At 38.8% G+C, this 576,716-nt stretch overlaps 22 protein-coding genes and 1 non-coding gene across 31 annotated transcripts in view; 11 read left to right on the forward strand and 12 right to left on the reverse strand.

Annotated features, from left to right (window-relative positions):
• Positions 1-37,633: 37,633 nt before the first annotated feature.
• Positions 37,634-41,686, forward strand: LOC109031390 (cytochrome P450 307a1). Its single transcript, XM_019042870.2, has 3 exons — positions 37,634-38,021; positions 38,999-39,790; positions 40,203-41,686. Exons 1-3 carry the CDS (start codon positions 37,634-37,636, stop codon positions 40,538-40,540), a joined length of 1,518 nt encoding a protein of 505 aa, XP_018898415.2. The 3' UTR covers positions 40,541-41,686.
• Positions 41,687-43,785: 2,099 nt separating this feature from the next.
• LOC109031435 (tubulin gamma-1 chain) lies at positions 43,786-55,812 on the reverse strand. Its single transcript, XM_019042944.2, has 9 exons — positions 55,585-55,812; positions 54,239-54,351; positions 53,331-53,420; positions 52,127-52,410; positions 50,893-51,087; positions 49,007-49,118; positions 47,966-48,097; positions 47,222-47,404; positions 43,786-46,434 (listed from the first exon to the last, which is right to left on the reverse strand). The coding sequence occupies exons 1-9, from the start codon at positions 55,631-55,633 to the stop codon at positions 46,228-46,230; spliced, it is 1,365 nt and encodes a 454-aa protein (XP_018898489.2). The 5' UTR covers positions 55,634-55,812; the 3' UTR covers positions 43,786-46,227.
• Positions 55,813-56,163: 351 nt separating this feature from the next.
• Mtmr6 (Myotubularin related protein 6) lies at positions 56,164-70,252 on the forward strand. 2 transcript variants are annotated; one of them, XM_019042894.2, is made up of 15 exons: positions 56,164-56,420; positions 57,960-58,076; positions 58,605-58,767; positions 59,777-59,934; positions 61,248-61,373; positions 61,666-61,800; positions 62,187-62,319; positions 62,849-63,087; positions 63,688-63,938; positions 64,741-64,869; positions 65,731-65,857; positions 66,497-66,604; positions 67,019-67,115; positions 67,678-67,793; positions 68,917-70,252. In XM_019042894.2, the coding sequence occupies exons 1-15, from the start codon at positions 56,388-56,390 to the stop codon at positions 69,067-69,069; spliced, it is 2,085 nt and encodes a 694-aa protein (XP_018898439.2). In that variant the 5' UTR covers positions 56,164-56,387; the 3' UTR covers positions 69,070-70,252. The 2 variants fall into 2 exon arrangements, with proteins under 2 accessions (XP_018898439.2, XP_018898437.2); XM_019042892.2 differs by lacking the exon at positions 56,164-56,420 and adding an exon at positions 56,632-57,190.
• A 409-nt stretch (positions 70,253-70,661) lies between these two features.
• Positions 70,662-81,192, reverse strand: LOC109031408 (uncharacterized). Its single transcript, XM_019042891.2, has 3 exons — positions 80,879-81,192; positions 80,130-80,232; positions 70,662-78,717 (listed from the first exon to the last, which is right to left on the reverse strand). The coding sequence occupies exons 1-3, from the start codon at positions 81,034-81,036 to the stop codon at positions 78,646-78,648; spliced, it is 333 nt and encodes a 110-aa protein (XP_018898436.2). The 5' UTR covers positions 81,037-81,192; the 3' UTR covers positions 70,662-78,645.
• Positions 81,193-81,272: 80 nt separating this feature from the next.
• On the forward strand, positions 81,273-87,497 carry LOC109031407 (uncharacterized). Its single transcript, XM_019042890.2, has 5 exons — positions 81,273-81,420; positions 82,923-82,976; positions 84,136-84,335; positions 85,207-85,346; positions 87,232-87,497. The coding sequence occupies exons 1-5, from the start codon at positions 81,404-81,406 to the stop codon at positions 87,334-87,336; spliced, it is 516 nt and encodes a 171-aa protein (XP_018898435.2). The 5' UTR covers positions 81,273-81,403; the 3' UTR covers positions 87,337-87,497.
• A 1,343-nt stretch (positions 87,498-88,840) lies between these two features.
• LOC109031406 (polyamine-transporting ATPase 13A3) lies at positions 88,841-164,045 on the reverse strand. The gene is made up of 21 exons (XM_019042889.2): positions 162,846-164,045; positions 161,453-161,505; positions 121,945-122,112; positions 119,884-119,954; positions 109,872-109,960; positions 109,264-109,420; positions 108,125-108,329; positions 106,716-106,911; positions 105,637-105,944; positions 104,744-104,947; positions 103,548-103,736; positions 103,125-103,223; positions 101,993-102,152; positions 101,043-101,282; positions 99,989-100,140; positions 98,657-98,799; positions 97,749-97,927; positions 96,561-96,896; positions 95,474-95,915; positions 94,548-94,705; positions 88,841-93,624 (listed from the first exon to the last, which is right to left on the reverse strand). Exons 1-21 carry the CDS (start codon positions 162,964-162,966, stop codon positions 93,446-93,448), a joined length of 3,849 nt encoding a protein of 1,282 aa, XP_018898434.2. The 5' UTR covers positions 162,967-164,045; the 3' UTR covers positions 88,841-93,445.
• Positions 164,046-165,732: 1,687 nt separating this feature from the next.
• PIG-P (phosphatidylinositol glycan anchor biosynthesis class P) lies at positions 165,733-166,170 on the reverse strand. The gene has a single exon (XM_072302902.1). The coding sequence runs from the start codon at positions 166,168-166,170 to the stop codon at positions 165,733-165,735; it is 438 nt and encodes a 145-aa protein (XP_072159003.1).
• A 5-nt stretch (positions 166,171-166,175) lies between these two features.
• On the reverse strand, positions 166,176-168,732 carry Tcs6 (Threonyl-carbamoyl synthesis 6). 2 transcript variants are annotated; one of them, XM_019042888.2, is made up of 3 exons: positions 168,492-168,732; positions 167,498-167,629; positions 166,176-166,561 (listed from the first exon to the last, which is right to left on the reverse strand). In XM_019042888.2, exons 1-3 carry the CDS (start codon positions 168,506-168,508, stop codon positions 166,432-166,434), a joined length of 279 nt encoding a protein of 92 aa, XP_018898433.1. In that variant the 5' UTR covers positions 168,509-168,732; the 3' UTR covers positions 166,176-166,431. The 2 variants fall into 2 exon arrangements, with proteins under 2 accessions (XP_018898433.1, XP_018898431.2); XM_019042886.2 differs by lacking the exon at positions 168,492-168,732 and adding an exon at positions 168,232-168,278 and having other exon boundaries at positions 167,498-167,641.
• Positions 168,733-168,742: 10 nt separating this feature from the next.
• Sec3 (exocyst complex component Sec3) lies at positions 168,743-178,872 on the forward strand. The gene is made up of 7 exons (XM_019042885.2): positions 168,743-168,911; positions 170,052-170,227; positions 170,827-170,916; positions 171,732-171,827; positions 172,226-172,337; positions 174,155-174,303; positions 174,714-178,872. Exons 2-7 carry the CDS (start codon positions 170,063-170,065, stop codon positions 176,718-176,720), a joined length of 2,619 nt encoding a protein of 872 aa, XP_018898430.2. The 5' UTR covers positions 168,743-168,911; positions 170,052-170,062; the 3' UTR covers positions 176,721-178,872.
• A 127-nt stretch (positions 178,873-178,999) lies between these two features.
• Positions 179,000-190,317, reverse strand: LOC109031438 (ER membrane protein complex subunit 2). Its single transcript, XM_019042946.2, has 9 exons — positions 190,095-190,317; positions 188,756-188,869; positions 187,583-187,733; positions 186,546-186,689; positions 185,344-185,500; positions 184,452-184,547; positions 183,912-184,009; positions 182,607-182,798; positions 179,000-181,761 (listed from the first exon to the last, which is right to left on the reverse strand). Exons 1-8 carry the CDS (start codon positions 190,105-190,107, stop codon positions 182,645-182,647), a joined length of 927 nt encoding a protein of 308 aa, XP_018898491.2. The 5' UTR covers positions 190,108-190,317; the 3' UTR covers positions 179,000-181,761; positions 182,607-182,644.
• A 197-nt stretch (positions 190,318-190,514) lies between these two features.
• LOC109031411 (protein arginine N-methyltransferase 9) lies at positions 190,515-206,950 on the forward strand. The gene is given in 8 exon segments (XM_019042899.2): positions 190,515-190,903; positions 192,317-192,443; positions 196,144-196,380; positions 197,537-197,704; positions 198,272-198,788; positions 198,791-199,368; positions 200,026-200,179; positions 200,880-206,950. Coding segments are annotated over 8 exon segments (2,307 nt in total). The 5' UTR covers positions 190,515-190,734; the 3' UTR covers positions 201,237-206,950.
• Tasp1 (Taspase 1) lies at positions 201,445-218,929 on the reverse strand. The gene is made up of 9 exons (XM_019042900.2): positions 218,685-218,929; positions 217,815-217,882; positions 216,778-217,049; positions 216,169-216,248; positions 215,393-215,460; positions 214,368-214,481; positions 212,832-213,018; positions 211,256-211,401; positions 201,445-209,715 (listed from the first exon to the last, which is right to left on the reverse strand). The coding sequence occupies exons 1-9, from the start codon at positions 218,749-218,751 to the stop codon at positions 209,635-209,637; spliced, it is 1,083 nt and encodes a 360-aa protein (XP_018898445.2). The 5' UTR covers positions 218,752-218,929; the 3' UTR covers positions 201,445-209,634.
• Positions 218,930-219,111: 182 nt separating this feature from the next.
• On the forward strand, positions 219,112-227,028 carry LOC109031410 (chromatin-remodeling complex ATPase chain Iswi). The gene has a single exon (XM_019042897.2). It carries the CDS (start codon positions 219,489-219,491, stop codon positions 223,485-223,487), a length of 3,999 nt encoding a protein of 1,332 aa, XP_018898442.2. The 5' UTR covers positions 219,112-219,488; the 3' UTR covers positions 223,488-227,028.
• A 456-nt stretch (positions 227,029-227,484) lies between these two features.
• Positions 227,485-355,356, forward strand: LOC109031421 (uncharacterized). Of its 5 annotated transcripts, XM_072302809.1 has the most exons (28): positions 227,486-229,373; positions 232,362-232,553; positions 234,175-234,301; positions 236,911-237,078; positions 238,103-238,356; positions 238,715-238,907; positions 241,500-241,663; positions 242,821-242,983; positions 243,934-244,080; positions 244,972-247,086; positions 248,247-248,497; positions 250,328-250,450; positions 251,691-251,804; positions 252,379-252,471; positions 257,731-257,847; positions 257,963-258,079; positions 258,686-258,781; positions 260,320-260,549; positions 261,012-261,222; positions 263,562-263,677; positions 344,809-344,934; positions 347,330-347,483; positions 347,996-348,193; positions 348,753-348,929; positions 349,463-349,665; positions 350,344-350,472; positions 351,459-351,493; positions 353,541-355,356. In XM_072302809.1, the coding sequence occupies exons 2-28, from the start codon at positions 232,371-232,373 to the stop codon at positions 353,567-353,569; spliced, it is 6,033 nt and encodes a 2,010-aa protein (XP_072158910.1). In that variant the 5' UTR covers positions 227,486-229,373; positions 232,362-232,370; the 3' UTR covers positions 353,570-355,356. The 5 variants fall into 5 exon arrangements, with proteins under 5 accessions (XP_018898464.2, XP_072158910.1, XP_018898463.2 ...); XM_019042919.2 differs by lacking the exons at positions 351,459-351,493; positions 353,541-355,356 and adding an exon at positions 352,204-353,509 and having other exon boundaries at positions 227,485-229,373; positions 242,824-242,983; XM_019042918.2 differs by lacking the exons at positions 351,459-351,493; positions 353,541-355,356 and adding an exon at positions 352,204-353,509.
• LOC109031422 (uncharacterized) lies at positions 264,510-308,216 on the reverse strand. Its single transcript, XM_019042924.2, has 8 exons — positions 307,946-308,216; positions 274,787-274,970; positions 272,472-272,640; positions 271,264-271,505; positions 270,516-270,620; positions 269,548-269,720; positions 268,825-269,033; positions 264,510-266,447 (listed from the first exon to the last, which is right to left on the reverse strand). Exons 2-8 carry the CDS (start codon positions 274,965-274,967, stop codon positions 265,628-265,630), a joined length of 1,899 nt encoding a protein of 632 aa, XP_018898469.2. The 5' UTR covers positions 274,968-274,970; positions 307,946-308,216; the 3' UTR covers positions 264,510-265,627.
• TRNAT-UGU (transfer RNA threonine (anticodon UGU)) lies at positions 317,653-317,724 on the reverse strand. Its single transcript has one exon. It is a non-coding gene; the product is annotated as a tRNA-Thr (tRNA).
• A 9,417-nt stretch (positions 355,357-364,773) lies between the features above and the next one.
• LOC109031426 (uncharacterized) lies at positions 364,774-399,346 on the forward strand. The gene is given in 12 exon segments (XM_072302811.1): positions 364,774-364,985; positions 386,304-386,445; positions 386,700-386,760; positions 387,374-387,444; positions 389,598-389,774; positions 390,952-391,059; positions 391,547-391,860; positions 391,863-393,225; positions 394,157-394,261; positions 395,315-395,419; positions 397,330-397,589; positions 398,216-399,346. Coding segments are annotated over 11 exon segments (2,757 nt in total). The 5' UTR covers positions 364,774-364,985; positions 386,304-386,336; the 3' UTR covers positions 398,300-399,346.
• Positions 397,318-410,940, reverse strand: LOC109031427 (uncharacterized). Of its 2 annotated transcripts, XR_011900290.1 has the most exons (7): positions 410,803-410,940; positions 407,432-407,599; positions 405,507-405,864; positions 402,926-403,310; positions 401,631-401,846; positions 400,451-400,598; positions 397,318-397,458 (listed from the first exon to the last, which is right to left on the reverse strand). XR_011900290.1 is itself a non-coding variant. In XM_072302810.1 (6 exons), exons 3-5 carry the CDS (start codon positions 405,746-405,748, stop codon positions 401,637-401,639), a joined length of 837 nt encoding a protein of 278 aa, XP_072158911.1. In that variant the 5' UTR covers positions 405,749-405,864; positions 407,432-407,599; positions 410,803-410,940; the 3' UTR covers positions 400,359-400,598; positions 401,631-401,636. The 2 variants fall into 2 exon arrangements, 1 of the variants encoding a protein (XP_072158911.1); XM_072302810.1 differs by lacking the exon at positions 397,318-397,458 and having other exon boundaries at positions 400,359-400,598.
• Positions 410,188-410,757, reverse strand: LOC109031392 (G-patch domain and KOW motifs-containing protein-like). The gene has a single exon (XM_019042873.2). It carries the CDS (start codon positions 410,755-410,757, stop codon positions 410,188-410,190), a length of 570 nt encoding a protein of 189 aa, XP_018898418.2.
• Positions 410,941-413,979: 3,039 nt separating the features above from the next.
• On the forward strand, positions 413,980-435,252 carry LOC109031434 (nose resistant to fluoxetine protein 6). The gene is made up of 12 exons (XM_019042943.2): positions 413,980-414,310; positions 418,054-418,232; positions 420,253-420,437; positions 421,608-421,699; positions 423,732-423,913; positions 425,634-425,794; positions 427,481-427,655; positions 429,669-429,862; positions 430,491-430,623; positions 431,004-431,187; positions 432,791-432,933; positions 434,130-435,252. The coding sequence occupies exons 1-12, from the start codon at positions 414,088-414,090 to the stop codon at positions 434,244-434,246; spliced, it is 1,968 nt and encodes a 655-aa protein (XP_018898488.2). The 5' UTR covers positions 413,980-414,087; the 3' UTR covers positions 434,247-435,252.
• Positions 435,253-437,301: 2,049 nt separating this feature from the next.
• LOC109031391 (nose resistant to fluoxetine protein 6) lies at positions 437,302-456,262 on the forward strand. The gene is made up of 12 exons (XM_072302101.1): positions 437,302-438,454; positions 441,441-441,619; positions 442,743-442,927; positions 443,530-443,621; positions 444,039-444,220; positions 444,651-444,811; positions 446,764-446,938; positions 447,834-448,027; positions 448,569-448,701; positions 451,038-451,221; positions 451,738-451,880; positions 455,205-456,262. The coding sequence occupies exons 1-12, from the start codon at positions 438,247-438,249 to the stop codon at positions 455,436-455,438; spliced, it is 2,070 nt and encodes a 689-aa protein (XP_072158202.1). The 5' UTR covers positions 437,302-438,246; the 3' UTR covers positions 455,439-456,262.
• Positions 456,263-457,220: 958 nt separating this feature from the next.
• Positions 457,221-462,280, reverse strand: LOC140224959 (uncharacterized). The gene is made up of 3 exons (XM_072302102.1): positions 461,514-462,280; positions 460,379-460,634; positions 457,221-458,511 (listed from the first exon to the last, which is right to left on the reverse strand). Exons 1-3 carry the CDS (start codon positions 461,581-461,583, stop codon positions 458,055-458,057), a joined length of 783 nt encoding a protein of 260 aa, XP_072158203.1. The 5' UTR covers positions 461,584-462,280; the 3' UTR covers positions 457,221-458,054.
• An 8,175-nt stretch (positions 462,281-470,455) lies between these two features.
• LOC109032141 (neuroligin-4, X-linked) overlaps positions 470,456-576,716 on the forward strand; it is a 552,408-nt gene continuing 446,147 nt past the window's right edge. Inside the window, exons 1-4 of one of the 2 annotated variants that reach the window (XM_072302671.1) lie at positions 479,055-479,240; positions 503,934-503,975; positions 533,831-534,848; positions 569,890-570,196. In XM_072302671.1, the coding sequence (XP_072158772.1) occupies positions 534,744-534,848; positions 569,890-570,196 (412 nt within the window). In that variant the 5' untranslated portion in view covers positions 479,055-479,240; positions 503,934-503,975; positions 533,831-534,743. Of the gene's footprint in view, positions 471,509-479,054; positions 479,241-503,933; positions 503,976-533,830; positions 534,849-569,889; positions 570,197-576,716 lie in introns of those variants that run through there. The other variant, XM_019044117.2, reaches the window with a different exon arrangement.

The raw sequence follows: 576,716 nt of genomic DNA on the forward strand, positions 1-576,716 counted from the left end.
ACAGCAGTGAATGTTAGTAAATGCGCTTTACAGATAGACTGAGAGCTCCAGATTCCAATCTACCTGAATAATTAAATTCAGAAGGATTTTTGAATTGAGTTCATATCGAATCTCAGTGGGAGAATAATATACAGTGTAAGCGAAAGAATATCAATGGTAAGGTTGGGTTGGTGTCTTAGGTTAGTGAAATGCAATGGCAGGTTCTGAAATCTTGTTTTTCAGTTGCTCTTTACATGAGTCACCCTTGAAAATCAAGTTTAAGAAAAACACACATAGGTAGGCAAACAGTGGTAGGTAGCTTGCCTATTTTCTTCCTGTCTTGCTCATGGACTCGGAGAGCAGTCGGAAAGAGGGGTGAGAAACAGGATTTCAGCGCGTGTCTCTGGGAATGTGGAAATTCAAAATTTGTGAAGCGTCACCAGTTTGTTGAGATTGTCACCGTCCGTTGCCTCAAGAGGATTTAGACGCTTCTGCTTCAGCGATACATTGTTGACCTATCAATATCTGCTTATTTTGATCATATCTTGAAGGAGGAATTCCCATAAGTATATCCCGATTCTTTATTTGTTTCACTACAATAATGGCAGACATACAATCTTTACAACAGCATGGAGTGAAGGTGCGGTGCTTTACTGGATTAGCACTCCTACACTTTCAATGCCTATATCTACCTATTGTAAGATCATTAGAAGCTCAATAAACAATATGATGAATTTCTGCGCCTGCCACAATTATTTTTAACATCACTAAAATCACCTATGGCAACTTTTCTGAACTCAGAATATAAGCTCGAGCATGATTTGGAGGGTTGTTGAGATTAGGTATTCATTCAATTTTAAAGATGAACGTAAAATGATTAAACATCTACTGTCATTTTTCCAACTGTTGCTCAGAAAGTCAGTAAAGGCTTTTCTAGTGAAGATGAAGCCTCCGCTTATATATTGTGGAAAAATTGAACATACACAGGATAAAAGAGTAATACCTAATAATTTATTGAATCAATTCATAGTGGAAAAATGAAGTATAACTTGTGAAAATGGCGCCAACATGAAATTCAAGTTCAATCGAAAATATGCGCATAAACAGCGCCAAAATCGGAAAGTTTGATTTCCCGCGAAAGTCGGGTTACAGCGCCCGCATAAACCCGACGGAGGAAACTTGCATTACAAACTCGGGTTTCGTGAAACCCCGTTTTCGAGCCTCGCATAAACGTAGCTAATGTAAAAGTGGGCTTGATTCCTTTTGAAGAATTGGAGAAGCGGGATTTTAAATTCAACAAACGGAACCGTGGACCAATTTTATGCGGGACTCATGAGAAGTGGCCATGTGACTAGAGTCCCTTTATACTGAGAGTCAAGACAATGTGAATCCATTTCTGATTGGTTCCCGTATTTTAGGCCTTCACAGTGTCACAAACGGGAATAAAGATTACATTTTCACCGATTGCAAAGATTATAATCTGGAATGGACCAGGGAATTACAGGTTCGGCAAGGAACAAACGGAATGAGAGAACGAACGGAAAAAGGAATTTGAGAATGGGTCGATCAAAGATTACAAAAAACGTTCAATTTCTGTAATCTTTATTCCCGTTTGTGACTCCATGAGGGGGTGTTGTCTTGACTCTCAGTATAAAGGGACTCTACATGTGACAGGAGCGTTGCAAACGCGACTCATGAGTTAAAGACTGCGCAGGATCGCTCCCGTCGTCACCGCTGACGTCACTAGTGCTTTATAATTTCCATTCACTCTTACGGCCCGAGAACTAACGGGCGCACCCCATGTTTCCCAGCCGCATATAGTTCTGTTTTGTAGAAATACGGCAATCTATGCTGCCGGGCTAAGGAAAAACGCCGTATGAACATTCGAGAGTAACCGAATTTCCTCGAATACAACATGTTTTAATAAGGAAAGTTCCACGTAGTTTTCCTTGAAATTTTCAGATATTTTTTATTAAGTCACGAACAAAATTGTCTGAAAAATTTGAAAACAAATATTCACAATTTTCCCGGTAATTTCACTTTTATTAAATTAAACATGGCAACCTCTGAGGGCTCATACGGCGTTTTCCCCTAACGCGACAGTGTGGGAAACAACTCGACGGTGTAAGTCGGCAATCACAATAACTCGTTTGCGGTGTCTGAAAATCCCCGCCACTATGTTATTTTTTTAAAAGAGAACAAATTGACATTATTTCTTGAAGTTTTTGCAGAATTTTCTTCCCGCAGAGAAGAAAAATCACGGTAGTTTTAAAGAATTGCTGTTGAGTAGTTTTCCGTTTAAAAAATAAAGTATGACAGGAAGTCGCAAACCGAGTTATGCGATTGCCGACTTACACCGTCGAACTCTCCTTTTCGCACTAGTTGAAGTTGACTAGAGCCTCATTCCGGAGTTTTCAGATAGGAATCCAACGAGGAAATTCTTATGAGGGAATTTTGTTTTCCATGCGCCCTTGGGGTCGAAGCGGGTTGTCAGATGCATCGGCGGAGGTTGGCAACGAGAGGCGGTGCTCCAATTTCGCCGGGTTCGTCTCTCTTTCGCGCCTTTCACTGCTCGACGGCGAGCCTCGCATCGCCTGATGCGCCATGTGCGCGCCCGATCCACGCCGCGCGGTAACGTGCTCGCGACGTCGGCACGCGCCGGAAGGAGCACAACGGTGCATCACTTATCCCCCGAGCCCCGTTGCGTTGCCCGCGGGAAAAGCGCTTCGACGCACAGTGGAACTGGAGTCCCTTTATACTGAGAGTAAAGACAATGCAAATCTATTTCTGATTGGCTCCCGTAGTTTAGGTCTCCAGTGTCACAAACTAGAGTCCCTTAATACACGAAGAAAAAAACTTTGTGCGTGATACCCGAAGTTTAGGTCATATGGATCTCTGAAGTTTTCGGATTGAGCATCGGAACACTTTAGATCTAGCTGTCGAGGTTCGGATCACACGTCTGAAACTTCAGTTCCTACTTCTGAAGTACCTCGGTTCTCACATCTGAAGTACTTCAGATGTAAGAACTGAAGTTTCAGATCTGTGATCCGAACCTCGACAGCTAATTCTAAAGTATTCAGATGCTCTATCTGAAAACTTCAGAGATCCATATGACCTAAACTTCGGATCCCACGCACGAGGTTTTTTCTCCGTGTAACTAGAGTCCCTTTATACTGAAAGTAAAGACAATGTGAATCCATTTCTGATTGGTTCCCTTATTTTAGGCTTTCACAGTGTCGCAAACGGGAATAAAGATTATATTTTCGCCGATTGCAAAGATTATAAACTAAAATGGACCGGGAAATTGGGGATACGGCAAGGAACAATTGGAATGAGAGAGGGAACGGAGATAGGAATTCGAGAATGGGTTGATCAAAGATTACAAAAAACGTTCAATTTCTGTGATCTTTATTCCCGTTTGTGACATCCATAACCAGCGTTGTCTCAACTATCTTTATAAAGAGACTTTAAGTGGAACGAACCATTGTCAGAAGTCGGACAAGGCATTTTTTCCTAAAACGCGGCACATTTCCTAGTTTTATTTCGTCGCATGATAAACTTTAAAGAGCGATTTTTATAAAGGAGGAAAGCAATGGAAACATGTTCAAACTTGCAAGTTTTGTGTAAAAGAGGATGTAGGCTTTTAGAGTATTCTTATCTCGTCCGACCTCTTCCTTTAAGTGGCCCTTGTGCGGCGTCGGGCAGTTCGCGAGCCCGGCCGAGTTCAAAAGTAGCAAGCGAATCCGCTGCACTCGACTTACTTGTCGATCGCTAAAGTGGACTGCATTTTGCAATTTGGAACTATAAATTCTGGCTCATCTGAAAAAAACACTTATGTGCATAGGGAAATTAATGGCACATACGTTGCTTTTAAACCGGGCCAGAATTTACAGTTCCAAATTGCAAAATGCAGTCCGAGTGGAAAACCACGAATTTCCATTGCGGTGTTTCAAAATGTCCACTCCTATTTTATTTTTCGAAGAGATACAAGTCGACTCTAAGACTTACAATTTTATCAGAATATTCTGCTGCATGACTGAGAAAGAAATCAAGAACATTTTGAAGAAGTTATGACTAATTTTCCTGTTAAAAAATATGGTACGTCACGAAGTCTGAAACGTTGTAAATGGTGATACGTGCGGTTTCGCATTAGCTACCGTTGCACTGGCATGGTACCTACCGAAAAGTGCAGTCAGTGTAAAATGAAGTTTTGAGAAAATAACGCTGTAGTATCTGAGAGGAAAACTGTATCGAACGAATCTTTTGTTCTTCGTAAAATGGAACAAATATATTCGCGAGGTATATAATCGCGTTTTGATGATTTCAAATTATAGAGCAGCTAAAAATCTGATCAAATACCCGTAGGATGAGTCCAAACGCCAAGTTTCCACGATCAGTATTAAGAACAAACATAAATGTGGTTTAATAATTTTAACTTCCACCGCTGCGCCGACCGCACTGTTTAACGCAATGCGAGAAGTATTCATGAAGTCTTGTAGGCGCCATGCGTTTCAAGCCGACTGCTGCTGACCGCAGAGTGTTTGATGCAATATGTGAAGTATTCATGCAGTCTTGTAGGCGCTATATGCGTTTCATGCCGACCGTCGCCGCGCCGAGGGCTTCTCCTTTTCATCTCAGTCCTCGTCATCATTGCTCTCTGCGCCGTTCCGCTCAAAGTCTAATTGCGTGTTTAGTTTCTCTCTTAACTCGACTAATTAAAGGTGTTGTCTTTTGTATCATCGAAAGACGACAACATAAGAAATTACTATTCTTCTACTCTCAGGAAATGAGAGCTTTTGTCGCCTTTTCTCGTTTGTAATTTATTACCTGAATCCGATTTTTTCCTCTTTTTTTCTTGATACCTACATTCAAAATGATCGCAAAATTTGCCGCCATGGGCCGCGCCCCATGTGGCCACTCCCTTAATACGGCCCTGTCGCGTGGGCTGTCAATTATCTTCCAAAAGACTTTTAAAGATAGTTCGGATGATTGAAAATTGACAGATATTGCCTCCGTTTGCATAAAAGGGCCTTTTGTATGTCATGTAGGCAAGACAACCGTATATCTTATCATAACGTCCTCAACCAATACCTGATACCTAGGATTAGACATCGGGAGGAAAGGGTACCATTTTGCACAAGCTACTACAGTACGTACAGCTCTCTCGCGAGATTAATTGCCACTGTTCTGAGGAAATTGACGTTAATTTCACTTACTACTCTCCAACAGTCCCTCATAATCTGCAAAAAAATGCGATTTTTGATGTTTTAGTGGAATTTTGAAGAGAACTCAACTTCAAAACTTTGATTGTCACTAGGTACAATCTTCGGAAACATAGCACAATAGCAATCTTGAGCTCGGCGACACAAATTACTACAGCATTGTTACATTGCAGGTATATTTTGCGTTGTGCCGCAAATCACGAATTTCCTACGAAAACTCATTTTAAAAAGCGGTGAAATCAATATTAAAGAGCGGTTCTTTAAATTGTACACAGAATTAACTTTCTTGACTGAGAATGGTGCACAATGCGCACATGCAGACATTTGCAGAAGCCATACGGCGATGGTTGCTTACGATGGTGGCAATATGCACTTACCTCCCAGATAAATGCACGGTTTTGAAATTTTGTCGACTGCTGTGACAAAAAGACCATGCGAGGGTTTGAAAAATTAAAATAATTTCAAAATCGCGATTCCAACAGTACATCATTCTCGTCCTCTTCCTTCCAAAGGAAGAAAATAGTAGTAACTTTTCTGCTCAGGCGTTTAAATCCCTTCCCTTCCATCCCATATCAATTAGATAGAGAGAGAGGGGAGGGGAGAGGGAGAGAAGAGTAAAAGCTTGAGGAAAACAGATGAGTAGACAGAAAATAAAAATAAAATAGACAAATATAAGAATGGGCGAAAATTGAAAGTCGATATTATTTAAAGAGTTAAAGTTAAGTTTTATGAGTGAATTGGATTTTTTCGAGATGGATTTTTTCTCGGATATGAAGAATTAAATTTAAGATATTAACAGGCTCTTAGAATAGTGCTGGGTCGACACTATTCAACCACTCTGTCACTTACGGTTCGGGACTTATTTATAGTGTTGATTTTTCTTGCCTTAGATATAAATGAATAACGCAGAAAAATAAGTAGACAGATCAAATAATTATGTTTCTTTATGTTTCGGAAATCGCACAATTTCCAACTTCTTTAATATAGGACAAATCTAGTGGTCCTTTCCAAAGAACTACTAGACAGGAATCGCCTTTTGTGCCCTCTTGCCTTTTCGGGATCTCTCGGCATTGCACATGGTTGGGAAAAAAAAGAAATCAAACACACGAGTCGTCATTGTTGAATACGTAAGCACGAAATAAGTATAATCGGAAAAATAACAGTTTTCAGAGGCTAAGCGAAAGTGTTTATGAATAAGTTCGATCGGTACGTTATACAAGCCGCACATTTTGTTGCCAAGTCTCCAAAATAATCACGGCTCTTCCCGCAAGCCGTGCGAAAACCGATGATTTTTCCTGACAGTTTGACAGCGTCGCAGCGGATCCCGGCGCTTGGCGCAAGAGTGTTTTGAACTGTGCTCATTAACCGTGGACCAGTTTTTCCGCACTGGGAGTGCGATCGATATCGCTGAGTGGTGCAACCAGTTCAAAGCCCGCGCTCAAATTTGACTTCGATTGCCCTATATACCGTTAGCGCCTCGAATTTATATAAGTGCAATGAGTGTAACATTTGACTCCCCTTTCAGCTTGGGCTCCTGGTATTATTGATGCAATCGACGAGTTCAGCTCCAAAAAATTGCGAGAGGGGGGTGGGCGGACGTTTTCATAAATTTTGGTCCCCTGCTATCGGAAAAATTGGGGAAGAAACTATGGTTTTCCCAAAAAAATTTAGGAGAACCGTAACATCTGCTGCGGATATATTTGTGAAAAGAAAACTTCAAAGAGGAAAAAACCCTTGCTTTTAGCCAAAGAGGACGCTCCTGTAATCTGGCTGTTGACCCCGGAACGCCTTGTATGTGTCGCACTGTCGCAGGCAATCAGCAATCGCTGGCAATTTGCAAGCTCCGTACTTGTCAATTCGTCAAATTGCAATTACAATGACATCGATATAGTAAAGGTTTCTTTAGCGGTGAAATTCAAGGCACGACTTCAGCTTGAAACGCCTTCAAATCCAGCGATACTCTCCGCTTTGCCAAGGAGATAGTTTAGTTGCTTAACCAAACCAAATCCAACGCAGATTATTGATTACATTTCACGAACCACCAGCTAGCACGAGTGTGCTAGCTGGTGCCATGCATTCAAGAAGGAGAGGATAACGTATGTTTATATTCAAAGCATAATAATCACTACTTTCTATCTCGTTGTTACTTTTTTCACTTTAATTTTTTTTAATTTGGTTATTCAACTCGAATAGAATGCAATTTGCCGGCGATTGCTCATTGTCTGAGACATCTGCACGTCAGTGGCTAAGGCTGGAAGATCTTCCAATACATTTGGACACAGCGGTGTAACAAATTGCAATGATGGACAATAATGCTGGATTATCACTGGACGAGATAAGCAATTAAGTTAGACGATACATGTTGTCTCACCAAAATTGCACATAGAATGCGTAGGAAATTCATTAAAAACATAATCTAGTTCATTTAAACAGTGTATCATGTTGAAGGGGGATTAAAGGGGTCTCGGATCTTCCACAATGAAATACTTTCTTCTGCTTTCCCTTGGACCACCTGAGATTCCCTTGAACTTAAAAATTCGATATTTTTATGATATGTTCAGCGCTAGAAATATAAAGGTGGAGTATAAATTGATGAGTTTCAGTCTGAAACCATCGCCAAAATCCAGCAAAAAGGTGTTTTGCCGAACATTTTGGGAGCCGTAGGTATAGAACCGAACAGCAGCGTAATTGTTGAAATTTATGTCAGCACGACAATAAGACATCGAAAATCGATTTATTACTCGGCGCAGATAGAGCTATGTCTTGTCTTATCTTTTCGACATAGGCAGTTAAAGTTTTAAAAATCAGGCCGCAGGGTCACCTCCGAAAAAACTTATTACTTAGGGGAGATATAAAGTCTTCTTTTGACCCATAAAACTTGAGCTTACAGTGTGGCAGTTTAATCTTGAAATAACTTGTACATATAGTTGCAAAAAAGCGAAAATCCGGCGCGTAAGCCATAATTTATGAAAACTCGAGCATGAAATAAGCCTAATCGGAAAAACAACTGTTTTCAGGGGCTAAGCGAAAGTGTTTATGAATGAGTTCAATCGGTGTGTTATACAAGTTGCAGATTCGGTTGCCAAGTTTACAAAAAAAACACAGCACTTCCCGCAAGCGGTGCGTGAAAACAGTGACTTTTCCTAGCCGTTTGACATTGTCTCAGCGGATCCCAGCGCCTGGCGCAAGAGTGTTTTGAACCGTGCTCATTAACCGTGGACCAGTTTTTCCGCACTGGGAGTGGGGTCGGTGTCGCTGCGTGGTGCAACCGGTTCAAAGCCCGTTCAACTTTGACTCCAATTGCCCTGTACCGTTAGTGCCTCGTATTTATATAAGTCGGTGGCGCGGCGAGCTTTGCGATAAAGTGATTGATCTGCCATTTAAACTTAGGGAAAAGAATCGACTTACAGGGTGTTTGCAATGGACAGCTTCATAATCGATTCTTTACAATAAATTCAAATGGGTAAATATTGATAATCGATCTCTCACGCCTCGCCACTGATATAAGTGCAATCGATCTCTATTCTCCCCCGGGGCTCAACCGGTTTGCACCGGCTTCGCATGGACAAAAAATATGACAGGAAAAAGTTCTTCGAGGGAAGGTAACATATTCTACAGCCTGTAGATTAACAAATGGAATGATTTTGGAACTATTTCTGGCTCACTGTGGCTTATCTACACACTGTAAATTGTACCGTGGTTATGACTACTATGAGTTAACTTTTTTCGGTCAAATTAATCAAGAGAACTTGATATCGATCAACGGAACTTATGGTTAAATTAACCAAAACCGTAAATTGCTCTCAGACGTCTGAGGATGGAAAAAGAGTCCTGCTGTAATAATGTACTCTTATTGCTGCTCTTCATGACACTTTAATGAAACGACTTGGAGCGGCAAGTGCATTCGCCTCTTACTAATGTAATCCGGGTGCAGTTCTGGCGCTTCACGCCTGATTTTTAAACAGTTTGCAATTTTTTTAACCCAAAGAGTTAACCAATGTAAACCAAGGATTTGGTCGATGTATCCAAAAAAAAAATCTAACTAAAAATAATAATCGCGCGTTCAACTTACTCTGTGTTCTACTTCCCGTATAAGCTAAAAAATACTTCCTCTATCCTAGGGGAGCGAGAAAGTAAAAATCGGATACTTTTTCTTACCGTGTGTGTATAAAAATATCTATCTGCAAAGGAAAACTAATGGCACATAAAAATGGCAAATCTGCAGAAGTGCATTTCATCGGTTTGCGGCGTTGCAGACTTCCAGTCTTATATACTTCATTTTCTACACACTGGAAAAAAACCGCTTGGATATAGAGTCCAGACTCTGAAAAGCATCGACAAGAAAAATGTACGCTCGATTCAATCGGACTTTTGCTTCAATCAAAATGAAATCCGTTTAGAATAAGAGGCTTTGCTCTCGATTCAAGCAAAAACCCGGTTGAATCAAGCGTACATTTCTCTTGTCGATGCTTAAAAGAGTTTGGACTCTAGATTCAAGCGGTTTTTTTCCAGTGCATGAAGAACTACTTAGCGTCATTTTAAGAAGACTTCCGTGATTTTTCTTGTTATTTGAAGACAATTTTGTGAAATTTCAAGTCATGGTATTGGTTCAGTCTCCTTTTAAAACATCAAATTGGACCGAATATTTTGAAACATCGCAACCAAAGTACGCGTTTCTGCAGTTTCACCGTTCATTAAGTTGTTTCTAAAATAAGTCAGAAATAGTGGCGCCATATGAAGAGGGAAAATTGTGTTATTTTCCATATAATTCTCAATGATCGTCGAAAAGACTATTTAAAACCAGGGAAGGGATTAAAAATCATAGGAATTTTGCTTTAAAAATGGGGATATATTTATTCATTTCAAATTAGACAAGTTGGTTTTTGCAATCGCTAGCGATAGCAATATTCGTTATGGGAACTTTTGCTTCTGGGATATGAAAATTTTAAGGTACAGTTCGTTTGTAGTATCTTCAGAATTGAAGGGGCTATGTAATTTTGTGTCGACATCTCTTTTTTAACATTTTTAATTTTTTTTCTTTGCATACAAGAAAGCTGTTATTTACCAATTATTTATTTTCGTTGGATTATGTATGGTTTTCGGAAGTTAACGCATTTAACTTTCAGTTTCGTTTTTTCGGCGTAAAGTATGATATTTTTACTCTACGCATATGCCCGAATACGCATCATAAGTGACCTATGTGCTTCCTAAGTTGCCATTTTTTTCATTCAAATAGATGTAACTGAAATGTTAGATGTGTACTACCTATACTACTTTCATGTCATTGCTTTATTCATTTATTTATTTATTTACTTTTTGCGTAGGTATAAATTGTTATTTTTTGCTGAATTTTGGAGAAAATATTGCTTTAAGAACGTGGAATGTAAATTAATTTTATTGAAAAAAGAAAATACCATCATTAATTTGGGCGAACAGAGAAAATATGAACTTTTGCTACTTCAGCAAGTCAAATCGCGGAAGGAGATCCATGGATTGTCTTTTTCCGTCACCCGATGGGATAATGTCCCAGTCAAATGCGTTTTTGAGGAAATGATCGATCCCCATCATCGCTTCATCTCCACACACCTATTCATGTGCAAATGATGGCACGCTTCGGCAACAAGGTTCTGTGACGAAATCATTTATGCCTACAGAAGTCCAGAGTCTCCAAAATGTATACATCTTAGTGATTAAATGTCCAATCACTGAGAAAACTGGCGCGCGGAGCGAGCCGAATGTCACTCGCGTAGCGATTGATCGAGGGTCCAGGGGGCGCAGCCCCTTGGCTGGCCGTGACGGACGCGCGAAGCGCGCCCAGAACGGCTAGTAAATTGTGAAATATAGAGAATCTGACACAAAATCTTGACTTGTTGAACTATGTCCTTAATTGCATGCTACACCGAAGTACCAAATCAAATGGATCTTTTTAGCAATTTGCTTTTTAGTGTATTTTCCGAAGACAATACACTATTGTTTACCATCCGATTTACGGTCTCGAAACATTTTTGTATTATAGTGCACGAATTCATCTTTTCTATTCTGATAATTAGCTCCCTAAGTCTTTTTATTGTCTACTTCGTGCGAAAGGTGAAGTAAATACCTCCTAGACTAAACAGCCATGTATGGTTAGGTACTATATGAGTGAAAATTTTGGCAAATAAAGTTGATATGAATATAAAAGCTGTGTCAATCAGGGTAAAAAAATGCGCTTAAAGACGTCATCGAGATGGGGCAACCCTCTCCACCCTTGTCTCGGAGCTCTCAGACGCATAATTTCCGGGTTCCAAATGGATCAAGATCGGCGGGCCTGAGGCAAATTATGTAACAAGAACGCCTCAGACATCCCATTACCATTGATTTGGGCGAACATGAATGCAGGAATAATACGATCGGATCTTAATGAGCACTGATCAAGATTCGACGATTACTTAACAGCACGAAACGCACCCCTCCTCCGTTACCACCAAGGGCTTTCTTACTCGGGGTTGAAAATTTGACGGAAATTCGCCGAGTTTCCCCAAGAGAACTAGGGAAAGAGGATTATTTTCACACGAAATTCGGCATGTGCAAGCAATCCTGCGAGGCGGGCTTTCACTTTCGCACATAGCAGCTCATTCGTTAAAATTCACGTAATAGGACAACGCCTATTTCCATGATTTTCTTCATTATACCCGCGGAATTATCATCCGATGAACTATTTACATTTTTATTACGCCCTCGATACGGTAATAAGTGCCCCGCTGTCGGCGGCATTACCTTTGAGTAGTTCACGGAACATTGAGACCTGTACCCGCGAATGTATGAAGTTCCAGAAAAGTCTTGGAAAAGCGATTTGACGAATTTGACTACATCACGAAAAAAAACTGAATTGTAAGCAGGGTATCAACTAAAAGAGGCTGGCCAAAAATCAGTACTTTTACAGTGCTTTTTTTATACATTTCCAAGGAATTTAGTAGGTACCTCCTCAAAAGAAAAATTCAGTGCTTTTCTTACCTACGCTTCTTCTTTCCCACCGGCCTTTGGTTCCGTTTCGCAGAAAAACGTCCATATAGTATCTCTTAATTTTGACTTTGGTAAATTTATCAAACCTTAGATCCCAAAATCTTCCGCAAAAGTTCCCTTATACCCCCCCCCCCAAAAAAAAAAAAATAATCGGCAGCCCCCGCCAAAATTAATGTCGCCACCCGCTACTTCACCTGCCCACCACCTCTCTTCCATCTTGCCCTGCTATGAATAGCTCTATCATAGAATAAAGAAATGATGCGAACAAGTTCAGAATTGCGGATCGGTCCTATCCAATCGCATGAATTTATTTTAATCTCGTGAAGATAACGCAATATTATGCATGCGCATGCGTTAAGAAAATGGATAGAGCAGTGCTCACTTTCATGTGTTAACTTTTTTCCTCGTGCCACTTTCCTTTGCTGGGGTCAATCTTTTTCCTCCGGGTGAAAAGGTCGCGATATCACATGTCTGATGGCAGTGGCGTGGCGTAAGTGGTCAATTATCGGCATTAACCCATTTGAAGCTGTGATAAAGAATCGATTATTAAGGTGTTCGTTGCGAACACCATGTTTATTGAGCCTATTCAAAAGATTTGATAGGTTTCTGTTGGAGGAAGAACAACCTTTCATGCAAATTTCAGGATCTGAAGAATTTAAGCTGCATGTTAAGTTCAAGTAACTGGCTCTTTTCACTTCCACAAATGATTCATCGGGACAAGTTTGTCTGTTAAGTTTAGAAACAGATCAAGAGCTCAAGCTTTCAGTTATTGAACTTACATTAAAAGATGCTGCAGCCTTCAATTCACTGGCGACATACTTAATACTGTTATCAAAGATAGAGCACTCGTCTTCACTTTCTTCTTCCGTGCACAGAGTAACCGCTATATAGTCTGATGTACAGTGTACAATCAGGGCCGGATTTACCTACTTGCCGCCCATGGGCCGCCTATATTTTGCCGCCCCTTCTCATTCGTTTTGAAACATCGATACAAACCATCAAGTGAACGCGCCGGAGGAGGAGGAGTGCATAAGACGCGTTTACTCGTGTTGGGCACATTTTTTGTGAAAACCCTGTCAACACTAGCAAAAGTTCAGGGAACTTTGCGCAAAAATTAAGTTCCGTAAACCTTTCTCTGTAGGGACGAAGCCTTGCATTTATAAGGAAAGATCGAAAAAATTATGAAAGAATAAACATGAATGTGGTTTAATGATTTTAATTTCCGGCACCGCGCCAACTGCACTGTATTTGGCGCAATGCGTGAAGTATCCCTACAGCCTTGTAGGCGTTATGCGTTTCATGCCGACCGCTGCTGACCGCACTGTTTTTGACGCAATGCGTGAAGTATTCATGCAGTCTTGCAGGCACTATGAGTTTCACGCCAACCGCTGCACAGTGGATCGAGTCAATGGGAGAGGTCGGACATAGTTTTATTGACTCAAACTGTAAAAGATATCTATTTCGTGAAAGTTTAAAGTTTGAGGGATGTTTTCAAGAGTACATCTTCGAAATAAGTAATGGGACTAATTTTAAGATTTCCACGTTTTGTAATAATGGAGTTGCGAGCTTTTAAACTTTCCGAATTTTGTCCGACTTTCCCCCATTGATTGGATCCACTGTGCGCTGCTGACCGCACTCCGTTTAACGCAATGCGTGAAGAATTCATGGAGTCTTGTAGGCGCTAATATGTGTTCCATGCTGACTGGCGCGCCGATGGCTTCTCCTTTCCATCTTAAGTCCTCGTCATCATTTCTCTCTGCGCCGCGTCGCTCCAGGCCAAATTGCGTGTTTGGTTTCTCTTTCAACTAGACTAATGAAAGGCGCTGTCTCTTGTATCACCGAAAGACGAACAAATTAGAAATTACTATTCTTTAACTCTCAGGAAATGAGAGATTTTTTCGCCTTATCTCGTTGTAGTTTTTTTCTGAATCGAATTTTTTCTTGATACCTACATTTGAAAAAATTACAACATTTGCCGCCCCCTAAATTTGCCGCCATGGACCGCGGCCCATGTGGCCACACCCTGAATTTTTACAATATTAATACGTGGTTTTAACAAGACTTTTTGGAATTAAGGAGGGCAAATTCCCTGAGATAGTCTATGAAACGTCATCCTTTGCCCCTCAGGGAGTGCGGGGGACAGGGGCCAACTGGCGAAATTCATAAACTGGGGTGGGTAAAAGAAACGCTCGATACTCTGTAAATTCGTCTTCGATTTAAAAAAAACTCAAAGAAAAACTTGTTCCCCCGAGAAAATGTTTTTGGGATGAGCTTTTTATGCAATGCGATCAATGAAGGTTTTTTTTCAACTCTTTATAAAGAAAAAACTAAATTTGCCGTCAATGACAAAGCAATACCTCTTCAAATTAAAAAAAAAGAAGAAATATACTTTCTTCAAGTTTTTTCAAAAGTAGAAAAAATATCCTTCAAATGAAAACAACATTTTCGGGAGCCGACAAATTTCTTTCAATCGAAAGTACTTCTTTTTAGACTAAAAGTTTTTTTCTTTTCGATTTTCCAGCTAAATGAGCACATCGATTCCATTTTGAAAAAAGGAACCAGAGGCGTTGCAATGATGCTAAGATTGTGCATTTTCATCCTTTGCAATATAATTACTGAAATCCTGGAAAAATATGAAATTTACACGGTAATTTTTGTCTTTAATTCACAGTTTTTGGTGAGTGAGATAGAAACTGTAAATGGATAATCAGATTTTTCTCCCAAGACAAAAGAAGTTGCACAATCTTTGCAACATGCCAATGATCCTGGTTCCTTTTTGCAAAATGCAATTCACATGATAAACTCAACGATTTACTGCACCCCTAAAAAATCCACCATCAAACAGATACTTTCGAACCTGTCCTGCGGAATGTTCCTCAACCTCTGATTACGACCATTCAAGCCAATAATGAATGCATTGACGGAAAATTTCACCCGTCTGTCGAATTTTGTGCAATCCTATCGCGGCGTTGGCCTCGCGGTCGTCCATGTGCTGATCTCCTCGGTCCCGCTGAGAAATGCAAAAGCGAAGCGGAGCTGGGGGCAGCGATTGAGTATTAATGAACGGCGGGTCAAAGAAATCAACAGTTGACGTTTTGTTTATCGACCCGCTGTTATACAACTCGGAAATTAAAAACTTAGGCGATCGACATTTGACGGTCTCCGGTCGCACACGGTTGTTGCCTCTGGTAGTGCAATCAACCGAAGTATGTCCTCGACGGTTCAAGAGGCGGACCGAGGTGTGCTGCAAAAACCCCGGTTGAAAATGGAGAGAAATCGGTGGGTTATGTCTCAATCGCACGCTGAATGTGGGAGCTGAGAGTGGCTTGAATGTGGAAGTCATCAGCCCGATGCTTGAATGGAGATGTTGCATGTGTGAGGAATTCGCGATTTGACGACTGATTTTTATGTAGAAGTTCGCGAGAAACACGACGGTGCCGCTGGTTTTCTCTGAAATTAACTCCCAAGCTCAAAAAAGGCTCTAAAATTGAGGGCGTATTGGAGAGGACATCCCACGCTATCCTGAGAGTCCACCTCTACATCAAGACAAACTCTCTATGCAAAGATAGGGAGCAAATACATTGACAGGGCTGTAACTTTTTTTTGGGGACTCCACAACTGAAAACACGGCAACCCTGCTGACTGAAACATCTTCATTGTGCGCGTGTCACGCAAAATTCAGCAACGATTCTCAGCGACCATCGGATAATGTCGGATTTTTCTGAACTATTTGAATAGATTTGATACAGGATGAAAATAACTCGAATTTGCAAAATTTCAGCTGTTGAGCGATGACTGTTGACTTCCATATTCAGCTGCCAAATTCAGCGTGTGATTCCGGCATCATGAATGGACCGCGTAAAGCAAGAAGGAGCCAAGCCATATCAGTTATTTACATACATATCAAGCCGCTACCTCAGCGCACTAGAGCGCTCTGCGACTCCAAATCGCAATCGGAATCGATCCTCCCACAAATCATCGGGCAGATTACACCGTCTGATCTCCCCCTCCACTCCCTCTCGCCAACCTTTTACTGGACGTCCACGCCGCCTTCTTCCGGGAGGAACCCAATCAAATACCTTTCTGGGCAACCTACTATCTGCCATTCTCCGCACATGTCCATACCAAACCAGCTGCCTGGTTCACATCAGTTATTTACTAAGTTCAATTGGGCAATTTAATTTTTTTCATGAAAACGGTTGTGCGGATTTTTGTGCACATTTCAGTGAATTTTCTCCATATTACGGAGCAAACCTAAATTTTTTTAAAGAATCCGTTCAAACGTTCTCTTGGAAAAATTTAAATCGCCCATTCAAATTTGGCAATAGCTGATGTGGCTTGGTTCCTTTCTGCTTAACACGGTCCAAATTAGGATGATGTAAGGTAAAAGGTACCTTGAAACGAGAAACTAAAAAAAGGAGAAAACTATTTATACTATCATGTTACCAAAGAGGGCAGTAATGACCATCTTTTCAAAATTGGCTTTCTTCGAAATTCGACTGATCTAATTTACATGCGAACTGAACGATTCTGCTAAAACAGTGGAATTCATCCTGGGTATTTATAAAAAAAAACGAGAGTTTAATATGCATGAGAAAGCAATAAGTGCGAATGCACTAAAATTGACGTTGTTTTATGGCCTGGTTACGCGCTCAAACTTCCGTCAAATTCCGATCAAAAAGATGACCAAGATGGCTGTCGAGAGTTACCTAGATCGATAAGTAAAATTAATTAAAACTGTGTGTTGATGAGCTTGAAATAAGCACGGTTGTGTAGGAATCAGATGAAGGATGAGCTCCACAGCTCCATCATCTACCATCAAATTTTTGCAGGCCGCAGAAATTTGATGGTAGATGGTGCGCACCAGTCACCATTTGATCGGAAATTGATGGAAATTTGAGCGTGTAACCATAGCATTAGGCCAGATGGCGGTAAGTTCATGTCATTTCGCGAGACAGGAGTACTTCCTGCTGGCTAGTGCGATCTGCATTGCCACAATTTTCTGTTAATTTGGTCCATGCATGAGCATAGTCCCCTAGCACAAAGCGACAGTTGGATCCTGATGCATCACACGTAAGAGTGTGACAAACTGAGATAGGTATGAAACAAATGATACGACTGAAAATTACGAAAGCTCTTAATCAAGAGAATTTCGGATGACACGCTCATAGCTGATAAAATTGCGGGACAAAGTATAAGACGAAAACTTACAGAGACAGGTACACCAAGAGGTTGACACAAGAGATGTTGAATTGCACAGATGGGAATATTTTACAAAGAAACCAAACTTAAAAGAACACATTTGCCACAGTTCGTGATAGAAATTAAAACTTCAAATGACTTGGAATGATTCAATAACTAATGATTACTTCTCTACTTTCACCATAGGATCATAAAGCAAAGCAACAATGCACATGCACCTCGCATTATAACCTCAAATCACTCACGGGTGCAAAAAAATGTAAACAAAAAAAAGACGTGTTCCTATTGGTTCCCGCCAAAAGACAGTGCCGCGCCGCGCTAAACTTATGAATTGACGCGCCAATTTTCAAATATGCGGATGATGCTCCAGCGGTGCGCATGAGGTATCTCCAGAACAGCCAGGCAGTCCTTGTAGCGGACGGTATGCATATTTGTGCATTGAAACTCTACTTGTTGGCCTGTATGATGGAGGGGCTTGGAGGACAAGGTGCATGAGTACAGCTTTTGAAAAAATTGAGTTACTGATGATTTCAAGTGAAACTATTCTCAGGGTATATTCTGTAAAAAATTGGCTCCCAAATTGTAATTTTTAAGCATCAAAAAGTCAGTTGGAGCCTTCTTCCCGCTATATGAAACCATGTAATTTCGAAACTTCAAACACGAATTTCTCGAAGTAGCAAAAACTGTACTTATGCACCTTGTCCTCCAAACCCCTCAATGGTCATATATGGTCTTATAATATTTTTGGTCAATTATACCGCAAGGGTGATTTTGTCTTTTTTTTATAACTATTTAATTATTATTTGGGGTTCCATCATTATATTGAATTAAAAAGATTTATACTTGTTATAGCCGATGACCGAAATCAGCTATTGTTGGCAACGGCCAGCCAAAGTTGACAATGGCCAAAATGACCGGTCATTGTCAACATTGACTGGGCAATGTCCAACATCGGCTGATTTCGGTCATTGGCTGTAACATAATTACAATTTATGTATTGCCGTTGAATGAAAGTAGCAGATGACGACGGACTCTGCCTGAGATTTTTTTTTATTTTAGATGAGATTAAAGATTATTCACCCCGCCTCAATTGCTATAAACTCAATTTCTCCCCTTCATTCCCCTCCTCGTCAGCCGAGATCAGGAAAGCGGGGCAAGACACGTGCACATAACTATCGTTGCCTCTGCTAATTTCATTTGCGGATCTTCAAATCAAGTGGGATCCTCGTTAGTATACTCTTCAACGACCACGCTCGCTTAAATAATTCATGAGGAAGAGGTTAAAAATGTTAAAGTGAAACTAAATATTAATAGCGAGCGAGAGTAGTGAGTGTCAAAAACCTATCGAGTCGACCAGATGAACGAACGGAAGAGAAGGGAAAAGCTTACACCGTTGGCATCATTCATTTTTAATAACCTCAAAGCTCTTATAATTTTAATTGTTTTTAAGCAGGTGTTTACTTTTTAAGGAGGAGGGGGAGAAATCTTCCTGCAGTACTTTTCGGGTCTTGATTTAGGCAATTGAAAAACCCTTCGTAAAATCACAGATGAATATGCCGAAATCGTATTTATATTTCTATTTCCAATGCAGATAGAAGATCAACTCCCGCTTCCATTTCTTCCAAATTTTTCTTGTGCAGTTTTATTGTTAGGCAAAATTATTCTACGAATTTGGGTGTCTCCTTGGGAATTTTAAAACTTCCAAGTGCGAAAAAAAAAAAAAAAAAAAAACTCCCGCTTCCAACAATAATGCACCGGCGGGTTTTTCAAACCTATGATGTCCCTTCACAGGGCGAATAGGCCCTGAATCTTAAGCCACGGGCAAACAGAACTTACAATCAGGGAACTTTTTTCGTAATATTTTTTTTTTTTTTTTTTTTTTTTTTTTTTTTTTTTTTTTTTTTTTTTTTTTGTAGTTCTACCGGGAGAAAAAGTGGCGAATCTTATCGAAGATATGACAATTTAAGCATCTTACTTCACCGGCTGTGTTATAACAAAGTCGGGGGTTTCGATTTCCACCTGTTTCGCACTACCACTCCCAACATGGGGTGGGTTTCGGCCAGGTGGTCATCTAGATGGTTAAACTATCATATGTTGGTTTAGGCTCTGACGTTAAGAAATACTCTGATCAGGAGTTGGCAAAGGGTGATCGGGGGCCGAAGGGCGAGCCGACCAACTAAACCAAACTCACGGCTGCATGTCTGCCCGGATAGTGCCGGAATCATCCCTTTTTCGTAATATTGCATCAACTTATTCTCCGATTCTTTTCCTACATCCTCTCTCTCAATCGTCCTCTTTCCTGTTGGGTCCCTGTTGCTTCAGTCCATTCCAGTTTAAATTATTTGAAACCGACGAAAATGTAATCTTTTTGCCCATTTGTTACACCCTAGGAGCCCAGAATACAGGAACCAATCAGGAATAGATTCCATATGTCTTAACTCTCACGATAAAGGGACACTAATCAAACCATTAAACGAATCGCTCCCATCAACTTACATCAACACCGCCGTGCTAAAGAAAAACGCCGTATGAGCCTCCAGACGTTGCAAAATTTCTGTCGATAAAGACCGAATTTACTGGGACAAATACGGATATTTTTTCCCAGAATTGTCAAACAATTTTGTGCACAGTTTGATCTAAAATACCTGAAAATTTCAAAGAAAAACATGCATTTTCGTCAAAACTACTTGCTTCATCAAAAAAAATTTGGCAACTCTCGAATGTGCATAAGGCGTTCCTCCTTAGCACGGCAGAATAATCATCAGAAGAAATCATCAGATGGACGAGTAAAACTAGAGTCCCTTTACACTGAGAGTCAAGACAAAACCCCCTCATGGAGTCACAAACGGGAATAAAGATTACAGAGAAAGAACGTTTTTTGTAATCTTTGATCGGTCCATTCTCAAATTCCTTTCTCTATTCCTTCTCTCATTCCGTTTGTTCCTTGCCGAACCCGTAATTACCTGGTCCATTCCAGATTATAATCTTCGCAATCGGTGAAAATGTAATCTTCATTCCCGTTTGTGACACTATGAAGGCCTAAAATACGGGAACCAATCAGAAATGGATTCACATTGTCTTGACTCTCAGTATAAAGGGACTCTAAATAACACTAGTAAAAGTGATTTTACACAGCGAGAAGCTATTAATGCATGGTCGCCGGGACATTTTTTTCCGGACGGAAGCCGGTGACACGGCAACGCCTATGCTAATGATAGCGGGCGGTTCGCGATTTAATCGCCGGGCAACTGATAATCGTGCTGGCTGGTGAATCTTGAGCCGCACGAGACTTCGAAACAGATCTCGTGACTTTTAATGTCGCACTTGACTTTCCACCGAGGCCCTGATGCTTAATTCACGTTTCCATGAAAAAAAGAAGAGCAGCCGGGTGTCAAAAACTCGGAATTTCGACGCCTGACCTGCCAGAAGTACGATCACGCTTGCCAAAATTCTTCCTTTCTCGGAGCCGTCTACAACGGAAAAATGTGAAATATGGCAACGGGGATCGCGTTTGGGGATCATGTCCGAGGCCTCCACTAACGGATCTGTCCGACTTTGACGGATGGGATTTGATATTCTGAAGAGGAGCAGTAATTTCTAATTCACTCATCCAGGATTTATAGATATTAGGAGGCATTTATGTGCGCGGCGCGGCGGGGTGGGGCTGCGCGGGGGCGGAAATTAGTGTGCATGACGTGGATAACGCCTCTAGCGGCGGGTGAAAGAACTGCGGGCCAGGGTCAGCTGATTTAGATTTTCACTGATTTCTCAGCTACTGCATACTCTCTCTCGCTCCGCTGGCAGCTCACGTGGCACCTATAATCAGCATAAGCAGGCTCGGAAAAGGATTTTAAAAAGCTTTCAAATTACTGTTATAATAAGGAGTTCCTTTGTGGAAATGCTCAGCTAGGTACAGAGTATGAGAATGGCCGGTACACTGGGAAAAAAAAGAAAAAAAAAAAAAAAAAAAAAAAAAACACATTGGATCTAGAGTCCAGACTCTTAAAAACATCGACAAGAAAAAATACTCTTGATTCAATCAGATTTAAGCTTAAATCAAGAACCAAGCCTCTTAATTGGAGCGGATTTCCTTTTGATTTAAGCTTAAATGGATCACGTTTAACAGAAAGGAACCAAGCCACATCAGCTATTGCCAAATTTAAGTGGGCAATTTATTTGTTTACGAGAGAACGTTTGTGCGGATTGCTTTGAAAATTTCAAGGAATTTGCTTCGTACTACGGAGAAAATTTACTGAAATTTGCATTAAAATCCGCACAACCGTTTTCATGTAAAATATTAAATTGCCCGGTTAAATTTGGCAATAGCTGATGTGGCTTGGTTCCTTTCTGTTTGACGCGGTCCAAATCTGCTTGAATCAAGAGTCCTTTTTCTTGTCAATGTTTTCATGAGTCTGGACTCTAGATCCAATGTGTTTTTTCCCCAATCAGTGTACATTGAAGATCGTGGAGAGTAGAAATACTTAGGAGTTTGGCTGGAACAAAATGGGAAGTCTGATCGAGCTATGCTATCAGAGATCGTAACTCGCAAGGAAGCGAAGCATTGAACATGCTAAACGAGCGTCGGGATCGAAGAATTTCGAAGGAAAATAAATATATTCGTAAATTTTTTATTTTTGATGTAGGATTTTGTTTACTTTGCTGCACAAAAATTTTCTGTAGAGAGATAGAGATGGCCGAATATTTTTTTTTCCTGCGCGTAAATAAGGCTATAACCTTCTAAAATGAGGGAAATTTACAAATAGTGACGGAAAATCACATTGAACGTAATTAAAAAAAAAAAAAAAAAAAAAAAAAAAAAAAAAAAAAAACTTTACCTGTGCTTTGATAGTTTTGAACGTTTTTTTCCGTGACACTGGAGTCACCAAAACGCTTTCAAAAAGATAAAACTGGTGAAGAAGGATTAATTTTTTTTTTCAAGTGCTGCGCAATTTTCCCCGGTTAGTCACATTTTAGTACTTTTTAAACTTGAAAATCTTTCTTTACCTGTCTTTGGGAGACAGAGACGATGAAAAAGGTTTCTTGAATTTTAGAACGATGAATAGACATAATTGGAGGAGTGCCTATCCTCGGTTTCAAAAATACAAAATTTCCACTACCTAGAATTTAATTTTTGTAAAGGAGGACAGACAAACTTCAGTCCTTACATTTTTTATGGAAATCGCTTCCCTCAGGAAAAAATTACAAAATTCCTGAAGAAATAACATTAGTCAGTCTCCTTCTCTTAACGCTAACTAAAAGGGATTTATTCCCAAAGTCGCAAAATAAAGCGATAATCCCACAATGGAGCTCATTGATCAGCTATGGTGGCTCATTCAGGACTGCTCAAGGAATCGTCTCAATCGTAGTATACCGCTTTTATAGCGCTCTCTGGCGCTCTGCGACTCCTAGCCGCCAAAGTCCCCTATCCTCCCAAAGCCATTTAGGGAGTCCCTTTTCAATCATGGTTCCAGGATAAAAAACAGGAGCGAAGTGCTGGGATGAAAACTGCTTCAAATGATAAAAAAATAAATAAATAAAATTGAAATGTTCGAGTTACTTCAAGAACATGTGCTTACTTACCTAATATGATTTTCTTACTTCGTGGTGAAAAATATGCTTATAGTGAACGATTAAGCATTATTACGACCATTACCGTCACGGATATGACAGAATCTCTCTTTTCATCTAATGCACCTCTTGCTGCGAACTCTTGCTGTTTTTACGTAAGCCTTTCTCGCAATCACCGATGATTTTCGGCGAAAACGAATCTCCCTTCCAAATTCGCCGTTGAAAGTCAATTAGAGCGTCGAGTACCGCTTGTGTACCTACCGAAAAAAGTGGGTTATGCTGATGCGTATGTTTATGGCAGTTTACGAGAGTTCCGCTGCGCAAAAAACACTATGACGTCAGTTTTCGGGAACCGCCGCGCAAAAATTTTGGAAATACCCCTGTGAGTCATTTTATTTTCATTACCTCCGTTCACATTCTCTCTCCCTCTCCCCCCGACCTCTCCACTTTTTAAAGTTGACTAATCGATCGGAAATTTTCTGTATGACAGGAGTCATACATATACCCACAGGAGTCTCCTTGTCCAGCAATTCAGGTAAACATTCACTTACATACGACATGTTTTCCAAACTGTGGTTTACATTTTGAATTGGATCATGCTCTTGAATAAAATCAAAATCAGCCTCGCTAAAGATGATCGTATTGGCTTCATTTTTACACCATGCTGCTGAATGGTAACAGCATGATATTAACCTGGTAAAAATTGGCGATAAGAGCTGCGTTTCAAAATACCATAGGAGTTCTTATAGCTGACTGAAGAAGGCGATAAAAAATCATATAGCTGGCTGTAGAAAGTGGAAAAAATCATAAGGCCGGGCTACACGAAGCGATAAAAAAGTATACAGCCGGGCTATCGTTCCTATCGCCGGGCTTTACACTTTATCGCCTGGCTGTTGCTTTTTCGCCATCGGCTATAAAAGGCTGTAAGAAATTGTGTAGAAATTCGTGTGCTTTGTTAATCCTTAAGTTTGTACGGAATCGCCTTAAATATTTACAAAACGCACATTATATTTTCCTTTACTACATATTTTTTTTTCATCAATTAAAATGAGAATAATCCATACAGGATGTGCAAACATTTCAAAATCATGAGTTGAATAACGCTGACTCTGCCAGATTAAATATTAGAGCCTGACACAAAGCGGAGCGGCGCGGCGGCGCACTGGCGCCTACAAACCTAACAGGGATACCTCACGCATTGCGTAATGCGTGAAGTATTCCTGTTAGGTTTGTAGGCGCCAATGCGCGTATCGCGCTGGCTACCCGCCCGCCGCGCCGCGCCGCGCCGCGCCGCAGCGTACCACGGCGCTTGAAGCAACTATTTCACACCAGAGGTATTGCACAGTATCATACGAAATTGAAGACGTTCCAACATATTAGGATAATGGCAGGCATCCATTGAAAGTACGGAGCTTTCCTCGCAAAATAAATCAAGATACTACGGCCCAAAAAGAGAGCGGTAGTCCAAAAACTCACTAAGTCCTAGCATCCGTAATTAGTAACGTTTAGCATACACTTTATCGCCAGGCTGTTGCTTAGTCGCCATCGGCTATAAAAGGCTATGAGAAATTGTGTTGCCGGCTATAGAAGCTATGGGAAATCTTACAGCCGGCTGTAGGTCTATAGTATTTTGGAACACAGATTCTACTGCCAATTTTTACCAGGGTAACTTGGTCTCAACATAGTTCCATGTTAGTACCTTGATGGTCACTGTTGATAAAACTGACAAAGTTGGTACCTTATGGTATCATGTTACTACCATGTTGGCATCATGTAGATACCATGTTGGCATCATGTTGATACCATGTTGGCGCCGTATTTCACTCACCGACATAGTCACTTTTAGAGAGAAGTACGTCAACGGTGAAACTGCATTACCGCGTATATCTCATTTGCGGTGTTTCAAACTCCCCGTTCTGCTTTATCAAAGGGGAACGAACCAATACTACCGGTCTGAAAGTTTCGCAGAATATTCTCCAGGCAGAGAGCGAAAACCAGGGAAGAAATGGCCTCGAACATCTTCCCATGTAAGAAATAAAGTACGATAGATTATCTGCACGGAAAAAACAACTTAGCGCTGAGCCCTAACATTTTGGATCAAATGTAGCCAACTAAAGGCGGAAGTTCTGAGCCTCACAGTCAGTAAGGCTGGACCCTAAAGCTGGAGGGCTGGAGGGCTGGACCCTAAAGTTGTAGGACTCATCACAACTGCCTTTAGTTGGCTCCATTTAATCTAAAATGTTAGGGCTCAGAGCTAGGTTGTTTTTCAGTGAAGCATTGCAAACCGAGATACGTATTTCAACGGTCTCACCGTCGATATATCGTCGCTCCTACGACGTAAGGGCGTATCTCGATTTCCACATGAGCCCCAAAAAGCATAGAGTTATACGGAGAACAGGGTTCACGTTGAAATCGAGATAAGCTCTTACGTCAGAGGAGCGACGATATGATGTTTCTAGCCTTCCGACCAAAGTATCACAAGCGCCATGCCACGTTTAAAAATAACCGCCGCCATTTTATTTTTTTACAGAGAAATTGTTGGCTGAACCTGTTTGAAAATTTCACATAATTCTATTGACAGCACAAAGAAAATTCAGTGAAATTTTTAGACAGCTTCGTTGAGCAGTTCCTCTGTAAAAAATAAAATGGCGGCGGCAAATTATTAAACGTCGCATGGCACTCGTGTTAATTCGGCCGGGAGGTGACGATCTGTTGAACGAACATACTCCCAGTTTGACGAATGCGTGTCCGCCGAGTGACGGAAATCGACGGATTGTCACTGGAAGTTTATTTTTTGGCGGGAAAACGCAATGCCGAACTTAAAGAGTCATTTTCGGGAAAACAACCCAAAATTTGAATTTTAGGAGACTCGTATGTATGCCAAGCAGCGGAGCAATCCGTTCCCTTCCCTTTCTGGCATCCAGATTTTAATTATAATTCATAATAATTGCCTACGCCGAGGAAATCCTCACATGCAGGGGAGCCGCTCACGTGGAATGCCGCGGCGTTTCCGCCGACAGCGTTGCCGAACCGCACCGGTAATCGCGATTACCCGCCGACTCGGTTGGACGCTTGCGGACGAAGTGACAACCCTGAGTTCGCCGACCATCGAGTGAATATACTTTCTAAATTACGGGGAATCATAACTGTTGAGCCCATGCCGGAGTTGAACTAGATAACTAATGCATTTTATACAGACCGTTTGAGCTTTCATAACATTTTCCTACCTGCCTGTAATCTACGCTTGTTCTTGCACATATGAGGACTTATCTGTAACAATAGCGGATAGGAAACATTATCTTTTCGAAACACGCTTAAAAAACTGTTTTGTTCACACAAAAATTTAATATGTTTGGCTCTGGCATAACGTACAGATCTCGAAGATCACATCTCAAGTATTTTCTCAAAATTTTCTCGATGTCAAAACAGTTTTTTTAATGTGTTTCGAAAAGGTAATTTTTCACATCCGCTATTGTTACAGATAAGTCCTCATATGTGCTTCTGCACCTGCCATGACATGGGTCCGGCCACCTTTAAAACAACTCTTTCCGTTATTGAAAGCACTCTGATTCGTCTAATACTTTTTCATTCTGTATTATTATTTATTTATTTATTTATTCATTTATTTATCTATTTATTTATTTATTTATTTTGGACATTGTTATGTATCAACCAGGGCAGGATTTACCTACTTGCCGCCCATGGGCCGCCTGTATTTTGCCGCCCCCTTCTCATTCGTTTTGAAACATCAATAAAAACCATCAAAAGAACGTGCCAGCGGAGAGAGGATGCCGCCCCCTTCTCAATCGTTTTGTAAAATCAATAATAACCATCAAGTGAACGTGCCAGCGGAGGAAGGATGCAGAAGACGCGTTTACTTGTGTTGGACACATTTTTTGGGAAAGCCCTGTCAACACTACTAGCAAAAGTTCACGGAACTTTGCGCGCAAGTTAAGTTCCGTAAACCTATCTCTGTGTGGACAAGGCCTTCCATTCATAAGAAATGAACGAAAAAATTATGAAAGAACAAACATAAATGTAGTTTAATGATTTTAACTTCCACCGCCGCGCAGACTGCACTGTCTTTGGCGCAATGCGTGAAGTATTCCGACAGTCTTGTAGGCGCTAAGCGTTTCACGCTGACCTCACTGTCTTGGGCGTAATGCGTGAAGTATTCATGCATTCTTGTAGGCGCTATCCGTTTCACGCTGACTGCAGTGACCGCAGTGTATTTGACGCAATGCGTGAAGTATTCATGGAGTCTTGTAGGCGCTAATATTTGTTACATGCTGACCGCCGCGCCAAGGGCCTCTCCTTTTCATCTCAAGTCCTCGTCATCATTTCTCTCTGAGTCGCGCCGTTTCAGGCCAAATTGCGTGTTTGGCTTCTCTCTTAACGCGACTAATTAAAGGTGCTGTCTCTTGTATCACTGAAAGAAGACAAAATTAGAAATTACCTCACTCCCAGAAAATGAGAGATTTTGTCGCCTTTTCTCGTTTGTAATTTTTTTTTCTAAATTCGATTTTTTTTATACCTACATTTAAAAAAAAAATTGCAAAATTTGTCGCCCCCTAGATTTGCCGCCATGGGCCGCGGCCCATGTGGCCATCCCCTTAATCCAGCCCTGGTATCAACTGGGACAATATATTTTTTAAAAATGACGCTCTTTCTTGTGGTGCAAAAGTTAAGTTTTAAGGAAATAGGCCTAGCAGCGTCTGAGTGGATAATTTTATTGATAAAATCCTACGTTTCACGTGAAATTGTCAATAATAATCATCCTAAAATTTTTTAGATTGTTGAACAGATGATAATAAATAAATGAATTTCATCCCAGAAGTAAAGAGCCGGTCTTTTTCATTTCATATTAGGCCATACAGTGAATGTTCTGCGTGTTTGCATGGTAGCTTTTTTAACACACAAAAAAACGAACTTAAGGTTAGAAATTGGCATAAAAAGGTATCATTTTACTCAAGGCAGTATAAACACAGCTCTCTAGAAGAATTATGTGGACTTGCTTCTGTTTTGTTTGAAATGATACCAGCTTTTGCGCACTCACTGCTTTCTCATAATTCTCGTTTTTTACAAACGATTAAGACAATTGCTGATATTTTTGGGGGGTAGGATTGTGGAAGTGTCAACACCACTACACTCTCGGGTGTTGTTGGTTGTTCGCTGAATGTCAGTTTATTCTCATTCCCCAAAAAACATTCTTTGGACATGTTTTTTAGCAAGAACTACAGTCCCATAGATACGAGACAGCGATAGCCATTCGGTGAGTACCTATTGATTCAGGACCTCAAAAGCGACCGATTATTGACACCTTAACACCTCTCTTTGTCGCTTCTTCCCTTATTCTCTTTTGCCAAAAAGGGCAAATGGAGAGGGGGAAGAGAAAAGAGGGGGGAGAAAAGGAGCTTTCATGCATTGATCCTCTTCCACGCGGTCAGATGGTACTTGCTCCCCCCTCCCTCCCCCCTCCCTCCCCCGCTCCTGATATCTGGGGCCCTCCAACTTCTCATACCTCCCCCTCTCTGAAGACCGAGTTGGATATTCAACTAACACGGCCAGGCAGAGTTGCCATGTGGATATTTCAAAAAATCATGCGCAAACTTTGAGGGGTGACTGGATTTTTTTGTACACAAAAATGCAAAAACAGGCAATAGGCGGGAGGGTGAATGATACGAAGTTCTACAGGCAGGTGTTGAGGTATGTTGGGTCGAAAATCCTTTAAGTCACTTTCCCTGGAAGTCATCACAAATCAGCATTTTCTTCCCGCCCTGCAAAGCAATATTGTATCAAATTATGCCTTCAAATCCTCGGCGACCCAAAAATATGAAAAGGGGATGTTAACAAAAACTGCAAATTTTCATGTCTAATTTGTCTCATTTTAAAACTGAAAAGGTTATAAAGGAAAATTTCATAAGGACACCAATGGAACCACTTTTACAACCTCAAAGTTTGGGATGAGCGGAGTTATAAGTTTTTAAAGAGCCCAAATTTTGTCCGATCTCTTCCATAGGCTCGATCCACTGTGCGTCGTGGGAGGGAGAAAAGAGAGGGCGTCTTGCTAAAACTTGTCCAATTCAATGAGCCGATTGTATCTAAAGTTTCGAACCTCCTTGGGAAGTTCTGTCCCGGTCTGTCTCATCAATCACTAACACCAGTGGACACCGTTGTTACCAGATTCGACCAATCAGATCCGTTGGTTTTCGATAGGTCGAACCTCTCTGAGAACCACCTCGCGAGGTGGTACTTACCAAAATCACGCACCAACGTTACGATTCGTTGGTCAACGAATCGGAAGTTCCGAAATTCAATTAGGATGGCAGCTCGGAAGTTCGGGCACAAAAGTAGTAGAGTCCCTTTATACTGAGAGTCAAGACAACACCCCCTCATGGAGTCACAAACGGGCATAAAGATTACAGAAATTGAACGTTTTTTGTAATCTTTGATCGGCCCATTCTCAAATTCCTTTCTCCGCTCCTTCTCTCATTCCGTTTGCTCCTTGCCGAACTCGTGATTCCCGGTCCATTCCAGATTATAATCTTTGCAGTCGGTGAAAATGTAATCTTTATTCCCGTTTGTGACACTGTGAAGACCTAAAATACGATCAGACCAATCAGAAATGGATTCACATTGTCTTGACTCTCAGTATAAAGGGACTCTAAAAAGTAGTACCGAACCTCTAAAAGTAGTACCGAACCTCTAAAAAGTAGTACCGAACCTCTAAAAAGTAGTACCGAACCTCTAAAAAGTAGTACCGAACCTCTAAAAAGTAGTACCGAACCTCTAAAAAGTAGTACCGAACCTCTAAAAGTAGTACCGAACTCTAAAAGTTCGACCTCTATAATGAAATTCATAAGTTGGCTGCATTTCTGGGCCCTAACTTTATTCCGGAGCATCGGTGAAGGCCTGATGGATTTCCGGAGTTTCACATGTGTCTATACTCTCGCTATACAGGTACTCTACCCCCTCGTGGAGTCACAAACGAGAATAAAGATTATAGAAATTGAATGTTTTTCGTAATTTTGCCGAATTAGTAATTCCCCGGTCCAATCCAGATTATAATCTTTGCAATCGGTGAAAATGTGATCTTTATTCCCGTTTGTGACACTGTGAAGGCCTAAAATACGGGAACCAATCAGAAATGGATTCACATCGCCTTGACTCTCAGTATAAAGGGACTCTAAAAAGTAGTAAAAAAAAAAAATCCGCTAAATAAAATCCGCTTGATCCGGCAAGCGGCAACATGAGAGCCCGTTCACCCGGCCTGGGAGCGCGTGATTTGCGTGGCGAAAATAGGAATAGTGGGAGAGGATAATAGTTGGATGGGGAAAGGGGGAGGAATCGAAGCGAGGTCTCAGAGGGGAGGAGGGGTGCGAGGGTGGGCCATCTGAATGGCAGATGAGGTGAGGCCACGGCGGGCGATTGGAGGTGATGCAGGTGCCGTGAATTAAACTCCATTATTCACATGAACTTTCACACTTTCTCCGGCTTTGAGACCTCTCTCAGATTCGAGCCCTCCCCCCCCGACTCCGCCTTCAACTCGCTGACCCCTCTGTCCTTGACAAGCCGAGCCGTTTGCGACCTCACGCCGGCAGGATTCTCGATGATTACGTCAAGCTTCGAGGTATGGCCTGTAGATTCGGGCACACGGAGAGAAAACGAAAACTCAGCACAAAAGTTTGGTTAAAACGGGAAGTGACACACAAAATAACCCAAGCTAGCGTCCCTTTATACTGCACTGGCAGGGGCGTAGCTAGGAAATTTCTCTGGGGGGGGGGGGGGGCCATGGGACCACCTCTCGTGGTGAAGAGAGCGGGGGGTGAGGAATGGAGGATCCCGTTTTTCTGGGGGGGGGGGCACAAGATTTCTGGGGGGGGGGGGGCTGGCCCCCCCTAGCTACGTCCATGTGCACTGGAAAAAAAAGAAAAAACACATTGGATCTAGAGTCCAGACTCTTGAAAACATTGACAAGAAAAAGGACTCTTGATTCAATCAGATTTAAGCTTAAATGAAAAAGAAATCCGCTTAAATTAAGAGGCTTGGCTCTTGATTTAAGCTCAAATCTGATTGAATCAAGGGTATTTTTTCTTGTCGATGGTTTTAAAAGTCTGGACTCTAGATCCAATGTGGTTTTTTTTTTCCAGTGTGGGGGTAAAGACAGTGCGAATTCATTTCTGATTGTTTCCCGTATTTTAGGCCTTCATAGTGTCACATACGGAAATAAAGATTACATTTTCAACAATTGCAAATATTATAACTCGAATGGACTGGGGCATTGGGGGTACAGCAAGGAACAAATAAAATGGGAATGGGAACGGAGACAGGAAGTCGGGAATGAGTTGATCAAAGATTACAGCAAACGTCCGATTTGTGTAATCTTCATTCCCGTTTGAGACATTCACAAGCCACGTTGTCTCAACTCTCTCATGAAGGGACTCTAGATTCGGGTACACAGAGAGGAAACTCAACGCAGAAGTTTGGTTAAAGCGGGAGGTAAAACACAAAATAACCCAAGCCATCGGTTAATACGGGGGTTTGCCAGTCTCTCTATTGTTTTCAGCATTAAATTAAAAAATTATTGCAATCAAAATCAACACAAAATTTGGGTTGGTGTGTGTTTCACTTCTTATAATAACCAAAGGAACCTAGAACACAAATATTTGTAACAGTTTGTAATGCTCAAAATATTCTCTGTTTATGGTGAATCTACACCGGAGATGAACCAACATTGTAAAATCTAGCAAAGTTTCCTAAAATAAGTACTGTTTTCACTTTTAACTTATTCCATTCTTTGGGCGAGGTGTAAATTGAAAACAGTGTTTCAATTAACTCTGTTTGATATCGCTATGTACGATCACTTACGTTACAGGCTCGTTTTACGAGTTTGTTACACTATCGATTTCGATTCAAGTCAGAAGTCATGCGGTGGTAAAAATGTATTATTGGTACACGAGCTGAATATGCTGCATGACCTTGAAGAGTGTATGTATGACACACTACATGATGGAGTTGGCCAAAAAAGAATATAACGGAGAAACTCAAACTCTTCGAGACAATGGCAAAAGCCGTTTACGGTAAAACATATCGGATCTCGGTTTTTCATTCTAAATGTTCTTTCTAATATGTACTGTCAAGATAACTGGTTCAAAATTTCAAGTTATTATGTGTATACAATACATCATATCCCTTGGAGACTTGAACTTAAGACTAGAAAAGTTAAACATGTGATTTTTGTTGTATAAAGGGGCCGTTCATAGAAAATAATGCTAAATTTCGGCTTTTTCGACCACAATTAGGCTTTTTGTTTGCAGGCATGTGTGAAACACATTGGTGATACTTTTCGGGAGACTCAAACGCAAGACCAGAAAAATTGGACAGGTAATTTTTTATATGAGGCGCCGTTTACAACATATGTAACGCTACATTTTGGATTTTTCTACCCCCTCTCCCTCACCCCGTGACGCTGTTGAGACGGAAGTCCCAATCCTTTAACAAGTAAAAACAAAATGGCGTTGGCGTAACTCTCTTCTTGACTCCTCCTAGAGCGTTACGTATTTCATGAACGACCCCTCATTTTTTAAACTCACGATTTAAAGTATATTAGTGGCGTTCTCTCATTTGCTATATTTCTAGGAGATATATTACAAAATATCCAAAATGAATTTCCCACATCAGAATTCTTCTCAAACTCTAATTAACATGTTTCCTGCGTCCTCAGGTCGATTCAAAATAAAGTATATACATCTTAAAATGACTGTGAAATTACAAAATTGGATCTTTACTTAATCTACGGAACATTAGTAGGAATTAATACATGAGAAAACATACATTTCGGGTTGAGAAGATGAGACGAGACGTTTAAAATCAACACAGATAGGTTTTTAGAGCACGGCGCCGGTGAGATAACTATTTTAACTCTTGGGTAATGCAAATTACATAACCAACGGTTTGAAGGCGTTTCAAGAAATCGCATTCGCGGCGGATACGCGGATACTAAAGAATAGGATGACGCGGTGTCGCCTCGCGCGTCTCACCGTGGTAGCACGAAAATGCGCTTGTTTCTCGAAAAAGGATCTAGTGAACTTATTCGGAAGATAAATAATTGAGGCGACAATGAGTCCTAACAGTATTTACTCAGAATTTTCTAGCGAATGGAATTTCCTATTCCAATGAGAGTTTAAAGGAATGGGATTGAAGCAGAAATGTTCAGGTACCCGATGCCCGAAGGGTTGTGGTTCGACAGTGGGAAGTGGAGGTTACGGGTCGTAGAGTGCCGGGAAAATTCCCTTAGGAATGCTAGAAGACGACTTATGTGTATGTATGGAATTCTCTATCTTGTCTTTAAATTTTAACGAATTTGCGATTGGATGAATCATGAACATTTGGGCTTTGGAATTCGTTTTAATTTTTTAATTTATAACCTGTTCTGCTTCACAAACGATGAGTAAAGAAGGATTTATGGAAATTCGAAAAAATCGTTAACTAACTTAAAAAAAAAAAAAAAAAAAAAACCTTTAAGCAATTGAAGCCAAAAAAATGGTTAACTTTAAAAATGTATGTACCTGGGCAAGATACGGTCAAAATAATTCCCGAATTGAAGAATTCCTGGAGTCATGGAAATTCCATTCCGCTTGGACAGAATTGAAAATAATACGCATTCATAAGAAAAATAAGCGAAATTTCACGAATTAGAAACAGTCGTAACTCATTGATAAATTGAAAAGAGAGAGCGGGAGATTTTACAATGTTTAAACTTCAACCTGGATTTTTCTGGGAAATACATTTAACATATCGTCACCTTCCAGGCAAAGTATCACAAGCGCCATGCGACGTTTAAAAATTTCCGCCGCCATTTTATTTTTTTACAGCGAAATTGTTCAACGAAGCTGTCCGAAAATTTCACTGAATTTTCTTTGTGCTGCCGATAAAATTTAGTGAAATTTCCAAACAGATTCAACCAACAATTTTTCAGTCAAGAAATAAAATGGCGGCGGAAATTTTTAAACGTCGCATGGCGCTTGTGATACTTTGCCTGGAAGGTGACGATATACAGAATGATCGGATGAACATTAAACTAAGATTTTTCTAAAACTCTAATTGATGTGTTATCTGCATCTTTTAGCCGATTCAAAATTAAGCTAAGTATGTGTACCTAAAATGAATGTAGAATTACAAAAGTAGATCTTTGCTTGATATACGGAACATTATAGGAAAATAGAGAATAAGGATTCGTACATAGCAGGTCGAGAATATGGGACAAAACGTTTAAAATCAACGCTAGATTGGTTTTAGAGCACGGCGCTCGTGAGATAACTATTTTAACTCTTGGGTAATGCAAATTGCATAGCCGACGGATTGAAGGCGATTCATGCCGGTCGCATTCGCGACGGATACGAAAAAAGCGGCTGGCACGGCGTCTGAATAGAGGGGAGGCAGATTGATGGGCAACGTGCGAAACCATGTTTATCCATTTGCGACGTTGCAGATTTCCTGCAATATTTTATGTTTTTCCTGTGGGAAACTAGTTAACGCCATTTCTTGAAAACTTCCTTGATTCCTCCTCTAGGTGATAAGAATGTTCTGTATAAATTTCAAGCGATGAAGTTGGGTTGTTCCTCCTTGAAAAAATTAAATAGGAGTAGACATTTTGAAACACCGCACCGCAAAGGAAATACGTGCTTCCGCACATTGGTCATCAAGACACTTGGAAATTAATAGCTTTTCCTACTTTGTGTCAACTATATATCAATTAATTTCAATTTCCAACAATATGTATATATTGACTTCTTTTCATTATAATTTTACTTGCAATGATTAGATCTCAAATCCTTACTAATTGAACGTACTTAATTTACCTCATTCAGTAAAATAACGTCTAATTAGCATCTCCAGACTGTAGAACTGAACGGTAGAAATTGAAGACATTGTTCTGACACCAAGTTATCTTCCCAGGGCGGATACATCTTTTTGTTGGTTTGACCTCATCGTCTTCGAGATATTCCGATTCACCGAGCAAAATTAAATAACTCCACACAACAATGATACGTAATTACTTAACTAAAACCAGAATGTATGAAACTTCCATTCAGGTACACTACCTCATTTAAGAAGGAGAAGGAAACGTATTGAAAAAGTGAAGAAGAAAAAGAGCATCTAGAGGATCAAAATCAGAGCAGTGCTACATCCACTTGGCAACACGACTGACTCTAAACCACGCTAATATATTCAGAAAAATCGAAGCTATAAGATGAAAAAAAAAACAGATAAGAAAGCAGATGAGTGGTAGTGGTATGAAACGATAAGGACCCACAGAAAAAAGTGAGAATGTAAGAAAAGAGAGCAGGGAGAGGAGAACAAATCGTAAATGCGTGATGTGTGAGAGATGCTAGCTTTGACTGATTGTTTTTGCTTCATAATTGGCAGCTAAAGTAGGGAAAGTGGCCTATCATCGAAAATACAGGGGCCTTGAAAATCCTGCTCTTCAGTATGCATGAGATGAGGTATTGAGGTTGAATACATTTGAGTCATGAGAAGCCTGGCTACTGGCTTGGGCCTGGGAGGATAGAAGACACTTCACCTTTCCCTATCTACATGATATGATGGTTTTTGACAATGAATAAACTTCCAAGTCGTAATTTTCTTCGCGTTTTGGTTCTCTTTTTCCTTGCTTCCTCTGCTACAGTCGAACTTCAGTCAATCCTGTTGGAAATACTTAAAAGCTGGAAGTTGGAAAATCTTCATGTAGATCAATATGGAACATTTGCCAATGTTTTAGCGAAATGAAATAAATCTACAACTGCATGAGAATTTGAATATAACTGACAGGACTGAGAACTAGGTATTTGTTTCTTTTTCCAAAAATCAAAAACTTTTACAGATGGATGGTAGAGAGATTTGCAAATTAAATTTATCCCTTTGCTTGAACATTACTTAGGTACCTATGCTGCATGAAAGGAAATAAATTATTTGACCTATGAAAACAGATATAATTTGTAGAAATCATGTTCACCATTGATGGAGAAAATTTTAAAAAATTTAAAGAATAGTCCAAAAAAGCAGCTGAAGCTGACGCTGAGAGTAAAATTGACTTAACTAAGGGTAGGTATGACATCTGGAAATTATTTGGCAGAGTCAGACAAACTTGATTTTTAAAAACGAAGAGAAAAAATTTTATAGTGCACTTCTAAAACAGTGCCCCTTAATGTTGTTTCGTCTGCACCGAACCTCTATCTATGTGTACTTTATTTTGTTTGCATTGCTTTTTGATGAAATGATAAATTGAGGACTTGAGATTGGTTTTCTTGTAAAATCAAGTGGCATTAGAATTCTTCAGTGTTTCTGGTCATTTAAAGTCTAAAACTCTTCACAATAAAAATATGAATCCCAGTTCCCCGAACTCTCGCACAGTTCTCAAATCAAAAGAGCCCTTCATGAATCAGTTTAATCACTAAAATCTTCTGGGTGTAAAATGAAGAAAATCTAGCCTCCCTTCTCCTCTCCAATTCCATAATGAGGAGGCATCTAGTAAAGACAACAGTAAGCCAAGGTCGGCTGAAACAAGAGGATTTGATGATTGAAGATTCACGAAAATTTTTAATGGAATGAAAATTCTAAAAAGAAAAATAATAATAATACCACATACGACAAAAATGCAGCCATGGAGAATGTTTTGTAAAATAACACTGACGTACTAAGTGATACTTGGTGACAGAAAGTAAACGGTAGTGTAACAAGGAAGCTTAGAATGTTAAAGAAGAGAATTAGACTTTTTTTGAAGAGCGAACATCAGGATATAACTGGATGGTTGAATTTGTTTTCTTTCTTCTTTTAAATAAATTCTCCCTCTTTTCAAAGACATATTCTTATTTTCTATTAATGGATGGTGAGAATATTTCTTAAGGTAAAATTCTAAAGCCAGATTAAAAAATGGAAAAAATATTTACTTTTAACAAACATGTTAAATTTTCCAACATTTACATGGAGGAAATAATTAAAGGATCAATCCCAATCAACATGAACACTTTCATGAAATATGGGGAGACATTTTAGAGGGGTCCCTTAGAAAAAGAGCAATAAAAAGATGCAATTTAATAACTTTGAAAATAGTAACATCCTTGCCACTAATGAGGGGTGAGAAAAACATCTATGCGTGCTATGAGTCATGGGAAAACAAAGTGATAAATCACTGGGAAAGAACTAACGGTTCCAATTCGGAGAAAACAAGACACAAGCGCTGGGCCACAAGACATAATGAATGACCTACAACTGATTGTTTACACACAGCATAGACAAGCCCAACATAACAGATTAATCCAGACTTAATGAAAGGAGAGAGACAGACGGACCAAAAAGCGTATATAAATGGTTGGACCCGAAAAAATTATATCAGTGCTGAGCTGACTGCAGTGAATATCGAATAAGTAATCAGTTGCTGTGCGCATATATAAAGCTGCTGTCTACGAGACTCGAGCCATTGGAAGTAAAGACACCGCTCAGGACACTCCTCTGTTCTGATCACGTCTTTGCATTGTTTCCAACCCGCCAGTAAACCGCTTGCTGGTCGTATAAAATCTTAGATAAATTTCCACGTTAGTTTTTTCCCATTGTTAACCAGTGTGATAATCGTTAGTTTTCTTCCATATTATTTATTAACCATGGAAGTTCTGTTATTCGTGAGTTCGACTACGTATTACCTGCTTATATGTTCGATTGCCGCGTTTTTGTTGCTGCTTCTCGATTCGCGACGAAAAAGCAAAGCTAAGTTCAGTGCGTCTACAGGGCTCGAGCTACCGGGGCCAACCCCATGGCCAATAATCGGATCACTACATTTGATGGGCAGCTACGACGTCCCATACAAAGCTTTCGGTGCACTTGCTGAGAAATATGGGCAAGTCTACAAGTTACAACTCGGAAATCTGCCATGCGTTGTTGTAAATGGATTGGATAACATTCGTGAAGTGCTCATGTCAAAGGCTCAATTCTTCGACGCCAGGCCCAACTTCAAGCGATACAACGATTTGTTTGCTGGAGACAAAGCTAACTGTAAGTACTACACACAATTTCTTCTCTGTATCATAAAGTGAAAATATTGCCCCATAAATGACAAAAAGTCAAAGCATAAAGTATTAACACAACAATACACAATATCTCGAATAAATAGTGATTCAAATTTTCAATAAACATTTTAAGCGTGTAAAAATTTCTGAAAATTGAATTTGTTCAAAAATTTAGGAGTCATCAATCAAACCTAATGGCTTATATCTCACTGGGTTTCAATCATTTTACATTTACATTTCCAATTTCGATTTTATTGGCAGTTACCTATGAAGAAGAGAACAACAATTATATTATACCAAATTTTGATGTTAAGCGAGTAAATTCCATTAAGGACTTAAAAATTTAATGAAATTATGGTTGAATACTCGAAAATTTTAGATAGAGCTCACTTCTTAGTTTACTTCTTAAATAGTTGAGTGATACTCTATTTTAAGGAATATAATAAATAATATCTATTATCAGTAAAATTGACTAACTCAAGGGCACAAATTATCGCACAACATTGGAGAATAAAAAGTAGTTAATTTTAATGCTTTCCCTCATCTAGTATCTAAGAATATACTTAAAACGTAAAGAAACAAATAATTTTGAGTATGTAAGGGGGATTTATAAACACATTCTTTTAAGGAGGAAAAATTCACAGGATGATTCTATAGGACTGGGTTGTAACTTTAATAAGAAGGTGCAAGTTTTTTTAAAATATGTACCTAGTTAGAAAAAAAATAAAAATGTTCTCAAAGCTGATGAAATTTTTGAATCTACAGAAAGAAAATGTCATCTATCGATGATAATTAGGAATTCTTTAAGTATAGTTGCTGATTAGAAATTATTAAAAGAAAATAAAATTGAAAGAGTGATGAAAAAAACAAGAAAGTAATGGAATTTTTCGAGAGAATGATATAAAAGAAAATCGATGTTCAGTGACAGATTCTAATTTTCGATTCTCTTTCTGATTGTTACAGCACTTGCCTTCAGCGACTGGTCCGATGCTCAAAAAGTCAAGCGCGAAATGCTTAGAGCTCACACCTTCCCCCGAGCTTTCTCTGCCCGCTTCCACGAACTTGACACCTACATGAACATCGAGCTTAATGACCTGACTAATGTTTTGAAAACTAATGAAGGAAGTCCTGTTGCTCTCAAACCTCTTCTGCTCCACTCTTGCGCAAACATCTTCACCTCCTACTTCACCAGTCATCGATTTGAACGTGACCACCCTCGCTACGCAGAGATTCTTGAAAGCTATGATGAGATCTTTTATGAAGTCAACCAAGGTTACGCTGCTGATTTCCTTCCCTGGCTCATGCCACTACATACGTCTAAGATCTCTCGTATGACAGAACACGCACACAAAGTGAGGGACTTCGTTGTCAAGGAAATCCTCGCCGATAAACTTGCAGCATGGACTCCAGGTCAAACACAGCTGGATTACGTTGACTCATTAATTGAACACGTTAAAAGCGAAGTTGAGCCCAAACTGTCGATGGATTCTGCATTGTTTGCACTGGAGGACATTATTGGAGGACACGGAGCAGTAGCTAATTTCTTATTAAAAGTCCTGTCGTACGTTGTTACAAGACCAGATGTCCAGAGAAAAATACAGGAGGAAGTTGATGCGGTGACAGAAAATGGACGGGAGATTTCTTTGGCTGATAGAACCTTCATGCCTTACACTGAAGCTGTCATCTTGGAGGCTGTCAGAATCATTGCCTCTCCAATTGTACCACACGTCGCCAGTCAGGATGGAATTATCTCAGGTAATTTGAGAATCATTTAAAAATACGAATTCAAATAGTAATTTCAATTCATTGAAAAACAGTAAAATCTATGAATCGTAGGTCAGAATGCAAGAATATAAAAGGGAAAAAACAACTGAATAAAAAGTAAAAAAAAATATTTACGTTACTGAATCAAGACAAACCTTGATGGTGTTGCAAGAAGAGTAAAAAACAACATCTATTTCAAGGACTTCTAGTTCTCTTAAAATGATCTGTCCAGGCGACTTAAATTATGTACTCTGCTAGATTCCCTTTTTTGAGAGTTCCGCTATCAAGCCTCACTGATTATTTTGGAAAATCCAAAAATTGTCTTCACTCTTTCATTTTTTCATTCTTTCTTAGGAAAATCAGCAGCAAGTTACTAAGCCCTATTGTTTTTTTTCTGTTTCAGGATTCAAAGTTGAGAAAGGCTCTATGATCTTCCTAAATAACTACGACCTTAACATGAATCCGAAACTGTGGGATTCACCGGAGGAATTCCGTCCAGAAAGATTCATCTCACCTGAAGGCAGACTCCTCAAACCTGAGTTCTTCCTACCTTTCAGCTGTGGTCGCCGATCCTGCATGGGCTACAAAATAGTACAATTCGTCTGTTTTGGCACTCTGGCAACAATCTGTCAACGATTTAACATACACCCTGTCTCAGGTGAAAGCTACAAAGTTCCCATCACAAATCTAGCACTACCGTACAAAACTTTCAACCTGAGATTTGAATCTCGTAAAGTTTGAACAGTTCTGATGGTTTACTTATTTATGTCAGTCAATTTATTTATGTGTACAAAATTAGGAAGTTTATTTAAATTGAAATTAGGTATTTTTAAAATTACAGACTGAATAATGTTTAGATTTCAAATTTACGTGTTCAAGAGAACAAATGTGAGATGTGACATTGGTAGCTGACAGTAGGATTAGAAAAATTTGATAAAGGAAAAAAACTAAATTCAAACATACGAACAAGATAAATTATGATGGTTAGAGATTTGTGACTCAATTTTCACATGTTCATGCACTGAAAATTGACAAAGTTTAAATCACCCTTAAAAAGAAGAAAAAATGAGTTGAACTTGTGTGTATTACTGAACTGCACAATTCATATAAAAAGGAACATGATGTGTACAATTGCGTCACAAATTTTTAAGTATCTATATATTCTGTTTGGGTGATCCCCTTTGAGTGATAATTTCCTTTTTCTTAATGTTTTAGACCATATTTAACTTGTAGTATTATGGTCTAAAATGTCAGTATAATTATGATTTCCAGAACACAAAATTCTTCGCTAATCCTAAAAATGTTTTTAGCCTCATTGACCTCTTTTTTTTCAAAGGGTGAAAGTTTTATTTTTAAGGGTTATTTTCTTTTTCTTCTTATTCTTTCACTTTTTCTTGAAAGACTAAAACCTCAAGATCATCGAATAGGTGCTTGTGTAAATGAATAATTTTTTAAGTAACGGTAAAATACGTAAAGAAAGAGGTCAATCAGTTAAATTACAAGGATTAAGTGGTAAAATTTTATTGTTGAATTTTTAGAAACGAATTTTTGTCTTCTGATATTAACAATTTAGAAAGTACAAAAAATTTATTTTGAATAGGGGAAAAACCATACTGGTAGCAAAAAAAGTATGGGCCATAACTGACACAATGGCTCTAAACCCGTTTGTAAGAAACCAAAGAATTAAATTTAAAGTAGGGAAAAAAGGCTGTGAAAGACAAATCTGTAAATTTTGTACATACTGTTAAAATATTTAAGAGACTTGATTTTAGTATAACTTATTGTTGGAACAATTTTGAAATGTTTGTACTGACACAAAAGACTTTAAAAATAGTTATGTAAATATGTAATGAAAATTTAATAAAAACTAAGTTATTTGAATCGTTACCTAGACTTCTACATTAATTTCTCCTTAAGATGTATTACAAGAACATTTTAAATTAATATGATTGGACACATAGCAATCCTTAAAATGAGCTGAGATGATCTTGTTATCTTTTTCCTCTCTTCATGAATATGTTTCAGCTGATTAAATAGAATTCAATTTCAAGCAGCAGCATTTCATTGGCGAAATTTATAACTATTTTTCTAACTGAAGAGCACACGTGAAAGGAGGAAAAATTATTCCTATCATTTTATTTTTCACTTGTAAGCATAATAGAGCATAATAGCAAGTATACTTTAAAAAACTACAAAAAAATATCAAAATCCAAAAATTGCTCATGGATCAGAAAATATGTCTGCAACATCAGACCAAACAAAAGCTTTGATAAACCTGTGGAGAAGGATAATATTGAGGATTTAACTTGAATTGGTACTGCAAAATTAACTGAGCACTTTAACTGAAAAACGAAAAACGATTAAACTTTTGTTTTTGACTTATTGAGCAATGTTATTTACAAAACGATATGATTTAACAAACGAACGATTTTCAAACCATAAAAAACAATTCATGATTTGACGCAATTACACCTCAAATTCAAATTCTATCACTCTGGTTCAAAGTAAAAACCAATTAGAAAAAAAAAGGAGAAGCGATAAGAACCATACCAGGAACTTCAAAAGACTGAGTTGTTATTTTTCTCTTCATTAGTAGTACACAATTATAAAATCAGGTCCTGCACATTGGACTAGGGCAAAGGATACTATCCAAAATTTGCACCAAATTTAGATAGAATTTGGCAAAAAAGATCAATTTCTTTTCAACCCTAAAAATCATGGAAGTGAAAAAGAGGATATTGAAAAGACAAAAAGTGATGTTCAGGAAGAAGTGACAGGTGATTTGCATTTAGTTCACCTCAGGCGAGAAAAATTGCCTAGAAGACAAATTGCTGACCTTGAAAATATAATACCTAAAATACGAGAATAGAGAGTAGCTACTCTGGAGAGGAATAGATGGAGCAGGTGATGGATCATCCTAGCGCTGAAAAGGAAGAGATTGATGAATGATATTGCCAATGTGGCGGAATATTTTATAAGTTCCTGGATTCATCCATACAAAATTTTGCCAATTTGCGCTCTACAAGGCAACAACTCCAAAGATGGTAAAATAGGACACAAATCTTGGCACAATAAAAAATCATGGTGAAAAAAGCAAAGAGAAAAGAGCATGAGAACACAAGGTAGCATGCGTTGGCTCTGTTACTATTAATGAATATGAAACTATCCACCGACAATCAAGAATTCCTTCAGATTCAGAAAAATCAGTCGCACCTAGTTGTTAGTAATCAGCTGATTTAGAGAACTCACGATACAATTTGACAACAATTTTTATTGAGTCAAGCGATTTGATCCTAATTCTTGGGATTTAGAAAAAAGTTGCTGATTGATAAGAAACCTGTAATGAACGCATTATTACACAGACATAGCTGCCTTGTTGCAACAGGCAATTATATCTTAAAGACTGGTTGATTAAAAATATTTCATTGGTAGGTTCATTTCGAATCAGAATCTTCAAAATTAAGCAGCAGTGTTTGAGTATGACAGGCGCCATATTCAAATGCGCCTAAATATTTCTTATTGGCACCTAAATTATAGAAGTCATAGCCAAAGTTTGCACCTAAATATTTGCAGTCAGCTACCTAAACAACACGCACAGGAACCTGAAAAAAACTTGTTTGATTGATACTATTATCTATTGGGAACCCTTTAAAAAGAGAGCGTTATTAAGTTAATTGAGTAAGAAAAGAATAGCAAAATATGTAATCATTTCGAAAGAGTCCAATGCTAAAGTGCCAAGAGACATCCAGTTCTCAATTATTAAAAAAAAAAAAAAAACATTTTGGCCTTGAAATATTGATCAACCTGGATAAATTAGCTGCAAAATTTGTCAGTAAGATTTGAACACTGTTATGTAAACTGAAACCATTGGTAACACATACAAAAAGGAGATAAAGAGGAATATTTTGCAGAAATGCTACCGATCAAGTTGAAATTAAATGTTGCTGAAAATTTTGAAAGCTGGAAGATATGAAGAGTAATCATAATTACTTGTAGTATCGACAATTTATTTCATACTGAGTTTTTTTAATATGACATAAGGTGGAGACATTTCTTGATAAAAAATTAAGTATGTTCTACATGCTGTTATAGACTCTAATGTAATTCACAGAAATTTTTTATACTCAAGCTGAGCATAATGAAAACATATTCGGGGATACAATTTACCGTAACAAGGAAAGTGTGAGAGTCAAATTTTGTTGAACAGACTGAAAAGAATTTATGTTAAAATCTATTAAAATTTGGGTAGAATCACTAAATCTTATAGTCTTATTAGTACTATTGCTATTTTAGAATCATCCCAATAAAATTAAAGAGAGAAATTTAATGCTAGAACAAATTTTTAGTGCCTTAGAAATTGTTCGTAATGACATTGTTGAACCAACAGTTCTAACTGGAATCCTTTAAAATCAACGTATTTGCAAAAAGATTGCAAATTGGACTAAAAGTATCTGAATGCAATTTTGAATCCTACTCTCAACTGTAACAACTGAAGGGGCCTGTCAAAGACTCGCTGATGATTTTTTGTTTGTTTCACGAGTAACAGAGTGAAAAATTAAACGAATGGGTGCTCAAAATTGTGGTTTTACTTTGGTAACTTCGGAAATCTTTCCCTCCATAGTAATGTTATCATTAACATGTTTGATTTGGTGTAAAAAATTAAAAAAGTAGAGAGAGAAAAAGTAGACCCTTCACACAATGAATACTTCAAGCGAGTTAAAAAATAAATCTTCCTAATCTAACTGTGGTAAAATATTCGTTCAATTAAGAGCTTATAAATATCAGTCTTAATTTGATCATAAAAAAGAAACTTTAGTTGGAAAAAATAAAGAATTGAAGAAAGAGAGAGAGAGGAAGAGAGCTGAAATACTTTGCAAGACTTGCAACAATCCTCTTGGATAAGACTATGATAATTATACATCTCCAGATAGCACAAAGGTTTAAAAGCAGTCATCCTTCAATTACTTACTAAACATTCCTTAAATAAAATCACGCTAATTAATTATCCTTACATTTTAGGGCAGATTACATGCTGTTAGAAAAGATATAAAAAACTTCTAAGGCCTGCAGGTCTCCAAAAAAAAAAAAAAAATAATTTAACATTTGATCATAAAGTGGGATATAATTGACTGTGTCGGAAATCATGACATGCAGACACGTAAATTTGGAGTATCCGTCATCAATTTATTGCCTAACCTTTCATGATTTGCCCCTCAACAGCTTTCATCAATAAAAAGTTATTAGAGAGGAAGCATTGTCCTTGTAAGCTCGTCCCTCTTTTGAAGGGTCCATTAATACCCCTCCCCTTTCAGAAAAATTTAACCTCAATGTCCTGCTCTGTACTTCACATGATTTGAACAGTCGTACTTGTGATGCAAAGAGGGTGAGCGCAAGCTCTGGTTCTTATAGGCATTTCTCCGGGATTGTGGTTGGCTTTTGGAGAAAAAAAGTGGACCCCCGGAAAAAATGAGGGCAACAAAGTTTTGATTATTACATTCCCCCTATTTGAAAGTGGTCGTTCAAAGACTGCGTAAACTGCTTATAGGAAGGGGGTCATAGCTCTCCTAATGGGGTCTTGCCAGGCGAGAGAGATGGACAAGCTTTGTCTTACATGAGCCTCTCACCTCAAAAAAAGATGATATTATCCAATAAAAATAATTTTTCCAGCTATTTTTCAGACTTTCTCCATTATTTCCTAAGAAATAGAGGGGGAGGGGAGAATCTGACCGATCTGGTGTATTTCGAGAGGGGGAAGGTGAAAATTTTTTTACCGGTGCCATGCGGGAGGGAGGGATGATCAAATAGTTTACCGAAATGCCTTACATAGTACGTGAACGGTCCCAAAACTTACAAGCTTCAATGCAAGAAAATCTGAGGTGAATATTTAGATAAATAGATTGACAAATATATCAACAACCCTGGTGATGTTATTACAACAAAAACTAAAATACAATAAACTACAGAGACCTCCACACAATAGAAGCCAATTCAAGCAAAAACGGTTTTAGCACTTCTTTGATCATTGAGTTTATTGTACAGTGGATGCAAAAGAGTATGGAAGAATGATGCATTACGGAGTAAAAAAGTACGTATTTGGTTTTAAACTCTTGCACACTTCCTGCCATTCTTGATTTTCTTACAGAAAATTTTAACTACATCTGTTGGGGCAATCTGTATCAATCCTTTGCTCCTCCAAGATTATTTTCAGAAGATGCAGGGTGAAAACTCTGATTGTTTGCTGCGTATAAAATTAGATAGATGTAAAAATTCTGAAAAACTGCAATAGTGATGCACGTTTTTCCTTTAACACTCTTGGTGAGTATTCTTTGATTGAAGATGTGACGAAATTAAAATTAAAACTAAGCAAGGAACTCAGATCAAACCTGGCAGAGAGACATGTAGAATGACAGTTTGCAAAAGAGACTAGATTACTGGACATGTCCTGCTCCTGCGCCCCACTGGAGATAGTCTGGCCTGGTGGCAGCTTGATATTCCTCCACGAGTTCTTGAAGGATGTCACGCGAGGTGTCTAACTCATCTAAGTTTTCTAGAAACATAGCTTCCTTCCTGAATTGTTCAAGAAATGCCTCTCGTTTGCGTAGTTTGTCGAACTGGACCAGGGCTCTGTCAAATAACTGAAAGGCAAAGAGAAAAAAAATTTGCTATAGAGTTATCGTAAGTAGAGAGAGTAATCTTACATCCATAATTTTTGATACTCAAATCAAAGTATATTATCTCTCTTAGAATGCACATTTTTTTTCACAAGAAGCAATTAAGCCGCATTTGATTTTAAGAGCTAAAAATCAAACGTGATTTTTAGTCTAAATTCGTGAAAGAAATTTCATTTCAAAGTGTCAATACAGCTTCCTTCCAATGGTGTTTTTTGGCATAAAATTGAATGTTGGTTATTCTAAAGGTTAAAACTTTAAATGAATCATGTAGAAAATGAAATAGAGACTCTGTCGCTTCTAAAAATACATCTAGATATTCAGTCGGCGCCAATCAACTGGATAGCAGTTCAGCGCAAACTGGATCAATCAAATTGGTTGAAGGTCAACTAAATTACATTCAAATGTCTAATTTTTTTTAAATGGCTTACGATTAATGGCAGATGAAATCGTTTACTTTGAGCAAAACAGGTCATAAACCATTAATAAGAGAAATTTTTACAGTGCAATTCCCGATTTTACCCTACATTCCCAAGGTTTTCCATTTATTTTGAGATTACTTCTGACTGCCCAATTTTGCCAGGTTTTTTAGATTTTCAAAATACGTGATACGTCCCCTGACTTAGAGCTCTTTTCTGAATCCACAAACATAGTTTTAATATGCTCTGCTCAAAAAATTCTCAAGCTTTTACAGACTGAATAGAATCCTCAAAAATGCGAGGTAATGGAGAAAATTAAGTGTGAAAAAAATTACCGAGGAAATATTTGTGTGATTGGCTAACATCAAACCGGAAACTCTGTGAGCAGTGGTAACATAGGGTGACTTCTTAGACAGAGCTACTTGGATACTTGCTGGACCCCAAGGAATGAAATTTACCAATTTGCGCTCTCGAATTCGTTGCAATGATTTGTGAACTTGCGATGGATCTACCTCACCCTAAAAAACAAGATTTCAAAAATACATTGACTTTTGATGATATTAATTGATGAAATAGACCAATCATTGAAAAATTTGGAAAAGTTGCCGAAACAATCACTAATAAGCAACTTGAGATTTCTTGTCTAGAATTTTCAAATTTATTTTGTGCTAAGCGGTAAAATGGATGAGATGAAAAGCCGCTCTAGTCAAAAGTTTTCCCTTGACAATGTGACCTAGCAAAATTTCACAATACTAACATTCACATCCTCTGTACGAGCTGTACATTTTGTACAAATTTTCCTCTTTATGGTTTACTTAATAGTTAATACACTTAAAATGTAAAAGCATTTTTCCTTGGAACTGGCTTGGTGCATTGCCTGGGGCAGCTTTCGAGTGAGGAGACAAATTTTTGTTGAACCAGCATGCAATTAAAAAATGAGGTTTAATAATTTTTTCCTCAATTTCTACTTCAATTGAATAGAACATTCAAGACATTATTTAAGACAATAATTCTGAGCAGGGACCTCACACTTTGGAGCACCTTCTAAAATTTAAAGAGCAACGGAAAAACAATCTTACCTGAATTATATTAAGAATTGAAATATAACAGTGGGCTGCACTGCGATCATGGGCAGTTGAAACCATCATATTTTTAGGTTGCAATAGCCTCATCATGACATCTAGTACAGTTGTTTTTCGGATAGAGGTTGCCTGTGAAGAAAACAGGATGAATAATATCTGCAGCTACACTTTTTCATATTTTACTCTACGGGTAAAGAGTCCTTGAATTGTCAAAAAATTTGATCAGCAATTCTTGAATTCATTCAAGAAAATTGGATTCTTGTATAAATGGGGCCAAACAGCAAATCCCTCAGAGCTACAGGGATACCAAGGTGAGGGAAAAAATGCAGCGGGACTTTCTCTTCGGATGGACTGTCATGCAAAAAGTACTGTTATGATGGAACAAGACTTACATTATTTCTTCCTTTTCTAATTCCCTGACTTATTTGTTTTCCCTGACTTCAAAATTTTTTAATTTCCTGACCATCCCTGCTTTCAATCGAAAAGTCCTACCTATTAGATTTTTTTTCTTTCGATTATTTCGACTTTTGTTAATCTATGGACACCACTTCTAGAGATTCAAATTAAGAAAAAAAGACACTTGGCAGTTGTTAGCGCTCTCTTGAATGGCACAGGCTGAAGTTCTCTCTATTTTTTTCTTTTTTTTTCATTTATCTTTTGGTACTTAAGTTTCTCCTCTGAAAACATTATCAATTGCGCGTCTTCCATTGAAAGATTCTCTACCCTCCAATCAGACAAATATGAAGTATTGAAGTAGAAATCCTCACCAAATTGAGAGAGACACAAAGTGAGTTGAGAGCGGTTAGTGCCTTTTTTATCCGCAATAGGAAAAACATGAAAGAGGTTGTCAAGTAGGATCCAGATGCACTGACCTGATTGAGTTGATCATAGTAATTAAAATTTGATCTTTTTATTAATTTCATTTTCATTTTTACGTTCTCTCCTTGACTATTTGCATACTATTTGATTGATGGGACAAACTGAGACATTTACAAAATGAGTTGTCGCGGAATATTGAAATAGCAAAGATATGCAAACCTCGTGGTCAGCTGCCAAGGGTGTATAACCAGTCATCAAGAAATGTAACTTCGGAGTGGGTACTAGAGGTGCAATCAGTCCTATTAGATCGTTATTCATGTATGATGGATACCTGTAAAAAATGTCCCACATTAATGTACATCAATTGAGGACAAATAATTAGTTTGAAAACGATTCCTAGCATCCCAAAACAAAGAACTCTGCACAGGATATCAAAAGATTCAGCGCCAGATAAATTCCGTTATTATTTGACATGATACGCTTTGCCAACTCTTGAGCAAGATGCACTTTTAGGCAAATCTTGGGAAAAGCACAGCAGAAATGTGAATGTTTCTGCCATGAACAAACAGTATCTGAAAGAAATGGTGGTCATAAAGCACTTATTTTTTCGGTAGTGTTGGCCGGAAAGATAAGATATACTATGCTGTAGGGCTGTGCGAGCCTGGTTTTTTGGATTCGAGCCGAGTTCGAGTATTTTTTCACTAAGTCGAGCCGAGTTCGAGCTTTTTCGAGCTTTGAAAATGACCCTCAAGCCGAGTCGAGCTCGAGTCGAGTTCGAGTAATTTCGAGTTTTAAAACGTGATTTAATCTATTTTCTACAACAAATAATTCCAAACAAGACTCATAATATGATTTTAATAATTATTGACGATGACACACTAGAAAGGATTTAAACTAAAATTACAAAATGTTCGGCAGTAAGAGCCCATTTATGCCCGCGATTCGTGTCGCCGTGTCGCCGGCGGCAATTGTCGCCGCGACGTTTTATGGAATCGCGCGATCCATATTTTTGTGGCCGCAGCACCTTTTTTTCTGCCGCCGCGGCACCGTTTTTCTGGCGCGCAAAAGGTTCAAAACACGTGCTCGAGAAGTTCAATTCCAAGCGGCGGTCGCCGAATTTTGTGGCGCGCATAAATGCGCTCATATGACTCCGTGTAGTTACAAACCGCGGGCGGCAGGAAATCGCCGGGCGGTAGCGTGTTGGCGCTGCGGATGGTAGAAATTTTCCGACGAGACTCTGATGTTATTCAATCGTAAAATGATGGCAAAGCTAACAATAGTTTAAGTATGATTGAAATATTTGGAAGTTGGACTCTTTCGGCGTTTCCGGCTCAAAAAAACTCGAAATACTCGAAAAAACTCGTGTTGGTGACACTCGAGCCGAGTTCGAGTACTCACTCGAACCTAACCTAACTTTCGAGCCAAGTCGAGTACTCGATACTCGGCTCGAAATTCGAGTACTCGCACAGCCCTACTATGCTGCATCAATTTCTATAGAGCAAAAGGCATCACATAATAGACACAGCAGCAGTGCCACGTATCTGAAGGAAAGCAAGGATAAAAATGCCTAAAACTTCACTTTTTAACCCCATTGTTTTCGACATCAACATATAGAAAGTTTGATTATATGAGCTCATCTTGCTCAAAGGATAGTGAAAGACATTAAATTAAAAAATAATAGAAGTTAACTATCATCTTTTCTGGTTTTCCTTGCAGGGCCCTCATAGTATAATGAAGAAATGGGAGTTACCCTTTAGGGTTTCACAGGCTTCCGAAAACGCAGATAATAGCAATGCAGAAACCATACTCCACTTCAAAATGCACCAAACTTCAAGTGGGAGAAATACTTAAAACTCATATTTATTGACATGAATTTCAATAAGCAGCATCGATTTGAGAAAATCTAGAGATAAAACCTTAAGGTATTCTTCAAAATCACACTGTTTGCTGATTACATCGACGAAGGAAATCTAATTTGAAATTTTAAAATATTCAACCTCCCTGCAACACAAGCTTTTCTATTTCATGGAATGGTAGTTAAAATTTTCAGGGGGATGGAGGATCTAATGAAACATTCAGATAAACTGAGGAAGCTTGATGCAAACCTGAGCGTCGTTGTTGAGACAGACATTATGGTGGAGACAAGGCTGTTGATCTGAGCAAAAGATGGGTTCTGAATATGAAGTCTATCACTGGCTATCCTGTTCAATGCTGTGTTGTCAAGGACTACCACACAGTCTGCACACTGGGTTAACCGTTTCAGAGTCAACAATGAGTTATATGGCTGGACAACTACATCACTTCAAAAAAAAAACATTGAGATTGTTGTACTGATAGTACTCAGGCTTGAAAGCAGAGGTAAGGAAAATGCACGCTGGCATGTGGCGTGAGGAACTTTGGAAGATCAAGACAATATTTTCCAAAACAGGTTTTTTTTTTTTTTTTTTGAGGCAAAAAAATAAGAAAAGAACATAGAAGTCCACTCTTTGAATACTTTTGGCATTTTGGTAGGGTGAGGAACTGTTCTGCCAGTAAGATTTGAAGGCTGAAAATGCAACTAATTTTTGCTATGCCTCTCCTGAGTTCCCTTCAATTAATATTTATTTTATTGCAAAAGGTGAATTTACTATGATTACACCTTCAAGTTTTGCCCGCAAAAATGTTCCAGGTCGAAAACTCAAAGCCTAAAAGAATAGTTAAAGCCCTCAGCTGAATGTTTATGTTTATTGAAAGTAAGTACAACAAACAGCCTCCGACGTCAGTGCAGGCTTACTGGCTCTTGGTAAATTCTGATGGAACTTTGCCACAGCCAAAAATTATGTTATTCCGTCTAATGTAAACTGAGATATTTGCAATTGAACACTTCGGTTGAAAGAGAAAAAGGCTAAATCAGGGAGGATGGCAGGATAGAACAGGATTGAGAATAACATACGGTGCAACACCATTCATTTCAAAATAAACAAGCTTGTACCAGCCAAGCCTAGATGCACCTAACTGGTCCGGGCAAGAACGCAAAACAATTACCATGTTCAATAGCAAACATCTCAGCTCCTACTCGAGCAGATCACATAATTTTTTAACTTCGGTCTGACGATGAGTTTCATGGTGACCTACTAAAAATTCATCTAGATGTACTGAGAGCTGGTGAGCCCCCATTGGTGTGCAGGATTATTTTAAAAATACCTAAGTAGTTTTACAATTGAAGTTCAAAATTGTTTAAATGCTTGTCATGCATTCCTCTTCATTCATGAATTATTAAGTTTATATGTACCTACATCAAAGCAAAGCAAAGCAAGATGCTAGAACACACATTTGTAAAATACATACGATTTTCCTTACCTAATTTCATCCTGATTTGGAAACACACTGTACGTCTGAACCAACTTCTTGGGAAACCTGTCATTCAATTTTTCTAGGATGAATGACCCCATTCCTGATCCTGTTCCACCAGCGATGGAATGACACAAAACAAACCCTTGCAAACTGTCGCTGCCTTCGACCTCCCGATCAATGATATCCAAAATCTCTTCCTGGAGACGTCCTCCTTGGCTATAGCCAGATGCCCAGTTGTTGCCAGCACCACCTCCATGCTTTGATAAGTATATGTTCTCTGGATTGTATAGCTGTGGAATCGATAGACACATTTCTTGATTAAAAACATTCAACATGAAAGACCTGACATTATATTTGGACGTATTTCTATCAAACGGAACTATGTGCATTAAGACATGAGCCCTGAGACTCATAAGAATACATGCGTAACGGGTCTCACGTCATAATGCACATAGTTCCGTTTGGTAGAAATATGTCCATTTAAGACTTCACTTTTGATCAGAGCTTGAGAGCTTTTGTGCTTGGAAGTTATTAATTTCAAGTCAGCATTTACACATCAATCTCTTGAACCATAGAATCCAAGGAAGTCTAGGACTTGAGAGATTTTCATACTTAGGCAAATTGGAGGATAAGAGTTTGATCAAATTGAACAGTTCCTTTAAATGAGCTATCCACACTTAAGGAACTGGAGAATACAGAGAATTACTTTAGAGTCAGCCAAGAGCTTACTACTTTCCTTCCCTACTTAGGAACGCTCACAAGTCTTTAATCTTTCCAGCATTTCCATTGCTCAGTTCTTGACAAAAGATAACGGGTTATCATTATTTCATGTCTAAAAATGTACCCGCGGAGTTTGCCATGCTTCATGTTTGCTACAAAGCATAAAACTCAGCATTTTTTTTACATGTTTATAAAAAAAAAAAAGAAAGAAAGAAAGAAAGAAAAAGAGCACTGGGGAAACTTTCAATAAAATTTCACAAACGGCATAAGGTTAAATTTTGATTGGCTTCATAAGATTTTATCACAATCCAATCTTCTTTGACAGCACTTAAAAATTTTTCTTAGAGATATGGGGACTCCTCAAAAATGTTTATTTTAAGAGGATCTTAAAGCTTTAAATGAGAGAAATAATCTTGATCATAAAATTTTCTGAGATAATTTATCAATGATTTGAGTGATCTGCAAACTTATTTAAAACAAAAGTTTTTACCTTAGCATACGGTGAGTTCATTATGCTGTGAATTACTCTTGGTTCTAAATCAAGCAAAACTGCTCTAGGTATATAGTGCTCATCATCTGCCTAAAAAAATAAGAAGTCAAATTGAATATTAGATATTCATACAATCAGAGAGACTTATAAAACAAAAAATTAGGAATATTAAAGTTCTTTTTTAAGTTTCCTGAGGTTTTCATGAAAATTCGAAAGGTATTCCAAAATATAGACAGAATAGACTGATACCTACAAAAATTCTGAAATTCAAATGCAGGAAATTATCACATTATGATTACCTGCTGAAAATCAAAAATAATTTTGAAACGAGCTTTTGATGGATAAATGCAAAAATTGCGGATCTCACTTTCAACGTACAAAAATCTCTGATTTTATTTTATTTTTTTCTTTTCTTTAAGAAAAACTAATTAAAGAATGAAATCATCAAAGATTATGAGTAAAACAGGTTACAAATGCCCTAAATTTTCCAGGTTTCCTCTGACCGGAAAAATCAGAATTCCCTGACTTTTCACTTCAACGATTTGCATGCTCAGAGCTGAAAACTGACTATTTTTGACATTATTTCCACTTCGAACAAAAGAAAAATGTAAACCTTTTCTCTTGGAGTAATAATCAAACAATTAAGTACCTAAAATTTAAATTTTGTTGACACTTGAAACTTATTTAGGTATATGCTCAATATTTAAAAAGAAACTAAGAGGATTGAACCCCAATCTAGAATGAGACTGTTTGATCTTTATTCTCTGGATTTCACATTTTTAATATTTTTCATAAAATTCCATGACTTTCCCCAGTTATATCCAGACCTGCAGACATTCTGATGAATGTGAAAGTAAATACTATCGAACTCAAAGTTAGGACAATGATCAGCTGTTGCTGCTTGGTACCTGATAGAAGAAAACATCTTTCCGATCATTGCCTTCTGTTGCAAATGGCTCAAGCACTCCTTCAGAATTGATCCCATGCTCTGCGCATAACTTTTTCCAAAACTCAAAGCCAACTGGAAAAATAAAATTCAAGAAAATAAATTCATAGCGAAAATAATTAAAAAAGTAAAACAAGGTTGCATTGCTTCCTGCTTATGCAAGTGCTGACATGCTTCGGTTACATAACTTGCGCCCTCATTCAACTTATAACCTGTGCATGAAACACGGCATACATTAAAAAAAAAATTCAAAAACTTATACATACTTTAATAATTATTCATATCCTTAGAACTGGGGAAAGAAAAGAAGAGACAAACGTCACATCCAAAAATAGCAGCATTTAGCAGATATTTACATGCTAACCAATGGGCCAACTGATGATTGATGCATCCAGACTGATGTGACTTTTGTCTCTTCTTTTCTTTCCTCAGTTCTAGACAGAATTACTTTGGATTTCATTTTCAAAATTCTCTTCGGCAAAAATATCCTCACAATCGTTAAAACTCCACACCACAACAGTTTACGCACTTTCAACCTGCAAAAGGAGATCTGCCATCTTGCTTCTTGCATTTATTTTACAAGTAAAAATGATATCAGACGATCTTCTGACACAGTCTAGAAGTGCGTAAACGTTTCGTCATGGACTCGAAGGGCTACGGTGTCTAACTGAAACTCTTCACTGTTCAAGGGAAAGAAGCTCCTACCTTTGATAAACAAAATTTCATTTGCTGAGATGACGAGCTTAGTGTACTATTACAAAGTTTCGACTTCTAGAGCTCCCGCATCGTATGTTGAGACAAACGTCAATCTCCGATTAGCTCTGAATTCGCACCACTCAACAGGTTAATACATGTAGTCAGGTGGCACCACTGGTGAATGGTGACATAAACAATACTTTGACATTTGTCTTTTAGCGTCCAGCCCACATACAAACTAGAGGCTTCAAAGAGACTCATCGATTGCCCCGACTTAAACCGCTGGCCAATGAGAGGGCCAGGAAAGGCATCTATGAGTCTCTTTGAAGCCTCTAGTTTGTATGTGGGCTGGACGCTTTTGTCTCAACATACGATGCGCGAGCTCTACCTTCCTTCAGCAATTCAAAGATCCTTCGAAAAGCTTGAAGAAAATTTGGCTGCATTGCAGTAACAAACACCTTCAAATTTAAGAGAGCAGTTGATAAGAGCAACCCTATAAAGCAGTGTCAATCGTAAAATTTGATTTATAATTCCATCAGAGTCAAAATCAAATGATTTTTCGTCTCTAAAAGAGTGGGAAGAGGAAAATATTTCGTGAGCACGTGAACTTACTCTGATTACCGCACTGTCCGAGCTGCAATGTTATCATTTCACACGGCATCTTGCAGGTGCCAGGAGAAACTAAGACCGCAACTGAACTAAATAGGATTGATGAAAAAGGGAGGAAATTGGTAGAAAAAGCGTGCAACAAAAATTATTTCGCTGCAGAATCTGAAAATATGGGTAAAAACAATCTATTATCTGAGAACAAGAAAATTTCCCTCCACAAGCGAACTTTTGTAAACAATGAAGATTCGACGAAAACTGTTGTAGAAGGGTCACCTCTCGTAAAAGAGCTGTTCAACATATTGCCTATCTGTAGGCGCTACCATGGACCAATAGGCGCTACCTTGAAATCTTTGAAATCTTGGAATAAAATCTCTCTACTTCTGCTTTTGAGGTTTTAATTACTAATCATAAATTATGGAGGGAAAATCAAAGCAATTAAAACTTTACTTACTTATAGTAAAATTAATCACCAAAGCCTGATAAAAATGTAGGTCAAATTTTAGTGATAAGGTGGAGAAAAAGAAGGAAACTCAGTGGAAAAGTGTTTATTATTGTAATCTGGCAACGCTGTTTCCATTCAAGAATTTTTAATCAAAACACGCCAAAGCACAGCGGCCATTTCTCGGCTTTTTTGCCAATTTTTTAACCAATAATTGTTATCACTCTTTTATTTGCATTGTAAGCTGAACTCCATTGTTTCTCCAGGAATTCCAGTTTATCCTTTCAGTTTCTGGAAACATAATGCTAGAAACACTTAAACTCTAGGTGCACCGTCTGTTCGATGTTAGAGTTGATTTCCTTCTGCCATGGATCCAACAGATCACATAAAAACACCCAAGGTAACAACACATCCTTGCTCTTTTATAAATTTCACCTTCCCATTGATAAAACATCCGAAATTATCTTCCCCCTTTGTATATTCATCTTAGTTTGTTTCAATAAGCATGTGTAGAGGTTGTCTTTTATCTGTCCACCAGGAATCAGATCTGGGCATGCTCAAGATACATAAATAAAGATTTTATTGGCACCTCTCAAAATCAACTGTCTTGATTCCAATTTTAAGATCCATATCTCCTCTTTCACTTAACGATTCTTTGAAACCATCTGTTTTCTCTTGTAACCTGCTTTGACCACAGGTTAATTCGATTTGTTACGGTTTAATACGTTAAGTAGGCTGTGAAAGTGCTTTTCCCCTTTCCCCCTCATCTTTGAACAATTGAACCACTTTCCTGTTGCATTCCCTGATATTCTTACAGGATGAATTCATACAATTAACTCACGTATTTCTTTAATTATTCAACAAGAGTGAGTGCCGATAGTGCTGTGTATTTTCCATCTTTACCTCAATTTTTCTTAGTTCCATCTTAGACTTGAATCCTACACCCCGTGAATGAGCATGACAGCTAGTTCTCCCAGTGATCCTTTTCCTAACGAAAACTTTGCTCCATCCCATGAGACCATCAATTACTCCCGTCTTGACCAAAGTGGTTTGATGTCTGGATCAACTTCAATCTATGGTCGATTTCGGTCGTGGCTATTGCAAGAAGAGGCCAGCGACATTGTCATTTGTTCACTGCAGAATTGTTCTAATGAATTCGCTTTGAAGAAGGTGCTCTTATTTTTTGCTCTGCTATGTTTTATTTATTTTTGAACAATTTTACTGAAATTTTTGTATGAAATTGCATTCTTCTTAAATTATCATGAATACGAATTTAAGAAATTTTACATCGCAATATTCATCATATGATTCATGACAATATAATGTAGCATCTTATTATGTGCTACTTAACAATCACACAGTAGGCACAGATATAAGAGCACTGGAGAGAGTCTTGATTTATGATGTGCTATCAATACCAATCAGGGTACATGCGAAATCAGGGTACATGCGAAATCAGGGTACAGCACAATCAGGGTAATGCGAGCACCAGAGTGAGTCATTATTTTTTTATTTTCTGTCAACACTAGCACAATCAGAGGTTATGAAATTTATTGACACGAAGCCTTGAGAATCGTTTTTTTGTATCTGATTATGTACTTTTTCATACCTTCACTCAAACGTGGTTGTCCACAGGAAAATGTATCTCAATGTATGCAGGAAAATTGTTTTGGAAACAGCATTTTGTCAATTTGCCCTATTAAAAATTATCAGCAGATAAGTGTTGATATGCCAACTAAATAATTAAGATTTCTCCTAATTTCAACATATATCAGTAAAATCAAAGTTTCCAACTTACCTCTCCAAGAAGTGATACCATTAACTCAATTTTAAATTATTTGGAAGTAATGAACCCTCTCCTGTGGACCGTGGCAAATTGAGTTAGATTTAACTAAAATTTAACACTCCTCCTCTCAAGGTAACCAAATATTTTTTCTAGGTGGAGAATGTCCGCATGCTCGATCGATATCATCCTAGCGAACCTGCTGTTGGAACCTTATATCTAACACCGACTCATTTAATTTTTGTGGATCCAGATAAGAAGAAAGAGACTTGGGTAAGTGGAACGTTCTCTCATAAAATTTAACAAAATACCTTTATGCTTTTTAGTTTTGTGCGCTTCTTTTTTTCTAAGTTTTAAAAAGGGGAATTGCATCCACTTGGCTCAAAAAGCGCCAGGGAAAAGAATACCATCAGTAAATTGCGGTTGGAAAATCAATTACATCCATCCAAATCATTGCAGAAAGAATAATAATTAACTTAAAGAAGGTAGAAAAGAAATTATCGATTTTTGTACCTATCATGGAACAAAGTTGAATGAGTTAGTTACCTAAGGCTCAAGGTTTTATTCGGACTTTACTTAGGCAGGAGCTGTTTACCAATGGACAACTTCTTGATCAGTAAAGCACCAGGCAATATGTAGGTAGAATTTATTAAGCTCCCAGGAGAAATTTGAGAGAATTTTTTTAATCAGGATTGTTACCCCAATCTAAACTAGTAAGCCTCTTCTGTGAATAGATATATTTATAAGACCCTTTGTGCCGTTAAAATTAATAACCCTGTGTCTTCATTTCCTCTTTTACAGATCCTTTACACACACATAGCAAGCATAGAAAAGTTGCCCTTGTCTACTGCTGGTTCCTCTTTGAGGATAAGATGCAAAACCTTTCTCCTAGTCACTTTCGTCATTCCAAGAGAATCAGATTGTCATGAAATGTTTGTGTCTCTGCAGAAACTTTCGCAGCCAGGTAAAATTCCATGGAAGTTTTAGATAACATAAGTACCAAACACTCAGGAAATGTATTTAAACTTTAGTGTCTAACCATGTTCAGAATGAAAATGTGACCACTATGATTTTATAAAATACCATCATCAGTGGTTAGTTACCGTGTAAGTGGTGCATGAGTATTCTCTTAAACAAAAAAATGAACCAATGCAGGGTGGGACTCTTGATGCCCAAAGACCAAATGGTAACATCAAGTTAAATTTTCAGACCAACCCTTGGTATCAAATTCTCCTTATTGTATGCAGAGTCTTTGCAAGAATGTCTCTGTCATTCTCTGATTGAAGATCTTTGAGTCCTACTTAAAGACATTGAATCACGTAGACCGTGCATCCTGTGTTATGGAAGGCGTGACACACGCACATCTGCATATGCGCAGTAGCGGCACTGGTGTATTTTTGTCAAACTGTGAGGCAATTTTCTCTGTTAGTAATCGGTTGTAAACTTACATGTTCTTCAACTTTCATCCGTAGGAATTCTGTCTGAAAATGGACTCAAAACGAGTTATTTGTGAAAAACTGAGCGCATGAATGGATTCCCCATTGCTTCTCTGCAGCCTCCTTGAGTGCTTGGGACATACGCTCTCTCCCCCTCCCCTCCAGTCCATCATGGTGATCTAAGAAACTTGTCGCGCTTCACCTGTACAAAACCGAGCCGGATGCACGGTCCACGTGATTCAATGTCTTTAGCCCTGCTCTTGTAAATTATTAGGGATTGTTCTTGATATTGTTTGACATCATAGCAGAAAATTAAATAGAATTGATAGTGTCCTAAAGTGGTGCTCTGTTGGTGAGTCTTGGAGATGCTCCATTAAAATAATTATCGACTTCATCGCATTGGAAAAATTTATCAAAGAAGTATGAGTTCTGAGATTAGCCAAAAAAGCTTGTTCCTTTCTAAAAACTTGATTAAATTCAAATTTAATTCATAACTGCTGTAGAAAGAAATAACTGTTGTTTGCTTTTTCATGGCAGCTAGGTTAGAAGATTTGTACTGTTTTCGTTATACTTCAAGTTCAGAGGACATCCCAAAGCAAGCTGGTTGGAGCTTCTTTGATTTGCAAGCCGAATATCAGCGCATGAAAGTTCCAAATGATGAGTGGTCTTTGACTCTTCTAAATCAGGATTATGAGGTAATAATAAATATAACCACACAGATCATTTAAAAACACAAATAAGTAACAATGTGTTAGTTGCATGCGCGGCAGAGTTTTAATATGATGCTCCATTACGTGTAGAGTAGCCATAAGTAACAATAGACTACCAAAGAAGGTGCGAATGGAAGCATTTAGATACCTTTCCAAACCAAACTTTCACAAAAAATATGATTTGCCCAACAAAAATAACTGTAATTAACTCCAAACTAAAATATTGACTTTTTCATTTACAATGGTCACAGGAAATTTTAATTTTATACAAACAAGCAAAACAATAATCTCCTTGAATCAAATCGCGCTCTCAACTCTCTCTCGCACTCTCACAACAGTTTTGGCAGGTTTATAAATCAAGCCATGTTCCTTCCCCCCTGTGTGTTGTTCAAATCGTCAACAAAAGCAACAGCTGAGCCAAAGCGCCAGGATTGAGGTTGCCATATTTTCATAACGCAAAGACGACTTTTACCAGTGGCGAGGCACAGATGATCAATTGTTGATAGCTCCCCATTAAAAGCTATGGTAAAGAATCAATCATTAAAGTCACTGCAAACACCTTCTTTATCCATCTCTTTCCATAGGTTTAAATGACAAATCAATCAATATAACACATATTACGCCGCGCCACTGACTATCGGAGTAACATTCAATGCGTCATTCGTCTCAAAAAACTTTGGAGTTAGTTTTTTCATGAACTGGAGGCACACATCCATAAACGTTAAATATCTTAGTCTGGAGTTAAGCTCACTAATTTTTTTTACATGAATCAATTGCGTGCTTTGTGTAACTGTCCATTGATGCAATAGCATTTTAATTTTTAATTCATGGTTCACATCATTATTAATTGTGGCTTATTTCATTATTTTTTTTGAGGAATTTATCAACACTAACAGGCCTTTCTGAGTATCAGCTGTTTTGACTCCCTGAGCAATTACAGAGCATCTGCATTTTGCAGAGGAACTGTATTTTTGACAGAAGAGCATTTACCAACTGAATCGCTGAGTAATCAATATTACTCTCAGAAATTTTTAGTGAGATTTTGACATTTGAAACATTTTCATGCCTAGAACTATAACAATGTTATAACAGTGCTCAGGAAAAAAATCAGCGTGTACAATAAGCACCTTATTTATTGCACTTTAGTTGCTTTCAAAGATTTACCTTTATGGTAATGTAAGTAGCCTGTACATACTTAACGAACAGCTGTCTACATGGGAACATCAAAATCCCCATTCAAATGTTTTGCAAAAATGTCTAACCATGGTTTAAGATGTGTTTGCTTGTGTTTTTTTTAGTTGTGTGATACGTATCCAAAGTACCTGTACGTTCCATCCTCAGCCTCAACTAATATTTTAGTTGGAAGCTCTAAATTCAGAAGTAAAGGACGACTTCCTGTTCTCTGTTATCTCCATAGCAATAAGGTAAATTTCATCTCTTTTTCATTATTTTTACTTATTTATTCATGATCTGTCCATGGAAACGGTGAACTTAGGGTATGGAAGCAACTTTCCAACAATTTGCCGTGATCTTGTGTGAAGTTCTATGTGAGCCTTAGAAGCCAACAGCTTGGATTCTGAACGATTAATCAACTATCCAAATCTAACTAGAGTGCAAGGAATATCAAATCAATCAGCTTAATCAGTAGATTGTAAAAAAATCCTTCAGTATGTGTCTCATTTTAATTTGTGGTTTTTTTCTTTTCTACAATTTTAGGCATCCATCTCTCGGTGCAGTCAGCCATTATCAGGCTTCAGTGCCCGGTGTTTAGAAGACGAAAAAATGTTGAACTGTATCCTGAAAACGAATCCCAATTTTAGCAGTATGTATGTTGCTGACACCAGACCAATGGTATGTCTTAATTGTACACAATCATAGCTTTTCAACTCAGCACTTACAAATAATAAGTGAATTGAATGAAGGAACCAAAGCGATGTAAATGTTTTAAGTTTTTTATTGCTTAAGGCTTTTTGACTTGGTTTTCATCTTCAGAGCATAAAATTACATACCTCATGCAGTAAACACAAAATGTAAAACAACTTTTCTAACGTAAAATTTATTGTAATTATTTCAAACTGACACTGTGAGTGAGTGAGTTTTTCGTGTGTCCAAAACGCAACCTTGAAGTAAAACTAAGTTCATAAAATTTTGTTTTCAAAAAAAAAAAAGTAAATAAATCATGAAAAAAAAAAAATTTATAACAGCATCTTACAATTCGCATTTTTCCTTTTTTACAGATTAACGCAATGGCAAATCGAGCAACAGGGAAAGGGTATGAAAATGAAAATTTTTATGAAAATATCAAGTTTCAGTTCTTTGGAGTGGAAAACATTCATATCATGAGGAGCAGCCTTGGCAAACTGATTGAAAGTGAGTCAGCCATTTTCTTAACAATTATTAATGTTTAAAAGTACTCAATCTCTCAACAAAAGCAGCTTGATCATATTCTACCGCCGAATCTAGGGTTTGACCATCACAGATCGAGTGTAGACAATAAACTAAATGGCTACTACACCGACGTAATTATGAAGACATTTTGAGAAGTCAACCATATCTGTAATTCTGATTTAAAATGTATCAATGTTCTAATGCTAAAGAGCGCAAATAAGTGAAATAAACAAGCGGATGAAGTGGATCCTATAACTTATACCACAAAAACTGCTGGCGAAGTATTTTTCCATTTGAAATGAAGTTAGATTTTCAGCAACTTTCAAAGTCGCTCTCTCAGCTCAAAGATTAAATGAGAAACTTTAACATACATGTCTCCTTTTATTTTAGTGCTCATAAGACTAATTAAAAGAACAAAGTGCAATAGCCTGATTCCTTGGCTCTGAAACTCATTCTTTTCTCTCTGTTTTCCTAACCAGACTATTCCTCATTAATTTGATCTTAATTACAGCATGCGAACAGCAAACCACCACATCCACCATGAACAACTTTCTGAGTGGTCTTGAGTCCAGTGGCTGGTTGCGGCATGTCAAAGCCATTTTTGACGCGGCATTTTTTATCGCACAAGCTGTATCAACAGGTGTGAGTGTTGTTGTCCACTGCTCCGATGGCTGGGATCGAACTGCACAAGTGTGCTCTCTATCCTCACTTCTCTTGGACCCATACTATAGAACAATCCAAGGATACCAGGTCAGTGAATTACGGAATTGTGTCCTGTTTATGGCTTCAGCACCATTTTAAAGAAATACATCGATTTCGCCTATCTTGCAATAACAAATCCTGCAATTCAAGCAAGAATTAACAGTTCTATTTTTGGAACCCCTCGTTGAAATCCATAAGATCAATGTTATAATTTTGGATGTTGTCCAATTTAAAATTGTGGTTAATTTTGATTTAATGAATCATTTTATAGAGGAAAGTGTTTCTTTTTTTTTTTTTTCAATCCCCAAGTACATTAATTCTTCTCATCTCTTCTGAAGATCTTTAGGGGGATCACAATTGTCTCTCTAAAGATCCCAAAATTTGTGGACACCCTCACAAGTTGAGTCAAATTGAAAAAAACCGTAAATTGATTGAATTTTACAAATACCCGGTCAACTATTTTCTTTTTTATTGATAAGCTGATTGCCCTGTATTACAACTTTGTTTGCATTGCGTACTCTTACAGCATGCATTGTTATGGTTCGCAAAGCTGATATTTTTCAAAATCGTGACTAGCAAGAAATCGTCAATTATTAATTTCTCATTTTTTCCAAGCGAGATCCTCAAAATTCTTTCAATATTTCATAGGCCTTGATAGAAAAAGATTGGCTGGCATTTGGACATAAGTTCAGTGATCGATATGGGCACATCGCAGGCGATCCGAAAGAAGTCTCACCAGTTTTCACTCAGTTCATTGAGGCCACATGGCATCTTGCAGAACAGTATCCAAGAGCATTCCAATTTAATGAAAATTTTCTATTGACCCTCCATGATCATCTGTCCTCATGTCAGTTTGGAACATTCATCGGCAATTGTGAGAAAGATCGCATTGATTTGAGGTTGGTACACACTGCATGTTCTAAAAATTGTCTTTGCTGCCCAAATTGATTTTTTTTTAAGGGAAAGAGCTGCAGCCTATTGGATCACTTCGTACAACCTAACTTTTTCAGAAGGGGCAGAAAGTGAATCTTATATTTTAAAATTAAACTCCTGTAAGCATTAAATTTATTTAACGACTTGCTGCATCTAAGCCATTTCAAGGAAAAAGAAACAAAATATTACAAATAAGTGTAAGTATATCACAAATCTTGCTGATTGTGGTCAGTGGCGAGTCAGATCAACATTCAACATTCATTCAATTCAAAGAATACTACGTAAGAATAGCCTGGATAATTTAACGAAGAACAGACCCTAGAAAATTGGTAAATAAGGCTAAAACAAAAGACAGAATGCCTGCTTTTGTTTAATGTTTATTTTACTCCAGAAATTTTGATGCTTATTTAAGCCTTCTTCACCCATTTTCTTGTGTCACTTCTTTTGTTGGTAATCGTTAGAATAATATTCCAAACTCAAGCAATCTGCAAATTCAGATTTTTTTATGCCAGTCTACCCTACCCGTGCATTCCTAATAGTGGAAACTATTGATTTGTGATAGAATACAGAAGTAAACATTTTTGTAGCCATCTTCTAATAAACGTTTTTTGCCAACAAAATCAAGGCCTGCGCTCTAAATGTTTCAAATATGTACTCCACTCGTGCCGCCAAAGCGGACTCGTGCAAATGATTCTACAATTCAGCTTTGCCAGAAAATGAGCTTATTTTGAAACTAATGTGATGGATTTTATTTTTTTTTTTTTACAGATTAAATGAGAGAACCTTCTCACTGTGGGGATTTATGGCCAATCATATGTCAGAGTACATGAATCCCCTGTATGCGCCCGAACAGCATTCAGATTTACTGAAGCCAAACTTAGCTCCTCAGAATTTTAAGTGAGTTCTTTGATTTTATGCCTTTAGCATATAAAAATAGTTACTTTTAGAACAAAGGCAATTAATTGACAAATAGTTTTTCATTCAGTTTATTACCTGGTACACTATTTGTGCATTATGCTTGCGGACTCAATCAGAAATACAGAATGCTTCAACAAATGCGGAGAATTTCGTTAGATTACTCCTTCAAATTTTTGCGCGCAATGCCATATGGATGGAGAGGGAGAGAGCCCCTTGACCCTCCCAAATACACTAATTAGATTTCCTACAAACAAAATTGATCAAATCCAAGCGAAATGAAAGTGGCAAACTGCTGTTGAATGTGCCTCAAGGAAAATGGATTGCAGAAATCGCGTTTTTTTGTGATTTGAAGGCCTAAGATATGAATTTTGTCAAACCAAATCTGAAAACTTAATGTTAAAATACCACAAATAATGGTCCTAATTACAAAATTTTGCAACTTCAGGTGCATTAGATCATGTAAAAAAGTTAGCACCAAATCACATGAAAACGCGATTTGCCAAAAATCCTGAATGGTAGGTCCCAACTTCAGCAGCATTGAAGCATGGTTTAAAATTATTTTTTTCCAAAAAGCTTTTTTTCATTCATTATTTACCAACAGAAACCGTTTGCAGGGTTCTGCTCCTGAAATGTCGAAAAAAGTTCAAAATAAGGGCCCCCCTAAAAGGTAGGCATTACCTGAGATTTATATGTACAGTAAAACATCAAAATAAATTAAACCCATATTTTTATTTTTCACCAAAATTATTCTGAAGTTTCTCTTATCTGTGTCATTGAGTATGAAATTATTTCTCCTTTACCTAATTCCTCTATGTGCCCTCTTACTCCTTCACTTTTCAGGTTCTGGAGGGGCATGTACTGTAGATTTGAAAGTGGAGTTCACCCTAGAGAAAATGTTAGTGAATACATTACTGCTACAAATGATCATAGCAATTCTTTGGAGGATCATGTCCGATTTTTGCACAGGGTATGCAATCTCATCTCTCTTCAGCCCACCATTTTTTTTCTTCTTTATTTGTTCCGCCACGTGAGAACTCAAATTTTGAGTTGAGTCGAGCCCAATCTTGCTAACTCCAGAGTTTCACTGAAGTTCTGGAAAATTAGGAATGTGTAGGGAATTCCAGCAAGTCTGATGAATCAAGGAGTTTCATGAAATATTTTGAATCTAAAAAACTTAAAATTTTCAGTTGGAAAAAACGTCCCTACGATCAAACTGAGTCCCAGTTTGGTTCGAGGCTCCATGCTTTGAATCACTCTCTGAATAGTGAACAGAAGAATTAATATCAATGAGGAATATTAATTTCAGTTAACTGAATCATTTACACCCAGGGAAAAAAAGGCTCACATGCTTCTGTCATTCTCGGTGAAATCGGCACCTAAAAATTTTTCATTTTCAGTTCCACGCGCACAAATATTCAGTGTGAAAAATCAAGGAATTTTTTTTCATCTGAGTCTGTAGACACTCTGTAACTTAAATGTGACATCAAGACTCAAGCACTTAACTTTATTATTTTTCAATTTTTTCTTTTTAAAACGCGACAGGTCCTTTCCAAATCTTTATTGTTGATGAGTTTCAGCTGCTAAATTGCTTATTGTTTATTTTCAGAAAATATCCCTCATCAAAAGTAAACTATCAGAATGTGGAGGCAAAGTGAAGTCTTCATTATTGAAAGATAGTAGTCCATCTATTGAAAATAAATTTTTTTATAATAAGGTAAGCTTCTTAATTCTAAGCTTTCAGCTTGACTTCAAGTATTGTAAATAACTGAATGATGGTACCCCACTATTCTGTGAGGAAATCAGAGTCAGAAAACCACAAATTAGAATCAGAGTCAACAAATTTATTCTAAAGAGTTTCCGTGTAAAATTAAGGAGGGGGGTTCTGAAGTCCATCAAGGTTTGTTTCCTTCTCTTAGAAATAACACCTCTGAATTAAACTAAGTGTGTAGTTCATTTCAATATCGTAGATCCTTGTGTCCGTGAAGCCTTGCAATGAATTTTTACTTTTCATGATTGCAAATGCCTCTTCAAAACTGTTACTATCAGTTTACTTTAGATTTTTTCCTCCCTATCACATTCTAAATTTTTCGTTTTGCCCCTCTTTTATTTTATCTCTTTTATTTTCCAGGTCTCAGTATTATCGAATTTAAACTCATTCGATGATCCACTAGGTGCTATTGAATTCCGTAAAACCGAATCGGAGTCTCCAGAAAGTCAGAATTTAGGTAAGGATATTCTGAATCATAATTTGAATGAGTTTCTCTGTTCCCATGCTGTTAGGTGATTATGCTTTAACGGCAAATACAATACAGCCAGAAACAAAAGTTGAACTTAGACTTACTCTTTACCTGCTACAAGCAAGTATTAAGGATTGCAAAGGATTGCAAAATGGCCAAAAAATTCACTTTTCAGTCTCGCTTCTGTCTAGATCGGTGCATTGATGTTCAATTCTATAAATTCATTGAGCTATGGAGGTTTTAATGAACATCATATTGAACAAATTATCAAAATTCAGCCAGCACCAAATCTTGGTATTGTGTGCGTAGTCCTTTGATGTCAAGCAAACACAATCTAGAGCGTTTGTGGCAGCCAAATTGTGCTTTCACTTTCCTGTGATTCATATTCTTGGAGTGATTGACAGGTGGAACTGGACAGTGGAAATCATAACCACTGCTCTGTTGAGACTTAGATGATTTTTCACCCTTACTTTATGTTTTTAGAGTAAGCCTTTATCAATAGAATGACTGTTATGTTAATAACCCAGGTGCATGATTATGATTTTTGCAGAAGAAAAGATCACACAGATCACATCAGATTTAGAGTCCGTAGCTTTGGACTGGAAAACGTTGCGATCAGTCCAAGAGTGCAGTTGCTCTGCACCTTTTGACCATTTTACCAAAAAAGTAAGTAGTCCACTTGAAAAATTTAATCCAACAATGTATCTTAAACTTTAAAGCCATCTTTTTAAAATAGTTTAACGTTCATTAACAGGAGCTGTTGTATGTTTATTTTAGTTGTAAAGGCAATGCTGCACATCAATCAAATTAGAAATATACAAAGCTCTGTCAAGGGTGTTTCAACTGTATCTAAGAGAACGATCTGACAGTCTGCGGATCAGTTAATGATCTTTGAATTTCAGAGATTTTTCAATAAATCCCTTGAAGTCAAATTATGCTTCATCATATTAAGTATTACAGTCGTATCTTGATGTAACGTTTTCAAAGGGCGATTAAAAGTAGATCGTTGTTCCTGGAAAAGCATATTTTTGTGAAACACTTTGACGAGAAATAGCTGGCAGGGACTTATGAAAAAATGAACATTTCCAGGAAAATGTTATTTTGAGAAACATTACAACAAGATACAATTGTAGTATAAAGAATATGATCGGGCAATAAAATTATATAAGCTTAAGCTAAAAGTATAGCTTAAGTGAGTCCATTAATACATCAATTTCCGCTCATCACTTCAACTACATTTTGCAATTAAGAACTATAATTTCTGGCTTTTTCGTAAATTCACATAAGTCTATTGGAAAATTAAAAGTACTTACGTTTTTTTAAACTAAGCCAGAAATCGTAGTTCATAATTGCAAAATTTTGTCCACTTATCCAGCATGCCTACGAGGCATGTTTATGCACTGTGTCTCCTATTTTTCCGTTTAAATGTGTTTTTGAACATCTGGCATTGCTGATATCCAGCTTTGGTTTCCACTGCAATTTATCGGATAATTAAACTGTACTTTAAATCATGAGACAAAGCAATTTGCTGCAATAAAAGTATCCACCTATCAATGTGTATTAAAATGCATATCAGCACGATTTGACTCTCAGGGGGCTTGAACAGGTACCTTGCAAAACAGGAACTGTTGATAGATCGACTATCAAACGAAGAATATTCTTAGATTTAAGGCCGATTTACATTAGGAGCAGTGGAATTGGTCACAAATTCCCCTGTTTTAGCAGAAACCCCATTTTAACATCACTACCTCTTCAATCCGATAATTTTCTTTTTCCAATTTCATCTCAGAATCACTGTTGGAAATGCGGAAATGTATTCTGCACAAGGTGTATAGACAAGCACACAGCGTTACCTGGCCACCTTAGTCAAAACACTGTGCCAGTCTGTCGTCCATGCTACAAGCTAATCAATCAATCACCGCCCGCTGAATCACCTCAGTGAATTGATGACATAATTTTATCGCTTCCCAGCGATACAAATATTCCCAGGTAAATTTTTGCATATCACACAATGATAATGAGTGGTGCCATGTTACAGTCTTCATCTAACGCTGGAAGTTTTTTAGCCGCTTAATTTATCAATTGTCACTCATCTAGCATCAGCGAGGCTTGTTTTTCATGATTTATTTCCATTTAATCTGTGAATTTTCAGTGATACTCCAAAAATGATTGCAATTGAAAGCCTTATTTATTTTCCGTTGTTCAACACGTTGACTGTCAACGTATTTTCATATATCTGTTCCTTCCACACCAGGAAATTATGGCAAGAAAAAAGTAAGGCCAAGCCAAATGACCTTGATGCAACCAATCACGGGTAATCACTCTCAGCAGTTGCAGAATATCCCTCTCCCACCGTAAACTGGCTCTTTCGCTTTTAGAGGTTTCCCTTATCAGAAACTGGGAAATCAAGTTATAGCCTTTACTATCAAACTTCCAAGGCTAGTTTTTGGTCTTTAACATTATAGATTAATGCTACTAGAACTTGTGAGACTTAGAATTCAATTTATTTGTTGTGTCATTTAAATATCCACTCATTTTGGACCTAGATTTTAGCTGCGCAATATGATGGGTTTCTTCAGAAGCAACGCTGGAGATTCACTTTAAAGCTGAAATTTTGACCCCAAACTATTCCTTGGAATATCCTCAAAATTCACTGATTTCTATCATGAAAATTGGAAGATTAGATGTTCAAAATAACATCCAACAGATAAGTGTTTGAACGAGAGTAGTTCCTAAGTTATCCCATCTATTCCAGTCTTTTCTGAAAATTTTCTTTCACTTAGTCTGAATGCTTGAATTTTTATTAAAACATTTTTTGTGACTGTCAGAAAATAAAAATTTAATGCTTTTGAAGTACCAAAAATTCAACTCTGTCTAGAGATATATGTATATTTCCTATTTAGAAGTTATTTTTTTATGTTTATCATTATTCTTGCCTGTGATAAAAGTTCAAAATCCTATCACCCATTTCTTTTACATACCACGATAATTATTCTTGTAAATTTTTCTTTTATCTTGTTCTGTTTATTTTATTGAGTACAGTGTTGAATTTTTTTTCAACAAAAACATGCACTCGTTTTAATAATGATTGTTTTGCTGTTAAAGGAATTAAAAACTATCATGAACTTCTCTGTTTTTTTTTCTTTCGTTAAAAAAATCTCCCTTTTTAGCAGCTTAACAGGTATAGAGGTGTTGATACTCTAGGTACATACCTTTATGCTTTTATGGATCCATTGCGCAATTACGCAATTCTGTGATTAGAGCAACTGGCCCATTCTATTATGGGAACTTGAGAAAGTATTGTAATACCTCACAAGAAGTTAAAAACAAATAATTTTGAAGAGACTGAACCCTGGAGAACCTTTTATTTTTAAGATTGAAAGCTCTCATTTATCAAAATTTACCATTCAATAGCCCTATCCTGGTTTTAGGAGTCCTTTGGTTAATCAGAATTTGAATATCATTCACAAAGTACATAATTCTATTGGGAGCCTATACTTATGCAATGATCCTACAGAAAAAAATCAAAGCAGATTTTACAAAAGAAAACAAAAATTTATTTAAAAAAGTAACATTTTACAAAAATCTTATGTTAATAATAGTAAAATACTTGGGTTTCACCGACTGTATTTGCTTGAATGAAGGAGAACATTTCAAGGAAGTTACATTGAATTGAGAAAGACGAAATTATCATAATTTTTTCTTGCAGAAAACCTCAATAAACTCAAAGTAGGGGATAAACTCTGTCTAAAGTATATCCAACTTCACACTTGAGGTAAAAAACTAGAGGCAATCAAGTCAAAAACAGACATTGATTGTAAGGAAAAAATCAAAACCTACAGGAAACTGTTAAGATACTCACTCATGTGCCATGCGTAATATAAGATTAAAGGCACTTTTTATATTGTGAGGAAATAATGACCATGCGATGAGAAACGTAGACAAATTTTAAATTTTAACACACAGGGATACACAAAGAGGTTAAAGCTAGAGAGAAGTTGAAAATAGACGAGAAAGCGCCTGGGTTTTAAGAGAAATCTATGCACTAAAAAAGGCCAAGGCAGGGAAATAAACACTATCAAGTAAGGACCACAGGTAAACTGAGACCAGAGTCGTATCAATAAACTCAAGGACCTAATATTCCTAACAATTACAACAACTAAAAAATCACAGAAAACATAAAAATGAAGAGGTTATAGGTGTTCTGGAGTCCAAACAGCACGAGTTGCTTAAAACTTAGCACCCTTCAAAAAGAGTTCATGCTGCATAGTTTTAATGTTTAAGCTAAAATACATTCATGAACTGGTCTGAGCACTGCAAAAAGAGGCAAAGGAGTAAAACACACTCCACCCAATAGTGACTTGCTGTTGACTTATCGTTTCAAGTAGATAAAAAGGGAAAAGAGATTCAAACCCCAATTCTAGTTTACTGGAGTTGGGTTACTTTCATACGTAATATTTCAATTGACCGCTTGTTTCAATTTTGCCATGTTAACAGACCAGTGCTATGCTAATTTTACCACTGACACAGTTGAAAATTAGATAGACATAACTTGGACTAAAATTTTTATATTACTTTCCGTCTAGAGCTAAAATAAAAGGAGAAAAACGTAATCTGTGACCAAAACAGAAACACTATTGAACGAAAGAAATTTCCTCTGTGAACAAAACAGAATTTTAAAAGAGCCGTAGTAACAGTGAATGGATACATTTTAGCTTATGGAAATGCCTGATTGAATACATTTTCTTCAGAGAGAGAAAAAAAACACACTATCAGATAACATCTAGCCCAAAGCAGTGCTTATAAGCACCTTGCTGGATCTAAACAGCAATAGAGCCAGAGATTGGAGATTCGATTGTTTAATCATTCCTCCAAGCACTTGCAATTTAAAATTTTCTTGAACCCTTGATTATTATTATTATTATTTTTTTTTAAATCCACGATAAATTTTACATATCGACGGTAAAACTTCGGGAATGTGTTTGTTGTGTTTCAAAATCTTTCCTCTCATTTTCTTTATTTTACAATGAGTCAAAATTATTGCTTGAAAGAGCTTGATGCAAAAACGGCTTCTTTCGCCCCCCCTCTGGAAGTTCTTCAGACTTTGTCTATTGATTACTCATACTTGAGCGCTTCTTTTCCCAAATTTTCAGACCCCCAAAAAATTTTGGGGGGAGCTAGGGGGGGTGGAAGTCAAAACCTGTGAACCTCGATATCTCTTGAACGAAGAAAGATATCGAGGTCCGGTTTGGACGAAAAATCGTCTAAAATTGCATACTTTAAGATTCTAAAGGTCGAAATCCCGATACCACATTTTTAAGTCAACATATGTGCTTTTTTCCAGTTTTTAGGTCTAGAAAATTTCTTTTAAACGAAAAATTTACAAAGATCTCAATTTTTTAATTGAACCAAAACCAGTTTTTTAAATTGTTCGTCTTTTTCCGCATCCAACGAGTGGTCCATTAAGCTGGGGAACCAAACGGTTCCGGAGTTATGATCGATTGAAGTTTCCGCTCAACGCGCGCCGACCGATTTTCGCGCGCAAAAAAGTCGGATTTGACTGTTATTAGATCAGATTGAATGTTCAAACTGAGCAAAATGCTTTATTAGGGACTCTTGAGGGTCGCTGAGTTCAGAAATTACCGATACTTCCAAATAATTTACGTTTTTAAAATTGCAGCTTCGGACAGGACCACTGAGCGGCCGGTCGGCGCTCAGTGGGCCTCTAAAATAGCGCTGCGGAGCTGTAATTTTAAAAACGTAAATTATTTGGAAGTATCGGTAATTTCTGAACTCAGCGACCCTCAAGAGTCCCTAATAAAGCATTTTGCTCAGTTTGAACATTCAATCTGATCTAATAACAGTCAAATCCGACTTTTTTGCGCGCGAAAATCGGTCGGCGCGCGTTGAGCGGAAACTTCAATCGATCATAACTCCGGAACCGTTTGGTTCCCCAGCTTAATGGACCACTCGTTGGATGCGGAAAAAGACGAACAATTTAAAAAACTGGTTTTGGTTCAATTAAAAAATTGAGATCTTTGTAAATTTTTCGTTTAAAAGAAATTTTCTAGACCTAAAAACTGAAAAAAGCACATATGTTGACTTAAAAATGTGGTATCGGGATTTCGACCTTTAGAATCTTAAAGTATGCAATTTTAGACGATTTTTCGTCCAAACCGGACCTCGATATCTTTCTTCGTTCAAGAGATATCGAGGTTCACAGGTTTTGACTTCCACCCCCCTAGCTCCCCCCCAAATTTTTTGGGGGTCTGAAAATTTGGGAAAAGAAGCGCTCAAGTATGAGTAATCAATAGACAAAGTCTGAAGAACTTCCAGAGGGGGGGCGAAAAAAGCCGTTTTTGCATCAAGCTCTTTTCGATGACTAGTTTTCACACTGAGATGAAAAATCAGGGAGGTTATCAAGAAAAGACATGAACTATTTTTCTAATGGGAAATAACCATTTTTACTATTATATGTTGTATACTATTTGCTTTTTTTTTACTTACTATTCTTTACTCTTTATGTAATATGTGACTGTGTAAATAGGATAGAGAGTCAACAATGTCGCAAACCAAGATTGCATTCCTGCAGTTTCTCTGTCCATATCCTAGGATTGTCAAAGAAATTTCTCGAAATTCAAGTTTTATCAATTGGTTGAACAACTATCAAATCATTTGTTTTAGAAGCTCAATGCATTTCCTCTTTCCACTGTCAACCTTAACTTAATTCAGTCGTTTCCTATTGGGCCTTCAACCAATGGCCTCCTTAGTAAGCACCAAATTGGTTATGACTTCTTTGAGATAGGTACGTTTGCTACGTTTCAGGAAGATTTCAGACTAAAGCTCGGGAACAAACAAGAGCTTGCTTGCTTCATCAAACAAATAAAAACTAACGCGAAGACAAAATTCTCGGAATTACACCCAAGCAAATACAGAGATGACACAATAACAAGAAGCCTAATCATACGAGAATTATTTTGCTCCTACTCATCGCAGAGTTCAACGAGATACAATGGATATTATAATAACATCCGATCAACACAGGCTGAACTAAAAGTCCCTCACCACCATCACCGAACATTACCCTTGTAACTTTTGAACCAATTGAGATAAAGACTTGAAACATGAGTGCTCCTGGGTCCAAGGAAACGACTTTTGGGAGCTCCTAAAATTTTATAAGAAAATCACCCTGAAAAGAGGCAAAAACCCTGGGGTGGTGCGGAACTTTTGGATCATCCTGTATAAGACAGAGATATGAAACAAAGGAGTCACAATAGAAGTTATTAATCTATGCACTGCCCAACCGGAGAGAGGAAACTTGGTCACGTCTTTAGAAGACCGATCTTTATGACAGAAGAAGATTTATGAGCGAACCGTCTCGTACATTTAACTACATTCAACAAGCTGTCACTCAACTTTTTCGATCCTGAGTACTTAAAACTAAGCTGATCACTATTATTGGTAAGACAAAAAGCATGATAGATCAACACTAGTGTTTTATCCTTCTTTTAGAAGAAGGTTGAGTCTTGACATCGGGGAAAATAAATAGGATTTAATTTAAAATTAGAATTCATAAAGAATGCAAGGAGTTGGAAAGAGGGAGGATGTTACATCATTTAGGCAAAATCATAAATTTTAAGCTGTTAGGCTGGTTCCAAGTTTGAATTTAGCCTTTTCTTCCTCCTTGCAAGCACAGGGAAAATTCTTGAAGAAGGCAGAGGAAATTTTGAAAAAATAACTGAAAAAATTAAAAAGTGCCTCTAGCTAAAGAAAGGTGGTTGATAAAAAGATTGCTGGTTATTATTGAAAAAGTCTTTTCAATCAAGAAGTTAGTAGAGTGCTACCTGAAACTCAATTTTTTTTCTATGATTGGAAAGAAAGCCTACGTTTGCATTCCTCCGACAATGTGAGTGCCCTATTTATTGGTGGCTATTTCAAATAGCCTTTTAAATATGCAACAGAAGCAACAATTTTAAACTACAAAATTTAACATATGAACAACTTTAGAGTACATGATTCATAATTCATCTCAAAAAGGAAAACAAAGATTGATTCTAATCTGATTTCATTCATGTTCTACAGAGCAATAAGAAATGCCGGACTACTCGAATACTTAGTAACAATATTGAGGAACTTACTCGGACAATTTTCTTTTCACCGTTGCACAACAGACAGTATTGTTTCTCAAGTAAACCTTAAGGAATGCAACACACATCCTATTCAACTATTAACTTTTTATTCTTCAAATATTGCTTAGAGATGTGCCTCGGAATAATTGATACAAAAAATGTGTTCCTAATGTTTTCAAAATACACATTAGAAAAATGTATTTTTTTCGTCATTCTGCAATGCAAAGAAGAGAGGAGTTACACTGTCTACAACTCTCAGCTGAGTAGGTACAATACCACAATTTCTCCACACAAAGCAAAATGAGGGGTTTGTTTCTCCTTAATTATACCTTGTTGGCGATTTTGATGCGTTCCAGTAGTTTCATTATCTCAAATTATGATAATCTTAAAAATTAGCCAAAAATCGAAAATTTCACTGAAAATCAATGAAAAAACGTACAATTTGGATGCTGAGGTAAAAATTGGCCTCAGTCTTGGTTCTAGCTGAAACTCACCGACACATGAAACATAACACTTCCATAGGATTTTCTGCCACAATTTGTAGAAAAAGAAAGAGGGTAAGCGCACCTTGACTCACACCATCTCAATGAAAGTTAACTTATCTGAGCTGCACACAAGGAGAGTTGCTCTAAGTGAAATAACCATTTTCTCAAGACAAATAATGGAGTACATTCTGGAATTGCTGAGATTAATTAAACGATCCTAACTCGTTCTCCTAAAATCCTCATAAAATATTAAGATACAAAATTTGCCCTAAAAAAATAAACATGTCATACATAAAGAAGAAACAGTAAAACTTTGATTAACTGGATCCAATTGAAAAAAAGTGCGATGGCAAATTGGACGTATTTCTATCAAACGAAACTATGTGCATTAAGACATGAACCCTGAGACCCATAAGAATATGTTCATAACAGGGCTCACGTCATAATGCACATAGTTCTGTTTGATAGAAATACGTACAATTGAAAATCAGTAGAACAGTGTACATTGAGGGCAGAATGGTAATTTAAGTAGTGTATGTTAAATCAAACCTCCGGAAGCTGTGAGTGCGTTCTCCACACTGGTAGAATGGACCGCTTTGTTACTTTCCTGACATTAAGGTGTAACTATGTTCTGTAATGAACCCTGTTGTCCATACAATTTAGTGTTTTTCCCAGCTCATCTCAATGTGTAGCTACGCCCTTTTTTTGGCAAGGCAATATTAATTAGACAGGGTTAGAAATTAACATCTAAAGCACATGATTTCTCATCAGCATTTGACACAGAACACATTGAATACATCAAAAACTTTCAACATTACTTCATAAAAGAGAAATATACGTCTGCTGTTACATTATAGGCAGTGAATTCAAACTTCTAGCAAATTAGGCATTGAAGTCAACCTATGTATTAGGTAAATGACTACAGCTTGGTTTAACACATATTCACACCTTATTCTGATAGGAAGATATCTTTAATTTTGTCCAAAAAGTCAGTACACAGGAACATTCTTCCATCAACGAATACACTGAAATTACTTCAGTGTTCAATTTGACTCCAATAAACTAGTGGTTTTTCTATGAGCAGAGAGTGTGAATTGACGCAGACCAAAACCGTTATTTTCTAACTTATGAATTGAATGTGGAAAGTTTGAATGCGTCCATCGTATTCCATGTAAATTTTAACGAGGCAACATGTGCTATGATTCGTAATTTTGTACCCTGTTCGGTGGTACATTGGGTGCCAAAATATATAGAATTCACCTTCCCATTTTCTATGGGTGGTTCCAACTCTTTAATTAGCCCAATAAGCTGAGCCTCAATAGATGCAGATACTCGAAGTTTTACTTGGGAGTTTACAAAAGCATACAACAAAATTTGACAAAATATCTACTCAAGCAAAAAACAGTTTGATGAGGTGACATCTGGATTCCATCAGTTGGTTAACCAACAGGGAATGTCAATTGATCTTTAGAGCATAACGTAAGAATTGCTTCTTGTGAGTGCTGCATCCACACTGGTTGAGAGAGCTTAGGTTGATTACCCTCATAAATTTCGGCTCACATGGTTGATAAAAATACTATCCATAGAGCCTGTTTGAAGTCAGTGTAGAGACATAGGTATTGTGGAATTTTTCCTCCAATTCTTTGAAAATAAAAAAATTGAAACGGGTAACAGAATAAAGATTCACACATAAGACAAACCCTTTGGAGGATAGGTGACAGTTGTATTATTACAAAGCATGAGATACCAGAACCTGCTCCTTCCAAGATATGCTACTACAGCCACGCGGTATTTTTCTATTCTGTAATGGCTTACTACAAATTAATGTTAAAATTTATTAGGTTATGCAAGTAGAAAAAATAGACTAGGATAGAGTAAGGGGAAAAACAAGAGAGGGCCAAAAAATTAAGCATCGAATTAAATGGACCACTAGACAAGGTACGAATTTAAGCGATCTGATACATGTTTCTTAACCAGAATTTCACGTAGAAAACGATTAACACAACGAAAATTACGGAAACCAACTCCTAACGAAGATATTAACGTTTTTATTTCACATTGGTTACGAGGAATTTGAACTGCCCGCTGACAAGAAACTCAAAACTCTACGTGAGTCAAACCGCCCACTGCAACGGTTTCAGCAAGCTTCTCAATCGAGCAATGTTCATTTCCCATCATGTGTTGTTCAAACTATTAGCAATTTGCTATAACTGAGCCAAAGCGTCAAGATTGAGGTTGCCAGATTTTTATATCGCAGAGACCGTCATGATAACGTTTAGCGCGCGATGTGAATCACGTAGACCATTGAGTTTTCATGAGCGGGTGGTTTGAATTCACGCATTAAGAATCATTAAATATCTTCGTAAGGAGTTAATTTCGGTAATTTTCGTTGTGTGCATCGTGTTTTACGTAAAATTTTGGTTAAGAAACATGTATCAGAATGCTGAAATTCGTACCTTATCTAGTGGTCCATAGTGGTTGGACTGCAATACTGATACCATACCTTGGACATGTACGAATAAGCAACGACAAATTTTTAAAACAAAGGAGAGGTGTAAACATCTTATGTTTTAAAACTAACCAGTAAAGTTTTTTGACTTCTTTTTTCACTTTTTTTGAGCAGATCATTATCTAGTGAGAGTAAATTTAATGATAACATCAATTTCACTAACTCCTGCCTCACTATTTAATTTTTCTTAGACTAGATACATTTTTTGAGGGTGTTATTGAACTTATCACTCTCTTTGAGGGCTAAATATCTCAGATTTATACCCTCTGAACGATATAAATTTCTATAATTTCTACTTGTAAAGATGTGAGGGTTTCATGAGATTTGCGAAAGAAATTCTATTACCATTGTTGACATTTCGCTAGCATCAACAACTTTTTGTCATCAAGTTCGATTCAATCTGACTTAACATCCAGTTGAAAATTGAACTCTTCTCGATCAAAAGGGCAATCGGGTGGAGATCGTTCCTGCACAAGGGAAAAAAAATAAATTTATCATTGCTGGTGTACATAACATTTCAAGAAAAATTTTGAGGGCCCTCACGAACTGTAAAATTTCTTAAAATGGTCTTGTCAGACCAAAAATTGAGCTCTGACACTTCAATTTTTAAAAATACAACACATACTTCAAGATCAACTCTACAGAAAGTTTCATACTCACTTATTTATCGCAAAATTTCACCTACTCAGCATATTAAGGAGCTTTTTAGTTAATTCTCAACTATTGGACCACATCAAGTCAATTTTCTTTAGAAACTCATATTCAATTCTTTGGATTCCATCACTCAAAAAAAAGGGAGAAAAAAAAAGAGGAAAAAATGTCATACCTGTCTGTGGGCGAAAATTAGCCAAAAATTGCTGAAGCATGCTGCATTTTGCTTCTCAGAATTGGTGCCATGCCTATTTCCAGTTTTTATTTTTATTGTAATAAGCTCTCCTATAGCTCCTGATCAAAAGTCGTAAATGCACCAAGTTTCTGCCATATACCTTTTTCGCACAATTCGCGGTCGAAGTTAAGTATGATAATTTGCTTGGAAAATGAAGTAGATGAGGCGATAATCAAAGAAACTCTTCTACCTTCCACCGCTCAACACGGGCTAGACGTAATTCACAGAAAAACCCAGAGCATGTTTGTTCTTTGGTATATTCCTCCCTAATCTGTTCCTCTCCCTCCTAATCTTGTATTTTAGACAATTTTGTTAAAGGTTAGTGAGAATTCCTGCTTGCCTGTCTTTCTTTTATTTTATGCTGAGTTTTTCACCTGACCGGCTTACAAGCGCTAAGATGATCAAGGACCTCTTTTATCCATATCACTGCCAGTGTTCAAAACTTACCTTTGAGTTTCAGGAGCCATGTGGCCTATCAAGCTCAATTTTTAGGGGCCATGGAAGATTTTATAGGGGAAAAATTGGCTTTTAGCCTCTATATCACGGCGCAATTAGTGAAAAGTTGGAATCCAGCGCCGTGCGTCAAAATTTAAAAAAAAATCACTCAACATACCTAACATTTGGATTTTTTTGGAGAGGGGGAGGGGGGCAATTTTTAGGGGCCATGGTGGCACAGAGCCTTCTTTCATGGGGGCCATGACTGATTTTTCAAGTGCATTTGGCGCACTGGCACCTGTGAGTTTCGAACACTGATCACTGCTCTGGTTTCATTGACTACGCAAATTATTGAAAAATAACTGTACAAAATGTACAAATTGCACAAATTGTACAAATCCGGTGGCTTGTAGAAACTTGGAACAATTAGGATTTTTTATCAGGATTGATTGACAAGTTCAATGCAATAAAAAATTGGAAATTGTGAGGGAACCAATTCCCACAGTGTGCATCGTTCTTTTTATAAGTGCTTTCAAATATCTTAGAGTGGAACCTTACCTCTGCCCATTGCTTGAGGCACTCCTTATGGAACCGGTGTCCGCAGATCATGAGGGTGCAATTGGTTACCCTATCATCCTCGCAAAAACAAGTGTTGTCCTTCCTGCAATAAAAAAAGAAGAAGAAAAAATAAGGTCGATGGAAGCTTTATGAAAAATGGCTTTCTAGTCACTGTTAATGAAAGATTTTTAGAAACTAATGCAATTTTTCAACAAAACTAAGTGAAACTAAATTAGTTCTAGGAAATTTGGTGGCAAGTCTTCCTCAAGTCATTCCTTGGAGCTGAGTAGTAACCTTCCCTTTGAATTATTTTTTCTGACCTGTTCCTCCCAAAGTCCAAATCAAAAAAGGATCCAGAAGCTGAACCTTGGCTCTATTTACTCTTCGTGTTTTTACCATCTCCAAACAGCACAATCATCAACGGCTCCCAAATCAAATGTCATGGGAAAAGTTTTATAAAAGGGAGCTCATAAACGAAGATACAGCCAGTGATCGATACGCTGGGTGCATATTTTTACTGGGATTTGTGAGAGGCAGATCTTTGTAGGAGGTTCATAACTGACCCGTCTATGGCACCTCAATAGCTTGTCAGCGTCACGATAACAAACATAATAGCCATAACTAAGGCCGAATTGACACAGTTCTAATTTGCATCCAACTTTTCCTCCGACTAAATATATGAGCTGCGCACCAGGAGGATTTGAACTGGGCAATGATTAGTGATAAAATGAACTGAAAGTTTTCTGTACCTGCTTGGAGGTGCTTTACGTTGGGATGACCTATCACTCCGATGTCTATTTTCCAGCTGATAATCACTAGAATAACTGTTGAAAAATGTGAAGATTCCATAAGCGACTACACCAACAAGTCCTAGAGCAATTATGTTAACTAAAGATGTTGGAGGCATTTTCAATTTGATAAGGACACACCACTGAACCAAGAATAAGGTGAACACTGTCAAAGTTAACAACTTTAAAAATGGATATTACACGCCGAGAGGAGATTAGACGCAAAATATTTAACTTTATAGCTCAAGAAGTAAGGTCGTTGGCGATTTTGGTTTGTTATTTTTTTTGCACATCGCAGCGCAGCACAGATTTTGAATTTCATACATAGGGGCCCTTCCAGGAGGTGGTCTATGTAATAGGATTGCCGCGATCGGTGGTTCTGTCAATCGAGAGGTTCATCTATTCATTTTTACCTTCTGTGCAGATTGTTTTGATCGTGAGCTTATCAGTAATCACTTCATCAGTCTTATCAACAATTTTGCAAAAATGATTCTAGCGAGGAGGTAAGATACGATGTATTATTTTGACAAATACTCTCGTTGCACTGTTTTCCCCGTTACATTTTTCTCTGCAATGCAAGGATCGAAAAAAAAATAACTTTCAAGTCCTGCTAGTCTTGTCCCCGTTTGAAGGTTAGATGCTGAAGTGACTCCACTTCAATACTTCTCAATGACATTTCTAATTGCTGGCATTTCAATGTCCTACTGATGATTTATCATCATCAGAACGAGAAAAAAATGTTTGGTTTCCAAAGGTGAACACTGCTTTCAAAGATATTTTTGATGTTCTCTGATACTACGCAGTTTTGCACTTTCTCACGTAAGCGTAGGAAGTTTTTGCCGTAGTTCATCATGATGAGGCTGAAATCACCTCGTCAGACTATCCATCTGAAATCCATCTTCTTCAGTTGCAAATATCACGCAGCTACTAATTGAAGAATATAGATTTAATGAAATGTACACTTACATTCATTCACAGGAGACAGAGCTTTCAGCACACCCTTTTATTGTGTTTCACTAATCTGAACGCATCAAACGTTTAGGGTTGTAGGATCTTTGTGTCTATGCCTTTATTCAGAATATTCCATTCAGGAAAATTAATACTTGGTCACAAGGGAGAAACTGATCAAAGTTGTCTCCATTGCAAGCTAACTGCTGTACTTACTAAACATATTTTTTTTTGGAACACAGCCTCGACGACAGTGTAGGCCAGTCTTAAAAATTTTATGGTCTGAATGCTACAAAAAGAGTTTTCTTTATTGTGAAAAAGTTGGTTAAATTAAACCTCTAACTTTTTTAAATACTATCATTATCATTGCCACCAAATGTCTAACCTTGGCCTGATTTAGTGCCCACCATTCCAAGGCATCTAGCAAGTTATCGAAGTGAAAGCAATAAGGTCAGCTCTTCTCTCTTCTCAAGTACTTTTTGAATGTACCATCAACATACCACCCATATTTTTCCTGTAGGTACCCTTGCTGTTTGGATTTTCCTCTCTCTCCTGATGCACTTTAATTTTTCAGATATTTTTAAAGTTATGTCGCTGAAAGAAATATGTCGACGGTGTATGTCTGCAATTACATAACTCGGTTTCCGACGTCGCAGACTTCCTGTCATACTTTTTTTTTAATGGAAAAGCACTCAATGGTAATTCTGTAAAACCGCGGTGATTTTTCTTCTCTATGCGAAGAATATTCTGCAAAAACTTCAAGGAATGATGTCAATTTGATCTCCTTCAAAAAAATAACATAGAAGCGGAGATTTTCAGACACCGCAAACGAGATTTGTGATTGCGGACTTACGCCGTTGATGTATGGTCTAAATTGAACAATCATTTTAAAATTTCATTTCAAGCTTAAAAACTAATCAAATTGTTAACCGAATCAATACACCATGCAGTTACTGTAGCAGTTTTGATTTATGATGCCAAGTGCAATAATTGTGCACCTCCCCAATGATTTTGTTTAAGGATTTTGTCTAATATCAACTGTATCTATTCTTTCCAGTATGCTGGCACTCAATGCTCAAAGGGCCTCAGCTCAAAAGTTTCCCAACCTCATGTAAGTTTTGGAATTTGGTTCATTTTTCATAACTGAGTTTTCTCTCCTTATTCAGCTCAGTCATAGTGTTGCCTCACACTGGAGCTTAGCCATTAAGCCCAAAATCGTTTTCATGGGCTCTATGCAGAACAACTCTTGAAAAATTTGGACCCCTCAAAGCTGCTCAATTAAATAGGACTGTAACCTCCAAAAAATCCCACAGCAAAATCCCTTCAATGAAAACCACAGCTGCTCTCCTCATCTGACGCATCTTTGTCAGGTATTCCAGGAGTTACAACATCCCAGAATGTAATAAAATAGACAGGAAAAAAGGGGGGCAAGGCTGGAAAAACACACAATAATTACAAATCACAGAACATTTCGACCGGTCTCCCGGTCATTATCATCCGTCAAAAAGAATTAAAAAATCTGAAAAAACAGAGGCTAAAAACAAATTTACCGGTCCCTGGTCATGGCGGCTAGAAGACCTAAGTCCTCTAGACCAGTCGGTCGAAATGTCCTGTGACTCGTAATCATTGTGTGTTTTTTCAACCTTGTTCCCGCTTTTTTCTGTCTATTTTTATTCTATGTTCTCCGACTGCCATAGTGTACTCTTATCTATATCCCAAAATATATGTGGAACGCTGTAGAACATTCTATTTTTTGTTGAGTGGACAACTTTACACACCTACTTAACTGCGATACTCTCGGGAAGAAAACCGATCAAATTCAAAGTGCCAAATTACATCGCTTTTTAGTGATAGACTTTGGGGAATAAGAATTCATATTGTTTCTTTTATTTCTAGTCTCAGTAAAATCAGTGAAATTTTTATATTTGGCTGTAACTTAAACACATTTTCCAATGAATCGGATGAGAATTTTCAAAGTCTGACAAGACCTTATTAAAATACAATTGACCTCCGGGAGTACAATGTAAATATTTTTTTAGGTCCACCTGTACTTACCCTCGTTTGGATATCGTTTAGTATCAGGATTATCTAGGTTTGAATTCAATCAAGCTCTCTCTATTGCAGTTCGAACGTTAATACTTTTTGGCAATTGAAACACCCATCTCAAGGGAGTATCTGTTTGTAAAAAAAATGAAGTCATTTTTGAAATGACCACTTTCATTTGCGTAATAGTTATAACCTCAGTTGTATTCTTCTGTCTTGTATACCAGGTGCCGCAGCATAACTTTAAGATCCGTTCAGCCTCAAACAGTTGCAGCAGCTGAGTCTCACGACCAAAAAAATGCACGTCTCAATCGTCCATTATCGCCCCATCTTACAATCTACCAGTACCAACTGACAACAGTGTTGTCTGTCTCTCACCGAGCCACTGGAATAATCCTAACAGCGTATGCAGCTGGACTAGCAGGAGGTGAGGATAATCTGCCAAGAAAAGCTAAAAAAATTGGCTTAATGGATTAAAATTCATTCTGCTCATCATTTTAAGGCACACACTAAGGTTTTCAATGTTGGTCACCAAAACCATAGTTTTGGCTAAAGGAGAGGTTTAAGGTTGAATCGTAGTTGGCCCTCTCTTTCTGTTGTTGAAGTTTCCATTAGCTAAAACCAGAGTTAGATGCCGTTTTTAAATTCTCTGCCGCTAAAAATTGGGTTTTTCAACTCTTTTCCTTCCTCTGTCATGCAAGTCTGGATCTCCTACAAAATTACATCATGCTGCTATTTAACCGAGCCTGTCTCTCCTTCAAAATTAAATTGAATTCGAAATAAATTTTTAAACATTTTTAATGTAGGTGCTCACCTAAAATGTAGTTATTGGATAATCGACAGCGTAAGTCAGGGATCACACATCTCCTTTGCGGTGTCTGAAAATCTTCGCCTCCATGTTATTTTCTTAAAAGAGAACAAATTGACATCATTCCGTGAAGTTCATGCAGAATTTTCTTCACACAAAGAAGGAAAATCACGGCAGTATTAAAGGCCATGGAGTGGTTTTCCGTTCAAAAAATAAAGTATGACAGGAAGTCTGCGACGCCACAAACCGAGTAATGTGATTGCTGACTTACATGCACCGTCGATATGTTTTAGAGCGAATGAAGCTCCATCCTTGGCTATATTGCCTTTGTTGTATTGTGGAAGACTCAATCCTATGACCTTAAGCCACCGGAATAAATTCCAAGCCTTGTTTTTGAAAAAAAGGGAGGAAGGAAGATTTTGCTATGTTTGCGGCCACAATTTCAGATTTACTTTGATGGGTTTTTTAACTTGTTTTTTTCCTCTTTCAGTATCCTTGTCATCGGGAGATGTAAAGACAGCAATAGCAATGATAGCTAATTTAGGCATTCCAGCCCCGATCCTTTTCGTCTTCAAAGCAGGTCTTGCCATGCCCTTCTCATACCACCTTTGCAATGGAGTGAGGCACTTGGTACGTTTCAATTGAGATTAATTCTCTGTAATTCTACAGAATAATTTTATTCGTTTCTCTTTTTTTTGCTCCTCTTTTTAATGAGAAAGGCATGCAATGCAGAAAAATTACTCCACCCAGTTGTGAAGTCTTTTGGCCAATTCTTCAACAATTTTTCTGCCGACTCTCCTCAGTTGCTGAGATAGTACGCTGATTTTATGAATCTTGTGTTTGTCGACTTAAAAAGAAAAGACAAAGGTGGAATTGAGTCATGTGATCGATCAGCCGTGTCCACTGTTTTCCATGTTGTGCTTATTTTAGGTGAAATTGACGACTAGCGATCAGCAAATCGGAAGAGGCATTCAGCTTGTCGTTATTCCACCCAACTTAGCTCAATAAAGAAGACAACTAACAAAACCGACCGATTACATAACTTCATTTCACTTTAGTCTTGTTGTGCACTAGAACCAGAGCTTGATCATGGTATAGGTCACAGTTTTAACTTAATATTGAATATAAATAGTACGTAAGTAATTGGATGAGCGAACATAAAAAGAACAAGAGAACCAATGGATGGGTAATGTTCAGTCAACAAAAATAAAATGTCAAGAGTTCGCCCACAGAGAGTGTGGGCAATTTTGTCTTTTCTGAACCTTTGAAAGACCTTTTTTTAAATTTTGTTGCTATGCCTTATCGCATGGTAGCCTTGATCGACTTCAAAGATAAGATACCTGCTCACGCATAGGTAGGTACTTGCTCTGAAGCCTATAGAAGTCTGTTTAAGTTATTATTAGGGATAAATTATCTATTGCCAACCAATAACATATTTTGCTGGAAACCTTTTTTGATGTTTGCATTTGAGGTACTGGATGCGAAAAGGGCACTTCTCGGTTGCAGTGTTTCAGAGTCTCCTCTAATATTTCATTCATTGTAAGGAAAGTGAATGCATCCATTTCACTAAAAATTTTACTGAATACTCCTTATGATTCCACTATTTCCTATGGAAAGAATTCTGGATCAGGATGGAAGGATGGATAGAGCAATTAAGGACAGGATCATCCAGGGCAGGAGAGCCATCGCGATGCTGAACGGGGTGCTCTGGGATCAGAGCATCTCAAAGGCAAACAAGCACCGAATATATGACGCCATCGTTAAAAGTATCGTGCTCTATGGTAGTGAAGTGTGGCCTTTGACGAAAAGAACGCAAGAAATGTTGAGGGCAACTGAAATGGATTTTTGGCGGCGATCTGCCGGCATTTCGAGACGGGACCGTGTCCGTAATGAGAGAATTCGCCAGGTGATGAAGGTTGAGAAAGATATAGTGCACGACGTCATGTCCAGGCAGTTATGCTGGTATGGACATGTGCAAAGAATGTCGGAGGAGAGGTTGCCCAAACAAGTTTTGGATTGGGTACCACCTGGGAAGAGGCGACGGGGACGTCCCGTAAAGGGTTGGCAGCAGGGCGTTGACGAAGAGATGTTGCGGTGTCAGTTGCCCGATAACCTCTGGGAAGACAGGCATATGTGGCGTTTGGGTGTCGTAGAACGCCAGAGTGCGTTATAAAGCGACTTTATATATATATATATAAGAATTCTGGAAAAATCACCCATTAAATTCTTCTCCAGGAGATTAATTAGCAACTGAGATTCTGAAACACCACAATCGAGAAGTGCCCTTTTCGCATCCAGTGCCTCATTTGCACTCCTGAAGTATTTTTAAAAGTACAAGACATGGGAGAAAAAAAGTTTTAATCATCATCGGCTACTGAATTTTTTTTTTTTTTTTTTTTTTTTTTTTTTTTTTTTTTTTTTATCTGTATGAGCCTCAATTGTCTGTCCCGATTTAAACGTTCAAATTTTTTTCGGAAAAATTTGTCTAATATATTTATCGTTGCAATTTTTACAGGTTTGGGATATGGGCAAAGCATTGACCCTCAAAGGTGTTTACTCAACCGGCTACACTGTTGTTGGCATCTCTGGAATATTAGCCTTGATAATGGCTGCTCTATAACGCTTTTTCCCACCGAAAATCAACCGAAGTAGCCACTAAGAACTTAAATCTAAATGCTGTTTTTTCTGTCTCGAGTAAACTGATACAGAAACTATGGCAATTGTATGTAAGGATGAATGCAAGTGTAAATTATTGTTTGTGTATTATACGTTTTCTTTGAAGCTTTTTGTAGTTTCTACATATTTACACTAGTCAACCCTTGAGCCCATTGGAAAATTTTATTGATGCAACAGAAACTTAGAAGAAATAAAAACCAGAGGTTCTAAACTTGAATAGAATACATAGCCTCTATGTTTGACAGTAAGAACCTCAAACCTCGTCGTAAACTCTGCATTTGTTCAGCATTATTGATGAGGTCAAAGATCAATTTCAGTTTTAATTTATGGTCTGTAAAAATGACTATACAGGGTGATCCAAAAGTCCCTTCCACCCCCTCTAACTTTTTACCTAATTGAGATACAAATTTGAAACTTGGGGGATATTCCTAGGTCAAAGGGAGCTACTTTTTGGCCCCCCTAAAATTTTCAGGGGCCCCCCTTGGGGGGGGCAACGGCCCCCAACTTGCAATTTTCAAATAGGAAGACCCCCTTTGTGATAGCTCGTTCGAAAGAGCATAAAAAAAGAAAACTTTTCGCGCAAACCCGAAGTCAATATCTCAAACCATTTCAAAATGGCGGCCGGTTAAAGTTCAAAATGGCCAAAATTTCACACCGGTTATTTGTCGATGGATTTGCGCGAAAATCGGTATGAAGGGGTATTTTGACACGAGAAAAACGAATTTGACGATAGATTTTCAAAAAAACCGAAATTTCCAAAATGGCCGCCGGTTAAAGTTTAAAATGGCCGAAAATTTTCACCTTGGTTTTTTCCTGATGGATTTGCCTAAAACTTGGAATTTGAGAGTATTTTGGCATAAGATAAACAAATTTGAACTTAGATTTATAAAAAAATGAATTTTTGGTCATTTTAAACTTTAACCGGCGGCCATTTTGGAAATTTCGGTTTTTTGAAAATCTAACGTCAAATTCGTTTTTCTCGTGTCAAAATACCCCTACATACCGATTTTCGCGCAAATCCATCGACAAATAACCGGTGTGAAATTTTGGCCATTTTGAACTTTAACCGGCCGCCATTTTGAAACGGTTTGAGTTATTGACTTCGGGTTTGCGCGAAAAGTTTTCTTTTTTTATGCTCTTTCGAACGAGTTATCACAAAGGGGGTCTTCCCATTTGAAAATTTAAAGTTGGGGGCCGTTGCCCCCCCAAGGGGCCCCCCTGAAAATTTTAGGGGGGCCGAAAAGTAGCTCCCTTTAACCTAGGAATATCCCCCAAGTTTCAAATCTTTATCTCAATTAGGTAAAAAGTTAGAGGGGGTGGAAGGGACTTTTGGATCACCCTGTATACTGTTTGCAACTATGATCAAACAACAATGCAGAGAGATTATAATTTCTGATGTTTTTGGGGTAGTGCAGTTTTTGTACAGGATACTATTAATAAGGAGCAGATTTGATTAAAGTTAAGAAAAAGTTTATTTCAATTTCACCATCACAAATCGATAGAAAAATACCAACAAAAATATCACATTAGCTCCTGAATACCTTGTTATGACTGTGTTACATTGCACAAAAGCCTAAGAATGGTACAAAAAATAACGATGAAAATAGAAAAGCAATTTATGTTGGTTCCAAAGTTGGCCGGCTGACTAAATTTTTACTATCACCCGGAAGTACCCCTAAGCAGAGAAATGCGATTCAAAGAATTACCCTCTTCGTTAAGTTTAAATGTAACACTGTATCTTGCATTGAAACAAATAATTACGCACACAATTTAGAAAAATTCCGTGCCGGCTAAATTTCGACATTATTTCATTTGATGATCGTTACAACCTCAGAAGCTTCTAAAATTAAACTTTTCATGTGCCAATTTCGAGAAAAGAGGGACTGAAAAAGGAATCTTCTGGCCCTCTTACGCACGCCTTATAGAGGAGATGTAGGACTGTCGCTATGTGTTTGTGGACACAGTGCCACTCGTTTTTATCATTCTGAGGTATTTCATTCTTTCTGTCTGCCTTATCTTCCCGGCCTGAAAGGCAACAAAAAGTCTTCTAGATCATGAACAAGTTTATTAAGTGCTAAGTAATAATACTGCCTAACTGACAAGTTTGGCAGATATTAACATATTTATGCCAAAAGGAACTATGTCTCATGCAAACCCTGTGCACATAATTCCTTTTAGCATAAATAGTAGTTTGGGACTTTGCCGAATTCCACTCTTTAAAATACGCAAGCTTGATATTTCTAGAGACTAAAGCCCACCATCAGAGATTAGTTTTTAAACAGTTCTCCAAGTGGTGTTGAGGCTTTAGAAATGTGTAGGAATTACTTTTATCCTCCTGTTTCTATTCCTAAGGCATCAATTGCCACTCAAGTGAAATAAATTAAATGCTGCTTAAGAAAAAAGTTTATTTTGGCTCCATGTTAATGAACTCTAAATGAATGAAAGAAAGATCGTCAAGGACACGCAGTCGCCAGGAGGTCCTACAAAGAAAATTTATAAAAAAATAAGAACAATTTCGTTCTAGAATTAAACAACATTACTTCTAAAGTAACTTTTAGGAAAAGTAAAGGTACATAGAGTACAATTACTCAATAAAAAACAAACTTGATATAAAATCTTGCTAACAATGTATTACTTTAAAAACAACATTTGTTTCCAATTCTCATAAAATAATTGTGAAGAAGTGAGAAGAAAAATACTTGTGCCAAAGAGGGAAAGGTTTTTACACCCCCCCCCCCCCCCCCCAAGAAGGAGAAAGGTTGATTACGACCCAATCTGTTATAGCCACGTTAGGTCTTCTAACCAACAATTGGAAAATTTGCACAAGGTGGGTGAATTTTAGTCTATCTTTCGTGAGGTGATACAAAAGTACTTTGATAAATTACTTTTACCATGCTTTTTTCCTTGAAATCATTTAAAATGTGAAATACCTAGATAAAATATTTTTTCCAGAAAAATTTGTGTGATTTGTTTTTGACAATCAAGTCATGAAGCCATTTATTCATGCGTAGCTTGTAACCAGCACAACATTGATCAAGAATAAACGATTCGAATTTTGGAGAGAAAAAATTGCTTGAGTTTTTCTATTTGTTGCGAAGTCGTGAGGACTAGTGAACCCGCAGAGTTATCTGAACATAAAAAACACAGTGGCAGTCATCGTATTAATTAAGGATGTAAGTACAAGTAAAAGTATGATAAAGGTGTCATCACACTACGCGATTTGCAAACTTAACTCCACAAACTTTGAATATTCGCCAAATCTCGGCTTCCGTCTACCCTACCCTAGATGAGCGACTCGGCTAGAAATTCATAAGAGTGTAGGGAAAACTGCAATCTCATTTGAATGCAATCATGACTCACAGGGACCTCACTGGGAAAGCCAAGCCTTCGTAAGATTTCGAAACACCCAACAAGCAAATCTCTACATTTGGTAAGTACTGTTAAATTTGTTGACACGCTTGCCACTCGCCTAGACCCAAAACGGCTTGTCTTCTGGCAAATTCTAGATATTGTGAAGCTGCCTTTAGCAAAAGTCAATTTTCTTTGCATATACTTGGTCCTCTTTTATTAACCCTTGATCAAGGCTGCCTCATGTTACAAAAAAATCAAATATAATAATGAATTATAAAATCATACAAAATAAATCGCTTGGTACAATATCAGTAAAACACATACAGGTATGAAGAATACTATCATGAAAGAATTTAAATGTCACAATAAAATTGACTGCCAATTGGATAGGTAAGTATTAATTCGCTCTTCTAACTTACAAACTAAGTTAGAGCAAAGTTAGATTGATAAAAAAAATTATTATGTTTGGCAGGCAGAATTTTAAAAATTTACAATAGAAAATAATGCATTGCAAATCAATCTGAATTGCTTTTCCACGGTCAAAATAGTTGAGGACTAAGATTAATTCAGGCAGGAGATAATCAAAGTACTGCTTATCAGTGTAAATGCACTTTATTTAAGACATAAAAATAATGGGTTTTACTCTTTCTACTTCGATTTGGTAGGAAATGGGATGCAATTAAAAGGATTGGCTGATTGATCAGACAAAACCGAGGTTATATATAATCCTCAATTCTAATTTAAAAATAATGTCAGGGTTATGAGGTTTCGATATGAAGACTCAGATTCAACATAAAAGGCCTAAATAAATCCATGTTTTTTGGTGGAAAATGAGACTCTCCATTTCTGCAGAGGAAATTTCAAAATGTTGTAAAAAAAAATCAAATTGATTACTAAAATTTCAATTGCGTAAGAATTACAAGTGAGAGGAAATTTCAAACCTAGCCCAGCTTAAAGATTCACGATTAAACTAAAAAATACGTACCATAAACGTTCCTACAGATTTTCAAAAGAGTCGAAAGAATTTTATCTTGAACAACAAAACCTTCTAAAAGCTTAATGAGAGACTTTTTTTATTTGTAAAATCGATCAAATCATCTCACTTGGTGAGCGGTTGCGAAACAATGAGTTTCAGTTTTAGCAATACTTTCAAGTATCAGTGATCACAATACAAATAATATAATAGTTTCAAATCACCGGTGCACTCTGTGTCACAGCTCTAACCACATTATGAGAACCGGCAATAACTGCAGTTACCACTTTAGAAACACCAAGTTATTTCTTATTGGCGGAAACTAGGGCTTCACTCAACGAGTATTTAAATGACAGAAAAGAATGGAAGAAAGAAAAAAGAAAAGAAAAAAAACAGGGAAAAAAAGTAACCAAGCTTTAAAATAAGGAGTAAATCTCCAGAATTAAAATAATGCTGTTTTCTAATACTGAAATAAATATTTTGGTCGGTACTTAAAACTTAAGGACCAGTCTTTGCAGCAACTCTTAACTTTTTACTGGTAAGATTTAACCATTTAAAACATCATTACGATAACAATTTTGACTTGTAAAATTAGAGCAAATTTGAACTGAATAATATCAATAAGGATTTAATTCACTCTTAGGACAATTTGACTTGAACTATTACAAACTTTCAGACTGCTACTTCCTCTTGATAATGACAATGATGTGCCTTCAGAAGATTGGTAAAGAAAGGAATTCTAATGACCTCAAAACACATCTATACGTGTAAAACTGAACTATTGTACTTAGTAAATATATTTCTTCAAGATAATTTTTGATCAGTTTAAAAATTCAGCGCTCACTCTACTTGTGAAGTTAGGAACCAGTTAAATGAAACTTAATTATTGCAAAAATAAGCAATGAGGATTCTTGATACACCAACGGTAACTTTTTCAAAGAAAAATTTTTTTAAATTAAGAAACTTAGGATCAGTTCCTTTCATTTCAGCACGAAGCTAGCAGGCTCCTTTTCCGATTGCAAAAGGAGCCAAAGCATTTATACTTAAAAATCAATTTTTCACAAACTTCACTCTGACAAAACTAAAGGAATGGAGGCATCTCCTTCCAAAGGAAATTTGAAGATAATTTCCTTCAATTTTCTATGATTTAAGATTGATAATACATGGCAAAGAGCAGTCATAAATTAAAAAGAATCAAATTGGTCCTCACTTCAAATTTTCTGACACAAAAATAAAATTTGAGGGACCAATCCTTTTAGTTGACACTTGATCGATTATTTATTGACAATTATTCTCTTGAAATATACGTACATATATTTACTAATCTTGCTGGAATATGTATGTATCATATGCTGTGAACTATTATTTCCTAAAACTCAGTTTTTCGGGAAATATTTTGAAAAAAAAAAAAAAAAAAATAACATGTAAAAGGTCAAGGCCCCATTTTTGGACTTGGTGTTCTATTAAAAAATGGCATTCACCGATAGGAAATTGCCGCAGTTGCAAAGAGACACATACATCATGCAAAATTATTTCCGGTTCTCACTGTGATTTGCAATACTTAACAATACAATCCTAGCAGACTTCCTGCTGGTTTTTGGTAATTTGGGTCGAGTCATGCATGACAGATCACAAGCTTTGCGGCCACTTGGCAGCCCAAAAGAGGCATCGGGTGACGCAAAGTGGACAAAAATCGTAAAATAAAATTAAGAGATAGGAAGAGCAAACATCAGGAAACCGCCTGTTCTTCGATATTCACTATATGACTAGGTTCCACATGGTTGTGGCAGTTGTTCTTGAGGACATTGTTCAGAGCAGGGTCTGCAGGCTTGGCAGCTTTTGCCGGAATACTAGCGACAGAGTTTCGGTGCTCTGCCTTATTAACGGATAAGGCACTACAGTTTGTTGCTGTCAATGAGAAAAAAAGAGACTGATTACATATCTATCACAAAAGAAAGGCTCATTAAGTATGAACAGATTTGATCCCATGAAAAATCCACTTACGCCACATTTTCTAGAGACAAACGTAAGGCTAAGAATACAGCACAAGTAACTCCACCTGCAGAGCTAGTAGATGTTTCCAAATGTGGCCAAAGGCCATCCATGGAAAAAAAAAAAAAGAGACTAAGATGCGAGAGAATTTTTCACGAGAACAATATTTCTTGAGATAGATTGAAAAATAAGAAGTTGAGAATTTGACAGAAAACACCTGAGTATCCCAAAAATAGGTTGCGAGTGATTTATGCAGTTCATTTTGCTTTAAAAGAGACCACTAAATGGCATTATAGTTTATTTTTTTAAGTTTACAGTAAACCTTGGATCAACTAATGGAAACTGAAACTAATGTGACGATTGGCCCATTTGGATAACGGAAAGTTCAGATAAATCAGAGCTGGCTGATTAAATTTCTCCTTGGTGATGGAGAGAGATCAACAGATAAAGGCAGGGAAATCCTAGTATATATTGGGTACAATGGAGAACGAGAGGGTTATCTGAGATGCGTCATTTTCCTTTGTGACTGCAGAGTGAATGTGAGGAATATGTTTCAACAAATGATTTCAGATAATCCGAATTCAAATAACACAAGATTTACTGTATATTTAAGTTTTAAACAGAAACGCCGATCAAGACTCAAATACCTTAATCTTAAAAATATATTATGTAAAATGTCAACTTTGAACCCTCTCAATTCAGGCTCGTTTAAAATTATTGAGCACTCCTGCATTTGCAAGCCAATTCTTCCCAAGCCAAACTAACCGATTATTGGCAAAGTAATAATGCACTGGCCTTTAAATTAAACAAATCAAACGAGAGATTATTCAAATTCTTACCTGTGGCAAATGATGTGTTGGATGAGGCAACATGCACTGAGTTGATTGCTGCCGATTCACACTTGCCGTCAACAGTTGTTAAGGGCCAGTTGAAATGATTAAGCAATTCTAGTTCTACGCTTGCGTACGGTTTCCTCCACCTGGCACACTGACTCAGCCTGTAACAAAAAACCAGAGATGATCATGCTACAACTCTGCCTTATTTTCCATAACATTGGGATCAAGGTGAATTTGGATACTCTTTTTATGTATGCATTTTCTGAGAGAACCTTGCAGCTATAGTCCATTTAACGAAACCTGTGACTTTTCATTCGGAATTAAAATCTGTAAATGGCAACGCATCAGTATCGGCTGCAATGAGGGGAATGCTTGCTGGACACCCTCTATTTTGCAGCAAAAAGATGCCCGCAACCCGTTTATTGTCAGGGTAGAAACAATGGGCACCATTCATCCTTCCTTTAAGTGCTCTAGTACCCGGACCAAAATTGTTTTGCCTTCGAAAAATTTATCTCCTAGAGTGAAAATTTAGTAACAGTGCGAAATTATGATAAAAACGCACTAGGATATCTTCCAATTACCTTAATTGTGAGTCGAAATACGGCATTTCACAGTCACACGCCAATGCCGTATATGAGCTTAGCTCTGGGAGGAGAGCGTTATGCCATTTTGTTTTTACATTCTAAAGAATAAGGATCTATGATATATAAGCATTACGAGGGGGGCAAAGGGGGGTAAAATAATCCCAGATCTATCGTAACGTATTTCATGAACAGCCCCTCATGTAAACTGATGGTCAGAAAATTTAACACTGAAAACTTAACTAAAATTGAATGGAGGTCTTTCCTGTCTACAGTATCCCATATAAAGCTATTCGACTACCTAAAAATGTTAATAAATTCAGAAAAAAAAAACTGAGTGTCACTTACTTGGCATCAAGTTTCTTCGTTATACAGAAGTCAACAATGAACTGCTCGATTACTATTGCAGTGATAATGTTGACAAGTCCAAGAAACAAGACCTGCCACCGGTTTTCGAAATCGATCGGAAGGCTTAGCTCAAACCACGAGGCTACAATCTCTGCTGGGTATAATGCAAGGTATAGCGTACACAAGGAGACTGTTGCTGCAATGGTAATGAATAGACGGCCTTTGATCAGCGAGTCTCGGTACGGCCGACCTTTGCAAAACACGATTGCTAACAAAATATACTGGATGCTTGAGATCGTGAAAACAGAGTAGTTTTCGAAGCCAGGAGTCAGGTAAAAAACTAAAAATTGGATGATGGCCACAACCAGTAGCTGACCGAATAGAGATATGAGGGGTCCACAAGAGATGAGGGATGTTTGTGGGCCACCCTTTACCAGAGGACCTGAAAAGTTTGAACAGGTAGAGATGAGAATTTTTGACAAACGTCACATTCCTTTTGTTTATTATAACTCAACCTTTACCTTTCAATGCGTGGTGTTACAAATCAATGCCAATGGACTATTTAATTTTTTTAAAAATTGAATCATTTTTCTACGACTTGGTGTTGAAAATTTGCGTCAGTGCCCTTTTTGAAGAAATACATTTTGAAATTTTGAGTAGTAAAAAATTTGAAATTTTAATGAGTTCTACAACACAGATTTCTCTTGCAGGAATCCGAGACCTGAAATTAATTGATGCTGCAGAGGGTTAGTTTGATAAAGTACTAGTTGCATCTAGAGGCATTGTATCCATGGCTTAAGTAAAACATTGCGATAGTCTATCTCCATATTTAAAAATATTTTGTGATTTTAGACTTACTGAATGTTGATGGAAGCCGCAGCTAAGTGAGTTAGAGCTAGAGATATTGAAATTTGGATTCATTTTTAAATGATGTACTTTGATTCTATACATTCTGCTGAAAAATAAAATGCCCTCTATCTCAGTATAAAAGGCTGTATGCTTCATCCATATAGAAATTCTTAAATTTTAGCCTTAAACTTTGAAATTCATTTCCTCATAGTTATAGCAATGAAAAACTTCGACCTACCTGGAAAAGGTGGTGTTTGGGCATGAAGCAATGCAAATGAAGAGATAAGAAAAAGATCTATGTACAGGAACTGAAGATCCGAGAGATTAGAGTCGCGTGAGTACAGAAGCATCACAGATACGAATTGAGTGAGAGAGTAGGCCGCCATGTATTTGAAGAGACCAAAGGAGGTAACGAGAGCAGCCCGTCCTTCCCGAATGACGGCAACCACGCACTCAACACTCGATGTTTTGGCAGTAAAAGCACATGCGGCAGACGACTCATTCTCACTTAATGAGATACCAGCTTGGGCAGCTCTCAAAGCTCCACAGTCGTTGGCTCCGTCACCACACATTGCTGAAACAGATGAATGTAATGATAAAATTGAGCCGCTCGCAATAAAGATGTCAAGTTGTTTTTTATTCATCTTCTGTTTTCAATTTTGAAGAAATAATAGACACAGAATTTTTCATGCAAATTTTATTGTTTTAGTTGGCTTCATGACACTCTATCACTGTGATGAGAGGATAATGAAGAGAGGTTGAGCGAGATATAATGTCTGTTCTTGAATTTTTTACAATTACAGTTAGTTTTACAAAGAATCCCTGACTTATCTTGGGTTGCAGGAGCAAAGCTGAGCTGCGCTAAGACAGCTCAGAATGATGAGCATGTCAAAATGTTTGTGTCAGCATTCTTTCACTGATGCACGACTTGATTGAGCTGATTGTAAATTGAGTTATTACTGTCCTTGCAGAAACTAAAATCTTACTCTATAGTATAAAATCATAAGGGTGCCGTGTCACGCTGAGGGTGTCACGCTGAGGGTGTCACGCTAATCATGTCACAAACCGGTTTCTCCTCCACTCCCCGCTCCCCTCCCGCCGCGCACGCTCACATGCTTCCCGCCGTCTCCTAACCGGGTTTTCCCTAACTCTTAATGATCTTTTAACGATCTCACGATATCTGCTTATTAGAGGCGCGAAGCGCCTCTGAGGGGTTGGACCGCGGAGTGGCCAGGGGGCGCAGCCCCCTAGTAAATATATAAAAAACAGTTAGCGTCCACTACTCTTTTGAAGTGACAGTTTCAAAGAGAGGGTCGAGGTTTCTATTTAACACTAAGGCCAGTCATCTCTGACAAATGCTGCCATGAAAAAATTCATCTATAAAATTCCACCCTTTTTAATAGAGACTATGGGAACTTTTACTTACCAACACAGTAGCCGATGCCTTGTAAATCTTGAACGAGCTGTTGTTTATGCTCAGGGTTCATGCGAGAAAATACAACTCCTTTTGTCACAAGGCTCGGAACCAAATGAGGACGGTTTGTTTTTATCCAGCTCCATGTATCACCAGTTAAGGCAAAACTGAAATTATTTGACACATTCGACCTAGAAAAAAAAGTATGTGATCAAAACACTTTCCCGCTTGCAAACTTCAATGATTTTGATTATTAAATTTATCGCCCTTAAAGTGATAGATCGAAATCTCAATTAACTGTTGAAACCCTCACATTCCAAAGAATTGTGTTTAAAAGTTGTATTAAATTGAGATCATGAGAATAAGTTCCCATGCCCTGTGCTTTCCTTATCTCTCCAGAGACTCTTGAAGTTTATTAAACTAGAGGAGAAACTATATTTTTACATGAATTTTGATGCGAATGTAATTTTAAAGCGATTGAAATCAATCAAGTTATGTCGACTTGCGATAAAAGAGGGCTGAAATTTCCTTTGATCTGTGAATAAAAAAAATCTTTCTACCCACTAAAATACAAATCTGAGCGATGAATGAAAATTTGGGTTGAGAGAGTTTGGATTTTATTTCCAAAGCATTCAGGGAAAAATAATAAAGGGGCTGAGTCTAACAGCTCACTAATTTATTCCTCTTTTAAAGGCACACAAGCTTTTAAGGTCCAAGACATTATCCCCCTTAAAATTTTTCTCAAACCACATCCAATTTGTTTACCACAATACGATTAGCCTAGATCAAGCAAAAGAATTTTCTTGACTAGTATCAAAAATGAGGCAAAACACAGATGAACTGTAGTTCACCTGGAACTAGCTAGGATTCAGCAAGAATACATTAATGCAGGGGGTAAAAATGATGATTTCAATGATTACCTGACTTTGCCATTCATCTGCACATCATAGTAAGGTGTTGAACCATTCATGGCTGTTCCCTTGCTGTACATCATCAAGCCAGATTCAAGAGTATCCAAACTGGCGACACTGCTTGATTCTTTTCCTTCTAGTGACGCCGACAACTGTCATAAAAAACTCGGTATTAGCAAAAATTTTCAGCAGAAACTGCAAACTTTTTTCTGGAGTGGAACACTCATTTGTAACTGCTCACAAAAGAAGACACATCCATGTCCAAAATCTCAGAGTTGAGCCACTGGTACTTAACAGAGGATTTTATGAAACAGTTTGGTATAAAAAAACGCCTTAAAATGTCAATCTTAACTATGTAGACTTACGATGGTTTACAGTGCGCAGCTAAAAAAAATGAGGTTATTAGAGAGAAGACTATTTAAACTTCCAATCTGCCACGTTTGGGGCTCTAAATTGCTCAATCGTAATGCCACTTCACAGTCACACCCTCTTTTGCTTAAAAAATTAGCAAGGCCTCTCGAGACTTGTGTTTTTCCAGATACAGTAGGATGGCTTCCTTCCAAAGCTTCAAATTAAAATTTTTAACCCATTGTGAAAAAATCGTTGGCCCTAAAGTACCTTTTCTTTTAGACACTTACATTTCTTAACACTTTCACTGCCAAGCTGGTCACAGTGAAATTTTTCTTGTTCGTTGTACCAAGCCAAAACCGTTATGGTGACCAGCTTTATAAACGGGACGTTTTCATCATGCTGCTGTGCGATAGAGCTGTCTCAAGAACAATGTTGCAAAAACACATTGGCAGTGAGCGTGTTGAATGAAAAAAGAACTGCGCCTTTCTATACAATCTCTTCGATTGAAAATCTAGGAAGAGCTTATGTACTTACACATCCACAAATATCTTCTTGTTTTTTCTCAGTCTCAGACTAGACCTGTTGAATTTTTTTTTTTCTTAGAGCATGAGTCAATTTGACTTTATGCTAGAGTTCGCAAATGGTAAGTTACCAACTTTCCACATTAAGTCCTAATTTCTTAACTTGGTTTTGATTCTTGAAGGATTCATGATCATTTAGAATTTTTTATTCAATTTTTATGAGAGCTTTAATCTGGTTGGAGATTTTTGTGGAGGTGTTGGAGTCAACCCTTCATAAATGGATTGTTTTCTCTTTTTTTCCGAACAATTTTACACCAGCATCTTAAGATCCATCTTAAAATAGAGGTCTCATATTTTAAATGGTGCAGTAGTTCTCTCAAGATGCCAAAAATGTTGATGGTAGAATAAACTCACATGAATGAATTAATTTAACTCAAGTAAATTGAATAATATATTGAAATATCCTTACTGGCTTGACAGTACCCGAAGACGTGACAGTCGTTGCATTGATATAGCGAACATGTTGTGATGGCTGATCTGCATGCACTTCGATGACAAACTGTCCTGGCGGAACCATTCCGCAATCTCTTGCAACACTGAGGGCTGTGTGCATGTTATCCCCTGAAATTAGAGAACACACATTGGTTCAATCAGTGATCGACAAATTTTGCAGAGGATGGAAAGGAACTAGAAACTGGAATATATCTATGAGAAGCATTATTTTTGCAAATTTTGAAAAAGATAGTGACACTTACAGACTTCTGAAGCCTTTCAATTGGTTAGCAGCGCTAGTCATAGAATCATGTTTGGGTGACTTCAGATTATAGATCAGCGAAACATAATAAGATACATTCAACCACTAATTATTCTCGTCCAGTATCAGCAGAGATATCGTACCTCAAAAAACATGGCATATGAAGTCATTGATGGCTTGATATGGTTTCTTCCATCTTAGTTTCATCCGTGTTTCAGGTTAAGCGGCCAGTAAAAATATGTAAATCCCTAATTGCTGATTCAAAGGTGGAGAAAACCATGGTATTCACTACAACAGTGGATGACACGACACACCAAGTTTTTCAAAGGGTGTTAGCTCAGTTAATAGAGAATGTATGAACTAAGCGTTCCGGTGGATCTTATTATTATATGGTGAGGCTAATTTTTTAAGCCTAAACTATCGAAAAGTCATTCTGCGACAGGCGCAACTGACCCTGTTTGCAGATACTTGAACTTTGGCTGCTCTTTACTATTACATGAATTATGTGCAAGTGATTTCTTGCGAATATTCATGATTTTCAATTGTAAGCCAAGTGCAAGGTTTTTTTTAAGAATTAAACTTTACTACATCCCATTCGTTGGTATTTATTTGTGAAATGCTGCTAGCAGCAGAGGATAAATTATCCCTGCTTAAACTTTCATCTCAAAAATCCTCCTTTAAAAACTTTAGAACATTGATCTCATAAAACTTGCTTCTCTACAGTCCCCGAAACATCAAGGTTACTAAATCTGTGGAAGAGGACACTTACCAGTTACCATGATGGTGCGGATGTCAGCATTGTGCAGAGATTTCAGGACTTCAGAGCTTTCAGGCTTGAGAAGATTTTCGAGGATAACTAACCCTAAAAATATCAAGTTGCACTCCAGCTGTTCCCGCGTCATTCTTTGCATCTTTGCATATGTCACAGGTAATTCTTTGTATGCTACGGCTATGACACGGTACCCTTTTTGGGTATATTGCTGCAAAACTGAGCGCGATTCTTGAGGCACTGCACAAAAAAAGAACGTTCAATTTAATCGAAATTCATTGTAACCTTAGTAAATTGAAAAGTTAACACAGGTAAGGCATCTTAGTTGCGCAAACAGAGCACAGAACTCATGATCAAGATTTATTGCATTATTACATAAGACCATGGTCAATTTACCCAAACAAAGCAAGACTGAAAACAAAGGGACACCTGATGCAGAGATTGAAAGTGTACATAACACCCTAGTAGAAGAAGTCAAATAATCTGTTCTGAGGGAATCTTAAGTATTAACTCTTCCTAACCCCAACAGATACATCGAAGAGATATCTCATTGCATCTTTCATTCTCCCGTAGGGGTAATAAAAGTGAATAGCTGCTTCCTCCAGGCCAGAAGAATTTTTTGATTCAACTGTGGTCTGCTTTTATGGAGACTCCCATCACCAAAAGCAAGTTTTATGCAACCCAACGCTCCCAATTTCATCCCATAAATAGGAGAATGAGGGGGCTGAATAAAGATTTGTTTTGCAGTCTAGAATTCTTGCATCTTTGATATTGAAAAAATTATGGACGAGAAAATTCTGAACTCGATGTTAATTAAAAGAGATCACATAGGAATCAATCTACTGACAGAATTTGTCCTGGATTCTGGACAAAAAATTATGGTTATAACCAAAAAAGACAAAATAAGTCAGAATGAATGACTGAGCAAAAAATTTCACAGGGAATATAACCTGATTCTGGAAGACATAAGGATATGATGATTTCAGGCGCCCCTTTGCAATAAAGGGTGAAGTGAGAGCTTTTCAATCCTCTTGTAACTACACTCATTCTCAATAAATTTGAGGTGAAAGGCAGCTGTCTGAGAAGACCAATTTCTTTATCGGAATCAGCCTGAAAAAAAGGGGGAAAAATTATCAATGTTATAATTTGCTCATACAGTAATATAAATTAATCATTATTTGTCCGTATGCACACTGTATGTGTTCGTTTAAAGACTGTACACTACTTGGGTTACAAAGTACTGTTAGATTGACCAAACCTTGCGTTACTCGGGACTCACACTGGAGGCATTATCGTCCTTGGGAACTTGTTAAACTGAACATTAAAAATCCAAGATAATATAAGTTAAAGTATTTGACTTGTAGATTAATTGTAAGACAGAAAAAGATTTCTAATGGTTGCAAATAACATTACAGTGCTGCTTTGATGATTCAGTTTTACAGCACAACAATCAAACAGAAAACACAATAAAAATTAGAAATCTTACAACTTAGTCAAATGTTTAATCTTTTGATCCTTTCGAGTCTCGGTTGGCATGATATAATTTCTGCTCCTTCCATATCAATGGCTGAGGAACAACACTGCCTTCCTGTAAACTGACCATTATCTAGGACAAAGAAAGAACTTTGCCATTTTTGTAATTTTAAGGTCAGATTTGCAATTGTTTTTAACATTCCAGCATCATTACAGCACTCTCATGCAGAATTTTTCATGTATTTTTCTACGTATATTTCTTTGCACTTTAGAGAATACTGAGCTATTGAGGTGAAGCTGGTGAGAATACTACACACAAAAAATTAAATTGCTGATTTGACAATTCAATTGCTAAAAAAAATGACTGCAGCGTTTCAACGTAGATTTTACGACAAAAAATGCTACTTTAACCACTATTGTAAGCTACACTATTGTAAGCTACTTTAACCACAGGGGTGGTTAAAGTAGTATTTTTGGGGTGGAAAATCTATATTGAAACACTGCAGTCACTTTTTTTTACCAATTGAATTGTTGAATCAGCAGTTTAATTTTTCCAAGCAGTGGCATCTTAAGCTTTAAGCAATGAGAAAGAATACAATTTTGACTCACCTCTAGAGGCGGCCTCACAGCAGTTGGAACGAGAGAATCAAATTTATTTTTGTCACTGAGTTCAGGTTCTTTTAAGGTCCATCCTGTGCTTTCGAAAACCTAAACAGGAATGAGGAATCATTAAATTATGACATGATAAGCAACATTTCAAAGGCTGCATGACAGATGTTTGAAATAATCAATGACCCAATTGAGTTGGACTAATTAAAAGGAAATATATACTTATAAGGAATGTTGTAGGGGGCGATAAAGAGGTTTTTTAAGTACAATTTCCAGGAATATGAAACCTATAAGCAACCCGCAGGAATAAGATTGAAAAGAAACAAGGAACAAAAAATGATTGATGAAAATCAAAACTTAAATTTAAAATTAAGAGAGCAATAATGTATTGATTAGGCTAGTAGCTGAGACGCCCTTCATTACCTTCAAATCCAGAGGATCGCCAGTCAGATTGCCATCGATAGTTGTGAGAGAATGGCAAGATGCCAGTCCTTCCATGAGATGAGATTGAATAGGAAGGGTTGAAATGTCGTGAACAGGTTCGTCAAAATGAACATCTGTCACAGGTACCACACCCCACATATCCAAGCCATCTTCCGTTAATGTACCAGTCTAACAACAGAGGAGAGAAGGAAAGGTATTTAATAATTGCATAAATGGGAATAGATAAAATTCTGCCATGGTGCCAAGCAGCAACAATTATTTTTATGCAATTATTATCGTAATCCTGGCGAATAATTTACAATCAGTTTTTTCATCATTATGTCCATTGCGGAGATTGAGAAGCAAATATTAGACAATTTTAAGATATGAAACTGGCTGTCTTGAATTTTTGATAGCTTTTTTTCTTAAAATTATATTTTCAGATCTTAGATAACTTTAAACCAACTGAGTTTGCAGACATGTAATATTGTAATATCTCATTTACTTAGGTCTGTAAAAATTGTGTTATAAAAACGCTAGGGATATGATGGTTCATTCCTTTGTCATTTTCAATACTGAGCGCAAGAATGACCTCACTTCTCCCTAAACTCACTAATTTCCCAGCAAATCAAATGAAACCCCATGTGTGCTGATCTGCTGAATCCAAAAATGACCTTAGTTTGTCTCCATCAGGCGCCAATTTCCAGGAAAATAAATTTTCCTCAGAAAAGCCCGTTTTTGGAGGAAAATTGGTGGTTGTAAGGGAAAAATAGGGTCATTATCAAATTCAGTGCTAACAATTTCAGCGCTGCTATATCATTCTTCCAGATTTAATGTCCTTTAAATCTTGTGAACAGTCACAAATCACGGTTTTATGACAGTTTACTAAATATTACACAGATTTTCTTAAATGTACTTTCTATCAACAAATCGTGATTACTATCATTAAATGTCCTGATTTCTCAAATTATAGGGATTTTAAGTGATAATCAATTTGAACATGTGGTCAAAAGAAATGTAAGCTCCTTGTTTTCTTTTGTCCAAAATTGCAAACATAGATGATTGACAGCAGGCTGAGAGTTTTTGTGCTCTGGCTTGACACGAATTCTTAATTCATGATTAAACAGTTTTTTAAAAAATGGAAATTGGAGTAAAATAACTTGACGGCTGCTGGAGCATGAGAAATATTATTTTACCTTGTCGAAACAGACACAATCAATAGCACCTGCTACGTTGATTGCTTTGGCAGCCGTGCAATACACGCTCGCACGTCTTTTCAACCTTGATTGCGCAGCAGTGATTCCTGCAGTTGTGGCTGCTGGCAGCGCTGGGGGAACTACAATTGTAATGAGGTCTAACGCATCTATTACTGTCTCAGAAAGAGCTTTTCCTTGCATCAGCTGGAAAAAATAACAACTCATGAAATAGAGTTTGAAAGAGATAACTAAAATATAAATCAATAAACAAATGTTTCATTTATTTCTTAGTGATCCCTGCTGCTTAAAATATTTAAGCTCCCTTACAGTCATAGAATTTTTTCTAGTCCTTATAATGTACATAAAACATGCATTCTCGTACAATCAGTGAAATACGCTTTGAGAAATAACTATGAATAACTATGCAGATCTTTCTATAATTTAGTGAATGTATTCCAGGGGTATAGAAAGTTCCACGCCTTCCCTCAAATTTAGGTGGTCTCCTCTAATATTTAACCAAAATTCATGATTTCTCCACCTAGAAAAATAGAAAAAACCCTTTCAGCCCAAAAAATGGGAGTTTTTCACTACAAGAACACCATATTTTGCCTTTAGTTCGCCCACTTAGACCCGTTTTCATGAGGATTCCCCCGTTTTTTCCTGTTCATGCAGGGTTTTCCCCATTTCACACGGCTGAGCCAGTCACATGGTCAAGAGGTTCCTGCTCCTTTTGTATTGTTCTGTAATCTGCAAGGGTTAAAAAGTTGGTTGTTGAAATGACAAAACATCCTGCGATCACCCTTCGCCACTCCTTTTTTCAGTAACACGTTCAATTTTATTCAAAAAATGCTAGAAGGCCAGCAAAAATGAATAATGAAATGCTAAATAGATACCTTGGTGTAAACGGTGTGTGAGAAGCCCAGAAAAGCAATCACACCAAGAAAACCGACAAATTTGTAGGTATCTTGCTCAAACTTGAAGTCCAGTGGACGAGGATAAAGTACCGATCTGGTAATTGCTCCTTTGGATGTGCAAAATCCAGTCCGTATGCACACTGCTAGAACTGGCTCATTGCTATAGTAACGGGTCTGCAAAATCTTTGTGCCGCAGAATAGTGTGCTTTTCACATGTGCTTTTTCGTTGTAGTAAATATCACGATCGTCGCCTGGCAAGGGCATTTTTGTTACAGGAACACTTTCACCTGGGAAAAATAAGGCCTGCATGAACCAGGAGGATATATGGAACTTGGTGGAATGAGCTCATAATGTTCTATTGAGAGAGGGTAATTTTATAACAGGTGCAATATCATCAATAGAAAATGCAGATTCCAGAAGAAAATTTTTGGGATAGTGCTAATCTATTATACTGATTGTTCAATCTTGAAAAGTTAAGATGTGTCAATTATGCCAAACTACTCGTATTTGAGGGAAAAAGCAACTTCATGAGGACTGATTTTCCATGATTTTGACACATGTGGTGAAACAAAAAGTATTTCAACACTTGAGCTGAATATTATTGGATCAAAATAAATTCTTCTCTCACAAATCATAATCAGACATGCTCTATTTGAGTACTTCTCATGATAATTTCTGTTAGTTGGATCTTTCCCTTCGCAATCGAAGGTGCTTGATATCGTCTACACTTGTTTTTGTGCAAAGGCCATCTTTTTAATATAATCAGCGTTTTTTTTTTTTTTTTTTTTTTTTTTTTTTTTTTTTTTTAAGATAATTTTTTTTTTGGCCCTACTCCTTCCATTTGTTTTTCCTTGATGTATGGAAAGGCACAAAGAAGCAATTATTAATATGTTAACAAAATATGCCTGAAACAAGAAACTGATCTCCTTCAACTGCAAATTCATTGCAGTGATGGGATTATAATGCGTACATTCTGATGAATTCAGATCAGAAAAGATGCAGCAACGTAGCATTGGCTTAGAGTCACAAAAAAATCGTTGGAGAAATGGAAGGATTACCAGTTAAAGTGCTTTCGTTGACGATACAGGAGCCTGTGATGAGGACAGCATCACACATGAGCACGCATTCTTGTGCTGGAAGAACAATGATGTCTCCTGGGACCACTAGTTCTGCTGCCAAATTGAACTTTTCATTATTGTAAAATATTTCTGTGAAAGCATGAGCTTCGATAGAACTCCGCAATGCCTCTTGATCCTGCGGTCAGATTTAAGAAAGATCCAAATCTTACTTTGCGTAAAAACTTGACTGAAAGCATATTACAGGGTTCCCATAATTTCTTCATGTTTAATTCCCTGGCTTTCCCTGACATTTTCTGCTTTTCTTGGACTCCAAAATTTCTGTATTCCTTCAATTTTCCCTGACTTTTGATGCCCTAATTTAGATTTTCTTTCCTTTTCATTGTGCTGACTTTTGCTTAACTATGAACGAAATCTCCTTCTTTAGATGTTTAAGGCACTCAGAGGTTGTTTGCAATCCCTCAAATGGCACTGACTCAAGTTGCTGAGCTCATGTGCCTTTTGAAAAATTCCCTGACTTTTCCCAGTCACTGTAAGTCCCCTGTCTTTCTAGGTTGAAAAGAACACTCGAAACCCTGACATTATCACATTGCATTTCACAACAGGCTTTTGGGCCCAACACGAAAGTTGAAAAAAAAATGGAGACAATAAACAAATTTATAAATGTAGTCCGAGTGCTCTGATTTGCTGCTCATTTCATTTACCCTTTAGCTCTTGAGTTAAATTTTCACACTGTGTTCCCGCAGCCAAGGTAAAGAATGGAAAATCATGCAGAAATGACTGTTCATAGTTTCCTTCTGCTTTCATTTGCTTATTCCTCAACCAAACAGCTTGAAATTTTTGTGTCTCATCCGTAAGTATGTAAAAGAGAACATCAGTCATCAAAAAACAATTACCAGTACCCAATTTTTTTTTTTTTTTTTTTTTTTTTTTTTTTTTTTTTTTTTTTTTTTTTTCTAAATAAGTGACACCAAAAATGAAGATTTCTGAAGTTCCAGGACGAGAATTATTGTCGCTGTAGGGTCTCAGTGCCGTTACACCAGGACAAAAATTCTCGTCCGAAGGAGGCAAAGGGGTAAGACTATCACTTCTGTTTATAACAAATCACAATCTGCATTAAATATAGGTGGCAAAAACTTGTCGTCTTTCTACATTTACATTTTAACATTTGTCATTTTTTTAAAAATAAATAACTAATATTGGAGGAAGATTTTCTTGCACAAATTATTTCTGGTGTTTGAAGAAAATCTCCTTGCTTACAGCATAATCTTACACTGATTCTTTTGAAAGACAAGTAATTAAATGCCTCCAGAAAGGAATGGAATCGTTGAAGACTTGTCACTTTAAAAAAAACTGTACATAGAGGTTAAAGAAGAGAAAATGTAACATACCTTGCGAGACTGATAGACTGCTTGGATAATACCGGCCAGTGATAACGATAATATTGTAAGAGCGTAGAAGATATATTCATCAAGAAACCAAAGAGTGAGAGAGAAAATTTGGAAGATATAAAAAGGAGTGAGACCCTCTCGGATAAATAGTGAGCTGACACTGGCTATGGGAATTTTGATCTCATTCAACCCATATACTGCTCTCCTAAAATAAATATAATCATCAATCATGAAACAAATTATCACGTTACAGAGGTAGATATTTACTAATCAGGCGCGAGACAAGACAAAACGTTCATTCCTCAAATCAATTTGAAATTTTAAGAAAGTTTAAATTTGAATTGAAATGATACTTTCCATGAAAAACTTAAAACAACCATCTATTTCATATTTGCACCTTTCAATTTAACTGTTCTATAGTTCCCTAGATTAAGCCCTGCACAGAGAGAGATTGCAGTAGTGTATTCTTTAGTAAATATGCACACTGATAGCATTTAATTCTGTAGAAGTACCTAAAGTTTGCAATGCTTAACTCTCTCTCAACTTCTAAAAGAAACAAAGAACAAATGGTAACCCTCTGCAACCACTATTGAGGCCCTTTCCTGGAAATATGAATGGAATATAAGGATAATATGAAACCTCCCTCAAATCAAAAAATTTGAATTCAAGGGTTAAAAAACTAAAATATAGACGTAACATTCATTATAGTCAGCTGGAAGAAGCAAGTTTCAGCTGAGTATCAATTGAGTACTAACGAACTCTTGAAAAAATTAATTTCTTTTTTGGCGCTTAACAAGAGTACTTCGATACTTTTCCTTCCTAGTAACAAAAACATTTAATTATCTTTTCGTGTCAATTGTGTTCTGCATAATTAACATGAAACAAATTTTTCTGGACAAGTTTTGTGGAAAATTCTGCACAACTGACAAGTTTTCAAGAAAAAAAACTTAATGATTTGCATGTTTCTGGCTTTACCTTCAAAAATAAGCAAGTTGTGCTGGTTTTCCAGACCATTCGATATCCTGATCTCAATGATCTGATATTAAAATTTGTTAGAGATAATTCTGTACAAGAAGATTTAATCTAACACCCCACAAACGATCGCGAGAAATTCATCAAAGTTATTATAGGTCACAAACCTTGAAATTCGCTCCATGGGAGACAGCCCTTCTCGATGAAGTAACAAATGAATGGGCATTTTGTAATCTAACCCTCTCAACCGATTAAATGCTGAGTGTTCTGGATCCCAGATGTATCGCTGTTTCTTTAATTCAAACAACCGAATGGATTCTTCTCCTGCAAGCAAATGAGAATGTATGAGGAAAAACAAATCCAATGATAGAATGAGCTCTTTACAAACAGAAATTAAAATATTGAAGTTCCATTTAAAAGTGCCTGAATATTACGGTAAATTTTGCTGAGAGCAGTGAGTAGGAATACTAGTTTTGAAAAATGTTTCTGGAAAAATTCTTAGCATCATTAAGCAGTATTGGTAATATTTCATTAGTCAGTCCCAGTTTTTTTTTTTTTTTTTTTTTTTTTTTAACCAATTTCAAATAGCCTATTAGCAACTCCTACGCTTATTACCCAAGCCCCTGGTGACCATCTGTGGTATCTTTCTGAAGAAAATCTATTGTTAAATGCAATCCTCTTGCCTTGTAATTAATTTTAATCATGTATCTAGGAAAAACCAACGGTTACAGGTAAATTTTAAGAGGACGGTGAATATAAATCATTCAGACAATACCTCTAAAAACGCCTCCACTAGAATGAAACTTCAATCTCAATGATCCTGATCGCTCCGGTTCCATATCATCGCACCATCCTTCAGTTTCTCTGAAAAATTAAAATTTCCATAGAGGTTATATGGAGCAAAAACCTAGTGTATAAATCAAACCCCTATCCAAAAGAGTTGTGTGGAATAAAACATTTTATACTTTTAGATGTTCATATACTATAAGTTCATCTTAGAATCGTAAATTTTGAACATTTCGAATATCAGTGCTCAGATAGTTTGAATTCTCTCATGAGATTTCAGACGATTCGCATGATTTTTCACGACTGAAAACATATTTATCAGTTTCGAGAATTTTATTTCTCAAAACTTGCTATGATGTAGAGGTAACGTTCAAAATTTCAGTGATACCTACTTTCCATTCCATTTTCACTGAATAACCATTTCTTAATACCTATTGACTTTTCCTCTCGCTATAAAGGTTGCTGGCTCCTAGTTTGAAAAACGGCGCTCCGCTTCGCTCCGCGCCGGTTTTTTGGGGGGCTTCGCCCCCCCAAGCCCCCCCAGGACGCGCGCTTCGCGCGCGCTTTTTAGTTTGAGTGTCCATTCCAGTTGTTCTGTCTTCTTAAGCGACCCGCGCGTCCACCGCGGGAAGAGTGTATTTTCCGAAGGGGAGGGGGGATCAATCTGTAAGGGAATGAATTAATTTCTTGAGCACAAGATAGTAGTTGCGGACGTTGCCAGCGAACGCGCTGCGAAAGGTTGTGACGGTTAAATGGTGAGATTTTGTTCAAGAACAGATCATTTAACCTGACCCACTGTGCGACGAACAATTTGTCCAGAATTTTCCTTCCCCTGACCCACTGTGCGACGAAAAGTTTGTCCAAAAACTTCTCTCCCCTGACCCACTGTGCGACGATCAGCTTGTCCAAAAACTTTCTCCCCCGACCCACTGTGCGGCCCTGCTCCGGCCGGCTCCCCTCATGGCGCGCACCCCTCGCCTAAAACTTTCAAAGCTCGCCATTTTTAAACGGCTCAGCCGATTTAGCTCAAATTCAATACCAAACCAGTCCTAGGGGAGAACTACCACCCGTAAAAATTTCAGCTCAAAATATTCATTTTCGCTCGAGTTATCGAGTGGACAAGATTTGACCTCCCCCCAATTTCGAGCCCCACCCCTCAAAATCTATTGCCTCAAATTTCAATTTTTTTTCGCAGAATAGTAGTCCTAATGAGTCTCTACAAAATGCAAAAAAATGGTCAAAATATCTTCAACGTAAGAAAGATATAACCACTCAAAAATCGAAAAATCTTCAAAAGGCGGAAATACATACATACATACATACATATATATATACATACATACATACATACATATATATATACACATGAATTTGAATGGCATATATTTTCGTGATCTACGACCCGTGATCGGTGCTCTTCACAATGTCTCAGGTCTGGATTCGACATCATGGGAGAATGCAATAGTGTATTTCCTTCGGAAAATACACTAAAAAGTAAGAAGATCATTACGGTCCATTTGGACCACATTTTGCAATGAGTTCTGGCTCATTTTAGAAACCACATATATGGCGTTGGTTTCCCTAGGCAGAGAGGTGCTTTTATGGAAGAGCCAGAGATAATGGTTCCTTATTGCTAAATTTAATCCATTTGAGTAGGATGAAAATAAAACAAAATATTGTCTTTCGAAGACCGTGACACACGACAGTGATACAGAAACACAATTATCACTTCATGGATGTCCGTATTGCTTACACACAAGAATGAAGGAGCTCTGACTCTCCTTGCTATCATTGCGCAGTAACATGCGCGGTTTTCCATTTGAAATTGATAAACATTCATTAGAGTTTCAAGAGACATGAAAAAGCTCTCTTTGTTGTGGAGGCACAAAGAGACAGCGGCTGTCAAATGAAGAGAGTCAAAAAGGCTTAATTGCAATGCAACGTAGCATTCTATTCATAGAGGCTATTCATTAGGCACCCATGTGGTTAATTTTCATGTTATAAAATGACACATTATGAGAGGCATCCCTAAGTTGAGTGCTATTTTAGTCATTTAACTTTTTCTTTTGTTTGTTTGTTTGTTAAATTCATTTATTAACGTGAGGGTATTAACATAACGTTAGGTTAGGTTAGGTCGCGGCGTACATTACTGAGCTGCGATTCTGAGAAAAGACGCTCGGAGCGCCTTCATTTCTTAGGTATGCAACATGGACATCCACGATGCGGTAATAGTTGCACTTCGACATCGTAAACGCAGGGCCAGCTAGCATCGTGGTGTTACAGCGATTAATTAGCGGTTAATTTGCGACAGTCGGAGCACAACCGCATCCTACTTTATCGTAGCAGGGAACCATACTGCCACAATTTTGGGGGAAATCATTACCGTCGTTCTTGCGAGTGAGAGGAAAAGAACCATAGAAATTTTCTTAATAAATAAAAACAAATTAGTTCCGTAGAGAGGAGGTAAATAGACAAGGGGGAAAGGAGAGAGTGAATGAATTTTTGATTCCCAATATTTGCGGTTTCTGCGGGAGTGATTATTACTTTTCCGTATTTTTGAGAAGGAAATAAATAAATATCTAAATAAATAAATAAATAAATAAATAAATAAATAAATAAATAAATAAATAAATAAATAAATAAAGAGCAAATGCAGACACATTGACAAGGGTTCAGTGGAAGGATTGAGTAATTTCGTATGAAAAGGAACTTGCGCAAACAATGCCATAAAATTTACTGATTTGAAGAAATGGACATTTGATACCCTTGGGTACTTCGGGGAAAAACTCCATTGAACAAAAAGCGGTCAAATCACCCTGAGGAAAAGCAGGGTCTGCTTCATGGTTGATTGATAGACATAATTTTTCAAGAGTCAAATTAAAGTCCGATTAAAGGTTTACGAGGATACATAATGTAATATTGAGGACCGAAAGTTTTAAACTATTTACGACGGAGCTCTTTTTGGGAACTGAACAAACGGAATTGTATGCGCCAGAAATATTTTCCGTTCACCAATTTTCAGCTGATTTCAGTTTTTTCTGTTAAGTACTTGGATTTTTTCTTCCCCGAAATTAGTCTTCTTTCAAAACAAGCGGTTCAATTGAGCTCTTTTCGCAATCCGAGACAGAAAGACAGTGTCAAAATAACACTGGGTACACGAAAATTTTCAAGGTGGATTCGTAGAATATCCAGTTTCTCCGTTCGAAAGTAATAAACATAAACAAAATACCGTAGCTCATTGAAATTACCAATTTTAAGAATACTATCTTCCATTTATTCCGAGAAGTTCGAAATTGCGACGACGACCACTCCGACGGGCAAACTTTTCCCTTCGAAGAAAGCTGGTTGTCTTGCGACACGCGGTTCGTTTTCTGCCGTGATAGCGAAGAGGGCTGTAAGCGCATTCCTGTATAAGCCATGGTTAGCACAGGCGTTTATGTGTCTCGAGGATCATCCCGGTATGCACTTATTGCACTCTTCGCTATCACGGCAGTTTTACGGGGAGGCGTTTATTGCAAGCTGTGACTGTGAGACTGAGAGGACAGTAGACCACACACGCATTTAAGTGATATCCTGAAGACGTAGGTAAACGAGTGAATGAGTCATGCGGACAACAGCCACCTCGGCGCCATGCCATCGTGTTCTGCTGAGCCAGATGAAAAGGGCACCGAATGGGCATTCGAGGTTTGCCAAATTTTCACTAGAAGAAGTGCGATTTTCTGGACAATTTTTAAACGTTTTTTTCTCAAAATTTTCAAAAAATTATACTCGCAATTTCAATGGCGGCGCTTAGAGTTAAAAAGTGGAGGCAGAATAGAAAGGTGAATCGTGAATGGGAGGGTCTTGAGTCCCTTTTTACTGACAGTAAAGACAATGCGAATCCATTTCTGATTGGTTCCCGTATTTTAGGCCTTCACAGTTTCACAAACGGGAATATAGCGTACATTTTTGCTTAGCAAAGCGCCGCCTTTACGCAAATTGACTTGAAGCATCTGCAAAATTTAAGGAAAGATTCGTAGCTTCTCCCAAAAATGGATGAAATTTGGCAACATTCGAGTGTCCATACAACGTTCTTCCTTAGCACGACAATGTTGCTTGGTGATCAGGACCACCACCGGAGCTTAAACGACTCCAGCGAAGGGAGATCGGGGGGAGGGTGGGCCCACGGCGGCGCTGGGCGCGACGATGCGACGCGACGACATGTCGCCCACACACCCGTTCAACAGTCCCGATGTGGGAAGGAAACAGAAGATTCGAAAAACAAACGACATGAGATGGATATTTTGCAAGATGTGCCATCATCGCCTAACGATGGTTTGAAGTCCTTGGCATCCCTTAGATGGAATTTAGACGGCTTTAAATGAAAATCAGTGAGAGCGAACGAAATTCTTCAGCGGAAAAAGTCCAGGCACGAGGGTAGACCAAGTTTCCTGGATCGGTAATGTTGGAGGCGCAAAATGTGGGCCCATTATCTCCTACAGGAGTGCAGGCGGCTAGGAAACCTAAGGGAAAGGCGGGAACCTCGCGAAGAATCGGAGAAAAAATGTGTACCCTGTTGAGATTTCTCGACAGTACCATTTTCATGGGCGATTCAGCGGTGAAGAAGACAACCCTTCCCCCAACACATGATAAAAGGAAACCGAGAGAAACGAATGCGAGGTTTCATTCCTCCATCAAAGTTCGTGAAATTATTAAGGTACAGCAAATGAAGAAAGTTGGGGCCGTGGTGGACATACTAGAAAAATTACATAATGTATAATTGAAATGGACCCAGGGCCGGATTAAGGGGGTGGCCACATGGGCCGCGGCCCATGGCGGCAAATCTAAGGGGTGGCAAAAATTTGCAATTTTTTAAGTGTAGGTATAGAAAAAAATCGGATTTAGAAAAAAAAATTACGAACGAGAAAAGGCTACAAAATCTCTCATTTCCTGAGAGTATATTAATTTCTAATTTTGTCGTCTCTTGGTGATACAAGAGACAGCATCTTCAATAAGTCACGTTAAGAGAGAGACCAAACACGCAAGTTGGCCTGGAACGGCGCGACTTAGAGAGAAATAATAACAAGGTCTTGAGATGAAAAGGAGAAGCCCTCGGCGCGGCGATCGGCATGTAACACATATTAGCGCCTACAAGAATGCACGAATACTTCACGCATTGCATCCAACACAGTGCAGTGCGGTCAGCAACGGTCGGCGTGAAACGCATAGCGCCTACAAGACTGCGTGAATACTTCACGCATAGCGCCAAACACAGTACGTTCAGCAGCGGTCGGCGTGAAACGCATAGCGCCTACAAGACTGTCGGAATACTTCACGCATTGCGCCAAACACGGTGCGGTCCACGCGGCGCGGCGGCGGAAGTTAAAATCATTGATCCACATTTATGTTTGTTCTTTTATAATTTTTTCGTTCATTTCTTATGAATGGAAGGCCTTGTCCATACAGAGATAGGTTTACAGTACGAATGTGTATCACACATGTGGATACACACAGGGCTTTCCCAAAAAATGTGTTCAACACGAGAAAAGGCGTCTTATGCACCACTCCCCCGCTGGCACGTTCATTTGATGGTTTTTATCGAGTTTCAAAACGAATGAGAAGCGGGCGGCAAAATACAGGCGGCCCATGGGCGGCAAGTAGGTGAATCCGGCCATGAATGGACCACTAGACAAGGTACAAATTTAAGGATTCTAATACAAGTTTCTTAACCAGAATTTCACGTAGAACACACTTCTTGCATCAAAAATTACCGAAATCATTTCCTGTCCAAGATATTCACGTTTTTATTTTACGTTGGTTACGGAAAATTTGAATTGCCCGATCACACGAAACTCAATACTCTACGTGAGTTCAATCGCGTACTACAACGGTTTCGGCAGGCTCCTCAATCCAGCACTGTTCATTTCCCACCCTGTGTTGTTCAAACTATAAACAAGTTGCTACAGCTGAGCTAAAGCGTCAAGATTGAGGTTGCTAGATTTTTACATCGCAGAAAGAGTCATGGTAATTTTTAGCGTGCGATTTGACTCACGTAGACCATTGAGTTTTCATGAGCGGGAGGTTTGAATTCATGCGTCAAGAGACATTAAATATGTTGGTTAGGAGTTGATTTCAGTAATTTTCGTTGCGCAAATCGTATCCTACGTAAAATTTTGGTTGAGAAACATGTATCAGAATGCTTGAATTCGTACCTACCTTGTGTAGTGGTCCATTTAGTAGGGCGGATAAGGGGAAAAAGTTCCCAGAATCGTGCATTTTCTGGAAGAAAGCATGAACTTTCAGGATATCATCTTTACCTATAGAAGGTTCAATTTCGCAAGTGAGCCCAAAATTCTGAGGCCATGGGGGCCGGGGGGGCAGGGGGCCCTGATTTCGCTATGTTTTGCCGAATTTTCGCGTTGGATCATCGTGAGAACGCCGTTAACAATGTAAAATGTAATCAAAACTTGTGTAAACGTGATTAGTAGGTTCTCTCAAACAGTCTCCTAAAATGCTATCACTGTCCGATCCCGGAGCACCCCTCAAAATGCCTAAAATTCAAAATGGCGCCCACAATAAGGCCTCCGGAATATCGGTATTTTCACTTGTGCATATCTGTCATGTGAGGTATCATTTTCCATGTAATTTTGGTCGCAGATTTCATATTTGAAGTCAAAACAACCCCCGGTCAAAATTGGTGCCCCCAATCCAAGATGGCGTCCAGATTTGAAAGGCAGGAGGGTGCATTTTTTAAATTTTACGCGATAAGGCAAGTGATATGTCATTTCCTATGTAATTTTGGTCGTAGATTTCATTACTGAAGTCAAAAGAGTCCTCCGGTCAAAATTGGTGCCTCAAATCCAAGATGGTGGCCAAATTTTAAAGGCAGGAGGGTGCATTTTTTCAAATTTTTATGTAATTAGGCAAGTGATATGTCATTTCGTATGTAATATTGGTCGTACATTTCATTATTGAAGTCAAAAAAGCCCCCCGGTCAAAATTGGTGCCCGAAGTCTAAGATGTCGGCCAAATTTGAAAGGCAGGAGTGTGAATTTTTATGAGAAAAAAATCACGTGAGATGGCAAGTGAGGTATCAATTTATACGCATTTTTAGTCAACAAAACGAATCTAAATGAAATGTAAAAAAAATCTTTTACACAAAAATGTAACGAGATAATCAAGATGATTGCCATCATGGCTGACAAGTGAAAAATGATGAGCCACTAATAGTGAGGTGTCTTGCTGATTACTGCACAAAAACTCTGAACTCAATTTCAGATGCCCTAGACTCAGAGGATGAACAATTAATAAGTACCGAAAATAATTTAGAAAACTTTCAGTCGGTTTCAGTTGGTGGGTCTCTACTACATCGAGTGCGATCGAAACATAGGCATACTTACGAATCCATTGCACAAACCTATGTTCCATCAAATTGATGAGCAGACAGCAGACACCAATGTTTCTTTGCGTTTTCAAAGTGATGTTAAACGCGCAAAATCCGAGATGATAGCTGTTCTTACATGCGTTTACTGGTTGCCATTCAACCCCTCACATCCATAAAATAGGAACAGCAACTTTATTCTGTACGCTTTTATCTGATCCTTACCTGCAAGAATCTAAAAAAAGGTTCTTGGAACCTAATCAAAACCATGAACGGATGTAAAGAGCTGGAAAAGAGTAAATCAATGGTGAAACTGCTTAAATACTATTTCGGTTTGCGGTGTTGCAGACTTCTTGTCATACTTCCGTTCCTTCACCAAAAAATACTAGAGTCATTTCTTGAAAACTTTGCTTGTGTGAGGAATATTCCGTAAAAATTTCAAGCCATGATGTTGGTTTGTTCCCCTTTCAAAAAATAAAATAGGAGCGAATATTTTGAAATCCTGCAACCAAGATACGCACTTTTGCTGTTTTGCTGTCGAAATATTACTCCTCAATGGTAGCCAAAAATGTGACTTTCGATGACCTCCGTCATCATATATCGAAGGAAAAATTTCCAGATTTCAATGTCTTCATTCAATCAGAGAAATTACCCTCGATATCATCAGCAATGAAGTAGGTAACATTAATTTAGGAGCTACTTTTATACTCAACTGTGGATGGGATGAAGTGATCTGGGTGCTTGTCTTTGGGGATGGGTCAATAAAAACAAGGAGCTTCATCCTATTTTAAGTGACCTGCCTCCAGCTCCCGGAATCCCCGCTTAAAATTATTCGGTGTAATTGTAAGAAAGGGAGTGACACCATGCTGTACCACCAAGAAAATGGATTACATTTTGCAATTTGGAACTATAAATTCAAGCCCGATTTCAAAACAACGTATGTACCATTAGTTTCCCTATGCATATACATGTTTTTTCAGATGAGCCAGAATTTATAGGTCCAAATTGCAAAATGCAGTCCAAATAATATTTTCGTTCTTAGACTCATGCAGAAGTTCTGAAGACTCCAACTGTAAAAAATTACAGAACTGTAGGAGGAAGTCCTGTAGAGCCTGACTGGAAATGTGAATCAGCATGTGTTGATTAGGATTTTCTCCTATACTGACTGGAGAGGGTACGGCAAGAGGGTATACCCTGGAGGTATTATACCCTAATGGAGGGTGCGTCGCGTGAAATGTCCTTATCTTTATTGAGAAATAATATGGGCTTAAAAATGATTAAATAGCTCATTAAAGATGCTCCTGTTAACACCATTCCTACCGTGGACGGCCGAACTGCTCTTAATTATCTCGTATCATTTTTGTGTAAAAGATTTTTTTTACATTTCATTTAGATTCGTTTTATTGACTAAAAATGCGTATAAATTGATACCTCACTTGCCATCTCACGTGATTTTTTTTCTCATAAAAATTCACACTCCTGCCTTTCAAATTTGGCCGACATCTTAGACTTCGGGCACCAATTTTGACCGGGGGCTTTTTTGACTTCAATAATGAAATCTACGACCAAAATTACATAGGAAATGACATATCACTTGCCTTATCGCGTAAAAGTTTAAAAAAATGCACCCTCCTGCCTTTCAAATCTGGACGCCATCTTGGATTGGGGGCACCAATTTTGACCGGGGGTTGTTTTGACTTCAAATATGAAATCTGCGACCAAAATTACATGGAAAATGATACCTCACATGACAGGATATGCACAAGTGAAAATACCGATATTCCGGAGGCCTTATTATGGGCGCCATTTTGAATTTTAGGCATTTTGAGGGGTGCTCCGGGATCGGACAGTGATAGCATTTTAGGAGACTGTTTGAGAGAACCTACTATCACGTTTACACAAGTTTTGATTACATTTTACATTGTTAACGGCGTTCTCACGATGATCCAACGCGAGAAAATTCGGCAAAACATAGCGAAATCAGGGCCCCCTGCCCCCCCGGCCCCCATGGCCTCAGAATTTTGGGCTCACTTGCGAAATTGAACCTTCTATAGGTGAAGATGATATCCTGAAAGTTTCATGCTTTCTTCCAGAAATGCACGATTGTTATGCTTATCCGCCCTACTAATTGAAATTGTGGCTATTGCGGGAAAAATATTAATTTTGGGAACTCTAAACCAGTAGGTAAATGCCACATTCTAATCGTGCTCCCTGTTAAAAGACGCAAATTAAAATACGCGGGAAACTGAATATACACTTCATGATAATGGAGGATAGTACTTCATGACAATAGAGTCACACTATCGCCGCTGAAGAGAGAGGGCAGCGGACCCTTCGAAACATCGTCCGGACAATTAATTCAGTTAAAGTTTGAGTTTTTTAAATTTTTAGCGATTTTATTTTTCATACGCTTCATGATTCCATCAAAAATATAACGAAAATTTGGACGCGTTTGTTTGCTCCCAGTCTCTTTAAAATAATTCTTCCACAGTTTTAGAACTTACACTGATCTGCCGTCACATGATGAAATATTTTAGACATTTTGCTCTTGTGTATCGCGGTGCGAACAAAAATCTTCGAATTCGAAACGAGAATCGGGTGAGAAAAAATTGAGACGGAGTTAGAAAAGAAAAGTTCTTACCTGAGCACGTCGGTAGTTAAGCATTTTATATCTTCCACGTGGTATTCTGTTACTCGTTTGTGAAGATGCTCCTGTTCGAAAAACAAATTCAACGATAGAATTAGTTTATAGACTTACAAAGAAATGAAGGGAGTGCACTTTTTATCTTCCATAAGAGAAAATTAAAAAAAAGGTAAAGCATTCGCAGTTCGCACACAATATCCGTTAAAGTCAACACGAGCTCCCCCGTGGTCAAATAGGGGCATCGACTCAAAATTGGGCTCTTACTCGGGGCACTCACGAAGAACAGTTTTTTACTAGCCGAGAGAAGGAGACTTTAACGCCATGTCAGTTCGCCTTCAAGTATTAGTGTAGGCAACACGGGCTCCCACGTGGTCGAATAGTGGTATCACCGAAATTTTGCGCGTGATTGGAATTGGAAGATCGGAACACACGCATAGCCGCAAGAAAGTGACTTTAACGCTTTATTAGCTCGCTTACAATGGAGATGTTGCATGTGTGAGGAATTTGCGATTTGACTATTGATTCTGATGTCAAAGTTCGCGAGAAACACGATGGTGCCACTGGTTTTCTCTGAAATTAAGTCCGAAGCTAAAAAAAAGCTCTTAAGTTGAAGCCAAATTGGAGGGGATATCCCATGCTATCCTGAGAGTCCACTTCTACATCAAGACGAACTCTCCATACAAAGATAGGGAGCAAATACATTAGCAGGGTTGCCGTGTTTCAGTTTTGGAGTCCCCAAATGAAGTGGCAGCCCTGTCAAAGTATTAGCTCCCATCTTTGCATGGAGAGTTTGTCTTGATGTAAAGGTGGACTCTCATGATAGCGTGGGATATCCCCTCCATTTTGGCCTCAACTTGAGAGCTTTTTTTGAGCTTGGGAGTTGATTTCAGAGAAAACCAGTGGCACCATCGTGTTTCTCGCGAACTTTTATATAAGAACCAACAGTCAAATCGCAAATCCCTCACACATGCAACATCTCTATTAAAGGAAGTTTCGAGGAGCGTCTCACAAATTCCGACCTGACAGGACGTAAAATCTCGAGACAATTCAACAGCAGAAAGCAAATTTTATAAAAAGGACCCAATTAGATTTTATAGATCATTAAAACTACAGCCATATTTCTGATAAGTAGACTGAAAATCATAAACTGATGGGAAAAACCTTTCTAATTCATACAATTAGGAACAGTTCAATGCTAGATGTATACGTCGAGCACATCCCGCAAGCGGCATGTGACGATCGATTATGCCTAGTATTGACTAACGAATGACATTCGTAACCTTCACTGAAAAAAAAACAAAAAAAAAAACACATTGGATCTAGAGTCCAGACTCTTAAAAACATCGACAAGAAAAAATACTCTCGATTCGATCGGATTTTTGCTTAAACCAAGAACCAAGCCTCTTAATTTGAGTGGATTTCCTTTCGGATTTCCTTTTGATTTAAGCTTAAATCTGATCGAATCAAGAGTATTTTTTCTTGTCGATGTTTTCAAGAGTCTGGACTCTAGATCCAATGTGTTTTTTTCCAGTGTTGCGTTTCAGAAAAAGGAATGATTTCCATCAAACTTTCTCAATTAACTGAGTGAGACCAATGGATCAGCAGACGCAACAGTCATTAGCTGAAAATGAGTGTTACTGCTTATAACAGTTTGAATTCCAAATAGTTAACCAGGACCTAATTGATAAATCTGATAAAGGAACTGAGTTTTTGGGAAAACAAGCGGACTGTTTGTTGCTGAAGTTCTTTCCAAAATCTTACATTCAATAAACTGCAGGAGCTTGTTTCTAATTTTGAACAATTTCTCTCTTCTAAATGCAAAAAGAGCAAAATTAGTTCAGAGCAAGGAACCAAAGACACACATTTAGTTTCATCACAGATTTCCTGTTGATGGAATCAATAATTTCAGAATAAGGAATCGACCGCATAGTAATACTTATTGAGTTCTTAAGCAACTAACCTCTTTGTTGACCCAATAAATTGGTTCCTTGCTGATAAACTGAATCCAATTTTACCTTTTTTATTAACATTTTTGACTGAACTGATGACAAAACTTACCACTAGAAGGACAGAGTCGGCTTGCTCCAGGGAACATCGCCGGTGCGTTGCGTAAAGGTACCAATGGGGATACCAGTGAAACACCAAGCGAAGAGTCCCCACAGTTAAAATTATACCCATCCAGCAAATCACAAGGCGAATGCGGGATTTCTTGTACCCGTAAACCTCCTAATAACAACAAACCAAACGAAAATTTACATTAAAAAGAAGTAAAAACGGTTGACAACGAAAGGACATTTAGAAACGTTAGGAAAATAGTCACTTTAGAGAGGAGATACACGCAGATCTTCGAAGTTCCTCATGTGAAAGAGACGAGAGAACTTCGAAGATGTTGTCAAGACTTGAAAAGTCAAAAATTATAGGAGAATTTGAAAAAAAAAGAAAAGAGATGATGGGACGGACACACAAATATAAATATAATAATCTGGAGATGAATTGAGGGGCTTGGAAGACAAAAGGGAGAAGTGCAGTTTTTACTATTTCAAGGAATACGTGTTTAAAATTTCAAAATTACATTAGGTCTAACGGCGGAAGGAAAGTTGAAACTCACTTTTTGATGCTTGAAAATTGCAGTTTAGTATAGAATTTTTTTCAGAATATATTTCAGGACTTGTTTTGGTTGAAATCATTTATACAAACATCTCATTTTTCTTCAAAAATTTCACTTATTCCACTTCTTGTCTGCCAAGCCGCTCAATTACGCGTCAAACTTGGGCGGTACAATTAGTTTTTGCTTGCGTTTTACTGTAAAGTCGAATTTAAAAATTCAGGATCTGTCAACGAAGATTCTTCCTTTATAAAAATGAAGTAACAAAATTAAATAGTAAATAAAAGAAAGAATGGACATAGAGGATGTCTTGCTTTTAAAGACTACAAAAACAGGGAGCCCTCTATGAGCAAAAAAGGAAGACTTGCGGCAAAAAGCAATCCATAATTTTGATGATTTTATGGAGAGCACGAGAGGGAAAAATAAATGGGGAAAAATAGTAAATGCTCGAGTCGATATGTAACTTGATGCAATCGTATTTAGCGTATGGTACATTTACTACTAAGCAGCAATCGCCACGGCTATTCAGCGAACGCGAAAGGCAGGGCAGTAAAAGGCGCGTGATACAATAGTATCAACTTCTACATCCCGGGTAAAAATTGGCAGTAGAATGTGTGTTCCAAAATACTATAGACCTAAAGCCGGCTGTAAGATTCCCAAGAGCTCCTGTTGCCGGCTGTACAATTTCTTAAAGCCTTTCATAGCCGATGGCGATTAAGCAACAGCCAGACGATAAAGTTTATGCTAAACGTTACTAAATACGGATACTAGGACTTAGTTAGTTTTTGGACTACCGCTCTCTTTTTGTGCCGTAGTATCTTGATTTATTTTGCGAGGAAAGCTCCGTACTTTTGAAGGATACCTGTTATTCTTAATATGTTCGATCGCCTTCAATTTCTTATGATACTGTGCAATACCTTTAGTGTGAAATAGTTGCTTCAGACGCCGTGGCAAGCTGTGGCGCAGAGGGCGGCAGAGAGCGCGAAACGCGCATTGGCGCCTACAAACCTAACTGGGACACTTCACGCATTGCACAATGCGTGAAGTATCCCTGTTAGGTTTGTAGGCGCCAATGCGCGTTTGCGCAATGCGTGAAGTATCCCTAATAGGTTTGTGGGCGCTAGTGCGTCGCGTCGCCGCTCCGCTTGGGTTAGACTCTAATATTTAATCTCGCGGAGTCAGCGTTTTTCAACTCATGATTTTGAAATGTTTGCACAATCTGTATGGATTATTCTCATTTTAATTGATGAAAAACAAACATGTTTTAAAGGAAAGTATAATGTGTGTTTTGTAAATATTAAGGTAGTTCCGTATCAAACTTAATGATTTCCAAAGCACACGAATTTCTACACAATTTCCTATAGCCTTGTGTAGCCAATGGCGATAAAGTGTAAAGCTCGGCGATAGGAATTATTGCCCGACTGTATACTTTTATATAGCTTCGTATAGCCCGGCTATATGATTTTCAATAGCCTTCTTTAGTCGGCTATAAGAACTCCTATGGTATTTTGAAACGCAGCTCCTATCGCCAATTTTTACCAAGGGTCGCTCATATTGCATAACAATTTAAATGAGGGGAAAAGTCATTACAAGTCCGTGCCAATGAATAACAGCATAACTAATTTGAACTAGTAAGGGGTTTATTTCTTGCCCCAGTTAAACTACCTACATATCATTCAGAATCGGAGAGAAATAAAGGAAAATGAAGCCTGGAAGAGGAGGATTATGAGTGCGAAGCAGTATTATACATATACTCATACGGAATAAAAGAATGCTCTTTGGAAGCAAAATTAGCTCTTTTTGCGGAATTGAGGGACGTGGAGGAGAGTGTGCATAAGTGCAGTTTTTGAAAAAAATTGAGATATTAACGATTTCAAGTAAAACCGGTCTTACTGTATATTCTGTGAAAAATTCACTCCCAAATTACAATTTTTAAGCACCTAAAAGTCTGTTTGAACTTTCTTTCCGCCATAAAGATCCATGTAATTTCGAAACTTCAAACACGCACTCCTTGAAAAAGCAAAAACTGCACTTATGCGCCTTGTCCTCCAAGCCCCTCATTAACGTGGCTCTTTCAGATCAGATGTCACTCCATGCGTATATAACTCAACTTTCTCGGGGGCAACTCAAGCTCCTGAATGGCAGGATTTTATACGGAAATTCCTAGATAATATTTCCAAGTTTTAAACATCTCTTCCCTGCTGCCTTATTAGCGCGCTAATTGTAAGACAAACATTCAAAGAGGCCTGGATTCTGCTACTGCACGCGGTGTAAACTGGGATTACGTTGTTGTCCCGATTCCTTGTGTGTCACAAGGCTCCAGTGGCGTGGCGTGAATTGCGATATATCGATTAGTATGTCATTTAAACCTACGGTAAAGAATCGATTATTAAGGAGTTCGCTGCGAACACCCTGTTTATCGATCCTTTTCCATGGGTTTAAATGGCATAACAATCGATACATCGCAAAGCACGCCACGCCACTGCAAGGCTCAAGTGTCTCGAGAGGTTACGTAACTTTGATAAGGCTAATACCTACCACCCTTGGTCTCTAGTCCCCTCGATATCGAGTAGGTAATTCAGGTGGAACAAACCGTTGATCAAACCCGAAACAGGACGAACAGGACAAATTCAGAGCAATTTCAGAGCAATTTTCATGAAAATGATGGTCCTTCACGGTTAATATAAATTTCCTGCCTTTAACTAACATTTCAAGGGTTTTAGGCTGGTGATTGCGTCTCATCACTCCCCAGCAGGGTGTGTACCAGTTGTGAAAATCCAAAATTGGGGACTTTCGGGGACTTTCAGGGGAGTTTTTTCAAGAAAATAGGGGATTTTTTCCCCGAAATAGTAAGAGAAAGGGAGCTAGTTAGAGCGTTAGAAGGCGTATTTTATGTGACTAATTTTACAAGTCATGTTAACCGATGAAAACAAAAACATACGAAAAACCAAGCAACATTTCAGTTTTTTTCTATTCCTGCACGGAAAAAAATTAAATTGCTGATTCAACAATTCAATTGCTAAAAACAGTGAGTGCAATGTTTCAATGTAGATTTTACAACAAGAAAATGCTACTTTAACCACCCCCGTGGTTAAATTACTTTACAATGTGGTTAAAGTAACATTTTTTTGTTGTAAAATCAGCGTTGAAACATTGCACTCACTGTTTTTAGCAATTGAATTGTTGAATCAGCCATTTTTTTTCCCGTGTGGCTATACTGCGCCGCCCCGGCTGGCGGGAAAATTTGAAAATGCCGGTGTTTAGGACGATTTTTGTCATTTTATGGGGACCTGAACGAGAAAATTGGGGACTTCCGGGGATATCGGGGACACCCTTCCAAAATCGGGGACATTGTGGAATTTTGTGGACCGGTAGACACCCTGCCCAGAAGCAGTGATCCCGATAAGCTGCGATTCGATCGGTGGATGTACCGCGATTTCATCGACTTCGATTTATTGCATATTATCGGATAGAAAATCGCGATTTCATCGCATAACGTTTGGACGATATCGCGGTCTCATCAACGGCGATATATCGCAATATTATCGAACCAAAATCGTAGTAAATTTAGATACAATTTCGATTTTATCTAGCGCGGCTTTATGGAGATAAAATTGCTACAAGGTTGAGGATAATGGCTCATATGTTGATAATCCAAACAATTTTGTTGCCAAAAAATCGTACAAAAGTTGCAACTTAATTTCAAATCATCGCGACTTTTCCGATGAGAAATGCTATTTCAGTCCATCAGACTGAAATCGTGCGAGTCACACGAAACACGAAAATACACAGAACACAAAAATGTGGAAATTTTTGATAACTTAACTTGACTTAACCTGGAAGAACTTAACTTTGAAAAATTGATAACTGACTCATTGCATGCATGCTATTCTTTTTTTTATGCTGTTATCATTGTCACTGTCCAGGAATCCATACGGATAAATTGATTGAACTCGTTCGAATTATGCATGAATTTTGTTACTGTCCTGTTCTGCTACTGTGCTAGCTGTATTGCCTTTTGTATTGGTCTGTATCATGTATGTTCTTTCAAAAACCAACGCTGTTTTTTCTAATACGTAACTTAAAATTGTAGCCTCTTTTAAAATTGTATCCACCAACTGTACTGTACTGCCGTGGTAAGAAAGAACGCCGTATAAACATTCGAGAGTTGCCAAATTTCCTCGAATAAAATTATTATTTTCAAGGAAAGTTGCGAATACTTTCCTTTGAAATTTTTAGGAACTTCGAGTAAAACTGCGAACAAAATTATCTGGAAAATTGGAGGCAAATATTCATAAGTTTACCAGGAAATTCGTGTTTTTATCAAAGGAAATTTAGCAACACCTAGAGGTTCATACGGCGTTTTCCCTCAGAACTGCAGTAATCTCGAAAGCTCGGACGAGCTCCCGAAAGGCGTCAGCACTTGAGAAATAAAAATGAAAAATATGCATCAATAGCTTACCATTTTACTATTGATCAGAGCACAAAAAGGTGGGAATGTTGCGTGAACGGAATTTAATCTCTTGCTTTATCATTTTATATGCGCTCAACGTAACCTAATTTCAACTTTTTTCGGAACCAATTATTTTGTCGTGAGAAACGCGAATGTTTTCGCGGGATCGCGGCGCGGCGTGACACTGACTCTCGCCGAAGCAAAACCAAGTTCAAGTTCTCGGAAACATTGATAATGAATTTTAGCGTGAAATTCCATATTTCAGGAGTCGCGCGGGGAAGTTGTATGCAGAGACAATAAGTTTCGTAGGCCCCGCACCTTCCATCTTCCTGTATTCTGCCGTGCTGAGGAAAAACGCCGTATGAACCTTCAGGCGTTGCCAAATTCCCTTGGTTACAAAAAGAATTTCCTGGTAAACTCATTAATATTTTCCTTCCAATGTTTCAAATAATTTTGTTCGCAATGGAGATGTTGCATGTGTGAGGGATTTGTGATTTGACCATTGATTCTTATGTAAAAGTTCGCGAGAAACAAGATGGTGCCACTAGTTTTCTCTGAAATCATCTCCCAAGCTCAAAAAAAAGCTCTCAAAGTGAGGCCAAAATGGAGGGGATATTCCACCCTACCCTGAGAGTCCACCTCTACATCAAGACAAGCTCTCCATGCAAAGATAGGGAGCAAATACATTAGCAGTGATGCCGTGTTTTCATTTTTAGAGTCCCCAAATAAAGTGGCAGCCCTGTCCATGTATTTGCTCCCTATCTTTGCATGGAGAGTTTGTTTTGATGTAGAGGTGGACTCTCAGGGTAGGGTGGGTTATCCCCTCCATTTTGGCCTCAACTTGAGAGCTTTTTTGAGCTTGGGAGTTGATTTCAGAGAAAACCAGAGGCACCATCGTGTTCCTCGCCAACTTTTACATAAGAATCAACAGTCAAATCGCAAATTCCTCACACATGCAACATCTCCATCACTTAGAGTCCCTGAAAATTTTAAGGGAAAATGTCCATTGCTTTCCTCAAAAATTAACGTTTTATCGGAGGAAATTTGGCAACTCTCGAATGTTCATACAGCGTTTTTCCTCAGCACGATAGTATTGTATACGAATTGTTTTCAAGGACGATTGCTACTTCTCGCCTAATGATGATGAAAGAGTGACGTCTTGAGTATATAATCTGTAAAACAAATAAAGTCCACGCAAAATAAATTACACACTATCGGAGTGCGACAGAAGCTCCGCCATCTTGAACCTTGTGTTTTCTTCCGATCCCGAACTGAAGACGCATCTTCCTGTCGTACTCTTAGAGTGCGTCAACTTATTTGAAGGCCCGTTTTGACAAACTTGCTTTGTGAAATTCTCCACCGATACTTACTAATTGGGCATCTTATTAATAGGCCACGAAAATAGGCCTGTCCCCGAACCGATGAAATCGCTCGTTGGTTCGTACGAAACGATCGAGCGATCATTTCGTAATCGTTCACTTCGAAAAAATCGTTTCGAAAGCCTGTTTCGATCGGAATCTGTTTCGATCGAGCCTGCTCGATCGAAATCTGCTCGATCGAAAACCGTTTTGAATTATTTTTTATTTTTTATTTTTTATTTTATTTTATTTTATTTTTTTATTTTTATTAAGTAAAAATGTACTACTGGCCCTTACGGGGAGTTAATGTTCGAATAAAGCTAATCTTAAAACTAATGTTATAAAAAAAAAATTTTAATTTTTTTTTTTTTTTTTATTTTGAACCAATTACATTTTTTCGATTCGAGCAATCTCAATAGGATTCCCGTGGGAGTTTCATGCACCGCTGATGAAAGCTCGAAAACGTCTTCCGAAGAAAGTTCACGGGATAAGGGATCCCTGGCTAAAGTCTTCCCAGTAAAAATTTTTTGGAAGGAACAAGACAGGTTCCACATATTTTTACGCGGTGATTACCTACTGACCTGTATATTAAAAAAGCCAAAACGGGTAATGCTCGAAAAAAAAACAGGAACCCTTCTACCCGTTTTGTAACTTTCTCGGGAATCTTTGATCCCTTATCGGGTGAAAGTACTTTCGATGGATGTAAGATGCTTTGGATTGCATATCAATGCCATACTCCGTTGCGTATCGCTGCGCTGCGCTGCTTCGCGCCGGCCGTCGACCGCGTTTTTCATCTCCCTCTGGCTTCCCTTCCCGGAGGCTGCCTCACATTCAGCCGGCGCACATTTTAGACCTTTTTGACCGTTTGCTTTCAATCGGTCGTGTTATGACTTATGAGTAACAGCAGCCTCCTCGCGTCAACTGAAACCTAAGTGACGCCTCATTCACTTCTTATCTTTCGGGCAAGGCATTTTGTGACCCATTCTCCGTTCTCGCTCGTTCCCTCGCACCTGATCCTCCGCTCTGCTCCCGGTCCACGCCTCCACGTTCGCCGGCATCTCTATACTCACTTTTCCCCCTCATATTGCTCTTGTTTTTCCTCGATCTCGGATACCTTTTCGATCGAATGTCACCTGTTTCTCAGCCGTCGCCTTTGCCTGTCGATCGCCACCACTGCGTTACGTGCAACGTGCCTATCTGCTTCGCTTGGCGTGGCGCTGCGCCACCGGTCGCCGCCCGTCGTCGGCCGAGTTTCTTCTCTCTTATCTCTCTCTGACTTCCCCTCGGGGTTCACCTCACTTTCGGTCCAGCGTACATTTTGACTATTATTTGCTTGAAACTGGTTATCGCGTCAACCAAAACCTAATTGGCAAACATCACAAATCTTTTTCAGGCAAGGAATTCTACGGCGCGCTCAGCCCCCTTCCGCCCCCCTCCCCCACTCATCGGTCTCTCTTCATTTACCTAGTTTTCCTTGTTGTCGATTGTCTATCTAGGTCTTCACTGTCGCCTTTGTCTTTGTCCGCCGATCGCCAATTTGCCATCGCCACACTATTCACCGGTCTCCACTCAGATTTTTATTCACTATCATTTTTTTCCATTCCTTCCGTCTCTCTCATACAAATGAACTCGTCGCGTTGGCTGCTCCAGCATGTTTTGATTACCTTACCCGCTTTTGCTATTTCGTCCAATGATGCCGAAGCTTTGCTAATAATATTTTTCAGCACTTTAGTTTTCATTTTTTTAATATTACATTCTCTACAGCAAGAGGGGTATCCTTCATTGGCGTATCATGTCTGGAACCCCGTAGCCCCTTCCCCCCTCCGTATGGTATCATTGAAAAGTCGTCTTGCAGAAAAGACTCCAACAATCAGATCAATCTCCAACGCACCGTATGGACGGGTTTTCAATACACGCAGCAATGCACTTTCTTCTAGAGACTAAAATGTATTTTTGGTAAAGAAATATGGACTCAAAAAATTCATTTATATCAGAATTGAGACAGAGTAATGCTAGAGAACGAAAAATCTATAAATATTGAGTTCAAAAAACAAACAAACGAAAAACCTCATTTCGTTCTGCCGCGACTACACCTCTCCGCTCTAAACTTATTGTTTTAGAGATTAGCCCCCCTCCCCCCGAAAAAAATTATGAATCTGCGTGCATTAAACGTGTCTGCCAAGAATTCATGCGAAGTCACGTACAAGAGTTTTCAGATATTTATATATTTTCATTTTTAAATTTTAAAGGATTTTAAAGTTTCAACATTGGAACTTTTCTGCATATCAGCATTTAAAATGAAAAAGGTTTTCAACAGTGAGCCAACATACTGAATTAGGAAACGCAAACGCCTACATTTTTTTGCGGAGTGTCATACGCTTTCATGGTGCAACTGTCACTTCGCATTCATTTCATTCGGGGTTTTTGGGCGCTATGTAGACGCCAACACCGAATTTCACTCCTCAATTTTTAACAGTGTGTACCGGCCTTTTCCCCGAAACACGTAATTTGATCATGTGTTTGATTTCGTGAAAATATTTTTTTTTATTTTACTCAAACTGGCGGTCTGGCACTTACATCTACATCGTGAATGAAGCTGTAAGTCGATGAAGGAGGGGGAGGGATGATGGGATTCTCATATGGGACTCCGTCTGGCGCAATGGACGGAGGACGCGCAGCGCAGCGCGGCGACGGCCGACGCGGGCACGCGTGGAATCGCCGTCCCTAGCCTGCCTGAAACCTAGCGATCTACGATTTTCGCATTTTTTCCCCCCTAATTTCCTTATCATTCCCCTCTCTTTCTAACCCAGCTGAAATGCGGCATCTATTTCAGCCTATGCTCCCTTTTTTAACACCTAACCTATTTCGACACGTGACACGTGCGTAGTTCAGCCATCGTCTGAAGCGCTGATTTTGTGCACTTTCTTGTACTGAAGAAACGTATTCCCTAATTTATTAAAAAAAAATTAAAAAATGAAAATTGGTAAATTTTACGAGTACGCAAGATGCACGTAGAAGATCCCGTAAAAAATCAGATTCGGAGAGCTCAACGTAAAAAAATTTTGATTAAAGATGTAAAAAAAACTTGAGGGATTAAATTGAAATCTTGACATCAAAAATTCGCGATTTTTTGCGCAACAAAAATCCGAAAAAAATTTGGAAGAACAAAGTTTTTACGTGAAAAATCTTACTTTCCGTACATTAAAAGGAGGTCAGAAAGAAATGCAAAGAAGACGGATTGAACTACGATTTTTTACGTAAAAAATTGACGTCTCTGAATTTTTTCTCTGACTTTTTCACGTAAAAAATCACGATTTTTCTTTTTTACCTCTTCGAACATCTATTTTTTATGTAAAATTTTTGATTGCGAAAACCAAAAAATTGAGGAAGAATATCTGTACTGAAAATTCGCTAAATCGGCTAAATAGAAAATACCTTTGGAGTATTTATTACTAGAATGATACGCTAAAAATTCGAATGTCCCCTAAATTTTTTTTGTAAAAAGAGTAAGCCCGAAAACTGGATACAAAATTGTTTCGAAACCAGAGTTTTTAAAAATATGAGAAGATTTTAAGAACTTATCTTTATTAGATTGGTTTTAAATATTCTTAAAAAATTGATGCATTTTATAATAAAATTTAAGAAACGGAGAATGTCATTTCACTTTTGGTTTATTTTACATCTTGTTTTACGATTTTTTTTTCTTTTTTTGTACATTTTAAGTCTTTGTGCTAGTAGGAGCAGAATGATTATAATTTCTCTTTGGTGTCCAAAAGATTAAGGTCAACCAACATCCATGGAAAGTTCTGAAATAACTAATTCCTTGGGAACAATTTAGTATACTTTCTTTTTACTTGAAATTATGGACTTGCATAATTTTCCAAGTACTAAGTGAATAAATGTACAGCCGATATGCTTGTGCCAGCCTCTGATTACAATTTACACCTGCTGGGGATCAAAAATCGCGCATAAGCTCCTTCTAGTGTTGTGTAAATAAATTGTAAAAGAGGAACGCAAGACCAGCAGCTAAACAGTGGTGTCACACCCCCCCCCCCCCCCCCAGGTACTTGACGAGGTTCCCCTATTTCATTAATTGGGCGTGTGCGGACTCCTTCTTGGAGATGTGAGAGGGAAGGGGGCCGGGGGCCTCCCCCGAACTATTTTGACACTTTGATGTTCTATAGAGGCAATTTGAGGCTATAATCAGCAGTTTTGTCTCCTTTGCCACTGCAGAAACTTGCTTAGATTTTATGGGTAAATATATCTTTTTTTTTTTTTTAACAAATTAAACGAAACTTTTTTACAGGAAAACGGAGGGTGGAGAAGAAATATGTGGGAGGGGGGGGGGGAGAATGAAGGATTGGAGAGAAAAGAAAAAGGGGGGAGAATAGAAGAAACGGGGGTGGAGGAGAATATAACCGAGCGAAAACAGATGACACTTTGGCGGATTTACGCAAACTGCCCATAAAAAAAGAAAAAAAAAACTACACCCCCCCTCCCCCCATTTCAAACTTGATGAGTTGCTTGTCTGTAAACATGGCTACTGACATCACTGCAGCTAAATGATGGAGTAGGTGAGCAAAAGTCCGAATGAATTGTAAGTCGTCCCAGACAAGAATTAAGCGAGGTCTGAAGGATAACAGACAGGACGGAGAGTCGCATTAGATTACTAGTTACTTGCTAAAAGTTCAATCCATTCGATTTTATAAAGAGAAGTTGATGAAGAGCTTCAGTTGAACGGTGGCGTATATGTATAAAGATAGTGAAAGAGGAAGGAGACGCGGATCACGCGAACGACAAAGGTGAGGAAGGGAAGAGAGTGGGCAGTAGCGGCATCGATAAGAGCTTCAGTCAAACGGGAGCTAGGATCGAGATCTTGAAAGAGGAAGGAGTCACAGTCACAGTCATGGGCGGCAAGGGGAAACAGAGATAGTCAGCGGTGCCGTCACCGAAAGGAGAGGTGCATGAAACAAAAGCTATGCGAGGTGTGAGGAGCACTGGAGCAGGTCAGGCGCCAGGGGTCAAACCAAATACCGAACCGAAGAAGAGTAATTGTGTGATATGAGGAAAACGAACGGGGACGAGATAAGGACGATTCGATGTAGGATGATGAGGGCGAGGGTGTGTGTGTGTGTGTGTGCGTGCAGTACGGGCCGACATAATATGTATACTGAGCGGATGCAAAATTCGAACGAAATGGTCAAAACTGTCTAAATGCAGCTAGTATCATTATCATTGTCGCGGCACGCGCAGCGCTGGCGAGCGCCGAGCCATACTACCAAGGTCCATTGGATCATTATTGTTATTGGTAATGGGCATTTGGGCTAGGAGCTAAAGGAGCATTGAGATCGGGAGGTAGGGTAGCGTAGCGGACCTCTGATACTTTACAAATAAATGGTTAGTAAAAAATGGAGTGAATGCGATAAGCGCATATATTTTGAATAAAAATTGATCTGGTAAAGTAACTTTAGTAAATAGACGAGAATCGAGACCTGGTATTTTCATGGTTTGTGTGGTTAAATTAATTTGTTTTGTTGTGGGAGGGGGGGGGGGGAAGGGAGAAGATTAAGCACATGGAATGCTTTTCGGAAATTCTATGTATACAGAACACATGGTAATAATATGATTTGCGGACAGAACTGCTACGGTACTTAACGCTGATGCTGTTATTTCAATCGAATTCGAAACAAAGAAAAAAAATTAGAGGAAGAGGAATTCTTGACAACAATATGAAAATTCTGCAATTATTTGCTAAACATGGTAAATCGTATTTCAACATTACAAAATAACATTTCGATCGAAACGGCTTTCAAAACAAACGTTTCGATCGGGCATTCCGATCGAGCACTTCGATCGAGCATTTCGATCGAACATTTCGATCGAGCAGTTCGATCGAGCAGTTCGATCGAGCAGTTTCGATCGAAACAGGTCTTCGAACGATCATCGAAATAATCGATCGATCGATCGATCGGTTCGGGGACAGGCCTACACGAAAACGCTCGAAAATTTCGCTCATCGATTAAATCTCTTCGAAATAATCGCGCTACTTGCAAAATTCCCTGACTTTTCCCGATTGCTGCAGTTTCCCTACCTTTCTATAGAATACCTTACATATTGAGAGAGTATGGCCACTGGTGTTACCACCTCTGATTGGCTCAGCCATCTTAGGCTGAATGGAGCCCTTAGGACCCAAAAATGGCGGACGCCATAAATTAATGTAATGCAAAATGACTCAAAATGTAGTTTTCTTTGCTTATCGTAACGAGAAATTTGCCAAAATGCACTATTGCGACTTATTTACATATTTTTAAGGCTAATCGTGTGCAATTTTTGAGAAAAATTATCTTAGATGTAGTAAAGTTGGCAGCAAGTGCGGTTGGTGATAACCGTCAAAAGTTGGCAATGACCCCCTCCCATCCACAAAAACCAAAACAAAGCACCGCCATTTTTGGGTCCTAAGCCTCTCCATGGGGCCCAGTGGCCATACTCTCTCAATATAGGTACTCTACCTTTCTACTTTAACGGTTTTCCGGACAGCTGAAAATCCTGCCTTGACCTTCTTCTACTGGTAACGCCCCTAAGCGCATACCTTTCTGTAATGGAATGTAACGCCACATAACGGCCGAGACTTTTCTCCCCATAAAAAGGTACGTATGAAAGTCGAGCGGCGGGGCTCTGTTGTGAATGGATTAAGAGCCTCTCACGCGGCGGCTAGCGCACATACAATCGAAGTCCCTTTCAGCTACAGCGTGAACGGCTTACACGCTGAAGGAAGGATATGAATTATTGACTCTCGAAAATGGTTCCCAACGACCACTTAAATTTACATGAGTGCATTGACGTCATCATACAAAGTGAACCGCGTTAAGCAGAAAGGAACCAAGCCACATCAGCTATTGCCAAATTTAATTGGGCAATTTAATTTTTCACATGAGAACGGTTGTGCGGATTTTTGTGCAAATTTCAGTGAATTTCCTGCAAAGCGCGAAGCGAATTCCTTGAAATTTTCACAGGAATCCGCACAATCGTTCTCTTGTAAAAAATTGAATTGTCCTGTTAAGTTTGGCAATAGCTAATGTGGCTTGGTTCCTTTCTGCTGAACGCGGTCCAAATTATCAAGGGTGTGGATTTGTTTCATTCATGTTTAATGACTGTCAACGTGAAAGAAATCCTTTACCTTGGTGCAAAGAGGCACATTTTTTACATGGGTGATTTTTGCCTGGCGACAGGTTGAAGAATTGAAAATCCCACTTAATAACCTTTTTAAGCTGGTAATAAAAACGATCAATCGGGATTAATGAAAGGGAGACATAGATTAGAACGAGAGAATGAAAATTGAACGACAGGAGAAAAAACAATTTCGCGAAGGGGGTTTTCAATTAATTTCATGGAGCACTTCTTTCGGTCTTGATGATAGGATAAAATGATGCTTATGCGGAACATACCTTCACTTTTTCCCCAAAATTTAAAGAGGACACAGATGAACTGGGGAAAACGTTGGAAATTAAAATCGAACCGGGAAACATAGCAGGACTTACGGTAGAATCGATAGAGAGAGGTAAGAGGGTATACTCTTCAAAGAGTTCTTCAATATAAACGAAAAGTTCTGACAGGATTCCGAACGCGAATTAACGCCAAAGAACGCAATTATATGGAATTAGAGCATGAAATGTATACTTCCTGACCTGCTCAAGTCTTGGGCAGTTGGGCAGGTTCTAATTCGTGAATTAAAATTAAGATGTGAATAAAAAATAGAGTTAAACGTGTTTTTCATTGGCCACAATCGGCATTCAAACTCGTGACAGCACATAATGCAGCTTCACTAATAATGATATATGATTAGAAACTCAAAGCGTTCGCATTTCCTGGCTTGGCTATGACGGCTCGTCCTTAAAAAAAAGAAAAGAAAAAAATGTCCTTCGGCTGCCGTGAGGGAAGTTGAAGTGCGAGGACAACGATGGATCCAAATAGGCTGGGAATTTCACAGTTCCCATTCGCGTTCGAACCTCCGAGCTGACTAGTGTGTAGTGCGTATTACTTCCGCTTCCTTATCTTCTTGGTTCTCGCTAGTTTTTTACTACCGTTTTTTCGTTTTTGAGTTTTTAGTTCCTATGTCTTCCAGCTAGTTTTCTTTTTTCCTCATTTTTCTAGTCAATTTCTTTTGTTATTTTTGTTTATCCTTTTCTAAGTTTTTGTTAATCTATCTCCGTCCCATGTGGTAAGTCCATCTTTTCTAACCTCTGTCTCCCGATGACAGCCTAAAAATGTCTGATCCCCCAGTAGATCCAGGGGACCCCCCTGGTATTAACTCCCAAACCCAAAATGCTTCTGTTTCCGTAAGTGCCGATCCTTTAGTTAATGCTACCGAAAGTAGAAAAACGATTATTCTTAAGAAAATTGATGATTTACTGTATCCTGATAACTCAACTGGCCCCTTTGTTATCTCCTTATCTTATGATGGTTTAGGTAACAAACATGCTACCCTTATAGGTGAAGCCCTTTATAGATGTAATATTGTCGGTATTAAGTCCATCAAAAAGATTAACAAAAGTTTAGTCAATATCGAATTTGTGAAACGCGACTATGCTAACAATCTGGTTTCCAATCACAAAACTATTCTCCCCTATGAAAATGCTAGGGTTTTCATTCCCCTCAATTATATTACTCGTAGATTAGTAATCAATGACGTACATACAGACCTAGGCATTGAATCTATAGGTAACTATCTAAAAGATAAATATGCTAATGTTATCTCAGTTCGACGTATCTTCCGAAGAAATGAGAAAGGTGTTTTAACTCCTACCCCTAAACTTGAACTTCTTTGGGAAGGTACTACTCGTCCTGACTTCTTTTATATCTTCTATTCTCGTTGCAAAGCTACCCCCTACATCTACAACGTTACAACCTGTTCTAACTGTTTAAACTATGGCCATCGTGCTGAATTTAAGGGTATCTTAACGTGTAAAGGTCTTAATCGATGCCCAAACTGCTCAGACCAACATGCTGCGCATGATATTTGCCCTAATTCAACCAAATGTCTTCATTGCAAAGGTCCCCACAAAACCTTTGACCCTTCCTGTCCTTCATTACTTGAACAGAAATCTATTAAAAAAATTATGGCCTTTGAAAACCTTAGCTTTCATGAAGCAACCAAAAAACTTGAGATGCTGAAAACCGAAAATATCAAACTGACCCTGAATGACAGACTTCTAGCAATCCAGAATAAAATTAAGGCAGGAGAGACCATTTCTATTGATGATATCGATCCCAAGAACTTCCCGGTTCTGAATAATAAATATCTAATTCTAACCTCAAACAATGACCAAGAACAAATAAGTCCTGATAACTTTCAATATTCTATCGACGACCTTAGAAGACCCTATTCAGAAGTCGTTCTTTCCCCCTCTCCTATAAGAAAGAAAGTTAAGATTTCAGAGGTTAACGATCCAGTAATGCCTTCCGATAGATGGCTTAAAAACTATCAAATCCAATCTTCTTCTACTCAGATCCATAAACCAATCAGTGATCAGAATAAAGGTTTCTGGCCCGTTCCGAATAAAGGAAACCAAACTATTGTCTCTCAATCACACTTAGGACAACAGCAACTTAAATTGGCTCCTCCCCCTAGTAACAAAAACTCTTCATATTCTAATTCATCTACCTTACCTACGAAACAAACCCCTTCCGCTAGATCCCCGGTACAACCTCCTAATACTGGACAAAAACAAGCACCCCAACAACAATACAAACCTTCTTCTTCTACAAAATCAATAACCCCAACCAATCTCCAAACTAAAAAGACAAATCCTTCACAATCCACTATCAATACACCTTCTCCCACTCTTACCCATTCTTCTGAACCTGTCTCCTCACTAGTCCTGATGGATATTGGTAGTGAGACTACTCTATCTCCCTGATCTTCGCCCCTAAAATCCAGTTCTGTTTTTAATCCCTTTTTCTTTTTTTCCCTTTCCTTTTAACCCCCCTACCCCCCTCTTTCCCCTCTAACACTCTCTCCTTATGTCACCTTCAACTTTATCTTCTCTTCCCTCAAACTTTCATATCCTGAACTGGAATATGAGATCTTTACTCTCTAATGAAACTGACCTCAAAATTCTTCTTTCTGACTTGAAACCAGACATAGTTTTGTTATCTGAAACCTGGTTAAATAACTCTTCTCGAGTCAAATTTCCAGGTTACAACATTATAAGAGACGATCGCGACGATGGTTACGGTGGACTCTTATCACTAATTAAAATCAAATATAAATTTCAACGTCTTTCCTTAGACACTACATCACTATTAAACTCAAGAATAGAAACACAATCCTTCAAACTTATATTTGATAATTCATCTGAATTCTTCTTTTTGAATATGTACATCAATCCCACAAGTAAACTTCTACTGAACAACCTTTTGACCTTCTTTGAATCCAATAACCTGGTTGGCAAACCTCTTTTCTGGGCTGGTGATTGTAATGCAGAACACCCCCTGTGGGGCTACCCTTCTAGTGACCCTAGAGGCGAAGTTCTTGTTAACCTTTCCCATCAATTAGATCTTTTCAATATCAACTCACTTAATCCCCAACCAACAAGAAAAACTGCTCCGGGCCGTAGCCTTAGATTCAATGATTTGGCCTTTATTTCTGAACCACTCTGTAGGAACACTTACTGGAAAGCTCTTCAAACAGGTGGTAGTGATCACCTACCATGCTCCTACTTCTTAAATAAAACAATCTCTTCAGATATCAACTCGATATCTTCCACCTCCTCATTTGCTCTTCCTAAACTAGAAAAGTTACCAAAATTGGAAAACTGGAGTTTGTTTAAATCACACCTTAATCAACTTCTCACCTGTTCCTACTACAGTTATGATAGCTATATCAATATAGTGAAAGAAGCCTACGCCAACAGCGTTAGAGATGAGAGATTACTGAAAACTCCTCATTCCCAGTTTGTCCAACTCCCTCCCTCTTCTTCGACAACCACTATTCCTTCTAAACCCAAGAAATATAAAAGAATTCCCTGGTGGAATGAGGAATGTCAAATGTTAAAAAATAAACGTGACTTTCTCCTAAGAGATTACCAGAGAAATTGCTCCTTTTCTACTTTTTTAGAATATAAGAAGACCAACGCTGAATTTAAACTCCTGGTTAAAAGTACAAAAAAGAAAAATTGGAGAGAATTCACTGACAAACTTAATCACTTTACTCCTGCTAAAGAAATTTTTGAAAAAGTTAGGATTCTTAACAGATCACTAACCCCGTATCAAGACATTAATTTTGATTGGATTGATGATCTTCATCTAACCCTTACCCCTGATTCTCAGTTCTCTAAACAATGGAACAACTCTTCATCCTTCTCTAACTCATTTGAAAAAATTTCGAAAGAAGAATTCTTTTTGGCAATTAAGAAACTTAAAAAGAAAAATCCTGGTTTAGATGACACCTTGGTTGAATTCATTTCAGAAGCCCCCACCAAAGCCCAAAATATCCTCCTTGACATTTTTAACAATATCCTAATTACCAAAAAGATACCCGATGACTGGAAAAACGTTAAAATCTTCACTAGTTTAAAGAAAGACAAAGATCCTCAATTAGCCTCCTCCTATAGACCGATTGGAATTATCTCTGCTTATAGGAAACTTTTTGAAAGAATAATTCTCAATCGGTTAGAATTCTTCCTGGAAAAAAATCATAAACTCTCTCCTTTCCAATTCGGATTTAGAAAAGGAAAAAATGTATATCATAACCATTTTCAAATTTCCAGCCATGCCTATAAGGCGATCGGTGATAAAGCTTATATGGCAACTCTTTTTTTGGATATTAAAAATGCCTACAATAACGTTAACTATAATATCCTCTATAAGAAACTCATTTCAATTGGCATTAACCCTGACCTAGCTCGTATCATTTTTAATCTTATTTCAAATAACTCCATTATAGTCTCATATTTCAATAAAACTACGAATCCTCGCCTCCAACCTAAAGGCCTGACCCAAGGTGGTATCCTTAGTCCGTTACTTTACCTTATTTACACCTCTGATTTATTTAGATCCCTCTCTACATCATACATTTCTGAATTTGCTGATGACATATCTATTTATAACATCCATAAGAAATTAGATGTAGCGATGGAGTTACTTAATTCAGACCTTAAGTGTATTAACAATGCACTCTCAACTCTAGGACTTGACCTTTCTCTCCCTAAAATCCAGGCTATTATTTTTTCTACTAGGAGACTCCCTGATAACCTTTCTTTTAATCTTGATGATTTCTTAATCCCTGTACTTCCCTCGGCCACATATTTAGGCCTCCTATATACTAGAAAAATGAATTGGCTTCCACATATTAATTCTATTAAACTTAAAATTTCTTGTAAATTAAACATCTTGTCATATCTACATGGTTGTTCTTGGGGTATTAACCAGGACGTTTCTCGAAAACTTTTCATGAGTATGATTCGCCCGATTCTTGATTTCGGCCTCCCAATATACTGTAGAAATTTTAATCTTATTGAAAGAACTAATATACTCCAAAATTCTTGCCTACGTAAAACTTTAAGTGTGCTTAGATCAACCCCTACCAATAATCTAAACGCTGAGTCAGCTATTCCCCCTATCCTTAATAGATTTAACTTCTTAACAGATAAACTTCTAATCAGAGCAATGAGCATGAAGCACAGCCCCATTATAAGGAATATAAATATGCTTGAGAGATCTATTATGAATAGTAACTACTGGGTTAATAAACAACACCCACTTTTTCTTAACAGATGGATTCTGAGAAAGCCTTTACTTCCTAAAATCTTAAAAAGCGATTTTCCGTGCTCACTTATGAGAGATCCTGTTTTCCAATTTTTCCAACCTAATACCATCTTCTTAGACATTCCTAAAAAAAAACTATCTGATCACATTTCAATCCAAATGAATTTTAACGAATTAATGAGATTAAAATTTAGGAACTTTACCCAGTATTATACTGATGGCGCCAAGACGGCTGAATACACCACGTCAGCCTTTCTCTCTAATGAATTCTATAAAGTCTATTCTCTATCGGAATATAATTCTATATTTGAAGCCGAAACGTGGGCTATTCTCCAAGCTGTTGAACACAGTATTAGCCTTAATCTTTCCAATGTTGCAATTTGTACAGACTCTCACAGCGTATTAGTTAATCTGATTAATCAACAACCGGACCTCCACCCCCTCATTGAAGAAACTAAAGAAATCCTGTTTAGATACCGAGAAAGGAATATTTGGCTGATCTGGATCCCTAGTCACTCAGGAATATTAGGTAACGAAAGAGTTGATCAATTGACTAAATCTATTCATTTAGCTCAGCCAATTGATAATAAAATCTTTTTTAAACAATTGTTCCCCCTTATCTCCCAACAAAACTTTAACGATTGGAACTCTGATTGGATAGCTTGTACGTGGAAAGGCCAAAGACTAAAATCTCTTCTCCCTACTCTCTCTCGTAAACCTTGGTTTTATAGACTTGACTGGAAACGCTCCCTTATCACGAATCTAATTAGACTTAGAATTGGTCATGGCCTGTACCCCACTCACTTGTTTAGAATTAATTTAACAACCTCTAATTTGTGTGAATGTGGTTCCATTGGAAACCTAGAACATATCCTTTTCCAATGTGATAAACTTAAAAATAGAAATACCCTTTTTTCTGAACTTATAAATAAATTTGAAATCTTCCCACCCTATTCAACCCTATATCTACTTTCGGTCGGCGACCTCAATACCCTTAAATCCATAGCCCTTTTTCTAGATAAAAATGATATCCATCTCTAATCTACCAAATCTTCATTCTTACACTAATAATTTCCCTATATTTTTTTTTCACTCCCACCAACCGTCTTACCCTCTGTTTTATTCGATCTACCTTTTGTCCAAACAAATCTTTCTCTCTAACACATTCAATCCCTACCGTATGTTCACTTTGTTTGTTTTCCATTACCCAGTCTCTGGTCATAGGAAGTCGCTCTGCCGGGTATCAGAGCGTGAAAATGGTGAAGGGTTCTCACCCTCTCTCTACTCAACTCCTCTTTTTTATCAATCCCTCACCTTTTTCCATGTTTTTAGTTTTTTCTTTTTTACACCTCTAAAGTCGGTAACTAGTCACCTGTAACCTTCTCTCTACACTATCACACTAGTCTAAAGTTGGCTGCAGGTGCTTAGACACAAAGCCATAAAACGACAGAAAAAAAAAAAAAAATTCACAGTTCGCAGGTTCCATTCCGGGCGCGACGCATTATTTTTAACCGCCTTCGAAAAAAGGAGCCGCGGAAAATGAATGATTGCTGCACCGCGGACGCAAGTACCGGGAGGCGTGTAAAAATACAGGATGGTCTAAAAATACACGCGCCGCGCCGCGCCGTGCGCTGCGTTGACGCGGCGAGTTTTCCGATAGAGTCTGCGGCGGAATCGATATCACGACAAAATCTGACTGCACTCTGATTGTCACAAGAGTCAAGGGCGGGAGGGGAGGGGGGGGTCATAAAATATGTAACGCCGGAATTTTTCGACACCTCTCTCCTCCTCGTAACGCTTTTTTTACGTAGCTCCACATCCTTCGACAGGTTAAAAAAAAAAATAAAAGGCGTAACGCTATCCTCGACCCCCCGTCTTCCCCATAGAGCGATACGTATTGTATGAACGTCCTCGAGGGTTGATAAAACATCCCTAGGGTGCTCTCCTTACAAAGACTGCGAGCCTTCTAGTGGGGCCGATAAGTGGAAAATATCATAACAATCGTGCACTTCTGGAAGAAAGCATGAAAATTTCAGGGATTCATCTCTACCCTATAGACTCTCGATTTAGACATAGACCCCAAAAATCTGAGCCCCTGGGGGGGCAGAGGGGCCCCCAAATTTTGAATTTCGTATAACTACTGAACGGCTAATGTTAGTGTAAATTTTTTACAGCAGGACGATGGGAAATTTTATTGGGAACAAAACTGGTCCAAACAAGGCAGATCCGCGCGCTGCCTGCCCGGGACGCGCGCGGCGGCGGAGTACGGTGTTCCCGACGAAATAGCCGCTTGTCTCCGTTTAATCTCAACGGTGCGGAGTTTTAAAAATAATTATGAATTTACTGTACTGCCTAAATACTTTTCCATAGATATATAAGCCCTACTTTTTATTAGGAACACATAAAAACAAGCAAAAGGCGAAATACTCCAATGCGAGAGCGCCGAGTCAATAAGAGGGGTTGGTCATCGCGCATCACGCGTCTTGTTTTCTCTGAATACAGAGCTTTTCCGATCTCAGTACAGAGTGTATTACCCTTTCCTCACGTAAGTTTTGTAAAGGATTACATTTTTTAAGATATTAGAGCGAAATAACAAGTTTTAATATACGATTTTGACCCACTTTTTAATGACTACTGGAAATGGCGGATCCTTGATAACTTATTTTTAGTTTATTTTCCACGTTACTTTTGGCGAATGGGACCATAAGCTGCTTACATAAGCAAGAATTTTGCAAAACTTGATGCTAAGACATTACTTGAGGAGTAAAGAGGGGGGCTTCACATTCCCTTCGCCACCAAGGTTACCAGATTTCCTTCATTATCCTCCAATATCGTTTTTCGTTCATTATAATTGGTTTCTCGCAATTGCACAGGTTACATACGAAACATTCTGACAATGTTCTTTTCTCCTCTTTTTTCCTCCAGCCAGTCAATAGAAGTTTTCGTTTTCATGAACTCCCCACTCTTTCAGTTATTCAACAAATATGCATATTCAAAAAATAGAACAATATATTATAATGAATAATAAAATAGTGTATTTCCTTCGGAAAATACAATAAAAGAAGATATCTGAATCCTATCGCTTCTTTTTATCGAGTAACCCTTGAAGATATTATTGGTACTTTCCACGAGACATAAAAAATGGAATGAGTAGTAAAAAAATTCATGTATATTATCTTTCGTTTTGTTCTACGGAGTTAGGAGTGGAGTTGGTAACATTTGTATTGAAAAAAATATTAATGTAGGAGGAAATGTATTTATCATGCAGGTTCTGATCCTTTAAAGAGCTTTGAGAAGGACCAGTACGTCAGGAAGAAATTCATTGCATTTCTTCTTTTTCAACCCACCAAATCTCGTACCGATTTTTGATTTGTAAGTATGTCGGAGAAAATTGTCAAGAAACGGGACTTGCAATTATGCAGTGCACAAAACGTACACCTTAAACTTTATCGAACAGTATAACACTGATCGAATTAGCTTTAGAGATTATCAAAAGGTTAATTTCTCGTCAAAATATCAACAAATCAGTCAAAATCAGTAATCAGTAATCAGTAATCAGTTGCAAAATTACCGAGATTGCGGGATATCGAATGATGCGCGATTTAATTAATGACATAAGAACAGGATAGGTCCCCAGTAGGCGCGACTTCCTATCACTCAAATGGACCGTTTTTGCAGATTAGCGGATATTGGCGGCTATTTATTACTTAATAATATTCTTTGTACTGTACAGGAAGCAGTCTAACAAATGTTTTTTGGGGGTCTTTTATCCCTATCAAGCTTTCTCAAGATTCTTTTGGCGTTTTTTTGGAGCAAGTTTTGAAGGTGGTTTTGGTCCTCTTAAAAAATGCCTATACGTAGCAATGATGTACCAATATGTTCCTTAAAGAGAGGAGAATAAGCATGTTTTTATGTATGTCGCAGGCAATTAGCTATCGCCGGCAATTTGCAAGCGGTTCACTCGTTGTTTCAATATATCGCAATAGTGTGCATCGGCATAATGCAATTTTTAAGGGTTATGGTCTTCAAAAGTATGAGCTCGGCTTGAAGCGCCTTCATTTTTTGTGATACTCTACGCTTTGTCACGATGTTAGTTTAGTTGCATGTCCGATCTCAACCCAACTAATGTCACGGAGCTCACAACACGCTCTTCTGAGTGTGCATATTCCTGCCATGTTTTTAAGGATGGGAAAGTGTGTATTTACATTATAGGCAACATATTCAGCACTCTAATCTTGTTCTTTTATTTTTGAATTTCATTATTTTCTATATTTATTTACCACTGGCTTGTAAATTGCCGGTGATTGCCAATTGCCTGCGACATGTATAGGTACTCGTTTTTTTACAAAATTAGTTTCCCTGTCTTAAAAGTCTGGCTGGAAGCCGTCTCCCGGGAACTTTAGGGTATGTAAGCATATTTAGATATCATTCTGGTGGTGCAGCACCGAGAAAAAGAGAGAGGAAAAAAAAAAACACTTTAAAATAATTTTTCAGGTCATCGTGGTTAACATAAAAGATTTGTGATTTTTAGTCCCCCCCCCCCCCCCCTTCGCGAGACAACTGTGCGTTAGATTTTATTCCGTTCAACTGATGTCTGACACAGTATCTCGGATGCTTTAATAAAAATTGACAAACCCGTACAACAAAACGTCCCCGAACTCCAGCACTCAGCTCCCTCTCCTTCTTCTTCTTTTGCCGTACGCTCACTTGTATACATATATTACCTGCAAAAATTAAGCCCTATTTTAAGGCTTTATAGGTAGTACGATATATTCATAATATTTTTAAAACTGCGCACCGTTGAGATTAAACGGAAACAAGCGGCTATTTCGTCGGGAACACCGTACTCCGCCGCCGCGCGCGTCCTGGGCAGGCAGCGCAGCGCAGCGCGCGGATCTGCCTCAGAACGGCCGGCTCCCCGTCCCCCGATGGTTTTTCCCGTTTCACGCCTTAAATATCGATCCCATAGAAAAATTCATAAGGACCAGTTTTGTTCCTAATAAAATTTCCCATCGTCCTGCTGTAAAAAAATTACGCTAACATTAGCCGTTCAGTAGTTATACAAAATTCAAAATTTGGGAGCCCCCCTGCCCCCCCCCCCCCAGGGAGCTCAGATTTTTGGGGTCTATGTCTAAATCGAAAGTCTATAGGGTAGAGATGAATCCCTGAAATTTTCATGCTTTCTTCCAGAAGTGCACGATTGTTACGCTTATCGGCCCCACTATTCGAAATGGAGATGTTGCATGTGTGAGGAATTTGCGATTTGACTGTTGATTCCTATGTAAAAAGTTTGCGAGAAACACGATGGTGCCACTGGTTTTCTCTGAAATCAACTCCCAAGCTCAAAAAAAGCTCTCAAGTTGAGGCCAAAATGGAGGGGATATCCCACGCTACCCTGAGAGTCCACCTCTACATCAAAACGAACTCTCCATGCAAAGATAGGGGGCAAGTACATTAGCAGGGTTGCCGTGTTCTCAGTTTTGGAGTCCCCAAATAAAGTGGCAGCCCTGTCAATGTATTTGCTCCCTATATTTGCATGGAGAGTTTGTTTTGATGTAGAGGTGGACTCTCAGGATAGCGTGGGATATCCCCTCCATTTTGACCTCAACTTGAGAGCTTTTTTTGAGCTTGGGAGTTGATTTCAGAGAAAACCAGTAGCACCATCGTGTTTCTCGCGAACTTTCACAAAAGAATCAACAGTCAAATCGCAAATTCCTCATACATGCAACATCTCCATTGAGATGAATCTTCAGCGACTAGCGCGTGGAGGGACGTTCTTCCGCGCTAGGGGCGCTAAAAAACTCATCGTTACGATTTGCATATCTCGTCTTGGTGAAAAGCTCTTTGTAGCGGTTCTCTTTTAAACGGCAAACTACTGTAGGGGCTTTCTGCTCAGGGAAAAATTCTTCGTAAAAAGCTCTCTGTAGCAGTTCTCTGCCAGGTTGAAAGCGAATCACTATCAGGAGTGCGGAAACTTCAGGGCCTGCGACCGGAGGGTTGCTAAGGGTCTCGAGGGACGGCCGGCGTACGTGCGGGAAAAGTTACGTATTTTCCGCAAAATTGAGGTAAAAGTCGCATATATTGCACAAAATAATCGGGGTGAAAGAAGCGTATTTTCACTTGGAAAATTAAATTCCCTAACATTTCCATGATTTCCCTGACATGTTTTGGTGAAATTCCCTGACAATTGAAGATAAGACGGATGGTTAAGAAGGCAAAATTGAAAATAGTTTTCAGGCAAAATTTCTAGTTCAAAATCTCAAACCCATTCTAGAAAGCAAATGAAGGTGATTTAACAAATTTTCCCTGACATTTTCAGAATTTTCCCTGACTTTTTAAAATTCCCTAGGACATTTCTCGGAATTCCCAGACTGTGGCAACCCTGTTAAGAGCTTTCTACATCCATTCTCTTTTCAACGGCCGACTCCATGTGGCGTAGCGGTCCAAAAAAAATCCCCCCATCGTAGACAGAGTTTTATTGTTCCACATTTTTCTAGAAGTTTCTCTATGACATCCCTCGACCGAACGGAAAACAACCTGTAGCGGCCCTCATCCTCGTGGGAAACTGTCCTCGCTAAACCTCAGAAAATCTCCTCGTAGCAAATGGGCACTTTTTAACCTCCGATCCGATGTTGAAGGTTTTCCATAATTTAATGACATCGAGGATTTTGAAATCACGGTCGTCCAGCACCCCGTGTCTCACAATCAGTTAAAACCGGTCTTGTTCGCTGTTCCTAATTTGTCGTTTCATCAATTGAAACATAGTTCGTACCCCTCTCGGTCACACCCCCTCCCGCGCACAGACTTAGGTCAGTTAACATTTGACCCCCGGACTGGGAGTGAGAAATTTTGAGCGGCGACCGCGCTGTCGTGCTGAGTAAGAACGCCGTATGAGCCATCAGGCGCCGCCAAATTTCCTTCGAAAAACCACGAATTTTCAGGAAAAATCGAGAACATTTCTTCTCCGATTTTTCAAGGGATTTCCTTCGTAACTTGATATAAAAATTCGGAAAATTTCAAGGGAATACTAGAATGGACAGATCTGAAACTCCGAAAGTCCATCAGGCCTTCACCGATGCCTCCGCGAATAAAGTTAGGGCCCAAGAGGGCAGCCAACCTATGAATTTCGAATGTCCAGAGCGATTTACAAATACAATTGTTACGAACCGTCGTTTAGAAAGCATGTACTTGGCTTACTTTTTGCATAAATTTACTTATTTATGCGAAAGAACGATCATTTATGTACATTCTTAGCCATCTTGGTTAGAATTGAAATCAAATCTGTAGGCTGGCAGTGAAATTTTGTGAGTTAGAAGTTGCTCAGAAGGGTGGCTGCACTTTTGGGCCCTAAGCCCTCCATGAACCGATCTGTCCATACTCTCCCTATACAGGTACTCTAGGGAATACATTCATAACTTTCTTCAAAGATAAATGTTTTCGAATAGGAAATTCGGCAACATTCGAATGCTCATACGGTATTTGTACTCAGCACGGCAGCGAGCTGAACTTGATTGAATCAACATGAGAACGGTTGGCGTCGTCGTGAGTGAAGAGCGGCGACGCGTTACAATCTGTCGTCGTCGGTCGTCGCGACGCTGACTCATTGAGATCCCTGTCTAACGACCCTCCCCCTGCCTCCCCCCCGGGGGGAGGGCAGAGGGGGCTCGGGTCGAGGTTCGATAATTGACAATACTTCGCGAGACTAGACTCCACACACATTCGAAGTTGGTATGGTTGAGCTGAGAATGAGCTGAGCGCAGCACGACTCTACCACTTGGAGCGATTGAATTGATCGAGACAGCTCCTTCTCCAGCTGATTCGTATTTTGATATGACGTTAACAGAGAAGTCTGGTTGTTTTTATTTTGGGAAATCCTGGCTTTTCCTGATTTTTGACCGCTAAATCCTAGTTTTCATGATTTTTCCAAATTCTGATCAAATCCTGATTCTTAAAAATTAAAATTTCTGCATAAGCGTACGCGAAAGCATAAGAAAAATTCGATCGGAAAGCCGACTTTCCTCAAATCCTGATTTTAGGACCGATTTTTCCTCAAATCCTGATGTTACGACCGATTTTTCCTCAAATCCTGATTTTACGACCGATTTTTCCTCAAATCCTGATAGAATCGGAAAAATCCTGATGCTAGACACTCTGGTTAATGGGCGATACATTATCTTAAATTAGGTAAGACTTTTTTTCACTTTTTCCGCGGCTTTTGAAGCTTCTAAAAAAAACCTGAGCTTCTCAAGAGTTCAGAGTCCGAAAATCAGGTTTTCAATCATTTCTTTGATTTTGGATTCCTTGACCTTATTTAAATTTCCCTCCTCCAGATCCAGAAATAGTTGTTCCTTATTGCAAAATGTGGTCCAAATAGTGATAAAGCTTCATGATTTCCTCCATATTTTTATTGGAACTTTTTGTGCGCTTGGTAAATGAGAAAGAGGGCCAACTTGGGTACCCTAAATGGTACGAGATAAGGACCCTCGCCCCCCCCCCCCTCTTTAAAATGGTCCAGACCAGTAAAATTGGTAATGGGAAGCAGGTGCCTTCATACGTAAGTAGTTCTCTGGTTTTGATTATGAGTTTAAGCGGTAAGTCAGTATAGTCCTCAGAGTCTGGTGAAGGACAGTGGGGAGGGCATTCACTCACTGATCGACCCCCTAGGGGGTCAAATCTGCCGCTTGCGTGGTTGACGATTTACCCTTTTGATGGTAACGCTTCTTTAAAATTGAGGAAATGCAAAATTAAGAACGTAAGGCTGCTTCTGACGCATCACGCATGCTCACGTGATTCACTGAGGTAAACACACATTCGCGGAAATATTTTCGCTGATAGAGCACGTAGGTTATGAGTCACGATGTGTTTCAGATGGTGGGACAAGTTTCATGGGACTCAAGGGCCGTTACCTGCCTTCTTCCGTTTTCATCCTATGTTCTAAAAAATCATCGTTAAAAATTGAAGCATTTTAAGGAATTTTGACCCTGTTATATAAAAGGTCTCCAAATCAGGCGGTACAGCAGTTAGTCAAAGTTCGTCGAGGTTCTGCTTTTCTTTAGACATAATTTTGCAGGACTTCGATCTATAACTCATTCCAAGCTGTAGCAATTTTCTGATGACTCGTTAAAAAATTCAGCGTAATTACTTGGGGGAAGAAAAGAGTCTGGGTACGGAGAAAAACTTATTAAATTCTCATTAACAAGAGCCCAACAACAGAATCCATGACATTCTAAGTTCCTAGGCCGACGACCAGGCGTGTTAGCGTTTTTGCTGTTATGTGCAGAAATCGAGAAAGCTCGCTCGTAACAGACTTCTGAACACGCCGAACAATCTGATTACAGTGATTAGAAAATAGAAGAAAAATTAAAAAAAAAAAAAAAAAAAAAAAAAAAAAAAAATAGGAAAAGAAAGAAACAATGGCCGTGACGTCAGTGATGTATCTAAACAATGTGCACACAAGTGAGTGCCCCCTACCCCCCTCCAAGCATCATCGAAATAAAACACAATTGGACCGCGTTATGCAGAAGGGAACCAAGCAACACCAGCTGTTGCCAATTTTAATTGGGCAATTCAATTTATTGAGTGAGAACGGTTGTGCGGATTTTTGTGCACATTTCAGTGAATTTTCCGCATGGTGCGAAGCAAATTCCTTAAAATTTTCAAAGGAATCCGCACAAACGTTCGCTTGAGAAAAATTAAATTGCCCAGTTAAACTGGGCAATAGCTGTTGCGGCTTGGATCCTTTCTGCTAAACGCAGTTCAATCGCATTAAATAAAAAATAACTATCTCCATTGTCACTTGTGCCCTAAGACCCGTCAGAATACGTTGCCGTCAGGGTCCACGTCATGATGAAGACAGTTCCTTCCGATTTAAATACGTCAAATTCGCCGGTCTGCCTCTGCCTCTGTGAGACCTGCGGGGATTTTCGCGAACTGCAGCGCTTGTCGCGGCATCAGCTAAGTGAATTTTGCAGTTGTGTGCAAAAATACAGATCGCAAACGATTTTGAGCGCTTGAACTACCCGGAATTTCAGAAATAGATATACCTACAAATGCTGAGCTAAGGAGGTATTACGCAGGCACTGCGTTCAGCACTTGGGACCTATAACCTAGATTTTCGTGAGTTAAAACAATTATCTGAAAAAGCGAAAATAGCTGCACCGAGATGAAGGAGATTTTTCTTCCTGGAAAGAAGGTTATTATCCCTAAGAATGTTCGATGAAGTGACGTTCCCGCAAGCCCTTAAAACTAAAATACATGGAAATAAGGTTCGGGGTCCCACTTCTCGCAGATATCGTCGCACCTTTGCCGTAAGGGCGTATCTCGATTTCCACGTGAGCCCTGATCTCCATATAACTCCATGCTCCCCATGGCTCATGTGGAAATAGAGATAGGTGGTCTCACGATAACTGGAATAGTTTTGTCGCCGTAACAGACACCACATTTTTCTGTCATATTTTTAGTAGTAAGTAATGATAATCACTCGACTTTTTTGCATTTATCTACACAGGGTTATGTGTTAAAACGCTTTTCAAAGATTTATCGCTCTACTTTTCAATTTTAATGTATAAATGACCGAAAATGCGCTGTCTGTTACGTTGACTTTTTACCGCGTAACAGACAGCACATTTTCAGAATTGACATGATGTTAATTGAGAAGTGGAGCAATAAACATTAGAAAGCGTTATAATACGTAACCTTTTGAAGATTAATGAGAAAAAATGCGAGTGATAATCATTTCTACTAAAGATATGACCGAAAAATGTGTTGTCTGTTACGGCGACAAAACTATTCCAGTTATCGTGAAACCACCCAGATACGCCCTTATGTCAGAGGAGCGACGATATCGACGGTGAAACTACCAAACCACGTATCTCGTTTGCGGTGTTTAAAAATCTACGCTCACAATTTATTTTTTTGAAGTAGACCAAATCAATATCATTCCTTGAAATTTTCACGGAATTTTCGCCGCACAAAGAGGAAAAATCACAGAAATTTTCAAGACTGGATGTTAAGTAGTTTTTCATTTAAAAAATAAAGTATGGCAGGAAGTCTGCGACGTCGCAAACCGAGATACGTGGTTTGGTAGTTTTACCGTCGATATGCGGCCGCACCCCGGACGATGTTACGTTACGCACCCTCAGATTGCCTCTACACAAGGTGTCCCAGGGTTAATGCGTCAGACTTCAGAGATCGATTTCTTGGGCCAAAATAGGACTTCTTGGTTTTTTGAATTTTTTTTTTAAAAAACGCTTTTTTCAGACGCTATAGTCCATCAAAGTTGAGGAATTTCCTGCAAAATATGCCCATACTGCCGTGCTAAGGAAGAACGCCGTATGAACATTCGAGAGTTGCCAAATTTTCTTCGATATAATGTTTATTTTTGAGGAAAGGTACGGATATTTTTTCTTGAGATTTTCAGAATCACAGTATTATCTAACGTTAACATATAAAATTAATGCAGTTTGTTAAGTTTTAGTTTTAAGCCACGTAGATAGATACAAAAAACACTTGTAGTAGTTACGATATATTTAAATAAAATTTCTTTTTAAAAAAAAAAAAAAAAAAAAGATTTTCAGAAACTTTAGATGAAATTGCGAACAAAATTGTGTAAAAAATCAGAGGGAAAATATTCATAAGTTTACAGGGAAATTCGTGTTTTATCGACAGAAATTTGGCAACGCTTGACGGCTCATATGGTGTTTTTCCTTAGCACGGCAGCGTAACTCTGGCGCTAAACGTCATTGGTCGTTTGGTTTTGCATGGCTTTTACGCGAGTCCAGGGTCCGATAGAAATGGTGAATAGAATGGTGATAGAATGGTGCATGGTTCTACAGTTCCTGCCTCCGTAAGCTAAACTTATTCTTAGTGCGGTCGGCGCACAACGCACATTAGCGCCTACAAGACTGTAGAAATACTTCACGCAATGCGCCGAATACAATGCGGTCGGTGGGAAACGATATCAGCGCCTTCGTGACAGTGAGAATACTTCACGCATTGCGCGATCACGACGGGCGCGTTTTAGCGTTACAAATTCGTAATTTCTAGGGGCCGGACCTATCGGTAGTGGCTCTATACAACCCGCAGGGCACAGGTTTTTTGCAAATCTCGGGTCGACTTGATCCGGCTTAGGCATCCGAGGGTTTAATATTTTTACTACCAAGGTTTGTCTCTAAAGAACAAGAAATTCCGAAGACAATCGGAAGCTCTGTGACGACTGAATTTTAATTTTTTTTTCTAACAACTCATTTGCATCGAGTGGTTTCGAAGCGTCGTTTCCCCATCGACTTGTAATCAATATCGCTGGAGTGACACCTGTTTGAGTGCTTTCGAGATGAAGTAGCGAATCGTACCGCACAAATGACATTGTTTTGCGATTATTCTGAGATGAATGGGTCTGTTGCAAACCTTAACTGCGGAGCGGGAAAAGAGGTTGTGAATACAAATGGAAAACGACTGAAAAATCACGATCGGGATAAGCGGAAAAACACTTTTAGCCTCACAATCCGTGTAAAAGAAATTACGCTTTCTAGAGCTTCCCGCTCTAAAAAGTTTGCTGCGGCAAAGACGTAATTAAGGTGATTCGATGGACGCAATATTTTGTGTCAGAACGACGTGCGATGTATCGCATCGATTGGCTCTATTTTTTCAGCTCCGTGTAAAACATTTTCGCTTTTAAAGCTTCCCGCTCTAAAAAGTTTACTTCGGCAAAGACGTGATTAAATAAAGACGTGTCACCCCAGTTTCACGACTGCACGAAAGACGCAAGAAAACGCCATCCAACCGGACTTTTTAATGCGCTGCTTTCCAATTTGAGTTTAAGAAGTAGAGGTATTTTTGTTTCTTGATTTCTGCGTCACATGACGGCGGCCATTTTGACTTTGGCGTGGAGCTGAGAAAACAGGATGGCAAAGCGCATGGTGCCTTGCCTGTACGAGGTTAAGCGGGAGGTTCAAACACGCGCAAACTTTTCAGTTAAAACTGAATTTCAGACCTTCCCGATGAGCTTATCGTGATTTTTTAGTAATTTTCAATCGCGCAGAACCAATTTATCGTTCAACTGTCGCCAAACCTTGCAAAAGACAAACTGAATTCCTTGCCTTGATGTTCAAATAGGTGCTTCGCCTTTTTCAAAAAAAGGCGCCTCCATATTGAGCTCTGATCAAAAATTGAGAGAGCTGAAAGCTAACATTCACGAGTTTCAAAAAGAGAATATCACAACTAAAAGAAACGTCATGGACATGTTGAAGCGCGTTATACTGAAACTGCACTGCTCATGCTTTTAGCGGCGCGCGGCGCATGGAACAGTGGTTAAGTGAAAGCACGCTTATTACACTTACACCCCTTGGGCACGGGACCCGTCGAACAACCAAGTCTGCACAGATCACCACCGCCGGCAGCTGGCTTAATGGACAGGCAAGCCAGTGGTTAATATACTTTCCTCTCATTAGTGCAAAAAAATCAATTTTCAACAATTTTCTATCAAGACAGGTATATACGAGGCGCGGCTGAAAAGTAACGTCTCCAAGCTCATAACTTGAAGACAGCTAAAGGTTTCAGCAAAAACTAAAAATATTCTGAAAATATACGTAAATCATCTTTCCATCGGTCTATCGGTTTGCAAAAAGGAACGATTTTTGACGTTACAGCACAGCGTTGCCAAACTTCCGACATGATCTCTCACGATGGTTGAAGGAAGATATCGTAGGTGACAAATGACGCTGTCAAACCCCACAAGAGCAGCAGATATTGGAATACTTGAACATACGTATCAATTTAAGCAAGTACTGCGAGATATTAGAACTTTCCAAATCTAGGATTCGAAGAATACGCACAAATATCTTGTAACAACATGATGATGCCCGACCCCTCTGCAGACGTCTAACTTCTGCCAACATTGAACGCTTGGATTTGGAGATCATTCCTCACATCCTCCACGTGGTCCTGGTTTGGCGCCGCACAGCGGATCGAGTCAATGGTAGAAGTCGGACAGGAAATTTTTGACAAAAATTGTAAAATTTTACGATTATCTCATCACAATTCCAATCGTAAGGGGTGCTTTTTATGGAAAATTTTACGAAAAAACCAAATAAACTACTCTCAAAACATCAAAATTTCATATTAATAAAGATATACGTCATTAAAGTTTTTAAATCATGACCGATCTCTCCCAATGACTCGATCCACTGTGCGCCGTGTGAATTTTGGATCGTTCCGAACCTGAAAATAGACCTGAAAGGCATTCAATTCTTATCAGACGCCGAAGTCAAAGCCGCAGTCGAAAAAAGGATTCAAAATCAACTCCACTCATTTTTTTTTCTTCGACAGGATCCAACAACCGTTGAGCGCTAGCAAAAGTGCGTTGAAGTTAACGGAGAGAACATCGAAAATCATTGTAAATCTACTAGTATTAATATACTCTGTGATGATCGTTAACACACTGTACTTTTTTTGTACATTCCTTGTTTTGTTTGTGAATCAAATTTGTCTAATTTTGGCGAGACAAAAATTATAACTTTGTCATTCGTATATTTTTCTTCCAACATGGTGAGAGAACATATCGGAAGTTTGGCAACGCTGTGACGTCTAAAGTTATTTAATTTTGCAAACCGATAGACCTTTAAAAAGTTAATTAAGTCTACTTTCAGAATATGTTTAGTTCTTGCTGAAATCTGTTCTCAAGTTATGAGCTTGGAGGCGTTACTTTTCAGCCTTACCTCAGGGTGTCAACTTAAACAGGCTGGCCAAAAATCAGTACTTTTACGGTACTTTTTCAATACATTCCCAAGAAATTCAATACCTCCTCCACAAACAATTTCAGTACTAATTCAGTACCTCCATTTCACGAAATTCGAAAAATTTCAAAAATTTGAATTTCTCGCTCAAATTGGGACAAAGGTGACAAATAAATGAAAACAGTACCGGACCTCCTTGCGGAATTCCGCACTTTTTCAGTGCTTCCGGACCACCCTTAAAAAATCAGTACTATTTCCGGACTTTCCGAAAAGTCCGGACCTGTCGACACCCTGTACCTTTACTCACAGGTCTCAAGACAAAATTTTGGTTTCCTTTTCCTTCCTACGCTTACAAAGCGTCTTAAGTTCTAGGTACACGTCATCTCTAAGATTCTAACAGATTTGATTTTCAATTTTCCACGCCTGTCGGTTGGTATCTTTTTAAAGATAGGTGTCCGGTATCAATGGGGATCTGAGTGGTGCGTTTTCGCCTTCAGAGAATCCACTTAAGACACCCGGCGCCAAGCAATCAGAGCCTACCGACCACCCCATTCTCATCATTATTGATGGAAAAACGAACTAAAAAGGAACGGGTCGATACGCTTGTTGGTTGACACACAAATCGTTTCGCGTTTAATGAATGGCGAACTGAGCTAACGACGATATTGTGCTTCGTGTCAGCAATCCACTCCTATTCAATAAATTAATCTCCATTCGCGCCGAACCGCCCTTCCTAGCTGCTTTTAGAACCCTTTACGATACCTAAAAGTGTGCCACCTTCGTAGACTGAGAATTGAGGGTTGGGGGTTGGGCTTTATTCGTTGCACTTCCAAGCACTCAAGTACTTCGTAACATGTTGAGAGTTCATGGTCAAGTTAAATATTTTCCCGACTCATGTTCAGAGTAATTTTTTGGGGGTGGCCTGACTCCGCACTTCTTCAATACTGGGAATTAAGGGTTGGGCTAAATTCTTTGCACTTCCAAGCACTCAAGTACTTCGTAACATGTTGAGAGTTCATGGTCAAGTTAAATATTTTCCCATCTCATGTTCAGAGTAATTTTTTGGAGGTGGCCTGACTTCGCACTTTTCCAATAGGTGGGTCGTTCCACGGTATAAAAGGGCATTAAATAATGCATTACGGGAGGTCTCCCTACGAAAATGTTGGAAAACGGACGTCTCTCAGTTGCAGTTGAAGGCTATTCTGGCGCAAAGTTTAGTCGTTTGCAAGATTAAGGTTCAACTCTACCAATAATCCTTCAGAGTCATCTCACGATCAAACTTTTTCCTGTCTTCTACATATACTTCAGCCTGACATTATGTAATGAAGCCAGAAAATTTACCGATTTCGAGGCTATTTCCAATTGCCGGATATTCGAATTATTGGAAATATTCCGGAATTCCAATTAATATTCGAGGAGAGGCCATGCGACCACATTTTAACAGAAAAACGCTTGCGTCGCGTTAAGTAAAAACCGAGAAAAAGGGATTGAAGGGGGAGCTTCAAAGCTCAACGTTAAAGACAAAGTTTGACTACTATTTTCACATTCAAAATATTTTTTCTCGACGTAGTCACTAAATCAGTCTATTATACGTTTTGAGAATCTTCAACGAGGAAACGCCTGGGAATTCATATTACCCATGGAGCCATCAACTAAGAGCAACTTTTCACACCTGCTGGAAAATGTGACCTTTCCTAACCCCGAGAACGGAAATTTCTCGCAATTTTTTTCCTCAACAGCACATAAAGATTCCATTTTCATCCTTCAGGAGGCAATTAAGCGCAATGACCGGGCGATTTTCTTACATAACGTCAAAACGTGACGTGAAGAAGAGCGCTCTTTTGATCACTGCTCAAGGCTCCTGTGTAGCTCGAACGAAGAGCGGAAAGACCAGTGGCGAGGAGTGAATGATCGATTATCGATATTTTCCCGTTAGAAGCTATGGTAAAGAATCGATTATTAATGTATTCGCTGCGAACACCCAATCTTTCGATCCTATTCCATAGGGTTAAACGGCAGATCAATCGATATATCGCAAAACACGCCACGCCAGTTGGCTGAAAGACTCGCGATTGCGTAACAAACAAAACACCTGTGGGAACACACCTACGACTTTAGTTTCAGCGATAGGTTTTGGAGAGCGCTCGATCATGGAATGCGAGAACTTTTCGCGGTTGAGGTGTCAATTAGCGTCAAGTAGCACGGCGATTTCCAGAAGAAAAAAACAAGTGACGAACTGGCAACTATCTGGCAAGCCCCTCGCAGCTTTCGGAAGCTGAGCGCAAATAAAATTACGGCCGATATGCTCGAAGCTCATCCTAGTATAATTTGGACCGCGCTAAACAGAAAGGAACCAAGCTACATCAGCTGTTGACAGATTTAATTTCTTCACATGGAAACGGTTGTGCGGATTTTTGTGCAGATTTCAGTGAACTTTCTGCATATTACGAGGCAATTTTCTAAAAAATTTCAAAGAAAATTTCAACGTTCTCTTGTAATTGTAAAAAATGAAATTGCCCGGTTAAATTTAGCAATAGCTGATGCGGCTTGGTTCCTTTCTGCTAAACGCGGTCCATTTGGACCTTATTTTGTAAATAGGAATACAAATTCTAGCTCATTTTAGAAACAAAATAAGAGTCATTAATTTTCTCTATGTAGATAGGTGTTTTCATCCTGAGCCAGATATTTTGGTTCCTTTATTGCAAAACGCGATCTATTTGTCCTGGGTTCTTGGCGTGATCCAACTGACATGGGACAAATCACATAGATTGAGCGAAAAATCTTGGCAGATCTGAATTTTTCAGTCAAAAAAAGGACAGTAGCCCCTTCGCACAAGTCTAAAGAATCATTCTAGAAATAAAAAAATTTAATAATATATAAAAAGAAAAAAAATCGGGGAAATGAAGACAGGATTTGGCTTTGAAAGAACGTTGCAATTGATGCACGGAGTGAAAAACTTCAGTGATCTAGGTGAAAAACTTCAGTGATCTAGGTAAAAGCCCTGGATTTTAGTTCTTAGAGAACTATAAAGTTTTCGGTCGGAGTACTTAACCGACTAACCGAATGAAGTTTGCAGTCCCAGGAACCGAAGCACAGTTCAGAAAAACAAAGTATATCATATAGAATTCGAGTCTTAGTGCATGTTGATATGAGTAACAAAAACTTCAGTTCCGATGATAGAAAACTCAAGTCTCCTGGACTGAAAACGTTGGTGCCCCACGTCGATGGCCAGAGTCAGTGGCGTGACGTCCTTTGCGATACATCAATTGATCGGCCATTTAAACCTATGGAAAAGTATCGATAAAACAGGGTGTTCTCAGCGAACACCTTAATAATCGATAATTTACCACAGCTTCAGATGGGGAAAAATCGATAGATCGCAAAGCACGCCACGCCATTGGCCAGAGTGCGAAACCGCGTATCTTGGCAGACTTCCTGTCATAGGTACTTTATTTTCCCATCGGAAAACTAGTCAATAGAATTTCTGGAAAACTTGCAGAGTAATTCGCATGAATTTGAAACTATGATGTCGGCTTCTTTCATTTCGAAAAAATAAAAAAGGGCGGAAATTTTGAAACATCGCGATGAAGATGCGCGGTTCCTCCTAAGCACGGCAGAGTTTGACCCCGCTCAAAACCCGGGACGAACCACCTTAAGCTATCAGGTAGGATTCCTGATGAGTTTTTCATTTTCTGCTCCAGGTTTCCGGTTCCAAAAAATTGTGGGCTTTCTTGTCACTTTTGAGAGCATTAACCAACCGCACGCCTCTCCTGATGCGATGTCTTGCGGCTAGTAAGTAGCGGTGAAGCTTTAGTAGTGCGGGGGCGAGACCGGGGTTTGACGCCTACGGTGAGACTGTATGAACTTCGTTTGGCAATAAGGAACCACTTTACCGGATGCCTTATTCGTAAAAGCACTTATCTGCATAAGGAAATTAATGACACAGGTGCTGCTTCTAATAAAATCTAGAAATATGTTGTGCTTCCTCATGGCGAACAAAATTGCAAGTGGCCAGTCATAAAAAAGAGGCATTAGTTCTTATGAGAAACATTTTGGGTGAAGCGATTTTTGTTGGCTGGAATTGAAAATTGGATTTTGAGACTCTACCTAACAAAACCAAAAAAAAAATTTTCTCGTATTCTGAATACCTAGGTAATGATTTGTGAGCAATTTAGTTCATTTTTTTGCCACGAGAGGGTGCAAGTGCAGGGTTGTGTTGTGATCCGACGATTTAGTACCCTTATCATAGCAGATTAAAATTTCAGATAGCTCTTATTATACAGCATTTGCTGAATTGCTAACTTTAAAAAGCTTTACCTTATTCCGGTTTGGATTTAACTTTTTGGCTTTATGTAGCCCTTTATTGTTTGTAGCACCTCCACCTCTCACTAGACCAACCTCCCAGCCCCCCCCCCTTCCACCAAAAAAAAAATCTACGCTAGAATAGGTACTTGGCTGTAAAAAAAAATATCTATATAAGAGAAGGTAAACTTAAACTTTCTTCGAAGGAAAAACTATGAACTGTTGGGGTCTTTCAGGGTGCTTTGCCTCTACAAATGCAAAGTTAGATCACAACAACCAGGTGGGCAGAGAGTACTTTGCAGAAAAGTAATCACTGTGTCACCTTCAAAATTCCCTCTACCTTGGAAATTTTCATTATTCCACCCTAACATAAGAAGTACGTATTCAGCAAAATAAATTTCAAATACTACAGTATGCTCACTTCCTACTAACAAGGTTGCTATAATTTCTTCATCTTCAAATTCCCTGACTCCAAAATTTTCTGATTCCCTGACTTTCTCTAATCTTTCAACAAAATTTCCTTTTTTTTCTCTGTTTTAAAAGTAATGTACTGACTTTTGCTGAACTTGGGCATACTTACTTTTCTTATTTAGAGACCCGATTATGGGAAAAGGCAATCAGTAGCTGATAAAAATATATCAGCTACTGATTGCCTTTTCCCATAATCGGATCTCTAAATAAGAAAAGTATGCCCAAGTTCAGCAAAAGTCAGTACATTACATTGTAAGATGAGAGGCCTTAAAAAGACCATAAAAAGTCAACAGTTGAAAGATCAGTGATAAGTTTTAGTGATACCTACGTGTCAGAAATTCCTTGACTTTTGCCACAAATTCCCTAACTTTCAAAGTTTTCCAGACCCCCGTCATTCCTTTGCTGATAAAATGCAACCCTCCTCATTGAAAAATGTTCTCACTAGGTCATTGGTTTCCTCCCACCATGCCCAAGCCAAGTTTCATGGACTCAAGCACTTTCAACACCCATGATGAAAAAGTTCCTGTCTGCTTAACAATGTAGAAGGTAATTTAAGTGATGTAGTGACACTCTTAATTTTAGACAAAAAATTTTATACATTTACATACAAAAATAATCAAGCCTCAAGTCATTCAGAGGGTTGCTGTAACAAAAATTAAAACAATCAGAAAGGTGGACGGTTGCCAAACTTGGCGCTTGTGATACGAAAGTACATCACCCTTAATCAATTTTTATTCATATTTCTTTGTTTTGGTTTTAAAAAGAATTGCTATTTTTGTATATAGATGCATCTCGTTATTTCAAAACTATTCATCGCTCAATTTCAGTAAAAATGGAGCTTGTGATACTTTGGCCAGAGGGTGACAAATTGATGACTTACCATTTGATCTTCTTCTCCTAAATTGATATAAGAGATTCCATTATCAGTTGACCCTTTAAAAAAAAACAAAATAGACAATATTACAAAAAATTCAGTCATATATTGATTTAGAGTTGTGAAAAAATTAGTAGCGCACGGTTGGAAAAGAGCTACACGTCTCACTACACACTGATGACATTCTGTGCAGTAGGTATGTGGAGAAGCCTCCATAGTTAGTGACCTATTAGCCTTTCCTACTAATAACAACTTGCAAGAGTGTAAACGAGAAGACAGATTTACGATTACACCGCCCGAGGCTAATCAAATTGCATTATTTCTTCTTTTCTTTCATGCCCATTATGTCATACCTACTGTATTGCAGAATTCACAGGATCAAGGAATAAAAAAATTAATGACTAACGGAATCTGTTGCCTAGTTTCAATGGTTCGCCACCCAGAGCTGCAGCGGCCCCCCCAGCTCTGTCCTGAATCTGTCCCTGAATGTAGAATCCTCCAACATTATACCCCATTTTCTGTGGCTGAAAGAGAAGGAGATGTGATAACTTGTTGGATTTGAGAGCAGTTTTCAGGATGAAGTATGAAATAAACGGGGGAACCAAGAAGGAGAAGTGAAATATTATCTGATCATCTATAGAGGGTTCGGATTTATTTTTCTCCTTTAAATGGAAGGCAATCAAATTATGGCTTGTACCTGTCTAGTGGATTTTGGCGAACGTGGTGATGAAGTATGAAATAAACGGGGGGACCAAGAAGAAGTGAAATATTATCTGATCATCTTTAGAGGGTTCGGATTTATTTTTCTCTTTTAAATGGAAGGCAATCAAATTATGGCTTGTACGTATCTAGTAGATTTTGGCGAACATGGTGGGTGTAAAAGTGAAGTGGAGGCCAGAAAATATCAATTACTAGATAAATATAGAAAATATTCGCAAGATTTAAACACAATTTGTGCAAAAGCAGTGGGAGCCAGGAGTGAAACTAGGGTGGTACCAAACTATTTGTACGATTGATACTTTAAAAGACTCTTAATTTCCCCTTACCTTTCACTTGTTCTTCACAACAAGTATTAGATTTAAAAATTAAGCTTAACTCGATAATCATTTTCACTATTTTAAAGATAAAGTAAGTAATATAGAAAAAAAAATGCAAGTGTTAAGGTACCCTGGTATTGGTGAAGGAGTAGTTAGAGAGTAGCAAATAATACGGGGAAGTTGCAGACACTTGAAAAACTGATGAAACACTAGCATTCTACACAATTATACGTACAGATTCCAATTTAGATGGTAATCATAAAAGTAATTGAACAATAGGTTAATTTGAGAAAAAAGTTTTGCCACAATCGGTTGAATACAAAGTAAAATCAAAGATGAAAATGTAAATGACTTATTGTTACCTTCTGTTGATGTAGGACTCATCGTAATGCAGTCTTCCTTGGTATCTTTCTCCTTCAGTTGGTTGACGAAGGCAACTTTAGAATACTTTGTGGGATATCTTCCATTTTTGGAGGACCCCATTTTTAAAAAGAATTAAAAAATTGATGCCCAAAGAAGCAAAGATAACCGAATTAAAAATAGAAAATTCTTAATCACTAGATATCACTAAGAATACTTAAAACAAACTTGAATTTCAAACTTCAAGTTCACCGGTTAATGAAAAAAAATTCACAGCTCAGAAAATACTTTATATTAAATCAGAGAAACCCTTTAATAAAAGAGTTTATTGTACACGGCGGGATAGAGTTACACTTGTAACAGTTTCTAAAGTGTTTAGAGAGTCTTCGGCAAAAGTTCACGCAGCAGATGTCGGCATCGTATGGGATGCTGCAATGAATCTTGTGTTAGTCGCCGGGATCTGGTTTGCGCCATCCAATCTTGGGTTTTTCGTGAGCTTTAAATTTGTTTGAATCACTTGAGTGTCTTAAAAGTTCTAAACTTTGACTACCTATCGACTTCATATTACAGCATATAAGCCCGAATTACAAGGAGAACCAAAAAGCACTGAAGAATCACAGTAATACCAGCAGAGATGAAATCAGAGAGATAAAATGAAAATTACAACTCGATAAATGTGGATTTACAGATGAAATCAGCGATGTGGCGTGGGTGGAACTGACCTAGCCGACCACCGTAAGAACGGAACAATGATAACAGCAGCGAAATTACCGGCGGGCTTTGATAGACTGATCTTCCTTATCAACACTTTCACCATGAGCGAGAACACGGGTTCTCCGTTGGAAAGCGAAACGATTCGCAGAAAACGTGACACTCTCGGATTTACCTGGCGAATTTGGCGAGTGATTCACGATGTCCAAATCTGAACAAAACGTGTTCAGGTTTAGCTCCGAAGCTCGTGGATCGCGAGAGCGAGACGCTCAAGTGCTCAAGGTAAACACCGAAGACTGCGAGATTGGAGAAGTTGGGCGGGCACAAAATTACAGAAGAATATTACGGAGGGAGGAGCAAGTTTTTGAACAAGCTCGACGACTTACTAATGCGCGGCTAAAGTCGGTCGTAAAATAAATACGAGTACTTGACTACTTGCAAAGGATAAAAGAAATAAATTAATGTGTACTTGGACTGATGACTGATAATCAAAATTCATAACCCTATCAATGACCAAACTGCTGAGATGTTTTTGTTTTCAGTAGCCATGTTGCGCATCATCAATAATTCAACCAATCAGACAAGGGATGACGACAGCAAGTACGCGCACTGATGCCAAATATCTTTGACTGATGCCTAAAATCTATGCAAAAATTTACATAATTTGCAAATCGTCATTAATAGAAATATGAATATTTTTGCGTTGCATGGCAACTAAGTTTTTTTTACTTTTCGGTCTATTTGATGCGAAGCTAGGAGCTGAGAGCATTTTCATGTATAGCCTGTAAAATGTTATCATGCTTTCCTGCAGTACAGCATGAACAAGACCTTCGGGTATGAATAGTTGCATCCTCCGAAATTGAAGGCGCTTCGAAATTGCAATTATCAAAAAAGTGAGTACTTGGACTTGGACTTGTGCTGCTCTCCTCCGACAGAGCTACATGAGAGACCAAAGGATCAACCATAATCAGGAGGGGATGTTAAAAATTTTAAGGTATTGAGGCAGCGGCAGCAGGATATTCTGCAGCAGCTATATTCAGCAACACGTTGAAACACTGGCCACATTTTTAAAAAATATACCAAAACCAGAATTCTTACAGCAAATTATGATATGGAACAAACATTCTCTTAAAAAGTATATCTTCCCATAAGTGAAAAGGCTACATTTTTCTTTCATTTCCTTTGAGGCTTCCTCTCTCTCCTTGATAAAAAGATTTAATCCTCTATGATATAAATTAATTTGCGTCTTGGAATCCGAGGGACAAAAATCACTATTAAAATATAGGTAGGCTGGTAGGATCCCAAATTTTTTCCTTAAAATTTCAAAATTTTGGAGAGCAGCTTTTCAGAGAAAAACAGTAATAAAAATTTAGAACAGTATGCCACGGAAGCGTGATTAGCATTTCTGAAAAACCAAAAATTGTGTTGTAACAAATAAGTAACACCTTGCCATAGAGGATTAACTGGATTACATTTTGCAATAAGGAACCACGATCTCTGGCTCTTCTGTAAAAGCACCTTCCTGCATACGGAAACCAATGGCATATGTGTTGTTTCTAAAATGAGCCAGAAATAAATAGTGGTTCCTTAAAGCAAAATGTGGTCCAACTGTCAAAGTAATTTGGTTTGCTAAGAATCAAAAATCAGTCGGATTTGTTTCCTCTGCTTAAACTCAGTACCTCCTATAAATGAATTTACATTGCTAGGTATTAATTGCTATCATTTTTTTCATATTTCCATTTAATTATCCAAACTTTTGACCTATCATACTTTCATTGATAGTCTTTTGTAGTGTTCGTAGTTTATGGTGCTTCTAAAGATGGATAAAGCCTAAGTAAAAGGCCTCGAGCAAGAACAAAACATGTATGTTTCAGTTATATTGCCTGATATATACTAATTATAAATTTACATTTGTTCATTCTTTTTCAGATAACTAATGTGTTAAATCACTCCAACATTTTGAGGGATGACCCTCCACAGATGTCACTCATCATTGGAGTTTAGGATAGGGATGGTAAAATACAGTCAGACCCGGAGGCACGAATAAGTTCTTTCTGTAGAGACTCCTTCATATTGTGGTACAAAAAAGAATGTGATTAAAAAAAAAACGAACCATTTATTTACACTCAAAAGGTACAAAACTTAGCTTTAAAAATAACCCTAAGCTTAGATAATAAATTACAAAACGCCTTGTCTTTTTTTAGGTCTCCTTACATTGATTCTTTCTGGTTCACCGTCACCAGAATACAATTGCTTGCAAACTTCACTAATAGGTATGTCAGACACAGACGGTATTCCACCTTGCTTAGGTGCTCCTCGAGGTTTTAAAGCGTAAGAGTCTGTTATAACTCTCATATCATTTGGATCTGGAACAAGCATCAAATTCAACGCAGGATAAAAAACAAAGGCAAATAGAGCCAGCGTGTTGCATAGATGGATGGGCAGAGCAAGAGCCCAATATTTTTGAGGTAGGTAAGTTAACCCGAGAGCATGTAAATAACTATCGGGTACTATTGCCCAAACTAAAAAAATTCCAAAAGCTGAATAAGAAGCCAAATAAAGAGCAAAACCATAGTTTGCTCGGCTCGGAGTAGGAGTAGGTGTGCTTTCAGGCATCTTTAAAGGACTAAACAGTTACCTCCTCCTTAAAGACTTGAAATTACATTAAAAAATGAAGATAAGAATAGATTTTTCCAGGCAAAACAGAGTTGATAGCATGCAATCAACCAACTAAACCTTTAGTTGTATGGTTCTTTTTCAAACAAAAGATTTTTTTCATGCACTTGCACTGGATTGAATAATTACAAGATAAAGTAATAAGTTAGTTCACTCAGAGGTAACGCTTGAATTTAACATAGATTCGATGAATGCATGATGTCACTGCGCTGAGTTGTCTACATCAAGTGGTGGTCCAAAGCGACTTATTGTTTCTTTGATGAGAGGTATATGATCCATAATCATGTTGGCACTGTTCCTTAAAAGTTTGATGTCTTTTGTTGAGAATGTTCTGTAAGGAAACAAAATGATGATCAATATGCATAATTCAATAAATATTTTGTTGAGTCAAAAATTTCAAATTACACAAACAGAATGTAAATATTCCAAAAACATCCAAAGAGGAACCCTGTACTTCTATGAAAATTTTTTATGTTAATTTTATATTGATGAAACGTTACTGATACTTGGATAATATTAGTGGCTAAGGGGCAAAAGCACGTGACTCCATACGAATGTGTCAAAATTTCTGTTCCTATTTAATGTTTTCAAAGAGAGACAAGACAATTTTACAGCTTGAAATATAAAGAATGTTCTGTGAGTAGAGAAGAAGAGGAAGTTTTCAAGCGATTATGCTGCCAATTTTCCGAAGAAAAAACACAGTGCCTGTGACAGGAATTCTGTGACGTTCCAATAGGAGATACCTACGTAACTAAGCACTTTGGCCAATGGCCATCGATGTAATCCAAAGGTAGATATAATGCTTTTTCTTCCTCTATGAGAAATTTCAAATTCAAATGCAAAAAGTCCACACAAATTACTGTGATTTTAAGTGAAGGGCATTCTATAAAACAATTTGATCTCTGCACTGCTGGAAAATTAACCCAAAATGTTATAGAGGGTAATAAAGCTCTAAATCCTACCACCTCTAATTGTGCAGGGAACTGATAGAAATTTTTCGGATGGTGTGATTTTCCTCTTTTAAGTTTTATAATTTACTTACTGGTTGCACTGAAATTTTACTGAAAATTTTACAGGTCAATTACTTCCTGTAAATAGAATTTCCTCTGTAATATTAAGGAAATTAGAAAGTCTTAGCTGACTTAGCGTTCTTGGGCTACATAGCCATTCCACATGGAGCTCATGGACAGATTCGCATTTGGAGGTAGAAAAACTGTCGGAAAATACATTTTTCTCACCGAGCATAAAAATACCAAATGAAACTTACACGCAGACACTTTTGTCCTTGATCGCAATTTCTTTCTTCAAATCACCATTGGGTAAATCCATGTTCTCAGTGTCTAATACAGAACTTATGATTTCAGATTCTCTTTCAGTCTGAACAGGACATGAGATAGAGCTGGAACATATGCTAAGGATAAAAATTGCAAAAAGTTATCATGGAGGCCATACTAGGGCGACACACTATTATGCTGAAGGAAATAAAAGTGTCCCTTTCAATTGAGACAAATTTTGGAAAAGAATTTGGCCTTACTTGAGAACTTGAGTGCTAAAACAGAACTTCTTAGTTTCGGTGTTTTAGAATTTCCTCTCAGATTTTTGCTCTCGACAGGGGACATGATAAGTGCTTCTAGAGAGATGGGTAATTGACTGAAGATTCTTCGTAATTTAATGATACAACCTTAATCACAAATTTTGAGCTTACAAACCTAGTAGCTCCTAAATTGTAAAAAAATAAAAATAAAAAAGAATAGCTGGTGGAGATTCTAAAACACTGTGATCGAGCAGTGAAATATTTTTTCAGTTTCTAAAAATATTTTTTAGTGTGTGAAAAAAATTTAATGAAATTTTCAGGAAAAAAAGAATCTCTGGTTTCCTTTAGATAGATAAAACATCCGCTGCAATTTGTAACATTACAACCGGAGTTGTGTATTTTTCTCGGTGTTTCAGCAGGCAGTGTGTTTACATCAGAAGACTTAGTCAAAAAAGTTTTTTGCTTACGCAGTGCTAGGTTTATTTTTAGGAAATTTCATGTTTTTTCTTTTTCTTTTTCTGATGACATGACAGAGCAGGGCAGTGAGAAGTTACTTGCGATGCAAACGGAAAGTATACAGATGTCAACGTTTCCAACGCAAACTCTTCTCACCTATTTTGATCGGCCCTTAAATATAATCCCCTACTAGGTACGTAAATTATTCAGTAGATGGATGCAGAAATAATACATTTTTCTGAAGTTTCATGATGTAAAATGAAAAGGATACATAGAATACGGCTCCATGATGTGAAAAATGTATCGATCATCAACACCGATTGGATCATAAAATGCAAGATGATATGCGAAACAGAATTGATGCAGAACTTTGGCACTTTTGAGATGAAAAATTCACACAATATCCCGAGAACAGAAGCAGATGCGATGCAAATATGTACTTTTAAATATACAGCCAAAAATCAAACTTTATTCACTTGATCCATGCATGCAGCCAAATGTAAACAATCAAAACTAACCTCCAAAATCGGCGAGCAAGTGTAAACACCGTACACCGAACTTTTGAGTGAAGTCTTGGCCGTAGCAGAAGCAGAGTTGAAACAGGAGTTTATCTAGTGCAGTTGTCCTCAATTGTTGTAATATAATGACAAAATATACGAATTTTATTCCCCGGATTATTCTTTAATTAACAGTAAGTGCAACCCACCCATAGCATTAATCTCACATTCTAATGTTATCCTTTGAAGACGCCCTTGCGGATGGTTCGTTGTCCAAATTATAAGAGATGATCCGTAGTTTTCGGAAGTATGATTGTAACAACCGAATTTTAATCTTCTATGAGCAATGAACGTCTTCATCCTGAATATCTCAATCAGATGAAATATATTAGGAGGGATTTGAACTCATGACTCCAACTCCAGACCAAGTTTAATGACTTGAACTTAGATAACCCGCACCTATAACTACTCTTTCTTAGGTGTTGAAAAGAAACTTCTTATCAGTGAATATGACTTGATTATCAGCTTGTTAGCTAGACGAGTATTTGATCCTAGGGAAGTAAAGTTAGATCAAAAGGTAGATAAAGCACTACTTCCTGTCACACCATCATCATATTTAATGGTAATTAGAGGTGTTGTCAGCTAAGTTGACGGTTGTTTACTTTCGGTTTGCAAGCGTTTCTGCATCACTACTATCTACATGGAAACATCTGACTCTCGCAGAAGCAAGAACACAAGCTTAGATAAGTTTTTTAATCCTTTCAAACCTTGTAACACTTTAATTTTTAGCCACACAGAAATCACAACCACATAAAAGTTGCGTATCCTAACTGATAAGTAATTTTTTACGATACGATCATGAAACGGATGTTTTCAAGGTGGACAGTAGCTGCTTTGTGCAGAGGCCCAAATTCGTCGTTGGCGCTTGTTAACCGAAAGTAAACAACTGTCATCTTAGCTGACGACATCTCTAGCATGATTTTATTCTTATCCATCTACCTCCATGGTTATTTGCCACTCAGTTTGATATTTCTCCACTTTCATCACTTCAAATGCCACATTGCTCTGATCAAGAATTTTAATAAACAATTTTTTCTAGAGAAATCTGGGGAGTAAAATTCAATATTTTCCCACATGGAAAGCTTGTATTTGAAGCTCCACACCGAAAGGTTGTAAATAGATGGCCTTACAGGCCTATCAGACAATTGTTTTATAAAAATGGGAGGAATATCTTTAAAAGCTTTGAGTGTGAGTATCATATTTAATTTTGAGAATGCTGCGCTTGAAAAGTGAATAGAAAGTGCGCTTGTTCATATTTCTTGTTTATTTTTCAGTCCTCTCAAACATGGCCACGATACGGCACAGCTTACATCAGGAAATCCTGCAACCTCTGGATGAACGGCTCTTAGCCTATGTTCAAGTAAACAAAGCTTTGAAGAAGAAGAATAAGCCAAGTTATCTTGTTGTATCTGTCACCAAAGACCCTCCAACTGTTGCGTACATACATCAGGTATGGAAAACAAAATATATTTTTCTCTGTATTTGTGAGATCTTTCTCTCTCACTCTATTTCATTGAGTGTCAACCCATCAGTTTAAAACAGAAGCATCAGTTTCGTACATGATAAAATGTTATTATAGTTCACGCCAAATGAGATAATGCACTTTTAGAGTGCAACAGAAAATTAGCTGTCTTCCGTTTAGCATCAAAAGTTTATACAAAAATCAAGATGGCAGATTCTGTGTTCAGTCAAAAGCGCCTCAAGAAATAAGAAATTAATTATCCTTAAGAATTATCAAAAATATTCAGTATTACGTTGTCTTGCAATTGTTCAACAAAATGCACTTTTTTACTCCAATGAATTGCTTCAAAGATCTAAAGGACAACTTTTTCCTTTGGCTGTCACTGTCAAGTGTGTTCCTTGTGGAATTCAAGTAAATCAATATTTTCTCAGGGCATACTTTGTGAGAACATATTTGACTTGATCTAATCTTTAGTTTCAAATTTCTCAAATTATTCGTCAAGTATTGTGCCATTACATTTAGCCAACATTGTATGTGATTATAATATTATCTTAGTCTTTCGCGCTTAATTTTTTTCTTGATTTCAGGTGAAGAAAAGTGATAAGTACACGTTAAAGAAAAAGCAATCATGGCCTCTAAATGCTTTGAAAGCTGTCGATGGCAAATCTTCTACAACTGTAAGTCCCTTTTAAAAGAAAAAACCTCTGGCAAATAGTGTATGAATAAAACAGTTTAGGATTAAAAATATTTTGCAGAAAACATGTCTTTGATATTTGTCAAAGTACGCGATTTTACTTTTTATGGATTTTAGTGCATCCAAATAATTCAAGTTGTTTGTAATCATTTCAAACCAATTCTTCAATTCCTTCGATGGTTCACATCTTTCATTCAGCTATGTCAATACCCTAGTGAATCTTAACGCTGGGTATCTAAGGAGATGTACCTACTCATATAAATGAACACAGTTCAAGAAAACATTGTTATCAAACACATCATCCCAATTTTGTAGCTTATAGGAAATAAAGGGATTCTTTGGTGTGTCATCAATTTTGTCAGAGGTTTAACTTCAAAAGTAGCATATTTTTAAAAGCCACTCAGAAGTCATTGACTGATTCATAATTTTATTATTCAATATGCATATGATCTAATTATAATTTAATATTCACAATTTTTACAACTGATGGGCCATTGCACAATTTCAGCATTATACCATTGGATTCAAAGTGTGTGTTGAAAGAAAAATTGAATGTGAACTAAATGAGGACCTGGAAAAATAGTAAAAACCTGACAATAGAAAAATTGGAAATTGCATTTACAAATAACTTAATCGATTTTGAGAATTTACCTGACAATGCTAGACATATTATAAAAATAGATTTCTGCATCGTTAAGAGCAGATAATTTTGAATGGAGTCCCAGCTCCTGTATAGTTGTTTTCTTAAACTTTTTTTTAAACTTTAATATTATTCATATATTAATATTCTTCCCCTAGGAAACGTTGGATTTTGATCTTCATCTAGACAAAATATACAAATGGACAGCAGAAAATGGGCAAGAACGCAAGAACTTTATCACAGTATTATACAAGGTCAGTATTCATGTATAATAGTTAGCTTATAGAATCTCTTATTGAATCCGAATTTTTGAATGTTTATTATAGAAAATCAGTGAAAATCAATATTAAGTAAGCTGGCTCAGTATGAAACCTGTCTAGTACTTTGCATTTTTTATTAAATATGCATTCTTCTCTCTTTAAAAATTTAGAGGAAATTGTCATTTGGACCCAGAAAACCTGGAGAGGTCAAGGAATTTTTCTCTCAAAAATTCTTGGAACCCAGGTCTTTCAATTATACTCCGCCACCTTGTATACAACTTCCATTTCAGTCATTCAGTGATATTGGTATCAATGACGTCTCCATAAATTTTATTATTTCTGCTTCATATTTACTCCTGCGCTTCATCATTAAATGTATCACATATTTTCAGGAAAGCTCAAATTTTCCCTCCAAAGACAGACCTGTATTCATCAAAGTTCCTAAGGAGTGGATAACAACTGAAATGCTGGATGTCCCTGTCAGCAATGGTGCTGTGCCCATGGGTAAGTCATAAGTGCTTCAGATCCCAAATGGTTGTTTTGCTTACAAAACATCAATTTTTTGACAAGTAACAACTCAATTGCGGTTGAATAAAGTACAAAATAATGAAGAATATATTTAGTCAGCCTATGCAAAAAGAATGATTCCATGCAAGCAAATTCTTGTAGATGGTTTTTCTATAATGGACCACCCGACAAGGTACAAAATTAAGCATTCTGATACATGTTGCTTAATCAAAATTTCACGCAGAACACAATGGGCCTGTTGCAAAATTTTGCTAGAGCAAGGGTTGTTCCCCATAGATAATGTCTCAAAAATCACAATGAGCGCATCGGCAAACTCTGAAATGCACTCCTAACTTCACAATCCGCGTAAAAACTTCGCATGTTTTTAACCTTCCCACTTCATAAAGGATACTATGGCACAGGCGAACATTTCTTCAGAGGAGTCGTTCCATTCAATCCCTGCACAACATGGCCAACGCTTCTGCGCGCAAGTTGAGGAGAGCACAAGGTCAATCAAGGCGATTATCTATCAACGCGAAAAAAATGTGAATGTAAAGACGCCAATTGTTATCAGGTGGTTAGAATCATCGTCCTGTCACATGTGTTTTGGCGGATTGGGGTCGGCTATGTTGAATATTGCGTAGTATCCTTGTGAGCAGGGGTTGGATGGAATTACTCCTTTAACAAAATGTTCACCTGTGCAGTGGTATTGTTATTGAAGCAGGAAGCTCGAAAAAACGCGAATTTCCTATGCAAATTGTGAATTAAGGAGTGCATTTCAGACTATGAGTCACAACTCATGATTTCAAACTTCAAAAATTACTGAAATTAACGCCTAACCAAGAAATTTAGTATTTTGTGATGCGTGAATTCAAACCTCCCGCTTATGAAAACTCAATGGTCTGCGTGAGTCAATTGCACACTAAACCTTACCGTGGCAGTATCTGCAATATGAAAGTATGGTAGCCTCAATCATGATGCTTTGGCTCAGCTATAGCAAATTGTTTACTCTTTGAATGATAAAGGTTGGGAAAGTAACAGTGCTTGATTGAGAAGCCTGCCAAAACTTGTAAGGCGCAATTTGACTCACTTATGAGGATTGAGTTTCTTGTGACTGAGCAATTCAAATTTCCTATTACCAATGTAAAATTAAGACGTTTATATTTAAGTTAGTAGTTGATTTCAGTAATTTTTGATGCAAGAATCGTGTTCTACATGAATTTCTAGTTAAAAAACATGTATGAGAATGCTTAAATTCGTACCTTGTCTAGTGGTTCATTATTTTGAACAACCCAAATTTTACATGATGGAAAATATGTGAAATTTTTCAGAGAAACAAGATTCTGAGGTGTTTTTTGGACTGACAGTGATGTGTCCCACAGGGGCTGATAATCTGCCAAGCATTCCAAGAAACGGTAGATCTAGGTTCAGCACTCTCCAAAAGATTGAAGACTTACTCTTTTTTTGTCTTGAGCTATGAGAGACCCAAAAACAGAGGCGCTTATTTATCAGATAGTATTGCACTATATTTATTAAATTATTAAGATTCATAATATAGGTATTGTCACAAAATTTTGCGGGAATGTATAATGACATATTTTTGTTATTTTTTGCGCGGCTTTCCAAGATTTTACGGGCCGTCCAAGTTTTGAAGTGATCTCGAAGATTACCCCCTGCTGTTCCATGGGATGAAACCATTGTAATTCCAAAGCTTTTGCAATCACCCGGCCAGAAAAATATGAAGAACACCTACCGTCAGATCACTGGACTAGTATTCAATAGCTCACATGTTTCTTGAATTGTTTTATTTCCAGAGGTTAGTGCTGATGCAGAAGATTATCAAGCCCTTAGCGAAAAAGAAGAAGCCGATTTGCAACAGCTAATGTCACAGTGTGGTTTCGCTGTATCGAACGCTGAGCAGTTTATTGACACTCTTGCAAAACATCTGTCAATTTTGGATGGAGTAAGTTTGAACCATCTAAGTTTCTCTATATATGAAAGAATAATAGGGAACCATTACTTCCTAAGACTGTAATTAAATTTTAAAAGAAACATTTGATGATAAGTGGGGAAGAGTTTGCTTTGTTATCATCATTACCTCAAAGAATGCCAAGAATGTGTTTAGCTATAATATTTCAATTTCATTCATTTGATAGAGGTGCCTTACAATGAAAAGGTATATTTTAAAAACATTTTTGTTTTGGTATACTTAAATAAGGATTGTCAAATGCTCAATTATTTCCACACACTGGTAAATGGTGAAGGGCCTAAAAAATAACGTAAATCAACCATGTTAATATTCATTAGCTGAACATTCTTGATAGAGCTATTCAAAAAGTATCATTTTAAGTAATGTTTGCTCTTTATTTTCAGGAAAATGTTCAAAGTGTCCTAGCCTCAGAGCAGCAAGTAGCAGCATTGATGCGTCAGATCGACACAGCTCTGGAGCAGGTGTCAAAAGTGGAGGCTCAGCTCCAGTCGTATGACGACGTCCTATGCCATATCCGAACTGCCATGGACAAAATGGAAGAAAAGAACACGTTGATTGCTATTGCAAATAAGAACAATCACAAACTTCTCATGGAATTGGAGAATATAGTTCATGAGCTAGAGTTACCTTCAAAACACCAAATCGCCCTGACGGATGCTGACCTAACAAGCCCGCAGAGTTTGCAGGATGCTATCACAGCAGCTAAAGCATTGCAGAAAGTCATGAATGCTAAGATTCACCCTGGTTTGTTGCAGCTGGCAGCAGTTCAAGACCAAAAAAAGCGATTTGAAAAGTGGAAAACAAAATTCTCCCAAATCCTCTCTCATCATCTGAATAACATGTTCATTTACTTGGGTAATGATCCAGGTGAATTCAGAGCTATGATTGGCCCTGATTTGGTTCTACCGAAGCATACTGCCATGCATAGAGAGTTGTCTGCGTACACAGAATTAATGCACTGGTGCAAAGCAATGGACCGGAAAGCATTCAATAGTCTCACCAAAGTCTACACGAACTCAATTAGCAAGCTCTATGAACGAGATGTCAAACAATTTTTAGAAGATGCAAGACAAAGAGTTGCAGCTGGCCAGTCAAAAATGGGTGGGTCAAAGGAGGATGTTGCCTCAAAGCCATGGCTGAGTGTTAGCGTTTCCAGCAAATCTCAACCATCAGCTAGTCTGCTTGGTGTTGATCGTGAGCTGTGGGCACAAGAAGTAAGCCCGGCAGAAAGGTTGCGCTTTGATCAAGTTTTTGAAAGAGTCTTATCTGAATTGGAGCCTGTGTGCCTCTCAGAGCAAAACTTTTGTGTTCATTTTTTTGAATTAGGTATTCAAAAACTGAGAATGTCCCAGTCACAGTCTGAAGATGCTCTCAGTGCCAAAAAAGATGACCCTAAAACGCCTAGCACCCCACAGAAGAAAATTGAAAAGCAAATGCATGAGGAAGTCAGAAAAATGATGGCTGAGATATTTAATTGCATCGAACCTGAGATTTTAAATTTCCTCAACCATCATGAGAAAATTGACCCTGTTTTTCGGATGTATGGTTTAGTGCGGCTTAGCCAGCATGTCATGTCCGCGCAAGATACAGGATCATTCCTTAGTATGACATTTGGTACAATTTTAGTGCAAGTCAAACGGAACTATGACCGTTACATGCAAACACAACTGAACTCTATACAAGACTGCCGTCCAGTTCGGAAAGGTAAATGTGGTATTTTACCTTTTGTTTACAATTTTGAAGAGTTTGCTCGAACGACAGAACAGATTTTTAAAGACACTGAAAGAAGAGCTGATCTGGACAAATGGTACATCAAACTTGTAGGGGCAATATTTGAAGCAATCCCGATTGTTGCAGCGGACCATCCTAAAACACCACCAGAAGTTATTAAAATGGAGAATTTCCACCATCTCTATGACTTGCTGTCACGGCTAAAAATCGGCGTCCTCGACAGTCAAAGAAAAGAAGCCAAAGTAAAGTATAACGAGGCTCTGAAAGCATATGTTACTAGGTATTTCGGCCGACCGCTGGAAAAGTTGAACTTGTTCTTTGAGGGTGTTCAAGCTAAAGTTGCTCAAGGTGTCAAAGAGTCGGAAATCAGCTATCAGATGGCGTTTAGCAAGCAAGAGCTACGTAAAGTGGTCAAGGAGTACCCTGGGAAAGAAGTCCATCGAGGACTAGAGCAGCTGTATCGAAAAGTGGAAAAACACCTGTGCGAAGAAGAAAATTTGCTGCAGGTGGTGTGGCGTGCAATGCAAGAGGAATTTATTGTTCAATATAAGCATATTGATGATATGATTCAGCGCTGTTATCCAGGATCTATGGTAACGCTTGATTTTACCATTGATAATATTCTGCAGTTTTTCTCAGAGATAGCTAGATCTCATTAAGTCCCTTGAACTGACAGTAAAATGAAGTTTATCACCATATCTTCAGTTTGAGAAACATTTCACCTCTGGTAGAAATATAACGATGGTAGAACTACAAAAATGCGTATCTCTGTTGCACTGTTTCAAACTCTTCACTCCTTCTTTATTTTTAAAAAGACCCCGAAGCAACATCATGGCTTGAAATTTTCACAGAGTATTTTGTACATACATACATAGAAAAGAAAAATCACGAAGATTTCAAAAAATAACGTTTAGTAGTTTTCTATGTCAAAAGTAAAGTATTACAGGAAGTCTGCAATGCCGCAAACTGAGACTCACATTTCTGTAGTTTCACCATCGATAAGGAGTCTCTTGGTCGATGTTCCTTGTTCCTAATGAGTAATCCCTGAAAGTTATTCTGACAAGATATTATTTTTAAGATTAATTATTTTGCCATTCATCATTTGAGCTTCTATACATGTATTACTGTTACTCTTGTTTATTCCTGTAATCAAAGAGACCCATAATTTTCCATCCCAGAGTAGTTCCTAGTTTTATCCTGGAAAGTGTCCGTACATTCGCTCTGTCATAAACTATAATTTGTAATATCAACTCAGTCCTGAAATATGTTCTAAACGTCATGGTCAAGTTTGAACATGTGTGCACATTAAGGAAAATAGACCTAAAATGTAAAGGCATGAAACTGTTTCAATGGTAGATAACCTCAGATTTGTTTTGTTCTATTTATATTCATTTAATCTGCCTTTCTTTTGGCTTGTGCTCTTAGTGATTAAGTTTTATGCAAAATTGAAATCTAGTAAGTTTAATCAACCGGAATTCATTGGAATTTCAAGGATAAATAAGTCATCAGGAGTACAACTTAGTGTATCAGATTCTATGGCTCTCTTTACTGTGGAGTGATAATCTCTTGATTGACCCACAAAATACCGAAAAAATCTTCAAAGCCACTTTCTGATTGCCTTCTTCAAAACTCTTTGGGCTTTCATTTATTGCATCAAAATTGTCTTTTTTAGTGACTTATAAAATTATCCAGTTGAGTCAATATTATTCGGAAGGGCCCAAGCGCCAAAATCCAAGTTTCGAGGAAAATGGGGAATACTGTGCCATTCGGCAAGTGCTCAATCTTTTGAGCCCGTAATATGTATGTGTCTGAAAAATACTTATTGAAACTGGACTCAAAAGATTGAATGCGAGCCGAATGGCACAGTCTTAATAGTTTTTCTCAAGACTTGGATTTTTGCACATAGGCCCCCAAGAAAAACATTGGGTCAAATATGGATGTTTTTAGGATATATTTTGCCGAGTGAACTTAATGGAAGCTTGCAAAGAAACTCTAGAATTTTAGGTCTTTTCATCATTCATAACTGCGCATCTTGGATAAGAGAAAAGATCGTAGCCAGTCAAAAAATTTAGCTTTGGTTGACTGAAATTCAATTTTCCTTGATTTCTTCATCCACCCACGATTCCAAGAGGGTTTGATCAAATGCGCATATAAGTCCTCTATCAATCTAGGATCATGCAGAAAATATCTTCGGTACTTGCACACTTTCTGTAATTATACAAGCTACAACAATTGAAGCGTGTTTTTGTTGTTCATCGGTTTAGCATAAATGGATGAGAAAGAATTGTTGAGTCATAAAATACTCATCAGAATCTGAACAATCAAAGAAAAAAACCACAAGAAGACTGTAAATCCTTCTTTTTCAGGACTTACTTTTAGCCTCAATGTTAGATAGAATTTCTCTGTGCATCTGTCTGGTGAGTTATGAAAAATTATGATCGCGTTAAAGAAAATACCAAATCTTGTAATCCTATGGCTCGACCAAACAACAACGAAAATACGCTTCGTGTCCTGAAGTGCCTTCAAAATTGAGGAGCTATGATCAAACAATGATTTTCGTTTGCTTTTTGGAATGAAAATTTGATGCAGTTTGTCGTATCACCACAATTAAATATAAAGTGTAATTTTTCCTCTTTATGCATGTAAAGCGTTTTTCCAGTTGTTGTTTCAAGTTATGGTTTTCGTTTTTAAGGCTTGTTGTGTACAGATTTAAATTTTTATTTTCAAACTCATGTAAGTTTACTTGTATTGTTGTAAAATTTGTACCAAAAATCTCTTTGATACCCAATTAAAAAATGATACAGTTATCTACATTCGTACTTTTCTTTTTAGAGGCACGTAACACTGAAGTGAAGCCAATTGATCCACTTCAAGAACTGAGTTAAACTGAAACTTAAATTGGATTTTAGAGGGATATGAAGCAAAAAACTGAACAAAGTTCGTTAACAAATCTGTTTTATAATTGGTATTCAACTGACAATGGAAAAAGAATAAGAAACAGACTTAGAATTCAAATTAACAAGATATTGGAATCTCAAACTATGTACACATCCCTCCATACTAAAAAAAAAACAAGCGATTACCTAAATTAAATTAACTAATACTGATTTGCAAGTAGGATGGTAGTTGTAAATTAATTTTACACACTATCCAATTTCAGATTTTTTTTATAAATTTGATATCACTGGATTTTGCAAAAATAATGAGAATATTTACATAACATCCTACCGATTCAAATTCTGAAATCTGAACCACACCACTTACGCATCATTATCTAAATTAAAAACTTAATGCTACAGAGCGTGAGGTGAGGATCCTCAGAATTTATACGTTATTAAGATTATCATTTTACAGTTGATGGTGAAACAATCAAACTTCATACCTCGATTTTGGACCCTTTTGAATTAGCTGCATTTGTCTGGAGATGTCTTTGGTCTAACATCAAAACATTTGACTTGAAAAAAAGTGGGAAGTGACCCAAAAACATTATTCAGTGACCGGGTATCTCGGCGCTACTGCGTCAAAAGCATACCTCATACCGGCTTCTATGCGATTCTATAGACTGCACAGATAACCAGTGTTCCTAGAGTGAGTGATTGAAGATGGTGTCGAGTCATCCATAATTACCTCTACCCTACTGTCATAGCGCTGAGTGAATGCTCCTAGATCAATTTACCAGAATTAGAGACAAACAAGACAATTAAAGATTTTTTTTAATTAATCGAGGCTTTCACTTGGTACATTCAAACACTATGTTTTTTCAGACTCTTTGTTCGGTTTTGATTTGATTGAATTGGGCAAAAAAAACCAGCACAGAGCCTTGATGCTAAAGTTGTGTATCTCGGGATAAAGAGTTGGAGTCTAAGTCGCAAACACACTTTCTCTCTCATAATGGCAAGTAGTTGAAGTTATTTCCAAAAGAGCTTGAAGAGTATTTGAGAGAATTTGTTCGTTGCTGTCTTAAAGGATTATCAACTTTTTGCTGTAAAAATGAGAAACATAGACAGTTTTTAAGCCCTCCTGAAAAATAAACTTTTCTGAGATACACACTCTTCCAATTTTTCCATCAAGATACCAGGTTCACTGACATCAGCCATCTTCAAAGTATGGGAAACCTCCAAATTGAATGGTTTTGAAAAAATTAAGTGGAAACACAGTTGAAAGTAGGAGTGAATGACATGATTTTTCCAAATCAATCAGTAACCCATAAGGACAGCAAAGTTTTTGCACACACAATAAGCAGAACAAAAATTTAAGTAAAAGTAAGTAATGTGATCCATAACAAGCAATGTATGTTTAAGTCCCATTCCAAATTTATCTCCCAGATCAACACACACATACACTTATATATTAAACATATTTTTCCCATCATGGCAGTTGTGCTTTTGACCATAGATTGGTGCAAATATAGGTACATGTTGAAATGTTGTGTAAAAAGAGGGTCCAATTCTCCTCTTATCCGGGCAGTAATGAACATTAGTGCTGAAAAATCTGACAGTTCCTTTCTAAAAGTATTCAAAAGAACAGTGTAGAAAATTTGAAACGGCTGACAGAGTACCACAAAATTATATGATAAAGTCAGTTTTATAAAACAAATACGCTGTGAAAAGTAAGAATTTGAATACTTGTTCCAATGTGACATTTCAAGAGGATGACTTTCTAACAGTCCATGCTTCAGAATTATATGTAAATATGTTTCATGTTAAACATGAAAAAACTTGTTAGACAAAAATGAAATTCATCACTTTCATGTTTCCACAAATTATAAAGATCATAGGAAATACAGAAGATTCTCTCATCAAAAATGGCTTTTGTTGAGTCTCCTAGCAGATTGAAAAGTTCAGTTCTTGCTTGAATAAATTTAACAAACAAGACCAAGGACAACAAGCATTTGTAAAAAATAACCCAGGCACGACAGGTTTAAGGGAACACGAGTACTTGAAAAGTAATGTAAATTATTACAGAACAGCTCAGACATTACAACGCCAGTGGTATTCTTCATTGAAAGAGGCATAAATCAAATTAAATTGGATTTAACCTATTACATAGACCTAACCTCTTTCAATCTTAAAAACAGAAATGAACTGATAAAATACTCTCTCTCCATAACAAATCAGCATCAGACCGAACGATTTTTCGTAATGGAGAAATTTTCCTTGTGACTACGGTAATAAGTAACAAGGGTAGGTCATGTACTGGGCGGTTCTTTTACTATGAAGAAATTTTGGTTTTAACAAATGTCGTTATAGAGAAAGAGAACTGTACATATTGCACAGATGATATCTCTGATGTAAGTCTGAATCAGTCTATGGCAATGGCAAAAAAAAAGAGTGATCAGAAAATTTTTAAAAAGCCAAAGAAGTAGAAATATCAAGCAAGAGTTCTTGATAACAATTAAAAAAAGCCAGTGTAGATAAAATATGAGGATCATAAAGTTATTTACACACACACACAAAAAAAATAAAACAGCAAAAATTCCATTTGAGAAAAAGCTTGAATTTCGAGCCATTTCCAACACAGCTTAGAATTTGGTGCATGTTTATAGAGTATATCGGTGTGGTTTGATATTGAACTTTTGATAAGAGTGACAAAGCCTTGGAATATACTTGAACAGCACGAAATTCCATGAAATATGTCAGCATTATCACTGAAATTGGGGACCAGTGAAAGTTTTAATGGAGACCAAATTTGATGAGTGGCCTGGAGATGGAAAAAAACAGAACAAAAATTATTCATCAAGAAGAAAAGAAGAATCATAAAAACAGAAAAGAAATGGAAAGAGAGATTGAAAAACTTAAAATTTTTGTAATTTTTTTTTAAATACTCAACTAGCAGCCCATGGGCGCATTTGCAGTCTTCCTGTCAAAGCTATTCATCATAAATCTGGCTATTGTTCATTATGGTAAGTAAAACTTTTAGGGCTGTGCGAATATTCGCTTCATCTGACTCGCGCACTATTCGTAAATTGCCAAAATTTGCGCCGCCACGAATAGTGAAATACTAACTTGTTTTTGACCAAAAACTAAATTTTGACAGTGGCAAATTACTGAAGCGGCAAATGATCAGTGGTCAAATAATCCAAGCATTGTTGTACAAGTTTTTGAAATCCAGGAAAAAAAATTTCATTGGATGAAAAAAATCCTGTAGAAGTCCACCTAGAAAGTGTAACAGATAATTTACACCTTTCAGCTATCACACCAGTTTTGATCTAAGTATGTGCAGTGGTGTAATCAAATTCAGGGTCATCTCATAACTCAAGCGCATTAATATGGAAAATAATAATTTATCCGAATATTTCTGCTTCTCTACTCATCATCACTTACGTTCTCTCCTTCTTTTTAATTGGAACAAAAAACATTTTCACATACTTTGCCAATCTGATGACTTTCATTTTCGGCATTTTTATTCCTCCTGCATCTCAACTAACAGTCATTCCTACTGTAGAATTATGAGCCTTTTAATAAAACGACTATCCTCCCGAATATTCTTTAAAACGGGTTGAAAGTCAGTGTGTGTTAACTACAAAAAAAGACCTTGTGAATTACCTTTGAAATCGATCAAAATTGCCAGGAGGGGCCTATTTTCATAAGGAGTCTGAGTTTTTGTCTTTTAGTGCACGGGGTGAAGTAGATTTTGACCCTGACAATGAAGACGATGAACTGACACTGCTAATTTGAAGAGAACTGAATAGACCCTCTACAGCTTTGACATCCTTGTTGCCACTAACGTTTTTATACCTGAAAGAGAAGTTGCTTGTTTTCATACATGTAACACAACAAACTAAACATACAACATGGGTTTTTGGGTACACGTAATCCTGCAGGTTTCACTATCTGCAACCCTGTGTCAGCCGCAATTTACTACTGGGCTATGAAAGGCGAGCTGACAGTAGTTCCGTGCTATTAAGAATGAGCAAAAATTTGTGAATGGAGGGATGTAATGGGTCTGTTGCAAACTTTTGCTAGAGCAAAAATAAGGGTTAAACCTTAAGGAAAATATCTCAAAAATTACGATGAGTGCATCAGCAAAGTCTGAAATGCACTCCTAACTTCGCAATCCGCATAAGAAAGCGGTTTTTTGAGCTTGCCGGTTCAAAAACGACACTATGGCACAGGTGAACATTCCATTAGAGGAGTTGTTTCATCTAACTCCTACTCAAGAGGATGCTACTCCATATTTAATATGGCAGACGCCAATCCGCCAAAACGTGAGTGACAGGACCAGGTACTAACCACCCGGTAACAATTGGGGTGTTTACATTTACATTTTCCTTGCGTTAGGACTGTTTAGAGATATCTGCCTTGATTTCCTCGACCTACACGCGGAAGCGTCAGCCATGATGAATATTGCGAAACATCCTATTGAGCAGGGGTTGAATGGAACACCTCCTCTGACAAAATGTTCACCTGTGCCGCAGTATTGTTTTTGAAGCGGGAGGCTCAAAAAAATGAAAATTTTTTATGCAGATTATGAAGTTAGGGGTGAATTTCAGAATTTGCCAATGCGCTCATCATGATTTTTGAGACATTTTCTACAAAAGACAACTCTAATTTTTGCTCTAGCAAAAGTGTGCGATAGGCCGATTTGACATTCTCTGAGGCAATAGACTTATATATCTAATTTGCCATTTTGTAAGTTAAGTAAGTAAAGTTTTATAACACTTCATTTACAAGGCTAGGACTATGTCAATTGTTCATGTTCCTGACAACTGCTTTCTAAAGCAAAATTCAACGCAATCCTTAAAATTTAAACCTTGATTTGGTTTATCACCTGATCTAGATGTGTCTCTGTGAAAATCAGGAGACGATTATGAAGAAACTAGCGTCTACAAAAGAGTTCTGAGAACTTACCGATTCTGGATTAGCTTTGACACCCAGGTTTGTAATTTAGTTGCCTCTTTCCTTTTTGTAGCAGTGCACTTGGGTGAACCGATTATATTGGTAACCGTCTGCAATTAAAAAAACGGGAATTTGATTATTTGTAATGGATATTGAGGGGCAATATAGTGCGGAAGTTTTTCGAGATATTGTGAGACAAAATGATGTATAAAATGAAAGTTCAGAAGATAAAAAAAACAGTATTCACTTGTTCTAAAGTAACAATCTTTAGAAAAAAAATCTCTCTTCAGTAGAAAGATTGAGCTTCCTTAATTATTTTCCCGCATTGTAACACACATTGCAACAAGACTGCATCAGACTAGACTATAACAAAGACTGCATGATAAGGACTGCTGGAGAAAGATTCAATCTTAAAGGGGAATGGTGAAGAATAGTGAACAAGTGGTGTACACCCAGCACTATTCTACTATCCTTTTACTTCTATAAAAATGATTCCCTTGAAAGTATGTAGAAAATTGACGTAATAATTAAACTAAAAAGAGAGATACTTACCAGTAAAAGACCATACAATGCCCTCATATTGTTGGGATTTAGTTTAATGGCAGCGCAGTAATGTGTGCGTGCTAATTCTAAATTTTCAAATCCACCCTGTGGCAATAGAACAATTTCAATTAGTTGACAGTGAGATAGGACTATATAAGTTTGATAAATAAAAATTGGAGTGTTAAATTTTCTTCTCTTTTTAAAGAAATCTAAAATAAAACTTTTAAAACAGTATGAAGGTCAAACACCTCTAATTTTAATTTGATGAGATGAGACTTGCCACATGCAAATTTAGATGAGTAAATACTTGACAACTTCCTTACAAAAAATCTTTATAAACAGACTCAAGAAAGAAGATTATTTGCTGATGAAAGGTGGAAGAGAAGCACAGAGCTAACAAAGTAATGTGCTGGCATGTTCGTAACTTGGTTTGTACAATAATACCATGATTTCTTCATGACGCAACAACAGTGGTAAGGCATATATAATCGAAAATCGATATTTTTCCATTTGTTGCTGTGGTGAAGAATCCATTATTAAAGTGTTTGAAGTGAACACCCTGATAACCGATCCTTTTCCAATAGGTTTAGATAGCAAATCTATCAATTCATTGTGAAGCATCCTCGAATTGGTATGATAGCCGCATCACTTGTTGATTCCCTATTTATTATTTCTTCAAGGCTAAAAAGGAGCCATAAACAAAGCATTTTATCCAATGGATAAAGAAATGTGATACCTACTTGCACTGTTATGCACTTGATAACTTGTGAAAAGAAATGAAATAGATTGGTGCGATTTGTTTAGATGGAGGTGGTTTCAATTTTCATTGCGCTACTTTTAGCATGAAGAGCAACTTTGGAAGAAAAACAAAATATGAAAAAAAGATTATTCTTTTACTCACCTGAGTATATCTTATCTCCGCTAGATATTGATGTAATAAATGACTATGGGGATCGTGTAAAATAAGCTCCTCAGCACAAAATGCAGCTTTTGCATAGTCTTGTTCGATCAGATAAAGTGAGGACAGTTCTTGCCAAGCTTCTTGGTCAGCCATAAATCTAAGAAAACATTATTGAAAAGAAACATACTTATGAATTAGGCATGAAACACCTACATCATCTCCTTCGATTAATTTATAAATCGCCAGACTCTGCTAGAAAAATAAGTCAAAGATTGACAGAGAAATGCAGGGAATTGTTAGTGAGAATGTAGAGATTGCCCTTTCCCACCCAAGTGCCAGACCATGCTCTTTCCTCTAGATAGATAGATATATCAAGGCAATCAGCAATTGCCAACAATTGGCAAGCCACAAATGATAAATAGAGAATCAAAAATTCAGAAATCAAGGAACAAGCAGAGTGATTATTTTGCCTCCATTTAGAATTAGACTCTTTGTCCTCTATGAAAACATGATAGGAACTGGCACATGCACATGAGCGGGGTAAAATCAGTCACCTTAGTTGCGTTTGGGTCAGATAAGAAACTGAACTAACTGCACAACAAAACTTAAGAGTATTACGGGAAAATGACGGCACTCTAAGCCAAGATCCTGATTTCAAAGGCCATTACCAACCAAACCTTTCTTGTGCCGATGCACATTATTGCCGTTTGTCTAAACAAGCTGCTTGCAAATTGCCAGCAATTTCTAATTGTCTGCGACAAATACAAGAAAACAAGCCAAAGAATAGCCATAATTGTTTTTGAAATAAAAAAGAGGAATGAGTGGACTAAGTAAACAAAAAAATTCCAAAGACCTTCTATGGTGGTTTAAATTCCTTTCATCCTTTTCCAGTTTTGTTCATTTTTCTTTGTAAAGCCTATTGATAAAGGGGCTGTTCATAACTCTGGAGCTTCTGTGACTTGATGAGATAATCTTTCTTTTTTTCAATTCTCAGTAATGTATTATTATTTTCTAGTATGTTTTGTACAGATCAAAAAAAGGAAGAAAATAACTTTTCAAGTGGTTACAGAAAATTATGTGCAATTGTTTAACCTAGGGGACGATTTTCCGAAATGTGGCTTTTTGAAAAAAATAAGGAAAACAGATGTACTGAGCATTTAATATGAGTAACGTAAAAACCGGTGTCAGGTTAAATGATATACCTCTTTAAGTATTCCGTTAGCATTCTAATGGCCAGCTGGTTTTTTCCAAGTGCAATAAACATCGCTATTTCATGTTTCTTTGGTAAAGGATTCGTTGGATCAGCTTGAATAATTGAGTCCAAGACATCCTTGGCAACATCATAACTGTCAAAACAATACCATTCAAAGTTAATATTTAGGCAGAAAACAAGTAAAAAATTTGTACTTACAATTAGAGCATTATTATAAAAAATATTGAAGAAAGATTATTACTCAGAATGGTATGAAAGTTTGTTTCAATTCTTTCTAAAAATTAAAATTATGAGGTTATTAAAAATGTAAGACACTGATGGATATTCACTTAAACATCTGACAGAAGATCATCCTTCTGTCTTTCAAAATCACAGGTTAAAAAAAGTGCATAGACCGGACCAGTCTATGCTCTTAATTGTTGGTTCAGTTCATACATCTTCCCATAGGATATCCAAATGTCTTGCCAGTGTTCAATCAAATCTTGTGTAGAAGAGCGGATACCATAAAACAATTCTTCTCAACTTTTGGATGCCATAAGTCGCATCCATGCAACGTTCTAAGTTTTTCATCCATCCTTTTCTTACACATTTCTTCCATCTCTCTCTTAAATTCTCAGTCTTCAACTTTTCGAGCCTCACTCCGATTTTTGCACCCTATCAGCAGATTCATCTAATTCATCTAATAATTAATCTAATCTTTGTAACGGCAGGCTGATGCAATGTGAACCGATATTTGCTCATGCTCTTCCACGCCTCGTAAGGGCTGGAGAGATTTCTCGGCAGTTGGTAATGATGAAAGACATCCAAACAACCAACAGTTGATCCCATGTCTATTTTCAGCTTTGTTTCCACAATTTTCCCCTTGGATTTACTTCTTTCTATCAAGTATTATTTTTTGGAGTGACAAGTAATGAAGAGGGAGGATTGAGGTCTTGAAGAAGTGGGCACATTCAAAGATGTACCTGTATGTGCTTTAATGAAATAAATGTGAATACAAGACAGGGAAGAGTACAAATAAAAACCTACTTTTCAGCAGCTTGTAATCCAAGGACATGGAGAAGTCTAACTCTTATGCTTCCAGGAAAGGCGTTGGAAAGCTGTCCTAGACATTGACGGGCTAGCTCCATACGATGACAATCAAATGCTGCGACAGTGACTTGCTCTAAAACTAAATACTCTGTAAAAACATTGATAGCATTAGCAATCGAGTAATTGATAAAACTCACGACAGATAAATTGGCAGTTGTTTACTTTCTGTTTGCAAGCAACTACGTTGCAGTTGTCCACTAACCAGCCAGGATTGACCACCACCATTGCACAGAGGCGAAAGCTGTATACAGTTAAAAGTAAGCAACTGCTAACTTATCTGACAAAAGTTCTAAGTTATTGTTACATGGATCAAATCTTGTGCGACCTAAAATTTGGTGTGGTTGATGACTCCAGGCGATGAAATAAATTCTGTTCATTTTCCTCTTAATTTAACAATTAATTAAGGTACTACTTCTTCTAGTTATTCATTCATACTTTGCTTTCTTCTGCATCCTTAATTTCACTTTTTTTTTGTCGTAAATTTTTCTCTTTCTATTGAGCCTTAAAAATATTATTTTTTTGTTCTGTCAGGCTATGCCAACCATTGTTTTGTTATTTTCTTGTTGTTTATTTTATTTGGTTTAGTAACATATGCCACACAAGCTCACTTTTGGCATATGGAGCTGTTTTATTGTACTTAAGTAAATTTAGATTTTTGAAATAAATAAATCTTGAAATCTTGAAATAATTGTATGATACTTTTTATCAAACTTTCTGTCTAATTGGATGGACAGCTGAACAGAAAGTTGAAGGTGACATCAAATTCAAGTAACTGTTCTAATTTCCATCTGACTTTTGTGGTCTCTTGTCACTAACACATGATCCAACTTCTCGTTTGCAAAAGCGAGAGAAAAGTTCAACAAAAAGTTTTACTATCAGTATTGAACTTAGGTTATAGTTTTAGCTAAGTAAATTGTTTTTTTTTTCAAAAATGTTCTGGTAGAGAATACTTCCTTCATCACGGTTTACTCTTTTATAGCAGAAATCATTATTTAGCATTGAATAAAAGCAAATAATCATTTATTCTTTCCATCTTAGACATGAAAGATATATTACAATAGCTATAAAAACGGAATTGGCTAAAAGAAATTTTGAATGAGAATTTCTTACTTTCATCTCCTAATTTGTGAATTTTTGGACCCACGACTGTCTCATAGATGTCTACGACACTCTGACTTTTGCGGACATTTTCTTCCCGCCATCTCCTCAGAATAGTTCTTGCTTCTGTAGAAAACAAAATGAAAGGATTTTTACTTAAAACAGATTAGAAAATGTTCATTGATACAAATGAAAATTTAAAGTATCATATCTTGGATCACTTTCAAAGTTAAAGTAAAATTTTTGGTCTGATGTAGCTTTTGCACAGATTTACACAACAAATTAAAAAAATCACTTCTTTGAACATTTAGAAAATGAACCCTGGTTTAAATCAGTAAACCTTTCACCAAAGTGAACAAATCGGAAGTAGAATTAACAATAATTGTGTCCTCCGTCAGATCTTTGGTTCCAAAAAATTCAGTATCACATGGACGGAGTTTTACAGAAATGCAAACCTTACTTGAGAAAAATTAATGAATAGTTGAATCCAAAACTTTTCCCGACTTATTTGTTACCACAATGCGACTTGCTACATTTTCCTTCCATTCCGCCCATCCTACTTATAAGTACACATGAATGTATCACTCAAACATGGTGGCAAATGACATGAATTTCTTCAAATGGTGTTTGCCTAGTTCTTGAGCTCCATGGAAATCGTTAACAGGTTATGTTTGTTGAGGTTGAGACAAACTGGGTAGACTAATTTCTTCAGTTTGAAGTATACGATTACCCCCATATTAAAGGGATGATTTTCTGCACTCTCTGTAGATAATTATGCTGCTTCTGGCAGCCTGATTTCTTAAAACTATTCTTGACTTTGTTGGCAAGGTAAGATGAGACATAGCCCTTTCTATCGCAGAGTAATATATCGATTACAGACGCCTCCTCATGCCGACTGGAATTTAGAAAATCAGGCAGCTGGGTATGGTAAGTATTAAAATCAGATTCCTGGACAAGGGACAAGGCGTAGGGAACTTTGCGGCTGATGACCAGTTCACAAGGTCCACCTCCTTCAAAGTTTCAAAATCGTACTGACATTGTAATCCTTCCTGTTCATTGTCAGTTCAACACGGAAGAATACAATTAAATGGGGACCGGTATAGGAGAGCATAGGTCGAGTTATTAATCGATAGCTTCGGAGGGAAGTTCGATTCGCTTATGGGCCTGGGTTGGAGTTGAAAGAATGCAAATATTGTCGAGCTCCACACATCAAGAAGTACCTTGGGCAAGAACCAATGTACATAATGTTATCCAGTAATTGATAGTAAAAAGGTATCTCAAGTAATTTTGTCAGACCCAAAAAAGGATTAACATGAGAAAATGGTTCGTAGAAAAGTACTAGATTTCTCACCAGTTAAATTCATCTCGGGAAAAGTGAAGACTCAACAGCATACACGACACACAAAAACTCAAGTTATGAGGAACAATTTCTTACAATTGATTTATTTCATTACATACAAGGAACGAGGGGAGTTGCTTGTCCAATTAAATTAATTAAAATATTGACATACATGAGGGGTGAGGGGCCTCTGATATGATAAAAAGACAAGAGGCCAACGAGATACACCGAGATTATCAAATATTTGGGAATATCGGAAATTCTGTTGTTGTTTTTTTTTTATTACTCTTTAAAGATAATCTTTGGTTCTAGTGCGGTGTTGCCTTCTTTAAAATCAATTTAATATTTTTGCGTTAATTTGGCAACTCAATGTTTTGATCTTGTGAACCCGGCGAGGGGGCCATCTGTGTTTCGCTGTTCTTATCACACATCACATCAAAGAGTTCACATTCACTCCGATATGCTTGATTTATTATAGTACATAATCTTAGTATTCGTGATTTGGAATATAATTTGGTTTTAAAGAAACTACAAGGGCTCCGTTCGTTAGATTTCATTAACTGGTGAGGTAGCTTATGTACATACCTCCTAACTTTCATTAGTGGTCAAGCGGAACAGGTACTTATGTCTCTTCTTTTGCTCGGCTCCAGCAATGATTCCACAGGCAAATGCAAAGTCGATTGCCAGCATCCACAGAAATCTTGGGCTCTCAATGTTTGAAGAGGGGCAGTATGGTAGAGCATTTGCACATTTTTCCCTAGCTCTGACTCTAGAACCAGCACTGAAAGCTGACTTGCGAGACATCTATTTAGCCTGCCTATGTGAGTACTTTTAAACTAAAAACTTCCTCATTTGAATCAGTAAATTCACCAGTGGGAACTGTTTCTTCATAATTTTAGAACATAGTGACCTTTAGCCTGTTATTAGAGATCGCCTTGATTTACATTTGGCTCAACGCAGAGTTTTGTGGCCAACGAAAGTGAAACATTTTTCAACCTCCATACCCTTCATACCTACAATTAAAATCATCAAGGTTAATATCATTGGTTTGTGCAAACTCAAACTGTAGTTTCTATTGTGAAGGAGCTACACACATGGCTGGCGGTGATGGCGCCACATATGCATAAGTGTTGGAAACGAAGGGTAACTTCTAGAACCAACTATTTGAACCTAGCCATTGAATACGATCACTCAAACGTAAGATTTTCTCTGGCCACCGCTAAAAAAATTTGTTCAAGCACCGCCCAATGTTGACAGTTGCTGCATGTCTCAACCTGAGTACTAGGGTGGTACTAGTACATCACAAAGGGCTACCTGAAAATAACATCCCATGATTTTCTGTGTTCTCTGTAGAAAAAGTTTTCCTAAAATTGAAACTTATGCCGCATCTGGGAAAAGAATCGTATTTTTGGTAATATTTTGATATTATGAAAAAGAGTCTGGTTGCCTGATGAGTTTCAAGATCAAAGAATAAATAACTGGTTCAATTCTAACAGTTTGACTGATAAAAAATTGCGGACTAATCTGCGGCAGTTCTAAGGAAGAACATGACGCTGGTAGAACTTTATAACTGCATATTGTAATTCTCCCTGTCGCGGACTTCCTATCATTCTTTATTTCCTACATAGAATATTACTGTACTTCATTTCTTGAAAACTTGGGAAACTTTTTCTCACTTTGTAAAGAATATTCTGTGAAGAGTTAAAGCTATGATTTTGGTCCAGCTTTCTCTTAAAGAGAAATGAGAAGCAGCGATCTGGAAACACTCTAAGTAACAGATATTCGTATTTTTACAGTTTCAGCATTGACAAGTGAAACAAAATGGTACTTAAGCAAGAGGAAAAAAAGGTTGTTGTGCATTATTTCAACATCTGTGTTCAAAAATGACCCAACCTCAGTAACTTTTAATTTCTAAGGATTTAAAAAAAATTGATTAATAAATCTATATGGAGTGTTTTTCAACCAAAAGTCAATTGCCAAAAAATTACCCTTAGACCTGGGGGGAAAAAGATTGGACGAATGTTACAACAGAAAATGGCTCCATTCCAGAGAAATTTATGTGCTAACTAATGAGCCGACTGATGATTCATGAATTCAGGTTGATGTGACTTTCGTTCAATCTTTTCTTTCCCCAGTTCTACCTATTATTTTTACCCTGTTTTCTTCGCTGTTCCTGGTAACCTCAGAAAACTTATTCACACATCAGTTGCCTAAATAATAATGGAAATTTTCAGATACCTGGTGTGATAAGCTAGAGTCTGAAGAGAAACTCAGTGAACTTTTTGTGTGTTATGAGCAAGCAATTTCTTCATATGGAGACAGCGTTGACGTACATTTTAGTCTTGCCAACCAACTGAACAGGTAAAAAGATTTCATTATTATCAGCCGCCTGATCATGTGACCATCACCAGAATAGTGATTAATATTTCAGGGTGTAGAAATTTTTCAATAGCAACAGCGCCACCAGATAGTTTTGCACATGAATGGACAGGCGTCTAAAGGACTTTAGCAAATAAAAAGACTTGTTTGCGTAGTCATAAGAAATTGCACAATTTTTGAAGACTCGTCATAATTTAAATGAGGTGCAAGAAAGAAGGGAAGAAATTTGATCTTTTTCATAAATCTGGGGAAATAGAAGAATCTCAAGACAAGAAATTAAGAAATAGAAAACCATGATCTCTAAGCACATTTGACTTATTTTCCTACAAAGTTTTGGTATCTTACCATTCTTTAGCCAGCAACATTGTCAGTAATGTAATCTCAAAAAGAGCATAATTTTGTCAGCCAGTGAGGAGACCATTGACAGCAGTTGCTCCTTTTTTTCATTGTAGCTCAAATGCCCTATAAAATTTGTAGCCCATTGGTTGTATTGCTTCTTTGTAACCATCCTAAAACCTGCTGCAAGAACCCTTGCAAACATTTTACATCTCTTTAACTTTTAAAAGAAATACTCAGTATCTTATCCTAAGTTTTTCATTCAATCTCAGCTGATACAAATATGAATCAACGAAGTTAAGTATGGCAGGTTTATTTTGAAGGTTTGTCTAAAATATTTTTCGATTTTCAATATATTCCTAATGAAAGAGTTTTAAACTTCTTAGTCCTTTTGCAGTGCATCATCCTAGATTACCATTCAGGAATTTTTGCCCAACCCTGTAACTTCTCTGAAGCTTGAGTAAAAAAATATTGCAATAATTTAATTTAAGTAACATGAAACCCATTCTTTAGTTTCTTCTTCCTGGGCGTTAATGTATGAATATGCACATCGTTTCTTGTGAAAATTTTTGAAGCAAAATAGCGTCAACGTAGTATATTTTTAGTGAACATCACAATTCTCTCCTGGTTTACTGGTTTTAGCTGCACATGCCTGGAGCTTAATTGATTTTTCTGTCCTTGTTTTGGTCAAACAGAGTAAGCTGCCTTTAAAAATGGAGAAAAAATCAATGGCAACATCGATCCTTTCGAAACACCTTAAGGCTCGCCAATGGAGGAGAAATTTTGACTTTCTCATCTCAAATATCACCGCTGTGCATATCGAGATTAAACCTAGTTTCCTCTGGGATGTTGGTCCAAGAGTGACTGCTCAAACTGTTGCTAACTTGATTTGGGATCTCAAAGTGCAGTGTAGTCTCAGCTCAAATGTTTTTGTCATGAAGGTTAAAGAAGATGTATTCGTCATCAATCTAAAGGCTGTCATTTGTAATTTAAAGAGTGATATTTTCAAGAAAACTAAATTTATTGATGTTTCAATGGGCTTAACCGAACCCATTACTGTGTGCACTTCTGAGATAGATTCATGTATAAAACCTTTGATCAAAGGCCTTCTGGAGCAGTTAGAAATGTTTAATGAGACTCGACATGTTGAAAAGTTATCAAACTACTTCGACTTAAAGTGCCATGGTGATTGGTGTGTACCGTGTCTATTTGGTATACTCTTGAATTATCCGTCGGTCTATTGGTCAAAGGACCCCTCAGATAATTGCCTTTCCAATTGGCCACTAAGTTTGTCAAAAGTCTCAGCAACGTACATTGTTGAAAATTTCTCATATATTTTCAATTTGTATTCCTTCAGCACGCCCAGCAACTTGATAAATAATGAAAAATTGAATGAGTGGTTCCAAAGTTTGACCTCAGTTTTTGAAACTCAGCCCAACAAATTTTTCTCGTGTATGAAATTATCAACTGAAGTTGTCAGCTATCCAATTTTAGTGCTTTAGTTCAACCGTAATCCGGACAAAAATACAGGGTACAATTTGTTTGTAATCAGTTTTAAAGTATTGCAAGCTGTGATATTTCTAAACTTTATCAATCATGGCTGATCAAAAGGTTGTTTCATTGTAAAATAAGTAACATGATACAATATTCTCAGGCTCAGGCTGGTTTTACAAAAATAATGAGTGGTACCTAGTGGCTTTGTTATACTTGTGATGCAGAGCAATGGGCTTATCTGAATGAAGTACTATTAAATCAGTTCTGCATAAAAAGGAGGGTCTGTAAAAACCTAATGTAATCCAATGCTAGTCCAATCAAACAGGGGTGCAAAAGTTTCTCTAGCATACAACCCGGCAGGTTGTGATCAATTGCGTACAAAAAGGAGCAGGACCCAAAAAACGGGTTTTACAAATGAAAAGGCTAGCAAAATTGCATATTTTGTGCAAAATTGCGTATTTTGTGCAGAATCGCGTATTTAAGTTGCCTCAAGTTGGTAAAAATAGAACGTTTTTTGCAAAATTGTAGCAACTCGTATGTACAGAGCCTCAAGCAGGTCATCACTTTGAAATTTTGAGGAAAGTAGGGGTCTTTTAAAAAGAAAACGGTCAATTCAAAAAATGGGATCGCCAAGAACTTTCTGCATACCTATGATCAAATTCAAAACAAAAATTTGCTCTTGTAAAATTTTGTTGAAATATTCACTTAGCCAATGAAATTATAATAACAGGTCAGTATTATGGAAAACAACTTGTAATGTCAGTAATTCTGTAAGTGTAGGCAAGTGAGTCATGCATTGAAATTTTTTTGGCAGGGAATTATATTTTTTCAAGCTGCATTTGGTGCCAAATTCTTGAGAAGTCCAAGTTTGATGTCAAACCTTGAATGTATACCTAATCAAATTTTTGTGTTCCGTAATCTGTATCAAATTTTTATGTAGAATACAATGGACGCATTAGGACTTTCCAATTTCAACGAACAAGTCGAGTAACGACGGTTTTCATCTCTGTTAATTCATACCTCCTACTCACATAGAGAGAGTCTACGTTTAAGAGTCTACTTGAATCAAATTGAGAACTGAACTGATTTCATTATACCCTACAACGGAATCATTTTCCTGTGAACTAACTTTCCTTTGACAAGGTCTTCATTAATAATGGTTTTCTTGTTAGCTGCAAGTTTGAATTCACTGTTTATACTTCAAACTAGGTATGAATGTTTACTTCTCATCCATGAGTTAAATTAGGAAGTTTTTTATATACTCAACGCTTTCCACCTGAAATTTCTCTGAGTTAGCATGTGCTACAGTGCCTAATTTCTCTCCCTATCCAGTGGTCTGTTGGTAAATTTATCATTGGTAGTATTCGTCAAATTATTAACTGTAGTTGGGAGCCTGAGTGTGCCCTCAGATTATTCTCCATTCTTCATCTTGAATTAATGAGATAGTCTGGAACTGATCTTTTAATTATGCAGATTTGTATCATAATAGGAGGTGAAAAGATCTGAATTTAGTTTTGCCAGTATTCCGATAGCGTCAGTTTTGTCTGTACCAGTAAATCTTGACCCCAAAATATGACTCTGCAGCTCTCTGTTTCGCTGAGTTTTAATTTTCTTCTTCTTTTTGTCGAACATTTTCTTTGCCAAGTTTTAATGGGATTATATAAATATTGATTGAAACTTACATGAGTGTAGTACATACTTCAGTGAGTACAAATCGGTACCTATAAAAACCTATGAAAATATTTGTATTGCCTTTTATATAATCTTTTTCTGAACAGTTTGAAGTTTGGCCTGTGTATAAAACCTATAAAATTATAAGCTTTCTAACAATCAAAGAATGTTTCCATCTCAGGCTGGGACACATCAAAGAGGCTGCTAAGTTTTACAAAAAATGCTTGGTGTTAGATTCAAATCATATACCAAGCTTTCATAATTTGGCTGGGGTGTACAACAAACTGGTGGAGCGATGGCACTTCCGAATGCTCAACGATAAAGTCCGAAATTGTGCATACAAACAGGCCATCGCAAGAAAAATTGCAGAAGGTCATCTTGAAATTCTGGACATCGGTACAGGAACAGGACTATTGAGGTGAGTTTAATTTCTTCTCATCTGTAAGAATGAGTGAATGAATTTATCTCATGCAAGACAAGATTACAATAAAACAAAAGATAACCAAAAAAGCACTGTACCTTTCTCTTTGTCCACACTTATCGAATGATGAGGGGGATTCTCATAGTATTCATAGTGCTGAACCAAAGCAAAATGCCAAATTGTAACAAAAGAACCAGCAGATTTTTCGTTTAGTTCAATTACTCTATAGGAAGTCAACCCGATTACTTACCCCCAACATGGAAGTTTAATGTTTAAGGTCAGAGCGCACTCTCCTAGATTGGTTCTCTCCACTATGCCTCAGAGCTGTAACTCCCTTTCTGTAGTTATGTAGGAATAAAAAAAAAAAAACACTAAGAAGTGGCCCGAACTGTATGTAACAAGGTGGAAAAATGGTGCTGGGTTCACACCATTTCGCGGGGAAGCAAAGCCAAGAAATTCCAAAAATTAAAATTAGAGTCAAAATTAAATTTTTGAACTCTAATGCGTACCAATACGAAACTGATGAATTTTTACGAAACTTCTTGGCTTTGCTTCCCCGCGAATGGTGTGGACCCAGCATTATTTCTCCACCTTGTTACATAGGAATCTACCTACTTACCATGCTAGAATTGCCCCCTTCAGCTACTTGAAGGATGCCTTCTTTAGAGGTTCTTCACCCGAAGACCGAATTTTCAACTCGGTTCTCTGAAATTGCTCACTTCAGAAAAAATTCTGGACTCTTCAATGAGACCTTCCTGGACCACCTTTTTAAGTAATCTCTTTCCATCACTCCTAATGAATTAATTATCTTTTAATTGCAGCTAATATGTTGTTTGAACAAAATTGCAAGACTGATGGCTACAGTATACAGGGCTAACCAAAAGTACTGCACCACCAGTGCCAGGCATCACCCCTGTAACCTGTGATCAAAGTAAGATAAAGGCTTGAAATTTTGCGAGTGCTTCCAGGTCAAAGGAAATTATTTTTTGGACCCTCTGAAATTTTAGAGGGATCCGCCCAAAAAATGGTCAAGAACCCTGATACTCAAAGGAATGGTGCAGGACTTCTGGATCACCCTGAATAACTTTTGACTGTTTCAGTCCGGCAATAAGTCCATGTAAAATTAATGGGTCACATTTTTACCTTTTTTCAGTATTTTTGCTGTTGAAAATGGCGCTAAACAAGTATATGCATGTGATCACTCACCTGTAATGGTTGAAATAGCCTCTGAAATCTTCCAAAAAATGGGGTATTTGAACAAAGTCAAGTTGATAGAGAAAACATCCACAGAGCTGTCTATACCGAATGATGTGCCCAATAGGTAAGTTGATGTGATCAATAAATTCCTTGCTTAATTACATCTTAATAAATGTATTATGAGAAAGCCAAATTCTCCATCTTACATTTTCGACTAATGAAAATTTGACTCAAAATCCGAGTTTCGGGTAAAAAAAAAAACACCTTATACCGAGTTATTTTCATGAAAATTGATCATAAATCGGAGCAACTGTTCAAAGTTGATTGACGAACATAGATTTCATTTATGGATTTATATATTATAAGATTAAGATTTAAAAAAATGTCTACAGTAGGGGATAATTTTTGTTTCTCTACCAAAAAATGTTTCATTTTATAAGAAAAGGATTGTCTTATTTTGATTATTGACCAATATTTAGTATCCTTTAAAGAAAAGAAAAAATTTCACAATTTAGAAAACACTGTGATCGTGTAGATTTCCCTCTGCTAAATGCAAACTCAAAATCTAGTTTATGTAAATGCTCTTGAGGGGAATAATTTTTAGTAAGAATCAGTAATTGTTTTTTACAAGTGTCATTTGCAGCAATAACTGTTCGTAATTTATCTTTATTTGCTTTTTTGTTCTTTTCAGAGTCTCATTGATAGTAACTGAAACCATGGATGCAGGAGTTTTTGGAGAAAACCTGCTAGAGACGGTAATTCATGCTTGGAAGGAGCTTCTAGTTTTGAACCCCAACAGCATTGAAGTCAGTTCCCTGCCTCCAAGTTGCTGCATACCACAAGCAGTCACCATCTATGCTGTGCCTATTCAAAGTGCCTACCTTGCCAAAAAATATAGATACTGTAAAAACCAACCAGAGCTATCTTCAGTCAACTTAAGGAACTTTGTTGCAATTCTAGATGAACCTTATGACTCAGAAGACCTTCGTAGGCTGTCTAATAATGTTTGCTATTTATCAAAACCCGTGCAAATCATTACTGCCAATTTAAATAATCCCGAGGGACTATCACAGCTATATGGCATGAGAGAAATGAATTCTCAAGTATTAAAAGTTGCCTGTTGCGGTAGAGTTGATGCTATCGCATGTTTCTTCAAAGTAAACCTTGACGAGAACATTGTCCTGTCTACATCTCCTTGGACACTGAGAATGTTGCAAGCTGCTGGGAGCAAGCCATTTTTCCATGTGTGAAGCCTGTTTACGTCACTTCTGGCGAAGAGCTTTCTCTGAACGTTAATTGTTTTAAAGGCAAAGTGAGTGTTCATTTGCCAGAAGAAAAAATTACCGAGGCAAATAAATCTTTACAGTTTAGTAAACTCTTGCAAGATAATATCCGTTTACTGAATGATGTCGAGTTAATGAACACCTTGAAAACGGCAGCAGCAGAATTGAGCCTTTCACATAGCCCATCAGACACTCCATGCTCTATTCTCGATTTATCTTCTGTGCCCATTCTCAGCCTGCTCTTCATGCATGACATACAGAAGTCCAGAGGCATCAGATGTGATCTCCGATACTTCACGGGAGATGATACTGTTCAGAATTTTGTGAAATTATACCTTGAAGATAACAAAGTATTGCCTCTCGATCTGAAGCCTTTTTTTGCAGAGGACCTATTCTCGTTTTTTCTGCAGCATGAAGAAATGTATGATATCATAATAGTAAATAACCTTGTCTTGCCAGATGGAACGTTGAATGATAGGATGTTCCTCGCATTACCTGTACTCAGGTGAGTTATCTGTTTTTGTTCTTTTCAGCATAAAAGCAAAGAAATGTTATTTACCCTTTGACGCTAGGCTCTGTTATGGCATACTCTGATTTGACCGAAAGCTCACGCAGAAAATTTGATGATGTACCTTTTCTTGATTAATGTTTTCCCCTCCTGCCCCCCTAGGTATAAAGTCTAGTAAGTGTGTAAAGGGGAATGCAAAGTTATTCTTAATAAAATGGCGAGAGATTCTTGAGGAATTGCCAGAAGTTTTTGACTAAGTCTTGTCTCGTTTCAAAAAAGCTGGCATAACCATTAACCTCAAGCAGCCTCGACTAGCAGTTCAAAAAATCTCTTATCTTAGACATCTGATTTCTAGTCAAGGTCTTGAAATTGATTCTGATTGCACCTATGCCATTAGAGATGTTCAACCACCTAAGCATCATAAAGGTATTCCAGTATTTTCCAGATGTTCTGGAATAATTTAATTATTGGAAACTTCCTGATCGCTACCCTAAAGATCAAGGTGTTCACACTTCTCAAAATCTACGCACAGCAGTCGCATTTCATTTCTGAATGAAATAAACTGACACGCCCGCCTGTCCTAGAATTCCCGAATTTTTATATGGTTTTAAGCTTTGATACAGCAAAATGAATTGAATATTTTTTATTTTTCAGGAAACGTCTAAAAACCAATGGTATCATCATTCCGGAAAAACTAACCTGCATGGGTCAGTTTATCAACTGTGATTGGCTCTCAAAAGTGTCCTCCGTAGTACCAGACTCTGAGAATGAAATATCTGAAATAGCAACTGTTTTGAATCAGTATCAGGTAACTTTTTTTGCTGTAATTTTTTTTTTTTAAACGCACCGCAAGCGTGACTGCATTTGGACCACATTTTACAAACTACAATTAGCGTTTTGCCTAAGCGTCACCTTCCGGCCAAAGTATCACAAGCACCATGCGATGTTTCAAAATTTCTGCTGCCATTTTATTTTTTTACAGAGAAATTGTTCAATGGAGCCGTCCAAAAATTTCACAGAATTTTCTCTGTGCTGCCGATAAATGCAGTGAAATTTTCGAACAGATTCAACCAACAATTTCTCTGCAAAAAAATAAAATGGCGGCGGAAATTTGAAACATTGCATGGCGCTTGTGATACTTTGGCCGGAAGGTGACGAAATAATGTCTTACGTTTTTGTCTCTAATACCTTACAGAATGATCGAATGATTATGATCATTGAAGGATATGATCTCTGAAATGCGCACAGGTTAAATCACTGATTTCCAGAAAAGGGTGCATGACCCAGTAGGCTCTTCTATGGGCAAACTTTCAATTTTGATCCGAGCCATTCCTAGTTTCAGCTCTTATAATTCTCTATTTAAAGTTATTAGCTTCTTAAATTTCCAAAATATGAAATGAATGATCCATTGATTGATTAATATTTTAATACAAAAATTATTAAAAAGATAAGATTTAGAGGGTCAGTCAGTGATACGTACCACTAACTAAATTTTTAATTCTTTACAGGTTCCTATCCATTGTAATCTCAACTTAGACAGTATTGAATATGATGAGCTATCATTCGAATTCGAGCTCTTCTCCATAACCACAATTGAAGCCTCCGAAGAAAAACTACACAGTGACATCAGTGTAAGCATCACAAGGACTGGAATCTTGAGTGCGACAGCTATGTGGTTTGTAGTGAATCTTCTGCCCAAGATGTCTCTCATTGTTTCATTTAAGTCCTCAGAATCAAGTGTGGACCAGTCTGCATGTTTGATGATGCCACCTTGTCGAGTTTCTGTTGATTCAATGGTCATTTTGAATGTGGGTCTAGAAAAAGGGCTTCTGAAATTAACCATGAATCCAGGAGCATTACCTTGAATATCACTTACTGAGGGTATTCACTGGTCCTTAAGTTTTAGAAAAAGTGTGAAAATTTCATAGGAGGTTCAGAGTTACTGAAAGCATGGTAAACGTGTAATTACTCCAGGGGGAGCTAAGTTAATAGGATAGCTATTTGGTTAGTGACTCAAGAAGGAGATCAGATAAAAGTCGGTGAGAAGTGTTTAAAAAATTCAAATGCACCTTATTTTTACAAAAAAAAGGGTTTCTTAATTTTCTCTCAACACTCAGAAAAAGTTACCTAAAAAATGCGTGTGTTCTCCAAATAATCATAGCAGACACAATTAATCTGTCAACATGAATGATCTCCCGGTGTGACAATAAAGGATGCATTTCAGAAATACTTCCATTCCATCTTCAGGATGTACTGTTGTAACATTGGTGGCATCCCACAATAAAAAAGTAGGCATCATTAGGAGAACTAAACTGATACCTAAAAATGAGATTAAAATCGTCAGTTGCAGCAAATCAGTCCTGGCTGTGATGGCCTGGCGCCTCACTTGATATCGTGTACTATGCAGTAAATAAGGACCCATGATTCATAAATTCTAAGAAAAGAGCTGTGGTTTAGCTTCATCGCTGTCTTTAAAACATAGAGTCACCAGACTTAATTTTTGTTCCTGTCAGGAAAATCACTGTCTTGGCATAAAAAATTGCCTCAGGGCTGTATTCTGATGAGGAAAAGCTAAAATCTCATGCTGATACAATGTGAAGCTGTCGTCCTCATGTATGAACATGATTGGGCTTTTAATCAGAGGAAGACCATTTTTTAAAGAAAGATAGTATATTTAATGACATACAAGGAACCTCTCTCTCCATAAGCGGACACAGGGAGAATGGTAATGCTCTAGGTTCATCACATTTATGCTAGGGTAACCACGCAGCAATGCTCACGATACGTTAAGGCTAAACATGGCTGTATACAAAAGGAGGAAACATGGCGACACTCATTAGTTCTGACTAGATTATAAGCACTAAACGACCTATGAACCTAGAACTTACATGATAGGTGAAGGTGAAAGAATGATGAAGAGACGGCGAGCTGGGCCATGCAGCGGGTTTTATATCCGCGGGTGTCGCAGTTTGCCGCGACTCGGCAAGCTCCAGCAACTTTCGGGCGTCTCCCCGTTTTGGTCGTGGCCACTGACCGAAGTGGGGGAACAGCTATGTGGGTCTTGCCGCGACACTCTGACTGACGTCACTGATTTTACGAGGGGTGTGGCGAACGTACCCTACGTTTGTGGTTCTAAACACAGACTATACAAGCTAAACAATAGTGTCAAGCGTGGATACTACACCTCTGGGGCTCAAAAAATATGTACGAAACAAATTGTGCAACTAGAGAATAATGACCGAAAAAAAGATGACGGAAAACATTGATGTAGAGGGGTGACGCCAGGCATGGTGGTCAAGTTATAGAAAAGGGCGTTAAGCGTTTCAACTTTTCAAGGTTTTGGATCACAGCCATTAAAGTTAGTGAGAGCCTGAGAGCGACTTAGTGGATTTTAACATGGGAAACAAGGCAAAAACAAGTAGAAAGGCACACAAGAAAAGAGAACTGTGTAATGTATGCAAAGTAGCCAAATTTAAAAGGTAGGAAAGGGTAAGAGCTCACATCGGAAGCCAGATGAATGAAGACTATGGTGATTCTAGCAAGGTAACAAGGTAACAGGTTGACAAGGTAAAACAATGCACTGACAGAGTGTACATGGAACAAAAGTTTGGCAGGTTATTTCGCCTTCTTTGCACTGCGGTCGCCGCGGGTCCCGTGCGGGTGGAGGTATTTTCGCTTCCTCCGCGGCACTGGTAGCTTCGCCGAGTCACCGAGGCGGACTTATTCCTGGGTTTGATGGAGAATAAGCTTCGACTGCCGGTGATTCGGGGTCATATTTCTCTTCGGTGGACAGCAAAGTCAAGGGAAGGTCCAGTTTCAGGAGGAGTTCCATGACTTGTTGTAAGGGCTCTGCAAGGGTGGTAACATGGTACGGGGGCGAAAACTGAGTAACATTTCGTTTGGGGATTTGAGGGTAACAGTGCTAGGGGTGTTGCGATAGTTGAATAAGAACAAACTCACTCCCTGGTGTCAGCAGGTGAGGCAGCTGCAGGATTGGAGTCAGCCGGCGCGACAGCAGCAGGGTTGGTGTCGGCGGGTGTGGCCTCCGACAGTGCGTGAGGAGGAGATGGTGGGAGGGAGATTGCAGCGATCGAGGCTGGTGACAATGGAAAAACATAGGATACTATCGGGGCGATATGAGGTATCTGAGATGGAAGTGCAGAAGGAGGTGGGAGTTCAGTTATTTGTGTCATGAATATGGACAGCGATGGAATGAAAGAGGGTTTAAAATTTGGATCAGGAACAACAGGGCAAATTGGAATAGGTTTGAAGGGCTTATTGCGGTCTTCGGGATGGCAGCATATTGGGCAGTAAGTCATGGACCAGCGCTTCATGACTGGTAAGCGTAGCTTGCAATATTGGACTTTTGCTGGAGCAAGTGGTCGGGCACAGTGTGGTTTGAGGTATGGCCGTTTGAATACAGGCGGAGCTGCTTGGGCGGCAGTAGGCGGCTTGGCTAAGGTGTGGGGCAAGGTTGTTCCAGTCCTCATTGAAGGACGTTGAGATAATCGTAAAAAATCCCTCGCCTGAATCATAGGCAGTAGGCTGGAGGGATGATACGAGAAAGTCCATGGCTGGATGACATGAAAGCTACTCCAAATGTGCTGACTGGACGAGGTGTGATTAGGAACTGGTTGGAGTACAAAGAAATTAAGAACGTTCCAGAAGCTTCATGTCGCAATCTATTGAAAATCATTTTGCTACTGACAAAATATAGTTTTCCTAACTCATTTTGAGGATTTATTCGACATATTGTACTCAATATCTATACCTAAATATCTAGAAATTTACCTAAATCGGTCATTTTAAATTTGGTTGAATAAACTTTCTTTTCTCTGGTCCACGAGCGAATGGTATGTTGCCATGCTGCTAAAAAAACTGTAGTTAATTGAAAATTTGGAGTGGAAAGGGGGGGGGGGCTTTGCAGGCTTTTTATTTTATCGATTAAAAGTTAACCTAAATTCTATTCTAATCTAAAGCATCAGAGATGCTTGAAAAGATGCTGACTGCTCCGATGAGGCCAGAAAATATGCCCAAACGTGTAGAAAATTCATTCAAGCATATTTTTCTAAGAGCTAAAAAAATGTTCTGTTTCTCTAAGCCCACTGGCTGCGCTTCTGTAACAATGAAACAAGGCACATGGTTTCCTTGTCAAGTCCCAGATAAACTCCAGGAAATTTTTCCATAATTTGCATGTTACAAGTTGCAACTGTAACGCCTAGGTGAAGATCTTTTACTTCATCTGGTAAGTGGCAAAGTGTCGATGGAAGTATTAGTTACTCTTGATGGTACATACTCAGATGCTGAAGCATTATCTGTAGAGACGCTAATATGTGTTTCATTTAAGGACTTTGCAAGTTCCTCCATTGAGTATACGTCATGCCAGAAAACCCTGCCTTGCCAGATAAGATATACTGCGCTGATAAGCAGTGAGGTCTTCCTCACTATAAATGTCAGCTTTTTAAAGATTGCAGGGGCTTTTGTAGTGCCAAGACGAAAAGGATTATGCCTCCAATTTTGGAGGTGCTTCTACAGTCTTGACTCAGGATGTGAAAGCATAGGTACCTGTGATTATCTATTTGGAATTTAACAGGTAACTGGTTGGTGCAGTCTATTTCAGTGTCTCTATGGGTTAATACACGGGTTCTGGGACTTAAAAACATGCTGTTATTGTTGTATGAGATAGGAATTTAATTATAACATGTGGTTGTCAAATTTTTCTGTATATCCATTTTTAGAGATGTTCCTCAAAATCAGGACTTTTTGTTTTATTTTGAAAATATCAGGAGTCGCATCAGCAATAATACCATAGTAAATCGCGTTCTCCTTTTTATCCAGAATGGCTTTCAGAACTTTATCCCCACTAAAGAGAAATAAACTCATTTTGGGTTTTCCATGACAGGAAATGTGCTTGGCCTCGCATGTCACCACAATCCAGTTGTTTGGCTTTACTTTTGGCCAGATGCTCTCAAGTGACTTTATCGTATTTCCCTATCAGCTCCAAAGTGTGAAGAAAACTACTACTGTGCACATTCCCGATTAATGCACTATCGCCTTTAAATGGCAATCTTTTGGAGGCCAAAAACAGTACCAAAGTACCAAGCTTCTTCTTAGAAAGATCTGAATTAACTATATCAAATGTTTTACTTGTATGCATGTATACGTGTTATTACATTTCAATAGTGTTTTTTCTCAACGAATTAAATTCTTGAAAATTATTAAATTGTCACCAATGCAGGGAAATGACAGGTTGAAAATGGAGTGGAAATAATTTTAAAAATGCAAATTCATCAAAATTTGTTCTAGAAGGACCTCTGATAGGACAAATAAGTAAGATTTACGGAAGATTAATTGCAATAAAAACAATCTCCAACCCCGACAACTTTTAATGTGATTACAAAATTAGTTTTAAGCAAAATTAGTACAAACAAAATGCGGATCGATGCATAAGTCACTTTTAGACAGAGTGGTGGTGATTTCGCCAACATGCATCAAACTTAGTATACAACTGAAATTCATATTCCAGAGGGAAAAGCCCATATTCAAGCATGATATTCCCTCATAGAGTAAAATGCCTGACTGCATGCCCAAATCTCGATCTGGTTCTCTCGACCTCTCCAAGCTTTGAAGCAGAAAAGTCAGGAGGCTGCGCAGCAGTGATGATGGGTCGAATGAGACTGGAAACCCGTTTACAGTGGCCTTCCTGACCGTTTGTAGCTGGTGTTGCACCAAATAGAATTTTTTCTGTGAGGGAATATCTCGCTCTAATGAGTTTCTCCCACCGCAATGAGTATTTCAATCGTACACTGAGATTAACGCATGTTGTCAAAATCACCAACTTTCTGTCTTAAGACAAAATTACAAAACTCCCAGAAAGCTATTCCATTGAGTAATTTTTGGTCAGAATTGAGTAATCATAGCAACAGCAAGAAACATTGCATTGATTTTTACTCTATTCAAGCAACTGCTGAAAGTGAGATGGAATGGAGAAGTGATAATCCCAAGTCTCTTTTTTTTTTTCAAATATACAACTTTTTTCTGTTAGTCTGTAAAATAAAAAAAAAAATAAAAAACTTGCTCTTAACTCTATCAAATCCGTATCTACTTCGTCCCATTTTATGTTTTTTCAAAATTTTCCAAATGACTGACATTTATTCAGAATAAATTATTTCTCCTCAAAGATGTACCATTCGCAAGGAATGATTTCTCACTTGAATAAAAAACTCAGGGTTTACCACTGTGTTAAAGTTCCTTTCAGTATTTTATGCAGACAGGTCAGTGACAGTACTCTTCGAAGAAATAGAATCCTGAAAGTTTTTTCTCCACTAATTACGGGAGTACTGAGGATCCTTTAATTATTTTTTTGAAGGTTATGCGTACCTACTGTGAGAGGCATTCTAATGCTCAGGTGTGTGTTGCTTAGTTGTTAGGTGAAGTATGAATGTAAATACCTTAAAACATCCACTTTTCAATTTCTTTATTCCAAGTTTTACCATTTTAATTTTGTGTAGAATTTTGTTTTATTTTATGTTATTGTTCTCACTTTTGGTTTATTAAATTTAAATTACTTTTTCATATACTTATCCTTCTGAATTTATTCTTCCTTGTACATTTCGTTGCGGAGGCTATATTGAAATAATGAACTACTCTTTTTTCCTGTTTCAACGAAAGCCATAGAGAAAAAAAGGAGGTGTTTGCATTTTGGGCATCTTTGACTTTTTTGATGACGTACGTCGGTACAAACGACTTTTATCATCGCTTTTCTCGGAAATGGTGTAATTGATGGAAAAAATCATTCTATATAAAGTGTTTGAAATTATATCATGAGTTGATTTAAGCAAAAAAATCGGACGTTATGATCGGTTTTTCTTACTTCGAATTCCGGATTTCGCTGGCCAGGTTGTATGGACCTATATCACAGGGTTATCAATCCTCAAGATGCAAACACCTCCTTTTTTTCTCTATGAACGAACAAAAAAAACTTTAGAAACTCTCCTTCAGTGTTGAATCAGAAGCCTCAGAAAATTCTAGTCTCGAGCAAATTGAGAATTAGCCCGAGTTTACAATAATGAAATGTGATAATTCCTCTTGATAAGTGCAACGAGTTTAAGGGATGTCTAGAATAGCCTGACTATGAATGCACTCTAACCTTTTTACTGCTTATTAGGCTCTTGTGCAGAGAAAGGATTGAAAAAACATGTTACATCATAGATTAACTTGATTATGAAAGCTAGAAGTTAGATTGCTCGCTTGGATACCAACGAATGATTCTTTACTTCTAAAAAAGAACTTAAATACAGCTTGATGAATGTAGAACTTTCTTTTATTTTCCTTCTTCAGTTACATTGAATCGGTTTTTTTTTTTTGTTCAGGATTAGTTCTTATTTGTTGAAGTCTCAAACTGACCAGCCAAATGAGTATGTAGTTGACAAAATTTGATTACAAAGAACATTGCCAATGAGCAAAAATTCAGATAAGAAGCTCATTTTATCGCAATTTATGAAATAATAGCGGTAAAAGAAAGACAAAGGGAATTGGATTAAAAAAAATATTGCTTACAGATGTTGAGGCTGAGGTAATGTGTTATCTTTGATTCTCTTAAAAACTACAACTACATGGAAGTATTAGAACCACGTCTCCAGAGAACCCTGCATGCGAGTGAGGGCTCAGAGGCTCCGGGTACGTTTTGTTGAAACTTTAGTAGGTAATTATGCAGTTCATCACTAGGCCGAAGCCAAAAAATTAGGTGATTTGGTAGGATGGGAGGTGAAATATTTATAACTGGACTTGCAAAGAGGGGGTGGGAAAACTAAATTAAGAGGGATAGCCGGGCAAAGGAAGAATGAAAATAAGATGTGGAACAAGGTGCGACATCTTTAATTTTAATATAAGAAAAAAGACAAGGTCCTCGCTGCGCAAATCAAATATGCTACAGAGTGGATGGGTGGGAGAGGGGGGGTGTCTGCATTAGCTGAGCCAATAAGCACCTAAATGTACGTTAGGTCTGCGCAAGAAAGCAAACCAGTTAGCATATTCTATCACAAATATTTTAGCTCCTACCCGGTTAAATCTCCTGATATTTTGGCTTGTGCCCAATAATGAACTTCAAAAAGTTAGGTTGGATTAGAATCATCATTAGCTCATCATAATCATCTATTAGTGTTTAATCAAAATGTACAAAAAGCCAGTAAGTCCCCACCCATCGGTGAATGTAAGGCGGTGTGCAGGGTTCTTAAATTAAACAGTGATGAACTAGTATGGTTATAAAGTCACAATATATCCATTTTATGATATCTAATTCCATTCCTTATGCAACTCTGATTTGCGAAATCAAATAAAAGTACATAAAAAAGAGGCTGGTCACACTGTTTGAAGGCAAAATGTTTCAGCTCAACTGATTTTAAACTCTCCTAATTCTTTTCCCAAAACAAAAAACACATTCAATCTTCGAAAAATTAATTTCAAAATTATATTGTTTCGGTTTACATCTTCAATGTTATTATCCAATTAAATTACTCATCGCCATCAGAAAAGTGTGAAACACAATCATTTTCAACCGTAGAACAATAAGACTGTTCAGGTTCACAAAAAATCACTTGACATTTCATGATCAAGACCGGGCATTTAATGAATAATTAGAGTCCTTGTTAGTGACAGAGGATCCGCCATCTTTATTCTTACATTTACTTTCCATACTGAGCTGAAATCGGACAATGTTTTCTCCCAGTCTGAAAATGCGTAAACTTATTTGGCGAGGACTCTAAAAGCCAATCAAGAAGAAAATTTTACGATTGTAATATTCAAGGCATATCTGTTTTATTCGAAAATTTCTTGATATGCTATTTCGAATTGTATTGCTGCACTTCTCTTTTACTTAAGAAAGTGCTTTGCATTGAGTCAAATTCTGAACTTAAACGATTATTTTCGAGCTTGTTCATAAAGTTTTGTACAGAAAAAAATCGGCACAGGAAAAAGTAAAAAAATTGACCGTTGAACTAAACACTGGAATTATGATAAGTCTCATTAGCCATTTTTCTTAATAGTATCAAAAGAAATAGGCGCAAAAAATGAGAAAAATATGGTTTCTTCAGGAAACAGACTTTAAATGCAATGCTCATTATTGGAAAATTTTAAAATTTTCTTCCAACAATTTTCATGAGTCTTGGAGCAGCAATATTCTATTCTCATGGAGATCACGAGAAAATCTTCACAGGGTTCTAGACATAAGATAATTTTGGATCGTTAAAAGTCCTAGAATGAGAATCACTTGGCATCACAGCAAATTCCTTCGACTAGAATGGTGTTGCCAGGTTGTTTTTCTGGAGGTAACCGGCTTAAGCGACTCTGAAAATTTGAAAAAAAGACAAAACTTCATCAGAGCAAGGAAAATTTGATAGGAAAAGCTTACACAGAACTTAATGAGCTTTTTAAGACTGAATCTTTCAAGGAATTGTCATCATCGACTGAAATTTAAGTGTGGTATGCTTCATGAGAAAAAGGAGGGAGGATTCATCACTATTTATTACACTAGAATCTTTGAAAATCTTTTGGGGGCCATCAACAAGTAATTTGATGGTAATTTTTCGGGTTTTATTTACACTTTCTGAATTACTCTGTAATGCTGCCCTGGTTTCACCCCTAAAAATTACATGACATTTGACTGACTTAACATCCCTATAGTTACCATAGACGCTATACAAATCATAATAGATTCCTGCCTGTTTTTGCATGTGTTCAGAAAAATTTCAAATAGAAATAATATAATTTAAACAAAATATCAGGGTTGGCTCAGTCAGGGAAAACCAGGAAATGTTAGGAGAGACTTGGAAACAAAAGGGAAAAATCGTAAGTTACCTCTTTTTGCTTTCTAGAAAGGGTTTGATGTTTTGCACAGTAAATTTTGACTGAAAACTATTTTAAATGGTACCTTTTTAACCATGTGGCATACCTTCAATTATCAGGAAATTTGATGAAATGTGTCGGAGAAATCAGGGAAATTCATTTTCTAAATTCTGTGGCAACCCTGAATATGTTATGTACTTGGATTGTATTGGAGAGAAGAGAATCAGCATCATTGCAGAGTTGTAAAAATCTGCGTCTTATTTTTATCTTACGAAATACCCAGAATAGCAAATAGTTTGTGTTTTTATACAAAAAAATAGTAAATATTAAAGAAAAATAATCGTTAAAATTTTGTCACTGTAAGTATAAATATTTGGTACTTGTCAAAGCAAAAAGGAAGCAGAACAAATCGAGCTGGTTCCCTTTTGTTCATTGCAATCCATGCGTTGTACCTTAACTTGTTATCAAAAATGGTGCATGCATTTTTGCCAAACTGTTTGAATCTAAGAATAGGGATATGAGAGATACGAGGTATAAGAAAAATGGTGAATTAAAAAATGTAGTACTCAGTATATTCATTCACTCTTCATTTAATACTTGCTTATTCATTATGGCTCTGTGCTACTGTTAATTACTAAGTTAGTCTTGCATTTTAACAAAAGAAAAGTTTCTTGTTTTTTATTAGCATGTTGCCTGCCATGCTGACCTGCCTGACCAGTATTGAAGGGGGCCAATCATTTTGACTAAGATGTGGTAGGTCGTCTCTAATGCTCTTATGAGGCCAGCAGTTATTGGAGAAATATTATTTTTATGGCTCACAACTGAGATGGCCCCAGCAGGAATAAGCATCAATGTTTGCAATGGTTATTTGGGGAGGAGAAGAAATTACCGTGACATAAGAGAAAAAATATGTCTGAAACGCAATGGTAGGCAATGCAGTAATGCTAAAATATCTCAGGTATGTGAAGAAGAAAAGACAGTGACTGATGGATGGAAGATACTTAAGTTACCAGTAGAAGAAAAGGTAAAAAAAAAAACTTACATAAGGCTTTTTGCTATCAGTGCTCATGTATCCAACGCACATGGAATTGGTCGAATGTGCCCACATAAATTCAAATTTTTCGTCATCACTGTATCTTAATACTATCACACCACAGGCACGTTCTGCCGTAGATATAGTTTTCCTGTCTGAAATCATTGAGATGAAAATTAAGGTATAATAAGCGTCTCAGAATATAGTATTGAGCAATTCTACATCTTTAGATCGCAATAGGACCATTTCCAGATACAGCGGGCAATCACCTATTTATAAGCTCCACGACCAGTCCTTCATGAGAAAATGATGTTTTCAACCTTAGTGATTAATAGGGCTGTGCGAATAGTGAATTTTCCGAACGAAGCGAATAGCGAATAATTTCTGTAACTATTCGCCACTAGTGAATAATTTAAGTCAATTATTCACAGCTACGAATAGTAAAACGAATAAATTGAAATGACTTTTTTAAGTGTGAAAATTCGCGAATATTACAAAAGTCGACAAAAAAAAATGTGATAAATTTTTTTAAGAATTTTCCATTTGCTCATACACTTACACAGAAAACAATGAATAGCTATGATAGTAGCCGAGGCTGTTAAGAATGTGTTTGAAGATCCCTGGATGCTGGCTTGACTGTCCCTACAGTTACGTATGCATTCCCAGGATTTGAAATTAACTGCGCGGGCAGTCAAGCTAGTATCGAAGGATCACCAGACACATTTTAGTATTTTATTTTTTTTTTGTGTAAATGTAAATGTGTTTATGAACTTTTTTTTTCTATTTCAGACATTTCTGTGTCTTTCATTCTTTAATTTGGGCTCTTTGCTTTCCCCCAATCGCAATTGCGCTTGCTATTCGTAAACTCGGCGTCGGTAAAGATCAAAGGAGATCCGCGGTTCGCGATGTCTCGGGTGGAAGCGGAAGCCTTGCGCAGGTCCTCGCAACGTTTCACCATTACCACTCGGAAATTCATAATTTTTGATGGCGCAAATATTTGAAAATTCGTTCTTCGTGACAGAGCGAATATTTGAAAATGTCAGTTCAAAAATTCACTATTCGCGACGGCGCGATTATTCGCAATTTGCGAATAGTGCCCGAGGCAGACGAAGCGAATAATTGCCGAATATTCGCACAGCCCTAGTGATTAATTAAGTTGTTTCCAATAAATTTACACTTGAACGTTTCTACATCAGATGGTGTAATTAGGCTTGGGAGACCTACCGTACTAACTGCTGGTGGAGCTATTATGTTGATGTTAAGATGTGATACAAAGTTTTATTCCTCAGATAATAATACTTTTACAACCAGAGGTACCAGGTTATTATTAAAGAATATCACAATTTATGCCAGCCAGAGTCTCAGATTTGCAATCTAGTCAACTGTTCTTCTGTTAAAGAAGAGAAACTTTATAAAGCTGCTAGTTTTGTCTAAAATCACTCCAAAGCTCATAAAAATCTTTTAAATGCGAAGACAAAATAATGGAGCATTCTGTGATCTTTCATTGATGTTAAAGACTTGACATTGCAAACAAGAGTAGGCAATGAGAACTGCATCATGAATTACTCAACTGAATATAACGTACTTAAACAACCATTGTAGAGAGCATTGTATACACCTTGTGTGGAACAGTCAGATTTAACAGCATTAGCTACTGTGCGAGCAAGGCTTGTCCTAATCAAGTGCTCTCCACAACCTGTGGTAGAAGTTGCCACCCCTGGTTCAGTTATGGTCCCATTTTCCGCCCAGCAACCGCATCCAAAAACAGCAGCCTGTAAAATGAAAATAATCTTTAGATTAGCAGAGCAAAGAATCTTTAGATTAGATGGCAAAAAACACAGTGCCTACAGATTGAGATATTACAGAATTAATGGGAATAATATCCTGCTCTATGACTGGTGCAGCAAAGTAAGTGGCACATTTACATGATGGTGTCTTTAATTCTTACAGCTTCTCAATTCCTGATATTTCTAAAAAGTTCATTTTCAGAGGCAGATTCCCTGATAGACCCACAATTTTCTGGAAAATAATCAGATTTTTTAATCTTTTGGCTACTTTTCCAGCACCAGTTCAATAGTTAGAATTGAAGTCGCTCCATCTTTGAAAACGAAATGATCTTAAAATGGAGAGATGGGGAAATTCTGATTTTCAACATGAATTTCCTGTTTTTCTGAAAACTTTTTTCACTGGTGAATCCTGGTATTTCGTTTTTTCTGGATTCTACATGAATTCAGAGGCCTAGGGTAAGTGGCAACACTGGCAACTACCATTGAGCACCTCAGTGCGAGAATAGAGTTCTTGTCTTCCAAAGGGGGACCCAGCACTAACTGGACGGATGTCCTTCATGCTGACAGAAACATGGAGAACAATCATGGCATGAAATAAACTAGGGGTTTCTACACTTTTTCACAGCAGTTTTTGGGCACACACAGATCCTGTGGTAAGTACAATGACGGCAGCATAGGAACACAACTCTCCTGAGCGTTTCTGTGGTCCAATTTTACAAAAAATTAGGGCTAAAATTAAAGATGAAAAAATACTGAATTCTAAATTCTAATATTCTAACGTCACTATTTGTTTTTTCTAGCATTATTGGTTTCCTAGAGAATCGGTAGGGAACTTTACTTTCTGGGTGACCCTTTGTAGTATCGAGATCTACTGGTCGTTTAGTTTTTGCTTACAGAAATCCAAATTAGAGAAAAAATATTTTGAATGTGTAAGTATTGGTTTGATTTTATCCTTAACATCAAATCTGATGGAAAGATACAATTTCAAACCTTTATTCATCGGAACAAACCTGATAAAACTTAGTTGCTTTTGGTTAAACTCTACCCCAAGACCTTGAAATTCTCACCTTTTGATTATCTTTGAGGATCATGCATTATTCATACGCCAGATTATCAAAAAAAAAACTGTTACAAAATGGTAAACAAGTGTTAGAAACAAGCAATAATGACATGGTCAGCTTGGTTAATCAAGATTGTTCCAGGTGGACAAAAATAAAGGTCTATTGAAAAGATTTCAGTGGCTCTTCTCCCGGCGAAACTATAATTATCCCATGATGCAACAAACTGGCTATATCCCCTTTTAAAGGAGAAATTAATGACTTTGGTGGTCTTACTTGTCCCACTCTTCCTGGGTGTTTCAGAATTATTCCACCACTTGACGAGGTTGCAGCCATGTGTCCTGTCTTGTCAACACAAACAACTCCAACTGTGTCTAATTTGGAACTTTTCTGTAACAGGTCGACAAAAATTAGGAAAGGAGACATCTTTTAAAAAACTACCTAGATTTACTTCTCATAAGCATGAGTTCGAAGTGAGACCTATCATAATGGGTGCAAGATGACTCTAGTTCATTCTATCCTCACTTCCAGTGCAACGATGAGCCGGAACCCTTTTTCGTCAGCTAATACCACAATCTCGAAACGAAGGTTGGAGAGAGCACTGGTGAAAAAAAAAATAATCTATTGTCATATTCAGTCTGAGTAACTTTCTTGGGAAAGAAGAAAACTGTCCGAAGAAGTGCAAAAAATTTGCAGTGAAATTCCAACAAATAGCAACCTTGACATGGTCTGAAGTATGTTGAGGACTATTGATGAGGTTTTGCATACTTTTATCAGCATACCACTGTCCAAAAGTATGAAGGAGGCTAGGAGTGAATGCTGATGATACTTGTACTCAGTCGTTTTTGATCATTTACAAGGATATGATGCGATATGAAGTGCAAGAACACCTTGACAACATCAGAAGATGGATGTTAAAAGATGCTGCCTAGCTTGAAGTCTTAAAATCGGTTGAAATTAAGTATTTTTACGAAAAGACATTTCATTTACAAACGATTCATAAGTGCAAATTAAAAAAAAAAAAAAAAAAAAAACTTCAGCAGACTAGCAGCCATGACTCATTTCATTCCAATTCAGCATTTCTCTTCAACACTACAGTGCTTAATGCTGGAAATGAGCTCACCTCAGAATATTTCCCTTGCCGTGGAATGGTCTCTGGCATAACAATATAAAAAGCGAGTAATTTCGTCGTAAACATGCCAGCATCTTTCATCAAAATAACTAAATAAATTAATTGTAAACAATGTGAAATTTCTCTAGCCTTTGTTTTAGTTGTGAGCAAGAGATTTGACTTAACTTACCAATATTGGTAACTCTGAGTGCATTTTCAATTTCCTTTTATAGTGCTTGTACTGACGTAAAGATTTTTCTGCAAAGAGATAAAAATTTATTCTGAGTATAAAAACAATGAAGAATGAAATCACATCCTAAAAAATCCCATCACAGGCTGTCCAGTGACATTCCTAGACGCTCTACAGGGAGTGCAAGGTCATAGCAACAGCAACACTGAAATATGATGTAGGTGGTTGGGAGAAAGCACTTGTTCCTTTTTTCTCTTCTACTTCTTACCAACTTGCCTTCTCTATTCCTCTCTCTCTCTCTTGCTATTCCCATTTCCATTGGACTCTCTTAGTCTTCCCCTATAGCACATGGCAATTCCTACTGCGCCTGCCATGCTGATTTGGCTTGCCCTTCAGGCATGCTGCCTGATAAAAATTGTATCAGATTTAGTGAAATTTCATTATGGGTTCAAAAAAATTTCCCTTCTACCTTACCTGGTCTTCTGGGATTCACTTTCCTCACTTTCCCGCATCTTCAAGGAATTTTGTGAAAAGGTAAAAAGTATGCACTGAATGATAATCTTCAATATTTCAGAGCTCTGAAATGTACATGTACTGCCTGCCTTCAGACAAAAAGTGAAGTTATACTTGAACTACTTATTCACCTGCTGGAAGCGAGCAACAAGGCATTTTTAGAGACCCACATTGCCACCATGAGCACTCTCATTGTCAGTCCCTAACTGAAACTGCACAGTGGAGTCTACTATTGCTTCAGCACAAAACATACAAAAACTTACTTGAGATCATTGATCGAGGTTCCACTGTTTTAATGTCATTGGTTTTTGCCCATAGATATGCTCCTTTGCCAACCAAAAAACTGGAAACAACAAACTTTCATTAAAATAGGCTATCAATGACGATTAAACGATGTTGAAAATCCTGATCCAATAAAAAAAATGCCAGGTAGCGGTTAGCACAGAGATTGACAGACTTCATACTACAGAGACTGTGATAGCTACGTCTAGTAAGCGATTGAACTTCACTAAGTAGATTATCGTTTTTTTCATGAAAGGAGAGTTTGAATTTAGGCATCAAAAAATTTAATACCTTCCTTCATTTGATGTTACTCGTACATTCAATAATTTTTTTCATAAAAATCGTGTTCTACAATAAGTTTCAATGAGGGAACAAATATCAAATGCTTAAATTCGTATTTTGTCTGGTGATCCATTGCTTGACACCATCGCAATAGATGAAAAAAGGGGCAGTGTGACAAAGTTGTTAGATCTAATATTGTTGCTAACCTCTCTTGATGAGAAGAGTGGTGAAAGATATATTCTGCTCTTTCTCCAGAACTCATTTCGCAATACAAAAAATTGACTATTCAAGATTTTAAGACTACTCACCTAGGAGGAACAAGTCCGCAAGGTAGTTTTTGCTGTTGCTTTTCGCATATTCGTTTCGCTAAAAGAATAGGGTTCTGTACTCCAGGGACCGCTCCAACAGAACCAACATTCATAGTCTGCCCATCCATGATACTGGCATCACACTCGACACGTCCAGTGAAGGATAAGTTAGACCCAATTCCTGCATTGGTGAGCTCTGAATCTTCCAGAATGATTGTTGCAGCAGTGGCAGCTTCAACCGATGATCCTCCGTTTCTTAAAATTTCAACACCCTGGAAAGAGATTATTGACAGCAAAATTGTAGCAACAAGAAGCACAATGAGAAAAAACTCGATGGCTCCTATAATCAACATGACTATTCATAAATAAGTTTGAGTCACGGAGATGCAAAAACCGCTCGGTCTCAGGAACTGCTGATTGTGTCAGACAAGCAACAAACCTCAGAATGTGAGAGGAAATCCTAGAGTCATTTTCAGGACCTTAAATTGTCTCTTCTGGTCAAAATATCACAAACGCTGTTTGTATTTAAAGATGGTGCTGCAAAACCTCTTAAACTTGTTTAATTTTTTACGGAAAAAGTAATGAATAGAATAACAGGAAAATTTTACCTAATACTTCTTTTATCATCAATCCTTGAAATTTTCATGAAACAATGTGCAAAGAAAAACTTGAAACAATACTGAAATGTTTAGCAACAAGGTATCTGAGTGTAAATGGCGCTTGCATAGACTATAAGTGGCCATTTTTGGCTTTATTTTCCCGCAAAATGGTGTGAACCCAGCACCATTTCTCCACCTTGTTACATACAGTTTGGGCCATTTCTTAGTGTTTTTTCTGGAAAGCAAGTTACTAAGTCAGCATGAAGATTAAAGGTCTCCAAGGAATCTTGAGAGGTGAATATAGAATCGTAGGGAAGACTCTTGAGCTTGCACAGACATTTTCCCTGCTTTTGTAGAGGATAACTAGCAAAAAGTATGAACTATCACTTCAAATATTCATTTTGGAGATTACAGAATTCAGAGGCAAAATTTACAAACCTTAGAGCATGCTTTTTCACACAGTTCTCGGTACTCTTTCTGCAGTTTTTTGGAGAAAAACCCAGCACCTGTACAAATAAAGAAAACAATCTTAATGAGTCAAGTTTGACTAGTAGAGCAGATTTTTAGAAGGATGGCTAATCATCAAAGTTGTGAGCAACTTTGATTTACTTGTCTTATCAAAAATATTCTCTGATATTCCTTGCTTAAAATAAGCAGTGATGTTCTCTTGAAAAAGTAAAGTACGAGAAGAGATTTCGAAACTAAGTGACCAAGGTGTGTGCTTCACTTGCTTTTCAATTGCTATACTACCGCAGGATTGCAATAAAAAAAAAGGACACAGTCTTATGAGGTTTAGCTGTCAGACGTCTTGACATGCACCCTGGCAGGCGACTTGATGGCAGTCTAGAGCTCGCGCATCGTATGTTGAGACTGACGCCATAGTATTGATTAAGTCACCATTCACCAGTGGTGCCACCTGACTGCATGTATTAACCTGTTGAGTGATGCAAATTCAGAGCTAATCGGGGATTGACGTTTGTCTCAACATACGATGCGTGAGCTCTAACAGGCAACTTGAGAAGTAGCCTGACAAGCGATTTGATGTACAGACTGACAGGCGACTGGATGTGCAGCCTGACAGGCCGCGAGTCCCCACTAAATATTCCAAAGCTCTTGCTATTGTCACTGTAGGATGGACCAAGAGGATAAATATATGATAAATATGAATAAGAATAAAATATAATATAATAAATAAGAATACGGCAGAGGGCTCATCGAGCAGCCCGTAGGCGGCCTGACAGGCCGTGTGAACACGCCTTTCTTCTAAAAAAATAATCATTGCTCGTAAACAGCATTTTCTACACTTACCGACATGAACACCAATGAATCCATGATTTGGAAGATTGGGGGCTCTTCCCGCATCCTCACCTTCCATTAAATCAGTCTGGGATCTTGAAAGATCTTTAAAGATGAGCTAAGTAATATGTATCTTATGAAATGAAGAATTCTAGGTTAGATATGGGATAAAAAAGCTACATACTGACAAGATTGTAATAGGATAGAAAGAATATAAACTGCAATAAATCAATATTACAAGGATGCAAGATAAGAGATAAGGATCTTTGAGCTGGTGTTGACACCGGACTAGGTTAGGTTATGCTTGTTCGGCACTTGTTCAGTTTGTTCGTTTGTTCGGTTCGACTCGGCGCGGCGCATTTGGCCAACATGATCGGGAAATTTTGAGAAATACCCGAACAGGCTAGACCTATTCTCGGCAAACAAGTTCCACAAAGTTTATGTGTTGGATTCGTTCGGCCAGCCTTCCACCTAAAATTTGGGCAAGTTTATGGGCATGCTCGTTTGACGCTCAATTCTCCCTCCAAAATAAAAATGTCGCATGTTTCTTTCTGTTTCACTTCAAATCTCGGGATTTAGATCATTAGATATTTTCAGAACGAGTTCTTGATTGACAATTCTGTCACTGTGAAGTTTGTAGTCTTCTGACTTTCCATTAGACTTCTCCGTGGTTTGTGATCAGTGCCGAGTTTATCTTAGTTTTACCGTATGCCTGCTCATGCCTGATAACATTTGCTTTTCTACCTACCTACATGTTCAGTATCAGAATCAATTCCTCCTCTTAGTTTTGTGAAGTGTCCAGTTTTGTGAGAAACCATGGTGAGCTTACGAGCCAAGCGTGAATCAAACCCTAGCTCTCCAGCTAAAGGTAAGGAATCTCCCACAAAATCCACTGCGAGGCAAGCATCTACCAAACCGACAAGGCCTTCTTGCTCTTCCAAGGAGAAAACTGATTTTGATGCGAAAGTGAAGAAAGACCAAAGCAAACGTTTTGAATATTTGTTAAAGCAGACTGAGATTTTCTCTCACTTTATGACGAAGGAGGCCAAAGATGAAACGATCGGCAAATTAGGAAGAAAATCTGAGAACAGAGAGTCGTCGGCCCCAAGCTCACCCTCCAAAAACATCGGTGACACTCGACATCGTAAAACAGAGCAGGAAGAAGATGAAGAACTTCTTGCTCAGAGCAATTCGGAAGTGAAGGTAATTACAACTTTTGATAAATCACCATCGTACATCAAAAATGGAGAGATGAGGGATTATCAAGTCAGAGGACTTAATTGGATGATCTCTCTTTTTGAGAACGGGATAAATGGCATCTTGGCTGATGAGATGGGCCTAGGCAAAACCCTTCAAACAATATCATTATTGGGTTACATGAAGCATTATCGGAACATTAATGGTCCGCATCTAGTAATCGTTCCCAAGTCCACATTATCTAACTGGATGAATGAATTTAAAAAGTGGTGTCCCTCTCTTAAAGCGATTTGTTTAATAGGAGATCAAGAAACCAGGAGAGTTTTTATCAAAGATGTGTTGATGCCTGGTAAGTGGAATGCATGTATCACTTCTTATGAAATGGTACTCAGAGAGAAATGTGCTTTGAAAAAGTTTAATTGGCGATACGTGGTCATTGATGAAGCCCATCGAATTAAAAATGAAAATTCTAAGCTTTCTGAGTTTGTCAGAGAATTTGAGTCTGCTAATCGACTTCTCTTGACCGGCACCCCCTTACAAAACAATCTTCATGAACTGTGGTCCTTGTTAAATTTTTTACTTCCGGACGTATTTGGGTCTGCAGAAGATTTTGACGCATGGTTTAACCTCAACAGATGTTTTGGAGATGATGCATTAGTTGAAAGACTCCATGCCATTCTTCGTCCTTTTTTGATGCGTCGTATCAAGTCGGAAGTGGAGAAAAGTTTGCTCCCCAAGCTAGAAACCAAAGTGTACATCGGATTAAGTAAAATGCAAAGAGAGTGGTACACCAAAATTTTATTGAAAGACATCGATATAATAAATGGTGCTGGTACCATGGAAAAAATGAGACTTTTGAACATATTGATGCATTTGCGTAAATGTTGCAACCATCCATACCTATTTGATGGAGCCGAAGACGGTCCTCCGTTCACCACTGATGAACACCTAATAACAAATTGTGGAAAAATGGTCATTCTTGACAAACTACTCTACAAACTTAAAGAACAAGACTCTAGAGTTTTGATCTTTTGTCAGATGACCCGTATGATGGATATCCTAGAAGATTATTTCTTTTTGCGAGGATACAAATATTGCAGGTTGGATGGCAGTACACCTCATGAAGATAGGCAGCAAGACATAGATGCCTTTAACGCACCTGGAAGTGACAAGTTTGTCTACATACTGTCAACTCGAGCTGGTGGTCTTGGTATCAACTTAGCCTCTGCAGATGTTGTCATCATGTATGACTCTGACTGGAACCCTCAGGTAGATTTACAAGCCATAGATAGAGTTCATCGTATTGGTCAAAAGAAACAAGTGAGAGTTTTCCGATTGATTACTGAAAACACTGTTGAAGAAAAAATAATTGAAAGGGCAGAGGTCAAGCTACGGCTTGATAAGCTCGTTATTCAGCAAGGTCGTTTAGCTGGTCAAAAAAAGACATTGAAGAAAGGCGAAATGTTGAACATGATCCAGTTTGGAGCTAAGCATGTCATATCTTCCAAAGATTCAGAAATAACTGATGAAGATATCGACACAATTTTACAGAAAGGAGCCGCTAAAACAGAAAAAATCAAAGAACAAATGGAAGCTCTTGGAGAATCGAACCTAAAAAACTTCACACTTGATGCTCCCACAGAATCATTCTATATGTTTGAAGGCCAGGACTACAGAACCAAGCAAAAATTGGTCAGTATTGAAAACTGGATTGAGCCACCTAGACGAGAAAGAAAATCCAATTATTCTGAGCGAGAGCTAATGCATCAAGCGTATTACGGATCCAAAACACCTAATGAACCTAAAGAACCCAAACAGCCTAAATTTCCAAAGCCTGAAAAGATTTTTGACTTTCAATTTTTGCCAAAGCGTCTGTATGAGCTTCAAGGAAAAGCATTCCGATGGTGGCAAAAAAGCCATGAGCTACAAGCTCCTTTAGACGCAAGATTAGGCGACAAAGCAGCCAAAGCCCAGTATGAAGAACAGTTAAAAATTGATGAAGCCCAACCACTTACGGAGGATGAAATCGAGGAAAAAGAAGAGCTTTCAACTCAAGGATTCATGAACTGGAGCTTAAAGGATTTCCGTCAGTTTGTTAAAGCAAATGAAGTTTATGGAAGAGATAATCTTGATAAAATTTGTAAGGCAGTTGAAGACAAAACACCAGACGAAGTCCTGAAATATTGCTCAGTGTTTTGGGACCGATTTCAAGAGCTACGCAATTGTAATCGTATTCAGTCACAAATTGAGCTCGGTGAGGCATCAATTGAGCGATTGAAAGCAATCAAGAGAACTCTAGATAACAAGATGAAGTCGTATCAAGATCCATTCACAGAGCTGCAAATCGTGTATGGTAAGAAAAAGCCAAAATCGATACCCACTAGAGCCATGGGTTTTACTGAAGAAGACGATCGATTTTTGATTAGCACATTGCATATGCTTCTCAACTCCGAATTTTATTCTGATGTTTGGGAACAATTAAAGGAGGCCACTGAATCAGCACCTGGTTTCCAGCATAGCCGCATCTTCAAGAAAAGTTCACCTTCTGATTTGAAGAAACGCTGTAAGCACTTGATTACAATGATAAACAAAGAATTGCAACCACCTATTAATGACATAGAAAAGGCCAAGAAATACCAAGAAAGGATGGAGATAAAAGAAAAAAGAGACAGGGAAAGGAAAGAAGAAAAAGAAAAAAGAGACAAGGAAAGGAAAGAAGAAAAAGAAAAAAGAGACAAGGAAAGAAAGGAAGCAAAAGAAAAGAAGGAAAAGGAAAGGAAAGAAGAGAAAGAACGGAAGCTGAAGGAAAAAGAAGAGGAGAAAGAAAGGAGGAAGAGTCAACAGGCAGGAAAAAAAGGAGCTGACAATACAAGTAATGCAAAGAGTTCTAATTTGAAAAAGAGAAAGAGTGAAACATTGTCTTCTGCCAATTCAGAACCCTCTCCACCTAAAAAGAAGAAAATTGAAAGAAAAAATGGAATTGAAACAGTTTCTTCTAAATCCTCCACAGTTGAAGTAAAGTCCAACGATGAAACTTTAAATAATCCTGATGACACTATGAAAGCCAGTATAATGAAAATACAGAAACAGAAGAGAAACCAAAGTAATTTGTCAGGAAAAAATTCAAGTCAAACATCACCTTCAAAAAAAAATCAGAATATTAACAAGGTAATAGATCTCACTGAATTATCAGTTGAAAAAAACAATACTCAAGCAAAAAATTCAATCGCTACCACAATCGATAACTCAAAGCTAAGTCCGATGAAAAATAGTAGAAGTCAAAGGGTTAGCAAAATTGGGGCCACTGCGACCGAATCAGAACGAGGATCACCAAGCAGAAAGAGTACTCAAAAAGAAGAAAAAATCAAGCTGCTCAAGGATACCCCTGAGCCCACTATTTCTTCAAAAAAGAACTTGAAACGAAATAATATTGATGCCCCTGACTCATTAAAACCTAAGAAGAAAAAATTAGAGAAAGAAAATGAAGTTATTCCCTCAACTGAGGATACCTCAAGTTTTCCAGTGCAGAGGAAGAAGAGTTTGGTTGAAGCTGAAATTGATGCATCATTGAATAATTCCAAGCCATCAACCGCCAAGACAAAGAAAAATCCAAAATAGGTGACATTATTTTCCTTTTCTGTTAGCACTAAAGTGATATGAGCCTTTTTGTCCTCTACCCGTGATGTTATAGGAAATAGTTAAATTTAAGTTCATCGTTAATGTTACTTTGTATCTGAAATTATCCACTCCTGGTGAAATTCAGATTCCCAAGCTTTTTTAAAAGCTATTTTCTGTCAATTGTAAGTACAAATTCCCCGAATTTCATCAGGTATGTATGCTTATTTTAATTCTCTTTTGGACCGAGTTTATCAGAAAGGAACCAACTCACAGAGAGAGAAAGTTAGTCAAAAATGTTTTTTTAGTTCCACTAGTTGTATATTTTCTCCCGCTAAAAACTGAAAGTCAAAAAACAGAAATAGTGTGTGAAAAAAGGAGTTAAACTTTATTTTCTACATTGAGCCATATGCAGGAATAAAACTTTAAACCTCATTTTCTCAGTTTCAACTTATTGTGGGTTGGCTCCTTTCTGATGAACTCTATCCAATTGGTCCTATTTTTCTCCAGAATTGTCTGAAGAATATCAATTTGATTAACTAAAAATAAACTATTATTTTTAAAGTTTTTTGTTAATTTATGAAATTAGTACGACCAATGCTTTGTAAAGAAAGGCTATCTACAGTCAACACATCGATGGTGATACTTCAAAAACGTGAATCTTGTTTGCAGTAAGTATTCTGTATTTAAAAATCTTGGTTCTTGGATTTTATTTAATTGAAAGAAAATGAACCAACACTTTTGCTCGTAACTCTTACAGAATACTCACCCCATAAAAAACAAAAATCAGGTAAGTTTTCAAGAAATGATGTTGATTATTTTTCCATCAAAAAATAAATCGTGACGGGAAGTCTGTAGGACTGCAAACGGAGATTTGCGGTTTTGTAGTTCCACTGATGATACGCTTTGGTAATAGTATTTTATCTTATGTATCAACTTCTCCACAATGAGCCTTTCATTGTCTAGCCTTGTCCTATTATTCTAGGTACCTGTTTAATATTTATTCACTATTGCTTTAATATTATTAAGTAAGTATTTTAAATTATTGCGTTTTGAGTCCAACTCAATTCTTAATTAATTGTGGAGGTAATTATTTTTGAGAGCATTTCAACAGCAAACCTATCTCTGTTTTACATTTGTACTTTACTTTGTATTTTAATTACTCCAGCCGGCTCTCTCCTCCTTTTTTCTTTGTTTCTGTGATTTTTGTCATTTTTCCTGTGTCATTTCACATGTTTTGTATGTTTAAATTGTTTATAGTTTCTCTATTTTAAGTTAATAATTTTACTTTTTTTTTTGAATGATTTTAGGTGGTGCACTGTAGATGTGGCAACCTAGAGCCTCTGATGCATGAGACTTGTACCCCGTTTATTCAAGGCTTAAGTATTACCGAGTATCGTCGAAACTGACGATGAGACAACGACTTTTTGTGAGAAAAATTGATTTTCAGCTCAGTACAATACATTAAGGTTTGAGTCTCAAGCCTCAAGAGTTCAGCTATCCAACTGCCACATCTTGGGTTCCACCTTCTTCTTTAAAATGTTTTTGGACTTCATTTGTGAGCACCTTAAAATTGATTTCTCTGCTATTTTACACATTTGTAGAGCTTTTCCAATATTTAGTGATATTTTTCTAATATTCACTTCAACCATGTGATTTCACTCATTGTTAGTAGCATGAAGTGAGAGTAGCATTTTTTGACAATCTCTCCATCCCGATTTTTTACCTCTAAAAAGTTGTGAATAACAGTGTACAAACGAATTAAAAAGAGTAATATCAGTCTTTTAAATTAAGAGGATTGATCTAAAATAATCATTAAATTGTCAAAAAGCAGACTTAAAGCAATCAGGAAAGATGCCTGCCACCATCAGTCACTGCTTTCTCTGACACTGATGCATATTAAAGTGATCACTTCGAAAACAGTTTCAAGCATACAATTTCAAAGGAAAGTTTTTTAAAAATTGCTGCAAACACAACAAAAGTGGTTTCCTCTAAAATAACCGCCCAAAAATTTCTAACCTTTTAATTCCAGTCACTTCCTCATTTACGTGCCCCTCATAGAGAAAAAAAATAGGAGGTATTTGCATTTTGGGCATTTTGGAATTTTTTTAATGACGTAGGTCGGTACGGCGACTTACATCATCGATTTTCTCGGAAATGGTGTAATTGATGGAAAAAAGTCATTCTATGTAAAGTGTTTGAGATTATATCAGGAGTTGATTTAAGCAAAAAAATTGGACGTCATGGTCCGTGTTTCATACTTCAAGTTCCGGATTTTGCTGACCAAGTTGTACCGACCTACGTCACAAGGTACACAATCCTCAAGACGCGAACACCTCCTTTTTTTTCTCTATGCCTGCTTCCTGAAAAATGCTACTCTTCTGCCAGGTCCAGATGGTCTCCAAAGTGAACTACCTCAAAATGTAGTATATCGGTTTAAAAATTGTTCCATCTGTTACTGACATTTGCAATGGTTGACATATTGAGTAATTAAGCAGATTGGTAGATAGTATTTCTGTCTTGTCCAAAAACCAGAATCATGGCAAAATTCAGGAGGACCAACATTTTATCCTAGCAAATTGCAGCATACTGTGGTTCGTTCCTAATGCAGGAGCACTTATCCAACCTCTCATGTCTCACCTCGCTTTTCTTGATAAGGATTTGTTCTTTTTAACCTTCTACAGTTTGTCTAACAGCTACACGGTAACTGTTGTCAGCTAAACATCTTGAAAGTAAATGCCAAAGGTATAGCTGAACCTAGAACTCCATTTCTTACCACATATGCTTATCTGCTGGACCACTCTTTGGTTGCAGGTTGCTAAATCATTGTTAATTCATTTCTTATTAACTTATATCATTAATTAATATTTTTTAGTGATATCTCTGTAAATAATAATGAAAGATAATCCCTCCAAAATTGTACAACTTCCATTTTCTTTCAAGTTTTAAATCTCGAGCTGTTGTTAAGTCATATTCCTTTGAAGTTGATAGGTGCAAATAACACTAGATCTGAGAAAAAGCCAGTTTTAATAATTGTAAGTAGGGATGCAGAATTTTTCAGACTTCCCTGTTCTCAAAAATCCTGCCTGCCTGCTTCCCACAAAATCTCCCTCCCATTTCAAATGTGAGGACCTTTTCTTTCTTGTTTCCTTTGATTTTTGACTTATGACCCTTCATTTGTTCCATATTTTTAAGAGCCTATCCATTTTTTCACCCGTCTGAACATGATGGTTTTGGAGGAACTTCTTACTGGTAAAATTTATCGGAACTTCTCAAATTCCGAGAATTCTACCCCTCACTGCATTCTTTTTGCTAATCTTGTTAAATGTGATAGTTTCGCATTATTTTATGTATTTTATTCTTTTTCAGTCTCTGTCAGTTTTCACATTTTTTATTTGTAATTAGTCTGGGCTCAAGAACAATTTTTGTGTATACTGTTTCTCTTTCAGCTGTATCAAAACCATATTCTGTGATTGTCCTAGCTGCAGTTAGAAGCTTCAACAATATGTTCAAAAATTAAAAGAATGATTTAAGTACACACACATTTAATTTTTTTTTTATTCTCACAAACCCTGTAAAAAGTTTATGTATTTTGGTCATTCCTTGATACTCCCCCTCGCCTCCTCCAAGTCTACCATCTAATACATCGGAAAATTCTTTAATTCTCTTGAATCTCACACTCAACTGTATTCTTTTTGCCAATATTGTTAAATATAATAGTCATACTTACATTGTTTTATTTATTTTATTTTTAGATCTAATTCTGTCAATGAAAAGAGATGCACCAATGAGTTTTGCATTCCTAAGCTTCCCTATTAACCATAAAGAGGTCTCTGGAGCAACAGCGTTCAAAGATTTTTCGCCTCAAAAACTATAATATTAGAGGAATGCTTTAGCTCTTCCTTAGTTAGGTACAAACCCCCAAGGCGTATGTCATTATATTTAATTAAACACCTCAGCTCACAAAGTTATCTTTATGATCATTTACCCACATGAGTGAGGATTTCCAGTGCTAGGGCCTTTTCTCCTGTTGAGCGACTCATAAAGTTAATTTTTTATTTTTTCATTAATAATGAGGAAGACTCCGAATCTAGATATCATTTTTACATCATTGTATAAAATCATGATGAAATCATCATTTCCTACCCAAGTAGCACTGTTTTAATGGATAAATTGAAATAATTCTGCAATTAAATTGCAAAACTTTTTAAAACGGTCCATAAATGCCTTTTTTAAACTAGCAAGAAGAAAGAGATATACCTACATATGTGAAAGGCATTGGTAATTTGTCACACACAAAAAATCCATCTTATTTCAAGTTTCATTGTAATGAACAATAAGAGAAGCCCCTTCATCCAGTGAACAGACAACATTCCAATACGTTACGATTAACCAATTTTACCGTATAATTGCAATTTATTGTAACTGTGCTACTTTGGTATTGACAAGAGACTTCGCAGTACTTTTTTCCATTCAACGCAAATTTTCAAAAAAATATTCTTAAAGATTTCAATTCTTATCACAGTGATGAAATTGCAATTTTCTCTAGCTCTCAAATGACCATCAGACAGTCGGATTGCGATCCTATGATACATCAACTGGGTCTTGCATATAGAACTACGAAGTTCTGATTTTTACTTAATTCACTGGTGCTAGTTTTCCCAGAAAAATGGAAACGATAGTTTGTCTTGACTCTGTGTTCATGCACTGTGTCAAATATTTATTTGACTGTGCCTTGTGCCAGGAGTAAATGTGCAAATATAATCAGATAATCTCGTCCTCCAATTTTTGAATCTCGGTGGAAGTGGAATAATCCTTATAGTAACAAGCATTGATTGACTGTTAAATTTTTACCTAAAAAAAGTACGAAAAAAGAAAAACTGATTTGGAAGCCCTTTTTGTTCCTATTAAGTGAAATTTACATCAAGAAAAAAAAATTGGCATCAAAATACCAAAAATCACAATACTTAAGTGTATAAGGAGATGCTAAACATGAAGTAGGTACAAACTGCAAAATATACCTTATGCTGTGTACAAAACTACAAATTTAGGTAAAATTTACAAGAATGAAATGATAAGGCACTTGGGAAAACACATGGTAGCATTTTTACGCAAAATGGAATAAGAAGGTGCTTCTTAACTTAAATATATAGTTTTTCTGTTATATTTTTTTAAAGGTGAACAAATCAACATCATTCCTTGAAGTTTTCTCAGAATTCGTTCCGCAGAGATGAAAATTCTCGGAAATTTTCGAGATTTGCCATTTAACAGCTCTCCACTTAAAGAATGAAGTATGGCAGGAAGTTTGCAAAGTCGCAAACCGAGATCTACATACGGTTTGGGAGTTTCTCTGTTGACATGGCATCATAAAAGGTTCGTCCACTCTACACATCGGAGTCTTCCTGACTTCGTAATCACGAATTACAAGTAGGATTTGAGAAGCATCACGAGTGAAGCAGCTAGGAGATCTAATATTTGGAGACTCTTTGCTTTTCATCACTTTGTAAACTTCGTCGTTAGCTTTGAAATCATTCCGCTGCTGCTTACGCTCACTTCCCTTTCGCGCCATGGAACAGAAATCATTTCTGCGCTTTCAAATTTACCGCTGTGACAGTGACACCTGATTGGCTGTCTGTTGAGCGGGAAAAATGGCATGAGATTTTGAGGTTAGGCAGTTGTTGTGTTTTGTTCGTTTGTTTTGCGCTGTGACCGGAGATTTTGGTTTCCTTGAACTGTCGTATCATTTCCTGTCTTTTTTGCCTTGTTAACTTTATTCCAACTATGGTTTTCATTTCAAATTCTCAGCAATTGATCTACTGAATTCATTACCACTTAGCACCATGCATTCTTCATTGACCCGACCTGCGAAATAAGTGGATCGTCAAACAGGTACCAATGCTCGATTATTGTTTTTTAAAAGATATTTGCGAATATAGCGTAACCATGGATCGCAATCATTCTTGCTATGCTTCTAAACATTTTGTCACCATATTTAAGTGCATACTTCAATGAATACTGTTTGATGCAACAGTTTGATAACAGAAATTACTTGAGGATGAAGAGTATCGTCAGAGTTTTTGTCAGGTGAGTGGGCAGTTGTTTGATTTTAATGGTCACAAACAGTGGACTATTCTACATACTGGCGCTGCTTTTAGCTATTCCTTGACTGGTATTCAACAGTAGCAGCACAAACGCATACTAACTGAAAGTTTACAACTGCCATTCTAACTGACATTAGCTCCACACTGTTTCCAATTTTCTTGATAACAAAGAGGATGGATCCTGATACGGATGGAATTATGTTTCAGTTTGAATTGGGTCATTTTAGGAAATCATAACTTCATGATAGCCTGCCTTACGCACGGTGATTGATGTGGTGAAAAGGTGAAGTGATAAAACTGGCGTGCTCTACAGAGTGTCCCAGGATTAAGTAAGAATATTGAAGGAATCAATTCTTTGGGTCAATAAAAGGCGTTTTTGCGGTATACTTTATTTTCCAAGGATGCTTTCCCTGTCGGCCCCACTATCCCCCAGCTATTCCTATTAGTCCCTATCATCTCGAAAATGACGAGTCACAGAGAAAAAACGCAAGATACATTTTCCCAATATTTTTCAACGCTAAATCTAGTGGTGCCGTCAAAAATAAATTTTTGTTGCTAATAACATTAATTATAGTTAGAAATTCGATACGAGTTCAGGTAAAAAATAAAAGAGCGCAAAAAATTTTGGTTATCAATATTTATTAAAATGGTTATAAACATTGTACCAGTGTTAAAAAGACGTCTTTTTTTTTGGAATAAAAAGTTATACCACTAAAACGTCTTTTTTTGACCAATGAATTGACTCCTTCAATATTTGTACTTAATTCTTGGACATCCTGAATATCGCATCGCTTTAAAAAATCATGGCAGTTCTCAATAAGATGATAGCACCTGCTTATAAGTCTAAAGAGTCATTCTCAACCTTTACAAGTAATAGCATAATTTTTAGAAATGAATGCAGGATTTGTCTGTGAAAAAAATGTTGCAATCAATTCAGTAATTGTCCTCTGTATTATATGAGACCCTGTTTTGTAGGAAATCCAGGAGTTGATAATACTCCCGACTATGCTTGCGCTGAAATTGTGAAAAGCCCTCTGTTTTTTTTTTCTTTAGCGACGTTCGGCTTAGAAGTAATAAAATAGGCGTTGATTAAGCCCTTCTTACTATCATCTTAAAATTTTCTTCCCATTGTTCAATGAAAAAACCTGATTACCAAAAAAAAAAAGTAGGAAAAGGAAAAAAAAGGTCATCACTTCTGATGGTAACACTTTTTTGGCTTGCGCCAAATCGTGGAAAGCCAGGAACTCTCTTGACCCCTAGAAAATCCTGTTTTCATTTCTTCAAATTTTGAATTTTTTTTTTTTTTTTTTTTTGTGAAGATCAAAACTTTAGATTAATTGCGCAAGGGCTTTTGTTCTTTTCAACTTATTAGTCAAAGTCTACCTAGATTTTGACTTACTTAATTGATGCTATTTAACATGCTAGTTTGACCAAATCAAGAATTGGGGACAAATCATCTTAGCCTGTGTGCCACATAACTTATATCAGGTATTTAAGTAGACAAGGAACGGACTGTCATTCCTTCAAGAATCAGAAATAAACTGAGGCAATAGAAATAAAATCTTAGAGAGAAGAGCAGAAACAAATGTACCTAAATTGCATGATTGTGATATTATATTATCAGTGGAAGAAGGATTTTTGCCAGAAAAAATTGCCCATAAAATTTCTAAATGCTGGATGGCCAGGACAAAAAAATGTAATTAATTTTTTTTGCAGACATCCTGAATCTAAAAAAGAACCCTGCAGAGAACAGGGGGTTCAGTGGCTCCCAGTATATTTTGATGAAACTTCAATAGATTGACTTAAAGTTCATCATTAGCACAAAGCCAAAAAATTAACTCATTCTAATGAGTAGAGGCCGAGATATGCGCTATTGAACTCAGACTATTTTCTGCGCGGTGGAGGTAAATTTGTGTTCCTAGCCGCCTTTCCTTGCCTGCTAAGAACACAGTCAGGAAACCCTTTCCCTCATTCCTCCAGGTAACTACAATCTCAAATTGTCATTACTCACTCCTTCCATATGTACGCTCTCGCCAACTTGGGCTGTGTGATATGCTGGAGTCCAAAATGACAAAGAGTTGCATAAACCCTGAAACAGAATTGGCAGATGCGGGGAGAAGAAGGGAGTATGGCCTTCACACTGGCCGAGTTTAGTGAGCGTGCGAGGTCTGATCGAGAACACCTAATAACCAGAGGAGAGAGAGCGTGTAATTCTTTCGCTATGCTTTGACATGATAGAAAATAGTCTGGGTCCAATTGCGAATATCTTGGCTTCTACTCGGTAGAATGGGTTAATTTTTTGGCTTTGTGCCAATGATGAACTTTATGTCAATCTATTAAAGTTTCATCAAAATCTACCGGAAGCCACTGAGCCCTCTGTGCTATATGAGGTTTTTTCTCTGACCATATTTCTGATGGTGAAGTCCTCACCCTCCCCAATCTCAATGCCCACTCATGGAAAATTCTTGCTCTAGATGCAGAGTGCATCACAGCCAGCTCTATTTTAGAAGAGCCTCTCACTATGTACTCAAGTAACTTTAAAAGCTTAAAATAATCAAGAAAAATTGATCCTGAGTTTCAATGAAGCAACTTGTTATCGGGCTTATCTGTCATCATCATTTGCTCATTTTGTTTTGTTTTTTGTTGGTTGCCGTAATCAAATAAACTCTCAAATCCTCATTTATCAAGTTTTCATTCTATCTAAACAGGAAAATTCATGTAAACGTTAGAGTTCACCAATCTGACCATTTACTGATCCTTACTTTTTGCTTTGCAGATAATCAACATGTGCTGTGATACTCAGAAAAACCTCCGATATCAGAAACTAAGATCGCAGTTGAACGATCTTGGCTATCTTCAACCTCTAAGCAAAGATTCGTTGCTGTTAGTGGAGCATCTACTAGCTGACTACCTTCACACATCACAAAAATTAAAGTACTACAAGGAAACTGCCCATAACAGTATTCAGGTAAGTGGTTCGCCTCGAACTGCTGAGGTTGCTCCCCATTCTTTTTTCGCCTAGTTTTTTCCATGATTCAGCTCTTATCAGCAGCCAAAAATAGTGCCTCTTTTTTCTCTTCTTGTGGTAATTATCTGTTTATTTTGAGATGAACTTAAAATTCTTTCTACCCAAGTCCGCATCAAGCTCCTGAATAGGTCACAAGAACCATAATTGAGTCCTTGTAGCAGCTTGTGAGAGGAATTCACTTTTCTGGGACCCCATTTTCATCTTATCTTCTTCAGCATGTCTGGTTCTCTGGTTTGTTTTCATATAAAATTCTTTACAAGTCAGCTGTTTTTTAACCTAGCACTGTAAGCTATAACCTCTTTAAAATCTGCAAAATTGTGCTTATGTTAATTCTGTTTACCACTGAAATTTTATTGAAAAGGGATGTCAAGGTTTAGAAAAAGAATTAATTCAATTATATGTTACTGGTTTTTTTGGTACCTGACAGTATTTTTTTAAATTTTCCTCCCAGAAATCAAATTCAAAAGTTTCCATCTGTCAGCACTGATTAGAAGTAAGTGCCAACTTCAGCTGCATTAGAAGTAGAACAGTTAAGTCTTAAAATAGTGAATTATTGAAAGTTCAGATGGGAGCAAGTATCAAAATTGAGAACCAATCAAATTACATGTTAATCCTAATTTCAGTTCGGTGGCTGCTTGTTGAAAAACTAAGGCTAAGGGGCTTTAACAAGGGTGTGCTAAGCTCTTAAGAAAAAGAAGAAGTGGATTGTGTAGCCCTTAAGATTCATTCGCTAAATGATAAAATTGTGCAATAACTTATATTTTCTGTAAAATGGGGGCTGTGTCTTCTTGATTGAAGGCAATTTCTAATTTTCATTTGTACTTAGATGCAAAGTTAAAAAAAAAAAAAAAAATAAAACAAAAAAAAACAAGTTTTTTTGGTGTTTTCTCCACTACTAACTACCAAGTGCGCACCAAATCCTATGGTAGAATAACCGCTTTGGTTTCTTAAATCTCTGCTCAACTGACTACCATTTAACAAAATTTCCTATAATACAATTGACATTACTGCAATCTGAAAGCTCATTTCGAAATTGCTCTTCTCACTCTATGACTCACACATTCCAAAACTTTGCCTAGGTACAATGGTTACTTTCTCATTGGAATCGTTTTTGTTTTGTTCTCTATGTGGTAACCCTGTGCAAGCATGGTTTTTGCTTTTTTAAGTCGTTGAAATTTTGGATTTTTTTATTTTTCAGCTGAAAATTAATGACATGTATTAGAAAAAGTTTTAGTCAATTTTAATCCCCTACCAGGCCTGTATTTATTTTTGATTTGAGCTTTTAATATGTATCATTGGAATTAAAAGAAAATTTTAACTCCCCATTATCAGGGTATTTATTTTTGAATTGGTGTGTTGCAATATTTTTTTTTTCTTGACAATAAACCCGAACAGCTTTATTGAGGGAACGTACAATGTAAGAAGAATACAAGCTCTTAGATATGTTGAAGATCAGAGATAGGGTGTGTGGTCATGGGTGCACCAGGAGTTGTAATGGTTGATTAAATAAGAATTATCTCAATCTGTATCCTATCTAGTCATTGTGTCTTTTTTGTTTCAGGCATGTCGTAATTTAGAAATAAGTGTTGAACCCTACAAAAGTGACAACGCAAAACTCGTTACACAGTTGAACTGCTTACATAATCAAATTTTAGAGGAAAAAACTCATTTTGAAGAAAGAATCCATGGTGAGCAAACATTCTCAACCTTCAAATTTAATTGCTCTGTTTGTGTGATTGTTCTAAATCTAAAGTTTTTAAAATTCAAAACAAGGTTTTCTGAAAATTTTGGCAGTTAAGTGCAGTTAGGTAATACTGCACTAAATGTTGGCTCAAAGCATAAATTGTAATTCTAATGCCTACTGTATTCAAATTTTTGCTAAAGAGAAATGGGTAGAGTTGAAGAAATTGTCCAAAATTTTGTTATTTTATGACGAATAGTACTATGTAGGTATTGTAAAAAATATTGTCATCCAATTTCTTTTTAATTTTTTCTAGGTATCCAAGTTAAAACACCATCAAAATCAATTCTTTTATAATTTTTTTTTTTTTTTTTTTTTTTTTTTTTTTTTTTTTTTTTTTAAATTACTTCTCATACTACAATTTTAAAAATAAAAGTAAAGAAAAAGAAACGTCCAACAAGTTTCTGTGTGAAGAAGTATTATGGATGCTTCACCATTCCTGTCTGACGACTTTTGATGCTGAACACCAAGTAATCTACAAAATATGCAACATGAAAACTAAAATTTTTTGTAAAATTTTCGTAAAAATTTACTATAATTATGTGATGAAAACTTTTAAAAGTGGAAAATGAAGTTTTTAGGTAAAAAAGAACAAACAGTGCATTCAAACTTGGAAAGCTATTTTAAATGTTTTTTTAAGGAGATTCCTCTTTGAAATGAACAGGTCTTTTGACTTTTTTTTAGCAACCAGAGTCACTAGTAGGTTTAACTCTATTGAATTCCTAATCCATGGAAATCAAGGTATTTTTGTTACTGGTATTTGCTGTGAGAGTAAACCAAAGAGAAAACGGTTAGTGTCAAAGGAAATAAATTATCCCTGAACCCTCGCTCTTGCCCCCTCCTCAAGCATGCCTTGAGTGTGAAGTGGGGTCTTTACGGCAAGCTCATAACATGTATATTAACCCAACTGCACACGGCTTCCTGGCAGTGAGCACAAGAGGGTGCTTTCTTATCACCTCAAAGTTATGAAATACAAATATTGCTTCAAAGCATGCGATCTCCAACTTCCAACCCTCACACCCTCTCTCTCTTTCCCCTCCCTCCCACTAGTGTTCCTAGTTTGTGGCAAAACTTTTCACCGTGCAGTTTACTCGGTCAGCCTGTCTGCATAATTCTCACTTAATTGGCCTGTGTTTATTCCTCACCTGCCCATCCCTTGCCCCCCCCCCCCCCATTATTTATTTCCCAGTTAATACAGCTTTTCTTGATTATCTACCTTTTTAATTTGTGGAGGGAGTCAAAAATACTGCGGCAGTATTGTAGGCAGGCTTTAATGGTCTTCTCTTAAATTCTCTGTCTTTCAATTGCACATTTTAGTGTCCAGGTTGGTATTAGAGGAGTTAAAGTGATTTCTCGCCTTATATTGTTCTGTATTTTTGGAGTAATTTAAGCAACTTAACACTCCTGTTAACACTGAAACCTCTGAGAGTTCAAATCATCTGGAAAGAAGTAAGATATCCCAATCCCACTGAAGTTCAAACATTGAATGATTTCAGTACTATTTTTTACTTTTTAATTTTGATCTCCTATAACTTAAATACCTAAAATAGCGCCTTATAATTTAAACAAAACAGACCAAAAAGTGATCTTATGCATGTTTTAAGATTTCAATAAAAATTTAATACTATTGATTTTGTCTACTAGAATTCATTCCTTTTAAATCATTTTGCAGCATTTTGGTTTTAAGAAAATCTTTTGGTTTTTAGAAATTATAAATAAAGCAAATTTTGTCAGAAAGATTTCATGGCGATTCTTACTGTCTCTTCTAAATTGTGTTTTGCCATTCAATCCTAAAAATTCTGATACTTCTTCAAGACAATTAATATTTTCCTTCCCTTTGCCATGTTAAGTGTTCAAGAAATTTCATCAATAGAATCTGACGTTAAAATGTGCTTTGGATTTTCTCTAAACTGAGATTATCACCCATGTCAGTACTTTTTTTTTTTTAAGCTCCAAATATTTGGTTTTTTTTATCTATGTACCGAAAAATATGTGCTCTAGACAAAACTTTATAATTCCAAAATTTATGAATCTCGACACCCCCCCCCCCTCACTCATCTTGAATTGATTTCATCTTCCCCCAGTTTTGAAAATCTGCTGCAAGCCAACTATCATTTGTTATTTTTATCAAAATCAAATCAGTGGCATTATAGAATTTAAACGATTTCCAAATTATTTATTGAAATGTGAGTTGATGACTCTCATCGATTTAAATATGTCACTTTTTTACACGAGGGAAAAAAGGTGTGAACAATTTTCTCTCCTGGCGGTTCTCTCTTTACATGAAAATCCACACATATAATTGAAAATAAAGGAAACGTATAGCTTGATTACAAATTGCTGTGTGACCTTTTTTGGAAATTCTCTCCATTCTCATTTTCATAATTATAATTTACCCATCCTAGTTTATTTTCTCTTCTTATCTTAAAGGTGGTCATTAAATTTGAGGAATCAATTGGTTCTTGGTGTTGGTTTGAGGTTTTTTTTCACCTTAATTATTTATATAATATGTTACCTTTCTGTTCAATTCTTGTAATATTCTCTTCCTCTCCACAGGTTTGAAGTTACAAGTGAAAAAAGTAGAAGCTGAAAGATCTGACCTTGAGGACCTAGTGAGTTTGCAAACAAATCGTATTCAGGTGCTGGAACATGAATCTCAACTGAAAAATGAGAGATTACTGCAGCTTCAAGGCCTTGATTTAAAACCTATCATCACTACTGCTGGTATGCTCAGTTATTGATCTCTCCACGTTTTTTTATAGCTTGAATTCAAGTCAGTCTTACTGAATGTGAAGGAAAAGAGGATTTTAAAGCCAAAGGAAAAAGGAAAAAAAAGTATTCCCTAAACAGCGAAGAAAATTCGCGTAGATTTTTCAAATAAATTCTAGGATCAGTTTTCCAATGAAGTAAAGCATGACAGAAAGTTAAAATTGTTTTAAAAGAAGGTATGTGGCTCCCTTAAAAAAAACAAATTGTGAAAGCTTTGTTTAAAGGTTAGGAAAAGTCAGAAGAAGCCAGAAAATTTGAAAATGAAGAACTTCTGAAAATCCTGACCTTAGTGACCTGAAGATAGCCTGATAAGAATTTAAAAACGTGATCAAGAAATGAAGAAATTGGTATTTGGAGTGAAGCCGAGTGCTAGAAATAATGTAAAATTTTCTTTAAAAAACTTACATTTTATTAACAAACTAAGCTTTTCAAAACAAACGCTTCATCGTCAGGGTCACAAAATCGATATCACAAAGGCCATAATTTAATTTCAAACAAGGTAACAGATTTCATTGATGGTAACATAATTAATAATAAAAACATGTTTTGATTATTAAGAGTGTTTTGATCTAATAGCTTGTTATCAATTGTTACCATCAATGAAATCTGTTACCTTGTTTGAAATTAAACTATGGACCTTGTGATATCGATTTTGTGACCCTGACGATGAAGCGTTTGCTTCGAAAAGCTTCGGTCTAAGTTTGTTAATAAAACGTAAGTTTTTTAAAGAAAATTTTACATTATTTCTAGCACTCGGCTACACTTCAAATACCAATATATTCAGTGCTACTACCTTTCAGACATTGTATTACAATGTTTGCTGATTTTGAAATGAAGAAAACTAAGTAACCTATCATGATTGTAAAATCACAGTTAAAACTCTCAAACAGGGTAAATTTGGGCCACCCTGTATTTTATAAGTTGGCTGTCCTCATCGTTACTCCTATGTAATTAATTGGCTGAATAATTTGTCCTATAGTTGGTAGTAAAAAGCGGTCAGCCCCTCTTGCAAAAAAGAAGAGTTTTACACGTTTGGAGATAGACCCTGGTGTTGAAAGCGTCAAGGATTGGCAAATATACTACTCAGAAATCAACCGACTAAATGAGGATCCAGTAGTAGTCGATCTTGTAATATTGACAGAGAAGCGTATCGAGAGCTTGCAGAAAACAATAAATGATGTTGAAGCAGAAAAACAGTACCTGGAAGAAGAATTAGAACTATGTGCCACAAAGGTTAGTACTACGCTACGTAGATATTTGGTGCAGAATGTTTCAAAGAAAGCAGCATTCAAAGAGGACTGCTAAGCATCATTGAGGAATCGGTTCCCATAATGCTAAAATGATGGTAATCCATTTTAACCAATTTTTAAATGCTATGCTCGGGCATTTTTGCTGAGCAATTTTTATTTTAATATAGTTTGGTTGGGTGTCATAGTGACTTTTTAGTCCGGTGGGTTTTTAGATCACAGAAATTTTAGCACAAAATATTTAATCTGACCCTAGCCATTCCTTAGTTTTAGCAGTTGGTTCTGTAATCTTTGAATTAGCTTTCAATTTTTTTCTCAATAAGTAACCCTTTACCCTTTTTCAGATCTCTGATCGAGATGTTGAGATTGACCGATTGCAGAAACTTTTAGGCAGTGGTCGCCCTGCTGAAGCTGTGAATCGTGAGTTTTACACAGAGGGCACTTTAGAGGGTGCTAGCGATATGAACCCAAACATGGACAACTGTAGCAATAGCACTGTAAATAGCAAGACTCTTTTCCTGCAGCAACGACTGGAAGGTTTATATCTCAAATTTGTTCATGTTGGAAATAATATCCCCTAGTTATATGTTTATACGTTTTCATGAGCGAATCATGCGAAAATCAATAATTATTTTTTTGATGTCACTAGTTACTCCTATGATGTAGTTGATCAGCTCTTTTTTTTCTTTCTCTCAAAATTTCACACATGCCATAAGTTTTTGCATAGGTAAATCGATTTTTTTACTTATAAATCAATACTAGGAAATATTTTGCTCCATTCTTCAGAAAGCTAAGGTAGTGCTGTAAATAATTTGGAGGATCAAATGTCAGTGGCAAACAGATTTTTAAACTAATTATCAAGTATCTCAGGGGTAGACCCTTTCACAAGTCAATCAAGTCTTGCCTGAGATTAAGCTAGGCAGTCCAAGGTGACTTAAACATCTGCTAGGACACAAATATTTTCCATTATTTTTGTTGGATCAATTGACATCTATCTGCTCCTCTACTCCCGGGTCCTTTTAGTGCCCATTTCTATCAGTCAAATCTAGATGTTTTAATTTGAATAGAATTGAGTAAATCTACAGGGTGTTCGTAAAGTCCCCTCCCCCCCCTCTAACTTTTGACCTAATTGAGGTAGAGATTTGAAACTTGGAGGGTGTTCCTAGATCAAAGGGAGCTACTTTTTGACCCCCCAAAATTTTGGGGGCCCCATTTTGGGGGTTACGGACCCTAACTTTTAATTTCAAATGAGAAGACCCCTTTGTGATACCTCGTTCGAAAGAGCATAAAAAAAGAAAATTTTTCGCGCAAACCGGAAGTCATTATCTCAAACCGTTTCAAAATGGCGGCCGGTCAAAGTTCCAAATGGCCGAAAATTGGCACCTCTGCTATTTGCACATGGATTTGCTTGAAACTCGGTATCTGGGGTATTTTGGCACTAGAAAAACGAATTTAACGTTAGATTTTCAAAAAAACCCTAATTTTTCAAAATGGCGACCCTTTAGGCTCAAAAAGGGCCGAAAATTTGACAAACTCGATTTTTTTGCAATGGATTCACCTTAAATTCGGTATCTGGGGTATTTTGACCGAGAATAACGAATTCAACGTTAGATTTTTAAACAAACCCTAATTTTTCAAAATGGCCGCCGATTAAAGTTCAAAATGGTCAACAATTGGCAACCTCGACTTTTTGCGATAGATTCGTCTCAAACTCGGTGTTTGAGGGTACTGGGTGGGAAACAAACGAATTCGACGTTATTTCACCGAGTTTCAGGCGAATATATCGGCAAAAAGTCGAGTTGCAATTGTTGACCATTTTGAACTTTAATCGGCGGCCATTTTGAAAAATTAGGGTTTGTTTAAAAATCTAACGTTGAATTCGTTATTCTCGGGTCAAAATACCCCCAGATACCGAATTTCAGGTGAATCCATTGGCAAAAAAATCGAGTTTGTCAAATTTTCGGCCTTTTTGAGCCTAAACGGGTCGCCATTTTGAAAAATTAGGGTTTTTTTGAAAATCTAACGTTAAATTCGTTTTTCTCGTGCCAAAATACCCCAGATACCGAGTTTCAAGCAAATCCATGTGCAAATAGCAGAGGTGCCAATTTTCGGCCATTTGAACTTTGACCGCCGCCATTTTGAAACGGTTTGAGATAATGACTTCCGGTTTGCGCGAAAAATTTTCTTTTTTTATGCTCTTTCGAACGAGGTATCACAAAGGGGGTCTTCTCATTTGAAAATTAAAAGTTAGGGTCCGTAACCCCCCCAAAATGGGGCCCCCAAAATTTTGGGGGGTCAAAAAGTAGCTCCCTTTGATCTAGGAACACCCTCCAAGTTTCAAATCTCTACCTCAATTAGGTCAAAAGTTAGAGGGGGGGGAGGGGACTTTACGAATACCCTGTATGTGAATACAACGTTCAAACAAGCCAATCTATTTTCTTCCTTTTTCCAGTTCAATCAGAACAGTTATGACCCACCAGGTTAGGAAAATCATCCAGAGACGAAGTATTTCTGCAACACACACTCTGAATCTGTAAAGAGCCAGTTTTCTAGGTGACCCCTTAGTTCAGGGACTTTAAACTCTGACAGAACCAAAATTGATGTTTCTGGTCCTGCAAACATTTTGTTGTGTTAAATTTTGTTACCTTATAATTTTACGCTGAGAGATACAATTTCTGGAATGAACGGCATATCTGGAAAAAGCTGTTATTTTTTCTCATCAATACTTAGTTTTTAGGGTCAAACTTGGGTATGATTTATTTCCTCACCTTTAAAAATACTATCATCTAATGCATGTTTCCACACATTCAAGAAGAAACCGATGAAAATTCAACAATTTGCCTTTGCTGTAAAGGCTGCAGCCCAACTTAAAATATCACAATATTTCTGTACTTCACAAGCACAGAGGTAACAATGTATGAAATCATTATTTTTAATTCCTCTCTCTCTCTCTCTCTCTCTCTCTCTCTCTCTCTCTCTCTCTCTCTCTCTCTCTCTCTCTCTCTCTCTCTCTCTCTCTCTCTATTTCTACTGATCAGATTTAAGTAGGTCTTTTTTTATACATTTATTAGTACAGATATCTTATAGAGCAATCTATTCTAATTTTTCTTTTTAATGGTTGTCTAACAGAAGCAATAGAAAAGCAACATGAAGCTATGTGCACTGCTGTGCGATTAGCTGACCACAATCGCCTCCTAGAAGCTCAGTTGAAGTGTGCAGTCGAGTCCAGATGTCACTGCAGTACTCCACCTGAAGACGGAACAAGTGAACGCTGTAAAACAGATGCCACTGAGGTAATTTTCTATAATTCCTGTAACATTCCCCAGGAGGTGGACAGGGTTTGCACTGTTCACTTAGTAAAATACAATTTTTAAAAAAGCTAAGATTTACAAAACAGTGTTATGAACAATTTAATTTGTGCCTTTTCATATTTGAGGTGTCAAACTCACTTAAACTATAGATTTGAGACTAATGGTAATGGTTCATGCCAAGGATCAAGTTTTCTGAAAAACATACTTTATCTCTTCAAATTGATATTCATCAATGGCCATTTATTCATATTTAAGAGTTAAAAACACTTTGATTTGTAGGGTGATGAGTTCTTGAAAAATCAGAAAAAACCTGGGCAAGTCAGAGTATTTTGTCCAACCCTGAAAATTAATAATTGCAGTGAAACTTTGAAAAAAAATTTCCAGCTAAAGAATTGAATTTTTTCAATTTCAAGAAACTTGGTTCTTAAACTTTTTGGTGAAAAGAATTTTTATGAGAAATCCTGCACAGAAAACCATTGAAAAGTCAGCTTGGAAGTTAAGAAAACTTATCATCCTGAATTAGTCAATTACCAGTAACGTTCGGAGGGAAAATAATATGTATGTGCAATTTTCTTTGCACATTCAACACACATGTCCTATTACCTTTTTGCCTACAAGACAGACGGAGAAGAAAAGCTTCAAATTGGAAAGAAAGACACTCTAGCATAAGTGCAAGTATATGTTTGCAAGGAAATTGTCAATGTAATGAAACTCAGTGTGGTTTATACATTTCAACAACAAGATAAGTGTGCTCAGGGCCTGCAGAGGACTTATCTCAGTAGTTTGTAGAGGTATTCATTTAACAGCATCAATCAGAATCATAAGCTGGTAAATTTTGAATTTTATGTGTAATGATTTTTTTGGGTCAAGAGATGAATTTCAAATCCATATATCACCTCTTGATAATTGATAGTAATTTGTAGAGAAATTTCCAATTTTATCCAGAGATTCTTCACCCCAAGTTGCAAGAGAATTAGAGTGTTATTCCTGATAAATTAATTCATTGTTGATATCACTAAAGTAAAGTTTTTACTTTAACTAACAAATAAACCAAGCTAATTTTGTTACCAACTGAGTAAATACGCACTTTCATCTTGAACTGCTAATCAATAATTTATTTTCTCCCTTCAATTTGAAAGAAGACGGAGCATGTGCAGCAAAACTTTTTACAATGCATGACTGAATTGAATCGGCGAGTCGATGAATTGATGGCTGATAATGACAGTTTAAGGAAATGTGCAGAAAAAGGTGCAGAGGAGAGGAAAAAACTGACCAACAAAGTGAATGAACTGACAGCTATTGGTAAGTCTTGTTTCAGTATCATTCACTTATTGTTTTAAATTGATAATGAAGTTAAATTTCATTACAATTGGGCATGTTGGAAGGAATTTAATATAGTGAGATATGGGTCAGTACCGATCAAAATTGATTGGTCCTTCCTCATCCTAATTTTCCAAGGCATCAGTAGCATGCAATCATCAAGGAAGGAAAGAAAACAAAGAAAAAAAATAAACGATTGAAAAAAAGTTCAAGTGAAACAAAGGATATTGTTAATTTGAAGTAACTATGTCTTAACCAGCATCAGCTGTTTTGGCGTTCTTTACAATGTTAGAAATAAGGGTCTAGCATTAACTAATCTCAAGGTCCAGACTGAATTTGCATATTTAAGTTAGAAATAAGTGTTTTGAAAACATTCTATGTTTGTCCTAAAACATCCATTGAATTTTTTTTTTTTTTTTTTTTTTTTTTTTTGGAAACATAATAATTATTAAGTACCAATAGCAGGAGAATATTTATGACTGAAGTCGAAAAATTGGTGCCATTATTAGTTGACTTCCTTGGAAAAACCTCTAACAAAATAAGCGCACATGTTCTGAAACTCAACAAAGGATTTTGGGTGAAAATCCTGTTTATATTGTTTTGGAACCGAAAATTTGCTCTGACATAAGTTGTCGTTTGAAGTGGCACTGATGTACACAGGATTCTCTGACATTGTTCCTATGGACATAAAAATGGGACTGGACTAAAATTACGGTATGAACGGACTTTCAATGTCAATGTGTTCCAATTCAGTGGGTTTTTAACGTACTCTATCTTCCCTTATTAAAAGTGACTTCAATGGAGTTTAAATATCCCTTTCTCAGAAAAAATGATTTTTTAAGTTAAAAAAAATACATCTGCTATGTGTCATCACCAATTTAATACCAATTCTCTTTGAAATTAGAAAATGTAATCTTTTGATTTTGTTTCAGAAAATAAACTTCAGCAAGAAATCACCAAACTATCTAGAGTTAATGCAGCTCAAAAGGCAAAGATAGTTGATTTTGAAGAACGCAAGGCAGCTTTCTGTCGTAGTTGTCGGAAAACCTCCACTGAGGATCTGCCAAAATGCTCCTCAGGCAAGTAATTTTAGGTTTAATGTTCATTGGAAGTTGAAACTCGATTTTACGACGTCTGCCAGGTTTAAAATTTGATTTCCTCCGTTACCAGTTCATTTTGTGTCAAGGTGCAATGTTTTTTGGCTTTTAAAAAAGAGAATTAAGTACCTAATGAAGTGACATTTATAGAGCTCAAATGTTTTTAAACAGCATCGCCCTTTCACAACTTGATTCATCTCTTACTCCAACTCATTTACTATTATCACACATACCAAAATAAATTCTGAAATTGTGGACCTTTACATGAGAGCGTATTTAAACGTTCTTATAATTGGGCAAAGTTGCTCTCCTTGCCCAAGAAGAAGCAGTCAGGAAGAATATTTGAAGGAAAACTCGACCATACTAGAATGGGTGGAATAGAGAAGAGTGGACCTTCTCAATTATTTGAGGCTGACAATTGAGATCACATAAAGCATCTCAATGCTCTGTTCAGACACAAGTCACATCAACAGGACAACTGAGGTTTCCGATACATTCTGACCAGTTCATGCAACTTCCCCTATTTGAAATTCTTATTGTATATTCTATCGTTCCTTTTAAGGATTCTAAGTACTATGCAAGCTTTTTTAAGGAAGTCTGAGCTAGACTTACAGGGTTCAACAAGGAAAAGAGGGAAGCTCAGGCTAATGCAAGCCTCCCTCCTAGGAAAAATTATATTTTCCTCTACAAATCATTTTTTCCAGCAATTTTTTTAATTTTTTGCCATCAGGTTAATTTTTGGTAAAATGAAGGGGTGGGCTGTCAAGCCAGACTTACATAATTTAAAAGAAAGGGGGGTCAAAACTTTGGTAAAAGTCATTTACGTAATACTTGGAACGGCCCTTTAGCTCTCCTTTTTACTTATTTCCTCAGGTATTTGTAGAAGAAATAAGAATGAAGAGTACAGAAAGCACAGATCTCAAGTTGGAAACAGCAAGTCTTGTGACTCTCAATACTTGTCATCGTGTAATTCCAACCCTTGCAGCACCAAACCTTGCAGTAGCATATTGAGCACAGATAGAAGAGAGAGCAAAGCAAGCGATTACATTTGTCAAAGTATTCCTGAAAAGCCGCGGTTTGCGGCCCATAACTCACCCTGCGCCAACCTAAAAAAGAGTCCTGATCCCAATCCTTGCACGCAAAGTAGTCAGTCTTTTGGTCTCAAAAACTCAAAGGTTCTGAATCATTTCCGAGGAGTAAGTAGATATGTGTATCCCGAAGAAAAGCAGCCAGAAACCGATAAAGATAACAAAGAAAATGATAGGAAAGTAATCACAGGTCCCTCAACTTCCAATGCAAATAATCTCGAACCAAGCACTGTTAAGACGGAAGTTTTTTCTCACAACTCAAGTTATGATTCAGCTGCCAGTGCCAGGGATAACAATCAGTCACTTCCTTGTATTTCCCCCGGCACCTGTTTGCGTTCTGGTACTACATTAACAGCCGTGTCCTACCCGGATAGTAGAGTCCCAATGGCTGCGTCTGTTTCCACTTGTGTGTATACTAGCAAAAAGCCTTGCCCCCCTGAAAGTACCCTACCCTGCTCTAATGAATGTCCAAGCATGGATAGACTTTGCACTCAGATTGGAACAGTGGACAAATCTTGCCCCACCATTGAAAAAGTTATAAAATCCGTGGCAAATGGAACTTTTAAAAAATCACCTAGTCCTGAAAGTGAAAGCATGAAACGCTCAGTTAGTGTAGTGCTTGATTTTACTGAAACAGCTTGTGAAAATTTAAATTCACAAACCGAAAATTCTCATTGTCCTAAGGAGAAAGGCCGCAGATGCAACTTACCTCCACCACCACCATGTGTTCCAGATGATGAAATACTGAAAACTACAGCTGAGCAGGAGGATCAGAAACCTGTCCTTAGCTCAGCTAGTTACACTTTGGAGACAGACATGAAAGGTTTTCACTCTGGTTGTAACGCATCTTTAGAATCTCACTGTGCAAATAAGACAACTTCCCCAGTCAGTTCCAAACAAGCTACCGAGCCTTGCCCCTCCTCCCAAGCCACCAGAGCCAAATCTGCTCGACAAGATAGCAAATGCACTCATAATTCCTCCATTCACTTAGCTCCTCCACCGTGTAATAATGCAGCATTGATCGGACAGAAATGTCCACATGTTGATGAAAATCAAAAAGCAGAATCCTTTATTCGGACCGAACCTCAGAAAGAAAGCATAACAAATTCTGCCAGCTATACAGTTCAAGGATGCCCAAAACCTTCAACAACTTCTCCATGCACCCCAAAATGTTGTGAACAGGCAAAAACTCCAACACACTGCCAAAATAACAGACGGGAGAACTGCTCTAAAAGAAACCTGTCGCGTATCGGAACGAAGGCCCAAAGCAGTGATAGTATCGTGCGGCAAACCTGCACCAAGTGCTATCACTCGGATAGGAAGTCGACTTGTAAATGTAGCACAAATAAATTTCAGAATGAAAGTCAGCTAAATGTAGGTTGCTCCAACAACAGTGAAATTGTGAGATCTTGCAATGGTGCACACCAAGCAAGAGCGTCAAGTCAAAGATCTCAACAGTTGGATGATTGTGCGCCAAAGCAGCGTGAAAAAGGAGGATATTGTGGCCCAAATGATAGATTCGGCCCAAGGTATAGTTCCTTTGAAAAAACAATGCCAAAAACGTCCTCTTGTCTTCGCAGTTCTCAAAATAATTGCAAACAGAATATGCCACATGGGAATCCAAAAAGCGAAGATTTACCAAAGTCTAGTCATTCAAATGGGCATTCTGGATGTAAAACTCATCGCCAGGACCAGCACAGGTCAGGTACCAAGTCTGTCGAGTGTAGGAGAAAAATAAGTTTCCTTAATCATGATGATTCTTTCTACAAACCTCCAAGTAGTGGCCTGAAGAATGGACCGACTCGTCACATACATAAATTCCGTGTTCTTATGCCCTCAAATGCGCCTTTCAAGAAGTCAAATTCTGTTGGATCAGTTTTGTCAACCGATGGAAAGCAGCGTATGTTCCATTACAAAAATCCCTGATTTTGTCTGGCAAGGCATTGAAAATTTCTCTTTTTTCTGCTGTTCTTGTTTATTAGTTGAATTTTTTCACTCTTTTCTTTTCCCTCACTCCAAGTGTAATCACTCCTCACATGATTTTTAAGTTGTTCTAAACTTGGAGTATATTCATACTTAAATAATAGTGAATGGGTCTGCCGCGTCCTAGATTTACAGCCAAGTAAATAGACTTTTACTTTGTAAAATCCTAGAAAAATCCGAATAGGCACTACAAAAAAGTCTAAAATCCACATTTTAGCGTAGCTTGCAACTTGCTCATCCAAATAACTGATGTTCTTCGGCAATTTTTCAGTCGCCAGCGACCAGATTTATCCCAAAAGAGACGTAAGAAAACCTAACCTAATTAAACAGAAAATCTGCAAACTTATTCTCTCATGTGGTTTCTATTGTTTTTAAGCTGTTTGTTTTACAAAAACAAAATACATAAATCAACTAAAATCATAAGGAAGGGAAGTTCGTAACAGTGTGGGAGATTGTTTGTTTATTTAGGTCAGGTTCTTTTGCATCTCTTCTTGGGCAAACCTGTCTGCTGGTTGTTGAGGGAAGCTACCAGCGGACTAGAGAAATTTGCAGAAGCATATCATAAACTCTGCAGATTGTGCAGTTAGGGGTGAATTACAATAATTCCCATCGGACAATTGTGAGATTTTACCTCTGAGAAGTCTATGCTCCCGCTTATATTTCGTGTATGCAGGAGACCCACTTATCAGTTCAAATTGTGTCTTTCTTTTTATTAATTTTTTTTTACTGAAAACTCATCATCAAAGGAAATACCCATTTATAGTTATTTGTGGAGTAAATTCGTCCAAGGTTTGTAGTCTTTTTCTAAAGGAGAAGGCAAGTTCACAGATTTCGTTTTCAGATTAATGAAAACAGAGAAATAAAAGCCTCACATTAAATTTCCCATCAAAACTCTTGTTCCGTAATTTTATATTTTCAATCAAGTATTTTTTCTCACTGTTAGAATAACTGGACATCCCATTTTTTGTGAAAGTTAAAAAGTCTCTGCTATTTTCATGCCAATACTAGGTTTTCTTTATCATTCCAATGGTTTTTCTTCAGTATATAATACAAACTGTTTTTTTTTGGTTCCTACAGTTTCAAAACCTACAAAAACATCACCAGGAAAAACCTACAGAAAGAACGATAAAGTGCTCCACAAAGTAGGATCACGTGCACCAAAATCCTTGTACAATATGGCAGGAAATAGACGAAAATCTTGCGCGGACATGAATTCATTGGAGAGCAAAGAAGATTCCGAATCAGCAGATCAATTAGGCAATCTGCTTGCGTCTGAAGAGTATCGCACTGGCAATGGTGAATCCACTTCCTTGCATGATGAAGTCAAGGTGAGTCCAGGGGAAGAGATTTTTACAATTAATAGGTTGTCAGGAACTTGCAGGAGTAATTTAACTTGCCTTTTCAATATTTTGATGTAACTAAGTTGTAGCCCATACATCCTACAAGCTTTTAATTTTACCATGCCCCTTTTATAGTCAAGATAAAGGCCTTATCGCAGTGTGAATTTCTTCCCAAAGAGAGTCTCTTGGGAAAATGTTTGAAAACAGAGTATGAGAATGGCTATAATGAGAAGGTGAGCGCTAACAAGCATCAACCATCACACCCTCCATTGCTAAATCTTATTTTTTTAACTAGAAACAGTTGCAGCAAATTAATTTCTGCACGGTAAAGGTATATTTTTGCAATGAATTCCCCCCAAAAACATTGAATCATGTAGATCGTGCATCCTGCGTTACGGAAGGCGAGACAACTTCTAAAAATTCGCATGCCGATGAGTGGTGGCACCGACCCGCATTGATGAGTTCGTGTGTCCCAGTTGCGCACATCTGTGCATGCACAGTAGCGGCTCCAGTGAATTTCTGTCGGATTGTGAGACTTTTTACTTGGTTAATAATTAGTTCGGGAAAATGAAACAATGCTATTCGGGTGTAAAATTATGTGTTCTAAAACTTTTTTTCTTAGGAATTTCGTCTTAAAATGGACTCTAAATGAGATATTCGTGAAAAACCGAGTGCGGGAATGAATTTTCCATTGCCTCTCTGCAGTCTCCTCGAGTGCTTGGGACACACGCTCTCTCCCCTTCCCCGCCCGCCCATCATGGGGCTCCGAGAGACTTGCCTCGCTCCGCCTGTACTAAACCGAGCCGGACGCACGGTCTACATGATTCAATGTCTTTAATTCCCCCTCCCCCCCACCCCTGCTAATGTGTACTCTTTGATGATCAACCTAGCTTTAAATTATGTCACACTCACATAGGAGGAAGTGAAAAAAAGAGAAGACGATTATGTCTTTCTTCATTTTCCCATCAAATGTAGCTGAGAATATCTGCAATCTTGAATTTGAGAGCCAGATCAAATTTTTTTCAAAACGTTGCCACTCTACCAGTCGGTATCAGCTTTTCAAATGATAAAATCAAAAATTTATGTAATAATTAAAACTTTCAAGCCTCAACAAACTTTTTTAGTGATCATATCATGCCAGCATTGCTTTTTCTGATCATGGAATCGGTTCCAAGTGAAAGTAACCTATTTCTTTAGCACTCATTCGACCTGTGTGTGTTGTCATTTCTTTCAAATTCTGAAATCGTACAGAAAGTGGTCTTTTTCCTCTGTGTTTTGCCCCTTCCATATTTTATCGTAGATATGAACCTCAGGTCTAGTTGCAAGTATGTACAAAAAAAAACTATTCTGCGAAACATATCTTAGTATGTATCTAAAATTATATTGAGGAAGAAATAGTTGCCAATGTACATTAAATGAGAGCAAGAAAGATAGGTTGCCTGCAGAAGGAACCATCTCTTTGAAGTCACTTTGATTGCAAGTAACAGTAGCATCAATGTATTTAATTATCTCTGGGAGGAAAGGTTCCTATGGCAATTGAGACTTGCGGAGTACTCTAGTGCGCTGAGTTGGCAGCCTAAAAATATGTCTCTTTTATTGTATTTGATGTTTAAACGCCAGTATTGGTTATGCCTTCTGTTGAGTTCTGTATCATTATGCTACATTATGCTAGAAGCAACCCTAGTTGGAAGAAAAATCTGAGAAGCGCCCATATTTTGTTGAAGATTTCAAAGTGCCGAGGAAGAAATATTTCATTGATTAAGTTGTCTTGTTTTTCTGTCTGCTGCACCATTTTATTTTTTGTCTTTGTTTTTATAGAAACTAATTGAAGAAGAGAGGAGAAAGTATGAAGAGCAAATAGAATTTGTACGACGGCAACAAGCAGAACATTGTGCTCGACTTCATCCTCCTCCTTACCTTATTTCTGATAAAATCAAAGAGGTAAGAGCTTCATCTGAAGATTCTTCAGAATCTTTTTTAAATGGATCAAGTCTATACAAGAATGTTTTTTAGGGTTCATCATTTTTAACTACGCCATTGGTTAGTTGATATATTTAATGGCACTACATTAAGCAAATTGACTGTTTCAAATCCTTCATTTTACTGCGCTTTTCTAGTGTAACATAATTTAGCCTTACTACTATCTTACCCGCCGAGTATAACTCATATAAATGTGGAACCTCAGGATTGCTACTGTCAGTGAAAACCACATTGACAAAAAAAAAAAAAAATAATAGTAAAAAAATAACTGGTAAAAATTAGGAAATATCCAGCTTTGTTTTCTTCTATAATCGTAGATTTTTTCCTCTTTTGATCCTATGTATTAACGTGAGTTTTTAGTGCGTTACTCGCCCACAGTAAGTCTAAAAAAACAGCTAAGTCAGCATCGCTACAATGTTGATGTAAGTTGTCCTAAAAGTGAATAGTACAGTGCTGAATCGATGGTCCAGGAACTGCTCATAACCCATCTTGTGATCTTCCAACTCCATACTTAAGTTTTTAATCTCACATCAAAAAAGTGTTGAAAAAACCAAAAATGGACCGAATTCAACTGAAATGTACCAAGTCGCATTTTGGAGAAAAAAGTTTTGAATTCAATTGTTCATACATTTGAACCATATCTGAGGCTCGGACGCCGATGCTCACGCGGCTTTGCTCATTGTCGCCGAGCCGGGTTGTCTTATCTGGCGTCTGAGTCTGAGCCTCAGGTATGGGTGCTGGGGAAGCGGAGAGCGGCCGGAGTGGACTGGAAGAGAAGGGTACAAGAGGCGCCGCACAATGGTCCGGTCAGTGAAACCTCAATTTACGCACATAAAACAGGGAATATCTCGAAAACCGCTTGTCGGATCTCTTTCGGCCCATGAGAACTTTTGATCAGAATGACCAGCTGAGCAGCATATCCAAGTTTCATTAGATCGTAGAGAGAGCCATTTCCCATAAGGTCTGTGGCGGGTTCTTATTTAAGACTCATTTGTTGCTTTAATGACAAACCCCCTCTGAGCAAAGCACAATAGCCTTGTAAAGCGAACAAAAAAACTGTTCCATATGCTGAATTTTTCTCCTCCAAAAATAATCTATAATTGTGTTACAATATTTGATTCATTGCTTATTTGCTTTTGCTTTATTGATCCCTTAAATTGATAATTGAATTTTTCCCTTTTTTCTGCTCATTAATAAACAGACTATAAACCAGGCACCATCTGCAGTTCTAGAACTTTTACTAGCAGAAAAGAACTACTATCAGAAGGAGTACCACCGATTGCTGGACAAACAGCTGGCAAATGAAAAGGATGGTGTAAGTATTGAGAAATATTAAATTACATTGCATCAATCTAATTATAATCAAAGAACTTTTTTTTTTCTTCCTTTATGGGGAAAAGTCCTTTTCACTTGGCAAAAAGCTTTTCAGCTGAGCAGTTTTAGCCAAGTCAGGTTGAAAATCACATTTTTCTGCTATGAATGTGCGAAAACATGGATTTTAATCTGAGAATTTTAAACCATCTAGAAAGCAGATAAGGTACATTCAGGCAGATCAGGATTTAGGAACTGCAAACTTTAAACCGGCATTACTATGTTTAGTTTGACATTCTTTGATGTTTTACGCTGAAGTCTTTTTTAAAACAACTCACCAAGTGGCACCAATTTCTCTGTGGAAAAATTGAAGTGGATCAATATTGATAATATGGAAAATATGTCCGCTAAATAATATATCTTTTAATTCTCTGGCAATATGTATTTAAAAAAAGTTCAAAATAATTCAGTCTGAAAAATATGTTTGATTTTCCTGTGTGAGCAAGTTACAACATCATCGAAACAGACAAGTTTCATGAGTCATAATCACTTTAATCGTGTATCGTCCATTGTTTTAGGTCGGTGATGGTAATCAAGGTCCAACAAGTAAGAGCTCAGAGAAGATTATTGAGCAAATTCAAAGCGAGATTCAAAAGTCAACCAACGAAACTGTAAGATTTTCATGACCCAAGTCATCGAGCATGCAACTCACCTGCATCTGCACGTCCTCCGATTGGTCTTTCTAACTCTGTGGTGTTTTCTTGAATTGATTAGCAATCTTTAGTGCTCTTTGTCTTATAGTTTTTCTATTGTGTATAAACTTCCAAAAAGAAAAAAAGAATGTATAAACTGGTATCTATACAACCCTTGTCTCTTGTCATTTTCTAAGATGTAGTGATCTGTTCTTCTTAAACTTTCAGGAAGTTTGTATTTGTACGTTTTTTTTTTGGGGGGGGGGGGGGGGGGGGGGGGAGAACAAGTATTGATGTGGACCAGTGGAAACATAAGGTACAAAGGGTATCCCGGGATAAGCATGTCAAAATGCCCTTGTGAACGGATTTTTACTTTAACCATTTTAAGTCATCAAGGGTGTCCTAAAACTTAGGTTTTGGGGAATTTTAGCCCCCCAACCCCCTCCGCCCCCCCTCAGACCCCCCAAAACCGCTTTTTGGGGCTATTTTTGACTATGCTAACGTCTTTTCCTCATAACTTTCGTAATTTTCGTTAGAATTGAACCAAAATTTGTCAGAATCTACATCAATTAGCTTAGTTTTTGTAGAAAAAAATTCATTATCATCGGATAATATTTTAGCTTCTAAAGAAATTCGTAAAATGTTTTTAAAAAATCATTTTTTTCCTTTTTTCGCGCTTGGTGACGTATGGAAACGAGGACACAAACAAAAATTGCCTCTTTTCTTAAGTTATACATCCAATAAGATACAGAAAAAATTTCGTGTTGATCGGAGTGGTGCGCCATACTTAAAAACGCAATTTTCTAACCTCAAAACGGCCAAAATGCCACCATAGCCTCCTTTGATGACTAGGCGTGGAGAAATATGTAGAGAGAAACATCCGGTTTTATCGTCTCACCTCTTAAGTGATCCACTTAAGTACCTTGAGCCAAAATTTCGAGTTGATCAGAGTGGTGCGCAACACCCAAGCACGCAATTTTCTAAAATCAAAACCGTCATATTGCCCATTTCGGCACCAATTATCACTCCGTGTCAAAAAATAAGAAGAGGGACATCCGGTTTTATCATCTCACCTCTTAATTGATCCACTTAAGTACCTTGAGCCAAAATTTCGAGTCGATCGGAGTGGTGCGCAACACCCAAACACGCAATTTTCTAACCTCAAAACGGCCAAATTGCCCATTTCGGCTGAATTTGGAACCCATTATCACTCCGTGTCAAAAAATAAGAAGAGGAACATCCCATATTATTGTCCTACCTCATAAATTAGACACTTAAGTACATTTAGTCGAAATTTCGTGTCAATCAGAGTGGTGCGCAACACCCAAGCACACAATTTTCTAACCTCAAAACGGCCAAATTGCCCATTTCGGCTGAATTCGGAACCCATTATCACTCCGTGTCAAAAAATTAGAAGAGGGACATCCGGTTTTATCATCTCACCTATTAAGTGATCCACTTAAGTACCTTGAGCCAAAATTTTAAGTTGATCAGAGTGGTGCGCAACACCCAAGCACACAATTTTCTAACCTCAAAACGGCCAAATTGCTCATTTCGGGTGATTTCGGCACCCATTTTCACTCCGAGTCAAAAAATAAGAAGAGGGACATCCCATATTATAGTCCTACCTCATAAATTAGACACTTAAGTACATTTAGTCGAAATTTCGTGTCGATCAGAGTGGTGCGCAACACCAGAACACGCCGTTTTCTTGTTAATTTAGTTACTAGAATTTGCCAGTACTCAGTGCACTACCACGTATTATTGAAGTTTGGAGGAGGAAACGCTTCTACGTGGGGGATGAGCGAGCATCCCTACTGTCATATAATTCCTGGGAGTTCAGAGGTTTCGCTGAGTGATCGGGTCTGCTACGCGGTAGGGTGCCAAAATGAACTTTGAAATGTGCATCATGCACTTTTCAAGCGGGCTCGTCGCTGACATACAGTGATAATGAATGCCAAAATGAGAATTTTGGAAGGTTTCAGGTTAGAACACGGCGTGTTCCGGTGTCGCGCACCACTCTGATTGACACGAAATTTCAACTAAATGTACTTATGTGTCTAATTTATGAAGTAGGACTATAATATCGGATGTCCCGCTTCTTATTTTTTGACACAGAGTGATAATGGGTTCCGAATTCAGCCGAAATGGGCAATTTGGCCGTTTTGAGGTTAGAAAATTGTGTGCTTGGGTGTTGCGCACCACTCTGATTGACACGAAATTTCGACTAAATGTACTTATGTGTCTAATTTATGAGGTAGGACAATAATATGGGATGTTCCTCTTCTTATTTTTTGACACGGAGTGATAATGGGTTCCAAATTCAGCCGAAATGGGCAATTTGGCCGTTTTGAGGTTAGAAAATTGCGTGTTTGGGTGTTGCGCACCACTCCGATCGACTCGAAATTTTGGCTCAAGGTACTTAAGTGGATCAATTAAGAGGTGAGATGATAAAACCGGATGTCCCTCTTCTTATTTTTTGACACGGAGTGATAATTGGTGCCGAAATGGGCAATATGACGGTTTTGATTTTAGAAAATTGCGTGCTTGGGTGTTGCGCACCACTCTGATCAACTCGAAATTTTGGCTCAAGGTACTTAAGTGGATCACTTAAGAGGTGAGACGATAAAACCGGATGTTTCTCTCTACATATTTCTTCACGCCTAGTCATCAAAGGAGGCTATGGTGGCATTTTGGCCGTTTTGAGGTTAGAAAATTGCGTTTTTAAGTATGGCGCACCACTCCGATCAACACGAAATTTTTTCTGTATCTTATTGGATGTATAACTTAAGAAAAGAGGCAATTTTTGTTTGTGTCCTCGTTTCCATACGTCACCTAGCGCGAAAAAAGGAAAAAAATGATTTTTTTTAAACATTTTACGAATTTCTTTAGAAGCTAAAATATTATCCGATGATAATGAATTTTTTTCTACAAAAACTAAGCTAATTGATGTAGATTCTGACAAATTTTGGTTCAATTCTAACGAAAATTACGAAAGTTATGAGGAAAAGACGTTAGCATAGTCAAAAATAGCCCCAAAAAGCGGTTTTTGGGGGTCTGAGGGGGGGCGGAGGGGGTTGGGGGGCTAAAATTCCCCAAAACCTAAGTTTTAGGACACCCTTGATGACTTAAAATGGTTAAAGTAAAAATCCGTTCACAAGGGCATTTTGACATGCTTATCCCGGGATACCCTTTAAGCATTCTAATGCATGTTTCTTAACCAAAATTTCTTTTAGAACATAATTTGCACAATACAAATCACTGAAATCAACTTCTGACTAAGATATTTACGTTTTCAGTTTACATTGGTTACAAGAATTTTGAATTCCCGGCGCATAAGAAAAACAATGGTCTATCCAAATCGAATCGTGCACTACATCTTTTATGGCAGGTTTTTTAATCGAGCAATGTTTCTTCCATACCTTCTGTTGTTCAGAGTGTTAAAAACATGGAACAGCTGAGCCAAAGCACCAAAATGGAGGTTGCCATCTTTTTATACCGCAGTGACTGTTACTGTAATGTTAAGTGCGCAATTTATCTCAAATTTACTTTTGTTTTTTCATGCGTTAGAGGTTTGAAGAGGTTTGAACGCTTTGAAAAACGTTAAATAGCTCAGTGAGTAGTTAGTTTCAATAATTTTTGTCCCACAAAACGAGTTCTGCGTTAAATTTTTTACTGGAATGCTTAAATTTGTACCTTGTCTACTGGTCTATTGATCAAAAATGATAAAAGTCCCATAATCGAAAAAAAACATTTCCTGAAGGAAAGAGTTCTATTATTCCTCCATGATAATTTATGAACAAGATCTATATTGTTTCCTCCCATTGCCACACAATTTTGCTTGAGCAATATGTTTCATATCTTGCGGTCAGAGAAGAGGTGAAGATCTCTTGTTTTGCTTACCTTCATGAGAAAAGAAACGCTAAGCATGACCAAAACGGCGTAGTTGTTACACAGTGCTGTCTCCTACCCAAGGCACAGCGTTCAAGGCGCACCAGTCAGTGATTGAATGTGGCATAACAATCTTTCAAAGAAAATCTGACTAAGTTCCATTATTGACAGCGCGTTGTGTCGCTGTCGGTTGCTAACTTGCAATGCAGAGTTCCGCCTTAAGTGCAGCACCTTTACCGTGTTTGTGGTGATTTGGGACCAGATGAATTTAAGTATTCTCAATGAGCTGGTAAGAAAGCCTCTTCATCTCTCTAAAGTAAATTGAAAATGAACATAGAGAAAGCCTAAACTAAAAAACTCAAACTCACAAAAATTAGTTTCGGCTTTCTTTATTTTCATTATTTAGCTCACAGTTTGTTACCTAGATTTCCCGTTTGTTTCGTTTTGTTTTCGTTACTTTTGGTTTATTATTGAATTGAAAATATTCAATCTTTTGCATGTGGCTGTACTTGAAAATTTGCAAACACGTACTTGACAATGTTCGAATATGCTTGAATTTCTGTTTTTAAAACTTGCATGAACCGTGATTTTCCTGACCTGTGTGAAGTTTTTTTTTTTAAAACAAAAGTCATTGACTTCGGATGAGAGCTTTGCAATGATATATTGTCCCAAAAGTCAAGTCACAATAATGTAAGAGCAAAAAGATGAAGGTAGCAAAATGCAGATTTTACAAGCTTAATACATAATGATTATATTAACAGCTTTCTAACAAGACCTTGTTGAATTTATTTGGTCAAGAATTTGCTGATTCATATTAATTAAGAGTTTGTGTACCTCGTGGGAAATTCTCAAATCTTTTTGAGGGGGAGGGTAAAAAAAAAATGAAAATGCAACCAATATTATTGCACTGCCTTTATATGTATTATTTCTCTTCTGTTCGAGTTTTCTGTTGGATTTGCTTTGCATGTCCATGAATATCAGAAATGTTTTTTTTTTAAATTTTTTTACCTTTCATTTACTCTCCTTTTGTTATCTTAAAATAATAGAAGTCTTTTGACCTTGAAACATCTCAATATTTAATCAAATTTTCTAGATGGGAATCTATACTCTCATTTTACTCTTTTTAGTATGTTAATGGAGGATATTTTTTTTTTTAAAAAAAGTCCCCTTCCTCTGTTCATTTTTTAATTTGAAGGTCAAAATTGAAGAGAGGAAGTTATAAAAAACAAGCTTCTTAAGTAAAAATAAACTAGACCAAATTAAAAGCATTTTACAATTGATGATTTTCCAAATAATTAGACTTGTGCTTTGTGTTTTGCTGCTAGATTTAATTTTCTTTTGTTTCAGCTGGCAAACTTGATCACAAAGCTAAATGAGAAGGATAAAGAAATCATAGATTTGAAACTGTCCATAGAAAAACTTTCTTCTGAAAGAGGAAGAGGAGATTATTACAACAGTCAAAACGTAAGTTCTGATTCTCAGTAACTAGGATAAAACATGAACGGATATTTGTCAAAAACAACTGTTGCCATCAAAATTATTCTCTCTTTTTTCTTATGTTATATATTTTTGTTTTTAGTTGGCGGAACTAATGGCAAAACTGAATGAAAAGGACAAGGAAATTATGGACTTGAAGTACTCAATTCAGAAGTCCTCTTTAGAAAAAGGGAAGGGGGACTATTTAGACACTCAAAATGTAAGTACCTTTAAAAGTGGTTTTTGCCCTTATTTTTTGAAAAATAAGTGTCAAATGGTTCATAAGAATATGATTTTGTCAATGGGCAATGATCAAGATCCTAAGTAAAAAAGGATTTGAGTTTTTGCAATTAACTTGCGGATCATAGGTAATTAGTGAAGACCATCATGCATGCTTATTGAAGAGTCGTGGAAGAAGATAAGAAAATTTCAATTTTCTTTCCACCATCCGATGCTGTTTCTCTTCTCTTTTTGAAACCGAGCTTTTCCACATTAAATTTGGACCAAGTTTAACGCAGATGAACCGATCCAGACTAAACCGAGGATTGAAGTTGTGTTCCCTCGTAAGAATCAATGGCAGAAATTAAGTCTACCAGCTTTTTTCCAAGTCAAAATATTTTTGCTGACTTTAAATTTGGGTAAGAGAAAATATGCAGATAGGTAAGCTCACAACTCCCAACCCATTTTTCTCAAAAGGTTGACTCTGTGCCTCTCTGTTCAATTCAGTCCATCAGTTCCTTTAATTCAGTAATAATTTTTTAGAACGCAATGAAATGTATTGTGCCCATTTTTTTTCTCATAATCACGTTTTGATCTAATTGTTTAGGCTTTAATCAGGAGCCTGGAGCTAGAAAGGGACCTTGCCAAAAGAGAAGTCAAAAGGTTGGAAGAAGAAAAAGCAGCCCTGTGGAGTCAGCTTTCAGTAAGTTACACCGCAATCACACGCTGAATGTGGGAGCTGAATGTGGCTTCAATGTGGAAGTCATCGGCCCGATGCCTGAATTTTGCGCGTGACGCGCAAAATTCAGCAACGATTCTCAGCAACCATCGGACCAATTTTGAATTTGTCTGAACTATTCGAGTAGATTTAATACACATCTGGTTGAAAATAACTCGAATTTACTAAATTTCAGCCGTTGGGCGATGACTGTTGACTTCCACATTCAGCTGCTAAATTCAGCGTCTGATTGCGGCATTAAAATCAATAGGCTCTAGACAGCAGAATATGAACTTGTCGGAACATGGAGCTCCTAGGTCCCTAAATGGCAGTCAATCTTCTCACAATGGAAACACCAGAAAAATGTTGCCTATTCTTCACTTTCAAATGTCGAACCAACAATGTTTTTAAATGAGCACTGAGCTGCAAAAATGAGAAACGTATGCTAAAAACCAAGTCTAATAAGTGCTTCAATAATGTTTGAAACGACACGTAGTAATACTTGGAATAACAAGTAACTATGGATAATTTGAGTTCATTGTTTGGACTCCATTTTGGGCCCTAAGAGCTCCATGAACTGATCAAACGGATCCTCAAAATGACCAACTTGCCCTTATTCTCCCTATACAGCGGGCTTATATTGCATGGTTAAGATAGGGCTTTGTCTTGTTTTTTTTGTCCTATTGTGCCAAACTATAGGGCTCCAGACATTCTAAAAAGCATTGCGTTATAAATAAAAACAAACAGTCATTTTTTGGAATATCTGTGCCCCGCTATGCCATCTGTGATACAATTGGCTCGAAAGTTTATTGATCACTAAGAGGCTACACCCCTTAACCACGTCGCACCTCAGGTGATAAATTTTATGTGTTACTGTTATGATTTTATATTATAGAGAAAGATATTAAGAGAGTGATTGACGTTAACTTCCTAACAATTACAATAAGGTCACTTAGAGGGACCTTATGGATTGCAACTTGTTAGTCACAGTACAGTTTCAAAGCAGAAATTAAAGTTATGTGCTTTGCAAAATATTTAAATGTAATGAATTAAGGCACATTATTTCAAAAACTTTGAAGTTCCTCTTCAGATTTCTGAATTTTCTTCTCTCTTTCTCGGTTTGTATTTTTTTCTTAAAAATGTTAGCAAATTTTAAAAAAATGTCTTCAAATCATCTCTGCAATTTTTGAGATCCCAATGGTCTCATGTCCAGAAATGAACAAATACACGAATATTCTTCAAATGGTCCCTTGCAAAGCAAATTGTGGGCAGAATATGAGATGAAACTAGTTCTTCAGGAATATTGGGGGTTTTGTGGCTCCTGTGAAGGGAAGGGCATTTTTGGAAAACATTTTGTCGGAGAAAAAAGTTTGTATCAGCCATTGAATATGTTCTCATGTCTATGGGAGCATTTTCCGTTCAGCCTGCAGTCTTGCATGCTGATTAACCCCAGGATATCCTTCATGGAAGTTGTGTAATTTCATCGGTTCCTGTTTCTTAAAAGTGTTTCCTTTGATTTTCAGAATATCAGAGAAGGACATAGGCTTGGCGAAAACAGGATGAGTCAGTTATCTATTGATTTTGAAGATAGACTCCGAAAACTTGAAAGTGAACGCTGTGAACTTCTGAATAAGCAAACATCGCAAACTTTGATCATTGAGAATTTCGAACGAGAAATTGACCAGTATCGAAAGAGCCTTGTGCAGTCTCAGCAAGACCTCACGGAGCAAAAAGCTCTGTACAATCATATGAAGTAAGTGTTGTTTTTCGTTGCACAATCTCTGCCTTCAGGTCGAGTCAAATTGGCTGCAATAAAATATTACAAAACGTTCGATTCTCAACGCCTTTTCTACCAATTAATGCATTTAAAGAGTTGAAGGATTTTGAAGTATATATGTATCTTCTCTCTCAATCTCTGACTGTCTTAATTGGAACAAGTGCGGTAGAAAAAAAACATTTCTTAGCAGCCTGCTTACATGTGAATTAATTTGAAAACAAAAACGGAGACGTTTTGCCAGAAATTTCTAGCATCTTTTTTCAAGAAATAAAAAATGAAGTTCCTATTACTATTTATATTCACTTTTTTATACAATGGCCTCAGTAGACCAAGTTTTTCTCAATTGTTTTCTTATTTTCTTCACAGTCATTTTCAAATCAGTCAGGCACCAATACTGTACATATTATTTTACCTTGATTCTCTACTTCTGTTTTTCAGACTAGCACATGAGCAAGCTGAGCGAGCTCTTAGAGATTGTCATAGTAATCAAGGCCACCTGAACAAAGAGCTTTCTGTCAACCTAGATAGGATTCAAGCCTTAGAAAGTGAAGTTACCACTTTAGATAGAGAACTGCAAAATGTAAAAATTGAGAGGAATACTCTTCTCACCAACTTAAAACAACTGGACCAACAAAAAGATTTCTTACTGGTAAACATTTTCTCATTTTACTTTTTGGCTTAAAAAATCTGATCTGACGTACTAGCTGGTTTTCATGTTTTTTATGTACATATTTCTTCGTATCTCTTCAAAAAGTAACTGTTTTGTTCCTATTGGGCAGGCTTTACCAACGACAGCGTTACTTATTATAATGTAGTCCTCTGATTTCTTGCTTTATTGCCCTAAGATTTCAGGAAAACTCCACAAAGAGCGAACAAATGGCCACTGTTGCATGATGTTTGCATGTCATCCTATAAGTATCTACTCACACAAAACCCAATTGAATAGTTTAGTTGAATGTTTACATAATTGGCACATTTATGAACGTTGAGTTTTTTATTGCTTACTATTCTTTAAAGATAGATGCATCATGGTACTAAGCTATATCGCTGAAATTCCTCCTTGGATGAACTTTTTATTTTCATTTGCGTCTCATCTTTAGTGGAAGAAAAACAGAAGAATTTTGTGCAGCCCCTCCAATGCAGATAGCTTTAAATTAAAAATACGAGGGTCATCCAAAAAGTAAGGTTCCCTACCTTGTATCTTTCGAACGAAAAGAGATAAATCAAATCGGTAAAAAAGACATTATTAGGCATACTCTAAGCTTTAAAACAAGCTCAAGTTTTTGAAAATCAGTTGAAGGGTCTCCGAGAAAACTTAAATTTACTGAGACAACCTCCTGTCGCCGCGTGCCCACCTCCGGGGTCAGGAAGCGCGGAAAGTCGATTATCTCAGACTCGGGTTATCGCCTCCAAACATCAAATCAAAAAGGACTTTGAATGTTTTCATTGAGTAGACATTACCTTACTTTTAAATGTAGTCTCCGCATCTTTTTTGACATTTCTGGTATCATTACAGTAGCTTTTTGACGCCTTCCGCGTGGAAGCGCTCTCGTCTTGGCTACGAAACCAGTCATTGACAGCGATCTGCACATACAAATCAGTTGCTTTGTGTGGGGAAATTTTCCCCCAATCCTCCGAACTCTTCCAATTTAGCCTCAGGTGACTTCTCTGTTCCCGAGCTGAAATACTTCCACGGTAGAAAGCGATTTCTAGCTGATTAAGAGGTGCAGCTCGCTGTCAATGACTGGTTTCGTAGCCAAGACGAGAGCTTCTACGCGGAAGGCGTCAAAAAGCTACTGTAATGATAACAGAAATGTCAAAAAAGATGCGGAGACTACGTTAAAAAGTAAGGTACAGTCTACTCAATGAAAACTTTCAAAGTCCTTTTTGATTTGATGTTTAGAGGCGATAACCCGAGTCTGAGATAATCGACTTTCCGCGCATCCTGACCCCGGAGGTGGGCACGCGGCGACAGGAGGTTGTCTCAGTAAAATTAAGTTTTCTCGGAAACCCTTCAACCGATTTTCAAAAACTTGAGCTTGTTTTAAAGCTTAGAGTATGCCTAATAATGTCTTTTTCACCGATTTGATTTATCTCTTTTCATTCGGAAGATACAAGGTAGGGAACCTTACTTTTTGGATGACCCTCGTAAATGTGTACAAGCGCATGAACAAGTAATAATAAGGCTGTAACACAACTGTTTCAAAATTTGTTTCAGGAAAGTGCGTAGAAATAAGAATGCCTGCTTTTTGCGTTTTTAATTTAATCAAATTTCAGCTGAGAAAAGACTTTCAAAGTTGTCCAAATTAAACCATGTTTCAAATGGAAAGATATTGTGCCAACTGTTTTTGTGGCGTCATGAAAGCTGTTGGCACTGTATTTTTCTTATTTTCTTAATACTATCAATGGAAATGCATGCCTTTTAACTGTACTAATATGTATTCTAAAAAATGTAGCACTAAGCAGTTTTGTGAAAAAGAAAAGATGTATCTGCCAAAATTTTAAGAATTCCCTTCTTAATTTCTCCGAACTTGCTTTACGGGTCATGGTATCCTAACAGATTGTCACTGAAATGTAAATGAATTTTTTCTTTGAGAATATGAAGAATTTTCAAAGAGATGGAAGCTTACCTTGTTTTCGAAGAAGTTGATTCTTGGTACATAGTCACATTTTTTTCCGGCGAAGAGATTGATCCTGATTCTGCCAAGCAAAATTGGCCAACAAATTTGGATTTTTGCTTCTATCAAACACAAAAATGTCCCATCTTTTGTCTCAGTTTTTTGTTAATTTTTTTGCACAACATCGTATGTCTGCCGTATAACTGCTGCAATAAAACTCAACTCATTCTGGGTAGAGTCTTAACTGTTTTATTAGCAATTATTTACTGCTGGAAAAATACTTCACAGCATTCAACCAAGCTTAACCATTCTGAAGTGTCAAAACTAACTGTATGATTAAGTCGTTTCATTTCAGTTTTTTCTTTTTTAGTGTAAATTAGATGACAAAACTGAAAGAATCGCATCAATGGAAAAGGAAACTATGAAGAATGAAACCGTATTGCGGCAGTACGAGACTACTATCGCAGAACTTCATGCCAAATACAAGTAAGATTTTGCTGATTTCTCTTTCTGCATGATTTTTTTACAACACAATGCTCACCAAAGTATTTGCTCATAAAAATTAATAACTGATGTAACTTCCCAAAATTGATCGTCTTTCTTTGTTTGATTCTCTCATACTTAAATGGGTGTCAAGTGAAAGAATTATAACCACATTATGCCAGGCGGCCACGTCATGTTTTCGTTTCGCATTTTTAAGCTTATACTTTTTTGATAGCCAGATTGGTAATTTTTAAAATTACTATCTCTCATCCTGAATTGCCTCAATTGTCAGGGAGTTTTCACAACAGTCGTCAGTTTCTCCTCTCAGTTTAATGAAAATAATGTATAATTCTTTCCAATATCCAGGTATTATTTTTTATTACCTGTATCCTTTAAATTGTTAAGAAATGTTTTACATTTACTGTGCTATTCTGCTATTTGTAATGTCAAACTTGTAATGAGTGACTTCGAAGCTAAATCAGAACTTCGGTTTCTGTTAGCGTCCAAGAATGGCAAGTCACATTTACGTTTTCTCCTTTATACTTGTGGCTCAAAGAATTTGTGGTCCATGCTGAAATCCTGTTTTGATTAGAGGATGCCTGAACATATTCTCATCATTTCCTTTTACCAGTCAGTTAAAAAATTGTGATGAAATTTTTTTGCATCAATTCAGAAAGGTTACTGAAATGGAGGGCTCTACGAATAAAAAATGTCAGACGAAATGGTTTCTAAGGCTAGAGTTGCAATTTTGCATGCTTCTGGTTTGAAGGAGTTGAAAGCGTGATACTAATTAAGCTGAACATTTTTTAGGAACATTAAATGAGAACACACTATCTTTTTCAACCTTTTCATTTATTTTTTTCTTTAAGTAAAATTCAATTGGTTATTGGACTAATCTAACGAGCAAAATTAATGTGAAGTAACGGACTATCACTTTCTGTAACTGTAAGTTGGTAACTTATCACAAACATATGTATGTACATTGCCTTTAAATCGACTTTCGCAAAAACAGCTAATGCTCATTTGTTTATCTTGTGAAATTTTTGGTCTTGAAAACTGTTGGAGGTTTCAAGATTTGGGTATGGAGATTTTTAGGGTTTGGTGATAAGTTTGGGAGTTTTGAAGGATATTTCTTTAACCAAATGTTATCCAGTGTGTATGCAACATTATGACCAAACAGGTAGTCTAGTATGGTCTTGTGACCAGAATGATAGAAGAAAGGCTGGCGAAAAAATTTTGATCGGTATCTTCCCGGGGGGAGAAAAAAAAATGCCCCATGAAAGCGTGGCGATACGTTGTTGAACAAGAAATGAGGGAATGCCTGCTCCCAGAAGGACCTTGGGGGATAGGGATCTGTGGTATTTAGGTGTCATAGAGCATCAGAGAGTGTTGTATAAGCAGCTCTTATGTAATTGTACGAATGAAAGGCTTGTGCAATTTTTGGCAGCTTTTTCTTATTAGTAAAAATCGACATCAGCAGTTTTTACAAGAGCCGATTTTTTTTTCAAATAGTACGAAAACTATGTAGAACAAAAGATATGTTCACAATAATTATTCCTTTGTACAAATCATGCTAATATGAACAACTCAGATCAGTTTTTTTGCTTCTTTTTATCCTTAGAAGTGATAATTTAAAATAGTTGATAAAGGTTGGTTGAGAGTGGATTTCATGAATCAGCTGTTTCGATTACGCTTAACAAGGAGTAAAATTTCCAATAAATAATTCTTCATATTTACATGCTTACTTTAATGAGCATTGAAGTTTACAAAAAAGGGAAGTAAAAATTCTAAATCAGTCTTTCCTTACAGGTAAGTACCTTTCATGAGTAATATTTACAAAATAAATAAGAACTAATCCGATGGGCATGTGTGCAATGTTTTCTCTCTTTCTAAGTATGTCAAAAGAAAATTAACTTTTTCCTTCGGAGGACAAATTTTAAAAAAAAATTGTTATCACCGCAATTCAACACTAGATGAACTTAATTCTTCAAATAGCGTTTCTAAATCTATTATGGGCACAAGTGTACTTGACGGCCTTTTTTCTGGCTCATTCAAATCTTCCCTCAAAGCTCTAGCATTGTCCTCACTCAGACCTTTAATCACATTCTCACTGAAACTCGTCGTTGTTTCTAATGTTTCGTCATCCGACCGCCTACTGCTCTCGGTTATCTCTACCTCAGATCCTCTGAGTCTCTTCTCTTTTAGCTCTTTTCTAGCTTTCAGAGAATCGTCGCTCCTGTGATTGCGCGCCTCGTTCTCGGCGCTCAAAGTATTTTTTATCAGAACCTCAGTGCTCCGCTCCGTGCTGGTAGGCTCTTTGTGGTTTTTATATCTGTAGGTGGTTGACGGCTTGAACTTTTGTTGCGGACTAGTAAAACTGTTGTTGAATTGGTAACTCTTGCTGTTCAAGAACTTTGCAATTGTAACGACTGGTGGTAGACATGTAGTGATGTTGGTCTTCTCATCTCGGTTGGGTGTGAAGCCGGGGCGGCACTCACATTTCCCAACCTTCCACCCTCTGCCTTTGCGCTGACCTTTGCCTCGATCAGGCACTATCCATTCACCTACATTGCAGGGGCCTTGTGTGTAAAGTTGCCGACATGTTCCATCTGCCCATTGGATGACGCCACGCTTAGAGCCACACAGGTCCTCCAGAATTTCGGAGTTGTCTTCACTCCCAGAGATCAGATTTGAGTTCGACTGGCGTGCTTGAGCCCCGCATTGGTTGAGAGGGTTGCCAGGCTCTCCTCTGAATGGCATGGGAAATATTGTACTGCAATTAAAAATCAGAAATTGATTGTAAACACTCATATAGCGTTTAGGAGTTGATTCGCTGGCTTTCTGTTGTGTGACTCGTTTTCCTTGCGAAGTTTTGAAGGGAGAACATGTTACGTAGAGCTTTAATTCTTAACTTTTATAGAAGCCCGCCAGGTGTCCTAGCTAATCATATAAGACAAAGAGGTTGTTCCAAAAACGCCGATTTTGGCCCCCCCCTGGATTCGGCCCAAACTTTGCTCAGATGTTGTACTAAGTGTCCCCGACGCTTTGGCAAAATTTCAGCCCCCTCGGATAATTAGGGGGGAGGGGGCAGGGGGGCAAAGTTGCAATTTTTTTAAAACTTTAAAAATCGATATCTCGCGAACGGTTTGAGTGTAAGTGTTGCGGTTTGCGCTAAAAAACGTTAAAAAATATTCTCTACAAGAATATTAATGCTGTTTGCAAGGTTGCGTAATTTATCGCGGTCATAAATCGAATTTTTCGATTTTGAAGGTTCGACTTTTTTTCGTTTTTCGTCTCCCCTCTCCAGGCGATCGTTGCTACGTGAATGAAAACCGGTTGAGGTGATTCTCCATGAAATTTTGCATCTGCTATACTTTGTTTGACCTTGGGGAAACGATTCGTTCGTGAGTTATAGCGATTTTTCTGCGCGTTACCGGTTACGCGCGGGCGGTATATCGGCGGCGCTCCATCCCGCACGGGCGAGGCAGAGGTTGTTTCACCGCTAGGGCCTTATATTCATGCTGTAGGCTGTAATTATCGATATTTTCTCCTCCCCCCACCCTTCCCCTCCAATAAATATTGTTTTAATACTTCGTTATACAGGGTGTCCCAGACCATCCGTAACAGGTCTTTTTCTCGGTTGGTTTAGGTAGTACGAAGTGGGGGACCGCGGGGTTATAGAGGGAATTGACCCCAAGGAATCCGAATTTCACGGTCCCGAAACCCCCCATGCCCCCCCCCCCCTGGGAGGTAGGTGCTCCCCTTGGGGTCATGATCCCAAAAGTCGGGAGACATTGTGCCTCCCCCTTTTACGCCCCGAGGGTGGCTAGGGGGCCTCGGGGCCATAAAAATCGGATTCCTTGGGGTCGATTACCCGGGAAATCATTTTTTTCCGGAGAATCTACGTCAATTTTGACCAAAGGGAAATTATGGGGGAGGCCGATGTCCCCGTTTTGAAGAGATCATTTTTGGGCGCAAATTGACGTAGACCCTCCGGAAAAAGATGATTTCCCAGGTAATCGACCCCAAGGAATCCGATTTTTATGGTCCCGAGGCCCCCCTAGCCACCCTCGGGGCGTAAAAGGGGGAGGCACAATGTCTCCCGACTTTTGGGATCATGACCCCAAGGGGGGCACCTACCTCCCAGGGGGGGGCATGGGGGGTTTCGGGACCGTGAAATTCGGATTCCTTGGGGTCAATTCCCTCTATAACCCCGCGGTCCCCCACTTCGTACTACCTAAACCAACCGAGAAAAAGACCTGTTACGGATGGTCTGGGACACCCTGTATAACGAAGTATTAAAACAATATTTATTGGAGGGGAAGGGTGGGGGGAGGAGAAAATATCGATAATTACAGCCTACAGCATGAATATAAGGCCCTAGCGGTGAAACAACCTCTGCCTCGCCCGTGCGGGATGGAGCGCCGCCGATATACCGCCCGCGCGTAACCGGTAACGCGCAGAAAAATCGCTATAACTCACGAACGAATCGTTTCCCCAAGGTCAAACAAAGTATAGCAGATGCAAAATTTCATGGAGAATCACCTCAACCGGTTTTCATTCACGTAGCAACGATCGCCTGGAGAGGGGAGACGAAAAACGAAAAAAAGTCGAACCTTCAAAATCGAAAAATTCGATTTATGACCGCGATAAATTACGCAACCTTGCAAACAGCATTAATATTCTTGTAGAGAATATTTTTTAACGTTTTTTAGCGCAAACCGCAACACTTACACTCAAACCGTTCGCGAGATATCGATTTTTAAAGTTTTAAAAAAATTGCAACTTTGCCCCCCTGCCCCCTCCCCCCTAATTATCCGAGGGGGCTGAAATTTTGCCAAAGCGTCGGGGACACTTAGTACAACATCTGAGCAAAGTTTGGGCCGAATCCAGGGGGGGGCCAAAATCGGCGTTTTTGGAACAACCTCTTTTACTTAAAAATTCAACTAAGAACTACCAGTACTGGAAAATAAATCGCTGGTCCATAGACGTTCTTTTATAAGTCAAAACTTTTTCCTCACAATTTATGTAAGTCCTTGCCACAAAATCCCCCCCCCCCAAGGAGTACAGTAATAAGATTTTCTTATGTTTGTATTTATTATGTAAATTTTTGAAGCTTTAAGCAGAAGTGGTAATGTGTTTGTGCTTACTTTGGATCAGAAGACGTTGCCTTGCAGCCGCACATCCCTTGGTATGATATGCCCTCAATGCTTGTTTTCACACTGTCTTGAAACAGAACAATTTGACCGGGTGGACAGGGTCCTTGAGATCCCACCCTGTGGCAACCTTTGCCGCCTGGGAAGTACAGCCTCCCTGTCTGGCACGGTAGAGGAATGCATCCAATTTCCATTCCAGTTATCTATCATAAGTCAAAGTAGAAATAAATTCAAACCATAAGCCATAATTTTTGCAAAAACAGAAGTAAATGCAGTAGTACCATTCATAACTTTATGCACACACTAAGTATCCTGTTTGTGAAAGTATCTATTCACTCCTAGAGTTCTATCTAGCTGGCATAATTTAACCTCTTTGAAGCAGAAAATGGAAAAATTTAAATGAGAAGAAAAAGGAGAATTTTCCCAGAAGTTCCAATTTTCTCTTTCCTGTTTTTTTTTCTTCTACCCTATCTTGTCCCTTAATCTATTGAAAAGAAAAATTAATTTATTGCTTGGAATTATTTATGCACAAAAAACTATCCCAGCGCCACTATCTATCAATTTCAAAATTCTATAATTTAATATGTACTCATGCTTGGAAAATGCAGCAATTTTTTTACGGTTTCATTGACCATTTTTTCCCTCATTTTCGATTTTTTTTGTTTGAGTCAATCATTTTTGTATTAGTCCCAACGGTGCTAACAATGAGGTATTTACCGTGTAATTTACGCTGTAGAGTTGACCTGGGGGACAAGGTCCTCTGGTGTATGGTCGGTAGCAGGCATTATCGCCCACCCAACGGACGTAGCCTTCCTTGCAGACACATTCAGCTCTGTTTCCAGGCACTTGGACTATAAACTGCTGCCCTTGCGAACAGGGCCCAGCTCCACCTGCAAAGTTAATTTTATGAAAAATTGTATTCCTGTGTGTATGTGACTATTGAGACCATAACTCAGACACTCTCAATCTCAAGTCTCTGAAACTCCTTAAATCAATCTGCAATTTTCAATTGATTTAGCATCTATCATTTGATAAATTAGAGCGGTTTGGTCAAGAATAGCCCTATTTGTACAAGGACTGTACTCCCTTTTTAAAACTACCTTTACACAAAGCTAACATGCTGATATCCACTTCCTACAACGGAGTTCAACTGAGTCACATCCACATCAGAGTTTTGCAACTACTCGCAGTTTTTTTTATTTCTTCTTCTTCTACTTTAAATAATCCTTTCAGTCCCATCCCCCCTCCGTCCCTACAACCAGTCCCAGGCAACCATTGCCATTGCCAGTTTGGAGAAAAAATAAAACATTCTTTTTTCCTTGACTTTGATGCTTCCAAAGAAGTGAAACTTCCAACTTCTTTTTCTCGGTGCAAACTTGATGCAGTTTGGTGGATATTTGTTGAATTTGGTCCAATTCAAGACTAAGTTAGGCTAATTATTAAAAAAACGATCTTTAAATTACCTTGTAATGAGTTTCAAATTTCAAGTATCATATGGGGAATCCATTGCACGTAGTAAAATTTACAAAGGATTGATGAGTTTAGTGAAAGAGTGAAGTCGAACAATAACGTTTTTTCGATTCTTATTGTTTTATTAATGCTTATAAATTTCTCCGATTCTTTTATACTGTTGTAATATGTGAGGAAAAGCTCAATATTTAAATTTTTCGTCAACAAAAACTTACCTAACGGATAGCACCGGTTTGTCAAGTTATGATAATGTGGAAGAGTATGGTGACAGCCACATTTACCTCCTGGCAAAAATATTCCGCCTCTCTCTAGGCAAGGACCTGCAGAACAATAGAAAGCTATGAAAAAAGAGGCCTTCAAATGAAAGTACATAATCTTTGCTATAAAAACTTGGCTAATCAGCATGGAAGCGCTCAAAGTTGGAAAAAACCAAGGGTTTTAAATTCTGATTCATATCCCTTTTTACATAGTAAGAGGTATTCGATTTTCTAAACCGGAATAATTTTTCTCAGACCCATGCTAAGTGGTAGTGCAGCAATTTTTAAATAATGAAAGAAGTATGTTCTGTCAGTGAGTAAGAAATCCAAATTTCCCCTATTTCAGAAACCCAGGACTTTCTTTGTTTGCCTAATTCTCAGTATTGTTATTGATTTCTTGCTGAAACTTGAGTTTTCGTCTGATAATGTAAAATAAAATCAGAAATTTTAGACATTTCAGTCAAAACTTTTTACGGTTACCCAATCATTTTCTCGTGTAAAATTTCAAACCACTCGACTCATCAAGTTCTCAGTTATTAAGAGTGCTGATAGGCATGTTATTTTCGTAACTTTTGCATTTTGGGGAAGTGTCTCAAGGCATGTAAGCTTTTTACAAGATCGTGAGGAAAATTTTGGCAGGTTGTCGCAATTTCATCAATTCGTTTGTCCCTTCATTTCCTTCGAGGGTTTCCGGAAAGGTGTTTACCTGTTGTGTAATGCTCATGGCAAGTTCCTGTGGGACTCCAGTAATATTGGGACAAGTGTCCTGTACTTTCGCAGCGGCACTCTCCTATCGATGGACTGGTTTTGCTAGAGATGAGCAGTTGTCCCTCTGGACAGGGCCCTCTCGAGTTGGCAGAATAGCACTGCTTGTCCTTAGCCCAGAATAAGTGGTCTTCAGGACAGGGTTCAGGATCCACACATTTTCCCCATCGCTGTCCCTCTAAACTGAACATATCAATTGGAATCATTAAGCACTGATCCTAGGAATATAGAAATGCTATCAATGATAAGTTTACCTACATCATATTTCCAAGTTACCATGTGCAAGGGAAATGAATTGGATTTATATTTTCTTTCAATAACGGAATGAACGTCTCTTACATTTGCCATTACTAATATCATACCTGGGTTTAAATTTGGTTACCTTTAAGGAATTAAGGACTATATGCATTTTCAAATTAATGAATTCCTCATAAATTTTAATTTTAAATGAAAACTAAACAATGTGATCCCGGAGAGCTTCAAATGAATTTTTGTCCTTGTACAACTGATTTAAAATTATGTGGAAAAAGGAAAACGAGAGCAAATGTTTAGAAACAATGCAATGTAAATTTTGTAGTATTTCTGAAATAGTACCTTACTATAAAGATAATGAGGATTAATGAGTTAAAAGCTGAGAGAGAGGTCTAAAAGACACTAATAATATCCGAAAACTTATTGATACTGCACTCCTGGTGTACAGAAGTGGGGGCAAAAGACATTGAGACAAGTATATTTGTTCAAAGCTGGCTTTTTGGATCCCTCATTTCCACATAAGGAAGAAGAACCGAGTCCTAGTAGGTCTGTGCATGCATCATGATGCCCATTTTATGAAAATACATAATTTATCAAACGAAAGATGTATTATTTTACGTACATAGTATATCTTGCCATAACACATGATATCCTTGATATCTGCAAATGACCCTGATTGGGCAGAAGTAAAGTACATTGGTACTTTCTAAGTACTGCTTTGATGTTAATAATTTTTGCAAAGTAAACTGACTGCATTTGGCGGCTAGGTGTCGCAGAGCGTCAGAGAGCGCTATAAAAGCAGCTTTACATGTGCATGTACAGACTGTATAATTTATCATTTAAAATTAGTCAACCGTAGATACTGTCCTCGAGTTGACAAGTTTCTGAAACACTTACTCAATGGGGAGTGGTGCAAAGTACTGTCCAGGGTCACAGGGAGCTGTCTGAAAGAGTAGATGACAACGGCCATCCTTGGCGCTCTGGGCAGATCCTGGTGGACATTGGCAAATGGGAGGTCCACCACCTGTCCCTGGAACCAACTCCATTGTGTCTGGACATGGGTAACCTGAAAATGGTGGTGGATGGTCGTCACTTCAAGGCTTTGTACCTCAGTGCAATAGGTATTGAGACTGAAGAGATACGGTTTTTAATAAACATTTTCTCAATTTCTCAGATGTTTAGTATCTCAATTTTGAACAAAATGATGATGTTTTATAATTCCTAGATTTCTGTCCATGAAAATATCTGAACCCTTCCGATTCTCAACCAACATAACTCTTTGTGTAATTCAATGGCGAAACTGGAGAAATATATAAACGCTGCTAACTCCCGTAATTCAAAGTTTCACCATATTTTTTCAGTATTATTAGAGAATACTGTCAAGTATTCATTTGCATATGCAAGTAATTACAAAAGTTATTATAATAATCCTTAAGAAGAGGAAAAAATCACTCGAAGTTTTGTGCAATACTGATGATCGGTTTTTGTCGTTAAAATTGAATTAAGATGAAAAATTTGAAACATTGCATACCAATATACATGTTTTCCTAGATTCAGATCGATATCGACCATGTTAATCGTTCCCAACCTCTTATTTCCCTTAAAATAGTCCAATTGTAGAAAATAAAATCGGGTAACAATATCAATCAAGTGGTATATGTACTGCCAAATCTACAAGTTCAAGATCAAATTTCTATTATCAATACGTAAAATATAATCTATTATAGATGTAACAAACCTGGAGTAGAGTCCATGAACATAAGTTTTTAAACAGAGTGATTATTCCCTATAGGGTAATGAATATTCTCTGGAAATTTTAAATTGATATCCATCCATTTCCAAACTGTTAAATGGACGTATTTCTGCCAAATGGAACTTTGTGCATTGAGACGTGAGCCCTGAGGCCCATAGGAAAAAAGGCTTAACAGGGCTCACGTCATAATGCACATAGTTCCGTTTTTGCAGAAATACGTCCAAATAGCTTACGGAAACAGAACTTTTTAATCGTAGCACCGAAGGTGCGTTTTTTTAACTTCGGCTTGAACCATTCGTAACATCTTTGTCGAAAGCACTCCTTCGGACCTCCTTCAATTAGCGATGAGAGCAATTTATGGCGCACGCCTGACGTTAACATTGCATATTCAATCAACTGAAGGCGTTTTCAGTTTGGGAGATCAACGATGTCTAAATGATGCATTTAACCTTTTACACGAGTCTTTTTGAGCAACACAATACAGCCTTTTTTTACAGCCTAGTCACAGTGTTTTTATGAAAATAAGGATGAAGGGTAGTTTTTAATTTCAACTATTAAAAAAGTGGTCCTGATCTTTGGAGCGAATAACGACCTAGGCAAGCTCACGGAAAAATTAAAATGCTGATTTAACAATACAATTGCTAAAAAAAGTGACTGCAATGTTTCAATGTAGATTTTACCACAAGAAAATGCTACTTTAACCACCCCCGTGGTTGAAATAGCTTACAATAGTGGTTGAAGTAGCATTTTTTGTTGTAAAATCTACGTTGAAACGTTGCAGTCACTTTTTTTCAGCAATTGAATTGTCAAATCAGAAATTTAATTTTTTTCGTGAGATTTTAGTTTGCTACTCTAGAAATCACGTCGTCCAAAAGACGGGCGTCCACAAAATACGTAACGCTCTTAGGGGAAGGAGGGTTCGAGCCTGCGTTACAGGAGAGGAGGATACGTTCAGGGCTACGCCGCGTAACGCAGGAATAGCTACTTTTTGAAAATCTAAGCTGTTAAAGTCGACGCGAGGTGGCAATTTTTCATTCTAAGTCATCCTTAAACGCCAATTCAGCACTGGAAAAGAAAACACATTGGATCTATAGTCCAGACTCTTAAAAACATCGACAAGGAAAAATACTCTTTATTCAATCGGATTTTTGCTTAAATCAAGAACCAAGCCTCTTAATTTGAGCGGATTTCCTTTTGATTTAAGCAAAAATCTAATTGAATCAAGAGTATTTTTACTGTCAATATTTTCAAGAGTCTTGGATCCAGATCCAATGTGTTTTTTTTTTTTTTTTTTCCAGTGAGAGGGTAAAGAGTCGAACCAAGCACCGCGTGATTTTTCACGGGGATGAAGATATGACGAGCTATGGGTGCGTTGCGAGAAGGAGGAGCGAGTAAAAAAGTCAGATTTCCAGCGTTACGTATTTATGAACGGCTTCAAAGTGTCCCTATAGTTAGTTACCTTTCTGGAAGATGCGGTAGCACTTCTTGTCGGCGGGCCAGAAGATGAGTTGCCATCCTCCAGGCTGCGTGACGCAAGGGTTGGTCGTGGGGTCGCCCCACGGGGGCGGGATGATGGCGGCGTGCAGCCCGGATATCGTCGCGAATATCAAGTGCACGCACAGATCGACTCGCCGTCTCATCGTCTGCAACAATCCAAACAAAGTCATGACTATTCGCTCCAGGGCCGGATTAAGGGGGTGGCCACGTGGGCCGCGGCCCATGGCGGCAAATCTATGGGGCGGCAAATTTTGCGATTTTTTTAAATGAAGGTATAAAGCAAATCGGATTCAGAAAAAAAATACAAACGAGAGAAGGCGACAGAATCTCTCATTTCCTTAGAGCACAGTTATTTCGCATTGCGTCAAACACAGTGCGTTCAGCACCGCTCGACGTGAAACGGAAAGCGCCTACAAGACTGTAGGAATACTACACGCATTGCGTCAAAAACAGTGCGGTCAGCAGCGGTCGACGTGAAACGCATAGCGCCTACTGGACTGTAGAAATACTTCACGCATTGCGCAAAACACAGTGCGGTCAACGCGGCGCGGCGGCGGAAGTTATAATTATTGAACCACATTTATGTTTGTTCTTTCATAATTTTTTCGTTCATTTCTTATAAATGGAGGGCCTTGTCCACACAGAGATAGGTTTACGGAACTTAACTTTCGCGAAAAGTTCCGTGAAATTTTGCTGGTAGTGTTGACATAGGGCTTTCGCAAAAAATGTGTCCAGCACGATGAAACGCGTCTTATGCACCCCTTCCCCTCCGGCACGTTCACTTGATGGTTTTAATTGATGTTTCAAAACGAATGAGAAAGGGGCGGCAAATACAGGCGGCCCATGGTCGGCAAGTAGGTGAATCCGGCCCTGATTCGCTCTTTAGCCAAAGTCAGAGCATCGACTGGTTCAAATCAGAAATGAAAAGTGAAACGCATTTTGAGAATCTCGTCCCTAGATCACACACTCGTAGAATCTTTTTAACGCATGGCATTTAAGATGCGCAAATCGCGACTGAAAGCAGCGTGGCGAGCCGTTATTAAAGGAACTAAATTCGATTGGATTTTCTCTAAAGCTCGTCGCGTTGGTCACCGATTTGCGCCGCGGACTTACGCCACTTAAGCTCCGTAGTTGGGTACGTAAGACATTTTGGCATACTTGTCCCGCCCCCTCCCTCTCTGTAAGAAAACCTCCGACCCTTCTTTTAAGTAACGTAAGACTGCTCCTGGGGAGGGAGGGGGGGGGGGTGAGCACGGGTGCGTTATAGTGAAAAAGGGGAGTCCCATGCTGCGTTCCGTAACGCTGAAGTCGGTAGCATTGTTGTGTCTCCTGTAAAATTTCTGTTACGTTTGCGCCACAATTTTACGTAGCATATTCGCAGCGTAATATGAGGCATAACGCAAAGCCGCTAAGTGTAAGAACTCAGCTTTCTGTTTTACGTTGACTCGCTCCAAGTCCAGCATTCTCTATCTATGGCAACGGGAATACCAAAAATTAAGATTTGAGGTTACGTCGACTTAACCCCAACTTCGTGGAATCATAACTCAAAATATCGTTTGTAGTATCAAGCGTCCGACGATGTAAATCAAATTTTCTGTGCTCCGTCCTATTTCTAAAATAACCCGTGGCCAACGATGGGAGTTTCGTATTTTTCGGAGGTTATGTGTTCCGAATCCGTTAACGTCATGCTCGCTTTGAGTTATGGAGTGAGGTTAGGTGGTGCCTCTGCGGTGTGAAACGAAGTTCGAAATGCGGAAAAATAAAAAGGCGGAATCGCTGGAGGACCTGATGGACACCATCGAGCACACGCTGGACCAAGCTCGTGGGGACTTTCCAGTCGCGGAAAAACAAAGACCCGCCCTCGCAGCATCCCTTCCAACACGAAAGGGACTTGCCGATCATCCCCCAAAGTACGTCGATGACCCTTTTTTTAAAAATAAATTTCAGAATTTATCCCTGTATGCAGGGTGTCTACAAGTTCGGAATTCCTGGAAAGTCCAGAAATAGTACTGATTTTTTAAGGGCGGTTCGGATGTCCTGAAAAAGTGTGGAAATTCCGAAAGATGGTCAGGAATTTTTTTTCCCCGTTACTGTTGCAATTTGAGCGAGAATTTCAAATTTTCGAAATTTTTCAAATTTCGATTACCTGTGTCCAAAAATCAATGATGTTTTCATGATTAATTTTTCCCGAAAAGTCGATGCAGTTCTTGATTATTTATGCCAAAAAGTCAATTCGGTTTTCATGATAATTCGTGCCAAAAAATCGATGCGAATTTTTCGATTATTTGCGCCGATAAGTAAGTGTCTTCTAGTAATCGATTCAAAACCTTCCTTAGTCGCCCCATTAGCCGTCTCGCTACCGGCGCACGTGGGTTACGAACATTGCCTCACTCCAGTGGCGTGGCGTGCTTTGCGATTTATCGCTTGCTCTTCCATTTAAACCTATGGAATAGAATCGATGAACAGGGTGTTCGCTTAATAATCGATTTCTTACTATAGCTACATATGGAAAGATATCGACAATCGCTCATTTACGCCACACCACTGCCTCACTCCTCTGACGTTAGGGCGTATCTCGATTACCACGTGAGCCCTATGCTCCGAATAGCTCTGTACTCTCCAAAGCTCATGAGGAAATAAAGATACGCCCTTACGTCAGAGGAGCGAGGTGGGGGGGGGGGGGGGGGGCGTCGCGTAGAGTCGTTTAGCTCCGCGCGTGTTGCACCAAACGATGTTTTAATGATTAATGAGCAGTGGCAAATGAGTGTACCGCGGGAGAGGCGGGGTAATTGAATGGGAGCTTCACCGCGCTTCGGAGCGTCAAGTAGTTAATCGATAATCATCGATAAATGACCATCGGCGCGGCTTGAATTGATTCCCATGCGATCGACACCCGGAAGAGTGATCTTATGCGACGAGATTAATCCATGCATGATGCTCGGAAGTTCATACTTTTGGTTTTAAAGCATGGTGTCTAGGACCGGGATAAGATACAAAAGATATTTATTCAAAATGTAAAACGTAAAAGGAAAAACAACATTACTCTGCCCGGCAAATTGGGAAGCCCAGTTATTCCGAATTAGACGTAAAAATAAATACAAATGATAATACTACAAAAAAAAGTAATAAAATAAATTCGATGACATAAATTAAAACAAAATTAAGACACAAATATGGTGAACAGTAATTGAGTATAAAAAATGAAAAAAATAGATAAATAAATAAATAGATAGATAAATATTGCAATGGAATAAATAAATAAATAAATAAATATGAAAAATCGGCACACGGACTTTATGTCCACTTTTTTACGTCCACAGTTCTAAAGCCCACACTATTGTTAAGTCCATTACTTAAACGTCCACTAAGTTAAGTCCACAAATGTAAAGTCCACTAAAATCAAATTCGAGCGTTATATTTTAGTCCGTGTGTGAAATTATATTGACAATATCGAAATGAGAAAATTAAGAGAGAGTGAGGTGTTGTTATCGTAACTCATATTTTAAATGAAATGTTAAATTCCTCTTTTGATTCATCTTTTCAAATTGTCTTTGGTAAATACTTGGTTTCATTTCTATCCTTGAAATTTCCGATATAGAATATGCCTTAAATGTATATTCTTTTTTTTAAATTAAATTGATTACTTTATTTTAAAAACATTTACATTTTTAATACGTGGTGAATATTTGTAAAACCTTTTCCAAGCAATGGCATCGATATGAATATCAATGAGCCGTAGTTGCGATGAAAGAAACTGTACAAAAATTAATAAAAGAGGAAAAAAACTAAGAAGCACGCAATTTTTTGTTTTCAACTTATTTATACATCGACCTTCTTGGGTCAAATACGTCCAATTTTGAGCGTTTAGTTGCGCTTACACCACGCTGCAACACAGTAAAAGCCCAAAACATAAAAGAATAAATTTGAATGCTTTGGAAATCGTTTTTGACACGGAACCACTATTATATTTACAAAAAACACATTATATTTTCCAGTAGTACATATTTCTTTTTCATCAGTTTAAAAGGGAATAATCAATGCAGAGAATGCAAACATTTCAAAATCATGAGTTGAAAAACGCTGACTCCGCGTGTTTAAATATTAGAGCCTAACACAGAGCGTAGCGGCGTGTTAGCAGCGCAGAACGCGCACTGGCACCTACAAACCTAACGGGATACTTCACGCATTGCGCAACGCGTGAAGTATCCTGTTAGGTTTGTAGGCGCCTGTGCGCGTGTCACGGTGGTTGCCGGCCGCGCCGCAACGCTTTAAGCAACTATTTCGCATCAGAGGCGTTGCACAGTATCCTACAAGATTGAAGGCGCACGAAATAACTAGTCAAAGAGGACTTTCAATTTTGACTGCATCTGTTACTGAAGAATGTTTAATTTGGCATTGGAGCGTTTCCTAGGCTCCCGCTTTGGTTTTCATCTTATCATATCCGCACACTGTACATATGAACATATGTTTTTATCTGCTCTTAGAGTCTGTTCTCTTTAATGACTTGATCTATGAATGGAATGTTTTTGAATGAAGGTAGTAGTAGTATGCATTTATTTTTAAGGTTGTTCCTGTCATTTAAATGAGGAGAAAAAAAATGTGCACTTATAACATGTCCACAATTTGGACATATTCATGGTTGGACATTAAATCATGTGGACTTAATAAAGATCGGACTTAACGTGTAGTGGACATAAATAGCGGTGGAAAATTTAATGGACGAAAGGTAGGTGGACATAAAGTCCTGGAAGCGATAAATCAAATGAATAAATAAAACAAAAGGAAAGAAAGAGAACATTTTGAAATGAAATAAGAAAAGAAATGGAAAATTAGGAAATCCGGGTTGAAAGTGCACACTGTTCGATGAAATCATGGGATTATCAGTAATTTTTTAAAGTTTCGGAATGTGCCAGACCCGTTTATCTCGGGGTAATGAACGGTGCGCGTGAAATGCCAACTTGGGTTGTCAAAGTGGATCTACATCATTTATGAATGGCATGGCGCACGGTGGATCGAGTCAATGGGAGGGGTCGGTCATCGCGCATCACGCGTCTTATTTTCTCTTATTACAGAGATTTCCCACCCTTCGAATAGAGCAAATTACCCTTATCTGATGTATTTTTCGTCGTAGATTCCATTTTTGATCATTTTTCAGCCGAATAACCAGTTTTTATACGAGTTTGACACACTTTTTCATGACTTTTGAAAATGGAATCCTTGATAGCTGTTTTTTCACGTTTCTTTCGGCGAATGGGACCGTAAGCATCTTACATAAAGAATAATTTTGCCGAACTTGACTCAAGGACATTACTTGAGGAGTGAAGGAGGGCGGCTTTACAGCCCCCTCACCACGAAGGTTGCCATATTTCTTTCAATTTCTGCTAACATCGTTTTTTGGTCATGTTAATTGGTTTCTCGCAATTGCATACTGACACATACACGGAACATACACGGACACACAATGTTCATTTTTCTTCTCTTTTCCTCCAGCCAGTCAATAGACGTTTTCATTTTTATGAACTCTCTTCTCTTTCAGTTATTCTACAAATATGCATATTTCAAAAAATAGATCAATATATTAAATAAATAAAAAAAGAGATGTATATACTGTAGCTTCTTTTTATCGAGTCATCCTAGAAGATTATTGTAGGTACTTATCACCAGATATAAATAATTGAATGTGCAGGGTAAAAAAAAAAAAAAATTATATCATCTACCATTATTTTGTTTTGTTCCTCGAAGTTTGGAGTGAAGTTTGAAACATATTTATTGAATAAATATTAAAATAGGAGGAAATTTATTTTTCATGCAAGTTCTGATCCCTTGAAGAACCTCTGAGAAGGACCAATGTCTCTTGAAGAAATTTCTTGTATTTCTTCTTTTTCAACCCACAACCGATTTTTACTTTCTTGCTACCCTAGAGTAGAGAAAGTATTTTCATCCTCCAAGGGGCAAAAAAAAGTTGAAATTTTATTTGTATGGAACTCATGAAAGAGTTCTAGGTATGTTGAAGACATTTTGCAAGAAACGGGACGTGTGTAATATACAATGCGCAAAACATACACCTTAAACTTTATCGCACAGTATAACACTGATCGAATCAGCTTCAAAGACTAAAAGAAGGTTACTGTCTCGTCCAAAAATATCAACAAATCAGTCAAAATCAGTAATCAGTTGAAAAATTATCGAAATTGAAGGATATCGTGTGATGCACGATTTTATTGATGACATTAGAGCAAGATCGGATTCCCAGCAGGCGCGACTTCCTATCATTCAAATGGGACCGTTTTCGCAGATTAGCGGATATTAGCGGCTAATTATTACATAATATCATTCCTGATAGTGTACAAAAGGTAACCCAACAAAGGATTTTGCGGACACTTGTGGACATTTTTTTATCGAGCTATTTTAACATTTTTTTGGGCGTTTTTTTAAAGCAAGCTTTGGAGGTGGTTTTGGTCCTCCTAAAAATATGCCAATGCACATTAATGATATACCAAAATGTTCCTCAAAGGGAGGAGAATAAGCATGTTTACTTGAAATTTTGATTTGTTTGCCACAGAACTCATGCAAAAGCGAAATAAAACCTTGAGAATCAGACGGCAAATTTGATACCACCTGCAATGTCAGCTTTAGGCAACCCGCATGTCAAAGCGGAAGGGTTCAAAGATCCTAGAACCGTGGATACATTCATTTTGGAAGCTTAACTACTAGAAAACCAAGAAAAAATATTTAAAATCCGACTTTTTTTTTCGTCGCCCATGACCGACCCCTACCATTGACTCGATCCACCGTGTGGCGCAGGGCATTGACTCGCTCGGCGGCGCACAGTGAATCGAGTCAATCAGAGAGCTCGCACATGAAATTTTTAACCAAAACTGCAAATTTTTATGTTTATACCATCACATTTGAAATCCTGAAGGGTGGTTATGAAAGAGAACTTCACGATGAAACCAGTGGAACCATTTTTAAAATCTCAAAGTTTCGTCTAAGTTTAGTTATATGATTTTTTAACGTGTCCAAATTTCGTTCGACCTCTTCCATCGACTCGATCCACCGTGCGGCGCGGCGTTTCGTGGGCGTCGTTGACGTTGGACGGAATGCCAGAACTTCCAGATGACTCCTGGTGTTGCACCTCGGTTCTGGTTGCACGCGTGCATCGCCGACAGCCCCCCCCCCCCCCCCCCCCCTCCGAGCAGCTCAGACCAGATGGACCTGACTTTACTAATTGGGTGAGTGAACTTTGGGCGGCCTTGAAGCAGCCACCGTAATCATCCGATGTGTCATTTTTTCAGCCGTGCTCATCGCGACTCGCTGACTGCGTTGCCGTATTTCAACCGTTCGTTTTGGGGAAGGAATCCTTAACAAAAAAAAAAATACAAAATAAAAATAAATAATTCAGAAAATTCTCACCGAAATTTAAAAAAATAATTTCTCACCGAATAAAATTCCTCTCATCGTCAATAAAAATTGATACGACGCATTGGACCATGCGTCATTTTAGTGAACATGACAGCTTGAGTAAATAAATTGCTTTTTTTGTGCTTGCGTTTAGACTCAAGACTTCGTTTCTATGTCTGCTGAGTAGAAGAATCATTATATATCATTCCCCCTTCTTTTTGGTAGATTCATTCTACACCACAAATTACTCGATACATCACGTCCGCTTTCTCCCCCGCCTTTTCGTAAGCATGAACCTTGCTTCTTCGAAGACGGTGTGTTAGTGTAGGTATGTATTTAGTGTGTAATTATTGTGTGTTAGTATGTAGACAGGGTGGCAGTGTGTGTGTGTCCATTCGTAACACAGGCAAGGAACGAAGCTGGTCATAGTTTCATCAGCCAAGGTGTTTTCTTAAATTAATTTATTTAATCTGACATATTTCAGAATAACTTACGGCATCATGGAAGAATTATAAACCAGAAAAACTTTCACTAAGGTACAAGTCTTGTCAATTATCAATTGATGTAGAACAATGGAACCTATAAAATATAAGTCACCAATACGTTTCTTGACTAGATATTAATCACAACGCAACAAGTGATGATAAGTAATTCGTCTCGCCCATGTAACAAACCCAGTGCCGGATTTATTGATAGGTTAAAAACATGTTTGACCTTAAATGACTCTTGATTCTCCTAAAGTGGAGCTAGAGTCCCTTTATACTGAGAGTAAAGACAATGCGAATCAATTTCTGATTGGTTCCCTTATTTTCAGCCTTCGCAGTGTCACAAACGGGAATAAAGATTACATTTTCACCAATTGCAAAGATTATAAACTGGAATGGACCGGGGAATGGAGATGTTGCATAAGTGAGGAATTTGCGATTTGACAATTGATTCTTATGTAAAAGTTCGCAAAAAAAGGTGGTGCCGCTGGTTTTCTCTGAAATCAACTCCCAAGCTCCAAAAAAGCTCTAAAAGTTGAGACAGAATGGAGGGGATATCCCACGCTATCCTGAGCGTCCCCTTCTACATCAAGACAAACTCTCCATGCAAAGATAGGGAGCAAATACATTGACAGGGTTGCCGTGTTTTCAATTTTAGAGTCCCCAAATAAAGAGGCAGCCCTGTCAATGTATTTGCTCCCTATCTTTGCATGGCGAGTTTGTCTTGATGTAGAGGTGGACTCTCAGGATAGCGTGGGATATCCCCTCCATTTTGGCCTCAACTTGAGAGCTTTTTTTGAGCTTGGGCGTTGGTTTCAGAGAAAACCAGTGGCACCGTCGTGTTTCTCGCAAACTTTTACAAAAGAATCAATGGTCAAATCGCAAATTCCTCACACATGCAACATCTCCATCGGAGGCGCGGCAAGGAACAAATGGAATGACAGAGAGAACGGCGACAGGAATTCAGGAATGGGTTGATCGAAGATTACTGAAAACGTCCGATTTGTGTAATCTTTATTCCTGTTTGTGACATTCATAAGCAGCGTTGTCTCCACTCTCTCTATGAAGGGACTCTAAGTGGAGCCAAATATTTGTTGAAGGTTGCTTTTAATTCAATCCATCCTGCGGGCCGATTATTGAAACTGATAAACAAAGCGATAGACAAAGAAGACATGGGGAGTATATAGCGATCCTATTGGTTGACATGGTTGGTTCTTATAGACGAAGGAAGAAAATTATGGACTAACTGTCGGGTCTTTGATGGGTTGCCGTTAGTTAGTCCATTACCTACCTTCTATGTTCGTTGCCATCTCCTGCTTCCACCAACAGTATCCCTCCAAATCCCTTTTGTCGTCTTTGTCTATAGCTTTGTCAATAAGTTTCAATAATCGGCCCGCAGGTTTACTCTAGCGCACCGCAGCGTGATCGAATCGCGCAAAGAGTTCCGAAACCAAATCGGTCGGGGTCGGGGGGGGGGGGGGGTCCGGGGACTCGAGACCTCCGGAAAAGTCAAGACCGCGGAGGTCGCGTCGCGCCGGTCAAATTCCGCACGGACAAATCGCCGTGTCGCCATCTCATCATCGGAAATCGTTTCCACTTTCACTGACCGCCGCGGCCACGGCGCGACCGACGCCGCACAGTGGACCGAATCGATAGGAGAGGTCGGACAAAATTTCGAAACTTTAAACCGCTTATAACTCCGTCTATATCAAACTTTAAGGCTCCAAAAGTGATTTCATTGATTCCTTCGTAAAATTTTCTGCTAGAATCACCCCTGAAAATGTAAAATGTGACGAAATAAACATAAAAATTTGGAATTTCAGTTTAAAATTTCGTGTCCGATCTCTCTGATTGACTTGATCCACTGTGCGACGCCGAGACGGATCCGCCGAATTCGCGGTCGCGGGAAAAAGCCTCCGAGTCGACGCTTTAACACGATTATCCACCGATCTCGATCTTACGTCCGAGTATATCTCATTTCCGCACTCTCCGCTCTTTTCTCGTTTTTATACGTACTTATTCCTGGGTGTATTTCGTTTTCCCAGCGAAGTTTTCCATCGTTTGCGAGGGCTTACCAGCTGGGAGTATCGCGTCGAAAAAGAAAAAGAAATGCGGCACACGTAGGGGAAAAACCGTGGTTACAGATCGTATTCGATAATGGTTCGATGTATCGTTTGGTTCAAAACAATATTTGTTACCAACCTTTCTACAGAAGATATTTATTTTTTAAAGATCCTCTCGAATGTGGTGCATACACAGTTTGTCTCAGAACTGAATAAATACGCCTACGTAAGGTAATTCGAGTAAAATTCTTGGTGAATGTTGCAAATGAAACCTAATTTTCCGCCATTATGAAGCATCCGCAAGCAACTTTTGCCATTTTTGTTTTATTCTAGGATTTTCTTAATTCTAAGATGGGTGACTCAGTCAGAAGTAGATCCTCTTGGGGGCTATTATTAAAATTTATAGACGAAGAGATAGACAGATGAGACAATGTGAAAATGGAACGATCCTATAGGTGAAAGCGGGGATGGCAACCTACGGGAGAACCTTTTCGTTAGTCCATCATTTTCGCCCTTGGTTTCTGGTAAATACTTTACTGTGCCATGCACCACTACTCCGCTGGATAGATAGCTTGGATACGTAGTCAATGAACAGCTTAAAGACTTAAATGCAGGGTAGGAAAGTAAACCATTCCATGATGCAATAATGCCCTGCATCATTGATTTTGGCAGACATACCTAGTCAATGAATAGCGTAGAGACTTAAATGCAGGGTAGGAATGTAAACCATTTCATGACGTAATAACGCCCTGCGACATTGAAATTGGCGGACAAAGCTATAGATAAAGAAGACGAAGAGAAAATTGACCGATCATACCAGCGGAAGCGAGTGGTTGCAGCTGACCAAGGATGCAGTGATAGATTTAACTAACGGCAACCCTCGAGAGACCTTGTAGGTGGTTCACTATTTTCCTCCCCAGACTAGAGTCTCTTCATACTGAGAGTAAAGACAACGCGAATCCATTTCTGATTGGTTCTCGCATTTTAGGCCTTCATATTGTCACAAACAGGAGTAAAGATTACATTTCCACCTCGCAAAAATTATAAACCGGAATGGATCGGGGAATTGGAGGTACGGCAAGGAATAAATGGAATGAGAGAAGGAACAGAGATACGAATTTGGGACTGGGTTGATCAAAGATTAGAAGAAACGTCCGATTTGTGTAAGCTTTATTCCCGTTTGTGACATCCATAAGCCGTGTTTTCTCAACTCTTTCTATCAAGGGACTCTACCCCAGCGGGCTGATAATTTACATTGATAAACAAAGCGGTAGACAAAGAAGACATAGGGAGGGTAAAGCGATCCTATTGGTTGAGATGGGTGGTTCCTGTAGAATAAGGGAGCAAACTATGGACTAACTAAATGGTCTCTCGTGGGTGGCCGTTCGTTAGTATATTACCTACCTCCTTTGTTCATTGTAATCACCCGATTCCACCAATAGGATCCTTCCATATCCCTTTTGTCTTCTTTGTCTATAGCTTTGTCTATCAATTTCAATAATCGGTCCGCAGCCAACACACCAACCAACCACCCATTTCAACCAATACGATCGCTCCATTTTCTCATCGTCTTCTTTCGCTATAGTTTTGTCCATCAATTTCCGTAATCGGTCCGCAGCGACCACAAAGGCACTCGAGGCGCATCGTTTTGATGAATGGGATTCGGCGTCGGTAGCAGTGGCGAATCGGACGGCAAAACGGGTAATTAAACGAGGAGCGACCTTGGCCGACATGTCTGGCTGCTCTTGGCGTCGCGTCGCGGCGCGGCGGCGTTGGAAGAGAACTGGAAATGCAGGAAAGGATGAGCCGAGCGCGGGCGTCGCGACGCCGACTCCGGCGCGCGAAAGGTGGCGCTGACCTACAGAGGTGACCGAGTGGCACGCTTGGCGCCTCGCGGGTTGCATAACGCTCGCGTGATCCGCCCGGGCTCGTGATTCGCGCCCGAAATTCGGCCGCGGCCGCGGGTTCATGAATCCGTGCCAGCGGTTACGTCCGCGACCCGACCCTAAGCGACGTCTACCCACGTCGACGGTAGGCCACGGTTTCGATGTGATAGCCCCGGGACGCGAGTTCGGGCGTTATGTAGACTGCCATGTTCGAAACTCACCTTTGAGTTTCAGGAGCCATGCACTGGAAAACAAAACACATTGGATCTAGAGTCCAGACTCTCAAAAACATCGACAAGAAAAAATACCTACTCTTGATTCAATCAGATTTAAGCTTCAATCAAGAACCAAGCCTCTTAATTTGAGCGGATTTCCTTTTGATTTAAGCTTAAATCTTATTGAATCAAGAGTCTTTTTTCTTGTCGATGTTTTCAAGAGTATGGACTCTAGATCCAATGTGTTTTTTTTTTTTTTTTTTTTTTTTTTTTTTTTTTCCAGTGCGAGAGTCCTTTTACAGAGAGAGTTGAGACAACACGGCTCTTGCACCGGAAAAAAATTCGCTTGGATCCAGAGTCCAGACTCTTAAAAACATTGACAAGAAAAAATACTGTTGATTCAAACGCATTTTTTCTTGAATCAAAAGGAAATCCGCTTGAACCAAGAGGCCTCGCTCTTCGATTCGAGGAAAAATCGGCTTGAATCAAGAGTATTATTTCTTGTCAATGTTGTTAAGAGTCTGCAGGACTCTAGATCCAAGCGACTTTTTTTCCAGTGTTCTGCCGTGATAGCGAAGAGAGCAGTAAGTGCAAAAATGAAGTTTTGAGAAATCGGACTCAGAAGTGTCAGTCTGGAATATATTTTATTGAAATAAGCCTCCGTTCTTTCTCAAATTATCACCAATCGTCCGAAAGACTCGAAGAAATTGTTTGGATGATTAAACATTTGACTCAATTTATTTCTATTACATGAAAACGGTATTTTTCTTTTTCATGCTTGGTTATTGTTCGGCAAAACAGCCGGGTCTGCATGCTTTCTTGGTTGCGGTTTGGACACAGAACAAACGCATTTTCAGATTAGAAATTGGCAGAAGAGGGTTATAATTTACTTGAAAGCTCTATAACGTAACTATGTTGTTGGTTTCGTTTAAATAAAAATGATCCGGCATTAGTTTTGAGTGATTGTACTTGTGATATGTATCCACTCCTTGATAGAAATTCCACCCAGCAGCAAGCAACATTTCAAACTTTTTCTCGGACTTATGTACGACCGAGTGAAGTATCGGAAACGCACCGGGTAATTTAAAGTGACATTCTTTCGCATAACTTTGTCCAGTAGTCTAGGCTGTCGTTAGCCGCGCCCTTGTTTGCCCGTTGTCACAGCTGGACGCCAGTTTTCCCGACAGACGGAGACGCCGTTCAGAGTTTTCACCGCCCCAGTGACTAATCCAGCCCAGCTACCAGCGGTTGTTCACGCGGTACATCGAACTGGCGCGCCCGACGGAGGCTGATCGCCGCGTCGCGCCCGGCAGTATGACAGATTCGATCTCATCACTTTTACTCTCATTCCAATGGAAATCGCTCTGTTGTCGGGTTTCGAACCATAGTATTAGGTTCAAGTCCCCCGAAAATAATTGTACACAGGGTGTCTACAAGTCCGAAATTTCCGGAAAGTCCGGAAATCGTACTGATTTTTTAAAGGCGGCCCGGAAGTACTGAAAAAGTGCGGAAATTCTGCAAGAAGGTTTAGAATTTTTTCATTTTTTTGTCAGTTTTGAGCGAAAAATTCAAATTTGTGAAAGTTTTCGTAATTCGTCAAATGGAAGTACTGGAAAAGTACCGATTTTTCCTGTTGAGGAGCTTCTGAATTTCTCGGGAATGTACTGTCAAAGTATAAGACATCGAGGAACAAGCGGTCTGAATAATCGCATCAAAGCGGCAACCTCGCATCCGGTGGAATATTCGGCCTCCCGCTGGTCCATCCGTCCGTGGATAGTCGGAAAATGGGAAATCCACGCACGCGAGATTTTCCTCGGCGAGTTAAAACGCTCTTCCTTCCCCTCGCGCGTTCTCCGCGTGACGTGTGACGTCCTGCCACGTCATCGGCTGCCCGTGACGTGCCGTCAATGATATGCCGCGTACTCTCTCTCTTGTCTCCGCGATCGCGTCACGTGCCGATCTCATGTCAGTCAGGTCGACGTTGACTCTTACGCAAACTCTTTTTTTTTCAATTTGCGGTGAAATATCTCTGGCCTCGAGTCCTTGTCAAACGCCACGGGAAAACTCGCTCGAATAAAACAGTGAAAAATTAGTTAATGGTAAAAAGGAACTTGCATATGTCGAGTTGCATAGTAGCTGGCAATTTGCAAGCGGCATGAATTTCAAGAATTTGCATCGCTATAGTGAAGCTTCTATTGATAAGAACTCGACTTGAAGCGCCTTCAATCCTGCTGATACTCTTTGCTTTGTCAGGGATTTAGTTTAGTTGCCTATCTGAACCAAACCCAACACAGGTCTCACGGGAGCTCGCGAGTGTGCTGCTAGCTCGTACCCAGTGGCGAGGCATGAATTATCGATTATCGATATTTCCCCATTTGAAGCTGGGGTAAAGAATCGATTATTTTATTAAGGTGTTCGTTGCGAACACCCTGTTTATCGATAATTTTCAATAGGTTTAAATGGCAAATCCATCGATGTATTGCAAATCAAACCACGCCACTCCTCGCACCAAACATGCAAGAAGAAACTATTGTCCTCCTTTATTCGGGCAAACGGGGACGCCTCCCCCCCAGATCCACATATGGACCCAAAGGTAATAGTTGACCATCATCATACGATTTTTCGTGCATACCAATCGTGTTCTATACGTGAAATTCTGATGGGGGAAAAAAATACATCCTATCTTAATGTGTAAATTACCGGTACTCGATGGGCCACATTAGAGTACCTATAGGCCACATTTCATCCTTTGCACCCCTCCTTTTAGGCGGCTTCCAAAGCGAATTTTTCTCCTCGTCAAAAAAAGAAGAAGAAAAAAATGTGCTTAAATTCACATTTTGTCTCGTGGTTCAATCCACCCCATCGCGGGTCGTGAACGCGCGCACCCCCGAGGCGACGGTATAAAAATGCAGGGGCCGTCGTATTGCCATTCCCGGCACGAGGAACCCGAGTGAAGGTTCGATCTCCCGTCCGGTCCTTCCGACGCCGCTCACTTCCTGACGAAGAGCGTCCTTCCTCCCGGAGTCCCGAGTCTCCAGTTTGTCAACGATCGGAGGCCGGCGCGGGTCTCGAGTGCTGCTCGTCTGCAAACAAGAGCGCCGGGACGCCGCCGGCCGGCCGCCGGAGAGGAGCGTCGGTGTCCGCTAATGCCGGTTAATGGAGAGCTAAACCACGAGCATTGACAATGATCCTCCGGCATCGGCGCACACTGGTAAAAAAAACCTCTTGGTTCAAGAGTGCAGTTTCTTGTCGCCGGATTTAAGAGTCTGGACTCTTGTTTCAATGCAAAATCCGCTTGAATCAATGCGAAATCCGCTTGAAACAAGAGTTCAAAACTCTTAAATCCGGCGACAAGAAACTGCACTCTTAAGTCAATGCAATGCGGCATTTGTCCAAGAGGTTTTTTTTACCAGTGCACAGTGGATCGAGTCAATTAGAGCGGTCAGACATGAAATTTTTAACTGAAATTCCAAATTTTAATGTTCATTTCGGCACATTTTACATTTTAAGGGGTGTTTCCAGAAGAAAATTTCACGAGGAAAGCGATAACACCACTTTTAGAACCTCAAAGTTTTGTATAAACGGAGTTATAAGCGTTTAAAGTTTCCACATTTTGTCCGACCTCTCCTATTGATTCGATCCACTGTGCGGCGGTGCAGCGTCCGACAGCGCGCGTCTCGACCGACCGGGCAATTGCATAACTCACTTAAGCCCCGGGCCTGTGACTGATCACTCCTGTCCTCTGATCCTCCTCAAGACTACCGAGCATCGTTGTCGCTTTACGCTCCACTAAAAACGACGTGTAGGTATTCAGAGGTTCGGAACGTCCTAGTGGATTTGGTTTCAGATTTTGACACTGAAAAAAAAACTCCGGCCGTCGAAGCTGTATTTACAAGCTGTGTAGCACTACCGTTCGTTCCGGGCTCAGAGGCGGGAAGATCCGGGCTGAGTCCAGAACAAATGGTAGCCCGTAAAGCCCGTGAGAACGGTTTCCATGGCTGGAGGTTTTTTTTCCAGTGAACCTACTGCCAAGCGCTAGTAAAATAAACCAAAGTTTCTTTTGCAGGGTGTCTACAAGTCCGGAGATAGTACTGATTTTTCAATGGCGGTCCGGAAGCACTAAGAAAGTGCGCAATTTCGCAAGAAGGTCCGGAATTCTTTCAATTTTTTTTGTCATTTTTGTCGCAGTTTCAGCGGGAAATACAAATTTTTGAAATTTTTCGAATTTCGCCAGTTGAAGGTATTGAAAAAGCACTGAATTTTTCTGTTGAGGAGGCTCTATATATCTTGGGAATGCACTGAAAAAGTACTGTAAAAGTACTGATTTTTGGCCAGCCTGTTTTAGTAGACACCTGCTTTTGGATTCGAAATGGCCTCAAAGCGTCGTTTCTTGTCGAAAAAAGTTAGTATTTTTTAGTTAACTCCATGCGAATGTAACTTAAGATCAGTTTTTTTCTTCTTTAAATTGAAGAAGCGTCGTTTTGCTTTCGTTAAGTTTAAGTTAAAAAATGATGACGAAAGAATGTTTCTTTAACTCAAAAAACCCCAAATGTTGTATATAAGAAACGCCGTTTGAAGTGAAGCGATGTCACACATTTTTTTGTCAGTGTACTTTAACCGGGGGTCATGTACCTCGCTACTCGAAAGCGGCATCGGGGCGAACAGCGACGGACCATCTGGTAGATGTTCGGACTGACGGACGTCCAAAGGGGCCGCGATCGCGTCGGAAGATTTATGACGGAGGAGTTGTCGATTAACCGCGTGGGATTTCGATGCATTTCGGAACCGACCGCGGCTGATGCGCGCGCAACCGACGCGACGTCATTCCACGTCCGCGCTTTGGATGAGAGCCCTCGGCCCGCTCTTCGTCGACATCCCGGCCGTCGTCGTTTTCATCAGAATCCCTTCAATACTGGAGTACCTGTATAGCGAGAGTATGGACAGATCTGAAACTCCGAAAGTCCATCAGGCCTTCACCGATGCCTCCGCGAATAAAGTTAGGGCCCAAAGGGCAGCCAACCTATGAATTTCAATTATCCAGAGCGATTTACTGATACTATTGTTACGAACCGTCCTTTATTAAGCACGTGTTTGACTCAGTTTTTGCATAAATTTACTCAATTTCGCGGAAGAACGCTCATTTCTGTACATTTTTGGCCATCATGGTTAGAATAGTTAGAATTGGAATCTGCAGACTGGCAGTGAAATTTTGTGCGTTAGAAGTTGGTTAGAAGGGTGGCTGCACTTTTGGGCCCTAAGCCCTCCATGAAGCGATCTGTCCATACTCTCGCTATACAGGTACTCTATTCAATACTGAGAGTGGAGACAATGCGAATCCGCTTCTGATTGGTTCCCGTGTTTCAAGCCTCCACACTCCACAGTGTCACAAGCGGGAATAAAGATCGTATCTTCACCTATGGAGAATTTGCGTGCAAATTTTTTATTGCTTCATCTGAAAGTGTCTAAAGAGCTGATTTTGCAGTATTTTTTATACTTTTTCCTGCCATGGGAAATATTATAAAAATAGATTTAAAAGTGAGAAAATGCACCGCCTAGTGACGTCATCTGGCGGCATTTCCCATTTAAACACGTTTATTTTAACAGATTAGGTTATTCTGTCGTACGTTCTCCAATAATTGTTCAATTTATGAACCAGGGGTATCCTCTTGGTCAGCTCACTTGGTGGCATCCACTTTGACACGGAATTTATCAAATTTCAGACACCTGCAAATTCTCCGTCGCGAAGATTATAAACTAAGGAACTAAAACTAGGTGGAACGAGGAGAAGGAAAAAAAGGAAGGGTAAAAAAATTCGCCATCTCTGTCAGTTTACTTCTTAAATGGATTACATTTTACAATGAGGAAACACTATACCTGGCTCTTCCATAAAAGCACCTTCCTGCAAAGGGAATTCAGTGGCATATATGTTGTTTCTAAATTTAGCTAGAAATAGTGATTCCTTATTGCAAAATGTAGCCTAAATACCTCATGGAATGAGCCACTGAGAGCAACTTGAGTTAACTTGTCTCCGTTTTATTCCCGCTTTAGTCGTGATTTTAACAAATTTGTCTTTCACCTTGTTTATGTTTATGTTTTGATTTTTGTTTCAGGTAAGTTTTAGCCATGCTTGCTTAGTTCCTTTCCCTGAAAAACGTAAGTCAAAATTGTCCCATTTTAAAATCTTTTTTGGAAGTCGCGGAAAGCCGCACAGTGGATCGAGTCAATACGAGAGGTCGGTCAAGAAATTTTTGACTAAAACAGCACATTTTGATGTTGATTTCGTCACTTTTTAAATTTCAAGGGGTGGTTCTATCAAGAAAATTTTACGAGGAAACCAATGGAACCACTTTTAGATCCTCTAAGTTTTGTATAAACGGAGTAAAAAGCGTTTAAAGTTCCCAAATTTTGACCGACCTCCTCTATTGACTCGACCCACTGTGAGCCGATTGCTCTTTAAATCTGAGTTCTGTGAAGAAGAAGAAAAAAAAATGTGATCAGTTTTTTGAAGTTGCGATAGATCTCAATCGTTCGTTGGTAATGTAGGCAGGGTGTCTACAAGTCCGGAATTTCCTGAAATGCGGAAATAGTACTGATTTTTTAAGCGCGGTTCGGAATTGCTGAAAAAGTCCGGAAATTTCGCAAAAAGGTCCGGAATTTTTATTAATTTTTTGTCGCAATTGCAAATTTTTGAAATTTTTCGAATTTCGTCAAATGGAGGCACTGAAAAAGTACGGACTTTCTGTGTAGAAGGAAGTACTGAATTTTTTGAGAATGTGCTGAAAAAGTACTGTAAAAGTACTTACTTTTGACTAGCCTGTTTTAGTACTGCTAGGACTTCGGTTCTATGGCTCTGAACTGAGTTTAATACCCAGTGCACGTCACAAGTTGTCGACCTAGCTTTTCCCCTTTATTAATTTCTTCGGTGTGCATATGCGTAGTTAAATGAAGCGGTTGTGGTTTTTTGATCCCTGTCCAACGCACGTTCTTGTGTTTTCTGAGAGCTCGTAAAAACGAGCTATTGCCGTTATAACGCGGCCGAGGACATTAATAAGTGCGTTATGATAGCCTCTCTTCCTTTTCATTATCATACTGCTGTCAAATCGGACTGAAAATGTTGTTTTCCACGCGCATAACGTCGATCATCATCCGCTTGCGACATAGGATGCGGCATCCACGGTGGTATTGAAATTTTAGCATGAAATTACCTCTTGTAAATATGATTTCTCTCGTGTTGTTCCTTTAAGATGACCCGGTTGCACGTATTAAAGCTTCATAAATTCAGGGTTCAGGGAAAACCGGGAAATGTTAGGGAAAATGACGAAAATGTCAGGGAAAATTTGTTAAATCACCTTCATTTGCTTTCTAAAATGGGTTTGAGATTTTGAACAAGAAATTTTGTCTGAAAACCATCTTCAATTATGCCTTTTTAACCATCTGTCACATCTTCAATTGTCAGGGAATTTCACCAAAAAGTGTCAAGAAAATTCATTTTCTAAATTCTGTGGCAATCCTGTAAATTTTAAACCGGGTATCTGAAGTTAAACGGAAGTTCGTAGTTTCAAACATATTTGCTCACTTTAACGAACCGAGGCGCAGTTTTACCAAGGATTGAGCATGTAGAACTAACGAAAAGATGGAAAAAATGGTGAATCAAGGGAAAACCCACGCGTAGTTCTGGGCACCCTCATTCTCTGAATTTTTCGAGGCTCATCTCATGAAATGTATCGCTTCCGGGAAATAAATTAATACGTCACGGAAACCTAAAATATGTCGAAAAGTCGGAGAAAATTTAAAGATTTTACTAAAAGTAAAGTAAAGTTTGGGCTGTATTTGTCTCACGCTCTTTGTTTGTGTTTTTATATGGGTACCAATTATGTTGAAAATGTCAGAGAAAAAGTTAGGTTGTTTTTTTCTCTTGAAGTTAAAAGGATGCTATATGCAGGAGGGTGGCTCTTCCCCCCAGTACATATCAGATTTAGTTCAAATGGCCTCACTTTATATTTTGCCAGCAAACCTCTCACTGAAGATTTGCAGGGGTCCCCCCCCCCCCACACACACACACACAATGAAAAACGTGGTGTGCTATTTTAGCACCTCGGATATATGTCATAAAAGAGTCTGGTGATCCTATGATGCTACCTTGATTGCCCACGCAGTTGAATTTGCATTCATGGGATGTAAAGGTAACTGCGAGGGCAGTAAAGGCAGCATCTTAGGATCACCAGACACATTTTTGACATCCTAGGTGCTTAAACAGCATATTAATTTTTTCAGTGCAGTGTTAAAATCATAGAGGATCACGCCCGTGCAAGTCTTGTGGGCCTACCAGCTTTGGCTGGGCCCTCTGATTTTTGAAAATTTTACACTTATTTATGATCTTTGGCAAGAGCGCTGCGTGATCTGGTCAGTTTTCCCGATGGGCGGAATGACACAGCCTCATAGCAGGCAGGGGATCTGGGAACGGATCAGATCTGGTAGGCCGGTGACCGCGGCAGGAAATCGAACATAACTGGCCGGAAATGACGTCTTCATTGTTTTCATATTTATTGTTGAGGCCGCGGCCGGGTGTAGACTAGAAACGGGATTTATGTAACGCCACGGATCCCGGGATCCCACCCGGGGTTGTCGACCCCAGAAAGGGAGGGGGCGAGGGGGGGGGGGGCGAATACCCTTCAACAACAACAAAAAGAGACGAAAGTAATGGAATTTGAGAGGAATAGGGCTGAATACTGAAGACGAAGTGCACCGGAGAAAAAAACACATTGGATCTAGAGTCCAGACTCTTAAAAACATCGACAAGAAAAAATACTCTTGATTCAATTGGATTTTTGCTTAAATCAAGAACCAAGCCTCTCAATTTGAGCGAATTTTCTTTTGATTTAAGCTTAAATTTGCTTTAAGCAGAAATTCAAAGCTGCCTCAAACTTCACGTAATTTCGAACTTAGTATGCGATTTTCTCGCAATCACAGTAATGGTGGCATGTAGATACTTCACTCTTGGTGAAATGATGCCCCATAAAATTAGTTTCATACCAGCTCAATGTAGAATGACACGAAGTTTGGCCACGTTTTGACCGGTGAGATGACATATTTGCCTCGGGATCTTAATCGTCATGACTCCAAAGTGCTTCGCAAGATAATCGACGGTGCAATGTTTGGTTTCGAGATAACGTCGATGGTTGACCCACATAAACTCATGCTTTCTGAAAAAGTCGGAAGTGTGGCGATCTACAAATAGAAACTGTATCGACTACTTCCTTGCCTGCTATCCTGTTTCGTCGCATACTTTCAATGAAGGAGAGAGAATTTTAGGACTGAACACTATTTAACATTTAAACCTGTTTTGTCACTGTACTCATACCTCAAACCATCCAGGCCAAAAATAAAACTTGGAAAGAGCCGATGTTCATTTCGCGTTTACTTCTACTCACCTCAAAAGCTCTGCTGTGAGGGAGATGAGATGAGGGAGTGTCAACTCCCTGATGACCTGTGGGAAGACCGAGCTTTGTGGCGATTAGGCGTCGTAAAGCGCCATAGAGCGCTGTAAAAGCGACTCGTATATATATAAAAGCTCTGCTGTTGTTGAAACTCGGAAGAGAGGCTGCCGAAGAAGATACTTGATTAGGTTCCTCCTGGAAGGAGACAAAGGGGACGCCTGGTGAAAGGGTAACGACAGGGAAGTTTAGAAGAGATGAGGGAGTGCCAACTCCCTGATAGATTGTAGGAGGACTGAGTTTTGTGGCGGTTAGGCATCGCAGAGCGCCAGAGAGCGCTGTGAGAGCAACTCTTATGTGTGTAAAAACTCTTCTGTGGAAACTACCGCCATGCCATCGCCACTGGAGCCTTTTGAATTCGGAGAGTAACCCGTCTGGTGACAATGGTGCGTTTTCAAGTGTTTGAAAACGTGCGCAGTTCTCAATTAGAACATGAATTTTGTACGAAAATTCTTCGGCGCTTGCTAGAGTTGGGTGGGTTTTTTTTGTAAAACGGTCAGTCTATTTTTGAAAATTTGAAGAATTCGATACTTAGCGCAAGAACGGAAGTCAATGAGATGCTGGAAAGTTGTTAGGGATTGCTCACTGATGATTTCACTGTTCTAGGACCATCTATTATTAATCTAGGGTACAAGCCGAAATTGATTTGCAATTTAATGGCTATCGAACATAATGTCGAGTCTTTTTAGCTGTTTTTCAGCTATTACCAATCGCAAAATTTCCCAACTTTGCTATTTGCTTTGATTTTTAAAATTTTTCGGTTTTCTCTGTCACTTATCCCGGAAATCTTACAAAATGCCCGTTTTTGCTAACGATCATAGCCAGGACCAAAGTATTTTATGTCGCCAGTTCGCCACGTCTCCAGCGAGCCAAACCCGCTTCATCCACGATCAAAGGGCTCGTCGAGCCCCCCCCCCCCCCCCCCCCCCCCCCCTACCGGGGGACCCCTGTTGTGTCGCGAGAGGAAGGAAGTAGGTGAACGACGGAGACCCATTCGCGGTGCTGCCAAGCGGGGGGCCGAAATAGCTGAAACCCGGGGGGAAGTGGGGCGATTTTTCGCACGGTTTAACACGCAGCGAGCCCGGTGAGTAGAGCAGTGGACAGTGGAGTACGGACCATTACGCAAGCTCCATTAACTGGATTTCATCCTGCGGCCCGGCGGCTAAACGGCCACATCGCACCAAGTTCGCACCCAACGCAGCGCAGGCCCGCCCAGCTTACCGGTTACCGGTGCGTTTGCGCACTGTACTGCTAAAAGGAAGAACGCCTTATGAACATTCGAAAGTTGCCAAATTTCCTTGGATAAAATGTTTATTTTTGAGGATAATTATGAATATTTTTCCTTGAAATTTTTAGACACTTTAGACCAAATTACAAATAAAATTATCTGAGAAATTGGTGCACGGAGAAAAAAAAACTCGTGCGTGGAACCCGAAGTTTAGGTCATATGGATCTCTGAAGTTTTCAGATTGAGCATCTGAACACTTTAGGTCTAGCTGCCGAAGTTCGGATCACACATCTGAAACTTCGGTTCTCACATCCGAAGTACTTCGGTTCTCTCATCCGAAGTACTTCGGTTCTCACATCTGAAGTACTTCAGATGTGAGAACTGAAGTTTCAGATGTATGATCCGAACTTCGGCAGCTAGACCTAAAGTGTTCAGATGCTCAATCTGAAATCTCCAGAGATTCATATGACCTAAACTTCGGGTCTCACGCACGAGTTTTTTTTTCTCCGTGTATAGGCAAATGTTCAAAAATTTTCCTGAAAATTAGTGATTTGCCAGGAGAAATTTGGCAACGCCTGAAGGTTCATACGACGTTCTTCTTTAGCATGACAGTGTGTACGTCCGACGTTAATCTGGGTCTGAATTTTGTCGGCCGACTGATTACCCATACGTAAATCGAACATGAGCTCTGTTAATGACGTCCGGTACTTCTTTCGATTTTGTGACCCCTTACACTGAAAAAAAGTTACGGACCATAGACCGGGCTCAGAAGCCGAAAATTACGGGTCCTGGAACCGGAGCTTCGACTGATCCGGGTACCACGCCCGGAACTTTATTTGGCCTCTGCGCCCGGAACTCGGTATGTCTGTATAGCCCGTAAGTACGCCTTCCACGGCCGAAGTTGTTTTTTTTTTTTTCAGTGTTAATCTTCCCCTATGTGGCAGGGCCCCTCGATCTTTCTCGCCCACCTCCAAGGGAAAGCTACCCAACATGGAAATGTGCCAATTTTCGGGCTCCAATTTTTTGTTCAAACTTAAATTTTTCGCGCTCTCGCTCCCAAATGAACCGAATTCGCAAGTTTCGTCTCGTCTCGTTGACCTAACCTGACATAAACCGTGCTTTTGAAAAATTTGCGCTCGTGTATACTGAGACCCTATAGCTCCCGTACATTGCCAAATTAAATTAAAATTCGAGTTTGTTTATGATTTCTAAAGCAATTTGATTCCCACAGAATCATCTTAAAACCCACATTTAGCCGGCGGTATGATTAGAATTTGACTTTCCGCAAGAGAGAATAAACGATCTGAACTTGAATTCGCTGCATTTCTAGCATTCAGTTTTGCGTGAAAAACCATGAGTCGAGCACGAATTTTTTGTTTGTGATCATTGATGGTACCTTACACTTACCAACTTACACTTAAATGTCAAGCCATCGTGGTGTTATGTCTCCGTTTCTTGAATGTAGGTCGGCAAGCACAAGTTCACCTCTCAAGTCCAAATAATCATTCCAGTCGTCACTTTGTTAATGACACAATTACATTAAGTCAGTTTAGAGATCACGCTACAGTCTTATTGATGTACTGCAGATATTGTTGCATTCAATTAAAGAGAGCAACGAAACTCATATAAGTCAAGGCGGTGTCAGTTTGTTCTAGACCACCTTGTCTTCATTGCTCCGCCAAGGAAATCACAACACAACAAATAGGGGTTCATAAGCTCTCACTGAGCGTCGTTTTATTTTTAATTTTTTCTCGGCACTTTTTGAGGAATAATATTTTGCTAAAATCGTAGCAATAATTGAAGTACAAACGTCTGAAATTCTAGGATCAACGTGTAGCGCCCTACATAAGTCCGTAAAGTAATCCTACACATGCACCATTGCACCAGCCAGCGACTATATCTTCGGAGACTTTAACGCATGGTAAGAAAAGGTGGCGCATCCGGTGGCGGAGCGTGAATGATCGACTATCGAGATTTTCCCATTTGAAGCCATGGTAAAGAATCGATTATCAAGGTGTTCGTTGCACACACCCTTTTTATCGATCTTTTTCCATAGATTTAAATGACAGATTGATCGATATATCGCAAAGCACACCATGGCACTGCACGCATCCACTAGTGATTATATGTATTGTAGCCGATCCGTAAAACAGGATGTCTGCCAATAGTAAAAAGCGGAAAATATCAGGAAATTTGATGTCATCAGGAAAATTCGAAAGGAAATTTTAGTAGACACCCTGCAAAAACGCCATGTAATCGAGCCAAAGTTATAAACTCTATGTTCTCCGACAGCTTATTCTCCACTCAGCCACTTATGCTCTATACTCTTCTTCACCAGGGCGGTGTGCTGTGATCAGTGGCGTGGCGTGAATTGCGATGTATCGATTGTTATGTCATTTAAACCTACGGTAAAGAATCGATTATGAAGGTGTTCGCTGCGAACACCCTGTTTATCGATCCTTTTCCATAGGTTTAAATGGCATAACAATCGATATAGCGCAAAGCACGCCACGCCACTGGCTGTGATATCAATATAGTTCGTGCCTACTGCTCAGCATGCACAGTATGTACAGCATCTCGGGGCTAGACCTCCGCCCCCTCCCTTCACTTCATCCCAGAGGTGACTGTCGCATCCGTCGCGTCTGACAATGAGAGGCATATCTGATCGGATAAAAAGTAAAAGTGACCGTGCGTTGACTCGTTGCAGCAGCGTCGTGTCATGCTCTCAATTCGATGTATTTCAACGATTTTCAACTAAAGTACACGAGTTGTACAGAACTCAGTATCGATAGTCCCTCTTGTGTCTCTCTAGGAATGCGAGTTGCGAGATGTTTCCTCTATATATAATTATACACTGGAAAAAAAAAAACATTGGATCTAGATCCAGACTCTTGAAAACATTGACAACAAAAAATATTCCTGATTCAATCGGATTTTTGCTTGAATCAAAAGGAAATCCGCTTAAATTATGAGGCTGGGTTCTTGATTTAAGCTAGATTCTGATTGAATCAAGAGTATTTTTTCTTTTCGATGTTTTTAAGAGTCTGGACTCTAGATCCAATGTGTTTTATTCCAGTGTAGGAATGCGAGTTGAGAGATGTTTCGTTTATATATAATTAAGGAGCTTTCCGGAAAAAGGGCACATGGCAAAAAATTGCGTTTGAGAGAAATGCATGGGAAGTTTTGATCATTACTCTATGGCCACTGACAGTCACTTTCGTTCGAAAGCAGGAGTCAAAGCTGCGATGAAAGGTACTATCAGTGGCCAGAAATTAATGATGGAAACTTAAAATGCATTTTTTTCAAACGCTATTTTTTGCTGTGTGCCCTTTTTCCGGAAAGCTCCTCAATTATATCATATTAGCACCAGGCATCACCCTTTTAGTTTTTGCACGATTTGAGATCGAGACTTGAAATTTTGTGTCGTTTGTGAAAAAAAACGACTTTTGAGACCCCCCAAAGTATCCGGAAGGGCACAAGAACCCTACGACTTTGAAGGGTGGTGCGGCACTTTTTGCTCTTAGTATCTAAAAATCACTCGCTTCAACTGAAAGGATCGCTCGATTTTCATTTTACCTTCTTTGTCTATCGACTTCAATAATCAGCCTGCTGGTTGTGAGAAGCCGTCGGACCCACCGCGTTCGAAGCGCCACGCGGGGGCTCCGTCACCGTGTAAGCTAATCGATTTTTTCTTCCGCAGAATCGCCGTCGATCGGTGGGTTTAATCGCAGTCGTGATCAGGTTTAAATAGATCGTAAACTTCGTTGTACGAGGGCCGAGCTCCACGGTTGTAAAACAACAGGTTCTGTCAATGGAGTGAAACTTTTCTGTTTCGTCTCTTCCATGCCGTTCGAACTGTCAGACTCCTACAAAAGTTGAACGGGTTGTTGAATAAAGGTGTAAGTCTATTTAAAATCGTTTCCAAATAGCCACGGGTAGTTCCTGTCGAACAAGGCGAAAACTTTCCTGGGAATTCTACTCAGGTCGGTTGGTCTTAAGCAGAAAACTCTACATTTTTCCCGCGGAAGTTAGATCAGTTTTTTTTTCGATACTTGAACCGTCCTCGATAGTTTTGGGATTGTTAATTTGTAACATATTGGTATAGTAGCACATAATTGAACTTGTTAGGTATAGGCGTGTAGCCAAAGTGCTAAAAATATGTGCAAGTGTTTACTTACATAAAATGGTTTATTTATATAATTTTTGATCAAAGAAATAATTTTTGGGGAAAAATGTGTCTAAATTTTGTTTTCTCAACACGAAAGTCTTGACGATGGCAATCGTGCCGGAAAGCTTTGACCAAAAATGATATCAATAAACCATTTTATGTAAGTAAATACTTGCCTGTTTTTTTAGCTCTTTGGCTACACACCTACGTAACAAGTTTTGGAATGTTGGGATGGGCTAACGCTCTTAGGCGAAACAGGTTTTCAATTATTTTTCATCCTCAAGGTGGCTTGGGTTGAAGATATTTCTACTTTAATATTTGTGTCAGCATTTCAATTTGAGTTTTTCAGTATTAAAATATGCTGAAAGTCTGGTCCCTCTGAAGATCCATTTAGAATATCTTATATTGAATGTGTTTCAATGGGCGTGAAAATCGTTTTTTCTGTGATGCTGTGTCAGCGATCCTCTTAAACGTTCCCTAAACTAAATGTAAACCAACCTGGGTCTCTATGAGAATAAGATATGTTTAGAAAACAACCTTGAACACGACTATGGGGTAGGCATCAAAGTTTTCCTTAATAGTCGAGTGTTCAGAGCCGGAACGTTGCTGGTAGCTCCAGAGGCACAGAAAATGCCTGATCCAGCGATTCTAAAAGATCGCGGCAAACCTAAAGCAAATCTTTGATCGTGATGCAATTTTCAAAAGAGATGGCTTTTGTTTTTTCGCTCCATTTTTCTAAATAGTAGGGCGAATCGCACATTTTACCAGAAAATCTGGCATTTTGCTGTAAGACAATCGAAAATGCTCCCAATGTGAAAACGCCGAATCCAGGCAGGCGGCCGGCGTTCTGTAACTTTCTGCATTCTTGGATGGCTCCTCTTAGTGTATTACCATGCATATTGACGATCGAAGTGCAAAGCCTCGTGTCTGTATGGCGCCTTTACCATGTAATGGACCCGGGGTGATAAGGTATCGAGTCTGGATTGCTTTGGGTCCTTACTAGCTATGGGGATGGGGGGTGTAGCGTCGCTCTTGGTAAAATGACCACCAACAAAACGTGCGATTCTTAATTCCTTACAACTAATGTATACAAATTCGATTCACGACACGGATACCATGACTAAAAAGACTTTTATGCGACTAAGAGGATCCTCTGGGAGCACTTAGGGGTCGGACCTCAGCGATCTAGATAACGCTCTTAAAACGCGGAGCCGACTGCCGAGACTCAAAGCTGAAGCCGACCGAACTTACGATTAGCCTCGGCTCTGAAAAGCCAGCCATGAGACATCACGACCGCGTAAACTTTTATCCGGAAAACCGCGTTGGCTGTCGTCTCTTGCTCTCGCAGACGCCCGCAAACGCAAACCAGCGCTTGGCACTAAAGACGCATACAGTTTTCCCGGAGATTCTGGTGTTCCATTGCCGCACAGTGGATCGAGTCGATAGGTGAGGTCGGACAAAATTTGGAAACTTTAAACGCTTGTAACTCCGTGTATACTAAGCTTTGAGGTTCCAAAAGTGATTCCATTGATTTCCTAGTGAAAATCTCTTACAGGAGAAGCACCCCAGAACGACAGAAACGACGTACAGAAATGTGACGAAGTGAACATCAAAATTCACAGTTTTTGTCAAAAATTTCATGTCGGACCTCTCTAATTGACTCTCTCCACCGTGTGCCGTTTCGCATTGTAGCCATTGATATGTCATAGACTAATTACAATCGTGGTTCACGTGTTTTTGCGAAAAATCGCAAAATTGCGCATCGGCATATTGAAAGTTTGATAAGTAGCGGCCTTTAAAGCATCATCTCGATTTGGAGCGCCTTCATTTTTGTGATACTCTATGCTTTGTCACGGAGTTATTTTAGTTGCCTGTTCCATCTAAACCCAACTGAGGTCACGAATTTCACCACACGCTCTCCTGAGTGTGACCGTCTCTATCATGTTTATTACGGAGGATGAAGTGTCTTTTCATACTAGCGGCAAAATAATCAGTACGCGAATATTGGTTCTTCATTTCTAAAAATTATTTTTTATTGATTCATTAGTGGATTGCAAATATCTGGCGATTGCTAATGGCTTGAGGCATATCTACGGTGGAGCTGCAAAAATGCGTATTTCGGTTGCAGTGGTTCAAAATCTCTGCGCATAATCTATTTTTTAAAAGGAGACCCAACGAAAACTATGGCTCGAAATTTTCACAAAATATTCATCTCACAGAGAAAAAACAAATCTCCAAAGTGTTTGCAATTTCACGATCGATATATGTGCGCATGCCGATGCGTGAGTTTTTCTGGCGAAGTTTTCTGGAACTGTTGATTTTACCCGAGAATTCCGAGGGAAAGTTCCCATTTCCCTATCCCGGGAAGCTTCAAGAGATGTTTCCCGCGACGCACAGTGGGTCTAGTCAACGAGGAAGGTCGGACATGAAATTTTTTACTAAAACTGCAAATTTTGATGTTAAAATCGTCACATTTTAAATTTCGAGGGGTGCTTTTAGAAGGAAATTTTAGGAGGAAACCAATGCAAACACTTTTAGAAACTCAAAATTTTGTTAAAATGGAGTCATAAGCTTTTAAAGTTTCTAAATTTTGTCCGACCTTTCCTATTGACTTAATCAACTGTGCGACGGGAGACGCCACGCATCTCCGTCCGCCCTTGGATACAAAACTCCGCCCATGCTTTCCCGAACTATTGGAACCAACATGAAAATTGTGAGTAGTAAGTTGACATGTCGTGAAAGCTTCGTGATACGTGGCGGGCAATTAAAAAACAATCGGAGGTTTTTTTGCGGGGAACATCCACGGCCGAGGACGCGTTGGGGGTATTCAGAACACGACCTTGAGAGCGCGTTCTTGAAAAGCGAATCGCAGCGTCATCCGCTAAAGACACGGTTCTGCACGAGCACGACACCGACCGGTGTTAATGACAGCTTTCCATTCATTTCTGCGCGATGTTTACGTTCTGTGGATGGGCCCACGACACGGTGCCCTCGTCGTCGGTGGACGTCGGGCCTGGGTGTGACGTCACAGGAACGGAGGGGACGTGGAAATTGGAAATATGCCTTCTCATCGCAACCCAGCTCTGCCGTACTAAGGAAAAACGCCGTATGAACCTTCAGGCGTTGCCAAATTTCCATTGATACACTGAAAAAAAACTTATTGGATCTAGAGTCCAGACTCTTGAAAAAATTGACAAGAAAAATTATCAATCAGATGATTGATCAGTATGATTCAATCAGATTTTTGCTTAAATCAAAAGGAAGTCCGCTCAAATTAAGAGGCTTGGTTCTTGATTTAAGCAAAAATCCGATTTAATCAAGAGTGTTTTTTCTTGTCGATGTTTTTAAGAGTCTGGACTCTAGATCCAGTGAGTGTTTTTTTTTTTTTCTTCCAGTGTACAACAAAAATGTCCTGGTAAACTTATGAATATTTTTCCTCCAATTTTTTAGATAATTTGTTTTTTTAATTCCACCTAAAGTTCCTGAAAATTTCGAGGAAAAACATTCATAACTTTTCTCAAAAATAAACATTTTATCGAAGGAAATTCGGCAATACTTGAATTTTCATACGGCGTTCTTCCTTAGCACGGCAGCGCTACGAATGTGTTGTTCGCGGGATCCAGTGGTAAACATGGTGTTTATAAAATGTGAAATGTATTTGAGCCAGCTCATCAAATAATTGATCGCTTGCTTTGGAGGAAGAAGAAAAAGAAGGAGAAGAAAAGAAAAATTAATAGGAAAGAAAAAGAAATAAGAAAAAAAAGAACCTAGGTAACAGAAAAAAAAACCTAGGTAACGAAAATCAATTGTTAGCCAAAGTATTCAAGTCTTATTTATTACTTCCCAAATCGTTATTTCCCGAAAGAAGGAGATTTAATCCATGCCCAGCTTGCAAAATTGACTTAAAAAACTAAATTTTTTACAACAATGTATACTTGTGCAATTATTGTCCATATTTTATCTGATTTGTACATGCGATCAGAAGAAAAATCAGCGAAAGTTTAAGTTAGAATTGTCCAAGATTCTCCCGGTAGAAATGCAAATTGCAAGGGGAAATTTGGTAACATAGAAATGCAGTTACGTTCTTTCGCGACGAAAAAAAAACGACGAAATGTTCAAACCGACACAGAAAAAGGAAGGGTTGTGATTGATGTGATACTATCATAATTTCTTCACGTTCAGCAACAGAAAACGCGAGGAAGCGGATTTATTTCCTTCAAAGTTCGTAAAGCACCTCCTTTATTTTTTGCCCGTCAGCTGAGAGACAACTTCATTAAAAGTGCACGCATGCTTGCGAAGTGACCGGCATTGCGGAAATTAAACCTTTCCTGTCTCGGATTCTAAAAACTTTGGCGGCCTTTCTTCAAGTGTCGGCTTACGTTAAAAGTTTCCCAATTTCCTGCAGCCGTATGCAGGAGTGTGGTTGGTTGAGCGTCGATGTGGTCTAATGCAATCGCACCTTATGCAACCCTTCTGGTGCATGTGACGGTTCGCCAATCATTTTGGCACCTCGAGTGCATTTTGGACATCGGACTTGCATCATTCCGATTATGCAGCTTGTCAGCTCTGAGTATCGCGCCTCGGTCGTTTCATGTAACCGTGCGCATGCGTTATGGACCGTACTTCATCGCCGATGGCTCAATCCGAAAATAAAAAAACTTTTATTGGTCACGATTTATCCTCGCAATTTGTTCGGAGAAATTGGCGAAATTTTTGCCAGCTTTCAGAAATCTTCGCATTAGTCCAGGAATTATACGACAAATTTGACCCGAGAAGGGAAAAAATTAATAACAACACTGGAAAAAAAAACACATTGGATCTAGAGTCCAGATTCTTGAAAACATTGACAAGAAAAAATACTCTTGATTCAATCAGATTTTTGCTTAAATCAAAAGGAAATCCGCTCAAATTAAGAGGCTTGGTTCTTGATTTAAGCAAAAATCCGATTGAAGCAAGAGAATGTTTTCTTGTCCATGTTTTTAAGAATCTGGACTCTAGATCCAATGTGTTTTTTTTTTTCCAGTGAAACTGATTTTTGGCATAAGGAGTCGTTATGACCCCCCTAAGTCCCGAAAAAAAAGTTCCCATTTATGTCACCAATTTTTCTACTGATTGTTCACAAAAATCAGCATCTCTTTGGACACTAATTGTAAAAGTAGCGACCTGCTGCCTGAAATTCGTGTCAGCACGACAAGATATCGATAATTGATGTATCATTTAGCACAGATATGGTCATGTCTTGTCTTATCTTGCCGATAAATCCAGAATAGTTTGAACAATCAGTCTGCTGATGCTTGCAACAAATTGAATTGTTCGTGCCAATTTTTCAACTTCGGACTAAAATTAGGTTCCTTCGTTTTGAAGACGACAATTCATTGTTTTCCCAACGAAAGAACGTAACTACTATTCAATGTTGCCGAATTTGAATTTCCCCTCGTAAATCGAAATTTTAACTGGAGAATCTTCGGCATCTCTGACTGAAAATTGCACAGATTTTTCTCCTCATCTCCTGCAAAAGTTCGACAAATTTCGGAAAAAAGTTGCACGGATAAATTTTTGTTAACAATTTAATTGTGCGAGTGAATTTTGCAACCTTAGAGTGGAGTTACGTCCCATCGTCCGCAGGGTGTCCAGCATCGGGATTTTTCCAGACTCTATCAGGATTTGAGGTCAACAAGGATTTACTCCTGATTTCATCAGGATTCGAGGAAAAATCGGTTGTATAATCAGAATTTGAGAGAAGTCGGCCGTCCGATCGGACTGCTTTCGCATTCGCTTATGCTGAAATTTTAATTTTTCCCCGCAAAAAGTCAGGATTTGATCATGCAGGATTTGGAAAAATCATGAAGCTGTATTTAGCAGTCAAAAATCAGGAAAAATCAGAATTTCATCAAGATTTCCCAAAATGAAAAAAAAACTAGGACCGTACGGACTGCTTTCGCATACGCTTGTGCTGAATTTCTAATTTTTCTCCGCAAAAAATCAGGAAGCGATCATGCAGGATTCGAAAAAATTATGAAATCTGGATTTAGCAGTCAAAAATCAGGAAAAATCAGGATTTTCCAATATGAAAAAAAAACTAGACACCCTAGTCCGGGAAACGACGCGTTTTCCCATATCGATTGGTGAAAAGAAAAATAAAACCATCTCCTCGATGCGGAGATGCGTGAGCGTATCCTACCTGTGAGGTCAGGTAATCCAATAGAAAACACTATGTTTATAAACACTGGTGGCGGGGCACATTTAAACCACTTATCCCCTCGTGTCACTGGTGGGTTTGATTCTATATCACCGGGGTGTTTGGGAGCGTGTCACTGGGGCGGGACTCGGAGCGGCGCGAAGCACATGGCGATCACGCGGGGTCGCGTGGGGGTTCCGCGGGAAACGGGGTTCGGCGTCGCGGCGCTGCTGGCGGTTCGGGGCCGACTGAGCTGGCTCGGCGCGGCGTCCCGCGAGGTCGGGCCGCGGCTCCTCTTATGAAATCGGCCACCCGCCGGCCCCTCCGTTACGTCACGCCGAGGCCGCCCCGGGATTCCCTCCCGCCCGCAATCCGGACGGGATCCTCCCCGTTTTTGGGCCGGATTTCGGACCGGGCCGGGGGTTTTAGGATCCGTGAATAATCAACAATAGGTAAAGGATATTTCATTTTTATTTTTTTCTCTTCTTTCCTTTTTAATTTTTTTATTTTTTTCTTATTTTTAGGTTTATTATTTTTATTTTTAATTTTTCTCAATTTTTTTTATTCATAATTGGTTTTTATTTTTAGTTTTTTTTTTGTTTTTATTTTTGGTATTTTTTTTTTAATTTTTTTTCATTTGTTTTTATTTTATTTTAAATTTCATAGATATTTTTATTTGGTATCTGAAAATAATAGACATTTTTGTAATTTTATTGATAATTTTACGTTTTTAACCTTGATGATATGCTTGAAAATTTATCTTAACTTTTTAAAAAAATTAATAATTGTTTTAATTTAAAAAACTCAAACTTTGCCCCCCTTTCTAAGCTTTCTGTTCTCCTCTAATATAAAAAAACCTGGGTCCTTTTTTCAAATTCTGATCACAGCGGGCTCATTTAGGGACTATCGCCTGTCGAAAACCGCAAGAATCATGAAAATCGGTCCAGTAGAACGCTCAAACGAACTATGACAAAAAATAAAAAATTACATTGTTAAATGGGAGAATTCGCAACTTTACCACGTGATATAAAAAAAACCTGGGTCATATTTTCAAAATCTGAGTAAAGCTGGTTCATCTAGAGATCTTGCCTGTTAATAGCCACAAAAATCATGAAAATCGGCCAGGTAGAACGCTGGAACCAAGCGTTACCGAATACGCAAAATTTAGGAGATCTTGGAGCTTATACTATAGATAGTCTTTGTAGATCCTCTGTCGAAATAGGGCACGTATAAATTTGGTACTTTTCTATTTTCTAGGCGTCCTTTTGGCGTGGACGTCGATTAAGTAGTTGAACCCGGGGCTTTCTCGGGCGGCCGACGGAGCCGAAAGGGAACCCGTGCGGGACTTAGGGCGTCACCGCCTTGGGCGCGGGATCGGCCCGGGAGTTGGGAGTGGGTTCCGTTCCGGCCGAAGTCGGGCCGGGGCATGGCTGCATGGTCGATGCAGATGTCTCGATGGCTTCACTTCCGAGCGGGGCAAACACTTTTGATTCTCGGTCCAAGTCTAAGTTCACCCGCGGCTGCGTGCCATCCCATAACGCTTATGCATACAATAACCCCGTCTTGGCGGCTCATCGAGAGGCGTTCTCGTCGCGCGGCCCGGTTCCTCTTCTGGTCTCCGAGTCCCACAAGGTGCTCAAAAATCATCCTGTATAGCCAGGGGTCCGGAAACTTTCCGACGATGCGACCGGGAACTACGGGCTGATTGTTCACGGAGAAAAAAACTTTGTGCATGGGACCCGAAGTTGAGGTCATATGGATCTCTGAAGTTTTCGGATCTCGCATCCGAAAACCCGAGGCCCAGCTGCCGAAGTTAGGGTCAGACATCTGAAATACTTAGGTATGTACCGGATACTTCAGATGTGTGACCCGAGCCCTTCGGTATGTATTGAAGTACTTAAGATGTCAGACCCGAACTTCGGCAGGTGGAACTCAACTTCGGGTCCCATGCACGAAGTTTTTTTCTCCGTGTTGAAATTGAACTATTTATGAGATAAGGAACTATGTGCAAGTGGAAAGGTGAGGTGTGCTCGTGGTGAGGTGGATGAGAAACAATGTAAATTGAACATAGTTCCTTTTGAGAAAATGGGAAAGCGGCATTTGACATTGCGCTCACTCGCGAGCCGTGGGCATGTGACAAGAGCGTTGTGGACAGGGCTCATGGGTTCAACACTGACGACCGAGTCGTCGTCGCTCCCGTCGAGCGCGGTCGTCACTGCTGACGTCACCGGCGCTTTTAAATTCCCATTCATTTTTATGGCCCGAGCACCAACGAGCACACCCCATCTTTCCACTTGCACATAGACTATGTGACGTAGTTCCATTAAGTACGTCCAATTGTCAGGAATGGACCAGGGAATAGGGGGTACGGCAAGAACTGTAGGGTTAGAAGGCACGGCAATGGAATGAGAGAACGAAAAGAGGAATTCGGGAATGGGTTGATCAAAGATTCCAAAAAACGTCCGATTTGCTCACTTTTTATTCCTGTTTATGACATCCGTAAGCCGCGTTATCTCACCTCTCTCTATAAAGGGACTCTGCAACGATGAATGCGTGGTTCTTACGGGATTAGTTCCTGTTTCTGGGCCACCGAGTGGTCTGTTAAAGCACGCACCCGTGGCGTATTGTTCCCCAGGGGGCATGGGGGGGGGGGAGGGGATCCCCGATGCCACGACCCAGCCTCCAGATCTCGGGTCGATCCGTCTACGTCCCTGTCGTGGGTCGCCTCGCCGCGCCAATCGGTGACAAGTTCCTGACTTCGAAAAATGTCTTCATTGTGCGCTCGAAGAAGACCAACGCACGAGACGGTTGCATCCCAAGAAAAGTTTCCAGTCTTGAAAGATGCCTCGGAGGTCGGAGTTCTCGGAGACTAATGCAGTGGCGAGGCGTGAATGATCGATTATCGATATTTTCCCATTTGTAGCTACGGTTAAAGATCGATTTTCAAGGTGTCCGTTGCGAACACCCTGTTTATCGACCCTTTTCTATAAGTTTAAATGACTGATTAATCGATGTATCGCATAGCACGCCACGCCACTGAACTATTGGGATGCATCAAATCGAATGTATCATTAGGTGATCACGTCGGAATGAAAGTGTATTTGAATTTTTCATATCTGTTTTGCGTTTCTAAATAGCTTAATTCTGAGTAATCGATTATCTCAATTGACCCCAAGAACTTGTTTTGGGGCCGCCACAGCCAGGGAAACCGGGCAATGTCAGGGGATGTTAAAAAGTCAGGGAAAACCTGGAAATATCAGGAAAAATGACAGAAATATCAGGGAAAAGTTGTCAAATCACCTTTATCTCTTCTCTTGAATGCGTTAGTCGTTTCGGACAATCAAAGTTTACCTGAAAACTATTTCAAATCATACCTTTTTAAGCATCTGACATCCTCCATTGTCAGGGAATTTTACCAAATTATGACAAAATATGAAATTAGGGAAATGTCAGGGAATTTTATTTTCTAATTTCAGCGGTATCCCTGACGTTTCTGTGTTTCCGATCGCAAAAACTCGCCTGTGGACACGCGTGACTAACCCTTCAGGGTTGAAACACCCACGACCCAGGGCCGGATTTATCTACTTGCCGCCCATGGGCCGCCTGTATTTTGCCGCCCCCATCTCTTTCGTTTTGAAACATCAATAAAAACCGTCAAGTGAACGTGCCGGAGGGAGAGGGATGCATAAGACGCGTTTACTCGTGTTGGATACATTTTTTGCGGAAGCCCCGTCAACACTACTAGCAAAAATTCACGGAACTTGGCGCGAAAGATAAGTTCCGTAAACCTGTCTCTGTGTGGACAATGCCTTCCATTAATAAGAAATGAGCGAAAAAATTATGAAAGAACAATCATAAATGTGGTTCAATAATTTTAACTTCCACCGCCGCGCCGTGCTGATCGCACTTTGATTGGCGCAACGCGTGAAGTATTCCTACACTCTCGTAGGCGCTATGCCTTTCACGCCGCGCCGACCGCTGCTGAACGCACTGTGTTTGACGCAATGCGTGAAGTATTCCTACACTCTTGTAGGCGCTATGCCTTTCACGCCGCGCCGACCGCTGCTGAACGCACTGTGTTTGACGCAATGCGTGAAGTATTCATGCAGTCTTGTAGGCGCTATGCGTTACACGGCGACCGCTGCTGACCGCACTGTTTTTGACGCTATGCATGAAGTATTCATGCAGTCTTGTAGGCGCTAATATGTGTTATATGCCAACCGCCGCGCCGAGGGCCTCTCCTTTCCACCTCAAGTCCTCGTCATCATCGCTCTCTGCGCCGCGCCGCTCTAGGCCAAATTGCGTGTTTGGTTTCTCTCTCAACTAGACTAATGAAAGGGTAGCCAACCTTCTAACTCAAAAATGTCACTGACAAAATTCGGATTCCAATGTCAGACCAAAACGGCCAAGAATGTTCATAAATGAGCGTTCTGGCCAAATTGCGTGTTTGGTTTCTCTCATAACTCGACTAATTGGATAGCATTTTGCAATTCGGAACTATAGGCAGAACGGTAGGTTTTCAGGAGAGCAACTTTTGCAAAAACCATTGGCGTTTTTCATCAAAACGATCAATGTTGCGGTTTGATGGTTCATTTTATAGCTATGGAGTTCCTTTAACACCCTGTGTTGATAGATTCGTCAAAAACATCACACTGTTGCCAATAATTACAAAAAAAGGCTATAGTTCCTTATTGCAAAATGAAGAATCCGGGAAAGCTCATTTTGCAATTAGGAACTATAGATTGTTTTAGCACTGACTGCATAGGGGAGACGACCCTGGTGTCACTATTACAAACTGGAGGGTTAACCCCAACAGAGAAAACACCCCTTCCTTCCATCATACGAGGAAGGGGGAGGTGCATTGTCCCTGCGGAAAGATATACTACAAAAAACAGGGTGTGCCAAAAATATGGATACCTACCGACTTGCTAATATTTCGAGAATGGTAGCAAATATTAACATGCAATTTGGACGGGAGGGTTTATAGATTTGATTGACATAAATCGATCAAAAAATGAAAGCATGAATCGATTAACACCGACTCGATCGACAAATTATTGAAAAACCGGTGTCATGATTCCGACATGACCGACATGAATCGATCGAAAAGTTAGAACATGAACCGATTGACGTGATTTGATCGGCACTGATTCGATTGACGACCGTGAATCGATCAAAAACCAGCGAATCGATCCGCAAATCCGTGAATCGATTGACAACCCCGTGATTCGTTCGAAAAAATCCGTGAATTGATCGATAAACCCTTGAATAGGTCAACAAACCCGTGAATCGTGAAATTTTGAAAATTCGAAAATCCAAGATTAAGGATGTGGCCTATAATGCTATCTCGGCTCCTGTTCGATGGATCTTGCTGATTTTTGGTAACCGGGGGTATTTTTCGACAGGAAACTCGAATTTCTGGTCAAATTTTAAAAATTCAAAAATCCAAGATGGCGGATGTGGCCTAAAATGCTATCTCGGCTCCTGTTCGATCTTGCTTTGTTGTTCCTGATCTTGCTGATTTTTGGTACCCGGGGGTATTTTTCGACGGGAAACTCGAATTTCTGGTCAAATTTTGAAAATTCAAAAATCCAAGATGGCGGATGTGGCCTAAAATGCTATCTCGGCTCGTGCTCCATCTATCGCGGTGAATCTTGGTACCAGGTAGTATTTTTGGATGGGAAACTCGAATTTCTGATCGAATTTTGAAAATTCAAAAATCCAAGATGGTGGATGTGGCCAAAAATGACCTTACTTGAGGAAGTATCCCCTGGGGGATCTTTCATTCCTCGGACACACGTTTAAAGGGGAGCTCAGAAGACGCAACATCAAACTTGTTTTTCGTGGATTGAAATGCGAAAAATATCGGAGAAATTATTTGTGGCTTATGCGTAGTAAATACTTCAAAAAACGCAAAAATCAAAAATCACTGAACAAGCTCAATGTCAAAATTTGAAAAATTTCAATTTTTCGAAACTCGGCTAGGAATTTGAGATTCCCGGCCAAAAATACCCCCTATACAACCAAGATTCACCACGATAGGTCGAGCAGCCCGAGATAGCATTTTAGGCCACATCCGCCATCTCGGATTTTCAAATTTTCAAAATTTGACCAGAAATTCAAGTTTCCCGTTCAAAATCCCTAATAGCACAGTTACACAATGGAATGTTTTTAAAATGTTTCAAATTATGTCAATCTCGGATCAGTCATTGACATATGTTTCCAACAAATTTTCAAAACGAATACATGAAATGGGCAAGTTGGCCGTGTCTTTGAAACGTATTGAAAACAAATCGAAAATGTTTCTAATTGCGGTCATTCAAACTTTTTTAAAAATAAGTTGGAAACGTTTCAAACTTATTTCAAAAAGGCATAAATAACCCACCCAAAAAATGTGTAAGAATTGTGTCAGCTATGTGTTGTCAATATATTGCAGTCCGTTCAATAAACTATATCAGAAAGGTTTCAAAAACATTTCAAAACCATTGCCATAGCTAAGCTTATGATTGAAACATATTTACGGAACATTTCTGCCACAATTTATATGAAAATCAATGAACCTTTATTGACATCTATCGGAAAAAATTTGTAATGGTGTCAATTTTTTTTTAACGACCCAGGCACAGATTCATATTAGATTTGTGTACGATATGTTGGGAAAGGAGATCAACTAAATATTTTGGAAACATTTCTAAAACATATTTAAAACGTTGCTGCAGAAATTATTGGAAGTTCGAAGTTTCTGAGAAATAAGCCTGACATATTTCTGACACAATTTAGCAACGTTTCCAAGATCCTTCAAAAACATGTTTCAGAAACAACTGGCAGATATTTCGTATTTTTAATCTGATAAGGTACAGCTATATGTTGAATTTATGTATGAAATGTGACGGAATGGTATTTGAAACGCCTTCAGATTTTCGTGTACGAATTTCCCTCATGGCTCTCCAGTTGAAATACTCGTATCACTCTCATTTAATTGATCCGCGGCGATCGCACGTCATAACCATTTATAAAATTAATTTAAACGCATAAGGGTAAGGAAATTTATTTCAGAAATGTGTCAGGAATATATCAGTTAAACAAAACAGTGCCTTGATTGTCATTAAAACCTGGTGAACACAAGTTGAAAACATTTCTCAGACCTTTCTAAAAATTTTCCTAGATCAAACTGAACCCACCAGAGAGCGTTGACGTTTCATTTTCCAATTTTACCAAATTTTGGTTTATTTTTTTGTCTCAAGGTTTACTTTTTGGCTATTTAATTATGCAGAGTTAAAAATAGTTTTAAATTCTTGGTATGCATCGCATTTATCTCCATAAGAGCTTATAAGTTATGGATTATCTAAAATATTGAAACCGTACATCATGCTTTGCGTATACCTACTTTTCTAAAGTGAGGACGTCCTAATCCCTCTGATAGTTTAATACTGATGGAGTGAACCCATAGTTCCATACTCTCCTTAGGCATAGTCTGTAATCAGGCCGCCCAGGCACTTGATTTGATAGCTATAATGCCTCCACGACATTTGTTAGAACAGATGTCAGAAAATTTTTTTACGGTTAAGAAGTAGTGACATGCGGATGTATTCAACACAGAGTGGGCTCGTGTTTAACACTACATGGACTGTAGTGCTTATACCGAAAATGTGTCATAAACATTTAGAAAATCAGAGGAAAATCTGAGTTAAAGGCTCATTGTTTTACAAATGTGTCAGAAATGTGTCAAAAATGCACTGCCAACGGAGACCTTTGCCCATTGTGTCATTGAAATATGTTAAAAATGAATTCGAAACATTTCGGTGACACAATCTGCAAATGTTTCACAGACACATAAAATGTGGTGACATGGGAATGTGTTGAACACAGAGTGGCTTCGTGTTTGACACTTCATTCGGGTTTTTAAAGTATCACGTGAAACATTTCAGAAATGAGGCTTGGTGTCATTGACACGTTTTAAAAACATCTCTAAGACTAGGTGTGCTATTACGGTACCTCCTGGTATTGAGCATTAATGAGCATTGAACATATAAATGAGCATTTTAGGCCACATCCGCCATCTTGGATTTTTGAATTTTCAAAATTTGACCAGAAATTCGAGTTTCCCGTCGAAAAATACCCCCGGATACCAAAAATCAGCAAGATCGATCGAACAAGAGTCGAGATAGCATTTTAGGGCACATCCGCCATCTTGGATTTTTGAATTTTCAAAATTTGACCAGAAATTCGAGTTCCCCGTCGAAAAATACCCCGGATACCGAAAATCAGCAAGATCCATCGAACAGGAGCCGAGATAGCATTTTAGGCCACATCCGCCATCTTGGATTTTTGAATTTTCAAAATTTGACCAGAAATTCGAGTTTCCCGTCGAAAAATACCCCGGACACTAAAAATCAGCAAGATCGGTCAAACAGGAGCCGAGAATGCCGAGAAAGCATTATGCCGTCCTGTCTATAGTTCCGAATTGCAAAATGGAAAATCCGAGTTTCGCATTACGCAATAGGGAACCATAGTATAGGTCCCAATTGCAAAATGAACTTCGCGTGATCCTGCGACGGCAAATTTTTGCGGGGTCGCTGAAGCGGGATAAAAATTGTTTTTGAGGATTTTCTTTTTCTCAATAGTAAGTAAATACCCTCCTGGTACGGAATTCATCATAAAAAAAAATTCGAAAATTTGACCCTAGTTCCTTATTGCATAAAGCTGTCCAATTAAAGGTGCTGTCTTTTGTATCACCGCAAAATGACAAAATTAGAAATTACGATACTCACAGGTAATGCAAGATTTTGTCGCCTTTTCCCGTTTACAATGTTATTTTTATACTTACATTTAAAAGAAATTGCAAAATGTGCCACCTCCTTTTGCCGCCATGGGCCGCAGCCCATGTGGCTACCCCCTTAATCCGGCCCTGCCACGACCAGGAGTTTTTCTATCGAGTATATCGGGATTATATCACCGGTATCCTGAGAAGTGCACGGTTGTTAATTGTTTCCAGCAGCCGTGGTCCAGTCGTCCGCCCGGATTTCGACATCGACGCGACGTCCCCGTCCACTTGACGTTCGGTCCGGATCGAGATCGTTGTCGATCCACGATTTTAATCACTCGCTGCCGTCTTTAGTAGGGCGCGTTGCACAACGAGTTTTCCAATCGGATATTCAAAGCGAGAATGAAGACAACGACCACCGTACGGCCCTCGAGTGGACCACAAGACCAGAGGCGGATCCAGCAATTTGCAGGGTGTCCGGTCCCCGAAAGTCCCCAATGTCCCCGATTATCCGCGATAATGGAAGGGGGGGTCATGGAAAATTCTATTGACACGATTAGTATTCGATTTAAGACAACCGAAATTGAGTAGGTGCCAATTTCGGTTATTCATAGGAGAACGCAAGTCTTTTCTCTCCACCGGGGTGTCTACCGGTTCCCTACAGTCCCCTATGTTCCCGATTATCCCCGATTATGGAAGAGTGTCCCTGATATCCCCAAAAGTCCCGAATTATCTTCCTCATTGCTAATTATGTAGTCCAGTTGTTCAAATGTTTGTGACTTTAATTCCAAACCGTTTTGCAATAAAAAAGGTTTAAAAATAAATGGACGAATCGCCACAAATAGTTATGTCTGTTGCATCCTTATTCCGATGAGATCCAACGCTCTCTCGGATTAACCGAAGATCTGAAATTCTGTATGAACAATTCATTCGCACCGAAAATTTTTGCCTCTTGTGAGGATCGAACTCACGACCCCTGGTTTACAAGACCAGTGCTCTGCCACTGAGCTAAAGAGGCTCCTTAATGAAGCAGTGCCCGTTGATTCTTACTATTTTGCTCTATTTACACGCGAGCTTATTTTGAGTGTGGAAAATCGGTCTCTAGTACACATCATGAATAATTCATTTACCTACTGGTGTTATCGTGTGATGCTTTAGATTTTCGACATTTTTGTGGCTATTATCTGACAGCTTCGTGAAAAGAATCTATAGTCTCTGTACTATTGACAGTTGCTCGGTTCAAAATCATATGCGTTCATCTAGCTATTTACTTTTTCGGCCTTTGCCGTATGAGCCTCAGTTTAAGGTTCCAGATGTATGTTAAACGCACCTTGTAAGTTGTAATTGATAATCATAAATGTATGTCTTGTGCAGGCTTTTTGCAAATAAATATCTATTCGTATTGACCTCTTCCAAAGTCATCTTTAGATATATTTGATTGGATTGAATGCATTCCATTAGTCTGTGAGAACTTTAGTTCGGAACATAACTGATAGTTTGAGCCGGGAATCCAATACTTGAGGCTTCAGGTATACCGGTTATACTAATTGGCTTGTAACAAGCTTCAGCTAAAGGTAAAAGAAGAGTTGTTACTTTTAGAAAATCGATCAAAAATTACGATGAGTGCCTCGGGAAAATCTTAAATACACTCCTAACCACACAATATGCATGAGAAAGATGGGTTTTTTTAAAGCCTCTCGCTTTAAAAACGATACTGCGGCACAGGTGAACATTTTGTAAGAAGAGTCGTCCTATCCAACCCTTGCGCACCAATGCTACACAATATTCAACATATCTGTCGCTTCTGCGTGTAAATCATGAGGAAGCACCATGGTTTGTATCAACGCACAGGAAATGTAAATAAAAACACGCCGATTGATTAAACCTGTCGCGTCCCGTGTGTTTTGACGGGTTGGCGTCGGCCATGTTGAATGTTGCGTAGCATCCTTGTGCGCCAGGGTTGGATGGAACGACTCCCCCTAAGAAATGTTCACCTGTTTCGTCAAATCGTTTTTGAAGCGGGAATTTTCAAAAAACTCATATTTCTTAAGCAGATTGTGAAGTTAGGAGTGTATACTTCTCCGATATGCTCACCGTGATTTTTTAGCCATCTGCTATACTGCCGCAGGCTAAGGAAAAACGTCCTATGAACCTTCAGGTGTTGCCAAATTTCCTTTCATGAAACGCAAATTTCCTGGTAAATTTAAGAATATTTTCCTCCCAATTTTTCAGATAATTTAGTTCACAATTTTACCTAAAAATTCTGAAGATTTCAAGGAAAAATGTTCTTAACTTTCCTCAAAAATGCACATTTTATCGAAGGAAATTTTGCAACTCTCGAATGTTTATTCGGCGTTCTTCCTTAGCACGGTGGCAGTATAGGTGACAACTCTTTTTTTGCTCTAACTGAAGTTTGCACCAGGCCCATTGCTGTTGGAAATGACACAGCGATTCACCTCTAAGTTGCAAATCTTCTATCCAAACTCCTACGAGCTTCCCTCCCAAGACAAACGCATCCGGATGACGAAACTAGACTCTGTATTTTCTTTAGAATGGTGTGGATATCGTCCTCGCGAACTGGAGGGGGCCGTGAGAACTGGACCAAACCCCAACGGAAGCTCGATGTTATGGAAGACGCTGGAGGCGCCGCGCAGGCACTGCGGTTGTCTTATTCTTCAAGCTACGCCGAGTGACATGAAATGTGGTTCCAACTTCCAAGGCCACGATAGTGTTGTCTCGTTGCACTCCTCAATACGTTAAATGTAGGCGTTAAAATTAGCAGGGGCAGTATATCTAGCGACCCTATGCACTCTCACTTAAAGCAATTCGGCTATTTTTGAGTATTTTTGTCTTTTTGCGTAATTGTCAAAAATTTTAATAAATCACCCTTTCCGCACGAATTTTGAGTCATAGAGGTTTAGACCTCTGGATCTTCTACAGCTCCGACCCTAGAACTACAATTTTTGTTTTTTTCCTAGAAGAATGAGCCAGAATTTTTGTCTGCAGGCTGATTATTAAAATTGATAGACAAAAAGAAAATTGAGGAATCCTATTGGTGGAAGCTGGTGGTTGAAATGGACGTTGGAGGTGAGTAGTAGACTAACTAACGGCAACCCACGAGAGGCTCCATAGTACTCCATCATTTTCCCCCTTAGTCTATAACAACCACTTGTTTCAGCCAAAATTATACCTCCATCGTCCCTTTGTTTTCTTTGTCTATAGCTTTGTCTATCAATTTCAAGAATCATCCCGCTGAAGCAGCATCCGAAGTCCATCCCTGCGGGTTGATTGTTGAAATTGATAGACAAAACGATAGATAAAGAAGACATAGGGAGTATGGAGTGGTCCTATTGGTTGAAATCGGTGGCTCATATAGACCAAGCGAGAAAATAATGGAGAAGAAGATGATTAGGGCCTCTGGTGGGTTGCCGTTAGTTTGCTTATTACTTACGTCCTTTGTCCATTGCATCTATCAATAGGATCCCTCTATATCTCCTTTGTCCTCTTTGTCTATCGCCATGTCTATCAATTTCAATAAGCAGCCCGCTGAAGCAGCATCTGAGGCCCATCCCTGGCGGTCTAACCATCTCATGCCCCCGGGGGAAGAAACGGAGACCTACTCTGCCGTGCTAAGGAAGAACGTCGTATGAACATTCGAGAGTTGCCAAATTTCCCTTGATAAAACGTGTATTTTTGTCAGCATTCATGCATATTTTTCCTTGAAATTTTCAGTAATTTTAGATTGAATTGCGCACAAAATTGTCTGAAAATTTTGGAGAATAGTATTCGCAAATTGCCCAGTAAATTCGGTTTTTATCGAAGGAAACTTGGCAACGTCTAATGGCTCTTACGGCGTTCTTCCTTGGCACGGCAGTATTAGACCTGTGAGGACGTCAAACCAGTTGCAAATGTTGACGGGTAAAGGTGAAGTAATTCAATTAAACGGGTAGTGCGATGACATTCAGCCGGGTCCGGCACCGGCAGCAACCTTTACCGAGGAACGGAGATGGAGATGGAGGTGAGCGCTTTATCGGTTTCGCGGGACCCGGTAGAACAATATGATGAATTGATGATGAGCCGCGATCAAATCGTCGCTTCTCTGACGTAAGGGCGTGTCTCGATTTTCGCATGGGCCCCAGAAAGGATGGGTTTATATGTGAAGTAGGGCTCACGCGAAAATCTAGATACGCCCCTACGTCAGAGGGACAACAAAATGACGAAAGAGAAACTGGTCGCGTATGGATGCGTGAGTTGAGGGCTCGCCTGCAGCGCAGAAGAACTGGGTGCATCCGTCCCTCCAAGTCCTGAAGCTGATTTAATAAATGAGAAGTTGAAAAGTGAACACGTATTCATGGTTAATTTGTAGTTTGGTTTCTGAACATTTCATTCGGAAGAATGAAAGAAATTTCGCAGAAGAATTTTCGTCGAAAAAATTTACGGAAATTTCACCTGTGAAAGAGTTTCTCTGGAAAATACGTTACGGAAAAAAGGGAAGGCAAATTGCACCGCATATACAGCTGATTTTTGCGCTAACTGAGAATTATGGTTATGGTCAAATTAACTACTCTGCTGGAAACTTTCGTATTTTTTTTAGTTATCTCTACTAAGGAGATGACAAAGTTAATAGCACTTCTTGCTTAACGTCAAAATCAGCTGTAAATATTGATTTATCTATCGGTCCTCTTTTCTCGTACTCCACGATTCCTATACGCAATGAAAGTTGCTACATCGCTGCAGTCTGCACAAAAGGAAATCACGTTGTGGACCGAGAAAAAAGTGCATCAGCGAGTGGCTTTTGGAATTTCAGATATGCTAAACGTGATTTTTGTGCGATTGTAGGATTGTACCCCTCAGTCCACTCCATTAGCTATATATCTTGTGTGCAAGAGACACATTTTACCCAATAGTTCATTTCATCATTCGTGCGTGCGTCCGGCTTAACAGTTGATACGGAGGTGCACGCCAATGTTATGACGTCAGCATATACCTCGTGGCTCCTTTGAAAACAGCGAAGCCCTAGCCTTGCTCCCTTTTTTCACGGGAAACGCCACCGGATTTACCGTTGAGCCATCGATGATCATGACGACGCAAGCGCTTAAAAGGCAGATCCAGTTCGCAATGAAATAAAGCACGTGCCTTTCTGGCCTCACCTCTTACCGCCATCGAAAAGTGAGTCATTTTTTTTTTCTGTGTGATACCTTGTTAATGCGTTCACCTTTCATAGTTGGTCATCTTAAACGAATTCTGGCATTGCTTTGCCGTGGCTCTGTATTAGCTGGAGACCATAAAAAAACCTGTTATTTTGATGGCCAGGAGAGCTACCTCAAGTTTATGTTATGGCGATGATTTTATAGTCACTTTAACACTTAATGTTGGAACATAAAAGTGACATGTTTGTGTTATTATGAAAAAAAAAAAATGGATTTGCCATCTCAAGAAATCCTCTCTTTTGTAGTTTCTCGTTGTGCTGAGGAAAATATTTGTACCGTTAGTGGAACGGCCTACCATGCAAAATTTCGAATGGAAAAACGAAGATACTGGTTGTGATGGACTTTTCCTAATTGTGATTGGATCGTTTAAATTTATTGTATGTTAAATGACCTCGTTCTATAGCAGTTTATTTCTCGAGTGTGCTTTTTAAAAGCTTCGCAGATTGTTGAAAGTGGGTTAGTTTGAATTAGACGTTAATGTGTATTATGTTTTGGAAACATGGAAAAAGTCAACTTTTTATCCGTAAAAAATCCATTTCTTGCCTCTCAATAATGACGCACGTAAAATAAGTCAGCCTGTATCCTATCCATTCTGATTTTAAAAACATGAAAATAAATGTATCGTGTGACATCATGAGATATCTGTTACTTCGTGTCTTGTCAGTGAAATTAAGCTTGATGAAAAAAATCACCATTAGCTCACTGTATTGTTAGTTGGTTTATGCCCTCAATTAGCAAAATATCTGTGATGAGTAAAATTATTTGGAGCTTATGCCTGTTTAACAATGACTCACAGAACATTCGGCTTCCGAGACTATACCCTCTCTGCAGTCTGATCGTAAAAAATGTCGGCACGACAAGAATCGAAAATCGATATATTACACAGCGCAGGGCTACGTCTTGTCTTTTCTTGCCGACATAGCCATTTAAATGGCTATGGCTTATGGCTGCTGTCCAAAAATTTCCTCCGTTTTTGTCTTAAGGAAAACCCTCTCGGAGGAGAGGGTGGAGGTGGTGTTGAACACATTTTTTGGGAAAGCCCTGTCAACACTACTGGCAAAAGTTCACGAAACTTTGCGCGAAAGTTAAGTTCCGTGAACCTATCTCTGTGTGGACAAGGCCTTCCATTCATAAGAAATTAACGAAAAAATTATGAAAGAGCAAACATAATGTGGTTCAATGATTTTAACTTCCGCCGCCGCGCCGCGCAGACCGCACCGTGTTGGACGCAATGCGTGAAGTATTCACGCTTTCTTGTAGGTGCTATGCGTTTCACGCTGACCGCACTGTGTTTGGCGCAATGCGTGAATTATTCATGCATTCTTGTAGGCGCTATCCGTTTCACGCTGACCGGAATGACCGCACTGTGTTTGATGCAATGCGTTAAGTATTCGTGCAGTCTTGTAGGCGCTAATATGTGTTACATGCCGATCGCCGCGCCGAGGGCTTCTCCTTTTCATCTTAAGTCCTCGTTATCATTTCTCTAAGTCGCGCCGTTCTAGGCCAAATTGCGTGTTTGGTTTCTCTCGTAACTTGATTTACTGAGGGTGCTGTCTCTTGTATCACTAAGAGACGACAAAATTAGAAATTACCATACTCTCAGGAAATGAGAGATTCTGTACCCTTTTCTCGTTTGTAATTTTGTTTTTATGAATCCGATTTTTTTTACACCTACACTTTAAAAAATTGAAAATTTTTGCCGCCCCTTAGATTTACCGCCATAGGCCGCGGCCCACGTGACCAACCCCTTAATCCGGCCCGATGACGACATGCATCTTCGGCGAAGGAAGGCCGCAAGAATTTAAAAATGCCTTCATTTCGAACTCAGAGAACAACATAAATACAGTAATTTCAACCATAGTTTCTCAGTGTGTCAGATCAACCACTCCATCGCAAAACACGCCACGCAACTGCTGTAACACACTGGTAAGAAAAACCTCTTGGACCAATGCCGCATTGCATTGACTTAAGAGTGCAGTTTCTTGTCGCCGGATTTAAGAGTCTTGAACTCTTGTTTCAAGCGGATTTCGCATTGATTCAAGCGGATTTTGCATTGATTCAAGTGGATTTTGCGTTGAAACAAGAGTCCAGACTCTTAAATCCGGCGACAAGAAACTGCACTCTTGAACCAAGAGGTTTTTTTTACCAGTGCAATCAAAGTAAGAGCCGGTCAGGGCGCGAGCGCGAAGGAAGCTATGAAGAGCGGATAACGCGAAATAACTCAATTGAGCAGGGAGATGACGATGCGTTAACGGACTTGGTGACTCCCGTCCGTCGGCGCCGCGTTATTGTGCAACGCTCAAATGTCACGCCCGTTAACGAAGGGCCCCAGAGGTCGGGTCTGACGGAAACGCTCTCTGACCAGTGCCCAGTGCCCAGCGCCCCCATCTGCATGCGCCCGGCGCATAGTGGACCGAGTCAGTCAGAGACGTCGCACATGAAATTTTAGACTAAAACTGCGAATTTTGATGTTTATTTCGTCAGATTTTAAATTTTAAGGGGTTCCTCCAACAGAAAATTTTACGAGGAAACCAATGGAACCACTTTCAGAACCTCGAAATTTCGTTTAAACAAAGTTGCAGGCGTTTTAAAGTTTTCTAATTTTGTCCGACCTCCTCTATTGACTTGTTCCTCTGTGCGGCGCAAGTGCGACACGGACAGCGAATGGTCGTCCCTCTGCACCGGAATGCGTCTGATTCGCACGCTGACGTGCTAAAGAAAAACGCCGTATGAGCCTCCAGACGTTGCCATATCTCTACCGGTGCAAAATAGGTCGACTGTGAAAATGGTGAATATTTTCCTCAAGCTTTTCAGACAATGGGTCAGTTGCGCTGGTCACAGAATTGTGTTTTGATGCTTGATTCTAGTAGATTAGCTTAAAATATTAAGATGTGTCCAAACCGCAACTTTCTACGTTCGATAGTAATCGATGCTTGATTCTAGTAGATTAGCTTAAAATATTAAGATGTGTCCATAGCGCAACTTTCTACGTTCGATATCAACCGAGATATCGCCCTTTGAAAAGTCGGGTTCTTGACGTCATCCACCGCGGTAGTGACAACCTTGGTTTCTTCCACCTTGGTTTCATCAGTCAGAAAGACACACATTAGCACTGGTTACTTTACGTGAAACGCGGATGAAAGCAAGGTGGAAGAAAACAAGGGTGTCACTACCGCGGTGGATGATGTCAAAAACCTAACTTTTCAAAGGGCGATATCCGATTAATATATTAAACGTAGGAAGTTGCGGTTCAGACAGAGCTTAATAATTTTAGGTAATCCTTAAGAATCTAGCATAAAAACACAATTCTGTGACCAGCGCAACTGACCCATTTTGCTCGCAATTTAATCTAGAAGATCTGAAAACTCCAAGGAAAAATATTCATACTTTCCTCGAAAATAAACAATTTACCGCCGGAAATTTGGCAACTCTTGATTGTACTTACGGCGTTTTTCCTTCACGGCATTACGGGTGCCCGCGGAACCTCCGCGAGGGTTCGCGGCAACAGCGGCCGTCCAAACCGGTACGGGTCAAGAGTCCGGAGCTCGGACTTGTCCAGACTCGCGTTCCTGTCGATTGTCCGTGCGCATGTGTGTGCGTTATGTTGCATGTATTAATGAGGAGCGTGTTTTCTGATGCCTCGTGTTTTCGAGACGCCACCGTTTCTCGGGCACCGTGTCTCCGTAGAGACAAAGTGGACCCTTTTGTGCATAGCATAGGTCATACATACAGGGTTATTCAAAAGTCACAACCACTGCCCATGAGGGGGGTGGCCATTTGAAATTTTTGAGTTGCCCCCTCCCCCCGAAGGGATCAAAAACTGGAAAGTACCTAAAAAATTTTCCTCCTCAATATGAGGGAAAACGTCTTAAACCGCAAATCGATATCATAATCAGAGCTAAAGTTATAGCCAGTGGTGCGTGATTTTCGAATAACCCTGTATACGTAATCAGTTAATAATTTCTTCAACTGATCCTTTCCTAAGGAGTTTTTGGTTTAAATTATGACTAAGGGAAGCTCAAGGAAATCCTTAACATAATACAACAGAAAGGGTAATGTTTGTAAACCTTGAGTAAAATTCAGCAGTGTTAACTCGGAAATGGGTCTTTGAAAGGGATCGTACTAATTCACCATTACAGAAAATAGGAAAGAAAATTTCTTGGGGGGGGGGGGGGGGGGGGGGTCTAAGCTTGTTTTAAGGATCTTACGGGAGAGGAGGTTAAACCTTGCTTTACACAAGTCTTTTTTGTTGAAAAGAAAATTGCCACCCACAAAAATACTTCTTTCAGCTGTTTTTCAGGATTTCTTCGTTATATGAAAAATTGGGAGGGGGTGGGGGGGGGGGGGGGGGGTTCAGAACAGTCCAATGTAATTTCAAAGTGGAAGGTGTGAGAAGATGTCTCATAAGCACCTTACAAGTGGAGAAGAGGGGGTTAAAAAGTCGGCAAGTGACCCCTACTGGAGACTTGAACGCCAGGATAGGAAAACAAATCGTCTTATATTATATTCTGACGTGACTTACATGATGATATGGTTTCTTGAACCAAGAACCTTTCTTTTATGAGGTACGTGTACCTTTTTGGCTAACGTTTATCGGTTTGGCAAATTGATATTTCGTTGAGCTGTTTTTCATGAAACAATTATTAAGGATTCGTTTAATCTCCCTTAATCATAATGTAAACCAAAAATTGGCCTCCAAAGGAAAGCAGCTACCGAATAAGGAACGACCATAAATATGACCCTAAGTCTATCTATTCTTCAAATCGTATTCCCTCAACACGATGTACCAATATAACCGGAACAAATTTCTGAGTGGACATTTAAACACCGTCAAAAGTAGAAGTTTTCCGGTAACCGCAAGCTCAATTCATTGCGTCTCTATCCGAGCCGTGTGTCATGGTTACGGGAATCACGTCTCGGAGCTTCACACCCAAAACAACTCAATCGGAAGGCAATCGGTGACTCGGATACGGCGATTGAGTAACAGTTGCGTCGCGTTACGTTTACGCTGCGGCGGGTCATCTAATCCAGAGCAGCGTAAACCGTAAGTACGCCATCCTTCAGAATCCAGCCTTGCCAAATCTTGACCGCTCTCGATTTCAAGCCCTCAGCGAGAAACAAGGAACCCTCCTCTGGCCTCTTGGCGAAAGGGAGAAGCTTCTACTTACGGGGAATTAACACTTCCTTGTGGACAATTATAAGGGAGCAACAGTCATCACCCTAATTTCGGCTGTTGACCTACCTACATGAGCTCCATAGAGTTGTTGCGACTCCTCGTCGGTAAAGTACGTATATTTGACTTATTTTTCGTATAAACTCATTCATTTTTGAGGAAAAACGCTCATTCATGAACATTCCTGGCCATCTTGGTTTGATATTTGAATCTGAAGATTGGCAGTGGCATTTTTCGTTTTCAGAGGTTGGCCACCCTTTTCGGTCCTAAGAAAGAGCTCCATACTTCAAGTAGGGCCTCTAATTTCGACAAGTTTGCAGGGTGTTAGAAAGTCCGGAAATAGTACTGATTTTTTAAGGGCGGTCCGGAAGCACTGAAAAAGTGCGGAAATTCCGCAAGAAGATCCGGAATTTTTTTCATTTTTTGTCATCTCATTTTAAGCGAGAAATTCAAATCTCTCAAATTCTTCGAATTTATTCAATTGGAGGTATTGAAAAAGTACTGAATTTTTCTGTTAAGATGGTCACCCTGGTCTGTAATCTCCCTCTATAGTTACTCTCCCTCGGATGATCCTATTCGATCAGAGCTCGTAAAAGCTCTTCAATTTTTTTGCCGAGCTTGCAACATGACGAGTCGATCACCCGCGTTTGGGTAGCAAGTGTCGGCGGTGGAAGTCGATTAAGCGCTAACCGCTCGGAACGTCCCGCGTCCGGAAGCCCGGTCCCAAAAGAGGAAGTCGGCTTGCAACGTTGCCACACTTCTTGAAAATCATTGGATTCCTCGTATCGATGCGTTTAGTTACCAAGCCAATTTCCGATGGCGTTTGCCGGCTCCGCGCCGATGTGTATCGACCGTAGATCGCCTAGAGACACCGAGATCCGGACTAAATTGCTCCTCAAACTTCTTCGGTCTTTATCTTCACCGTCGGATGCGCGATGAGTGGTGGATGGTGGACTCCGCAGCATTGCCGAATGTGCGGCCGAGGTGTTTCAGCGCTAGCTATCCTCGGACTATAATCGTCGGACTAGGTTAAAGTTCATGGGGATCAAAGACATAAAGGCGGAGCACTCCTATCTACTAGAGTCCCTTTTTAGAGAGAGTTGAGACAACGCGGCTTATGGATGTCACAAACGGGAATAAACATTACACAAATCGGACTTTTTTCGGAATCTGTGAGCATAACCCATTCCAGAATTCCTGTCTCCGTTCCCTCTCTCATGCTATTTGTTCCTTGTCGCACCCCCAATTCCCCGGTACATTTCAGTTTATAATCTTTGCAGTCGGTGAAAATGTAATCTTTATTCCCGTTTGTGACACTGTGCCGGCCTAAAATACGGGAATCAATCAGAAACGGATTCGCTTTGTCTTTACTCTCAGAATAAAGGAACTCTAGTATTTACTAACACGGAGGAGAAGTGATGCAGCCCTGGCGCTCTGCGTTTGTGTGAATGTGTAAATAAGCGCGGGAATCCATGGCGGCAAACGGAAATTCGATTTGTACTTGCACTCTTGATTTTTGCACATTTCTTGTTCTAAACTCGTTTTAAGTTAGTGAAACGAACAAATAAATAAAGTTGGGACGGTGACCCGGTATAATACTTTATAACTATGCTTCGAGAACTTTATGTCCACCTACAACAAGCAGAATTAGGCAAAATCGTCGGGGTAACCCAAGACCATTCACTAACACTGAAAAGCAATTCAAACAGATTTAGAGATCGAAGTGGCAGCCAGTACTTTTTTAGTTGCAAATGGAAGCGTCCATACTTTAAAATTGATTCCCCCCTATGATTGTACTCGTCTCAGATCGGATTAAAAGAGGAGTGGCGGACAGCTCAAAGCTTGGTCGAATTTTGCCACGCGTCCTCAGCTAGCGGTTAAATCCCCTTCATTCTCCTCTTGGGATTGAACCAGTGGCGTGGCGTTTGCGATATATCGATTGATTCGCCATTTAAATCTATGGAAAAGGATCGAGAAATGGGATGTTCGCAACGAACACCTTAACAATTGATTCTTTACCATAACTTCAAATGGGAAAATATCGATAATCGATCATTCACGCCTCGCCACTAGATTGCACTCAAGTTGAATGAGTCGCGTGACATGAGGGAACGGCAGTGCGCAACGAATGAGCCTACGCCTTTTATCATTTGGACGTATTTCTGTCAAACGGAACTATGTGCATTATGACGTGAGCCCTGTTATACATAAGTTCTCATGGGTTTCAAGGTTCATATCTTAATGTACACAGTTCCGTTTGACAGAAATACGTCCATTTACAGAATAGCTGCCAGCTGTCATGTCGGATTAAATTGTTATCCACTATCGTATTTTCAGCTCGTTTTTAATGTGATCGGGATTTTCCTCTTTTCTGTATTTGTCAATTTTTGATCCAACGTGGAAAGTGTTTTTACTTTGATCCGGGAAAAGCCAGATACTTTCCTCCTCAAACATCTACTAACACCATGGGGCGCTTCCTATTCTGAAAGGACCAATCGATGACTAAGGAACAGTACCATCTGCAAAAAGACAATTTTGCAGGACGTAGAGGAAACTTAGCCTTTTTTGTAATTTTGAGGTTAGATTTGCAATTTTTCTATACATTACAGCCTCATTACATCGCTCTCTTACAGAATTGGAAAAAAACCAAAGCCATCAACTCGCGTATTCGTTTTCTGTAGATCGCGGCAAAGTTGCTAATTTATTTTTGCTAAAATTGTCAGTTAAGTGGTACTGCTTCCCAGCCCTAGAAATATAACGATACTTCCGCACGATGTTTTGCGAGAATGAACTGTCCAAAGCCTTACCACAGCGCTCCCCTACAGATTGCGAAAAACCTAAAACCATGAACTTGCGTATTTCATACTGTAGAATGCGGCAAAGTTGCTAACTTATTTTTGCCAAGATTGTCAGTTAAGTGGTATTTCTCCTCAGCCCTCGAAATATGACGATACTTTCGCACGATACTTCGCTAGAATGAACTGCCCAAGAATGAAACCAGAGGACAATCCATCATTTGGAGGTGTCATATCCGGTGGGGGATTTCAACCTACCAGCAAGGATGTAAGACAGACTGATGCCTCTAAGGAATCGTTAAATCCCTGGAAGTAAAAGTTTCCTCCATCGCCGGACACCAGAGGAGGGCCTCCATTTGTCCCTGCTCTAATGGCATATTACCATAAATTCCGCAGAATAAACCAGTTCACGCTTGCCGCGAGTAACCACCGCGCGTCTCACCGGCGCGCACAGAAATAGCATCACCGTGAGTGCACCTGTTCTCATCAGTGCGGAGATCATGTAAGAGGCGTGCTTTTGTGATGGACGAGCCGGAATTCTCATGATTTCTGCCGCGCTAAGGAAGAACGCCGTATGAACATTCCAGAGTTGCCAGATTTCTTCCATTAAAATGCTTAATTTTGAGGAGTGTTATGAATATTTTTTCTTGAAATTTTTAGGGTATTTAGATCTGATTACGAATAAAATTCCCTAAAATCCAAAGGAAAATATTCATAAATTTCATAAATAGTGAATATTTTATCGGAGGGAATTTGGCAACGTTTGAAGACTCATACGGTGTTTTTCCCTTCGCATGGCAGATTTGCCGTCACTGTGGTGCGGTGTCACTGCGGCTTACGCCGCGCCGCACGGAAGTTCGTTACTGATACATAAATCCATTTTGCCCCATCCATCTCCATTTCTCCATCGTCCCTCCGCGTGGGACCCTCCTGCCACCGCGGGCTCCCCGCATCTCTTTTGTTCTGCTACTGGAAATTGACGCGGGAAAATTCTTCGTCAACTTTGAATGACGAGATGAACGAGGCTGGACCCATAGTTTTGAGAGGAGTGATTCGATAATCAATCGAAGGACTGGGGTTTCTGGATTTTAAGACTTATGAGGCGAATTACCGCGAGTGGATTTGGTCGACTTTTTCCACCAGATCGGCAGGGTTGCAAACCACAGGAGGAAGATGCTCTGCTGAGGTTGTGATAAACATTTTCATGAAAAATATGAATTTGAAATTCCAAGTGAAATTTCATACAATTTCCTTGTAAAATTTCAATAATTCGACTTAGAGGCAATTTTTCATGCTTCTGAAACTTTTTGAAATTCCATTGAAATTTCTCGTGAAATCTAAAGGACGATCTCAGTGCTGAGATTAAGAGGTGAACTCAACCTGCTGAGGTATACTGCTTGATAAATTTTGGCCAAAGTATGCTAGTTTGCCGCTTTTCTGAGTTGCAACGTTTGAATATGGTCGTCATTGCTGCCAACATGAAAATGAAATGTAGTAGGCGGAGGGAATTTCGTCGTGTTTTAATTGTGGTTGGCAGTAGGTCAATAACTCGACCAAATCCAGTCAGAAATTCACCTTTCATGAAGATACCTAAGATTAACTTCCCCTGCACTCCGAGAATTCATACTTAAAAATTTTAATCAATAAATATTTTGAAATAACTCGAGAAGTATACGGAAAAGAGCCTCCCAAAAAAAGGGCCTTTTTTGGCCCCTTTTGTGAAACTCGGGGATTTCATTCAAATGTGGCCTAAACGAAACCTTATGATGACTCAAGACTCCAGTAAAAATTTTAGCTTGAGTATACGTCTGGTTTCGGAGATACAGCGTTGCAAAGTTTGCATATTTAAGCTTTAAAAATCTACATATTTTCAAATATTATCTTCCTAAAACCAACATCAGAGTGAACTTTACTGGAACAAAGCGTAAATGAAGCATAATGATAAAGCAAGTCTCCAGTAAAAGTTTCAGCTTATGTATGACCCCTGTTTAGGTAGTGCAACGTTGCAAAGTTTACCTTTCTGAGCTTTAAAAATACTCATATATTTTTTAGTTTCTTAGTTAAAAACCAATTTTAGTGAATGTCCAATTGTATTTTGTGGCACGAAATTAACCCCTAGTGGTACTCGTGGATGCATAGTGCATTGATGTAAGGCTACAATAATTTCAAGTAACACAGCGTTGCAAAGTTTACATCTTATACCTCTGAACATGTCTTTTCTACTGTTTTTTTATTAAAAAAAACTTCGATCAAACATGTCTCGGTATTGTAAAGCAAAATGTTAGGACTCTAGTTAGAACTAGATGACAATTGGTATAAAAAATTACACTGTTGCCTATTTTTTGTTTTCCTTCAACATTTATACATAAAACAATTTTGAAATTAGGGTAATTCCAAAAATAATAATCTGATTTCAAAATCAAATTCAAGAGACTTTGTCATGCTTAATGGAATACTCAGCATCAGCGTTTCTTTCAAAATCCAACAAATTCTGCCTCGCCATAGTTGCCAATTAGACCTTTTGTTAAGAAAAATTAAAAAATAAACATAGAATACGGAATATGTTGAGTTTTTTTAAGTATAAATTAATCTTAATCTGGAGAATACATTTATTACGCCTTGAAAAAATAATTCGTTCATCCATTGCATCCGTTCTTGTTCCTTTAGTGTTCATTTAATCATTTATATTTTTCTTCTTTAATTTCTTAATGTTAAAGTTTAAGATTAGCGACAGTGTCAAGAGTGTCAAGACATTGTCTATAGATTTGCAGGCAGAACTTGTACCGATGTGTGATAAATTCATGCAAAAAAAATAAATATAAAAAATGAAAAAAAAATGAAGGAAAAAAATGATAATTGTTATTAAAAAATGTAAAAACATTAAACATGTAAAAAAAAATAAAATAAATAAAATAAAAATTAAAAAAGTAAAGCAAAGTTATAAAAAACAAAAATCAAATATCAATTCTTGGAGGATTCCTTATTTTAATTTCTCATTTATTTATCGCTTTAAAAGAAGTATTAATAAACTTGATCATAGTATTTTTGCCAATACCAATTTGTCACTCGGAACTGACATCAACCCTCGATATTTTGCCTTGATACTAGGTGATATCAGGTATTACATTCATAGACGTCATCTTTAACTACCATAAATAATAATTTCAAGAGTTTAACGTTGTTAGCTTGGCAACGCTGTACCACCACCAATCAAAGTATCCCTGCTTATTCGAACATACATCTATAAATGACACGCTGGTAGATTTTATTCCTCAAATTCGAAAACAAGATCCACGAAAATCGCTCTTTAAACGCGAAACTTCAAAATATAAACATTTTTAAAGCTCAAATAAATAAACTTTGCAACGCTGTATCATTGAATATGTGCTTACGCTCGCGGTAAGGCCTATATGGAAGACGTATCTTATTATAAAATTACACCTAAACCCCATAAACATATATTTTGATGATCAGTAAGTTCGTCTTTTTTATAAAAAAACTAACCAAAATGAGCATTTTTTATAGGTCTTTGGTGTCAACTTTGCAACGTTGTATCAAGAGAATTAGCAGTATTATTGTATCAATAGATATATGCATTCAATAATAAGACTAACTGTTGGTTAAATGTCACAAAATATCATAAAATGTCCGATGGAGGTGTTTTCGAAAATAAGATCCTTGAAAATATGTGAATTTTTAAAGCTGAAATATGCAAACTTTGCAACGCTGTATCTCGGAAACTAGACGTATACTCAAGCTAAAATTTTTACTGGAGGCTTGTCTCACCATAAGGTTTCATTTAAGCCACATACGAATGAAATCCCCGAGTTTCAAAAAGGGGCCACTTTTTGGGAGGCTCTTTAATCAATAGATATTTTGAAATAACTCGAGAAGTACACGGAAAATTAGATCAATAAATATTTTGAAATAACTCGAGAAGTATACGGAAAATTTGATCAATAAATATTTTGAAATAACTCGAGAAGTATACGGGTAATTTGATCAATAAATATTTTGAAATAACTCTAGCAGTATACGGAAAATTTGATCAATAAATATTTTGAAATAACTCGAGAGGTGTACGGAAAATTTGATCAATAAATATTTTGAAATAACTCGAGAAGTATACGGAAAATTTGATCAATAAATATTTTGAAACAACTCGAGAAATATTTATTTTGAAATAACTCAAGAAGTATACGGAAAATTCGAGAAGTATACGGTCCGGTTGATGACATGCATGCCCCTCCCGTACTTTCCAGCCCGTGATCACTTTATATTACTTTTTCAATCATTCGTAGCGGCTGAGCCTGCTCCAATTTTCAGTTGACTGGCTCCAGCAATTATATCATCGAGAACTCAGTCCAGAGCCGATCGGTAAATTTTCGGCCGGCGGGATCGGTGACCGGTCGGCGGTTTTAATCGACTCCCTTTTTCCAGATTTTTTTCTCCATATCTCGATGACTCGGCTCGGTGCTCGGCGGCGTTGATGGGCGAGTAATTAGAATTACAACTTCGCCGCCGCCGAGCGCCCCCCAGTAGTGACTAGTGAACGGCCCAGACTCGTAATCGCCCGTACCGATGCCCCATTTAATCGAGCCCCGGACATGGTTGTCGACTCGCTATGCATGGAGGTCTCGGAGAGTTTAACGCTGCTTAAGAAAGTTAACTAAATTTTTCTGGAATCAACCAGAAAGTTATTTTACGCAGCGTTAAAGTCTCTGAGATCTCCGTACCCCATTTAATCGAGCCTCGGACCTGGTTGTCGACTTGATCGAGATCTCAGAGACTTTAACGCTGCGTAGGAAAGTAAACAACATTTTTCTGGGATCCTCCGGTTGATTCCAGAAAAATTTAATTTACTTTCCTACGCAGCGTTAAAGTCTCTGAGATCTCCATGCTCCATTTAATCGAGCCCCGGACATGGTTGTCGGGAAAATTTCGAAAGTTTCCTCTGCTTATCGACTCGCTGTATATGGAGACCGTAGAGATTTCAACGCAGCTTACAAAAGGAATCTTGCCACAGAAAGAGTTCTAAGCGAACTGTGACTCAAAGTTTCGAAAACTTATTTTAAATATCTAAAACCAAATTCTTCTCATTTCGTGACGCGATGAGATTTTCAGAAGAGCTCTGATTGGTGACTTAGAAAACTTGTGTCAAGTGAAAACAAGATAAGGTAACAAGAGTGAATTATTCAGACCCTCAGCTGCATTTTATAGACACTTGCCAGACCTTTGCGAACTCTCAGAAAAGCCCGCAATATGGCATCAACCAGTTCGTCCATCGATCACTCGCGAGGATTGCGCGGAATCTATTACACGCGTCACCGAGGAGATGAATGCCTGCTGGACACTCGGACAGTGAACGAATCGTTGGCGAATGATTAACACCTCGCAATTGCAAGCTACCTCATTGTTTAACGCTGCCTCTTGAGCAGTGTTTCCGATTCGCCGCAGAGCCACGCGAGTCTCCCTCGAGAACCGATAACGAACAGCGAAATATCCACAGAAATGGCCACCGCTGCTCTCATAGCACACAAAGGTTGGTCTAGTCTCTATTCACGGGAGGGGGCTTGCAAAACAGTTGCAGAACAACCGGCCAAAAATGAGTTATGCCCGCCAGGACAAAAGGGTAGAACATTTTTCACGCGCGCGTCTCGAATGCTTTGAAATTGTGTTCGGAATTAGAAGCGTGTAATACGGAAACGCTCGAACGAATGGAATAATACATCAGGGTGGAGGGTTGAAACTATGAACTGAATTATATCGTAAATTGCAGATCTAGATGATCTCCTAGAGAACTCTCTAAATTAAGGACAGATTCAGCCCAGAAATGCATTGATGGTGGCATAATGCGTTCCTTCTTACCAAAATTTTGCTCTGGGTGAAAACGAACTAAGATTATTCAATTTCATTAAAACGGATTTGACATTCGAATGAGCCATGGATAGTATTTGAATTTTAAAACTTAGAAAAAAATAAATAAATGAATGAATAAATCAAATAGTAAACAAAAAATCCTTTCTTTCAAACAAGCTACAGTACGTCAGTATTAATTTTCTCAACTCGATCAGGCAATACTGACAATATGAAGTAACTGAGAAAGCACGGGCTAAGGGAACATAGTAAATCGTTGTCTCTCAATTTGTGGCATTCTTTCTGTTCTTCCCTTTAAAGGTATCTAAAAGTATTTCCCAATCCTATTTTTTTATAATGACTTTTTTTTGTATCAAGTGTGTCATTTTCTATGATTTCCTCAAAACCGCCCCTCCCTCCTACTTTAGAATATTTCACATCTGCATGATTTTTTTAAAGCATGTTTTGGAGTGAAACGTTACGAATGGGAAACCGTTTAAAAGTTACAAATGGGAAATCGTTTAAAAGTCCGAATTTTCACTGCAACGTAGTAGGATTTTTGGTCAGGTATTCTAATCATCCGGATCCCCAAGGCTTGCGTGTCGTACACACGTTTTCCTTCCCTTTTTCCATTGAAATTTGTGTTTTTCATCTGTTTTTTTTTCTCATTTTAATGTACCTTCTCCTCCCCTATTCCTGCAAATTCTCACATTTAAAAAGAATTCTCTCCAAACCTTACAGTACAACTGAAACGACTCTACTGATAAGGCAATAAAAAATGCTCAGGTGGCTGTTAGTCCCATACTGGAATGGCGCCAGTAAGCTCTCTCAAAAGCCGAAATCCCCTTGTATTTCACTTCATTCGGTCCTGGCTTGTCCTGTGCCCATCGGGGGCAAAGCAATACTGCCGTGCTAAGGAAGAACGCCGTATGTAAACCTTTAAGCGTTGCCAAATTTACTCTCAGAAAACATCTATTTTTAAAGAAAGCTGTGAAAATTTCTCCTTATAATTTTCTCAAATTTTAGATCAAATTACGGACAAAATTCTCCAAAAAAATCGGAAGAAAAAGATATACAAATTTTTCCGAAAATTCGTGATTTATCAAAGGAATTTTGGCAACGTCTGAAGGCTCATACGGCGTTCTTCCTCAGCACGTCAGAATAGGTTCTCTAGGGCACCCCGATCCCGGCATTTGCGCAATGCGAGGGTACAAAGTAACAACCTTCGCCACCCGTCCTCTTCCGGTCTACGGCTCTTATGCAATTCGTCTTTCTTCTAACGTAAAGACGTATCTTTTTTTCCACGCAAGCCTCGAAAAGCATGGAGTTAAATGGACAACAGGGCTCACGTAGAAAGCGAGATACGTCCTTACGTCAGAAGACGACGAATTGTCGAGAGCACGAGTCGCTGCGTTGACGCGAGGGCGTAACCCGAACTTCACGTGAGCCCCAGAAAGCACGGCGATGTATGGATACCATGGTTCAGCTCAAAATGTAGTTACGTCGTTACCAGAGCCGAGCGACGATTTGTGGGTTTACCAGAGAGCGCGCCGAGCGGATCGTAAGTTCGGAACGTTGTCCCGGTAAAAGTTGTCGCTGTTCGGGGTTCGGGGCGGGCACAGTGGATCGAGTCAATTAGAGAGGTCGGACGTAAAATTTTTTACTCAAATTGCAATTTTTTTACGTTTATCACGCCACATTTTAAACTTTAAGGGGTGCTGTTTGAAGAAAATTTCACGAAGAAACCAATGGAACCACTTTTAGATCTTCAAAGTTTTGTATAAACGGAGTAATAAGCATTTAAAGTTTCCAGATGGAGATGTTGCATGTGTGAGGAATTTGCGATTTGACTAGTGATTCTCACGTAAAAGTTCGCGAGAAACACGATGGTGCCACTGGTTTTCTCTGAAATCAACTCTCAAGCTCAAAAAAAGCTGTCAAGTTGAGGCCAAAATGGAGGGGATATCCCGCGCTATCCTGAGAGTCCACCTCTACATCAAGACAAACCCTACATGCGAAGACAGGGAGCACATACACTGACAGGGGTACATTTATTTGGGGACTGTAAAACTGAAAACACGGCAACCCTGCTAATGTATTTGCTCCCTATCTTTGCATGGAAAGTTTGTCTTGATGTGGAGGTGGGCTCTCAGGACAGCGTGGGATATCCCTTCCATTTTGTCTCAACTTTGAGAGCTTTTTTTGAGCTTGGGAGTTGATTTCAGGGAAAACCAGTGGGACTATCGTGCTTTTCTCGCAAACTTTTACGTGAGAATCAGTAGTCAAATCGCGAATTCCTCACACATGCAACATCTCCATTTTGTCTGACTTCTCTTATTGACTCGATCCATTGTGCGGGGCGGAGCGCGGAGCCGAGGACGGCGTCAAGTGCGGCTCTTGCGATGGGCCTCGAAAAGCCAATTACGCCTATTTTGAAAATAAACACTCGTCCAGATGAGTGGATCGTGCTCGGAGCCTCTAGGTCGGCCGCGACTCCTCGACAACTCGACAAGAGAGGATTCGTTTCTTTCGCGGAAGACAAGGGATGCGCTTGATGGTGCGGTTAGGCAGCCTCGAAGAAAATAAGTTCGCTGAATCTATTATGACGTCATCGCTAATTGGTCGTAACGCCTCGAAAAAGTGCTCTATTACTTATTCGTGTTTGCGCGAAAACGTCCTGCGACTATATCATCGGAGACTTTAACGCATGGTAAGAAAAGAAAGCGATAAAGAAGTGTGCACATCTAAAGAAAAGAGGGAAAAGTATTTTCCCAGGAATTTGAAGACCTGTTGCTCCAAATTCCCGCACTTTCGGAACCAACTTCATACAGGCATAGTATTTGCTTCTACAGTCTGCGGGCTGATTGTTGAAATTGATAGACAAAGCTATGGACAGAGAAGACATAGGGAGTACGGAGCGATCCTATTGATTGAAATGGGTGGTTCCTGTAGACTGAGGGTGAAAATGATGGACTAACTATAAGGTTTCTCGTAGGTTGCCTTTCGTTACTCAATTACCTACCTCCTTCGTCCATTGCGATCACCCACTTCCTCTGATAGGACCCCTCCGTATCCATTTCGCTTTCTTTGTGTTTACTGCCCTGCTAAGAAAGAACGCCGTATAAACATTTGAGGGTTGCCGAATTTCCCTCGATAAAGCATGTCTTTTTGATGACGTTCATGCATAGTTTTCCTCGAAATTTTTCAGATATTTTAGACTAAATTGCGCACAAAATTCGTCGCTCCTCTGACGTAAGGGCGTATCTCAATTTCCACATGAGCCCCGGAAAGCATAGAGTTATATGGAGAACAGGGCTCACGTTCAATTGGAGATACGCCCTTACGTCAAAGGAGCGACGAATTGTCCGAACATTTTGGAAAAAAATATTCAAAAGTTTATTTGTAAATTCGGTTTAAATCGGAGGAAACTTGGCAACGTTTAAAGGCTCATACAATATTTTTCCTTAGCACGGCAGTATATATGTAGCTTTATCAGTTAATTTCGATTATCGGCCCGCTGGTTGCTCTTTCCTTACTTAACCAGGAACCCTGCCTTCCAGGAGCGAGCTGCTCTTTTTATCGCTTAAACGAAGTGGCGCTTCAAATGAGCAGTCTGGGCGTTAAAGAAGTGGCGAACTGGTCCTAATTAAAGCGGCCACCCCGTCAATTTTGATTAGGTCCAACCGCCCACTTGTAGTAAAGAGCAGCTCCCTATTGGAAAGAAAGGCTCCCAGTTAAGTAAGGAAAGAGAAACCAGCGGGCCGATTATTGAAATTGATAGACAAAGCTGTAGACAAATAAGACAAAAGGGATACGGAGGGATCCTGTCGGTGGAAGCGGGTGGTTGCAATGGACGAAGGAGGTGGTAATAGACTAACGAACAGCAACCTAAAAGAAACCCTAAAGTTAGCCCATCACTTTCACGCTTCGTCTATAGGAACCACCCATCTTAACCATAAGATTGCTCCATACTCCATACGTCCTCTTTGTCTATAGCTTTGTCTATCTAGTTCGATAATCGGCCCGCTGGTTTCTCTTTCCTTACTTAACCAGAAGCCCTTCTCTCCAGGAGCGAGCTGTTCTTTTTATCGGTTTTACGAAGTGGCGCTTCAAATGAGCAGTCCGGGCGTTAAAGAGGTGGCGATCGGGTCCTAATTAAAGCGGCCACCCCGTCAATTTCGATTAAGTTCAACCGCGACGCGGATTTACGATCGCCGCACAATGGATCGAGTCAGTGGGGAAGGTCGGACAAAATTTGGAAACTTTATACGCTTATAACTCCTTTTATACGAAACTTTGAGGTTCTGAAAGTGGTTTTATTGGTTTTTTCGTGAAATTTTCTACCGAAAGCACCTCTTGAAATGTAAAATTGTGACGAAATAAATACTAAAATTCGCAGTTTTAGTCAAAAATTTCATGGCCGACCTCTCTGATTGACTATCCACTGTGCGCCGGCCATCGAGGCGGAGGCGCGAGCCACAAGCCGTGCCGCATAAACAATTAGACGTTGCCAAGTATCCCGCTTCAAAATACGAATCCTCTCAAAAGCTTGCCGATATTTTCTATCGAATTTTCATAAAGTTTTACGTGTAATTTACCCAAGCGTATCTGGAAATGTCGGGGGCGATTAATCATGATTTTCCTGTGGAATTAATGTCTTGTCCACGGAGAAAAAAACCTCGTGCGTGGGACCTGAAGTTTAGGTCATATGGATCTCTGAAGTTTTCGGATTGAGCATCTGAACACTTTAGGTCTAGCTGTCGAGGTTCGGATCAAATATCTGGAACTTCAGTTCTTACATCTGAAGTACTTCAGGTGTGAGAACCGAAGTTTTTCGGATGTGAAAACCGAAGTACTTCAGGCGTAAGAACTGAAGTTTCAGATGTGTGATCCAAACCTCAGCAGCTGGACCTTAAGTGTTCAGATGCTCAATCCGAAAACTTCAGAGATCCATATGACCTTAACTTCGGGTCCCACGCTTGAAGTTTTTTTCTCCGTGTCCGAGGAAATTTGGCGACGTTCTAATGATTTTACGGTGTTGTTCTCCGACGGGGTAACGGTCGCAGTATTACGACCCGCGGATCGATACGCGGAAGTCGTCGCCGGGTGCGAGCAAGTTGGGCAACTGCTAGTCACCGATGACCGGTGGAATCGCGGCTCTGGCGCGGTTAATGCTTCATCGTTTGACCATTAACCTACGAACCCGCGTTTGTACATCGCCCCCCCCCCCCATTCCCGGGGTGGGGGGGGGGGGGGAAGACTCCCGGCCAGCGGACGCCGCGCGCGGGTCCTTCTAATGGACTAGACGTGGCCCAGTGGCAAAGCGTGAATGATCGATTTTCGATATTTTTCCATTTGAAGCTAGGGTAAGGAATCGATTATTAAGGTGTTCCTTGCGAACACCCTTTTTATCGATCCTTTTCCATAGGTCTAAATGGCAGATCAATCGATATATCGCAACGTACGTCACGCTACTCACGTGCCTCTGTGAGATGGATCGGATTTATTGGAGCGACAAGTTTGAGAACGACTTCGATAAGACATCAATTTGGTCATATTCATGCTAAAAGGAACTATGTGCCAATTGATGAAGTCAAAGTGAACTATTGAGCACGCGAACACAGTGCACATAATTCCTTTTTGTTTTCATTAATTTTCTCCTAGTTCCTTTTCGCATAAATACGTCCGTTTGACCGTTAACCCTTCGTAAAACGTCGCGGAAAACACGGTCATTGGTTTTCTCTGAAATACGAGTAACCTTTAAATTCGGAAAAACTTAGGTAAAGGCTGTGACAAAACGGCGTCCCGCAACAGCCCCCTCTCTATCAGAGCACGTACCTCTGTGAATATCATTTTCAACTTGTAGTGGTAGGGCTTAATACATTGGACACTTTATCTATAAATCCGATTCATCCTCAGGGCCGAATGCTGTGTTTTCGCTAAAAGTGTCATTCAGGAAAAGCAGAGGGGAAGAAATTCATCCTCACCTGTAATTTTAAGTTGATCTTTTCAGAGACGATTAATAATTGTTGATGATTTTTATCAATCTTACAGCATTTTAAGAAATTTCAGAGGTATTCCCTCTTCGACCAAATGTCGCCTCCTCCAAAGTATCCTCCCCCTCTTTCCCCTCCCCAACAAAAAAACCAAGTAACTGGCTGGAATCGTCGTTTTTCGGAAAAAAACGCAACTACATTCCAAGGTTGAAAAATAGAATTAAAAAATTCAATTTTTTAAAAGCGCAAACCTGTGCAGTTTTTGTCCGAGATTTTTCTGTTTTCTGCATAAGATCAGAGGGCACATCCGTGAAATTTTAAATCAGAAATGTCCAAGATTACCCTGGTAAAAATGCAATTTGCGAGGGAAAATTTGGTAGCATTTTATGTTGTTACGTTCCTTCGTAAGGGAAACGACGGAATAGCTTTCCTCGCTCCCAAATTAATTCTTGAGCCTGATCCAGAAATTGTGGGGCTCTCAAGCCCTAGTTCTCCTCGCATCGGATCTCGTGAATGAATTTGATGTTTCCAGGAATAAGGCAACGTCGCCCAATGACTCAACTTGTGAACTCACTTCTCTTAGCCCATTCCCGAAAGCTAAGTCCATCAAGTCCCGGATGCACTATCGTTTCCCGCGGGGAGACTCAAACGCAGGCGCAGCGCGGTTGTTTTCGGGACGCGGGAGGAGGCGCGACCTTGAACGGCGGCCGGATCCGAGCCGCGCGCAATTAGACTTGCGCAAGCGAGTGCGCATGCGCGGTCCGGAACCCGGCGGGAAAATCCCTCGCCGGTACCGGCACCAGCCGGATGCGCGGGACCCTGAACTCCCGGGAAAGGAAGGGTGATCGATCGGTGCCCCCGCTGACCCGCCGTACGCGTCGTTGCGCGGTCCTTGTACCCAAAAACGGCGGCTTTCCCCGTGCGGAGCGCAGCAATCGGCGTCCCGCTGCGGCTATCGTTTCGAACACGTCATTAAATCAAACGAGTGCGTTAGTGACCGAGTTTATTTATGACGTCATTGCATTACGGATCCATCTGCTCTCTTAAAGTTGGAAAAAACTAGCAGGGTGTCTACAAGTTCGGAATTTCCAGAAGTACTGAAAAAGTGCGGAAATTCCGCAAGAAGGTCCAGAATTTTTGTCATTTTTGTCCCAATTTGAGCGAGAAATTCAAATTTCTGAAATTTTTCGAATTTTGTCAAATGAAGGTACCGAAAAAGTACTTCATTTTTCTGTTGAGGAGGTATTGAATTTCTTGGGAATGTACTGAAAAAGTACCGTTAAAGTACTGATTTTTGGCCAGCCTTCTCTTAGTAGACACCCTGACTAGGGATGGTCGAATACTTCAATAATCGAATATTCGGTATTCGAAATATTGGCACCAAGATAATCGCATCACAATCGAATGTTTGTGAAAGTATTCGAATATTCGAGTATTATTCGATTAATATTTCGAAAAGGTAAACTGCGATTTTCTATTACTTTCCTCATACAGTTCGAAATTACGAGGTTAAATAATTCCCCTCTAGACCTATAGAATAGACCATTCAGTACAGACCTACATGCCCTGGAGTCCAAATTACTACCAGTAAGGTTCGAAAAGAGTCCATCGTGTGGAAATACTTTCCCAAAAGTGCGAAAAATAGAGCCCTGTGCAAGCTTTGTTCCACCACCCTGTTATATTTGCGGAGCACCGCTACAAAAACATAAAGAATCGGAGTAATAATCGAAAAGATTCGAATATTCGCTTCGAAGTATTCGAAATCGCAATAATGGAGAATTTGCAGGTTTCTGAAATTTTGTAAATTCCATGTTTCAAATGAAACTGCCAAGAAAACTGAGCACTAGGATATCCTATGGTTTCTAAATTGAACAATTATTTGAGGAGATATGACGGAATAACCTAATTTGCCAAAATACATCTGTTTAAATGGAAAATGCCGCCAGATGACGTCACAAGGTTGCACATTTTCTCACTTTTAAATCTACTTTTCACGGATTTCCCTTGTCAGAAAAAAATTATGAAAAATACTGCGAACTCAGCTCATCAAGCACTCAGATGAAGCAATAAAATTTTAATGTGCAAATTCTCCATTGCAATCGAAAAGTTTCGGATATTCAAATAATCGCATTCGAATTCGATATGCGTCCATCCCTAGAAAAAAACGCACAGTAAGAGCCTCCGTTATCCGCGGTGGTCCGGGCCGAAGCAACCGCGAACTATCGGAAGTTACACGAACTACCCCAAACCTTCCAGCTTGACAACCCAGTTGAGGCCGAAGCCATCCTTCAAATTGATAGTTTTTTTTCCGAAAAAGCCCGATGCAAATATATCCGTACTTTTTGATAAAGTACAATTACAGCACGACGTTATGAGTACCCTTTTCACAGTTTGATCCCTGCAGTTAATCCCTTAATCATTCGGAAATCAACAATGTAGAGGTGTACGAATGAAGTATGATGCAGTCGTTTACGAATGCGACCCGAGAGAAATGACTGAGGCTTTGTAATTCTCGAGGGTCATGACTTATGAATGTGCTTTTCGACCAATTTCTCAGATTTTTTTCTCTTCTTTTCTCCCGAAAATCCGAAGTAAGCATTAGGCGTTACTTAGGAAACCATTTGCCGGGTCAGACGCGACTTTTCAGATCAGAACTACCCCAAACCTCAGATTACCGCGGAATGGACCTGAAGCAGAGCGCGGCTATCTCAGCATTTTTCTCTCGGGAAACCTTCGATAATCTCTTTTCAAACCACTATATTCTAGTTTTAATCTTCGAAATTTCCTCCGTACCTAATTAAACCTATTTTTCTAAAGTTGACGGAAAATTCATTTTACAGATCTCCTCACAAATTTCGTCTTCTCTCATGTCACAACAAAACCAAAAAGAATACTTTCTGCCCTTTGTTTTAATTTCTTTCAAATAGTACTGCAATGCGACCACTGTCAATATATTTTATTATTCTTAAACCCGCAGCTCGTGTCGATATATAGTGTCATCTGAAAATGGAATGTTTTTATCGACTATCTAAACGCTCATCAAAATCTAATTTAATTTGTTGATTGTTGCAGTTTGGCCCTGAACGACAGTTCGAAGACGGAAGAGAGCGTCCGACGCGCGCACAATGAGCTAGAAAATCTTCACAAGCAAATCAGAGAACTGGAAACTTCGAAGGAAAATCTCCTCAGCGAAAACAAGTAAGTCGAGTGTGGAGTCATATTCACAGTGTGATGTGCCTTCCATCCAGCTAGCGGCGATGTGCCTGCGGGCCGATTATTGAAACTGATAGACAAAGCTATAGACAAAGACGACAAAAAGGATTTGGAGGGATCCTATTGGTGGAAGCAAGTGGTGGCAATGGACATAGGAGGTAGGTAATGGACTAACTAACGGCAACCCACTAAAGACCCGACAGTTAGTCCCTCATTTTCTTCCTTAGTCTATAAGAACCAACCATGTCAACCAATGAGATCGCTCCATACTCCCTATGTCTTCTTTGTCTACCGCTTTGTTCATCAATTTCAATAATCGCCCCGCTGTACCCGTAGTCGAATAGTCATCGCAAATAACACTCGCACTGCGTTTGGTGCAATGCTAGAAGTATTCATGCAGTCTTGTAGGCGCTTGACGCCGCCCGCACCGTTTGGCGCGATGCGTGCAGTATTCCGGCAGTCTTGCAGGCGCTGATACGAGTTAGATGCCGACCGCACCGTGTTTGGCGCGATTATTCGAACTCGCGTTGTGTTTAGACGCCGTATGAGCATTCCAACATTGGCTCGTTTCTCCCGATAAATTTTTTTTTTCTGAGAAACGCTAGGAAAGTTATCTGTGTTCGCTTTTTTACATTGAATGAACCATTGAACAAGGCACGAATTTAAGCACTTTGATACATGATTCTTTACCAGAATTTCATGCAGAATACGATTTGCGCAACGAAAACTACTGAAATCAACTTTTAGTTAAGATATTAACATTTTATTGTTCATTGGTTACGTGAACTTTGAATTGCCCGGTCAGAGGAAAAACAAAGCCCGCGCGAGTCGAATGCACGCTACACCGGATTTAGCAGACTAATCAGCTGTGTTGTTCAAAGTGTGTACAGGTAGAGCTGAGCGTCAAGATTTAGGTTGTCTCGACTGAGACTGTCATAGTGACGTTTGGCGTGCAATTTTAATCAAGTAAATTATTCTTACTCCTATGAGCGGAATGGTTCAATTTATTCAGAAAAAACGTTATTATCATGGTCAGGGGTTAATCTAGGGTTAGGATTTCGATCCCTCGAGCTCGACGTTGAGTGATCTATATCCTCGTTTCTATTAGTGTTCACACCGTGAGCCTGCAATCCTAGAATCGAATTATTGCGGAAATTTTCCTGCTTTTTATCTGCGTATTTTTTCAATTTTTTTTAAATGAGAAAGAAGTTAACTTTGTTTGAAATATGAAAAGAATATTATGCCAAACGGAGAAGAAAAATTAAGATAGTTTTAAATGAATTACATTGAGTATGGCAGGAAGTCTGCTTCAGCAACGTCGCAAAAGGAGATTCGTGGCTTCGCACTTTGGTCATCGATTTGTTTTTATCTCATTCAAAAGTTGATCTTCGAACTTCGCGTCGTGTGAATATAGTTAATTTACGCAAGGTACACTCTACTACAGGTATGGACAAACGGGGTGCCGAAGTGGCAGCGCTGAGAAAATCGGCGATCGAGTGACGTATGAAGTCGTACCGTCCATTTGCCGCGCAGGTCTTCGCAGTCGTACTCTCGATGCTGTCAAATCTACGCGTTTTGACGACTTTCTAAAATTCCATTTGTCCATACCTGTAGTAGAGTGTACCTTGTAATTTACGTAAAATTTTAAAGTACGCTTCCACCGTAAATCCATCATCCACGGCGATTTCCATAACGACAGACGCCTCGGGCAGCCGAATTATCAGCTGGCCGAAAAAAAGCGCCCGGAAATAACAAAAAACTCGCGCATCTCCCGATGGGACGAACAGGTTAACCGATCTTTCAAAGGGTTTAAGGGGCGCAGGGTCCGCTAGGCGATCCCTCTATTTTTCCGGCCATCGGGGGACCAGGACGGACTAGCCGGTACCACCCGCGCCGGATCGGCCTGGCGGTCCCCGCTGAATTTTGACCCGAAGGATCGGGCTTACGGAATCATATATTGTGATTTCGGAATAAATCAGTCTTTTGAGATAGTTTATAACACTCCTTTATTTGTAATAGTCCAACAATTTTTTTTGCAATTTTTTTTTTGTTTTTTTTTGCATTTTTTTGTCGTTTGAAAAAAATTGGTAGGCACTGAAGTCTTTTAGGGATGTCTTTAAATTTAAACAAACGTTTCTCATGTCAAACATGAAGTAGATAAAATGACCACCTGCATTATGCAGAGACCCTGCTCCATCATTAGCCTGAAAGTAGGCAACACGCGATACTACGCTAAATTCACGGAAGTCAGTCGGTGAAATTGAAGGAGGTCAACTGTCTTGATCGCTCTAACTGCTGTGAGCATCTCGGAACTTTGTCAATACTAGAAAAGTTGACTTTTCATTTTCTGTCGAATAATCACTTTGTATTATTTTAACAGGCGAATAATGAACGATCTGACCACTATCACCAGAGAATATACATCCATGAGATCAGAGCTTGAAAGGAGTAAGAGGGAAGTTCAGGATTTAAAGCAGCAGCTTCAGTCTTACGTCGACTGTGTTAAGCGATACGAAGATGAACTAGCGCGCAAGGTAATTGTTTCACAAATGATTCCACTTTTTGAAAGTACAATATTTGTTCTAAAACCCAAAATTCTCTTCATCAGGGCTATATTTTGAACTTCTGTTTACAACATTTAGACCATATCTTTAATACAATAAATTATTTGTTAGTGTTCCGTTTTTTATTCATCCCTCTTAAATGCAGGTTTTATAACGTAAGTCCTGAGGTGTGTCACTGTTTGTATATAGCTGATCACTTTTCACAGGTGAACACCTTCTTTTATTATTGGCTTGAAATGATTTTCAGGTAAAAAAACGTACGTTCTGCACAATTTCTTTTTCTTTTTCCCCATTCTCAATTGTGTGAAAATCGTAAGGACTCGTAAGCTCATTCCAAACAACCTAGGCTTAAATTTGAAGGCTATTGAGGATAATTTTTTCCTTCCCACATTTGTTCTTTGCCCCTTTATTTCTTCATTAAAAACTTCTAAATGATATTTTAAGAAAAACTAATTGGTGTGTTTATTGATTTTCAATTTAAGGATCATGAAAGGCTTGAAATGTTGGAGCAGTTTCGCAATCTGAGTGAAGAAACAGCAGCGCTGGAACAAACCAATTTGCTTGTGGAAACTGAAGCCAAATCAACGCAATCTTCTTTACGTGAAGCTGAGTCTAAGGTTGAAGAGTTGCAGAGATTTATCGAAGACAAAGAGCGGAAAATCAAAACATATCACGAAGAGGTTTGTTATTTAAGCCTCTGCCATTATCCTTTTTAGGTTTTACTCGTAAACACTCTACAACTTGTAAGTAATCTCCATTTGTGACAGTCCTTGGGGATCGTTAGGGACCTCGTCTCTTAGAAACTAAAAATTGAGTCATTGGAAGCATTTTTAAAGAAGCGTTTTATGGACGTTTGACACAAAATCGCTCACCATTGTCAAACTGAACCCGAGTTCCCGAGTTTTGACGGTATGAAGTAGTATTCAAATAACATAGTTTTTGAAAAAAAAATTTCAAAGCTTTAAATTGTCGTGATTGTGGCTGAAATATTATTCAACATTCAACATTTATGGTTTAATGTTTGAATTTTTGAATGAATTATCAGTCAAAGTTTAAAACTAGTTATTAAGAAACATAACCCCTCCAGTGAAACAGTTTTTTTTTTTTCTTTCTTTCTTTTTTTTTGTTACTTTTGTGGATCTTCAAGATTAGATTCGAAAGTATCAATGCCCCGCTGGCTCCTTTTTTCTACTTTTTTTTTTGCCTCATACCAATGTTTGAATCAATCTAATGTTTCAGTTAAATGAACTAAGGTTCCAGCTGTCGCACTTAGAAATGGAAACTTCATCTCTGAGGGAAGAGAAGTCAAAAATGGAGAATGATCTATATGCCAGTCGAGACCTATCAACAACCGTCCTATCGAAGAATGATCATTTACTGGAGCAGATGAATGCCTTGACTGCACATAAGACTGCGGTAAGTCGCCAGATTAACTTAGTGATTTTCAATGTTGTACTCTGCCTAAACCTTTCTTGAGTTAAGAGAGTCTCAACTAGCAGCTTCAAATACAGTGACAAATAAATTGTTAGTGTACAGGAAAGTGTCAAGAATAAAGAAAAAATTATTTCTATTGAAAATGAAGGCAATAATGTATTTACTATCCAGGGGTTCAGAAAATGCCCAATCACTTGCCCGGGCGCTTAAAAATGTGGGAAAGCTCCCAAAATGTGGAAGGAGGGGAAATTTTGAAGGGTCATCAGTCAAAAGTCAAAGAAAAACAGGGAAGAAAGTCATCTTCTTTGAAATTGGTGGAAAATTCTGTGGAAAACTGATGAAAAAAAATGTGGAAAACCCACGTGCAGGAGCTTGAAATGTGGAAGCTTGAAAGATTCTGCACCCCTGTCACTATCTCATGTTTCACCTTTTTTTCTCGTTTTTTTTTAAATTTTGATTTCTAGCCTTTGAGAATCTTTAAAGAATAAATCATCTGTTTCCTCTGTGATTTTCAGATGGAAGCTGAAATAGCGGTCCTGAAAGAAAGTATGAATGACATATCGAAAAAATATCGAGAGTCGAATCGAGATATGCAAGCAATGCATGATCAGATTTCAAGTTATGAGAAAGAGCTATCAATGGAAGTTGAAGTGAATGACAAGCTGAAGCATGAAGTTGCCGCTTTGACTGAACAGTTAAATCAGTTAGAAGCCCAGTTGTAAGTATTAATCACTTTAACTGCACTAACTGAGATTTAGAGGTACAGAGTTAATGAACTCTTATTCGTCACATATAATTAATTGAATATTATTAGGAAAATGATTAATTTTGTCGAATATTTAAGTGATACATTGACTTAATGGGACTTTTCATAACTGTTCTAACAGGTCTGTTGCTCACTATAACCAGCCGAAAGTGCTTGATTCTTAGCTGATACTTGCGCAGAGCAGCAGATTTTAAGTGTTTGTCTGATGGTGCTATGTCGTAAAGTCATAAATCATGCAAGATTTTTTACCTGCAAAATGCCAGACAAACCAAAATTTGTCAAATTTTCTTGCCTAAAGTAGCATTTAATTTTGATTTCACAGGAAAATATCTGTCAGCGGATTTTTTGTTGAGACAGTCTTTTAAAAATAAAGGGACATATAGGAAGTCTTTGAGAAGACTCCCCCTCCCCCCCCCCCAATCATTTTGAACACTTTGGAAATATCTATAAGCAGTTTTGACCGTTTGAATATTTAATGATTGTCAGAATACGCTTATGAGAAAACCTAAATTAATATTTACTCCATCCATTTGTATTTGACACTTTTGACAGTTTCATTGTCACAATATTCATGATTCTATCATTTCATCTTTTCTTAATTTTCCCCCTTTTTTTCTTGATTACCCGCAGAAGAATGAAATCAACTGAATTAGAAAGGATAGAAAAAGAATCAGCCGACAATAATCAAGAAATTTCCCAGTTGCGTAGAGAAATGATCAGTGCCAGATATGAGCAGACCCGATCCGATGAGGCGAGGAGGTAAGAAATTCATATTTTACCTCTCCTTTCACTGTGGAGTCTTCTTTTCAATTGATTTCTCTTTGATTTATTTTTTAAGGTCTAAATTTTCATCAATTTTAGTAAACAGTATTGGCAATCCAGAGATTAATTCCAATCGATTAATTTTACCTCGCCTCTCTCATCATGGCACAGCCACAGGAAATACTGGTGTTGGGCAAGAAAGGAAACAATCTATTATTTAACTTAATATTTGTCCAGGAGATGAGGTCGATTTTGCATAATAAAATATCTCATCGCTTAAGAAATGGATATGACAAATAATTTCTGCACAAAGCAAAGCTCGCAAGTCTCTACCAAAACCTCATATGAAGTTCCTCTGCCTATAAGTTCCACACAATTTAACAGTAGCCCCTCCTCAGAGGCTCTCTTCACTTATTTTGGGCTTTTTGTCACTGCTTTAATGTCAGGGATATCGTTCCATATATATTTTTCCAGAATCGAAGAGATATAATCATATCTTCAGTATATCGCTTTCTCTCTTTTTTTGGAATTTCTTTGGACTTTGACCTCTGTCTTTTCCATTCTTTTCTCTCATTGGAATCCTATCTTTCAAAGTGTGACGGTTTTTTATCTTAGTGGTTCCGTATATTTGCATTATAGTAGTTCTTTCCTGTAGATATCGGAACATGTTGTACGTGTACGATCATTGATGGTAAATATAGTGATTTTAATTGAGATCAAATCAACCTCGAATTTTTAGTTTCTAATTACCACTTATTCAATCTTTCGAATCTATCTTCTTTAAAATAGTTATTTATATAATTCAGCCCCTCAAAATCAAAGTTAGAAATCTTGTTGAGCTACATAAAAAAGGGAATCAGTTTTTCGAAATGTGTAGGTGGTACATTAGTAAGTAGAGAGATAAGAAGCAAGTCGTGAACTTATTTTAACATTTTGTCTTGGAAGGCCGTTTTGTATAAATTATTTTGATCTTTTACCGCTAGGTTACGGAATCTTGGTTTCAGTCCTCGTCTTCGAAGTGAGTGAAATTCAACCTAAATTAGGTGGCTGTAAAAATGCTGAATTTTTTTTAAGGTCAATTTTCACTTGATTTTTTTTTTACATCAGGATTACTAATTGAAACTGCCCATTTTTAACAGGAGCTGGTTTTAATTCAATTATTTTATTTTTGGTTGCTTATTTTATATTGGGTATTCCGGTTATGCACTTAATGGGTAAAATATGGTATCGTTAAAAATTAAAACCAATATAAAAGTAATATATTGGAAGTTGATCAACTTGATGATAAATCTATTGAATCCAATTAATCTGATAAAAATAAATCAGACAACAACTTTAATATTACAAATGACAGTTTTTTGAACTGTGAAAGTGTGAGTCAACCGTCGATCAAAATAATGCCCTTGTGTTGTCTTAAATTTTGCAATGCAACCAGTTGGTGCTATAAAAGATCTTTGGAAAACTCATTCATACCTTCATTGAGGCTAAAGATTATGAAGTATTTATTTTCCACTAATAGCATGTTAGACGAGGGATTAATTATACGAAAACGTCAAGGGCGGACGAAAATGGGGGGGGGGGGGGGGCGAAATTAAACCTCCATTCCTACGAATCAAAACACTTTGTCACAAGTTTCTCACTGCTAATTTTCTGAATCATAGTGTGTATCGTTCCACAATTTCACATGCATGGTAAGAATTATTTCAACCAGTCTCTCCCTTATTTCAGAGAATGCCCTGTTATCCCACCCTATACCTTCTCCAAGATATTCTATTGTGAAGCTTGCGTCCCATCAAATTCCCCAGATTCGTCAAATTCTAAGCAAGTGGATCTGAAAAGTTTTTCCTCAACCATGAATATTGCTGATTCCAAAGCTTCTGACGTCAGCATTGAAAAACCATGCACTCATCTCCCTTATACCTCCTCCTCACCGCAATCCTGTAATGCATGGAATCAAAAGAACTTTCGTTTAAGTTGTACATAGTTGTACCAAAAATCAGCAATAAATTTGAAATCTCGAGCAGTACTCCTCTAATTTTTCCTCTGGAACTTAAGCTCTTGGCTTTTTTTCTTTGCATGCTTTCTCCCATTTGCTTCTACGATAAAGCCTGCGTTTTGAGCTTCTAAAAGCACACTGTACTCTAAATTATCAGAACTGTTATGGAGGATGGCTAACTCAGATGATGGAAAGTTTGAATAATCCAGAGGTCACCAATGACTGGCCTCGTTTGTTACTACATCTGTAAAATGTGGTAAAATAAGCACAAATTTAAAATAAATTGTTATAATAAATTTTCACAAAGGTCAGTAGGTGTGTGAGAGTGAAAATATGAATACCATTTATTAGGAAATCAAATACGTGATAAATAGGAAGAATTTATAGCAGTGGGCTTGTCTTGCCTGCTGGGAGAAAATACGAAAAACAGGGGAAAACATCAGCCCTTCCAAAAATTAGTTCGGATAATCTGAGTTACAGTATAACTGAGTAGCTAAAAAATTTTAGTAAATGTGGCTGAGGGAAAAGGTCGACTTAAAATACATTTTATCAAGGTGGGATAATGGGAGTCTCTAAAATATGAAATAAATCAACGTGAGATTAGATGTAGGAAAGCTAATTGTATACTTGTATGGCTTTAGGTATCATACTGTTTTTTTTTCTATAATTTTTTTTTTTTGTTCAATAATATTTTTGCATGATTCTATTTCATATGAAACCCTTATTACAGTATTAAGTACGCTCATCAGATTTGGCTCATTTGGGGGAAAAAATACTCTAGAAATTCAGTTTCATTCCCTTCTGTAGAATCGAATATTTAATTGCCTTTTGGTGAGTTTAATCGATGTTTCGCGTATTATGTGCACTTACGGCTACTGACTTCTGCATTGTGAGATTCTAGATTGTAGACTGGTGTGGTTTTTTTTTTAAATTTTCTGCTCTTTTCACCTGTAATTCCTACCTAATGCACTGCATTTTCAAGCATGCTGAATCTTCACGGTTGTGTTTGCTGAGTAGAAAATTCTCGTCGAGATTCCGCACTTAACTTGCGTTCGGGACTTTGTTTCAGCGATAGCCAAACCTTGTGACCAGACCTAACCAGCGAGATGGGGACCCTTACCTCCATTGTGATACTTTTTGTGTGTCTTTATTATCTAAGTTTAATGTGTTCATTGTTTCATGCCTTCTTCTCACTTCTTTGTCGGTAATCGTTACCTGCCAATCATTTTGCATTTATATTTATTTATCTCTTATTTTATGGAATTGAAAAAAGTTGTTTTATTTTATGAGTTTTAGAATTTTGTATCATACAATTTATTTTAGGCACCTTAATAATAGATTTTACTCCAGTTTTTATTGCTGTTAGATGCTCAGTGAATCTGTATTAAAACTGAACGTTAGCTTTAGCATTCAAGCGACAAGATCTCTTATGACATTGAAGGAAAGAGTATCTGCGATTAAGATTCTGTAGACTTTCAGTCAATTCAGAATTTATTCCTGAAATTGCTGATTGTGTTTCCTTGATAACCTAGTTAGTTGAAAATTTTGTTTTTAATTTGCTCATTTACTGATTAATTTACTCTCATCTTTTAAGTATTCTAACTGTTTTTGCAATGGGGAACAATGCTTTCATTGTCTAATTTATTTTCATTTTATTTTTTTTTACCAAAAGTGAATTTTTTTGTTCTATCAAAAATCAGAGTTTTCTACTCAGTGACTTGAATGAATGAATTGTAATGCTTGAATGGTTCCTGAAGTCATTGAAGTTCACTTGCATTCCTTCCATCATAATAATGACCCCAGGGACATATAATTTTATTGAGTTAAGTTCGGCAGCCTCATTGTACTTGAATCCTGTTTCATTGAGAAAATTGAGTCTGGCACTCTATCCGCAGATGCCAATGGAAGCCTGAGATTTACTTTCCAATATGTCACAATGATTTTAATGCTCTTAAAGGGCTTTTCTAGCTGATCCTGCTACACTTCTAAAATGTATTACACCAATTGTTTCATCCAATATGACCTTGTAATGGCAAGTTTCTTATGTACCTATAAAAGTAAAAAATTGCCAGATAAAAACTTTTCGTTCTCTTAACGATGAAAATGTCTTATATTGGTGTGAAATGTGCACAAGTATCCATCCATTAGTTGAAGTATGTTTTACTGAAGGTAATATAAAATGGAAATTAACATGTTTTATTCAAGGAACTGTTATTCTAACAAGTACAAAATCTTAAGACTGACAACAAAACTAAATATTTCTAAGTTAGATCATCAGTTTGCTGTGGAGTCATCTTTATGCTCCACTTAAAATTGGTAAAGTATTTTAAGCTATTTGACAATCTTATTTGCCTTATGAGTTGAAGACCAGGATTTTTATTGTGTGGAAAAGCCTTAATTTTAGCAGGTGCTCTAAAACAAATATCTTTTAAATTACCTCCAGATCCGTCTCAATTTTATAAAAAGTGATAGACCTCCCATCATTTGCAACTTGTAACTTTTATCAGTATTGTTTGATTTACCAGTAGTTTTATCTTAAGGCTCATAACTCTTAATCGATGTAAGCATGACACTTCATAGAGCTCTCAAGGGAAAGAACAGTGTGTCTCTATTATAAATTTGCCAAGGATCAATCGGATGATTCAAGAACCCAAGAATACTCATTTTATACATTTTGTTACTAATTTCTGTTTATTCGTTTGAAAAATTGTAAATACTGTTAGGTTACTTTGTTGAGTTTGATGAGCTGTATATTTTCGATCAAACTCTTTAAGGAAAAAAAAGGACGTATACTTAGAAATTACTTTACTCACTCAAAGTTTGCTCAGTATCAACTGCATGAATTGTCAACTCCAAAACACTTATAATTATATTTTGTTACTTAATTCTGTTGTTTTACTTTTGGCCTAATTCATCAAACCTTTTTCCAGTCAATGAACTTAAAGTTTGAAGAAATTGACGATAATGTGAAGAAAGATGAAGTGTAAGAAGTGGATTGACAGGAATCTATTTTTTTCATTCTTAGGTCTAAATTAGACTATGTATTTTATTTCACCAAAGATAATTATCAAAAAAAACAAAAGTTTCTTTGACTATTGATCTCAGTTTTGATATTTTTCCATGTACAATTCCTACTATGACAACACTTGAAAATTTACGAGGTATCACAATTTTTAAAATTTGTCAGTGCTAAGGTTCTCTTTACTCTCTCTTTCATGATTTAAACTCACCCTCCCCCCTCCCCCATTGTCAGTCAGTGTACTCTTCTAGAGGGGGGAAGGAGGGGACGAGAGAGACAGACAGAATAAGTTCCTGGAACTTAGACCAAGGCGAGGTGTTGATTAAGTGTATTGTAACCAATAAGTTTTGTATGTCGTTGCGCCTTGAAGATGTGCAAATATCTCAAGGTTGGTGTGGCTTTGGTTGCATACGCCACCGTTTGAAGGCGCTCCGAGTGTCTACGGTGAGTGCACATTTCACGCCACGACTCGAGTCTCTCGCTTTAAAAACTTCGCGGATCTCGCGGATGAACGAATGGCAATATCGAACGTTGCCGAATTCCAAGCCAAGAGTGCCTGCCCGAGACCCAACACGATCGTTCCTATCAGATTCAGATCAAACTGACTGATTTGGTTTCATTCTTTTTCAGAATTCGAAAATTGTATTTGAATAACACAATAAAACGTGCGTTTACTCCGTTCAGATACCTATTCTGTGCTTTCCATAAAATTGCTTATTTTGAGACGCGAATGCACACAAGGAATTCCTATCATCCAAGATAGTATTTGTGGTAATTTTGGCAAGAAGCACAAGCTGACGTGAGTTTGAAACACAACCCCACTCTTACTCACAGTCGTCGTCATTTTTCGCCCCAAGTAGTCTCTATTCTGCCGTGCTACGGAAAAACGCCGTATGAACCTTCAGGCGTTGCTAAATTTCCTTCGATATAACACGAATTTCCTGGTAAACTCATGAATATTTTTCAGATAATTTTGTTCACGATTTCACCTAAAGTCTCTGAAATTTTCAAGGAAAAATATTCATTTCTTTCCTCCAAAATAAACATTTCTTCGAAGGAATTTTGGCAATTCTCGAATGTTCATACGGCGTTCTTCATCTTCCTTAGCACGGCAGTATTGGACCGAGTGTTAATGTGTTTTATTCAACCTTTATAGAATCACACGAAGTTTTGTTACGAATGGATAACGGAATATGCGGGGAAAGGTCGGATAGTCAGAAAAAGCTGGATACGAAATTTAAAACTATCTCCAGATGGACTAATTACACGGCTACGCAATTTTTGCGACATTCGACCCAGCGTTGTGTTGATATTTGATAATTTCAATGCAAGAAATAGAAACTAACTCAAGTCCAAATTCTGTGCTGAGCATTTATTGTATTCTTTCACTTAGCATTTATAAATCATTGTATGACCTCTCAACAATGAGAAATTTTGATTTTAAGAAATACTTGGACGCATTTGACCGTCTTGGTGGAAATAAAATGAGATACTGAATGTGCCCGGAATATAGGTTTTGTACGCATGTCTTGAGAGGTAGCTCAAATGGCATCACTCAGATTTTGAGTATCATGCAGGTCAGCTCAGATTAGTGTCTAACTGTATAGTCGCATGAGAGTTGGCAGTAGGGATAATACGGAGCACCAATTCAAAATCCAGGTATTGCTATTTAGACTTCATTTCACCATGTTGAAGTTTTTTCTCCAGATTAAATCTGTCAGATTTTATATCTATGTATCTATCCATCTATCTATCTACCTATCTATCTATATATCCATCTATCTATCTATCTATCGATCGATCGACCGATCTATCTATCTATCGATCTGTCTATCTATTCATCTATCTATCCATCCATCCTTCTATCTATCTATCCACCCACCCTGTGGAACCACTATTTCTTGTTCATTTTGGAAACAATGTATGTGTCGTAAGTCCCTCCCCGTGCAGATACGTGCTTTTATGGTTGAGCCGGAAATAATGGTTTCTCATTGCAAATTGTAGAACATTTGGCCTAACTCCCTATTGGCAGGAGCACTAGAAAGTGTCTACTGTGTTTCTATTTTTACTGGAACCATCGAGTCGTTATATAGATGGCTGAATGCGGAAAATACGTAATATCCTAATTGCAACCGAAATCATTCTTCGATCAAGTTTTATATTTTTCAGTGCAAACTAATCAAAATCTTCCCCAGCAGTTTTGTGCGATTGTTTCCAGTATGAAGAAGAGGAAAATTCACATCCAATTCCAGTAGAAACTCTGGGTTACTTTTCCTGTAAAAAGAAACACAATTAATATTATGAAAAGAGACTTACAATGTCGAAATCTGAGACACGCACAGCAACGTTTTTCAACACAACAACATTTATTTTGGTTTCTTGCGCATCCAAAAGTCTATGTACTAATTATACCTACCAGGTATTGATATTATCTCGCACGTAATTAGAAGATAAGCTGGTAAGCTTGAAGTATTTGGAAGATTAGGGATAATTGGACGCGTATAACTCAGGAACTATATCCATTGTGATATGAGCCCTGTTATGCATGCACTTTTGGATCTCAGGGCGCATGCCAGAATAGATATAGTTCCTTATGCTTTAAATGCGTTCAATTTATACTACCTATTTAACTATTAACGTATTATATGTTTTGTATTGCGGGAAGTCATCACATGTTTACAGTTTGATCACGCATTTTCCGATCTTAGGCATCGATATAAATCGAATGCAGGGTTGCTACAGTCAGGGAATACAGGGAAAACCGGGAAATGTAAGGGAAAATGACGAGAATGTCTTGAGAAAATTGTCAAATCGCCTTCATTTGCTTTCTCGATTGGGTTTGAAGTTTCGAACAACAAATTTTGCCTGAAATCGATTTCTAACTATGTATTTTAAACAATCTGGCATTTTGACGGCGTAAGTCCGCAATCATATATCTCGTTTGAGGTGTCTGAAAATCTCCGCCTCTGTATTATTTTTTTAAAGGAGAATGAATTGACACCATTCCTCGAAGTTTTTGCTGAATTTTCTTCGCACAGAGAAGAAAAATCACTGTAATTTTAAGGAATTGCCGTTGAGAAGTTTTTCGTTTAAAGAATGAAGTATGACAGGAAGTCTGCGACGTCGCAAACCGAGTTATGTGATTGCCGACTTACACCGTCGATTTCTTCAATTGTCAGGGAATTTCACCAAAATGCATCATATCAGGGAAATGTCAGAGAATTTAATTTTCCAAATGGAGCATTTGCACTGAAAAATTTTATTGCTTCATCGGAGAGTGCCCAATGAGCATGAGTTCGCAGTATTTTTCATAATTTTTTTCTGACATGAGAAATCGGAGAAAAATAGATTTCAAAATGCGAAAATGTACCGCCTTGTGAGGTCATCTGGCGGCATTTTCCATGTAAAACACATGTATTTTAGCAGATTAGGTTATTTTGTCATATTTTCTTCAATAATTGTGCAATTTAGAAACCAAAAATATCCTCGTACTTAGTTTTCCTAGTAGTATCATTTTAAAGATGAAATTTACAAAATTTCAGACACCTGCGAATTCTCTATTCTGTGGCAACCTTGCGAATGACAAAACCACTAAATCAGTCTAAAGATCAGTGTCTTTGTGATTTAGCCGTCGATACAAGTCTCTACCAGAGCGCAGCGGTGCCATTTTTAAACTTTTTCGCAGTATCGACCGTTCAATCGTGGTCTGGAACCGACGCGGGCGCCCACTCGACAAACGTCTGAGAATCGCGGTGAGCTTGAATGACGAGTGGATAGCCAGCACCGCGGTGGCCTTAGCGCCTCGCGATACCTGAACGGGGCGGGGGGGGGGGGGGGAGTTGGGCGACCAGGGGCGACTTTCCGGCCTACTACAGTCCTACATCCGACGCCCACCTCGGACCCGGACCGCTGGCGAGTCCATTGTTGTCGCCGCGACTCCATGAAGAACAAGCTCGAAAGCTCCACAGGGAGACGCTCAAGTTTTACCTGAGGTCCATAATCGGGAAATTTCGATAAACTTTGTCATGACTACACGGGAAAAATTACCTAAATTGCTGGTTTAACAATTCAATTGCTAAAAAAGTGACTACAATGTTTCAATGTAGATTTTACAACACAAAAATGCTACTTTAACCATCCCCGTGGTTAAATTAGCTACAATAGTGGTTCAAGTACCAGCATTTTTTTGTTGCGAAATCTACGTTGAAACGTTGCAGTCACTTTTTTTTAGCAATTGAATTGTTAAATCAACAATTTAATTTTTTCCGTGAACCTAGACATTTTGCAATACGGAACCACTATTTGGATTGCATTTTGCAAAAATGAACCAAAAGCATTCCAATGTTGCTAGGACTGTGCAAGTTACATGATTTGTAAGCAAATTACTGAAATCGCACAAAAAAATCAAATTTACAAAATTTATTTTCGTCTTAAATTTATAAGTTTTTGGGAGTAAAAATAAAACTTGTTTCGATGATCAGTTTATATTTGCAAGGCGAAAAAAGTTGCACAATCTTAGCGACATTGGAATGAGCTTGGTTCCTTTTTGCAAAATGCACTCCATTCCTAGCTCATTTGATAAAGAACACCATATTGACCGTGTTTTGTAGAAACGCATAAAGTCAATCTTTCTTTTTTGGGGGGGGGGGGGGATTAGTTTGGAGCAGTTACAAATTCGATCAGTCGTAAATTTTCTCTTGAGAAAAATTAGATGCCAAGAAAAAATACTTGGAGCGCGAAAATAATGGACCACTAGACAAGGTACGAATTTCAGCATTCTGATACATGTTTCTTCACCAAAATTTAACGTAGAACACGATGCGCACAACGAAAATTACCGAAATCAACTCCTTACGAAGATATTTAATGATTCTTGATGCGTGAATTCAAACCACCCGCTCATGAAAACTCAATGCTCTACGTAATTCACATCGTGCGCTAAACGTTATATCATGACAGTCTCTGCGATATAAAAATCTGGCAACCTCAATCTTGACGCTTTGGCTCAGCTATAGCACATTGCTGATAGTTTGAACAATACATGGTGGGAAATGAACATTGCTCGATTGAGAAGCTTGCTGAAACCGTTGTAGTGCGCGATTTGACTAACGTAGAGCTTTGAGTTTCTTGTGAGCGGGCAGTTCAAATTCCTCGTAACCAATGTGAAATAAAAACGTTAATATCTTCGTTAGGAGTTGGTTTCAGTAATTTTCGTTGTGTGAATCGTGTTCTACATGAAATTCTGGTTAAGAAACATGTATCAGATCGCTTAAATTCGTACCTTGTCTAGTGTCCATTGTTAAATTTTGGCCTCAACAACGAAAAAAACATGGCGGTACAAAACCTCAAACGTATCTTTCTCGGTTCAAACTTGACGCGACTCTGTCGAACTCCGAGCGGGCATCAAACCTCGGTTTGCTACGTTATAGAATTTTTGTCATACTTCATTTTTCAAATGGAAAGTCAACTTGACGTCAATTTTTAAAAACTTGTGTGATATTTCTTCTCCGAGCGAAGAAAATTCTGTAAAAACTTGACGGAATGGTTTTGATTTGTTCTCCTTTAAAAAAGTAACGAAAAGAACGGAGAATATAAAACACTGCATACGAAATACGTGGTTTGGTCGTTTCAACGTCGATATGTATGTTTCCTTCATGCTTAATTTCGTGCCTTGTCCAGTGGTCCATTTGCACTCTTCATCGCTGAACACTGCCCAACTCTGGCGGAACTGTCGTTTGGAGACACCCTGTAGCGAGACGCGCGCCTCAGCGTGATACCCGCTATTGGTGGCCATCGTCTGTCCCTGCCGGAGTGTGTGGAGTCCTGGACGTTTTCCACTCGTGTAGCGGGCGCGAGTGACGCTATCGCTGTTCCTGCTATAATTGGGCCGATGCATTTTTTAAGGTCGCCCAATTGTGTCTTCTTCACGCCCTGCTCATGCCACCGCCTTCGAAGCTCTTCTGTTCCGTCGACGGGACTTCTAAGGTCTTGCAAAGCTCCTCATCAGCCGACACTAAGATGAGTAACCGTTACCTCCGCGGGGAGAGAGGGAGAGGCTCACCACCAGCTTCGCGCCATTGAATTGATTCAAGTGCTTTTATAGGTTATTTTAGTCGTAGGTGACGTCTCTATAACTCTAGAAAGGCGTAGAATCACTGCGGGCTGATCATTGAAACTGATAGGCGAAGCGATGGCCAAATTTGACAAAGGGAAAATGGAGCGTTCCTATTGGTTGAAACGGGTGGTTCTTATAGACCAATAACTCTTAGGAGGTGTAGAGTCACTGCGGGCTGACCATTAAAACTGATAGGTGAAGCGATGGACAAAAAAGACAAAGGGAAAATGGAGCTTTCCTATTGGTTGAAATGGATGGTTCTCATATACTAAGGGTTGTATGTTGTGTACCAATACGGCAATCGTATTTCGTCTATGACTTATAGTCTTGTGATATTGAATAGACATGCTTTTTCGTGTACTCATGTGTTTTCCGTCTCCAGATATTTCCTCCGATAATCAGATAAAACAGGGTAAAATGATGGACTAACCACATGGTCTCTCGTGGGTTGCCGTTTGTCAGTCGATTATTTACCTCCTAATCTTGTGCTATTAAATAGACATGCTTTTTCCTGAGCTCGTGTGTTTTCCCTTCCTGAAATTTCCTCAGATATTCAGATGAAACGAGGTAAAATAATGGACTAAGCGCAAGGTCTCTCCTGGGTTTCCGTCAGTTGGTCGTTGGTCTATTATTTACCTCTTTGGTCGATTGCAACCACTCGCTTCCACCAATACGATTAACACATTTAACACTTTCACAAAAAATTTCGCCGCGATATTTTCATACTTTCTGTTTTGTTTTTATTAAATCAAAATGAATGTGTGCAATTCAAGTTTCAGAATCGCTGCATCGTTTAAACATCGTCCGAGTTTCTGAATCGTCGAAATTAAGATACATATCTATCCTTCAATTGGGGTAAAACCCGAGTAGGGGCTGTCAGAAGAAAATACGCGTGGACTTACTTTTTCGGCGACTTTATCGCCGCGAATAAGCCAGGGAAGGGAGTGCGGTCAAGTGTCGACTGTCGAGTCATCATCCTCACAGGTGATGCGCCTTCAATCCAGCAAGCGACAATGTGCCTACACCGGTAATCGAATAGTTATCGCAAATAACCCTCGCATTGCGTCTGGTGCAATGCGAGAAGTATTCATGCGGTCTTGTAGGCGCTAACATGCGCTTGACGCCGACCGCACTGTTTGGCGCAATGCATGAAGTATTCCCGCAGTCTTGCAGGCGCTGATATGAGTTAGACGTCGACCGCACCGTGTTTGGCGTGATTATTCGAACTCGCGTTAGGATAATCGCAGCATCGAACAATGGGGCTTAATAGGCCCATGTTGTGTTTCGACTCTGTATGAGCACTCCAATGTTGGGTCGTTTCTCCCGATAAAATATTTTCTCTGAGGAAAGTTAGGAAAGTTTTCTATGTTCGCTTTTTTTGGGTTAAATGGACTATTGAACAAGGTACAAATTTAAGAACTCTGACACATGAGTTTTCACTAGAATTTTACGTAGAACACGATTCGCGCGACGAAATCTACTGAAATCAACTTCTAGTTAAGATATTAACGTTTTTACCGTCCGTTGGTTACGGTACGGGAACTTTGAATTGCCCGGTCACAAGAAAAACAAAACCATACGCGAGTCAAATTGCGCACTACAACGGCTTTAGCAGACTACTCAATCGAGAATTTTTTATTTCTCACAATGTGTTGATCAAAGTGTGTACAGCTTGAGCTGAGCGTCAAGATTGAAGTTGCCATATTTCCATATTACTGAGACTGTCATAGTGAAGTTTGGCGTGCAAATTAACCTAAGTAAATTATTCTTTCTTCCATGAGCGGAAAGATTGAATTTATTCATGGAAAACGTCATTATCTCGGTTAGGAGTTAATCTAGGCTTAGGATTTCGATCCTTCGAGCTCGACGTCGAGAGATCGATATCCTCGTCTCCTATTGGTGTTCACACCGCGAGCCTACAATCCTGGGATCGAAAGATTGTGGAAATTCTCGTTTTGTTTCTCGTTCACTTATTTTTTTTCAATTTTTTAATTGAGGAAGAAGCTAACTTTATAGCTTGAAATGTATTTATATAGAATACTCTGCCAAAGGAAAAGAAAAAGTAAAGATAATTTTAAATAAATTACGATGAGTATGGCAGGAAGTTTGCTTCCGCAACATCGCAAAATTCGATCCGGGGCCTCGCACTTTGGTCATCGATTTGTTTGTGTGTCATTCAAAGTTGATCTTCGAACTTCCCGTTGTGTGAATATAGTTAATTTACGTACAATTTTGAAGTACGCTTCTACCGTAACTTCATCATCCACGGCGATTTTCATGACAGAAAACGCCTCGGATAGCCGAATTATCAACTGGCCGAAAAAAAGCGCCCGGAAATAACGAAAAATCGCATCTCCCGATGGGACAAACAGGATAACCGATCTTTATTAGGGTGTAAGGGGTGCAGGGTCCGCTGCGCGATCCCTCTATTTTTTCCGGCCATCGGGGAACCAGGATGGACGAGCCGGTCCCACCCGCGCCCGGATCGGCCTGGCAGTCCCCCCTGAATTTTGCCCCAAAGGATCGGGCTTACGGAATTATATATTGTGATGATAATAAAAATAATGATATAATGTTTAAAAATTTAAGGTTTCCTGGTCCTCGACGTAAATAGCCTAGTTTGAGAATCGTCGTAAATTAACTAACTACGATGATAGAATAATATGATATATTGTGTTTTTCTAAAGAAAATCGCATTTTATCTAAAGAAACGCGGCAACACCTGAAGGTTCATACCCCGTTCTTCCTAAGCACGGCATTATATCTTATCCTCGCACTCGCTAACGTTTTAGCTGTCCTTTCTCATAAAACTGAAACGTCATGCGAACTGAACCCAAATCCCACATTTATCCAATTGAACTACAAAAAATTGCATAACAGCAGCGACGTGACTGACATCACGCTCGACCAATCGGAAAACGGGAAAATCAACCGCCCCCACCCGTTAGCTCCCCACGCTTGTCGGAAGCGGATTTTATATTTATCCAATGGAACTGCAACAAATTGCATAACGAGTACCGAAGAGCATGACATCACGCTCGACCAATCCGAGAACGAGCCACCACTCGATTGGTCCGAATGTGAGGGTGACGTCACAAAATTCGCGAGGTGTGAGAAGTGAGATTTTCGCTCTACGGAGTCAATCAACCTCCAGGGGGGCTTTCTCATGCGCAGACGAGCGCGCCTTAAATGGCATATTATTCTTGTGAGCAGGAGGTTTTGAATCGCTCTTCCCACTCGCGCGCTGCGCGAGTGACGTCACGACCGCGGCGCGCTGCTATTGGTCGAGCCCGTCGCGGGCTTCGCGCGAATTCGTCCGACTCGGATCAGTGCAGTTTAGTGCTTGCTCGATTAAGGATTAACTCACGCCACACCGTAACGTAAGTCCTAGATTTTGTGTATTTTGCGGTCGTGATCAGGCTCGATTCCAGCGAACCGGCACACAGTGGATCGAGTCAGTAGGTGAGGTCGGACAAAATTTAGAAACTTTAAACGCTTATAACTCCGTTTCTATAAAACTTTGAGGTTCTGAAAGTGGTTTCATTAGTTTTTTCGTAAAATTTTCCTCTTAAGGCATCCCTTGAAATTTAAAATGTGACGAAAAGAACATCAAAATTTGCAGTTTTAGTCAAAAATTTCATGCCCGACGTTTCTAATTGACTCGATCCACTGTGCGGCATTCGTTTCCTTTTGAGAAATGACAAGTCATATGTGTGCTTTTATTTGAAAAAATAGAGCTTTAATTAAGTGAAGGCTTCGGTGATGAAACGATTTAAAGTAATTGGTTTCCTCACTCGCAAAAGGTATAGTCGACTGAGACTTTTTTCGGGTAAAATCGCACTAAAATCTCGTTCAAGGTTTCCACAATTTCTTCATTTTCCAATCACCTGATTTTCTCTGACTTTTCTTGTTTTGCCCTGACTTCAACATTTTTGAATTCTTAGACATTCCCAAATTTTTCTCTAATTTTCCGTGACTTTCGAACAAAACTGTCTTGATTTTTTCTTTTAAATACACTGACATTTGCTAAAATCGTCGTTTTCCCGGACGAAGAGACGTAACTTCATTCCAAGGTTGTAGAATTGACTCAAACAATTCAATTTTTTACATGAATTCACCTGCGCAATTGTTGTCTAAAAATTCTCTGATTTTTGTATGAGATCAAAAATAAAGTCTGCTAAATTTTCTGTCATAAATGCCCAAGATTCTTTTGGTAAAAATGCAATTTTCAGGGAAAATTTGGCAACTTTTTAATTTATTTATGTTCTTCTGAGAAGGAAACCACGAAATATGGACGGAATTTTCATTTCTCAAGATTAAAATTGTAAAAATCGGCACTCAACACTTGTTTGCTCTCATTCAAATGGCACTAACTGAAGTTTCCAAGTCGACAAGCTACTAATACTATCCTATTCCACGCCACGAATTATCGGACTTTTCTATTTTCCAAACTGCTTAAAACCCTGCTCGCTGAGCACCTGACAACTGTCTAAAATCTACTTCATTAGTACATAGCATGCAGTGTGTATCAAGTAACTACAAATTCATTGTGTCAGTGGGCACTTCCCTCAGTCGTAGTGCCGAATTTATTTCCCCCTTTTAGTTCCCCCTTTCCGTTCTCTCTTTCTGGAGTCTCCCGAAGAATTGCGCTTCGGCATGCGAGTAAATCACTTTCGAGTTGTTATCGTCGTTTCATTTTTCTGCAATAGGTCTTAATATAAGAAACTCAAATACTGTTAATGGTAAAGAGTAAATCACTTTCGAGTTGTTATCGTCGTTTCATTTTTCTGCAATAGGTCTTAATATAAGAAACTCAAATACTGTTAATGGTAAAGAAAGACGAGGACAGTGAAACTCTGAGCATCAATGCCTCACACGGCTTTTATTTGCTAGTTCGCTAAGGCTCGCGTGTGCGAAGGTATTTAACCTCTTCGGAATCATGTTCGGTCAATCAATTGGTTAGCTTTAGAGGCTAGCATGCAATCATAATACATACTGTGAATTGGACGTATTTCTATCAGACGGAACTATGTACATTATGACGTGAGCCCTGTTATGCACGTATTCTTATGGGTCTCAGAGCTCATGGCTTAATGCACATAGTTCCGTTTGATAGAAATACGTCCAATTGTGAGGAAGGGAAGGGGGCAACGGCCCCCACCTCCTCCCGTCCTTCTTATGCCAATACTTTAGAGGGATTTTAAGTTTGTATCGGTGGCTAACGTTGAAGAATGCGTATCTGTATTGCAATGTTTCAAAATCTTTGATTCCTTTATTTTCTCCATAGAGAGCTAATCCGAACATTTTTGAACTCCACTGTGAATACTTTTGAGCTGTGTGGTGAAAATTCAGACATTTTCAAGAAAGCTCGTTTCTTTTTATAAAAAAATAAAAAAAATAAAACCTGAGTGAAGATCTGCAATGTCGCAACGAGAGGAAAGATACGCGCATGTGTCGACTTATCAAGAGATATATTTCTCTCTATCGATTAAGAAATGTTCGAAAGCCGGTGAAGTTTAGTTAGATATTACCTATAGCTATGACTCGGATCTCAAACACATTTTGACATTCATTCTAGGAGACAGTGATGTTGGAAATAATTGAGTCACTTACTTCCTATTTCCTCTTCAGTTTTCTCGTAATAAATTATGAAAGATTTATGTCTAGAAGAGGAAGTAAGGTCTAAAAGGGTAGAAAAAACTCAGTTTTAATTTTCTTATTAGTTGCTCTTCACCGGATTTTCATTTGAAGGGGGTAGGGAACTCATCGGTCTCAAATCATACGCACTCTTCAGGTCCGCGCTATGGTAGATGTGAACCAGTGGCGTGGTGCGCTTTGCGATATGCCGATTGATCTGCCATTTAAACCCATGGAAAAGGATCGATAAATAGGGTGTTCGCAACGAACACCTTAGTAATCGATTCTTTACGATGGTTTCAAAAGGGGAAATATCGATAATCGATCATTCACGCCTCGCCATTGGGTAACAGCACGTCCCGTTGCGTCGCGCATGGCGCCATGCGGGAAAAAAAGCAAAACGCCTTCAATTTTTTGCATGCAACACTCACATCCAATAGACACGAATAGTTGCATCCAGGCGCTATTAACGCAACTTCGCCGGTAACAGTCCGTCGCGTTGCGAAATGTGTGTAAAATCAAGCTCAATTTACAAAACGGATAGGTTCATTCGAATGCTTAATTTGAACTACGATAATTTTAGTTTTTTCACGAGCAGGAAGTTTGAATTTACTGTTCATGATGTAAACTACAAACGCTCATTTCTCATTTGTTGCTGTTTTTGGATGTTTTCAAAATGCTGACTGATGTGAACGTTTTAGAAAGTATATATACACTAAGTATTTTTGAGAAAAAACACGTAGAAGTGGCCCGAATACTGTATGTACTAACTAGGTGGAGAAATGGTGCTGGGTCCACACCATTTCGCGGGGGAATTTTTTTTTAAAAAAATCAAGGGGGGGGGGGGTGGGTCGAAAAAATTTATTTTTGACTCTAATTATAAGTTTTGGGACTTCTCGCCGTTGTTTTCCCCGCGAAATGGTATGGACCTAGCACCATTTCTCCACCTTGTCACTAAATATTTATAGAGCATGTTTATCGCGTGTAAATTTGGTTCGACTTATTTAGATTGGATCAAAAACTTAAGCGTCAGATGGAGATTGCGAATAACCGCTCGTTAGTGCGTGCGGAGGATTTCATAGTTGATTTTGCGGCTTTTGGTGGAAAGCCGCCGAATTCATGACGTAATTCCGATCGACTGATTTTTGCGTGGGTTTGCTGATGATTCGCAATTTATCAGTCTGTTTATCGCGCAGTGGCAAATCTTCGCCTAACATATGCTCCGAAGGTGTTTTGCTACCTTCTCGGTCAAGCATGATTGATCATTAAATGATGATTTAAACAATTTGCCGTCGCCTCATTGGTCATGAGTCATGACTGGCCATTTGATGTGTTAATTTCTGAGCGTGTCGTCTTTAGACAACTTACTTTGAAGGATTCAGAAATTAACCTACGGCATTTGGAATTTGTGAAATGTCCAATCCAAATGTTCCAATGAAGGAACATTGTCGATCAACGCAACTGAACTTTAATTCAGATGACTCGATCAAATTTTTCGGTTCAGAGGACCAAAGTTTCCCGTCGTAGAAGACAAACCTCGGTTCAAGTAAATAAAGTTCTGGTAGAAAATTGACGTTTTTGGTCAGTCTCAGTATGATGACCTAAATTTTGGGTTTCCAGAGCAGACGTTATGCTTCTGTAACAAGAAAGTGCAGTCACCCGAATCAAAAGTTTGGTGGGCCACAAGGGTCATAGTTAAATTGTTTGACATACTTTTTTTTCATATTTTGAAGAGCGTTGTTGGTCAGTGAAATAAAAAATACTTTATTTTTTGGCGAGCGGGATGTTTTCAGCAGCAAACCAGAGACTCTTTGATTATCTTATTAGTCATGAGTTACCCTGGTTACTGACCGTATCTCTTTTAAGTCGTTCGACTTCCTGAAAACCGACCACATTTCCTTTAAGACGCTCGATGTCCTTTAATTGACAGAGTTTCTTTCAAGTCGTTCAATAAAAATAAATAAACAAATAAAAACTCCGCTGACAATTGCGGATAATCTGAGCGCGAAGAACCAGGGTCTGCTGGAATTTTAATAGTGCCGCGCAGGGGACTATTTATTAAAATTGGTAAATAAAGCTATAGACAAAAATTACAAAAAGGATATGGAGGGATCCTATTGGTGGAAGCGGGTGGCTGCAATGGATAAAGGACGTAAGGAATAGACCAACGAACGGCAACCCACGAGAGACCTGATAGTTAGTTCATCATTTACCCCCATAGTCTATTAGAACCACCCATTTCAACCAATAGGATCGCTTCATACGCCTTGTCTATAGCTTTGTCTATGAATTTCAACGATCATCATGGATGGTAGGATCTCATTTGAAATTTTAAAGGGTCTCTAAGTACCTACTTTTATGGTCATGGGTCCATTTTTTATGTCCACTTTTCGGTGTTTTCCCGATTCCTTATTATAAATCGCGAATTGCCAATGATTCACAAAGCTCGGTGACCCTCTTAAGGGCGGCGCTGCGCCAAGTTAGCAAGGACACGAGGAACAAAGACCATAATTTGTAAGTTACGGTGAGAAACGCGAAAATGGACGCACGATATAGGAGATCGTCGTAAAGCCTGCGTGGGTTGGGCCAAGATCACCGCGCCAGTGGCCTTCCGTTTCCGGTGGCAGAGGCCAACATCCAGGTCCAGGTATCCTGCCTCGCTAATCAGCAAAAAATGTATTTGTCGTCTGCTGTCAACCTCTCTAAAAACAAAATACCGATTCTAAATAACCAAATCATGGCTCTTGCTTTGCAACATTGCAGATTTCTTGTTTTATTTTACTCGGTTGAAGGATAAACGGATCGAGTTTAAAGGTGAAGCCGCGTCGAAAGTAAACGAACATCGAAGTTTCAAACAAAAATTTCTAAATTACTGGTTTCACTTTAAATGTTTGGCATAAACGGATCCACTATGCCCAGATGCACATTCTATACTGCGGAAAATGTCTCATGGACATTAGACATTGAGACATTAGACTCTCCAGACATTAGACTTTTAATACTTTGATATTAAAAAATACCCTCGATTCAATCGGATTTTTCTTGAATCGAGAGGCAAGCCTCTTAATTTAAGCGGACTTCCTTTGATTCAAGCAAAAATCCGATTGAATTAAGAGAATTTTTTCTTGTCAATTTTTTTAAGAGCCTGGCCTGATCTTGATCTATGAAACTTTTTTTCTACAGTATGCAGTGTTTTTTTCTCAGTCTTTTTTTTCCCTAAACGGTGAAATAAAGATGAAAGGATGCGAACCCCTTTTTTGACTTTGATTCTGAACAATTCTTTGTAAAACGGCATCATTTGCAAAGAAGTGTCTCTTCCTCGCCTCACTTTTAATTTGATCGCACGAGATGACTTCAAGGTAGATCGGCCATGCGGCGTGCGTTCTGTGTCCTACAGCCGAGACGATCGGCAAATATTTGTGCCAACCAAGAGTGGGTCTCTCCTTTTACGTAGAGTACCTGTATAGAGGGAGTATAGAGGCTGAGTCTCATGGAAACCCTCGGGATAAAAGAAAAAAAAAAATTATGGTGACTCCACATGAGAGTTGCACGAGAAGGGGTTGTTGCCAACCTTTAACGTTTATCACCTGCTTGCACCTGTCACCAACCGTGCCGTAGTAAAGTTTTAAGTTGATTTATTTTTCGAGTGAAATGCACCTAATTCGTCCCAAAACTGAGTAAGTACACATAATCGTGTGATTTAGTATGGTTCACGGTGATTAAATCAAATCAAATCCAATTGCTTGCTGATTTGAAGAATGGAGATGTTGCATGTGTGAGGGATTTGCGATTTGACCATTGATTCTTATGTAAAAGTTCGCAAGAAACACGATGGTGCCACTGGTTTTCACTGAAATCATCTCCCAAGCTCAAAAAAAGCTCTCAAAGTGAGGCCAAAATGGAGGGGATATCCCACCCTACCCTGAGAGTCCACCTCTACATCAAAACAAACTTTCCATGCAAAGGTAGGGAGCAAATACATTGGCAGTGATGTCGTGTTTTCAGTCTTTGAGTCTCCAAATAAAGTGGCAAAACCCTGCAGGAATGTTATGGGATGTAGGTAGGTATCCCTCCATTTTGGCCTCACTTTGAGAGATTTTTTTGAGCTTGGGAGATGATTTCAGTGAAAACCAGTGGCACCATCGTGTTTCTCGCGAACTTTTACATAAGAATCAATGGTCAAATTGCAAATCCCTCACACATGCAAAATCTCCATTTTCATGCAAAGTTTGCCATTTTTTTGTCCCATATCGACGGTGAAACTAACAGACCACGTAACTCGTTTGCGGTTTTAAAAATCTCAGCTCCCATTTTAATTTTTGAAGGAGAACAAATCATTGTCATTTCTTGAAATTTTCCCTGAGTTTTCTTCGCACAGAAAAGAAAAAAACACGGAGGTTTTCAAGTAATGACGTTGAATAGTTTTCCATTTGAAAAATTAAGTATGACAGGAAGTCTACAACGTCGCGAATCGAGATACGTGGTTTGGTAGTTTCATACCGTCTGTATGGGCCTCATAAAGCCCAAGATGGCTGAGCCAATCAAAGGTCGATTCCGTGTGGCCATATTCTCCGTATATAGGGACTCTACTTCTTAGTTTCCTCAAGTGGGATGTAGGTAGGTATCTTGTAAATATCACAGGGAGTTCCCAAAACAGCAAAGAATCTCACTAGTTTCTTGGCGTAGAATTTAAAGTTCGGAGTTTTTGAGTCCCTACCCATTATGGAAACAGGGTTAGGGTAATATAGCGTATGAGGATAGCATGACAAAAATTTGATAAAGTGACTTAATCCGAAAATATCAGTAGGGCGAGCGTGTTTCTCGTGACCTACAGTTGCAGTACAGGGATGATTTTTTCCTCGTAAAAAGTAGCCTGCCATTACTGCCAATTCTTGTCTGCAAATAAGCCATAGCTTAGTTTCCAATGAAAATATCTAGCATATCTCCCTCTGCATCGTAAAAAAAATCTCCATTACTGAGCAGGGGTGTAAAAATATATTCTCTCCAGAATTATGTGGAAGCTTGAGAAAAAGTTTCAAGAATCCGCTGTTGCGAATGAAAAATGAGAATTAAAGGAAATTTCTGATGAAATATCTAAAATTGAAGTGAATACGGGAATATTTATAACGTCTGTGAAGTCTAAACATATTTGCCAGACTATCGAAATAGATTACTGACTCGAAATCCTACCTCATTTACTCAATAACCCAGGATCTCAGGATCCCCTGTATTTTCCGGAGATCGATTGGCTAATCATTCGATATGATTTTCCGGAGTCAGACTAAAAACTATTATGAAAGGTTGGACTGTCTTGAAAGTTTATACTTTATCTTTCGTAGAGCACTTGAGACCTTTTGATTAAGGTACATTCAGGACATTTTGCAGTAAGGAACCACTATTTCTGGGCTATTTTAGAAACAACATACATGCCCTTGGTTTCCCTATGCAGATACGTGCTTTTATAAGAGAGCCAGAGATAGTGGTTCCTTTTTGCAAAATGTAATCCATTTAATCAAAAGGTGCAGGATGCGAAGAGTACCTCAAATCGTCGCTCCTCTGACGTAAGGGCGTATCTCGATTTCCGTATGAGTCTTTAAAAAGCATAGATGTATACGGACTCAAGTGGAAATTAAGATACGCCCTTACGTCAGAGGAGCGACGAAATGTCAGCCGGCGTCTACGAAACATTCCGATCTCATCGAGGATAAAAATTGAATTTCAAATTCCCGAGCTATGCGCTTACACGCAACTATTCATACCGCGTTCTTTTTCTTTTTTTTTGGTGATATCGACGGCTAACCGCAAACCTATTCCAAAGAGCCAAAGTCGTTAATTCAGCTTTCGAGTTTGATGAGTTCGTTGCGCAGTCCCAAATTTGGAGTTGGATTTCGGCTCTGTCTACGTTCATGCGAACAAAAGGCGGCGACATTATGAAAAATGTTACAGCGTAGTTCAGAACAAAAGGTACTAAAACTCGTATCAAGCTGCTTGAGTAAGATGCCAAATTAGTGAGCCGAATTCGCTGAGATCGGATCAATCACTAATAATCTATTATGGCTCAATTTGTCAGATGCATTGCTCAACTGTTTGCTAAAAAGGGACCAGGTCGGTAATCAGTATCTGATCACTTATTATCTTAAGAGAGGCTCCTCATTGAAGCAACTTTTTGCGCTCCGCCACCGTGCTTGTTGCCTACATCCAAAATTGTAGGCGTTTCATCGGGGGAATATCACACAATGATATTTCAAAGAAATTCTGTAGTGTCTCATAAAATTTGCCTCATCGAACTGTACCTTCTTTTGTCGTTTCATGAATCAACTATTCACGCCTCTCAACGGCGCTTATCATCCATCTGTATAAAAAATTATATATTTAGAGAGCAGGAGTTTTAAAGAGGGATGATATTTCTAGTCTGCAATTTTTCCTTCAATTTGACATCCTATTTTTGCTTCTTTTTCGGTTAATAGTGAAAAACAAGATAAATAATAGCAAACATCAGGTCGAAGGCCCCTCAGCTTTCAGAATGATGCAGCCCCGTCATTTTGAAAGCTACGGAAACGGAAACAGTTTTGTAAGATTTATTGTCTTACACTTTTTCTGTTCGTCTCCTTGTAATGATAGGTAATATAATAATGACAAATCGATTGTGCATGGGCTCTTGCACTAATACTAGATGAATAAAAATTCAAGCAACTTTAACTTGCCGGTAGCTATTTTTCAGTCCGAAGTGCGACATTTAGCTCGCAGAGAAAACGTTGAAATCTTGGTTAATATTCAGCTTATTCTCAGTTACGTAATTGATGTAAAAGTCTAATCTTACAATGATCTAAATTTCAAATATTTCAAAGTCAATTGAATTGTTGCATACAATAATTAGAGCTTCATGTTGCATAATCGCCCACGCATGCAGCCTCCTCTCATTGCCTAAATATTTTGATGCTGTCTGGACTGGTTAACGATCTCTTCGATTTGCTTTAACTTGTCTCGGTTGGTGAGTCATCTGTGACGGAAAAGTAATGTTAGGTGTACGAGATACATTTTTACCCAAATGTGTCTTTTTCATATCTCACTGTAAGACCTTGTAGCGTGGTTGCCACGTTAGAATTTTATCACTCTTCGTCGTCCAAAAGTAAAAATTAACGTAACACATGCATATCTTTCAAATTTTCTCAAAGTTTCTCTTTCGGTTCTAAGAAAACTCAGAAAAACTTTCGAGCATACATATTCTTTGATTTTTCATCGAAAGAGAAACGGGTAGAATGCTTGTCTGAAATATTTAACAACGGGCTCTAGTTCACTCTTGGATCTTTTTCTTTCTTCTTCTCTTTCAAAGAAAGTGACTTCTGTTCAAGCGAGTCAAAAATCGTGTATTTAATTTTTTAACTCTGACTCTTCAAATGCTGACAGGAAGCTTAATTAGATATGGACTGATAGCGTAGAGTTCTAAACGTAGGAAGAAAACAAAGCTTTTCTCACGAAAGTGTAGTTTCACATACTGAGACTTCGAACCTAAAAATCTTTTAGCCTGCATTCTTATTTTTGAGTGCTCTTGTTCCCTTTTTTGTTTCATTCGAAGAGCTATCTTTACTGGAAAGATAACAATATATCATTTTGAACCTATATCAGTCACTGAAGTTCCCTCTCTCGTAGAGCGCAACAAAATAATTCTTTTATTCATTTATTCATTCATTAGAGCAACTATTCGTGCTCTGCAGCTGTGCTAATTGCCTACTTGAAAAATTGTAGGCGCTTATAGAGGGAAATATTAAATCCGGTTACAGCGTTTGAATGCTGATTAATATTTACGCGCTCATTACGAGTCTACACAATTCAATTCTAATGTAGCCTAATGTTTTGAGCAGGGATTAGTTTCAAGGAATTGGCCTCATTGAGAAAGGAAGGGCACGTTCGTTAAAAGCGGTAGGCAGACTTTTCTCCGGCAATTGACGTAAGTCGTAAAAGAATCGTCTTTTTTTTCGTTTCATAATGTGATGTTTTTTTTCTCTAGTAAGAGTCAAATTAAATCACGGAAGGGAACAAGTGCGATTGCTTCCTTTCGTGATTGCTTGTGTGTCAAACCCAATGCATGAAACGAAAGCAGGCAAAAATTGATTGATGTGCATTGTCTCTCTTAGAAAGCATTGCCAACAGGCGCGAGTTTACATCACGAGCACTAAGTCGCGTCAAATTCAAACCAAGAAATAAAGGTTTGAAGCTCTATTCCTTTGTGAGAAAAGTTTGACGTGTACGTTCACGTTGAAAGTTTTTTTTAGACTTTGAACTATGAGAAACCTTGCGACCACACCAGTCGAATGCAAAACCGTTCCCGACTCACTTTTCCCCCAAAATGCGACCTGCTGCGTTTTTGTTCAACTGGGTTCGACTAAACCAACCTAACCAGGAGGGTGTCTACCGGTCCCCAAAAGTCCCCTATGTCCCCGATTATCCCCAATTTTGGAAGGGAGTCCCCGATATCACCGAAAGTCCCCAATTTTCTTGTTCAGGTCCCCAAAAAATGATAAAAATCGTCCTAAACACCGGCATTTTCAAATTTTACCGCCAGCTGCGGCGGTGCGGTAGAACCAAGAATAAAAAAAAACTGAAAAGTTGCTTGGTTTTGCGTATGTTTTCATCGGTTTAACATGACTTAAAATTAGTCGTGTAAAATACGCATTTTAAAGCTCTAACTAGCTTTCTTTCTCTTACAATTTCGGGGAAAAAAAGTCCCCGGTGTTCTTGATAAAACACCCCTAAAAGTCCCTGAAAGTCCCCAATTTTGGTTTTTTTATAACTGGTAGACACCCTGCTAACCAACAGATACCTTGTTTCCCAAAACATTTGACTTCCTTCTGCTCTGGGAAAAAAAAAACACATTGGATCTTCAGTCCAGACTCTTAAAAACATCGACAAGAAAAATTACTCTTGATTCAATCAGATTTAAGCCTTAAATCAAGACCAAGCCTCTTAATTTGAGCGGATTTCCTTTTGATTTAGAGCTTAAATCTGATTGAATCAAGAATCCTTTTTCTTGTCAATGTTTTCAAGAGTCTGGACTCTAGATCCAATGTGTTTTTTTTTTCCAGTGTGCCGAGCACTATCCTCACCTATCCGGATGAACCCAAAGGCTTTGATATTTTTCGAGCACGGTCTAGCAACTGCGATGAGAGATCAGAGTCGGTAGATCATGCCGAAGCCGATATAGCTCGAGCGGAGTCCTGTCCACCTCGGCCGGCCATTTATGGTGCTCGCCCAATCCCCCGCGCCCATTCCGGCGTCGCGTCGCGCCCGCGCGTCCGACCGTCATCGCGACGCCGCGCCGCGCGCCGAGCCGAAACTCGCTCGAAAACGCGAAAACACTCGCGAACAGGTAAAAATACCCTCGTTTGCATACGAACAGGACGCGGAAAAAGGAGGCGAAGGCATCGAATAGCGGTCTTCTCTTCGACTCGATAGAGACTTGCCCTGCCTAAAATGGAACAATTTTAACCTGGGCGTCAACGGGGGTGCAGAAACTCATTCAATTCGTCGCCATCTCCGTCTCAAAATGGACTAAGCGAGCTGACTGTTGAAATTGATAGACAAAGCTATAGACAAAGAAGACAAAAGGGATATGAAGGGATCCTATTGGTGGAAGCGAATGGTCGCAATGGACAGAGGAGGTAGATAATAGACTAACGGCAACCCACAAGAAACCCTATAATTAGTCCATCATTTTCTCCCCAAGTCTGTAGGAACCAACCACTTCAACCAATATAGGATCGCTCCATACTCCCCGTGTTCTCTTTGTCTATCAATTTCAATAATCAGCCCGCTGATTATTGAAATTGATAGACAAAGCGTTGACAAAGAGGACATGGGGAGTATGGAGCGATTTTATTTGTTGAACTGGTTGGTTTCTATAGACTCAGGGAGAAAATGATGGACTAATTATAGGGTTCCTTGAGGGTTGCCGTTAGTCTATTATCTACCTACTTTGTCCATTGCGACCATTCGCTTCCACCAATAGGATCCCTCCATATCCCTTTTGTCTTCTTTGTCTAAAGCTTTGTCTATAAACTTCAACAATAAGCCCGCTTTTTTGCATTGAGAAATTAGTATATTTGAACATCCATAAAAGCACGTATCTACAAAAGGGATTTTATGGAACATATCGTCGTTTCCCCGACGGAGGAGTGAAGCTCCATTCAAGGTTGTAAAATTGACTCAAGCAATTCGATTGTTTACGAGAATGTACTTACCCGGGCAATTTTTCTTCTTATATGCGTCTGATTTTTGCACGAGATCAGAAGCAAAGCAGGGGAATTTTCAAATAGAAATGATCAAGATTGCCCCGGGGATAATGCAATTTGCCAGGAGACATTTAGCAGCAATGAAATGTAGTTACGGTCATTCGTGAAGGGGAATGACGTTGTGTTGTTTTTAAAATGAGCCAGAAATAGTATCTTCCATTGCAAAATGTAGTTCAAATTTTCTCATCCCACGGAAATTTCCTCATTCCGCTGAAGAGTCAAAAACATGCGTTGAGTCAAAAAATGTTTCAAAAAATCAGCATCTTTTCCACTTTTTTTCTCTCATTTCCCGCCTAAATAAATATCTATGTCGATCGAAGCGTTTTATATCAACTTCATTTTACGTTCCCAGCTGAAAAATTGGGTCTTTTGCAGGCATTTCTATCATCCACCGACTAAAGTTCCTAAGTTTTTTCTCTAACTTCACCTTGGTCCCGGAACGAGAAAGCCGACTTCATCTCATCGTTCCTGTGACGTAAGGGCTTATCTCAATTTTCACTTGGATTACATTTTGCAATAAGGAACCACTATCTCTAGCTCTTCCGTAAAAGCACGTATCTGCATATGAAAATCAATGGCATATATGCTGTTTCTAAAATGAGCCGGAAATAGTGATTCCTTATTGCAAAATGTAATCCACTTGAGCCCTGTGTCCCGTATAACCCAATGCTTTCCTGGGCTCATGTGGAAATAGAAATACGCCCTTACGGCAGAGTAGCGACGATCTGAGCGCTCACGGCGCACAGTGGATAGAGTCAATTTGGAAACTTTAAACGCTCATAACTCCATTTATGCCAAATTTTGAGGTTCCAAAAGTGGTTCCATTGATTTTTTCGTGAAATTTTCTTCCAGGAGCACCCCTTGAACTTTAAAATAAGACGAAATAAACATAAAAATTCGCAGTTGTTGTCGATAATTTCATGTCCGACCTCCTGAATTAACTCGATCCACCGTGCGACGTCCCTGACTTTGAGCTTTTATTCCTGGATTTAATCACTGATCTCGTCAACCCACGTGCGTATTGTTTTTTTAATGTGTTGTTCCGATCTAGGTATTATCTTTTAATCCAAGCGTAGGCATTCGATCCTCCCCGTGCCCTGAGGCGTGTGTTCTGACAAGCTGCCACTGAATCTGTCTCTCATGGCGTCAAGTAGCATTTTTCAACGGAAAAATCGCCATATTTTGAAATTAAGTTGCGATTTTTTGATGATAAAATCGCTAGGATCATCAGCATATGAGCGATTATCCACAATCTTGTCGTAGTTTTATCTTTATGAAATTGCGTTCGATAGATTTTTGGAAAGAGGCGTCCGGTTTTGGAACGGAAGGTGCCAGTAGAAGCTTCGCGAGGCTTCTAGTCAGTACTATGACCCGGTTGTACATACTACATGTCTGAGTGAGCTAGTGCTGGGAGCACAATAAGTTATTGAATTTGTAATATATTACAAATCGATTTTATGCGAGGCAGATTTGACCTTAACAATGAAATGAAGAGGCTTACATATCAAGCATTTATTCACCCCGCCATGAATGATATCAAAAAAGAAAGCCCTGTCTACATACTGCCGTGCTAAGGAAGAACACTGTATGAACCTTCAGGCGTTGCCAAATTTCCTTTGATAAAACGCGAATTTCCTTGTAAACTTATGAATATTTTCCTTCCAATTGTTCAGATAGTTTTGTTCGCTATAAATTTTACCTGAAGTTCCTGAAAATTATTCATAAATTTCCGCAAAAATAAACATTTTATTGAAGGAAATTTGGCAACTCTCGAATGTTTATACTGCGTTTTTCCTCAGCACGGCAGTATATAAGCCACAGAAGCCACTGCTACTCACGTACTAAACTTCGGTGTAACGTGTAACCATTTTGTCGGTTGGTAAGGTAGTGTTGGGTCCGCTTCATTCTAAGGGATGATTTGGACTACATTTTGCAATTTGGAACTACAATTTCTGGCTCAGTTTAGAAACATAGGTAAGTGTTTTAACGGAAGAGCCAGAAATTGTAGTTCCTAATTGCAAAATGAAGTCATTAGTGGTCTTAAGGATTTCGATGGTTGAAGATGAAAACAGCGTACCTCCGGCCTTATTTATATGTTTACAGGGCCGGATTTAGGCGGTGGTCACATGGGCCGCGGCCCAAGGCGGTAAATTTTGCAATTTTTTCAAATGTAGGTATAAAAAAAAAATCGGATTCAGAAAAAAAATTACAAACGAATGAAAGTCGACAAAATCTCCCATTTCCTGAGAGCTAAAGTATAGAAATTTGCAATTTGTTCGTTTTTTGGTGATACAAGAGACAGCACCTTTCATTAGTCTAGTCGAGAGAGGAACCAAACACGCAATTTGGCCTGGAGCGGCGCGGCGCTGAGAGTAATGATGACGGGGACTTGAGATGAAAAGGAGGGGCCCTCGGCGCGCCGGTCAGCATGGAACACATATTAGCGCCTACAAGACTGCATGAATACTTCACGCATTGCATCAAGCGTAGTGCGGTCAGCAGTGGTCGGCGTGAAACGCATAGCGCCTACAAGACTGCTTGAATACTTCACGCATTGCGTCAAAAACAGTTCGGTCAGCAGCGGTCGGCGAGAAACGCATAGCGCCTACAAGACTGCTTGAATACTTCACGCATTGCGTCAAAAACAGTGCGGTAACTCGGTCAGCAGCGGTCGGCGAGAAACGCATAGCGCCTACAAGACTGTAGGGATACTTCACGCAATGCGCCAAACACAGTGTGGTCGGCACGGTTGCGGAAATTAAACTTAAGTATTAAACCATGTTCATTCTTCCATAAATTTGTCGTTCATTTCTTATAAATGAAAGGCCTTGTTCACACAGAGATAGGTTTACAGAGATAGGTACACTTTTGCTAGTGTTGACAGGGCTTTCATAAGAAATGTGCCCAACACGAGTAAACGCGTCTTATGCACCCCTCCTCCTCCGTCACGTTTACTTGATGGTTTGTATCGATTTTTTAAAAACGAATGAGAAGGAGGTGACAAAATACAGGCGGCCTATGGGCGGCAAGTAGCTAAAGCCAGTCTTTATGTTTATATTAATTCTCTGTAAATTTTCTTGAATCTCTCAAAAATACTCACAGAATATCTCAAGAAATTTTTTGGTATATCTCCTTTCACAGGGATTAAACCTAAAGTCGAGAATTCTAAAACGTTGCGACGGAGGCACGCTGTTTTCGACCTTAGTAGCGATTTTTAAGTCCCCGATCAAAAACAGAATTACTATCATTTTACACATGATGATCATGATGATGTACGCTGTCAGCCTTGTTTTATGTAGACCAAAACCTTTTCTGTAGACTGATTGACTGAATCTTTAGAAATCTCTTGGATCTTGGGTCCGGGCATGAGCTGAAACTTGGGGGAAGGGCGAAATTTGAAAAAAACGAGATATGGGGATGAAGGCGGGTTAGCCCCCCGCCGAGAGAAATCTGGGGTTCGTAACTCGCAAAAATTTTAAACATCTCTCATTTTATTATAATAGTCCCCTAAAAAGTCCCCAACAACTAGATAATTCTTAGAAGTAAATTCCAGAAGTTGGACCAAATTTAATGATTTGCCGTCAATTTTGGCTAACAAATATTGGAACTTTTCAAATTCACGGAGCGTAGAAGATCTAGGAATGTGACCTCAAACAAGTTATGGGAAACTGACTGAATAAAACCAGCCATTTTAGCGGAGTTCCCAGTAGAGGATTTGGAGGTTCCGAAGAGTGGTTTTAGGTGATTAGGTATCTTTAGGACGTAATAGACGCTATTAGTGCCACGTCACAGAAAAGCGATATATATCGATTTTTTCGCATTGGTAGCATTGAAAGAGGTTATGCCAATGTTATTGTTTGGATCCAATTCGATATAATGGAGAATCCCTATGATGACGTCGCCACTAATAGCGCCTATTTTCGGCTGTATTCATAGTAAGTAAAATATCACCAATAAAAGAGAAGAAGAAGAAAATCGAAAATTAGGAAGCTTAAAGGGGAAGGGGGGGGGGGGTATCGTGTCACCCGTCCCATACACGCGCCGCCAACCCTCCTTCGCATTCATGCCAAGAGGAATTAAGTAAAAACGAATTAAGTCCTAAGGAACTTCCTCCCAAGGATTCGCGTGCTTCATAGCTCCTTAAGATTTAATTTATTTGTACATAGTCCTTTTCAGTGGCGTGGCGTGCTTTTCGATCTATCGATATCTCTCCAATTGAAGCTGTGTTAAAAAATCGATTATTCCTGTTTATCGATACTTTCCCATAGGTTTAAATGGCAGATCAATCGATATATCGCAGAGCACGCCACGCCACTGGTCCCTTTTAGCATAAATACGTTCATTTATCGGCTCGATAACCACGAATGCGGCGCCCATTTCTCAAACTTCCCTCAACTTCCAGACGACTTCACCTTTCCGGAGAGACTGCTAACATCCCGGAAGACATTAGCGACCGTACATGGCTCCAATTTCGCGTGACCGTTCTTTTTTTTCGGAAAACCGAGACCGCGTGCCGACTGCTCGCTATTTTTCAGCCCTTCCCCCTCCTCCGAAGATGGGATCTTCTTCCCGGCTAATTGGATCAGTGGCGGGAAGTTGGGAAGAATCGGGAAAAATTTGGTTCCTGGTACGGGTCGCGCGCCGCGGGTCGATACATTCCTTCGTTGCCGCCATGCGAACTTGCATTTCCTAACCTTATCACTGCCGGCCACCGTTGTCGCGTCTCATTATGAGTGTCATGATTCTTGGGAAAACTTCAAGGATTCTTCCTGGTCCCAGATGTAAGATTTCTTGAAATTCATACTGATGAAATCTTATGACTTTTTCTTGATTCAACATAGAAATTTGGGAATTCTCTCGGAGCGAAAGGACATTCGTTTTTTAAGGCCCCCGTTGTCGCGTCTTATCATAAGTGTCATGATCCTTGGGAAAACTTCAAGGATTCTTCCTGGTTCCAGTTGTAAAATTTCTTTAAATTCATACTTATGAAATTTTATGATTTTTTATTAATTTAACGAAGAAATTTGGGTATTCTCTTGAAGCGAAATGAAATTCATTTTTTAAAACCCCATGCAGCAGAATTTCAAGATTTATAGTGATAAATAAGCAATTTATAGGCACCCAATTTTTGAATTTTTAACAGCTAAGTAGATACTTAATTGTTATTTATCACTATCGAATTCCTATTTTTAAAAATTCTGCCACATGGGCCGATTCTATCTCATCTCTTGTTATGAGTGTATCGTCTGGTCAAAATTTTAAAACACTTTACTTAGAGGTTAGACTCTAAGTTCCAAAATGTCCCACCGAAAACGGAAGTTTCCTCCTGGCCATAAAATCTATCCTAAAAGCTTGGACATCTTTGAAAACAGCGTGGAAAGTATTGCTTTGACATGCGATTAACTTTAAGCAGAGTTGGTATATGGAATCGGCGTTAAATCTGTGAAGATCAAACTTGTTCAAATCATTAATTAAAAAAAAAAATCAGTTAGAACGTGAGAAATCAACTCAATTTTTTTTGAAATTTCAGTACTTACTATGATGTATTTTTGTTGGGACTTGCATATAAGTGGCCCTCGCTTTCAGCTGGTCTTAAATTGCGAGGTGGTATTCAGGGTGAAACATTTTAGAGTCGCAGATTCATATCAGGGTGAAACTATGGGTCCAAAGTCAGATGCGACGCTTTCATTGAACTGTTCACTTCAGATAAAAAAGAAACGTTATTCTTGCAAGGTGGCAGCAGCGATCATCGGCTCTGTCAATGCCCCATTTAACATTCGATTGCATCCACGCGACTTGGCAGAATTTCGTACGTCTGGATGCCATTAGATTTCTTTTTTACCCACCCCCGTACCTTTTCTCTCTTCCCTCCCCTCTCCGATCTCAGAGGCATCGCGAAACAAAAACGAAACATAATAGACGTGCCTAGGTACAAAGCGAGAAATTATAAGTGGTCGTTTCTCATGTATTTTCTTTCATGAATTTCATGTATTTCTCGTAGTTTTAATTTGTAAGGAAGGATATACTCGATGAGATTTCTACTCAAAAGAAAAAATCGAGCCTTTCTCACCTTTTTTTCGAGCCTTTTTTTCTTTCTCTGAGAAACCAAAAATTTTAAAACATCAGAAAATGATTGCACACAGACTATTTTGAGACGGTTCAAAAACATATTTGAATTTATGTCCACGTGAGAGAATACTGCACAACTTTACTCAGTAATTTTTAGGTTTTTGTATAGTTTTTCTCTGATGAATTTGCGATGTAAATGAGAAGTTTACGCATTATTCAAAAGGCGAAAAAAATGCCCTTCTTAAAGATTAACACGTTGAAACAAGTATTCAGCGCGCGTTTAATGAAACGGCGTGGGGAAGTGCGGTGTATCCATTACTGCGTTTCAAAATTTTCGCGAGCTTTTCCAAATAATCTTTCGTTTCCTTTCTTTTTTCCCGAGGGAAGTTACAGCATGCTATTGGTGGAAATTAAGTGAAATCTGTGTGACAAATATATGCTACAATTCTTCTATAGGCACAAACATTCTGTAACTTCAAAATGCATTTCACCATCTACGCCAATGCTGCCGTGCTAAAAGGAAGAACGCCGTATGAACATTCGAGAGTTGCCAAATTTTCCATGATAAAACATGTATTTTTGACAACACTCATGTATATTTTTTCTTGGAAGTTTCAGATAATTTAGATTCCCTGGTAAAAATTGGCGATAAGAGCTGCGTTTCAAAATACCATAGGAATTCTTATAGCCGGCTAAAGAAGGCTACAGAAAATCATATAGCTGGCTGTAGAATGCGGAGAAAATCATACGGCCGGGCTATAGGAAGCGATAAAAAATTATGCAGCCGGGCTATAGTTCCTATCGCCGGGCTTTACACTTTATCGCCTGGCTGTTGCTTTTTCGTCATCGATTATAAAAGGCTATAAGAAATTGTGTAGAAATTCGAGTGCTTTGGAAATCATTAAGTTTGATACGGAACCACCTTAATATTTACGAAACACACATTATATTTTCCTTTAATACATATTTTTTTTCATCAATTAAAATGAGAATAATCCACACAGGATGTGCAAACATTTCAAAATCATGAGTTGAATAACGCTGACTCCGCCAGATTAAATATTAGAGCCTAACACAACGTGGAGCGGCGACGCACTGGCGCCTACAAACCTAACAGGGATACTTCACGCATTGCGCAACGCGTGAAGTATCCCTGTTAGGTTTGTAGGCGCCAATGCGCGTTTTGCGCTGGCTGCCCGCCTGCGCGGCGCTAGAAGCAACTATTTCACACCAGAGGTAGTGCACAGCATCATACGAAACTAAAGGCGCTCTAATATATTAGTAATGACAGGCATCCATCAAAAGTACGGAACTTTCCTCGCAAACTAAATCAAGATACTACGGCCCAAAAAGAGAGCAGTATTCCAAAAACTCACTAAGTCCTAGCATCCGTAATTAGTAACGTTTAGCATACACTTTATCGTCTGGCTGTTGCTTAGTCGCCATCGACTATACAAGGCTATAAGAAATTGTGTAGCCGGCTATAGAAGCTATTGGAAATCTTACAGCCGGCTGTAGGTCTATGGTATTTTGGAACACAGATTCTACTGCCAATTTTTACCAGGGTTAAATTGCGTACAAAATTGTCTGAAAATTTTGGAAAATAACTCTCAGAATTTTCCAGTAAATTTTCCGGTTTTTATCGGAGGAGACTTGGCAACGTCTGAAGGCGCATACGGCGTTTTTCATTGGCACGGCAGAATGGCTCACTTGTCGCCAAAACAACTGCAATATCCTGTTTTTCGATCCATGTTTCGAATTCGATCGCGATCTCGACCACGATGCCGGCGTGTGTGTTGCAATTTGCATATCTAAGTATTTGAAGGCTTTTGAGGCGTCAGCTCTGTCAGGTGCTTGTTGCCGCGTTGAGGGCGAGATCCAGTTTATACACTCTGGCCCAACTTCTCCGAAGTTGCAACCGTATAGTAGACTCCAATTTGTTCTTCACTGATAGGAATCTCCTATAGAAAATACCTAGACCATACTCTGAGACTTGCACTTGCTGTTGCGTCTCTTAAATTTTTCTTGCAATCATCAATTGGACTACATTTTGCGATTAGGAGCTATAAGTTCTGGCCCGGTTTAAAAACGGCGTATGTGCCATTATTTTCCGTATGCACATAAGTGTTCTTTCAGATGAGCCGGAATTTATAGCTCCAAATTGCAAAATGCAGTAAAATTGTTGTGAGCTCAAATCGTGCGGAGTAAGCCTTTTTAAGAATTTAATTCACAAAGACGAAAATCTTCCCTCGTAGGGCAAGACGTACAATCGACCCGAAAAAAAAAGAAAGAAAGAAAAGCTACATGCCTATCCAAAAAAGTAATAAAATGGACCGAAAAGGATATAGACACTGCAATCTCTTAATGATCCATCTGATAATTTATAAAAACACATTATGGATTTTTGTACTGAATTTAAGATTTTTTTTACTCATATTGAGTATAAAGTTGGAAGATTTTTCTTTCACTACTTTAATAAAAAATTATTCTAATAGTAGGGTATCTAAACCCAGTTTTTTTTTAATAGTTTCATACATTTTTACTAGTGGAACTTTTGAAACTTAGAATTTGTACTCAATTACTTAATGCTTATTTTCTTGTTCTTTTATTTGTCGTTTTAATTTATAGGTACAAGGGGTGTTACTGTATGACTGTCTATGTCTCAACTTCATGCTCATTCTTTATGTTTCTTTGTGTTAGCAGGAATAAGTAACCTGGGCGATTTTACAAGATACAATGGGTGGGTTTCAACAGAGGACCTGGACACCAACCAAGAGAAGAGGTCCCATCGCTGCTGAGTTCACCGGTCCTGGTCCAGCATGTGTCACTTTGCCTAGTTTAGTCGGTGAGTAATATTTCATGTAGAGGTAATGATTTTTAATAATGAAATCAGCAAAGAGAACAGTTGAAGAATCATTAGGTAAAGATTGGAGGGGGAAAAATAAAGCAAGAGATCTGCTGTAACAAACAAAAAAAATTTGAAAGAACTGATGCAGCAAAAATGTTACGGCCTACCGCAAATGCCTCATTTCCCATCTTGCTCTATTTCAAGAACTATTTTTTGAAAAAAATGATTCTACATATTTTTTTGTTCTGCAGGTTCTGGAACAACCCCTGATTCAAAGAAAGGACGAGCTCCAGCTTTTAGTTTTGGAAGCAGGTCAGTCGCAAGTCATATTCCAAAATATTTCAATGTAGGTGACCTGTCGATGCTGAAACTTTTTGCTGAAACTAATCGTAACTTTATGGCGGCCCTTCAGCCTTCACTCCTTAAAATAATTTGTAGAAAATTTTACTCAATTACGAGAATAAATCAAACAAAACCATACAAATTAATCTGTTTTAAACCTTTTGAACTCAGGTCGCAAATGAATTCAGTCTCGAACTTATCATATTAAGAAAATATGATATGATTTTATCCTTCTGCACTAACAGTTAATGTTATAATTTTCCTCCAGTGCTTTCACGAAAAAGGCTCTATTAGATTGGTTTACAGGAATCTTCTGATAGCATCCATGAATCCATCTTTTGCTTATATTGAAATATAAAAGAACTTAAGTGATTTTGCACAATCGTCCTTAATCTTAAGAACTATTCTCCTTTCCATAGAACCCTATGAAACAATGAATGTGCGGAAAAACTCATGAAATTTTGATTTCAGGTATTTTTTTCATCTTTGATTAACTAGAGCTCATTCACCCTGGTTTTGCCAAAAATTGACATAATTCAGCTCTCGTGATGATCAATAACCACAATTTTTCTTCTTTTTCCAGGCACAGTGGAAAAAATGATAGCATTGGGCCTGGCCCAGGGCAGTACAATATAACTGGACTAAGCGCTAAAGGTGAGTCAAAAATGAATTCATCAACTGATGCTTTTGGACCACAATTTTTTTTTTAATTATTTAAAATCGGTGTGAAAGTTAAATTTTTTAATTTTTTGAGGAACAAAAAGCAAATTATTTATCAGTCATTTTAGCTTTGCTTTCCGAATCTCAAATTAAAAGCTAAATTTTTTTAGTGATTTTACACTGAATTTAGAAATTGGCAGAAGTGATGTTCCTACTTTCTGTAATGATAAGGTTTTTTTAAAAAAATAAGTTTCTGATTTCTTCTTTACTTCATTATACTTGTATTTTTTATTAGACACAGGAGAAATGTTTATTTTGGGGAGGAGAGGGTGCAAAGAGGTAATTTTTGTATAGCAAGACTCCGAAGATATTTTGAGGATCTACCTCTTCCCCATCCATTGCACCTCGTTCGTAAATTAGCATGTGGAGTTTTTGTGGAGGAGTTTTCATTGATAAAATGTGCAATTACTGGTATAAATTCTGAGAAACAGAAAAAACAAACTGACGAAATTATCAAATTTAAGTTCAAAGAATTGTTAAGAATGGCAGCAGAGGTGACTGAGATAAGGGGGATGTTTAAAATAGGATTCAAGGTAGGAAAACCAAAGTTTTTAACATCAATTTCTTAGTTTTTTGTGTGCAGGGTAATCCACTTGACAGAACAAAACTTGAAAGAGCGACGCCAAGAATGGCACAATTTGGGCCAGAAGGGATTTTTCTGAAACCGGGCCCAAACGATACCTTATGATACCCTAAAACTCTGGTTAAAATTTTAGCTTGAGTATACGCATGGTTTTTGAGAAATGAGGGGGCAAAGTTGCCAAATCGCCATCATTCTGGACAGCATTTCTACAGCAAAAAGACGGGAAAAATGGACGAAAAAGTTACATTTTGATGGGTTTCGGCTGTAAATGTTCTTATTGGGCCCCCAAGCATTTAACTGTGTTCAGTTTCAAAAAGTTTGATCGCACAGTGGTCCAAAGTGGGGAGAAATCGTCGACAAATCAGGATTCTTTGTCAAATTTTTAAAAATGGAAATAAAATTGTCGGTCTGCTGCAGTTTTCATGGCTAACAATGTTCTTATCGGTCCTCAATGCATGAAATTGTGTTCAGCTTCACAAATTTACATCGCACAGTGGTCAAAAATGAGGGAATTAGTGGACAAATTAAGATCCTCTGTGAAACTTTTTAAAAATGAAGTGAAACTGTTGGTCCCCTGTAGAGTTTAGATCCCGGAAAAATTCATGTATTTAATTTTCTTAATTATTACTGCATGTCAGACCGTATTGTCTATAGAACGTTGTTATAGAATAGACTTTGTAGCATTATCTCAATAAAATATGCAAACTTTCAGAAATTTAAAAAAAAGAAGGAAAAATGGAGAGAAAAAATTAAAAAATGATTTAAACAGTCCAAAAAATAATTTAAAGAATTTTTCCGGGATCTAAACTCTACTGGGGACCAACAGTTTCACTTCATTTTTAAAAAGTTTCACAGAGGATCTTAATTTGTCCACTAATTCCCTCATTTTTGACCACTGTGCGATGTAAATTTGTGAAGCTGAACACAATTTCATGCATTGAGGACCGATAAGAACATTGTTAGCCATGAAAACTGCAGCAGACCGACAATTTTATTTCCATTTTTAAAAATTTGACAAAGAATCCTGATTTGTCGACGATTTCTCCCCACTTTGGACCACTGTGCGATCAAACTTTTTGAAACTGAACACAGTTAAATGCTTGGGGGCCAATAAGAACATTTACAGCCGAAACCCATCAAAAATGTAACTTTTTCGTCCATTTTTCCCGTCTTTTTGCTGTAGAAATGCTGTCCAGAATGATGGCGATTTGGCAACTTTGCCCCCTCATTTCTCAAAAACCGTGCGTATACTCAAGCTAAAATTTTAACCAGAGTTTTAGGGTATCATAAGGTATCGTTTGGGCCCGGTTTCAGAAAAATCCCTTCTGGCCCAAATTGTGCCAAAAAACGGTCGTTTTTGGCGTCGCTCTTTTGCTTAGCGTAGGTGTTGCAAAGAACACAATTCATAATGTTGCAGATTGATTTTATCTCATGTGTTCCCCCCGAGTGAGGATTAAACCTTTGTAAGGTGAGAATTAAGACTTTTTTTGTTTTATTATTCAAGGCAAAGACACCCCACCTGCTGCAACCCTCCACTCTCGACCGAAAGAAACGAAAATAGAAAATTTTCCTGCTCCAGGAGACTACAATCCCGAAAAATCAGAGAAAGTCATTGCTGACAGTTCTCCAAAGTACACTTTTGGATTGAAGACTAGTGTAGACAAGCCGAACACAACTCCAGGTAATTTAATTCAGCGGCTGAATGGTAAAAAATATCTAATTTTTGTCACTTTAACTTTCTTTTTTTACCTCAGATTAACCTGATTCATCATTAACACACTAAGCCAAGAAGATGTCAAGTAATTGTTCCAAAACTAAGTGCGTTAAAGGAGTTATGAGGTTGAAAAATTGTCAAAACGCGGAATTTGTGCGATGATTTTGGAGATAGATTTTTTTGAATGAGGACTTCAGCTCTTCGAAAATCTTGGGACTGATATCTTTTAAGAGTTGAGTTAATTTAAATTTTCAGAAATAGGCCACTTTATATTGTTGATGCTGATGATTAAAAGCACTACAGTCGGTATTGGAACAGTTATCGCACTTGCATTACCCATGAGAAGAGACCCAATCTCAAAAGACTCTCATATAAACATGTTTCTGTAATAGCTTAGAATCTGCGACAATGGGTCAGCCGCCTATTCAATTTGTACTTTAGTGATTTGTATGTATTTTGTATTACTCAATACAGAAGTGATTTTTAGAGAGTCAAAAGCATTGTGAGAATTTTACTCACATTGATTCCAAAGGAAATCGTTTTCATGAGCAATGAAAACAAGAAATAGGTAGAAACAAATGACAGGTACAAATTAGATACAAATCACCTTAGACTGTTTAGAATCTAACCAAGATCACCGAAAAAATATGTTCGTGTTTAATCTTGTACAGATTAATTCAACAAAATTTTTATTGGAGTAGGTATTTTTTTTTTTAAATCCTTAAAAATTGGGTTTTGTTTTTAGATAAGTTTGCACCGTTGAAAAAAGTAAATGCACCGCTTGAAATTTAGTTAAATTGAATGAAAGCAAATAGGTACTATTTCAAGTTTCCAACTCCTGCACTATTGTAATTTTTAGCTTCAAAAATTTGTCTGGCTTTTAATTTTCTACACTGTAAATATGTAGTGATGTAAAAAGTGCGTTATCTTACTTGAATCACCGTTTGCAAACAGCACAGTAGAAAACACATAAGTTTTAGTGATTGCAATCCTCAACTCTTTTTTAGTTTGCTTTCCGATTGTAGTCTATTATTGGATTTTTTTCTCCGCTTGATTCAGCAGTAAATTGCATATTTTAGAATGCTTCCTCTTCTTCTTTGTGTAATTAATTTGTAAATAACATCAATCCTGTGAAATTCTTCAGCCCCTGGTGATTATAATCCTGATAAATCTATCAAGGTCCTCCAGGAGAATTCGCCACAATACTCCTTCGGTTCAAAGCCACCCTCTGAAAAACCAGTGATAACACCAGGTAAAAATTTTGATTAGGATGACACATAATTTTTGTTTCGTTATGAGCTTTAAAAGCAAAAGCTTTATTTTTGTTTACCGGTTTTATCATGTTACTCTTATTTTTTGCTTCTTGAACGTGAAACACTTATTCCTCAAAAATATTATGTCAGAACATTATTATTTCGTTGATCTCATTTTCAACCCTTTATACTAAAACGTGAATAAGGTGCTTGTCAAAAAAGTATTCAACCACACAATGACCCTTTATCTTACTTTTGTTCAATTCTTGCTTGAACTATCCTCTTGCTTCTACACTAATGTTTACGAGATAATTCATTAGAATTTATCCGAAGAAAGAATATCTTATTGATTTTCTGTTTCTGTTCCTTTCACAAATATGGCAGCAATTATCTTTAGCCTAATTTCACAGCTATTTTAGTAAAGTCACTTTCTTCTTCTTTTTGTCATCTAAAAAATTCACTTTAATATCTAACAAAAATGTTTAGGTTCAGGCGCCTACAATCCAGAAAAATATTTTGAAGCAATTGATCACAGGCCTCAATATTCTTTTGGCACAAGGACTCCAATTGAAAAACCTGTAGACACCCCAGCACCCGGCGCATACAATCCTGAAAAATGTTTTGAGGCATTAGACCACAAACCCCAGTACTCATTCGGCAGTAGGACACCAATTGAAAAACCCAAGGATACTCCTGCTCCTGGTAGTTATAATCCGGAAAAATTCTACGAAGCAGTGGATCACAAACCGCAGTACTCTTTTGGAACAAGGACACCCATCGAAAAGCCCCTCAATACCCAGCTCCTGGTAGTTATAATCCACAAAAATATTTTGAAGCAGTGGACCACAGCCCACAGTATTCTTTTGGCACCAGAACGCCTATTGAAAAACCTGTTGACACTCCTGCACCTGGTGCATACAATCCCGAAAAAAGTTTTGAAGCTTTAGATCATAAGCCCCAATATTCCTTCGGAACTCGCACCCCCATCGAAAAACCTTTAGATACACCTGCTCCAGGATCGTATAACCCTGAAAAATTTTATGAAGCAGTCGACCACAAGCCACAGTACTCTTTTGGAACAAGAACACCAATTGAAAAACCAAAAGATACACCAGCTCCCGGAAGTTACAATCCAGAAAAATATTTTGAAGCGGTAGACCATAAACCTCAATATTCTTTTGGTACTCGGACGCCAATTGAAAAACCTGTAGATACTCCTGCGCCTGGGGCATATAACCCTGAAAAAAGTTTTGAAGCCTTAGATCATAAGCCTCAATACTCGTTTGGAACTCGCACACCAATCGAAAAGCCCTTAGACACACCTGCTCCAGGATCTTATAACCCTGAAAAATTCTATGAGGCTGTCGATCACAAGCCACAATACTCCTTTGGAACAAGAACACCTATTGAAAAGCCACTCAATACCCCAGCTCCTGGTACCTATAACCCTGATAAATGTTATGAAGCATTAGATCACAAGCCACAGTACTCGTTCGGACAAAGGACACCGATAGAAAAACCTAAAGACACACCAGCACCTGGTAGTTATAATCCAGAAAAATATTTTGAAGCGGTAGACCATAAACCTCAATACTCTTTTGGTACGCGTACGCCAATTGAAAAACCTTTAGATACACCAGCGCCTGGTTCCTATAACCCCGAAAAGAGTTTCGAAGCATTAGATCATAAACCTCAGTATTCTTTTGGTACTAGAACGCCAATTGAAAAACCTTTAGACACTCCAGCTCCTGGAACTTACAATCCTGAGAAATTCTACGAAGCTGTAGATCATAAACCTCAGTATTCTTTTGGTACTAGAACTCCTATTGAAAAGCCGAAAGACACACCTGCACCTGGGAGCTATAATCCTGAGAAATTCTATGAAGCTGTCGATCATAAGCCTCAATATTCTTTTGGTACTAGAACTCCGATTGAGAAACCAAAGGACACCCCAGCTCCAGGTAGTTACAACCCTGAGAAATTCTATGAGGCAGTAGATCATACACCACAGTATTCGTTTGGAACAAGAACTAATTTAGAAAAGCCTGTTGACACTCCGGCTCCGGGAGCTTACAATCCAGAGAAATTTTATGAGGCTGTTGATCACAAACCTCAGTACTCATTTGGAACGAGAACACCTTTGGAAAAGCCAAAAGACACTCCAGGTATGTTTTGTCAAATTTTTGTAAGTAGTGCGTCCTGTCTTTTGCATAACAAAAAGAATCTTACATGAAAATAACTGAAGTTTTCAAACATTGAGATTTGAAGTTGACATAAAGAATAAAGTGTGGGACTAGAATTTAATTTGTCGGAGCAAATGTCCTCAAAGTATTTTTTTACAGTGGTTTTAGGAATTGAGGCGACCTTCTAAGCAGCGTCAATCCAAGGTAAGTGAAACGAAGGTATGCTCTTCCCTTACTCAAGCATCCAAACTCAACAAATCGTTTGTAACGTTGCTTTCATTTCAGTCTTGGCAGGAAATTAGAAAAAGGGTTCTAATTCTACAGTATTCAATTCTTTTTGGTCCGCTCTTTCCCCTATGCTTTGAAAGATAGGTTCTAATTTTGCAATATTCGATTTTCATCGATTGACTCTTCCGCCTGGGCCAAACTTCCCTCCAAGACTGAAAAGGCGCCTACACAACGGGTTGTATTGTCAACTTAGGGTGGTCTGCATAGTTTTGTTTCACTTACCTTGGGAATCAGTGCATTAATACCGAGCACATGCTCTTGTCTCTAATTTTAATGTACAAATATGCGTTGCTTCAAGCATTTTCCAAAAAGCAACGATCAAGCACCATGTAAAGCTGTAAAACATCTGCGCTTGATCTTTTTCTGTTCAATTTTCTCCTCACTTAACTGCTCATTTCTTGGAACATTTGATTGCATTTAATTTACAAGAGCACCTTTCCGTTAAATTTTCCCCCTCTCTATGCGAGGAGAAAAAAATCTTTGTCTACTCAAGAAAATCCTGAATGAAATAAGTTTGATATAGTCTATCGACTCATATTGTCTAAAATTTCAAAAATGAAAGCCTCACATGACTGTGCTTTAAAATTTTACTCGGGTATCTAATTGTTTCATTTTTTTTTTTCAGCACCTGGCTCATATAACCCGGAAAAATTCTTTGAAGCAGTAGACCACAAACCTCAATACTCTTTTGGTCTCAGAACTTCAATTGAAAAACCTCTTAACACGCCAGGTGAAGATGTTTCTTTGATTCAAAATGCATCATTATTAGGCATACTTGTCGGAATTTTTCAACAAGCGAAATTCCACATAATGCCGCTGTGTTGAATTGAATGATTAATTTTTCATGAGCTTCAAACTTCGTTGACATCATAAGTGTCTTGATTTTTTTTTTTTTTTAAGAACTTTACATCGCCTTCTAGGCTTCTAGGACAAACATTTGTTCAGGAGGTAATTCTTGCAGGAAGTGGAATTCATAATCCTGTTTGAAACAGGTTGACACTTAGTTATGATTTTGTTTTTTTGGTCAGGGTAATCAAAACTCATATTCTGATTGACTGTCATTCAGTACATTCGGCTCTGCATCAAAAACATCTCATTTCATTTTCTGTAAATACATTAAAAAAATAAAATTATGCACCAAATCCAATGCACCTACAAAATGCTCAATGCTCATGACACAGGTTTTTATTCTAATGAAAAAGGATCAGTTGCTTCTCTTGCAAACTAACTTGTCACCGCACATACAACTGAAAATCTTTATTTTGCGCTATGGAAGTATTTCCCAGAAGAATGTTTGCATCTATTCTGTGAAAATCCAATGTAACATAATATTACGAAAGGAGAATGAAAAAAAATGATCAAAGAATGTGATCCATAAAAGTTTTCTGCATATTTTTTGTTGTAAAAATCGAGAGAAATTTTTAAGTGAAATACCTTCCAGTTGGGATTAGTTTCAGAATGAACTATAATAAGAGGCACTGAAATTTTAAAATAAGCTTACAAGATTTTTTCACCAGATATTTCAATTATAGCAAGCGTACCTCTAAAAAAATTGAGTCATGTACTCGCAAACGAGTCTATCTTCATTAAAATCCAAGATGTTAATCAGTTTTCTGTTGGGCATTGATTTTATCCACTACCAAGCATAATACTGTTTTGGTCTCTGATATTTTCCTCATGAAACCGATCAAATGCGAATAATTCCACAATTTTGACAGGAATATTGTACATAAAGTTGCATGTTGCTCTTTAAATAATTCATTGTTCTTTGTTTGCACACCAGCACCTGGGACGTACTGCCCTGAAAAAAGTTACGAAGCATTTGATCACACAATCCAGTATTCTTTCGGTCTCAAGACTCAAATAGAAAAACCATTAAATACACCAGGTACTTGATTCTTCCTGATTTTACAGTTTAAGTTACTTCCCTCCTGTGAGGTGAATTTACATCGGACTACTTTGACAAATTTCAAATGAATTTTAGTACAGTCAATGCAAAACCTCCCTTCTCACTTCCACAAACTACTTTTAACTATGCTAAAAAAACCTTTTAGCTAAAAAGACTGCACGCAGTTCAAGAGTTGCAGAAAACAAAATATCAGTGCTCCAGACGGCTGCAGATAATCTGACTCCAAATGAACAGGGATCCACTGTATCATTTGTACTGAATCTCTAAGCAATCATGCACGAATTATTTGTAACCCCATGTTTTAAATTGTCTTTAAGATTAAAAGCTCGAAAACTTCTTATTTTTCTTTTTTTTTGTACTTAAAGCAGTTCTAACTATTTTGAATTATTTCTCTACATGTTTACTAACTTTTCCTTGCAGCCAGCATCATGATGACAAGTGACATATTTAATTCAAAACTGGCATGTATGCTTCAATCCTTTTAGAATTTTCAATGCTTAACTCTTCACCGCTGGAATGCTATGGGTAAATCAGTTTCTTCCTCAGAGCAACAGTAGACCTTGTCAACGTAGTTCTCTCCTTAGATTTGCACTTTGGAAATTATTTTTCTTGCAAAAAATTCAACACAAATTGATTTAGGTAGTACATAGAGTATATTTTCATGATTCATAAAAGTGATGCTGTAGGGTGATTCATGGAACATGTAACGCTCTAGGAGGAAGGGTGGCGAGGAAATCATTACGTCATTTTGTTTTAATTTGTTAAAGGATAGGGGCCTTAATCCCAAAACTGTTTTAAAAAGGGGAGGGGAGTTTGCAGAATTTAAAAGTAAGCGTTACGTATTTTATGAACAGCCCCATCTAACAAGTAAGAGCATGATCCTTATCACCTAGCTTATTCATTCAGTATTTTAGAATTTTGCACCTGAGAAGCTGTAATTTACATTACTCCTCTGTAAGAATTTCGGTCTGTGCATCCTTTACTGTTTTCTTCTGATCAAGATCTTCTCTGTCACTGCAACAAAACCCAATTTTTCTACGTCTCCAATTAACAATGAACTACAGGAATTAATACTCTCGTGTGTACTAACCTTTTGTGACCGTCCAAAGTGAAAGTAACTTCATTGCCAAAATATTCGAGATAAAGATTTTGGTGCCTCTAATCGGAGGAGTATTTTGCAAACATTGTTTACCCTATCACAAGAACTACCCAAAAATGTCAAACGAAAACCGAGTCATAACGGTTTGAAGAAATGTAGATTTCAAGAAATGCTACTCAAGGTTGTAATGTGTCATGTTCCAGCTCAAAATTGATGAAATAAATAGTAACTCTATACTCTTTTGTCGGCAAGAAATGAACCGGATAGATTCTGCTGAAATCAGCCTACCTACTTTTCATGTCGCCTAATTTTCTTTCGTTTAATGTTTTTCACAGAAAACTTCCTACCCCTAGATTATGAAGAATATACTCCCAAAATTTCAAGTTTCAGTGTTGCTCACTTCTCTACTTAAAAAATAAAACCAGGCAACACCTGACGAAGTTAGGTTGATTCCGTTTAAAACCGTGCAACGAAGCCACCTGCGCCTTACTATTTGGGATACTGGAGATTTTAGTTTTCAGTTAAAAACTAAAATTTCTCTTTTTTCGGCACTTATGATAAAAATTGCCCTCCTTAAAAAGTTTGCTCTGCCCTTTTAAGTTCCTTTTCCAATGGACGGTTACATTCAGGTATTATCATTACTAACCAAATTTAAAGAAAATAAAACGTCTCTACTGTCTGCTAATATTTTTCCATCTTTCAGTAATACTAATACCTATGTTGTTTGTTAACCAGAAGTTGCAGTCTACCTCGATAATCCAATACTAACATTGCATGTGTATGTCGACAGCTCCCAATGTATATAACATTCCATCCACGCTGGGTGCAACTAAAGAGGGCGATAAAAAAGCTGCGCCTGCTTTTAGTATATCAGGGCGACAGAAAGAATTTGTTGATGATCGGGTTTTTGTCCCAGGTCCTGGAACATACAACAATGCTAACGCTGATAGTATCAAACCTAAGTCGCCTGCCTACTCTGTGAGCTCAAGGTACCAAATGCCCGGAGACACGACACCGAAGCCTGGCCCTGGTGCTTATTCGCCAGAAAAAGTAAGTCTTTTTACGTCCTTAGGAATTTTTTTGCCTTCAGAATACAAAATCCTGATTTCGCCTTAAAGAGGCAAATCCGTCCAATTTGTGTTCCGCAATACCATATTTTGTGGTATATTAATGCAATGTGACTTTTTCCATTCAGATTCGTCGGATTTAAATTTGTTGTTAGATTGATCATGACCACGGTCACATTTCAAGCTAAGAATAGAGAAAACCCAATTAATTTTTTTCTCTAAAAGAGAGCTCCAATTGATTTTAATTACTCTGATAGCTGCAGATTTTGAGACCCACTTTTAATTGTCTTCAAAACCATTCATGTTAAAATGAAAAAAATCCATGAAAAAAATGCATTCATGTTGTTAAAATTGTAGAGACGAAGCTCCTCTGTCCATGAAAGTAAGTTCAAATAATCTGATTCTGAGTTTTTGACCAGAAGGATAGTGAGGATGTGTGATTTTTGAACGATCACATCAACTTAGTGTTCTCAGTTTTCTGTAACATATGCCTTACTTCTTTAAAATCCTTAATGATAATTGAACAGCCCTTAAATTTCATCCTATGAATGTCTTTTTCCCGCTTCGAGACAGCAATGCTTAATAAAATTCGTTTTTTATCTGTTTAAGGTGCAACTAGATCTTCCGCCAGCTCATACCTTTGGCATACGGCACTCTCCTTACATCGGAAGTCTCAGAGAGGAAGTCCACTGATATTTCGAAAATATGCTGATGAAAAGCAAGAAACAAAGGGGCAAGCCACTGCAATTGCTGTTGTTATTGTTAAGTTATTTATTTCAAATTTTAATGTGTAAAGTTTTAATTATGTACATAGAATTTTTTCAAGTACTCGAAGCTCAAGTAATCAATAAATTTTCTCAAGAGAGGAGAATACAAAATCGGTCTTCTCTATCGTTTGATGCTGTGGATTTATAAATATTAAAATTCCGTTCAAGACTTTCCCAAAATTCTGTTATTCTCTCTTTTTTTCTTCAGAAGTGAGGAATTAGGTAGGAAATTAATTATTCAGAACAGAAATTTTTAAATAGTAATTCAAATATAGAATAGGCAACCAAGCGAAAGACACGTTTGAATAACTTGTTAAGTTCTACTGTGTCTTAAACTCCAAAAAAAAAAAAAACCTTCATACCTCAACTAAATACAAGCCTTTCTACCTTTAATTCGGTTTTTATTTTAATTTCTCTGCCAGGTCTTTTCTATGTTTTTACTTTTTCAACGTTCTGATGTTACCTCGTACTTGAGACACACTTTTTAACTTTCCTGCATTTGAAACATCGCAGACTATTTTCAACTTTTATTCATTAGGAGGCAATTTTGCACTGAGAAATTTAAAAGATTATGGTAAAACATTTCAAATGCTTGCTACTAAAAAACAAAGCACAAAAATCTGCTAGGCAAAAATGCAGACGATACTTTTCTGGTAGGTGCTTAACTTTAACTTCTTTTAGTGCTGTTTTAATTGTTTTTAATTTAGGTTTAAGATACATATAATTAAGTTTTATCAATTGTTGTGCCTTATTGATTGTGGTCTATTTGATAATCAAAATCCACACCCAACTGCCGATCATAGAGCTTTCAAGTGTAGAGAGCCACCTTAGTAACCTTTAGCTCTGAATTTTCAGCTAAAGGCCTCTACATTGCAACTGTCATTAATTTTGTCAATTGCGAACTGAGAACATGTTGTTGACAACTCAAACTGTAAAAATGGTACATTGCAATAAATTTTCCTTTCAATATTTCTTTGGACTCTAGCATTTTCTTTTTTCCTCTGGCTTGGTGGCGCGATAAAAATATTTAAAAACATTTGACAAAAACTAAGCAGGAAATCGAAAAATGGAATGAGCAGGAAAGTTTACAGTTTGAAAGTTTTCAGATGCAAGTTTCCTGTTTTTAACTGTCTGTAATGAACCATCAGTCTAAGTACAAATTTAAGTATCCTGATGTAGTATCTCTTCAAAATTTTAGGCAAAAAGCGACTTGTACACCGAAAATTACTGACATAAATTCCTAACATATGAAATACATATGAATGCTTCTATTTGTCACTGGTTAAAAAGAAGTTGAATCTCCTGTTCATAAGAAAAATCCAGGCCTACTTGAATCAAATTGCGCACTAAAATGGTTTGACCAGTTTCTTAATACAACAGTGTTTCTAGACTGCTCTGCTTTGTTCAAAGTGCAAAGGACAAGCAACAGCTGGGCTGCAGCGCCGAGTTTAAGAATTCCATATTCATACCGTAGACTTTTACAGTAACGTTTAGTGCAAGATTGAACTCAAGTAGATTATGGCTTTCTTTCTTTGGCAGGAAGTTCAGATTTATGCATCGAAAAACCTTAATATCTTAATTAGGAGTTACTCTCAATTATTTTCTTTAATTTTTTTTAGTTTTGCACAAATCGTGTTTTACAAGACATTTTGATGAGGGAATCAATATCATAAAGCTTAATTTGCACTTCGTCTAGTGGCCCATTCTAAGCAAAAAGGCATGGGTTTTCTTCTGAACTTTTTACAGCTGCCTGATAAATACTCAGTTCACTCCAATGCGCTTAATATCTGAGAGAAGCTATGGAGAAATTTTTCTAGTCAGAGGGCTTCAGAAGTTTTCTCAATTTCAAAACAGAGTCTAATTTTTTCAAAATCAATTGGACAGGAGGAGGAATGGGAGAATTATGAGTCTGCGATAGTATAAAATCTAAAACTATTTCTAGGAAAGAGATTTACATTTTTTAAAAAAATAAAGAAAAGGCGAAGTGAAGAATAAATAAATTTATAATAACGGCTTTTAAACGTATCTAAAAATCACATATACATCATCAAGTAAAATAAAAAAAAAAACAACTTACTGTGATGACTGCAAACAAACAGGAAAACATGGAAAGTCCAAGTTTGACTACAAATGAGATTGAAGTGAGCGTCTTCAAATACTTGAGCAATGCAGAAGCGCCACTGCTGTTTAAAGCAGTAGAAGCGTAAGTTGTTTCCTCCAAAAATCTAGTGTTAAAATTAAAAAAAAAAAAAAAATAAACATTCACTAAACCTTAAAACCAATCACAGTCAGAATACTATCTCAGAGAATTCAAGTCAAACAGACATACAAGAATAATTAGTAAAAAGCGCAGGTTACGAAGCAATCTATTTACTAGTTTTAAAAGAATCAGCAACTTCCACAAATAATTGAACTACATTGCTCCCAAGGGCGCTTTGCGGCCTTTAAGACCCTTCGACAGGCCCTCGTGAGTTATCCACAAGAGTGCAGGCTCATTCACGGATTATCTCCTTTCCCTTTAAGTTAGATTTTGTCAACAAAGTAAAGCTCTCCTTGACCTCCAGCTCTCCCTTTTAGCTTTACATATTTAATGAACAGATGCTACGAGCATAAGAAATTTCGTCAATTTGCTATTAAGCAGGAGTTCTCAACAGCGCGATGATTTAGTTTTCCTTCACATCTCAGAATATATAGCAATTATAGACTTGTACTTATTTTAAGAAAATGGCTAGCTTCAAAAACTACTCAACTTGGAAATTAAAAAATCTATGGTATAACAAACATTTTTCATGGGATCAAAATAGAGGCATATAAATCAGCAATTACAAGGAGAAACAGGGAAAAATTTACCTATTTCGTTTGTGCTGAACCGATCTAAAATTCCAGGGGTATTTTAACTTACTAGGTAGGAAGTTTCAAGGCAATACATTCAGTTGTAAAAGAGTCCATATTGCTTTGGGGAAACTATTCTATAGGTCAAGAATACGCAAATTTGACAGGTTTAAACAGGATCAGTCTAGCCACATCAGACGTTGCGTAATTTTTGCTGATGTTTTATTTTTTCAACAGAAAACCAAGCAACAATGAAATTTTGTGAGCAAAGTGCTCATAATCCACGGTAAATTCACAGAAATTTTAAAGGGATTAAGTACTATAGTTCTCCATTGAAAAAATAAAATATGAAAGAGAATTAAGCAACGAGAAGTGCAATTAGGCTGATTTCGGTTTAAATATGATTTCATGTTATAACCACTTACATTGCATCATTTTGCTTTCACCCAGTCAACTTCAAACGCCGATATACCACTCTGCTTTTTGGGATGGTAAACTCCACCATAAACTTGGAATCCAAAGCTAGAAATTTGAGAAGTGTCCAAAGGCTCAGCTTCGGAAGAGTTGAGCTTGCGACCTCGGTAATACGGATCAAAATTCGACAAAGGTAAACTAATGGTGGTGAATTCATTTAATGGCACCTGAAATGAAAATAAAGAAAGCATTAGCAAACTTCAGTTGAAATTTGTGATTCACACATAGTATACAGTATGACGGACACTACGCCAAAGTTCTGGAAGTTTCATTACAAAATTTCGTAAAGGTTGATGTCAGAACAATTCAAAGCAGCCGATTCCTCACAGAAATTTCCCTACGAAAACTTTACATTGTCCATCTATTCATAACATGCCCAGAGGACCACTCCATAAGATGAGAACTACTGACTGAAACACTTCAACATATATATTTCTTTCAGTATAAGGTCTAGGCCTCCAAACCATATTTGCCAGATGGTGCTGAAAAATCAGCATTTTTCCTTATTTCAACCCATATAAGGTATCCTTAATTTTTCGCACAATCTGACAACTGTGCTCTAAACTGTTGAGATTGGATTTCCTTTGATTAGTCAGAAGCCTGGATGAAATTGTGAGAGGAGAATGTAAACGTCTGACAGTAATTTGATAGAAATTCGAAGAAAAACTTCAGTCACGCATTAATCCACCATGGGGGATTTACCCCTCCCTTTAATTTCAAGTTGTACAGGGAAAAGTAAAAAGAATCGTTAAGCAGATTAGGCTCTATTTCAACTAGACATGAGAGACAACTACAAAGTAGATTCAAGAAATTCTTACTTGTTTCACCAACAAACATTTTCAAGTATTTGGTACCAGAAAAAACGGTTGAAGTAAAAGAGGAGAAAGTACTCTTGTAAATATTGATAAAAATATCTAAGTTTTGAATTTTATAGCACTAAAGTCCTTTCTGCCATGCTGAGGAAGAAAGCCGTATGAACATTCGAGAGTTACCAAATTTCCCTTGATAAAATATGTATTTTTTACAACATTCATGCACATTTTTCCTTGAAATTTTCAGATATTTTAGATTAAATTGCGTACAAAATTGTCTGAAAATTTCAGAAAAAAATATTCACAAATTTCCGAGTAATTTCGGTTTTTATCCAAGGAAACTTGGCAACGTCTGAAGGCTCATCCGGCGTTTTTCCTTAGCACGGCAGCTTTCCCCTGCCTAGAGTCATACTTGGAATAATGATTTGACTCACATTGAAAGTCTGTTCATAGGTGGGGTGAGGCTCCTGGTTCAAACCTTTGTGCCTAAGAACTATTTTGTAGTCGGTGACGCTGCCTTGAGCCCTTGCATGAATCAGAATGTTCTGGAATTTCTGGAGGTTGAACGGGGTGCTAGTCGATACTCCAGCAAATCCTGCACCGTTAGGTTGTGGATTTAACATAGTAAAAAATACAGCTCGCTGAAACTTCTGTGTTTTCTGCACAACGAACGAGGCTTTTGACATGCCAACATCTCGCACAGTGTCGGAGATTTCCCTCCAGCTTTTCAAATCAGTGATACCACTGTCGGTGAAATCAAAAAGCGTTTTGGTTTCACCGTTTGATGTACTGTCACTTGTAGAAACTCCCGGATTCATACTGTAAAAGGGAAATAAAACAAATTTAATACAAGGTGACATGTTTCCTCATTTGAAATCTCCTCACTTCTTCTTGACTTTCTGAAATTCCTGAGAGAATAATTAACTGACTTATCGTGGATTTCCTGCATGAAAATGCTGTTATGATAAATATCTACAGTGAAACTGCAAAACAGCAGATCATGTTTCCGGTGTTTCAAAATTTACACTTCTAGTTCACTTTTCTAGGGAGAATAAACTAACATCATGGCTTGAAATTTTCACATAGATAAAAAAATAATGGAAGTTTCCAAGATGTGTTCAGTGGTTTTCCATTTGAAAAATAAAGTATGACAGGCAGCCTGCAACGTTGCAAATCGAGATACAGATTCAGGCAGTTTCATCTTTGATCAGTGGGTAAAAAATTTGATTTCTGTCAATAGTACATTCGGAGCTGCTCAAAAGCTTTGACAGGTAAAGAAAATTCAAGCTTTTTGAAAGAAAGGTTGACTTTGTCCTGACTTTTCAAGAGCTAGTTATCCTACGATAAGCAGAACAAAAGTTCCACACTTTCAGCAGTAAAACATGAATATTCATGCTATTTGATACTAGGAGTAAGCAGTATTGATAGACCGCAGGTGACATTTGGGATGGAATTATACTGATTGCACGTAGCATGATTAGGGTGATAAGTCTCCTGACTTCTGTTAAAAACATGAAGGTTTTTTTACAAGGCAGTTTTGAAGCCAAGTTCCTTGAAATTGAGATGATACATCGCACTTGAATTGGAGAGCAGAAGCTTCTCAAGACACAGTAGTATCCTTTTTTTAGTGTATTTTCCGAAGGAAATACACTATTGCATTCTCCCATGATGTCGGACCCAGACCTGAGACATTGTGAAGAGCACCGATCACGGGTCGTAGATCACGAAAATATATGCTATTCAAATTCATGTGTATATATATATGTATGTATATATATATGTATGTATATAGATGCTGATCGTCGTTAAATAAAATTAACTAACTAACTAACTATATATATGTATGTATGTATGTATTTCCGCCTTTTGAAGATTTTTCGATTTTTGAGTGGTTATATCTTTCTTACGTTGAAAGATATTTTGACCAATTTTTTTGCATTTTGTAGAGACTCATTAGGACTACTATTCTGCGAAAAAAAATTGAAATTTGAGGCAATAGATTTTGAGGGGTGGGGCTCGAAAGTGGGGGGAGGTCAAATCTTGTCCACTCGATAACTCGAGCGAAAATGAATATTTTGAGCTGAAATTTTTACGGGTGGTAGTTCTCCCCTAGGACTGGTTTGGTATTGAATTTGAGCTACATCGGCCGAGCCGTTTAAAAATGGCGAGCTTTGAAAGTTTTAGGCGAGGGGTGCGCGGCATGAGGGGAGCCGGCCGGAGCAGGGCCGCACAGTGGGTCGGGGGAGAAAGTTTTTGGACAAGCTGATCGTCGCACAGTGGGTCAGGGGAGAGAAGTTTTTGGACAAACTTTTCGTCGCACAGTGGGTCAGGGGAAGGAAGATTCTGGACAAATTGTTCGTCGCACAGTGGGTCAGGTTAAATGATCTGTTCTTGAACAAAATCTCACCATTTAACCGTCACAACCTTTCGCAGCGCGTTCGCTGGCAACGTACGCAACTACTATCTTGTACTCAAGAAATTAATTCATTCCCTTACAGATTGATCCCCCCCCCCCCCCTTCGGAAAATACACTCTTCCCGCGGTGGACGCGCGGGTCGCTTAAGAAGACAGAACAACTGGAATGGACACTCAAACTAAAAAGCGCGCGCGAAGCGCGCGTCCTGGGGGGGCTTGGGGGGGCGAAGCCCCCCCAAAAAACCGGCGCGGAGCAAAGCGGAGCGCCGGTTTTTTTTTATTAGATTATTGTAAACTTCTTGGGAACAGAATTAGATACAATGTTATTAAATATTGAATAAAGTTGATTATGCTAGCAACTGAGTAACTAGTAACTTATATACATTTTTAAACAACTTGAATGCATGTTGGTATTCAAAAATTGAGTCTATAACTTTTGAGTCAGACCAAGACAGTAGTATCTTTGCTGACAAAATCTCATTTAGGGAAATCTCAAAAAACTACATAGTCTCAAAGAGTTTCTCTCTTTCCTGATAGGTAGTTTCATACAACGGTGACAAGTTTAGGACTTGAATTCACTAGAGATCATCTAATACTAACCTAATGTTGACAGTATCAGCAAGAGATGTACCCAATACAAAAACACCAGGTGAGGTCTGAACGAGGGGTACAGGGACGAAGTGTGAGGGGCCTTTTTGAATTATGACAGCAGGAGTATCTTGGAGTCCACCCTCTGTCAGAATTCTGGGTGGCAGTTTGGTGTTGGAAAATTTTTTGGTGATAACAAGCTTAGGAAGTTTCGTAGGAGGATCTTTTGAAATTTGACGTATAACAGTGATCATCTGGCAAAGCACTGCACCATGACTCTTGTGAGGAGTCTGATGATTTAGTTGGCGCAGAGTGATTCTTACGGTCAGTCCTCCGAGATGAGGGATCTTTCCTGTTTGGAGGATGTAAGCTGGAAAAGGACAGGAAAAGCGAAATTAAAGAATGAGCTCTTACCATGAAAAAAAGACAACCGCTACTGAATATATAACATTTTTTTGGATGTTAAAAATCATTGTTCCACTATGACTGCTTGAATGATTAGTATTGCACAGGAAAAGGTCTTAGATTGCGTGAGGTAGATATCTTACGTGGGGCACTTTCACAGTTTGAAACATTGCAGCAGATTAAGTTTCTAGCTAGAGTTATCTAAATTGCTTGCATAATAAAATAAAGGCACATGATCAATATACATCCTGTCTCTGATATGAATTGAGGAGCAGTGAGGGGGAATAAGAGAAAGATAATATCAATGTATCACTTCCGACCTTTCAATATTTTTAATGAAGATAAGTGAAAAAAGTTGTTTGGCATCAATTTCGATCCATTCTTTATGTTTATACAATTGCCAAATCAGACGAGTAATTGGTGTGAGAATGTTTTCAAGAAAATTGAGTTTCGCTCGAAAAATAATTTTATACCCCCTGATTCCAGTTTCAACTCTAGTTCATTTTTAATACTTAGGTTAATTTATTCACAATTCAAAATAATTTCTTCCGTATAAACAGCAACCAAAATCTGCAATTCCTCTATACCTAATTAGTATCAACTAATAGTCGATAATGTCATTTGTACTAAAAAAAAAAAAAGATATACAGAAATTTAGAGGATACAAAATAGACTGCAGATTTTTCAGTGATAGAGGAAGTTTTGGTGCTGAGTAATTGACAAATATTACCATCTAGGCAACATGGCATTATGTTCATTCAAATGGCTCCACTTCAGTCAGTTGTCAATATTGATAACAGATTGAGTAGAGCACTCTTTTTTTAAAATATGATCATCGATAGCAGTAAACATCAATTCATATTCTTCCTCATTTACCTGCTCTTCCAGCTAGGCAGTTGTTGTTAATTGTAGAGTCGGCATGAGTGATAGAGAAGTTGTTCCTCTAATGAAGAAATGTATCTCCACTGCGCTATTTCAATATTTCTTCATTACATTTTATTTGTTTATAGGGGCACTGTCACATGAATTCTCCCTAAATTTCTAGTGATTTTTTTTACTCTTGTGAGAAGAGACTGAAATTTTCAGACTAATTTGTGAGACATTTCTTCCATGAAAAAATAAAATGTTCAAAGAAATACTGAAACAGCACAGTGAGAAATTTTCCTTTTAGATTTTGTATTGTTCTTTAAAGTTGTCAAATAGATATTAGAACTTTATTCCGAGTTGACTAAAAAATATTCAGACTCATTTCAGCTAGGTTAGTGGTGGCAATTACCCTCTCTTTTTATTCTACATGAAAAAACAACTGAAATGACATCGCAAATTTAGATACATTCTGCAGAGAAATATTAAAAAGATGAAGAAGAAAAAATGTTTTCATACATGCTTCGCTTTGGATGCACCTCTTCAAAGTTTTCTGGTACTGCAAAAACTTTAGGAAAAATAAAATAATAAATAAAATTAATTCTATGCATCTACTTGGTCTACCTCACTCTCTTCCAAACTAGTTGTAATAGAAGCAATATGCGAACCTTTAAAACTTCCTTTAGGAAAACATCAACAAATTCAGATGATGATTGTCGCAACTGCAGCTCTTGTTGTATGGCAGTTAAACGATTAGTTTGTGTTTTTGTGGAGAAGTCTGTTCATCATGCTTAGCCGTCTCTGATCCACTGAGAAATGCCTGGAGCAAATCCATCCTATTAACACAAAGAAAAAAATACACCTACATGATCATTTAAGGTGGAAATTTTAGATAAGTAAAAAAGCAGGTGTCTACTTTCCATTCTCAACGATGGAACCAAGAGTAATTTGGAGTTCTTAAAAATAAAATGTTTTCTTCACTTTTCACTTGAAGTGTTATTACTCCTTCACCCTTGGTTTGGATCAGAAAACTAATTTATTTTAATGCGCACATAACTATCAGCTGCTGCTCACTGCACAGTAGATCAATAATTATAATTTTTCCGAATGTACCAATACATATTCATTTGCAGAAATTGATTACTGCAAGTATGAAAACCTGAGTATTACTTGAAGTTAGGAGTGAATTATTTCATCAGTCACTAATTCTGCCATTAAATACTAGATTACTTCAAACAACGTGGACATGGTACTTAATGAAATTTTATTATTATAGTTTAAAAAAATAAAAGAATAAATAAAGAAAAAACTGCGTAATTCCAATTGTGACGTTGCAAGTTCTGAAGCAATAAAGCTCATATTTCATTTCTTAAATAAATGAAATAACCAATTGGTTTTCTTAAAATTTGCTCTGCTTGTTCAAAAATTTTTAACAGAAAATGTATAAAAGATATTCAGAGATATGGGGCCATCCAGAAATTGCATAAGGCACTTTTGCTCATTTTTTAGACCCCCCCCCTCCCCCTCTCGTAAGCATCCCTAAGCAATCGGTGATAGGCTGATTTCCTCTATTCCATCTTGGATTTTACTACCAACCCGACGAAAAATGGATTTTTGCATTTTCTTTACATGTAGGCAGGAACGCTTACATAAGGCTCAGCCGTACCCCTCCCCCTCTTAGGACACTGTAAGGCTGTTAGAGACCCCCCCCCCTCTCCCCCAAAGTCTTAGTACGTAATTTATGGATAGACCGCATGAGACATGATTGGATATTTTGGAGCACTTGGATGGTGATACCTTGGAATTCTTTTCCTTCAGCCAGTAATATATAAACAAATTTTGAAATAAACATAGAAGTATGGTATCTGCTATTAAATTGACGGTATCAATTGATTAAGCACTTTGATCTACTTATTACAATGTTAATTTCAGAAACCACAAGTTAAGTGTTGCAGGAATATAATTGGAAAAATTAACTATAAGTATAGCTAGTTTTATACGAGCAAACTCCTTTTATTCATTCCATTTCATAATTTGAACTTTCCTATGTTCTTTTAATTAACTAAATACTTGTATGAGATAGGTTTTCCTTGCCAGCGGCTTTAATCTTCGCAACGAAGTTCAGGTGAACTGATAAAAATTGTCATGAATAGAACAGAGTTGGAAATAAGAGTACCTGTTGAAGTAGTACCTTGATTCACCAGGATTTTGAGGAATAAAACTTTGTGAGGTCAAAATTACTGTAGGTATCCGGACAGAGCAAAACTTTATTTTTAGAAAAATACAGAATTGAGATTGATAGTCATGAGTTGGTCACAAGTCGGCAACTCTCACAAAATGTAAAATTGCTCAAAATTCCATCTAAACTCATCATGAGCAGAAATTCTTGACTACATACTTGATAATTCTTCCTTTTTTGAGAACTGAATTTTTAAGAGTGGTGGAAAAATGCTCGAAAGGCAGGAGTTCACAAATTTTACTGCTTTCAGCTAGACACAAGTAAACTTCGTATGACATGCCATTGTATTAAAAAAAGCCATGTCACATGTCATTGAACTTGCCAACAAGTGAGTATATTAACAAATGAAGCGCTATATACAAAAAACCAGTTGTCAACGGCTGCTGTTTCTGAGGATGAAGGATGACATAATATGTGATCACAAATAAAATTTTAGGCTTTGAGAATATTTTGGCCTTTAACAATTTTCTATTACTCTGCTGATGGTTATGGATCAAAATACGTTATTACCTCCGTCAGCGTTCTAACCAAAGGATAATTTCAACTAGTAGATTTTCCAATAAACTTCAACTATAATTCCATTTTCCTTGCCCAAAAATGCCATTTCAAGGATCTTCCGGCATAGTGGAATTGAGGTCCCTGGCTTGCAAGTCGTGGAAAACAACAATGTCGAAAGTTGGTGGAGAACTGAGGCCTAATACTGACCTCATTGCCGTATTCTTCTTTGGTGTCTTCATCGAAACAGCTCTTACCAGTGTGCCCCCAGTCAACCTTACCTATGCGCGTTGATACAAAAACATTTCCTGACAAATTATTCAACATTCATGAAACAGATTTCACTCTCACAGATTCAAATTCAGCTTTCTATACTACACTGATGAAGTACATCAAAATTTTGAGGTGGTATGATACCTAGATAATTTTAAGTGACGAGCTTTGAAAAAGTTGGAGCTTAGGTTTTATGGAGAAGCTAAATGGGCCTGTTGCAAACTTATAAAATTAGACAGCAAATTTTTCACTATCAATACACAAAGGTCAGGTTGGCAAGGAATAGGGATGTCTAATACATGAAATGAATAGTACCAACTAGTCTAGGACTGGGAAGTGTCAGCCTAAATCGGACATGGCCCTTCTCAGACCAACCGAGAATGCCATTCTTACAAGAAGGTCGGATCTGTTAGTACGTTAGTACTTGACTGCTTTATCAGCCCCTATGCCCATACTTTTCGGTCTTACAACCTGAGCAAGTGGAGGAACAATTTTGGCATTCTTACCAATTCCTATGCCAGGCTTCCAGCCCATTCCTCGGAGCATGGCGAGGCCATACTTCTCAATTGGAATGCTCTTATAGTCTTCTAAAGTTGATTCTTTCTCTCCAGAAGGCAGATTTGACACTAGAGGTACTACAATCGTACTTGCTTCTTCTTCTTCTGTCTGAAGCCTGTTAGCCTCAGCAACGAGTTCTTTGGCAGCCAATTCATCCAATGATTCCGGCTTTTTACTGTCAAGCACAGGGTTGTTCGAGGAATCCGTCGCTTTGGGTTTTAAGTCAGATGATCGTGAAGACAGCCTCATGGGGATTACTAGTTCTTCCTCTTCATCTTCGATGACTTCATCAAACACTTGAACACTGTTGTTTTCAACACACTTTATGAAATTGATAGTCTCTGCTGGTTTCAGAGCAGGGAGTATTACCTTTGGTTTTTTCAACAACTTACTGAAACCAAATGAGACCCTTTTTTTTCCTGCAGACATGATTGCACTTACAAAAAATACTTAAGTAAATAACAAAATACTTACAAAGAGGTTTTGAAAAAACACGGAGAAATAAGATAAATTTATCAGGACGAACGTCGTTGAACGTTTGAATTGGACGATTTCACATGGCATGTCTAACCTCAAAAAGTTTGTTGTTGTTGCAAATGATAAACATAAACAAAAACATTGTTGCCAGAAAGTGCACCGAATTCATTTTGAATCGCGTCAACTTTTATTCGAATTTTTTCATGGAAAGTATGCTTTTATGTCGTATGAAGTTAGTATGAAGGATAAGTTTGAATTTGGGGTCAAGCGCATTTATTCTTTACAAACAGTGAGTAACGTAAGAGTTCCCATAACGTTGTTTTCCATTAAATGGAGATGTTCCATGTGTGAAGAATTTGTTTAGTTTGCTTCTTTTTTTTATGCCGAATCCGAGACAGAATGTATGAAAGAGGAGAAGATGAATAGGAGAGAAGAGGAAAGAGAAAAAAGAGAAAGAAGAACAATGAGAGAATCAGTGCCCCTAAATGCCCAAGCCGGGTCAAATTGACCCGAGATGTTCTAAAAACAAATGCCTCGTGGGTTGAGTGCGAAGGTTGAGTGGCTGGGGCTTTAGATATAGGTCTACAAATACCTCGTAGAAAAAAATCAAACACCAGCCGCGGCCCATGGCGGAAAATATTGCAATTTTTGTAAATGTAGGTATAAAAAAAAAGTAAAAATTGGATTCTGAAAAAAAAAATACAAACGAGAAAAGGCGACAAAATCTCTCATTTCCTGAGAGTATGTCGTCTTTCGGCGATACAAGAGACAGCACCTGTAATTAGTTGAGTTAAGAGAAAAACCAAACACGCAATTCGGCTTGGAGCGGCGCGGCGCAGAGAGCAATGATGACGAGGACTTGAGATGAAAAGGAAAAGCCCTCGCCTCGGTGCGTCCGGTTGGCATGTAACACCTATTAGCGCCTACAAGAATGCATGAATACTTCACGCGTGTCAAACACAGTACGGTCAGCAGCGTAGCGGTCGGCGGAAAACGCATAGCGCCTACAAGACTGTAGGAATACTTCAAGCGTTGCACCAAACGCAGTGCTGTCGGCGCGGCGCGGCGGCGGCAGTTAAAATTGTTAAACCACATTTATATTTGTTCTCGCATAATTTTTTCGTTCATTTCTTGCAAATGAAAGGCCCTGTCCACACAGAGATAGTTTGTTGGTAGTGTTGACGCAGGGTTTCCGCAAAAAATGTGTCCAACACGAGAAACCGCGTCTTATGCACCCCTCCTCCTCCTCCGGCATGTTCACTTGATGGTTTTTTTGATGTTTCAAAACGAATGAAAAGGGGGCGGCAAAAAAGTAGGTAAATCCGGCCCTGTGTCATGACAGCCAAAGATAGGGGAGTCGTAACGGGGCCTCCTTTTATACCATTTTTCCCTTCTCTGAGCGACACCTCATTGCCAGCATAGAGCGGAGCATTGAGAGTTCACGTCTCGCGCCTTCAATTTTGTAGATGCAACACGGGCATCCATCAAGCACGTTTAGTTGTATCTCTGCGCTGTCATCAACGAACGACCTTTTCTTGGCTCCATTTCCATATTGTGTTGGCTCTGTTTGTATTATTTTGTTCGGTTGCTCCAAGGGCTACGTGAGCCACACAGCCTAAGATAGGGGAGTCGTAACAGGGCCTCCCTTTTTAAATTTCTTCCCGAATCTGAACGACACTTAATTGGCAGCGTAGAGCGGAGCAATGCGAGTTCTCAACTCGCATCGTCGCGCCTTCAATTTTGCAGATGCAACACAGACATTCATCGAGTGCATACAGTTGTATGCACCCGACTTGGAACTTAGCGCATAAAAAGTCTTGGGCATCTAAGATTTAAACTTTAAGTTGAGTATTCGCCCGAGTGGAAAAGCAGAAAGTGCCTCTCGCTCACCCCCCCCCCCCCCCCCGAAACTATTTACAAGTTAATGAATCTGCCATTTGGAGAGATTTACTGGGTCATAAATGGCCCTAAGTCAAACGAATTCATTTTTTTTTTTTAGTTTTAGGTTCAAGTATCAATGAGGTGTTCCAAACAAATGATGGAGGAAATAGGTGAAAAAGTACATATTTGGGATCCTGAATAAACTAGATCCAACTTTTCTCCTCCATCATATTTGTAAGTTAACTTTTCTGTGTTGAGTGAATGCCATAGACCTGCAATAACTCAACGGGGTTACCTAATCGGTCTTTTTGGCAAAATTTTCTCATTCCAGCCCCGGTTGCCAAACCGCTCAAAATCAGTGGTTCATTTCATGACAGCCACGTGCCAAGTATGAGGACATTTTTTAAAATGAATTTTCCGTACAATTAGAGTGGGCAACTTTGTCACAATCCACGCTCTGTGTAGTTTTTTAATGTTATCACAAGACTTGTTACATGTTCCTCCGTTAGTGCAGGTTTTATATCAGGAAAGAGACGACTCGAAGTACTTTAATCTAATCTTTTCCTTGTTGATTCTATTAGGTTGTCAAATTTTGTGGAAGTGTGTGATGTTTTCTGTGGCAATGATTAGAACTGCGAATTGACCCACCGTCAATCGTCGGGGGGGGGGGGGGAATCCAAGCCCCCGCTATTTTATACACTATTTTTTGTCCCCGATTACCATACCTCCTACTATCTAGCAAAATATGGCGAAGAGTGGGTTCAGTCTCCCGATAATTCATAAAGATATTTTTGTTTAAAAATTAAAAGATAAATGAACCGAAAAAATGGAAATCAAAATATTAAAAAAACGGTTTTCAAAATCAAAGGAAAAATATGCTCCCGGTAGATATTACGATTCAAAAACAGACACTATGTCGACCAAAAATTTTCTAAAAAATAAAGCAATGCAAGCCATGCTTCAATGCTAATTTTTTTTATTTAAATGCTGTGTCGATTTGTTTTCCATTGGCGGATCCAGCAAATTGGCAACATTGTTTTTCCCCATTTGAATCTATGGAAATGTATCGATTCTTGAAGGGGCCAGGTGCTCCAACCAAAATCGATTATTCAACATAAGTTCAAATGGAGGAAACCCGATGTTGCCAAATTGCTGGATCCGCGCCTCTGGTTTTAACTTCGTTTGCATTTTTATTAAAAGTTTGCTTCAATTGAAATTATAAAAAAAAAAATTCCTATCCTTGTTCTTTTATCGACACATTTGGCAACTGCGCACGTCGAAGTTTTTTCTTAATTCAATTCGCGCGGGCCGATGGCAGTTATCGCCGAAACCGCGGCGGTTACGCGTCGTCGCGAAAATGCGCCCTGCGCTTAAAATTTCAGCCTGAAATTCGTGATCGCGATGTGGTGTTGTGCGCGGGGACGAGCGTGGGCCTTGCTCATAGCAGGGATTTTGTGTTCGTATTTTGGACAGGGCCTCAGTGCTTCCACCAATACCGTTTTCTTCTCTCTGAATCCCTTTTTAGAACTCTACGCCCCGCTGAAGACGAGAAACGCCCAGTGCTACGTTGAAGCGCGTTCCTTTATAGATGCCACCAAGAAACTCACACCGTGGGCTTTGCAAAGTGAGCACATTTTTTTTTACTTTAAAGCAGAGTTCGAAACTCGCCTTTGAGTTCTAGGAGCCATGTGGCGCATCAAGCCCGATTTTTAGGCGCCATTGAAGATTTTTCAGGGGACTTGACTTTTTGCCTATATATTACGGCGCGTTTAGTGAAAAATTAGACGCAAGCTGTTTTCGTAACAGAACTAGTAAGTAGCTGTAACTTGGGGAAGACAAAAGCACTAAGAATGAAATCGTGAAGAATAGAAAAAGCAAGCTTTCACTTGTAGTGCTGAAAATTCTGAGTTTTTTTCAATTTAAATCGATTTGTTTTTCTTTCTTTATGTGACTTCCTGTGAAAATCCAGATTTTTAGGGGGCAATTTTAGGGGCCACGTTGGCGCAGAGCCTTAATTTTTCAGGCGCCATGGCCGATTTTTTAGGCGCATTTGGCGCGTTGGCGCCTGTGAGTTTCGAACACTGCTTTAAAGTGAATCTGCATCAAAAGTAAACAAACATCGTGATATCGAACTCATTTTGCTAAATTACCGGTTTCGATTTGAATTTACGGCAAAAAACCGGAAGTGCCATGCCTATAGAGTCAAGGTTTAGCTGTTTCTTCTCAAAGGAGCCACCCTGTAGAACCTTGAGATATCAAGCTAAAAGTAGGCGATCGTAAAAATTTGTATTCGAGTAGTAAACCGAACGAATAAAAATAGTATGTTTGCACAGTTTCATGCAGCTTTAATTCACGTTTTAAAAAGAAAATGTCAAGGGAAGACACATAGCTAAAAGACGTAATGGATCCGTTTTCTACCACAATTTTAAAAGGGTCTCGGTATTTTAGACGTCGCAACTCGAAATACGTATTTTTCAACTTCAGCCATCGTTATTTTCCTTTGAGCCATTTTATAGGAGGGAAAGGTACCGCAAAGTTTCGGAAGAAATAACTTGGCAAAGGTTGTGACTTAGGGAACCCGAGAATAAAAATCATCAGCTCCGGTATTATGTCTGCAGGATCTTTTCTTTTCCACAAAGTTGACTGTTAAAATTAGTTCGTGCTTTACGGGTCTTGCCATGACTATTGGGCTACGTAGGTAGACCATTAAGCAGAGAGCGACAATATAACAATGTTATCTTCAATCGTCAACCCTTAGCCGGCGCACAGTGGATCGAGTTAATTCGAGAGGTCGGACATGAAATTTTTTTCTAAAACTGAAAATTTTGATATTTATTTCGTCACTTTTAAAAAGTTCAAGAGGTGCTCCTGGAAGAAAATTTCACGAGGAGACCAATGAAACTACTTTTCGAACCTCATAGTTTTGTATGAACGGAGTTACAAGCGTTTAAAGTTTCCAAATTTTGTCCGACCTTTCCTATTGACTCGATCCACTGGCGCCGAACACAGCTGCGTTGAGAGGATGAAGCCTCGATGCAACTAATATTGCTCCATGGATGTCCATGTTGCATGCATATAAAAATGAAGGCGCTCTGACTGCTTCGCGCTCACAGGAAAGTAAAGCACATCATCGCATTTTGCACGTTATTGCAAGAGTACCCTGATATTTTATATACGAAGAGAATGGAACTGTAAACAAATGCACTGCATTTTTTAAAAATTAACGAATGGTCAATGGTCATCGACCTTCCCACAAATCATCAAGCAAACGAACTTTCAGATCTCCTCCTCCACTCCCCCGTGAATGACGTCATACATCGTGTTCTTCGAAAGGCGATATTTCCCTCAATTTTGGGTGTAAAAACTGGGCGTTTGAATAGATGATATTACTTTTCGCAAACCTATCGGCTTAAACCAATAAACGCGATTATGTGACGAGTGCAATTGACCCTCTGCACTGTACTTGATTCTGTGTGAAGCACGAGTTAGCTGCACGTACGTAAATCACCAAGTTTCGCCATCTAGCCGATTGTAATTTTGACGTTGAAAACATAGAGTTATAATCGAGATGGAAAATGGATACACATTTCATTTCGCAGATGGCACTGATCGCGTGAGCGTTCCGTTGATATCAGTTTTTATTTTTGGCTCAGAGATATGCACGCAGCTCAGTCACGAGACTACGGCCTCACGGCCTCGTTCCATTGGTAATCAAACATTTGAGCTAAATACCGACATTTTCAAGTATTGAGTTTTTACGACGTTGTTAAACATGTTAAGAGTTTTCGGTTTCGAAAAGAAAAGGAATAAGAAAAAAAAGTACCTATAGTTGTACGGTGAAATTCGATCGTTCTAATATGGTGACGATAAGCAACTGGGACCATTCGAACGTTTGCGATGTAAATATGCACCCGGGTGCTCTGCGACACCTAATCGCCATCCTTGTCTACCGACCCATAGGTCATCCTGCGGGTCGATTATTGAAATTGATAGACAAAGCTACAGACAAAGAAGACAAAAGGGATTTGGAGGGATCCTATTAGTGGAAGCGGGTGGTTGCAATGGACAAAGGACGTGGGTGATAGACTAACTAACTGCAACCCACGAGAGACCCGATAATTAGTCCATCATTTTCTCCTTTAGTCTATAAGAACTACCCGTTTCCACCTATAGGATAGCTTCTTACTCTCTATGTCTTCTTTGTCTATCGCTTTGTCTATCAATTTCAATAATTAGTCCGCTGGAGGCTCTCGGTAATTTCATCATGATTATCATACATGCACGATTTCCCTGGGCGTTCCCCAGGAGGAACCCATAAGTACTTCTTAGGAAATCTGCATCATCCATCAATAAATACCGCTGCGATATTTTCAAAATTTTATTAGCGTGTACCTAGTATAAACATTTGGATGGGAAAAGCCCTAAGTAAAATTTAAACTGTAGTTAAAAGCTAATTTTGTTGTAACACAGTTTGCATAGTTCAGCTTTCAAAAATTCCCTATTTTCTAAATTGTAAACTTCGCATCGACGTACACCACCATGACTAGCGTTGAATTTAGGCTAAAAAATTTGACGGAGGTTTTTTTTTCATTACTAGGTTCCATTTTAGTCCTCGTGTTTATAAATTCCCCGATTCGCAAAAATGGGAGGCCAGTTTGGGACACTTCCTGGTGTTTTAATTTTTTGAGAAACACCAGCAGAATTTTTCGCACGAATTTTTTGAGAAAATAACCTTTACTGGGTCAAGGATCGTTGACAAAAGATTTAAGAAAAAATCTATGAATCGTTTTTTTGAATAGCCATCGCGCCTAGAAAGGGAGGGTATGGAGTTATGGACATCCTTGGTAAAACCGAAAATTCACCAGGCCTTTGCCGGTGCCTACGCAAGTAAAGTATTAGGTCCTAAAAGACTAACCAATCCATGATTTCAAGCTACCTTTTGTTATTGCCTGGGAATTCACGTCTTTATTACAATCAAGGATTGTTTTAATGGGAAGTTATCTGATGTTTTACACTTTTAATCAGTTTTGACTTTGGAAGTTTTCTTAGATCATATTTAGGCAAATTTTCGAAACGATTATACGCTTCTGATCACTACCAACCTAGTCAGCCTATTTCTCTCTGAATGTGAATGTTAGCAAAAATATAGTTTCTAATATTTCTTGTAAGATGCTTTGGCTGCCTTTTTAGGCCCCACGGCTTTAATGAAATTACATGTCCCTTCCTTCCCTATCTGGGAACTCTGGTAAGAATTGTGGGATCCCGATCTTAGGGTTACCTCCTTACCACTCTCTCTAAAAACTTCTTCACTTCAGACATTTTTAACGGGATTAATTTGTGTAAATTTACTGTTTCTTCTTTTGACAGTGTTGGACGCGTCATCAAAAATCCCGACGAGTGTTCTTGATGGTAATGTAGTCGACCTCGGGAATTTCGACCAATGTCTAGCTGTTCGAAGTGACACAACAATTGACTACAAAAACACCATTGGAAAGTACTGTCTAGTCAAAGCCACATTCAATCAAACTCGTAATGATGGCCAAGAGGTGAATTCCTTTTTTACATGAATCCTGGTGAGGTAATTAAAAAGCCATGATGACGTCATCCTGGCTTTTCCCATGACATTTTCCAGTCGATTATTTTATCGTCCATTTAGAACGTAGATAGCAACAAACACAAAAATCGGCTTGGCTTTTTTTTAAAAAAATATATAATATAGTAAGATATGATAAGAAGGACAAGGTCTGGACCTCGTTTAGCAGAAAGGAACCAAGCCACATCCAGCCATAATAATCTGCCCAACCGTTATTATGTAAAAAAATGCCCAATTAAATTCGGCAATAGCTATGTGGCTTGGTTCCTTTCTGCTCAACGTGGTCCATTTGTACTACACCGATTTATTGATCGACCTGGTTAATTTGTGGTTTATAAAAATGTATCCAGGGACGGTAATTGCCTGAAAAAGGTGTAATTATCTTTGAATAGGATGTTAAATTTTTTGGTCAGGGCCGGATTTAGGGGGCGGCAAAGTTTGCAATTTTTTTAATGGGCCTGTTGCAAACTTTTGCTAGAGCAGAATGAAGAGTTGTTTCTTATAGATAATGCCTCAAAAATCACGATGAGCGCATCGGCAAAGTCTGAAATGCACTCATAAATTCACAATCTGCGTAAGAAAATTGCGTTATTTTGAGCTTCCCGCTTCAAAAACGATACCACTGCACAGGTGAACATTTTGTTAGAGGAGTCGCTCCATCGTCGGCAATATTCATCATGGCCGACGCTTGCGCAGTTCCTCGCGTAATTCAAGGAGAGTTCAAGGTCAATTAAGGCGGGCGAGGAAAATATGAACGTAAACACGCCGATTGTTATGTGGTTTAATCCTGTTCAGGTGTTATCTCGTCCCATCACACGTGTTTTGGCGGACTGGCGTCGGCCATGATGAGTATTGCCGCCAATGGAACGACTCCTCTAACAAAATGTTCACCTGTACCGTAGTATCGTTTTCGAAGCGGGAAGCTCAAAAAACCGCAAATTTCTTACGCAGATTGTGAAGTTATGAGTGAATTTCAGACTTTGCCGATGCGCTCATCGTGATTTTTAGGGCATTATCTGTAAGAAACAACTCTTAGTTTTGCTCTAGCAAAAGTTTGCAACAGGCCCATTGTAGGTATGAAAAAAATAACGGATTCAGAAAAAAATTACAAACGAGAAAAGGCGACAAAATCTCTCATTTCCTGAGAGTATAGTAATTTCTAATTTTGTTGTCTTTCGGTGATACAAGAGACAGCACCTTTAATTAGGAGAGTTAAGAGAGAAACCAAACACGCAATTTGGCCTGGAACGGCGTGGCGCTGAGAGGAATGATGACGAGGACTTGAGATGAAAAGGAGAAGCCCTCGGCGCGGCGGTCGGCATGGAACACATATTAGCGCCTACAAGACTGCATGAATCCTACACGCATTGCGTCAAACGCAGAGCAGTCAGCAGCGCAGCGGTCGACGTGAAACGCATAGCGCCTACAAGACTACATGCGCATACTTCACGCATTGCGTCAAACACAATGCGCTCAGCTCAGCGATCGGCGTAAAACGCATAGCGCCTACAAGACTGTTGGAATACTTCACGCATTGCGCCAAACTCAATGCGGTTAGTGCGGCGCGCGGGGCTGCGGCGGAAGATACAATTATTATTAAACCACATTTATGTTTGGTCTTTCATAATATTTTCGTTCATTTCTTACAAATTGAAGGCCTTGTCTACACAGAGATAGGTTTACGGAACTGACTTTCGCGCAAAGTTCCGTGAACTTTTGATAGTAGTGTTAACAGGGCTTTCGCAAAAAATGTCTCCAACACGAGTAAGCGTGTCTTATGCACCCCTCCCCCTCCGGCACGTTTACTTGATGGTTTTTATATTGATGTTTCAAAACGAATCAGAAGGGGGGGGGGCAAATACAGACGGCCAACGGGTGACAAGTAGGTAAATCCGGCCCCGTATTTGGTACAGCTTTAACAAATTATCAATATTACCCTTCTTGATCTTTGAAATCTAAGTTTCATGTCCTAGGTAATGCTGAGAGATCTGAGCCGAGAATGGACATGGTCGGTCTGTATGCCAGCTTCATGCACACCAACAGATTTGACCCAACAGCTTGAATTTTCGCTCGGGGGCGTTGCCGAACACATCAAGGAAGTTTACTGCCAAAGTTCGCTTGAAGACACCGGCCTGTCTGTCTCGTCTTGGCTCATGATGTAAGTTTTCCGGATTCATATGGGCTCTACGGAAAAAATAAAATAATGCGGAGGCTCAATTCAGAACCAGAATCGAGGGTCTTGGAGGTCCAGGCGCATAAAGTTCAATTTTTTATGTTTCGAGAAATACGAGTTTGAAGTTTCAAAATTACATGGAATCTTTATTGTGGCAAGAAAGTTCAAACTGACTTTTTGATGTTTCAAAATTGGAATTTGGGAGCTGATTTTTTTACAGAATATCGGCGGTGTAAGTCGGCAATCACATAATTCGGTTTGCGACGTCGCAGACTTCCTATCAAACTTTATTTTTTAAACGGAAAACTACTCAACGGCAATTCTTTAAGACTGCCGTGATTTTTCTTCTCTGTGCGAAGAAAATTCTGCAAAAACTTCATGGAATGATATCAATTTGTTCTCCTTTAAAAAAAATAACACAGAGGCAGAGATTTTCAGACACTGCAAACGAGTTATGTGATTGCCGACTTACACCGTCGATATGCAGTGAGACTAGTTTTACTCGAAATCATTAATATCTCAATTTTTTCAAAAACGGCACCTATGCGCCTTTTCCTCCAAGTCCCGCAATTAGGATCGATTTCTGTTTTGTACGTGAAGACACGTACTTGAAAATGCATTCAGCGCGGTCTAGCCTGGTAAATATCCAAAATTGTCCAAAATTGCGGATCATACCAAATTCTGGTAGTAGGGTATCAGAGAGTTTTGGATGAGTCTGCCATATCACATTGGTTTTTGACGGTTCAACTTAAAATTAAACTAGGGTTCTACGCTCTACGCCCTCTAACCGCCTCGCGATCCAACCCTTTGGGGAGCTCCATACATTTGATATGAAGCGGCATACATTTTTTTAATACCTCCGGTGTTAACAGAGACTAATGGGTCAAAAAATAAAAGAGAGATAAAAAAATGTGTATCTGCTGTATCACTGTATGAAGAAAATGTTTTTTTAATATCAAGGCACAGCAAATTAAAAATATTGAATATAGAGTAAAAAGTGAAATAAATGAAAAAGCACTAAAACTGTGCAGAGTACAGAGTTGATTTTTCAAAATGGACAATCAAGGTTTCAAAACCAAGAAAACTATATTTCATCTTGCATTTTATATGCTTTAGCATGAAATTAATCCCTTTTTTTCTCTCATTGATCTGCAGAGTTTTTACATTTGCATTCATTGTGTTTGTTTTTGCTGCTACTTGGATAGAGTACAGATCAATCAGGATACCTCATCAGCTTACAAAATCAGGTACATTAAATTTAATATGTATCATTTACTTTTTGTTACAAAAAAGTCGCTATATTTATTTTCTACATCCAGCGTATAACCCATGAATGCCGTAAAAGCTGAATTTATATTCAAATTTTGCATTAAGAAAGGTGAAAAAGAACATAAAAACATTGAAATGTATTGTATTCTCACAATACCCTGACACAGTTCTTATCCTAAAGTGAAGAGGGACAACAAGTGTTCCAGTTTCGCTCAAATCAGTATACAGGTACTAAAATGAAGGATGCACACAGCCCCCCCTCCCCCCCGCTGTTCGAGGAGTCTGGATCCGCCTATGCAAAATACCTACTACTACGAATGTGGCGTCTCAAAATTCTTGTTGTTTTTTATATATACGTTTAAAAAATCGATGAATGTTATTTTCTGAAATTGTCTCCAAATATTTTGAACAATATGAAAAAAAAATCCTTCAAAATCCCAAGAAAGCATTTTTAATGGTCCTCTGTGGAAAGAATAAAACACGATGAGAAACCTCGCGTTGGGCTGAAATTAAGATACGTGCTTTTCAACTTTCACCATCGATTTTCACGATTCCGCGTTTTCGAGGAGATGTTTTGCGGGCAAAAAAAACTCACATGACGCAGGTGGAATGAATATCACCGCATCGTGTCAAATCACACTTGAGCTGGTAGTTTTTGAAGTGCGATATCTAAATGGTTAAATCTCTTTGGACGCCGGAAGTGCTTATCGTATCGAATTAGAACGTTTTTCAAGGGTTTGGCCAGTGAATCAGTACCCCGATTTGCCAAACTGCGCCGGAAACATGCGGAGACTTTATCTGAAGCCCACAATGAATTTTTAGTGTGCTCCTCATTCCTCAAAATACTGCTTGAGTTAAGTATTGAGTTAACATACATTAAATTGAGCCTCGTCTTCCTGACTTGCTTTATTGCTCAAGATAAACAAATTAGGATTTCACGCACACAAGATACGAGCACATGGCAATTGTGAGGGGAATTAAAATGAAAAACCGCGGGAGGGGCACGCTAAAAGTGCCCGATTTGCTAATCAACTGAAAGCTCATTGGGTATGGCACTAATACATATACACTTACGTCGAAGTTCACATGTAGATGATGATAATGTACCTATGACGACAGATCATACTGGCTTAATAGGTCTTGCGATCACCGACATTAATATTAGGCCCAAGTGTATTGCCACTTCGCAGTCAATCGGGAGGGAATCTAAAATTGCTGCATATATAAAACCGGATTTTTTGGCTAAAAAGGAAAAGGATCAGGTAAATTGGCGAGGCATTTTAAATTGTTTATTAAAACGCTAAAACTGATTTGGGGTCGGAAAAAAGATGTTCTTTCAGTTTTTAATACCAACGCCTTCTACCGTCGAGAATATTGGGGCAACATTTCAAGCCATAATTTTATTTATTTTCAATGACGTTACAAGTTTTGGAAGTAAATCGTTTCAATGGCTGGCGACAGCACTGGTAAAATTTAAAAGCATTTTTCTGGAATTCTCTTTATTTCACCCTCAAGCTATGAACTGCCCCAAATTTTTCTCACTCATTCAAAAATATTATTGACACATTCCAGTGAGATATTTAGATTAGCTTGTATTTGAAAAATACATTGATTAGAGAAATCAACACGCAATGCTTAGTGGGGGTGCATATTTTTCGACTTGATCCATTGATAAATTTATTCTGACTGAGTAATCGAGACCTCCCTTTGATTTAGGACAGGCTCATGGTTATGTCGTTGTTTTTCGATCGTAAAGGATTATTTTGTGCATTTTTTTTCAAGTACGTTTATTCTACAACCTATCAAGATCATCTGCACAAAATTTCAAGTTGCTGGGATGAGCAGGGAACTCATAACAGTAAGAATACTGAAACATCAATTACACAGCAAGCGCGCGGAAAAATAACCCGGTTTCTGGGGATGGGTCACCTGCTAGGTAACTTGGTAATGAAAAGGTTAAAAAGATGCTTGTACTTAATTTTTATTTTCTTTCATCTTTTAAAATTACAGTGGTAATTTCGTTTTCTTTGATCACAAATGGGAAGATGTTACTAAGCACGATACCACCCGGTCTAATGATCGACAACATTCATGGCATCAGAGTAATTTCAATGTTGGCAGTCATTGCGTTCCATCGAGCAATTCGGGCAGTCGATGAGCCGAATGTCAATCACGAGGAAGTTTCTGACAAGGTGAGTCTTTTGAGTAAAACTTCAGAAACCATACTCTTAAAATTGTTGGTCTTAAATGTCGCTACACTGTAGGACCAAACACTGGAAAAAAAACACATTGGATCTACAGTGCAGACTCTTGAAAACATTGACAAGAATCTTGATTCAATCAGATTTAAGCTTAAATCAAAAGGAAATCCGCTGAAATTAAGAGGCTTGGTTCTTGATTTAAGCTTAAATCTGATTGAATCAATAGTATTTTTTCTTGCCGATGTTTTTATAAGCTTAAATCAAAAGGAAATCCGCTGAAATTAAGAGGCTTGGTTCTTGATTTAAGCTTAAATCTGATTGAATCAATAGTATTTTTTCTTGCCGATGTTTTTAAAAGTCTGGACTCTAGATCCAATGTGTTTTTTCCAGTGAATGGATGTCAAGTGCGATCTCATCATTCAAGGATGCGTGTCATTATCAGTATGTTCAAAGGCAGAGATGGATTTTCACGATACAATGCTTGACTTTGGAAAACCCCATTGTTGTGTTTTTAATGGCCTGATCTGATAATGGAAACTGTCCATTTTTGACACGAACGGGTGTTTACGGAATTCGACGTTGTGTCTGTTCAACAAAACGGCGGATTTTATCCCCCTGCATGATTGTTTAAAAAAAAAAAAAAAAAAAAAAAAAAAAAAAAAAAAGTTTTCGTACCTTAAAACGGGAGTGACGAATAATTTCAATGTTGTGTTACATTTTTTTGCACTGTGCAATCATTGCTATTAAAAAAAGAAAAAAAATGATGAATCCTCGATTACACGTTTTATAGTCAACAGATGAGCAACCGGTAACATTTTTTGAATGGCAGCATTCCTTCCGGTCTAGTTTGTGCCGGCCATAAAATCTAAAAAGGATGTGCAAGAAGAGAAAAAAAGAGGAATTTTGATTGTAATTGCATGAGATTCTCCCTTATGTGCTTACTCTAACTATGCATAATATTAAAAAAAAAAAAAAAAATGAAAAATTTAAAAGGATCGGCATTTCTTAGCCACCAAAATTGATATAAGTTTGATTAGCTGTTTGTTAAGAAGTTACTATCTAGTTTCATCGTAAATTTAGATCTCAGCTAACAACATTTTATCCAAATCGATTGTTCAAGACTCATAAGTTTTCACTTGAACGTACCTGAATGTTAAAGAATGATGTTAATTATTGGTTAATGGGTTAATCATACATATCTCCCGGTAAATCTAGTGACCAATGCTAAGTTCCTGCCAGTGTTAACCATGCATCATTGCATCTCGTTACTGTTACCAGCCGCGTGGTATCAGCACTGTCAGAAATTTAGCCTTACTAGATTTCTTGTGGAAAATATTATGTATATAATCAGAAATCTAATAAATCATAGCGCTCTTTTTCCGCGTATTGTGAGTAAAATAATTTAATTGCATCATGTTGATAATAATTACGCTGCAAAAAAAGATTGGTAGAATTTACCATTCCTTCACGCTGTATTTTACACAGCGTGAATTCAAAGTCGATTCTGCCAGAGGAATGGTTACCTGTACCAGAATATAGTAACGTTTACGTTTCTTCTGGCAGAATTGACTCTGAATTGACGCTGTGTGAAATACAGCGTGAAGGAATGGTAAATTCTACCAATATTTTTTTTCCAGTGTATATTGAGCTGAATTAAAGCTTTTTTAAGTTCAAGCAGATTGACTTAAAAAATTTTGCACCTCTTTTTCAGTTGACCCACAGCATGTTTGGAATGCTTTTGCTGAATGGGCTTTTGGCCGTTGACGTTTTCTTCCTTTTGGGGGGCATGGTTTTAGCCTTTGGTTTCATGAGAGAGCGGAAGGCACAGTATAAGTTCTCTTTCGCAAAACATGTCTTGTATCGCTACTTAAGGTAAAATTTAAGGTATCGTAACTTTAGTCCCAGTAACTATTAATTTTCTTAGTTCTAACACTAGATCTCTTTCTTTTAAAGTCGTGAATTTATGCTTTAATAATTCTACGTGGCAATAAAAGTTTGCTTCTTTGAAAAGTACATGGTGCAGGAATTTTATTCTAATAGTGTGATGGTCTACAGGAAAAGAGGACTGAGTTCCAAGAAGCTCGGAGACAAGATATTGGAATTATTGATTGAGGACTTTTTTATAAACATTTTTGTAATGCTTAAATGTCGAACTAAACAGGGATTATAAGGGAACATTCTCCAGATGTTGCTACTCAAAGTTTAGACTTAAAATCTTCGGAATACAGTGTAATCCCCCTTAACATTGGCACAAAAATGAACTAACAATAAGCCTTTTCACAGCTCCCTGGTAAAAATTGGCAGTAGAATCTGTGTTCCAAAATACCATAGACCTACGGCAGGCTGTAAGATTTCCAATAGCTTCTATAGCCGGCCACACAATTTCTTATAGCAGCTTTTATAGCCGATGGCGATTAAGCAACTCACAGCCAGGCGATAAAGTGTATGCTAAACGTCACTAATTACGGATGCTAGGACTTAATGAGTTTTTGGACCACTGCTTTCTTTTTGGGCCGTAGTATCTTGATTTATTTAGCTCCGTACTTTTGATGGATGCCTGCCATTCCTAATATATTAGAGCGCCTTCAGTTTCGTATGATACTGTGCAATACCTCTGGTGTGAAATAGTTGCTTCAAGCGCCGTGGTACGTTGCGGTGCGGCAGGCGGGTAGCCAGCGTGAAACGCGCATTGGCGCCTACAAACCTAACAGGGATACTTCACGCGTTGCGCAATGCGTGAAGTATCCCTGTTAGGTTTGTAGGCGCCAGTGCGTCGCCGCTCCGCTTTGTGTTAGGCTCTAATATTTAATCTCGCGGAGTCAGCGTTATTCAACTCATGATTTTGAAATGTTTGCACATACTGTATGGATTATTCTCATTTTAATTGATGAAAAAAAAATATACATATTAAAGGAAAATATAACGTGTGTTTTGTAAGTATTAAGGTGATTCCGTATCAAACTTAATGATTTCCAAAGCACACGAATTTCTACACAATTTCTTATTGCCTTTTATAATCGATGGCGAAAAAGCAATAGCCAGGCGATAAAGTGTAAAGCCCGGCTATAGGAACTATAGCCCGGCTGCATAATTTTTTATCACTCCGTATAGCCCGGCCGTACGATTTTCTCCGCATTCTACAGCCAGCTATATGATTTTCTGTAGCCTTCTTTAGCCGGCTATAAGAATTCCTATGGTATTTAGAAACGCACTTCTTATCGCCAATTTTTACCAGGGTTAGCCTTTGAGATACGAAAGATGTTTTATATGCAAAATTCAAAGAATATATTTTTGCCAAGTTTATGAGATCACCTCTCGTGAAGAATTGGCTATTGGAAACGTCACACCCTTTTACCCCAGCCAGTCAAATTACGACACCAATATTTAAAAAGAACCATTTTGATTTTAATCAGAAACATCAGACTTTTCATTTCTTTAAAAATCTGAATTAATGATAGTATTTGCTTCCGTTTTCGCAAACATGTAAACGCAATACAAATGTTTTTTTTTTTTTTTTTTTAATTCAAAATTTTAAACTAATTGTATTTGGTTTTACAGAATAACACCGGCATATTTTTTTGTAATTCTGATCTACATGACGGTCCTCTATGATCTCGGATCTGGGCCGATCTGGGAAGAACTTGTCGGCGGTGAGAAGCAGGATTGCCGTAACAACTGGTGGACAAATATTTTATACATCAACAATTACTGGAATGCAAGCCCGCAAGACTCGGTGAGTATAAAAACCATTTTAAACTCGAAATTCAGAAGTCTACATGCCTAAGTACGTTTTTAAATTGGAGGGTACAGGCAAAAAATTGTAAGGCTAGAATGACCGCGAGATCATTATTGTCTGAACTCAGAGGTTTTTTTGAGTAGTAGGTAGTATGAACCCATTACATTTTTGGGGAAATTAAAACGGACACATGTTTCAAGATTGCATATCCTAGGACGCAAATAAGTAGCTTTGATTTCTGAAAAAAGCCATCAGCGTCAAATAAGTGATTGCAATTTTATTGGAAGTTGTTGTTAATGTTACACATTAATATTATTGAAAGTAGCTGACGCACAGGAAGTAATTGCAGTAACATTGCTACGTCGCGTCGTGCGTTTTAGTTGCGGTTGCATGATGCCTATCTTCTCAATTGAAGGCGCGAAATTATCACAGCTTGATGAAGTTGAAAGGTCTCGATTTTGGGAGTAAGGCAATGTCAATGGTCATTGTGGCAGATTGAAGATGAAATTATACAACGACATTTTTTTTTTTTTTTTAACCGAAATACCTCTCCCAGGAAAATGCAATTTAAAATCATGCAATTTAAAATCATGCAAGATAATCGAAAATTAATACTAAAGTGATGGGGAAAAACTGAAAATAGAGCTTGGTATATTTTATCATTGAAAAATAACAGGGTTGTATTTTGAAAAGTTGTACAGTATGTTGTTGTTGTTTTATACGTTTATTTATAGGTGATTATCGGTTATTAAGTTGGTTATCGGTGGTGATCAGCAAAGCATTGAACTGGAGGATGGTCGGAAAATTCAGGACTGTGAAGAGTATAAATTTCTAGGAGTTTGGTTAACTAAGGACGGAAATTTGGATCGAGCTATTAAAGATCGGAATGTGCGAGGCAGGAAAGCTATCGCGATGCTAAATGGGGTTCTCTGGGACCAGAGTATCTCCAAGGAGACCAAAAGAAAAATTTACAACGTCATCGTGAAGAGTATCGTAACTTATGGGAGTGAGGTCTGGCAACTCAAGAAAAGAACTGAAGACATGCTTAGGGCTACCGAGATGGACTTTTGGAGAAGGTCTGCTGGGATATCGAGAAGAGAGCGTATCCGCAATGAAAAGGTACGCGAGATAATGGGTGTGGAGAAGGACATCGTGCACGATATCAGGTCCAAGCAGTTGGTCTGGTATGGACATGTGCGAAGGATGGGAGATGATCGGTTGCCCAAGCAGGTCTTCGATTGGGTTCCTCCCGGAAGGCGACGGCGTGGACGTCCTGTGAAAGGTTGGCGACAAGAGGTGGAGGAGGAGATCAGAAGGTGCCAATTGCCTGATGATCTCTGGAAGGATAGGGGGCAATGGCGTTTGGGCGTCGCAGAGCGCGAGGCGGCGCTATAAAAGCGGCTTTATGTATTTATAGGTGATTTAACAAAAAGTATGGTTAGTTATTTGGTTGGTTGGTGGATACGTTTATTCAAAGGTGCTTTTAACATCTGGATCATTGACACCTTGGTTGACCTTAGAGGAGAGATCAAAAAGTATACATGCATCCAGAAATGTGAGTAAAAAGTTTACATACAATGTCATATTTATTTTCTTTTTATCATGTCTGTATGCGTGCATCCGATAATTCCCTCCATCTCAGTTTGACTTTCTCATGAAATTTTTCATCATTGAATATATTTAAGAGGCTTGGAAGACAAGTTGTATAAGTGCAGTTTTTGAAAAAAAAAATGAGATATTAATAATTTCGAGTTAAATGAATCTTGATGTACACTCTATGAAAAATTCGCTCCTGAATTCCAATTTTTTGGCATCAAAAAGTCAGCTGGAACTTTTTTCCCGCCATAAAGATCCATGTAATTTCGAAACTGCTAACACGTATTTTCGAAATGGCAAAAACTGCTCTTTTGCGTCTTGCCCTCCAAGCCCTTCATTCAATCCTGATTATAAAACCAGTGCTTGTATTTTGCTATAATTTTTTATTCATTTTAATAGTTTCATTGTTAACAGTGCTACTCGGCCGCTTGGTATTTAGGCACGGATATGCAATTTTACGTACTAGCTCCGTTGTTTTTGTTCGCCCTGAACAAGAATCGTAAACACGGAATCATTCTCATCGTTGTCACCTGTCTAGCTTCATGCATTTACACATTCTGGATTACATACGTTAAAGACTATCCCTGGACTTACACCATCGGTTACAAGTTAGTACGTACTTTTTACAATCGGATTTGTAGAACAATACTTCTATAACCTGTCAGCAGCATGCCGATTGCATAGCTTTTGTTTTTATTCATGAAAATGATGAAGACTACATTTTTTTAACAGGTCGACTGTGCGGCTGGCTCGAGCCGCCCCAGGTTTAGTCCGCCCATAAAACCGGACGGACTTAGTGCATGACTTTTGCTGAAATCATTAAACAATGCGTAAACCTAGCGGCTTTATATATCGTTAGGTTAGATGAAACACTTTAATACATACGTAAGATCTTAAACATTTTTAAAACATCTAATTTTCAGCCTTGGCTAACCATATTTTGTGCGTTTTTGCCCCTGCTCAAAACCAATTTTTATCACTCTTTAGGTCGGAGAAACAAGCCATCATCATGAACTCCATCCTTTAAATTTCATAGAATTATTTCTGTCAAATCTTTAAGAAATATTACTTTGATAAAAGTATCAGCTCTTATGAAGGGTTGTCTACAAGAGGGATAGCTTTAAACTCTCCTTTAAAGCTCATAATTTAAGTATGCTTCCTTTAGTTTTAAGCCTTTCTAAACATTGCAAATTTGTCATGCGATAAATGTAGCATTCTTCCATACTTTTTTTACAGTATCCCGAAACGTAGACGATTTTTCGTCGAAGTGTACCTACCGGTTCAGACTAGAATACCATCTTACTTGATCGGCATACTGTTGGGATACTTTTTGGATCACTATAAGAAGGAAAAAATTGGACTTTGCTTGGTAAGTTAAAGATGCCACGTCCGATGATATCTCCACGTACTATAGGGATAGGATCTCAACCAAATTTCAATTTCTTACAGTTTTTTTTTCCGTGCATGGAGTCTAATTAGTTAAAAGAGCCTCCATCTTACAAAATAAGAATGGATATTCATTAAATGTATGAAATAAGTGTTGCATCTGTATGCATCTGTAACGCAAGTTCAAACCCTCTTCCCCTAGAGCGTTAAGTATTTCATGAGCGGCTCCCATGTCTTATTTTTTGACAGATGAATAGATTTGTAAAAATACTGCTTCTCCGCATCCTGCACCTGTAAATTGTCCAGATTTGCCCCTAAATTGGGAGTAATATTATGATGTTCACCAGAATTTTCATTTTTCAGTTGGCAAGAGTCATTGGCTGGACCCTCTGTACATGCATTCTGATTACTGTGTTCTACGGCTTAACCTATTTTTACTGGTTTGGATCGGGGCCATTCCTCTCGGCTTTATACGCATCTTTGCATAGACCTCTCTTCGCCATTGCTATTGGTTGGATTATATTTGTTTGTGATCAAGGCTACGGAGGTATGGATTGATTAAATTCTATCACACTAATAAAGCAATGGACCACTGGACAAGGTCCGTTTTTAAGCATTCTGATATATGTATCTTGACCAAAATTTTACGTGAAACAAGATGCGTTCAACGAAAATCACTGAAATCAACTCCTGACGAAGATATTTAATGTCGATTGAGCAAGGGGGAGAATTTCATGCGAGCCACCGCCCGCGGGTCCAACACTCAAGAATAAGAAGAAATAAGTCGGATAATGACTGAAAGATCACGAAAATTTCGCTGCTGATATTTTTTGAGTCGCTAATTTCGAATTTGATGTCAATTTGCCAAGATTTTCACACCTTTACCTATTAATTGTGTGCAAGTTTATGGCACGCTGCGTCGCGGCGCGGCGCTGCGTGGCGTGCTACCAGCTCGAAACGCGCATCGACGCCTGCAAACCTAAAGGGATACTTCAAGCATTGCGCAATGCGTGAAGTAGCCCCTTAGGTTTGTAGGCGGCAGAGCGCGTTTCGCGCTGGCAGCAAGCCGCGGCTCTCCTGGCGGGTGGTGAACGAATTCTTGCGGGGAGAGCCTTATACAGGGCGGGAAATGAACAGTGCTCGATTGAGAAACCTGCCGAAACCGTTATAGTGCGCGATTTGACTCACGTAGAGCTTTGGGTTTCTTGTGAGCGGGCAGTTCAAATTCCTTGTAACCAATGTGAAATAAAAACTTTAATATCTTCGTTAGGAGTTGGTTTCAGTCATTTTCGTTGCGCGAATCGTGTTCTGCGTAAAATTTTGGTAAAGAAACATTTATCAGAATGCTTAAATTTGTACCGTGTCTTATGGTTCATTCAGCAAGTAGGCAGCAACCGTGCGAAAAATGGATTATATTTTGCAATAAGGAACCGCTACCTCTGGCTCTCCCATAAAAGCACATATCTGCATATGGAGACCAACGGCATGTTTTTTGTTTCTAAAATGGGCCGGAAATAGTGGTTCCTTATTGCAAAATGTAATCCAAATATGTTTTAACGTTTGAAGCTCGTGAATTGAGTAAAATTAGCTGGGATACACCCAAGGGTAAAATTTCAATAACCATGCGGTGTTAATAGAAATAATTTCCCATGATACACGACTAAGAAACCCAAGAAAACGGGTAACCAAGGCTAAAAACAGCAAACATGCCGTTGGTCTCCATATGCAGATATGTGCTTTTATTGGTGGTGATCAGGATTCTTCCCCATTTGCCTGTGTTACACTAACAAAGCTGTAGCCATCAAAATATCAAAGTCAGGTTTTGTGATTGGTTTATTAGATGACTTGGACCAATCACAGCACTTAACCTTGACATTTTGATGGAGTATTTTGATAGTATGACACAGGCTATTGAAATCGAGATGGACGTAATTATAGATGTGCATCGTAACTTTAAAAGGCAATGTCCCAACTATAATGGAAACAACCATTTTTGGCCGGATCTCGATAGGTATCGCTAGAACTTGAAATTTTACAATTATCCTAAACACAACTTACTACAACGCACAACTGACTGATTCCACGGCAGCAACTTTTTCTGTTCTGGAACTACGAATCTATCTTCCTAATTGTTCTCTGGTGCATTCCAGGTCCGGTGAACGAATTCCTCTCGCACCAGTCCTTCCAGATTCTGAGCAGATTATGCTTTTGCTTCTACTTGGTTCACTACATCTTCATCTTGTTTGATCTGGGAATGCAACGCACCGCCGGATACTTCTCATATTATCACCTGGTAAGTTGCCTGAGGCGATTATTGGGTCTTTTAACAGTGTTTCTTTTTCCGAGTAGGGAGTCAGCCCGATTATCAACCCGCAACCATGTGGGACCAGGGTTTGATTTCGGAGTTTCCTCTCCTAGACAGGATGCTTCCACTACTGCTAAGAGCCCTGTCAGCCCTTCCAAAGGGTGGTTCATACACCTTGAAGCCGGTGACCATCTCCACTGCCCCCTAAGGCAGCGGTTACTAGCTGGGGTCCAAATGCTACTGCGTGATCAATTTTTCAAGAACACCCCTGTAATTCCTCAAACAAATTTAAATGGATTAAAACTCATGGTATTCAAAATCTGAGCTCAGATTTGGATTTCTCGGGGAAAATTAATGCAATTTCATGTATTGTGCACTAGCACAGCATGAAGGATCGAGAGGAAAAGAAGGCGTCCTGGTTCTAACACATCATTCCAATATGAACGGCGGCGGCGGAGTAGGTTAGCGGAGGAGGAACCAGAATTTCTTCGAGGAATTGGACCCTCTTATTTATGCCACCAGCCGCGTGGAATCTGCCTGGGCGCCATGGCGCTAGGCATTCGGTTTCGTCCTGAGGAGTTTGCGAAGATAAATTATTCTCCTTTTTGCTACAATCTCTTTTCTGACCTACTTCCCATATTGGACTGATGTGTTAGAATCTTTTTCTTCGTGCTGTGCTAACGTATAAACATGAAATTGCATTGATTTTAAACGAGGAATCAGAATCTGAGCTTAAATTTTGGATATCACGCGTTTTAAGTCAAATTTTCATTATTTCAAAATCCAAGATGGCGGACGTGGCCTAAAATGCTAATTCGGTTCCTGTTTGTTCGATCGTGTGAAACTCGAAAATTGGGGGCACTTTTGGACGGAGAACTCAAATTATTAGTCAAATTTTAAAAATTTCAAAATAAAAAATGGCGGACGAAGCCAATCTCAGCTTCTGATTGATGATCTATTTGAGTGAAAATCAGCACCGGATGGTACTTTGGAGGGTAACTTGCATTTTAAGTCAAATTTTCAAAATTCCAAAAATTTGAGTTCTCAGTAGTTCTGATCCCTCAAGCACAAGGCCCATCATTATCAAGTGCCTTATTTAATTTCATGGTTTCTGTAATACCATTATATATATTAATTATAACTTAATTTATTATTAAATTGTATTAATTTAATATATGTTACAGCTCCAGAAGCTGGCGTTTGATGTGATCATCGTGCTCTTTGCCGCCGCAGCCCTTTCACTCACTCTGGAGCATCCATTTATCCACCTGAACAAACTTATTTTCAAGAAGAACAAATGAGTGGGTCTCGGGCCTCTCACGAACCTTACCGGAAATTTATCGATCGATCTGCCATTTAAACCTGCGGGAAAGTATCGATAAACAGGGTGTTCGTAACAAACGCCTTAATAATCGATTCTTTACCACGGCCTCAAAGGGGAGATATCCATAATCGATCATTCACGCATACCGATTCGTTTCAATGGGAAAAGTCCGATAGCTACTTTTCAATCAATGTTATGCTGCGAAAACTGCCCAACTCCAAAATAATAAGAATTCTTTTCTATTGCAGAGTAATTTTTCTTAGGGCCGTGCACATCTTTTCTTTTTCTTTCGTTTTACATTGAAAAAAATAGGTGCGAATCATTGTTCGTTTCGAAAAGTGCCCAATTCCAAAGCTTAAAAATGTACTATTGCGCTACAATAGACGAGTTGGTATTGTGGTCAATGGCAGCCAGTCAATAACTAGCCTCACTTGTACGAACTTGTAGCAGTCGTGTTTCCCTCAAGTAAACCATAAAGTTCATCAAACTTACGTTGAAAACTTTATCACAAGTATTTTACTATTGGAGGAACGAAAAATTGCATACTTTTGGTTACGGAGTTTTTTTGGGGGAAATTAATAACAATTTTGTCAAATACATATGCCATCCACCAAAAATTTTCGGATGATTTTAGTTCTTTCCGATATTTAGATTTTTTTTCAGAGTTGGGCACTTTTTGAAACCAATTATATTTAAATGTGATTATCACTTATCGACTTGGCTACAATTTGTCATTGTGATAACCTTTGGAGGGATCACATTCTCCAATCATCAAATCAGATTTTGCACTTTGGACTTTTGGAAAGACAATGTAATTATAGCTTTTGACGGATAAGATGGCAGTTGATTACCTCTCTCTGTCAAGCGCACAGTAGACCTTTGCTTTTACCGAGATTTGATGTAGCAGTATGATTTCTGATACTTTTTGATGTATCTCCTGCTGAAAAATGAATAAACGAATAAAGACATAAAAACTAGAGGCAGTTTAGTGTTTAATCTCTTATTTAACACTCAAAATCAGTGTGAAACCATTCAGTAAAAGTCTGGGGATCCGCCCCTTAACCGCTACGCGGTCAGAGAAATTATATGTACCTAGCGAAATAAAGACTAATTATTGTGAGTAGGTACAATAGAAAATGTAAAAACAATTTTAGTTCTTATGAATCAGAATAAATTTAAATAGTTTTAATAACCCCAGTAATGCTGCTAAGATTGTTGCCGTTGGTGTTGGTGTTGTTCCTATCGTCTCAGCTGTCGTTGCTACTGCCGCTATTGCTTCTGCTGGTATTTTCTTCTTGTGAATTGTTGGAATTTTTGGGCAGTACTTTTATTATTAAGCGTTAATTATTTAGGTTCCAGGCAATTTCAGAAACGTACAGTGACAGCAGCCTCAGGCTAGAACAAATAAGGCGTAACGAATGTTGAAGGATTGGAATTTCATAATGAAGTAAGAATAAGAAGAGATAAAGCTGATACACGTTTCATAAAAAGGAAATGCGTCACTACTCTCTCATTAAGAGGCGCATGAAGGACGTACAATGTTCATTGTTCATTTAAAAAATACGTAAAAAGCTTTGACGCTTTCATGTGAAAAAGTATGAAAAAGTTGAGGTGACACGCTTGTCGAAATAATGGTATTAGTTCAATTTTTTTTCAAAGGGCAGAGCTGCGTCTCATTGGCTAAAAAGAATGTATAAAGGGTAAACCATCGAACACACCAGCACACAAAAAAGAGAGAAAGAAAAAAAAACCACGACGAATGCACCAACACCGATCAATACAGAAGATCACTGAACTTTGCGCGAAAGTTAAGTTCCGAAAACCTATTTCTATGTGGACAAGGCCTTCCATTTATAAGAAATGAGCGAAAAATTATGCAAGAACAAACATAAATGTGGTTTAATAATTTTAATTGGTCGTGTGGGGATTCGGCCGGTCGGATTTTTCGTGGGGATTCGGCCGGTTTTCGATTTATTATCCAGAGTGTGGAAAGTTTGGCAACAATGTACTAATGTTTTGTCAAATTTATATCCTGACGCAAATTTGCAAGGGTGTAACTTTCATTTTAACCAGTCAATTTGGAGAAAAGTTCAGGAATTGGGTCTCAGCGTTGAATAAAGCCGATACTGTCATAAGAGATCATATTAGAAAATGTGCCTCTTTGGCATTTATTGACCTTGATGAGCAAGATGCCTGGTCCATTATTATGGAGGATTGCCCATTACACGATAACATTTTGAAATTTAATGATTATTTTGTGGAACAATGGCTGGATAATCCAAACATCCCGAAGGAGATGTGGAATTGCTCATCTGTTCGTGACCGTACAAATAATTTGGTGGAAGGCTGGAACTCCCAGTTGAACAAACTCGTTAACAAGAAACAACCAAATTTTCATGTATTGTTAAAAACTTTACAAGAAGATGCCACTCGATCTTTACTAGAAGTCGAATATATCGAGCACAAGGACCTTAAGAAATGTTTGGACCGGCTCTCAACCGTAAATGGACTGTAAATTTCAGATATGTAGGTAACTACGTTAAATAGTTCATTTCTTTTATACCACATTTCATTCTGTGTTCTGTGCATTGTTGCCAAACTTTCCATACTCTGAATAATAAATCAGAAACCGGCCGAATCCCCACGAAAAATCCGACCGGCCGAATCCCCACCTAATCTTTTAATTCCCGCTGCCGCGCCGCGCTGACCGCAGTGTTTGGCGCAATGCGTGAAGTATTCATACAGTCTTGTAGGCGCTATGCGTTTCACGATGACCGCACTGTGTTTGACACAATGCGTGAAGTATTCATGCAGTCTCGTAGGCGCTAATATGTGTTACATGCCGACCGCCGCTCCAGGCCAAATTGTGTGTTTGGTTTCTCTCTTAACTTGACTAATTAAAGGTGCTGGTTCTTGTATCATCGAAAGACGAACCAATTGGAAATTACTATACTTTAACTCTCAGGAAATGAGAGCTTTTGTCGCCTTTTTTTGTTTGTAATCTCGTTCTGAATCCATATTTTTTATACCTACATTTAAAAAAATTGCAAAATTTGCCGCCATGGGCCGCGACCCATTTTACCGCCCCCTAAATCCGGCCCTGAATCCGTGAAATCCTTGGAAAAATTCCTTTGCAAATTAAAAGGGAAGCCTGACGTGGGGACTTTCGACCAACGTCCAACGAAGGTGGGGACCTCCGCGCAAAAATAATGTCCTAAGGAACGTAGACTTTTCTCCAATTTCATCGCCTCAATAAAATTTTTAACCCAACCGAAAAGGGGAAGAGCTAATTTTCAGGATTTCTGAATTACGCAATGTCTTGGTCCTCAAATCAATCTTTTTATCTTCCGTCTCAAGGCTCAAGAGTTGGCGTAAGTTACCTAATTCACTTATGCATTTGACCACCCAATTGGACCGCGTTAACAGAAAGGAACCAAACCACATTAGCTGTCGCCGATTTTAATTCGAAAATTTAATTTTTTATTTAAAAACGGTTGCGCGGATTTTCGTGCAAATTCCAGTGGATTTTCCCCATCGCACGAAGCAAATTTCCTGACATTTATGAAAGGAATCCGCACAAAAGTTGTCTCGCAAAAAATTAAACTGCCCAGTTAAATTTGGCAGTAGCTGAAGTGGTTTGGTTCCTTTCTGTTCAACGCGGTCAATTGTTAAGCCACTGATTTTCTATGCGCAGCTTAATTGAGTCGTCTAAAGCGTGTCGAATCATACCAAAGGTTGCCAAATGTGTAGATAGAAATAACTGGTCCCATTTCGACCGAGATTTATGGAATAATATTGAAAATTCCGACTCGTTACGGCAAAGATGACCCAGCCCTTGAAACCATGTCTCAAATTCAACGATTTAACATTGAAGTCTCTGAGAACTGCTCTCCAACTGATTTTAAGTTGTTTCCAAAGTTTGATCCGGTTGTTAACTTCTCAGTGGTGTCGAGAAAGTGAAACGGGTTTTAAGGACGATGCATTGGCGTACGGCCCTCTTTTTGGTGAAAATTTTAAGTTTGTGTGTTCGAAAATATTCCTGTGTCACCGCCAATAATTCTTTTCTTAGCCTAAACCCCTACCTGGAGCAGTATGCGCTGTTGGGAACAGAGGGTTCTCAGTGCTACGCCGATTCTCTCCATTTCCAAAATGCCACGATAAACCGGACGCCGTGGGCTTTACAAAGTTAGCATCTAGATATATTATAGAGCCGTCCACAGGAAAAAGGATCATGGTCCATCGCCGAAAAATTTTCAGGGGGAGCTATTTTCATTGAGTTAAGTATGGGAAAATCGTATTTTGTGATGTTGATATAAAACGACGGAAACGAGTGTTGCTTATTGAAAATAAATAAATGTTCCTGCTAATGTAAAAATTGGTGCTCTGAAGGTTGCACGCATAATTTTATGAGAGTAAGGTAATGTGTCCCTCTATGGCAAGGTGTGACGATTTTGTTCCCACGCATTTTTTTTTTTTTTTTTAAAAAATAGGATCATTCCTCTGTAGCGGGATGTCGCAAATTTGTATCAGTTTTTTTTAATTTTCGGAAACACGAATACCAAAATTTTGAGAGACAAAATTGGAACTTAAAGTTGTAACGAAAACTGCAGAATAGATTTGCGTCCCTCAGAATTCAAAATTGAAAAATAATTAATACCATATAGGGATATATTGGCAGCAAAGCTCTCCAACCAAGTATCTTGTTTGTAAAGTTTTGAAATCCCCGCTCCCATTTAATTATCCTCAATAAGAACTAATCAATATTTTTCCTTGAAGTTTTCATAGAGTTTCCTTCACACGGAGAAGAATCACGAAATTTCTCAAAAAAGGACGTTGAGTGGGTTTTCATTTACACAATGAGTATGACAGGAAGTTTCACCGACGATATGCATATAATTTGAGAGTGAAATAACTAATTCAGTCAAAAATTATATCATAAAATAAAGATAAATAGATGCTTACGATAAAAATAACTTGAGAGTGATCTTGCTCATTTTTCTGCAAACAGATGGCGTAAATGTTTGGAAGTGTTGATGTACAACGTTATGGTAGTAGCATTTTATGTAATTTGTTGTTTTGTTGAGTAGCCAGAGATATAGATTGAAATGAGGTTGTTAACTCACATTACATTGTATTTACTTAAGACGTTGAAGATTTTCAGCTTTAGCCATCGTCAGGACTTTACATAGAAAAACGATTTAATACAATACGTAACTTACTTTGAATAATATCAGTACAAATGTAGCTTGTCGATATCTGAGGTGGTTTATCTCTTCTTCTCTTATCTTAGTATCTCTTCTCCTCGAATAGGAGATAAACCACTACGAGAATCAACAAGCTACATAATGTACTAATATTACCCAAAGTAAGTTATGCATTGTGTTAAAGCGTTTTTCTCTCAATCTCCAAATCTCTGTAAGTTATGACGATTGTCAAGGCTGAAAAGCTTCGGCATACAATAAATACTTAATAAATGATTTTATTTTAATGTGAGTCAACAACTTCATTTTAATCCACATCACTGGCCACCCCCTCCCCCCCAAAAAAAAAACATCAGATGGCGCAAAGTTAAATTAGATTCCAGCAATTTCGTACCCTGAGCATGACTTATTATTTTTAACTAGCTTTCCCATCATACTGTGGTTTTTGAAGAGCAGACCTTAAACCGTCATATTTTTGGTCTGGTTTGATATTTTTGAATGTCATTTGTCACTCAGAGTTTGTCAAACGCTCATCCGTACTCTGATGGTATCAATACCTCAATTATTACTGGACTAAGAGAAATTTTCCTGTGGATGGTTACATAAATATGTGCATGAATTTAGCTGTAAGAATAATACATTCAGAGGCATTTTTCGGTCGACAGTTGGATTGCATTTTGCAATAAGGAACCACTATCTCTGGCCCTTCCATAATAGGAGCATCTTTCTGCACAGAGAAACCAATGGCATATGTATGCTGTTTCTAAAATGAGCCGGAAATAGTGGTCCCATATTCCAAAGTGTGGTCCAGTTAACACCCGACCCAATGCCCTTCGCACCTTTAAAGGACCGTCTTGTGAACAAACATAGCCTGATTTATAATTTAAGGTTTGGAGCTATAGCCATCAAGAGAGAACTACCTGCTAGTGACCAAAAAGTCTTACGAAAAAAGGCCTCGCCGATCTTTAGACAAAAATGAAAATTTGTGGTATCAGAGACCTCGAAGAATGAGTTTTCAAAATTTTAATTGTTGGATTAAAAGTTGGAGAAATGGAGTTTTAGGAATTTTACGGAATATTTTTATAATTCCATGAAGCTTAAAATATGAGGGAGAATGAATTGGTTGACGTGAATGAGCGTAACTACTTCAGACGTTACCTATTTTTGTCTCATGTTTCACATTATTACAAAAAATCCAAGCAAAATTCTGGTATATAATTTTGTGAATGCATTTATCATAATACTTGAAAGGCTCACGAAAATTTTCAAAAATATATGCGGTTCAGTTTTCTTATTAAAACATAGAATATGAAAGGGAATTTGACTAGGTAAAATACAATTAGGCTATTTCAGGCTGAATCCATGCGATTTTCGTGGCTGAATATTTCCTTATTTCTTCCAACTCCATAATCTAATTTGGTGGTATGATAGGAGCCTGTTAATAAAGAATAAAGATACGTGCCAAACGTCAAGCTTTTGCGTCCTGAATCGACTGAGATATGCCTTATAATTATTGTAATTGACATCTTCGAAATAGTGCAAAAATCGAATTATTGCACCTTTGATTCATCTAAGAGGCATGTGAAGGAATCACCATTCGGTGATTTATCCTGGTTAAAAATATTGATGAGTCATAAATCCTAAATGAAGCCAGCCCCAGTATCCCTTATCCGAATGAATGACATCAGTTACTAAGTTGAAACAGTGATGTCTCTGTCAGTATTCAGCGATGAAACTTCATGGACAAATCTATTTTTTCTCTCGTTTGTTTCCGGATTCAAACATCAATGTTCAATTCTACAACTAAGGCAGTCGATCCAATCCAATTAAATTAGTTTAATCAAAATATCCATCATTATCTACTCTGATTTATCGAGTTAGAAATAATGGAATAGGTGAATACTAAAAAAAGTTAAAAATTTGTGACTCATCCTATCACCGTTATTTGCGCTAATTCTACTTTTTTACAGTGCTTGACGCATCTTCCAAAATACCATCGAGCCTTTTGACTAAGAACATCGTCGACCTTGGTAATTATGACGAGTGTTTGGCCGTCCACGATGATGGACCCCGAGACGATAAGCACATTTTCGGGAAGTATTGTCTGGTCAAAGCAACTTTCAACCAAACGAGAAATGATAGTCACGAGGTAAGTGATTTTAAGTACATTCAGACAACTATTATCAAGAGGATGGACAAAAAATTACTTCTCTATACGGAAATTTCAAAAAAGAAGGTCGTGTCTAGAGTCCCTTTATACTGAGAGTCAAGACAATGTGAATCCATTTCTGAGTGGTTACCGTATTTTAGGCTTCCACAGCGTCACAAACGGGAATAAAGATCACATTTTCACCGATTGCAAAGGTTATAATAATTTAGAATGGACCGGGGAACAACGGGTTCGACAAGGAACAAACGGAATGAGAGAAGGAACAGAAAAAGGAATTTGAGAATGAGCCGATCAAGGATTACGAAAAACTGCCAATTTGTGTAATCTTTATTTCTGTTTGTGACTCCATGAGGGGGGGGGGGGTGTCTTGACTCTTATTAGTATAAAAGGACTCTAATTGTCTCTAGAAGAGGAGAACAAAGTTTATGAATGTTTGACTAACCAGGGTAATGCATGCGCCAGCAGGAGTGCAGAATGTACGCGAACCAACGACCGATGGGTCGTTCGCGAAATGCGAAGGGCGTAGACACACACTGGACCGAATCAGTAGTAAATATCAAACAATATCTGAAACTTTGAAAGCTTATATTTTCGATAATATGAAACAAAAATTTAAAGAGCGACTCCGAAGGTGGCAGACGGGGCTCCCCTGGCTGCTTTGCTTTATGGACTGAATGTGGGGCAGCCCCGGTGGGCGAAATGGTATATCGGATATTAGCGCCTGCAAGTGGGCAGGAATACTTCAAGCATTACGCCCCACACATTCCGGTCGCTGGTCGACGCGGAAAGCATCTCAACGCCTACATGACTGCAGGAATACTTCACGCATTGCGCCAAACACAGTGCGGTCACCGGTTGGCATGAATCGCATATGGGCAATTATGGGCGAACGGTCGAATTTGACTTCCAAAAAAACTAAAAATTCAACTCGATTATTTCGGATCGAGGGTTTGTTTTCCTAGTCAAGTATAGAATCAGGTTTAAAAATTTAAAACTGCTACCTTTGTTTATCAGGTTACTTCAAACTCGAGGTTTTGTAGTAAGACTTTTTTCTCTCAGTGAAGTACTCATTTCGATTTCCATCCCTCCCTTTTTCAAACAGGTGATGATATGGGATTTCAGTCAGGAATGGACGTGGTCTATTTGCATTCCAGCTTCATGCTCTGCGAGCGACCTTATCAAACAACTTGAACTTTCTCTTGAGGGTGTTGCTGACAAGATCGAAGAGGTCCATTGCAAAAGTTCGTTGGATGACAATGGTCCGGATTTTGCATCTTGGTCAATGATGTAAGTTTAAATTGCAAGACACTCTGTAGAAGCATGTGTTGATAAAAATGATTTGTCTAAACAACAAGTCATCGATATTTAAGGTAGGGGTGCCTTTTCGTTTTTTTTTCAATCGACATATCGACGGTGAAACTACGAAACCACGTATCTCGTTTACGGTGTTTAAAAATCTACGCTCACATTTTATTTTTTGGAAGTAGACCAAATCAATATCATTCCTTGAAATTTTCACAGAATTTTCTCCGCGCGAAGAGGAAAAATCACAGAAATTTTCAAGACTAGACGTTAAATAGTTTTTCATTTAAAAAATAAAGTATGACAGGAAGTCTGCGACGTCGCAAACCGAGATACGTGGTTTGGTAGTTTCACCGTCGATATGGACTCAATCAGCACAGCATATACATTCCTGCCACGGAGGGACGTGTGATGTTAGTGCTTAGATTCTTATTGCACCAGGAAAATTATGAATTTTATTCATTGGTTTCCCTTGGTTTAAATATAGATTGCCCCTGTCCACAGTGTTAAAATCATGGCACATAATAAAGATGAAATCGTCTGCATTGTGGTACTAACGTTCGATTTCATTTTGTCTCTTCTTACAGATTTCTCACGTTAGCGTTCATCGTGTTTGTTCTGGCAGCAACTTGGATCGAGTACTGTTCAATCAAAATTCCTTATCAACCGGCAAACTCTGGTAAATTTTAAGTTTCCCTGCATAATGAAAATCATTAGAAAAACTCCCAACATTGCAGATTTGAGTTTACGGTTGGAATTCGAGGCCTATGGAGCTGGTTGGCATAGGGTACGAGTTCATAGGATATATATCTAAATTCTGTTTCTTGTGTATACTAAAATAAAAATGCAAAAAAATAAGCTTGACTCTTTACTTCAACGCATTAATTGATTTTTCTGTGCCGTTATTAACAAATTTTCTTCAAAAATATCTCTTACAATGTGAGATTATTCCCCCCGAAAAAAATTAAATCCAATAGTGGAATCTTCTTACACAAAGGCTGTATGCAAGACTTCAAAAATTGACCGAGCTTTAGGACTTAAAGAGCAAAATCCCAGTTTAACATTTTATCTGTGAACCGAAATTCTTACATTTCAGTAATACCATCATTCTCTCTGATAACGAATCTGAAAGTGCTACTGAACACATCTCCACCAGGGTGCATGATCGACAATATTCAAGGCATCAGAGTTATATCAACGCTTGCGGTCTATGCTTTTCATCGGGCTAACATCTACTACTACTTATCCATTGTCAACCACTCAGAGGTAGTGCATAAGGTTAGTCTGATGACCGCATCAAGATATATAGGATAATTTTCAACTTAAAATTCGAATGGCTCAAGGATGCTTGGGAGGGAAGCCGAAGCTCCTATTTTTCTAGATTAAAGACGCCACAATTGAGGACTTTCTCGGGAAAAAAGCGTATAAGGCTTGCAATGTTGCTAAGATTTTGCAATTTTTATTACGTTTGCGGCAGATGCAATTCATTCATGAGATATGTTGGATTGAAATTCATTCACAGTCGACTTACTTCCTTACAGTAGCGAGGAAAACTTGGAGCTTATGCACTAATTAGTCTACCAATGTAGGACTAAGTTTTTCTACGCTATATACGTTTAAATTTGAAGTAAATTTGCACTGTTAAAACTCAATACTATCGCAAAGAATTTCGTAGGGGGATTTTTAATAATTTTTTGTTCTGTTTCAGCTGACTCATAGCATGCTTGGAATGCTGTTTTTGAACGGAATCTTGGCAGTTGATAGTTTCTTCTTGATTGGCGGCACGGTTTTGGCCCTTAGTTTCACAAGGGAGAGGAAGGCGCAGATTGAGTTTTCCTACTTCAAGCATGTCGTGTATCGTTACTTGAGGTAACATTCAAGGTAGCATGACTTCAGTTGCAATCAAAATTGATTGGGGGTTCTCTTATCCTTCGTTTTCTTGTCAGGGAGAATAAGCTTCATAGGATCGGTCCAGTACTTCAGCCTTTTTTTGAAGTAGCTGTTTAGTTGATTTGTTGGAATAGAAGACAGCAGGAATGCATTTTGGCACCCTAACGCATTAAACGGTTAAGATTTCTAACAACTAAGACGATCTCGAATCACCTCGAGGTTCAGTTAAAAGGGTACAAGCGGGGAGAGGAGAAGGGTAAAAAACTAGTCAATTTTAAAACTGCAAGGCCCCTCTGTATTTCACCAACGAGGCCGCGGGGGTGGAGGGGGGCTGTCAAATTCGGATTCTTTGTAGTTGATTTTCCATGGAATCATTCCCTTCAAGCCTACATGTCAAATTATTAACCTGGCATGCTAGAACAAAGCTTCAGTTTCCCACAATTACAAGTATGTATTTTGGTCAAGGATGGGTCTTACTCAAATTTTAAATAGAAATAAGGTAAAATTTGTTGTGTGGTTTAATTTTTTTTCGAATAATTTCAAGATTTTGAAGGAATCCCCGCAAGATGCCCTTTTTATCCTTCAAATATATGCTAGAGGGATGCTTTAGTACGATGAACGTTGAATTCCTTGGGGGCGATTTGCTCCTAAGTCCGTGATTTTGCCCGATCAAAAATGACCAAAATACAAGTCTTGCAAAGCCTAGAATTTAAGGGTTATTTCGAATTAGCTCGTAATGAGGCTCGTGTATTATTTGTAGTATCAGAAGTGGCACACGTGATTGACTTTTTACGGATATATGAAAAATATCTTATAATTAAAAAAAAAATCAAAGAAAAAACGCAACGCATTCGAGCGGCTATCAAATTATTCTAACTAACAGAATAAACTTTGTCAAAAACTGCCGAAAATTAACGATCCCCTGGTAAAAATTGGCAGTAGAATGTGTGTTCCAAAATACTATAGACCTAAAGCCGGCTGTAAGATTTCCAATAGCTTCTATAGCCGGTTGTACAATTTCTTATAGCCTTTCATAGCCGATGGCGATTAAGCAACAGCCAGACGATAAAGTTTATGCTAAGGGTTACTAAATACGGATACTAGGACTTAGTTAGTTTTTGGACTACCGCTCTCTTTTTGTGCCGTAGTAGCTTGATTTATTTTGCGAGGAAAGCTCCGTACTTTTGACGGATACCTGTCATTCTTAATATGTTGGAGCGCCTTCAATTTCTTATGATAATGTGCAATACCTCTGGTGTGAAATAGTTGCCTCAGACGCCGCGCCGTGGCACGCTGCGGCGCAGCGGGCGGGCAGAGGGCTCGATACGCGCATTGGCGCCTACAAACCTAACAGGGATACTTCACGCATTGCGCAATGCGTGAAGTATCCCTGTTAGGTTTGTAGGCGTCAATGCGCGTTTGTGCAATGCGTGAAGTATCCCTGTTAGGTTTGTAGGCGCCAGTGCCTCGCCGCTGCCGCTCCGCTTTGTGTTAGGCTCTAATATTTAATGTCGCGGAGTCAGCGTTTTTCAACTCATCATTTTGAAATGTTTGCACACTCTATATGGATTATTCTCATTTTAATTGATGAAAAAAACATGTTTTAAAGGAAAATATAATATGTATTTTGTAAATATGAAGGTAGTTCCGTATCAAACTTAATGATTTCCATAGCACACGAATTTCTATACAATATCCTATAACCTTTTAAAGCCAATGGTGATAAAGTGTAAAGCCCGGCGATAGGAACTATAGCTCGACTGTATACTTTTTTATAGCTTCGTATAGCCCGGCTATATGATTTGCTCCGCTTTCTACAGCCAGCTATATGATTTTCAATAGCCTTCTTTAGTCGGCTATAAGAACTCCTATGGTATTTTGAAAAGCAGCTCCTATCGCCAATTTTTACCAGGGTCTTTTTTTCTTCTCAGGCTAACTCCGGCGTATTTTTTCGTCGTTCTTATGGTCATGACGTTTTTCTACGACCTCGGCGACGGACCGTTTTGGGATTTATCTGTTGGAGCGGGCAGGGATTTGTGCCGCAAAAACTGGTGGACGAACATCCTATACATCAACAATTACTTGCCACGCGTTCACGAGGAATCGGTAAAGTGTTTATCATAGGAGTAAATAGCTCGAAAACTCACACAGTACAGATTGAAACAATACTTGGCCAATTAGGAGGATTCTTAATTTCCCCGTGACAAATCACTTTACAAAGATAAAAGAAGCCCGTATGAATCGATGGAATACTGGAGGGTTCTGTAGCAATTTTTCGGATACACGCAAAATTTCTTCGTAGGTCTAAAGAATAGCTACGCATGTCATGTTATTCGAATACATTAGCTTCATTAGCTAGGTTCTGTGGTTTATAAAACTGAAAGGAAAATATGAAGCCAAAATAAACCGATATCGAATATGATTAAGTATTCACTTCATCGCTGAAAAAAAAAAAAGTTCGGCGAATTCGAAGTAGTTAGCATATGGAACCAGGTTTTGTTCGGTACACACAACCGAATTATTCGGTCTGCTCAATCAAACTGTTTGGTCTGTTGAACTGAATTATAAGAAATGCTTATAATTCGGTTGTGGGTGCCGAACAAAACCTGGTTTCATATGCTTCTATCTAGTTCGGATTCACAGAATTTTTTTTCCAGTGTACATGCAGTGCCAGATCTAAGCATTTTTTTACCTGATACGAAATTGATTTAGGTATACGCCGTTTAATTCAATCTTAATTCAAGTTTAAATCCTATGTCTTATGTAAAGTACTGGTACTAATTGCACATATTCCGACTGCACATATATTTCGTCCAGCATTTTTATGTGGACAAACTTATTTCGTGTGAATTGAACATATTTATAATAAGAGAATCCAATCGGAATCATAAAATGTATATTCTAGGAGTCTTTTCAATTTTACTCTTTTCAGGTGTGCTCCAAATGCATCTGCATTTTACATCCCAAATTGCTAAGTTTTAATGTTAATTTGTTTTCTTAGTGTATTGGATGGACATGGTACTTAGGCGCAGATATGCAATTCTATTTGGTAGCCCCGCTATTCTTGTCCGCTCTATTGAAAAATTGGAAATGTGGAGTACTATTAATCGCTGTAACGTGCCTAGCATCATGCTCATACATATTTTGGATAACGTACATCAAAGATTATCCCCCGACGTTCATCTTAGGCTATAAGTAAGTCAATCCTCGTAGTTATTCTTTCCATTTCCTCCTTTTTCTTCCAAATAAGCACGACAGTTGGGTGACAGAATAATAAATCGATAGTTAAAGTGCGATATTAAGTATCTCCATTGCGATGTTCCAACATCTCCGCTCCCAGTTGAGTTTTTTGGAGAGGAACAAGTCACCTCAATAGCTTGAAATTATTTACACAAAATATTCTACTAACAGAGAAGAAAAATCGAACACGTTTTCAAGAACTTAAGTTAACTGGATTTCCAAGGAAAACATAAAATATGACCGGAAGTCCACAACGTTGCAAACGGAGATACGTGTTCTCGCACTTTCGCAATCCCTATGTTGAAAAATGCAACTTTTAGAATTTGACTTTTATGCTTGCTGGAGTGTTTCACGAATGCATCGGCACGACAAACGTGAAATCAAGTTAATTTTTAGTATTTTTTACGTAGAAGCTATGTATTAGAAAATAGGTAAATAAAATAGAATCCTGATAATTTTCTCAGTTATCTGTTTTGTCTTGCTGATTTGTCAACAGTCGTCCGAAACGATTGCAGTACCAGGATGACCTTTACTTTCCGGCACATGCTCGAATATCTCCATATTTGATCGGCCTGTTGTTGGGATGTCTCCTCAACCACCACAAGGAAAATAAGATGAAGATAGGTTTCGTAAGTGAGATTTAACTGTATTTGTTGATAAAACGTTCATTTTGGCCCGGCGTTATTTTAAAATGATGTTAAAGAAGGCACCTTCCGGTGCAGAAAAATGTAATTTTCCATCAGATTCTTAAAATCAGCGCTTCTACCTTTTTTTATATGAATTATTAAATGTCAAGGCCTCTCCCATTGGAAATTTTTGTAGTGTTGCGGACGTGAATAAAAACAGTTTTGCAATCACTTTCCTCCCTAATTCTGTGAAAGGACACTTCACACTTTCAAAGATTGAATTTTTTATGATAGATTTGTGCAAAGAACTGTTTTCAAATCCCGGAAAAACGTTTTCAATTTCCCCCACTTTTTTGCCATTTCGTGATGAGCAAGTTGGAGCTTTAGTATCAAACTTCAATTGCTTTGACACGAGGAAATCACCGAAAAAGACGTGAGCTCTTTTGCCTCGTCATTCATCGCATCGATTTCTGTCGGGTTAAAAGCCATGGGATTGTCGCATGAGGTGAGAAGCATTTCAACTAAACTTTGAGCTGTGCTGGTATACTCACATTATTCTTTTGAGAGGCACGATGGAATAGCGCAGGAACATTTCTATGGCGATATTCCCAAACCGTTCTTTCGATTGTGCCCGAGAATCATCTCCTGTCCTATTTCATTTTGTAAGGGAAGAATGAGTCAAAATGCTGACTCACTCAGAATGTCAGAATGTTGATGGAATACTGGTTCGTAGAATTTCAAAGACTATTCTTCATCCACGGTTGATAAGTGACTTGTGGATAAACCTGTATAGAAGAGTATAGTCGCGGAATAGAAGTTTTCAAGAGATCACATAGTATGATAGTGTCCAACTGAAATTACAAGATACGACGCACAATGGATCGAGTTAATGAGAGAGGTCGGACAAGAATTTATTTACCAAATTTGCAAATTTTGATGTTTATTTTGTCAAGTTTTAAATTTCAAGGGGTGCTTATCGAAGAAAATCTCACGAGGAAACCAATGAAAACACTTTTAGAACCTCCAAGTTTTGTATAAACGGAGTCATGAACGTTTAAAGTGTCCAAATTTTATCCGACCTCCTCTATTGACTCGATCCATTGTGCGACGGGAGGTCTGTAACGTCGTGAATCGAGAATTGAGGGGCTCGGAAGACAAGGCGCACAAGTGCAGTTTTTGCTATTTAGAGAAATACGTGTTTGAAGTTTCGTAATTACATGGATCCTTAGGGCAGAAAAAAAGTTCAAACTGACTTTTTGATGCTGAAAAATTGGAATTTGGGGCGAATTTTTCACAGAATGTGCATTAAGACTAGTTAAACTTGAAATTATCAATATCTCAATTTCTTCAAAAACTACACTTATGCGCCTTGTCCGCCAAGCCCTTCAATTATGGTTTGTAAATTTCACCATCGATATGCTCCTCAAATAAAAGAGCGAGAGACACACTTTTTTTTGCATACCATCAAAAAAAGTATTCTTCATTTTGGTGCATTAATTTGGTCCTGTAAAATTATCAATCAATTTTTTCACATTTCATCAATAACTCTTCAACTTCTTTTCTTATAAGAATTCTTTGTTGTTTTTGTTCGCGGAGATCAAGTCCCGAGAGCATGAAGAGGATCTTTCAGGAGAGGCACTTTTTTCAAGTTTGATCTAGAGATTGAAATTCATGGTTTTATTGACCGAGACCTTTAGTTCAATGTAATGAAAACAATAACGCACCATCGGTCTGATCATCTTCATGCAAATAAAGACCATGAGCACACAATTTCATTATGATCCAAGAGTTTAAGGCCCAAAAAATTGCCATTAAAATGTTAAGTATTTACACCAAATTTTTTTTGTAAAACACCCCGCGAGTGACGATACCAATCGCTCAATATTGCGAGGTTTTTGCTCCTAAAATCCCTTCTCTTATGGACGACACATGTTTTAGACAATATTATAAAATGAGGAATCACGAACATATGGCCTACATTTTGCGATAGAGAACTACTATTTTCGGCTCAACCATAAAAGCATCACTCGTGTTCTTTCTGAAATGAGCTGGACACAGAAGTACCTCATTGCAAAATGTTGTCCATAACTCCATAATGTGTCATTAACTTCCTTATCAAGATAGGTGCGTTTATGGATAAAATCGTGGTTCCATAATGCAAAGCGGCCGAGTCTATTTACGGGACATCATTAAAAAAATTGGAGAGAAACATGGTATTAGATTTTTAGATAAAAAAACTTTGAAAAGAAAAAAATAGGGAACTTCGAGGGAAATGTATTTCAATCTCTGTGAGGCAATGTTCGTAAGTTTTCTTATTGCATTAACTTACTTTCTTTCAGTGGCCAAGGGTATTTGGCTGGACACTTTCGATGATCATCATGGTAACAGTGCCCTACGGATTGACTTTCTACTACTGGTTTGGCTCAGGCCCTCTCGTCGCAGCTCTGTACAGTTCTCTACATCGGCCATTGTTTGTATTGGCTATTTCCTGGGTCATATTTGTCTGTGATCAAGGTTATGGAGGTAAGTGCTGAACAAATGTCTGGCGAGCAAAAACGAGAGGTCGATTTTGGGTAATAATATCCAAGTTCTTAAGGGTTAATACTCGAAAGAATACTACAACACAATGAGCTGACTAAACCGTGCTCATGAAATTCTCATCTCAATTGGACTATATTTTGCAATTCGGAATTAAAATTTCTGGCTCAGTTGAGAAACAACGTATGAACCATCAGTTTCCCCATGCACATAAGTGTTTTTACAGATGAGCCAGAAATTATAGTTCCGCATTGTAAAATGTAGTCCAATTCCACCCCACCCGGCAAGTAGGTGCGTGGTAAGGTTGGACTCATCTATTTTAAATAAATAAAAAGGAAGCTTGAACAGTATTAAGCTATGCTATGTAGTAAAAAAGAAAAAAACAGTAACTGAGTATTGAAATGATTGAGCCTGGGTTGATTTTTTTATCCTTAATGCTCTCACCAAAAACTCTAATTAAAATTATGAAGTAATAAAGTATTGCTCACAAATTCATTTCAGGTTTCGTAAACCGATTTCTTTCACTGCAGCTCTTCCAGATCCTGAGCAGACTAACCTTCAGTTTCTACCTCATTCACATTTTTTGCATGGAGTACGATTTTGCCACGAGACGCACTGCTGAGTACTTCTCATATTATAATATGGTAAGTGATGAAATCATTTGAATGCCCCTCTTAACTCTTCTTTAAGTTACTTTTTTCCATGCGTCGATCCTTTCATAGCTTCTAGCCGGCTTTATACACCTGAAAGAATCACAATCAAAGATTCAAACATATTCAACAAAAAGGTCTCTCTGAATTGAAGCATGAAACTCCGCTTTTACTTCAAGGACTAATCTAAGGATGATAGTAAAATATCTTCCCTTAGGACTACCAATGATTGAGAGACAACTAATAAATGTTATGTAATCATACAGTTACTTACGAGCATTCTGGCTCCGTTTGTTATTGAAATTCATGCATGGCAAACGCGTTTCGCCCCGCCATATGGGACTTCTTCAGTGCTGACATTAAAATTTACACTAAGTCACTAAAAACACTAAAAAATCCACCGATGGCCCTGTGAAACTGGGCATATTTCAAAAGTTTTTATCTCATTTTTAAAAAGAAACAATTAGAATAAATAAAAAACCTGTTAATAAATGTTATATACCCTTGAAACGGCCAAAAATTGGGATTTAGGGGTACCTACTTTTCGAATATTTCCAGGAGAGGACCTCTGATTCCCAATCGACTGAGGAAAATCCCCCTCACATTTTTCGAATGCGGCCCCTAAGTTCAATCCACGCGCTGCCCTTGCTCTTTTCAGTATCCAACAGAATTTTTGAATGGATTCAGTAGCAAGATTATTAAGCGTGCCAGTAGGGCTCGCTTTTTGAAATCACTCGGATGTACCATAGTGCAGCACACCGATCAACCAATGCTATTCAACGGGCCGTCCAAATATTTTTTTCCTCGGACCCGTTTTCTTGTCTTTGAACCATTATACTGTCAAGCCCTGATGGTCTCTTACCAAAAAACCGAATGAACTGCTAATTGGGAACCCTTGAGAACATTTTCCTGTCAAAACCGTATTATTTCATTTGACAAAAACCTCATAGAAGCTTTCTTACGCTCGGAGGACTCAACTCTAGAACCTTCTTTCCCGCCAAAACTGTTTAGCCAATGAGCGTCTTGCACTGCAAGTGCAATCTGTGATGAGCCTCGTGACTCTTTATACCATGTACTAACCGTGGCCCCTGCAGAAATCCACTCAAACCACTGCAGTTATCTCCCGATATAGCTTTGGGTGTCAGGTTTCGAGCAAGGCAATAAAAGACGGCGAGGAGAGGGTCGCCTCGTCGAACCTATTATCTTCCACGCCCGATTAACCATTCACCGTGACGCCAGGATCCACCAAATTTTCACAAAAATTGTTTTCCGTCTATTTAGCGAGTTTTTCCTTACTTTCCGTTGAAGTACAAATAAAAAGAGACCTCATTTGTAAAAATCGGCCGAATAGGAGAGAAGTTACAGTTCGAAATCCAAAGAGATTAACTCAACGCGATTTCGATGCACGGCAGTTCGCCCAAATCACGGTCGTGCGAAATGCCGCATATCAGCTTAAAATCAAGATAATTGGACGGAATCTTTAAAATCAATTTACATTCAACGTTCATGAATCAATATTTTCTCCCAAATTTAGCAAAAAGTACCAATTGATGCAAATAACAAAGACGTGAAAATAGTAGGTATGTGTCCAACATTTTAGTTATTCGGCACGCTTTTCCAACATATTCATGTTGGATTTTTCTGCTTGTTCTTTTTCTTCATCTCTATAAGTCCCGCGATGCCCTTGGTAATGCTACGAGTGCTAACATAATATTCGTATCTTTTTTAATCGATAGTGTCATCATGCCTCGGGGAGAAAATTGAAAAAGAAATGTAAAAAAGGGATCGTCGACTTCTCGTTTCGTTCGTTAGGTGTGTGAGTTACGCAGTTTTTCCCGTTCTTTTTTCGGACCCTAACACCATCGAAAGCAGTTCATTCTGGAAACCTCACGGCAAAAATTGCAATTGAGTAAAAAAAAACTTTGACGCAGACCTACGGCTTTAAAATTCTCTCGTCTATCCAAGGCGTCAAGGTTTTAATAACCGTGCACTCACGGGACGGTTCCAGGAATAATCTCTTTGCCTAATCTAATGCATAAAATTTCCGTGATACCTAGTAATTCTATATGTCATTATGCTCAGTGGCGTGGCGTGAATGATCGATTATCGATATCTCGCCATTTAAACCTATGGTAAAGAATCGATTATTAAGGTGTTCGCTGCGAACACCCTTATAATCGATCTTTTTTCATAGGTTTAAGTGGCGTATCAATCGATATATCGCAAAGCACGCCACGCACCTGTTATGCTTCCAGTTTTGAACTTTTTTAAAAAAAAATTAAACCTTTTAAAAACCATTGTTTAACCTTTAGAAGATGCGATAATAGCAAAATTCGAGACGGTTTGTGCAATCAATGGGACCTTAGGTCCGCATGTACATAGGAACGCAACATGGTACATTGAAATAGAGATGACTTTTCGGGACAGGAGATTAGCTTTATTAAAAAGAGCAGAAAGTTTGATCCAAGTCCAAGGGTGCGTTTAATTTTAAAACTTTGTCAACAAATCAAAAGTCTGTTCAAATAAATGGAAAGATTCACGATAAAAGTAATGAGAGACGGATTGAGTCGAGACTTTTATTTTAGTTACAGCAAATATGAGGGGAAACCCATGTATGTTTCTGAAAAGAATCATGAATTTTTTTGAACTTGCAATCTGATTCTGTAAAATATCACAAATGAAAGCATCTGATTGGATCGCTGATTTTGTGTAATGTCAAAAGCATTTTTAATTTAACAGGTACTCAAACGAAGCCTGTAAGTTGGATTACATTTTGCAATAAGGAACCACTATTTCTGGCCCATTGTTTCAACAACACACTTACGATTGGTTTTCCTATGCAGATATGTGCTTTTATGGGAGAGCCAGAGATAGTGGTTCCTTATTGCAAAATGTAATCTAGTTCATCTCCAGTCAAAATTACCAACCTACCAATAAGATCGCTCCATTTGGTGTAACCCACAGAATCAGGCTGCAGGTCTCAACCAGTGGCGTGTCGTACTTTGCAATGAATCAATGCCTTTGGAACCTATAGAAAATGATCGATTATTAGTATATTCCTTAATAATCGATTATTTTAATAGCTTCAAATGGGAAAGTATCAATATCTGATGATCATTTGCTTTTGCTCGCCAATGGTTTCAAAATTGTTCATCTACAATGATTCACTCCCTGCGCCGATGACCCGCAGTTCTAACAATTATTTTCTGACTATTATCCTCTAATTCTAAAGCATAGCTGTAATGTAAATGTCCATAATTCCCAAACGATGGTTACTTGTTTATTTATCATGATTTTCTCTCTCGAAATATGTTACAGCTGCAGGCTATGGCATTTGAAATCATTGTTCTGCTTCTCGCTTCTGCCGTTTTGTCACTTACTCTAGAGTATCCGATCATTCACTTGAATAAACTTATCATGAAGAAGAAAACGGAGGACATTTCAAAGTTTACTCAATCTTTGGAGGTCGTGCGTAGTCCGCCGAAGAACGAACCGGAGTCAATTCAAACCCCAACAATCACTATCACAGTCTCCGATGGGCCAAAATGTTAGATCGAATCGCCCAGATACCACCTAGCAAAAAAGCGGACTCTAAATATTGCAATACGTACCAAACTAAATGCGATGACCTTTTCAATTCAGTTGCAATTTTACACAAGTATTTTAAGTTTTGGCTCATGAAAATGAACCTTTGGAAGATATACTATCAAGTTGCGATGGAAGCCGTAATTTCTAATACCATAGGGGTGAATGGAGACAATTTTTTTTAGACATAGAAGAAGTGGTGTGAGAAAAAATGATCTACGACTCTTCGCAGCTGGGCCCTCTTTTCAAGGCAAAATGATCATTTCTGATTTATTTCGGCTCGACTCGAGTTATAATTTGGCGCCAACTATTCATGACTGAACCACAGTTGAACCGTTTAATTAAAAAATGTGCCTGGTTGGATTTTTTCGAAATTGAGTTTTTGGCGAGAAAGTAATGTTTTTCCACCTCCTGTGTAATTTTTCTTGTCTTCTGAATTTTTTTTTGAGTAGACACCCTTATCCTCGCTTCTTGATTTTCTGTGGTCCATTGCCCATAAATTGAGGTCCGGCTGAAATTAATCGGACGTACATATATTTATGCTTAAATCGAGCTTTATTACGCGCAAACCCTATGAAGTCCTTTCAGCATAAATACGTCCAATCAGGAATGATCTATTCATTCAATAATCAGGCCTGAGCCAATATTTCTTCTTTTTATGTGAAAAACGGAGCAAATAATGAAAGAGAAAGGAGAAGGAATAATGGTGCCACAGGAAGGAGAAGAGTGAAAAAGAAGGCGGGAAAGGATGAGAAGCAGGAGATAGAGGTGAAGGAGATGGATGAGGAGGAGGGGGGGGACAACATAAAAAAGTTGGGAAAAATGTTCGTAAACTGCCAGGAAATAAATTAAATGCTACAATTAAACAGTAATTATATGGTTTTATTCTTCTCTGATTTTCGATCAAAAGTATTCTACAGCTGTGCTGCTTATTTCAAATGGACACGAATTACGTTCAATGAGTTACAAAGCTAATGTCAGTTTAATCACAGCATATCGATATTCATGTTTGGGTTTCAAGTAGGTATAATATTTCGTCTTTTTTTCTGCACCTAAGCACAGTCGGGCTGAAAATATTGGGAGGTGATTTACTCTGATGTCACATTACTCTGGCTATGACGTAAAATGGAGAGCAAAATATGCACTTAGTCAACGATCCGTTTTTAGAGAGCGAGAAATCACGATAAGCGTTAAACTATAAAAAAATTAAGGCTGAAAAATTGGACCTCTTAAAAGCTTACAATTAGTGCGAAAGGCTATGATCGGTCAAATTAGGATCTGTTTTTGCGAGGATACGCTGTGAAGCCTCCCTTTTTTAGGTATGAGAGAACATCTTACAAATCAATGTTTGTAGTGCGTCTACAATGATTCATGCGAAACGTACAATATAATAAACTTTAATTTGAATTTCCAATGAAGAGTTACGTTGGATAATACATCGGTGCTTTCGAGGTACAAAATCAAGATTTTGATATTACTGAATAATTTAACAATTTTTCAAGGCAATATCGATCAAAAATATAAGCTCAATTCAATGCTTTGAAGTACTATACTCAAGTTGCATAGTTTTGAGAGAAATTGAAATATTTAAATTTTTCTTCTCCTTTGTTAAAGATTCAACGTTGGTAGTTTTTAAATATATAGTAATATTCAAATAAAGAGGAGATTTAATTAAAATATGGGTAAATAAGGCTAAAAGATTATTAAAAAACTAAAACACAGGACGTTTCGAGCTGTCACAAGCTCATTTTCAACGTCCTGTGTTTTAGTGTTTTAATAATCTTTTAGGCTTATTTACCCGTATTTTAATTAAATCTCCTCTTTATTCGTATATTCGGGCTATGTTTTTGTGCTTTGTAATATTCAAATATATTTTAATATTCTGCAAAATGGTGCTGTGGAAAGACTTTTGCTTTAAAATTGCTTGAATTCACGGGCGTCTTAGGCAAAATCTTTGGAACAAAAAGTGTTGGCAAAAGGCAACCTCCTTGGAAGGGGGCAAAGCTTTCAAAAATTGCGAAAAATGCCCTAAAATTGAGACATTTTCATGTAAAAAGGCATATGTATAGCATCTTACGCCTTAAGAACACGTGCTCTGAATCCTTACGACGCGCAACGTCACAATTCCAAAATTTGAAAATTTGTACGTGGTAGAAGGTAAAATCAGAGCAAAATAAACAAAGAAAACCAAGTGCAAAACAAATTCTAAAAGAAAAAGCGTCTCCTAGTGTGTCCAAACATCGGCCAAACAGAGGATTGAGCTTTCATTTCCCTTAAAACTTGATTTGTTACTACACACTTTTTGCCGTCGAGAAATGCGTTAATCGCTAAAAACGTCTCAAAAATTGGTTTAAAAAGGAATCGGTGTAATTGCTCGACCTGCTTTCTCCAAATAACGTCTCCACTCGGACGGGCGCACAAGAGAGGCGTTCAAAAGACACGCGAGAAAATTCCAGGTGAGTGGTGAAAATCTTCCAGGCACTTCCATGTTACCTTGGAGCTTCGTGACCTTCCCACTTGTGCCAAAATAGAAAACTCGACGCTCACCAACGCGAGCAAAGAAGCTTCCTCGATGGCCAATACCTAGGCGCCGATGGCGATATCCACGATGGGGGGAACTGAAGGCCGTCGGGTAGGGAAGGTCATGGGCGACTTGATCTCCGTGGCAGGCTCCGCGGATGTGAAAACCTTGACCTCCTCTTTGGGGTTGAACTTGACGCGCAAGGGGTGGGACCAGCGCGAGTCCTTCCAGTCCTTCACAGAGATGACCTTCTCCCGTTCGTAAGCATCGCGGAGGGTGAAGGTCTTGGCCTTGAGGACTTTGCGGAACAGGTCCTTGGTCAGCGGTGCCCGGACGGGGCACTTTTTGGAGACCCGGATCACGTTGTCCTCGTACCAGGCGTCTGAGTATGCGCCGTAGGTGAGGTAGTAGACGTAGTGCTTGTCGTTGCAGAAGAAGAGGTTGAAGTAGAGCTGGGCGCCTACCATCATCCTCGCCACCAGCCCGCCCACCGGCCCGATGTAGTTTGAGGTATGCTTCCTGCACAGAGACAAAATCACGAGGTCATCGATCAATGTGAAATGCGAGGATGAAGAACAACTTAATCTGCCAAAGACACATAATGGAGATGTTGCATGTGTGAGGAATTTACGATTTGACTATTGATTCTTAAGTAAAAGTTCGCCAGAAACAATGGTGCTACTGGTTTTCTCTGAATTCAACTCCCAAGCTCAAAAAAAGCTCTCAAGTTGAGGCCAAAATGGAGGGGATATCCCGCGCTATCCTGAGAGTCCACCTCTACATCAAGACAAACTCTCCATGCAAAGATAGGGAGCAAAGACATTCGCAATGATGCCGTGTTTTCACTTTTAGAGTCCCCAAATAAAGTGGCAGCCCTGTCAATGTATTTTCTCCCTATCTTTGCATGGAGAGTTGGTCTTGATGTAGAGGTGGACTCTCAGGATAGCGTGGGACATCCCCTCCATTTTGGCCGCAACTTGAGAGCTTTTTTTGAGCTCAGAAGTTAATTTCAGAGAAAACCAGTGGCACCATCGTGTTTCTCGCGAACTTTTACATAAGAATCAATAGTCAAATCGCAAATTCCTCACACATGCAACATCTCCATTTAATGCGGGGAAAGGCTGCAAAAGGGGGACACATCAAAAGAAAAACCCCGAACGTTTCGAAATAGTTACAATTCCCTAATCAACCGGAAACAAAAATTAAACAAGAATGAGTCATCGATTCGCTTCGATGTTCCGGGTTTCTCTTTCGATTTGTTCCCCTTTCGCAGCCTTTCCCCAAATTGAGTTGTTATTTTGTAAAATGCGAGGTTAAAAAAACATTGAAATATGAGTCACATTTACCAAAAAACCGTCGGTGCTCGATAGATTTAAATGGATGTGATCGATTCACCTGATACAATGTCTGAAACGACTAAATTGGACGTCATATGCAGAAAACGTTATCATTATCAGCCCATTTCAAGAGGAAAAATTACTACTAAAATGACTCAGAATTCCGGGAAAGTAACGTTTTTGTGCTCTCTTTTTTTCTTAGGATGTACATGTTTTATCGTCAACCTTTAACGATCGGTGAATTTTTTCTATGCCTCCTCCTCCCCAAAAAAGCTCAGAAAAAAACTTGATGTATGACTCATCACCACTAAACATTAACAGAATGTGGAAGTTTCCCGTGTTTTGCCGAAGAGCGATTTTAACTTATCCTTAATTATAGTAAGTATATTTTGGATCAGAATAAATCCTTTACTTATTGTAAAACTCTTTCTGTTTGCTAACAAAAGAGGCTTTAACCTTTTATTTCTTCAATTCTAAGTGCAATGTATAACCTCAATGTTGAATTTGATCGTATTTTAGCATTTCCGGAGTGAAGGAAAAGAGAGGAAATGACGGAATTTCGTGACATTACATGTTTTTAATAATTAAAGTCTTGAATTTGCTTTTTCTATTAACTCGGAAAAATTGATTGTCTTAAGAAAACTGTCAGCAGCCTCGAACCCGATCGTTGAAACTATTTGTATTTCTGGATTCACCGGCAAGATAAGACAAGACAGTACATAGTCCTATTTGTGCTCTGTAATGAATCGATTTTCGATTTCTTGTAGCGTAAACATTAACTTCCGCGACCAGGTCGCTGGCCAATGTGTCCTTCTCAGAAAAATACTTGTTGCTTCAAGGAAGTGACTTATCGCGGCAGGAAAAATTTTAGCTGCGAAAACGAAAGTTTACTTTATTGGAGTATTTTAGTTGTGATGGAATCTTTTCACAAAGCAACCTTTTCTTTACTACATAAACAGTTTGGAGCCAAAGCAGTCTATTATTTTGAGTTTTAATGTGTAAGGTGCGTGCTAGTTCTCAAAAACCATATATTTGATATGTTTTCTTACCTGTTTAGAAGCTTGATTTTAGCCATTTTTTCCTTAAGTTTGATAACTTTAGGATAGACTTTTCGGAAGAGCTTTCCCTTGGATGGTTTGAAGGTGACAACTTCGTTCTCGTTGAGAGCGTAGTAATAGACGTAAGGACGGCTTACGAAGTGTTTGTTTGGAATGACAAAAGAAGCCAAGTTGTCTCCTTGCTGGAACTTGAGGTCGGAGCCAAAACTCCCTTTGGAGAAGAACTTTCGGAACCGATCGGCATTTTCTAAACATAAACATTTTCAAAATAAGATGGATGGTTTAATTTGTAGAATTTTGGAATCGTTCAGAGATACTGTTGATAGAATAAGTACATTCTCTATTAACAAGCAATTATTTCTCTCCTTGGTTCTTTTATTTGTAGTCCCTCAGATTTGCCTGAATGATCATTTTCATGATCCAGAGACGTTTGACCAGCAATGTATTCAAAAGTATCTTAGGCCTATGCATTAGATATTCTGATGCGAGAGGACTAAGACTATAAGAGAGTTTAGGGAATCACATCATGTAAGCGTGGTTGTGGCCACGGGAATTGAAGGCGTTCTCTTCGAGGGTGCAATACCGTCAACAATAGAATGAACCCTTTTCTCAAATATCTTATTCAGAGTTGATGTCAACATTTTTCAGTGACCACCTTCCCTCCCCACCCCTTACCGAATCATAATTTCATTCCCAATAATGTTTCTTCATCCCCTTCAAAAGGAGTATTAACATTTCATCGCAAAATCCAAAAGTTAATCTCTTGCCTAGATATTTGTGTCGTATTTATCACTGTCTTTTTATAAAAAATTTAGGTAGAGGTTCGTGTAACAATTCAATCCATACAGATTAAGCACATCTAGTTCATAAATTATTTTAGCTCAGTAAATCGACGGTTAAAGTCGACAAATGCGCATACCCAACTGCGACGTTACACATTTTTACAATTTTAAACGTATTTTTTCTTAAACTTTCAAGGGAAATAAATCAACAGTTTTTATTGTATTGAAGTTTTTTTCAATCCAAAAAAATTGAACATGGCCGTATTGGAGGCACACGAATTCAAACTTTTCGATTCGAGTCACTTAAATATTTGAGCCATTTATGGAGAATTTTTGGGACGTACCTTGTGCCATAACTTGAGAGAGCGTCACTTCAAAGAGAATACAGAGTACACACACGAATTGAACTTTCATGTTCGTCGACTTTGGAGGAAGCACTGTAGAATGAATGATGTGCAATTGAGGAGTTTTTATTGTATTGAAGCTTTTTTCAATCCAAAACACTTCCTCTCTGCCCTAGGGGCGCGAGAAAGTAAAAAAATTGAGCATGATCGTATTGGAGGCACACAAATTCCAACTTTTCGATCTGAGTCACTAAAATATTCGAGCCATTGTGGAGAATTTTCAGGACGTACCTTGTGCCATAACTTGAGAGAGAATCACTTCAAAGAGAATACAGAGTACACACACGAATTGAACTTTCATGTTCGTCGACTTTGGAGGAAGCACTGTGGACTGAACGATGTGCAATTGAGGAGCGGTGTCTAAAAGAGGAGACGTATAGGGTATATATTTTTTCCCCGCGAGACTTTTTACGCTCGAACCATGCCCCTGCGTGACGCAAAGTACTTATTCTTAGTTGCCAGACTTTTCCGCAAATATCCGCTCCTTTGACCTCATCAGCATCCATTATGCTCGTCATGCACGGAGTTTTTACGAGAGAGAGAGAATTTTTTACGTGCATCCGATGGGAGTGTTCGTAGTCGGTGCCTCTGTGGTGTGCATTGCTAGTATTGAGCACTAGGTCGCTGCACGACAGTTTTCAACCGAAAAAATGGCAAAAACAGTCAAGGTACTTTTCCGTTTCGCCCTGACTATTGGTGCTCTGTTTTCAGCGATGTATAGCCCTGGATAGACGATCAAATTCCGAACCAATTCCGATCAAAGTGGACGTGCTGATGACTGATGGTCACCATCTACCATAAAATTTTGACGGGCCGCACTATTTTGTTCAAAGTAAGATCAGAATGGAGTGCCACCATTCATCATTTCCTGCCTCAGGAAACATTTCTGCCAAGTTTTCATTTTAAAATTAAGCAAATTAATGAGTTTAAGACTGATGACTCCCGACACTTTGATGGTAATTGGTTCGGGAATTTGATCGTCTATCGAGACCTTATCATGCTGTCGATGTCAATGGTTACTGGTGAAGCCAGACAATCTGTCAAGTGTAGGCTCCTACACATACCTAGAGAAAACTCAGCACAAAAGTTTGGTTTTTACGGGAAGTAAAAGACAAAACAACCAAGCCCTCGGTTGACTTTGGTGTTTTCCAGTCTCACCATTATTTTCTGCGCTAAATTAATCGCAAACTGTACCAAAATCAACGCATTTGGGTTGGTTTATGCTTCGCCTCGTATTTCACCAAAAGTACACTGGAAAAAAAAACACATTGGATGGAAGTCAGCATATCCAAATCTGAGAAGATGACTTTTGGCGGTGATCAGCAAAGCATTGAGTTGGAGGATGGGCTGCAGATCATAGGCTGCGAGCACTATAAGTACTTGGGAGTGCGGTTGACTCAGGATGTAAGGACGGATCAAGCTATCAGGGAAAGGAACACCCTAGCAAGGAAGGCTATAGCGATGTTAAATGGAATCCTCTGGGATCAGCGGATTTTATACTTTTTGAAATGGAAAGCTCAACATTTTCAGGAAGATTGTGAAGTTAAGAGGCGTTTCAGCCTTCCCGAATGTGCTCATCGTGATTTCTGAGCCTTTCGCCCATTCTGCCGTGCTAAGGAAGAACGCCGTATATACATTCGAAAGTTGCCACATTTCCTCCAATAAAATATGTATTTTTGACGACATTCATGCACATTTTTCTTTGAAATTTCATACATTTCAGATTAAATTGCGTACAAAATTGTCTGAAAATTTTGGAAAATAATATTCACAATTTTCCAAGTAAATTCGGGTGTTATTGGAAGAAACTTGGCAACGTCTGAAGGCTCATACGGCGTTCTTCCTTAGCACGGCACCATTACAGTCAACCTCTCTTCTGGCTCCGACAAAAGTTTGCTACAGGCCTATTTCCCAATTATTCTGAACATTGCCGCACTAGGCGGCATCCCTGTGCAGTTGACGCGTTTGTGACACCGCAGAGGTAAAAGTATGAAGATCGTAGTTTAGGGATGACTCGATGCTCGATGTAGAAACTCCTGCGTCAATCATTCACGTGTCCTTCAGATTTCCGCGCCAAGTCGTGTGCACATTTGAAAAGACCGTCGCGCTCATTACATGTGTCAGCCACACTTTAAAAACGAAAAATGGAGTGGGAATCAACACAGGCCGAGCAGGAACAGGCCATCAAGTCGTCCGACAGAGGAACTGCTAAAGTGCTACTGTAAAAAACCGAACGACTGTAATTATGACACTTTGAAAAAATTTAAGTGATGGGCCCGTAAACAGGATGCAAATGAGGACCGCGCGCCGCACAGTGGATTGTGTCAATAGGAGATGTCGGACAAAATTTGGAAACTTTAAACGCTTATAACTCCGTTTATACAACACTTTGAGGTTCTGAAAGTGGTTTCATCGGTTTCCTCGTAAAATTCTCTTCTTAAAGCACACCTTGAAATTTAAAATGTGCCGACTAAACATAAAAATTTCCAGTTTTAGTCAAAAATTTCATGTCCGATTCTCCAATTGACTCGATCCACTGTGCGCCGTTAAAAATTGGCTTTTTGCTTGGAAATAAATTCGGCGGTTAGAAAAGGAGTCTCGCATACTACGCGTATCGGAGTGAATGACTGTAGGCAGTAGTGAAATATACTACACTCGAGGCATTTATGAGCGAATCATTAGAGAGGACAGGGCCTTTTTGTTGAGAGGAATGTATCAACTACAAGTTCATTCAACACCGAATAATGTTAGCCACACGTTTTTTTAACTCGCACTGAATCGGACATAACATGGACTGGATGTATAGTAGTGAAATGGGCTCCCTGACTTTTAACAGGGTCCAAGGTATGATACGCGCTCCCGGTTTGAACTTTCACGCTAAACATGTTGGGATTGTACGGTAACCTTTGTGGGGTTTCTGCACACGCTTCTGCCCCAGGTTATGGGGCGTCGCTATGGTTGTATGGCCATTATTAAGTGGCTCATAACCAAAAATTGGTCATAAAAAGGCATTCCTATCACCAGTAAAATAAGTTTAAGTGTCCCTGACGTTTTACGGAGGTACGGTTGGTTACATTAGGTTTCGCCCTAAAAACTGTATAGAGAAACTTCAAAACAACCTACGCTCCATCTGACGTTCCTTAAATTGTGCGCACATTACGTCAATTTCAAATCAGAGGAATGGACTTCCATTACAAGGTTGCAAAATTGACTTAAATCAGGAATTCATTTAATATCCATCCATAACATTTTGTTGGTTTTTTCGTGTGGTCAGAGAAAAAAAAACATTAAAATTGATTTACATTTAGAAATTCCGAACATGTCTCTTGATAAGAGTACAAATTGCAAGTTAAAATTTTGCTACGATGTATTAGGGCTGCATAGTTTCGTCTGCAAGATGACGAGTTGTGGAAGAACTGAACGCTGTTTCATGAAGCTTTGACTAAAGCGGTTTCTCAAAGTACATACATACATAAAGTCGCTTTTATAGCGCCGCCTCGCGCTCTGCGACGCCCAATCGCCATTGCCCCCTATCCTCCCAGAGATCATCAGGCAATTGGCACCTTCTGATCTCCTCCTCCACCCCTTGTCGCCAACCTTTCATAGGACGTCCACGCCGTCGCCTTCCGGGAGGAACCCGATCGAAGACCTGCTTGGGCAACCGGTCGTCTGCCATCCTTCGCACATGTCCATACCAGACCAACTGCTTGGACCTGATATCGTGCACGATGTCCTTCTCCACACCCATGATCTCGCGTACTTTTACATTGCGGATACGCTCTCTTCTTGAGATACCAGCAGACCTCCGCCAAAAGTCCATCTCAGTTGCCCTAAGCATGTCTTCAGTTCTTTTCTTGAGTTGCCAGACCTCACTCCCGTAAGTTACGATACTCTTCACGATGAGGTTGTAAATTTTTTTTTTGGTCTCCTTGGAGATACTCTGGTCCCAGAGAACCCCATTTAGCATCGCGACAGCTTTCCTGCCTTGCACATTCCGATATTTAATAGCCCGATCCAAATTTCCGTCCTTAGTTAACCAAACTCCTAGATATTTATACTCTTCACAGTCCTGAATTTTCCGACCATCCTCCAGTTCAATGCTTTGCTGATCACCACCGATAACCAACTTCTCCGTCTTAACCACATTTACTTCCATTCCCCATTTTCGGTATACTTCCACTAGCTTCCGCGTCATGTAATTCGCATCTTCTTCGTCCTGAGCTATTACCACCTGATCATCAGCAAAGCACAGAGTATACAGGGTGCCATCTTCACGTAGCGGGACGCCCATTCGCGGGACGCGGGTTTCTCAAAGTGACTGTCTTAATTTTTGGCCAAGATTCCCCATTTTTAGGCCTGTAGATTTTAGTCGAACGGGGAGACAGAGAGAGAGAACCTTGCATACTTAAAGTATATTATATTCAGATAATTTAATCCCCTTAGATCATCTGAACGGGAGAAGAAAGACAAAAATAATTAAATTATATTTTAAAAGCAGCAAATCGAAACGGAAAAAGTCCTCTTTCATGAAAGTTCACCACTGACGAGCTCATTTCTATAGCCACGATCGGCGAGATTCATTCCCTGGAAATCGGGAGGGGTAATATACAATCAAGGATTTTTTTTCACCAGCAAAAAACATGTGCGAATATTTTTTGTTACGCACGCACGAATATCAATATGCAATGAATTTTCCTTTTCAGACAAGACTACGGTGCACTTTAAAATCACTTCTCGTGACTAGAACATACGTGGAAACTAACGTCATATTGCATAGCGTGACGTGAGACACGAGAGTGTATTGACCATTTTTACGTGCTGTTTTATAAAAATAACTTTTTTCTCTAAAAATGTGCGACTTTCTGAATGAATTGCACGTCTGAGGTAACATTGATGACGAAATAAGTGTCTGATTGCCTCAGAATGCTAAAGTGCGATTCACCGAAAAATGAGTGTGGGATTTTTCGCACAGTTCAATAATAAGCAGTGGCGCAAAGAGGTTTACGCAGAGAGATTGGAGACGTCATTAGAACTGAAGCTTCGGTAGGTATTCGGTACTTACCTCTTTCCCCTGTTTCAATTTTGGAACGAAACTATGGGGTCAGTGCGGGATTTAAAGTCCATAATCAGTGGAATGGAAGTTTTTTAAAACTTTTGCAAAATTATCATGGCCTAGAACTTCACGATAGCGGTAAAAATATTTCTTACACGCAGAGTGTGCCACACCCCCCCCCCCTCCCATCACAGCATGAACATTTTTTTTTCCTATTAATTTCCGTTTTTGCCTATGTCGATGATGAAACTGCAGATATGCGTATCTCGGTTCGCGGCGTTGCAAGACTTCCTGTCATAGTTTATTTTCTGCGTCGAAAACCACTGAGCTTAATTTTTTGAAAATTTCAGTGATTTTTTTCTCTTTGTAGAAAATATTCTGTGAAAACTTCAAGCCATAAAGTTGGTTCAGTCTCCTTTTGAAAAAAAAAACACATTGGATCTAGAGTCCACACTCTTGAAAAATTGACAAGAAAAAATACTCTTGATTCAATCGGATTTTTGCTTGAATCAAAACGAAATCTGCTTACATTAAGAGGCTTGGTTCTTGATTTAAGATAGATTCTGATTGAATCAAGAGTACTTTTTCTTGTCGATGTTTTTAAGAGTCTGGACTTTAGATCCATTGTGTTTTTTTCCCGGTGCAGAATTAGCCCTCACTTTGAGCCGTATATTTTATACGTGACCAGAACAACTAGGACCAATACTTTTACTTGTATAAGAAAACCGTTACTAGTACTTCCGACGACAGTGAAAATGAAAGTATCAAAGAAAATACTTTCCAAAAAATCTGCTCTGGTTGAAATTTGAAATTATTTATTTTGATTCAGTTTGGAAAGAATCGATTCAGTTCAGTGTAATGCATCTAACATGTGCGCATTTACAAAATTTCCCTTTGTATTTACTCCTTACAAAACATATCCTCGAACGGTGTGAGAGATTTGGACACCAAGTTCCTACCTGAAGGGGCCACACGAATGCAACGGAACTCTGTGACTCTGTGAACACATCGATAGTGAAATTTCCAAAACAAGTATATCTCGTGTGCGGTCAGGGTCGGACTGGCTCGCATCTGAGGGCGTAGGCCCTTGGCTGGTTAAAGGGGCGTAATGTGAGATTTCCTGATGGATCATCCCTTTTGTGGAGAAGGGTTCAGAAAATTTTGGCAAAGCAGCACAAGTTTACGCTATTTTCAGGTTCAAAGTTTATTAACCGTGCAGAGTAAAAATTGTAAAATTGATCGTATTGAAGTGACCGACAGACTTCTGAAATTAAAGAAAACAAAAAAAAAAATTATAGCCACTAGACGCATCCACGCACCATTATTTCCATAAGAACCGTGTCAGTGCTGCGCCTTAAAAATGAAGGCTCTGCGCCAACGCAGCCCCTAAAAATTGCCCCTCTCCCCATTCAAAAAAACCTTATTTTTCTGTTTGGTGATTGTTTCGACGCACGGCACCGTATTCTAAATTTTCACTAATTGCGCCGTGACATATGGGCAAAAAGTCGATGTGACCCCTAAAAAATCTTCAATGTCCCCTAAAAATCGAGCTTGATGGGCTACATGGCTCCTGAAACTCAAAGGTGAGTTTCGAACACCGTTTCTAAACTTCACGTGATCCTTTACTTGCTTCAAACGGACATTCAGAGAGATCCAAAAAATAAACAAGTTGGTTTTTGCAATCGCTAGCGATAGCAATATTCGTCATGGGAACTTTTGCTTCTGGGATATGAAAATTTTAAGGTAGGTACAGTTCGTTTGTAGTATCTTCAGAATTGAAGGGGCTATGTAATTTTGTGTCGACATCTCTTTTTTAACATTTTTAATTTTTTTTCTTTGCATACAAGAAAGCTGTTATTTACCAATTATTTATTTTCGTTGGATTATGTATGGTTTTTGGAAGTTAACGCATTTAACTTTCAGTTTCGTTTTTTCGGCGTAAAGTATGATATTTTTACTCTACGCATATGCCCGAATACGCATCATAACGACGGTGAAACTACCAAACCACGTATCTCGTTTGCGGTGTTTAAAAATCTCCGCTCACATTTTATTTTTTTGAAGTAGACCAAATCAATATCATTCCTTGAAATTTTCACAGAATTTTCTCCGCACGAAGAGGAAAAATCACGGAAATTTTCAAGACTGGACGTTAAGTAGCTTTTCATTTAAAAAATAAAGTATGACAGGAAGTCTGCGACGTCGCAAACCGAGATACGTGGTTTGGTAGTTTCACCGTCGATAAGTGACCTATGTGCCTCCTAAGTTGCCATTTTTTTCATTCAAATAGATGTAACCGAAATGTTAGATGTGTACTACCTATACTACTTTCATGTCATTGCTTTATTTATTTATTTACTTTTTGCGTAGGTATATATTGTTATTTTTTGCTGAATTTTGGAGAAAATATTGCTTTAAGAACGTGGAATGTAAATTAATTTTATTGAAAAAAGAAAATACCATCATTAATTTGGGCGAACAGAGAAAATATACATCAATATTTGGGTCAACATCTCCCTGATTATATAAAGGATGAATATATTAGTATTTCTGTATCAAAAAACTTAGCTTTTGTCTTCAGAGATACGATGATTCTAATCCCAGTCAATTTGTTTTATTGAAAAAACAAAAAAACAAAAAATAAATAAAAAAAAAAAACAACTGAAATGTTAGCATACTATTTTCATGTCTTTCTATTTGTATCAATAGGTACTTTTTGCTTAACTTACGAACGTTGAATGCAAATTAACTTTATTGAAAAAAGAAAATAACGTCATTAATTTGGGGGAACATGTGGCTGATTATATGAAGGAGGTATATTCCAGTATTTTTGTTTAACATATTAACTCACGAAAAAATGTTCGTACATTTATCATCTAGTATTAATTATTTCTTGATGATTGGTCTAAAACATTCAATACAACCATTAAAAATTATCTCCCATCGCCGGGTATCGAACTCCCGATCACCTATTGCCCGCACCTTATCAAAAATATGCGGCGCCTCAGTCGACTATGCTATCACAGATCGGCGAAGGGTTGGGAAAAAATAGCATTTAAAAGACTCGGACGATGGGCGGGACTTATCACAAGAGTTGTCCTTGAGCGATTCGGCGATTCGCGTCTTCGTAGCTTCTGGAGAAATGAGCTAAGCGCCTTTCTCTGTGAGACATTGTTTGCCTATGCTATCATGTGTCTCAAGGTTCATATCAGCAGGCATTTGCCATCGCGGCAGTAAGCTGAGGCAATATTTCTGTATTCATGGAATAAATCAATCAATCGAGTTCCGATTTTGGCTCATATATCCGTAACGGGTCCTCCAGAGCAGTTTTCCACCTTGCACAATAGTTATAATTTCTTTATTTCTATTTGTAAAATTTGAGGTGGGATAATGGCGGCTTCTCAAGAGCAACGAGGTAGGCGATCTTTTGCACCAACGAACAGAAAACTGATGGCGAAAAATGACCAATCAGAACCTCCCAAAAAAAAGAATTTGCCTAAAAACGGAACTTCGTGGATCTGCGCAGATTTACCAGTCAGACACGACATCTCAAGTTGGAAAAAAACTCGCTGAAAGCGAATTTTAGCAATCAACACTACTTGACGTAGAGACATGATTGGCTAAAAAATACAACGGTTTTTGATACATCGGAAAATCAACCAAAAATCGGAGACTGGGCGAAACGCTCAAGGTCGCAGAGGTATAGGGAATCCCATAGCGAAAGCAACGGAACGATTCTAATATCATGGGGAACTCCGTTCCCATGACAACAAATTTCAATTTTATGAGCTCTATGATGGATGCAGTAACCTATCAAAAAATAGTGCCAATTCTCAGAGAGAATGAGGCTCGCGCAAATTCTGCACGGGCGCCGGCGCACGGGTGCTGAATCCGGCCCTATCGTGAACACGCAGGATCCCTGCCGTCCCATCCCTTCAGTTCCGACTTGGCCGCAACACGGGACGTACGCGCGGCTCCCTTTCGGTATCTCGCGTCTTTCGCATCCCTTCACGCACCGGTATCGAAGAGGAACATGCCCTACCTACCCTAATAACCCTGGGCTTCTGTATCACTGCGGGTTGCCTTCCATATGGAACCGTTTAAAGACGCTTAACTGGTCGTCAAGCTCTAATTTGCTCCAGAAATTTGTGATACCCATGAATTTTCTCCGAGGGACCGATGGCCATTGGTCGAATTCTTGAACCTATTGAGTTTTTTCAAGAATATTCAGCTGGAAAATCAAACGGCCCTGAGTGTCGGCTGAGCGTTGTTAAGGATTAATTTCTCTATAGCTGTACTTTCTTGTGTATTTTAAAATTATTGGGGCCTGAAGAATTGCCTACTCACAAAGTTTAGTTTTAGCTGAAAGTTTTGAACGGGTCAGTGCGCGTCATTTTTATTTTTTCAATTATTTTCAATGATTTGGAAGAAATATTTTAGTTTTTGCTCCATTGAGGGTTGAACAAAAGTTTGCGATGGAAAATTGCACACTTCTGTACGTTTTATAAAATGTGACACATGTATAATTCTTCAAAATTCTATAAGTTCAAAATTCAAACGTTCTTGTGTTCATGAGGATTCATTTTGGTCTATTATCTTAATTCCAAATATCAGTGATCCCTGCCAGTCACACTATCGTGTTTGGATTTGAATAAAGGTTGTGGTGCGCTATTGGAAAATGTGAATGAGGAGCCTTAACTCATTTTTTAGTGTGACTCGATTTTATTTTCCCGGTTTATATTTGAAAAAATGAAGTGATTTCAACTTTGTTTCCACTGAGTATTAAGGCTCTAACGATAAGTTAAAATAGTGTATTTTGGAATTTCGCCAAGGAACTATACGACCAACTTTACCCCAGGAAACTTTACCATATCATTTTCAGGTGAGTTCATGATTTATAATTTTTACTCGTAGAATTTAAAGAAGCATATCCTTACAAGGGATTTAATGGCTTAGCTGTAAATTAACTCATAAGCCATCAGACTCTAATTTGGACAAGATGGTGACAAAATGAACGACGCAATTCATCTTTTTTTTTTTTAACACGAAGTAGTATTAGATATAGGACACGGAAATAGATGTGATGAAAATAGTGCAACATCGGGACAAGTTATAGTGCCTCCCCATTCCGCTTAGCTCCTACAAATAATGTGAAGAAATTGTTCTTTTGGCACTAGAGATCAATTCAAAAGATTTTACATTTAATTTTTTCTTTCTTGTTTTGTCGGTTTTTATTCCAAAAAATCGAGAATGAAATGAAAACTAAAACACTTTTAAATGGTTTGCAGATTTTGTTGTAGAGGTAGCTTACACTGCTTACATTCACTTGTTCAAGTAGGAGACATCCTCCTCCTTTTCCTCCTCAATTTTTCTGAAAGAGTATACAAAACAAACATGTTTACTATAGTTTATGAGAGATCATTGAAGACAAGCATGAGTAGAATAAAACGTCAAATTTACACATTGACGGTGAAACATCCAAACCATTCGATTTGCGACTTTGCAGACATCCTGACATACTTTACCTTTCAGTTGGAAACTACTCAACAATAATTCTCAAAAACTGTCGCGATTTTTCTTATCGACAAAAATTCTGTGAAAACTTCACAGAATTATGTTGATTTCCTTTCCTGTGAAAAATAAAATACCAGCCAAGATTTTAAAACACCGCAAACGAGATATGTGGTTTGGGAGTTTCAACGTCGAAATATTATAATAATAAAATAAGATCGAATCGAACAGCCTTGGAACATTTATGGCCTAAGCAATACTTTTATCTCCGCTGGGATAAAAGGACCGGACCTTTCCGCTAAAAGTTCGTTTGATTCAAATTTCAACCGCGCTACCCCGTCGGTCTTTAACGGAGCTGTGAAAGAATTTTACGATCGGATTTTTTTCCGAGTTTCAAACTGCCGCGGTGTGTCGTAACCGCGCGGGTTATTTTACGGCGCTGAGGTTGATTCTGATGAATCCAAAAGAAATAAAAGCCATTCCAAGGAAAATACGGGCGCGAAGTGTTCAAAAAGTAATTTTTAAGTGGAAACAAAGAGCTCAATTCATCTCGAGTGGTGGATTTAGGTTGCCACTTCGGGCGGATAATAATCCTAACTAGATGTCACGAGCTCACCGTGTAAGCCAGTGCATAGTACCATACTGCCGTGCTAAGGAAAAACACCGTATGAGCCTTCAGACGCTACCATATTTCCGTCAATAAAAACCTAATTTACTAGGAAAATCGTTGACATTTTTCTTCAATTTTTAGGGTAATTTAGTTCGCAATTTTACCTAAATCGTCTGAATATTTCAAGGAAGAAAGACATAATTTTCTTTAATAATACATGTTGTAACCGGGGCAATTTGGCAACTCTCGAATGTTCACACGACGTTCTTCCTTAGCACGGCGGCATAGTGCAGCACGCGCAGTGAATAGTACACTTCCACATCTAGAGCTCCTTTTGAGGTCGATGTATAATTAATCTGTGCAAATAAATATATCCCTTCCACCCCCTCAAACTTTTTACCTAATTGAGGTAAAGATTTGAAACTTGGGGGATATTCCTAGGTCAAAGGGAGCTACTTTTTGGCCCCCTAAAATTTTCAGGGGGGCCCCCCTTGGGGGGACAACGGCCCCCAACTTTTAATTTTCAAATGGGAAGACCCCCTTTGTGATAGCTCGTTCGAAAGAGCATAAAAAAAGAAAACTTTTCGCGCAAACCCGAAGTCAATAACTCAAACCGTTTCAAAATGGCGGCCGGTTAAAGTTCAAAATGGCCGAAAATTCACAACGGTTATTTGTCGATGGATTTGCGCGAAAATCGGTATGTAGGGGTATTTTGACACGAGAAAAACGAATTTGACGTTAGATTTTCAAAAAAACCGAAATTTCCAAAATGGCCGCCGGTTAAAGTTTAAAATGGCCGAAAATTGTCACCTCGGTTATTTGCTGATGGATTTGCCTTAAACTTGGAATTTGAGAGTATTTTGGCATAAGATAAATACATCCCAGTCGCAACACCGTGCGGGTTCTTCGAACCGCCTTCCGGAGCCCTTCTGCCCGGCGCCTGTTTACCGACTTACCGAAATGAAGGCAAACACAGCTTCCTCTGTAAATTGGTGAAGTTTCAGAAATATTTTTAAATTACCTCCAGATTTTCATGTTATTCTTGATGCTATTATAACTGCAAATAGGTTCTAAAAATTATTTTTGAACATATTCCTGATGATATTGTTAAAAAATGGTTTTACGAACTTACACGCCATCAATATTTTGAAAATTTTTTAAAAATGATTACTGACACATACATAAATATTACATGCATACTTAGTACAGACCGATCACGGGAAAGAAGTTCTTTCAAAGAACCCCTCATTGCACGGTGGTCAAGTTCTCAGTAGAGCTATTATCGTCCCGTTCGGTCAAAAAATTGTATTTTGTGATTTGGACAGAATTAGCCCTCTGCAGTTTCCTAAGTTTAACGGTATATATAATATACTATTTCTGAAATAAAGAAGCAGTAGGAGTTCTTACTGCAAAACGCAGTTTAAACATTCATCCGTATTTATTTTATTCTCGGTAATCAAAATCTAAATGAAGTGTCAAATAACCCGCTACTAGATTCTTGGTGATAAGTGAAAATTTTAATTATGTGGATTCAGCATTTCTCCGTGAATAGAAATGTTGACGGAGAAACAGTCATCATCTTGTTGTTGGTTGCTGAGCTTCCAGATATGAGTAGTGCGCCCAACAAGTTGCATCCACATTGGCTTGTTGGCAGCACAAATTGCTCAACGCATCACTCAACAGCTACACAGAGGTAGAGGTCAATACTTAAATGATGGGACTCTAGAATAATCAGTTTCCACCATTGTTAGCACACTAGTGAAGGGTCTTTATTTGTCCTCGATAATCTTGCACACTTCTGCATATGGCTACTGTTATTCGCCGTGGTGAAAATTAAAAAATGCCCTTATCAATAATTGCAGTGTTAAAACCGAACGTTTTTACTGAAATTTTACGACAAGGATCTGGTATTCTAGCATGAGATTTTCCAAAAATATTGCTGATGGAACAAAGGAGAATTAAAAGTAATTTTAATTTTATGGAATGACCATAATCCCATATCCAAATCAATAAATTAAAATATAGCAGGAAATCAAAGTTCAATCAAAATGTAACGTCTCAAACTCAGATTCCTGTTTTTTGAATTTTATTATAGGTACATAATGCAGACGGACAAATTATTTTCGTAATCGGAGAGCTTCGAAATCATCTAATCCAAACTTTTAATACTTCTAGAACAATGGGATAAGCTCGGCTGAAAATTTTTCACAGAAATATTATAGTGATACTAAAAAAATACTAACGGTTGGTCAAAAATCGGGGGAGTGTAGTCGTCAGTTCACCTACAGCTCTCACGCAACACCGTAATCTACCGGGCTGATCAACATAAAAAACCAAAAAATAACATGTCTTTAACACCGGGACCGGGGCCCTATCCCTAAAAATGCGAAAATAGCTTCGCTACACGGAAAAACAAGTATCAGGGGTCTTCCTTTAAAATTGTGGCACTACCCCAATTTGTTTGATGGTTAATTTATTTTAATGGGCATTTCAATTTATTATGGTAGTACCGCAACTCAAGTTTTGGTAATACGGCAACGTTTGGGTTAGTAGCCTAATTTATTGGGATACTATCAAATTTCACAATAAAAACACATTAAATACAAAAACAAATGGGTATACAAGGCTAAGGAGATATCAAACAAATCAGGACGTTTCGGGCCAATTACATGCCCATTCTAAACTCGAAAAAAGCTAAAAAAAAGTAAAAATTAAAACAAGAAAATACGCATGCAACTGACCGAAGCAGGAATCATTCCTTAGCCTTGTATACTCATTTGTTTATGTATTTTAATGTGTTTTTTTTTTGTTGTGTGCATTCGGGCTTTTGTGTCTCATCTCTCTCTTATCAAATTTAATTGGGGTACCACCAGAATGAATAAGAAATGCCCATATCATCCAACAACCCCAAGTGGTTCAGAGCAGGTTTTTCACGATACGTCTCCGGACTGCTACATGACAACGAGACCCATTTTTTCATAAAAAAAATGGCTACCCTCGCAGAAAAAACCCAAAACGACGCCCAAAAGACAACCCTGTCCGCGGAGCTATTTACTTTATCGTAACGGACCCACATTTCCTTTGACAGTCGATACGGAGAATTAACGACTTGCTACGGGTGTTCGCGAACAACTTCACTTTCTTTTCTCCATTGTGCGCTACTGCCGACACAGCACCTCGCGCCGTTCTCCTCCCTCACGCCAAATTCGTATTAATTATATATATAGGCCACTTGTCCACTCAGCTTACAAAGCGTGGGGGGGGGGGAGAGGGGGAAGCCGTGAAAAGCTCGCTTTAAAACGCACAGGTGCAAATGGCCATTAATAGATTATCGAGGCGGAGGGAAATGGTTTCGGAGTCCGTTTGTCGAACAATTTATGTGTGTCCGCCACCCGCTTTCCCTTCTTTTTTACGGGAGCAGTCGCGAAAAATGGGCTACCGGAACAGGAAGTCATAGTCGTAATGCCGCCCGGTACAGCCGGGGCTTGGAGAGCAACTAGAGGTCCAACGCTTTATCCAATGATATCTTTATCCAATAATACACACCGAAACGAAGGACAGAACTTCGATTTTTCCCTCCTTTCCCCCATTTTTTCCCTTCCTTTTTTCCTTTTTCCACCGAGGTACAAAACTAAAATACAGTACTTTCTCTCTGTAACTCAGTGCAGATCATATAGGTTGAAATTTTTAAAACAGCAGTCCGTGACAATGATGATATTAAAAACATTGGATAAAAACGGGAAACAAGGCTAAAAATTACACATAAAAATCTGAGACGTTTTGGCCCAAAACTGAACCATTTTGAGTCGTAAGAATAAAAGTAAATTATACAAATTCCAAAAATATTATTATTTTATTATCAAAAATGATTACTTATTTCTCGGCCATCATGTAGTCTGCAGGTTTCTATTTGGAATTTTTTTTTTTTTTTTTTTTTTTTTTTATTCTTCCGACTATAAATGGCTCAGTTTTGGGCCGAAACGTATCGGATTTTTATCTGTAATTTTTAGCCTTGTTTCCTGTTTTTTCTCCTATGTTTTTAATATCTCTATGTAGCGAGAACTCAAGGGACCGGCCGTTTTCCTCGATATAGAGAGATTCTCGTTATAACGATAGTTGTTAGAGAGGGAAAGTCCTAATTGAAATTCCAAACTGTAATGGCAGCATAGTGATAGCTGTGACCAGAATTATTGTAATACTGGTCACAGTATTAGTAAAAATATCCAAAATTTATCACAAGAAGTTGACAAAAGTTTAATTTTGAGAAGTATGAGGAATTCTCATCCACAACCCACGGACTTAAAATTAAAAATTTTAAATTACGGGCTTAAATTGGCTGGGGAGTGAAGGAATTTAGTCAAAGGTCTTATCGAAAATGTTATAACTTGCCTCCTTTAGCATATGAACTAATTTCCTTGAAGTAAATTTGGAAGTTACAGCAGATAAGTGTTCGAAAGCATAAAACTAAATGGGATTAAAATCTTATAAAGAAGGCAAATGTCCGTTTCCCCATCCTGAAAATCGATCGTACATAACATCGAGGTTTCTCGTTGAAATATTCATTCAATCTTCGTTCGTTCAACGTTGAACCCTCGACCAAAACTTCTAATAACATCTGTATTGGGAAGATCTTTTATTCTTTGACTAGCAATCAAGTGAACACACAGAATATACCGTTGCCTACGGTACCCAACAGTACGCAACGGTCTAATCACACCTGTCATAAGCTACAATGTACGGTTTTCTTCAAAAGCTTTTATCATGCCAAAAATAACTTGCATTCTCTCGAAGTTAAGAAAAAAAACCATTTGCTTTGCCAATGTGTTTATGGTCATACAGGTTTCAATTTGGAACAATTATTTCAGGGAATTCGTCAAAGACTTTTCCCGGAATAATTGCCTCTCTGCTCTCTGCTTTCTGCTCTCTTTCTTTTTATACCCTCCACCATCCCAAAAATCTCCTCCGCAATCAGTAAATATGTTCTCAGCGTTAGCTACGGGGGAAAAAAATTGCAAGCATTATTTTCGACGGTATGCGTGAATCCGTCTTATTTAATATGTTACATACCGTTGCAGAAAACCGTGTGCTGCAAGTTTATATGGATGCATGTAACCGACAGACCGCAGCAAACACTGAAGTTAGAATAAATAAACCAAATGACGTGGGTAAAACGAGCATCAGCCCATTAATCGGAAAGTTCTTCCGAGTTGTGAATGCAAACCACACAACTCCTGTTGGTAAAAGTCGATCGCTTCCCATGACGGCGCGAGCTTTAACTTTTTTGAACCGATACGCTAAGCGAACACGACCCGAAGCCCGGAGCAAACAAAAGTAATTTGTGTTACAATTTTGCGGTTAGTCGGCCATGCAGCGGGGAAGTGACGATTTTATATCCTCCATAAAATAATGCGAAACGCGAATGTCCAAGAACATTCCTCAGCAGGTTTTATTGACGTTCTTCGCACAAGAAAAGAAAATGGAAGAAAAAAAATCGAGCCATAGAAAGAAATTTAAAAATTGCAGTATGGTTGCATGTCATAAGGGTGCAATACTGCCGTGCTAAGGCGAAGAACGTGTATGAACATTCGAGAGTTGCCAAATTTCCTTTGATAAAAAGTGCATTTTTGAGAAAAGTTAAGAATATTTTTCCTTGAAATTTTCAGAACCTTTATATAAAATTGTGAACTAAATTATCTGAAAAATTGGGAAGAAAATATTCTTAAATTTACCAGGAATTTTGCGTTTCATGAAAGGAAATTCGGCAACGCCTGAAGGTTCATACGGCGTTTCTCCTCAACATGGCAGAATAACCAAGGCTTGAAAGAGGAGAGAGGAAGAGGACGTCAATTTAAAGTAACATTTTCCACACTTTCCAACTCTTATAAACAATCTCTGAAATCGCAAAATAGTTTGAATTGCAATTCAGTTCGCAACTCCGACTTAAAAGATCATGTTCCCATTACTCCTCAACGGGAGCTGGTGGGGGGGGGGGGGGGGGGGGGAGTGAGGTTTCGGGACCATGCAATATGTGGCTTCCTTGAAAGCGTCTCCTTATTCAACTTCGCGGTCTTTGAATTCTAACGAGCCGCAAGAACCGAGAAAAAAGCCTGATACAGGTAGTCTAATCCCAAATTTCGGAGTGCGCGCAATCGATGGACTCCCCGCTTCTTTGAAAAGTGGCGCGTCAATTCGTATATTTTGCCGAGCGCGCCACTGGAATTGGCGGGAACCAATAGGAGCGAAGCTTCGATTTGTTTACATTCGCGTTAGTTCGATCAAAACAAACGTGGTTCTTTATCATCTCGTGAGTGTTGTGAATAAAACTTTTGAATATTTAAAGTTGCTCGAGATTATTGATTTCATGTCTATAGTGCGAATTAGCTTCTATCTGCGTAACTTAACTACATCCCTCTGAAGAATATTCAGTTCGGTGTTCCTTCGTTCAATCCCCTAGTTTCAAAATCGACTCTCAAGGTGTGCTCTCAAAGTATCTGTAAGTTCTCACTAATAGTTTATTTCTCCATCCTCTCAATTTCACTAGCACTGTATTGTTCGAAATTATTGAGGCTCTCAATATCCAGGAAGCTTCAAACCTTCCGTTTTGGTTCTTTTATCAACAGGGATTCACTTGTCATGTTGTGGTCCACACACTCCAAATGCCATCTAATGGCTGCACTTCATCAGTTTATTTATACTCACAGAGGGTTTGCGCGGCAGAGAAATAAAATACTTCTTGCCTAGAAAGAAAAGTAAGGAGGGTCTCAGTCAAATTCACAGCCAAATGTATTCTGCTGCGTCAGCGAAGAGAACCGTACCTAACGCTCAAATTGTAGTTCCTTTCAAAATGTGTCTAAGTAATATCCTCTAGATGAAATTAATTACTGAAACAGATTAAACAGCAGATTCATCTCATATTTATGATAACAAAACATATGAGGAAGCCACATATGGGGAAAAATTAATCTTGTTTCAGAGAAAATAGCCATATGGAGCATATTTCGGCCAGAGAGCCAGTGGGAGCAGTTCTTCCAAGCAGAATGGCGCTCTTTTCCACCCAATTTCTAACCTGAAAATTTGTTTGTTATGAGTCCAGAACGTAACCACCGAAGTATGCAGAGGACAGCACTTATGGCTAATTTTCCACTCAAATGCCACTGCACTGAGCCTATTTCCTCCAAACCTAATTTTTACACTTGCGTCTCGCTTTGCTACCATGGCAGTATTGAGTAGTGTTTACCAGTGGGAGGCCAAAGTTTGATTTTCTTATAATGATCACACCTTAAAATGGTTGATTCCATGCCTCAGGTGTTGCAGATTCATGCATATCCTTCAAGGATTGATATCAGAATGCAATCCATTTTCATTGAAGCCGTGTAGCTGAGACACTTACCGTTAGGGAAGGAAAACCGGAGGGTTGATCTGATGCCGACAGCAGCAAAGACTAAGTACATTATGGCTGTTATGAACATATACCTTAAATGTACAAATGATATGATTTTGACCTTCTTTCAGTCAAATCGAACCCCCCCCCCCCTCCACCCACTGCTTACTGCGAGGTAGCAATAAATTAATCTTCACTTGTAAAACCTACTAAGTACTCATAGAATACTCACAAGATTACACAGGGTACAGGATGTTTCAGACCACCCATATTAGGCTTTTCTCTCGGTTATTACACGTTGGATGAAGTCGGAGGCTACAGGGTGGAATAGGGAATCGACCCCAAGGAATCCAAATTTTGTAGCCTGGATCCCCCTTTCCCCTCCCCATCCTTCCTCGGAGGGTGAAAAGAGGGTTGTGACTTTAAAAGTTTGGGTTCTCATCAAAATTTTTGAATCAAATTCAGCTGAAAGTGCGGAAAATTTTACCGTACATTGATTACCATTCCTGTTCGAAATTTTAACTCTCAGAGGTGGGGTACAAGACCTTCCGTCCCGAAATTCAGTATCGGTAAATTGACGGAGAGCTCAGGAAAAATATGTTTCCACTGGCAAGTGACCACCAGGAATCCGAATTTGCCGGTCCCGAATCCCTTTAAACATTTTCTGATGTGATGTAAGGAAGCCTTTACCTAACTTGGAAAAACTGAATTGCGGATCTTCTGTATCACTTCAGAAAATGTTTGGAGGGCTTCGAGACCGTCCAATTCGGGTTCCTTGTGGTCGAGACACAAGGACACGTGTTTTTCCTGAGCTTCTACGTCAATTTAGTGATATTTAATAAGGAAGGGTGGCCCTGTCCCTCACATTAAGGGGTCAATATTTCGAGCAGAAGTGGTTCAATTTTGGATTTCTTCGTATCAATTTGGAGGAAAACTTTCCGTGCCTTTTGAATCTGAATAAATAATTCCGAAATTTTAACGGGAACCCCATCCCGCCACCTTCCGGCCAAAGTATCACAAGCGCCATGCGACAGTTCAAAATTTCCGCCGCCATTTTTTTTTTACCGAGAAAATGTCGGTTGAATCTGTTTGAAAATTCCACTGGATTTTATCGGCAGCACCAAAAAAATTCATTGAAATTTTCGGACAGCTTCGTCGAACAATTTCTCTGTAAAAAAAATAAAATGGTGACGGAAATTTTGAAACGCCGCATGGCGCTTGTGATACTTTGGCCGAAAGGTGATGAACAAGTATAAAGCCAGCGAGGCTACAAGACCCCGAAATTCGTATCTCTTGGGGTCGATTCCCCAATTGACCTCGCGCGCAATGTCTGGCTTCATCCGACCAAGAAAAAAACCTGGCACGGTTGGTCTGAAACATCCTGTACATAATAGGATGTCTACAAGTCCAGAAATAGTACTGATTTTTCAAGGACGGTCCGGACTGAAAATGTACGGACATTTTGCAAGAAAGTCCGGGATTTTGGCGCGTATACGTAGTATACCGCCTTTGCGATCGTTTCGAACCCTGCTCGATACAATAACCGAGTCCCTTAGTTCCTTACCGAAAAGTGACTACCGCGAACTTCTGAGATTTTCCAAAGCGTGTAAAAAGTTTATTTATCCATCAATAATTATGATTTAAAGTTGTTTCTCATTCTGGGGGTCGCTAGTTTATGTGCAGTGAATACCAAGAGTCTACGTTACTTGGTTTTTTTAAAAAAAGCCTAAGAATGCGACGCGCTGATTTAAAATATGCATATATAAGCAGAATCAAGCGAACTGATTCGAGGATGGCTGAGCAGGTCGGCACTCTCGGAATGAGAATTTAACTCCTCCGTTTTGTTCAAAACGTTGCTTTGACAGATCTGTAACCTCGGTTATACTTTTCAAAAGTTGGTACCTGTTGAAGCATATGCTATGCTAAATGGTCTCCGTGGCGACCACTTTTTCTCTTCATCTTAACCTAATATATATGAAAAAAGAAGTCCTGCTTGTATGATTCTTCCAGTCATAATTTATCCTTAAAAAGGTATTATTAATAAAAATGTGTTGATTTATCTATAATATTGTTGACCTTTTTTCTGAGCTCAACAAAGTGGTGACCCCGACGTGATTCTTTTCTCAAAATCTAGAAAAGAACTAATCATACTGTTGTGTGAAGTTAATTCAAAGAGTGGGTACATCGACCTGGTATATCAAGTTTCTGCGATTTTTTACGGCAAATCGGTAGATTTTCGGGATGTGGATTGCTTACTTTCAATTCATGAATGAATAAAGCATGGACATGGTTGAGCTTCTTTGCATGAAAAGACGTTTAAAATAACAAAATCAAGACATATTTAATACAATTGCATTTATATCGAGTCAATTTCTTTTCAATAATATAACGGTATTTATAATACCGGTAATTTGGGTATTTTAGCCCCAAAATACCTTTAAATCGACTTTATCTTCTAGGAGTTCGACAGAATTTTTCCTTTCTTCGCTTAAATTTTTCCGTAGCACTTTTCTTCAAGAATCTGATAAGATTTTGCTTGAGGCAGATCAAAAAACTTAAATTTGTTCGAATAGCTTTCTAGATTCACAATACACGGTCTCGTGAAGGTGCGTCGTTGACCTTGCAGTGTTGGATCGTGAATTCTCTTGTTGTGCTGCTTGCCTTTTTTGAAATCTCTGTAAATGAAAACTAAAGGGGTTGATATGTGCGAGTTAATGACGCGCCTTATCAACACATTGTGTTGGAGTTCACTGCTTGTTTTTCATTTTTGTCATAATGCGAGCGGGAAATTCAAATTTTTTGAATTTGGTCTGTTAAGTGTATTGAAGAAGTACTGAATTTTGCTGTTGAGGAGGTACTGAATTTCTTGGGAATATACTGAAAAGGTACTGTAAAATTACTGATTTTTGGCCAGCCTGCACTGGAAAAAAAAAACACATATTGGATCTAGAGTCCGGACTCTTACAAACATCGACACGAAAAAATACTCTTGATTCAATCGGATTTTTGCTTAAATCAAGAACCAAGCCTCTTAATTTGAGCGGATTTACTTTTGATTCAAGCAAAAATCTGATTGAATCAAGAGTATATTTCCTTGTCAATGTTTTCAAGAGTCTGGACTCTAGATCCAATGTGTTTTTTTTTTCCAGTGTGTTTTAGTAGACACCCTGATAAAGCGGCAAGAGTATTTTTAGGACAGGGGATTGCTCAATGCTCATTCTTAGTTCCCTCTACCACGTAAACGATAGCGGAGCCCTTTTCCGTGACGTCAGCCATCTCAATCACTCCGGGCGGAGTTCATTGGCACCCAGACGGCGGCGCGGCGATTGCATTAAGCAGATCCAATACAGGATCTCCCGCACGCTGTTTCCCGACGTTTTCCGAGCTATCCCCCGCGAAATAAATTGCTTCCACGCCAATTTGACTGAGCCGACCAACGTAAGCGGAGTCACGGTTGTCGCCGCACCGAGGAAAGCGTCGAAGTTTTTGAAGGAACAGTGAACTATATTTTGGAATTCGGAACTATAATTTCTGACTCTGTTTGGAAAAAAAAAAAAACATATCGACAGTGGAAGTCGGCAATCACTAAACTCGTTTGCGGTCTCTGAAAATCTCCACCTCTATGTTATTCTTTTTAAAGGAAAACAAATTCTTATCATTCCTTGAAATTTTTTCAGAATTTTCTTCGCACAGAGACGAAAAATCACGGCAGTCTTAAGGAATTACCGTTGAGTAGTTTTCCGTTTAAAAAATGAAGTATGATAGGAAGACTGCGACGTCGCAAACCGAATTATGTGATTGCCGACTTACACCGTCGATGTATATTTTTCTCTTCGGCGCAGTCCTGAATAGAGTACCTTTATGGGGAGAGTATGGACAACTCGATTTATGTAGCCCAAAAGGGCGACAACGTGAAAAACGAAAATCACCAGAAAAGTGCCGTTGCCAACCTATGCATTAGGAAGATCACTCAATATGGCCGACAGCGCATTACAAAACTTGGAAACTGGAGAAAATGTAAGCGAAATCTAAGTTTTAGGCGTGCTTCATAATTTTCGATCAGTGTAAGTAGTTGAAATGTGAAAATTAGTACCACTGGCTAGTTCGAGTTCATAGGTTGGCTCCCCTTTTGGGCCCCAAGAGCTAAATGACCTGATCAAATCTAACCTCCAAATTTTCGAGTTGTCCTTGCTCTCCCTATAAAGGTATTCTCGTCCTGAACGGCGGATATTAACTCACTGCGCGACAGAGCGCCTTCAAATCACGCGCGAGCACCAAACATGTCACCAACGCATTCGACCTCCAGGGGGTAGTGCTAAGGCGCCTCGCGCGATGAAGCCGAGTCATCGTCGAGATTGCGGATGCGGATTACGGATCGGTACGGCTCATTGCGTCGTCCTCGTCCGCAGGCGCTGAGTTGCCGACCGTCGGCGTCGGAGGCGCCGAGAACGACTGCCTCGAAATCGCCCGGAGCTTTGCGCAGGAAAGTTGCTGCACCGTGCGAAAGAGTGTCCGGAGCCGAATTTGCATTCATATTGAGAGGCGGGACCTCCGGATATTTCACGACCATGTTGCCGGTTAACGACGCACAGTGGATCGAGTCAATAGAGGAGGTCGGACAAAATTTGGAAACTTTAAACGCTTATAACTCCGTTTATACAAAACTGGAGGTTCTAAAAGTGTTTCCATTGGTTTCCTCGTGAAATTTACTCCTGAATTCATTACAATGTAAAATATGACGAAATAAAAATCAAAATTTGCAGTTTTAGTCAAAAATTTCATGTCCGACCTCTCTCATTGACTCGATCCACTGTGCGACGGTGAAGCTGCAGAAATGCGTAACTCGGTTGCGATGTTTCAAAATCTCCGCTCCTATTTAATTAAATTTTTAAAAGGAGACCGGACATGAAGCATGCCTTGACATTTTTTCAGAATATTCTTCAAACGTAGTTGATACATCATCGACGTTCTCAAGAACTGACGATTAGGAATTTTCAATATGGAAAATAAAATTACGGCAGGAAGTTTGCAACGCCGCAAACCTGGGTACGCGTTTCTGCAGTTTTACTATCGATATAGGAGGAAAATTAATGCAAATTACACTTAAACTCTCTTTGCGAGAAGAAAGTGTTTAGTGCTTTCGTCGTTCCCCTCACGAAAGAACGTAACTGAATTCCAATGTTGTCCAATTTCCCCTATAGCAAATTGCATTTTTACCCGGGGAATTTTGGGAATTTCTAACTGAAATTTTCACCGATTTTTTTTCTAACAATCAGAAAAATTTTAGACGAAAATTTAACAGGTATATTCTTGCAAAAAATTTGAATGGGTTCAGTCAATTTTGCAACCTTTAAATGGAGTTACGTTCCTTCGTGCAGGAAACTACGATTTGCTTACATTTGAGTACATTTTGATTTTATTGCAGTCCCACGTTTACTCTCTTGTCTCAGCACGGCTCCTCAACACTTGTTTCTCTACCTTTCTTTTGATCGAAGCTGGGAGCCGGGGGATGGAAGATTTGAAGCTGGTTTGTCATTTTTACCGCGGAAAATCCAGAGGTGTCTAGCACACTCTGCAGGGCATGAGCGGAATCAATAAAGTGTAAGATTGGAAAATACCAGAACGTGAGAGGCGACAGGTTAGTTTATCGGAAACGCGGCTGAATGAGAGAATATGGGAGTTGGAGGCTCCGGACGGAAGAGCCGAGGAGACGGACAGAATCTCATCTTTTCCAAATTAAATGATGGCAACCGAATAAACAGATGCGAAGCGGTGGGATTGGCGACAGACGTTCGATGCAAATGCAATACGCTTCGTTGCAAGCCAGTCGGAACATGGGTTTCGGGACGCGTAACTGAGGGACTAAAATTTTTAGAATCGAGCTCCGAAATCGGTGATTTTTACCTTTACCAACACGGAAATGGAGATGTTGCATGTGTGAGGGCTTTGCGATTTGACCATCGATTCTTACGTAATACGAGGTCTGTTAGATTAGAAACCGGATTTTGGTCATAACTAGCCCACAATGCGTCCGAATTGGGTTTTCTTGAGCTTTCCTGATAGCTGGAAATATACTTAAGAACGCTACGTTCACAGATTTTGTTTATTTTGATTAGTGTTTATTCTGTGTCATCTTGAATACGAGTAAGTCAGGTGCGTTTTGCGATTTTCATCATGCGATCACTGATAGAGCAAAGATTAAACATTAAATTTTGTTTTAAACTTGGTATACCTTGTACCGAAACTTTTGGTATATGCTAAGTAAAGTTTACCATGATCATTGTATGAGATGTTCCCACTGTTTTGAATGCGTTAAACTATTCAAAACTGGTCAGGAGTTCGTCAAAGATGAGGAGCATGGGAATCGACCTTCAACGGCAACTGACATTTGTCGCGTGGAAGAAGTGCGGGCAAAAGTGCTTGAAAATGGTCGTTTCGAGCTTGTTGAACAGAGTAATATTTCTAAAGGCTCTGTACATACAATATATTTTGATAGAATAAGTAGACATGCATCGAGTTTCAGGTACACTTGCCCCTTGATTGTTGTCCGTTGAACGAAAATCCAACCAAATGTCAATTTCCCTTCAGCTGCTTGAACATTCTAACAATGATCCTGCATTTTTGGATAGGATAATTTTCGATGACAAATACTTTAGTGTACGGCTACGATATGGAGATGAAACTCCAATCGTCCTTGTGGGTTGAAAAATGTAGTGCAAGACCGAAAAAAGAGAGACAAGTTCGGTGAAACATAAAAATCGCAAAACACCCTTGAGGTTGCCTTACTTCAAGCCACATACCAACGAAGCTCATTAGGATTTTTCAAATTTGTGAACGTAGCGTTCTTAAGTATATTTCAGCTATCAGAAAAGCTCAAGAAAACGTAATTTGGACGCATTGTGGGCTAGTTATGACCAAAATCCGGTTTCTAATCTAACAGACCTCGTAGTTCACGAGAAACACGATGGTGCCACTGGTTTTCTCTGCTCTCAACTCCCAAGCTCAAAAAAAGCTCTCAAAGTGAGGCCAAAATGGAGGGGATATCCCACCCTACCCCGAGAGTCCACCTCTACATCAAAACAAACTCTTAATGCAAAGATAGGGAGCAAAGACATTAGCAGGGTTGCCACTTTATTTGGGGACTCCGAAACTAAAAAGACGGCAACCCTGCTAATGTATTTGCTCCCTATCTTTGCATGGAGACTTTGTTTTGATGTAGAGGTGGACTCTCAGGGTAGGGTGGGATATCCCCTCCATTTTGGCCTCACTTTGAGAGCTCTTTTTGAGCTTGGGAGTTAAGAGCAGAGAAAACCAGTGACACCATCGTGCTTCTCACGAACTTTTACATAATTTCAATGGTCAAATCGCAAATCCCTCACACATGCAACATCTCCATTCGTACGTTCGTTTACCAAGATCCGTTGGTACATTTACCTTCTCACTTTTTTTTTACCAATTATCGGTAATTTTACCAAGACAGACTGGTAAGCTTACCTAAAAACCGGTATTTTTACTGTTTTTTTCAGGTAAGAATACCACTTTTATTGGTAATCAATTCCCGGTAACTTTGCAATTTTATCTCGGTAATTCTACCACAGTCGATAAAAAATATTGGCGTTTTTACCGGGGTCCAGTAAATTTACCGCGAAAGTCAATTATTTTACCGAGATTTCTCGGTAAAATAATTATACCCCGAACTCATAATGATGGGCCCATACCATGAATACCCATAACCATGAACCATAACCCATGAATAATTATACCCAAATAGAACCCTGAATTCTTGGTAATTTTACCCTTCTCTTAGTGAATACACCGAGATTTTTTTTTTCAGCGTAAAAGTTTTTAGAATCGAACTCCAAAGGCAGTCATTTTTACCTTTACCAACACGGAAATTCGTTCGACAGGGTTCACTGGAAAAAAAATTCGCTCGGATCCAGAGTCCACAGTCTTGAAAACAATGACAAGAAAAATACTCTTGATTCAATCGGATTTTTGCTTGAATCAAAAGGAAATCCGCTTAAATTAAGAGGCTTGGTTCTCGATTTAAGCCAAAATTCGATTGAATCGAGGGTATTTTTTCTTGTCAATGTTTTTAAGAGTCTGGACTCCAGATTCAAGCAACTTTTTTCCAGTGTTTCTACTACCGGGGGAAACCGAGGGAATGAAATGGTGAGGGAAGACAGGAAAATCCCAGGGAATTTGACGTTGAGTCTGAAATTTTTGCTTTTCCATGGGAAATTGTAGCTTTTTGAACATTATTAAGGTTAACATTTTTCAAAATAGGATTGTGTGGTAGCGAAATAGATAGACAAGAAATATCAAAGGCAGAGGTAGCCCTTTTAAGTCGTCAGCTATTAAAATCTCCGTAGAGTGATTGTGTTGGTTGGGGTGTGTGTTAGTGCGATCTAACCTTAGCCTCCGGTTTCTATTGCGTTGTTGTTTCAAATGCAACTGAGAGTATCACAATAAAAACTTCATTAGTTTCGAAGCACTTATAGCAGCATGAAGCACGACCCGGGTCTCATGAATATACATGGTTGTTTTTTATATGATACTTTCCGGATAAAAATTGCTCCAATTGTAACTTTCCGTTTCGAGGTGTTGTCTTTTTTGCCTTGTTAACTTAATTTTGAATGAGGAGAGAAGTAATTTTTTGCTTTTGCCTTTGAGAGTAAGCATGCTTTGTTATCAACCTTGAAAGAAAGGCGTTCTAATGAGAGCATTGATATTTAGACGGTGATATTTTCGAACAATTGTCCAAGAACACAATTAACTGCATGGTTCATTTTTTAACTTTATAATCTCGGATTGACGCTTTTTTTGCCTTGCCGCACAATTTTTGCCAAAAAAAATTTTCGAGGACAATGGGGGAATCATGAATTGACAAAACTACTTTTTTGTACTTTTCTTAAAGAGATTTCAATAGAGGAAACCCTTTTTGCCAACTTGCAAGAATCACTTTTGGGACTATACGCATGAATTGAACAGTACAGTTGATGTAGAACACCCCACACCATGCTACCGTGCTTAGGAAGAACACCGTATGAACATTCGAGAGTTGCCTTTCCCCGAATAAAACATGTATCTCTGAAGAGAGTTTAACATAATTTTCTTAAAATTTCCAGATATTTGAGATTAAATTCCGAACAAAATTATCTGAAATATTGGAGGAAAAATATTCAGAATTTTCCCAGTAAATTCGTTTTTATTGAAGGAGATAAGTTAACGCCTGAAGGCTCTTACGGCGTTCTTCCTTCAAGGCCCAGATACCACGGCGATTAATTGCCACGAGTGAAAGACGAAGCCAATGGAGAGCCTTGATTTCGATCTATTGACGTCGATATATCGGAATCAAGGCTCTCCATTGGCTTTCGTCTTTCTCGCGGGATTAATCGCCGTGTGTAGTAGACCTTAACAGGCAGTATGACCTATAAGACCGAAATTCTTATCTCAGTGTATTGATTGCTCCATGGTACTTAAAAGCCACACTGGCGAAAAAAACACATTGGATCTAGAGTCCAGACCCTTAAAAACATCGAAAAGAAAAAGTACTTTGATTCAATCAGAATCTAGCTTAAATCAAGAACCAAGCCTCTTAATTTAAGCGGATTTCGTTTTGATTCAAGCAAAAATCCGATTGAATCAAGAGTATTTTTTCTTGTCAATGTTTTCAAGAGTCTGGACTCTAGATCCAATGTGTTTTTTTTCCAGTGCACGAATCGGTCCTAATATGGGCGTGTAACACAGCTCCATGGCAAGAAAATGTTGCTGGAAATTGAATCGCTCCTCTGAGACACTCGCTTATTCGATAGAAAAAAAACCTGATCGAATATTGAGGCTCGTGGCAATCCATCTCCGCGTGTGAATATTAGTGGCTGATAGCTCATCGTTTGTCTCACCTTACGTAGCCGTCGAGCTCCGCCGCTATGCGCTGCAAAAAACGTACGAAATAATGTGGTCAATACATCACACTGCACTATAAATGAGTCGTAAGTTCCAATAAAAAATGGCCCAGACGCGGTGTAATATTCACCGACGGTTCCCTCCCTTCACCTGATGTGTTTATTGAAATAGAAGATCACTCGTTATTCGATGCGCCTTTCTCGCGGAGGATATTGATTGGGAGGTGGATTTTCTGAATTTTAATTAGCTCGCATGGCAGGAAAATATACGCAACGGTTGCAGTCATAGTTGTTGCGGAAGAGAGGTAATTACGTTTACAACAAACTTCAGGGTGTCTACAAGTCCAGAATTTCCGGAAGTTCGGAAATAGTACTGATTTTTTGAGGGCGCATTGTGCTCTCAAATGTAAATTGGACCGAGTTTATCAGAAGGTCCGGAATTTACCACTTTTTGTCATTTTCGTCGCAAAATTGAGCGAGAAATGCAATTTTTGAATTTCATATCCGAATCTCGATTCCAAAACTGGAAGACTAAACAGAAAAACAACAAAAATTATTGTTGAGGAGGTACTGAAATTTCTTGGAATGTACATGAAAAGCACTTGCAAGAATACAACTTTTGGCCAACCTGTTTTGTAAACTCAGACTTTTAAATTAACGGCTTGTAGGTGTGCGTTCCTAAGAAAATGATCTCAGTGAACTTAGGGTACAAAACTCTGATCACATCAAGTGCAAAATGGAGGTTCAAAAATTGCTTCTAAAATGGAGGGCTGCCGCGTTAGCATAAAAAACAATGTTGCAAGAGGATGAAATTCTACAATTCTGGAACATGCAGTAAAAACTCGCACATGTATTTTTTTGCAAAGCATGCCTGAGTAGAAATTGCAGCATATTATATTTGCAAATTCGACTAACAGCTCAGCTTTTCTTTGCATTATGAGTAGCCAAAAACCTAAAAATCTTGTTAGTCTTTACATGTACATCAATTTAGTCAAATTCTGAAGGGTAGTCGATTCCAAAAATTCAAGTGTTACTGCCCTCATTGGTAATCCGGAAAAATGGGGAAATGAATTAATCAGGCAAATAGGCGCTACAGATTGTGACTCCCACATTTTCCGCTCAGTTTGACTCGCTGAATCACTCTGTTTGCTCGATTAGTTGGTCAACACAATGGAGTCGGAGGCCACGGAACCGAGAAATATGGGCGAGACGCGAAACGGAAAAAGAAAAGAAAATACTGCTCGGATCTCAGCCCACCGTCACCATTGGCGGGGACGATTTTCTCCGAGAGACTCAAGATTTCCTCAGACTCGTGCGCACATACATCACGGGAATGGGGCTCAAATCTCCGACCTGATTTGTCACTCTGCCAACATCCACTCTTGCTTCTCCCCGGTCCCTTGTTCCGTCTTCTTCGAAAGTTCATCCGGTTCCAATGCGATGGCAACGCTGCCGTGCTGAGGAAGAACATCGTATGAACATTCGAGCACTGGAAAAAAAAAACACATTGGATCTAGAGTCCAGACTCTTGAAAACATCGACAAGGAAAAGTACTCTCGATTCAATCAGATTTTTGCTTAAATCGAAAGGAAATCCGCTTCAAATTAAGAGGCTTGGTTCTTGATTTAGGCAAAAATCCGTTTGAATCAAGAGTAATTTTCTTGTTGATGTTTTCAAGAGTCTCGACTCTAGATCCAATGTGTTTTTTTTCCAGTGAGAGTTACCAAGTTTTCCCGGATAAAACGGATATTTTTGAAGAAAGTTATGCATATTTTTTCTTGAAATTTTTAGATATTTTAGAGTGAATTCTGAACAAAATCGTCTGAAATTTTTAAAGAAATATATTCACAATTTTCTACGTAAATTCGTTCTCAATGAGGGAAACATGGCAACGTCTGAAGGCTCGTACGGCGTTCTTCCTTAGTACGGCAGAACGTGTGCTACAGAGTGGTGACGGTCGAGAAAAAAACCTGAAAAAGTTAGAAAATTCAAAACATGAACCTGGAAATACAGCGAAATTTTGCCGGAGGTCAGGGACAGTGGCGTGGCGTGCACTGGGAAAAAAAATCACATTGGATCTAGAGCCCAGACTCCTGAAAACATTAACAAGAAAAAATACTCTTGATTCAATCAGATTTTTGCTTAAATCAAAAGGAAATCCGCTCATAAGAGGCTTGGTTCTTGATTTAAGCAACAATCCGATTGCATCAAGAGTATTTTTTCTTATCGATGTTTTTAAGAGTCTGGACTCTAGATCCAATGTGTTTTCTTTCCCGTGTGCTTTGCGATTTATCGATTGTTATGCCATTTAAACTTATGGAAAAGGATCGATAAACAGGGCGTTCGCCGCGAACACCTTAACAATCTATTCTTTACCATAGGTTTAAATGGCATAACAATCGATAAATCGCAATTCACGCCACGCCACTGTCAGGGAATTTTCTTTTTTAGGGAGAAGATCGCATTCGACCCCCCTCCCTCCATTCGACACCCCTAAAAGTCCCCGAAAGTCCCCAATTTTGGTTTTTCATATCTGGTAGACACCCTGGTTCTGCTGATGATAATTTATTCATCGATTCGCAGAGATGCGGTATGCTCGATTGGGAACCTCGATAACTCCTCCGATTGTGTCGAATACCGAAGTTGGGGACTGCAGTGCCGCGAGCAAGAAGGAAGCGGCCGGCAGAGGTCTGCGCCAAAGTTAGTTTCGCCAAATGCAAATTCCCCGCCGGAGCCGGAATTTTAAAGCTGCAAGCTTATCTGGCTCAGATCCTCGACACTAAACACTCTGCAACAGATGCTGTCGGGTTTTTACCCCGACCCGTAAAGTGGAACACCAAAGCTCTTAAGCTGTGATTAGGAGTAAATGCACGCAAATTTCCAGATCAAAAGATTCTCATTAAACTCTTGCCAAATCAAATCTCAGCGCCGCTCGGGTGATGAAATGGTGGTACAATGCAGTTAGGAACCTTTGGATACCTTTATTTCACTAAACAGACTACGTAAGACAAGTAAAGGGCAATCTACACAAATATTTATAATTTCATATCTTTCAAAAAAAATGTGGAAGGATTCCATTTTCCATTCCACATTTTAATCGAGTCCGGTAGGGTTGCCAGATTGTGCGATAAATGTGAATGTTTTACAAGGGTTTGAATGGAGGAAAGTGCTGAAAAAGCAGCATATCTAGCGACAGTATAGAGCACAGGAGGGACGAGAGGCTTCCTTCTGGAGAAAACCCATGATTTAGCCGGGAATGTCATTATAACAAATTGGTTCTGTTTGAAACATGAAATGTATTCCAGGGAAAGCTATTTTAAAATGATAATTGTAAATGGACATAGATGCTACAAAAAAGGAAAAAAGACAAGAAGAAAATGTGGACGGTTCTGTTTTTCTTATTTCTTACCTTCAGCTCGTATATTTTAGAAACTTTTGAGGAGCAATCCGTGATTCAAATCCATTGTTTTTCTCTTTCAGCCCTCTACAAGCCCTCGGCTCGAGACCATAGCCAAAGTTTTGAAGCTCATTTGAGCTCCAGTACATACGTTACCCAAAACTGAATTAGTTATGTAGTTTTGTAAATATTTCTTTGGAATCAGATGAGTAAAATATCGAAAGGCTTGCCTCCAAAAGCTCTCACCTATATTTTCATGAGATTGCTGAAGGTCCAGCATGTCGATCTAAGAGACCACAATTGCATACTTGCCAAGATATTTGACAAAAGGCCAGATTTAGCTGATCACCCTCTTTCGAGAGTTTCTCTTGAGCATTTATAGTGTAATTGCAAAGCCAGTGGCGAAACTTGAAAATTGGCAACACTGGTTTTCTTCCATTGAAATTATGCGAAACAATCGATCCTTCGTGAGGCAGCTTACCACCTAAAATCGATAATTTTAATACATTTAAATGCAGGGAACGCAGTGTTGCCAACTTTAGAAAGAGAGTTACGTGCTATAAAAACATACCGTCCTTTCCGGGCTCATAGGCCGAAAGTTCCGGGTGCTACGCCCAGCATTTTTGGCCTCTGCACCCGGAACGCGGATGATATGTCTACATAGCCCGTAAGTACGGCTTCCAAGGACGGATTTTTATTCTCAATGAACTTGCCAAATTGCCACTGCACCGTCTCGAGCCATGATAGTTTCATGTTTTAAGAAAAATTCCATCATTAAGGCACGCTCCCACTAAAGTTCCGATTTCCAGTCAATGACCAAAAGTCAACCCGATTTCAAGCGTATATCGATAGATAACCAACAGAATAGGAGTCCTGCCTCAGCCGGCATCAAATTACTCTGCTCATGTCCGTCTGAACAGACCGCTGAACTCATCAAAGTTCAGGAAAACCGCGGAAGTTGCCCGCGGGTAGCTTTTTACGTCATGAATGTCTATAGCAAGCACCAGTCCCGTGAGTATTGCGCCGGGATCGGGGTATGAGGACCCTGCGATGCGACCGCCAGGGAGCTCTCGACGAAATGTGTGCTAATTTAATTTAACAATGCGCTCCCTGCTCCCGTGCAATGGCGCGGACAGCTCTTGCCTCCCGACAACGTCGAGTTTCCGCAACTTTTCCGAGGGAGGGGGGTGTGGGAGGGGAGGGAGGAGGAGAAGAGACGGCCAAACGCAGTGGGGAGTGGGTGGCCTAACATCGTGGATCTACCCAAGATTTCTCATCAGAGGTGCTTTTGCGGATAAATTTTCGAGCAAGGTGTGTAGCATCAGGATTTTCCCGATTCTATGAGGATTTAATCCCGATTTCATCAGGATTTGAGGAAAAATCGGTCGTAAAATCAGGATTTGAGAAAAGTCGGCCGTTCGATCGGATTTTTTAATCGAGATATTTTTGTGAAATTGAATTCGCCTTGCGTGAAGTCCGGATTTGATCAGGATTTGGATAAATTATGAAATCAGGATTTGGCAGTCAAAAATCAGGAAAAATCAGGATTTCATCAAGATTTCCCAAAATGAAAAAAACTAGACACCCTGTCGAGGTATTCGTTTGAACTTAAAATTTTCTCCATACCTCCTTCGAAGTTTCGATTCATGAAAACTGCCTTTAACGTCAACAAATGTTGTCAGCAACGTCATCAAAGACACGAAGATTTTCTCTGATTACGTCAGTGAGGCGACCACAGAAAAAGCACAAGTTTCTTGCGATTTCGTGTTTTTTTGTCAGAAGGCTATTGTACGTCATTGTGTGCCTCTCAGTAATACAATGATGTCGTCATGAGTTTCGTAAATGCAACCGACAATATCGGTGATGACGTCGGCAGAGTTAGCACTTACGAAAATGCGTTGAAGTTCGTGAGAATGCGGTTTTCCTCATGTTAGAGTGGCTCTATACGTATGAGTTTGACACGTGAGGGCTCGTACTGGCCTTTACATCACTCTTTGAACCTTGGGCATCAGTCAATGAACTCATTGAAAATAGATGTAACCGCGTTAGTATCTTATTCAAAAATTGGGCATCAACGTGAGGTAGCGAATGAAAGCTGACTATTATTTCTATACCATAAAAAGGGTATTTTTCATTTTCATGCTTGGTTATTGTCAGGCAAGACAACCGTATGTGCTATCTTCTGCATGCTTTCATGGTTGCGTTCTGGACACACAACAAACGCATTTTCAGGTTAGGAATTCGCTGAAGAGGGCGGCATTTTACTTGAAAGCACTGTTTTTATTGGCTCTCAGGAGGCATATTGTCACTTACTGCTGTCTTGCCTAAAACTTCGTCATTTTTGCGCACTTACTGCTTTTTCATACACTGGAAAAAAACCACGTTGGATCTAGAGTCCAGACTCTTGAAAACATTGACAAGAAAAAGGACTCTTGATTCAATCAGATTTAAAAATCAAAAGAAAATCCGCTCAAATTAAGAGGCTTGGTTCCTGATTTAAGCTTAAATCTGTTTGAATCAAGAGTATTTTTTCTTGTCGATGTTTTTAAGAGTCTGGACTCTAGATCCAATGTGTTTTTTTTCCCAGTGTATGTTTCGTTTTTATACAATGAAGATGAATTTTGCTGTTTTAGCTATTTCACTGTTTTCAGTGGCTCTCTGGAGGAATACTGTCACTTGCTGCTGTCTTGCCTAAAACCCGTCATATTTTGCGCATTTACGGCTTTCTCATAAGTCCAATCTTGCCGACAGTTACCCGGTTCCTCCACCAGAGAGCGCCCCCGTCGAGGCGGGACGCGCGAGCGGGCAATCCACTAATGGCACGACGCGATGTCGGGTTCAAGAGCCGGGCGCGCGACGCGACACAAGGAAATTAGGTGGAAACAAGAGGGAGGAGTGACGGTCTCACAATTCGTCGCTCCAACAGCGAAACCGCGTTACTATATTCCGGTATGAGCCCTGCCGCCTGTTTATCGCCTCGCTTTCCGGGGCTCACGGGGAGCGAGGCGACGCTTTTTCCGCGGCTGGATGACGAATTAAACGGATGAACGGGAGGAGCATGTGCAAATGACTGGCGGAGCCTCGCCGCCGCGCTGCGCCGGGCAAAGGAAGTGAGAGTCGACTGAACGGAAACAAAGGGCAGAACATGAAAGGGAAACGGCGAAAAGGAAAAAAATACAACGGGGGAAAAATAAAAATAAGGATGAAAAAAAAAAACTAAAAACAAAGGGATACCGGGAAAGTAGAGCAATGGAGGTAATGCTGCTGTTAAACTTTAGGCGGTGTTGCCGAGTGTTTCCTAGAAAATAGTTGTTGAACCTAGAGTCACTTTATAGAGAGAGTTGAAACAACGCGGTTTATGGATGTCACAAACTGGAATAGAGATTTACACGAATCGGACGTTTTTTGTAATCTTTGATCAACCCATTCCCGAATTCCTGCAGCCGTTCCCTCTCTCATTCCTGTTCCTTGCCGCACCCCCCATTTCCGGTCCATTCCAGTTTATAATCTTTGGAATTGTTGATAATGTAATCTTTATTCCCGTTTATGGCACCGCGAAGGCCTAACATACGAGAATCAATGAGAAATCGATTCGCGTTGTCTTTACTTTTAAGAGAGAGGGATTCTCGTTGATCCCAATGTGACAATTTAAAAATGAGCATGAATCTTTTGTAATTTTTCAGTGTTTCTTCAACAATTGTACTCATACGAGCGATAAAGCATCATTGCTTCGCCGTCAAAAATAATCATATTTTATTTTCAAATTGGACTGCATTTTCAAATTTGGAACTACAATATCCGGCTTAGTTTAGAAACGGTGTATGTACCATAAGTTTATCTCTGCATACAAGTCTTTTTACGGATGGTCTAGACATTGTAGTTCCTAATTGCGAAATGTAGTCCATTTATATTGAGATGGAGACAAATCTAATTCTATGTTAAGGGTAAATCCATTGTATATTCAAATTTATGGCGAAATGAACGGCAAAATTCGCGACTTGCGCCTCTTTTTGTTAAAGTTTTGAGTTTAAAAAAATATAATAATAATTAAATTGTCACACCTAAAAATCCCCTCACGTTTGGCGCAATAATTCACAGATTGTGAGCTAGTCAAATTTTGTATCCTCGGACTATACTGGCCGGCTCCTTAAGAAACCCAAGAAGCAATACTAGATTTTAATCAGTGCGAAAGATGTAAAATATTCTAGACGGAGGAAGTAAAACGTGACAAGAAATTTGCAACGTCGCAAATTGAGATACGTGGTGGTGCTGATGGCATACTTTCACCATGGGTGCACCCAGTTATCGTTACAATATCGATGAAAAACTCATGTACTTTGAAGAGTTAAAATAGGAACATTTGTTATTCCTTGAGGGAAAATCCGGTGTGGAACCTTCAAATTAGAAATTACTCTGCCGCGAAGAGACCAGTAAGTGCAAGAAATGAAATTTTGAGAAAACGGGCTCAGAAGCATCTCACCAGAAAATTTTATTGAAAGAAGCCTCCGTCCTTTGTCAAATTGGCACTGATCGTTCGACAGGCTCCTAGAAATCGTTTAGATGATTATAAAAGTCGACTGATTTTATTTCAATTACATTAAAAGGGTATTTTTAATTTTTATGCTAGGCTATTGTTAGGCAAGCCAGTCGTAAGTGCTATATTCTGAATGATTTCGTGGTTGCGTTTTGGACACACGACAAACACATTTTCAGGTTAGAAATTTGCAGAAGGGGCGGCCCGGCGGCACTTTGCTTGAAAGCACTATTTTCATTGGCTCTCTGGAGGAATAATGTCACTTACTGCTATCTTGCCCGAAACTACTTCATTTTTTGCGGACCTACTGCTTTCTCATATGTTTTGTTTTTATACAATTAAGATGAATTTTGCTGTTTTAGCTATTTTAGTGATTTCATCTAAAAGAGATTAGACGAATTTTGAAGGAAACTCGATCCTGGAAATATGACACTTACTGCTCTCTTCGCTATCACGGCAGCACTGTCAATGATGTAATACTATGCCTGGAATTTTCTTCCTTATTGATTTGGCAAAAACACTCCCTTGCTTTCTCCGAACCGTTCCAGCTCCTCGAATTGGAAAGAGAGATTCTCAGGCTAAAAGATAAACAAAACCTGCTTGGATGTCTGCGAAATTAGGTATTCTGGCAGCCACGTGACGCGAGGTCTGTTCAGTTATATTAACTTGCGCAACTCCAGAGCAAATGTTTGAGTAGAGCCTTTGCACCAAAAATAGCGTCGTTTGTCTGTGTTTACACGGCTTCGAATGTCATCCGTGACGTCAATATTTCATTAACTTACTTTCAACTCAAGTATGACTCCTGAGATATTACGTTTCGTCCTCCAGTGAAAATTCAACACCAGTTGTTCGCTCGAGTTCTCGCATTAAATGACCATGTCATCTCGCGAATTGTTTTTACTCCTCTGAGGTAAGTTAAAACGTAATTGCATTCTGAGAGCAACCTCACCGGCCTTACAACTCTATGCTCTCCAGAGTGCGCGTAGAAATAAGTCCTTCTCTTAGAGGAGTGATGATGCGACTATGCCTGGCAAATGTATACTAAATGACTCAAAGTCGATACGAAAATATTGGCTCTACTATTTTGAGGAGTATTTGACGATACTTTAAGCCTCTCAAAGCGGAATCTTATCAAATGAAATTGAAATCATCACTCTTTGCAGTTTTCTGCTCAGAAAATGCAGTCTTGAGCAAAGAGAATTTAAAATTATAATTTGTCCAATTTGCTATTCAAAATTGTCAATTTCACACTCAATTGGCCAAAATACGAAGGAAATTTTCTCGACTAATTCTCAGGAACACTTGAGTGTATTTCGTCGAAAATTCAAACTCAGATTCTTCGATCTGAACCCATGTAAATATAGCTTCCATCAAACACGGCGCTTCTTGCACTTAGGTCCATTTTCCCAGCGATGAAATCGGATAAGGTGTTGACTGCTCCAAAGCGTACATTATTTTTGCAACACCAGACTGATGAAATTTAATACAGTTATTTCCGACAAGGGCGAACAACTTAATCCCGACGTAATGTGGCCAATACAGCCGGCGTAATTGATACGAACTAAGAAGCGCCTTCAGCTCCGTCAAGCAACTATTCTAACTCTACGGTAAGCATTTTGCCTATACGGCTACTTGAAGGCATTTAACAAAAAGTGAGTCCGCTTTACGATACTCAACGCACACAGCTTCGTTTTTCGCTCACGAGAATAAATGTGCAAAGCCAATGAGCGCAATGAGGCAACATTTAAATACTATCTCAATGCCATTTTTACAAAATCTGATACAAAAACGATAGACATCATAGAAAAATTCCGGGAAATGAAAACTCGAAAATCCACGATGATCATCTATTACAAGTTAGCCCTGGGGTAAAGTTGAAATGTTTCCATCAATTTGCATCTCATATTCATTTTTTAGTATTAATTTTAAACACTCAATTTTTAATGTTACTTTTAACTCATTCCGTGAGATTTCCGGGGTATAGTGATCGTTTTCAACGTGACATTTTAACAATATAAAATAAGCGTAATTTAAGAGGTACAACACTGATGCTGAAAGGGAAAATGGCCATGCCATCACTCAGCCGCCATGACCGTTCCTCCATCGTGAAATTTCGTCCTGTCGTAATGCTGTAATTTCCTCAAGTACCCCCCCCCCCCCCACCGCTGGCAATTCTTGAAAGTTGGCAACTCTGTTTTCCCTCCTTTTAAATATATGTAAAATACTCGATCATCGGCGAAACAGCCTGCCTCAACAAAAATCGATATTTTTAATGGATTTAAACGGAGGAAAAACAGTGTTGCCGACTCGCAAAATCGTTACTACTTCTCGCACCCATTCAAAATTTTGAACCTATCTTCCAAGGTCATTTTGTAAGTCTTTGTGCTATGTTGAATATATAAAATAATCGCTTCTTGGTAAGGCAACTTGCCCCATCTAAAATCGATACTAATTTTTAATGGATTTTAATGGAGGAAACTTAAAGTTACCATCTTAATTGCAAAATCGTTACCGCTCACTGGAAAAAAAAAACACACTGTATCTAGAGTCCAGACTCTTAAAAACATCGACAAGAAAAAGTACTCTTGATTCAATCAGATTTAAGCTTAAATCAAAAGGAAATCCGCTCATATTAAGAGGCTTGGTTCTTGATTTAAGCTTAAATCTGATTGAATCAAGAGTATTTTTTCTTGTCAATGTTTTCAAGAGTCTGGACTCTAGATCCAAAGTGTTTTTTTCCCAGCGCCCATTCAAAATGTTGAGTCTATTTTCGATGTTCAATTTGTACGTCATGCGGCGTAGACTTTGGCCGAATATTTTTCTTAAGAAAGGAAAACAAATCGTCGGACAGGCGAATTGATCTACCCGAGGCACCTAATTCCGGCCACGCGACCTGGAGCCTGCAGCGCCCACGAATCATGAGCTGGGAGTTAATTGCCCCTCTCCGTAGGGTCGAAGACGTGCCCTAAATAAACCCCCTCTCCCTCGCGACCCTTCCTTCACCCCCGACGCGTCCTCGCGTCATCATCCTTTGTGCGCCGCGCGGCTGCTCAGGTAATTGAGATGTATTCTCCCACTAATTGAAATCATAGTCCTCCGGGATAAAGCATGCAGTTTACTAATGGAAGCTCGGTGACATTCATGTCCACCGGTGGTGTCAAATTGAGGGCAGATGCATGACTTTGATGCATGGTGTAGTACCTGGAAAACCGGAGTATTTACCGGGAGTCATCAGGGAACGGCAAAATCCCGGGAAAATCAGGGTAGCTACCAGGGAACCGATATCAAAAACCGGGAATTCCTTCTCATTTACCTTCAAGATCATCCTGTCAGGGTTGCCGCAGTCAGAGAATATCGGGAAATGTCAGTCAAATGTCAATACAAAGTCAGGGAAAATCTGGAAATGTCAGGGTAAAATCGTCAAATCACCTTTATTTGCTCTCTCGAGTGAGTTTGATGTTTCGAACAACAACGTCTGCGTGAAAAATTTTTTCAACTATGTTTTTTTAACAATCTGGCGTTCGTTCAGTTGTCAGGGAATTTTACCAAAATGTGTTAGGAAAATCAGGGAAATGTCAGGGAATTTGTTTTTCCAAATTCTGTTGCAACCCTGTCCTATTTACTTGGCACATCAAAATGACCTAAAGAGATTGGGGGGGGGGGGGGTATATTTGCTGGTAATTCAAGAGAAAAATCTAGTTACTCCTCAGAACATCTGAGAAAACAAAAAAATGATACGTAATGTCGGATTTTCATCTCCGATTTTCTTACGAGACCATTCAATTATTTTTCTCTGAGTTATTAGTTAAATTTTAAAGATTGCTTGGTGTCAGAAATTCGGTCTACGCTGCTCTTATTACAGCATGTCAGCTCTCAGACCTATTATGAAGGCTCTTTATTTCTTATCTATATATTTTAGATTAGTAGAATAGCATACGTACTATGTAACGCAACTGAAGTGGTTTAACAGAAGACATTCGCTGCACAGCATCATTGCAGCTGTAAATCAAGTGTGCAGCAGGCAACCCACTTCTCAGGATGCGTTTGTTTACCAACTTATCGTCGTGATTGTTTGGATATAGTTTCAGGCTATTATCGTGATGCAGACCCCCTCCTAGATTTACCTCAAGCGCATCATGTGTAGGTTCCTAACCGCAGGCGACAATCACAGCTGAAATAATTTGCTCGCAATTCGTCGTTATCTGGAAGAAGGAAATTATTCCAAGGTAGCATAATTGACTCAAACAATTTAATTTGTCACAAAAATAACTCCCTTATTCATGTCCAAAATTTGGCTCATTTTTGGGAGTGATTAGAAAACTAGGGGTTACGCCCTCTGGGCACTACGTGTCCCAAATCCCGGAGGGCGCTTCGCGGGCTCTCGTGAGGTAATTTAAACGGAGCGGGCACAGAGTCGGCCTCCTATGGTGCGGTTGAAGCGCTAGCTCTATGATCGGGAGGTCCTGGGTTCAATTCCCGGCCAGGCGACCCGAGATGATGGTCTCAAACAATGGTTGCCTGGGACTGATTCTTAGGGACGGAGGGGGGACGGGACTGGAGCGCAGGATTAGCCCTTGTGGGCTACTTGAAGTAGTTAAAAAAAAAAAAAAAAAAGAACCAATTGTGACAACAAATGAACCTATATATTGCTTAAGTGGGAGTTTTCAAAACTAAATAGCGCGATTTAAAAGAAGTTAGGTGTATTTTCAAAATTTGAATAAAATGGATTCATCTAGGAGTTATTACCTGTCGATAACCGCAAAAATCATGGGAATGGGCTCAGTGGGTAGGTGAAGTTCATATACCCAACAAATTGCTCACCAATCTCATCAGATGAGAAGAAGTCTTGACCTCCGATCTACACCTCTCCTCCATTTAGTATTGTCTAGGATAGAAATGGGGTCCCGAATATTATGTTACACTTTTTCTGACTCCAGAAAAGCGGAATTTTTAGAGTCTCCAGAAATCTTTAACTGAGCGGAAGTGGCTGAATGCGCAAAGGAAATTTCTTTTGCGGTCCATGCACACAGTACGAAACCGTGGTCATTGGCGAGGAAGCCGACTTTCGCCACAAGCGCAAACCCTCGCAAACCGCGCCGCGGTCGAATAGAATTTTCATCCCACCACGGACGCAGCGCCCTCTCGCGGGCTCCACGGGAAACCGGCCCAGCGGGAAGGGCTCAGGCCGAGTTATTTATTACTCACGCCCGGCGAAATTTTTCAACTCGAAATTAAACGGTTCCCCGCCGGTCCTCTGATCGTACAGCCGGATTCGTCTTTTTCATTGAATGGAGAGCCAATTAGAGGAGTTTCCTCTTCAATCCGGCAACCTCTCAGAATGAGTCTCGTTTCGATGCGGTGAGCCCGGTATGGTCGTTCGTGAGTTCTCCCCTGGAAGTGGCTATCTGTTGCGTGTAAGTGAACGGTTTGGGTTCTGCGAAATGAAAATGAAGATACTTATTTTGTCGGAGAGGAAAAACTGAGTCGGGAGATGTTTTACTGTAGCGTGGTCAGTGACAGTGGTGCCGCGAAAGATCCTTTTACCTCAATTTGTGTATCATTTTTGCATCATTCTGTGATCAGTTTAAAATTAAGAACGCTCGATGAAGGGTTTCTCTTCCGAATTTTTGGGAACGAAAAGGATATACATAATTATTCGGACCGCGTCTAGCAGAAAATGTTCATCAGCTTTTGCCAAATTTAACTGGTCAATGTAATTTTTTACAAGAGAGGGTTTATGCGGATTTTTTCGAAAGTTTTAAGGGAATTGCTTCGTACTATGCAAAAAATTCACTGAAATATGCACAAAAATCAGTATACACAGCCTTTTCCATGTGAAAAATTGGATTGCCCATTTAAGTTCGGCCGTAGCTGATGCGGCTCGGTTCATTTCTGCTTAAAGCGGTCCAGTTTTGAATTTTGAATTTTTATCGAATACTCACAAAGTGTTTTTTCTTCGTATGTTTCAGGTGAGTTTCACAGACTCGTCGCTTCATGTTCCTCTCAGAAACGTAAGAATTTTTTTAAAGTTTGTACACGTATATTTTGATGGATTGTAATGGAGATGGGTTTCTGGAGGAGGTCGGTATAGGAGTATCTATAGGAGCGATCGGATCCTTAATCGTAGAGTACGTCAGGATAAAGCCGAAATAGCATTTTAGGCCGCATCTGCCATTTTGGATTTCCGAATTTTGAACATTTGAGTTGAAATTCAAGTTTCCCGTCAACAAATTCCACATGCTACCAAATTTCACAAATGAATTAGTGAGGACGAAACCGCACCAACTCGAAAATATGAAAATAAGATACATAAGAAACTGCACAGTACATGAAGAAGTTAGTATAATAAGAAAATATTTTTGGTGCAGAAAGACAAGCACTTTAAGAACTTTAAAGATCTAAGTTGGAACAGATGCGCCAACTTTAGTAAATGACCGTTATAAAAATTAACTGACTTTAATGAAAATTGAGCATTTTCGAGGTACCGAGGTGTGTTTTCGTTCTCCCTGATTCAGATATCGACCGAACAGGAGCCTCACATCTTCCGTCAGTAGGACTCGTCGCAGTGGTAAACGATACCAGTCGATTTACGCGCAAAAAAGCGCCTTCAATTTCGTTTGATACTGTGCAATACTTCCGAGGTGGAATAGTTGCTCAGAGCGCCTTCTGAATTGTCGATTCGACCTAAGGACATAAGATGACCACTGTCGCGGTGCCTCTTTAGTGCGTGCGCAGTTACACATTGTTTCATCACCGACGGCGCGGTTAAATACATTCATATCTCGATATGCGACGTTGCAACTTCCCCACAGCGTTTTTTGTACGGGTTAACGGATATGAACATTTGATATCTGCAACCGTTCGTCCGAAAAAAAAAAAAAAAAAAAAAAAAAAAAAAAATCAGTACTTTTGGGACAGGCCACATACGTCACACAAGTAACGAAACACAGTAAATATTTCTTTCAAATTACATATCAAATCACATACGCAGCGAAAAAGATTTTTGAATGTATCTACTGAGGAACAGTGTACGAAAATAAATTATATTATATTTTGTTCCCAGTTACACATATTCGTTTTATGTTTTACTCATTATTTTTATTTACGAGAACTTAAAAAAAAAAAATTCATAATGACGACTAAGTAACAATACCGCCTATCTGCAAACTGACGATTTTTCAGGACGAAGAAAAAACGCCGGCATTTATGTAATTTTAAGGCCAGGTTTGCAATTTTTTTCATATATTACAGCGACATTACAGCGCTCCCATATGAAATTGGAAATGGATAGACTGTTAGCATGAAATAAACAAGGGGGAAAACGGGAAATTATTTTAAAAATGAAAAAAAAAGAAACAACCTTAAAAACCCGAGACGTTTTGACTCAAAACTGAGTCATTTTCGTCGGAATATAAATTAAAAATTATCGATGAAACAACCTGAGACCTACACACAGGAAAAAAAAACACGTTGTATCTAGAGTCCAGACTCCTGAAAACATTGACAAGAAAAAGGACTCTTGATTCCATCAGATTTACGCTTAAATCAAAAGGAAATCCGCTCAAATTAAGAGGCTTGGTTCTTGATTTAAGCTTAAATCTGATTGAATCAAGACTATTTTTTCTTGTCGATGTTTTTATGAGTCTGGACTCTAGATCCAATGTGTTTTTTTTTTCCAGTGTATGTTGATGCACTGAAAAAAAATTCTCGGCGTTTTTACCAAGGTCCATTGGTACCTTTACCATCTCACTTGTTTACCAATTATTGGTAATTTTACCAAGACAGACTGGTAAGCTTACCTAAAAACCGGTATTTTTACTGCTTTTTTTCAGGTAAGAATACCGCTTTTATTGGTAATCAATTTTCGGTAACTTTGCCATTTTATCTCGGTAATTCTACCACAGTCGATAAAAAATATTGGTGTTTTTACCAAGGTCCAGTAAAATTACCGAGAAAGTCCAATAATTTTACCGAGATTTCTCGGTAAAATTACCAATTCCATAAATGGTAATTTTACCTAGAAAAAACTGGGATCAAATAGAACCTTGAATTATTGGTAATTTTACCCTTTTCTTGGTAAATACACCGAGATTTTTTTTTCAGTGTGGCCGAGATCCGAAAAAAAAAACATAGACTGTTGGTAATGTTTATTAATATTTAGAATATGCGGGGTCGCGGCTTGGCGGATGTTTCCTCCCCGGTCGCAATGAACTTGGAACGGAACCGGAAGCGAGGGGTGCGGGAAGAGGGGTGGGTATTGATTATGGCTCATTCTTATTCGGGGGATGATCGGAATGTTGACCGGGACACAATGCTATTGGGACATTCTTGGCGGAGTCGGCGACTCCACCTCGGACTCGGAACACTCGCCCACGTCTCGAGTGGGTTCGAGTTGGGGGAGCGGGGTTGGATTCTTGACCCCGCTAACATCTTTGCACCCCGATCCGGTACCCCGGGCTCGCGCGCCGGAAAGTGAGGTTAATCTAGTCGCACTCACGATTTCACCGCGTTGTCAGCTCGCAAGAAGAGGCCATATAATTAGCCCGCACTGGGAAAAAAAACTCACTGGATCTAGAGTTCAGACTCTTGAAAACATCGATAAGAAAAAATACTCTTGATTCAATCGGATTTAAGCTTAAATCAAGAACCCAGACTCTTAATTTGAGCGGATTTCCTTTTGATTTAAGCTTAAATCTGATTGAATCAAGAGTATTTTTTCTCGTCAATGTTTTCAAGAGTCTGGACTCTAGATCCAATGTGTTTTTTTTCCAGTGCGGTAAAATTGATATTTTTTTTTGAAAATGTATTTAAGCAAAAATTTTATTTATCATTTGCAAATGTTTTGGTTTTAAGGTGACGCCGACAATTTTTTAAACGATTATTCAATACATTTTTTCTTCAAAACTGTCAAAAATTGTTCGAAATATTTTTGGCAATAGTCAAATGGGACTAAATTTTGCAATTAGAGAGTACATTTTGCAATTAGGGACCACTACTGCAATTAGGGACTACAATTTCTGGCTCAGTGTAAAAACAATGTACGTATTATTAATTTCCCCATAAAAATATGGTTTTTCACGAATGAGTCAGAAATTGTAGTTCCTAATAAAATTGCAAAACGTAGTACATTTGCCAGGAAGTTCAGTCTAATTCCTCACATCACGGAAGAAACGTGTTACGGATTTCTCCCTAAAATTGTGGTACTTACTCAATTTGTTGGATGATATGGACATTTCCAATTAATTTTGACAATACCGCAATATCTGAGCTAGGATCCTACTTTATTGAAGTACTACCAAGATTAATTGGAAATGCCCCAGGTGGGACTTAACTGCTGCCTCTTTTTCCCGTATTTTCCCCGTATTGTTATTTTTAAAATATCACAAAAAAAAAAGAGGTAGGCATTAAGTCTCAACTGTTGGATGATATGGACATTCCCAATTACTTATGGTAATACCCCGATTAATTTCGGTAGTATCCCAACTAATTGTGGTAGTATCCCGATAAATTAGGTTACCAACCCAAATGTTGCGGTACTACCCCAGCTTGAGTTGCGGTGCTACCAAAATTAATTGGAAATGTTCATATCATCCAACAAATTGGGGTAGTGCCACAATTTTAGGGGATAACCCCTGACACTTTTTTTCCGTGTAGTTTAGAAAATACATCTTGAAAGTTTAGGATAATCTAATGACGATCATGCTGAGTACTTCTTGCCGAAAACTCTAATTCAGGTCTCACGGCTCACGTTGACAAGAATACCGTTTTTGAGGAGTGTTTCCGCGCTGTCATGTGTCTTTTCCTCTGGGAAGTCATAGCCATTTAGAATTGAGCACTTTTAGCCACTTCACAAGTTTGACACTTAACTAGCTGATTTCATGCGACAAGTTTAATTGGAATTCTGATTTGGCAGGATCTCTATCCTCCTTTTTAAATCAGCCCATTCTCGACCTCTCTGTGATCAATCGAAAAAGAGAATGAAGACTTTTTTCCATCAGAATCGGTTACGGCTTTCCTTTTTTAAGTCGCACAAAACACTGTAAACAGAGATCCGATAGTCACAGTGCAGATACTTGCAGGTAAATTTTTTTATTAGAGTCCCGAGGGTTCCGGAGTGAGTGCTAGTCAAACAAAGGGATCTCAGAAGAGGAGAGCAATCACAAGTCGCTTCAGGAGCTTTTAATTAGAGCGACTATGAACGTGCGAATTGTTAATTAAACGATCCCTGGATCCCTAGCGCCACCTGGCGTTGTCTTGTTTAATTTTATTCAGGACCCTCAGCGAAATTCTCGTTGCACGTTCACACGATCGAGAAAGACACCATAATGAAATTTTTGGATAGTACTACGCTACCGTGCTAAGGAAGAACGCCGTATGAACTTTCGTGAGTTGCCAAATCTCCCTCGATAAAGTATTCATTCGCGAGGAAAGTTATGAATATTTTTCCTTGAAATTTTCAGGACTTTTCGATGGAATGGAGATGTTGCATGTGTGAGGAATTTGCGATTTGACCATTGATTCTTATGTAAAAGTTCGCGAGAAACACGATGGTGCCACTGGTTTTTCTCTGAAATCAACTCCCAAGCTCACAAAAAGCTCTCAAGTTGGGGCCAAAATGGAGGGGATATCCCACGCTATCCTGAGAGTCCACCTCTACATCAAGACAAACTCTCCATGTAGTTTCAGTGTCAGTTTGTCTTGATGTGGAGGCGGACTCTCAGGATAGCGTGGGATATCCCTTCCATTTTGGCCTCAACTTGAGAGCATTTTCTGAGCTTGGGAGTTGATTTCAGAGAAAATCAGTGGCACCACCGTGTTTCTTACGAACTTGTAAATAAGAATCAACGGTCAAATCGCAGATCCCTCACACATGCAACATCTCCATTGCGAACGAAATTATCTGAAAGACTAGAAGAAAAATATTCATAAGTTTACCCGGGTCTCTCGTAGGTTGCCGTCAGTTAGTCTATTACCTACGTCCTTTGTCCATCGCAACCACCCGCTTCCACCAATAGGATTCCTCCCTATCCTTTTTGTCCTCTTTGTCTATTGCTTTGTCTATCACTTTCAATGATCAGCCCGCAGGGTGGAAAAATTTCAAGAAAAATAAAATCTCGAAATTTCACAAATTTATGAAAGAATTTGAAAAATACCAGTTCCTTCCCATGTTTCGCAAAATGTAAAAATTGGGACTTTCTTCTATTTTTGTGCCTTTCGGTGCGGGTTGCATACTCCAGCCCCTGAAAAATATGAAATATTTCACAGCCTCGTAAAATTACATGACATTTTTCTCTGAAATTTCCAATTTTTCATTTCTCTCTTACGTTTCATGCCACCCTGTGGGGGAAAATGACGCCATCGTGGCAACTCCGTCCGTTAAATGCCCGTGCAGTCCTCGCAAACGCTGAAAATCGAATTCAATTATCATGAGAATCAAATCGAACAAACGCTACTTGCTGAAACGTCGAAATGCTGAAAAAAAGCTAATATTGACGAAAGAAAATAAGCGCCGGCTCGAGTGGGATAATTTTTCAGAGTGACGAGAGGAGACGTCAGGGGACGTTGGGGGTAGAGGGGGGGGGGGGTGGATGCTGGACGCCGCGACGCGAGGTGCCTAGCAAACAAAATTAAAATGGAATCAATTGAACAAGCATCACCCACATCGCCAATATACTTACCGGCAATTTTTACCCCTCTCTTTCCACCGGATGACGAGACTTCCGCGCATACTGTCGTGCTAAGGAAAAACGCCGTATGAACCCTCAGGCGTTGTCACATTTCCTTCAGTATAAAACGAATTTACTCGGAAAATTATGCATATTCTTCCTTGAAATCGTCACTTGTTTTAGATCAAATTGCGAACGAAATCGTCTGAAAAATTTGAAGAAAAATATTCACAATTTTCCGAGTAAATTTGTTTTATAACGAAGGAAATGTGATAACGCCTGGAGGTTCATACGGCGTTTTTCCTTAGCACGACAGCGTACCATATTGCATTTGGCTTTAATTTTCTAGAGTTGCTTGAGCTGCATTTTGTCGTTACAGGGTATCAATTAGACCGCGTTTATCAGAAAGAAACCAGGCCACGCCAGATGTTGTCAAATTCAAACGGGCAATTTAATTTCTCACAAGAGAACGTTTGCGCGGATTCCTTTGACAATTTCAAGGAATGTTTGCCTCTTACAATACGGAAAAATCACTGAAATTCGCTCAAAAATTCGTTCAACCGTTTTCATGTAGAAAATTTAATTGCCCAATTGAAATTGGCAATGGATAATAGCCCTAACCGCTACGTATGGCCCAACCCTCACAACGAATCTCGGGCCCTCAAAGGGCTGTTCTCAAGGTCGTAAAAACAATTGATTATGCTACCATTGCTACCTTAGTACAGATAATTTACTGCAGCTATTTAATTTGTATAATTGACCAGGATTTATCTAAAAAAATTTTCTTAAACTATGTATTTTATAATTAGTTGAAAATTGGTATTTGCTTTGTTGTTTTTAAATTTAATGGTATATTAATACAATCATTTCACAGCTACTAAAAAAGGGCCCGAACTCAGCGAAGTGTAAGTATGAAGGTGTTAAAATAGTGCTGGGTGCAGTCTAGAGTGTATGAACAGCCCCCTTCTCCCGTCTTTAAAAAATTCAGAATTCCCCTTAATTGCGATTCCATAAAATTTGCATACCTCTAATTTAATCGCTTGCGATCATTTCTCCCAAAAATAAATTTTTAAAGTCTTAATATGATATGAAATCCTTTGAGATTGGTTTGATCGCTCTCATCTTGTGAAAAGATGAAGATATACCTCTCGTTTCTCATATTAGTTTGCATAATAACAAATTCTAATAAAGAAGTTTCTCAAATCTCCATAATGAGAGAGTTATACCGGAACATGAGACGTATAAGCGTTAGTTATTACGCCTTCAAAAGTTTTTCGCTCGGTGTTGAAGTTAGTAGAAGAAACCCTCGTATCACACGAGCATCTTCAAGATCTAATTGCAGCGAGTCAGCGGTTGAGCAAACTTTCGAGGGTGCGGTTGATGTCAAAGCTGGGATTAAGTGAAACGAAACTCACTCAATGTTTGTTGAATCATTTACATAAGCCAAATCGTAGCGCTGTCTGGCTGTTGAAGATTTTATAGAGACCTGAGTTACTCGCTGTCATACTCAAATTCACTCTTTTGTACGCTTTTACCTCACCCGCATTTACAAGTCAACATGGACCACTAGATAGGGTCTGAACCATGAATTAAAAGTCACATGAATTCTCTTCAAAATCTAACATAGAAAACGAATCTTACAACACTAATTCCGGAAATCAACTTCTGAGCGAGGTATTATCAGCTATTTTTAACACAGATCAAATAGAAGTTAGATTAGAAAGATGGCGTCATTGGTATTTTTGCCATTGAACCAATGTTAGTTGTAAACTTTTATATCTATTTTTAGAAGTTGATTTTCAGCCTTCCCGTTTTGTGATTCGTTGCCGTGAAATCTTGAAGAGAAAACGTCTTGCGTAATGTTCTAAATCGTACCTTGTCTAGAGCCCAATAGAGAAGCTACCTGAATATCGAATAATTAGCGTCAAGTCATGGAATATTTCTCTAAAATAATTGATTTCGCACACTTTTTGTTCAAAAATATATTTAAATTGTGCCACCAACACTGCACTGAACACCAACGCAGTGAACTTTCATACACTGAAAAAAATAGTTCTGTTCACAGGGCTCCTGCACTTCTTTCGTAAGAGTCACAGAAGCTTCCGTCATGAGGACAGAATACTCTGTTCCCACGACCGAAGTTCTGTTTTCACAACAGACAAATTCTGTAAGTGTAACAAAGAAACTGCAGGAGCCCTGTGAACAGAGGGTTCTGTCGTCAGCACCATCTATTTTTTTCTGTGTACAACCAAAGAGTTTTGCGAACATACGGATAGCTGTTGATAGTTGTTTCTACTCGCAATTCACGTTTCTCAAAATTGATATTGAGGAAATGAAATTATTCGATGATAGATCCTGAACATTCCAAATCAGGATTGATTACATACATTCATTTATACGTCCTTTTTACAGGTATTTTTCTTAGTACACTTACGAGTCTTGAAATAAATTCGCTTTTTCGTAAGGGAAGTGACCCAATTCAAAATTCGTATATTTCTGAAGTGGGAAAATCTTATAGGAACTCATTTAAAATAACAAACACGCTGTGAAATGAAAAACGTAAACGCACATTGACTTTAGTTGCCATCGACGGCAGAAAATTGCAAGCAACGTTTTGAAATGTTTCCATTTCAAAGAATTACGTATTATCAGGGTCTATAATTCATTGATAGTAGATCAATCCATTTTTTTTTAGGAGTGTTGTCTCGAAACCAACTACGGTCCATCATTTGTGAAACGAGGATCAAAAGCGTGTCACCTGCCTCCTGCCGAGCTTGATCACAGTAAAACATTCACTAACAATGAGTTTGACTAGTAATTTTTAATTATTGCATTTTTGAAAAGTAGAGAGTGTAAGTAGTTGAAAAGATTTTTTTTTCCTTTCTATTTTTTTTTAAATCGACGTCAAGCCGTGGAAAAGAGTTGCAAAAAGGTTGCACCGTCCAGAGAGTATACATTACGGGACGAATATTTTCGGACGTCGTATTGCCTTTCTGGGGCAATATGTATTACGGCAATGCGCGTTGAAATAGTAGCTGAAAATATGCACTTTTAAACTTTTTTTCTTAGCTACATTTCGTTCTGAGGAATCAATAAAAATTCCTGTCAAGTGATTGCACTCTTCACCATTTAAAATGTAAGAATTAAAAATTGTAAAACTTGAATGACGAAGCACTATATCAAACAAGCATAAACTGCATCGTTGCAATTTGAATAACAATTCAAAAATTTACATCGCTTTCCCGATTTACTCAGCGATAATAATTTCTTCCCCCGACGACAGTGATAAGTCCGTGAGGTAAATAATTTACCCGAACACCACTCTATCCCTCACGTGCCACGCAGCACCTCTCCTCTTCCCATCTTCGGTGCAACGCAACCGTGATGATCCACTTGTGATATCGTGGCGCTCCGCGCTCAGCCCCCCACGCATAGGCAGCACGCATCACATACCGCCGCAACTCATACGGTATGCAGCGCGCGCCGCGCCGCGCCTCGCGAGGTATGCAACCAGCACTACACACGTCTTTGGTATTAGCGTTTATTATTCATCGCGGAATTAATTCGGTAAGGGCTATGTATTTATGCAACTTAGTGTATCCTCTCCTTCCTGCTTCACGCCTCTCCTTCCGGCGGAGGGGGGGGGGGAGGAGAGCAAAAGAGAGAGGGGAGGACCTTTCTCTCTCCCTTACGATCTGAGCTTCGACATCTCGAGGTTGACTTATTAATGGGCCGTTAGGCTCTCGATTCGTCTGCTGCGACGTCTCTCCCATTTGCTCCAATTATATCGACCGGTGTTGCCGGTTCTCGTCCGAAATTACGGCGTGGTAGATTGTTACGGCGAGGGTGTTTTTAATGATCCAGCAACCTTGATATTGACTTCATCTCGGCTGGTGTTTGCGAAAGTTCTTCGGAATTGTGCTGATCTGACGGAGTGAGGCGCTAGGATGAGACTGAACTTGAGTTCAGGCCCCGAGAGCTGAGATTTAATTGCAGTTCGGGCTGAGAAGCGACGAGCCGCGCATCATTCCAGAACTACGCCTCCTTTCATCCCAACTTTTAAAGCTCCAAGTTCCATTACTAATTCTTAGGTGTTTGGTGATTAGTCCTTTTATTCAGTCAAACAGATTGTTCGTATGTTTCTTTATGAGGACGGAAACAGAAGAGGAGGACAGGAAATGTACACGGAGAGAAAAAAATCGTGCGTGGGACCCGAAGTTTAGGTCATATGGATCTCTGAAGTTTTCGGATTGAGCATCTGAACACTTTAGGTCTAGCTGTCGAGGTTCGGATCACACATCTGAAACTTCAGTTCTTACATCTGAAGTACTTTGGTTTTCACATCCGAAAGACTTCGGTTCCCACATCTGAAAAACTTCAGTTCTCACATCTGAAAAACTTCAGATGTAAGCAGTGGCGTGGCGTGCTTTGCGATATATCGATTGATACGCCACTTAAACCTATGAAAAAAGATCGATTTTTAGGGTGTTCGCAGCGAACACCTTAGTAATCGATTCTTTACCATAGCTTCAAATGGCGAGATATCGATAATCGATCATTCGCGCCACGCCACTGGATGTAAGAAATGAAGTTTTAGATGGGTGATCGGAACCTCGACAGCTAGACCTAAAGTGTTCAGATGCTCAATCCGAAAACTTCAGAGATCCATATGACCTAAACCTCGGGTCCCACGCACGAGGTTTTTTTCTCCGTGTAAAATGTTTTGAGTAGGGGTCAAATATTGTGTGGGAGTATTAGATGAAACACGTAACAAGGGAAGAGAAGAGGCAAGGTGAATTTCTCATTATTTTACAGTGTAATTTTTTTAGCCCTGCCTTATTAACCATAATATAATATAAATTTCTTTCACAGGCAATACTGGGCTTAAATTATGCTAGGTAACCGGCTGATTGATTCATTTGGGGGTGCAATTTACTTAATAGTTAGGTTCCGACGTAAGAATACATAACTATTTCAACTCTGATGTGTTGCACAGTATCACACGCAATTGAAAGCGTTTTATATTGGTCCGACTGCGACTTAAGGAGAGTGGAGTCTTGACGTAACAGGCTTGCTCAAACTATACAAATTTAAAGAACAGGGTTCCCTCCAGGCGAGCCTCCTTCGTTGACCACATCAATAATTAGAATTCTCTCTCTATAAATAAAAAATGAGTCTTAAATTTTGTCACGGGCAGTAATATGGGCATAAAATATACGAGATAACTTAAAATACAACAGTACACAAGTTGACATGCTTTATTTGGGGGAGCGATATACTTAAGTTAGGTTCCAACCTAAGAATACAACTATTTCAACTCTGGTGTGTTGCACAGTATCGCACGCAATTGAAGGCGTTTTATATGGGTCCGACTGTGACTTGCGGAGAGTGGAGTCTTGATGTGTTGGCTTTGACTACTTTTCGCGCTGTACACGTCGAATACAAAATTATGAGTAATGTTCATGTACTAGTGTTACAGAGAGCCTGAAATGACATTTCGGATTAAAATAAAGTATTCAACTTCATTTTAAACAAATGTTGAACGTCCGAATTTTTACGCCGAGAAGTTTATTACTAATTCGTTGAAGAACTGCAATTAAAGTAAGGCATTATGAGGCAAGCTGTGGTTTTTAGGACTGGATTGTTAATTAAGTATTCGATTTGAGGAGATCAAGAAATACTGCGAAATATCGAGTGGAAGTATCATCTCTCTGATGCGTAAAGTGATTGTTTTGATTACAGCTGGAGAAAACTTGGACAAGTGAGGAGTATAACTTTAATTTAGATAACTTGATCCTACCCTCAGTCTCATCGTGGCCGATGACTCGAGTGTCTCGTTCCGAACGAGGAGTTAGTTCTGCGTGTCACTTTCGCTAAATTCTGTTTAATATCCTCCTTTGTGCGTCGCATGGAAGCAATTCTAAGTGGCGCTCGCATAGTTGTCCGACTGTACATGATAAGTTCTCACCTCCGCCCCGTGAACTTACCCAGGAACAGAGGGATTTTCGCTTCTCGTGAGCGGCATCCCTGCTTCGGTGGCGTTCGTATTATTTACAATCAATCTTCATTGACAGTCTGGAACTGTAATCCTGCGCATCTCGTTCCTTCCACGTTGCCAAAATACACGTAAAATTAATATAATGAAGTTACTCTTTGTTAAATTAGAGGAAATTTTTCCGCACATTTTGTGCGTGGTCACTATAGTCACGCCCCAAGCCCCCTCCCCTCCCCAAATGGGGAAATAAGTGACCCTCACTTGCACCTAAAATTTAACACCCGCATCGGCTCTTCTAACAATGATTTACTGTCGTCACTCATCTGACGAAAGGGTGTACTGCCGTGCTAAGGAAAAATGCCGTATGAACATTTGAGAGTTGCCAAATTTCCTTCGATAAAATGTTTATTTTTGCGGAAGGTTATGAATATCTTTCTTTGGAATTTTCAGGAACTTCAAGTAAAATTGCGAACAAAATCATCTGAAAATTTCGAAGGAAAATATTCATAAGTTTACCAGGAAATTCGTGTTTTATTAAAGGAAATTTGGCAACGCCTGAAGGTTCACACGGCGTTCTTCTTTAGCACGACAGAGTAACTGTAGTCCAAAAAGAGTTCCGTCCTTCGTATAATTCCATGTTTTTAGGGCTCAGGCGAGAAAAGAAATACGCTCTACAGTCAGAGAAGCGACGTTAGGTGGTGTAGAATTGCAAATGGGCGTTTTTCCAAGTATCGTATTTTGGGGAGTCCTTATTTTAAGTATTTTTGCGGTTGTCCAATTACTCGGACTCCATGCAGAATTAGCTCAACTGTATTTCACGTTGCCCAGTTTATGTTATATTTTTTAGTCGAAGTCTCGCCGAAAAACTTCCTCCAAACTTCTTTGAATTTTTCCTAAATTATGAAAGCTCACATCCAACATTCCTTGGCAGAATTTTAGTTAATCTCCTCATAGGGGACTAAATTCAAAATCTTTTGAATCACGGTGGATGTGGTATAAAATACCGTTTCGGCTCTTGATCTTTGTTCTTGTGAAACTCGATATCAGGGGGTGACAGTCCCCGGGAGACTGTCCTTATCATGGCGAAGGAACTTCTCGGCATAAAAAAATCAGACGCCCAAAATTTGTTTAAAATTGAGTTCAATACTTTATTTCAACCCGAAGTGTCAGTTTAGGCTCTCCTTAGCACTAAATGTATGAAAATTACTCATTGTTCTGCATTCGAAGTCAGCAGCGCAAACAGCAGGCAAGTCAACACATCAAGACTCTACTCTCCGTAGGTCGCGGTCGGACCAATATAAAACGCCTTCAATTGCGCGTGATACTGTGCAACACACCCGAGTTAAAATAGTTGTATTCTTAGGTTGGAACCTAACTTACGTAAATCGCTCCCCCAAATGAAGCATGTCAACTTGTTAACTGTTGTATTTTAAGTTATTTCGCATATTTTATGTCCATTACTGCCCGTGACATTTTTGACCTATGAAGAAAGAATTATAATTATTGATGTGCCCGTCTCATTTTTATTTATAAAGAAAGAATTATAATTATTGAAGTGGTCAACGAAGGAGGCTCGCCTAAAGGAAAACCTGTTCTTTAAATTGTTATAGTTTATTCGCAAGCCTGGTATCTATCGGGAGGTATTTTTCGACGGAAAACTCGAATTTCCACTCAAATTTTCACAGTTGAAGATGGCGGACTTGCCGTTGAGTGCTATATTGGGGCTTCTAAGGGTATTTATCCTTGCCATCAAGATTTGCATTTATTTCTTGTTCGTTTTCAAAATCAATTTACCCTCAGCTAATATGTGGGCGCGTGTATACACTGATATGTTGAAACTTATTGGCTTAATTTGTCGTGGATCTTCAGTGCAAGGTCTCTGAAATATATCGATCCAGCTATAAACTTACGAAAAAACCTATGGAATTATTTAAAACGATAAAATTGTTTGATGCTTTTTTTTTAAATGAATTTTTCGCAGTGGAAGATAAACATAACATACGCAGATAATGATCCTGTTTGAAGTCAATACGGAATCCAATTATTGGCGGGTAAGAAATAACTTCATCCATGAACAGCGAATTTTGAATTGTCGCACTAATTGCAGCCCAGACTCATTCACATGTTTTCACCGAGCCGTATCGGTTCATCCAGAATTACTCTTTTATTGGCCGGAACGAGTGGCAATAAATTCTCCTGTTCCCACGGACTGGCATAGTTGCCGTAACTTCATAGTTATTCGACTTTTATACGGAAAAAGCTGAGCGAAAGTGAAAGTTATTACTCTCGATAGTTTTAGAAGATGAACATCGAATTTAGCGCTGGGCAGTAAAAGTATCCCTCATTTGTTGTTTTCTGGGCTCTATTCCCTAATTTCAATGTTATGAGTCTAGGAAACATGCTATTTTTTTTTCAATTTCCCGTTATACTTGCATGTTTTCTAATACTAGAGAAAGGAAGCTTTGTAACAGTCAGATAGATGGCATTCGTGATGAAGAAGTAATAATGAGAAATTAAAATTGCTATTAAATATTGTTTTTCTCTCAAGATAAGAATATCAACAATTGAGTACCATTTATCTCTCTCTGACTCAAAAATTCGATGATGATCAGTCCCGAATTCGAAAAATAATAACCTATTCTGCCATTTAATATACTCATGAATTTCCTATTTGTTAAAAGTATCCTTTCCTCGACGTGGTCTCAATTTTTTTTAGCTGTTTTACTTGAATTTGACCGCGTTTAGCAGAAACAAACCAAGCCACATCAGCTATTGACAATATTAACTATAGCTTCTGACCAAATCAATAATTATAATTCTTGCTTTATAAATAAAAAATGAGACTTAAATTTTGTCACGGGCAGTAATGTGCATAAAATATGTGAGTTAACTTAAAAAAACAACACTCAACAAGTTGACGTGCTTTCTTTGGGGGAGCGATTTATTTAAGTTAGGTTCCAACCTAAGAATACAATTATTTCAACTCTGGTGTATTGCACAGTATCACGCGCAATTGAAGGCGTTTTATATTGGTCCGACCGCGACCTACGGAGAGTAGAGTCTTGATATGTTGGCTTGGCTGCTGTTCGCGCTGCTGTCTTCGAATGCAGAATGATGAGCAATTTTCACACATTTAGTGCTATGGAGAGCCTAGAATGACATTTCGGGTTGAAATAAAAAATTGAACTTAATTTTAAACAAATCTGGATCGTCTGATTTTTGTTCTGATGTGTTGACTTGATTGCCGTTTGCGCCTCTGACTTCGAATGCAGCATGATGAGTCATTTCAAATTTTTACAAGAGAATGTTGTGCGGATTTCTTCGAAAATTTTAATGAATTTGCCTCGCATTCCGCAGAAAATCCACTGAAATTTGCACAAAAATCCGCACAGCCGTTTTCATGTAGAAAATTAAATTTCCGAATCAAATTTGGCAATAGTTGATGTGGCTTGGTTCCTTCCTGCTTAACGCAGTCCAATCGCCCTTCAAAACCATGCGCACCCCGAACATGAAAAGAGTGAATTTACTATTCCGAGCAGCAACGCCGGCACACGCCTCCGCAAACACAGTTCGTGGGCGCAAGAGCGGGGGAAACTTCGTTTATTTGGCAGTAATTGTGGATTTGGTTTGGCTTTTTTTTCATCGCGCGTTCATGTGAAGTTCGCATAGTCTCCACCGCGCGCCGCAACCCGCCTTACGTCCACCCCACTTCCCGCCAGCGATCCACGTTTCCGGAATACTGACCTACCCATGCGGTCGCTTGTGGCAAAGTTTTTTCTTCCTTACCACCCCCTCCCCCCTCTTCCTCTCTCATTCGCCATCCCCCCTTTTTAATCTTCATTTAAACAGACTGTAGATGAGTCTTTTCCGGAAAGTTGCGGAAACCCTCCCTGCCCCTGCGTTTGTGGCTACGATACCAGACCCAGCTCCACAGAGGTATGTTCGACTACATTACCGGTTTAATTGTCCGTGGTAAAAGGCATTGGCTAGAAAAGTTTGTGCGTCGTCTCGAGTTGACATGTATGCTATGCTCAGCAAGCAGAATCGGTAGGAAGCGAACAGTGAGGACGATAGTAAAGCAGCAGATCGTTAAAAATGCAAGAAACTTACGATTTTCAAAACCGTTGAAGATCCAGTTATGAAATGCATAAAGTGATGAATAAGAATGGACCACTAGACAAGGTAGGAATTTAAGCATTCTGATACATGTTTCTTGACCAGAATTTCACGTAGAACACGATTCGCGCATCAAAAATTACCGACATTAACTCCTAACAAAGATATTAATGTTTTTATTTCACATTGGGTACGAGGACTTTGAACTGCCCACTCATAAGAAACTCAAAGCTCTACGTGAGTCAAATCGTGCACTACAACGGTTACAGCAAGCCTCTCAATCGAGCAATGTCCTCACCATGTGTTGTTTAAACTATAAACAACTTGCTACAGCTGAGCCAAAGCGTCAGGATTGAGGATGCCAGATTTTTATATCGCGGAGACTGCCATGATAACGTTTAGCGCGCGATGTGAATCATGTAGAGCATCATGAGCGGATGGTTTGAATTCACGCATGAAGAATCATTAAGTATCTTCGTAAGGAATTGATTTTGGTAATTTTCGTTGTGCGCATCGTGTTTTACGTGAAATTTTGGTTACGGAACGTGTATCAGAATGCTGAAATTTGTGCCTTGTCTACTGGCCCATTGGTTTTATATTTCAAACAAAGCCGTTTTCATTATCTCTCTCTCCTTTTAGAAAAGTTGTATATCGAATGGATTTTTAGAGCCCTTTCTCAAACGGACAAATCTTAATATTCTTTGGAATCTGCTTCTGAGAGACTGTCTATTTAGCTATGTAAGGACTGGGTTTAGAAGGAAGGAACTACGTCTATTGTAAAGGGTTTCGGGTCGTTAGTTGCTCAGAGGAACTTCAGGAACATCTTTATGCAGTTGGTTGAAAATGATTGCAATGAAAATTGTGCAAATGATCTCAGCGATAGAAAATCTGGGCGGGAACCAGCTGTGCGCTAGTTACTTTCAAATGGTCGGGTTCTTTTCGCATTCCAAAGAGGGAAACCAAGTAATTAAAAAATAAAAAACCATAATTTTTAGCTCCCTCAGTTCATCAAAATCGAGAATTTAGAACTCATGTTTCCATTGCATTGTTCATGAATTTCCGATTGTATTTTATTTTTTCGTTCGGAAACTAATCCTCTCCGTCTTCTTGGAATTTCTATGCGTGATTTTGAATAAGTCAAGACAATAGACAGGAAATTCCAAGAAAAATTATGGCTAGTTTTCTTTTAAAAAATAAAAATAACCTAATGCGTGTAACGCCTCAATCGGAGACACAACTTTTTCGACTAAAAGCATCCATGTGTCAACACTTTAGCAGTTTCAAAAGTTTCTAAAACATGAAATGCCTTTGTCAGAAAACACACCGGAAATGGTTTTACTTTACGTACGGTACATATTAAGTCCACGGACACAGACGTCTATGATACTCAAGATTTGTCACAGTAGTAGTGTCACACCTATTCTCCCAGTCCTCAAGACCGATTTAGGGGAGTACTTTTGCATTCCCCGTGAATTTATCAAAACCGCGCCTTCTTGTTAGGCAACCGCTGCACTCACTTCCAGGCCTTTGAAATATGGGGAAATTAGGTTACTGAGGGAAAGTCTCGAATGGGAATTGGGAGAGTGATCGATTTTTTTTTCTGGGGGGGGGGGGGGGGGCGTGATTGAGAGTCTGGCGGGAGTGAATATCGGCACGAAGATGCCCGATAAGAGTCGTGAATTTATTCGGCTCACGACTACGGGTCGCATTGTTGCCGATTGTCGGAGAAAAAGCCTTTATTCCAAATTGATTTACGTTTGAAAGCAATTAAAGTGTTTAGATGGACTGGACAAAGGTTAACCAAACGATTAGGACATCGAAATTGACGTTGATTGATTCAAACTACGTCTCGGGAGACCAATAATCTTATAATCAAGTTTAGAGGCAATAGAAACTCCAAGAAATAGAAATGAAGATATCGGTGGGTAATCTGGTACAAATAAATTGCCAAAAGATGAAAACATATGGCTAAATTTAAATGAAAACCCTTCTCAGGTATCTCTTCAATAGTAGAAAAATTCTCCTTCGGAAATTCGACAAGTCTCTAGGGATATGCATTTATCATTTACCCTTTTTTCGTCTGTTGGGCAGCCGCGCGCTCAACAAGTTTATCAAATATCGGCTTGTTTGATAAACGAACTGTTGCTCAACTGATCAACCTGTAGTTCAATAGTGAAAAAGTGAAGAAGAACCTAAAGTATAAGTTTCCCCTTGTTATGCAGAGGCTGGTAGAGAGCGTCCATTTTTCTTCAAATGAAGATAAACGCAATGCATCAACGTATTTAATTTTCGTGTAGTGACTCACATGCATTCGTGCATTGACTGTTTTAGTTGAAAAATTCGCACCCGACGAAAGAATGAAACGTGAAAGATATTTTACGAAAACCGTGTATTGATTCTATCTATCACTAATGAATGGAACTTAAGATAATCTCTTATTCAATTTCGTTTCTGAGTATGAGATTTGACAAAAATCTACTTCTTGAAAATTTAACGTAATTTTTATTTTGAAGTCATGTGTAGAGAACACTACTTTTTCTGATGATATTAAAATGTCAAAAAAAAAAAATCGAACTAACATTTTAAGTACATGCAAACCTAATTCCTATTGTGCTGAAACCCTCATTTGCCAGTGCTCCTTTTTGTGTGAAAATTGTATTTTTTCTTTCTTTTGCTCACCACAGCTCTGTAACAGCGACATGTTAGCGGTTTAAATTGTTTCATCTAGTGGTTAGGTGGTGCAAAAAAGTACCTGGCGGTTTGGAGTGGAAAAATAATGCGAAAGGAAAGAGAATAGAAGGGAATGAAAATAAATGGTACCGTGAGTGAATGTTGAATAAGACGAAATGCTTGTGTTTTAAAAATCCACTACCTGGGTTTTCGACATTATTAGGTTTGTGTTTGCAGTCTATATTATGAGATTATACTCTCTCCTTTTCCTCAATTATCCGCGGGTTTCTTTCCTTGCTGTTTACAGCATTTTTTATCGCTGCGGTAAAAGATTCTTCTTGGAAACGCAAACGTTTATATCAATGAATAGGAATGTAACTTCCCGTTCTTTTTTCCTCTGATATTTTTTTCAAATTTCATTTGCGTAGAGAAAAACAAATCCACTGCCTTAACTAGATTTTTCATCATTGGGAAGACGCGTTTTACATATTACATTTCTTCCACCGTGAAGTAAAATTTTTTACGTACTGAAAATAATTTAACAACAGCAAAAATACCTTATTCGGCAATAATGTATACGAAACAGAAAATTATTTTCGCCCGAAAAAAATACAAAATACGTCCTCTTGATAGTAAATACTTTTTCTCCACTTCTCGGAGTTTCTTAAGCATTAAGAAAAATTAAATCAAGTTTTTGTGGCCCTCCTTTCTTTTTTTCATTTTTTTTTTTTTTGGTTTGGTATTTTTTATATTTATTCGTTGAAGATCACCTCGCAGGCACTGTGCACCAGAAGGAATAGAAAGTTATGTAAAATCTGACGCGAGTAATTTTCTTGTAATATGAATTCATCTCAATTGTCGATTTGATTCGCACCTCATTTATTGAGTACTCACCAACAATAAGACGGATGACGGGTGTTGTGCTGATAATAATGCAAGGGTGTTTGAAACAACTACTCGTGTTTGGCGGTTGCCCATATTGCATATACTAGTAAACGAAGGCGCTCCGCTGTATCTCATGTTTACAGCGTGCCACGGTGCAGGGCGCTGCATCGAACAACTTTCTTCATAATTAATTTTTGGCGCGTGTACGTAGCATACCACCTTTTTCAATTCCCTTACAAGATGTTCACAAGAAAATCATCATTAGGTCTGTTTTAAAAGTATGAATAAACGTCGGCGTGATTTTACGTTTAATTATCTCAACATGCGTTCAAATTTTCCATCACTATTGTGACTCGGAAAGCAGGACGAGGGTGAGGCGACATGCGGAGCGCATTAGACTGAAAAAGAGCTGAAAGAGTATCGCATTTGATCAAGATATGACTGATTTATGAATGCAAGCGCCTAGCGAGACCTTTTTCCGTAGTGGTGAAATACCGCGTAATCTCTCGTTCTCTCGTGAGAACGGTGGAAGGGATGATCTGCCGGAGCGCATGCATGGTTGCACGACTCGTGTTTCAACATCCACCGTTTCGCATGATCGTCGGTGGAACTGGTGAATTTTCCGCGCCCCAGACGACAACGAACGGTAATTACTCGTTTTTAATTTGGCCTTCTCCGAAACCGGGATGAATACGACTCGTCGACTCTTATAGGTGTTCGGATTATTTCATCGGCTCCCGGATTAGGTTGCCGAATGGTGTGCTATCATTAAACTAGATTAATCAAGGTTGATGTTATCGTGACTTTTGATTCATCTAAGGGACACGTTCTTTAATTTATCAACTTTTTCAAAGAAAAGAAAAAGAAGGCAAGTAGTTGATGAAGAAAAGGAAAAAAAAATAGAAAATACCTATGGAAAAAAAAATTGGAAAGGAAAAAGAAAAGTAGAGAAAACTGGAAAAGAGTGAAGAAAAGAAAAGCAGAAAATAAAATAAGAAGTAAAATAAGTTTATTTATAAAGGGTATCTTAACATCTGACGTCATGTACACCTCTGATAAACATGAATAAAAGAAGAGGAAAGAGTAATAGTACAATAATATATATCCAATATGTGGACGTTTCTTTGCTTGTTGTTTCTGCTCAATTTGCTCAATTCTTGAAATGATTCCAGCTTTATTGGCTGCTAAACGGTTGAGGTTTAGTGTCTTAATTATTTCGAGGAACAAGATCGATTTTTAGGATTGAAGGTAATTCCTTTTAGGTATTGCTGATCATTGAGTAATGCCAATAGTTAATAAAAAAGCCGATTGTTGATAGAATCATCAACATTAAAAAGCAGTCCATCCCGCAAGAATTGGGGATTCAGTTGCGAACAGAATGACTTTGAAATAGGAGGAAGATCAGATTGCCAATTTAGCGAAAAAATGCAGGCATTCTATAATGTTTTACATTCTTTCAAAAATGAATAAGAAAAAAAAAAATTACATAAATAAAATACCGTGCAACAGTATCATTAACTGAACGGCTAGTTTGAAGATGAGCAATAAGATCTTGGGATCCCGCACAGCCCACAGAATTTACCCCCTTTGAACGAGACAACATAATTTTATAGCCGCTCGGCTCCTAGTTTTTGTTCAAAAAGCGTATTATTCCATCAAATAAATTTTAATTTTCGCAGAAAATTATCAACAGCGCAGAGGTTCGAAAAGTGCAACTTTTTTTAATTAGTCGACAGGATTTCAGCGTGAAAACTGGGATTCACGAAGTTGCAACGTCGTCGAACAAGCAGTGCATTTTACACTCGGTTGAACGGGAAAATCCGGGATTTTTTTCAATATGTGGACGGTGATAATTCATCTCCAGAGGATGAATTGATGCAAGATGCAACCGTTGCGCCGCGCTGCCTTCCTCCCTGCGGAGGCGTAGGCTTTTCATAGCGCCACTATTGGCCAGCGCTGCCAGTTGGACTCTGGAAACCAAGTATTTAACCGTGAATTCAATAGAAGTTTGGAGGATTTGTGCTGCATCTGGCTATTAAAACGGGCTTTTCCTTATTGACTCCTGTTACTGAGGTCTCAGGGGTGCATACGCCGGTGGGCTTTAGAGGAAAAAATGAAAATGGAAGCATGTGTTAGTGGGAGTGGATGTTAGCAGTGGAATTTTGTCCGTTGTTGGGAATCCGGGCTCGTTAAAACAAAAAACGCTCTGTGAGCCTGCGTCAGGGGTGTGTAATCAGACTAGGACGATAATTGTTTGTCTCTCCCAAAAGAACGTAACTTTATTTCAGTGTTGCAAAATTTCCCATCGTGAATCGCTCCATAACTAAGAGAACCTTGGGCATTCCTCACTGAAAATTTCACAGACTTTTCCTCAGATTTCATGCAAAAATCAGAAAAAATTTGTATAAAAATTGCACTTGTACATTTTTGTAAAAAAATAATTGTTTGAGTCAATTTGGCAATCTTGGGTTGGAGTTACGTTCTTCCGTTCGAAAAACGACGAATTTGACGGAATTTTGCAATAAGGAACCATTATTTCATGCTCTTATATAGAAGAATCGATCTACATAAGAAAACTATGCCACGTGTAATGTTTCTATAAGGAGCCATAAATTGTAGTTCTTTGTTGCAAAATGTTGTTAAATTGAACCAAATTCAAAGCTTTGTCCACACGCCAAAATTTTTGTAAAATAAGTTAAAGCTGAGATATAACTTATTCCGTCCGTGCAACGAATGTAGCTAGTGGTTCATTACTATGATTTTTGTAGTGACGTTACTCTGAAAAAAAAAAAATGCTTATACATTCGTGACCATACGAAAACATACTACCTGAAATTTCTCTTCAAAAAGCAGCTCTTAACCATTGCGCGCAAGTCAAAGTGGCCCAGATTCGAGAAAAAAAACTCCCGTCTTTCGTTCGCCTTCTCCCAGACGAAGTATCGTACACCCTACGTTTGCAAAATTGACTCAATGAGTTCAATTTTCAACAAAAATGTGACCGTAAATTTTACATCCAAAATTTCGCTCATTTTTGCGAGCAATCATAAGAAAAATCAGTGAAATTTCCGCTCAGAAACTCCCGATAGTTTCCCGGTAAAACTATAATTTCCGAGTGGGAATGCCGCAGCGTTGGAGTGTAGATACGTCTTTTCGTTTCAGGAACGATGCACCGCTTGACTCTAATAAGGACGGAAAGCCCAAGCGACGCACAGTGGCTCGAGTCAATAGGAGACGTCGGACAAAATTTGGAAACTTTAAACGCTTATAACTCCGTTTATTTAAAACTTTGAGGTTCTAAAAAAGGTTTTATCAGTTTCCTCGTGAAATTTCCCTCTAAAAACAACCCTTGAAATTTAAAATGTGACGAAATAAACATGAAAATTTGCAGTTTTAGTGAAAAATTTCATGTCCGACCTCTCCGATTGACTCGATCCACCGTGCGACGCCCCCTCAACACCTCTCGAGCGAGCGGGCTCAAGAGCACCCCTCGAATCAGGGGCTGAATTAAAAAAAAAACATAACTTATGACGCGAGAACCCCGGACGAGCAGCGCGCGATAGGGAACGAACCTGAAGTGGGGGGGGGGGGGGGATAACCGCAGAGTAAAACAAATTGTGTGCCTAACAGATTTAAGGGGTTTCGTATTATTTTTCTCGTCGGGGTTGCGAGCCGCGTCTTTTGGGCCGAGGGAGCGGGAGCCTCTTCAGTCGCTCTTTTCCTTTCCCACGCGGGTGGGGCGCGAGAGGGAGGGGGGCGGAAAGGTCGGGGATATTCACTCATACACGTTGTGTTATCAATTGTTTTCCTCGGCGGAATTAAAACCGCTTCCGCGGTTGTCGGATCTGGGTTGTGGATGATTTACGGCCTACTAGCCAAACTATATCAGTTTTACGAGGGTTAGTGCGCCTTCATTTTCGTCTGATACTGTGAAATACCTCTGTGGTGAAGTAGATACTCGTAGCGCCTTCTACAGTATCGCTTCGACTTGATGGTAAAAGAACACGATTGCCACTGATATTACACTCTTACGCGTGCGCAGTAGCACATTTTTTAATCATCGACGATGAGGTAAAAAACATTCACACCTCAATTTGCAACGTTGCAACTTTTTCATTACCCTATTGCACGGGTAAATGTATATCAACGCTTTCAAATCCGCCGTGATTTTTCCAAGATATGGCGAAAACTAATATTTTGATGTTTCATTCAAGTGTATTGAGTGTTTTCTTTAAAAAAGGGATAAGAGGTACGGTTAAACACCTTCGAATGAACAAAAACGGATCCGAACTTTTATATCCCTTCAAGTACGTACAGGCCCGAAGAGTGTATAAAACGCTGAAATATACCAAGTGATATTATCAGTGTTATGCGCTCTATGATGTAAAGATTATGAGCTGAAATTATACTCCTCCAAATGATCAAATAAGAAAATGAAAAAAAGGAATAGGAAGATAAATACATGAATGAATGAACGAGCAGTTTCAACACAGACGCTTTGAAGAGTGCACCGGCATCGAGGTCTGAATTAGCTGAGAGCACATCGATCTTAAAACTGAGGAAGCTAATAGATACCTCGATTGCATAGTCGGATGCTTTTAAAGGCACGCATCTTTGTTTTCTACGTCTTCTCCGCCATCTAGGATTTGTGAATTTTTAAATTTTAACTAGAAATTCAACTTTCCTCTCTGAAAGTGCCCCCTGGCACCAAGTGTCGCAAGAATCGATCGAACAGGAGCCGAGATAGTATTTTAGGCTACCTCCTTCATCTTTGATTTTCGAACTCTAGCTGAAATTTAAGCTTCCTGTCAATCAATGCCACCTGCGGGCCGATTATTGAAATTGATAGACAAAACTATAGACAAAGATGATAAAAGGGATACGGAGGGATCCTATCGGTGGAAGCGGGTGGTTGCAATGGACAAAGGAGGTAGGCAATAGACTAACTTACGGCAACCCACGAGGAACCCGACAGTTAGTCCATCATTTTCTTCCTTAATCTATGAGAACCACACAATTCACTTAATAGAATCGCTCCATACTCCCTATGTCTTCTTTGTCTATAGCTTTGTCTATCGATTTCAATAATCAGCCCGTTGGTACCAAGTTTCACCAAAATCGATCGAACGGGCAACGCATGCCGCGTGCTCAAACGGACTCGACACAGAAGTCTATATCAGTCAATTTACGATCGTTATAGCGCCTTCATTTTCGCCTGATACTGTGCAACACTTCCGAGGTGGAATAGTTGCTCAGAGCGCCTTCGTAGTTGTCGCCTCGGTTTGATGGCAGAAGATCACGATTGCCGCTTATGTTACACTCTTGCGCACGCGTAGTAACACATTTTCTCATCACCGACGACGAGGTAAAAAACATTCATCCTCGATTTGTGACGTTCCAACTTTTGCCTATTCTGCACGGGTAAACAAAAAAAGGAAACAAATCTTCAAGTGCATAAAGAAATACCAGGGAGTCATGCCCTCTGGCCGTGTCCTGTTGTTTTGCTCTAAACAACAAAATGTTTCCGTTTTTTCTTGCTTTTTTTTTACGCAATTCTGAACAACCAATGAGAGAGCCACTTCTAATTTTAGGTTAGAAAACAGCATTGCTTTTCTGAACAACACAAGAACGACCTGCTTTGAGCACGTTGCAGTTGTACAACAATGTTGCTGTAGGGGTTCCCAAATTTTGCGCGCAAAAATACCATACAACACAAAACAACTTCAAACAAAATGCGATTGCCGCTTGTTTTCACAACATGTTGCGAGTGTTGCCTCCGAACAAAATACGACTATTCTCACCATTTGGCAACGAAAAGTTTCTGCGGGGTCATGGTCCCGTTTTCTTTATTTCGAGCCCTGCCCCTCTTTGCCGCCTTCCCCACCGCATCGGTGGTCGCTCGTTGCGGAGGAGAATTGGTTATTTGTTGGAGTTAAGCCGATATAAGACGGAGGCTTTTTGAAGTTCAGTTGGAATTTTCGCACGAGCGCCTCCCGAGACGGAGCCCGGCGGAAAAGAGTCCTCCCGGAGCTCGGGCCGCCTTTGAACTTGAGACAATGGCTCACGGCTAGTTGCTTTTTCTAGCCGGTTAACTTTATTGGCCTATCACGTGAGCCCGATGACCGCGCCCGCCCGCCCGGAAAATCCCTTTATCCCCGCAAAGAAATAAATGAGCTATCAACCTCCCTCCCAGGACTTATTAAGCGCTTCATCTGATCTGGGGGCTATCCTCCCGGGCCAAGGAAGAACGCCGTATGAGCCTTTAGGCGTTGCCTAATTTCCTCCGATAAAAGCCGAATTTACCAGGAAAATTTCGGAAATTATTTTCCAAAATTTTCCTTTGCATGGATCAATTCAAGAGGGAAACTACTACAGAACCGCTAATGTCCATTTTTCTAATTTGGCGTAAAGATAATGAAATCAATTGCTCTGGAAAATGCTGTTACTCGGGTGCAATGGTAAGCTAAGGGCTTTTGTAGAAGAGCCCTACTACGGCATTTTTGTCGAGAAACTTTCGAGACACCCTGTCGAAGCTCTAAGCAAACTCCTCCCTTCAAATCAAATCAAATCAAACCAAACTAAATTAAGTTAACCTAGCCTAACCAAAAAACCTACCAAAAACAACACGTAGAAAAACAAAAGTGATGACCAAACAGCCAGTAGAATATCTCCTCTCATTTTGCTCTGATTTTTCGCTGTAATAAAACATATTTTAATGTGGAATTTCTGCTTATTTACTACAGCGAACATGAATAAAATTCAACTCTTTGATTTTGAAGACACAAGTTTCGAATTTCCCTTTGTTTTCTCAACTACGAGGAGTAAAAACACATTTCTGTAAGTGGTAGAAACCCGTGCTCGCTTCTCATTGGTGCCGGATGACATCATTCGGTTCTGCGCGAAACCGGGGTGTTTTAAATTTGAGGAAAAGTTGCGCTATTCGAACTGCGTATCCCTCGGTTTCTAACTTATTTTTTCACATTTTTAATGTGCGCATCGTGTTCCAAGCGTTCTTTACCTTTGCAAAAGTATATATTCGCGAGTCAAAATTCACTCATGGTTTAGTGATCCATTCTGTCGTGCTAAAGAAGAACGCCGTATGAGTATTCAGACGTTGCCAAATTTCCTTCGATGAAAACTTTATTTACTGCGAAAATTGTGAATATTTTGTTACAAAATTTTCAGACAATATTGTACGCAATTTAATCTAAAAAATATGAGAATTGTAAGGAAAAATATGCATAAATGTCGTCAAAAATATATGTTTTATCAAGGGAAATTTGACAACTCTCGAATGTTCATACGGCGTTCTTCCTTAGCATGACAGCATTGTATTGGCAACATCTCTCCGACATTCTTTGCACATGCCCGAAATTAACTACTGCATCATTAACATTAACATGACGTATAATTATCATAATTTGTGTTATTTGTACAAATAGCGAGTGCGCACATTTTGACTGAGGTCTTTTCCTCTTGCTACCCGACATTAACCAGCGCGCCGGTTATACCTCCGTTGCCCTTAATGACACTCCTCCTCGCACTCCAAGTTTCAAGTTTAAAAACTCGTGATCGAAAATGAACCGAAAGTCCCGACGAAACTCCGCAGTCCCGAAGTTGGAAATTTTCTTGATGAGGAAACAATAAAAAATCGCAGCGAGTTGCAGGGAGCCCCTCTCATGCGGCCACTCGAGTATAGTCCCTTCCGAAACTTGGGCGGGGAGCGCGACAGGTGGAGGTTGAAAAAGGTTGCCGTCCTGCAGAAGAAATCGGTAAATTAACCTCAAACAAAAAAGCCTAACCTCGCAAATCGGCAACCCTGCAGCGAGCGGCTGGAGTAAAAAGTTCAACTTAGATTTATCATTCATCGTCTCCAAACTTTCGCGCCCTTGCTCCCTCTCGCGGCTTTGTTTTCTGCAGTGGCGCGGCGTGCTTTGCGATATATCGATTGATCTGCCATTTAAACCTATGGAAAAGGATCGATTAACAAGGTGCCCGCAGCGAACACCTTAATGATCGATTCTTTACCACAGCTTCAAATGGGGAGATATCGAAAATCGATCTTTCATGCCTCGCTACTGGTTTTCTGATTTGCTGAAGGCACGCTCCGATGCTCAAAATTCAACCCCCCCCCCCCGGGTTTAATGCCCCCCGCCCTTGGTCTGTTCTTGTGATTGGAGAAGCGACAATCATATCGAGTCCTTTAAAATGGATTTATAATTGGAGCTTAGTGTGATGACCGTACTCGCCTCGTCGCGATTACGTTGGAAAGTTGCGTTACTGGTGATTTCTGCCGGAATTAATTTAATTTTCCGGCGCGAGCAGAAGCGAAATGCGGTTCCTTGACCCGCGCAAACTGTCACGTAGCAAGTAAAGGGTGAATTTGTCGCCGCGAGACGCCGAAACTGTTAGAAAAGCTTGTTGGATAAACGGGTTTGTCGCGCAACTGAATAGCGGATTTAAACAATCGTGAATATTTTGAGTGTTTGTTTGAAGCCATCAGAAATGGGCCTGTTGCAAACCTCAGCTAGAGTTGTGTTAAAATAATAATGAATAGGACTCACTTGCACTTTTTATTTTATTAAATTCGAATGCGTTTCGAGAGCTCTGCCTTCATCCTCGGCGATAAATCGCGACTAGTTCTTCAGCTAGAGTTGTCTCCAACAAGAAATGGCTAAAAAATCACGAAGAGCGCATCGGGAAAGTCTGAAATTAACTCCCAACTTCACAATCTGCTGAAGAATTATTCTTTTTTCAGCTTCCCGCTCCTAAAACGGCACAGGTGATTATTTTGTAAGAGGAGTCATTCCATCCAACCCTGCCGCACTAGGATGCTACGCAATTTTCATCATGGCTGACCTTCCACGTGCAAATCGTAAAGAAGCACCATGACGTATATCAGCGCAAGGAAAATGTATGCAAAAACACCCGGTCTTTAAAATTTCGTCTCATCACGTGTGTTTTTGCGGGTTGGGGTCGGCTATGTTGAATACTATTGCGTATAGCATCATAGTGCGCAATGGTTTCGAACGATTGTTTCGACGATGGAACGACTCCTCTACTTACGAAAAGTTTAATTGTGCCGTTCTTTAATTTTTGAGGCGGGAAGCTTACAGAAGCGCATATTTCTTATTAGGCAGATTGTGAAGTTAGGAGTGTATTTCAGACTTCCCGATGCGCTCATGGGTGGTTTCACGATAACTGGAATAGTTTTGTCGCCGTAACAGACAATACATTTTTCGGTCATATTTTTAGTAGTAATGATTGATAAATTCACTCGAATTTGTTTGCATTACTCTACACAGGGTCACGTGTTATAACGCTTTTCAAAGATTTATCGCTCTAATTTTCAATTTTAATATATAAATGGCCGAAAATGCTGTCTGTTACGCTGACTTTTTACCGCGTTACAGAAGGCAAATTTTCGGAATTCACATAATATTAATTGAGAAGTAGAGCGAGAAATCATTAGAAAGCGTTATAATACGTAAGCCTTTGAAGATTCATGCGAAAAAAATCGAGTGATTATCATTTCTAATAAAAATATGACCAAAAAATGTGTTGTCTGTTACGGTGACAAAACTATTCCAGTATTATCATGAAGCCACTTTCATCGTGACTTTTAAGCCATTTTATTCAAAGAACAACTCTTCTTTTTGCTCTGGGTGAAGTTTGCAACAAGCCCATTCAAGCAGCGCGTTCTATACCAAGCTCTCAGTTATTCCAGTACGTGAAAAATTTGACAGCGCCGCACCTTCATTTTAAATTGATAAAACCTGTAACGTATAACGAGTGTTAGCGGTATCAACATCACCACCAAGTGCGCTTCAGCGTGTTTCTTTTCACGTGCACTCCTAAATTGAGCTCCTAGTTGCACCTTGTTATTTTGAATGCTAGCATGTGGATGACTTGTCTGCCATTCGATAACTCAGCCGGCGCAGGGTTGTTGTGTTGTGCTGGAAACCTCCTCACCTCGTAGAGGATACTAGAAGCTCAACCTCTCTAATTGGTCCTCGACCAGGGATCAAAGTTCCCCGGGGAACTGAAAAGTTCTTTATCTGCAACGGCAGTTATAAACTTTTAAGAAACTCGTAAAATTTTGAAAAGACAACTAATAAAAGGAAGCATTAAAATTCATGATTTAGGAAACGTCTTTTGGTATTATTAAGTAAAATTTACAAGACTTAATTCAAGTAAGAACATTTTTCAAAAAACAATCCTCCTAGAGGATTTACTCTAGTTTGTGATTAATACTTAAAATGTTTATAAAATTTTTTTTAAAAAAACCTAATAAGCTGTAATTTTTAAAGACTTTTTTGCGTAAATTTTTCTTTGTAATCTTCCCGAAAAGGGTTTCCTGAAAGATGATTTCTAGATGGTTTTTTCAAAGCTTTAATAAGCACATTTGAACGGTTATCAATGCAGGAGCTCCTGGCAATGATCGGAAATATCTTTTAAAGCAAATAACCATTTTTCCTCAACAATCCACTTGTATTCTGTAATTATTTACCCTTACCTTTTCTTTACTCTGTTTCAGGATTCTTCGATTCCGCAACCAATTTTACGAGATACTTCGAGATGGCTCGTAAACGGAAAATCGACGGGCCGACCTACTCAAACTTTACCCTCATTCGAACTCGAACGGCTTCAATCTTCAGTCTGAACATTCCGCTAAGTCCGTCAATCACCCTTCGGCTTATGTGCGGATGAATCATATCTAACAATAATTCATTCATTTGCTCACACAAATCCGTTATCATATTGATTGTTTGAGTTGCTCAGGTTAGTTTTAATGAAAAATATAAGTTTAATTATTTAACCGACCCGTCATTGCTTGAAGCATTCTCTCGTTCAAGTTCAACCAATCTGTGATATTCTCGTTAGAAAAACCTCGTTTCGTTGTTTTTCAATGATTTTCAAGGAAATCGCAAGCAACTTTTTCTTCTGAACGCACCGATGCAAATTAAACTTTGCCCATAGCAATTTAAATGAAGCAACCCTTGCGCTGAGTCTGATCATTCTGCAGTTTTTAACCTAGCAATCAATTCTCTGCTTACATAAAGCACGGATTCTACCAACAACTATTGCTACTTTAGTTCGTTTGCTCAAACGGATCCGGAACTTCACCGGTAAACACTGTGCTTTCATTACAAGTGAATCCTACCTACAACTAATACTTTAATTTATTAAAACCGACGATTCCGGAACTGGATTTTTCTCGATTCATCTCCGTGTTCTCTGCGAGTGCAAATTCGAAGTTTTCGGTTTTCGGATTTCGAGATTTTTCGGTTTCGCGATCGGTGTGTGACGTGTCGGTATTGTGTTGGCGGATGTGTTGGAAGTGACTCAGGGGTCGGCACAGTGCTGCTAGCGGCGGGAACTAGCGGAGCGAGGATGGCGTGGCGTTGAGACGGAGGAATGGATGACTATGGGCGGCGAAGAGGGTGACAATGTTGTCATGTGTCCTCCTGGTCCAGATGATGTTCATCGTCGCCAGCGCTGCCCCGCGATACAGCTCGCGGATCGTCAACACCCAGGCCGGAGCTGTCAGAGGGGTGAGTTACCTTTTCTTTTATTACTTATACATGATGATATAATGTGAGATCATGAACGCCGAGCAGAACATCGTGCATGAAATTATGACCGAACAGCTTGTCTGGTACGGCCATGTTCAACGAATGGCGGATGATAGATTACCTAAGAAGGTACCAGATTGGGTTCCTCCTGGGAGAAGACGCAGGGGACGTCCAGCAACATTGTGGAAAGGTGGCATTCAAGATGAAATTACAAGATGCCATTTACCAGATGACCTCTGGGTCGATAGACAAGAGTGGCGTTAGGTGTCGCAGAGCGCCCGGGCGCGCTGTACAAAGCGACTTGAATGTATGTATGTACTTATTCTTACTTACTCCTAAACTTTCCTCTCTTAATTTTTTTTATTTTTTAACCTTGGTAGACCATGCATTTTGAACAAGGTCAGCAAGAACCCTCTCGTGGATTCAAGATCCGCATGTCGCTGAAACTAGAATGTGGCTTTGAAGATCACTCAATCTATCATCCCAACAACGAATGACCTAATAAAATCCACAGCCTCTGTTGTTTTTTGTTCAAAAAAGGGTGAAACAAGCCGAAGAATGCGAATTATGAATTCAGCGGGAACGGCAGACAAAGCAGATGAGCAAGCTGGCGCCAAATCTTTACCCCTCCGACGCAAAAGCGTATCTCCATTTTAACTTGAGCTCTGGGAATCATATGGTTTTATAGACAATAGGGCCCACTCCAAAACTGAGTTATGCCAGAGGGGTGACGGACGAATGGACGAGACGTAAAAAAAGAAGAAGAAAAAAAATAAAAACATTTTAATGCGAAACGAGGGCAAGACGAGAGACTGAGACAAAATAAGTAAATTAAACCGGGCGGACGGGGGAGGGGGGCAGAAAGTGCAAATAAGTCCTCTTTGAATACGTAACAAATGTTTCATTAGGTAATTTAAATTTCTCGACCAAACACCGGGAGCTTTATGAATGACTGTTTTGTTTCTTTGCCCTGATTCCCTGCATTTTAAGTCTCGCCTTCTCCTCGTTCTCCTTTTAGTGCTCCCTTTTTATAAACCTGCCAGTTATTTTTAATCTCCCACGGAATAATATTTGACTTAATGAAGAGACCTTCAGGTCTGATACAGCGCTCCTTCCTTTGAAATTGCTTCGCTCAAACTGGAAACAGATGAGCTTTTTGCGGCGATTAAGTTGCCCCTGAACTCGGAGCAATCAAAGGCACGATGCGGAATTGATGATCTAAAATAGTTAATGCGATAACGTTTCTCACGAACAATTCTTGAGGAAATTAACAAAATAATTGGTTTTAATTGAAATGATTAACGAGTCTTTGCATTAGATTGCCACGAATTTCTGTTTGCATCTTTTTTGAAAATAAAGTTGTGCTCAAAGCAAACGCAATCTCGAATCCACTTTTTCGTTTCGTAGGCTAGGTAATAACCTTTTAGTACCAAGCCGTATAATTATCGTCATCATCTCCGAAGATCCTCTCTCAAATGATTTAGTTAACTTTCCAAGAAAAAAAAAACCTTTATTTTCCCAAGAAGATGTGTTAAACTTCAATATTCTCATGATAAATGGATGAAACTTAAGCCTGGTTTTCCCAAAAAGGCATCTAATTCTCTTTCGTTCACGAATATATAATTTGTTTTCTAATGCTGTCCTAAGGCCCCTTTAAAATTGTCCAGAATTTTGATGTCTGCCATGTAGGACCAAATCGTAGGACCAGGCGTGAGAAACATCTGTAATACAAAACTTACGAAATTTGAGCTTGAAAAATGGCCGGACCCTTTCCTGTACTGCAAGATTTCTAGAAAGGAACCTACTACGTAGATTTCCAAAGCACGAACTGAGTCCTGAATAATTTGTAATGAAAACTAACGCTCAGAAAATTTCATTAAAGAGCTACGAGATAGGCGATCATTATTTCGCTATATACAGCTCTCTATATTTCCCTTTATCCTTTTGTTTCCTATAATCTCAGTTTACTTCCCGAAGTACACTCAATCTCATCTCCCTGTCTAATTTGTTCGCAACTCTTCAAATTTTCAACATGCACCAAGTTTGCGAATGCTAAACCACTCGTCATTGAATTGGCGGGATTCGTCGAACCGCTCGTTAGAAGTTGCATTTCAAGTCTCCGTTTCGCGGAGCGGATGAGAGAAAAGTTTGTCGGGCAAATCCGCAATTCTCCGCAACTTAGAGAAGAAAGAATCCGGAACGATTTATATGTCAAGAGAATGCGGTCCGTAAGACTTTGAGACGGAGTCATCCTCTCTTTTGACAAGCAAATTGGATAAATTGGTTTCATACCTAGTCTGCCTCGAAATGATCCGAGATATTATTCCTTAGCGGCTCATCTAACATTTTTTTTCATTTTATTTTTAGATTTTTTTGATATAGTAGACTACAACAGCCTGATTGTTGAAACGTTAACTGGCTATGTCGGCAAGATAAGACGAGGCGTAGCTCTATCTGCGCCGTATACTACATATCGACGGTGAAACTACCAAACCACGTATCTCGTTTGCGGTGTTTAAAAATCTACGCTCACATTTTATTTTTTTGAAGTAGACCAAATCAATATCATTCCTTAAAATTTTCACGGAATTTTCTCCGCACAAAGAGGAAAAATCACAGAAATTTTCAAGACTGGATGTTAAGTAGTTTTTCAGTTCAAAAATAAAGTATGACAGGAAGTCTGCGACGTCGCAAACCGAGATACGTGGTTTGGTAGTTTCACCGTCGATATATCGATTTTCGATTCTTGTCGTGCCGATATAGGTAAACATTTCGGTTTACATGGAACACTAACGTTTTTAGTCTAGAAAAAGTTACCATTAGGCGATCATTAAAGTTACTCTTCGAAAGTAAATTATCAGTGGTTGGAGACCAGTCGTCTATGGGAAAATTTGTCCTCGGACCCGGCTCTCATAAATTCAATTCGCCAACAATGCGGGCCAGTTTTCTCGTTACCTTTCGACTCCTGCATTTCAGTCGGTTGCAAACTTTTTTGCGTTAATTAATAATGAATAGGACTGTGCTGACGTATGATGATGATACGTTCTCGTGACGTCACTATTGATTTTTGTTTCGACGCGGCTCATTCCAAATTCATGCCGGAGAATTGAATAGGCCAGGCCCCTGAGCGAGTGAAAGGAGCTGGCTTATTTCACCACTCCGTCAACACAAGCGAGCATGAGTGAAGGTTGTCAAATTAAGAGGAATTCCAACTCACGAAAATGCATAAAGACGGACGTGCTTTATCGTTGAATTTTGGGGTTCGCCCAAGATTCGCCTCTTCTTTTTTGGGTGAACATTCGGATATTTGTTAGGACAATATTTGGATCGCATTTAGCGAAAAGGAACCAGCGTTATTATAGTGTTTTCAAAACCGTACAAATTCTTTTTTTCTTTTAAAGATAATGAATATATGGACAGTATTAAAATTTACACAATTATTTCCCTTTGAAATCAACAATTTCATGGTGGGATGAAAAAACAATTTGCTATTTTGGGAGATTTTTTAAATAATTATGAAGGAGCAACATTTTTACAAAACTGTATTCGCGCTGGTTCCTTTTTGCTGAATGCGATCTGCTCATTTATGCAGAAATCATATGTGTATATGTCGCAGGCAATCAGTCAAATAAGGCTTTTTATCAAACGCCCAATCAGATAGCCAAATGACAGTTTACGATATTTTGTAAACTTATGGTGAAGAGTTAACGATTTTTCGATATTTTGGGGAAAATAACTCATCAAATGTACGAACTCCCCTCAATTGATGCTTAAATTTTTAAATGATAAAATTTTAAAAATTTCTGTATTTTATGATGTGCTTAAAATTTCCAGATACTTATTCGTTCAGGAGCTATAAATTGTGTAAAAGACTTCTGCATGATACACATTTTTACGGAGAATTCTTACTTACAGGAAAAATGAATTATTTGGCCTAAAATTATGATCAGAATAAACATTTTAATCTGAGTAAGAGTATATGACTATTTGCCTACGACATATATAATGCATATTGTCCTCTATGCCTATGACCCTCAAAATGTGATGAATGAAGCATCTTTTGCTTTTCCAGCTTTCTTCGTGATTAGAGGTGAAATCTTGGCTCTTCGATGACCCTGTTTTCAACTCTGATCTCCAATTGCAACCCGCATGAAACATTTTTATTTTAAGGCTGGCAACACTGCTTATAGTGCGGACGCATAGCCCCGTCGCAGCGCGCTGCATGCTGCATGAATCATAAACAATCCAAAATAATAGAGGTTCGAAATTACCAGCCGCTTTTTAATAACTTCTCTCTATTGTTGAAGATAATGGTGGTAGTTTTATGAAGAAAAGGCCTGCAAGAGAAACCCACAGCCTTCAAGTTCTGATATCGATTCTAAGATACAATATAGGATAGGCCTTATCATTTAAGGAAACTACCCGAAAACGTGAAGAAATTAAATTGATTGCCAGGGCAATCGGAGATTTTAACAATTCTTATAAACACAGATCAAATGGATGTCCTATCCAAACGACGTCATTTTTAGTTTTGCCATTCGACCAATGATTCTAAAAAACATTTATATCTTGTTCAGGAGTTGATTTCCAGACTTTCCCCTCGTGTAATTGGTTTTCTTTGTGGAATTTTTTAAAGAATGCACGTAGCGTTGTGCTTTAATTCAAACCTTGTCTAGAGGTCCATTCTCAATTATCTGAGCAATTTTTAAGAGTCTTGAATGATAAATGAAAATTTTAGGAAGATGGATGATTCGTTCCATTACATTTTCCTCTTAAACGTTGCTAGGTCCTTTTTCTCAAATCATCACTTTTCGGCCATAGTATCACAAGCACCATACGACGTTTCACAATTTCCGCCGCCATTTTATTTTTGCGCAGAGAAATTGTTCAACGAAGCTGTCCGAAAATTTCACTGGATTTTATCGGCAGTTTGTATATATACTAATTTCTTAACCAAACTTAACGAAAATCACTTCCTCCGAGCAATGAAGTCCCTTTTTTCGTCGCTGCCGTGTTATGGTAGAACGACATATCGACGTATTCTTAGATAGGTATACTTATAGATAAACGTAATTAAATATTTCTTCGTCAGTAAAATAATATCAAATGTAAGGAACTGGTGCTTAATTACATTACCCTACTTCCTCAGACAAACCACTATTATCGGTGGTTTTCCCATTATCTAAGTACCGTTTTTCCGATAATTTGTCTTTGAAGGAACAGAGCGCGCTCATTTTGTGCGGTTGAGCACAGGGGAGAATTTCATGAGCCGCCACCTCCCGCGGCGCACTGTGATCCAAAACTCAAGAATAGGAAGAAATAAGTCGTATAATGACGGAAAGATCACGAAAGTTTCGAAACAGATGTTTTTTGAGTCGCTAATTTCGAATTTGATGTCTAATTGTCTACATTTTAACACCCTGGCCTATAAATTCCACAATTACAAACACGATATATTTCGATTATTATGGCACGCTGCGGCGCGGCGTGCTGCCGGCTCGGAACGCGCTCTGACGCCTACAAACCTAAGGGATACTTCAAGCATTGCGCGATGCGTGAAGTATCCCCTTAGGTTTGTAGGCGTCAGTGCGCGCGCGGGCGGCTGGTGACCGATTTCTTGTGGGGAGAGCTCCCTGGCGGAGAAACTCGTAAATTGTGTAATTTTTTTTTTTAATTACACACTGCCGCCAGGATAGCGAAGAGAGCCGTAAGTGCAAAATTGTCGAAATCGAGTTTTCTTCAAAATTCGTCTAAACTCTTTTAGATGAAATTACTGAGACAGCTAAAACAGCAAATTGCCAGATACTACCATACATATTCGTAGATATATACAGATTCAACCAACCATTTCTCTGTAAAAAAAATGAAATGGCGGTGGAAATTTTGAAACGTCGCATGGTCCTTTTTCACCTCCCGGTCATAGTATCACAAGCGCCATGTGATGTTTCAAAATTTCCGCCGCCATTTTATTTTATTTTTTACAGAGAAATTGTTGATTAAATTTGTTTGAAAATTTCACTGAACTCACCTTGTGCTGCCGATAAAAGTCCGTGAAATTTTCAAAAACAGATTCCACCAACAATTTCTCTGTAAAACAACAAAACGGCGTAATGTAAATAAATGATAATATAATTCTCCGTTAATTGACGACGGAAACTGTGAAACGCCGCATGTCGATTATGCTTGTGTGATACTTCGGCCGGAGGGTGACGAGATCCTGTTTTTTTGCCCCCCCCCCTCTCACTCTCTTTCTCTCTCTCTCTCACTCTCACTCTCTTCGGTAACGCGGGGGTTTCGGGGGCACTGTGCGACGGACTTCTTTTCACTCGGGGAGGGAGGTATGTCTCGGAAAAAGTTGTCCGATTAATTAGGCTTGTTTGCAATGAAGAGCGAGAAAAACGGGGTCACGAGGGAGTCGTGACAGCAGGCGAAGAAAGGAGGGAACAAACAGGGATCGGAGGTGAGCCGGTGAGAATTCCACAAAGTTTTGAAGGGACTAACGACTAATGACGAACGGTTCGCGCCCCGTTATAAAATTACCGAAGGGGTTGAAGGGAGCCTTCGGAATCTCCGCCGCCGTTTTTCACCCCTTTGACACGACTCGCGATGGGGAACTGCCGTTCTGAGAAAAAACGCCGTATGAACCCCCAGGCGTTGCCAAATCTTCTTAGATGAAACGCTATTTTTTCTCGTAAACCTATGCATATTTTTCCTCAAATTTTTTAGATAATTTTATTCGTAATTTCACTCAAAGTTCCGGAAAATCTCAGACAAAAATATTCATAAATTCTCTCAAAAATAAACATTTTAGTGAAGGAAATGTGGCAACCCTAGAATGTTCGTACGACGTTTTTCCGTAGCACGGCAGGGAAAGCGGGAAATTCTGCTCGCGTTGGCAACGCCGGTCGAAAATACGAGGGAACTCAGCCACTGATGCGAGTCTTTTAATCCTTTCCATTAAGCGCTTCCGTTTTGTCGGTGCGCTGCAATCTGAAATTCCGGCGTGATTTTTAATAGATTCCGCGCTCTCGCCTTCCGGAATTTCCCGGGGCTCCCAGGCCGCCGTCCCCGTCGCCCAACACCGAACGGCCGTGTTCCTTTGTTCCGGAGATCTTTTACTTTTATCAACTGCGAGTACTTTCGATGTGTTCGCAAAGTTTGTCCCGGGCTTTGTTTGATTTACTTGCGAGTTCTCATACCGGGAGCAGGCCTTTTAAAAGAGAATTAACGGAAGTAACGAAAGAAACTTTAAAAGGATAATTCCTCGAGAGGGGCCCATCCACAAATGGTCACGCAATGAATTATAATAAAAGAATTAATTAAAAAAAGTTGAGAAGTATAAAGATGGATTTCATCTTCTAAGGATTAATCCGCAAAAGAGGTTTGCTCGACCCATGCCTGCAGCCTGATGGTTGAAGTTTTGTGTTTGTTGGGTAGACATAGATGACATAGGTTAAAAGGCGGAGAGTGATTGGTCGGCTATGTCTTATCGCTGCCTCGTCGTGCTATGTCGGGTAGAATTCACGACAAACTAAAGGCACCTCTCAAGTTTCCGACATTATGTCGTCCATTCCACCTGAAAAAGGCACGATAAAGCAGCGATAAGACATAAGCGACCAACCAGGCACTGCCTTTTATCCTATGTCATCTATGTCTACCCGACACAAAATTTCAACAATCAGGCTGCAGTGCATACTGCTGTCCAGACTTTATGATTATGTCTATCTGAAATGCCTGAAAGCGTTTTTGACGAAACAGCGAACATTTGTTCAAGTAGTTGCATTTTATATAATGATTTTTTTCAATAAAAAATGTTAAATTTTATGACCTTTCTCCTCAATGGACCACTAGACAAGGTACGAATTTCAGCATTCTGATACATGTTTCTCAACTAAAATTTCACGTAGAACACGATGCGCACAAGGAAAAGTACAAAAATCAACTCTTTACGAGGATATTTAATGATTCTTGATGCGTGAATTCAAACCACCCGCTCATGAAAACTCAATGCTCTACGTGATTCGCATCGAACGCTAAACGTTATCATGACAGTCTTTGCGATATAAAAATCAGGCAACCTCAATCTTGACACTTTGGCTCAGCTATAGCGAATTGCTTATAGTTTGAGCAACACATGGTGGGAAATGTATATTGCTCGATTAAGAGGCTTGCTGCAACCGTTGTAGTGCGCGATTCGACTCACGTAGAGCTTTGAGTTCCTTGTGAGCGGGCAGTTCAAATCCCTCGTAACCAATGTGAAATAAAAACGTTAATATCTTCGTTAGGAGTTTATTTCAGTAATTTTCGTTGCGCGAATCGTGTTCTACGTGAAATTCTTGTTAAGAAAAATGTATCAGATTGTTTAAATTCGTACCTTGTCTAGTGGTCCATTGTTCAGGAAGTAACGAAGCTAGCTCGAAGAGAAGCTGAAAAAGTGTATTCGACCCCTTGCTTGTGCATACTCCTGTCTAGTCTTAATGATTATGCCTATCTAAAATAACTATAATTGTTTACGACGAAACGGCGATAATTTTTTCAAGCAGTTGCATTTTATATTATGATTTTTCTCAATAAAAATTGTGAAATTACATGACCTTTCTTCTCAATTTTTTAGAAAGTAACGGAGACAGCTTGAAGAGGAGCTGAAAAAATTATTCTTTACCCTCGGTAATAGTGGCGGAAATATAACAAGAAATAAAATATCAAAAAATGAATAGACGAAAATTGCTCGATTCTGGGCGAGATCGTCGCCGGAAGTAGCGGTTGAAATGGCGTCGCTCGCGAGATAAGGCGCGGAGATTGCGGCGTTTCTCTTCAGGACGGGGGAGGTGCTTACCTGGAAAAAGGGGCTCTTATGAGTGACCGTAAATTACGGGGACGTCGCGTTGCCGAACGGTGATAAGTATAATGCGATCTAATGCGATCGGCGGGCTCCAATAAATCTGATAAGTGGTCGCGAATAAATCATAACGCCCGCGACGGCCGGGGACGCGAACGGGGAGACGCTATCGAAACCTGGCGTTATAATCAGGGAGAGTGCGGCAAGGCGGACGGCCGCTAAATTGCGGGAAAAATAACTGCGCTTTTATAAGTTCCCCGCCCGGTGCCACATCACGGAGACCGGGAAATGAACTACATTTTGTAATAAGGAACTGCAATTGGGCGCACACTCCTTTTCTGCCGTGCTAAAGAAGAACGCCGCGCCGTATGAAAATTTGGGAGTTGCCAAATTTCCCTCGTTAAAACATGTATTTTTGACAACAATCATGCATATTTTTCCTTAAAATTTTTAGATATTTTAGATTAAATTGGGTACACAATTGTCTGAAAATTTTAGAAAATAATATTGGCAATATTCCCAGTAAATTCGGTTTTTATCGAAGGAAACTTGGCAACGTCTAAAGTCTCTTAAGGCGTTTTTCCCTAGCACAGCAGTCATAGAGTGCTGCGCCCTTTGCAGCGGTTTTGCTTCGTTTCTGTACTATTCATACATTGGTGCATGCTCGCAACGTCTCATGGGTTTTGCTCCGATTTCTTGGGGCCGTTGTTATTGGTCGTGTTTAATTGAACATTGTGAAACTAAAATCAGTCTATGTTAAAGCCTTAGCGCTTCATTCTTAGCATTCCAACTCCCCTTTTCTTTCAGAATAGGGACTATGCTGCCGTGCTAAGGAAGAACGCCGTATGAACATCAGAAAGTTGCCAAATTTTTTCTTAGAAAATGTTAATTTTTGAAGAAAGTTATGAGTATTTAGCATTGAAAATTCCAGACTATTTAGATCAAATTTAGAACAAAATTCTCTGAAAAATCGGAAGAAAAATATTGACAAATCTCTCCGAAAATTATTGATTTACCAAAGGAAATTTGGCAACGCCTAAAGGTTCATACGGCGTTTTTCCACAGCATAGCAGTATGAGAGATCACAATGACGAACGACCACACTGAACGGACCTTCGTTTCTCATTTTTGTCCGTGGTTGCACTATTTCGCCGAGTGCATTGTTTTAGGAGCTCTATGGACAACTTTGAGATCCTAGCACTGTTATCCAGCTCAGACAGTATCGATAATATTTTGCGAGGAGGAAAAATCTACATTCATTGAGGTGGAAATCATAAATTTATTAAATGCCCGGGAACATTGTAGTATTCCTAGAGGCTGAGAGTGAATTTTCTATTAAGTCTCATTTAATGTTAACGCATAGTCGTGTATCAAAGAGCACATAGGTGAGGTGTTAGCCACAATGAAAATGAACGCGACCTATACTCAAGCACGCAGCAACTATTCGAACACCTGAGCGTGGCACAGTATCATTCGAAATTGAAGGCGAAATTAACGCATCAAGTCACGATGCTAATTCCTACGTCGGCTAAAGGGCTCATCTGAGGTATGGTGATTTAGTCCAATATGTAGGACGTTAAAAGATTGTTCAACGCCTTTCAATATCAGTTCAACTGTTCAAGTGGTAACATAACTTTACACACTCAAAGATGTAAATATCACATTCTCGAAAACTATAGATAACATTAGGTGATGTTCAGCCAGCATTGGAACTTGTTGAACAATTTTGAAACAAGCTGCGCTGTATGTTAAATATCAGCATCCTCTCTGTTATCAATGATACCCAGGTATCCATGACAAAGGTGAATCTTCGTTTTGAAAATTACCCATGGCTGAAAATATGAAAGTCCGATAACTTTTTCTCCTCCTCTCCTTTTTATCTCTGCTTACTTCTCCTTCTTCTGCTTCTCCTTCTTTGTCAATTTGTCTTCTTTCTTCTCATTTTTTTATCCATCCTTCTTCTTTCCTGGCCCCTTTGTCTCCACTTCCGGTTTCTTCTTCCTCATTTTCTTTCGGTGCCGTATACCCTCTCCCATTTTCCTCCTCCTTTCTTTCCTCTTTTTCTCTTTCCTCTTCCCCTCTTTCCTCTCCCCCCGCTTCCCCCATATTCCTCCACCTTTTTCCTCCTCTGCCTATTTATCTTCTCTTCCTCCTCCTCCATTCCCCTCTTTCTCCTCATCTCTACAACCGAAAATTCCAGTAATCGTTTAACTAAGAAAGGGGATCGCTCGAGCATCCTAACCCTCATGTCGTCACGCCATTGATCCGCGTTACGCGATGAAAAACTAATTTTTGTTTATCAACGAAGCGTGAAGGGAATCGGGGGCATTGTTGATGGAGCTTAAGTCTCAGCGGGATATCCGTTTGTAACGGGAATGAATTACCGAGCGACACTCGAAGCGCCGAGCCGCGTTTTCCCGAGACAATCCGGCACCCAGCGCAAGGGTCGTATCCCAGCAGGATAACCCGAAGGCTCTCCGATGAGACAATAGCTCCCTGAAATTGCTAATCATAACTGGGTGCCCCCACCCCGCCCCGCCGAGCCCTCCTGCGGGGCTTGTGGACCCGCCGAGGTTCCAGTACAGGTGCTCATAATCGATATATCTCCTCGACAGACATTTTTGAAGTATTGCTCCCGGAGCGACGTTCGCGCTAAATCTTTTCGCCGGTGTTTTTATCTCGGCTAAGTCCCCGTTCCTGGATATCCCGGCGATGTCCTCCTTAAACTTTTTCTCCGTACCGTGGATCCGAGTCTCAAAAGCTCACCATTCAGAGAGATTATGTGAAATACTTGCTCTCAGGTTTGACGCGCAACTACCTTACTTGAAATCATTTTACTGTCGGTTCTTGCGACGTCAAAATGAGAGGTTTTTCGTCGAGTAACAGTTGGATTGCATTTTGCAAAAAGGAACCAAGAGCATTCCAATGTTGCTAGGATTGTGCAACATACATTCTTTGCAACAAATTGGGCCTGTTGCAAACTTTTGCTAGAGCAAAAATAAGAGTTGTTTCTTATAGATAATGCCTCAAAAATCACGATGAGCGCATTGGCAAAGTCTGAAATGCACTCATAACTTCACAGTCTGCGTAAGAAATTTGCGGTTCTTTGAGCTTCCCGCTTCAAAAACGATACTACGGCACAGGTGAACATTTTGTAAGAGGAGTCGTTCCATCGTCGGCAATAATCATCATAGCCGACGCCAATCCGCCAAAACACGTTCAATGGGACGAGATAACACCTGAACTGGATTAGACCAGATAACAATCGGTGTGTTAACGTTCATATTTTCCACGCCCGAATTGATTGACCTTGAACTCTCCTCGAATTATGCGCGGAACTGCGCGCAAGCGTCGGCCATGATGAATATCGCCGACGATGGAGCGACTCCTCTAACAAAATGTTCACCTGTGCCGTAGTATCGTTTTTGAAGCGGGAAGCTTAAAAAAACGCAAATTTCTTACGCAGATTGTGAAGTTATGAGTGCATCTCAGACTTTGCCGATGCGCTCATCGTGATTTTTGAGGCATTATCTACAAGAAACAACTCTTATTTTTGCTCTAGCAAAAGTTTGCAACAGGCCCATTACTGAAATAATGGAAAAAAAATCATATTTACAAGGATAATTTTCGTATTGAATCCATAGTATATTGAGAGTAAAGATAAAATTTGTGTAGATGATCAGTTTAGATTTGCAGGGTAAAGAAAGTTGCACAATCTTAGCAACATTGGAAATCTCCTGGTTCCTTTTTGCAAAATGCAATCCAGTTTATCATGGCGAATCTATTCCGACCATTTATCAAGTATAGTAATACATTTTACACAGTAATTGATTAAATAATCGAGCTACAAGCCAAAATAAACAAATAATATTTCAAACTACATGTAGATGAGAAAAAAATATAGTTTTTACGATTTTTTAATCAATCCTTATGTTCTATACAGCTTAACCAGCCAAATTTGGCAATAAAATTTAATAAAGTTTCTTGGTATCTTTGCTCTTTGAAGTTACTTACTTTGATTTTTGTTTTATTTATATTACATAACTGTGTCGTCTAAATCTTGACTGAATTTATTTTATCGATGTACACATTGAAAATAATTTGATTCTTATGATAACTTTTTAAGGCTCTCTATTTTGAAGCATACATTAAACTCGGTATCATTGGAAAATAATCAAGTGAAGGAAGCAATAGAGGTAGGGGAATAATAGGTAAAATAGAGTTATAGTTGTCTGAAAGGTTATACTTTTACCAACGATTGGAAAATCATGAGTGAGCCAGTGGAAAAGCACTCGTCAAATTGAACTCGAGCAAATATAGCAAAAGGAAAATGTGGAGGCATAATCAAATTCGTTTAAATACCTGTTTTTGATCTTCTCACATTCAAATCAAAAACCCTTCTATTTCCCGGATCAGAAGCAGGTTCTAAATTCTGACCTCGGCCCATTCAGCTCGTTCGTATAGAGATGCAAATGGTTTTCATTGAAATTATGTATCGTAATTTCGGCGATTGTTCTACTGGCAGATATTTTCGAAAAGAATCACCGTCTACCTCAGATTCGATGGAATTGAAAAGTTGGAAGTTTCGGAAATGAGGTTCATGAGAAATCATGAGCCCAGAGGAAGCGCCTTCATGCAAAATCTGAGGTCGGCGCGCGCCTCAAGCACCAGCAAATCACGCTATCCGCGCAATTCAATTAAGGCGGTTTCGATCCTCAAGCTCTACTCTAGAGTCAGCCTCCGTCGCACAGCGATGATAATACAGCCTCACATAGGAAAAACTTAGATCGAGAGCAATTGCAAACGCATCAAAAAACTAAATATGAATGAATAGTTCACTTACACACATTAAAAAACTAATGCGTACAAATGCAGGACTGGGGCGCCTTCAATTCGAGTGATACTTCCAGCGCTGCCGGAGAGTTAGTTTAGTTGCGTGACCTAACTTAACCCAATCTGACTCCGTCGCGATCGAATTAAAATAATTTAACGTGTAATTTTCTGTCATGCGCACACAATTGGACTTTATTTTGCAATTAGATATTAGAATTTCTGGCTTATCCGTTAAAAACGTATGCTCACGAGGGAACTAATTTGTAAATTAATTATTTACATTCTTTTATTTAATTATTTTATCTATTATTAATAATTTGTAATAATGAAATTGCAAAGAAAAATTTCTAGCAATTTGTCTTTAATTTTGTCAGAAAAGACACTAAAATTATAAGACACATTTTTAAGACAATTCTTTTATTAAAAAAGAAAAAATAATCGTAGAAGCGCTAAAATAGCAAAAACAATGTACTTTCTTTTGGGTAAGCAACGACGAATTGGACGTATTTCTGCCAAACGGAACTATGTGCATTAAGATCTGAGCCCCGAGACCCATAAGAATATATGCATAGCAGGGCTCACGTCATAATGAACATAGTTCCGCTTGGCAGAAATACGTTCAATTGGACTTCATTCTACAACCGTGGCGGAGCGTTAATGATGGATTATCGACATTGCCCCATTTGAAGGCGTGGTAGAGAATTGATTAATAAGGTATTTGCCGCGAACACCATTTTCATCGATCCCTTATCATATGTTTAAATGTCAGATCAATCGAGTTATCGCAAAGCACGCCACATTACCGTTCCACAACTGGATTGCATTTTGCAAAAAGGAACCACTAGCATTGCAATGATGCTAAGATTGTGCAACATCATTCTTTGCAATAACATTGCGGAAATCGTGAAAAACTATGAAATTTAGATGGTAATTTTTGTCTTAAATTTACAGTTTCTAGCGAGTAAAATAGAAACTATTAAGGGATAATCGGGTTTTTCCTCCAAGACAAAAGAAGTTGCACAATCTTAGCAACATTGCAATGCTAGTGGTTCCTTTTTGCAAAATGCAATCCAACTGAGAACCGCCGTTCCTGGCTCATTCACAGAAGCATCTCTTTCTCTATATGCGGGGAAAGAAATACCAGATACGTCGTTTCTAAAACGATCCGGAAATAGTGGCTCCTCATTGCAAAACGTAATCCAATTTCGCCCCGCGTGAAATTCCGTTCCTCCCCACCGCGCGGCGGAGGGCGTAGGAATTAGGGGCTGAGGATGAGTCGAAGCGCTTTACGGGTTCGCTCGCCGAGGTGGAGGCGGGGGAGGCTATATTTCGTGTCGAATTACCCCAATCTGCAATTTCTCTTTCATTCAACTTTATCTGCAAGAGCGTGTGCCGTGTGTCAGCGTTCTTTAAATTACAAAGACATTCTCCTCCGGGCCGAGCCCCTATCCACCCCCACCCCCTTCATCCCACCCCCGCCCCGCACTGTTTGCTGTTCATCTATACTGCCGTGCCAAGGAAAAACGCCGTATGAACCTTCAGGCGTTGCCAAATTTCCTTTCATAAAACGCGAATTTTCTGGTAAACTTATCGACATTTTCCTCCCAATTTTTCAGATAATTTTGTTCGCAATGTCACCAAATGATTCCGAAAATTTAAAGGAAAAATATTCACAAATTTCCTCCGAAATAAACATTTTATCGAAGTAAATTTGGCAACTCTCGAGTGTTCATACGGCGTTCTTCCTTAGCACGGCAGTATACACCTCGCCCCCTCGGCGAGGCTCCTCTCCGCTCCGCCGCAACTTTTCTTCATTCAATTAAAGCCGGCCCGGAGCTATCGTTAACACCAATTTACGCCGGCCAATTTCGCTGCGCGGCGGGGGCCGGGCGATTTCCGGCGGCGGACCGGGGCGAGGGCCCGGTTTGGGGATTTAAGGAATTTAATCCGGCCCCGGAAGCGCGGTTTCGGGTCGGACGGCTTCGAGTCGACCGCGAAAAGGGGGATCGTCTAAGCTCCCCGTCTCGAGGGCTCCACTTCACCGAGTATCGGATGACCCGCCTCCGAAAACGTATAGGGTAGCGCTCCTTTGCCCGGGAATAACGCCGCACTGAAAAAATCATCTCGGTGTATTTACTAAGAAAAGGGTAAAATTACCAAGAATTCAGGGTTCTATTTGATCCCAGTTTTTTCTCGGTAAAATTACCATTTATGGTATTGGTAATTTTACCGAGAAATCTCGGTAAAATAATTGACTTTCTCGGTAATTTTACTGGACCCCGGTAAAAACGCTAATATTTTTTATCGACTGTGGTAGAATTACCGAGGTAAGATGGTAAAGTTACCGGGAATTGATTACCAATAAAAGTGGTATTCTTACCTGAGAAAAACATTAAAAATACCGGTTTTTAGGTAAACTTATCAGTCTGTCTTGGTAAAATTACCAATAATTGGTGAAAAAAAAGTGAGATGGTAAAGGTACCAACGGACCTTGGTAAAAACGCCGAGAAATTTTTTTCAGTGCGTATGAGGATTCGGACGTTGCCGACGTTCCTGGATGAATTACGAAGTTTCAGATATTGGACCACCAGAAAAGGTACGAATTTCAGCATTCTGATACACGTCTCTCAACCAAAATGTCACGTAAAACACGATGCGCACAACGGAAATTACCGAAATCAGCTCCTTACGAAGATGTTTAATGATTCTCGATGCGTGAATTCAAACCACCCGCTCATGAAAACTCAATGCTCTACGTGATTCACATCGCGCGCTAGACGTCATCATGACAGTCCCTGCGATATAAAAATCTGGCAGCCTCGATCTTGACACTTTGGCTCAGCTATAGCAAATTGCTTGTAGTTTGAACAACACATGGTGGGAAATGAAAATTGCTCGACCAAGAAGCTTGCTGAAACCGTTGTAGCGCGCGATTTGACTCACGTAGAGCTTTGAGTTTCTCGTGAGCGGGCAGTTCAAATTCCTCGTAACCAATGTGAAATAAAAACGTTAATATCTTCGTTAGGAGTAAGTTTCAGTAAGTTTCGTTACGCAAATCGTGTTCTACGTGAAATTCTGGTTAAGAAACGTGTATCAGATTGCTTAAATTCGCACCTTGTCTAGTGGTCCATTCAGATCGCATTTATAGCAAAGAGGAACCAAGAGCATTGCAGTGTTGCATGTTTGATCATGGATCTTCATCTTTTGCAATAACAGTGTTAGTATCATGCAAAAATCTGAAATTTACACTGTAATTACTATATTAAAACAGTTTTTAAGGTGTACAACATAAACGGGTTATAGATGATCAGGTTTTTCTTTTAAGACAAAAGCAGTTGCACAATCTCAGCAACATTGCAATACTCTCGGTTCCTTTTTGCAAAATGCAATCCATTTGAGAATACATCTCTCAATACGTCGCGCAGTGGATCGAGTCAATTAGAATTGTTGGACATGAATTTTTTGACTAAAACCGCAAATTTTTATATTTATTTCGTCGTTACCTTGGGCTCAAATTTCTTTAAAATAGTATCGAATAATTAATAATCAATGATTTAAATATAGAGGTGTGTTGCTAAAACTACTGAAATAGTCCGATGTCCAATGTACTTTTACTTATCAAAAGCCTTCGCGATTTAGGCCCTGTGCTTTTTCAAAATTAATCACCGATTATAAAAGCAACTTTCAATTACGACTTCATCTAGGAAGTATTGAGGATCGGAAATAAACACTGAAATAAGTTGGAGACAAAACAAGGAAAACGAAGATGACAAATTAAAGAGAACCCCGTTCGGTCCACGCCTCGTGGAATATTATCCGATTCGGAACAATATTTTTTCTCGTCGGATTACGAAAGTTCAACAATGAAACGACTCCCCTCTCGCTCTCGCCATTCGATACCTTCCACTTTCTCCTCCCTGCCAATGCGACACCGCATCGCAAAAAAAAAATAAAAAATGAAAAAAAAAAACCCTGGCAATCAAGATTCCGCGCAGCGGAAAATGAGGCGCGGAAAAAGGCAAAAAGACGCAACTTAGTGGCGAAACTTTTTAAACTTTGATCGAGTTTTAAGTTTTTTCGCAATTTCGAATCCGGTCGGTCGGGGGAACGGGAGTTAAACTGTCTTACCACCCCCTCCGCCAACCTCGCCACATTTTCGGCCTCATAAATTCGCTCGGCCCTAATAGGTGAGGGCGCAACTTCTATGATTAACTAACTTTTTCCGGTTCATAAAACAGTTCAAAGCTGCCCGCTTTCTTTATTCTCTAATTCCGCCTTGCATCATTGCAGTGCGAAGAGCCGGCGATTTAATCAAACTCGCGGCTCGCGCCCCCCGCGGGAAGTTTCGCGGCTGTTTTTGCAGCTGTTTTTGCAGCCGCGCCTCCAACTTTTAATAGAAAATAGTTATGAATAAAGCGCTGTTTACGGGGCCGCCGCTGTGGTTCTCCGGTTTTCAAGTTAACGAAGTTGCTTGTTTTGTCTGAATATTTCAGGGACTCCCCGCCCGCCCCCGCCCGGGCCCGAACGTGCAGAATATTGCTTAATTGGACCGGGCTCCTGAAAAACCGAAATCCAGTCACGAACGATTATGCCGCGAAAGAGTAACAAAAACGCAGGTTCGCGGAAATAATTTGCGAAACTCTGCTCCGGCGGTAAAAAGAATGATTAATTAACAACGAATTGCTTTACCTTACTGTGAAATAAAATGAAGAGGGCAGCTTTCGATTTTCAAATAGGGTCTTGAAATAACAAGTATTTCATAATTTGGACTTCATAATATGAGTATGGAAGAAAAATAAAACTAGATTTGTAGAGAGGGATTAGTTCTTTTGGAAAAGAATATGTTGATAGACTCTCTAAAAATACTAAATCTAGAATGGAGTCACGGCGTTTCGGCTGCATATGCGGATCCAGCAATTTGGCAACACCGAATTTCCTCCATTTAAATCTATGTTAAATAATCGATTCTTGTCGGAGCACTTTCCCCTCCGAGTTTCGATACATTTCCATAGGTTTAAATGGAGAAAAATAATGTTGCCAATTTGCTGGATCCGCCATTCTTCGGCTGTAGACGGCAGTAATGTGCCTTCATTTGATCGTTGTCTTTAATTCAGAGCAAAATCTGAAAACTAACAACCTTGTACCGAGTCCAACTCAGCCATTTGCGTCAAATATTCTACAAAAAAAAAAAAAAAAAAAAAAAAAAAAAAAAAAAAAAAAAAAACATGGATCAAGTGACACGTGATAACAAGTTTATCAGGAAAATTCAAGGAAAACTGATTAGTTAGAAATCAAGGTTGTTTTGTAATTGGGTAAACATTGCTCGCGGGTGAAGCATGTGATTATTAACAGTGCTTCCATTTCATGTCCGTTAAAAGTTCCGGGACTCGGAACTTTTTTGTTCCAATTTCTCCCACTCTATGGCCGTCGAAAGTTCCTCGATTCCTTCTAGATTTTTCAAATTCTCGAAGAAAGTTCTGGGAAAAGCAAAAGATCCAGAACATTTCAGGAGTTTCGAAAGTTCCGGGGAAAAAATCAAGAAAATCTCAAAGGTTCCGGAAGTCGATACTATTTCCGGGAAATAAGGGCGCTGATTTTTAAGAAAGAAAAAGGAAAAGGGAAAGGAATTCAGATCGAATGAAGACAGGACGGAGACTTTGATAGCGATGTAATAGAGCCGTCCCTCCGAAGTCTGTCAGCCACCCTCTAAAAGCCTATCGCCTTATCTCACAATCCCTGTCTCCGGGAAAGTTTTAATTTGAGAATTTAAGAGTTGTTTGCTGCGCCGCAATTGATGGCATGAGGCTTCACGGCGAGAATGCAAAAGCTTTGCCTTTTTCGATTTTCTAGCTGGTGTCGCGTGAAGGCAAAGAATAAAGAAATCACCTTTACCTTTTTTAAATTTTTAAATTTTTTTACGGAACTTTTAGTTAAGGTGATTCGTTGGACGCCATATTTTGTGTGAGAACTGCATGCAATATATCGCATCAATTGGTTCCATTTTTCAGCTACTCGTCATTTTTCTCCAATTTTGAGATCGCAATTCTTTTGTCAGGAGACTAAAGCACTTATTTACCAATTTTAACAAAGAAATTGACATAATTGAAATACATCTGTTTGAATACACCCACTATTGATTCTGAAGTTTTAGTTTCTGAGTACGTATTGACGTTAACGAATGGTGGAACTGGAAGAACGCTTGCCACGTTTGTGGAATTTCAAATCTTTCACTCCCATTTCATTTTCAATCAAAATTGCAGCTGGGTTGAATCTGATTAAATTCTTCCATTGGAAGACCCGATACATAAAGATGAAAAATCACCGATGTGGCTTCATCATATCCTAGGGTTGCCACCAAATCTAGAAAATGGAATTCCCTGACATTTCCAGGATTTCCCAGACATATTTTGGCGAAATTCTCTGACAGATAAAGATATGCCAAATGGTCAAAAAGACAAAATTACATAGATTTTTAGAGCAAAATTTGTTGTTTGAAACGTCAAACTTACTCTAAAGAGCAAAAAAAAGGTGCTTATCAATTTTTTCCCAAACATTTTCTTCATTTTCCCTGGCATTTCCAGGTTTTCTCTGACTTTTTAAAACTCCCAGACATTTCCCGGTTGTCCCGGTATTCCCTGACTGTGGCAACCCTGATATCCAGTTGATGCTAATAACTCTGAAACCTCAAGATATTGACGAAAATACTTTTAAAGTGACCAGGACTTTTCCTAGCTTACAAATTCACTGCGAGAGGGTCGCAGTAAAAACGACCGAAATGAAAAGATCCCGAGTAACGACGGGATTAAAATTCGCGAATTAAAGATCCTATAAAGCCACGTGAGAGGGGGGGGGGGGGGGGCGGAATATCAAGCTGTAGCCCCGGCAACGTTTGCCTGTTATCTTGTTCTCGGAGTAATTTAATTCTTCTTGCTTTTTTTGCGCCCTTTTGTACTTTTTCCCGCCCCTCGCAGGGGGCCCTTCGCTCAGGGGATTAATCTTGGAAAAACGCCAGTGTGTGCTCCGCTGCCGGGGCCTGGGAAGGCCGAACCGATTCCGCAAACAGATGAAAGACATCGTCAGATTACACTGCGTTCTACATATTTTATGGCGCGCCACAGCTACAGGAGCCGGATTCCCGGAAAACTTGTTACTCTGATTCCAGGCGAATGCGTCGATACTCCATACTCCTATCCGCGTTGAATTCTGATAAATTCATCCTCTGGTGAGCTCTAGCGTCCGTAGGAATCCTCGTATTTTAGGGTTCATCGGGCGACGGACGTGTTCGGTTTTGACATCGACGGTCTCGGTATCATTTTCAAAAGGGTGCTAGTATGCTTGTGTGCGCTCCCGAGAATGGAGTTGTTCGAGAATTTAAAAATTAAACCTTGCTTTGATTTTTCGTTTTATGCTCCTTTCGATCGAGTTCGCCTTTCTGAGATGAGATACTTCAGGAAAAACTTGAAAGAGGCTTCCCTCGGCTGAACTCTTATTAACGGCCGTCAAAATTACGGCGGCCTTTCTCCAAAACCGGGTGCTTGCTCTATTTCAACTGTTTGAAATTAGGATTTAACATTTTGGACTCATAATCTGTTATTTCGATAAAATGAACCGATCGCTTTAAAGTGGCTGAATGGAAAACGCAGCAAATACATTTCCTCCATGAAACTTTAACTAACTTTAAGAAATAAGAATAAGCTACACATTTTCTAGCCGGAGCATGTTGTCCGCCACCGAGCATTTTCTTGTCATGGAAGAATTTAATCAGATTTAACCCAGCTGCAATTTTGATTGAAAATGAAATGGGAATGAAACATTTGAAATGCCACAAATGTGGCAAGCACTCTTCCAGTTCCACAATTCGTTAACGTCAATACGCATTCAGAAACTAAAACTTCAGAATCGATAGTGGGTGTATTCAAATGGATGTATTTCAACTATGTCAATCCGTTCGTCGTAAAAACGCCTTCAATCAAAAGAAATACCACCGTGCGTTACATCGATGCGCGAATAGTTGCATCCTGACCGAGAACCCAAGTTACTAACTGAGTACGAGCGCTTTGAATTTTTTCGATGAAGTTTTGACGTTTATCTATAAAGCTGCTGGAGGAAAACAAAGTTTAGTGGCAACTATTACACATGACAATAGTTGTGATTTATTCATTTTAAAATGATGTAGATCAAAGTTTAAGTGATCAGATCTCAATCTTGGTGCATATTTACTTTCGGCATCGATATAATTTTAGTTGTATCGAGCACTGGGCTCATTTTTGGATGGGTTAGTGTAGATGGGCTTTTCACTGTGCATATTTTCTCTAAATTAATTTATAAACACCTGTGATTAAGGAAAAAAAGAAAACTCGAAGAGTTAGTAAAGTCACCTTTTGCATTGATTCATAAACATTAAACGATGGTTTCTCTCGCTAACTGGTAACGATGCCATGGCGAAGATCGAGGGAGCTAATTTCCCGCCCAAAAGACCAGAATACAAATACTACAGCTACCCTTTTTCATATTAGGGGTACTTTCTTGTTCAGGGTTGAGTGCGTACCCAATTTCGTGTACGAATACATTGAAAAAAGATGACTATGCAGTTTACGGCCGCGCCAAACTCGGGAGAGAATACGGAACAATTAAAAACAAAAGTTACGGACCTCCTCCTCTAATACCTGCTCAATCATGAGATATATATTTATAAACTCCGATAAACGTCTGCAGAGGTTGTTTGTTCTTTTGCGGAGCCAAGTTATGATTCTCTCCTCAGCTCGAGGAGAAATACATATCATGCACCAGAAATTTGATGAAATTCGTGAGCAAACCTTTGAACATCCCTTCTTGTATCAGGAATTTCGTATCCACTGTGGATGAAACACTTTCACAGAATCCCACATGCATCACTAAATTGAGAGCATAGTAAATTTGATTTAACTTGGTTCTGTTCACTGTTTGCCGTCAGTTTTTTTTTCAAGCTTCACTGAAAATGTCTGTTATTTCAACAAAATCAATCGTTTCAAAATTCATACGGTATATCTTAAAAATTGTCCTACAGTTTTGTTTTTAAATTTTGGTCGTAAATCTTGAACCAACCAGGGAAAATCTCGCTGAATAAATCAATGGGTTACTTGATTGGTTCACCACGTATTGTTATTGTGAGGCTATTTACGTAATTCCACAGTAACAGCGGTGAGGTTCAATATAAGTTTGCGTTTCTTTTCAATTTTTCTTTTTAAATTTCCGGTTGAAAGTGCAGCTGTGAGAATTGTAAAACGTCTCAATTTTTTATGTAATTTTTTATTTTGCAGCCTCAGTCCCATTTTAAGCTGGGGATTTTGTATTATCGTTTCGGGCCGGTTACGTTGCTGTTACTCACGTGGTTTCTCTTCAAGAATATTTTCTTCTTTTGTCAAGGAACACTCGGAACACTTTTCACGAGTGGCAAAACTTCTAAGAGAAATTTCGCTTTGAGCAGTGAGAGGCGGAAATGGAGGATTCCAGGTATTACTGATGACAGGATGCAAAAAACGTGGTAATTTTCAGTGTAAAATGTCTCCTGTTCTTTTTTTCGCGGAGCATGACAAGACTCTAGAAACTTTTATGTTTATGAAATTGACTCTTCTCTGGACTTTGAGGAATTCAGAAATTTCTTGCTCGACAAGTCATCGCTTTTAGCCACCACGCCAAAAATGTATTTTCGCTTTATTATTCCTGAATAAAGAAGCCAAAACGCGAAGAATGCGCTTCGTTTATCGTTATAAATTCAGTGGCGTGCTTTTCGATCTATCGATATTTCCCCATTTGAAGCTGTGTTAAATAATCGATTATTAAGGTGTTCGCTTCAAATACCCTGTTTATCGATACTTTCCCATAGGTTTAAACGGCAGATCAATCGATATATCGCAAATAACGCCACGGCTCTGAATAAATTGAAAGGAACAGCTTATGAAAGTAATGGGGGTGGAAGAAACTACTCAAGAGAATTATCGATGTGTGAATAACGTGATTAAGATGCATCCCTCCAGTCAGTGGGAGTTACCGACTAAGTCGGGTTACGTTGGGTTCAGCAACTAAACTAACTTGGTCGCAATGCGTGAGGTATCACGCCTCTATTGAAGGCGCTTCAAGTGTCAACGATTTTTTTAATATAAAAATCTCTCAATAAGTTAGCGAACCCAGGGCTCCTGTTCGATCAATTTTTGTGAAAATTGGTGTCGGGGGTATTTTTTGACGGGAAATTCGATTCTTCGGTCAACAGCTTATGAAAGTAATGGGGGTGTAAGAAAGTACTCAAGAGAATTATCGATGTGTGAATCATGTGATTAAGATGCAACCTTCCAGTGGGAGGTACCGACTAAGTCGGGTTACGTTGGGTTCAGCAACTAAACTAACTTGGTCGCAATGTGTGAGGTATCACGCCTCTATTAAAGGCGCTTACAACCTAACCTACGATTTTTTTAAATAAAAATCTCTCAATAAGTTAGCGAACCCAGGGCTCCTGTTCGATCAATTTTTGTGAAAATTGGTGTCGGGGGTATTTTTTGACGGGAAAGTCGATTCTTCAGTCAAATTTTCGAAATTTTTATATCCGAGATGGCGGACATGGCCTAAAATAGCTTTATCGGATCTTTCAGAGGTATCGAGCCTTGCAATCAAAACATGTCTTCAGTTTCCGTTCATTTTCGAAACCTATTTACCGTAAGTCAATGTGAACCTTGACATCGCCGCGTCTTAGGCTTTGAAACTATTTGTTTTAGGCCTCCACAGTGCCACAAACATAAATAAATAGTCTATTCACACCGATTCCAAAGGTTTTGAACTGGATTGGACCGGGGAATTTGGGGCACGTTAGGAATTAAACGGAATGATAGAGGGAACCAAGGAAAGGAGTTTGGAAATGAGTTGATCGAAGATTACGAAAAACGTTCAATTTGTGTAATCTTTATTCTGGTTTGTGATATCTATAAGCCAACTTATTTTAACTCTCCCTCTAACGGGCCAGCGTTCGAAATTCACAGGCGCCAACGCGCCAAATGCGCCTAAAAAATCGGCCATGGCGCCTAAAAAATGAAGGCTCTGCGCCAACGTGGCCCCTAAAAATTGCCCCCTAAAATTCTGGATTTTCACAGGAAGTCACATAAAGAGAGAAAAATGAATCTATTTGAATTGAAAAAACTCAGAATTTTCAGCACTACAAGTGAAAGCATGCGTTTTCTATTCTTCACGATTTCATTCTCAGTGCTTTTGTCTTCCCCAAGTTACAGCTACTTACTAATTCTGTTACAGAAACTTCTTGCGTCCAACTTTTCTCTGAATGCGCCGTAATATTTAGGCATTAAGTCAATTTGGCCCCTAAAAAATCTTCAATGGCGCCTAAAAATCGGGTTTGATGCGCCACATGGCTCCCAAAACTCAAAGGTGAGTTTCGAACACTGAAGCTACTTGCCCGGTCATATCTCAAGTTCTTGTTATCTCGCTCTCTAATTCCGTCCAGAAGTCGATTTGCCAACGCCGGTGGCACCAACCCTGCCTGCTGCAACATTCTGATTCCGACTTCCTCACCACAGGCATGCACTCGTAAAATTCCATCTCCAGCGCCAACCACTTCGAGTCGCACCAGAACCTCACTGCGTCAACACTGAAAATTTCAATGATCCGATTTTAAGAAGTGCCGTCGGCGGATTTGGGCGGCATTCCGCAGTGCCCCCCTCCCCACACTCATCCCCCCGCCCCCGTGGGGCTCGAGGAGGGGGAATTAGCATGGCTCGAATGCTCGACACGTAATCGCGCTCCGTGGAATGAAATTATAGGCTCGATGCCGCATACTAATGGCCGGCCTCCCGTCGCGCGAGTCTCTCGTCTCGATTCGATACCATATTCGACCCATCGATATTTGGCCCCCAATCGAGCTGAGCTTCTTAATTATCACAATGTTCACTCCTCCCAAAAAAGCGGAGTTTTTAAGGTGAAACTTAAATAGTTCGTTATATCTCCTGATTAAGTGTTTCAAATATGAGCCGTCCGATTCGTATCCAAACTATACCTGGAGCAAGTTTGTTTCTGTGGACTGGTGGAGTTTACTATACAGATTGTTGATTTTGGCCCCCGATATGAAGTATGGTTACATTCTACCAAAGTATGGTTACATTCTACTAAAGTATGATTACTTCAGGTACACTGAAAAAAAAAGATTTACCATTCCTTCACGCTGTACCTCGCACAGCGTGAAGGAATGGTAAACCAATCTTCAAGTCGATTCTGCCAGAGGAATGGTTACCTGCACCAGTTGTATAGTAACGTTTACTTTTCCTCTGGCAGAATTGACTCTAAATTGACGGTGTGAAATACAGTGTGAAGGGATGGTAAATTCTACCAATCTTTTTTTTTATCAGTGTATTGCCACATATTTTCTTTCTTACATGAGGCAAGAAGAATGGGTTTTCACTCCAAAATTTAGCCCTATCATAACGTAAAAAATAGGCGAAAAATACACGAACACATTTCCAATTCAATTCTTCGTGATTTTCAATTCTGTCGCGGGTTTTATCTTAAACTGCGTCGTTCAATTTTCGCAGCAATGTAAATTTGATTCGGTTGTCTTTATCTAGCGACACTTGTTGAGAATTAATGACGGTGTCAAAAACAGCCTTACTCAGTGCGCGGACGTGGATATTGAATAGGCCGTGAGCGTGGGCCGCTCGCTTCGATACACAGAGCGTCGACCAGGAGACGTGACGACTGTGACGCGAGAGCCGAGAGTCTTGAGTGGCGTTATTAGCGCGCCCTGGCGGAAAATTAATGAGTCACTTAACGAAGCTCATATTTTTGGCGGCGAATCACCCAGCCGAAGCGCTAATGTGCGAGAACCACGCCGCGCTCAAGACGCCCAGGGAACGTCTGCTCCGACAAACACTGTTGCCGTCCTCAAAACAAATTTCACAAACGTGATACAGAATGTATTTAAGAGTCATCCATGAACAGTTTAGGTAATTTCTTGACAGACACCCCCCCCCCCACCCTCACAGGCACAAGCACATACTACACGGAGAAAAAAAACTTCGTGCGTTGGACCCGAAGTTTAGGTCTTATGGATCTCTAAAGTTTTCGGATTGAGCATCCGAACACTTTAGGTCCAGCTGTTGAGGTTCGAATCACACATCTGAAACTTCAGTTCTTACAACTGAAGTACTTCGGTTTTCACATCCGAAAAACTTCGGTTCTCACATCTGAAGTACTTCAGATGTAAGAACTGAAGTTTCAGATGTGTGATCCGAACCTCGACAGCTATGGACCTAAAGTGTTCAGATGCTCAATCCGAAAACTTTAGAGATCCATATGACCTAAACTTCGGGTCCCACGCACGAGGTTTTTTTCTCCGTGTAGCCAGTATTGAGTACCTCCTCCTAATGAATACGTCACTACGTCAGGTTTGGGACGACTAGAGTCCCTTTATACTGAGAGAAGACAATGCCAATCCATTTCCAGTTCCATCCAAGTTCAATGAATCGTAGCGACAGGCAGGCTTGAATTTTGTATTGAGCCATCGCTTTCTTCAAAACCTGATCAAGAGGAGTCAAACTTATCAAGATCAGTTTTTAAATGTCAAAACATTAATCCGTCAAAAGGAGTGCCAAATAAACAAATGAGCCATGCGGTTGAAGTGGCACATACATATCAACTTTTATGCAATGTGATCCATTAACACTTCCAAAATATTGATGAAACCACTTATTTCGCACAATTTCAAGGAGCTTCAGTTCCAAGAATGACTGGTTTCGGGAAAATTATAACAATAGGAAAAGGTTTCAATATGAGCCAAAGTATCGACTGCTGAAATATTTCCTTTTAATTCTATATCACCCCGTATAGACCGTATCATTGCTGTGCCCTGCGCCTTGCATCTGTTTGAACTCGGCACACGGATCAGTGCCCTTATCAATTTTTCCCCTTTTGTATGCGTGCACCCTGGGTCGGAACTAGTTCAGAGCTTTTTTTACACGGGACTTTTTCGTCCCCCCTTCCCCTTCGCCCCTTTGGGAAATTAATCGGCGATGATTAAAAACTGCTGTCAGCAATATCCGATTTTTGCCCTCAAGCGCTCTCTCAAAGGGAATTTAGTCACGCGACTAATGAAAGCTCCGCGGCGTTTACCGGTGGCGAAGTTGCCGTGAAGTTACTGTAGCCGGCAGTCACTTTGGAAGTGCCGCATCAAACTTTCCGGATCAAGAGAAGTTGGCTCCCACCTATCGCCTATCGCACGTCACGTTAGAGGCGTGTTAACACGTCGGATGAATTAATACGTCTTACCGCTCATCATCCCGCGTCCGGCTTCGATATCGGTTAACGTCTGCCGCGGTTATGATACGAGTAGAGAAGACTATCATCGCTGTTTTTATCCATTTACGGAAACCGTGCTAAAATAGCCGATCCAAATATAATGGACCTCCACGTATACAGATTGAGTTAAAGCACCACATTTTATGTTTCCTTTTCACAATAGAGATGTTGCATGTGTGAGGAATTTGCGATTTAACTGTTGATTCTTTTGTAAAAGTTCGCGAGAAACACGATGGTGCCACTGGTTTTCTCTGAAGTCAACTCTCAAGCTCAAAAAAAGCTCTCAAGTTGAGGCCAAAATGGAGGAGATATCCCACGCTGTCCTAAGAGTCCACCTCTACATCAAGACAAACTCTCCATGCAAAGATAGGGAGCAAATACATTAGCAGGGTTGCTGTGTTTTCAGTTTTGGAGTCCCCAAATAAAGTGCCCTGTCAAGCCCTTCAAAATGTTGTCAGGTCAAAAGTTTTTCTGTGGCAGCAAACTTGGTGAAAACATGGTTTAAAACATTACCACAAATAAATAAGGGAAAATGGACGCACTTACACTAAATAGAACCGTGGACACACTGTATTAAACAACTAAAACCATGGAATTAAGATTTGCCTGTTTCAAATTTTTCTTTTATTTAATTCAATTTATAATTGTGTCTCGCAACTACAGCGGTGAGGCTCATAGTTTTACTTCTTTCTTTTTAATTTTCTTTTTTTTTTGCCAGTTGGGACTGCGGCACGGTGGAGCGAAGCATAGGAATGCCCGGTCATCGCCTTGCTCCCCAACTTGTTTCGACTATTCCACTCGTTCCAATGGGCATTTCGTGATGAAACTTGGGCATCTTATGGTATTTCGATCGCAGAATTCATTTTTGACCTTACTTTACTTGATTTATTGACGGAAATACATAATTTTGGGGGTTCTTTCTAACTTTCAGTAGAAACGTGAAAAGATAAGTTACTCAAAGATAAATTTTACTCGTTCCTGTGGGCATATCGTGTTGAAACTTCACAGGCTTGTGGCATTTTGATCGTAGAATTCATTTCTGACCTTACTTTTCTTGATATGTTAACGCAAATGCACGATTTTTGGGGGTTTTCAAACTTTCGGCGGAAACATAAAAAGATAAGTTGCTCAAAGATAAATTTTACTCATTCTTGTCGGAATTTCGTGTTGAAACTTGTTGCAATCATGGTATTTTGAACGTAGAATTCATTTTTGACATTAGAATTGTTTGTATGTCGACGTAATTACACTACTTTGGTTTTTTTTTAAACTTCTGGTAGAAAAGAAAAGTTACTCGAAGATAGAATTAACTCGTTCTGGTAAAAAATACGTGTTGAATCGTTGATGCACGATCATACTTTCATCTTAGAACCAATTTTTGAGCTTACTTTTGTTATTTTTTTCACATGCATACGTGCTTTTGAAGGATTTTATTCAAAAATCGATCGGAATGCACAAAGAAAATTTACGCAGAGATTTTATCTGTTCCGATTGACATTTCATGTTGCAACTATTGATTTCCTGTGATATTTTCATTGAGGAATAAAAATTTGATGTGACTTATATTTCAATTGCTCGATCGAAAGACAAAAGGAAGCTATTTTTATCGATACTATGTGATCTCTCAATGTAATGAATGCTCATATTTCTATATCCATTATGAAAAAAATATCGTATTACCGTTACCTTCTGAGACCAATGAAAAATTCCAGTTTTATATGATTCCAAGAAACAATTTCGAACCTATGATTTAAAATATTTATAGAAAGATATCAATGTACAAGGGTTTTTTTTTTTTTTTTTTTTGTTTTTTTTTGCTTAAGACTTTATATACAAATTTAAGTTTATACATAGCCATTGCAGGGCACAAAACCTATAAACGAAACTTAAAATTAAACGATCAACACTGTCAACGAGATTAAATTGCACGGTAAATCGGTCCATCTCATATCACGAATCACGATATCTCAGAATCAGTTGGGACACTTCCAACGCTTCGTATAGGATTTTATCTATACCACGCCTGAAGCGCCAAGCGCTTCGGGAGGTTGGGCTGCGAAGTGGTCAGGGGGTGTAACCCCTACTATGATGAATAATTCATTCAAAGGTATTGATAGAACATTCAACATTTTTATTTTCTCCTTAAAATGCCAAACAATCATATAAGATAAAAACAAAAACAGCTCTGTTTCCCCGCCTCGATCGCGAGTTCGCGAACCTCTCGAATGATGAATTTTGGCCAAAAAATGGGCAAAAGTAAGGTCAAAATTGAATTCTACGATGAAAATACTGTAAGTACATCAAGTTTTAAAATGAAAATCCGACTAAGTGTATTAAGACGCCAAGATAATCCAGCAAGATGTAGAGAAACAGCGAATTCCGTCCTCACTTTTTCGGACAAAAATCGATGTAACTCTCAAAGTGGCAGCTGGTGGCAGCCAAATACGACGGATTCCTCATCCTGAGGGATCACTGGAACACGCCTTATGCATGATTGGACGGCGAAATGCGGCGAAATTTTTAAAAGTCTATTCAAACTTTTATTTTCTTATTTTCGGAAGGGTCATCTTTGATCAGACATTACAACGTATAGAATTGAGTAAATTTAACTTTTTAATAGTGAAATATGTTCTTCATACACTCTAGAATAAGATCCAAGCATTCATATTTGTGTCAATTATTGCCACTCGAAGAGGCAGGTATGGAAACCGACCTTAGAAAACAGAGCAAAATCGGCCGTTACAGAAAATGTCAACTTCAGGAGTCCAGGGGGCAAAAGCATTTGACAAAATCATCAAACCAACACTAGATTCATATAATATGGATCCTTAGGAACACATTCCATCACATCTTTATGCAAAACATGAGAACACCCCATGTCCGAGGTTTTACCCATTTCGTCCCACTGTGTGCGGGTGTAATCACCGCGAAACGTCCCGGGTTTTTTATTTTCTGTCTTTATTTAATTTTTTGCAGCCCTAGTCCCATTTTAAATAGTTTTTGTATTATTTAATTCATTAGTATACGGAAATCTTTCCTTTTCAAGTACAATCCAAGTAGCGAGTAAAACGACGATCTCGTTGATATCTTATTTATTGAATCAATTCGAATAAAAATTGTTCACGAGTCCCAGTTTAAATTGAAAATTTTCAGCCGTAGCTTGGATATTCAAATTCTGCAAAGCTGCTTAATGGAATTCTCTTTGCGGCCGAAAACTATAGACAACGGGGCGTCGTCGGGGGAAAGGGGATGTTCTGGAGGCAGCACTGCCGTGCTAAGGAAGAACGCCGTATGAACATTCGAGAGTTGCCAAATTTCCTTCGATAAAACGTTCATTTTTGAGGAAAGTTATGAATATTTTTCCTTTAAATTTTCAGAAGCTTTAGGTAAAATTGTGAACTAAATTATCTGAAAAATTGGGAGGGAAATATTCATAAGTTTACCAGGAAATTCGCGTTTTAAGAAAGGAAATTTGGCAACGCCTGAAGGTTCGTACGGCGTTTTTCCCTAGCACGGCAGAGTAGGCCTCGACGGCCGGGGGGGGGGGGGGGGGAAGGAGGAGGAAGAGGGCGGCTCTTGATGGGATGCAGCAAGAATCCATGCATACAGTTAAGCACCGATATTTCATGCGCCAAGCACGACTAAATTCAGTTCTTAACAGCCACTCCAAGGATCCCTCCCCCTCCCCTTCCCCTCTTCCCTTCCGCGACGGGCTTACAGAATCCTCGACCTAAGGGCCTCGACGCAACATTCCGGCCGGGATTTGAATAAAAAATCAACACTTGAACCCGCCTTTAATCTATTAATAAAATTTTATTACCTTGGTCTTTTAAATGCGACGCCCTCTACGCATATCTTTACTCGGTTATTTTCCGCACCTCTTGAGAGCCCCGGAAGTCTTTTTACCTAGTGGAAAATCTTATTTTTTTTTCTTCTTCTTATATTCTATACGCCGAGAAAAATCGGATTCATTGTCGTAATAAAGCAGTTTCTTTGTGAGTTTTTCATTGTGTTAAGAAGAAATCCTTGCTATGTCAAAGATACAATTCATTCAGCAGCCTGACCTGATAGTTGAAATTTTGTGTTTGTCGGGTGTAAATGGATAACTTAGGTAAAATGGCAAAGTAGGTCGGCTATGTCTTTTCGTTGCTTTTTCGTGCTTTGTCGGATGGAATGGACGACATACTGTCGAATACTCAAGAGGTGCCTTTAGTTTGTCGTCCATTCCACCTGACAACGCACAACAAAGCAACGATAAGACATAGCCGACCAATCACGCTTCGCCATTTTACCTATGTCATCCATTTACACCCGACAAACACAAAATTTTAACAATCAGGCTGCTCAGAGTGAAATGCTATTTCTGAAAACGGAAGTGTCCACTGTGTACCACTTGTCGTGGTGTAATCTTTTGATTGCATTTCTTTTCTTCTTTGCCGCACAATAATTTTCCCTAGCGTAGGAGTTTATTTTTCTGGTTGACGCGTGACCAATTTGTAAGATCCGTTATTGAGATCACCTTCAGAGCAGTTCATCATGTCCGTTGAAAACTTGAAATTGATTATTTTCAAAACTAATTTTTTTTACTATAAACCCTTGACCGTCGAAATTACGGCTGATTGAGCGTTTTTGAGGGTTCTCTGCATTACACAAAACATTGCAATTGCAAAACACAAAACACAAAATTGTACAACGAGGTCAATATTTCATTTTCAAATTTTTCTCCTCTGAGGTTTATTATACTTTACATACGGAACTATTTCAATTTACTTTGCTCAATGCTCAATCTAGGCTGGCTGATAGAAATCTCAAAATGAAATCCGGATCACACTTCACACCAAAGTCGATGCACTCTGAATTTTACTCCGCGCTTTATAGCAGTATAAATGGATCATATTTTGCAATAAGGAACCACTATTTCTGACTCATTTTAGAAACAACGTAAATGCCTTTAGTTCTCCTATGCAGAAAGGTAATTTTATGGAAGAGCCAGAGATAGTGGTTCCTTAATGCGAAATGTAATCCAATCGCAGGAAAATAAGAAGGTGCAAATGCCCTCTCTCCTTCCGCAGTTAAAAGTTGACCGTTTCTTGGACAATCTGGATCAATTAAAGGGCAATTTGGAATTTTTTTTAAAATTTTTACCCCTTCCATCACCCGTAGTGTTAAGTTTATCCCTTTTTTGTCGATTTTGACCAATTCTAAGGCATTTTGGGATAGATTCCGAAACTTCATCCCCTACTCTCCCATGATTTGGTTTTAATGACGCCCGGGACTGATTGGACGTATTTCTGCCAAACGCTGCCGTGCAACGCAAAAATGCCGTAAACGCCATTTTACATTTTTGGAAACAATGTATTATAGCAGAAAAACTTGTATACTTTGGGACAATCTTATTACAGAATTCTTTCGCAAATACTATCAAAAATTTGACCTAAAAATTTGAGGTGCATGGATAAAACAGTCTTTATTTTATCAAGTATTAAGTTCTAACAAACGAGGACAAATCTTAACGGATTTGCGGCGTCCTTACTTAGCACGACAGAACGGAACTATGTGCATTATGACGTGAGCCCTGTTATGCATATATTCTTATGGGTCTCAGGGCTCATGTCTTAATGCACATAGTTCCGTTTGGCAGAAACACGTCCAATTGGAATATTTCGCGAAAAGAAGTGGAACAACCGAAAAGAAAACTCAGTTCATGAAGGAGGAGCCGCGGACGAAACCGACAAGTCGGGAATAAATTATGAAAATCAGATGGAGCGCGCGGCATGATGCGGAGGTGCGCGGACCGCGGGTTCGGGCCCATAAAAGTAATTCATGGGCGCGATTTTAAGAGTCGCGGGCCATTAAAGTCGGTTTCGAGTCGGGGCGACGGAATCTTAATTAAAACGTCTAATTTATCGTAATGCTTCCGGTCGAAAAAAGTTTCAATCCGTCGAAATTAATCAAGGTAATTGGTGCGATCCGGGGCCCCGATGACTCCGCCGGGGAGTTCATTATCCTTTGAGCCTCCCCGACTCGACTCCCGGCGCAAACGAGCCCGGGCCGCGGCCGTTATCTCCGCCTTTCTCCTCCAAAGGCTGAAAAAAGGCGCATCGCCCCGGTGACATGCGGCCGGGCCGGGGGGGGGGGGGGGTACCGATCACTTGTGCGTAAATACGCGTATTTAGAGCCGGAGGCTGGGACTTTTTTCTTAATCATTTCCGCGCATCCGTGGAAAATGCTCTTTCGCTAGTTCGGATTTGTTGGATCGTCGATGACGATAATGACGTTATTGCAATCCTGTGCTGCCGTGCCAAGGAAAAACGCCGTATAAACCTTCAGGCTTTGCCGAATTTCCCTCGGTAAATCACGAATTTTTGGGAAATTTGTAAATATTTTCACTGGAAAAAAAACACATTGGATCTAGAGTCCAGACCCTTAAAAACACCGACAAGAAAAAATACTCTTGATTCAATCAAATTTAAGCTTAAATAAAGAACCAAGCCTCTTAATTTGGCGGATTTCCTTTTGATTTAAGCTTAAGTCTGATTGAATCAAGAGTCCTTTTTCTTGTCAATGTTTTCAAGAGTCTGGACTCTAGATCCAATGCGGTTTTTTTCCAGTGATTTGTAAATGCTTTTCCTCCAATTTTTCAGATAATTCTGTTCGCAAGTTCACATAAAGTTCCTGAAAATGTCAAGGAAAAATAATCGTAGCTTTCCTCAAAAATGAACTTTTTATCGAGGGAAATTTGGCAACTCTCGAATGTTCATCCCTTGATGTGTCAAATACGATCCATCGATGAAGGGAATCTTTACCGCGAAATTTGAACGAGCTCACGATCTATTGAATTCACCCAACGCACATGGTTGTTACATGTGAATAATGAAATAAATATTTCTTATGTAAACAATTTGAATTTTGGTGCGACACGGTGGAACCGCCAGGAAGCACTAGTTCGGCAGGTTGTCTGGGATTTAGATCACTAGTCACCTATCAATCTTTACAACATGTCTTGCTTTTCTTTTTCAGATAATCCGGGAATTGAACTCGCCGCACCTGGAGCCGACGGAGGCGTTCCTGGGGGTGCCGTACGCGGCGCCCCCGGTCGGGGACCTGCGGCTGGCGGCGGCGCGGGAGCCCCTGCGGTGGTCGGGCACGAAGCTGGCCGACACGCTCCCGCCGGTCTGCCCGCAGCGCCCGCCCGACCTCAGCAACGTCACGGCTGTCCTCCAGACCATGCCCCGCGGCCGCCTCGCCTTCCTCAACCGCCTCGTCCCCTACCTCACCAATCAGAGCGAGGACTGCCTCAACCTCAACATATACGTCCCTGGAAGTGGTGAGTTTCCTCTCGGTTCTTCTCTTCTTCCAGTTGTCTTGCTCTGATAAAGAACACTTCGGTTACGATCCTAACCTAACCAAAAATTTCGGTTGTGAGGATTGAACCTTAGTTCATACGGAACACTGAAGTTTTCGGCCCAAGTAACTGAAGTAAGTAACTGAGCATCGCGAGCTCACGCCTCACGCCCTAGCGCCTTCAATTTTGCAGATACAACACGGACATCCATCGAGCACGAATAGTTGTACCCCTGCGCCGTCATCAACGAGTGACCTTTCTGTTGCCCTATTTCCACGTTGTGTTGGTTCCGTCTGTCTTTTTTGTAGAAGTGCTTCAAAGGCTACGTGAGCAACACAATCAAAGTTTAACTTGGATTGAATTTGTTAGCCAAACTAAGCATTGGGTAAAAACAATTGGGTGAAGTGTCTAGCTACCTCGCGAGCCAATGAGTTATTAATAATCGACATAGTTTAATTCTAGTTTTTCCGGCTTGGTGATTTCAAAATATCTCTAGTCAACTAGGTAACTGGTTATTAGCAATGCACTCACAAGGGGAACTTCCCAAGCTGCCGCCTCCGATCGGGCTAAAAAAATTCGTATGAACTCTTTGGATGAAGCCGTTAGGACCATTTTTGTTCCGTTTTTCCAATGCACCCTGGAAACACCCCCAAAGATCCCAAAAATTCCGGTTTTGAGCGCACTGTCTACGCACGCTCAAGTTGTCCAACAATCAAAAATTTTGTTAGCATAGTATACAATTAGGAATAATATATCGTAGACAATCTGAAAAGTATGAAGAAATAATCTACATGAAAGCACTGACTCGTATTTGATTATTAAAATTGAAAGGAGACAAATTACTTGATTTGACTTCCGAATTCTAGATTTTTTTCCTCTTGGTGTGCATTTTTTTATTTTAGCAGTATGAGCTCTAATTTTTACCAGAAAAAGAAAAAAAAATGAAGAATTGAAAAAAAAACATCGAACACTGCTGAGCTCATCCGACTGACCTCGATTACTCAATCGTACCATGGATTCGGCTCCATCCAAAATTAATTACTATCTTATTAAACCCATACGTCACGACTTTCGTCGATTCCAGTTGCCATTTGCGCCATTTTGTGGCGGGACGGGGCGGCGGCGGCCCCGAAACTAATTAGCTCCAAGTTTTAATTAAATGCATGTTTACCTCCTTTCTCCTCCTGTTTTTTCGGGCTCCGGCGGAGGATCAATTAAACAAGCGGGAAAGGATCCTGTTGACGGAAACCCGAACTCCTAGCGACGACGCTTCTTTCTGCGGAGCGGGGAAGAATTTATTTTTTCCCCTTACACCCGACAGTGTGTACCGAAGGAAAAAGACGGGGGAGAAAACGAGGAAAAAATTCTGAGATAAAAGTAGTTTCATAGCGAATTATTACAGCGCGGCTTATAAGGTAACTTTATCCTCAAAATGCAGCCATCGGTCGCATGCAACCTGTAAAATCTACCGTAACGTTGCAGTATCTAAGATACTTAAACCTGCTTACACTGAAAAACAAAAATCTCGGATTATTTACTAAGAAAAGGGTAAAATTACCAAGAATTCAGGGTTCTATTTGATCCCAGTTTTTTCTTGGTAAATTTACCATTTATGGAATTGGCAATTTCACCGAGAAATCTCGGTAAAATTATTGAACTTACTCGGTAATTTTACCGGACCTTGGTAAAAACGCCAGTATTTTTTATCGACTGTGGTAGAATTACCGAGATGAAATGACAAAGTTACCCAGAGTTGATTACCAATAAGAGTGGTATTCTTACCTGAAAAAAAACAGTAAAAATACCGGTTTTCAGGTAAGCTTACCAGTCTTTCTTGGTAAAATTACCAATAATTGGTAAAAAAATGAGATGTTAAAGGTACCAACGGACCGTGGTAAAAACGCGGAGAATTATTTTTCAGTGTAGTTGTTTTTTTTTAAAGCAAACCATTTGAAAGATATTAGGCGACGTTTGCTTGTTTCTGTAAAAAAACGTAGCTGGAGAATGATGGAAATAAACATCTAAAATTTTGCACCCACAACATCCCATCATCATCCGCCAATTAAATGATCCCACTTTTTTTGCAGTAGAATCAGGCTAATATATGACTTTATACGCCCTTTGACCTTCCGGCCAAAGTATCGCAAGCGCCATGCGATGTTTAAACATTTCCGCCGCCATTTTATTTTTTCCACAGAGAAATTGTCGGTTGAATCTGTTTGAAAATTTCACTGAATTTTATCGGCAGCACAAAGAAAATTCAGTGAAATTTTCGGATAGCTTCGTTGAACAATTTCTCTGTAAAAAAAGAAGAAAGGCGGCGGAAATTTTTGAACGTCACATGGCGCTAGTGATACTTTGGCTGGAAAGTGACGATATTCAGCTTTAATAATGAGACCGCATTCATAGTCGCTCCTTCGACAGTGCTTTCACTTACGAACATCCCTATAATGTAGTTTGCGATTGCAAGAAAGGTTCGTAGAGACCTTAAACATAGCATCACAAAAATATTTCTACGAACCTCGAGTACATTATTCCAACAGTATACATTTGGAAAAAAATCGCCACAAGGGATTATACAATGCTTTGCAACTACAAAAAATTCAAACCTTGTTCACTCACAGTTTACACCAAATTGAATCTATCTCCCTACTGAGGAAAGGAGCTGTTCAAGGAAGGATTGTTAATACGGTTTCGAGACGCTGCTAAGAACTAGAAACTCCTTCCAAAAAGCGAGTAGGCAAAATGACTGCACAGACGTTAATTAAGTTGTATCTCGTCTTGCAAGTATTTTACCGACTTGCTTTCAAGTTGCTTGCGTCTCACTCCGTTTTCATGCAACATTTACACATTGATCCTCTGACCCATGGACCTTTGAATCTCATGGAATTGAGTCGACATGCTTTTATCTCATTTAATAAATCCATAAATCGTATCTATAGTATCCGGGTTAAGTATCAAGGGAGAAAAAATTTACATTTTGGAATGCGACTCGTGAGGGTCTTCTTATTTCGATAAATTGTGTAATTACAGATAATTTACAAGGTCAAAAATTACCCACCGAAATAATGGGAACCACCAACAATTTTTAGTTTAGCAGGCCAGAACATCTGCTTCAAAACTGATCGTTCCGCCCTAAACTAATTAGAACAGAAGAACATTCAAAGGCAATCAAATGTAACTCAGCGATTATAAATAAATCTAGTCAATTGAAACGTTTTACGTCGAGCGGCTGTGGTCGTAACTTCACGTCGCCGAAAGAATGAACTCCATCACGCTGCTCGGATAAAAATTAATTCCCTGCAGCTAACGGAATTCTTTGCACCCATCTTTGCTCGTCGCTGCATGAGGCCAAAGCAGCGTTGCCTTACACCAAACTCTCCCGTTTCGAACAATGTGAAATGTGCTTTTTTCAAGCAACACTCGGCAACACGGGTTAGTACGGCATTACTTTACAAGCGGGCGCATAGACGGAAAGTATGGAAGTTGAATAAAGTTATGACGGAGACGGCGGGGTGCGGGGAGGGGAGGCGGAGGGGGAGGGAATAATCGGAATGCTCTCTGTAATTTAAACAGCTACAATATGATACATTTTTTTTATTCTTTTTTCAACTAATTCAATTTCATCAAACTGCAATTCTGGTCTCGATAAATCTCGCGCCGCACAAAGGAAGCGTTTAAAATGGCTCAGTCATGCCAACCTCACTCTGGGAACCTCGGATCGTTACGTGGCGGCGGGAGGAAGGACCCGACGGGACGCGAGAGGAGCGGCAAGAATATTTTTGAGCTCAAAACTGAGGCCTCTAAATTCCTGCATTTCCGAGTGCACAGGAAGAACGATAAAGGAAATGCATCCTGCGCATAGCGTCGCTTCGAATTTCTGCTCCGAGCACGGTTTAATGATCGCAAAGCCATGTGGGGAAAGGAGGGCAGCGAGGGTGCTTTGTCGTAGATTTCGAGCCGTTCATAATAAACGTAACGCTCTGGGAGGGAAGACGGAGGTCTGCGGCTGCGTTACGAGTACGTTACAGTTACCAGCGGGCCGATTATGGAAATTTGTTCGATAAAGTCATAGAATAAGAAGATAAAAAAGATATAGAGGGATCCTATTGGTGAAATTGAGTGGTTGCAATGGACAAAGGTGGTAGGTAATAGACTAAACAACAGTTACTCACGAGGGACCCTATAGTTAGTCTAGCATTAGACTTATAGAGCTTAGCTTAGAGCTTCGTCAATAAGAACCACCCGCATTTCAACCAAAACGATCTCTTCATAAGTTCTATGTCTTTTTTGCCTATAGCTTTGTCCAGCAATTTTAATTATCAGCCCGCAGGGCTTCGTTATGTAACGCTGAAATTGGTGCGTAGTGCCGATTTTTTTAAAAAAAAAATACAATGAAAAATAGACGGCAAATTTTTCAACCTAACTTACGCCGACTTGAGTATGAGGGAGGATTACGGTTGGAAAAAAAAGCGTTACTGGAATTCTGGAAGGATAAGCAGACCTGTGTCACGGTCCGTTATGAAGGAAGGATGATTGTGAAAAAATCCGATTTCTCGCGTCACGTATTTTATCAACGGCCCCTACTGGGCACTTCAGAATAAAAGTTTTAGATCTTTGGTTTTAGCCCATTTGTACATATCTTTTAGAGTCAAATTTGTCCAATTTTGAGCATTTGGTTGCGCTTATACCACTCTGCAGCACAGTGAAAGCACCAATTATAAAAGAAAAAATTAAAATGCTGTGGAAATCATTAAATTTGACACGAAACCACCTTAATATTTACAAAACACACATATATTTTACTTAAATACATATTTTTTCCCCATCAATTTCATAAAAATAATCCAGCAAGGTGTGCAAACATTTCAAAATCATGTGTTGTAAAATACTGACTCCGCGAGTTTAAATATTAGAGCCTGATACAGCAGAGCAAAGTGCTGCCAGCGCGGAACGCGAACTGGCCCCTACAAACCTAAGGGGATACTTCACGCATTGCGCAATGCTTGAAGTATCTCCTTAGGTTTGTAGGCGACAATGAGCTGGCCAGGCTGCGCTGGGCGCGCCGCAGCGTGCCACGGCGCCTCAAGCAACTATTTCACAACAGAGGTGTTGCACGGTATCGTACGAAATTGAAGGCGCTCCAACATATTAAGAATGACAGGCACCCTTTAAGAGAACGGAGCTTTCCTCGCAAAATAAATCAAGATACCACGGCACACTCATCAAGTCCTAGCATCCATATTTAATAATGTTTAGTATAATTGTTGAATTTCAATACAGAAAAAAGTGACTCAATTTAGGCAGAAACATTTTTGAGTATGCCATTAAGAAGATTTTATTTTGAAACAAGAATGAAATAGTTGAATGAAAGCGGGCTTTTGCTTGATGTAAGTGATGCGAATATTTACAAGTGGACCAATTAACTTTAGGTCTCAATTAGTAGGTGGACCAAAACTCCTCTGCCGTAAAAACACGCGGACATAAACTTCTGTAAAAAACAGACGCACGGACAAAACTTGTTGTCGAAATGTCCTATAACCGTACCAGTATACAGTAACGTTTACTTTTCTTCTGGCAGGATCGACTTTAAATTGGCGCTGTGTGAAATACAGCGTGAAGGAATGGTAAATTCTACCAATCTTTTTTCAGTGTGTATGAAAATATGATATAAAATAAACCTGACGGGTATTTGGCCCGTGCGTACGGCCCAGGCTTTTTCGTTTTCGTCTGAAAAATAGCATAAGGACTCCCGGAGTTAAACGACAACGTTATCCGTAGGGAAATCGAGGAAGGTAAAAATCAAGGAGCGCCTCTTGTGCAGTTGTAAAGCGCAGTCTATTTTCGGTGTCTCCTCCAGCTTGTTAGATATGAGGACTACTTTGCATGCGGGCGAGGGCTAAGCGTCCTAATACTGTCTTGCCAAGTAAAAACTGCGGATTTCCTCATGGTTTGTATCTAAGTTATGCTGTTCTTAGTTACCAAGACAGAGGGACTCCGCTCAGATTCAGAGATGCAAACCGCGGAATTTCTGTCAAGTCGACGACGGCTGGGAGCGGTGGGGGGGGGGGGGGGGGCACTTGAGCCCATCCACCCCCCCTGGAAGGGATTAAGTTTGAGCAAAGTTTCGCAAGGCGAGGCCGGATGCAGCCGTTTTGACTGCCTGACCCGACACACTCGGGAACTCATGGAAAACTTTTCTAGGATACGGTCGATCGAGTGACTCGGATAAGAATGATTCTGGGCGCATTTTGTCGTAAATGCTTGGACTAATTCTTGAATCAGTCAAAACGAAAATGTTTTACTGCACTGGAAAAAAAACACATTGGATCTAGAGTCCAGACTCTTGAAAACATTGACAAGAAAAAGGACTCTTGATTCAATCAGATTTAAGCTTAAATCAAAAGGAAATTCGCTCAAATTAAGAGGCTTGGTTCTTGATTTAAGCTTAAATCTGATTGAATCAAGAGTATTTTTTCTTGTCGATGTTTTTAAGAATCTG

Source organism: Bemisia tabaci, chromosome 7 (genome assembly GCF_918797505.1).
Source record: "Bemisia tabaci chromosome 7, PGI_BMITA_v3".
NCBI classification, from domain to species: domain Eukaryota; kingdom Metazoa; phylum Arthropoda; class Insecta; order Hemiptera; family Aleyrodidae; genus Bemisia; species Bemisia tabaci.

Bases quoted from the DNA above. Each gene is read 5' to 3' on its own strand.
- LOC109031390 (XM_019042870.2), top strand. From the start codon at position 37,634: ATGGAAGTTCTGTTATTCGTGAGTTCGACTACGTATTACCTGCTTATA. The intron at 38,022-38,998 runs GTAAGTACTACA...TGATTGTTACAG, and splicing joins TGCTGGAGACAAAGCTAACT to CACTTGCCTTCAGCGACTGG. The intron at 39,791-40,202 runs GTAATTTGAGAA...TTTCTGTTTCAG, and splicing joins TCAGGATGGAATTATCTCAG to GATTCAAAGTTGAGAAAGGC.
- LOC109031435 (XM_019042944.2), bottom strand. From the start codon at position 55,633: ATGCCGTGTGAAATGATAACATTGCAGCTCGGACAGTGCGGTAATCAG. The intron at 51,088-52,126 runs GTAAGGAAAATC...TTTTTTTTGAAG, and splicing joins CCAAATCAGGATGAAATTAG to TGATGTAGTTGTCCAGCCAT. The intron at 48,098-49,006 runs GTTTGCATATCT...TTTTCTTCACAG, and splicing joins CCTTGGCAGCTGACCACGAG to GCAACCTCTATCCGAAAAAC.
- Mtmr6 (XM_019042892.2), top strand. From the start codon at position 56,972: ATGAGCATGACAGCTAGTTCTCCCAGTGATCCTTTTCCTAACGAAAAC. The intron at 61,801-62,186 runs GTATGTCTTAAT...CCTTTTTTACAG, and splicing joins TTGCTGACACCAGACCAATG to ATTAACGCAATGGCAAATCG. The intron at 66,605-67,018 runs GTAAGCTTCTTA...TTTATTTTCCAG, and splicing joins ATAAATTTTTTTATAATAAG to GTCTCAGTATTATCGAATTT.
- LOC109031408 (XM_019042891.2), bottom strand. From the start codon at position 81,036: ATGCCTCCAACATCTTTAGTTAACATAATTGCTCTAGGACTTGTTGGT. The intron at 80,233-80,878 runs GTACAGAAAACT...TTTTTATTGCAG, and splicing joins CGTAAAGCACCTCCAAGCAG to GAAGGACAACACTTGTTTTT. The intron at 78,718-80,129 runs GTAAGGTTCCAC...TCCCTTGTGCAG, and splicing joins GCCTCAAGCAATGGGCAGAG to GAACGATCTCCACCCGATTG.
- LOC109031407 (XM_019042890.2), top strand. The intron at 82,977-84,135 runs GTAAGTTTTGGA...CTTGTATACCAG, and splicing joins CAAAAGTTTCCCAACCTCAT to GTGCCGCAGCATAACTTTAA. The intron at 84,336-85,206 runs GTGAGGATAATC...TTCCTCTTTCAG, and splicing joins TGCAGCTGGACTAGCAGGAG to TATCCTTGTCATCGGGAGAT.
- LOC109031406 (XM_019042889.2), bottom strand. From the start codon at position 162,966: ATGGGGTCCTCCAAAAATGGAAGATATCCCACAAAGTATTCTAAAGTT. The intron at 97,928-98,656 runs GTAATCATTGAA...TTTTTTTTCTAG, and splicing joins CAGATGAATGGCAAAGTCAG to GTCGAATGTGTCAAATAATT. The intron at 95,916-96,560 runs GTAGGTCGAAGT...CAAACTTTTCAG, and splicing joins CCAAACACCACCTTTTCCAG to GTCCTCTGGTAAAGGGTGGC.
- PIG-P (XM_072302902.1), bottom strand. From the start codon at position 166,170: ATGCCTGAAAGCACACCTACTCCTACTCCGAGCCGAGCAAACTATGGT.
- Tcs6 (XM_019042886.2), bottom strand. From the start codon at position 168,263: ATGAAATTTCCTAAAAATAAACCTAGCACTGC. The intron at 167,642-168,231 runs GTAAGCAAAAAA...TTTTATCCTTAG, and splicing joins AAAAATAAACCTAGCACTGC to CATATGTTCCAGCTCTATCT. The intron at 166,562-167,497 runs GTAAGTTTCATT...GTTTCCTTACAG, and splicing joins AAGGACAAAAGTGTCTGCGT to AACATTCTCAACAAAAGACA.
- Sec3 (XM_019042885.2), top strand. From the start codon at position 170,063: ATGGCCACGATACGGCACAGCTTACATCAGGAAATCCTGCAACCTCTG. The intron at 170,917-171,731 runs GTAAGTCCCTTT...TTCTTCCCCTAG, and splicing joins ATGGCAAATCTTCTACAACT to GAAACGTTGGATTTTGATCT. The intron at 172,338-174,154 runs GTAAGTCATAAG...TTTTATTTCCAG, and splicing joins CAATGGTGCTGTGCCCATGG to AGGTTAGTGCTGATGCAGAA.
- LOC109031438 (XM_019042946.2), bottom strand. The intron at 187,734-188,755 runs GTAAGAAATTCT...ATGTTTTTACAG, and splicing joins TCACAAATTAGGAGATGAAA to AGTATTTAGTTTTAGAGCAA. The intron at 182,799-183,911 runs GTAAGTTCTCAG...CTTCTCTTTCAG, and splicing joins TCAAAGCTAATCCAGAATCG to GTATAAAAACGTTAGTGGCA.
- Tasp1 (XM_019042900.2), bottom strand. From the start codon at position 218,751: ATGGAAGGTGAGGATGCGGGAAGAGCCCCCAATCTTCCAAATCATGGA. The intron at 215,461-216,168 runs GTAAGTTTTTGT...ATCTCTTTGCAG, and splicing joins ACCTCGATCAATGATCTCAA to AAAAATCTTTACGTCAGTAC. The intron at 209,716-211,255 runs GTAAGTTTTTTT...TCAAATTTTCAG, and splicing joins CTGATAGCAAAAAGCCTTAT to AGTCGCTTAAGCCGGTTACC.
- LOC109031410 (XM_019042897.2), top strand. From the start codon at position 219,489: ATGGTGAGCTTACGAGCCAAGCGTGAATCAAACCCTAGCTCTCCAGCT.
- LOC109031421 (XM_019042918.2), top strand. From the start codon at position 232,371: ATGTGCTGTGATACTCAGAAAAACCTCCGATATCAGAAACTAAGATCG. The intron at 232,554-234,174 runs GTAAGTGGTTCG...TTTTTGTTTCAG, and splicing joins CTGCCCATAACAGTATTCAG to GCATGTCGTAATTTAGAAAT. The intron at 260,550-261,011 runs GTAAGTGTTGTT...TCTGTTTTTCAG, and splicing joins GCTCTGTACAATCATATGAA to ACTAGCACATGAGCAAGCTG.
- LOC109031422 (XM_019042924.2), bottom strand. From the start codon at position 274,967: ATGAGACGGCGAGTCGATCTGTGCGTGCACTTGATATTCGCGACGATA. The intron at 271,506-272,471 runs GTAAGTGTTTCA...TGATATGTTCAG, and splicing joins TTTGCACCACTCCCCATTGA to TTTAGAGGGACAGCGATGGG. The intron at 266,448-268,824 runs GTAAGCACAAAC...TTTTAATTGCAG, and splicing joins GCAACGTCTTCTGATCCAAA to TACAATATTTCCCATGCCAT.
- LOC109031427 (XM_072302810.1), bottom strand. From the start codon at position 405,748: ATGATCACTGTTATACGTCAAATTTCAAAAGATCCTCCTACGAAACTT. The intron at 403,311-405,506 runs GTTAGTATTAGA...TCCCTTTTACAG, and splicing joins GCTGATACTGTCAACATTAG to TATGAATCCGGGAGTTTCTA. The intron at 401,847-402,925 runs GTGAGTCAAATC...TTTTCATTTCAG, and splicing joins CCTATGAACAGACTTTCAAT to GTGCCATTAAATGAATTCAC.
- LOC109031392 (XM_019042873.2), bottom strand. From the start codon at position 410,757: ATGTCTGCAGGAAAAAAAAGGGTCTCATTTGGTTTCAGTAAGTTGTTG.
- LOC109031434 (XM_019042943.2), top strand. From the start codon at position 414,088: ATGTGGTGTTGTGCGCGGGGACGAGCGTGGGCCTTGCTCATAGCAGGG. The intron at 414,311-418,053 runs GTGAGCACATTT...TTCTTTTGACAG, and splicing joins CACACCGTGGGCTTTGCAAA to TGTTGGACGCGTCATCAAAA. The intron at 431,188-432,790 runs GTATGGATTGAT...GGTGCATTCCAG, and splicing joins TTGTGATCAAGGCTACGGAG to GTCCGGTGAACGAATTCCTC.
- LOC109031391 (XM_072302101.1), top strand. From the start codon at position 438,247: ATGCATTGGCGTACGGCCCTCTTTTTGGTGAAAATTTTAAGTTTGTGT. The intron at 438,455-441,440 runs GTTAGCATCTAG...ACTTTTTTACAG, and splicing joins GACGCCGTGGGCTTTACAAA to TGCTTGACGCATCTTCCAAA. The intron at 442,928-443,529 runs GTAAGTTTAAAT...CTCTTCTTACAG, and splicing joins TTTGCATCTTGGTCAATGAT to ATTTCTCACGTTAGCGTTCA.
- LOC140224959 (XM_072302102.1), bottom strand. From the start codon at position 461,583: ATGAAAGTTCAATTCGTGTGTGTACTCTGTATTCTCTTTGAAGTGACG. The intron at 460,635-461,513 runs GTACGTCCCAAA...GTTTATGTTTAG, and splicing joins CTCTCAAGTTATGGCACAAG to AAAATGCCGATCGGTTCCGA. The intron at 458,512-460,378 runs GTAAGAAAACAT...GTCTCTGTGCAG, and splicing joins AAAATCAAGCTTCTAAACAG to GAAGCATACCTCAAACTACA.